Source organism: Loxodonta africana, chromosome 13 (genome assembly GCF_030014295.1).
Source record: "Loxodonta africana isolate mLoxAfr1 chromosome 13, mLoxAfr1.hap2, whole genome shotgun sequence".
NCBI classification, from domain to species: domain Eukaryota; kingdom Metazoa; phylum Chordata; class Mammalia; order Proboscidea; family Elephantidae; genus Loxodonta; species Loxodonta africana.
The window spans coordinates 4,603,365-5,131,917 of NC_087354.1; the positions used below are offsets into that span (position 1 = coordinate 4,603,365).

The following is a 528,553-nucleotide window of genomic DNA, read 5'->3' on the forward strand; positions in this document are numbered from 1 at the left end:
GACAGAAACATGAGGGAATCTTTCACAGATATTCACCATGAGAATCTGGTGAGCTTCCTAGAGGTAAAATCCATGGAAGTGTGGTAAACCCCCTAAGACTCCAGTTCCCAAGGAGTTTCTCATGGTCATGTTAGTCCACACTCAGCCCTCAACAATTTATTAAAACTATCATGTATGTTTCCCCACCAGTTTATGGCTCCAGCAGCTTCTCTTCCAGGTAATCAGATCTAGGCCGTGACTCTAGGTGAATTGTTCATTACCTCAGTTCTCTGATAGTTTCAAGAAATGTCACTGATTTTTGGTGTGACAGCTTTTTTTATTGTTCCAGTTATGTAAGTGATGACTTCCATGGTCTTTATATGTCAGCATTGAAACTGGAAGCCCCAATATAGCCTATTTCATGGAATTATGGCTTAAGAATGAGAGGTCGAGTCTTGACTGTTGCCTATGTCAGTGTGGGATTCTGGACAAATAACATTAAGCAGCTTTTACTTTAGCAGATCACAACCTGTGATGTGAGAATGCTAAGGCAGGTGGGTTTACTGTGCTTAACCAAAAAAAAAAAAAAAATCAAACCTAGTGCCGTTGTATCAATTCCAACTCATAGCGACCCTATAGGACAGAGTAGAACTGCCCCATAGAGTTTCCAAGGAGCACCTGGAGGATTCGAACTGCCGACCCTTTGGTTATTAATCAACAAATATACAATCACACTTTAAAAAAGTAAGTGATTATTTGCATTACAGAAAATAATAATAATTCATTAAATGATTAAAATCTAAGAGTACTTTCCATCCAGTGATCCTATATTGTATTAGGGAGGTAAGATTCAATTAGAGAAACTTAAAATTTCAATTGTTAATTCAAGATGAAACAGAAAGGAAAACAGATTTCTACTGATGCACTGTAAACAACAAGCAATTAGAAGTTTACAAGATGAACAAAGTGTTCGATTCAAAGAGATAAAACAGTCCAGAATCCTTAATACAATCAGAGTCCCTTTACACAACAATAATGGAAATTGTTCTAGTATGAGTTTAAGTTAAATCTCAATTTTCACATTTATTTCTCTATGAGTTTTTATTCCTCTATGAGTTTTTATTCATATTTTTCTGGTGTTGTGGGGATGAGGACTGTGAGGAAGTATTCAGTTAACCCAGTTTTGGTATAGCTCAGATTTTATTTACCAAAGAATAAGCACCCATCTAATTTAATTCTTGGCAAACTACTTGAAGTCCAGGGGGTGTATCTCATATTTTAATTTTAAATTAAGTTGTGGGAAGTTCAATTAACTGGACATGTTGCTTTAACCTAGCTGGAAGTCTAACCTGGAATCTATGACACATTGAGAACAAAGTGGAGATGGAATGATAGTTTTGTTAAAACTACTTGCTAAATGAGGCTTTCTTCAAATGTTTTCTTAATCATTTGCATCAAGCAAGGGTTCTTCCTTGTATTTATATTGCTGCAAATATTCTATTCAGAAAAGGAAGTCCAAGAGATTTTATTATAAAGTGGTTGCTGTTAGGAAAGAAAAACTAGGCTTGCTACCAGGAAAGAGAACTGATATGGATAGAACATGGGTAATATTTTTTTCTCCTAAAATGAGGTTTTAATTTCTCTTGTTGTTGTTGTTATGTGCCATTGAGTTGATTCCGACTCATAGTGACCCTATGTACAACAGAATGAAAGACTGCCTGGTCCTGGGCCATCTGCACAATCATTGCTATATTTGAGCCTATTGGTGTAGCCACTGTGTTAGTCCATCTAATTGAGGGTCTTCCCCTTTTTTGCTGACAATCTACTTTACCAAGCATGTTGCCCTTCTCCAGGGACTGGTCTCTCCTGATAACATGTCCAAAGTAAGTGAGACAAAGTCTTGCCATCTTCACTTCTAAGGATCATTCTGGCTATACTTCTTCCAGGACAGATTTGTTTGGTCTTCTGGAAGTACATGGTATATTCAAATATTCTTCACCAACATCATGAATTTCTCTAGTTGTTCTTCAAAATTAAAGAGAATGAAGAACTAAATAAAATCACCTTCTAATGCAACTAAATGAAACCACTCATAACTTAATGAAATTAAAATATTGAAAGATGAAAACTCAGGATTTGTTCTATGTGACCTTTCCTGATATTTATGTATCAGTCTTTTGAGATCTAGTAAGAACATGCAAATTAAAACTACATTTTTGTGAATGTCAAAACTGTCATTTGCATTTTTTATGTTACAATTCTGCAAGATTAAAAGAAAAAGAGATTTCACATCAATGAGACCACTGTTATAAAATTAGCTCAAGGACAATGCTGTGAGAAAGAAGGCTTGGTAGTCCAGCATATGTGGCTCCAATGGCAGTTACACTGTCCACCTGCCTGGCCTGCACACCTGGCCACCTGACACAGATACACATAAAACTCAGTAAATCAGAAACAAAAGGGTGTAAGGTAGAGTCAGTGGTTCTCTGACTTCAGCGTGCACAAGAGTCCCCTGAATGGCTTGTTAAACCCATCTCTGGAGATTTCTATATAGTAGGTCTGTATGGAATCCTGGAAATTGCATTTCTAATAAAAAAATAGGACAATTTTCCATGGTGTTTCTACATGGCTCGTGTCAGTCTTTGTGGCTATCTTTTCAAGGATATGTGTATTTAGTTAACAGTCTTGGAAGACAGAGATAGTGCCTCTCATACCTCCCCCACCCAAACCTTCATTCTGGGGCAGAGGGCATACTGATCAGGATAGTAAAGATAAAGTCTCCTGGGGCAAAAGTTGGCCCCCTGAAGAGGTTGGGGCTCCCTTAGTTTGGGATTCTTAGCCATGACCCAGGCTGACTGTGTGCATGGAACCTTTATGGGCCACTCCACATCACTCCTGGGGACTTGAGGGGACAAAGGGAGCATGATGTACACATGAAGTCTTCAAAATCACTGCTGCTTTGAGATGAAGGTGCTACCAACTGTGAACCAAATGGTGTTATTATTTCGGGTAGTATTTACCCTCTTAAATATAAAGGTACTGCTTTGTAAGGATAGTCTTGTAGATATTAATTAAATCTCAGGTAATAGACCATTTCAAAACAATCTTAGCAATATACAAAGAAATGTAATTGAGGAATCATCGTTGTCTCCTTTAGACTGGTTTAAGTCACGTTCTTCTGACCTTCTAACTACACAGGAACAAGTACGTGATTAATAAATTAATCCTTATTAACCAAGCAGCACCATCTAACTCCATTCAGACTAGCAGTCCTCTTAGATCGGCAACTTGCTATGTAACTGGGCAGAGCAGCTATAGGCTTTTCACTTGTCAAGCAGAGATAGTTATGCCTCTCCCTGATAGTTGTTTTGAGGATTTAAGAAAACAAAAATGCATATGAAAGTGCACAGCACAGCATCCAGCTTATAGAAAAATATAAAATTATACTTTGACCTTTTCGCAATTGAGTCAGAAATCACCTCTGAGTCAGAGCAGAAGCTGTTTGCTACCTTGGACTTGGAAGTAAACCAAATGCCTCTGGGAAGCAATCACCTGAAGCCTGCTCTGGGGTCAGTCAGTGGAGTGTAAAGCAGTGGTAGGGGAGGGGGAGCACAGGAAGCTCTTGGAAGGGACAGAGCTCTTTGGCTCTCCATCCCACTGGAGGGGAGATAGGGGAAGAGTTCAGACTCCACTGATCAGTGTGGCATCGGTGCCTTGTAAAGATATGTCTTCACTATTCCTAGGGCTGGGAAACAGGAGAGGAGCTTCCTATGCCATTCACTATTTTTCAGTGCCAATCTATCCCCTGGAGATGTTGAATGCTACTATTATGCATCATTAGCTAGGACACTATACTTAAGGCCTGCTGTTCTCTAAATGAGGGATACCTAACCCAGCTTCTCCCCTGGAACTACTCCCAGGACTGTGGGCACTTCCTGTTGGCTCCTCTGACATGCTAAGGAGAGAAGTAGACCAGATCTGCACTAAACAAGGTCAGCATTTGCGGTGGGGCATCCCCTTGCTGCTCTAGCTCTCTCATCACCACTGCTTACTATCAGTATCACCAGGGCTCTGTTGCAATAATTTACTAACTGGATTCCTTTGCTTCATCCTCATTGCTCTACTCAGCATTGGATGCAGAGGGATCTTTCAAAGGTGGCCTCCTTTCAAATAGTTCCCTGTCCCCTAGTAAATGAACTTGGTGCACCTTGCAGCCCTGTGGCTCAAATAAGCCTTGCTGGTTTGTGCCTCACAAAAACAACATAGTGCTGTTCCTAGCCAGTGATCAGTAAAGAGTTAATGGAAAACGGTACTTGACTGCATGAATGTTTCCAAGGATAGAAATTCTGGGGTATAGAAGTTCATCAGTCTAAAAATTTTGTAAAATTTTTGTGGACAAATTTCTAGAAACACATGACCTAACTAAACTAACACAAACTGACACAGAAATCTGAACAGAGCAATGACAAACAATTGAAAAGGTAATAAAAAAAAAAAAAAACTCCCAACAAAAAAAGCCCTGACCAAGATGGCTTCACTGGAGAATTCTATCAAACAGTGAAAGAAGAGATTGCACCAGCAGCATTCAAACTATCTGAGAACATAGAAAAGGAAGGGATATTGCCAGATTCATTGTAGGAAGCCAGTATAACCCTGATGCCAAAAAAAGGCAAGGGCACAACAAAAAAAGGAAAATTACGGACCAATATCTCTCATGAATATGGATGCAAAGATTCTCAACACAATTCTAGCCAATAGAATGCAGCATCATATAAAACAAATAATACACCACAACCAAGTGCATTCATGCCAGGTATCAATCAACATAACCCACCACATAAATAAAAGTATCACACGATCATCTCCGTCGACACAGAAAAGATACAAAGTCCAACACACATTCCTGATAAAAACTCCCAATAAAATTCCTCAACTTAATAAAGGGTATCTATGCAAAACCAACAGCCAACATCATTCTTAATGGAGAGGCTGAAAACAGGAATAAGACAAAGATGCCCTTTATCACCACTCCTATTTAGGATTGTGCTGGAAGTCCTAGCTAGAGTGATAAGGCAAAAATAATAAATAAATAAATAAATAAAATAAACGTCATCCAAGTTGGTAATGAAGAATTAAAACTAACCCTATCTGCAGCTGATATGATACTATACACTAGAGAACACAAAGGACTGCACAAGAAAACTACTGGAACTAATAGAAAGATTCAGACAAGTAGAAGGATACAAGATAAATACACAAATATCAGTTGGATTCCTATATATCAATAAAGAGCACTACAAAAAGGAAATCAGGAAAGCGATAACATTTATAACAGCAACCACCCCCCCCCCCAAATTAAATACTTAGGAGTAAATCTAAACAGGCACATAAAAGACCTATACAAAGAAAATTACAAAACACTGCTGCAAGAAACCAAAAGAGACCTACATAAATGGGAAAACGTACCATGCTCAAGGGTGGGTATTCTCAACATTGTGAAAATGTCAGTTCCACCTAAAGCAATCTACAAATACAATGCAATCCTGATCCAAATAACAATAGCATTCTTCAAAGTGATGAAATCTAATCATTAACCTTATAAGGAAAGGAAAGAGGCCCCAGATAAGTAAAGCACAATTGAAGAAGAAGAAGAAAGTAGGAGAACTTGCAGTACTTGATCTTAAAAAAAACCCAGTACTTGATCTTAGAACCTACTATACAGCTACGGTACTCAGAACAACATGGTACTGGTACAAGGGCAGACACATTGACAATGGGACAGAATTGAGAACCCAGACGTAAATTCTTCCACCTACAGCCACCTGATCTTTGACGAATGCCTGAAGTCCATCAAATGGGGAAAAGACATTCTTTTTAACAAATGGTGCCAGCAAAACTGGATGCCCATCTGCAAAAAAGAAAAGAAAAGAAACAAGACCTATACCTCACACCACACACAAAAACTAATTCAAAATGGATCAAAGACCTAAATATAAAACCAAAAACTATAAAGATCATAGAAGAAAAAATAGGGCCAATGCTAGAGGCCATAGTACATGGCATAAATACGATCCAAACCATAACTAAAAATACACAAACACCAGAAGATAAGCTAGATAACTGGAATCATCTGAAAACTGAACACTTGTGCTCACCAAAGGACTTCACCAAAAGAGTTAAAAAAGAGTCTACAGAGTGGAGAAAAAAAAATGGCTATGACAAATCAGACAACGTTCTAATATCTAAAATCTACAGGAAAATCCAAGACTTCTACAACAAAAAGACAAATAATCAAATTAAAAATGGGCAAAGGGTATATGAACAGACACTTAATCAAAGAAGACATTCAGGGAGCTAATAGACACATGAGGAAATGCTAGTGATGACTAGCCATTAGAGAAATGGAAATCAAAACTTCAAAAGAGATACCATCTCACCCCAACATTACTGGCAATAATAACATTAAAAAAAAACAGAGAATAACAAATGTTGGAGAAGCTTCAGTGAGATTGGAAATCTTATGCACTGCTGGTGGGAATGCAAAATGGTACAACCATTTTGGAAAACGATACGGTGTTTCCATAGAATGCTAGAAATAGAAATACCATATGATCCAGCAATCCCACACCTAGGAATATATCCTAGAGAAATAAGATCTGTCACAGGAATAGACATAACACACACCCATGTTCATCACAGCATTGTTCACAATAGCAAAAAGATGGAAACAACCTAGATGCCCAACAACAGATGAATGGATAAACAAACTATAGTACATACACACAGTGGAGTACTAAGCAATGATAATGAAACATAACATGGATGAATCTGGAGGGCATGATGCTTAGTGAAATAAGTCACTCACAAAAAGACAAATACTGTATGAGGCCATTATTATAAAAGCCCATGAAAATGTTTACAAACAGAAAGAAAAAATCTTTGATGGTTATGCGGTGGGGGGAGAGAAAAACACTAACTAGACGCTAGATAAGCAAGACAATACACATTACTGGGGAAGTCAGCATAACTCATGAAAACTTCATAGGCACACCCAAACTCCCTGAGGGACTGAATTACTGGGCTGAGGGCTAGGGACCATGGTCTTGGGGGGCATCTAGCTCAATTGGCATAATATAGTTTATAAAGAAAATGTTCCACATCCTACTTTGGTAAGTAGCATCTGGGGTCTTAAAAGCTTATGACTGGCTACCTAACATACTTCACTGATCCCACCCTGTCTGGAGCAAGGGAGAATGAAGCAAACCAAAAACAAAGGGAAAGATTAATTCAAAAGACTAATGGAGCAAAACTACCACAGCCTCCACCAGACTGAGCCCAGCATTACTAGATGGTGCCCAACTACCACCATTGGCTGCTCTGACATGGATCACACTAGAGGGTCCTGAACAGAGCAGGAGAAAAGTACAGAACAAAATCCAAACTCACAAAAAAAAGACCAGGCTTACTGGTGTGACAGAGGCTGGAGAAACCCCGAGAGAATGGCCCGTGGACACTCTTTTAACTCAATACTGAAGTTGCTCCTGAGGCTCACCCTTCAGCCAAAGATTAGGCAGGCCCATGAAACAAAATGAGACTAAAGGGGCCCACCAGCCCAGGGGCAAGAACGAGAAGGCAAGAGTGTTGACATGTGGGTTTGGCAATCAATGTCACAAACCAATATGTGTGTTAATTTAATGAGAAACTAATTTACCTTGTAAACTTCCTCTAAAGTAACATTTAATAAAGGGGAGGGGGCTTAGAATAAAGAAAATGCATAGAATGCGTTACCCATCTTTTTAGCTGGATGCCTGAAGGCAGGTTAAAGTCAGCTCTGCCTGGGGTAGCTAAAACTCTGAAGGAAATATCTTTCTGACCTGAAGGACAGGAGGACAGAGTTCAGAGCAAGCACAGCCAGTAGAAAGTAAGAAAAGCGTTCTGATGAGGAGGAAGCAAAGAGTGAAGAACTACAATTCCTGCATATAAACGCAGTTCCCAAGTCTCTGGCTAACTCCTAGAGTAAGCACGCACAGGTTAGATTTCAGAGCAGCCCAGATAAGGACAAAAGAACTGAAATGGGATCAGAGCTGTTCCTCAAAGGCAGAATTTACAGTTTGAGTACAACCAATTCAAATGCCTGATAAAACAAAAACATCAATACCATTCAGAAGAATATATTGGAATCCAGAGTCTCTACTATATCACAATATCTGGGATAAATCTAAAGTTACTCAATATACAAAGAACCAAAAAAATGTGATCCAACCTCAAGGAAACAGACAATACACAGAGACTAATTCTGAGATGACTCAGATGTTGGAATTAGTAAAAAAGGAATTTGAAGCAGTCATTCTATGTTCAATGAAGTTAAAGAAAATTTGCTCACAATGAATGAGAAAAGAAATAAATAGAAACTACAAAAAAAGTGTAAATTCTTGAACTGAAAAATACAATACCTAAAATTATTCAATGAATGAGCTTAGCAGAAGAATGGAGGTGATAAGGAAACAGTGAAATTGAAGATAGATCAAAATTATCAAATCTAAAAAAAAAAAAAAAAGAGAAAGATATACAGAGTCCTGGAGAACTTTGGGACAATATCATAAAGCCTAACTTTTGACCTGGCCAGTGACAGATGGGTGCAAAGCCAGGCCCTCCCCCGGGAGACTGCACATGGTGGGATCCAGTCTTCCTTGCCCCAGAGGAAGCCAGGCCCAGCTGAGACCACACCCAGGCTTCGGTTTCCTTCCCCTGAGAACACTCTGATCAATCAGTTGGACAAGAATCTTTGCTTCAGGCTCTGTTCAAAGGACACCTAACACAAGACAGGATCAAGATGACCTTAAAGGAAAACAATCTAGATACATTTTATGACATTTTGATTTGTGGCTATTCTTTGAATTCTTACTGCTGAAATTTTGGCAACTGTAAAATAAAGACTGATTTTTTGCAGAGCTGCACCATATTTCAAAAACCATATTCCTAACCATGATTCACTGACAGAGGCTAATATCCTTTGCTGTTAACACAGTACTTATCTAATGAATTTCTGTTTGAAGAAACACATCTATACTAGATAATTATGTGTATGATAAAACAGAATCCACACATCACATTATAATTAAAAGACAATAACATTTAAAAATTTAAAGCAAGGGAAAAAAAGCTGCCTCCAATTATTCATTGCCAGCAAAATCATATGACATTTCATTTATTATATTCTGATTAGAAAAATTCATCTCTGTGTCTGCAGATCCTATTGTTAACACTTGTCCTGAGGATGTGGCATGAAGTAGTCCAGTTATATCCAGGTACCAGCAGCAATGAGATGATCTGACGTCTCTGGTCAGAATGGAAGCAAAGCCAGGTACATGTCCAGTCCCAGGTTGGTGTGCACGTGTTCTTCTTCTTCCCATTCACAAGTACGTGTTTGCAGAAGTAAATGCGGGGTGGAGTGCTGAGCTCAGAAAAAGCCAATGGAAACTTTGATATGCAAATAATCACATCACCTGGTTCCCAGTCCCCAAGGACTCCAGCCACCTGCTATCTTCTCTCCTCCCAAGTGTGTGCTTTTTCTACCCTTCTGTTCAAACCTGCTTTAAGAAAATGACATGCTTTTAGAAAAAAAAAAAAAAAAAACTAAAATAGGAAGGTCAGCTGGGAAGAGTTTGTGGTTTCACACAGGCCTTGGACGGACAGAGGGAAAAATAACCTTCAAATTCTCTTACACTCTACATTGCTGTGACTCCCAGGACTGAATTGAGACAAGGCCTCTTTGCCTCACTAAACAGTTAACTTTCTACTTACACCCGTCTTCATTCATTTGCAATCATCATCAAAACAAAAAAAAATTGAATACACGAAACAAACACGTAAGACGTATAATATAGTGGTCAGTGAACTCCATGGAGAACATTTTTTATGGATCATATAACATTAATGACATATTTATGGATCATACAACACCTGAATAAAATTATTGGTTCAATACAAAGATTTTTTGTTTAAAAAGTAAAGTTTGTATAGCAAATGTCTATGTTTTTAATACAGATTTTCAGCATGCAATGAGATTTACAGAGATTTTAAAATAAACATAAATGAAAAAAATGTTGGTGTATATTGTCTCATGCAATAATGTGTAAGAGTTCAATACACAGGGCCTCTTTAGATCCTTTCCATGGTCACTCAGATGGCAACCCAAGTAGCTGCACACATGCTTCAATCCTGGAATAAGAATTGTGCTACAAACATTTAACTGGAGGTTAAGGGGTGACAACAGTGAGGGCCATCAGGCTTCTGTTAGCAGCAAATGATACAGAATTTAGTTATTTTAATTTATTAACATCAAAGTATGAGAGCAGGAGCCTCTGATATTCTGAGGATTCACAACATGCTCCGTTAAAGAGTAAAACCAACTTGGACGTTGAACTTCTGAGCTCATCCCCTGTTGAGAAGGTTTAAGTCACCACTCCTTCAGACTTAACATTAGGCACAAAGGACTGACTCTCCATGTCTGTCATGCTGCTGCCCATTAGTATGGTATTCTCCAATTTGTCGCCAGGCAAACTCCAACCCTTGCCTCAAGGCCCAGCTCAAATCTCTCCTCTGTCCTACCGACTCTGATTCTGTGAGGTGGACATCAGCGCCTCCTCCTGTTCCTACTGCATTTTAAGGGGTCACATTACTGATTATATCATAATTGTGCACGTGTCTGTCTCAACCAGTGGAGTCTTGGATTTTTGAGGACAGTATATGCACATTTTCACTTTTATACTCCCCAATTACAGCAGAGTACCTGCCCTACATAGGTGCTCACTGTCAGTTGGTTGAATGAATAATCAACCTGAAGCAGAAGAAAGACTTCTTGGCCCCATCCTTCTTGATGTCTTCTCTAAAGCAAGATGGTGTATTTTGACTTTTCATGTTTCTACTGGACTGGGGTAAACGAAAATCTCATTCATTCCAATGAAGTATTTAATGAAGAAGAGATGTCAAAATGTCAATACCTATTCAAAATGTCAATACATTTTTCAAATTCTTGAGATAATCTGAGATTCAAATAGTCAGATGTGATAATTGAGAGCTCATGGCAGAGAAGTTAGTAGTCCTTCATCTGAATACCCTTTTTAGTCCCACAACAGTAGTTAGCACCACGTAGAGAAAGGGAAGGATAGACAAGTCCCTCAATGTCTTCATGGCTTGAGAAACACACCCCACCAATGGGCAGGAGGGAAAGGAGATTCGGCTTTGATACTTTTAATTCAGTCTGTTCAGAAACAAAATTTCTGAAACTTCTTAGGAGACATACATGCATCTAGACTGGGACAAAAGCTATGAAATAAAAACATCCTACATGAGGTGGGGCCAACCCTCTAGGACAAATGTGAGCTACAAGCCCCTTCAATCTTGTATCTTTCCTAAAATGATGGCCTCAACTCAATCGTAAACCAAATATCAATTAAGGAAAAAATAAATATCTTGTAATCTACATGATTGGACTTTCCAATGCTTCCACTGTCACATGACTTATACTCTACTGATAACCTTTGTTATGGATTAAATTGTGTCTCCCCCCAAAATATGTGTTGAAGTTCTAAACCCTATACCTGGGAATCTGACTCTGTTAGGACATAGGGTTTTTTTTTTTTTTTTTTTTACCTTTATGAAGTCCTAAACCTAATACCTTCTGAATGGTATCTTATAAAGGGGAGAACAGACACACAGAGATACACACAGGAGGAAGACACCATGTAAAGATGGAGGCAAATGCATCCATAAGCCCAGGAATACGTGTTCTCTATTAGAAGCTGAAAAAGAGAAAGACAGACATTTCCCTAGAGCCAACACCCTAAATTCAGATTCCTAACCTCCAATACTGTGAGAAAATAAATTTCTGTTTTTTGAGGACACCCACTTTGCGGTATTTTGTTATGGCAGCCCTAGAGAACTCAAACAATCTTGATATATTTCCATAAAGGAATAAGGAGGAAGGATGGTGGGGTTATCTAGTGCCTATTATATTCCAAACCTGGCGCTAATTTCTTCTAATTGTGACACAAGGTCATCCAATGGGAAATGAACATAAGAGAGACTAATTTATCTAGCTAGAAAGTGACATTGAACCCATATGTCTTTGGGTTTGTTAGCAATTCTTAGGTATAATCCCAGTAACATCTATTAGAGCTAAATAAAAATTAGGGAACTTTGGTTCTTCATATAACCATGCATTATTTACCTTCTTTTCCTATACACTTGGAAATAAGATTTACCCATGAATGCATTCCTTCCATTTCCAAGTATTTTATTACTGTAAACCACCATTTGCAATGTTTATAATTATTTTAATTATGGTAGTTATCTTTAAATTTATGTGTAGGTACAAATTTGGAAACCCTGGTGGCGTAGTGGTTAAGTACTATGGCTGCTAACCAACAGGTTGGCAGTTCAAATCTGCCAGGTGCTCCTTGGAAACTCTATGGGCCAGTTCTACTCTGTCCTATAGGGTTGCTATGAGTCGGAATTGATTCGACAGCAGTGGGTTTTAGGTACAAATTTATTGTTTTACTTAGATTAGTATTAATTAAAAATGACACCACACTAAATACCAACACCTCCCTCGATTCTTAAATGGTTCCTTGTAGATAATTTATACTAGTTGACAGAAATGATGCCAACATCAAGTTCACGGTGTGAAATATGATTTCCAGTGCCCATAAACACATCTGGCTGCTGAATTTTCCCAGTACATCTTCATTTTTATTAACATTCAAAATCAGGCAAAAATAGGGGCTATAGATTAAATTACCATACTAACTGCACAGATACCTGGATGCCTGCTTTGTTTTGCCTGTCAGGATCTTGGCACATTAAATAGATTTTATTATCAAGTATCATCACTCGTGAAATACTTTGCCTATATACATTTCTGTTTTATTATAGCAGGGACAGGGTACAAAAAGGAATAGAGCATTCTTGAACTTTTAATTGATCTGAATCGAATGAGCTTTCTTTTACTTGAATGTTTTTTTATGTTCACACTCCAACACCTTAATCGTCTTGTCTTTTGTGGACAGTCTAAACTTGGTCTCTTTTCATATTACCCAGTGCTGTCTTGAAATTAGCAGCTTTCTTACTTCTCTGCTGTTTATAAAACCTTTATTTTTTACAATTCATTAATATGTACTTAAAGTCCCTGACATAGAATTTTGTAAATTTGCTATAATTTTTGTACTTTTAATTAAATATTCCTTCTCTCTATGTAAGAAAGTCACTCTATATTTAGCAGATCATTGCTTTTTTTTTTTTTAAATCAACACCCTGATCAAATATTTCTTTTTTTAACATGGCAGAAATTGTTGGTTGACTCCTTAGAACTGATAGTGATAGTATACTTGGAATAAAAATTATATTCCCAACTTCCCCTTTCATAGAGATGTGGCCATGTGACTAAATTGTGGGCAACTGTGGTATATACACATAGAATCACCATGAATCAGAAATCCACTCAACTGCAATGGATTTGTTTGGTGGTTTTACAATTCTGGGGTGCATCATTCAAAGGAGAGGAGCTTGGCATTTCCCCCCTTCCTTCCTGTTATTTAAAAGACATATTATGGGTAGCACCTGAGCAGCTACATGAACCTTGAGGTGACCTCAGGGGAAAAACAGAAGGAGCCTGAGTCCCTGAAACTGAGGACTGCCATGTTTTCACTGGTGAGGCCACCTCCAGCCCTTCAGAATGTGTGAAAAACTAAACTTGTATCTTACTCAAACCATCGTTCCAGTGAAACTCTCTCTATTCCAAATATTACAGATGGTAACATTTACTTCAATTATTTGTAATCTCTAGAGATATGCTTAGAGTAAAAGTTGATACCTTATGAGAAATCTCCACCAATAATCATATTTGTCTTTAATGGTTGGAGAATGAAAAGATGGTATTATCTACCAAAGGCTCAAGGCTCTAGAATTCATTTGTTTTTCTTTAGTTCAATATCTGTATTATTCAAAGAAATAATACCATCTGTGGGGATAATGTATATAAAACTTGTAAACCACCCAACATAGTAGAATCTACAAAAATAGTTTTCTTACAACAATCAAAAAAAAGCAGAAGTGGCAATATTAATTTCTGACAAAATAGAGTTTAAAGTTAAATCCATCAAAAAGGATAAGGAAGGACAGTAAATAATAATTAAAGGGACAATACACCAAGAAGATATAACCATACTAAATATTAATGCACCCAATGACAGGGCTGCAAGATACATAAAACAAACTCTATCAGCATTGAAAAGTAGATAGACAGCTCCACAATAATAGTAGGGAGAGTTCAACACACCACTTTCAGTGAAGGACAGGACATCCAGAAAGAAGCTCAATAAAGACATGGAAGATCTAAATGCCACAATAAACCAACATGATCTCAAAGACATATACAGAATACCCAACAGCAACCAAGTATACTTTCTTTTCTAGTGCACATGGAACATTCTCTAGAATAGAACACATATTAGGTCATAAAGCAAGCCTTAGCGGAATCCAAAACATTGAAATATTACAAACCATCTTTTCTGACCATAAGGTCAGAAAAGTGGAAATCAATAACAGGAAAAGCAGGGAAAAGAAATCAAACACTAAAAGACTGGATTATAGAAGACATTAAGGATGGAATAAAGAAATTCAGAGAATCCAAGGAGAATCAAAACACTTCCTATCAGAACTTTTGGGACACAGCAAAAGCAGCACTCAGAGGTCAATTTATATTAATAAATGCACACATACAAAAAGAAGGGCCAAAAATCAAAGAATTATCCCTACAACTTGAACAAATAGAAAGAGAGCAACAAAAGAAATCCTCAGGCACCAGAAAAAAACAAATAATAAAAATTAGATCAGTACTAAATGAAATACAAAACAGAAAAACAACTGAAAGAATTAACAAGACCAAAAGCTGATTCTTTGAAAAAATCAACCAAATTGATAAACCATTGGCCAAACCGACAAAGGAAAAACAGGAGAGGAAGCAAATAGCCCAAATAAGAAATGGGATGGGCGATATTATAACAGACCCAATTGAAATTAAAAGAATTATATCAGATTACTATGAAAAACTGTACTCTAACAAATTAGAAAACCTAGAAGAAATGAATGAATTCCTAGAAACACACTACCTATCTAAACTAACAGAAAGAGGTAAAACAACTAAATAGACCCATAACAAAAGAAGAGATTGAAAAGGTAATCAAAAAACACCCAACGACAACAACAAAAAAAAAACCCCGGCCTGGACGGCTTCACTGCAGAGTTCTATCAAACTTTCAGAGACGAGTTAACACCACTACTACTAAAGGTATTTCAGAGCATAGAAAAGGACAGAATACTCCCAAACTCATTCTATGAAGCCACCATATCCCTGATACCAAAACCAGGTAAAAACCCCCCCCAAAAAAAAAAAAAAATTACAGACCTATATCCCTCATGAACTTAGATGCAAAAATCCCCAACAAAATTCTAGCCAATAGAATTCAACAACATATCACAAAATAATTTACCATGACCAAGTGGGATTCATACCAGGTATGCAGGGATGGTTCAACATTAGAAAAACAATTAATGTAATCCATCACATAAATAAAACAAAAGACAAGAATCACACGATTTAATCAATTGATGCAGAAAAGGCATTTGACAAAGTTCAACACCCATTCATGACAAAAACTCTCAACAAAATAGGAATAGAAGGAAAATTCCTCAACATAATTAAGGGCATTCATACAAAGCCAATAGCCAACATCATCCTAAATGAAGAGAGCCCAAAAGCGTTCCTCTTGAGATCGGGAACCAGACAAGGATGCCCTTTACCACGGCTCTTATTCAACATTGTGCTGGAGGTTCTAGCCAGAACAATCAGGCTAGAAAAAGAAATAAAGGGCATCCAGATTAGCAAGGAAGAAGTAAAAGTATCTGTTTGCAGATGACTTGATCTTATACACAGAAAATGCTAAGGAATCCTCAAGAAAACTACTGAAACTAATAGGAGAGTTCAGCAGGTATCGGGATATAAGATTAAAAAAAAAAAGTCTGTTTTACCAAAAGTGATCTATAGATTTAATGCAATTCCAATCCAAATTCCAATGACATTCTTTAATGAGATGGAGAAATAAATCATTAACTTCATATGGAAGGGAAAGGGGCCTTGGATAAGTAAAGCATTACTGAAAAAGAAGACCAAAGTAGGAGGCCTACTCTACCTGATTTTAGAACCTATTATACCGTCATAGTTGTCAAAACAGCCTGGTACTGGTGCAACAACAGATACATAGACCAATGGAACAGAATTGAGAATCCAGACATAAATCCATCCACATATGAGCAGCTGATATTTGACAAAGGCCCAGTGCCAGTTAATTGGGGAAAAGATAGTCTTCTTAACAAATGGTGCTGGCATAACTGGATATCCATCTGCAAAAAAATGAAACAAGATGCATACCCCACACGATGCACAAAAACGAGCTCAAAATGGATCAAAGACCTAAATATAAAATCTAAAATGATAAAGATCATGGAAGAAAAAATAGGGGCAACATTAGGAGCCCTAATACATGGATAAACGGTATACAAAACATTACTAACAATGCAGAGGAAAAACTGGATAACTGGGACTTCCTAAAAATCAAACACCTATGCTCATCCAAAGACTTCACCAAAAGAGTAAAAAGATTACCTACAGACTGGGAAAAAGTTTTTAGCTATGACATTTCCGATCCACACCTGATCTCTAAAATCTACATGATACTGCAAAAACTCAACTATAAAAACACAACCCAATTAAAAAAAGAGCAAAAGGTATGAACAGACACTTCACTAAAGAAGATTCAGGTAGCTAACAGATACATGAGGAAATGCTCATGATCATTAGCCATTAGAGAAATACAAATCAAAAATACAATGAGATTTCATCTCACTCCGACAAGGCTGGCATTAATCCAAAAAACACGAAACAATAAATGTTGGAGAGGCTATGGAGAGACTGGAACATTTATACACTGCTGGTGGGAATGTAAAATGGTACAACCATTTTGGAAATTGATTTGGCGCTTCCTTAAAAAGGTAGAAATAGAACTACCATATGATCTAGCAATCCCACTCCTTGGGATATATCCTAGAGAAATAAGAGCCTTTACATGAACAGATATATGCACACCCATTGCAGCACTGTTTTCAATAGCAAAAAGATGGAAGCAACCAAGGTGCTCATCAATGGATGAATGGATAAATAAATTATCGTATATTCACACAATGGAATGCTAAAAACCAAAAACTGAGCCCACTGCTGTCGATTCCGACTCATAGCGACCCTATAGGACGGAGTAGAACTGCCCTGTAGAGTTTCTAAGGAGTGCCTGGTGGATTCAAACTGCTGACCCTTTGGTTAGCAGCCATAGCACTTAGCCACTACGCCACCAGGGTTTCCAATGGAATGCTACGGATCGATAAAGAACAGTGAGGAATCTGTGAAACATTTCACAACACGGAGGAATCTGGAAGGCATTATGCTGACTGAAATCAGTCAGTTGCAAAAGGACAAATACTGTATAAGACCCCTATTATAAGAACTCGAAAAATAGTTTAAAAAGAGAACAAAATATTCTTTGATGGTTACGAGAGGGGAGAGGGAGGGAGGGTGGAAGAGGCATATTCACTAATTAGATAGTAGATAAGAACTACTTTAGGTGGCGGGAAAGACAACACACAATACAGGCGAGCTCAGCACAACTGGACTCAACCAAAAGCAAAGAAGTTTCCTGAATAAACTTAATGCTTCGAAGGCCAGCGTAGCAGGGGCGGGGGTTTGGGGACCATGGTTTCAGGGGACATCTAAGTCAATTGGCATAATAAAATCTATTAAGAAAACATCCTGCATTCCACTTTGGAGAATGGCTCTGGGGTCTTAAACACTAGCAAATGGCCATCTAAGATGCATCAATTGGTCTCAACCCACCTGGATCAAAGGAGAATGAAGAACACCAAGGATACAAGGTAATTATAAGCCCAAGAGACAGAAAGGGCTGCGTAATCCAGAGACTACATCAGCCTGGGACCAGAAGAACTAGATGGTGACTGGCTATATAACCAACGACTGCCTGACAGGGAACACAACAGAGAGCCCCTGAGGGAGCAGGAGAGTACTGGGATGCAGATCCCAAATTCTCGTAGAAAGACCAGACTTAACTAGAAGGACCCCGGTGGTCATGGCCTTTGACCTTCTGTTGGTCCAGGACAAGATCCATTCCCAAAACCAACTCTTCAGACAGAGGTTGGACTGGACAGTGGGTTGCAGAGGGATGCTGGTGAGGAGTGAGCTGCTTGGATCAGGTGGACACTTGAGACTATGCTGGCATGTCCTGCCTGGAGTGGACATGAGAGGGTAGAGGGAGTTAGAAGCTGGTGAAATGGACGCAAAAAGAGAGAGTGGATAGAAAGCTGTCTCATTAGGGGGAGAGCAACTGGGAGTATGTAGCAAGGAGTATGTAAGTTTTTGTGTGAGAGACTGACTTGATTTGTAAACTTTCACTTAAAGCACAACAAAAATAATTAAAAAAAAAGTTTTCTTCTCCTTCCATTGAGAGGTTTATTTTTTTGAGACTGAGAAAGTTATCAATCTGGTGAGTCAAGTTAAGCAATTATTGAAGCTTATTTATGTCAATAAAATAATTTTCAATTCTGAAGCAGTAATGCTAGTTTTTACCGGATTTATTTAAAAAACAAAATTTGAATTTTTATTCTAATTATTATTGTTAAACTAACCTTTTAAAGGAAACATTGATTGCTCAAAAATGAACAATGCAGCAGTCAGTGAAGGACTTGGCTAAAGCTATAGCTAGAAACGGGTTTGCTGGAAAGAGAAATTTATTGCTAACCCAATGGTGTATCTAGGAAAATTTTACTGTGTTCAGCCTAAAAGTGTGAAGATAAGAGTAATTATTTGAGAATTAAAGCCTTTTGGGACAAAAGACCAGAACATGATCTTAACTAAAAAGCTATGTTACAAACCATCTGCTTCTAATAACAAGTTCACCTAAAGCAGGGGTCTGGAAGTTTTTTTTCTGTAAAGACCATAAAGTAAATAGTTTAGGTTTTATGAGTTGCAAGTGTTCATTTCTTCCCTTGTAGCATGAAAACAGCCCCAGATAAAATGTAAATGAGTGGGTATGGTTGTGTTCCAGTAAAACTTTGTGTATAAAAACTGGCATTGGCTGGATTTGGACCACTGGCCTTAGTTTGCCAATTCCTAATGTAGAGGAATGTCACAAAGGTAAATATAGAAATAAGCACTTTGGTTCCATCTCAGAGGATGTCTCTAATATTTCTAAAAATACACCCATAAGCATCTCAAATTAATATGAAAAAATTAATAATTCTTTTTTTACCCTTAAATTATGTTTTTAAAGGTTTCATTCAATTTAAGAGACTCAGCACAAGGATTTGTCTGCCCTCTGTCATAATATCACACTAAGAAAGGATTATGAAAAGGAATAAATACATCATAGTGATGTTAAGTGTAACTGGCTAAAAGATATCAAATAAATTTTTAAGAACAAAAATGAATGGTAGCCTAATGATGACTAACATGGTTGAAGAAAACACTCCCAGAATATAAAGCAGAGCACTGCAGCCAAGAAGAGAACTGTTTCTCTAGGCAAAAGCCCAGAGAAGCTTCTGTTCAATGGGGACATAACCGATGGCAGCAGAATGAAAACGAGGTATCCCCAAAATCGAGAGGTTAATGGAAATTTCTATTTGGAATCGTCAGTATGTTGGGTCCTCTCACTAGCTGTTGTTCCACCTTTTTCCCTCCTGCCTCCAAAGCTGATGCACTGTGTACTTTATCACCAGGATGAAGCAAACAAACAAATAAGGAACAACAACAACAAAATCTTCACAGCCACCTCTAATAAAGAAATTGAAAATCAATTACCTAGGAAAAATTTGCCTCCTACAGAGGGCACAAGTAGCCAGAAAAATGGGCTCTTCTTATTCTGACATTGAGACCCTCCAGCATTAAGGTCAGCTCCCTGCTTGATAACTCCAAAACAAAGCATTCCTGCTAAAATCCCAGACACATAGCCAGGGTTCATCTTAGCATTAATATTTACAGGAAAAACCTGGTTGTAAAAGAGATGCACAAGGAATGTGTGCTAACAGCAACAACAAAACCCAAGAAAGCTACCCCAAAAACTTATCAGTCTCCCAATCTAAAATATTAATGGGTCACAGAAAGTCATCAGTCTTATAAAGAAAGCCACCAGCATAAAAACAAAATAAAAAAGACTCTAATTTTTAAAAAACAGAAAAATGAGTATTAAAAATTAAGAATTTAGTGATCTTTACTATTTTTGGAGAGATTTAAAAATATATAGACTATATAAATCAAGAATAAGATGATATGACATGGGAATAATCAGAAAAAGACAGAAAATGATAAACTAACAATATCAATATTTATTTTAAATGCAAATAATATATATCCCAATTCAAAGGCAGACATGGTCAAGTTGGACTTAAAAAAAAAAAAAGGACTATATGTACCTACAGGACTCAATATGTGCCTACAAGAAATGCACTTAAAGTTAAAAAAAAGAATTGTTAGCGGCTGTTAAGTCAGCCCTTGACTCATGGTGACCCATAGCATGACAGAAAAACGTCACACCATCCCTATGATTGGACCAAAGACACATATAACCAAAGACACATATAGGTAAAGGTAAATGGATAGAAAGATATATACCACGCGAACACTAATCAAAAGAAAGATGGTGTGGGCATATTAATATGAGACCAAGTAAATTTCAGAGTAAAGAAGTTTACAAAAGATAAAGGTTATTTATAATATTAAACAGGTAATTTGTCAAGAGAACATAAAAATCCCAGAAGTTTATGTACCTAATAACAGATAGGCCAAAATACATGGAGCAAAAAGTGGGAAGGAAGAATAAAAACTATCTTTTTTCACAGATGACATGATCCTATGTACAGAAAACCCCAAAGAATCCACTAGAAAGCTACTAGAGCTAACAAATGAATTCAGCAAAGTGGCAGGATACAAGGTCAACATATAAAAATTATTTGGGTTTCTATTCATCAGCAATGAGGACTCTGAAAAGGAAATTAAGGAAATAATTCCATTTACAGTAGCATCTAAAAGAATAAAGTACCTAGGAATAAATTTAACCAAGGAAGTGAAAGACATGTACACTGAAAACTATAAATCATTACTGAAAGAAATGAAAGAGAACAAATAAATGCACATTCATGTTCATGAATTAGAAGACAATACTGTTAAGATGTCACTGTTATCCAATGCAATCTATAGATTCAACATAATCCCCATCAAAATCCCAACAACCTTCTTTGCACAAATGGAAAATCCATTCCTCAAATTTATATGGAGCTGCAAGTGGTTTCAAATAGTCAAAGCAATCTTGAGAAAGAAGATCAAAGTAGGAAGACTCACACTTCCTGATCTCAAAGCATACTATACAGCTACAGTAATCAAAACAGTATGGTACTGATATAACAACAGACATAGTGAACAATGTAATCAAACTGATATTCCAGAAATAAACCCATACATCTATAGTCAACTGATTTTTGACAGGGGTGCTAAGTCCATTCTATGGGGAAAGAATGATCACTTTAAGAAATCGTGCTGGGACAAGTGGATTTCTACAAGGACAAGAATGAACCTGGACCCAAACCTCGTACTATATATGAAAATTAACTCAAAAGTGATCAAGGGTCTAAATGTAAGAACTAAAACCATAAAATTATTAGAAGAAAACATAGGAGTAATGTTTGGGACCCTGTTTTTAAAAATGGATTCTTAGATATGACACCAAAGCAAGTTCAACAGAAGACAAAATATATAAATGGGACTTCCCCCAAATTATAAACTTTTTCACATCAAAGAATTTTATCAACAACATAGAGAAAACCTATAGATTGGGAAAAATTTGTGGGGAACTATATATCTAATAAAGTTTTAATATGCAGAATATATAAAGAACTCCTACAACTTAAAAATTCAAACGACCCAATTAAAAAATGGGCTAAGAACTTGAAGAGCCATTTCACCAAAAAAAGAAATACAACTGGCCAACAAGCACATGAAAAGATTAACAATGTCATTAGTTATTAGGGAAATACAAATTAAAACCACAATAAGATATCACTTCACCCTTACTAAGATGGCTATGATTAAAAAAAAAAGAAAGCAACAGATGTTGGCTTGTATGTGGAGAAATTGGAACCCTCATCCATTGTTGGTGGGGTTATAAAATGGTACATTCAATTTGGAGCTTAAGCAAAAATTTAAAAGTAGAATTAGCATACGGTTTTAGGTATATACCCAAATTAACTGAAAGCAGGAACACAAACAGGTATGTGTAGATGACTGTTCATTGCAGGACTATTCACAATAGCAAAAGGTGGAAAAAACCCAAATGTCCATGAACAGATGAATGGGTGAAATGTGGTACATACATATAGTAGAATATTTCCCTGCCAAAGAGAAATGAAGTCTTGATACATGCTACAACATGGATGAACCTTGAAAACATTACCCTGAGTAAAATAAGTCAGTCATGAAATGACAAATATTGTATGATCCAACTTATATGAATTATCTAAAATATAGAAACCAACTACCATCCATCTGTCAGTTTGTTATACTGTGGTGGCTTGTATGTTGCTATAATGCTGGAAACTGTGTGACTTACATTTTAAATACCAGCCGGGTCGCCCCTGGTGTACAGCTTTCAGTAGAGCTTCCAAACTAAAACAGATTAGAGAGAAAGGCCTCGCCATCCACTTCCGAAAATTAACCAATAAAAACCCTATGAATCACAACAGACTATTGTCCCATATAGTGCTGGAAGATGCGCCCCTTAGGTTGGAAGGCAAAAAGGAAAAAAAAAGGAAAGAAACAGATGACTGTGTGATCTCAATAACGGACAAGAGCATACCAACAATTGTAAAGATGGTGCAACCAAAAAACCAAAATTCATTGCTGTCAAGTCGATTCCAATTCATAGTGACCCTATAGGACAGAGTAGAACTGCCCAATAGAGCTTCCAAGGAGCGCCTGGTGGATTCGAACTGCCAACCTTTTGGTTAGCAGCTGTAGCACTGAGCCACTATGCCACCAGGGTTTCCAAAAATGGTGCACGCCATTAGTTGGAGCTGACTAGATGGTAATTAACAGCAACAACATAGACACCAAAGTTTATTCATTTTTACCAGGGTGAGAAGGAGTGGGAAGGAGGGAGTCATTGCTTAGGGGGCGCTGAGCTTGTCAAGGGTAACGGAAGAATTTGAAAACGAACAGTGGTGATAGTTGCACAGCGTGATGGGCACAATTAATGTCACTGAATTGTACAAGTAAAAAATATTGAAATGGAAAATGTTTCTACATATACAGTGTACGTGTTACGACTTACAGATAACTCCTACTTGCCCTTTAATGTTATATAAATTTGCCCTCACTTTGAAACAATTGACCCAACCCCTACTCACAACAAATTCTTCATCACAATTACCTTCACTTGCTCTAAGTACAGTTTTTAAATCATCGAAAAGCCTTCAAGCCTTTTCTTAAACTAAGGAACACGTAAGGCTAAATAAGAATTGTATGCAGCTGTTCCAATTGACCTACAAATTCGACTTAAAAGCACAGTCAGGAATGGGTACCATTCATAACCTGTTTGTATATATGTATGTATGTGTGTATATACATGCATATATATACACACATACATATATATGTATACATATATATTTATAGGCATATGTATACACACACACATATATATATATACACATATGGCTATTTAAGTGATCTATTGCTTCTTGAGCAAGCTTTGATTATTCCTGATTCTCAAGAAATTTTTCTATTTCATGTAAGTTGTTGATTTTATTTGTGTGAATTTTTTCATAATATTACTGCCTATCCTTTTAGTATCAATAGAATATGTAATGCTATCACTTCTTCCTTTGAGATATATGAAACAGATTGAGTTTGAAGTTAAAAGCCTTCCCAAAAAGAAAACTCAAGGCCGAGATGGCTTCACTGGTGAATTCTACCAAATATTTAAGGAGGAATTGTTACCAATTCTACCCAAATTCTTCCTATAAACTGAAATGCAGAAACTAATTCTCAACTCATTCTATGAGGCAGTCATTAGTCTGACACCAAAACTGGGCAAAGACATTAAAAGAAAAGAAACTATAAGCCAATACACTCATAAACATTGATGAAATTAAACAAAATTTTTGAAAATTAAGTGTAACAATATATAAAAACAATAACATCATGACCAAGTGGGTATACTCTAAGAATGCAAGGTGGGTTTAACATTCTCAAGTCAATCAATGTAATTCACCATATTTAAAAAAGTAAAAGTATAATCATCTCATTGGAAGCAGAATAAGCATTTGACAAAATCTAATATCTACTCTTGGGGAAAAAAAAAAAAACTCAGCAAACTAAGAATAGAAGGAAATTTTCTCTACCTGCTAAAGGACATCTACAAAAAATACCAAAATCTACCTCATCTTAATCGTGAAAGACTAAATGCTTTCTCTGTTAGATCAAAAATATTCCTGCCATTCCTTTTCAGCACGATACTGGAGGTTCTTTCTTGTGCAATAAGCAAGAAAGAGAAACATAGGGCATTCAGGCTGGAAAGGAAGGAGTACGACTCTCTTTACTCAGAGGTAACGGGATTGTCTGTGTAGAAAATCAGATGGAATCTATAAAAGCTACTTAAATAATTAGTGAGTTAAGCAATGTTTCAGGATACAAGATGAATATACAAAAATCAGTTGCATTTCTCTGTATTTTGTTGATGTTGCCATAGTTGTTGACGAGTTGTTTCCAACTCATAGTGACCCCATGTGAAACATAACAAAATGTTGCCCAGTCCTGTGCCATCTTCACAAGCATTGGCATTCGAGCCCACCGTTGAGACCATTACATAGTGCCGTACAACCTACGGAGCTCATTTTCTAGCACTGTGTCTGACAATATTCCGTTGTTATCCATAGGGTTTTCATTGGCTAATTTACAGAGTAGATCACCGGGCATTTCTTCCTAGCCTGTTTTAGTCTTGAAGTTTTGCTCAAACATGTCCACCATGAAAAAAAAAAAAAAAAACATGAGTGACCCTAAAATACCAGTAGCATAGTTTCCAGCACTGTAGCAACACATAAGTCACCACCACATGACAAACTGACATACCAGTGGTGAGCCTATATTCTTGTCATTGTAAGGTGCCATTGAATCGCTTCCTACTCATGCTGTTGTTGTTGTTAGGTGCTGTCAAGTCGGTTCCGATTCATAGTAACCCCATGCACAGCAGAACGAAACGCTGCCCGGTCCTGCGCCATCCTTACAATCGTTGCTATGCTTGAGCTCATTGTTGCAGCCACCGTGTCAATCTACCTCGTTGAGGGTCTTCCTCTTTTCCGCTGACCCTGTACTCTGCCAAGCATGATGTCCTTCTCCAGGGACTGATCCCTCCTGACAACATGTCCAAAGTATGTAAGACACAGTCTCGCCATCCTTGCCTCTAAGGAGCATTCTGGCCGCACTTCTTCCAAGACAGATTTGTTCGTTCTTTTGGCAGTCCGTGGTATATTTAATATTCTTTGCCAACACCACAATTCAAAGGCATCAATTCTTCTTCGGTCTTCCTTATTCATTGTCCAGCTTTCACATGCATATGATGTGATTGAAAATACCATGGCTTGGGTCAGGCGCACCTTAGTCTTCAGGGTGACATCTTTGCTCTTCAACACTTTGAAGAGGTCCTTTGCAGCAGATTTGCCCAGTGTAATGCGTCTTTTAATTTCTTGACTGCTGCTTCCATGGTTGTTGATTGTGGATCCAAGTAAAATGAAATCCTTGACAACTTCAATCTTTTCTCCGTTTATCATGAGGTTGCTCATTGGTCCAGTTGGGAGGATTTTTGTTTTCTTTATGTTGAGGTGTAATCCATTCTGAAGGCTGTGGTCTTTGATCTTCATTAGTAAGTGCTTCAAGTCCTCTTCACTTTCAGCAAGCAAGGTTGTGTCATCTGCATAATGCAGGTTGCTAATGATTCTTCCTCCAATCCTGATGTCCCGTTCTTCTTCATATAGTCCAGCTTCTCAGATTATTTGTTCAGCATACAGATTAAATAGGTATGGTGAAAGAGTACAACCCTGACGCACACCTTTCCTGACTTTAAGCCAATCAGTATCCCCTTGTCCTGTCTGAACAACTGCCTCTTGACCTATGTAAAGGCTCTTCATGAGCACAATTAAGTGTTCTGGAATTCCCATTCTTCGCAGTTTTATCCATAGTTTGTTATGATCCACACAGTTGAATGCCTTTGCATAGTCAATAAAGCAGAGGCAAACATCCTTCTGGTATTCTCTGCTTTCAGCCAGGATCCATCTGACATCAGCAATCATATCCCTGGTTCCACGTCCTCTTCTGAAACCGGCCTAAATTTCTGGCAGTTCCCTGTCGATATACTGTTGCAGCCGTTTTTGAATGATCTTCAGCAGAACTTTGCTTGCGTGTGATATTAATGCTATTGTTCTATAATTTCCACATTCGGTTGGATCGCCTTTCTTGGGAATAGGCATAAATATGGATCTCTTCCAATCAGTTGGCCAGGAAGCTGTCTTCCATATTTCTTGGCATAGACAAGTGAGCACCTCCAGCGCTGCATCCGTTTGTTGAAACATCTCAATTGATATTCCATCAATTCCTGGAGCCTTGTTTTTCGCCAATGCCTTCAGAGCTGCTTGGACTTCTTCCTTCAGTACCATCAGTTCCTGATCATATGCCACCTCTTGAAATGGTTGAATATCGACTAATTCTTTTTGGTATAATGACTGTATTCCTTCCATCTTCTTTTGATGCTTTCTGTGTCTTTTAATATTTTCCCCATGGAATCCTTCCCTATTGCAACTCGAGGCTTGAATTTTTTCTTCAGTTCTTTCAGCTTGAGAAACGCCAAGTGTGTTCTTCCCTTTTGGTTTTCCATCTCTGCTCTTTGCACATGTCATTATAATACTTTACTCTGTCTTTTTGAAAGGCCCTTTGAAATCTTCTGTTCAGTTCTTTTACCTCATCATTTCTTCCTTTTGCTTTAGCTGCTTGAAGCTCGAGAGCAAGTTTGAGAGTCTCCTCTGACATCCATCTTGGTCTTTTCTTTCTTTTCTGTCTTTTCAGTGACCTCTTGCTTTCTTCATGGATGATGTCTTGATGTCATTCCACAACTCGTCTGGTCTTCGGTCACTAGTGCGTCAATGCGTCAAATCTATTCTTGAGAGGGTCTCTAAATTCAGGTGGGATATACTCAAGGTCATATTTTGGCTCTTGTGGACTTGCTCTGATTTTCTTCATTTTCAGCTTGAACTTGCAAGTCACTACTCATAGTGACCCCATATATAACAGAATGAAACACTGCCCAGTTGTATGCCATCCTCACCATCACTGCTATGTTTAAGCACATTGTTGCAGTCACTGGGTCATTTTCATTTTGTTGGGGGCCTTCCTGTTTTTCGCTGAGCCTCTGCTTTACTAAGCATGATTTTCTTCTCCAGGGAATGGTCACTCATGATCATATCTCCAAAGTTCATAAGAAGCAATCTTGTCACCCTCACTTCTAAGGAGCATTCTGGCTGTACTTCTTCCAAGACAGACTTGTTCATTCTTCTGGCAGTCCATGATATATGCAATATTCTTCTTCTGTTGTTGTTGTTGTTAGGTGCCATCGAGTGGTTTCTGACTCATAGCAACCCTATGTACAACAGAATGAAACACTTCTCGGTCCTGCAGTATGCCCACAATCTTGGTTATGCTTGAGCCCATTGTTGCAGCCACTGTGAATCCATCTCATTGAGGGTCTTCCTCTTTTTTGTTCACCCTGTACTTTACCAAGCATAATGTTTAATATTAATATTCTTCTACAACACCATAATTCAAAGGTGAGAATTCTTCTTGGTCTTGCTTACTCAGTGTCCAGCATTCACAGGCATATGACCAAAACAAACCAGTTGCAGGCCAGTGAATTCTGACTCATAGCGACCCTACAGGACAAAGTAGAACTTCCCCATAGGGTTTCCAAGGAGCAGCTGATGGATTTGAACTATGAGCTTTTGGTTAGTAGCCATACCTCTTAACCACTGAGCCACAGGGCTCCATCACATGCATATGAGGCAATTGAAAATACCATGACTTGGGTCAGAACCACCTTAGTTCTCAAAGTGACATGTTTGATTTTTAACACTTTAAAGAGTTCTTTTGCTGCAAACTTGCTCAATGCAATACATCCTTTGATTTCTTTTTTATTTATTTAATGTTTTTATTTTTATCGTGCTTTAAGTGAAAGTTTACAAATCAAGTCAACCTCTCATAAAGAAATTTATATACACCTTGCCATGTATTCCTAGTTGCTCTCCCCCTAATTGAGACAGCATACTCCTTCTCTCTACCCTGTATTCCCTGTGTTCATTCAGCCAGCTTCTGTCCCCCTCTGCCTTCTCATCTCCCATCCAGACAGAAGCTGTTCACATAGTCTCATGCGTCTACTTGAGCCAAGAAGCTCGCTCTTCACCAGTATCATTTTCTATTTTATAGTCCAGTCCAATCCCTGTCTGAATAGTTGCCTTTGGGAATGGTACCAGTCTTGGGCTAACAAAAGGTTTGGGGACCATGACTTCTGGGGTCCTTCTAGTCTCAGTCACCTCGTTAAGTCTGGTCTTTTTACCAGAATTTGAGGTCTGCATCCCACTGCTCCCCTGCTCCATCAGGGATTCTCTGTTGTGTTCCCTGTCAGGGGAGTCATTGGTTGTAGCCAGGCACCATCTAGTTCTTCGGGGCTCAGACCGATGTAGTCTCTGATTTATGTGGCCCTTTCCTGTCTCTTGGGCTCATGATTACCTTGTGTCTTTGGTGTCCTTCATTCTCCCTTGCTCTCAGTGGGTTGAGATCAATTGATGCATCTGAGGTGGCCGCTTGTTAGTATTTAAGACCCCAGACGTCACTCACCAAAGTGGGATGCACAATGTTTTCTTAATAGATTTTTTTATGCCAATTGACCTCGATATCCCCTGAAACCATGGTCCCCAGGTCCCTGCCCCTGCCCCTGCTACTCTGGCCTTTGAAGCATTCAGCTTATTCCGGAAACTTCTTTGCTTTTGGTTTAGTCAAGTTGTGCTGACCTCTCCTGTATTGCGTGTTGTCTTTCCCTTCACCTAAAATAGTTTTGTCTACTATCTAATTAGTGAATACCCCTTTCCCTCTCTCCCTCCCTACCTTTGAAACCATCAAAGAATATTTTCTTCTCTGTTTAAACTATTTCTTGAGTTCTTATAAGAGTGGTCTCATACAATATTTGTCCTTTTGCCACTGACCGATTTCACTCAGTATAATGCCTTCCAGATTTTTCCATGTTATGAAATGTTTCTTGGATTCATCATTGTTCTTCATTGATGCATAGCATTCCATTGTGTGAATATACCATAATTTATTTATCCATTCATCTGCTGATGGGCACCTTGGTTGTTCCCGCCTTTTTGCTATTGTAAACAGCGCTGCAATGAATATGGGTGTGCATATATCAGTTCGTGTAAAGGCTCTTATTTCTCTAGGATATATTCCAAGGAGTGGGGTTGCTGGATCGTATGGTAGCTCTATTTCTAGCTTTTTAAGGAAGCATCAAATTGATTTTCAAAGTGGTTGTACCATTTTACATTCCCACCAGCAGTGTATAAGTGTTCCTGTCTCTCCGCAACCTCTCCAACATTTATGTGTTTGTGTTTTTTGGATTAATGCCAACCTTGTTGGAGTAAGATGGTATCTCATTGTATTTTTGATTTACATTTCTCTAATGGCTAATGATCGTGAGCATTTCGTCATGTATCTATTAGCTGCCTGAATGTCTTCTTTGGTGAAGTGCCTGTTCATATCCTTTGCCCATTTTTTAATTGGGTTGTCTTTTTGTCAGACGCTGATTGGAAATGTCATAGCTAAAAACTTTTTCCCAGTCTGTAGGTAATCTTTTTACTCTTTTGGTGAAGTCTTTGGATGAGCATAGGTGTTTGATTTTTAGGAGCTCCCAGTTATCTAGTTTCTCTTCTGCTGTTTGTGCATTGTAATATTTTGTATACTGTTTATGGCATGTATTGGGGCTCCTAGCATTGTCCCTATTTTTTCTTCCATGATCTTTATCATTTTAGATTTTATATTTAGGTCTTTGATCCATTTTGAGTTAGTTTTTGTGCATGGTGTGAGGCACAGGTCATGTTTAATTTTTTTTTTTGCAGATGGATATCCAGTTATACCAGCACCATTTGTTAAAAAGACTGTCTTTTCCCCATTTAACTGACTTGGGCCTTTGTCAAATATCAGCTGTTCATATGTGAATGGATTTATGTCTGGATTCTCAATTCTGTTCTATTATCTATGTATTTATTGTTGTACCACTACCAGGCTGTTTTGACTACTGTGGAAGTATAATATGTTCTAAAATCAGGTAATGTGAGGCCTCTCACTTTGTTCTTCTTTTTCACTAATGCTTTACTTATCCAGGGTTGCTTTCCCTTCCATATGAAGTTGGTGATTTGTTTCTATCCTTTGATTTCTTGACTGTTGATTCCATGGGCACTGATTGTGAATCCAAGTAAAATGAAATTCTTGACAACTTCAATATTTTCTCTGTTTATCATGATGTTGCTTATTGGTCCAGGTGTGAGGATTTTTGTTTTCTTTCAGGTGTAATCCATACTGCAGGCTGTAGTCTTTGATGTTCATCAGTAAGTGCTTCAAATCCTCTTCTCTTTCAGCAAGCAAGGTTGTGTCATCTGCATATCACAGGTTGTTAACTAGTCTTCCCCCATCCTGATACCCCAGTCTTCTTCATATAGTCCAGCTTCTCCAATTATTTGTTCAACATACAGCTTGAATAAGTATGGTGAATGAATACAACCCTGACACACACCATTCCTGACTTTAAACCATGAAGTATTCCTTGTTCTGTTTAAATGACTACCTTTTGGTCTATGTATAGGTTTCTCAGGAGCACGCAATTAAGTGCTCTGGAATTGACATTCTCTGCAATGTTATCCATAATTTGTTATGATCCACACAGTCGAATGTCTTTGCATAGTCAATAAAACACAGGTAAACATGTTTCTGGTATTCTCTGCTTTTAGCCAAGATCCATCTGACATCAGCAATGATATCTCTTATTCCATGTCTTCTTGAACTTTTGGCAGCTCCCTGTTGATGCGTTGCTGCAATTGCTTTTGAATGATCTTCAGCAAAATTTTACTTGTGTGTGATATTGTTATTTTTCAATAATTTCTGCATTCTGTTCGATCACCTTTCTTTGGAATGGGCACAGATATGGATCTCTTCCATTCGGTTGGCCAGGTAACTGTCTTCTAATTTTTTTGTGTAGATGAATGAGCACCTCCAGTGTTGCAGCCGTTTCTTGAAACATCTCAATTGGTATTCCGTGAATTCCTGGAGCCAGTACCTTCAGTTCAGCTTGGACTTCTTCCTTCAGTACCATGGATTCTTGATCACATGCTAGCTCCTGAAATGGTTGAAAGTCAGCAAATTCTTTTTGGTACAGTGACTCTGTGTATTTTTTCCATCTTCTTTTGATGCTTCCTCTGTCTTTGAAAATGTTACCCATAGAATCTTTCAATATTGTGATTGGAGGCTTGAATTTTTTCTTCAGTTCTTTCAGCTTCAGAAATGCCAAGTGTTCTCTTTTGGTTTTCTGACTCCAGGTCTTTGCACACTTCATTATAATTTTCTTTGTCTTCTCAAGCCGCCCTTTGAAATCTTCTGTTTAGCTCTTTTACTTCATTTCTTTGGTTTGCTTTAGCTACTCCACATTCAGAGTCTCTTCTGACATCCATTTAGAGTTTTCTATATACTAGCAGCAAGCAGTTAGATATTGAAATTTTAAAAAATACCATTTATAATATAATAAAAAATATGAAATACATAGCAATAATTCTGACAAAAAATGTGCATGTCTTTCCATGTAAAACCACAAAGTATGCTTGAAAGAAACTAAAGAAGGCCTAAAGCAGTGGTTCTTAAAGAGGGATGATTTTGCTCCGCTGGGGACATTTGGCAATGGTCTGATGACATTTTTGGTTGCCACAAGTAAGACGACAGTTGGTGCTACTGGCATCTAGTGAGTAGAGGCCAGTGACACTGATAAACATCTTACAATGCTCAAAAAAGTCCCCATAACAAAGAATTATCTGGTTTAAGATGTCAACATGCTAAAGTTGAGAAACCATGACATAATTGAGAAATAACTTTGTTCATGGTTCAGGACACTTAATACTTTTAAGATGTCACTTCTCCTCAAATTGATCTACAGAGAAAATGAAATGCCAATCAAATTCCTAGGAGGTTTTTTTTTTCTCCCTTCTATACTGATAAACTGATTTGAAAATTTGTATGGAATTGCAAAGGTCCTAGATAACTTTTTCAAATGACTTTGAAAAAGAAGAATAAATTCTGATCAGGGAACATCTAGGTCAATTGGCATAACATTGTTCATAAATAAAATGTATATCCCACTTTGATGAATAGCACCCAGGTCTTAAAAGCTTGCGAGCAGCCATCTAAGATACATCTATTGGTCCCATCCCATCTGGAGCAAAGGAGAGTGAAGAAAACCAAAGACTCAAGAAAATATTAGCCCAAAGTACTAAAGGGCCACATAAGCCAGAGATTTCACCAGTCGGAGACCAGAAGAACTAGATGGTGTCTAGCTACCACCAATTGCTGTGACAGGTATCACAACAGAATCCCAGGCAGAGAAGGAGAAAAAGGGGGAACAGAATTCAGATTCACAAAAAAAGACCAGACTTACTAGTCTGACAGGAACTGGGAGGAACCCCTGAAACTAGGGCCCCAGACACTCTGTTAATCCAGAACTGAAATCATTCCCAAAGCTCACTTTTTAGACAAAGATTATACTGGCTTATGATACAAAAAAATAACACGTGAAGAATGTGCTTCCTTTAGTTCAATCAAATATATGAGACCAAATGGGCAATCCTGTCCAAAAGCAGGATGAGAAGACAGGAAGGGACAAATGGGCACAGGGAACCCAGGGTGGAAAGGGGGAGCTCGCTGTCACATTTTGGGGATTGCAACCAATGTTGCAAAGCAATGTGTGTATAAATTTGTGAATGAGAATCTGACTTGAGCTATAAACTTTTACCTAAAGCACAAAAGGAAACCCTGGTGGTGTAGTGGTTAAGAGCTATGGCTGCTAACCAAAAGGCTGGCAGTTCAAATCCACCAGGCACTCCTTGGAAACTCTATGGGACAGGACGCTATGAGTTGGAATCAACTCGATGGCAGTGGATGGGTTGTGGGAAAGTACAAAAAAAAAAAAAAAAGGAAGGAAAAATGAATAGAGAGAGAGGGACAAAGAGAAAAACGACGTCCCAAAGATGCAACTTCTGAGGAATGGGTAGAATTGAAGATTTTGTACGATGTTAGCAATAACATTGAACATGGATTGCATCCCTCCTGCATTTGTTCTAGAGCTCTGCTCACAAACAGGTTTAGGGGCTGAGAATCTTTCCCAGGGACCCAACTGCTCTTTTCACTGCTGCCTTATTCAGCGACAGCCAGAATTCCCCAGCAGGATGTGAGCTGCTTGCCAGAGCTCTGTTTCTCATAAGTTGTTTGTGTCCAAACTGGAGTTCACCCATTTTGATTATCAACCTTGTTCCAAGGTCTTATGATTTAAATTCTGTTTGGGAAATAAGGACAGGATATAGGTCTCACTGATAGGAGACTTCTTACCTAGAACGGTGTAGAAAGTGAGTTCTTAGCTACTAATTAGATAACTCTACCTTGCTTTCAGTTTCCTGTGTCCTGGTTGATTCACTTGTTTGTTGATTTGGCAATCATTATGGAGCTTACTGTGTGCCAGGCAATGATAACCCCCAAGAGCTCACCGCTAACAGCTAATAAAGTAACCCCAAACCAGTTGCTGTGGAGTTCATTCTTACTCATGGCGATCACATGTGTGTCAGAGTAGAACTGTGCCCCATAGGGTTTTTAATGGCTGATTTTTTGGGGAGCACATCACCAGATTTTTCTTCCAAGGCATCTCTGGGTGGGCTTGAAACTCCAATTTTTCTGTTAGAATCTGTTATGGATTATGTCCCCCCAAGCCTATATATATGTTGTAAATCCTAACCTCTATGCCTGTGGTTTCAACTCGATGGCAATGGTTTAATGGGTATGCCTGTGGTTGGAGCCCTGGTGGCACAGTGAATAAGAGCTCAGCTGCTAACCAAAATGTTGGCAGTTCAAATCCACCAGCCGCTCCTGGGAAACCCTATTGGGCAGTTCTACTCTGTCCTATAGGGTTGCTATGAGTCGGAACTATAACATCTGTAGTGAACAACAATTTCACATTTTTCACCATATCAAAGACTCTGCTTCTAGGTATGCCTGGCCCCTGTCTCTCTTCCAACCTCACAGCACCTTCCTACAAAATCAAAGCCTCTTTTCATATTTACAGTCCCTGACATGCAGATGATCCAGTAAGCAAGGTAAGCATGGGCTTATTTGTGCTTACTTATTAATCTGCAGTGAACAATTTCACACTGTCTTAGACTGGGTTCTCTAGAGAAGCAAAACCAATAAAGCGTGTATATATATATATATATATATATATACACACACACACATAGATGAGAGAGAGATTTATATCATAGAAATGTTTCAAGTGGACACAGAGGCTGCAATGTCCCAAGTCCGTTGGTCAGGAAAGAGGCTTCTCCTGATTCACATAGCCAGAAGGGCTGGTGAACCCAAGATCAGCAGGCCGGAGAGCAGGGCTGTTGCTCACAGGCTGCGAAGATCATGAAATCCCAAGATTGGCAGGCCAGACCGCAGGTAAGCTGCTACCTCAAGTCCCAAGAACCAGAAATCAAATGAACAGGAGCCAGCTGCAGGATCCAGAACTTGCAAAAGCCCTGGCAAGGGCAGAAGGAAGAACTAGGTGGCAGACAGCAGAGAGATGAAGGCTGAGGGGGGCGGTGAGCCACCACAGGCCCTGCTCCGCATACCGACTCATAGCAGATTCCATCATGGGGATGATCACGTGTCAAATCTCAGCAGGGAAGTGATCACATTACATGACTACCAAAACACTGAGAATCACGGCCCAGCCAAGCTGACACACAGTCTTAACCATCACACACATGGTTTCACCACATCAAAGATGTGAAAGATGTGGTGAAACGCATGTAAAATCGTTCACTGCAGATGTTTTGGCAAGCAAGGTAAGCACTGTGCTTACCTTGCCTATTGGATAATCTGCCCCTGCCTACAGGGTCACTATGAGTCAGAATCAGCTAGATGACAATGGGTTACTTAGTATACTTAAGACTGAAGGATAATTACAGAGTCAAATGAAAAAGCTCTGAACCCTGATCATACAGGACCAGCAGTCAGGAGAGCTCTTTTCTCACATGCCATCAACTGATACCACATTCCGGGAAGAAAAACAACTGCAGTATTTCTGCTTCATTCTTCTTATAATGTTTATCCTAATATATTTAAATAAAATACTTAAACCTGTCAGTGGCAGTCAACGGTAAATTGCATGTGCCGCCCGGCTCCTTTAACCTACTATAGTAGGTAAGAAAATCCCCCAGGGTAATTATCTTGCCTTAGACAAGGAATTAGTGTAAAATATAGCCAAATCAGAGTACCAAAGTAAAAAGAAAGCTTGACCATATGAAATGAAGGAAAAAAAAAAGAAAACAGATCATATAATACTTAAGACTTTGTATTATTTTCCTTAGACTAGCTGAAGGTATTTATAAGACTGACAATAACCATTGTGGGAAGCGTTCCTTTAAAGGTATTTACAGGTGTGCCCACAACCTTTTTGGAGGTCTAGAGATACATAGGGGAGTTCCTGGGTGGTACAAATGGTAATGTGATCGGCTACTAACTGAAAGGTTGGAGGTTCATGTTCACCCAGAGGCGTCTAGGAAGAAAAGCCTGGTGATCTACCTCTGGAAAATCAGCCACTAAAAACCCTATAGAGCAAAGTTTCCCCTACATACAGGGGATTGCCTGCCATGAGCCAGAATTGACTTAACGGTAACTGGAAATGGAGGAAGTGGTATATTTTTCAATAAAAGTTGTATTTGGGTTGTGGTGTTTTAAGATCTGAATTCATTCATTCACTCATTCATGTATTTTGAGACCCTGCTTGTCACTTTCTCACTGGAAAATAAAGAAATTGCCTTATTTTCTTAAAGGACAACAAGAATCAATGTCACCTTTGCCAGAGGTCATTGGTAGGTTGTTTCCTTAGCCTTTAATTTAAAAACATTTCTTAAAGAGCTTATTCGAAGGCAGTGACAAGCTGGATCTCTGTGTTTCTAACTGTCCTTTAAAGTTCAGAGTAAATCACAATTAAAAAAAAAAAGTCACATGTAACTAAAGTTGACCCGCATTAAAATAACCACATCATTTCAACAACAGATAGCCAAGGAAGAAAAAAAAAAATCAGTCTTCACGTTTAAGTCAGTTAGTCCTTTTTTAATAAATTTGAATTCATCCATCAACAAGTTTCATATTGTATCTATCACTCAATTTTGCTGTTTTTTTTCATGTCAAATAATACCAAAAAATTACATCAATGTGCTTAAGCAAAACTGGGTTTTATCTTTACAATGAAATGAAATCAACATAGGGATTGATCATGACAGCAATCGTCTATTCCTACTAGAATAATCCTGTACTTACCTTGTATACACTCACTGACTTGTGAAATAAAAATACGAGCTGCGAATAACCAGACACATCAATGGGCTGGCCCTGTGGAGAGGCATGGTATTGTGAGCCACTCTCTGGGAGGTCACTGTTTACCCAGGTGTTGGGAATTGAGTATTTCCAGAAAACATGGCACCTTTCAACGCAGTAGAAGAGGTAATCAATCCAAGGCACGCTAGCTAGTGTTCTGGGAAAATTTAATTCACCTGGGCAGCTCTTTTCCCCAACATCCAGTTTTACTCAGACTGATGGCTCACACTAAGAGCCAGAATCGATTCCAAGAGCAACAAAATATTTTACCAATTGTTCAGTTTTGCTTACACAAAATGGCCAGAAATATGAGCTGGTTTTCAGGTGGAGAGCAAAAATAAGAACTATGAAACGGTTTATATTTTTAAGCCAGGAGATTCAAAGTGGGACACATTTTCTTTTTAAACCACACTACTGTGGGACAAACACCAACGAGTTTATCTACTAGATGCGGAAAAGGGACATCTACAGCTGCAATGTGCCTGTCCCCTTAAAACTAGTCCCAGGCTTTTTGGCATCATCTCTGAGGCTATCTCCTTGGTGAAAACATTGATTCATGGTTGAACTGGAGAGAAAGGCCTTTGATGTGAATGACTGAACACATGAAAAGTCCTGGATGCTGGCATTAAAACATGATATTGCAGAAGTGCCTGTAATTTTCAAACCTAAGGGATATCATCATGACATACTTCTTTTGGATTTTGGATTCAGGGAAGTGAATGCCTCATGGTACAGACAGTGGAACCCCTCTATAGTCCTGGGGTTTGTGAACAGGAATAACACTTATTTTAAAGATTACTAGAGTCTTATAAGTCTTTCTCTGTGTGATTTATGTAGCTGAGCTCTTGAATTACCTCGTCTATCTGAAGATGGGTAATAACATTCTGTGTCCTAACAAGATTCTTCTGTACATATGAACCCTTGTGAAGCATTTTGGAAAGACAGAACTACTTAGAAAATTAACTTTTTATTACTTCCAGATGTTGAGAACAAAATCCCATAATATCCCAAATTAAATCTTTCTCTCCTTATTAAGAGTTCTGGATGTGGGTAACAGCCACCCCATCTTAACGTCTGAGGTCGGTTTCAGGACTCGTCAGTACGGCTCACTCCTTGGCTCAAGTAACTACTGTGGAGTAATGAGAGGTCATTTTTTTAACAAAACAGGGAACCAAGCTCAATTCTCCTCTGGTAGCAGAGTCAGAAGTTCTGCTTCTCAATACTGTTCACAACTTTTAAAAATGGAGAAGCTAGAAAATAATTTTATTAGAAGAAGAGTAGTTTTCTTCTCAAACGGAGTAAAGCAAACACACACCCAAGGATCTTAAAAAGATTTTTTTTTTTTTTACAGAATATATGTATGTATTTGTGTGTGTGCATGTGCGTGTATGTGTGTGTGTAGTTACAAACACTATTTATAGAATAGCTATTATGTTAACTTCATTGCAGTGTCTACAAAGTTGTGTATCCCAGTCTTGGTGCCAAATGCATATAAAAAGCTCAAAAGCTATTATGACTATACCATGCAAATTTATATCCAGAAAACCTTGGAAAGTAGAACTGCAGTTCTTCTGAGTCCCATGGGGTCTCTGCCTTTGATATTTGGGTACCTCAACTATGCATCAAAACAGTTTTTGAGTCACTTGTCTCCCAGAAAGAATTAATGTCACAGTTCTGAATAGTATAAACTTCACACTTAGACTGTCCATTCACTGCTCTTGTCCATTTGCATTTTTGGGTCCCTCTTCTGCAAGTGGAGCTCACACCTTGAATCACTGGATACAGAAAAAGATACCTGAAGTATTGAAAGGGATAAGGTCTTCACAAATGTCTGTTTTTCTTTGACATGTTAACAATGATAAGGCCACTTACAAGGTTTCTCCCAATCAATCAGTTTAACTTTTAGGATCCCCCACTGTTACTCACAAAAAAAAATGTCAGAGAAAAGCCAAAGACAAGCAAATCACTGGCTAGTCTCCAGCAAAAAATGAAACCGGAGAGCAGCGCTTAGAAGACTTTGAAGAAAGACGGGAATGAAGGCAGGAAAAGGGTATTTTGTGGATTATGTTTAGCCTGATGATGGGTCTTGAATTGTTATAACTCCCACAAATAAATGGCTATTATGATCACCAAAGAAACACTGAATGGTAGTCAGCTCATGGTGATCGTCCACACCCACAGCATCCTCTGGGAGGGCTGTGTCTGCCACGTGGGGCAGACGGCACCCTCCCTGAAAGTGTCGCACTAGACTCTGTCATTGGCTTTGGACAGAACAGAGAGGGGGAGGCATATGTGGTATTTTGAGATAAAATATTAATTTAGCAGTTCTTTCCTGCGTATTTTACTTTTTTCCCTCCAAATGCTTACTTCACTGTGACACTTGTTTGCACAACTGTAGTCATTTCAGTTTATGGATGCCTGTGATAGAAATATTGTTTACAAAAAATATATCATCTCTTTTTTTTCTTTAGAAAGATCTCATCTAAATATTAAGTTAAGGTTGCGTCTATGAAACCAGTGCACCTTGTCTTGTTTCTACGAGCTTTAAAAAGTCCAAATACTGATGAGGCTGTGGATCAGAAGGAACCAGACATGACCGTGTCTATTGTCAGTGGCTCTCCTTTGCCTCAAGAGCACGGTCAGTGGGTCACGGGGTGATGCATGGTGTGTATTGGTCATGTTCCTGCAGCGTCCTAGTGAGTCTAGGCAGAGTTGGATGTGCTTATGGCATGTTTCAGATACAGAAATAAAGGCATGAGGATGTCTCTTGGTTTTGAAAATTGAATAGTAGAAGTGTCTTAGCTTCAATCTTAACTCTAGGTAACAGAAAATAATTCTGTTGCATAAAGAAAAATATGACATTGCATGCTGCCATGAGAGCAAGCATAAGAAATAATCTTGGTAAATATACATATATATGCATATTATGCAAATATATTTTATAGTAACATATGGTGATGTAAGAATGCTTGATAATGTATATGCAAGGGGGAAGTCATCCTAGATGGTTTTACCTTGGAGTAACAAATAACCTGAGATGCCTATGCTTTCCATTAGATATCAGGCCTAAACACCCATACGAGACGGAGAGCACGCTTCCTGTGACTGAAACATCAACTAAACATTGCGAAAATGTGCTACTATTTTCCCACATGACAGGTAAACTGAATCTACTCCAAGTAAGCAAACAAACAAATACACTGCGCATTAGCGTACTTACAATGAGATGCAGTTCACTCCCGATGGGTTCTCAAAGATGAATGTTTAGACATCAACATGGGATCTACCTATGCTTCAGATAACAGGTGAGCTCTTTGCCAGCAACTCACCTCATCCAATGAGCGGTCACAGGAAAAGTATGCCTGATGAAAAATACCCCTTCACCAAAAAAGCCAAAAAGTCTCCGCTTATTAAACTGAAAGAGAGGATATGAAGTGTGTGAATCATTTTAAACTAGCAATACCACTGTATGAGTTTTTGAAGAGTAACTAATGATTTCTTTCTGAATTTTAAACTAAAACATCTAATTTATCATAAGAAAAGACACATTTTGGGATGATATTGTGTTTTACACCCTCATTCTCAAGGCATAATATTTAGATGATACTTGTCCCTTCCAATTAAAAAAGAAAAAAAAAACTATGACTTTCTTTAATATGCATTCTGTGTTAAATTGTCCATAGCTGCAAAATGTATATATGTATGTGTATTTGTTTTACATACACATGGGCATTTACACCTGTGTGTATAAACATATACATATACATCCTCATATACACGTGTATTTTATATATATATATGCTGAGAAAGTTCACATATATATACAATTGCGTATGTATATATGTGTGTGTCTGCGTGTGTGAGTGTGTGTGTGTGTACAGGTATAAAAACTTGACAGGCAGAGTAATATTTCACTCAGTGTTAAATTAAGTCTCTGAAAAATCAAGTACAGTCACTCAGTTAACATAGTACAGCCAGTAAACTAAGTTGAAAAGAGAAAAAGTGAATGGAAACACGATCCTGGACCATCTGTCTATGGCATTCACATCGGTTAGATCAGGGATTTTTATTTTGAGCTGTGAAGACCTCCTCCGTAGATGGGTCTTCTTGTGCGGGATGCTTCTGTCCCCCATGTGTCGCCCATGGCCTTCGCGAGGCACGCTTTGTTTCCTGTACTGGATTCCTGAGTTGTCAAAGGATATTGCTGAATTTCTAGTATCACCAACACCACCTGTGACCTCGTTCATTTCATTGTGAACCTCCAACGATGTTAACAGAATATTTCCATGAGCATCCACCTAATTGGAAGAAAGTAAACATCATTAGGCAACTAGCATGCCAAATAAATCTGATTTTCACATGCAAACCCAGCACAGACGTATGTCTTACAATCATATCACATACATTATGAGAAATTGTACATCTGTCAAGCCCAGCATTCCGTTTTATTGGAAAATGGCATTTTGGAGGTTTAACTGCAGTTTAGAGGTTTTACTTCCTTGATTTAAAAGTTCTCACGTAGGAGATTAGATAAAACAAGGGGAAATTTTTCAAACTGAAATTGCACATTAAGGATACAAATCCTTACTGAAGAGAAAATTAAAGTGCAAATGTCTTTCAAGATGTTAACTTAGGTGTTATAACCATTTTGAACAATTATGCACTGGGTTGAAACTATTCTGTTCCACTCCCTGGAAGTCAACTTGTCCCTTTTCTGAGGACATGAAATGTCCAAATTATCCTGGAGAAACTAACAAATACTACTGTGACATTGGTGGGTTAGGTGCCACCTAAACTAGACACTCACCCAAGTAAGCCACTTCTTGGAAACCCTACAGGGCAGTTCTACTCTGTCCTATAGGGTAGCTGAGTCAGAACCAACTTGACAGCGTTGGGCTTATGGTGGCTCTTTTCACATTAGAACCCAGATTTAAAATTATAGCTTTCTTCTGTGCTAAATTCAGCTCCAGAACTTTCATGATGAGGCCAATGGGTACCTAATCCATGTGTTTGTCAACCTGCCACAGAGTTTTCAATAGAACAATCCAGAGGCTATGGGTCCCCAGTGAAGTCATCGCTGGATGGGTCTGGAGCTTCTCCCTCTGAGGAGCGCCAGTCATCATCAAGCCCTCTGCAGTCAGTTCTACAGTCCCCTGGGGAATCACTGTTCCTGCCTGCCTGGCATTCCTCCACCTAGCTCCCATCCCGTTTCCTGGAGAGCCATTTTCCTTTCCTTCTTCTGTCTGTGGAAATCTTTTTTTTCCAGTAGAACTAGGTTAAGCATTTATTAAGCATATTATTATTTTGTGGAGGGATAATTACTCAATATTTATATTTGTGTATTTCCATCTTCTGAATTTCATTGAAGACACAAAGCTAGATGTGCAGGAGGTGAGCTGGGGAGGGCCTCCTGGCTGAGAAGAGGCAGGAGCTTGAGGGTTCCCTGGGCATCAGGGACAGCTCCCCAGCACCAGGTGTGGCCCAAACACAAGAAGGGCTGCAAGCATCCATGACCACTCAGGCTTTGGCAAAAAGATTCCAAAAAAAAAAAAAAAGACTGAGATGTCTACATCATGGTCTGGAAGCATTATTAAACGTCACTCAATTATGTTTGGGGACAGAGATGTGTGGTAGGCGGAATAACGGTCCTCAAAGAAACCCAAGCCTTACCTCCCAGAATTTGTGAATACGTTACTTTACATGCAACATGGACTTTGCAGATGTGATTAAGGTTATAGGCCTTAAAATAGGGAGATTATCTCTCTGGAGTGGAAACCCTGGTGGCGTAGTGGTTAAGTGCTATGGCTGCTAACCAAGAGGCTGGCAGTTCAAATCTGCCAGGCACTCCTTGGAAACTCTATGGGACAGTTCTACTCTGTCCTATAGGGTCACTATGAGTCGGAATCGACTCGATGGCAGTGGTTTTATCCTGGAGTATCCAGGTAGACCCAATATAATCACATGAGATCTTAAAAGCAGAGAACTTTGTCTGGCTGGAAGCAGAAGAGAAAGAGAGATGCAAGAGAGGTGAGAGCATAGAGGTCTGTAGCATGAGAGGGATTCCAGTGCTTTTGCTAGAGGTGCCACAGGAAAAACATGAGAGGATTTGGGCAGACTCTAGGAGCAGAGGGAGGCCCCCAGCTGACAGCCAGCAAGGACACTGGGACCTCAGTCCTACAGCTGCAAGGGACTTATATGGCCAATTACTTGAATGAGCCAGGAAGCAGATTTATCCTCAGAGTCCCCAGAAAAGATCCCAGCCTGCTGACACCTTGGCTTCTGCCCTGTGGGACGGTAAGCAGAGGACCCAGTCAGCCATGATGTAGTGGACTTCTGACCTGCAGACTGTGAGAGAATAAATGGGTATGGTTTTAAGCCTCTAAGTTGGTGGATCGACTGGGTTTTTGTGAAGTTGGTGGTAATTTGTTATGGCAGCATTCAAAACTAATACATACAGGGGGTAACAAAGAAAATTTAAGAGGAGAAATGCCCTTTGAGCTATGCCTCAAAGGATGAATAGAAATCTTCCAGGCAGAAGGCAGGAAAAACATTACAATCAAAGGCATGAAGAGTCTGAAATGGTTTGAGAAAGGCCAACTCGTGGAGTGGGACCACAGTAACAGAGACAGTGGGTTCATAGTACAAGGTTCCCAACACATGGGGCTGCTGCTGTTATTACCACTGTCACTGACATATTCATGGCATTACATCATGATAGGGATGCCTGCCTAACGATGAAACTTGGGAAAGCAATGAGGGCCAAGCTATGAGGCTTCCCTGCATGTCAGGCTGCAGGATAAAGAATGAAAGTTGAATTTGCGAGGAGCAACCAAAGAGAGGGGCTCTAGTTGGAGTGCATGGCATGGTTTGTTTCCTTTTGGTTCATCTGACCACGAGTTTGGTCAATCTGCCCTCCTGCCACTATAACAAAGAAAGCAGGCCCTACATGCCCCACCAGCACACTGATGCCCCCATGCATTGCCCATGACTCACTTCTGCAACTCAGCAGGTGAGAGCAACAGAGACAGCTACCTCACCACCCTGCTCCCACCTTGGGACCACAGACACCTGGCCCCTTGGGCTCCCTACAGAGATGTGTGAATGGCCCAGGAGAAGCCTGCCCCCAACCAGGCTCTGATGCACTCTTCTAATGAAGCCACCCTATCTGTCACCTTGGGTAGTGGAGTCCCAGGCTCATTCTACTGGAAACTCACCAAGCTCCCAGATGATCCCCCCTCATGCTGACCCCACCAGCAACCACCTTTCCTGAGCAGCAGCAGGAAGGATCTATGTGGAAAGGCAGAGACTGTACCCTGCAGGGTGAGGTGTGCCACATGGAAATGGTTCCATGCAGGACAAAGTCTCCGTAGCACTGACCATAGCAAGTCTGGAGTGCTCAGGTCACAAATAGGTCAAGATGATCAATTTCTATTTGCTGTCTCTGTACCATATCCTGATGCCCTGCATGGAAACAAGTTCTTGGGAGGAGAAAGGGGGCCTTGACATAAGAGCGTTAGGGTTTTGTTGTTTTATATGCAGTGGAGGGGACAGTTCAAATGGGTCTTGCATTCGGGAGCACCAGGAATCTTAAATTTTGTAAGATTTTGGAACATCTCTCCCATATCAGCTCTTTTCATTTTCTTTCCTGGAATTATTAGCAGTAAAACGCTTAAAATGAGTAAATGCTGGTCCTCAGGATCAGTGAATATCAGTGGTTTGGGAGACTGAGTCTTTGATCATACTGAGAATGAGGGAGAAGAAAGCCAATAGGTAAACTAAGTGGTTGAGAAAGGAGTAGAGAGCTAAGGAAAGGCTAGAAGGAGAGTGGATGCCCAGGCAGCTCTGAGCAGTGAACAGCCTTCTGTAGAGTATCCCCAGGAGTTGTGGAATACGAGAGTCCAGAGTGGTCATGTGCTCTCCTGAAGAAGGGGGCACAACTGGAACCTGTCTTGGGTGTGGTGGGAGCTAGGTATAAGGCAGCAGAAGGACAGCAAGACAGGGCCCACTGAGCTGGTCTTCATACATGGACTACACTTGTCTGTCTCCTCCAGCACCTTCTATTGTGACCTTGGTGGTAAATGAGCAAATGTCTCCCTGCACACTGGAAGTCTTGACATGGAAAGGGGCTGACGAAGGGAATCAGCTAGTACAACCTCATTAATTCAGTTTATTCTAGTCCTGGAATGAATAAACATGATATACCACCAAACTGATTTTGAATCATAAGAGAAAACATGAAGCTTTCATTTAAAGAGACAATAAATTGAGGTAGTTTATTAAACAGATTTAATTAGATTTCATTTACAGGTCCAACTTTTAAATTTCCATAAATGGTAAGGCAATATGTATAAAACTCAAATTGAGGCAGAGAATAATCAAAGCTGGAAGATGCTTATTTTTTAAAATTAGTATGTAGAATTTATTCTATTCATTAGCAACTACATATTAACTAGAACCTCAGAAGACAACTTGTTTTCCTAAAGGTTGTAATGTTTTAGATGCAACAAAACTGTAAGATGCAGAGCACCCCCCTGGAGGTGGGCTTGCAGAGTGGCGGCACCCAGCTGACTCCTGGTTATCTATCTGTGCAAGATAATCACTGCCCACCTGCTCTGTAGCAGGCCTGTGTGAGGTGTAGGCCCCAGAGAGGAATAAGAGAAGGCCCTTGCCCTTAAGGAGTCTAGAAGATGAGAGCTACATATAATCAGCAAGTACATTTAAAATAATACTGAATATTGCCCTTGATGCACATTTTTAAATACACGCTGACAGTACCATCTCTTTCTAGTTATCAAAAATACTGTATTAAAAGCTCCTTTTATAAAAATCCAGAGGATTGTAATTAGCAACACTGTAGAAAGAAATACCAAATAAAGAAATGTTTTTTCTTCAAGGAAGGAAGTATTTTAGAATCCCTTTATTCAGGTGAACTTTGACAGTGCTATGACTCACAGTTTTACCTGGTTTTCAAAAGACACATTTATCAGCCTTCCTGTTTCCTCACTAGAAAAGTGAGGAAGCATAAGGGTTCAGTTAGACCAAATGATGACCAATACCACTCATTCCTGAACACAGGTGACATGAGCACTGCCCATGTTCATGTCTCGGTGGTGGCATCTGGGAAGATGCAAAGAATTTGGCTGCTTTATTGATAGTTTTGCATTTAAGTATTAAACATGAACCAGTGTGTAGAAAAATTTATACCAAAATTACGTTTTTTTTTAAAGAGTTCAGGGGTTGTTAAAATTGGTTTAATCTTAGGAACCAGATACTTTAAACTCATATTTCCAAAAGGGATGCTAATTTTTTCCTATCATCTAGAATTTAAGTCTTGACATAGATGGAAGTTGTTGTGGGTGAAATATAGAAATATCCTATACAGAACAAAAGGTGACATTCAGTTTTTAAATTATTTCATGAACACTGCTTATTTTGAAGGGTTCTGTCTCATATCTGCTATAGTTAGAACCACTGATTTCAATGTACTTTTTCTTCCTGCTGTATTACCTTGGCAGGTGTCGACACTCAAAGCCTGAAAACATCTGCTGGAGAATACGTCACAGAGGGATGTTCTTTTTTTCCTAGAATCTGTTACCAGATTGGCACATAGTTCATATCTCACTCTCTACTTACCTTCAAGCTTCTAAATAAATAGTATACTCTAGTTTTAGAAGAATAAGATGTTCTTTGTCCCATGAGGAATGAAATCTTTCCACTTTAGTAAGAAGAGCGACGTCAAGTCTGCAGCTCTGATTCCTCAGCAAGAATTTCTGCCATCTCATGAAATTCAAATACTTACTAATCACCTTGCAAAAGATCACAGGGGTTTGCTATGGATTGAATGATATGTTGAAGTCATAACCCTAACTGTGAATGTGACCTTGTTTGAGAAAATAGGGTCTTTCTTTGAAGATATCAGTTAAGTTAATGAGGTCATACAGGAGTAGGGTGGGTCCTAATTCTATATGACTGGTGTCTTAAAAAAGAGAAGATGGCCAAGTGAAGGTATATCTACAAGCAGCAAAGCAAATGCTAAGAGTTTTCAGGAAAAAAAAAAAAAAAACAGAAACTAGAAGAAAGACATGGAACAGCTCCTCTCTCAGAGACCCCAGAAGGAACTGACATGGCCAATACCCTGATTTGGACTTCTAGCCTCCAGAACTATGAGACAATAAATGTCAGTTGTTTTAAGTCACCTACTTTTTGGTATTTTGCTATGACAGCCTTAGGAAACTAAGACAGCTTGTGACAGTAATACTTGCATTCCAACCAGAGGCTAAACCTTGGGTATAGAAACGACTCAGGAACAAGTAGAGGTTAAGCACAAATAAACTATTTAAAAACAAACAAGCAAACCAAACCTATTGCCATTGAGTCAGTTCTGACCCATAGTGACTACAGTCAAGGCTTATACTGCACCACTGGTGTGAGGAGAAACTATGTAAATACGTGAAAAATTTGAGCATTTATTAAGTTAAAATATTATATAATTGCTCATGGTTTTATAGTAGAATTGATAAAATTAACAATCCCAAAAGCACGGTACCCTACTAGGTAGACTGCAGTGGCCCTGACTGCACAGTCCTCCCTTGGGTGCCTGTCAGGACCCAAAGGTGGTCTTTGAAAAGAAAACACCAGCAGGTCACTATTGGTTGGGGAAAGACATACCTCTGTGATCAGGTGCTTAGCTCCCATCCATAGCATGGGAAAGGGGGCTGGCTAAGGTTGTTGTTGTTAGTGCCGTCGAGTCGGTTCCGACTCATAGCAACCCTACGCACAACAGAATAAAACGCTGCCCAGTTCTGCACCATCCTTACAATCCTTGTTACGGTTGAGCTCATTGTTACAGCCACTGTGTCAATCCACCTCGTTGAGGGTCTTCCTCTTTTCCGCTGACCCTGTACTCTGCCAAGCATGATGTCCTTCTCCAGGGACTTATCCCTCCTGACAACATGTACACAGTATGTAAGATGCAGTCTCACCATCCTTGCTTCTAAGGAGCGTTCTGGTTGTACTTCTTCTAAGACAGATTTGTTTGTTCTTTTGGCAGTCCATGGTATATTCAATATTCTTTGCCAATGCCACAATTCAAAGGCGTCAACTCTTCTTCAGTCTTCCTTATTCATTGTCCAGCTTTCACATGCATATAATGCGAATGAAAATATCATGGCTTGGGTCAGGTGCACCTTAGTCTTCAGGGTGACATCTTTGCTCTTCAACACTTTGAAGAGGTCCTTTGCAGCAGATTTGCCCAATGCAATGCGTCTTTTGATTTCTTGACTGCTGCTTCCATGGCTGTTGATTGTGGATCCAAGTAAAATGAAATCCTTGACAACTTCAATCTTTTCCCCATTTATCATGATGTTGCTCATTGGTCCAGTTGTGAGGATTTTTGTTTTCTTTATGCTGAGGTGTAATCCATTCTGAAGGTTGTGGTCTTTGATCTTCATTAGTAAGTGCTTCAAGTCCTCTTCACTTTTCAGCAAGCAAGGTTGTGTCATCTGCATAATGCAGGTTGTTAATGAGTCTTCCTCCAATCTTGATGCCCCGTTCTTCTTCTTATACTCCAGCTTCTCGGATTATTTGTTCAGCATACAGATTAAATAGGTATGGTGAAAGACTACAACCCTGACGCACACCTTTCCTGACTTTAAACCAATCAGTATCCCCTTGTTCTGGCCGAACAACTGCCTCTTGATCTATGTAAAGGTTCCTCATGAGCACAGTTAAGTGTTCTGGAATTCCCACTCTTCGCAGTGTTATTCATAGTTCGTTATGATCCACACAGTCAAATGCCTTTGCATAATCAATAAAACACAGGTAAACATCCTTCTGGTATTCTCTGCTTTCGGCCAGGATTCATCTGACATGTGCAGTGATATCCCTGGTACCACATCCTCTTCTGAAACCAGCCTGAATTGCTGGCAGTTCCCTGTCGATACACTGCTGCAGCCATTTTTGAATGATCTTCAGCAGAACTTTGCTTGAGTGTGTGATATTAATGCTATTGTTCTATAATTTCCACTTTCGGTTGGATCGCCCTTCTTGGGAATAGGCATAAATATGGATCTCTTCCAACCAGTTGGCCTGGAAGCTGTCTTCCATATTTCTTGGCATAGATGAGTGAGCACCTCCAGTGCTGCATCTGTTTGCTGAAACATCTCAATTGATATTCCATCAATTCCTGGAGCCTTGTTTTTTGCCAGTGCCTTCAGAGCAGCTTGAACTTCTTCCTTCAGTACCATCGGTTCCTGATCATATGCCACCTCTTGAAATAGTTGAATATCGACTAATTCTTTTTGGTATAATGACTCTGTATATTCCTTCCATCTTCTTTTGATGCTTCCTGCATCATTTAATATTTTCCCCATGGAATCCTTCACTATTGCAACTCAAGGCTTGAATTTTTTCTTCAGTTCTTTCAGCTTGAGAAACACCAAACGTGTTCTTCCCTTTTGGTTTTCGATCTCCAGCTCTTTGCACATGTCATTATAATACTTTATTTTGTATTCTCGAGACGCCCTTTGAAATCTTCTATTCAGTTCTTTTACTTCATGAATTCCTCCTTTTGCTTTAGCTGCTCGACACTCAAGAGCAAGTTTCAGAGTCTCCTCTGACATCCACCTTGGTCTTTTCTTTCTCTCCTGTCCTTTCAGTGACGTCTTGCTTTCTTCATGGATGATGTCCTTGATGTCATTCCACAACTCGTCTGGTCTCCGGTCACTGGTGTTCAATGCATCAAATCTATTCTTGAGATGGTCTCTGAATTCAGGTGGGATATAGTCAAGGTCATATTTTGGCTCTCGTGGACTTGCTCTGATTTTCTTCAGTTTCAGCTTGAACTTGCATATGAGCAATTGATGGTCTGTTCCACAGTCGGTCCCTGGCCTTGTTCGGACTGATGATATTGAGCTTTTCCATCGTCTCTTTCCACAGATGTAGTCAATTTGATTTCTGTGTGTTCCATCTGGTGAGGTCCATGCGTACAGTTGCCATTTATGTTGGTGAAAGAAGGTATTTGCAATGAAGAAGTCGTTGGTCTTGCAAAATTCTATCATTCGATCTCCGGCATTGTTTGTATCACCAAGGCCATATTTTCCAACTACTGATCCTTCTTCTTTGTTTCCAGCTTTTGCATTCCAATTGCCAGTAATTATCAATGCATCTTGATTGCATGTTTGATCAATTTCAGACTGCAGCAGCTGATAAAAATCTTCTATTTCTTCATCTTTGGCCCTAGTGCTTGGTGCGTGAATTTGAATAATAATCGTATTAACTGGTCTTCCTTGTAGGCGTATGGGTATTATCCTATCACTGACAGCATTGTACTTCAGGATAGATCTTGAAACGTTCTTTTTGACGGTGAATGCAACACCATTCCTCTTCAAGCTGTCATTACCAGAATAGTAGAGTATATGATTGTCCAATTCAAAATGGCCAATACCAGTTCATTTCAGCTCACTAATGCCTAGGATATCGATGTTTATGTGTTCCATTTCATTTTTTACAATTTCCAATTTTCCTAGATTCATACTTCATACATTCCAGGTTCCGATTATTAATGGATGTTTGCAGCTGTTTCTCCTCGTTTGTAGTCATGCCACATCAGCAAATGAAGGTCCCGAAAGCTTTACTCCATCCAGGTCATTAAGGTCGATTCTACTTTGAGGAGGCAGCTCTTTCCCAGTCATCTTTTGAGTGCCTTCCAACCTGGGGGGCTCATCTTCCAGCACTATATCAGACAATGTTCCGCTGCTATTCATAAGGTTTTCACTGGCTAATGCTTTTCAGAAGTAGACTGCCAGGTCCTTCTTCCTAGTCTGTCTTAGTCTGGAAGCTCAGTCGAAACCTGTCCTCCATGGGTGACCCTGCTGGTATCTGAATACTGGTGGCATAGCTTCCGGCATCACAGCAACACACAAGCCCCCACAGTACCACAAACTGACAGACACTTGGGGGGCTAAGGTTAGTGTTTCAAAAGTAATTCCTTTGTAGCACAGAAGGCTATACTTACAACCAATCCCAAGACATACTGCTGAAAATTAATGAGTAATAATGAAGGGCTGTGTAACCTATGAAGCAACTGGCTTGCATCTAGTGCCATTCCTATTTTGCATACAATTTGTGATTCTTTTTCACTTTCCTTTAACTCATCCTTGATAGAAACTTATTGGTAGGCTCATTTCTACTTAAAATTATCACTAAATTCTTAGGTGTCATTGGGAAAAATTTGTAATGTTTATCTTCATGGGTATCAAATATGTGTTTAGAATTAGTACACATGCCTTTCTTTGCATGCTTATTTTAAACCTTATGAGTTGATGTACAATTACAGATTTTTAAAAATGTGAACACATAAATGCTTTAACAAAACTACCAGGAAAACAGAAAAAAATTCTCAGAAAAGCAAGCAATAAAAATGGTCTTATGAATAAACTTAAATTTTCAACTACATCGGATTTACAATATATTCATTCTACATTATGCTAATTTTTTCTGTGGATGTTAGAGGGTTTTATTTTTTTAATTACGCTTTGCACTCAAAAGGTATTTCTGTAGCAAAGCAATTTACCTGTTTTAAACCGTTTCATTAAGCACAAAGGCAACAAATTTATTTATAAGCTGTTTATATTTAAGAGGGCTGTTGAGTAGGATTAGGGAACCAGCATTGTGTGTCTGCACACATGTGTGGCTGCACGATGGAATTAATAACGAGGGGTTCCCGTTTCCTTGGCAACCATATGACAAAAAAATGTTATGTATTCATAGCAGGATGCAGGTCTATTTAGAATGGAAAAGTGTGGTGCTGAGTCCATTTTCCAGTAAGAGATTCAGGATAATTTGCTCATGGAAAAGTCTGATTTTATTCACAAACTCCGGGTTTCTCTGACCAATTCTATGTTTTGCTGAGAGAACGAAAGCCATTTGCATCATTAACCCCTGTCTCTACTATGTGGCACCCCTGGGCCTGTAGGCACCGGCACCGCTCCAAGCAGTTGCCTGTACTCCTGCGTGAGGCGCATGCATGGGGTGGCAGTAAGAGCACGATAAAGAGCAAGAATTAAAAAAAAAAAAAAAAAAACCAAAGAAGGTCAAAACAGACTCAATATGCTAACAGGTGGAAATATCTATGTGAGAATTTGATGTGATGAAAGAGGTGGAAGAAAAAATAAATATTACATAGAAATTATAACATCTTTTAACTAAAATATTGTTTATAATTACAACAAAATCTTGCTTTCATTAAAAATAAACTGATAGAACATCAAAATAATTGAGTTATTTTATAATGAAGGGATGGAACAGTGTGTTGAACTGGGCTGGGGGTGGATGAACTTAATCCTTTTTTGCCCTTGGAGAGACAGCCCAGAGGCTTCCTAAGGCAGTGAACTCTTCTCTGCATGGTCTTGGCTTTTTGCAAAATGAAACCAGAGAGGAGCCAGGGCCAGGACCAATCAGGGAGCTTCCTGACCAAACTCCACACTGAGGGATGGTGGCCTGTCCTAGGGAGTATGAGCAAGGAGTCATCAGCCCTTGTGGAAAGAATAGTAGTATGCTGTATAATCAAACTTGTAATTTTACATCCAAATACATACTCAAACATTTTGGAAAAAATGCTTTTGAGTGCCAGATTTGGGCTCCATTCCCTAGAGTTTTATTAATTCTGGTATCCATAGGTTATGTCCTTTTTATGGGAAACTGGGAAGATTTTGGCTTCTTCAGTTTCTCCACTAATTTTGGTTTTATGTAAAATTCAGTGACTTGCATGAGGAAACAGTTCAAATTATTGTCAACAAGACCATACAATTCCTACTCAAAAGGCCATGAATGCACATGTAGTGACTGACTAGCTGTGAGGTGCAGGGTGGTGTCCCTGAATGGTATGTGTGGTCAAGGTAATGAGCCACCTACCCGGTTGCCCTCACTCTTTGAACGGTCATTCTTTGCCTTGGCTGTCTTTTCTGCAAGCTTCTTCTGCCTCTGAGGGCCTCTTCCAAAAAAAATGTAGTTGACAAAGGCATACTCCAGAAGGGCCAGGAACACAAAGACGAAGCAGCCCATGAGGTACATGTCAATGGCTTTGACGTAGGGGATTTTGGGCAACGTCTCCCGAAGGTGCGTGTTGATGGTCGTCATTGTCAGCACAGTTGTGATCCCTGTAAAAGAAACAGAAGGTGAGAGGTGGTGGCTTCACTGCATTGCTCTTCAGTTTTCAATTTCCTTTTGAATTTTCTCACACATTTTCAGGTGATTGGAGAATTATGGATTATCAGGTGATAGAAACGCAATAGAGCATACAACTTGTGATTTGGGCAGCACATCCCACCTGTGAATAGGAATCAACATCTCTGCTCTGGCACCATGCCCGCATGGGTTGGTTTTGCCAATAGAGAGGATGGAGTGTTAAGAGAAGAAGAGGTGTCTAGGGCAGCAAAGGAGAACGTGCTCTTTAAGAAAATTGGGGGAAATGAAAATAAGTCCAGGATTTAACATAAAACATGAGTGTCTGGAGGAGTCCACCAGGCCCAGAGATGAGTTGGGGTGTGGTCTACATCTGGAAATGTGCGGTTATAGTAAGGGATCAGTGAGACCCTGATTGTAAGAAGACAACTCTTACTACCATGCTTATTTGAAGCCCGAGGAATGAAGCAATGTTTTCTGAAGTTACTATTAAGGATGTGATCCAGTCATGGGCTCAAAGAGTAAGGAATAGCTGAGTGATGCTCCTGAGGGTAGATTACCTAACAGAGCAGTTTCCCCCAGCACCTAAGAACCTTTTATATAAAAGCTGCTCAGCAGATATTTGCTGAAGTCAAAAGTATTGTATTCAAAATATAGAATCATACCACACTCTGGGGTAGGTGACCAGATCCTTTTTTTTTTTTTTAGTTTTTAGGCCATTATGTTGAATTCCTTATGTAAATTCCTTATGTAGTATCTTGTAAATTATCTCAGTGTTTCCCAAAGTCAATATTTCCCTTAGTCACTAAAGTGAGTAAATTCAGAATAAGTTTAGTCACTAAAACCATGTAAGAGAAGGGACCACATTTTGCAGCTCCCCCATAGCAAAGGACACAGTTCTTGCTACACGAAGATTCAGCATTGAAGAATTTGAGGCTACAGGGAACAGGGGACAGCAGTGCCATCACCAGAACTTGTTGAATTAAACTACTCTGGCAGGAATGAAAAAGCATAGAGCACTCACTTCTTGGTGGGACAATGCTCCAATTACTGTCTCTCTTGGCATGCTCTCTTGGAGATAATACTTCGAAATACTAAGATGTCTCAAGGTTCACAAGAACCAATAGGTGGAAACAACCTAAATGTCTATCAACAGATGAATGGATAAACAAAATATGGAATCTACATACAATGGGATATTACTCAGCTATAAAGAGAAATGAAGTCCTGATGCATGCTACGTCACGGATGAACCTTGAAAACATTATGCTGAGTGAAATCAGCCAGACACAAAAACACAAATATTATATGATCCCACTTGTATGAGAACAGGCAAATGCATAGAGACCAAAGTCTATTAGTTGATACCAGAGGTGACTGGAAGGGAGGGGAAAGGGGAACTCACTGTTTCAGGGGCACCGAGCTTCTGTTAAGGGTCATAGAAAAATTTGGAAATGGATGGTGGTAATGGTCACTAATAGTACATGTAAAAGTGGTTGAAATAGCAAATATTTTATTATATAGATTTCACCACAATGAAAACTAAAAAACAAACAAAAAGAGAAATCTCAAGAAAGCAAGGCAGCTCCAATGAGGGAGTTCTCTGTCACCTACAACTGATGCTCCAGGATGTGACTGTAATGTGGCTCCCCAGACCTAGTAGAGTGGGCTGGGTCAGGGCTTCCCTCCAAAAAGAGGCTTTCAAAGGAAGGAAGCCACAAAGAGGACCTTGAGGCTGCAGGCTGAGCTTACCGCAAGCCCCTGGTAGAACAAGGAGGAGTGCTCTCTCAGAGACACCCGGGCTCTCTCCAACTGATCCCTGAACTTATACTAAGGGAACACAGGAGAACTGAAGAATTGAGACTGTTTTTATGTATAGTAACTGCAATCCATGATCTCTTAGGGTAGTCAGAATATTTTAAGATTCTCCTTTAAACATAACATTCATATGCATCTGGGGAGCTTTTAAATTTGAAAATGGCAATGACATAATTACAGTTTACAAATAACTGTGAAAACACCATGCAAATGCTAAAAAAATTATGTGTTCTCACCATTATTCCAAAATGTTGTAATGTTGCTCCTGCTACTTTTTTTTTTTTTTTCTGTTTAAAATAGCTCTGGGCAGCCTAATTGTTTGCGTTGGCTGCTGCCCTGCCTCTCCAGTTGGCTCTTGCACTGACATGGATGTGGTAAGGTTTGGAAGTGAATGCTCTGGTCTTTCTCGTTCTGGTTCACATGAGCTCTTGGCTTAAAAGGCTGATGCACTTTTCCTAATTCTTCCGTCATTTCACCTCCTAATGGAGTGCAGACTGGGTGGTCCCAGCCTAAATAGTGAAACCACATGGCCCAGGCCAAGGCTCAGCTCTGTTGCTTCCTAGCCGGCAACCTGAATAATCCCCAGTGGGCTTGTTTCATTGTCTGGGCTGTTATGGAGTACACTGTAATACTGAAAGCACTTGGTGATGTGCCTAATAAGTCATGACTGGCATTATTAACAATAACAACTACAAGAAATAATCATATTATTACCACCACTGTAGAATAGCTCTTTAGAAATCTCTAGTGTTCCTCCTCAAAGCCTAGGCTCTGTACCTCTGCCTCATCGTCCCGTGTGCTCCCTGAAGGGCTCCACCATCTTGTGATACAAGAGACTGATAGGGTTGTGGTCTCTGCATTTCTTATGCATGCACCAGGCTGATACATTTTTCTTCTAGTTGTTAGCCTTAAATTATTTCTTATTTAGATTGTATTAATGAAATGTTGCATCAGAAAAACTGCATTTATAAGGATAATTATGAAATAAAACTATAATTTATTTGAATCATTTAGTTAAAACAGATTTTATGTCTCTGCTTTGCGACCAAAGTAATGGAGCCTAAATTATAGTAACATAAACTGTCACTTTCTAAAGGACTGATAATGCTATTCACTGGTCGTGGACTTCAAATTTTTGAGTAAGACCACTGAGTCACCAGTTCCAACCTTGCAATGGTGGTTGGTTCCAAAACCAGCAGCTCAGCATCACTGAGGTCTGATGTGTGGCCAGTACGAGCCTCGAACCCTCAGGAGCATGCACAGCGCACAGCACAGCTGCCTGCAGAGCCAGCACCTCCTTCTCCACTGAAGAAGAAGAGCAGGCTCAAGTTGCCCCAACCAAAGGTCCACAGAGCCCTGAGGCAGCAGAAGGGCACCCATATGGCTCTCTTCAGAGCATCCCTCTGTGCAGACACAGCCCGCCTGCGACCCCAGTGGGCACAAAGGCACGCCTTGTGCACAGCCACTCAGTGACGCAGTTTCATAATAATCAGCTGAGTAGATAAGAAAACTACAAATAATATTATAATGTACAGTATATATTATACACAGGCTGACAATCCATCTGTCAAATGACCAACGGCCAGAAAAGATTTCTAGCACTCTTGGGGATCATTCAGAATCTAACTACATATTTTAATACTTATTAAGTTGTGTAATTCCAATTATATGCTATAATATTTGACTGTTTTTTCTGAGTTGAAAAATAAGAATGCACAATTAATCAAGTCTTCTTTCTGGGCCACAGAATAATTTTGAATAGGAGATGTTACTCCTTGCTTTAAAATTACTGTCAAAAATACTTTATTATGCAAATATTCTGCAAGCATACTTTCCCTTTCATGGGCATGAAAACTCACATCTGAACCTTATAATTAAATTAACACATCAAGGGAATCGTGCATGAAATTGATGTTTCAAGATAAAACGTGACCGTATAGGCAAGATGGGTGTAATGATGTAAAAAAAAGGTGTTGAGCTCTAGCTTTATGAACTCTCTTAATACTGTAATGATACCGTTACTCTACATTTTAGAATAACATTTCAAAATGACACATACCGAGGGCAACTCTAGCAGCAGATGCATCATAATTGATCCAGAAGGACACCCAGGATAGAATCGTGATCAGTATAGAGGGCATGTAAGTCTGAAGGATGAAGTATCCAATGTTTCTCTTTAACCGAAAGCTCAGTGAAAGTCGAGGATAGGCACCTGCGGCAGAAAAACAAGGGTCATTAACTGCAGGAAGGACACACCCACCCAAACAGGGTGCTTTGACATCCATGGTCAACACTATGCACTTGAGGCACTGGGTTGTCTCTGTTTGCCTGCTGTTTGCCTAATGGTATCTATAAGGGCCTGGGAAGGGTGGGGTACTTCAGTCTGTGTATAAAGTGATGTTGAGGACACCCAGCTAGGGCTAAATGCTCCAGAACCATCCCTGGAAAACTCTGGAAAAGTTTAGATTAGAATAAAAAATGATGCCAAATATCTTGTATATCTTTTTATTAACAACTGTCCCCTTTTTCTCCATTGTCAGCAGGAGATTTGACTCATGGATTAGTGGACAAACTGGCTTTTATCAGTTGTCCTCTCAGTGCATCCGGAGCAACTGGTTACACACCCTTTATGTCAAAGGCATTGGAGGCCTTGACCCTAGACTGGGTGGTATTGCTCAGGGGTCACCTGGAAACTGGAGAAGCAGCTCTTGTCCCAGAGAAAGCCATGGTTTGTTCTGAGATGCTGTCTCTGACCACAGGAAAGGCAGTGAAGGGGGCTTGGAGACACACCTGGTTATTCTTGTATGCAAACCCTAGCACTAATCCTTTGATATGGACACCTCGCTCGCTCAGCACTCCTTGGAACCCATCACAACCACCACCACCACCACCACCATTAAAGACTGAGAAAATAGCCCCTGAAGTCTGCCACATTTAGTTTTATAGTTGCCTTATCTGTTTTGTTTTGTTTAGTTTTGCTTGGAGCAAGGCAAGAATGACTTCTATTTATTAACTCCTTAATCAGTTCCAATCCTCCAGGCTCCTTATCTTTTGTATTCTAATGAAGCTGCTTTGAAGTCAACCAGTGAAAACCCAATGACCTTCTCTAGTCATCAACTTCCTTGGCTCCTCCTCTACCTCTGCTTGGGATGGTTTTCTCTTCCATGAGATTCCCACATCCTCCCAATGCTTTTGAGTTGATTTGGAACCCACCATTCTCTCCTTAAAACAAGTTCTTTCCTCCACGACCTTGATCAAATGCCACATCTCCTATGAATCTCTTCTTCTTTTCTCCAAATGTAAGTGATCACCCTTTTGAAGTTTCCTTCTCATTTTAAGTATAATTGTTATATTTACTAAAGTGAGAGCTTCCTTAGTCAGTTGTCAGTCCCCAAGGCAGAGTTTGTAATACAATGGATTTTTTATACATTACAATGCCTAGATAAAAGTCTACAACACCATAGATTATCAATAAATACTTCTGTATGCAGGATGAATGAAAATAGGAGTATTTGTTTTATTTGTGTGACTCGTTAGTGAGCTTGATACCCAAAATGTTCAACATCTTTACTGGATCTTAGTTTGCAATCCCATGGCAACTTCATATCGTTATTGAAGTAAATTTAATGTCTTTATTGGGTCTTAGTTTACAATCCCGTGGCAAACACAAATAGTAAATGTATTTCATAGCACTTATCATTTGCTTCTCCTTGCTTCAGATATGCCTCGCTACCTCCACTGTACCTGGAGTAGTCCCTATACTAGGCAGGATAGTTTGCCTTATGCTGCAGTAACAAATGGCCTCCCAAAATCTCACTAGCTTACAACAACAGAAATTTCTATTTTCTCTCTTGTGCTACATATACACTTAGGTTCCTCCGTTGGGGCACTGCTGGAGATTATGACAAGAGATAAAGGAGTATGTGAACCACATGCTGACCCACGGAAATGTCACATGTATGTCCCCTTCCCTTTGATTGGCAAAAGAAAGTCTTATCATCAACCCTCATGCCACAGGAGGCAGGTGTTTAAGGAAGAGCAATCAGTATTTTGAATGATAATGCAACCTACTACACTCTCCAACTTTCCATTCTCCAAGTAAACTTGCTTAACATTTTCCCAAGTACATCTTCTTCAGGAAAACTGCTCCTGGGCACCCACGCAATGAAATACGACTGATACTATGCTGTGAAGATTGCTCCCTGCAGTGTAAAAGTCCAGTGACATGACACCTGGGAGATTATCAGCAACCCTGAGGAAGCAAATACCAATTGATTTAAAAAAATGCCTTAATCTCTGGAAATTTGCCAAGATTCTCATTAAACACAGGATTTAGAATTATGAAAATATACTATTTTTTATACATTTGCATAGTAAATACATTCTATTTGTTAAAAGTAAAATATCATTTCAAATCAACAAAATATTTAGGTATTCAGTATGCTTCCCATCCCATCCCAGTTTCCAAGGTGGGGATGGTGAGTGGAGCAGAAAATAAAGATGGATAAGAATGGAGTTTATGCCCTCAACTAGCTCTGAACCATGACAGAGAGAGACACATGCAGAACTGACGTTGGGAAAACTGAGGCAAGCTCTATACTTGAGATAGAAAAACAGTCCAGGGCACAAGATCGCAATTAGTGGAGAGAGTTTTCGGTGTGTGAGAAAGGGGACACTGATGATTGAATAGGACTCCTCAGGCAGTAGGGGAGGAAAGCTTTCACAGTAAATGGCCAAACAGGGCTGTATTAAGTCAAGCCTTCCCAGATGCCAAGAGATAAAGGCCTCAGAGTGTTAATAAACAAGAGTTCCCAGAGACACTGAGACCTGCTTTTCTAGGAAAAGGTTTTTGCCATTTTATGTGCAACTTACAGGGTTCATAAAAATCTTTTTGTTGCTCTGACAGGAAAAGTCTTTACATGAGCAGAATTGAAGCCACAATAAATGCTGTGTCTGTAGGAAAAACTTCCAGAACGATCATAGCCAATGGCCAATGCTTTAGAGTTGAGTAGTGAATCACTTGCACCAAGGTAGACACTTCAAAACAGCAACAGGAGCTCAAAAATTACAATGGAAATACAGACATGCCCTAAAACCTGTGTGCCCATGCAGATGGGGTCAGGCTCGCAAGTGGGTGCTGAGCCAACAGACAGGGCCATAGCCCCTAAAAGCAAGTGCATCATTCCAATTTAGGGCTTCCTTGACAACACTGTCTACAGAAGATGCTGGTCTCAACCATTTATCTCATATGCACCAAAAGTAAAGATCAAAAATAAGGTTCTAGGTCCCTTATGCAGCCAAAGTAAATGGTGGCATAGTGGTTAAGTGCTACAGCTGCTACCAAAAGGTTGACAGTTCGAATCTACCTGGCGCTCCCTGGAAACTCTATGGGGCAGTTATATTCTGTCCTATAGGGTTACTACGAGTCTGAATAGACTTGACAACAATGTGTCTTTTTGGTTTGGAGGCATTAATATTCTTGAAGAACTCATATAAAAGATGGACATAGAGTATCATGGCACCTTTGTGATGTGATAAGAGCTATTCACATATATTCAGGAAGCAACACGCAGATACTTTAGCAGCTGTCGCAAAGCTAGCACATGCACATGGCCTCCTTTCCCACCCCCACAATTGTGGGGGCTCCTGCACCAATGTCTAGGAAGACTGTGAGCTCTTACTGGGTGCTGCTCTTGGGACCTTTTAACATGTTGTCTGGTTCATTTATAATCTACCATTTTACTTCATAATACAACCTAAAATACAAAATAGTATTACTAATTTTCTCACTCTCCTTACTAGCCAACTTATTATCTGTTAAAAAAATCGATGAAAGAAAAGAGAGATATGAAATGTAAAAGAGAGAATGAGAAAACAGGACTTCAGTTCAAAAAACTAATTTCAAGAATTTTCTCAACTGGGCAATGACTCTCTTTCTGATCCTCCATAGTAAAACCAGAGTGTTGAACCACATGACATTGGACAGGAGTGTTTGAAGGATCCAGGTTCAGCAATACACACCTTAGGAGAAAATATTTGCAAAGTATACATCTTATAAGGGATTTGTATCAAGAATCTATGAAGTACTCTCATAACTCCAAAATGGTCAAAGGGTTTGAATAGACATCTCTACAAAGAGGATAGATAAGTGGCCAATAAGTCACCTAAAAAGACCCTCAGTATTATTAGTCATTGAGGAAATACAAATCAAAGCCACAATGAAATATCATTTCACACCATGAGGATGGATATAATAAAAAAGTCAGATAGTAACAAGTTTTGGACAGGATGTGGAGAAACTGAAACCCTCATATACTGCTAATTGGAATGTAAAACAATGCAACCATTTTTGAAAACAGGCTGGCAGTTCCTCAAAAGGTTAAATGTAAGGTTACCATGAAAACCTGATCACCACATGACCCAGCAATTCCACTCCTAGGTGTATACCAAAGAGTACTAAAAACATGTCTATGCAAAAACTTGTACATGAATGTTCATAGCGACATTATTTGTAACAGCAAAAAAGTGGAAACAACCTAAATGTTCAACCTAAATCAATAAACGAAATGTGATATATCCATATAATGGAATATTATTTGGCAACAAAAATAAATGAAGTACTTGCACAACATTGTGAATGCAATTAATGCTACTGAATTGTACACTTAAAAATGGTTTAAATGCCAAATTTTGTCTTATACACATTTTACCATAATAAAAATAAAAGAATATGAGAGAAAAAGACAGAGAGAGACAAAGACAGACAGACACAGAATAGAATGAGCTGCATACTGTGGTGGAAATTTCCTAAGAAGACAAAAAAAAAAGAAAAATGTGTTGCTGCAGACATTTGTGAGTCTGGATGTCTAGCATCTGAAAAAAAGAAAAAAGAAAGTACTGGTACATGCTACCACATGGAAGAACCTTGACAAAATATACTAAGTGGAAGAAACCAGTCACAAAAGACCATATAGTGTATGATTCCATTGATAAGAAATGTCCAAAATAAGCAAATCCATGGAAACAGAAAGTAGGTTGGTGGCTGCCTAGGGCTAGAAAAGAAGGCTTGAGGGACATGAGGAGTAACTATTAACGGATACAGGTTTTCTTTTGGGAGTGATAAAATGCTCTAAATTTGACTGTGGTGATGGTTTCAAAACACTGAAAATACTAAAAACCAATAAATTACACACTTTAAATGAGTGAATTGTATGATACATAAATTATATTTCAATAAAGATTTATTAATAAAAAAATACCTACTACATATACTTTACTGGAAATTAAATGGCTTATTTCATACCAAGTACAAAACATAATGCCTGGCCCAAAATACACTCAACAAATGCAAGCCCTTTCCTCCTTACCTTTTTTTTCTTCTCTTTGGTGTTTTCTGTGCTCAGGTTTATGGAATTTAAAAATTTTCACCATTGAACACATTTTAAAACTTTTGCTGCAGGTCTTAAAAAAAGTTCCATAAGATGAAGGTAGGAGAGAATTATTTTTGTCAAGAGGTATACTTAAGTTCTGAAGAAATCTGGCTTTGGGGGTGAGACTTGCTTCATAACTCAGAGGCCCTTAAGAAAGGGAAATTTCACAGCAACAAGTTGAAATAATTAACCTCCTGTGGCACTGTGAGTGAGCTTCCTTTGGTCCCACCGTTTCGTACTGAGGGATTTGGGGTAGTATCTAGGTAGGAACCTCAGGTGAATGGTCTCTAAAGATCCTTTTAACAAAAATCAATGGAAAAAGGGTGGGGAACTGTTTCTTGAATTTAAGATTAGATTAAATTACAATTGAAAAACAGATGGTAATCCCGTCTGTAAATATTTCACATAATTTCTTTTCTAGACCTCACGTGCTACAGAGTAGACCCGCACTTCATGGAGTTTTTGGGAGTAGATCACCAGAACTTTTTCAGCAGTGCCTCTAGATGGGTTTGAACTGCTAAACTTGCGGTTATTAGTCAAATACTTTACTGTTTCCACTACCCAGGGAGTCCTTCTAGACCCATAAAAAAAAAAAAAAAAGACCCATAGTAGATGTTATTTATAGGCCTAATGGACAGTAGGAAACCCTGGTGGCGCAGTGGTTAAGTGTTACGGCTGCTAACCAAAGGGACGGCAGCTCAAATCCACCAGGCGCTCCTTGGAAACTCTATGGGGCAGTTCTACTCTGCCCTATAGGATCGCTATGAGTCAGAATCGACTCGACAGCACTGGGTTAATGGCCAGTAGTTTGATCACAAGGCTTTGGTTTAGTAAAAACTAAAGCTTGAATTTTTTAACAGACTTTCGAGAAGCTTAAGTGCATGTACCAACTGTAGGAAGTGTAGATTAAAAAAAAAAAAAAACAGTAACTTTAATGAAGATGCAAGACAGTATTTTGAAAATTGATTTTTGAAGATAGAAAATTCATAAATCTTAACTGAAATGATTCATCATCATTCATTTTTGGATTTTTCTCTTTTTCTTTTATCCAATCCTGGCAGATGTTATTTTGAAATAAAGTCAGAATAGATCATAGTCCAAATGCACCCCAGAAAAAGAATAGAACGAAAAACATTGCATAATTAAAGAAGCACTTTAAACAATCTGTTCTTCACACATCAAACAAAAGTCTCACCCCTTCAACGCAAAGAAAACTAGAAAGTTAAGAGTAAATTTCAGATTTGGCAGAACCTGTATATTCCAAATTTTCTACTTAATAGGATACGCATTCAGGACCAGTACAAAAGCTTGAACCACAGTCTGGTGATCTTTGTGTCAAAAACAATATTTACAGGGCTCTTTGTAGCCCTGGTGGTGCAGTGGTTAAGAGCTCGGCTGCTTATCAAAAGGTTCGCAGTTCAAAGCCTTTCCAAGGAAACCCTATGGAGCAGTTCTACTCTGTCCTATAGGGTTGCTATGAGTTGGAATCAACTTGACAGCAACAGGTTTTAACTGTTAGTTGAATATATTTGTTGAAATGAATCAAGTCTAGCATTTCTTTTAAACTGATCCTTTTACTTCCTTGCTATTCAAGTGCTTTGCTCATATTTTCACAGGTTGTTATTATTATAATAAAAGACTTAGATCTCCTGACTTTGAGCTTTAGAGTACATTCCTCTATAGCATATTGTTCTGAATAAATGTTCGTGTATATAATGTTATCAGAAACACAGAATTAAGTGATTTATGTTTTCTGAAATATGATAGTATGAAATGTGTTCTAAATTTTCTTCTTTCCTATTAATAGCCCAAACTATATAATAATTAAATATTAAAACAGTTGTAATTTTTTTTTTAAAGCCACAGAAGGGTAAAAAAGAAATCATGTTCTTAAGGGATTGTATACTAGGTAACACTTTTACTGGAAGTTACTTAAAAAAAAAAAAAGACAAATTTAAATACAGCTTCTTGAATGCATCAGAGAGACAACAAGCCAGTAAAAATCTGGGTCAAGATCAGGGAGAAAGAAACAGAGACATGAGCCCTGTCTTTCAGGTCGGTTTTGATTCTAGAAGAGAAAAAATGAGAAGTTAACCAGAGCATTCAACAAACTTATGGGAGGGAATACAGGGGACAAAAACTGAAGACAGAGGCTATCAAGAAGGGGAGCCATATTAAACCCCTTACACTTAGAGTTCAGACCCTAAGTGCTCTTTCCAAGATGGGAAGTTAGGAGTAAATTTCATTTGGCAGAAACTGTACATCTCAAATTTCTTGGTAAGCAGGACACACATTTAGGTCCAATACAAAAGTCTGAGAATGCTGACCATGCACAAGGGCTAAGTCATAAATCAGGATTATGTAAATCCCAGAAGTGGATAAAGCTTATCATTGATTACTACTGATTCTAGCCACCTACCAGAGCAAACATAGGTCCTCTCCTATGTTTTAAGAAGACTTCAAATTATTTCTATAATTTTTCAATGGATAATAACAGGTTAGACACTGATGAGGAGAGAATTTTTGAACTGAAAGATAAGTCAGAAGAACATTTCTAGCATGAAACATGATTTGAAAAAATATAAAAAATACAGAAGAGTGTGAGAAACAGAAAGTCTAAAATGTGTACAATTGGACTTCTACAAGAGACAGAAAATGGAGTAAAATTAATAGATGAAGAGAAGATTACCGACAATGCTCCAAAACTTTTGAAAAACATTAAGCCAAAGATTCAAGATTCTCCATAACCCCAAGAAGAATAATTATAAAGAAAACCACATCTTGGTCATCATAATAACATCAATGAAAACCTAAATCAAAGAGAAAAAGATCTTAAAAGCATCTAGAGGGGTAAGAAAAAATATATTACTTTCAAAGTAGCACCAATTAGACCAACAAGTGTCTTCTCAATAGAAACAAAAGAAGCCAGAGACAATGAAAAAGTACCTTCAAATGTAGAAGAACAAAAGGTCTCCAAGCTAGGATTCCACAACCTGTAAATACATCCTACAAGAATTACCCTAGGGCCCCAAATATAATGTAAGGCAGGCCATTTTCAGATCTAAAAAAAAAAAAAAAAACTGACAGAAATTTGTTACTGGAGACCAACACTAAAGAAAATATTTTAAAAAAGGTTTTCCTTAGACAGAAGAAAAACATTCACAAATGGAGATGCAGAAACAACAATAACAACGTGTGGGGTTTAAATTATATGTAAAATTACAATACATAAAGACAATAGTATATATACCTCAGAAAAAGGAAATGTGAAGTTCAAGTATACTAAGGTGTTTGCACTGCAAATACCTCTTTTCAACAACCTATAACAACTATACACATAGACCTCACCAGATGGAATGCACAGGAATTAAATCAATTACGTCTGTGCAAAGAGATGATGGAAAAGTTCAATATCATCAGTCAGAATAAGGTCAGGGGCTGACTATGGAACAGACTATCAACTGGTTATATGCAAGTTGAAGATGAAGAAAATTAGAACAAGACCATGATAGCCAAAGTATGATCTTGAGTATATCCCACCTGAATTTAGAGACCATCTCAAGAACAGATTTGACACACTGAACACTAATATCCAAAGACCAGATGAGTTGTGGAATGACATCAAAGACATCATACATGAAGACAGTAAGAAGTCACTGAAAAGACAAGAAAGAAAAAAAAATACCAAAATGGATGTCAGAAGAGACTCTGAAACTTGCTCTTGAACATCAAGGGGCTAAAGCGAATGGAAGAAATTTTGAAATAAAAGACTTGAACAGAAGATTTCAAAGGGTGGCTAAAGAAGACAAAGTACTATAATGAAATGTGCAAAGACCTGGAGTTAGAAAATCCAAAGCAAAGATCATGCTCAGCATTTCTGAAGCTGAAAAAACACAAGTCTTGAGTTGCAACATTGAAGGATTCTATGGGGGGAAATACTAAACAATGCAGAAAACATCAAAAGAAGACAGAAGGAATACACAGAGTCACTGTACCGAAAAGGACTGGTTGACAATCATTTCAAGAGGGAGCATATGATCAAGAATCAATGGTACTGAAAGTAGAGGTTCAAGGTGCACTGAAGGTATTGGCTAAAAAAAAGGCTCTAGGAATTGACAAAATACCAATTGAGCTGTTCCAACAAATGAATGAAGCACTGGAAGCACTCACTCACCTATACCAAGAAATTTGGAAGACAGCTACCTAGTCAACCAGGTGGAAGAGATCCATATTTGTACAATTCCAAAAGAATGAGGAAATTATTTAACAACGTCATTAATTTTACATACAAGTCAAATTTTGCTGAAGATGAGTCAAAAACAGTTGCAGTAGTGAATTGACAGGGAATAGCCAGAAAGCCAAGCTGGATTCAAAAGAGGGCATGGAACCAGGGATATCATTGCTGATGTCAGATGGATTATGACTGAAAGCACAGAATATCAGAAAGATGTTTACCTGTGTTTTATTGATTATGCAAAGGCATTCGACTGTCTGGATCATAATATATTATGGATAACATTGTGAAGGATGCGAATTCCAGAATACTTAACTGTGCGCATGAGGAACCTGTACTTGGACCAAGAGGCAGTTGTTAGAACAGAACAAGAGGGTACTGCTTGGTTTTAAGTCAAGAAAGGTGTGCATCAGGACTATACCCTTTCACCATACTTATCTGTAAGTTGAGCAAATAACTTGAGAAGCTGCACTATATGAAGAACGCGGCATCAGGATTGGAGGAAGGCTCATTAACAACCTGTGATATGCAGATGACACAACCTGGTTAGCTGAAAACAAAGAGGACTTGAAGCACTTACTTATGAAGACCAAAGACCACAGCCTTCAATACAGATTCCACCTCAAGATAAAGAAAAAAAAAAAAAAAAACCCAACAACTGGATCAATAAGCAAGATCACAATAAATGGGGAAAAGATTGATGTTGTCAAGGATTTTCTTTTACTTGGATCCACAATTAACGCCTATGGAAGCAGCAGTCAAGAAATCAAATGGCAGAGGTGGGGCCAAGGTGGAGGAGTAGCCTGATGCTTCCTGTGGTTCCTCTTACAACAAAAACCAAAAAAAAAAAAAAAAAAGTGAATTAATTATATATGACAAGCTAGGAGCCATGAATATCAAAGGCAAAGTAGAGGAATTGGACTGAGAGGCAGGAGGAGGAAGAAATGGTTCGGAAGCAGCAAGGAGTTGCCAGACCAGACACAGTGGGAACCGGCACCCTGCAGGCCAATTCCATTGCTGCCATGAGTGTAGTGAGGCAAGCAGAGGCATTTGGGATGCACTTTCCACATTGGGAGAGGCCAAACGCACGAGAGTCTGTTCAACCCTCCAGAACAACCTGCAAACAATAAGTACCTTGTGTTTAACCTACTATGATCCAAAAGTACACCTTTAAGAAAAATCTCTCACCCACTTACCTGCTCCCTCCCTGTTCTGCACTGGGTCCCCACCAACTGCATTCCCTGGGTTGGTAGAAGGACTTTGCACATGTTCTGAGCCATTCTCCTGGCCTTGGAGAGGGAACAAATTAACAAACAGGGAAAAAATAATCTGCTGCCTCCCCTAAGCCGGGAACTCAGGACAGAAACAGAACCTTTGCCTACACACAGGCATAACGAGTCCACAGACTTTGAAGGCATTTCAGCTCTGCATAGACCTGTGTGGGCACATTTCCACAGCATAGGCCCCCATTAGCACAGTACAACAGGGTATATTCCTGAAGTCTAACTTCAACTATCTCAGCTCCATGGTGGGGAGGTAAGTTCATGCCATTTGACACTGCTCTGCCTATTAAGCAGGGTCCTTACCTATGCAAATCATGGACCTGAGGACTGGTGGCTCCACCCATGAAACCTAGCCATCCACGACAGGGGTCCAAAAATAAATGGTGCCTCCTAGTCCTTACAGCCAACAGCACTGGGTGCCCATAGTCTGGAAGGAAAACCCACCCACTTACATGCCCTAGGGAACAGGGAGATGCTTTCCTCACAGACATTCAGGGATGGTTGTCAGCTCCCTGCCTTGTTCAATGTGTGGCCCCCTAATGTACCAAGGTACCTCTGCCTACACCAAACATCCGTGCTAGTCTAGGACTGCAGGAGAGAGTCTGCACCACACACTTGGTGACTATCTGGACACCTGACCTGAATCCATACAAGAAAAGTGAACAGACTCCTGGGTTCACCTACCTGGTAACAGCTCTAACCACCTGATAACAGGACATTAGAGCTTCAAAAACGCCAATAATCAAACCAGATCACTCAAGCAGCCTACTTGGGGATATCAAAATAAAACAAAACAAGAAGCTAGGATACAGTAAGCAAACATAAAATAAATAAATACAATAACATTGATTGCTTGGAGACAGCTGTCAATATTAAATCACTTAAAGAAGGAGACCATGATGGCTTCAGCAAGCTCCCAAAACGAAGACTCGAGAAAACTTCCAGAAGAAGAGAACTTCCTAGAATTACTGGAAGTAGAATAAAAAAAGATTAATATAAAACTCTTCAAGAGATCAGGAAAGAGATCAGGCAAAATGAAGAACAAGCCAGGGAATGCACATACAAGCATTAGAGGAACTGAAGTAGATTAGACAAGAGCATAACGACAAATTTAATAGGCTGCAAAAATCCACAGAAAGGCAGTGAACAGAAATTCACAAGATTAACAATGAAATTTCAGAATTAGACAATTCGACAAAAGTCATAAGAGCAGAATTGAGGCCATGGATTAGTGATACTAAAGATAAAGCACTAGACACCAACATATTTCAGGAAAAATCAGATAAAACAATAAAAAAAATGAAGGAATCCTAAGAATCATGTAGGACTGTATCAAGAGGAATAACTTACAAGTGACTTGAGTACCAGAACAGGTAGAAAGGGGGATAACAGAAAATACAGAGAGAATTTTTGAAGATTTGTTGGCAGAAAATTTCCCTGATATCCTGAAAGGTATCTATCCAGGATGCTCATGACACCCAACACAAGGTAGATCCCAAAAGAAAGTCACCAAGACATACTATAATCAAATTTTCCAAAACTGAAGATAAAGAGAGAATTTTAAGAGCAGCTGGGGATACAGAAAAAGTCACCTACAAAGGAGAGTCACTAAGACTAAACTCAGACTACTCAGCAGAAGTCATGCAGGCAAGAAGGCAATGGAATGACATATATAAAGCCCGAAAAGAAAAAAAAAAAAATGTTCAGCCAAGAATTATATATCCAGGAAGACTGTCTCTCAAGTATGGCAAAATTAGGACATTTCCAGATAAATAGAAGTTTAGAGAATTTAAAAAAAAACCAAATTATAAGAAATACTAAAGGGAGTCCTCTGCTTAGAAAGTCAGTAACGTAACAACCCAAAACTAGAACAAAGCAAGAGCAACCAGATATCAACCCAGATAGGGAAATCACAAAAATAAATCAAAGCTAAAACACCCAAAACAGAGAAACAGAGACGTTGTTATGTAAAAGATGACAACATTAAAACAAAAAGAGGGACCAATAAATGTAGTCATAGATCTTTCATATGGAGAGGCAGTGAAGGCAATATAAAAAAATAAAAGATTGATTTAAACTTAGAAAAATAGGGGTAAATACTGAGGTAACCACAAAGGAAACAAACAATCCTACACATCAAAAGAAAAACAAAGACTAAGCAGAAACAAAATCAACAACAAAAATGATGAAAAAATACATAAAAATGACTCAGCACAGGAAATTAAGTGGAATAAAGAAACTGTCAACAATACACACAAAAAAGACATCAAAATGACAACACTAAACTCATACTTATCGATATTTATGCAGAACGCAAATGGATTAAATGTACCAATAAAGAGAGGGAGAGTGGCAGAATGGATTAAAAAAACTGCCTATATACTGCCTACAAGAGACACACATTAGACTTAAAGGCACAAACTAAAACTCAAAGGATGGAAAAAATATATCAAGCAAACAACAATCAAAAAAGAGCAGGAATGGTAATATTAATTTCTAACAAAATAGACTTAAAAGTAAAATCCACCACAAAGCATAAGGAAGGACACTATACAATGATTAAAGGGTCAATACACCAGGAGAACATAACCGTGATAAATATTTATACACCCAATGACAAGGCTCCAAAATACATAAAACAAACTCTAACAGCATTGAAAAGAGAGCTAGACAGCTCCAGAACAATAGTAGGAAACTTCAACACACCACTTTCAGTGAAGGACAGAACATCCAGAAAAAAACCTCAAAAAAGACACAGAAGATCTAAATGCCACAGCCAACCAACCTGCCCTCATAGGCATATACAGAACACTCCACCAAACAGCAGCCAAGTATACTTTCTTTTCCAATAAACATGGAACATTCTCCAGAATAGACCACACATTAGGCCATAAAGCAGGGCTTAACAGAATTCAAAACATCGAAATATTACAAAGCATCTTTTCTGACCATAAAGCCATAAAAGTAGAAAACAATATCAGAAAAAGAAAGGGAAAAAAATAAATCAAACATATGGAAACTGAACAACACCTTGCTCAGAAACTACTGGGTTATAGAAGAAATTAAGGACGTAATAAAGTAATTCAAAAAAAAAAAAAAATTTTTTTTTTTTTTAAAGTAATTCAGAGAATCAAATGAGAATGAAAACACACCTTACCAGGACCTTTGGGACACAGCTAAAGCAGTGCTCAGAGGTCAATTTATGGCAGTAAATGCACACATCCAAAAAGAAGAAAGGGCTAAAACCAAAAAATTAACCCAAGAACTTGAACAAATAGAGAACAGCAAAAGAAACCCTTAGGCACCAGAAGAAAGCAGAAAATGAAAATTAGAGCAGAATTAAATGAAATAGAGAAAAGAAAGCCAATTGAAAGAGTTAACAAGATCAAAAGCTTGTTCTTTGAAAAGATCAATGAAATCGATAAACCACTGGCCAAACTGACCAAAGAAAAACAGGAGAATAACCCAAACAAGAAATGAGATGGGTGATATCACAACAGACCCAACTGAAATTAAAAGAATCATGACAGAATACCATGAAAGCTTGTATTCTAACAAATTTGAAAACCTAGAGGAAATGGACAATTACTAGAAATGCACTACCTACCTAAACTAACACAAACAGAGGTAGAGCAATTAAATAAGCCTATAACAAAAGAAGAGATTGAAAACAAGTAATTAAAAAACTCCCGACAAAAAAAAGCCCTAACCCTGATGACTTTAGAGAATTCTACCAAACATTCAGAGAAGAGTTAACACCACTCGGACAGAATACTCCCAAACTCATTCTATGAAGCCAGCATATCCCTGACACCAAAACCAGGTAAAGACACCACAAGAAAAGAAAATGACAGACCAATATCCCTCATGAACTTAGATGTGCAAATCCTCAACAAAATTCTAGCCAATAGAATTAAACAACATATCAAAAAAATAATCCACCATGACCAAGCAGGATTCATACCAGGTATGCATGGATGATTCAACACTAGAAAAACAATCAGTGTAATCCACCACATAAAAAAAAGAACCACATGATTCTATTAATCGATGCAGAAAAGGCATTTGACAAAGTCCAACAACCATTCACAATAAAAAAAAAAATCTCAGCAAAATGGGAATAGAGGGAAAGTTCGTCAACATAATAAAGGGCATTTATACAAAGCCAACAGCCAACATCATCCTAAATGGAGAGAGTCTGAAAGCATTCCCCTTGAGAATGGACACCAGATAAGATGCCCTTTATCATCACTCTTATTCAACATCATGTTGGAGGTCCTAGCCAGAGCAATTAGACTAGAAAAAAAATAAAGCGCATCCAAATTGGTAGAGAAGAAGTAAGAGTATCTCTATTTGAAGCTGACATGATCTTATACACAGGAAACCCTAAAGAATCCACAAGAAAACTACTGGAACTAACAGAAGATTTCAGTAAAGTATCAGGATAGAAGATAAACATACAAAAATCAGTTGGACTCCTCTACGCCAACAAAGAGAACATTGAAGAAGAAATCATCAAATCAATACCATTTACGATAGCTCCCAAAAAGATAAAATACTTAGGAATAAACTAACCAGTTACTTAAAAGACCTATACAAAGAAAACTACAAGACACTACTGCAAGAAACCGAAAGACACCTATATAGTGGAAAACATACCTTGCTCATGTATAGGAAGACTTAACATTGTGAAAATGTCAATTCTACCCAAAGCAATACAATATAATCCTGATCCAAATTCCAATATCATTTTTGATGAGATGGAGAAACAAATCACCAACTTCATATGGAAAGGGAAGAGGCCCTGGATAAGGAAAGTATTACTGAAAAAGAAGAACAAAGTTGGAGGCCTCACACTATCTGATTTTAGAAACTGTTATACCGCTACAGTAGTCCAAACAGCCTGGTACTGGTACAACAACAGGTACATAGATCAATGGATCAGAATTAAGAGTCCAGGCATAAATTCATCCAGCTATGAGCCAATGATATTTGACAAGGGCCCAATGTACATTAAATGGGGAAAAGACGGTCTAACAAATGGTGCTGGCGTACCTGGATATCCATCTACAAAAAAGTGAAACAAGACCCACACCTCACACCATGCACAAAAACTAACTCAAAATGGATCAAAGATCTAAATATAAAATCTAAAATGAAAAAGATTATGGAAGAAAAAATAGGGACAACGCTAGTAGCCCTAATACATGGCATAAACAGAATACAAAACATTACTAATGATGCACAACCACCAGAAGAGAAACTAGATTACTGGGAGCTCCTAAAAATCAAACACTTATGCTTATCCAAAGACTTCACGGAAAGAGTAAAAAGACAACTTACAGACTGGGAAAAATTTTTTGGCTGTGAGAAATCCAATCAGTGTCTAATCTCTAAAATCCACAAGACACTGCAAAACCTCAACAACAGAGGGACAAATAACCCAATTAAAAAACGGGCAAAGGATATGAACAAGCACTTCACCAAAGAAGACTTTTGGGGCAGCTAAGAGATACATGAGGAAATGCTCATGATCATTAGCCATTAGAGAAATACAAATGAAAACTACAATGAGATACCATCTCACCCCAAGAAGGCTGGCGTTAATCCGAGAAACACAAAGTAATAAATGTTGGAGAGGTTGTGGAGGGACTGGAACACTTATACGCTGTTGGCATGAATGTAAAATGGTACAACCACTTTGGAAATTGATTTGGTGCTTCCTTAGAATGCTAGGAATAGAACTACCACATGATCAAGCAATCCCACTCCTTGGAATATATCCTAGAGAAATAAGAGCCTTTACATAAATAGATATATGCACACTCATGATCATTGCACAACCGTTTACAATAGCAAAAAGATGGGAACAACCACAGTGCTCATCAACGGATGAATGGATAAACAAATTATGGTGTATTCACATGATGGAATACCAAGTGATGGTAGAGAACAATGATGATGAATCCGTGAAACATCTCATAACATGGAGGAATCTGAAAGGCATTATGCTGATTGAAATTAGTCAGTTGCAAAAGGTCAAATATCGTATGAGAGGACTATTATGAGAACTCAAGAAAAGGTTTAAACAAAGAAGAAAACATTCTTTGATGGTTAGGAGGGTGGGGAGGGAGAGGTGCATTCACTAATTAGACAGTAAACCAAAAACCAAACCTGCTGCCGTGGAGTTGATTCCGATTCATAGCCACCCCATAGCGTTTCCAAGGAGTGCCTGGTGGATTTGAACTGCCGACCTCTTGGTTAGCAACTGTAGCACTTAACCACTATCCTACCAGGGTTTCCAATTAGATAGTACACAGGAATTATTTTAGGTGAAGGGAATGATAATACACAATACAGGGGAAGTAAGCACAACTGGACTAAACAAAAAGTTAAAAAGTTTCCTGAATATAACCAAACACTTGAAGGTACAGAATAGCAGGGGCAGTGGTCTGGGGACCATGGTTTCAGGGGACATCTAGGTCAATTGGCATAACAAAATTTATTAAGAAAATGTTCTGCAACCCACTTTGGTAAGTCGGGTCTGGGGTCTTAAAAGTTAGCAAGTGGCCATCTAAGGTACATCAATTGGTCTCAACCCACCCGGATCAAAGGAGAATGAAGAACACCAAAGACACAAGATAAATATGAGCCCAAGAGAAAGAAAGGGCCATATAAAACAGAGACTCCATCAGCCTGAGACCAGAAGAACTAGGTGGTGCCCAGCTACCACCAGTGACTGCCCTGACAGGGAACACAACAGGGAACCCCTGATGGAGCAGGAGAAAAGTGGGATGCAGACCTCAAATTCTAGTAAAAAGACCAGACTTAATGGTCTGACTGAGACTGGAGGTACCCCAGAGATCATGGCCCCCAGACTCTCTATTAGCCCAAAACGAAAACCATTCTCAAAGCCAACTCTTCAGACAAAGATTAGACTGGACTATAAGACATAAAATGATAATGGTGAGGAGTGTGCTTCTTAGCTCAAATGGACACGTGAGATTATGTGGGCAGCTCCTGTCTGGAGGTGAGATGAGAAGGCAGAGGGAGCCTGGAGCTAGTTGAATGGACAAGGGAAATATAGGGTAGAAAGAAGTGTGCTGTCACATTGTAGGTAGAGTAACTAGGGTCACATAACAATCTGTGGATGTTTTTGTATGAGAAACTGATTTGAATTGTAAACTTTCACTTAAAGAACAAAAAGAAAAAACATACCAACAACAATAAAAAAGAAAACAAATGGTGCATTGCACTGGGCAAATCTGCAATAATAGATCTCTTTAAAGCAGTAAAAAGCAAAGATGTCACTTTAAGGACTAAGGTGCATCTGAAACATGCCATGGTGTTTTCAATCACCTCATATGCATATGAAAGCTGGACAACGAATAAGAAAGACTGAAGATAAGAAAGATGCCTTTGAATTATGTTGTTGATGAAAAATATTGAATATACTATAGACTGCCAGAAGAACCAACAAATCTTAGAAGTACGGCCAGAATGCTCATTAGAGGTGAGGATGGCAAGACTTCACCTCACATACTTTGGAAATGTCATTAGGACGGACCAGTACCAGAGAAGGGCATTACTCCTGGCAAAGGAGAGGGTCAGGGAAAAAGAGGAAGTCCCTCAACAAGATGGATTGACTCAGTAGCTGCAACAATGGGCTCAAGCGTAACAATGACTGTGAGGATGGAGCAGGACTGGGCGGTCTTTTGTACTGTTGGTCATAGGGTATCTATGAGTAGGAACCGATTCAGTGGCACCTAACAATGACAACAACAACAAAGTGCCTGCATTGTTTAGGAAGAGTTAAAGGTGCCATCTGAGATAAATTATTACAAAGAAAAAGTACTTCAGGAAGGTTGTTCGATACAAAATCATAATATTTTTTAAAATCAGCCACAAATTGGAAATTACAGTTTAAAAATTTTACCATTTGTAATAGCACCAGAAAATATCAAACGCCTAGGGAAATTTAACAAAAATGAGCAAGATTTCTAAACAGAAAAATAGAAAATGTTACTGAGAGAAATTTCAAAAGACCTAAATAAATGGAGAGGTAAAATATACAGACATTGGAAGATGTATTAAGGTGTCACTTTTCACCTAATTAACTAATTCACTCCTAATAAAAAGCCCAAACATTTTTTAAATGGATATTAATGATCTGATTCTGAGCTTTATATGGAAACGTAAAGGGCCAAGAATAATCAAACCAAGAGTAAAGGAAAGAGAGAGAGAGGTTCTGCTCTACTTAAAGCTACAATAATTAGCACAGTGAGGTAAGGGTGCAAAGATGGATAAAGAGCCAATGGCACTTTCTTAGTCATCTAGTGCTGCTATAATAGAAATACCACAAGTGGATGGCTTTAACAAAGAGAAATTTATTCTCTCACAGTTTAGCAGGCTACAAGTCCAAATTCAGGGCAACAGTTCCATGGGAAGGCTTTCTCTGCCGGCTCTGGAGGATGGTCTGTGTCATCAATCTTCCCTTGGCCTAGGAGATTCTTTGCACAGGAACCTCAAATCCAAGGGACAGGCTCTGCTCCTGGCACTGCTTTCTTGGTGGTATGAGGTCTCTGTGTCTCTCTGCTTGCTTCCTTCTTTCATATCTCAAAAGAGATTGGCTTAAGACACTATCTAATCTAACTGCCACTAATCCATCTCATTACATCATAGTGATAGGATTTACAACACATAGGGAAATCACATCCGATGACAAAATGGTAGACAATCATACAATACTGGGAACCATGACCTAGCCAAGTTGACAGATGTTTTGGGGGGACATGATTCAATTCATGACAGGCACCAAACAGAAATTCTAAAAGCAGATCTATGTCCATACAAATCCTCCATTTGTGAAAGAGGTGATGTTGTAGGGAAATGGTGTCTGGGAAAATAATGGAACTGGATCATACCTTACACCATTCCCCAAAATCAGTTCCAGGTAGACTGGTATCTAAATGTAAAATGACAATTTTTGTAACACCTATAACCTAAAGTAAGCTTGCATCCAGAACGTATAAATAACTCCTACAGTCTAAGAAGAAAAAGACAGGCTATTCCCAAAAGAGACGTGTACAAGCAATCCACAGAGTATGTCCAAACAGCCAATTTGAAAAGGTGCTCAACCTCACTAATGACCAGAGAAATGGAAGTTAAAAACCACAATGAGGTATTACTGAACACCCATCAGATGACTTCCATGTCAATTTGGTTGAGGATGTGGGGCAAAGGAAACTCTCACGCATAACTCATGAGAGTGGCGTGAGCGTAAATTGGTATAACCACTTAAAAACTGTTTAGTATAATCAATTAAGTTTGAACATTCACAATTCCACTTCTTGATATATACTCAACATTTATGTTTACATACATTCACACACATACACAAAATGGACAAGAATGTTTGCGGTATCACTAGTCATAAATGTCCACCATCAGTAAATAAATTGTGATGTACTTTACACAGTAACAACAGAAGGAAAATTGATGAACCATAGTGACAAGATGGGTTTCACAAACCTAATGTTGAGATAGAGAAGGCAGTTACAAAATAACCCCAAATCTATTATGCCATTAAAGTTCAAAACCAGACAAAACTATAAGGATATAAAACAACGGTTTCCTTTGGGAAGGCAGGAGGCGAGGAAGTTAAAAGTGTTCATAGTGGGGACTTTTGGGGAGCTAGCAACATTGTACTTTTTGACCTGATGGTGGTTACACGATTGTTCACTTTTTGATCATTCATTTGGCTGTATATTTATAATTTTTGTATTTATGCACATACAGAAGAGTGATAGCAAAAAAAAATAACAATTACTGATAAAGGTTATAAAAATCTATAAATCTCTGTTTAAAAAAAAAACAAAGCATGAGAAAAATTCTAGCTCCTTCCACCAGCCTTGCTTAAATAATTAGAGCCTTTTAGAAGGTTGGAAAACCTGGTGGTGTAGTGGTTAAGTGCTACCGCTGCTAACCAAAACGTTGCCAGTTAAAATCCACCAGGTGCTCCTTGGAAACTCTATGGGGCAGTTCTACTCTGTCCTATACTGTCGCTATGAGTTGGAATCAACTTGAAGTCAAAGGGTTTTTTTGGTACTAAAAGGTTAACCAACTGAGGTTTGACATTTTACTTACAACTCCCATGTATTTCTGATGCATTTGGATCAGTTTGCTTTAAGTACATTTAACAATATTTTTCTCACATCCCAAATGTATATTTATTATTTTAACTAAAGAAAAATTAGATAAAAGAATGAGAGTCTTTCCTTTATTTAGACACTTGTTTCAATCTTTTATTTTAAACTCACTAATCAGCAAATGATGATAGAATACTTTGCTTTATTTAATTTTCTTTTTCCTAAGGGAAACATTCAGACTCCAATTTTAGATGATTACGCACGGTTCAGTAAAATTCTTTTACAATATTCCCAAAGCTTGTTTCAAAAAGACGAATATCTTTTCAGGTTCAATCAAAATGACTTCAAAGACCTGAACTAATCAAAGTTTGTACTTATTTTAAAATTACATTTTCAGTATTTTCAGAAATTCAACAAGTCCCTAATGGGTTTTAGAGAAGTATAACACATCAAGTAGAAATCTGAATGTCCTATCGTTATTATGTTGTTCTTCTTAGATGCCGTTGAGTCGGTTCCGACTCATAGGGATCCTATGCACAACAGAACGAAACACTGCCTGGTCCTGCACCATCCTCACAATTGTTGTTATGCTTGAGCTCATTCTTGCACCCACTGTGTCAGTACACCTCGTTGGGGGTCTTCCTCTTTTCCGCTGACCCTGTCCTCTGCCAAGCATGATGTCCTTCTCCAGGGACCGATCCCTCCTGACAACATGTCCAAAGTATGTAAGATGCAGTTTCACCATCCTTGCCTCTAAAGAGCATTCTGGCCGCACTTCTTTCAAGACAGATTTGTTCGTTCTTTTGGCAGTCCATGGTATAGTCAATATTCTTCACCAACACCACAATTCAAAGGCGTCAACTCGTCTTCGGTCTTCCTTATTCATTGTCCAGCTTTCACATGCATATGATGTGATTCAAAATACCATGGCCTGGGTCAGGTGCACCTTAGTCTTCAGGGTGACATCTTTGCTCTTCAACACTTCGAAGAGGTCCTTTGCAGCAGATTTGCCCAATGCAATGTGTCTTTTGATTTCTTGACTGCTGCTTCCATGGCTGTTGATTGTGGATCCAAGTAAAATGAAATCCTTGACAACTTCAATCTTTTCTCCGTTTATCATGATGTTGCTCATTGGTCCAGTTGGGAGGATTTTTGTTTTCTTTATGTTGAGGTGCAATCCACACTGAAGGCTGTGGTCTTTGATCTTCATTAGTAAGTGCTTCAGGTCCTCTTCACTTTCAGCAAGCAAGGTTGTGTCATCTGCATAACGCAGGTTGTTAATGAGTCTTTCTCCAATCCTGATGCCCCATTCTTCTTCATACAGTCCAGCTTCTCGGATTATTAGCTCAGCATACAGATTAAATAGGTATGGTGAAAGAACAGAGCCCTGACTCACACTTTTCCTGACTTTAAACCAATCAGTATCCCCTTGTTCTGTCTGAACAACTGCCTCATGATCTATGTAAAGGTTCCTCATGAGCACAATTCGGTGTTCTCGAATTCCCATTCTTTGCAGTGGTATCCACAGTTTGTTATGATCCACACAGTCGAATGCCTTTGCATAATCAACAAAACACAGGTAAACATCCTTCTGGTATTCTCTGCTTTCAGCCAGGGTCCATCTGACACCAGCAATGATATCCCTGGTTCCACATCCTCTTCTGAAACCGGCCTGAATTTCTGGCAGTTCCCTGTGAATATGCTGCTGCAGCTGTTTTTGAATGATCTTCAGCAAAATTTTGCTTGTGTATGATATTAATGATATTGTTGTATAATTCCCACATTCAGTTGGATCGTCTTTCTTGGGAATAGGCATAAATATGGATCTCTTCCAATCAGTGGGCCAGGAAGCTGTCTTCCATATTTCTTGGCGTAGACAAGTGAGCACCTCCAGCACTGCATCTGTTTGTTGAAACATCTCAATTGATATTCCATCAATCCCTGGAGCCTTGTTTTTCACCAATGCCTTCAGAGCAGCTTGGACTTCTTCCTTCAGTACCATTGGTTCCTGATCATATGCCATCTCTTGAAACGGTTGAATATCGACTAATTCTTTTTGATATAATGACTCTGTGTATTCCTTCCATCTTCTTTTGATGCTTCCTGCGTTGTTTAATATTTTCCCCATAGAATCCTTAACTGTTGCAACTCGAGGCTTGAATTTTTTCTGCAGTTCTTTCCACTTGAGAAACTCCAAGCGTGTTCCTCCCTTTTGGTTTTCCATCTCCAGCTCATTGCGCAAGTCATTATAAATACTTTATTTTTTCTTCTCGAGAGGCCCTTTGAAATCTTCTGTTCAGTTTTTTTACTTCATCAATTCTTCCTTTTGCTTTAGCTGCTCGACACTCAAGAGCAAGTTTCAGAGTCTCCTCTGACATCCATCTTGGTCTTTTCTTTCTTTCATGTCTTTTCAGTGACCTCTTGCTTTCTTCATGGGTGATCTCCTTGATGTCATTCCACAACTCGTCTGGTCTTCAGTCACTAGTGTTCAACGTGTCAAATCTATTCTTGAGATGGTCTCTAAATTCAGATGGGATATACTCAAGGTCATATTTTGGCTCTCATGTACTTGCTCTGATTTTCTTCAGTTTCAGCTAGAACTTGCATATGAGCAATTGATGGTCTGTTCCACAGTCGACCCCTGGCCTTTTTCTGACTGATGATATTGAGCTTTTCCATTGTCTCTTTCCACCCAACCAAACCCAGTGCTGTCGAGATGTAGTCAATTTGATTTGTGTGTTCCATCTTGCGAGGACCATGTGTATAGTCACGGTTTATGTTGGTGAAACAAGGTATTTGCAATGAAGAAGCCATTGGTCTTGCAAAATTCTATCATTCGATCTCCGGCATTGTTTCTATCACCAAGGCCATATATTCCAACTGCTGATCCTTCTTCTTTGTTTCCAACTTTCACATTCCAATTGCCAGTGATTATCAATGTATCTTGATTGCATGTTTGATCAAGTTCAGACTGCAGCAGCTGATAAAAATCTTCTATTTCTTCATCTTTGACCCTAGTGGTTGGTGCGTGAATTTGAATAATAGTCATATTAACTGGTCTTCCGTGTAGGCATATGGATATTATCCTATCACTGACAGCCTTGTACTTCAGGATAGATCTTGAAACGTTCTCTTCGGCGATGAATGCAACATCATTCCTCTTCGAGCTGTCATTCCCAGGATAGTAGACTATATGATTGTCCGATTCAAAATGGCCAATACCAGTCCATTTCAGCTCACTAATGCCTAGGATATCAATGTTTATGCATTCCATTTCATTTTTGACGATTTGCAATTTTCCTAGATTCATACTGCGTACATTCCAGGTTCCAATTATTAACGGGTGTTTACAGCTGTTTCTTCTCATTTTGAGTTGTGCCACATCAGCAAATGAAGGTCCCAAAAGCTTTACTCCATCCACGTCACTAAGGTCGATTCTACTTTGAGGAGGCAGCCCTTTCCCAGTCATCTTTTGGGTGCCTTTACTATGGTAAATGCATTCTTCATTTAAATGATTAAAGCAGGGCTGAAATGGCACTTAGTTTCCAATCCAGTAACAGCATCGTTTCTCTTTGCCCTCCTAGTCCCCTTGCAAATCTGGCCTCCCTTTCCTTTCTTGGAAAGCATTGTCTAGATATGTTTTCAGGTTTGACTTAATCCTATAGATGGTAGGTGCCAAAGAATAATCTGAGTACTTACTTTAGAAATTGTCTCATTAAAAATACATTTCTGGATAAAGATGGAGTATTGGTAATGGCCCCATGACTTTCCAAGAAGTCCAGTAGATTTAAGTAATGAATAGTGTACCATGGGCCTGATGAAAATAATTTTTCTTTTTTCTCTTCCCTGTTTGACTTTTCAGAAGGAACTGGATTTGGGGGTTGGGAGCTTGGTGGAAATCCTGAGTGAACGGTTGTAAACATATACTAATAGTATTAATTGAACACCTGACATACATGTGAGAATAATACAGGCATTGATAGAGGAATGATGCCGTCAGTGTGTAATACAAAGCTTTCCCAAGGTAAAAATAATTGGCAGAAATGCCAGAGGAAGACTGAGCAAAGGTGATGCCATTTGAACTTTTCATTGATGAATGTATAGGATTTAGAGAACAAAAAATGAGAAAGAAAATATATCAAATGGGAGAAAAAGTCTTTAGCCAGAAACGTAGGAGTAAATGATTTGGAGGCAAGAAAAAGAGTTAAATGGAACAGCTAAAGGTCTGGTGTTGGGGAAGCTTGTCAGCAAAACTGAACAATATAAGCTGGAGGTAGACTTGGACAAGAGGTAAGGAGCTTGGGTTCTGTGCTGCAGCAAAAGGAAGTCTTTAAGGTTTTGAGCCTGGATGGAGGCTGAAGGTGTGCAAAGGTTTGCCATAAATCAGGGGGTGACTCCAAGGCAGCTAACAATAATGACAGAGGCTAAAGGAAAGTGATGTTGTATGGCAGCAATGTACACAGTGGGTCAGAAGCAGAAGCCTTATTTTCTGCCATACATGACTTCTGGGTGTTAGGGTAAAAAATTCCAGGGGACTGTATTAGGAATTTGGAGGCCTCAAATACCAATGTCAGTTATTAAGAAAAAAAGCCAAACCCACTGCTGTCAAGTCGATTCCGACTCATAGCGACCCTATAGAACAGAGTAGAACTGCCCAATAGAGTTTCCAAGGAGCACCTGGCAGATTCGAACTACCGACCTCTTGGTTAGCAGCCATAGCACTTAACCACTATGCCACCAGGGTTTCCGATGTCAGTTATTAGGAAACAGCAAATAAGCATTTCCCATCAAGAGCATAAGACCCGCTAATATGAAAAGGTAACAAGGAGGTGACATAGATACTTATGGAGGGGACTGCAGAGTGTTTGTCATTTTCCTTACTGACCTGTTTGTAGGAGTCCTTATACATTAATATGGAAATGTGTTGAAAATGATCATTTAAATATAGTTTAAAAAGACTAATTTTGAAATCTTTATAAAGAAATTTCTCAAAATATATCAAGGGTTCCTATTCATCAGGAACCTAGGAAATGAATCTGTCTTTTCTATTTTGTTATGTAAATTTTGTCAAAACATTATCATTCCTTGAACTTCAGCTTTCCTATATTTTAATTCAGGCTAATGTATCTATCAACTACCAGTTTCCAAGAGACACCAGTGAACAAATCTTTAAAAAACAAAATACTATAAAATTATGATCTAGAATGCCATCATTATGGCTAGAAGTTAGAGAATGCAATCTTGCTTAATATTTTTCAGTTGAAAAAGATTAAAATACTTTTTTCCAAAACACATTTACTGAATCATAGTAGGAACCAAATAATTATCTTCTTATGCTAACTCAACCACTTCTTATTTTTATTTATTTTTAATTTTTATTGTGCTTTAAGTGAAAGTTTACAAATCAAGTTGGACTCTCCTACAAAAATTTATAAACACCTTGCTATATACTCCTAATTGCTCTCCCCCTAATGAAACAACACACTCCTTCCCTCCACTCTCTCTTTTCCTGTCCATTCGGCCAGCTTCTGACCCCCTCTGCCACCTCATCTCCCCTCCAGACAGGAGCTGCCCACATAGTCTCATGTGCCTACTTGATCCAAGAAGCTCACTCTTCATGAGTATCATTTTCTATCCTATAAAAAAAAAATAGTCCAGTCCAAACACTGTCTGAAGAGTTGGCTTTGGGAGTGGTTCCAGTCTTGGGTTAACAGAAGGTCTGGGGACCATGACCTCTGGGGTCCTTCAAGTCTGAGTCAGAACATTAAGTCTGGTCTTTTTATGAGAATTTGGGGTCTGCATCCCACTGCTCTCCTGCTCCCTCAGAGGTTCTCTGTTGTGTTCCCTGTCAGGGCAGCCTTTGGTTGTAGCCGGGCACGATCTGGTTCGTCTGGTCTCAGGCTAATGTAGTCTCTGCTTTAGGTGGCCCTTTCTGCCTCTTGGGCTCATAATTACCTTGTGTCTTTGGTGTTCTTCCTTCTCCTTTGCTCCAGGTGGGTTGAGACCAATTGATGCATCTTAGATGGCCGCTTGCTAGCATTTAAGACCCCAGACACCACTTCCAAAGTGGGATGCAGAATGTTTTCTTAATAGATTTTATTTTGCCAATTGACTTAGATGTCCCCTGAAACCATGGTCCCCAAAACCCTGCCCCTGATACAATGGCCTTTGGAGCGTTCAGTTTACTCAGGGAACTTTTTTGCTTTTGATTTAGTCCAGTTGTGCTGATCTCTCTTGTATTGTGTGTTGTCTTTCCCTTCACCTAATATAGTTCTTATCTATGATCTAATTAGTGAAAACCCTCTCCCTCCCTCCTCCCTCCTCTCCACACCATCAAAGAATATTTTCTTCTCTGTTTAAATGGTTTCTCGAGTTCTTATAATAGTGGCCCTATACAATATTTGTCCTTTTGCAACTGACTAATTTCTCCATGTTATAAAATGTTTCACGGAGTCATCATTGTTCTTTATCAATGTGTAATATTTCATTGTGTGAATATACTATAAGTTATTTATCCATTCATCTGTTGATGGGCACCTTGGATGCTTCTATCTTTTTGCTATTCTGAACAGTGCTGCAGTGAATGTAGGTGTGCATGTATCTGCTCGTGTAAAGGCTCTTATTTCTCTAGGATATATTCCAAGGAATGCAGTTGCTGGATCGTATGCCAGATCTATTTCTACTTTTCTAAGGAAGCGCCAAATCAACTTCCAAAGTAGTTGTACCATTTGACATTCCCACCAGCAGTGTATAAGTGTTCCAGTCTGTCCACAACCTTTCCAAAATTTAATATTTTGTGTTTTTTGGATTAATGCCAGCCTTGCTGGAGTGAGATGGCATCTCATTGTAGTTTTGATTTTCATTTCCCTAATGGCTAATGATCGTGAGCATTTCCTCATGTATCTGTTAGCTACCTGAATGTCTTTTTTACTGAAGTGCCTGTTCATATCCTTTGCCCATTTTTTAATTGTATTATTTGCATTTTTGTGGTTGAGTTTTTGTAGTATCACATAGATATTAGAGATCAGATGCTGATTGGAAATGTAACAGCTAAAAACTTTTCCCCAGTCTGTAGGTAATCCTTTTATTCTTTTGGTGAAGTCTTTGTATGAGCATAGGCGTTTGATTTTTAGGAGCACCCAGGTATCTGGTTTCTCTTCTGCAGTGTTAGTAATGTTTTGAATACTGTTTATGCCATGTACTAGGGTTCCTACCCTTGTCCCTATTTTTTTCTTCCATGATCTTTATCAATTTAGATTTTATAATTAGGTCTTTGATCCATTTTGAGTTAGTTTTTGTGCATGGTGTGAGGTATGCGTCTTGTTTCATTTTTTTTTTTTTTTTTTTGCAGATGGATATCCAGTTATGCCAGCACCATTTGTTAAAAAGGCTGTCTTTTCCCCATTTAACTGTTTTGGGGCCTTTGTCAAATGTCAGCTGCTCATATGTGGATGGACTTATGTCAGACTCTCAATTCTGTTCTATTGGTCTATGTATTTGTTGTTGTAGCAATATCAGGCTGTTTTAACTACTGTGGCAGTACAATAGGTTTAAAATCAGGAAGAGCGAGGCCTCCCACTTTGTTCTTCTTTTTCAGAAATGCTTTACTTTTCCGGGCCTCTTTCCCTTCCATATGAAGTTGGTGATTTGTTTCTCCATCGCATTAAAAAATGTCGGTGGAATTTGGACCGGAATTGCATTGTATCTATAGATTGCTTTTGATAGAATAGATATTTTTATAATATTAAGTCTTCCTATCCGCGAGCAAAGTATGTTTTTCCACTTATGTCCGTCTCTTTTGGCTTCTTGCAGTAGTGTCTTGTAGTTTTCTGTGTATAGGTCTTTTACATCTCTGGTAAAATTTATTCCTAAGTATTTTATCTTCGTGGGGGCTACTGTAAATGGCATTGATTTGGTGATTTCCTCTTTGATGTTCTTTTTGTTGGTGTAGGGGAATCCAACTGATTTTTTATGTTTCTCTTGTATCCTGATACTCTGCTGAACTCTTCTATTAGTTTCAGTAGTTTTCTTGAGGATTCTTCAGGGTTTTCTGTGTATAAGATCATGTCATCTGCAAACAGAGATACTTTTACTTCTTCCTTACAAATCTGGATGCCCTTTATTTCTTTATCTAGCCTAATTGCTCTGGCTAGGACTTCCAGCACAATGTTGAATAAGAGTAGTGCTAAAAGGGATGCTTGTCTGGTTCTGGATCTCAAGAGTAATGCTTTCAGACTCTCTCCGTTTAGGATGATGTTGGCTGTTGGCTTTGTATAAATGCCCTCTATTATGTTGAGGAATTTTCCCTCTATTCCTATTTTGCTGAGAGTTTTTTTATCATGAATGGGTGTGGAACATTGTCAAATACCTTTTCTGCATTGATTGATAAAATCACATGGTTCTTGTCTCTTGTTTTATTTATATGATGGATTACACCTGGTATGAATCCCATGCGGTCATGGTGAATTTTTTTTTTTTTTTGATACGTTGTTGAATTCTATTGGCTAGAATTTTGTTGAGGAATTTTGCATCTAAGTTCATGAGGGATATAGGTGTATAATTTTCTTTTCTTGTGGTGTCTTTAGTTGGTTTTGGTAGAGGGATACGCTGGCTTCATAGAATGAGTTTGGGAGTAGTCCATCATTTTCTATGTTCTGAAATACCTTTGGTAGTGGTGGTGTTAACTCTTCTCTGAAAGTTTGGTAGAACTCTGTAGTGAAGCCATCCTGACCAGGGCATTTTTTTGTTGGAAGTTTTTTGATTACCTTTTCAATCTCTTTTTTTGTTATGGGTTTATTTAGTTCTACCTCTGTGTTAGTTTAGGTAGATAGTGTGTTTCTAGGAATTCGTCCATTTCTTCTAGGTTTTCAAATTTATTAGAGTACAATTTTTCATAGCAATCTAACATGATTCTTTTAATTTCAGTTGGGTCTGTTGTAATATTGCCCATCTCATTTATTACTCAGGTTATTTGCTTCCTCTCCTGTTTTTCCTTTGTCAGTTTGGCCTGTGGTTTATCAATTTTGTTAATTTTTTTCTAAGAACCAGCTTTTGGTCTTGTCAATTCTTTCAATTGTTTTTCTGTGTTCTATTTCATTTAGCTCTGCTCTAGCTTTTATTATTTGCTTTCTTTTAGTGCCTGAAGGTTTCTTTTGTTGCTCTCTTTCTTTTTGTTCAAGTTGTAGGGAAAATTCTTTGATTTTGGCCCTTCTTTCTGTATGTTTTTTCTGTATGTATGCATTTATTGAAATAAACTGACCTCAGAGCACTGGTTTCGCTGTGTCCCAAAGGTTCTGATACAAAATGTTTTCATTCTCATTGGATTCAATGAATTTCTTTACTCCATCCTTCACGTCTTCTATAACCCAGTCTTTTTTGAGGGGGGTATTGCTCAGTTTCCAAGTGTTTGATTTCTTTTACCTGCTTATTCTGTTGTTGATTTCTACTTTTATGACCTTATGGTCAGAGAAGATGGTTTGTAATATATCAATGGTTAGGATTCTGCTAAGGCTTGCTTTATGACCTAATATGTAGCCTATTCTAGAGAATGTTCCATGTGCATTGGAAAAGAAAGTACACTTGGCTGCTGTTGGGTGGAGTCTTCTGTATATGTCTATAAGGTCAAATTGTTTGACTGTGGCATTTAGATCTTCCATATCTTTTTGACCTCCTTTCTGGATGTCCTGTCCTTCACCGAAAGTGGTGTCTTGAAGTCTCCTACTATAATTGTGGACCTGTCTATCTCACTTTTCAATGCTGTTAGAGTTTATGTATGTTGCAGCCTCGTCATTGGGTGCATAAGTATTTAATATGATTATATCCTCCTGGTATATTGTCCCTTTAATCATTACATAGTGTCCTTCCTCATACTTTGTGGCAGATTTAACTTTAAAGTCTATTTTGTCAGAAATTAACATTGCCACTCCTGCTCTTTTTGATTGTTGTTTGCTTGATATATTTTTTTTCCATCCTTTGAGTTTTAGTTTTTTTGTGTCTCTAAATCTAAGGTGTGTCTCTTGTAGGCAGCATATAGACGGATCATGTCTTTGTATACATTCTGCCACTGTCTGTCTCTTTATTAATGTATTTAGTACACTTACATTCAGCGTAATTATGGATAGGTATGAGTTTAATGCTGTCATTTTGACGTCTTTTTTTGTGTGTTGTTGACAGTTTCTTTTTCCCACTTCATTTTTTGTGCTGAGTAGTTCATCTTTTTATATTGTCTTTTTCTCTTATTTGTTGCTGTTGATTTTGTCTCTACTGAGTCACTATTTTTTCTTGTATTTTATTTTGATGAGCAGGATTGTTATTGTCCTTTGTGGTTACCTTAATATTTACCCATATGTTTCTACATTTAAACTTAACTTTTATTTCTTTATATCGCCTTGCCTTCCTCTCCATATGAAAGATCTATGACTATATTTCTTAGTCCCTCTTTATTATTATAATGTTGTCTTCTTTTATATAATGACATTTCTGTTTCCCTATTTTCAGTGTTTTTAATCTTGATTTATTTTTGTGGTCTCCCTGTCTGAATTAACATCTGATTGCTCTCTCCAGTGTTCTAGTCTTGGGTTAGTACCTGATATTATTGATTTTCTAACCAAAGAACTCCCTTTAGTATTTCTTGTAATTTTGGTTTGGTTTTTATGAATTCCCTAAACTTCTGTTTATCTGGAAATGTACTAATTTCACCTTCATAATAGAGATACAATTTTGCTGGATGTATGATTCCTGACTGGCAATGTTTTTCTGTCACTGTGTTATATAAGTCATCCCATTGCCTTCTTGCCTGCACGGTTTCTGCCAAGTAGTCTGAGCTTATTCTTATTGACTCTCCTTTGCAGGTGGCTTTTCGTTCATCCCTTGCTGCTCTTAAAATTCTCTTTTTATCTTTGCCTTTGCCAAGTTTGAGTATAATATGTCTCAGTGACTTTCTTTTAAAATCTACCTTATGTGGAGTTCGATGAGGATATTTGATAGATATCTTCTCATCTTTCACAATATCAAGGAAGTTTTCTGACAAAAAATGTTCAGCAATTCTCTCTGTATTTTCTGTTATCCCTCTCTGTTTTGGTACTCCAATCACTCATAAGTTATTTCTCTTGATAGAATCCCACATGATTCTTAAGGTTTCTTCATTTTTTTTTTAATTGTTTTATCCGATTTTTTTTTTTTTTCAAGTATATTGGTCCCAAGTGCGTTATCTTCAAGGTCACTAATTCTGCCTTCCACCTGCTTGATTCTGCTCCTCTGCCTTTCTATTGATTTGTCTAATTCTGTAATTTTATTGTTAATCTTCTGAATTTCTGATTGCTGTCTCTCCATGGATTCTTGCAGCATATTAAATTTTTCCTTATGTTCTTAAACCTTTTAAATTTCTTCAACAGTTTCATTTGTGTGTCCCTTGGCTTGTTCTGTGTATTGCCTTATATCCTTTCTGATCTCTTGGGAAGAGCTCTGTATATCAATCTTTTGCATTCTGCATCCAGTAATTCCAGGAAGGCTTCATCATCCAGAGAATCCTTTGGTTCCCTCTGCTGAGATCTTGGTGAAGTGATCATGGTCTGTTTCTTTATGTGGTTTGATATTGACTGTTGTCTCTGAGCCATCTATAAGTTATTATATTAATTTATTTCATGTTTGCTTACTGTATCCTAGTTTCTTGCTTTGTTTTGTTTTGATTTGCACAAATGGGTTGCTTGAGTGAGCTGGCTTGATTATTTTCTCCTTTGGCGCTCTGACATCCTGTCACCAGATGGCTACAGTTGTTATCAGGTATATGAGCTTATGAGTTAATTCACTTTTCCTGTGTGGATTCAGCTCAGGGGTCCAGGTAGCTGGTCATCAAGTTGTGACACAGTCTCTGTCATACCATCTTAGAAGGGCAGGGGTGTTTTGTGTAGGTAGCAGTATCTGATTGCAGCAGGGGGTCACCCTCTAAACAAGGCAGAGGGCTGAAAACCATCCCCCGAGTGTCACTGAGGAAAACGCATCACTTTCCCTAGAGTGTATAGTTGGTGGGTTCTGTAGACAGACCACAGGCACCCAATGCTTTTGGCCAAAGATCTGGAAGGTACTAGTTAGCCTTGGACCCCTGTCACAGGTGGCTGGGTGACCTGAATGGAGCCACCAGTCCTTAGGCCCCTGATATGGGTAGGTGAGGACCCTGTTTAATAGGCAAAATGGTGTCAAATATCAAACACCCACCTCTCCGCTGCATAGCTTAAACAGTTGCAGTCTGCCAGCAAGGACCTATTCTCCTGAAATAGGCCCACACAGGTCCATGCAGGGGGGGGGGCGGGGAAGGTGTTCAAAGTCCACGGACTGTTTATGCCTGGACAGGAGCCATTTCTGTCCTGAGCTACCCTGGTTAGTGGAGCTGGAAAATTATCTTTTTTCCCTGACGTGAATTTATTCCTTCTCCAAGGCCGGGAGCATGGCTCAGGACACTCAAATGGACCTATCTCAGGTCCAGGGAAATCAGCAGCCACTGAAGCTGGCTTGGGGGTGGGGGACACAGCAAAATATACACAAGTACTTAGCTTTTGCCAGAACGCCGTTATTCTTTGGGTCCGGAGGTGTGAGTAGGTTCTGTTACTGGCTGCTTCTCCCTGAGGAAACTGTGGTTGAATGCTACTACTAGACCACCACAGCTGCTCCTGGGAATGGTGCCTGAGGGATCCCAGCAATTCAGGTCTGGCAACTCCTCTCTGTTTCTGAACCACCTCTCTCTCCCCGTGCTGCTCAGTCCATTTTCTAACTTTGCCTTTGATGTTCAGGGCTGCTAGCTTGTCATAAATATAATCGTTTCACTTGATTTTTCCGGTCTTTTTTGCAAGGGGGATTGCCAGAAGCATCTGGTTATTCCACCATCTTGGCCCTACCCTCAATCACTTCTTTAATGTCATTAAAACACACTTACAGCTCCCACTTTGCTACTTGTGGGTTTTTCTTTAAAATATAATTTTTTAGTACGTTAAATATTTGTGTACATAATATCATTAGTTTATATATTATTTCTTTTGCAGAAAAGATTAATTTTACTAGGGCCAATTATATACTTAGTAATGATGGTCAGATTTACTTTCTCCATTCAATAACTGTTCAGTTTTTAAACAATTTATTGAGTAAATTAGGCAATGGGAATGTATTAGAGATAAAGAAATGAATTCCAAACAATCCCTACTATTAATAAACCTTCAAAAAAGCAACTGAGAGTTAGTTATACTATGCCCAATAGTCCAGAAGAAGAATATCACAGTTTGTATAATACACAAAGTTCTGGCCGGCCACTCTAGTGTGTATTCTTAGACTCCTAAAGGTATATGTCATTCCTGGCCCTACACATTTTAGTTTAATGATAGCTAATGCTTGATGAGAATAAAACCGACTACATCTGTGGAACAAACCATCAGTTAATCATATGCAAGTTTAAGCTGAAGCTGAAGAAACTTAAAACAAGTCCATGAGAGCCAAAACACCACCTTGAGTATATCCACCTAAATTTGGAGACCATCTCAAAAAATAGATTTGACTCATTAAGCACTAATGACAGAATGACAGACAAGTTGAAGGCTGACATCAAGGACATCATACATGAAGAAATCGAGAGGTCATTAAAAATACAGAAAAGAGGAGGCGGGGCCAAGATGGCTAACTAGGTAGAAGCTATCTTGGATCCCTCTTGCAACAAAGACTTGGAAAAACAAGTGAATCGATCACATACATGACAATCTACAAACTCTGACCATCAAACACAGATCTAAAGAGTTGACCTGAGTGACAGAGACTGAGAACGAACAACCATGGGGAAGCATCGACTGTTTTCGGAGCCTGGAGCCAGCGTCCCAGTCAGGAAACCTTGGTACTGGGCTTTGGACTGGGTGCAGGGGAGCTGAGCACAACATCCTGAGATGGCGCAAACAAGGGACGCAGCCCTAGTCCCCAGAAGTGACCTCGGGGGAAGCCTAGCCAGTGCACGCAGACAGCACAGCGACACAGCTGACAGGAGGAGAAGTCACTGGGAGGCAGTGACTGGTTTTGGAGCCTGGAGTGTGGCGTCCCAGCCAGGGAAACTTGGCTCTGGGCTTTGGGCTGGGAGCGGAGGAACTGACCACAGCTTCTGAGACAGCACAAGCATAGGACGCAGGCCTGACCCTCGGGGACAATCTCGACCCAGCCAATGCACACAGGCTACACATCCCTCGGAAATCTCAGATAAAACAGTCATCACCAAACAAGATAAGTAACTTTGTCTATATTCCAGGGTGCTACTCTCTTCTATTTATCTGAATCCTCCCCTCCCCTTCCCAGGCGGCTTCATTAACATTGGAATTTCCTGAGCCAGAGAGTGAAGTGCACTGCAATTTTTCTTTTCTTTTCTTTTTTTTTTTTGGTCTTTTCCTAACCCATTCTCCTGGCCTGAGAGAAGCAGCTACAAAAAACCCAGGGACCAAAAATCCTTCCCTAATTGGACTATAAATACAGAACCAGCTCCAGCCAAACATATGTGATCCACAGTCTTGGGCTTTCATCCCTACAGGGAACAAGGTGGCTATTATAATGCAAAGGCAATTCTGATAGGGATCTGACTGTAATTGTTTTAGGGGATTACTGAAAAGACAAGTTTCCCAGGTCTGATATCTCTGCGTATTAAACAGAGCCCTCACTGACCCAAAACAGGGAACTGAGGGCTGAAACTCCTCCCAAACCACCTAGCCTCCTGCCTTAGGGGTCTAAGGAGGGTGACATCTACCAATCTGTAGGGTACTTGCACTGCGGGCCTAAGGTACAGCTGCAGAGCCCACCCACCAAAGTGCTTTAGGAATAGAGACACACCTACCTCACTGGCACTTGGGTGAAGCCTGTCAGCATCCTGCCCCCTCTGGAGTGTGACACCCTGCTGCTACTAGAATCTGGTGCACACAACTATCACCACTACTTCTCTAGGTGGATAGGTGACAGTCTGCACCACACATTTGATGACCCAAAATCAGATTCTACTCAAGAATAGTGAATGGACTCTTAGGCTTATATATCTGGTACCAGCTCAAACCAGCTGGTAATACGACATAAGTGATTCAAGGGCTACAACGATCAAGACAGCGCAAGCTAGTACCCATCTATGTATATTGAAAGAAAACAAAACAAGATAAGACTCAGTGAGCAAATACTGAATAAATCACTACAATATCTTAGAGATGGCTCGGAGACAGCAGTCGATATCAAACCACATAAAGAAGCAGACGATGATAGCTTCTACAATTCCCCAAACTAAAGAATCAAAATCTTTCCCAAATGAAGATACAATCCTTGAATTGCCAGATGCAGAATATAAAAAACTAATTTACAGAATGCTTCAAGACATCAGGAATGACCTCAGAAATGAAATAAGGCAATCTACAGAAAAAGCCAAGGAACACACTGATAAAGCAGATGAATAAATCAAAAAGATTATTCAAGAACATAGTGGAAAAATTAATAAGTTGCAAGACTCCATAGAGAGACAGCATTCAGAAATCCAAAAGATTAACAGTAAAATTACAGAATTAGACAAACCAATAGGAAGTCAGAGGAGCAGAATCAAGCAATTGGAATGCAGAGTGGGGGAGGTGGAGGATAAAGCAATTGACACCAAAATAGTTGAAGAAAAATCAGACAAAAGAATTTAAAAAAATGAAGAAACCCTAAGAATCATGTGGGACTCTATCAAGAAGAATAACTTGTGTGTGATTGGAGTCCCAGAACAGGGAGGGATAACAGAAAATACAGAGAGAATAGTTGAAGATCTGTTGGCAGAAAACTTCCCTGACATCATGAAAGACGAAAGGATATCTATCCAAGATGCTCATCGAACCCCATTTAAGATTGATCCAAAAAGAAAATCACCAAGACATATTATCATCAAACTTGTGAAAACCAAAGATAAAGAGAAAATTTTAAAAGCAGCCAGGGATAAAAGAAAGGTCTCCTACAAAGGAGAATCAATAAGAATAAGTTCAGAGTACTCAGCAGAAACCATGCAGGCAAGAAGGCAATGGGATGACATATATAGAGCACTGAAGGAAAAAAACTGCCAGCCAAGGATCATATATCCAGCAAAACTCTCTCTCAAATATGAATTCGAAATTAAAACATTTACAGATAAACACAAGCCTAGAGAATTTAAAAAAACTAAACCAAAGCTACAAGAAATACTAAAGGAAATTGGTCAGAAAACCAATAATATCAGATACCAGCACAACACAAGCTCACAGAACAGAAAATCTTGATATCAATTCAAATAGGGAAATCACAAAAACTAATTAAGATTAATTTTAAAAAGAAAAAAATCCTCAAAACAGGGAATCACTGAAGTCAATATGTAAAAGATCATAATAATCAAAAAAAAAAAGAGGGACTAAATACAGGAGGCCTAGAACTGCCATATGGAGAGGAAAACAAGGTGATATAGGACAATACAAGTTAGGTTTTTACTTAGAAAATAGGGGTAAATATTAAAAAATATATATTAAGGTAACCACAAAGAGGTATAACAACTCCATAACTCAAAATAAAAACCAAGAAAAACATAACAACTCAGCAAACATAAAGTTAACTACTATGAAAAAGAGGAACACACAATTTACAAAGAAAAAAGTCTCAGCACAAAAAAGTAAATGGAAAAATGAAATTGTCAACAACACACATAAAAAGGCATCAAAATGACAGCACTAAACTCATACTCATCTATAATTACGCTGAATGTAAATGGACTAAATGCACCAATAAAGAGACAGAGAGTCTCAGACTGGATACAGAAACACAATCCGTCTATATGCTGCCTACAAGAGACACACCTTAGACTCAGAGACACAAAGAAACTAAAACTCAAGGGATGGAAAAAAATATATCAAGCAAACAACAATCAAAAAGAGCAGGAGTAGCAATATTCATTTCTGACAAAATAGACTTTAAAGTTAAATCCACCACAAAGGATAAAGAAGGACACTACATAATGATTAAAGGGACAACAGACCAGGAAGATACAACCATATTAAATATTTATGCACCCAATGACAGGGCTGCAAGATACATAAAACAAACTTTAACAGAACTGAAAAGTGAGATAGACACATCCACAATTATAGTAGGAGACTTCAACACACCACTTTTGGAGAAGGACAGGACATCCAGTAAGAAGCTCAATAGAGACATGGAAGACCTAATTGCTACAATCAACCAACTTGACCTCATAGACTTATACAGAACATTCCACCCAACAGCCGCAAAGTATACTTTTTTTCTAGTGCACATGGAACATTCTCTAGAATAGACCACATATTAGGTCATAAAACAAACCTTTGCAGAATCCAAAACATCGAAATGTTACAAAGCATCTTCTCAGACCACAAGGCCATAAAAGTAGAAATCAGTAACAGAAAAACTAGGGAAAAGAAATCAAATACTTGGAAACGGAACAATACCCTGCTCAAAAAAGACTGGGTTATAGAAGACATTAAGGAGGGAATAAGGAAATTCATAGAATGCAACGAGAATGAAAACACTTCCTATCAAAACCTCTGGGACACAGCAAAAGCAGTGCTCAAAGGTCAATTTATATCGATAAATGCACACGTACATAAAGAAGAAAGAGCCAAAATCAGAGAACTGTCCCTACAACTTGAACAAATAGAAAGTGAGCAACAAAAGAATCCATCAGGCACCAGAAGAAAACTAATAATAAAAATTAGAGCTGAACTAAATGAATTAGAGAAGAGAAAATTGAAAGAATTAACAAAGCCAAAAGCTGATTCTTTGAAAAAATTAACAAAATTGATAAACCATTGGCCAGACTGACTAAAGAAATACAGGAAACAAAACAAATAACCTGAATAAGAAACGAGATGGGCCACATCACAACAGACCCAACTGAAATTAAAAGAATCATATCAGATTATTACGAAAAATTGTACTCTAACAAATTTGCAAACCTAGAAGAAGTGGACGAATTCCTAGAAAAACACTACCTACCTAAACTAACACAATCAGAAGTAGAACAACCAAATAGACCCATAACAAAAAAAGAGATTGAAAAGGTAATCAAAAAACTCCCAACAAAAAAAAACCCTGGCCCGGACGGCTTTACTGCAGAGTTCTACCAAAACTACAAAGCTCTACTACAAGAAATTAAAAAGGACATACTTAAGTGGAAAAACATACCTTGCTCATGGATAGGAAGACTTAACATAGCAAAAATGTCTATTCTACCAAAAGCCATCTATACATACAATGCACTTCCGATCCAAATTCCAGTGACATTTTTTAATGTGATGGAGAAACAAATCACCAACTTCATATGGAAGGGATAGAAGCCTCGGATAAGCAAAGCATTGCTGAAGAAGAAGAAGAAAGTGGGAGGCCTCACTCTACCTGACTGTAGAACCTATTATACAGCCACAGTAGTCAAAACAGCCTGGTACTGGGACAACAACAGGCACATAGACCAATGGAACAGAACTGAGAACCCAGATTAAAATCCATCCACATATGAGCAGCTGATATTTGACAAAGGCCCAGTGTCAGTTAATTGGGGAAAAGATAGTCTTTTTAACAAATGGTGCTGGCATAACTGGATATCCAGTTGCAAAAAAATGAAATAAGACCCATACCTCACACCATGCACAAAAACTAAGTCCAAGTGGATCAAAGATCATGGAAGAAAAATAGGGACAACGTTAGAAGCCCTAATACAAGGTATAAACAGAATACAAAACATTACCAAAAATGATGAAGAGAAACCAGATAACTGGGAGCTCCTAAAAATCAAACACCTATGCTCATGTAAAGACTTCACCAAAACAGTAAAAAGACCACCTACAGACTGGGAAAGAATTTTCAGCTATGATATCTCCAACCAGCACCTGATCTCTAAAATCTATATGATTCTGTCAAAACTCAACCACAAAAAGACAAACAACCCAATCAAGAAGTGGGCAAAGGATATGAACACACACTTCACTAAAGAAGATAATCAGGCAGCTAACGGACACATGAGAAAATGCTCTCGATCATTAGCTATTAGAGAAATGCAAATTAAAACTACGATGAGATTCCATCTCACTCCAACAAGGCTGGCATTAAACCAAAAAACACAAAATAATAAATGTTGGAGAGGCTGCGGAGAGATTGGAACTCTTGTACACTACTGGTGGGAATGTAAAATGGTACAACCACTTTGGAAATCTATCTGGCGTTATCTTAAACAGTTAGAAATAGAACTACCATACAACCCAGAAATTCCACTCCTCGGAATATACCCTAGAGAAACAAGAGCCTTCACACAAACAGATATATGTACACCCATGTTTATTGCAGCTCTGTTTACAATAGCAAAAAGCTGGAAGCAACTAAGGTGTCCATCAACAGATGAATGGGTAAATAAATTGTGGTATATGCACACAATGGAATACTACGCATCGACAAAGAACAGTGACGAATCTGTGAAACATTTCATAACATGGAGGAACCTGGAAGGCATTATGCTGAGTGAAATCAGTCAGAGGCAAAAGGACAAATATTGTATAAGACCACTACTATAAGATCTTGAGAAATAGTATAAACTGAGAAGAACACATACTTTTGTGGTTATGAGGGGGGGAGGGAGGGAGAGGGTTTTTTACTGATTAATTAGTAGATAAGAACTGCCTTAGGTGAAGGGAAGGACAACACTCCATACATGGAAGGTCAGCTCAATTGGACTGGACCAAAAGCAAAGAAGTTTCCGGGATAAAATGAATGCTTCAAAGGTCAGCGGAGCAAGGGCGGGGGTCTGGGGAACATGGTTTAAGGGGACTTCTAAGTCAATTGGCAAAATAATTCTATTATGAAAACATTCTGCATCCCACTTTGAAATGTGGCGTCTGGGGTCTTAAATGCTAATAAGTGGCCATCTAAGATGCATCAATTGGTCTCAACCCACCTGGAGCAAAGGAAAATGAAGAACACCAAGGCCACACGACAACTAAGAGCCCAAGAGACAGAAAGGGCCACAGGAACCAGAGACCTACATCATCCTGAGACCAGAAGAACTAGTTGGTACCCGGCCACAATCGATGACTGCCCTGACAGGGAGCACAGCAGAGGACCCCTGAGGGAGCAGGAGACCAGTGGGATGCAGATCCCAAATTCTCATAAAATGACCACACTTAATGGTCTGACTGAGACTAGAAGAATCCCGGCGGTCATGGTCCCCAAACCTTCTGTTGGCACAGGACAGGAACCATGCCCGAATACAACTCATCAGACATGAATGGAACTGGACAGTGGATAGGAGAGAGATGCTGATGAAGAGTGAGCTAATTATATCAGGTGGACACTTGAGACTGTGTTGGCATCTCCTGTCTGGAGGGGGGATGGGAGGATAGAGAGAGTTGGAAGCTGGCAAAATTGTCATGAAAGGAGAGACTGGAAGGGTTGACTCATTAGGGGGAGAGCAAGTGGGAGTATGGAATAAGATGTATATAAACTTATATGTTACAGACTGACTTGATTTGTAAACGTTCACTTGAAGCTCAATAAAAGTTAATAAAAAAAAAAAGAAGGGGACAAAATCAAAACAGTAGCTACACAGCTCAAACAAATAGAAAGAGAACAGAAATAGAAAGTTACAGCCACCAGAAAAAAGGAAAAATAAAGATAAGAGCAGAAATAAATGAAACATAAACAAACAACAAAAACAAACCCACAGCTGTCAAGTTGATTCCAACTCATAGTGACTATATGGGGCAGGGTGGAACTACTCCACAGAGTTTCCAAGAAGCGCCTGGTAGATTTGAACTGCTTAACTTTTCGTTAACAGCCGTAGCTCTTAAACCCTAGGCCACCAGGGTTTCTACCAGAAGAAAGGAAATAATAAAGGTAAGAGCAGAAATAAATGAAATACAGAATAGAAAAACAATAGAAAGAATCAACAAAACTCAAAGTTGAAAGGATCAACAAAATCGACCAAACTGACAAAAGAAAAACAGGAGAGGACACAAACAACTCAAATAAGAAATGAAGTGGGGGACGTTACAACAGACCCAGCTGAAATAAAAAGGATCATAACAGAGTACTATGAAAAACTGTAAAACAAACTTGAAAACCAAGAAGAAATAGACAAAGTTTTAGAAACACATGATGCATTTCAACTAAAGCAAACTGAATTTGAAAATCTGAATAGACTCATAACAAGAGAAGAGATTGAAAATGCAATTAAAAAAAAAAAAAAACTTCCAACAAAAAAAAGTCATAGCCCAGATGGCTTCATTGGAGAATTCTACCAAAACAGTCAGAGAAGAGCTTACACCAGTGCTACTCAAAGTATTTCAGAACATAGAAAAGGAAGGGACTCTACCGAGTTCTATTTATGAAGCCAGCATAACCCTGATACCAAAACCAGGCAAAAATACCACACAAAAAAGAAAATTACAGACCAATATCTCTCACGATTATAGACGTAAAAACTTTCAACAAAATTCTAGCCAATAGAATTCAGCATAATATCAATAATAATAATAATACACCAAAATCAAGTCAGATTCATACCAGGTATGCAAGGATGGTTCAACATTTAAAAAATCAATCAATACAATTCACCACATAAATAAAATACAAGAAAAAATCACATGATCATCTCAATTGACGCAGAAAAGACATCCTACAAAGTCCAACATTCTTTCCTGATAAAAATTCTCAATAAAATAGGCATGAAAGGAAATTCCTCAACATAGTAAAGGGTGTAAATAAAAAAAAAATAAAGACCAACAGCCAACATCATTCTTAATGGAGAGAGGCTGAAAACATTCCCCTTGAGAACAGGAACAAGACAAGGATGCCCTTTATCACCACTCCTATTTAACACTGTGCTGGAAGTCCTAACTAGAGCAGTAAGGGAAGAAATAGAAATAAAGGGCATCCAAATTGTTAATGAAGAAGTAAAACTGTCCCTATTTGTGGATATGATACTGTACATAGAAAACCCAAAAGGCTCCATGAGAAAACAATTGCAATTAATAGAAAGATTCAGCAGAATAGCAGGATAAAAAATAAACGTATAAAAATCAGTTGTATTCCTATACATTAATAAAGAGAACTACGAAAAGGAAATCAAGAACACAGTACCATTTATAATAAAAATTCAAAAACCAAACCCACTGCCATCAAGTCAATTCCGACTCATGGGTACCCTAAAGGACATAGTAGAACTGCCTCAGACAGTTACCGAGGAGCACCTGGTGGATTCAAATTGCCTTTTGGTTAGCAGCCACAACTCTTAACCACTACAGCACCAGGGTTCCATTTATAATGTTATTTTTGTTGTTATCAGGTGCCCTCAAGTCACTTCCAACTCACGGAGACCCTATGTACTACAGAACGAAACTGCCTGGTCCTGTGCTATCCTCACTATCATTGTTATACTGGAGCCCATTGTTGCAGCCACTGTGTCAAACCATCTCATTGAGGGTCTTCCTCTTTCACTAACCCTGTACTTTACCAAGCATGATGTCCTTCTTCGAGAACTGTTCCCTCCTGACAACACATCGAAAGTATGTAAGATCCAGTCTCGCCATCCTTGCTTCTAAAGAGCATTCTGGTTGTACTTCTTCCAAGAAAGATCTGTTCGTTCTTTTGGCAGTCCATGGTATATTCAATATTCTTCACCAACGCAATTCAAAGACGTCAATTCTTCAGTCTTCCTTATTCATCGTCCAGCTTTCACATGCATGTGATGCCATTGAAAACACCATGGCTTGGGTCAGATGCATCTTAGTCCTCAAGACAACATCTTTGCTTTTCAACACTTCAAAGAGGTCTTTTTGAAGTAGATTTACCCAATGCAATGTGTCTTGATTTCTTGACTGCAGCTTTCATGGGTGTTGATTGTGGAACCAAGTAAAATGGAATCCTTGACAACTTCAATCATCTCTCAGTTTATAATGTTGTGGCTTTTTGGTCCAGTTGTGAGGATTTGTGTTGAAGTGTAATCCACGCTGAAGGCTGTAGCCTTCGACCTTCATCAGTAAGTGCATCAAGTCCTCTTCACTCTCAGCAAACAAGGTTGGGTCATCTGCAAAACTCAGGTTGTTAATGAGTCTTTCTCCAATACTGGTGGCTGCCTTCTTCATATATTCCAGCTTTTCAGATTATTTGTTCAGCATACAGATTGAATAGATATGGTGAAAGGATACAACCATGACGCGCATCTTTCCTGACTTTAAACCATGCAATATCCCCTTGTTCTGAAGAAACAACTGCCTCTTGATCTATGTACTCTTCCTCATGAGCACAATTAAGTGTACTGGAATTTCCATCCTTTGCAATGTTATCTATATTTTTTTATAATCCACAAAGTTGAATGTGTTTGCATATTCAATAAAACACAGGTAAATATCCTTCTGGTATTCTCTGCTTTCAGCCAGGATGCATCTGTTATAAACCATAATCCCTGGTTCCAGATTATTTTCGAACCCAGACTGAATTTCTGGCAGTTCCCTGTGGACATACTGCTGCAGCCACTTTTGAATGATTTTCAGGAAAATTTTACTTGCATGTGACATTAATGATACCGTTTGATAATTTCCACATTTGGCTGGATCACCTTTCTTGGGAATAGGCATAAACATGGATCTCTTCCAGTCAGTTGGCCAGGTAGGTGTTTTCCAAATTTCTTGACATAGACGAGTGAGCACTTCCAGTGCTGCATGAGTTTGCTGAGACATCTCAATTGATAATCCGTCAATTCCCGGAGCCTTATTTTTTGCCAGTGCCTTCAGTGCAGCTTGAACTTCCTCCTTCAGTACCACTGGTTTCTGATCATATGCTACCTCTTGAAATGGCTGAAAGCTGAGCAATTTTTTTTTTTTTTTTGGTATAATGACTTTGTATATTCCTTCCAACTTTTTTTGATGCTTCTGGCATTGCTGAATATTTTCCCTGCAGAATCCTTCACTATAGCTACTTCAGGCTTGAATTTTTTCTTCAGTTCTTTCAGCTTGAGAAATGCTGAGGATGTTCCTCTGTTTTGGTTTTCTATCTCCACCTCTTTGCACATGTCATTATAATACTTTACTTTCTCTTCTCGAGCTACCCTTTGGAATCTTCTGTTCAGCTCTTTTACTTCATCATTTCTTCCTTTGGCTTTAGCTACTCTGTGTTTAAGAGTAACTTACAGCGTCTCTTCTGACATCCATTTGGCCTTTTCTGTCTTTTTGATGACCTCTTAGTTTCTTCATGTGTGATGTCCTTGATGTCCTTCCATAGCTCGCCTGGTCTTCCATCATTAGTTTTCAATGCATCAAATCTATTCTTGAGATGGTCTCTAAATTCAGGTAGGATATAGTCAAGTTCGTACTTTGGCTCTCCTGGAGCTTTGCTAATTTTCTTTAGTTTCAACTTGAACTTCAATATGACCAATTGATGGTCTGTTCCACAGTCAGCCATGGCCTTGTTCTGACTGACGGTACTGAGATTTTTCCATCGTATCTTCCTACAGATGTAGTCAATTTGATTCCTGTGCATTCCATCTAGAAAGGTCCATGTGTATAGTCGGTGCTTATGTGGTGAAACAAGGTATTTGCAATGAAGAAGTTGTTGGTCTTGCAAAAATTCTACCATATGATCTCCAGCATCTTTTCTATCACCAAGGCCATATTCTCCACCTACTGATCCTTCCTCTTTGTTTCCAACTTTTGCATTCCAATTTCCAGTAATTATCAATGCATCCTGACTGCATGTTTGAGCAATTTCAGACTGGTAAAAATCTTCAATTTCTTTATCTTTGGCCTTAGTGGTTGGTGTGTAAATTTGAATAATAGTCATATTAACTAATCTTCATTGTGGGTAATGGATATGATGCTAACATTGACAGTGTTGTACTTCAGGATAGGTCTTGAAATTTTTTTTTTTTTTTGCTTTAAGTGAAAGTTTACAAATCAAGTCAGTCTCTCAAACAAAAAAATATAAACACATTACTACATAACCCTAGCTGCTCTCCCTTTAATGTGACAGCACACTCCTCCTCTCCACCCTGGATTCCCCATGTCCATTCAGCCAGCTCCCATTCTCCCTGCTTCTCATCTTGCCTTCAGACAGGAGCTGCCCACACAGTCTCATGTGTCTACTTGAGTCAAGTAGCTCACTTCTCGCCAGTGTCATTTTCTGTCTTATACTTTAATCCAATCCCTGTCTGAAGAGTTGGCTTTGGGAATGGTTCCAGTCTTGGGCTAACAGAGGGTCCAGGGCCATTACATCTGGGATGCCCCCAGTCTCAGTCAGACCATTAAGTCTGGTCTTTCTGCTAGAATTTGAAGTCTGCATCCCACTGTTCTACCACTCTATCAGGGATTCCCTGTTGTGTTCCCTGTAAGGAAAGTCATCAGTGGTAGCTGGGCACCATCTAGTTCTTCCAGTCTCAGACTGATGAAGTCTCTGGTTTATGTGGCCCTTTTTTTCTCTTGGGCTCATATTCACCTTGTGTCTTTGGCATTCTTCACTCTCCTTTACTCCAGGTGGGTTGAGACCAACTGATGCGTCTTAATCACCATTGTTACTGGCGATTAAGATCCCAAATGCCACTCACAAAGGTGGTATGCAGAATGTTTTCTTAATACATTTTCTTATACTAATTGAACTAGATGTCCCCTGAAACCATCGTCCCCAGACCCATGTCCCTGCTACTCTGGCCTTCAAAGTGTTTGGTTGTATTCAGGAAACTTCTTTGCTTTTGGTTCAGTCCAGTTGTGCTGACCTCCTGTATATTGTATGTTGTCTTCCCTTCACCTGAAATACTTCTTGTCTACTATCTAATTAGTGAATACCACTCTCCCTCCCTCCCCACCCTCATAACCATCAAAGAATGTTTCTTCTGTGTTTAAACTTTTTGTTGAGTTTGTATAATAGTGGTCTTATATAAAAATTGTCCTACTGCAACTGACTAATTTCACTCAGCATAATGCCTTCCAGATTTCTCCATGTTATGAGATGTTTCACAGATTCATTGTTGTTCTTAATCGATGCATAATAGTCTATTATGTGAATAAACTATAATATATCCATTCATCCATTGATGGTTGCATCTTCTTGCTACTGTAAACAACGCTGCAACAAACATGGGCGTGCATGTATCTGTTTATATGAGGCCTCTTATTTCTCTAGGATATATCCCAAGAAGTGGGATTGCTGGATCATATGATACTTCTATTTCCAGCTTTTTAAGGAAGCGCCAAATCGATTTCCAAAGTGCTTGTACCATTTTACATTCAAACCAGCAGTGTATAAGTGTTTCAGTCTCTCCACAACTTCTCCAATATTTATTATTTTGTGTTTTTTAGATTAATGCTAACCTTGTTGGGGCGAGGTGGTATCTCTTTGTAGTTTCGATCTGCATTTCCCTAAAGACTAATGATTGTGAGCATTTCCTCATCTATCTGTTAGCCCCTGAATGTCTTCTTTGGTGAAGTGCGTGTTCATATTCTTTGCCCATTTTTTAATTGGGTTATTTGTCTTTTTGTTGCTGAGGGTTTCAGTATCATGTAGATTTTAGAGATCAGACACTGATCAGAACTGTTTTAGCCAAAAACACTTTTTCCCAGTCTGTAGGTAGTTTTTTTTTTTTTTTTTTTTTTTACTGTTTTGGTGAAGTCTGGATGAGCATAAGTGCTTGAGTTTTAGGAGCTCCCAGTAATTTAGCTTCTCTTCTGGTGTTTGTACATTGTTAGTAATATTTTGTTTACTGTTTATGCCATGTATTAGGGCTCCTAGCATTGTCCCTATTTTTTCATCTATGATCTTTTTTGATTTAGATTTTATATTTAGGTCTTTGATCCATTTTGAGTTAGTTTTTGTGCCAGCACCATTTGTTAAAGAGACCGTCTTTTCCCCATTTAACAGACTTTGAGCCTTTGTCAAATATCACATGCTCATAAGTGGATGGATTTATGTTTGAATTCTCAATTCTGTTTCACTGGCCTATGTATCCATCGTTGTACCAGTACCAGGCTATTTTGACTACTGTTTTTTTTTAGCAGTATAAGTTCTAAAATCAGGTAGTGAGAGGCTTCCCTTTTTTTTTTCCTCCTTTTTCAGTAATGCTTTACTTATCCAGGGCCTCTTCCCCTTCCATACAAAGTTGGTGACTTGTTTCTCCAACTCAGTAAAAAATGTCATTGGAATTTGGATTGGGGTTGCATTTTATCCATAGACCGCTTTGGGTAGAATTGATATCTTCACAATGTTGAGTCTTCCTGTCCACGAATAAGGTATGTTTTTCCACCTATGTAGGTCTCTTTTGGTGTCTTGCAGTAGTGTCTTGAAGTTTTCTTTGTATAAGTCTTTTAAGTTTCTTGTTAGATTTAATCCTAAGTATTTTATCCTCTTGGGGGCTATTGTAAATGGTATTGATTTGGTGATTTCCTCTTCGATGTTATCTTTGTTGGTGTAGAGCAATTCAACTAATTTTTTATGTTTATCTTGTATGCTGATACACTGCTGAACTCTTCTATTAGTTTTGGTAGTTTTCTTGTGGATTCTTTAGGGTCTTCTGGGTGTAAGATCATGTCATCTGCAAATAGAGATACTTTACTTCTTCCTTACCAATTTGGATGCCCCTTATTTCTTTATCTAGCCTAATTGCTCTGGATAGGACCTCCAGCACAATGTTGGATAAGAGTGGTGATAAAGGGCATCCTTTTCTGGTTCCCATTCTCAGGGGGAATGCTTTCAGACTCTCTCCATTTAGGATGATGTTGGCTGTTGGCTTTGTATAAATGCCCTTTATTATGTTGAGGAATTTTCCTCCTATTCCTATTTTGCTGAGAGTTTTTATCTTGAATGGGTGTCGAACTTTGTCAAATGCCTTTTATGCATCAATTGATAAGATCATGTAGTTCTTGTCTTTTATTTATATGATGGATTACATTGACTGTTTTTCTAATGTTGAACCATCCCTGTATACGTGGTATGAATCCCACTTGGCCATGGTGAATTATTTTTTTTATCTGCTGTTGAATCCTACTGGTTAAAATTTTTTTGAGGAATTTTGCGTCTAAGTTTATGAGGGATATATGTCTGTAATTTTCTGTTTTTGTGATGTGTTTACCTGGTTTTGGAATCAGGGATATTGTAATGGATTGAACTGTGTCCCCCCAAAATAGGTGTCAACTTGGTTAGGCCAAGTGTGGTTGTCCTTCATTTTGTGATTTTCCTATGTATTATAAGTCATAATCTCTGTGTTTAAAGGGTGGGATGTAACACCCTTGCTCAGGCCACATCCCTGACCCATTGTAAAAGGATTTTCCCTGGGGTGTAGCCTGCACCAGCTTTTATCTCTCAAGAGATAGAAGGAAAGGGAAGCAAGCGGAGAGTTGGGGACCTCATACCACCAAGAAAGCAGCACGAGGTGCAGAGCGCATCCTTTGGACACAGGGTCCCTGAGCCTGAGAAGCTCCTCGACCAGGGGAAGCTTGAGGACCAAGACTTCCTCCAGAGCCAACAGAGATCGAAAGCCTTCCCCTGGAGCCAACGCCCTGAATTTGGCCTTGTAACCTGTTAGACTGTGAGAAAAGAAATTCTCTTTGTTGAAGCCATCCACTTGTATTTCTGTTATAGCAGCACTAGATAACTAAGACAGATATGCTGGCTTTATGGAATAAGTTTGGGAGTATTCCATCCTTTTCTACGCTCTGAAATACTCTCAGTAGTGGTTGTGTTAACTCTTCTCTGAAAGTTTGGTAGAATTCTCCATAGAAGCCATCAGGGTGAGGGTTTATTTTTGTTGTTGGGATATTTTTAATTACCTTTTCAATCTCTTCTTTTATTATGGGTTTATTTAGTTGTTCTACCTCTGTTTGTGTTAGTTCAGGTAGGTAGAGTGTTTCTAGAAATTTGTCCATTTTCTCTAGGTTTTCAAATTTGTTAAAGTACAATTTTTCATACTAATCTGATTTGACTTTTTCAGTTTCAGTTGGGCCTGTTGTGATATCGCCCATCTTATTTGTTATTCAGGTTTTTTGCTTCCTCTCCTGTTTTTCTTTGGTCAGTTTGGCCAATGGTTTATCAATTTTTGTTGATCTTTTCAAAGAATCAGCTTTTGGTGTTGTTAACTCTTTCAAATGTTTTTCTGTTCTATATTTCATTTAATTCTGGTCTAATTTTATTATTTGCTTTCTTCTGGTCACTGACAGTTTCTTTTGCTTCTCTCTATTTGTTCAAGCTGTAGGGATATTTCTTTGATTTTGGCCCTTGTTTTTGGATTTGTGCATTTATTGCTATAAATTGACCTCTGAGGACTGCTTTAGCTGTGTCCCAAAGGTTCTTGTACAAAGTCTGTTCCTTCTCATTGGATTCTATGAATTTCTTTATTCCGTCTTTAATTTCTTCTATAACCTAGGAGTTCTTGAACAAGGCGTTGTTCAGTTTCCAAGTGTTTGATTTCTTTTCCCTGGTTTTTCTATTATTGATTTCTACTTTTATGGCTTTATGGTCAGAGAAGTTGCTTTGTAATATTTTGATGTTTTAGATTCTGATAAGGCTTCCTTTATGAGCTAATATGTGGTCTATTCTGGAGAATTTTCCATGGAATTGTAAAAGAAAGTATAGTTGGCTGCTGTTGGGTGGAGTGTTCTGTATATGTCTACGAGGTCAAGTTGGTTGACTGTGGCATTTATATCTTCCGTGTCTTTACTGAGCTTCTTTCTGGATGTTTTGTCTTTCACCAAAAGCGGTGTGATGAAGTTTCCCACTGTTACTGTGGAGTTGTCTATCTCACTTTTCAATGCTGTTAGAGTTTTTATGTATCTTGAATCCCTGTCATTGGGTGTGTAAATATTTATTATGGTTATATCCTCCTGGTATATTAACCCTTTAATCATTATATAGGTCTTTCCTCATAGTTTGTGGTGGATTTAACTTTCAAGTCTATTTTGTCAGAAATTAATATTGTCACTCCTGCTTTTTTTGATTGCTGTTTGCTCAATATTTTTTTTTCTATCCTTTGAGTTTCAGTTTGTGTCTTTAAATCTAAGGTGTGTCTCTTGTAGGCAGCATATAGATGGATCATGTTTTTTTATCTACTCTGCCACTCTCTGTCTCTTTATCAGTGCATTTAGTCCATTTGCAGTCACCGTAATTATGGCTAGGTATGAGTTTAGCGCTGTCATTTTGCTGTCTTTTTTTTGTGTATTGTTGACAGTTTCTTTTTCCACTATTTTTTTGTGCTGAATAGGTTTTCTTTATACATTATCTTCTCTTTTTCATCGTTCTTGATTTTGTTTTTGCTGAGTCTTTATGTTTTTCTTGTATTTTATTTTGATGTGTAGGATTGTTAGTCTCCTTTGTGGTTACCTTAATATTTACACTATTTTTCTAAGTTTAAACTTAGAAAAGATCTATGATGACATTTTTATTCCCTCTTTATTGATTTCGTGTTGTCATCTTTTACATAATGACATTGCTGTTTCCCAGCTTTGAGCATTTGTAACTTGATTTATTTTTGTGATTTCCCTAACTGGGTTGATATCTGGTTGCTCTGTCTTGTGTTCTAGTCTTGGTTTGTTATCTGATGTTACTGATTTTCTAACTAGAGGACTGCCTTTAGTATTTCTTGTAGTTTTAGTTTGGTTTGTGCAATTCCCTAAAATTCTGCTTATCTGGAAATGTCCTTATTTCACCTTCACATTTGAGAGACAGTTTTGCCAGATATATGATTCTTGGCTGGCAATTTTTTTCCCTTCAAAGCTTTATATATGTTATCCCACTGGTTTCTTGCCAGCATGGTTTCTGCTGAGTAAAAAGTCCATGCTTATTTTCTCTCCTTTGTAGATGGCTTTTTGTTTAGGCCTCTCTTAAAATTCTCTATCTTTGGTTTTGGCAAGTTTGATTATAATATGTCTTAGGGACTGTCTTTCAGGATGTAACATATATGGGGTTCAATGAGCATCTTGGATAGATATCTTCTTGTCTTTCATGATATCAGTAAACTTTTTGGCCAACAAATCTTCGACAACTCTCTCTGTATCTTCTGTTATCCCTCTCTGTTCTAGGACTCCAGTCACTGGTAGGTTATCTCTCTTGACAGAGTCCCACATGATTCTTAGGGTTTCTTCATTTTTTAAAAAATTCTTTTATCTGAATATATTGGTGCCAAGTGTTTTATCTTCAATCTCACTAATTCTAACTTCCATTTCCTCAATTCTGCTCCTCTGACTTTCTATTGAGTTGTCTAATTCTGAAATTCTATTGTAAATCTTCTGAATTTCTGATTGCTGTCTCTCTGTGGATTCTTGCAGCCTATCAAATGTGTCGTTATGCTCTTGAATAACCTTAATTTCCTCTACTGCTTTATCTGTGTGTTCCATGCCTTGTTCTGCATTTTGCATAATCTCCATCCTGACCTCTTGAATAGTTGTGTATATTAATCTTTTGTATTCTACCTCTGCTAATTCCAGGAACATATCTTCATCTGAAAGATTTCTTGATTCTTTGTTTTACGTGCTTCTTGAAGTGGTCATGGTGTGCTTCTTTATGTGATTTGGTATTGACTGTTGTCTCCGAACCATCTATAAGTTATCGTATCAATTTATATTATGTTTGCTTACTGTGTCCTAGCTTCTTACTTTGTTTTGTTTTGATGTGCCCAAATAGGCTGCTCAAGTGAGCTAGTTTGATTACTTGTGCCTTTGAAGCTCTAACTCACTGTCACCTGATGGTTAGAGCTGTTACCAGGTATATGAGCCTAGGAGTACATTCACTTTTCTCGTATGGATTCAGCTCAGGTGTCCAGTTAGTCTGTCACCTAGTGTGTGGTGCAGACTCTCACCTACAGTCTTAGAGGAGCAGGGGTGATTGGTGTAGGCACAGGTATCCAGCTGCAGGAGGGGGTCATGTTCTGAGCAATGCAGGGGGCTGACGAACATCTCCCAAGTGTCTGTGATGAAAGCACATCCCTGTTCCTTAGAGCGCACAGGTGGGTGGGCTCTGCAGCAGGACCATGGGCACTCAGTGTTTTGGGCTGTAAGGACTGCAAGCCACCACTTATCCTTAGACCCCTGTTGCAGGTGACTAAGTGATGTGGGTGGAGCCACCATTCCTCGGTCCCCTGATGTGGGTAGGTAAGGACTGTACTAAATAGGCAGTGTGGTGTCGAACATCAAAAACCTGCCTCTCCACCACACAGATGGAACAGCTGAAGTCAGATCTCAGCACATACACCATTGTACTGTGGCAATGAGGGCCTTAGCTGCTGAAATGGGACCACACAGGTCTATGCAGGGTTGAAAGGCATTCAAAGCCCATGGACCACTTGTGCCTGTGCCCAGGCAAAGGATCCATTTCTGCCCTGAATTCCCAGCTTATGAGAGTTGGCAGATTATTTTTTTCCCCATTTGTTAATTTGTTCCTTCTCTAAGGCCAGGAGAATGACTCCCCATACACAGCAGGAGCTAACTAAGGCCCATGGAAAGTGACTGCTACCGAAGTCAGCTCTGGGGCTGGAGTAGAGGGAGAGTGTTCTTTCAAAAGGTGTACTTTTTTGGTCTGTGCAGTAGATCAGACTCAATTACTTATCTTTTGCTGAGAGAGCTATTCTTCACTGATTCTGGAAGCATGAGTAAACTCTGTACTGCATGCTCTCTCCTGCTGAGGAATCCATGTCCCAAACACTACCACTAGCCCCACCATGGTTGAATCCAGATGATTGGGCCTGTAGGGTACCAATTACTGCCCAGTCAGGTCTGGCAACTTCTTGCTGCTTCTGAACTGTCTCTCCCACCCCTTGTCTCTCAGTCTGATTTCTTAACTTTGCCTTTGATGTTCAGGGCCCCTAACTTGTCATATGTAATTGATTCACTTGTTTTTTCAGGTCATTGTTGTGAGAGGGACCACCAGAAGCCTCTGACTACTCTGCCTACTTGGCCCCGCCCTGAAAATGTTCTTTTTGATAGTGAATGCAATGCCATTCTTCTTCAAGTTGTCATTCCTGGCATAGTAGACCATATGACCGCCTGACTCATCCAAGTCCATTTTAGCTCACTAATGCCTAGGATATCCGTGTTTATGTGTTCCATTTCATTTTTGATAATTTCCAGTTTCCCTAGATTCATACTTCATGCGTTCCATGTTCTGATTATTAATGGATATTTGCATCTGTTTCTTCTCATTTTGAGTTGAGCCGGATCAGCAAATGAAGGTTCTGAAAGCTTGACTTTATCCAGGTCATGAAGGTCAACTCTAGTTTGAGGAGGCAGTTCTTCCCCAGTCATCTTTTGAGTGCCCAAACCTGGGCCTTCCAACCTGGGGGATTCATCTTCCAGCACTATATCACGGAATGTTCTGCCGCTATTCATAAGGTTTTCACTGGCTAATTCTTTTCAGAAGTAGACTGCCAGGTCCTTTTTCCTAGTCTGCCTTAGTCTGGAAACTCATGAGAAACCTGTTCTCCATGGGTGGCCCTGCTGGTGTCTGAATATTGGTGGCATAGCTTCCTTCAGCACAGGAACATACAAACCCCCACAGTAGGACAAACTGACCAACACATGGGGGTCCATTTATATTAAAAAACAAAAAACCAAAATATTAGCCCCGCAAAAATAAAATACTTAGGAATAAATCTAAGTAGGAATATAAAAGATCTACACAAAGAAAACTACAAAACAGTACTGTAAGAAATCAAAACGGACTGACATAAACGGAAAAACATAACATGGTCATGGATAGGTAGACTCAACATTGTAAAATGTCAATTCTACCCAAAGCATCTACAAATACAATGCAATCCCAATTGCAAAGACCAACAGAATTCTTTAAAGAGATAGAAAATCCAATCAATAACTTTATACAGAAAGGGAAGAGGCTCCGAGAAGTAAAGCACTATTGAAGAAAAAGAATAAAGAATAAAGTAGGAGAACTCACACCACCTGACCTCAGAAACTACTATACAGCTATGGTAGTCAAAATAGCCTGGTACTGGTACACCAACAGACACCTTGACCAAAGGAACAGAGCTGAGAACTCAGATGTAAATCCATCTACCTATGGCCACCTGATTTTGACAAAGGCCCAAAGTCCATTAAATGGGGGAGAAAACAGACTTTTAAACAAATTGTGATGGCAAAACTGGTTGTCCATCTGTGAAAAAATGTAACAGGACCCATACCTCACACCATGAAGAAAAAAAAATTTTTTTTCCAAAATGGATTTAAATGTAAAATAAAAAACTATAAAGATAATAGAAGAAAAAATAAGGTCCTTGCTAGAGACCCTAATGCATGGCATATAGAAGGTACAAACCATAAGTAACAATACACAACCACCAGAAGATAAGCTAGATAATTGGGCTTTTCTAAAAATTAAACACTTATGCTCATCAAAAGACTTCACCAAAAGAGTGAAAAGAGGACCTACAGACTGGGAAAAAATTTTTGGCTATGACAAATCCAACAAAGGCCTAATCTCTAAAATCTACAAGAAAGTCCAACACCTCTACAACAAAAAAACAAATAATCCAATTAAAAAATGGCAAAGGATATGAACAGACACTTCACCAAAGAAGGCATTCAGGTGGCTAACAGACACATGAGTAAATGTTCGCTATCACTAGCCTTTAGAGAAATGCAAATCAAAACCACAATGAGATAGCATTTCACTCCAATATTACTGGCACGAATCAAAAAAATAAATAAATAACAAATGTTGGGGAGGCTGCGAGCACACTGGAACTCTTATGCACTGCTGGTGGGAATACAAAATGGTGCAACCATTTTGAAAAACGATATGGCACTTCCTCAAAAAGCTAGAAATAGAAATACCATATGATCCAGCAATCCCACTCCTTGGAATATATCCTAGAGAAATAAGAGCAGTAACATGAACAGATATATGCACACCCATGTTCTTTGCAGCACTGTTCACAATAGGAAAAGATGGAAACAATGTAAGTGCCCATAACAGACGGATGAATAAACAAACTGTGATACATACACACAACAGAATAATATGCAATGATAAAGAACAATGATGAATCTGGGAAACATCTCACAACATAGATGAATCTGGAGGGCATTATGCTGAGTGAAATAAGTCACGAAAGGGCAAATATTGTATGAGACCACTATTATAAAAAAAATTGTATAGGTTTACATACAAAAAGAAAATCTTTGATGCTTATGAGGAAGGAAAGGGGTAGGCAGGGAAAAACACTGAATAGACAACTGATAAGTGGTAACTCTGGAGAAGGGTAAGAGAGTATACAATACTGGGGATGCCAGCACAAATTGAACAAGGCAAGGTCATGCAAGCTTCACAGACACATCCAAACTCCCTGAGGGACTGAATTACTGGGCTCAGGGCTGGGGACCATGGTCTCAGGGAACACCTAGCTTAATTGGAATATCTAGTTTATAAAGAAAATGTTCCACATCCTATTTTGGTGAGTAGCGTCTGGGGTCTTAAAAGCTTATGAGCAGCTGTGTAAGATACTCCACTGGTCTCATTCCATCTGGAGCAAGGGAGAATGAAGAAAACCAAAGACACAAGCGAAAGATTAGTCTTAAGAACTAATAGACCACAACTACCACAGCCTCTACCAGACTGAGTCCAGCACCTCTAGATGGTGCCCGGCTACCACCACCGACTGCTCTGACAGGGATCGCAACAGATGGTCTCAGACGGACATGGAGAAAAATATAGAACAAAATTCTAACTCAAGGAAAAAAAAAAAATAGAAGACCAGGCTTATTGGTCGACATAGACTGGAGAAACCCTCAGAGTATGGCCCCTGGAAACTGTTTTACATCAGTAGTGAAGTCATTACTGAGGTTCACCCTTCAGCCAAAGATTTGACAGGGCCATAAAAGAAAACAAGACTAATGTGCACACCAGCCCAGGGGCAAAGATGGGAAGGCAGAAGGGGACAGGAAAGCTGGTAATGGGGAACCCAAAGTTGAGAAAGGGAGAGTTTTGACATGTCATGGGGTTGGCAACCAATATCACAAAATAATATGTGTATTAATTTTTTAATGAGAAACTAATTTGCTCTGTAAATTAGAGCACAATTTAAAAAATTAAAAAATAAAAGATCAGAGAAAGACTCATTAACAACCTGAAATATATAAATGACACAATCTGGCTTGTTGAAAGTGAAGAGGATATGAAGCACTTACAAATGAAGATCAAAGACTACAGTCTTCAGTATGGAATGCACCTCAACATAAAGAAAACAAAAATCCTCACAACTAGACCAATAAACAACATCATGATAAACAGGGAAAAGACTGACGATGTCAAGGATTTCATTTTACTTGGATCCACAATCAATTCCCATGGAAGTACCAGTCAAGAAATCAAATGACCTATTGCAGCGGGCAAATATGCTTCAAAAAAAAAAAAAAAAGACCTCTTTAAAGGGTTGAAAAGCAAAGATGTCACTTCGAGGGCTAAGATACGGATGACCCAAGTCACGGTATTTTAAATTGTCTCATATATATGTGAAAGCTGGACAACGAATAAAGGACACTGAAGAATTGACAACTTTGAATTACGCTGTTGGCAAAGAATATTGGATATACCATGGGCTGCCAGAAGAAGGAACAAATCTGTTTTGGAAGATGTACAGCCAGAATGCTCCTTACAAGGTAGGATTTAGTTTTCTGTACTTTAGCTACAAAGTACTTTGGCTATAACAGCGGGCTCAAACAAAAGCAAGGATCGTGAGAATGATGCAGGACCAGGCAGTGTTTCGTTCTGTTGTACACAGGGTCACTGTAATCGACTCCACAACATCTAACAACAATGACAGCAACAATCAATGCTTACTGTGGGATGGACATTATTCCAGGCCTTTTGTTTATATTAAATTATGTAACCCTGTCAATAACCCTATGAACTAGATACTATTGATATCCCTGTTTTTCAGAGAGGATCAGTGAGTTCCTGAGGGTCACATGACTAGAAAGTGCCAGATTTAGGGCAAAACTCAGGCAGTGAGTTCTTAAACATTTTACATACTGCCTCTTGATCATATTTAAGTTCTCTTACTGAGGTTGAATTTCTGTAAACACCCACTACATAAGACACTGCATGAAAGTCATTTAGGAAATATCACTGAAAGCAGGATGGACCTCTGAGAAATCCCACAAGACTAGAAGTTCCCTAAGAGCAGGATCTGGTCTCCTCCATCCCTGCCTATTCCCAAGGCCCAGCCCCACAACTGGCTCATGGAATTTGTTTACTAAACATTCATAACTCCCATCTCTGTATGTGTTCCCTGCTCAATAGCCTGCAACCCCATGTTACCCTAGACATGGATTAGAACTGCTGTGTGCAGAAAACCACAGCAAGGGTCCAGAAGTATGGCAAGGCACGTGAGGCACAAAATTTCCCTTGCACATCTCTGAGAGTGAATGTTTCCTGAGAACTATATTATGGCTGCTGTGGGTCTACAACCTAATGGAGATGAAGAAGCTAGAGTGTACTTCAATCCAGTTTAGTGATTGAAAGCTCGTGAATTCAAACCACCTGCAGAAAAGAAAGTAGATGAGAAAATATTTAATTAAAAAAAAATGATGTGGCTGTGTCTTTTATCCATGTATAAGTGAGTTGGAGAGTTGGGAAGCTGTAGAAGTGACAGGTGCTATGCACCTGCACAGTAAGGCACACAGTCAGTACCAGAGCAAAGACACACTATTGTGCTTTAGTTTAAGTACTATCACCCTAATGTTTGGCGTTTATTTTCTCTGGACTTTTTGGGGATATATTCTACTACATACATACTTAAAACGAAAGAAAGAAAAAGACGGCACCTTAGGGAAGTGGCTTTGAGCCACAGGGCACAAAAAAATCAATCCTAACTGGGCACAGTTCCCACCAATACCTCATGAGGCATCTCTGCAATGACAGCACACCAAGAGATGTCCAGATGGAGACAGATATGAGCAGGATTACTCCGCTGTAAGAGTACATGCCCCTGGATTCTGAGCAGACCTTTTGCTGATGGCATGTGGACCATGGGATGGTTTGAACCACGGTTTTAAAGGTAGTAAATCATTTCATTCAGTTAATTACAGGCAATTTTCTTAGTTGTGGAAAATATTCGTGAAAAGTAGCCCAGCAATGCTAAGCCCATGTTCCTGCTGGCTCTAACCACCTAGATATATCCACCTCAGAGACTGCAGGGATGTCTGCAGCTCTCTTGCAATACAGGAAGAAGTGGCTCTGCACGAAAATGGATTGATTGGTGTCTTGGCAATTCAGGACACCCTGTACTTGTCACCAAGTCAATTCTTAGAAGCTGGAGAGGAGGGAGGTTGGAGGTGACCTTGACTTTCCCAATGACCTCACTTATCCAATGACTACTGCTGCATGCCTGGAAATATAGGCATTATGGAAGGGGGGAATAAGGACCAGAAGAGGGCTGGTCCCTCCTTCCAGGACATTGCAGTCTAAAGAAACATAACCTTGAGGACATGACCCCAGTGATCAGTGAGCAAAGGTAGAATACAGTCAGGACAGTGCTGTGGGGACCAGGCCTGGAGCGGCAGTGTGAGGGCAGAGCAGGGCAGGGCAGGGCAGGGCAGGGCAGGGCAGGGCAGGGCAGGGCAGGGCAGGGCAGGGCAGGAAGGATTCCCAGCATCTCAAGTAAGCTAAAAAAACAAGTTGGAGTTAGCCAGGTGAAGGAAGCTGGAGGCTGAGTCACAAATGGTCAAGTCAGAGGCAGTGGGCAGGCAGAGTAGGGTAATGGCCTCCTGAATGTCAAGACGGGACAGAGCCATTTCTATTCACTGGTCCTTATTTAGCTGTATTAACAGAAGGAAGACAAGGTGGGATCCCAGGGCAGCACAATAGCATTGTCAACCCAGAGGTTTGGGCTTTATAGCACGTTACAGTTTACAAAGCACTTTTATTTATTACCTCAATGACAGTATATAGCATTCAGTAAGGACACAAAACTGTGGAGAAAGTGTTGCACATTGTAAAATATGGATGCTATTTATTTAGTAAAACCTCAGCAATAACAGAAAGAACAGCAGAAAACACCTGATCAATCTTTGGAAAGTTGAACCAAAGATGACAATGAAATACAGACCAGGGCAGACTTCACCAGAGACTCTCTGGGAAAGATGATGGTGTCTACAGAAGTAACTCTGACTCCAGATAGCCAGGCTGCTGAGGGTAGGGCCCACAGTCCTGGACCACCAGGCTGAATGCTGCCCTAGAAGTGGGAGAGGTGGCTCATTTCTGGGAGAACAGTCCCAACTCCTCTAGTTGTCTTCTTCCTATTTCCCTCCTGCCTCCAAGGCCATCAATGGTCTCTTGCTTGGCCAGAGACAAGTGTTTCCTATGTTACCAAATATCAACAGGTTAAATTCACCTTCAGGCTTTTGACTTTTAAATAACCACCTGTAAAGAGCATCTCCTTCTCAGGTGATCCTTCCTATCCATGAAACGCACCAGTCCCTTGAGCTATGGAGAAAAGGGGCATGTGATGATGCAGTATTGCATGACCTGGGTGACCTTCTGCTCTCAGTCAGTTACAGTGTATCTCATAAGAGACTGTGCCCCCCAACGAGTGAGAGCAGAGACAGGACTCACCTGTGGCAAAGACAACATTTCTTGAGACGAGGCGGTGTTCCACGATGGAGAATTGCGGGAGCTCGATCCTTTCCACTCCGGTGACAGCCTTGTCCCCACCTCTCCAGTAAAACTCAATGTCATCCGTGGTGTAGCCATCTGCCAGAAGAGACAGCAGGAATGTGGGAGACAGTGAGCATCATCACTTTGTGTCAGTGCAAGGCTAAAGAAACTGGTACCAATGAAACAGAAGTAACAGCTTTCCTGTACATGAAGTAGATTTGCTTAGCATGCTTTTTTATCAGAAGACCTGTTGTTGAAGGACTAACTTTCAAATATCTGTGTTTACGTTTGCTGCTTGGTTGATACCAAACTGGCATTGAAAAGTCGAGGGGTTGGGAGGCCCAGGGTGCTCTGCCCAGAGTTCTGTTTGTAAAGTCTGATGTAGAGCTTGCCTGGACATCGTGCAGAAATGAGGTCATTATGAGCCAGAGTTGAGACAATTCAATGGTAACTGGTTTTTTAACAGCAGTGAAGATGATTGTATGAGAACAAGAGGATTCTATTATGAAGAATTCTGGAAAGGCAATTGCCCTAAAAGGTTATTGAAAATTTAATACTCTGAAGGTGAATTCAACCCATAAATGTTTGATATGAGAAGCTCTCAGAGGAAAAGTAGTGTTCTCTTTGGCTCTGCCTGATGGTTACATTGGCTGCTCTTCATCATGAAGCTTGCCGACCTTATAAAGGCCTTTTGTTGGGACAATCTTGGATCTCAGATGTTTGACAGGTGGTTCTATCAGCAAAGGGAGTGTCTGTTAGCCTGACTATATCTCCTAACTCAGCTCTTAGCACAGTGCTCAGTGTTCACACAGTAATCAACCAATCAGTGTTCCTTGAGAACAAGTACATAGGTCTGATGTTACTTGTACAGTACAAGAGCTACTTTATCTGTATGGTCAGTTAAGACACAGATATATATAAAAAAAAAATCCTTTCACTATAACAGACTCTATGATTTGACCATATAATACAACAAAAAGGCAGATGCCTGTTCTTTGACACAAGACAAACAAATAGGGTAGGGCTAGAGGATGACTGCTTCCCATGGTTCCTGCAAACTCCCCGGTTTAATCTTCTATCTTTTCTCCCCTGGATCACTGTGGTTGCCAGCTCCTATCTCTTCCCTTCTCTCTTGCTTCCTTATATTCCCTCCAGCCCACAGAATCCACTTAACTTTTTCTACTGTAGCCCTTCAACTATTGGAAAAGAGTCATCATCTTCCCCTTGAGTCTTCTGTCTTCCATTCTAAATACCCCCAGACAATTCAACTGTTCATCACTTGACATGATTTCATGTCCTTCACCTTCTCGGAAAGCACAACTCTCAGCAAAGATGACAATGATGGAAGTGTGGAAGTGAGGGGCACCCAAGGGCTGTTCCATTAGGATCAGAACACTAGCCTACTACTGGGGAAATTTTTCAATATGCTTATTCATGTGGATAGATTCCCACCTCCCCACAGTTGCATAAAGGGGCACTGCAAAGTCATAGTCATTTATCTGCTAAAAAAAATTCAGTGTAAATATCGACAAGCCCAAGTTCAATTGAAACTAATGATAAACTGGTCTATGGTAGACCAAGAAAAACAACGTCAACAACAAAGTATCATTGGATATGCTGGGAGATGGAGTTCAGAGAGCAGATGGGACATTTGTTGTCCCTCACATAGATGTACTCCATGCTGAATTATCAATCAAGCATCTGAATACTTCTCAAATTGAAGAAAAGCACTGAAATGCAGAAATAGATTGCTTTTAAAGCTGAGTTCCTGATGGGAAATGAGTTTTATTCTGAGTGCCCAGGGTCCCACCAGCATAGCCACTCATGCATGATGAAGCGTAAGAAAACTAAATAGCTGTCTTTGCTCTCTCCTCACTGAATGGACTGAGATGGGGAGTATTTGTTTTCTTATATTTCAACAAAGCAAACAGACTCTCTGAATAAGATTAGAATGGAGAACTCTTATATAGAGTCTAACTCTCTTTTTTATGACAATAAAATTGGCCAAGTGGAGAATTAAACCTCTAATCTTTCAGATAGTCAAAAACTATGTCAAGAAAATCGTGTGTGGCTTGGAAAGAATCCTAAATAATGGCAATAAAGTCTATAACACGAAGTGGACAAGAGGGAACCACAAATGTAGATACACACAACTTTCGATCTCCAGAGTGCAATTCTGCTCGTCCAGCGGGTACCTCCTTAGGTCCATCATGCATGCTGCTGTAGTCGTGATTCTGAAACACACAGAGCATGGGAAGGCATTAAAGATGGGGGAAAAGGGAGCAAGGTGTACTGCTTCTAGGTAAACAATGCATAAGGCCCCCTTCCCCAAAGTGCACCTTGACTAAAGGTATTTCACAATATATGCTGAGAAACTAGAAAGAATAAGAAACTGTCTTTTGAATACTATAGATCAGCTTTATCAAGAAAAACAACACAATAACTTAAAATCCTACAAAATTATTTATTGAGTTTTGTTTACTTCAGAAATCAAGGGCCAATAAAGGGGCTTCTATGGAAGTCCTTATGTTCAATTTTTTGTTCTGCTCCTTCTCTGGTGGCTCTCTAACCTTTATAGTACAGAGAAAACCAATATACGTGGGGACAACATTGGTTAGATTTAAATTTACTTCTTTGACTCCTTGCGATGTGCTGAACTACCTGCAGATCCACAGGCTGTACTCTGGAACTCTAAGATGAGCTTCTCCTTTAACTTGCTTTATGGCAGTTATCTTCTCAACTGGATTATTACCCTCCAGAGCTTTCACCATGTGATCATCTATCTTTTCAAAGAGAATATTTGGCTCCTATTTTTTTATGTTACTGACTATGAATCATAATTGGGTTGGCTAGCTTCCCTTGGGGATAGATGCAGTCATGGAAAGAATGTCTATCATGGCCCGAAGAGAGTTAAGCCCCCAACATCCAATGATGAAACAAACCACACATTGGGAGACAACACTTCTAGATATGTCAATTCCATTTCCTACTCTGTCTACTCAGGGAAATTAACCTACCCAAGACCACTGTTGAAAATGGAACACCCAGGCCACTATGTTTTATACTCTATTTCTCTAGAATACCACTCCTTCCCCACTACAGTCACAACTGACAGGACTGGATCCTAAACTCAAGGACAGCCAACCATTAGCTGGCCAGAGATCTAGAATGCCACCTGACTTAAAATGCAGAGTGGAGCCAGAGAGATTCCCTTTCATGGAAATGAATTAGACTGTAAAGATAGAAGCAGAGCTGAACCTACGAGGTCATAGAGGAGAGGCTGGTGATGCCATTTTCATATGGAGAGTAAAGTATGGAAAGCATAATAGTGGTAGAGAAAATAGAGAGTAGATGGTTAAGCAGACAGTTTCATACTGAAACAATAAGACACCAGAGAATAGTAGCTATAACCTGGGCCACAGCATATGGCCTTGAAGTACGTTTACTGCTCATCTCCAGGGAAGGACATTCTCATAGCTCTTGCAGGAGTTGGGCAACAGGCATTCCTGGCTGTGTCCACTCAAAGGCGGATTTTCAGAAAGAAGAAGATGCTTTCTCCTGAGATCCAAAGAGTCACCATGAATCCCCAATCACCCCGTAGGTTCTGACTTTCTTGAAGCCCAGGATTCCGTTTTCACTGGATAACTCTCCACGTGACTATTCAGAACAAACCTACTATGGCTTCAGTTAGCATGAACAAGCTCTGTTCCTATCCACAGTAGATCCTAATCCAAACACTGGTAAAGCACCAGGTACATGCTAGTCTCATGTCCTTTAACCCAAATGCTCGTCTCCTTTAACCAAACTGCAGGGGAAAAGGGAATCAAATACGTCCTTCTGTGCATCTGGTTAGGTAGCAGGTTTGGGGAAAGTTCTTTGACTTTTCAATGGCTGAGAAGTGCAGTGAGAAAAAATATCAACATATTCTACAAGTCTGGGTCAAAACTGAAGTTTTCTAGACAAATGTCACGCAGGTGTCATGCAGATACACACAAGAAGGGCCATGCCATACACACAAGAATGGGTCCCTTCCAAATGGCATGACAGTTCTAGTTAGCCTTCCAAGGACTGCATTACATTCTATAATCCAAAATCAATACAAAGCTCTTTGGTATATTTTTATGACTTTCTGGCCAAGTGAAGTGCCAGCCTCCCAGTTTAAACTTCTGGCATGCTCTATAGAGATTGAAAACTCAACATCCATAAAAGATACCTTTGAAGCAAAGTTAGAATAAAGTTATGTTAAAATTACAAATTTTTATGAAATTTTTTATGAAGAGCCCTATTGAAAATGTTCAAATTTTTAAATTCTTCCTACATATTTTGGTACCTATTCATCTGAACAGTTGATAATTGAGATTACTCTTTCTTATTGTTTTGTAATTCATTATCCAACACCATCCTAACACATACACACACACACACACAGACCACATGCCACACACAAAAATGTAACATACAACACCAACAGCACATACAGTATACACACATACCACACAGAAACACAAACACATACATACATGCCCAAATTGTTTGGGGACAACATGTGTATCTGGCTCACATTATGTAGACTGTTTCACATTACTTATTAGAAGGGAAACATGACACATGTAGAATTGATGCAAGAATCCTCTCTGTTTCACCAAAGCAGCTACTGTTTTTCTCCCCAGGACAGTGGTTGTCTGGGTCTTCTCATTCCAGTATAGCACTGGCTATAATATGGAGCCTCTTTCCTGTTTATCTATGGAATAAGGTAGACACATCTATTCACTGCTCTTCTTCATGGGGAAGAAATATTCAGAAAACACCCTCAGGATGGAGAGTGAGATACAGGAGCCTGCTCAGGCTACAGAAGATAGACACTGAGATGCTCCAGTGGAAGAAGTACAGAAAGGCCTGCTGTGTTACTGAGACAAAGTAAAAAAAAAAAGGGCAGGAAAAAGTCAGGAGGGGTAGAAAGAGGGATCAAGAAGGTATGTAGCATGAAGAACCCCTACCAAAGTTACAACATCCTCACACAAGTTGGCTGAACTCATGTGTAGGCTTGATGTGAGTGGATTTCTTATGTGAGACAACTGGATTTTGTGCCCCTAGAGCTTTGCAGAAATCAGAAAAGGGCTGAGGAATTTCATAGTCTGGAGACTTGAGAGCTCCAGCTCAGTTACTGGAGATGGATTGAGGGCACAGCAGCCCCAATGACACTTGGGCTCCATCTGCACACTCCCGAACATTCACACACATCTTTTGTGATTCCCTAACAAATAGTATTTGTCCTGAGAGGAGAACCTAACCAACATTCAGCTCCACTGCCACGGCCCTCTAATCTGAGTGTTCCTCTGCTGGACAGAGGTGAAAGAATGAGAAATATGGCCAGATGAAGCTCTCTGTAGTATTACTTTTTAGTAGCTCCATTTGTTGTTGTTTCTTTTTTGTTTTTTGGTTGAGAGATAGCAGTGCCTAGAGTATCTGTGGCTGCAATGTGTGCTGATAGAAAAGCAGAGAAAGACGGTGCCAAGTGATAGAGAAGGTGTCTGCATTCAACATGCCCTTTCTTTACAGACAGTCACACCTGGAGGATGCTGAAGGTAGAAAGTAAAACCAAACAAGAGCATCCATGGAGAGGTGGAGAGGTGAGGTTTGAGGATTGAACAACACTATAGAAATGGATGCTCAGAACAGTCAGCCATGTCCACTTTATGTAACTTGCTCAGTGCTCATCTCTGAGTTGAGCATTTTAATATGCATACTTTTAATCTCACAACAACCACACTAGAGCAGTATTACTATTATTCCTATTTAGCAGACAAGTAAACCAAGTCTTGGGAACAGTACGGAGCACAATGCACTGAGAGGCAAACACGGCATTCAGACCTGGCAGACTGAACCCTATACTCCACTACTTCTTTCACACCCCTTCTGCCTTGAATAGCACAAAACCATGTCTTAAAAGCCTAGTCAGAGGGTGAGGTTCTTGCCATGAAATAAGAGCAATAGGGTGGAAAATTTTTGTTAAAAATATATTTACAAGCACATATACATACATTCAAACATATATATATATAATATTCTCATCATATATATGACAAGTTGGATGTATGATACGTAAAGGAAGAAAATTAATGTTCTACATACTACCTCTGCAGTATATGTAGTGATATTTAATCCAAATGATTTCCCACCCATTGTAGAGTAAAGGTTAGAATTTATTAGTCTTCTACTTTTATAAGGAATACATTCCTAAAGAGATGTCAGTCAAGTGTGAAAATGCAAGGAATAAACTTGAAGGTTATAAGTGGAATACTGTCTTTGGAGAGTCCAAAATCATATTGTGAAATACCAGGTTAACATTCCTCTTTCAGATACTGTCTGTAGCTATCCTTGTGTGCTTGGTTCCTACACCACTGAGCAGACGGTAAGTGAGTCTGAGTCAAAGGTTACAATCCACAGCTTTCAGCTGTTGAATGACTTTGATTTAATTTCAATTATGTTAAGTTTATGAGACGTACTATGGAATCAGCACTCCCACGTCTTAATTCCCACTCATTTAAAAAGATTAGTAAGGGCAAAAGGAGTCCTGATGGTGCAATGGTTAAGTGCTTAGCTGCTAACCAAAAGGTTGGTGGTTTGAACCCACCAGCTACTCTGTGGGAGAAAAGACCTGATGATCTGCTCCCATAAAGATTATTGTTGTTGTCGTTAGGTGCCATCAAGTCACTTCCAACTCGTAGCAACCCTACGTACAACAGAACAAAACACTGCCTGGTCCTGTGCTACCTTCACAATCATTGTTATGCTTGAGTCCATTGTTGCAGCCACTGTGTCAACTCATCTTGTTGAGGGTGTTCCTCTTTTTCGCTGGCCTTCTGCTTTACCAAGCATGAGGTCTTTCTCCAGGGACTGATCCCTCCTGATATCATGGCCAGAGTATGTGTGATATAGTCTCACCATCCTTGATTCTAAGGAGTATTCTGGCTCTACTTCATCCAAGACAGATTTGTTTGTTCTTCTGGGAGTCCATGGTATATTCAATATTCTTCACCAACGTGATAATTCAAAGGTGTCAATTCTTCTTCGGTCTTCCTTATTCATAGCCCAGCTTTGGCATGTACACGAGGTGGCTGAAAACACTGCGGCTTGGGTCAGGCGTACCTTCGTCTTTAAAGTTACATCTTTGCTTTTCAACACTTTAAAGAGGTCTTTTGCAGCAGATTTGCCCAATACAATGGGTCATTTGATTTCATGACTGCTGCTTCCATGGATGTTGATTGTGGATCCAAACGAAATGAAATCCTTGACTTCAATCTCTTCTTCATTTATCATGATGTTGCTTATTAGTTCAGTTGTGAGGATTTCCTATGGGACTGTTCTACTCTGTCTTATAGTGGTGCTATGAGTTTGAATCAACTAAACAGCACACAATAACAAATAAGGGAAAATACGGCAAATATAGGAACTATACAAATTTAGGTTTCTCCACAGGTCACCTGGTGGGGCTGCTGTGGAAATACAGCTGTTGGCTGTCTAGGATCCCCACTTCCTGCTACAAACATTCACCTGAAATGTTTACTTGGCAATGAAGTTCAGAAAAGCCCCTTGTAGAGATAATGTTGGCAATGAATGGAGTCTGGGATTCACACTTAATGATGAGTAATTGGGGCATACAGACAATCTCTTTCCCCACTTGTATGAGTCTTTTGAACTCACAGTAAGTACAGGAGAGAAGAGATTTCAAAGGTTTGGGGTGAGGTTGATTCTGATGTCCCTGGCTGACCTTTGAGAGGTTGGCTCCTGCCTTGACCAGCTTTCTCAGAGAGGCCTTCTGGAAATAAAGTATCCTGGACCCAGCTTTCTCTCCTCACATTACATTATTTCAATGTTTTCATTACACTTAAACCATCTAGAACTGCGGTGTTATTGCTAGTCACTTTTGAGTGGGCTCGGATTCTTTAAGCCCTTATCTACAACAAACCATTGCCTTGTCCTGTACCATCTTCACAATTTTTGGTATTCCAGTCCATTGTTGTGGTTACTGTGTATTTTGAGTTCTTTCCCACCTAGCGGACTCATCTACTTGCACTATATCTAACAATACTCTGTTGTGATCCATAGGGTTTTCCTTGGCTGATTTTCAGAAGTAGATCACCAGGGCTTGCTTTCTAATTTGTCTCAGTCTGGAAGCTCTGAGAAAACCTGTCTCACCATGGATGACCCTGCTGGAACTTGAAATACCAGTGGCATAGCTTCCATCATCACAGCAACACGTAAGCCACTATAGTACAACAAACTGACAGACAGGTGGTGGTCTACAATTATAGTGCTCATGTATTTGTCGACTTGCAGCCCTTTGGGTGCCCCCTGGCTGAGCCATGAGAGCAGGGCTTTTCTCTCCTGTTTATAGCTATCTCCAGGGCCTAGAACAGAGCCACTCACAGCACGCACTGGTAAATATTCACTGAACCACAGGTTTGTGTGGAACTGGCTAAAATGTGGAAAGAAAAAGGAGGTAGCTGGGCCTTTGTTGGCTTACTCCTCCAACGATCGCTCCCAGTAGGAGCTCTGGCCGGCACGGTGGCTGACCCCTCAGAGTCTCTATGAGCTCCTGGGTCAGGATACTTGGAAGAGATGATACTTTGTTAATTGACAAGTGGTCTTTGTGCATCTTCCCCCTGCAGAAACCTTATCAGGCTAATGTCAATGCTTACAAGCTCAGAGAGGATCACAGAGAAATGCAGCCCTCTGTGGAGTCTCCTGGCTCTCTGATTCCAGTCTTGTTAAACCCACAGGTCCCAGAGCCAGTTGTACCTCCTGTGTGACTTCTGGCCTGCACTTGGGGTGCCCAAATGTTCAGGAACACTGGGCAATGGTTACGTGCATGAATGCAGCCCAGCACCACAGCCAGGGTATTGCTTTACAGGTGACCACTAAGCCACCAGCAACCACTCACCACTCTGTGATGACTCATGATCATCTTCATTCCTGATTCCCCAGGTGCCATGTGCATCAGATGACAGAGGCTTCCATCATTTCCCCAGAAATAGGAACTCAGAAGCAAGTGTTAGGGAGTTGATTTAAATAATTCAGAGGGAGTGTTTTCTAAAACTGGTGCTTATTATTCCATGTGGAGAAGACACAGGCACAGACCAACTTTTAAGTTATCCTGATTTTTTTTTTTTATATAAAGTATGTAAGAAAATGCATTCACAGAACTGTCCTAATGTCCTCACGTACAGACTCCTTGAGGAGGTTGGGGGAAAAACCATTGTGGAAGGCTGGTTGCATTAGTAGCCCCATTCCCCAGGATCTACTCTCTCTAGCTATTAGAAAGCCATGCTGAAATGAGTCTGCTGGTCCTCAGAGGAGACTAGAGGCACAGGGACCAGGACTGCAGTGTCCAGTCATCCTTGCTGAGACCACCCCAGGCAGCTAAAGTCGACCTACCCAAAGCCTTTGAGTAAGGGAGCTGGGTCAGCTGAGATGCTCACCAACCACCCAGACACATGTTCAGTGAATACTCACCGAGACTTCACAGCTGTTCGTTACACAGCATTGTCACAGCAATAGATGGCTAGTAATCAATACAAGGAACTGCATACATAAAGACACATAAATTATTTTATATACAAACATAAATCACAACGTGATACTTCTTAGGTGGGTCAGAAGATAGCAAAGCTCTGAGTAGACGGCATTGTTCTAGAATAGGAGCATCTATTTCTAAAGTGAAGCACAAACCCACTATCACTATAGGAATATCAGTCTTTGTGAAATAAGTAGTAACATAAGGCAAATGAGACAGGCCTGATGACCTCCCTACACTTTTTCAACAACACAGTGATAAAGTGACACAAAGGCCAAAACTGGTGATAGTGCAGAAAACCCAACTGAAGAGAAAAGTATCTGTCCTTTCAGGAACGGAACTGCCAGGGTGCACGGATGAGGAAGTTCTTAAGGAAAACCACAGGTCCAGCACTCTGAGAAGAGGGGTACAAACAGTTTGGAGGAATCAGAAAAGTACTTTGAGTCAATCCAACTCTGAGTTTGTAACCTATGGCACTTGGGGATTTCACAGTTTGGAACTGTGTTGTCCAGTAGCCAGGAGCCACATGTGGCTATTTGTACTTAAGTTTGAAATTAATTAAATTAAAATTTCAGTCCCTTGGATGCACTAGCCACATCTCGAGTCTTTAATAGCCACATGTGGCTGATGGCTACCACCTAAGAAAATGCAGATATAAAACATCTCCAACCCCATAGAAAGTTCCATTGAACGGGGTTAAAAAATGCCTTTGAGCCAGACATAACTAGAGACCTGTTCTGCCCACTAACGCACCAGTTCCTCTCTCTCTCTCTCTCTCTCTGATTGGCTTTAGAGAATACAGCTCCCAGAATGAAAGTGGCTGGGGCACCAGGGAAGGTGCATTCAAACGCGCTAGAAGCAGAGGCTCTCAGGAAACCATCACAAGAGGCAGGTGTCCACAGGGCATGAAAGCCATGAGTGCAGGGAAGAAATGTCCAAAAGGTCAGCAGTTTAATCTACTAGCTGCTGCTTGAAGACTCTATGGGGCAGTTCTACTGTGTCCTATAGGGTCGCTATGAGTCGGAGTCAATTCGACAGCAATGGGCTTGGAAGACCCTATTCAAAGTAGCACACATTTTGCAGACTTCATTGCCTAGCCGGTTTACCAGCAGTTGGAGAAAAAGACCTACCCTAATTGAACGTTAATCAGGCATCACACATTGAGCACATTAACCTGATCTTCAGCTTTTTTTTTTTTTTCAGCTTTATACCCTCGAGGCTAGAGCTTCCAATTCGAGAGAGTGAGTGAGATTGAAGGGCCAACATCACCATGCCCATAGGTCACTAGGAAAGCACTTTGAGGATAAACGTTATGAATGAAGCAAAGAAGAGCTCTATGAAAAGTTTGGAATCTTAGAAAACAGAAAGTTGAAACATTTGGATGATATACACCTGGTTGTCTGTCTCTTTAAAACAAGAACAGGGAGGCATAAGGAAAGAATAGGGTGAGATGAAGGCAGAGACACAAAGAAGCTGGGAAAGCAAGAGAAGAAGGCAAGGAAGCCCAGCCATATGTGCTGAATTGAAAATTTGTACTGAAGGCAGTGCCAGTAGAATTACACAGCTGAAAATCACTTAATGGCACAGATGGCTTCTTAAGCTTGATTAAGGACACAAGTCACTCGGGAATCTTGTTAATATGCAAATTCTGAGTCAGAAGGTGTGGGTTCTGTAACTCTGAATTCCCCAGAATGTCATCCTTGGTAAAGTGCCTGTTCATATCCTTTGTCCATTTTTTAAATGGGTTATCTGTCTTTTTGTTGTTGAGTTTTTGCAGTATCATGCAGATTTTACAGATCAGAGGCTGATCAGAAATGTCATACCTAAAAACCTTTTCCCAGTCTGCAGGTAATCTTTTTACTCTTCTGGTGAAGTCTTTGGATGAGCAAAGGTGCTTGACTTTTAGGAGCTCCCAGTTATCTAGTTTCTCTTCTGTTGTTAGTACATTGTACGTAATGTTTTGTATACTGTTTATGCCGTGTACTAGGGCTACTGGGGTTGTCCCTATTTTTCCATCCATGATCTTTACCATTTTCGATTTTATGTTTAGGTCCTTGATCCGTTTTGAGTTAGTTTTGCTGCATGGTGCGAGGTATGGGTCTTGTTTCATTTTTTTTGCAGACGGATATCCAATTAGGCCAGCACCGTTTGTTAAAGAGACTGTCTTTTGCCCATTTAACAGGCTCTGGGCCTTCTTTCAAATATCAGCAGCTCATATGTGGATGGATTTATGTCTGAATTCTGAACTCTGTTCCATTGGTCTATGTATCTGTTGTTGAACCAGTACCAGGCTCTTTTGACTATGGGTGGTATAACAGGTTCTAAAATCAGGCAGTGTGATGCCTCCCACTTTGTTCTTCTTTTTCCAGTAATGCTTTACCTATCTATCTGGGGACTCTTTCCCTTCCATATGAAGTTGTTGATTTGTTTCTCCATCTCATTCAAAAAATGACGTTGGAATTTGAATCAGAATTGCTTTGTATCTGAACATTGCTTTTGGTAGAATATACATTTTTACAATGTTGAGTCTTCCTATCCACGAGCAAGGTATGTTTTTCCACTTATCTAGCTCTCTTTTGATTTCTTGCAGTAGTGTCCTATAGTTTCTTTTGTATAGGTCTTTTGTGTCTCTGGTTAGATTTATTCCTAAGTATTTTATCTTCTCAGGGGCTATTGTAAATTATATTGATTTATGATTTCCTCTTCTATGCTTTCTTTGTTGGTGTAGAGGAATCCAACTGATTTCTGTATGTGTATCTTGCATCCTGATACTCTGCTAAACTCTTCTATTAGTTTCAGTACTTTTCTTGAGGATTCTTTAAGTTTTTCTGTGTGAAAGATCATATCATCAGCAAATAGAGATACCTCTACTTCTTCTTTGCCAATTTGAACGCCTTTGTTTCTTTATCTGGCATAATAGGTCTGGCTAGGGCTTCCAGCACAATGTTGGATAAGAATGGTGGTAAAGGGCATCCTTCTCTGGTTCCCATTCTCAAGGGGAATGCTTTCATTCTCTCTCTGTTTAGGATGATGTTGTCTGTTGGCTTTGTATAAATGCCCTTTATAATGTGGAGGAATTTTCTTTCTATTCCTATTTTGTGGAGAGTTTTTATCATGAATGGGTGTTGGACATTGTCGAATGCCTTTTCTGTATAATTGATAAGATCATGTGGTTCTTGTCTTTGGTTTTATTTATGTGATGCATTACATTGACTGTTTTTCTAATATTGAACCATCCCTGCATACCTGGTATGAATCCCACTTGGTCATGGTGAATTACATTTTTGATATGTTGTTGAATTCTATTGGCTAGAGTTCTGTTGAGGATTTTTGCTTCTAAGTTCATGAGGGATATACATTTGTAATTTTCTTTTCTGTGGTCTCTTTACCTGGTTTTGGTATCAGGGTTATGCTGGCTTCATAGAATGAGTTTGGGACTATTCCTTCCTTTTCTATGCTCTGAAATACCTTTAGTAGTAGTGGCGTTAACTCTTCTCTAAAAGTTTGGTAGAATTCTCCTGTGAACCCATCAGCGGCAGGGCTTTTTTGTTGTTGTTGTTGTCATTGGGAGATTTTAAATTACTTTTTCAATGTATTCTTTTGTTATGGGTTTATTTAATTGTTCTACCTCTTTTTGTGTTAGTGGGTAGGTAGTGTGTTTCTAGAAATTTGTCCATTTCCTCTAGGTTTTCAAATTTGTTAGAGTACAGTCTTTCATAGTATTCTGTTATGATTCTTTTAGTTTCAGTTGGGACTTTTGTGATGTTGCCCATCTCATTTCTTATTGGAGTTATTTGCTTTGTCTCCTGTTTTTCTTTTGACAGTCTGGCCAGTGGTTTATCGATTTTGTTCACCTTTTCAAAGAACCAGCTTTTGATCTTGTTAACGCTATCAATTGTTTTTTCTGTTCTCTATTTCATTTAATTCTGCTCTAATTTTTATTATTTGTTTTCTTCTGGTGACTGAGGATTTCTTTGTTTCCTCTTCCTATTTGTTCAGGTTGTAAGGTAATTCTTTGATTTCGGCCTTTTCTTGTTTTTGGATGTGTGCATTTATTGCTATGAGCTGACCCCTGAGCACTGCTTTAGCCGTATCCCAAAGGTTCTGATAGGAAGTGTTTTCATTCTCATTGGATTGTATGAATTTCTTTATTCCATCTTTAATTTCTTCTATAATCTAATTGTTTTTGAGCAAAATGTTGTTCAGTTTCCATGTGTTTGATTTCTTTTTTTTTTTTTTCTGTTATTCACTTCTAGTTTTATAACCATAAATGGTCAGAAAAGATGCTTTGTAATATTTCAATGTTTTGGATTCTGCTAAGGCTTGCTTTATGGCCTAATATGTGGTCTATTCTAGAGAATGTTCCATGTGCATTGGGAAAGAAAGTATACTTAGATGCTTTTGGGTGGAGTATTCTGTATATGTCTATGAGGTCAAGTTGGTTGATTGTGGCACTTAGCTCTTCCATGTCTTTATTAAGCTTCTTTCTGGATGTTCTGTCTTTCACTGAAAGTGGTGTATTGAAGTCTCCTACTATAATTGTGGAGCTGTCTATCTCACTTTTCAATGTTGTCTGAGTTTGTCTTATATATCTTGAATTCCTGTGTTGGGTGCATAAATATTTAATATGTTAATATCCTGGTATATTGTCCCTTTAATCATTATACACTGTCTTTCCTTATCCTTTGTGGTAGATTTAACTTTGAAGTGTTTTTTATCAGAAATTAATATTGCCTCTCCTGCTTTTTTTTTTTGATTGTTGTTTGCTTGATTTTTTTTTCATCCTTTGAGTTTTAGTTTGTTTGTATCTTTAAGTCTAAGATGTGTCTCTTGTAGGCAGCATATAGACGGATCATGTTTTTTTACCCATTCTGCCACTCTCTGTCTCTTTATTGGTGCATTTAGTCCCTTTACATACAGCATGATTATAGATAGGTATGAGCTTAGTGCTGTTATTTTGATCTTTTTTTGTGCGCTGTTGAGTTTATTTTTTCCACTTAACTTTTTGTCCTGAGTAGTTTTTCTTTGTAAATTGTGTGTTCCTCTTTTTCATTGTTGTTGATTTTGTTGAGTCTTTATGTTTTTCTTGTATTTTATTCTCATGTGTAGGATTGTTAGCCTCCTTTGTGGTTACCTTAATATTTACACCTGTTTTTCTAAGTTTAAACCTAACTTTTATCTCCCTATATCACCTTGATTTCCTCTCCATATGAAAGATCAAGGACTACTTTATTTAGTCTTTATTGATTTAATGTTGTCATCTTTTACATAACGACATCACTGATTCCTTGTTTTGAGCATTTTTTTTTTATCTTGATTTATTTTTGTGATTTCTCTACCTGGGTTGATATCTGGTTGCTCTGTCCTGTGTTCTAGTGTTGGGTTTTTAGATGATGTTATTGATTTTCTAACGAGAGGACTCCCTTTAGTATTTCTTGCAGTTTTGGTTTGGTTTTTGCAAATTCCCTAAACTTCTGTTTATCTGGAAATGTCCTAATTTCACCTTCACATTTGAGAGACAGTTTTGTTGGATATATGATTCTTGGCTGGCAATTTTCTTCCTCCAATGCATTATATATGTCATCCCATTGCCTTCTTGCCTACATGGTTTCTGCCTAGTCAGGTCTTATTGACTCTCCTTTGTAGGTGACTTTTCATTTATCCCTGGCTGCCCTTAAAATTTTCTCTTTATCTCTGGTTTTGGCAAGTTTGATTATAATATGTCTTAGTGATTTTCTTTTCAGATCTACCTCATATAGGGTTCAATGAGCATCTTGGTTAGATATCTTCTCATCTTTCATGATGTCAGGGAATTTTTCTGCCAACAAATCTTCAATAATTCTGTCTGTATCTTCTGTTATCCCTCCTTGTTTCAGTACTCCAATCACTTGCAGGTTATTTCTCATAATAGAGTCCCACATGATTCTTAGTGTTTTTTCATTTTTTTAAATTCTTTAATCTGATTTTTCTCCGAATATATTGTTGCCAGTGTTTTATCTTCAGTCTCGCAAATTCTGTCTTCCATTTCCTGAATTCTGCTCCACTGACTTCCTACTGAGTTTTCTAATTCTGAAATTTTATTGTTAATGTTCTGATTTCTGGCTCTCTATGGATTCTTGCAGCCTATTAAATTTTTCCTTATGTTCTTGAATAATCGTGTTAATTTCCGGGACTGCTTTATCTGTGTTCTCCTTGGCTTGTTCTGCATTTTGCCTGATGTGCTTCTTGATGTCTTGAAGAGTTCTGTATATTAACCTTTTGTATTCTACATCTGGTAATTCCAAGAATACATCTTCATCTGGAAGAGTCTTTGATTCTTTGTTTTGGGAGTTTGTTGGAGCAATCATGGACTGCCTCTTTATGTGATTTGATATCGACTCTTGTCTCTAAGACATGTATAAGTTATTGTATTAATTTATTTCATGTTTTCTCACTGTGTCCTAGCTTCTTGCTTTGTTTTGTTTTGATACACCCAAATGGGCTACTAGAGTGAGCTAACTTATTGGAGCCTTTGAGCACTAATGTCCTGTCACCAAATGGCTAGAGCTGTTATCAGGCACATGAGGCTAGAAGTCCATTCACTATTCTTGTATAGATTCAGCTCAGGTGTCCAGGTGGTCGGTCACCTAGTGTGTGGTGCAACCTCTCACATACGATCTTAGAAGAACAGGGGTAATTGGTGCATGCACAGGTTTCTGGTTGCAGCAGGTGGTCACACTCTGAGGAAGGCAGGGGGCTGACAAACATCCCCCGAGTGTCTGTGAGGAAAGAGTGTCCCTGTTCCTTACAGCACACATGTGGGTGGGCTCTGCAGCCGGACCATGGGCACCCAATGCTTTTGGCTATAAGGGCTGGGAGGCACCACTTATCCTTGGACCCCTGTCACAGGTGGCTAGGTGGCATGGGTGGAGCCACCAGTCCTCAGGCCCCTGATATGGGTAGGTGAGGGCCCTGTTTAATAGGCAGAATGGTATCAAACATCAAAAACCTACATCTCCACCACAGAGCTGAAACAGTTACAGTCAGACCTCAAACAGATTTGCCCTTGCAATATAACAGCCAGATCTTATCTACTGTAATTGGGCCACCTGGACCCAAGCAGGGTTGAAAGTCAAAGTCTGTGGACCACTTGTGCCTGGACAGGAGCCACTTCTGCACTGGATTTCCAGATTAGGGGAGTCAGTAGAGTATTTTCCCCCATTTGTTAATTTGTTCCTTCTCCAAGGCCAGGAGAATGGCTCAGAGAGCGCAGCAGGACCAATCTCAGGCCCAGGGAAATCAACTGTCACTGAAAACAGCTGGAGCAGAGGAAAGAGGGATCAGATAGATGGAAGAGAGTTGTTTCAAAGGGAGGAGCTATTAGCGCCACGTGGTAAATTAGACAAAATCACTTATCTTGTGCTGAGAGCACTGTTTTATCTTAGTTTCCAGAGGCATGTGTAGATTCTGTGCACTGGTTTGGCCCCGCCACAGTCGAGCTAGGGGATCGGGGTCGTGCAACCTCTCTTGCCTTCTTTCACTGAAGCAGCTGCATCCTGAATGCCACCGCCAGCTCCGCCATGGTCGTGCCAGGGTACCAGGGGTGAGCTACCTCACTTGCCTTCTTTTGCTGAAGCAGCCACATCCCTAAACACTACCACCAGATCCACCATGGTTGTTCCAGGGCATCAGGGCCGAGGTGCTCTCACCGACTTGGCAACTGCTTGCTGCCTCTGCACCGTCTCTCCCTCCCCCTGCCACTCAGTCTGATTTCTTAACTTTGTCTTTAATGTTCAGGGTTCCTAGCTTCTCATATATATAATCAATTCACTTGTTTTTTCTGGTCTCTGTTATAACAGGGACCACCAGAAGCATCTGAGTACTCCGCCATCTTGGCTCCTCCTCCATAAATTCTTTAAAAAATAAAGGAATATCAACCATTTCAGGAATTGTTGTTGTGTGCCTTCTAGTCAGTTCTGACTCATAGTAACCCTATGTACAACAGAACAAAGCACTGCCCTGTCCTGCATCATCCTCACAATTGTTGGTATGTTTAAGCCCATTGTTGCAATCGCTGTGTCAATTCATCTAGCAGAGGATCTTCCTTTTTTTTTTGCTGACGCTCTACTTTACCAAGCATGTTATCTGTTATGGATGGAATTGTGTCCTCCCAAAATAGGGTCAACTTGGCTAGGCCATGAGTCTCAATATTTTGTGATTGTCCTCCATTTTGTGATCTGATTATCCTCCATTTTGTGATGTGTTGTAAATCCTAGGCACTATACTTGTGGTTGGAGCCCTGGTGGTGCAGTGGTTAAGAGCTCGGCCTCCAAACAAAAGGTCGGCAGCTCAAATCCACCAGCTGTTCCTTGAAAACCCTGTGGGGCAGCTTTACCCTGTCCTATAGGGTTGCTGTGACTTGGAATCAGCTCAATGGCAGTGAGCTGTTTGGGGGGGGAAGGTGGGGGATATACTTGTGGTTATGGTCCCATTTGGGGCTGAGCTGTCTATTATGTTAATGAAGGAGGATTAGATTATATTAATGAGGATTAGGTTATGTTTGTTATGTTAATCAGGTAGGATTTGGGTGGTGTATGACTTGATTCACCACCCTAACCCACAAAGGATAAAAGCAGACAGCAGCAAGCAGAGAGAAAGGGACTTCCTACCACTAAGAAAGAAGGGCCAGGAAGAGAGCATATCCTTTGGACCTGGAGTCTCTGCACTGAGAAATTCATACCCACAGGAAGATTGATAACAAGGAACTTCCCCCATAGCCAACAGAGAAAGAAAGCTTTATCCTCTGGAGCTGGCAACCTGAATTCAGACTTCTACCCACCTAAACTGTGAGAAAATAAGTTTCTGTTTGTTAAAGCCATTCACTTGTGATATTTCTGTTATGGCAGCACTACATAACTAAAACAATGTCCCTCTCTAGGAACTGGTACCTCTTGATAACATGTCAAAGAACTTTCTTCTAAGGAGCATTCTGGCAGGACATCTTCCAAGATAGATTTGTTTGTTCCTCTGGCAGTCTGTAATATATTCAATATACTTCTCCAGCACCATAGTTCAAAGGCATCAATTCTTCTTCAGTCTTCCTTATTCATTGTCTGGGTTGCGCATGCATGCGGCAATTGAAAATACCATGGCTTGGGTCAGGTGCACCTTCGTCCTCAAAGTGACATCTTTGCTTTTCAACACTTTAAAGAGGTCTTTTGCAATGTGCCTAATGTAATAAATCATCTGATTTCTTGACTGTTTCTTCCATGGACATTCATTATGGATCCAAGTAAAATGAAATCCATGACAATTTCAATCTTTTCTCTGTTTATCATGAGGTTGCTTATTGGTCCAATTGTGAGGATTTTTGTTTTCTTTATGTTAAGGTGTAAACCACACTAAAGGCTGTAGTCTTTGATCTTCATCAGTAAGTGCTTCAAGTTCTCTTTGCTTTCAGCAAGCAAGGCTGTGACATCAGCATATCTCATGTTGTTAACTAGTCTTCCTCTAATCATGATGCCGCGTTCTCCATATAGTTCAGCTTCATGGATTATTTGTTCAGCATACAGATTGAATGAGTATGGTGAAAGGATACAATCCTGATGCACACCTTTCCTAACTTTAAATCATGATCTATGTATAGATTCCTCATGAGCACAATTAAGTGTTCTGGAATTTCCATTCTTCACAATGTTATTCATAATTTGTTACGATCCACAGAGCCCAATGCCTTTGTGTAATCAATAAAACACAGCTAAACATTTTTCTAGTATTCTCTGCTTTCAGCCCAGATCCATCTGCAATCACCAATATCCCTTGTCTGATGTCCTTTTTTGAATCTGGCTTGAATTTCTGGCATTCCCTGTCAATGTACTCCTGCAATTGTTTTTGAATGATCTTCAGCAAAATTTTACTTGCCCGTGATATTAATGGTGTTGTTCAATATTTCCACATTCTGTTGGATCATTTTTCTTTGGAATGGGCACAAATGTGGATCTCTTCTAGTCAGCTGGCAAGGTAGTTATCTTCCAAATTTCTTGCCATAGATGAGTGAGTGCTTCCAGTGTTGCATCCCTTTGTTGAAACATCTCAATTGTTATTTCATCGATACCTGAAGCCTTGTTTTTCACCAATGCCTTCAGTGCAGCATGGACTTCTTCCTTCAATACCATCAGCTCTTTATCATATGCTACACCTCCTGAAAGGGCTGAACATTGGCCAATTATTTTTGGTACAGTGACTCTGCATTCCATCTTCTTTTGATGCTTCCTGTGTCACTCAGTATTTTGCCCATAGAATCCTTTAATATTTCAACTAGAGGCTTGAATTTTTTCTTCTGTTTTCAGCTTTAGAAATGCTGAGTATGTTCTTTCTTTTTGGTTTTCTAATTCCAGGTCTTTGTACATTTCACTAGTGTATTTTACTGTGTCTTCTCCAGCTGCCCTTTGAAATCTTTTGTTCAGCTGTTTTACATGATTGTTTCTTCCATTCTCTTTAGCTATTCTGTATTTAAGGGCAAGTTTCAGAGTTTCTTCTAAGATCCATTTTGTTCTTTTATTTCTTTCCTGTCTTTTAAATGATATTTTGCTTTCTTAATGTATAATGCCCCTGATGTCATCCCACAACTCATCTGGTCTTTGATCATTAGTGTTCAATGCATCAAATCTATTCTTGAGCTGGTCTCTAAACTCAGGTAGGATGTACTCAAGGTAATACTTTGGCTCTTGAGGACTTGTTTTAATTTTCTTCAGCTTCAACTTGAGCTTGCATGTGAGCAATTGATGGTCTGTTTCACAGTCAGCCCCTGGCCTTGTTCTGACTAATGATATTGAGCTTTCCCATCATCTCTTTCCACTGATGTAATCGATTTGATTCCTGTGTATTCCTTTTGGCAAGGTCCACATGTATATTCACCATTTATGTTGTTGAAAAAGGTATTTCCAATGAATAGGTCTTTGGCCTTGCAAAAATCTGTCGTTTGATCTCCAGCATCATTTCCATCAGCAGGGCCATACTTTCCAACTACTGAGCCTTCTATTTTGTTTCCAACTTTCACATTTTAATCACCAGTAATTATCAACGACTCTTGGATGTTTAATCAATTTCAGACTGCAGATGTTGGTAAAAATCTTCAATTTCTTCATCTTGGCATCAGTAGTTGGTGCATAATAACTGGTCTTCCTTTTAATCATACTGATATTATCCTATCACTGACAGCATCGTACTTCAGGATAGATCTTGAAATGTTCCTTTTGACGACGAATGCTCTGCCATTCCTCTTCAATTTGTTATTCCTGGCATAGTAGAATATATGATTGTCTAATTCAAAATGGCCAATACTAGTCCATTTTCAGGATATTTATCTTCAAGCAGTCCATTCCATTTTTGACAACTTCAATTTTCCTTGATTCATATGTGGTACATCCTACATTCTGATTATTAATGAATGTTTGCAGCTGTTTCTTCTCATTTTGAGTAGTGCCACATCACCAAATGAAGGTCACAAAAGCTTTAGTCCATCCATATCATTAAGATTGACTCAACTTTGAGGGGGCAGCTCTTCCCCATTCATATTTTGAGTGGCTTCAAACCTGGGGGTGCTCATCTTCTGGCACTATACCAGATAAAGTTCCAATGCTATTCTTAAGGTTTTCACTGGCCAATTTTTTTTTTTTTTTTAGAAGTAGATCTCCAGGTCCTTCTTCCTAGTCTGTCTTAGCCTGGATGCTCTGCTGAAACCTGTCCACCATGTGTGACCCTGCTAGTGTTTGAAATGCTGGTGGCATAGGTTCCAGCATTATAGCAACATTCAAGCCACCACAGTACGATACACTGACAGATGAGTGGTGGCTTTTAGGAAGAGTTTCCATAAAAAAATAATCTATTACAGAACACAGAAATAGAATTCAAATTGAATCATTTTGTGATGATACACACACACATATAATCTTTTTTTTTTTTTTTTTAACAGAATCTACCACTGCTTTGGCAAAGCTCCTTGTATTGTATACATCAGATACAAATTTATGACAAGGTCCCAGCCTCTTCCCTATGGGAAAATTTACCTAGGGCAGTTCAGTGAATCAGTCTGCGGTTCTTTGAAACTTCAGCTAAGACATGGATGTTAAGAGAAGTCAGTCTCTCTGACCCTTCCCAGGGAGGTTGGCACCTTCTCATTGAAACACTAGGAGGTCTGATGCCTGCCTCACATCTGAGAAAAGGAATGCAGCTTCCATGTGCAGAAGAGAGGAGGCTGACTGGGAGCCAGCCCAATGATGCAGGTATATTTCCTGTGAATCAGACATGAGCTGCATGGGAAAATAGACAGGTGGAGTCATCTCAGGTCTGCTCCAGTAGGTCTGCCTGAGAGGAGGAGGATGGAAGATAACAATTAAAGATGGATTCCTAGGACTAAGGAGAGTCTCAAGGGACACAATGGAATAAAAAAGCACCCTACTCCCTTGCTCCACACTCCACCAAGATACACTGAAATGGTGCCAGTTCAAGTAAGATTTTTTTTTTTTTTACCAGTTTTCCTTCCTCCTCACCCCTTAAAATAACAGAAAAAACTACAAAATTGGGTAAGTCATATACAGACTATCAAGCTGGGCAGCAGGAGAAGTAGAAGTCAGAGGCTGAGAAGCTAACTACCCTTCCCATGCCCACTGCAGGATTCCAGCCTGAAACAGGGTTGGGCTGTGGGAAGGGAAAATATTTAACTCTAGATCTGAATTTAGTATTAAACACTGAACTGAGAATGGCTGCCTAACATAAAGATGGAAAAGAACTATTCCTAAAACACTGGCAGAAAACCTGTGGGATTTGCCCAAATTTTCATCTGTGGCAGAGAAATTTCATATATCACTGAACACAAAGTCACATAATGACTAGATTATAATTCATGTTTATTACAAATAAACTGGTTGCTAAAGATTTTTAAAATTATAATTATAAAATACAAACAGTTGCCATTGAGTGCACTCTGACTCATGGTGACCCCAAATGTGTCAGAATAGAATTGTGTTCCACAGCGTTTTCAATGGCTGATATTTTGGAAGTAGATCTCCAGAGCTTTCTTCCAAGTTGCCTCTGGGTGGACTCAAACCATCAATTTTTTGGATAGCAGTTGAGCAAGTTCACTGTTTGCACCACCCAGTGGCCCCCCAGTTAGTGCTGAATTGATTCCAACTGTTGGTGACTCCATGTGTGTCAGAGTAAAACTATGCTCTATAGGGATTTCAGTGGCTGAGTTTTCAGAAGATTGCCAGGTCTTTCTTTGGAGGCACCTATGGGTGCACTCAGATCTCCAACCTTTCCGTTAGCAGCTGAGCACAGCAGCCATTTGCATCACTAAGGAACTCCAAATTAATCATAAAAAAAAAAAACCCAGTGCCGTCGAGTTGATTCCAACTTATAGCAACCCGATAGGACAGAGTAGAACTGCCGCATAGAGTTTCCAAGGAGCACCTTGTGGATTCGAACTGCCAACCCTTTGATTAGCAGCTGTAGCACTTAACCACTATGCCACCAGGGTTTCCAAAAAATTAATCATAGGCAAGGCAAATTCAACAATTTTTTAAGTCTTAGTCACCACAATAAAATAGAATTTATCCCAGGAATTCAAGGATAGCTCAAGGTAGGAAATCAGTATATCAAGTTACAGTTCAATATATAAAGTAATCATATAAATAGGTGAGAATTTATAAAATCATATTACTTCTAATATGTAAAAAGAAAATAATCTAGGGTCAGTCATCTCATTCATAATAATTTGTTAAATATTGGTTTATAAGTTCCATGCGTTGGTGATATTATCTGTATCTTAATCCATGACACAGTTCCCAGAAACTAATTGACAGCCAAAATACATGTACATATATTCGTTTACGGAAGTGAAAGAATAATAATTTCCTTAAACTACTAAAAGTGTAAATTATTTTTCATAATAGGGCACAAGAAGCACCCCTATTATAATGAAGACTGAGGTGATACTTTACACTGTTATCTGTATTGTTTATCAATGTTCTGGAAGTTGAAGCCAATGCAATAAAGCAGGAGGCAGAAATAATAGTAAAAACTATTGAAAGTGAAGATAAAGAATCCTTTCTATAAGCAATATGATAATATGACGGAATTCCTCAAGAGGATCAAGTAAACTGCTAGAATAATGAGAGATTAGCCTGGATGAATAGGATATTGCATAAATACATAGATAAACATAACTATAAATGCATAAATCAATATCTTTCCCATGCACCAGGAAGTCAGTTAAATGATCCCATTCCTAATAGTAACACATTTTTAAAAATAGAAATAGCAGAGGAGAAGCCAACATGGCATCCTAGACAGACCAAACATGCCGTTCCTCTGCAGCAAAGACCTGAAAAAATAAGTAAAACAGATACAAATGTTAATCCTGGAACCCCACACATCAAAGGAAGGGATGAAGAGCTAGATCAAACACCTGATGGAAGAAGAAACTGATGGAAAACAGATCGAGGACAGATATGAAGTGGAGGTCCCCTATCAATTAACATGGCACAGCATTACCATCCTGAAGCATAGCCAGCAAGTACAGGAAGGCAACATCACAAAGCTCCCAACAGAAGACAGCACCCAGTAACCAGAGAAAACCACTTTCCCACCCCCTCACCTTTCTGATGAGTAGAAGCAAGAACCTCTCCATCCTAGAAGCCCCTATGGCTGAAGTCCACAATATGAACTCCCCAATCCTCCCTGGGCCCGCCACCAACCCTCCCACCATAGAGATTTATTTTTTCCTTTCTTCTTTTTCTTTCTCACTCTTACCTAGCCCCTTATACCACATCCCCACCTTACTGCTGACCCCACAGGTAGGAAGCCACCAGGCTGCTGCCACAAGTCCACCATGCCCCTACCACTGGCTCCTGCAGCACCACCATATTTTTTTCTTTTTTTTTCACTTTCTCATTTTTCTTTCTCTCTCCCACCTAGCCCCATATGTCACCTCCCCTCCCTTTCCACTGGCCTCTGGGTCTGCCCTGCCACTACTCACTGGTGCCCACCGTGCTGCCAGATTTTTATTTTATTTTATTCTTTCTTCCATTTCTTTCTCTCTCCTACCTGGCCCTGTATGTCACCTCCTACTTCTTCCCACTGGCCCCCATAACACCGTCATTGCTGGAGAACCACTGGTGCACTGGTCTGTCACAGCCCATCTGCCAAACCCGATCATACTGCCATTTTTTCCTTTCTCTTTCCTACCTACCCCAGTACATCAGATCCCTCCCTTCTCAATGGCCCCTGGGTCTGCCCTAGCTGCACTTGCCAGTCCCCACTGCACAGCCATTTTTTTATTTCTTTTTTTTTCCACTTTCTTCCTTTTACTCCTCCCTCCCACCTACCCCCCATGCCACTTCCTCCCCTTCCCACTGGTCCTGGCTGCTCTGCCATGGCTAGAGAGCCAATGACACACTGCTGCCCAAGGTCTGCTAAGCCACCACCTATCAGATCCCGCCACACCACCATTTTCTTTCTTTCTTTTCATTTTCCCTCCCACCTAGCCCTGTAAGCCACTACCTGCCCTTCCCACAAACTCCTGAGTCTGCCATGTACCTACTTGCAAACGTCCACAGTATCATCACTTTTTTTTCTCATTCTTACTTGTTTCTATCTCTCTCCTGCCTAGCCTCATATATCATCTGCCCCTCTTTTCCATGGGCCAACACTGCACCCCTGCAGTTAGAAAGCCACTGGCCTGCTGCCTCCTAGGGTCTGTCCTGAACCCACCTGCCCATGGACACCACTTTGAGGAAAAATCAGAGAATACAATGAATAAAAATGAAGATGATCTAAGAATTATGTGGGACACAATCAAGAGCAAAAATTTGCACAAGATTGGAATTCCAGAACTGGGAGAAAATAAAAACCAGAGAAAAGATGGTTGAAGATTTGGTGGCAGAAAACTTTAATAATATCATAAAAGATGAAAAGCTGAACATCCAAGAAGCTCAACAAACCCCATATAGGACAGACACCAAAAGAAAGTCACCAAGACATATCATAATGACACTCACCAAAACCAAAGACAAAGAAAGAATCCTTTGTTTCTCATGAAAAATGAAAACTCACAAAGGGAAAACTAAACTCTGATTAGTATGCAAAAACTATGCAGGCAAGAAGGCAATGGGATGACATATATAAAACCATGAAAGGAAAAAACTGCCAAACTAGAATAATATATCCTGCAAAAGTTTCTCAAATGCAATGGTGAAATTAGGACATTTTTAGATAAACAAAAATTAAGGGTATTTGTAAAAACAAAACCAAACTTACAAGATGTATTAAAGGGAGTCCTTCTGATAGAGAACAAACAGCATCAGGCAACAACCTGAGTCCAGGACACAGGACAGCATCAGCAGATACCAGAATAGGTAATGAACTCTCAAGGATAAAACAAAACTAAAAAAAATTTATAATAGGGAACCAGAGAGGTTCAATCTGTAAATGAAAATGCCAAAACAATAAAAGAGGGAATAAATGGTGTAGGGATAGAACTCTCAAATGGGGAGGAAGTCAAAGTGATATCAAGTAATAAAAGACTGCTTCAAACATAGGAAGATAAGGGTAAATTTCACGGTAACCACAAAGAAAGTTATTAACCTACTCATCAAAATAAAAATGAAGAAAAACATGAAGACTCAGTAAACACAAAATCTATAATAAAAAAAAACTATAATAACAATAGAAAAAAAAGAAAAACCATCCAAAAAAAGGAACTCAACACAGGAGAGCAAGACAAAGAAAACACCAGCACCACAAAAAACAAAACAAAAAAATCAAAACAATATGTCAGTAATAAACTAGTATAACTGTTGATAAGAACACTTAATGTGAATGCACCTGTAAAGAGACAGAGAGTAGCAGAATGGATTAAAACAAAAACAATGCATCGATATGCTGTCTACAAGAGACAGAACTTAGGCACAAAGAAATAAATACATTAAAAATAAAAGGATAGAAAAATATGTATTAAGCAAACAATAACCAAAAAAGAGGAGTGGCAATAATAATCTCAGATAAAATAGACTGTAAGGCAAAATTAACCATAAAAGACAAGAAACGACATTATATATTGATTAAAGGCACAACCTACCAAGAAGACATAACCTTAATAAAAATCTATGTACCCAATGACAGGACCCTAAAATACCCAAAACCAAACCAAAGTCATTCCCATCAAGTCAATTCCAACTCACAGCCACCCTAAGGACAGAGTAGAGCTGCCCCATAGGGTTCCTAAGGAGCCCCTGGTGGATTTGAACTGCCAACCTTTTGGTTAGCCATTGTAGCTCTTAACCACAATGCCACCAGGGTTTCTAGACTCCAAAATACATAAAGCAAACTCAAACCGCACTCAGAAGAGAAATTGAGAGTTCCACAATAATAGTAGGAGGTTTCAACACACCAGTCTTGGTAAAGAACAGAAAATCTAGAAAGAAATTCAGCAAAGATACAGAAGATCTAAAGGCCAGAATCAAACAACTTGACCTCCTCACTCACATGTATAGAAAACTCCACTCAATAACAGCAAAATGTACATTCTTTTCCAAGGCACACGAAACATTCTCCACAATAGGACACAATTTGAGCCACAAAGCAACCCTCAATAAAATTCAAAACACTGAATTAAAACAAAACGTTCTCTCTTATCACATTGCCATAGAAGTAGAAATCAGTAAGAGGAAGAGGAAGGGAAAAAAAATCAAATACATGGAAACTGAATAACACCTTGCTTAAAATCAACTGTGTAATAGAAGAAATCAAAGAGGATCAAAAACTTCGTGGAATCAAATGAGAATGAAAACACATCATATCAAAACCTTTGGGACACAGTAAGGGCTGTACTCAGAAGTCAATTTATAGCAATAAATGGACATCAAAAAAGAACAGACCAAATTAAAAATGTTAGCCCTACACTCAAACAAATAGGAAGAGAACAGCAAAAGAAGCCTGCAGGAATCAGAAGAAAGGAAATAATAAAGACTAGTACAGAAATAAATGAAATAAAGAACAGAAAAACAATCATCGAGACCAAAAGTTAGTTCTTTGAAAACATCAACCAAATCAACAAACCATTGACTAAACTAACAAAATAAAAACAGGAGACGAAGCAAAAAAAAAAAAAAAAACAGGAGAGGAAGCAAATAACCCAAACAAGAAATGAGATGGGGGACATTACAAAAGACTCAACTGAAATAAAAAGGATCATAACAAAATGCTATAAAAAATTGTACTTCAAAAAATTTCGGAACCTAGAGGAAATGGATTAATTTCTAGAAACACACTACCTATCTAAACTAATGACAGCTGAGATAGAAATTCTGAGAAGACCAGGGCAAGAGAAGAGATTGAAGAGATTCATTATCTTTCCTTATCAAAAGGAAAAAAGAAAAAACAAAACAAAACAACAACAAAAAAGCCCTGGCCTGGACGGCTTCAGTATAAAATTCTATTAAACATTGGAAAAAGAGTTCACACCAGTACAACTTATACAATTTCAGAGTATAGAAAAGGAAAGGATACTCTCAAATACATTCAGGTGTATGGATAATATCCATACACCTACAAGGAGAACCAGTTAATATGACTACTATTCAAATTTACGCACCAACCACTAAGGCCAAAGATGAAGAAATTGAAGATTTTTATCAGCTTCTGCAGTCTGAAATTGACCGAACATGCAATCAGGATGCATTGATAATTACTGGAGATTAGAATGCAAAAGTTGGAAACAAAGAAGGATCGGTAGTTGGGAAATATGGCCTTGGTGATAGAAACAATGCCAGAGAGTGAATGGTAGAATTTTGCAAGACCAACGACTTCTTCATTGCAAATACCTTCTTTCACCAACATAAACCGTGACTATACACTTGGACCTTGTCAGGTGGAATGCACCAGAATCAAATCAACTACATCTGTAGAAAGAGATTATGAAAAAACTCATTATCATCAGTCAGGACAAGGCCAGGGGCCGACTGTGAAACAGACTATCAATTGCTCATATGCAAGTTCAAGATGAAACTGAAGAAAATCAGCGCAAGTCCATGAGAGCCAAAATACGACTGTCATGGATTGAATTATGTCCCTGCAAAAATGTGTGTATCACCTTGGTTAGGCCATGATTCCCAGTATTGTGTGGTTGTCCTCCAGTTTGTGACTGTAATATTATATTAAGAGGATTAGGGTCGGGTTGTAACACCACCCTTACTCAAGTCACCAACCTGATCCAAAATAAAGGGAGATTCCCTGGGGTGTGGCCTACACCACCTTTTATCTCTTGAGATAAAAGGAAAGGGAAGCAAGCAGAGAGTTGGGGGACATTATACCACCAAGAAAGCAGCACCAGGAGCAGAGCATGTGCTTTGGACCTGAGGTTCCTATGCTGAGATGCTTCCAGACCAAGGGAAGACTGAAGACAAGGACCTTCCTTCAGAGCCGACAGAAAGAGAAAGACTTCTCCTGGAGCTGGCACCTGAATTCAGACTTCTAGCCTACTAGACTGTGAGAGAATAAACTTCTCTTTGTTAAAGCCATCTACCTGTGGTATTTCTGTTACAGCAGCACTAGATGACTAAGACAACAACCTTGAGTATATCTCACCTGAATTTAGAAACCATCTCAAGAATAGATTTGACATGTTGAATACTAATGACCAAAGACCAGAGGAGTTGTGGAATGACATCAAGGGTATCACACATGAAGAAACCAAAAGGTCATTGAAAAGACAGGAAAGAAAGAAAAGACCAAGGTGGATGTCAGAGGAGGCTCTAAAACTTGCTCTCGACGTCGAGTAGCTAAAGCAAAAGGAAGAATGATGAAGTAAAAGAACTGAAAAGAAGATTTCAAAGGGTGGCTCAAAAAGACAAAGTAAACTATTATAATGACATGTGCAAAGAGCTGGAGACAGAAAACCAAAAGGGAAGAACACGCTCAGCATTTCTCAAGCTGAAAGAACTGAAAAAAAAAATTCAAGACTCGAGTTGGAATAGTGAAGGATTCTATGGGGAAAATATTAAATGAAGAAGAAAGCATCAAAAGAGAATGGAAGGAATACACAGTCATTATACCAAAAAGAATTAGTTGACACTCAACCATTTCAAGAGGTAGCATATGATCAGGAACCAATTATACTGAAGGAAGAAGTCCAACCTGTGCTGAAGGCACTGACGAAAAACAAGGCTCCAGGAATTGACGGAATAACAACTGACATATATCAACAAATGGATGCAGCACTGAAAGTGCTCACTTGTCTATACCAAGAAATATGAAAGACAGCTACCTGGCCAACTGACTGGAAGAGATCCATATTTATGCCTATTCCCAAGAAAGGGGATCCAACTGAATTCAGAAATTATCAAACAACATAATTACCATCACGCAAAAGCAAAATTTTGCTGAAGATCATTTAAAAGCAGCTGGAGAAGTATATCAACAGGTAACTTCCAGAAATTCAGGCCAGATTCAGAAGAGGACGTGGAACCAGGGATATCATTGCTGATGTCAGAAGGATCCTGGCTGAAAGCAGAGAATACCAGAAGGGTGTTTACCTGTGTTTTACTGACCAAGCAAAGGCACTCGACTGTGTGGATCATAACAAATTATGGATAACATTACAAAGAATGGGAATTCCAGAGCACTTAATTGTACTCATGAGGAACCTGTACATAGATCAAGAGGTAGGTGCTCAGACACAGCAAGGGGATACTGAGTGGTTTAAAGTCAGGAAAGGTGTGCGTCAAGGTTGTATCCTTTCACCATACCTATTCAATCTGTGTGCTGAGCAAATAATATGAGAATCTAGACTATATGAAGAGGAACAATGAGGCATCAGGATTGGAGGAAGACATTAACAACCTGCATTACGCAGATGACACAACCTTGCTTGCTGAGGGTGACCTATGGTCAGCTGATATTTGACTAAGTGCCAAAGTCCATTAAATGGGGAAAAGAAGGTCTTTCTACCAAATGGTGCTGACAAAACTGGATGTCCATCTGTAAAAAAATGAAACAAGACCCATATCTCACACCATACACAAAAACTAACTCAAAATAGATCAAAGGCCTAAATATAAAACTTAAAATGATAAAGATCATGGAAGAAAAAATAGGGACAATGCTAGGGCCCCTAATACATGGCATAAATACAATACAAACTATAATTAACAATGCAGAAACATCAAAAGATAAACCAGGTAACCGGGAGCTCCTAAAAATTGAACACTTATGCTCATAAAAGACTTCACCAAGAGTAAAAAGAGAAGGAGGGACAGGAAGGGACAGGAAAACTGGAAGAATGGACATGGGGAACCTGGAGTGGAAAGGGAAAGGGAGAGAGTGCTGACACATTATAGCAATTGAAACCAATGTTACGAAACAATTTGGGTGTAAATTTTTTAATGAAAAACTAATTTGTGCTGTAACCTTTCACCTAAATCACAATGAAATTAAAAAAAAAACAACAAAAAAAACTATATCAGTTCAGACCAAACAGTCAACAACTACTTTATAGCAAAGATAAGAATGTAATGGGGCAGGGAAACTACATGAATGGAAACTGAACAACTAGAATGGAAATAATGAGAATGTTCATGCATTGTGAAGAATGTAACCAATATCACTGAACAACCTGTGTAGAAATTATTGAATGAGAACCTAAATTGCCATGTAAACGTTCACCAAAAACACAATAAAATATTATTTCCAAAAAAACTAAAAAAAAAAAAGAAAAGAAAGAAATGGCCTTATCAAGTGGCTGTCTATGAGAAAATGACAAAACTTTACTAAAAGTCATAAACAAAAATAAGAATGAATGCAGCCACAATATGTCAGGTAAGAAAGACTGAATATGGTATGACATCTTTTCTTCCTGAAGTAAGTTTTAATTAGTATCCAATCGTAGTTTCAAGCTGATATTTTTAGGTATCTGAGAAAATAAATAATTCTAATGTTCATGTAAAAGAATAAACCCATTAAATTTTGGGACAAATAGCTAATCGTTTGAGGACAAAAAATTGGATATCTCACATCCTACACTGAAATAAACCATGATGGAATAAAAAATCTCAACGTAAATATGAAAGTACTAATACTACAGAAAAAATAATTGGAATTCAAATTTAATCCTCCTACAATACTTTTTTTTTTCTTCATCAGGCAGTACTCTAGATGTTGGAAACAGAACAACGAACGAGACAGAAACAGCCCTTTTCTCAAAGAGCTGCTATTCTCCCAGTGGATACCCCAACATCACAGATGGAAGTAAAATGTTAATAAATGAGAAATGCAGTAAACTGACAAGGTCAGATCTGGATAAGTGCTGTGATAACAATAAAACAAGGTAACGTAGTAGAAAGTGGATAGATGATCAGAGAAGAGCTGTCCTCAATTACACAGTTACATTATGATGCCCAAACCAGGAATATCTAGAAACAGAGTACTGTACATCCAGGAAGGAGCAAGTGCAAAGGTTCTAAGATGGGGACATTCTTATACTGCTTCAGCAGAAGGAAGGTGTGCATCCTGGAAGCATGATGAGGGAGAAGGACAATGGTAGAGAGAGAGGGGTGAGAACTGCAATTACCAAATCTTCGACTAGAAGGAGGTTGCTGTGGGGAAGCTGTCTCCTAAAACAAGGTCAAGGCATAGAATGAGCAACGGTTGGTCTCTTTGGAAATGGGAATATGAAGACATTTGTCTGTTTTCAGACAAGGTAATGTCATCTACTGAGAGTAAGGAGGGAAGTGTGAAGGGAAGGTGTGAAAGGGTCCTAAATAAGAAGAATGGACAGGTTTGGGAATGGTAGAGAAATTTATGGATGTCAATTTACAGCCAGACCAGTGATTCTCCTCAGCCTTGTTCAGTCCCTTGGTGTGGTGTAGAGCACATATGGAGTAAATGAATCAGTTTTTACAGTAGATGAAGTAATGAGAAAACCCAAAGCAGGTGTCACCATCATAAAGCTAAGATGTACTTTATTGTTGGTGGGAGTAAAAACTGACATAATCCCTTTCGGAAAACAATTTATCAATGTATTATTTACTTCAAACCCAAACTCAATGCCGTCAAGTCAATTCCAACTCATAGGGACCCTACAGAACAAAGTAGAACTGCCCCACAGGGCTTCCGAGGCTGTAATCTTTATGGAAGCAGATTGCCACATCTTTCCCTCATGGAGTGGCTGGTGGGTTCAAACCTCAATACATACAAGTAAATGTGAGGTAGTAAAAAATCAAGCACACCTGTATTCAAATTATGGGGGCCTTTACATCTCTGTGAGCTTTTATGGCTTTTCTGGGGGCAAAAGGTATTTGATCAGAACCACCGTAAAAAATGCAGTTTTGGAATAAGATGGTAGTAAAACCATTAGATGATTTAATTAAAATTTTCTCAAATGTGTTTCTAGCTTCATTTCAATACTACAATCAACCTTTTAAGTATGGGAATTACAACTCTAACAATTTTAAACAAACTACAATACATTGTCCAAAAAGTTGCAATGAACTTCTCAGGCAAACTTTGACTACATTGTTTTGGTGAAGATGACTCAACCTCAGGCTCCAAGGAGTTTTTGGAGGAAAAAAAAAAAGTATTTTGTGAACCTCTTACCAATTGCTGGCATCAACCAGAGAAAAGGCCTGAAGATACAGTATGCATGGTATAAACCTCAAGTGACCAGTAGATTGATGAAGAAAGACTGGGGAGTGGTTATGCCTCCACCTTCTCACAGACAGGGAGCAACTTCAGAACTGAGTTGCCAACAGTTGGAAGGCTGTGATGGGACCCTCCTCAAAGAGACCAAGGCCCATGAGCCTCGTAGTCAGCCAAGCTCTTCCAAAGGATTTTTTCAAAGAACTTGAATTTTATTTTAGGATGGTATGCATGCCCTATACAGAACACTCCCTTTCATCATGTGGTGACTTGGACCTGTGAAGGAAGCTGTTTATTGTCTCACCCAGTTGTACTCAAGCTGGTAAAGAAGCAGTTAGTGTTAGCACAAGTTTCAAGCTCAAGGGGCTATGAGAGGGTAGAAAAAATGCTTCATGACTTCGAACAACCTTTTGTCACCAGGAGAAAAAGATCACTCTCAAGTATCTGTGTGAGTAGTCCTCAACTCCTTCTGCAGAGTAATCAGTGTTATGAATTAATGGCTTCCCAGAATAGGGCTGAGGTGATGTATGAACCCACATGATGGACTGCTTATCAATGGCCAGTGATATTCATTTCTCCAAGAGAAATGAAAAGTTTTCACTGATCCTGTGACTGCAAGTGCTGGATGTGAAACAAAAAAAGCAGCCCAGAGGAGCTGGGCATTGACTGGCCCATAGTGCAGGCTACTGCTGAATGGATGGTGGTGGCCAATTCCATCAATTCCCAACTGCTGGACTTCTGACAGGAAAGGGTTGACATTCACTTGAAATGTCAATTCTGTATCCAGCAGTGAGAAAAATTCAACCTTCAGGTCTCACGGATACAGCCAGTCCAACATCAGGAAGGTAATTCTACTGGGGAGGACGTCTATCAGCAGCTCCTTACAGGTAGGGTAGCAGCAGCAACTCCAACTCTCCACAAACTTTCTGCCATGTGGAGTCTAACCCACTTAAAAAGCACAGCTGCGCCAGACCTCTCCTCCTGGCTCTTGAAGAGGCACCGTCCACACCAAGGTGCTTATTTACCAAAAGGATACTTATTATTACTGAAAGTTTCCCATGGATTATTATTAGATTATTATTTAACTTTTATACAGAAGTATATCAGCAGAGTATTAACTAAAGATACCTTTTATGTAGCTATACTTTTATATATATGTATACTTTTTTTTTTCCCTCTTGGTCTTTCTTACTCTTATCTGCTATATGGTGCTAAATCCAACATGTCTAAATGGACATTTGGAAATTTATTACAGTGGTTTCATACATATTTGTCATGGACTGAATTACGTCACCCAAAAAATGTATGTATCAATTGGCTGGGTGATGATGGTTCCCCGTATTCTGTGGTTATCCTCCATTTTGTGATTGTAATTTTATGTTAAGAGGATTAGGGTGGGATTGTAACACCACCCTTACTTAGGTTATCTCCCTGATCCAATGTAAAGGGAGTTTCCCTGGGATGTGGTCTGCACCACCTTTTATCTCTCAAGAGATAAAAGGAGAGGGAAGAAAGCAGAGAGTTGGGGGACCTCATACCAGCAAGAAAGCAATGATGGGAGAACAGCACGTCCTTTGGACCTGGGGTCCCTGCACCAAGAAGCTCCTAGTCTGGGGGAAGACTGATGAGAAGGCCAACAGAGAGAGAAAGCCTTCCCCTGAGCTGACACCCTGATTTTGGACTTTTAGCTTACTTTGCTGTGAGAAAATAAATTTCTCTTTGTTAAAGCCATCCACTTGTGGTATTTTGTTATAGCAGCACTAGATAACTAAGACAATATTATATAATTCTATGCAATAGAGTTGGAGTTCTTTGCTTTTAACAGAGACATACTAATGTATTCTGCCTCTCATAAGAAAATAAAGAATACAAAAATGTGAAAATGGAGTGAACCCAAATGGTAATTTTGTGTAAACAGTCAAAAAGTCCTAGCTTTATTTTTATTGGTATGTGCTTCTTTATTTTTATTGGTATGTGCTTCTTTTTTATCTTCCCCTGTTACACACACACACACATACACACACACACACACACGCACACACACACACAGAGGAAGCTGCTTCTTTTTTCTTCTCTCTCCCCAGGCAGATAAATTAAGGACATGGCTCTTCACTCCATGCTCACAGACTTCTACATAATCTTTTATACAATTGAAGTACTTGTCAGAACCTTCAGAAGTTTGCCAACCACATCTTTCATTTTCAGTCCAAGATATAGCAAAATGCTGAAATTGTCCTAGAGAAACTTCAGACTATATTCTTTTAAAAGTAACACCACACTTCGGTTGACATATGCCACTTTTTTCTCTTATACTTAAAAAAAGTCTGGTCTTGCTGAAATTCCAGCTGTCATTCTATACTGTCAATATTTTCTGTTTAAGGTGATGTTAAATCATTTACTCATCATGAGGTACTGAAAATTAGTGATTTGGATTTAAGTATACAATGCTGTTATGAATTTACATATAGCTATTGGCATTGGCATTTTTATTGGCATTTTATTTGAAAGGCCATGGACTCAAAATATGTTGAGAAAAATATTTCCCCCAAGATACTCCTATATGCCCCACTCAAAACTGTGGCCAATTGCTAGAAGGCCAGGAGATCAAGAAAGAGACACACACATATACACACTCCAAACCCTAAATACAATTATAAAACAAACAAAAAATGATTGCAAAATCAATGCAAAAGAGGAGAAGGCCTTTAAGAAAGAGTGCCATTTAGCAAGGGTGATATTCAAAATAACCACAGCAGGGGTGGGGTGTCCAGGTGAGGGACCTGGTCACCAGGAAAGCCCAGGAGTTCCTCTGGGCTCAGGACAGCAGCCTCATTTCCTACCCAAGTAACAGGAGGCTAGGGTGAGAGATGTTCTCATCAGGAAGCCTCCCATTCCTTTGGGCTTTCCCATAAATATCAGTGACACCATCCTCTACAAGGCTCAATGGAGACCACACTCTGTCCACACAACAGATTTTTTTTCAACTGTTCAAATAGCTTTGGAGAGCATTACTGAAAGCCTCTGCAGTGTCAGGGCAGTATTAATTATAGGCTATGTTATAAAAAAAAAAATATATATATATATATTTTATAACATTATAATATTTTTTTTTCTCTTTTTTTTATGTCATAGGAACTCCGTCCTGAGGGAGTCTGTGTTCTCAGATATGGAGACCAAATTAGATAAAACCAGCCCAAGGAAGCTGGTGTTCAATGGCTCAAATGACTATTTATAGTGGCAGTGATGCTCCAAATAGAATATTTCTGAGATTTTTTTTTCCTGCAAAGCTCACAGTGTCTCATGGATGTTTCCTAATTAGTCTGCAGACCAGCTCACTTACTTCAATCATTTCTGTGAGAAATTCACAGCCAGCGAGGCCACGGAGTGGCACTGTGGGTGGCAGGCCTACCTGAGCCCGTAGAGCACTGTCCCGTCGGGGTGTAGGCGGATCATGCGGTTCTTCACCGTCACCCCATGCACAAATGACTTTTTGTCATTTAAAAAGTATGTGTCAGGCACCCAGAGCTGGTCAGCCACTCGATTGTCCAATGTGAGGTTGAGAGGGATCCCCGAATAGGCAAGCCTCTTGTCTCTCCAATATTGTTGGAAATACATGGTTAAGGTGTAGTCCTGGGAAAAAAAGAAAGAAAAACATCAGGTTGTACTCACCTATAGGTATGTTCCCCTCATGGGTTCCCAAATCCAAGTTGGAGTCTGAGCTCTCCAGTGAATTCCTAGGAGAGGCAGGGGCCCTTTGTAGGCAGGGTAGGAAGCAGAAGTGGCTTTCTTGTGAATACAGATAATGGGCTTCATAGGTGTATCTCGGGTGTACATAAATTCAGTGTTTTATTTGGGTAGGAACCAGACTAGATAAATTGGCATTTAAGAGGTAACCATATTTTTATATAGAGTAAAGGCCAAAACACATGTCACTGTAAAATCAGGTTGCTGGCCAGGAACAGGAGTGGTCACATTGGCCCTCATCTATTACCAGGTAGACATGTTCATCAACCACCCAAGAGAGATGAGCTCTACTCACAATCTCTCTCTTTGCAACTTTAGCCACTTTCTTCTCATTCTGCCCTCTGTGGGGTTATAAATATGCATCCAGTGGAGAGCAGTAGCTGCAGGTCTTCTAATGCCCCATCCTTCATATTTTCTTTTCTTCCAGCATGCCACAGCCATGTCCACACTGGCTAGGCCATCGTGTCACCAAGAGATGGTGACATTATTAGTCTGATATTGGGGAATGGTCTCCCTCTATGCCTCCCATCCAGACTGCCTAAAAAAAGGCCTTGGGCCCAGTGCATTCTCTGGTAAGGAGGCTAGGAACTGGGTTCCCTTTTCTCTCCCAGTTCCTTCTCCCTGTCGCAGAAGGCTTCCCCCTGTTCTGGGTACACAGTAACTTTCTTTGTCTCTTGCACATGCATGGGTGCCATATGGCACCTGGACAACCCCACTTTTATATCTGTTCCTGGTGGGGAGGAAATGAGTTCTCCTGTACTATGACACAAGGGGGGTAGAGGCTCAAGAGAGAAAATGTGCCAGATTCTAAGAGCTGGCCTTGGCGTGGGACAGTGAACTGAAGGGGAAATAGATTTTGTCAAGCTGAACATGAGCACTCCCATGTGGTCCACTAGGTCACTACAGTTTGAATTCTTATATAAACCCCTGGCATGGAGTGACTATTGTTCACCACCACTATAAAACCTCTGCCCTCCCACTACAGTGTCCAGAGATCTGCTTTGGTTCTGCAACCCCCAGGACATGGCCTTGTGTGTAAGTCTCCCTAATAAAGCTCCTTGACTGACACACTGGAGTTGCCCTCCTCTTTCTTTGGTCTTTCTGCACCCTCCGTTTTTTGGAGACAAATTTCAAGTCACTGGCCCATGCCTGATCAATCAGCGACCCAGACAGGAGAACCAGGAAATGCCAAGTGGGAGTGAGAAATCTGCAAAGGAAAAACTGGGTCAGCCAGTGACCTCTATGTGGGGAGATCTGGCCTGTATGCTTTTCTGTGGGGGAAGTCTCAGTTGGCCAGCAAGTTCCATGTGGGGAGGTCTGACCCATATGCCTTTTGGTGGGGAAAATTCCTGACTGACCAGTGACCTTCCAGTAGGGAGGTCTGGCCCATATCTTTCTGTAGGGAAAGTCTTGGGCATGCCAGAGTACAGGGACACCCAGAAAATGCCAAGTGACAGAGCCCAGTTGTGGGCAGACATGTGTCTTCATAAGTGTGGAAAAGGAGATAAGACAGCAGTAGTGGCCATGGAATGGCTGCTTCTCCTTGCTGATTGGCTGGCCACCGAAGCCCAGCCAGCTGCTCAAGTGCACAAAACAGCTTTACAGGAAGAGTTGCAACTGAAAAGGGATGTGTGGCAGTTATGTGTAGCCATGACTGACAAGTACTGAGCAGCTGCATCAAGAAACAAAATGAACAACTAGAAATGCTGGCCTATAGGTTTATAAAGATTGGAGATTCAAGGGCTAGGGAAACAGTCTTCTAGCCATTGCTCAAAACCCTCCAACAATGGGATCAGAGATAGGTGGGGGTTAAACAGGTCTCTGCCACTGAGAATACCCTCTAACACCCAGCACAAAGCAAGAGTTAAAACAGCAGGGGGAAAAAAAAAAGAAGTAAAAAGCCCTTCAGGATATCTTGTGTTGAGCAGCCTTGAAGAGACCTTAGAGACTCTCTCTGGAATTCTCTGATAACTTCCCCTGCCAAGACAGTCGAGCAGCAACATAGTTGTTGATGTGGTAAACAGTAAGGAGAAAACTCAGACAGGAGGGCTCACCTCCATGTTACCAGGTAACTGGGCTGAACTCCTGCTTAAGCTTGGTGTGGTGGAGGTGCGACTCCACAAATGGCTGAGGGCTCTGCCAACTTTGCCCAGATCTTCTGGGTTTCAGCAATAATTAAGACTGAGGATTAAGCCTAGGTAGGTTCCTCTGTCATCAGGGAGGACCAATGGCTTTATGTTATAATTAAAGTTCAATAAGAAAAACTTTTGGATCTGAGGTCACCATCACTGAGACCCTTACCCAAGCCTGACTATGGATGAGTCCCTTCAGGGACCCTACAAACCCCTATTCTATGTATTCATAATGTTGATGTATTAGTGTACACCTTTGTAAACTTCTGCCTCCCTGTCCTAATGGGAATTGCTGAGGTTAGGGCCATTTTTAGTGGGGCAAATGGAAACCGTAAAGTGGGCTATAACAAATAGCCTGGCCTTTCCATCTGGACACTGACAACCCTCAGACTGACATATAAAGCAAGCTCCTATGGGGATGAGACATCCGAACATCAATAAAAAAAATCAGTTCTGCTCCTGATAAGCTTTTGTTACTTGTGTGGATGGTCACTAGAAAAGTCCCTATGCTGAAAGGGGAAACAACCAATGAGCAGACCATTGTTGTCAACCAACTACAGAGGCTGGAGCATCCTCTGTGCCACAGTAGAGATGTGCAACTCACCACCTCCTGGATTTAAGAGAGAACAACCCATGGAGATACGCACACCATCCTAGACTAGGTCTACATTCATGGACTGCCACTATCATCAGAAAACGCCATACAGCACAGAAAAGCTGACCTGCCTATGAGACCCTGGCCAAGGCTAAAACCTGCTCAGGGACAGATTTCCAAGTCAACAGGCCAGGACAGTCTGGCAGGTAAATCATATCAGGGGCCTCTTATCACATACAGAAGCTTCTACTAGATCTTGAACGATCTCTTCACACTCTATAACACCCCCAAACAATAGGGGTGATTAAGCACTTCATTGGACAGACTTCAATGGCTGATGGGAGGGGACAAGACAACCCCAGCCTGATCTACACATCTTGGGCAAGCAGTCTGGGGCCTTAATGCAGCAGCTCCCTGCAAGCGCAGTTCTCATTTGCACCATGTTTGATCAAACTGCTTATTCTATAAAATGTGTTTCTTTTGTAGACAACTGTTCCTGACAAAAGATCTGGCCTCCCACAGAAGTGACTGCCTTAAGACTGGGACAGACATCCTGGGTAGTTATACTCAGGTAACCCTCACCTCAAGTCCCACGGAAGATAGGGGAGGGGAAAGGGGAATTGTTAATGTCTCTTTTTCTTCCCAGATTATCTCACAAAGGTGGACCGGCCTCTCATCCACAGACCCCAGTGATAAAGCTTTTTGCTAGAGCTACCAATCAGACCAACTGTTGGCTATGTCAACATTTGAATCGAGATGACAAGTCATCTCCCCACATTGTTCCAGCTGTTTGTCAACAAGGAGGACACCTTGTGAACTAACTAAATGTGTAATCTGGTGTACCGAGATCATGTGGTAAATGAATACGGTTGACTCCACTACTCAGGAAAAACATCTTTTGAAGTATGAAAGCTACCTGTGCAGAGTGCTCCAACTTTAAAAAGAAATCCCTCTTTGTGTGTTAAAGAAGTAAACGGCACGAGACTGGATGATTTGACTCTGAGAACGGTACTTTTGAGACTGAGTTTCACGTTACTCTAGACACTGAGAACTTACAGAATATGACCAGGAAGTTCAATGTACATTGACTGACTACACCAAGTCTGAATTAGCCTGTTCTGGCAATGGTAATACCTTGTTCAATTGTGCTGAGAAAGGAAGTTTTTGTATTACATGTACTGAAATGTGTACATATAATGGTGCCATGTTGGGAGAAATATGCTGTTTTTACATAAATGAATTAGGATTTGTTATACATACATAAAAACATAAGAGTGGATAAATGGAACCCTCTGATCTATTCAGTTGCTTAGATTAAGCCACAACTGGAATGGCTGGTTGAGATCTCTCCTGTAAGGAGGCCTGATCAATCTGCTGGGACAGTCCTACTAGTAACCCTTACTAAATGTTGCCTCAAATGATACACAACATAACATTCACCAGAGTTACTCACTAAGTCACGAACATGCAGTTCAATATCCAAAATGGGTGACGGGCAAACCAGGACTTGGTATTGCTTTGCTTCTTTTTCTGACACCCTGATGGGAGTAGGGGGTGGACTGTTGGGGTAACGGTCTGCCTCTATGCCCCCCATCCAGGCTGCCTAAGGAAAGGCTTTAGGCCCAGAGCATTCTCTGATTAGGAGGGTGCCCAGAGCGTTCTCTGATTAGGAGGGTGGGAATTGGGTCACCTTCTCTTTCCCAGTTCCTTCTCCTTATTGAAGAAGGCTTCCCCTTGTTCTGGGTACACAGCAACTTTCTCTGTCTCTTACACATGTGTGGGCACCATACAGCACCTGGCCAATCCCGCTTCTATATCTGTTCATGGAGGGAATGGGGTGTCTCAAGCTATAGCACAAAAGGGGGAGTGGCACAAGACAGAAAACATGACAGATTGTGACAGCCAGCCCCTTGGGGGGTGGAATGAAGGGGAAATAGGCTTTGTGAGGCTGAACATGGGTGCTCCCATGTGGTTTGCTAGTTCACTACAGTTTGCATTATGTAAGCTCCTGTCATACAGCCACTATTGTCCACCACCACTATGAAACCTCTGCCCTCCCACTGCCAGGTGTGGAGATCTGCTTTGGTCCTGCAGTTGCCCATGACCCAACCTAGTTTGTAAGTCTCCCTAATAAAGCTCCTTTGCTGCCACACTGGAGTTGCCCATCTCTTTCTTTGATCTCTCTGCACCTTTCATTTCTGGAGACAAATTTCAAGTCACTGATCCATGTGTGGACATCTATTTAAAAGTGGAGCCTAAGCAAAAGCTGGGTGGGGAGTGGGACATGACGCTGCCTTGGATCTCTCCAAGGGGCTCTTCCTCTCTCTACCCACCCAACAAAACAAGCAAATCTCTAGGAAGATGGTCCTACTGATTTTTTTTTTTTTCTCGAAGTACTTTGTACAACGAGAATAAAGTGGAGAAAAGGCAAAGTGAAGGCTAGGCATGAAAAACAGACATTCTTTTGTTTTTTTTGTCAATCACTACTAGAGTCTGTAAGGATGAAGTCTGAAAATCTGGTAATCTTCAGAGGACATTCTGTACTCCACATGGAAGGATATAAGCTGAAGAAACAAATCCTCCTGCCATGGGAGGAAAAACTAGCTGGTGCCACACACAGAGAACTTGCAGGTTCTCAGGCTTTCAGGTGAAGACCTCAAACACCCTCATTTTTAGATAGTGGAGACAGACACAGAGGCAGATGGCAAATGCCAAATCCATCTTAGAACCCATCCTGGACACAGGTCTTCTGATGTCTCATCCAGAATTCTTGTCACTGCTCATTGGGCAGTTCTTAGCTTCTGCTAATCAAAAAATGGGTTTCTATTACTGCTATGAATAGTCTGGAATACAGAGACTATGAAATGACAAAGAGCAGATGTGGACTCAACCTTCAGGTGCTTCCAAGCATAAAGAGATGACAAAATCAACACATACAAAACAACGGTCACAGGTAACAAGGTGTTAAAGCTCTGAAAAAAAAAAAAATTTTTTTTCTCTGAGGCCCATTCAAATCGGAGGGGAAGGGGACAAGAAAATTCACATGGTCTGGGGGTCTGCAGAGGCTCAGTTTGACAGAGAGGGAGCACCTAAGCATGAGGAGAAACAGAAACATTTTTCCAAGCCCTTCCATGGACAAAGCTCTGTGCCTAGTATTACCTACCGATGTGATTCCCCTCCCCCCACACATACACATAAACCACAATGAATTAAAGTTTCTCACAGAGATGGTGACATTTCAAATAAGACCTCCATTAGCTAGATATCAGGTAGGGAGCATAAAAAAACTCATGGGGACACTGATTTTAAAGCATTAATGGGAATCACTGAGGAGTACAGTTTTGCTGAAACATAGACCAGGCCAGTTCTCACACTAGTGGGCAAGGCAGGATTCCACAGCTGTGACCAGTTTAGTAGCCAATGAAAGCAGCTGAAGGATTCTGTGTAGTGACTGTGTGTGAGGAAGATCAATTTTGTATTAGTGGGTTCAAAGGACAAGAGAGAAGATGGACAAAAACTTTAAGGGAAGTGGCCAGTACCTTTGGGTGAATCATAAGGTAGGACAGGTAGACTGGGCCCAGATTGGAGAGATCCTGGAAAGTTAACAGAGACAGTCAGGCTTGATGTAAAGCATCACCATGGAAATGGGTCTTCAAAGGATAGAAACACATTCACCTTCCCTTATCATTAACTTTGGCTAATGTTTTTAAAAAAAAAAGATTGCCATCGAGTCAATTTGGACTCATGGTAACCTTGTGTTAGAGTAGGACTGTGCTTCGTTGGGTTTTAGTGGCTGATTTTCAGAAGTAGATCACCAGGCCTTTCTTCCAAGGTACCTCTGGGTGGATTCAAATCTCCAACCTTTCAGTTTAAGCATTTATACCACCCAGGCAAGGTTTTGGTGGCATAACGAGGGGATGGGAATAAATTATCAGTAGCAACTGAAGGATTTTGTATTTGAATAAAACCCAAAGCAAACCCGTTGCCACTGAGTCAATTCTGACTCATAGCAACCCTGTAGGACACAGCAGAACTGCCCCATAGGGTTCTCAAGGAGCGGATGGTGGATTCAGACTGCAGCCTTTTGGTTAGCAGCTGAGCTCTTAACCACTGCACCGCCAGGGCTCCTGTACTTGAATATAAGCCACCAACTTAGACTCGTACTCAGAAAGAAGAGTTCCATTTGTTTCTTCCTTTGGTTTCTGAACAGGCATCTTCATGACTGCATCCTGAAGTCTAGCACTCTTCCTCCTAGAGCTCCCTTCCGACTGGCTCACAAACAGAGTGCCTAAGAAAAGGTGGCTATGTCAGTTTGCCCTGGGACCCAGCTATGATTCACAGCCTGATAGCTGGGGTCATACTCTGTGCTGTGCTCCCCTCCAGGCTGCCAGCGGCACCTCTCAGTTTGAGTCTTGGGTGTTTACTGAGGTGACCTGGGTAGATTGGAACTGGGAGGGGAGAGAGCATAGGTAACGGAAGAAGGAAAAACTAGTGTTTAAATAATGACTGTCTCTGCTCTGCCTTCCAGGACAGTGGCATGATTATACCAGTGAGGTGTGCCTCACTTCCGTGCATTGTAGAGATGGGTAGATGAAGGAATGGACAGAGTAGAAAGGTCCAAACCTCGGTCCGTTCTCTTGTGCAGTTGGGATGCAGCAAATGGAGCACCCCTACTTTTATTGCTCAGGAAGGCCCTCCTGTTAACATTGTGTGTAACAACAATGACAGGGACAGTGGTGGTTCAGTGGTAGAATTCTTGCCTTGCATGTGTGAGGCCCAGATTCTCATGCGCAGCCACCACCTGTATGTCAGGGGATGCCTGGCATTGGGCAGGTTAGATGAATTAGACTAACACACATAGGACAGACAGGCTGTCCCCTCGCCCTGATTCTTGGCTGAGACACAATGGGCACTATCAGCACACCTAGAATGTGTTGGCAGAAGGCAGAAGTTCATCAGCCTGGAAATCGGAGCGCCCAGGGACCACAGCTGCCAGGGTGTCCGTAAGACCCAGAATCCGTTCTCCGCTGCAGCTGGAGTCCTGCACCCTCCTCACTCCACCCCAGATTCTTCAGTCCTGGTTTGGAGACCAGGCTCACAAGGCCCCTTCTGGTTATAATTCAATATACCTAGATCTTAGAAGACTATACTTTGGAGTAAGGTTGAGGTTTGCCATAGTGCAAGCTATTATAACATATCTCTTCTGTAAGTTAACAGCTTGACACATTTGTGGATGTGCCCATTTTGTTGAGTGTGTTTGTTAGCAGGAGCCTCACCGTCCCTGGCTTCCTGAGAACGTTCAGCTCTGGTTATGGTGCAGACCCAGGCTTGAAATGTGGATTGTCTCAGTGAAGCCCACTGATTTCCTTGCCCCAGACCCTTGGTTACCAGCACCTCCACCACCTCTGCTGTGGAACCACTCAGCAGTCCAACCCCCGTCCTGGCCAAGGAAGCAGTGGGGGCTTATGTGGAGCAATTATCTTTGGAGTCTTGCGTGGCCTGACTGGGGTTCCATGGGTGGAAGCTTGGCATTTTCCCATCTCAGGTCACACACCAGTCACCAGAGGGAGCATGGATGTGCCACAGACATCTGCCAAGACCCTCAGGGCCTTGGCTCTATCATGTTCATCTACATCTGAGACTCTTTTCCATGTAAGGGAACCCATAGTCATCACCGAGATGCCTAGGCTACACCAAGAAGTCCTAGTGTACACTGTAACCCAAAGGATTGGGATTCAATGGAATCGACTCAAAAGCATCTTTTTTTTCTTTTTTTTTTTTTTAATACACACATAGTTGTTGTTAGGTGTATTGAGTCACCTCCAATTCATAGCAACCTTATGTATAACAGAACAAAACATTGCCCAGTCCTGTGTCATCAACAATGTTTGAGCTCATTGTTGCAGCCACTGTTTCAATCCATCTCTTTAAGGGTCTTCCTCTTTTTTGACGAGAGAGAGATACTAGGAAGTGTGTGTTTCTCTTGATATGAGAACCAGTCATGCAATCACACTTTCTCTCTAGAGAGGGAGAGAGAATCAATCAGCAAAAAATGCTAAAGTTCACCAAGATACATGTTCTTATGTGCTTCAGGTTGCCTGTATAATGTGGCAGCAAATGCTAGTGGACAGAGTTTCAACAATTTATAAATAATGTGTTTAGAATTTGTGAAATGTTTTTCTGTTCAAACAAGATGACAAAGGGGTTGCTAGGTTTTACTCCAGATCACCAAACTCTACTTCATGGAAAGGTCAGAAGCAATAGTTCTGGGTAAGACCCTGGCCCAGCCCGACCAGTGGCTTGAAGCCAGTTTGGAGCCCAGTGTGCCTCAGTAGCAGTGTGGGTAGAGGAGGAAGAGGTGAGAATGCTGGTGGCAGTCTGCCTCGGGAAGGCTAGGAAAGGCCCACTGGTATTCACTGCCCCAGGAAAGGTCTTGACTGCAGGGCTGGGGGAGCAGGCCTTCTTAGTATGAGCCATTTACAAGTCAAACATTCCTGCATAGGTGGTCAACTGTCTCAAAATCTCCTGACAATATACAAACACCAGTAGCAACAACAACAAAAAAAAACAAAATGAAACTTCAGCTTATCTTTAGGTGTATAATTCAACTTCAAATAAACTGCAATAAAATATGAACAACAAAGTTTCTTTCTGCTTGTGGAAACCTCTTGGCATTTATTGCAGTGAAATGACAAGACTACATATTTAAACATGGAGATACTGTTCATTTATTCTGCAGTTACATAATTGACTAGATTCCTCAGCAGCACAGGAAATGAAGAAAAAATTTACTAACCCTGAGAAAGTAATGGAATCGCCAAACCAAATTTAAATATTTAGCTGCAGCTGTGAAAGCCACAGGACACCTACATTTGCATCTGGTTCAGCAAGCTTATGATACAAAACCTTGCAGGTAAGTTGTTCTCAGGCCAGGGAAGATGGAAAATTATTCTGAGAAGCTTATATAAGCCCTAGGTGGTAGCAATTTCCTTGTAGGCATTTCTGAAATGAAAGTTAGGCTAGGGTAATCTTGGCATTCCTATTAACAAAATTTATTTAGAAAGTTCTAATCCATTCCACTTGATGACCTAAACATGAATGGCCAACATTACCTCCATTCCTCATCCTACCACAGACTTTCATGACATACAAGATTTCAACGTTGATTCCACTAACAATAATGCATGCCCCAACTCTTTCTGCTTCCCCTCTTCCTTTTAGTTTCAAGCATTCATTGAGCATCTACCACAGGCCAAGAACCATGCTGGGTGCTAGGACCCAGAGACAAGGAAGACTTAACCTGATCCTTTATGGAGTTCACGAATTCGTAGGGGAGACACAGAATTTAGTCAGAAGAGTTATAATGATTAAGAGGAGGAGCTTCAGAGTGAAACGGGTCCAAGTCTCAGGGCTGCCATCTAGTGGCTGGGCAAAGGTGGGTCCTTGTCCTAAGCTCAGTTACCTTATGTGTGAAGCAGATGCTGAACCTGCCTACCACACATTCTAAAGTGCTTAGCATGCTGGAGGGTGCAGCATGAGGATTCAGTATGTGTTGGCCTTCCTCTTCCAATACTGCAAAGAAGTATATAATGGAGGGACATTTCACTTAGTCTGGAGCTGGCAGGGAGGAGGCTGGGGTGGGAATGGAGAGGGAGGTCACAGAAGTTTCCTCTTTCTATGGACTTTATGCCTGCCAAAAGACTCACAGTCTCAATTTTTCATCTGCCTCAATGTATTCAAAACAAGAACCAGTCACCTCTGTATGCTTTTCTTCACATGCGTGAAAAGATGTCACAGGTATTTTTCTAGAGCCAAATAAGTTTGCAAGCAAAACAACTACACTGACCTACATTCAAAGGACAAATAATGGTAGTATCAGAGGAAAACGAAACTTCAACTGTCAAAGAGAACCAGGCAAGTACAAGAGATGCCCTTGGCTAAGCAAGCTCTCCCAGCTTGTACCAGTTTACCAGCTTTGCTGGGTGTAGTGTAGCAGGGGAGCATCAGGCACCTGCATCTGCATCCTTGTTCTGCGACCCATCAGCCGTGCGGCTTACTCGGGAACGTTATCTAGTCACTCCGAGCCTCAGCAACCGCGTGTGTAAAAATAGGAATGAAGATGCTCACTTTACCAAAATGCTCGTTTTATCAAAGTTAATTGAGCTAACAGTGCTCAACGCAGTGCTTGGCTCATGATAGGCATTTGGAAAATTCTGCTTTGTCTTCCATCATTCTGCAGCATGGCCAGTCACCATGGAAGCAAGTTTGTTAACCACATGGTAAGAACTGTCCTTTTCCAGTTGGACCTCCAGCCCTATTGATCCACGCCAAGCTGCCAAGGAAAGTGTGCTGCATTTTTCCAGGATGCAGGTCAAGAAGACTTGGCCTAACCCTCTAGTGCAGAATCCTCAACACCATCAGAATCAGGTTTCACCCTCTGCTTCTCAAACCCCAACTCCCATCTTCTACGCAATAGTCAAATGCAACTGACACAAGATTGTGCCTGAAATATGTCAGGTCACTCAGTTTCTCATAAACCCTTTTTTTTTTTGCTTTGAAATAACAAAATAAAAATTACGCACAAATTTGTAAAACAGCTACAGCACTATTAAAAACTAACAAAAAGCTAGCCATTCAGCTAGCGCATGAACCTGACCTGAGCCATCACGACCCTAACACTGTCCTTTCCCAGCACTTCCGGGCTCACCTCCCACCCACCCTCTCGTACGTGCTTTTTGAAAACCCTACCTGTTATCACAAGTAAGACTGTGTATCAACTTGACTGGGTCATGATTCTCAGAGTTTTGGCAGTTGTATAATGTTGTGATTGCTTTCCTGTTGAGATTTGATATGTGACCACCCCCATGATGGGCCCATTGTGAGTAGCCAACCAGTTGAAAGGCAGTTTTCCTGGGTGTGTGGCCTGCATCCAATATAATCAGACATCCTGGCTTTTCCTGCTCTGAATACTGCAGCTGCCTCCTGTTCCTCTGACCTCCAGTTCTTGGGAATTGAGGTATCAGCCTATCTACAGTCTTACCTGCCAATCTTGGGATTCATCGATTTTCACAGCCTGTGAGCAAGCGCCCTGCTCTTTGACCTGCCTATCTTGGGCTCATCAGCCCCTGCGGCTATGTGAATCAGGAGAAGCCTCTATCCTGATTCACGGACTTGGGACATTCTAACCCCTAGAACTATGTGAGCCATTTCTTTGATATAAACCTTTCTCTTTATATATTTACATGCTTTACTGTTTTTGCTTCTTTAGAGAACCCAGCCTAAGACACTACCTTATAGTCACTTGACCGCCCCATATATCAGAACATCTTCACTAAATGTCCCTTCTGCAACTGAAGATTGGTGGCTCTACTGTACACTTTTTTTAGGGGAGGTCATTTATTCTTCCTGCATGTGAAAGCTGGACAACAAAAAAGGAAGACAGAAGAAGAATTGATGCATTCTAACTGTGGTGTAGTGAAGAACGTTGAATATACTGTGGACGAGAAGAACCTAACAAGTTCTGAGTAAAAATCAACGTATATGTGTGTGTATGTGTATCTATTCAGACACAAAGCTTTATTTTCCAGAAACTATGTTCAATGAATAAGCTTACATAGGGGATGGTATGACTCCTAAATTTGTCATCCCTCCAAAGATGCCCAGAGTAGTAGTTATGGGAAAGCAGCCATATTGCTTGAACAAGGAGTCCTCAATTCCTGTTTTTGAGAATGTTACCCTGAACATTCATGGGAGATATGTCCACATTCTGAATGTGTGCCAGTTTCCATGCCTCTGTGCTCTTCCTTTGCTTGAGCACAGTGACTGCAGATGACCAGGAAGCTAAGAATTCTATACTCTTAAATAGTGAAGGTCGTCTCTTAGGTTACATGGTTTATAGAGTTGCACTATTAGATTTACTGAACTGAGTATCATTTCAAATTATTTCTCTCTGAATCCCTTCAAGAGAGCAGACAAGGCAAAAATTGAAGAAAAAAATCATTTATCTATTATAAAATAAAACATGAGTATTTATGTTTTAACCCAAAAACTCCTCTTACACATTTACACTATGAAAGTTCATGTGTCCTTCAATTTTATATATGTGCCTCTGTTACATAACAATGGATTTCCTCATGTCAAAGAAAAATCATAAGAATTAGTGAGGCCACACATTTTATAGTACTTTCAATTTCCAAGAATATGTGCTATTATTAGACTGCAAGCCCGTTCACTTTTGAGATCGTGTCTATTTCTGGATTTACTTTGAAGTTGTTAGGTTATTGCTACTAGACAAATCTCAATATTAACAATATTATACATCTCGTAATCGAAAAATATTAGTTTAATAGTAATTTTTCTGAATTATTTTTAAGTTCATCAGAAATATTTGGATGAATAATTTTGCTTGGAACAGCATCAAGCAGTCCTATCCTCTGGAATATCACAATAATCAAAGGCCAAGATAGCCAGAAAGAAAGAGCAATGCAGGTTTTCATATATCCAATCAGGCACAGTTCCCGAGAATGGAGAAACACAAGTGTTTACATTTAGATCAGAGAGTAATGGCACTTTATTCCTGCTTATAGAACAAGGGACCCCAAGTTTTCACTTTGCACTGGGCTCACAAATTATGTAGCTGACCCTGGATGTAAGTAATAACTGCCTTTGGCTCCAGCCGAGGAGATTCATGTCTTTTCCAGCATCCTTATAACTGTGGCAGCCTAACTTGTCAGCTTTCAAGTAGGGTTTTTTCTCCTCTTAAAATAACCATCCTCTGTGTGATGATTCAGATTATACATCAACTTGGCTGGGCCATAATTCTCAGTGTTTTGGCAGTCATATAATGTCGTGACCACTTCCCTCTTGAGATTCGATACTTGATCACCCCCATGAAAGAATCTGCTGTGAGTAGCCAACCAGTTGAAGGGGCGTTTCCTTGCGTGTGTGTCCTACACTGAGTGTGGGTGGACATTCAGGCAGGGCTTGGAGGCTTTTACTAATTCTGGATCCTGTAGCTGGCATTCTTCTGACCTCCAGTTACTGAGACTTGAGCTCGTGGCTTACCTGGGGTCTTGCTATAAATCTTGGGATTCATCAATCTTCATAGCCTGTGAGCAAAAGCCCTGCTCTCTGGCCTATCAATCTTGGGTTTGGCAGCCCATGCAGCTATGTAAATAAGGAGAAGCCTATTTCCTGAACCACGGACTTGGGATGTTACGGCCTCTACAACCTTGTGAGCCATTTCCTTGATATAGATCTCCCTCTCTCTTTCTCTCTCTATATACTTATATGCTTTACTGGTTTTGCTTCTCTAGAGAACCCAGCTTAAGACATTTGGTACCAAAAGTGGTTCTAGACAAGCAAAATTATAAGGATGAATTTTCTAAACTGGTTCTCAAGACTGCTTAATCTTAACGTTGATGACTCCGATTCCAGTAGTAAAGATGGCACTGCTAATCCAACGGCATGAGGTAGCAATTCAAATATGAAAAATATCACCTCCAATAGATCAGGTATTGGTGAAAGATGACGCTCTGGGTGATTGCATGTACGACACCCTTCTACAGTTCTGTTAAAATGAGAAGTATAAGGAAGGTGGTTGGTTGGTTCTACTTTCACTAGACAAACCGGTGAAACAAAGAGATGAGCTCAGGGCTTCAGAGTCAAACCTCAAGCACCGTATAAGTGACCTCAAAGTTTCCACTTTACCTTGAAAGAAAGCCTTATTTCTTGTAGTAACAGAGCTGACATTACCGAAAACCAAAGCCAGAGTCTTATTGTAAGGGCAGCTGAATTACAACGCCAACTCAATTGCCAAACTCAAGAAACGTCTAAAGTTAAAGTGAGGGCATTGATTGGGAAGAAATGGGATCCTGAAATCCGGGAAGGGAACATATGGGCAGATAATCAGGAAGCTGAAAACACTGAGCCCCTAAATTCCATCCAATCACGCCTGCCAACAGAACCATTACCCTTTCTACTCCCATCTAATGAAATTAACCCAGCTGCACCTAAAGTGCCTTTGTCTGAGTCATTGCCTGGGACATCGCCAGAGGCAGATGATTTACAAGACAATGCTGAATGTTCTCAAAACAGTTCCCCACTGATTCTGGCTTCTAGACCTCTAACTAGACTTAAGTCCCAGCAAACCCCAAAAGGTGAAGTACAAAGTGTAACCCAGGAAGAGGTACGCTACACTCAGAAAGAACTGCTTGACTTTTCTAATATCTACAAACAGAAACCTGGGGATCATGTGTGGAAATGGCTACTAAAGGTGTGGGATAATGTTGCAAGGAACATAAAGATGGATCAGTCTGAGTGTATTGATATGGGCTTACTAAGCACTAATTCTTCATTCAACGTTTGAGCTCAAGAAGTTAGGAAAGGATCTAATGGTTGGGGTGCTGAAGCATGGCCTACACCAAATAAAGATGAAGTACCAGACATGCCTTAGTATAGTGTAGAAAGTATTCAAAGGCTTAGAGAAATTGGCATGCTAGAGTGGATTTATCAGGTTAGACCCACAGGCCCACAAATGGAGTGCCCAGGTGACACACCTTTTACCACAACTGTGAGGAACAAATTTGTGAAGGGAGCCCTGGCATCCTTGCAGACTGCTGTGATTGCTATTTTATGTAAGTCAGATTTGACAGTGGGAACTGCCCTAACTGAACAAAGACAACTACCTACAATGGGGCTAATTGTAGTCCACGGTGGTAGGGGCCAAGTGGCTGCACTCAATCAACAAGGATAAGGTGGGTGTGGTTATCATAATAGGCAGCAGAGTCAAAGCCTTAATCAGAATAGTCTGACTCAGATGGACTTTTGGCATTACTTGCTTATAGTCATGGTGTCCCTAGGAGTGAAACAGATAGGAAATCTACTTGATTTGTACTTCTTTGATCTGTACAAGCAGATGAATTCTAGATCAAGTGAACTGCAGTCTAACTCAAGTCGCCAGAATAGAGTCACAGCCCCTCAATCAATTCCCAGACTTGAGTGTGTTTACAGTCAGTCCCACAACCCATTGAATGAAAGGGAGGGTCCCCTTGAGGAATGTCTCCAATACACTGCCAAAAACTTACACTGTTAATCGCTCTCCTAGTCTTCCCTGAAGGGATCTACAGCCTTTTAAAAGAGTGACTGTTCATTGAGGAAAAGTAGATAATCAGACTTTTCTAATTACTGGATACTGGCTCTGAACTGACACTGATTCCAGGAGACCAAAAATGTCACTGTGACCCATAAGTCAGAGTGGGGGCACATATGGAGGTGGGTTTTTAATGGAGTCTTAGCTCTTGTCAGTTTCACAGTAGGTCCACTGGGTCCCCAAACCCATCATGTACTGATTTTCCCAGTTCCAGAATGCCTAAATGGAATAGATATACTCAGCAACTGGTAGAACCCCCACACTGGATCCTTGACAAATATGAGTAAGGGCTATTATGGTATGAAAAGCCAAGTGGAACCCATTAGAATTGCTCCTACCTAGGAAAATAGTAAACCAAATGCAACAGTGCATTCCTGGAGGGACTGCAGATTACCGCGACCATCAAGGACTTGGAGGATGCAGGGGTGGTGAATCCCATCAAATCCCCATTCAACTTGCCTATTTAGCCTGTGCAAAAATCAGATGGATCTTGGAGAATGACAGTGGATTATCAAAAACCTAACCAGGTGGTAACTCTAATTGCAGCTGCTGTTCCAGATGTAGTCTCATTGCTTGAGCAAATTAACAATCTCCTGGTACCTGGTATGCAGTTATTGATCTGGCTAATGCCGTTTTCTCCATTCTTGTTTTGAAGGACCATCAGAAGCAGTTTGCCTTTAGCTGGCAAGGCCAGGAATACATCTTCAGTTGCCTACTTCAGGGCTACACCAACTCTCTAGCCCTATATCATAACTTAGTCCACAGGGACAATGATCACCTTTCCCTTCCACAAGACATCACACTGGTCCATCACACTGATGACATTATGCTGCTTGGACCTAGTAAGGAAGAACTGTCAATGACTCTGGACTTATTGGTAAAATATTTCTGTGCTAGAGGGTGGGAAACCGATCCCACAAAAATTCAGGCACCTTTCACCGCTGAGAAATTTCTATGGGTCCAGTGGTGTGAGGCATGTCAAGACATTCCTTCTAAAGTGAAGGAAAAGTTAATGCATATGGTCCTCCCACAACTAAAAAGGAGGCACAACACCTGGTGGTCCTCTTTGGATTTTGGAAGCAGTATATTTCGTATTTGGGTGGGCTATTCCAACATATATATCAAATGACTCAAAAAGCTGCTAGTTTTGAGTGGGACCCAGAACAGGAGAAGGCTCTGCAACAGGTTCACACTGCTGTGCAAGCCACTCTGCCACTTGGGCCATATGATCCGGCTGATCCAATGGTGCCTGAAGTGTCCGTGGCAGATAGAGATGCCATTTGGGGTCTTTGGCAAGCCCTTACTGATAAATAACAGCACAGGCCCTTAGAATTTTAGGATGAATCCCTGTCATTCTCTACAGATAACTACTCTTGCTTTGAGAAACAGCTTTTGGCTTGATACTGGGCCTTAGTAGAAACTGAAAGCTTAACATGAGACACCAAGTCACCATGCGACCTGAGCTGTCCATGGTGAACACGGTGTTGTCTGACCCACAGAGTCATAAAGTTGGACATGCTCAACAGCACTCCATCATTAAATGGAAGTGGTACTTGTGAGATTAGGCCTGAGGAGCACCCGAAGGCAAAGATAAGTTGCAGGAGGGAGTGACAAAAAAAACCATGGTCTCCACTACTGTCACATTACCTCCATCTCCCAGTCTGAACCTATGGCCTCATGGAGAGTTCCTAAATGATCAGCTGACTGAAGAAGAGATCAAAGTTTGCAGATGGTCTGCGTGATGTGCAGGCACCACTCAAAAGTGGACAGCGGAAGCACTACAGCCCCTTTCTGGGGCCTCCCTTAAAGACAGTGGTGAAGGAAAATCCTCCAAATGGACAGAACTTCAAGCAGTGCACCTGGTTATTACTTCACTCCGAAGAAGAAATGGCCAGATGTGCTACTGTATACTGATTCTTGGGCTGTGGCCAATGGTTTGGCTGGATGGTCAGGGACTTGGGAGGAACATGATTGGGAAACTGGAGACAAGAATTTATGGGGAAAAAGTATGTGGATATACCTCTCTGAATGGGTCGAAGAAGTGAAGATATTTGTGTCTCATGTGAATGTGAACAAAACGGTGACCTCAACAGAGGAGGATTTTAACAGTCAAGTGGATATTATGACATGTTCTGTGGAAACCAGTCATCCTCCTTCCCCAGCCACTCCCATCATTGCTCAATGGGCTCATGATCAAAGTGGCCATGGTGGTAGAGATGGGCTCAGCAACATGGACTTCCACAAACCAAGGCTGACTTGGCTACAGCCACTGTTGAGTGCTCAATCTGCCTGCATCAGAGATCAACACTGGGTCCCTCATATGGCACCACCCCTCCAGGTGATCAGCCAGAAACCTGATGGCAAGTTGATTACATTAGACTACTTCCATCATTGAAAGGGAAGCAATTTGTACTTACTAGAATAGATACTTTGGATATGGATTTGCCTTCCCTGCATGCAATGCTTCTGCCAAAACTACTATCCATAGACTGACAGAATACCTTATTCACCATCATGCTATCCCACACAGCATTGCCTCAGATCAAGGGACTCACTTCACAGCAACTGAAGTGTGGCAGTTAGCCCATGCTCATGGAATTCACTGGTCTTACCATGTTTCCATCATCCTGGAGCAGCTGGCTTGATAAAACAATGGAATGGCCTCCTAAAGACACAATTACAGTGCCAACTAGGTGGCAACACCTTGCAGGGTTGGGGCAACGTTCTCCAGGAGGCTGTATATGCTCCAAACCACCATTGAATATATGGTGCTGTATCTCCCATAGCCACGATTCATGGGTCCAGGAATCAAGGGGTAAAAATGGGAGTGGCACCACTCACTATTACCCCTAGTGACTCACTGGCAAGATTTTTGCTTCCTGTTCCCTCATACTTATGCTCTGCAGGTCTAGAGGTCTTAGTTCCAAAGGGAGGAATGCCCCCACCTGGAAACACATCACTGGTTCCATTGAACTGGAAGCTAAGAATGCCACATGGCCCCTTTGGGCTCCTTATGTCTCTGGATCAGGCAAAGAAGGCAAAGGCTGGTGTGACTGATCCTGATAACCAAGAGAAAATTGGATTGATATTACATAATGGAGGTAAAGAAGAGTATATCTGGAAAGCAGGAGATCCCTGAGGGTGTCTCTTAGTACCATCATTCCCTGTGATTAAAGTCAACGGAAAACTACAGCAACTCAAGTCTGACAGATAAGACTACAAATGGCCAAGAACCTTCAGGATTGAAGGTTTGGGTCACCCTACCATGCAAAGAACCACACCAGCTGAGGTACTCGCTGAGGGCAATGGGAATACGGAATGGGTGGTGGAAAAAGGTAGCTCTAAATACCATAGTGAAAGATTCTATGGGGAAAATATTAAACGACCCAGGAAGCATCAAAAAAAGATGGAAGGAATACACAGAGTCATTATACTAAAAGGAATTAGTTGATGTTCAAACATTTCAAGAGATGGCATATGATCAGGCACCAATGGTACTGAAGGAAGAAGTCCAAGCTGCTCTGAAGGCATTGGCGAAAAACAAGACTCCAGGAATTGATGGAATATCAATTGAGATGTTTCAACAAACAGAGGCAGCACTGGAAATGCTCACTCGTCTATGCCAAGAAATATGGAAGACAGCTTCTTGGCCAACTGATTGGAAGAGATCCATATTTATGCCTATTCCCAAGAAAGGTGATCCAAACAAATGTGGAAATTATAGAACAATATCATTAATATGACATGTAAGCAAAATTTTGCTGAAGATCATTCAAAAATGGCTGCAGCAGTATATTGATGGGGAACTGCCAGAAATTCAGACTGGTTTCAGAAGAGTACATGGAACCAGGGATATCATTGCTGATGTCAGATGGATCCTGGCTGAAAGCAGAGAATACCAGAAGGATGTTTACCTGTGTTTTACTGACTATGCAAAGGCATTCAACTGTGTGGATCATAACAAACTATGGATAACACTGTGAAGAATTGGAATTCCAGAGCACTTAATTGTGCTCATGAGGAACCTTTACATAGATCAAGAGGCAGGTATTCGGACAGAACAAGCGGATACTGATTGGTTTAAAGTCAGGAAAGGTGTGCGTCAGGGTTGTATTTTTTCACCATACCTATTCAATCTGTATGCTGAGCAAATAATACGAGAAGCTGGACTATATGAAGAAGAACGGGGCATCAGGATTGGAGGAAGACTCATTAACAACCTGCATTATGCAGATGACACAACCTTGCTTGCTGAAAGTGAAGAGGACTTGAAGCACTTACTAATGAAGATCAAAGACCACAGCCTTCAGTGTGGATTGCACCTCAATATAAAGAAAACAAAAATCCTCACAACTGGACCAATGAGCAACATCATGATAAATGGAGAAAAGATTGAAGTTGTCAAGGATTTCATTTTACTTGGATCCACAATCAACAGCCATGGAAGCAGCAGTCAAGAAATCAAAAGACACATTGTGTTGGGTAAATCTGTTGCAAAGGACCTCTTTAAAGTGTTGAAAAGCAAAGATGTCACCTTAAAGACTAAGGTGCGCCTGACCCAAGCCATGGTATTTTCAATCGCATCATATGCATGTGAAAGCTGGACAAAGAATAAGGAAGACTGAAGAAGAATTGACACTTTTGAATTGTGGTGTTGGAGAAGAATATTGAATATACCATGGACTGCCAAAAGAACGAACAAATCTTAGTAGAAGTACAACCAGAACGTTCCTTAGAAGCAAGGATGGTGAGACTGTGTCTTACATACTTTGGACATGTTGTCAGGAGGGATCAGTCCCTGGAAAAGGACAACATGCTTGGCAGAGTACAGGGTCAGCAGAAAAGAGGAAGACCCTCAACAAGTTGGATTGACACAGTGGCTGCAGCAATGAGCTCAAGCATAACAATGGTGAGGATGGCTCAGGATCGGGCAGTGTTTCATTCTGTTGTGCATTGGGTCACCATGAGTCGGAACTGACTCAACGGCACCTAACAACAACAACAAATACCATTATGGCTACATGACCCATTGCAGAAATGAAGATTGGAATTTTTATGAGTATGTCTGCTTGTATGTGTGCATCAAATATTTTTGTTTTTTTCACTTATAAAATAAAAGTTATAAACAGGACTATTGCATTTTATGTTGTATGTTTGTTCGTTGTTTCATGTTAGGCCCAAGTATGACTTTACAATTGTCTTTAGTCAGAGACTATGTATGGTTTAAGGAGATGTGTACAGGTGCCAAGTTAACAAGGGGTGGACTCTGTCCTTCTCAGCACTTCCAGGCTTGCCTCCCACTCACCCTCTCCTATGTGCTTTTTGAAAACCCTATTTGTGATGGTTAAGATTGTGTGTCAACTTGGCTAGGTCATGATTTTCAGTGTTTGGGCAGTTGTATACTGTTGTGATTGCTTCCCTGTTGAGATCTGATATGTGAACATCTCCATGATGGAATCTGCTATGAGTTGCCAGTCAGCTGAAGGGGAGTTTTCTTGGGCATGTGGCCTGCATCGAGTGTGGGTAGGTGTTCAGGCAGGGCTTGGGGGCTTTTGCTCATTCTGGATAGTGCATCTGGCTCCTGTTCATCTAACCTCCAGTTCTTGGAACTTGAGCTAGCAGCTTACCTGTGGTCTTGCCTGCCTATCTTGGGATTAGTCAATCTTCACAGCCTATGAGCAACAGCCCTGCTCGCTGGCCTGTTGATCTTGTGTTCGACAGCCCCTGCTGCTATGGGAATCAGGAGAAGCCTCTTTCCTGTCCCACAGACTTAGGACCTTACAGCCTCTACAGCAGGAGCCATTTCCTTGATATAAATTTCTCTCTATGTATGTATTTATATGCTTTACTGGAGATCACAGCCTAGGACACCCTGTCTTCTTTGCTGCCATCCCCAATTCTTGCCAACTTCTTAATGTTAGATGGCTCTAGGCCTCATAGAGTGAGTCAGTGTATGTCTGCCAGAGCTTTTACTCTACGGGAAACAGGGAGCCACTGTACGTCCTTGAACAGTGGAGCAAATGACCTGACTTTAATTATTAAAAATCATGCTGGCTGGTATGTTGAGAATAGATCCTGTGGGGAGAGGGGTGTAAGGAACTAGTTTGGAGGCTACTGCAGTATCTAGGTAGACAGAAGATGGTGGTTTGAGTAGGTTGGTAGCAAGAGCAGTGAGTAGAAATGGTGGAACACAAGTCTATTTTTAATGTGAAATCAATACAAATCCAGATGGACTGATGCAGACTATGAGAGAAGAGATGAGTGAAAAGTGACCCCAGAGATTTCAACTTGAGTAACTGCAAGGATGGAATGCCATCAAATGAATTGGGAAGACTGCAGGTGGATTATATGGGTAAGGTAATTAGTTTAATTTGGATGTGTTGAATTGACTCTGGAGTTTGATTTAAAAAATCGGGGCTGGAGAAATGCTAGATAGCCTAAGGCTTGATCACTGGTCCTTTTCTCCTTCTTCCTCTTTTCCAAGGTGACCCCACTCATTCCTAAGACTTTTATCAAAATCCACAGCCAATGACCCACTGTTTTTACCTGAGGCCCAGATATCTCTTTAAGCAATGATTCCTTTACCCATTGCTCCCTTGACATCTCTATTTTGTAGTTCCTTTGTCCCCTCTATTCTTCCTCTTTCCTCATTCCCCAAAGTCAGAACATCAGAAATTCAGTCTTGTAGATTACTTGTAGAGTTGTGGAGATTCAGAAAGCCCAACCAAATGCTCCCTGTTTCCACAGCAGCACCTTCATGGTGACAGCATCATCTCCTGCCTGGACTGCTGCCATGACCTGCTAATGCTTCTCCCTATTTATGCTAAAGACTCAGCCCCTATCTATTCTATATAAACTGATCAATGCAATGTTTTAACATGCAAATTAGACAACACTTTCCAGCTCTAAAAACAAATACTTTCCACGGAATTGAAAATAAAAGCCAATCTCCTGGAATGACCCCAAAGCTCTGAGTAATCTGCCTTGTCCCCACCTACCCCAACACCATCAGTGGTTCTCAACCCCAAATGAGTATTAGAACTAGCTGAGGGTCCATTAAAATAACCAATTCCAGGGCCCACCCCAGCTGCCTTGAATCAGAATTAAAGGAAGCAAGGCCCAATACTGCTATTTTTTAAAAGTTCTATTTCTGATTCTTATTTTTTGCCTACAGTCTTTCCACCACTAATACATATTTTAGTCATTATTGTAGGTTAAATTATTGAAGTACTTTCATTTAAAATTGATTTAATATTATAGGAGTTTTTTTTTTTTTTTGCTTAATGGGTACTGTGTTCTGTTTGGGTTAATGAGAAAGTTTTGGAAATAGTGGTAATGGCTACACAACATGGTGAATGTAATTAATGTCACTTAATTGTACACTCAGAAATGGTTAAAGTGGCAAGTTTGCGTTATATGTATTTTAACACAAAATTTTTTTCAAAATTGATTTAAATCAATTTAAAATTTCAACCTCATTAAATTCTGAGAACTCTATTTCCTTAAGTCAATCGTCAATATTTTAGAAAGTATGAAAGTGTGTACTAAAACACAGGCCTGTGAACAGCTCCGACCCCGCCCTGCAGCAGACTGCAGAGAGTCTGTTCTGGGTCAGGTGCAAGAATACAGTTTTACCACTTGCTTCTGTTATTCTAGTGAAGACCGGTACTGTCTTGCTGTACAGCTCTTCAAGCCAGTCTCAACAGAAGCCATCAACTCCATGTCAAAGGCTTCCATGACAGTAGGAAGACCCAGTCACGGCTCCAGCACACAAATTCTCAGACAGCGCCCATCACAGGGATGTCCGCAGCAGAGGCTAGTGCTCCTCAACCTAGGTCCTGGTGCTAGAAGTAATTGTGGCCATCAGCTCAACCCCACGCTGACTAGCCATTTCAGTAAATTAAGAATACAGATAAATATTTCAGAATACTTATGCAGTGCACATTAATTTTGCTTGTTCATTTATATCATTAAATAGAGGATGTTTTTGTCGATTACGCATGTACACATACATGCCCAGATAGTCGTAGAATACCCAGCACTCTCACGGTGTTCAGACATTCTTATAGACTCTTTTTCTTTACACTGTTGAGTGACAGCTGTGCTTATTTTAACTGCTTTAATATCTACTCCTGGGGTGTGTAAACATATATTCCTGATTACTCCCTATCAGTGCTGACACACGCATACCCTGCAGAAACATGGAAGATTTAGTTTTCATGAAGGAAAAGTGCACTGTCTACGGGGCCAACAGAAGTCTTGAAAGGATTATTTGATTGTTAAAATGCCCATATTTTATCTTGGAAGTTGGTAAATAAACAAAAACTATTAAACGATTGAAAAGGAAGAACGTTGCTTTAATAAAGTGAGTGTTCTCCATCAGCTGGGAGCTGTGGTCCTGTTTCACTTAAACATATATCTGATGCTATTCAAATTCAAATGAGCTCAAGGAAATGACGACACAAAGATGGCCAGCCAAGCCAACTCCAGGCCATTGAAATCTAACTTTTGTGTAGCATCCAGATGGTGGTTGAAAGTTGCAAAAGGTCTCTATTCACCAAAGCACTGGTTAGACCATCAATGATCATGTTAATTGTACATTTTCCTGACTTTGTGAGTAATGTTGAATGTTGAATATTAATATACAGGTTTTCCATATATGAATTGCCTCATATTGGGTAGAAACTAGCCTATTTTTAGTGGGAGAACAAGAATTTAAATCGTCCTTTATGCTTCCAATCGCTTTGCTGGCTTTCTCAGGAACTGAAGAGTGAGGATTCTGGCACTGTGCAGCTGATTACACAGCTTATAAAACATTTTTCCTTTCCAGGAGTTTGGGATTGTGCATGCCAGATTCAGCTGTAACATAACAAAAAATATCAATTAACTAGATACTGTGTTAATCAGAATTAGAATTTATAATTTATAACCAGCAATATAATTAACAGCTGGTAATTTAATCAGTCATGATTCACTTGTTTTACATTCACCTTTAAAATTGTGAAACTGCTGTCACTTAAAATATAGAGGGTGTGATGTCTCAAAAGCTGCTATCCTTTTGGTTGTCTCCTGTTAGGCTCACTCCACGTTTAACACCATGTCCTAAAGAGGCCCTTTGAGCAAGGTTAAACAGAACATACTGTGAGTGGAATTCATCTGGAAGGATTCTTACTTCCATGATCAAATTTCTCTTTCTGAATACCCCATGTATGCCTTCCCATATGGGACTTGAGCCAGAGAAGTAATGTCTGAAGCTTGGTCACTGAGCACTGCTATTATTTCCCAGCCCTGAAGCAAACAGTGGGCAATTCTGAAGAATGAGCTCTCACAGAGCTGCCCCAGCTACTTGCCCTCTCTGCATCCCATCCATCTCAGGAAGGCCTTCCCTCTGGGTTCAGCAGAATGGCCTGGGAGTGAGAGGGGAGAGAGAAAATAAATACATCCATGGCTGTGGTTCAAAGACCAAGCCAAGGTACCAGGACACTTAATTACGACAGTCAGCATGTACTTCGGAATGCACACTCTCAATTAGAATTAAGGTTTCAGCATTACATTTTGCCCCCCACCCCTCGATTGTCCATGGCCAAAGCCCCCGGACCTGACAGAGATATCACATTGTCTCTGGTCAGTTTCATCAGCACTGCTGTGAGCCACGCTTAACTTGCGAAGGGGGAGGCAAAAATTCTCAGTAGTGCCAGTCCACTAGTGCCGACAATATGGTTTACAAGCAACTGCAGGGTGTCCTGCAGCAAGGAGGTAGCATCCAGTGTGAAGAGCAGGGGAGACACACACACACATACGTTCTAAAGCAGTAGACAGCTGTAATTTTTAGATATGTGAGTTTTTTTGCAAGAAAGATTATCAGTTAGTATGTGGACAAGCATTTATTAAATAATTTCATTTACTCACAGACTGTCATTCAATCACTGTGTTCATTCATTTATCATTGTTTATGATAAATTTACCTCACCAAGATTATAAAAGAAAATATGTTATGGAGTTAGTCTATTTGGAATTTTAAAGTTTTACATAGACACTCTCTTCAAGTCCCATTTTTTTTTCCATCAAAATATTTCTAAAGAGCCAACTCATCAGACATGGATTGGACTGGACAATGGGTAGGAGAGGGATGCTGGTGAGGAGTGAGCTACTTGGATCAAGTGGACACTTGAGACTATGTTGGCACCTCCTGCCTGAAGGGGAGATGGGAGGGTAGAGGGGCTTAGAAGCTGGCAAAATGGACACAAAAAGAGGGAGCGGGGTGTCTCATTGTGGGGGAGTAATTGGGAGTATGTAGCAAGGTGTATATAATTTTTTATGTGAGAGACTGACTTGATTTGTAAACTTTCACTTAAAGCACAATAAAAATTATATAAAAAAATATTTCTAAAGTCCATCTTTTGTTTCTCTGGCCCCTGCCTGGCCACGTGCATTCTGTCCTCTGGCCTCTAGGCCCTTCACCTTTCCCACCTTCCTAGAAGACAGGGAATGGTTGCAGTTATGCTGCACGACCCTGCCTCATTCTGGGGTGGGCATCAGAAGCAGGTGGAAGAACCCTCTCCTTTGATGTCCTCTGTTCTTGCTGAGTCCTGGCCACAACGCTGCCTGCCCACACTTCCCTGGCCCCTGACTCTGGGTCTGCCTGTGCTGACAGATGGATCCTGCCAGGGGAACCTTGCCTGCACCTGCAAATCACCTGACACTGAGGATGCCCATGCCAGAGCCTGAAACATACTCTCCTCGAGAAACTAAGAGCTCTCCTTGCCCATCATGTGACCTATAGTCTCTGACTGGCCATGCTAGCATTGCAATCAATTTCCCTACCGCACCAGTAGAACCAGTCTGTGTGAGTCCCTCGTGTTCTGCTTCCTCTCTCTATGAGTAGCCCTTGCTTATGTCTTCACTTTCATCCAAGCCTCTCCCACCCAGCTGCATATCTCCACAGAAAGCCCTCAGTTGACACCCCAATATTGAGCCTTCTTGGACTCTCTCCTCCAGTGTAGATTCAGCCAGGGCCCCACCTAGATTAAGGGGATTATCCTTGATGGCCAGCAAGATTCTGCCATACCTTAATGTGTCACAATTCTCTAAAACATCACAGGCCATGACTATCAGTTTCCCAAGTAATTGTTCTCTGCTTGCTTCCTGCACCTCCCAGTGCATCCACACTGTGTCACAGTATAAAGTCAGTACATAATGCTTTGATGACAGTCAAGTTGAAATACAGAAACAGAGTTGTGGGATGCTGAAAAAGAGAGCAAACAATGCAAAAAGGCACAAGGCACAACCAGAGACGCAACAGTCAGTGTGAGCACATCCATTGGTGTGAGCACATCCTTGTATCCTCAGGAACAGTCACTTAATACAGCAAACTCTAAAAACAGCATCCCTGGGCATCAGCCAAGGTGCAGCCTTGAACTGTGGACAGGAGCAGTTTTCTTACTGTGGTGTCAGTGCACAGAGATCAATGCCATCATCATCAGCATCACCTCTGAACATAGAACACAAAATAGAATCAATATCACAACCTGATGCCCATTCCCCCATGTAGTAGTGGCCTGCCACCTGACTCACAGCTCTTGTATGTGTGTTTGTACATGTGTGTCCGTGAACCTGCATGTGTGAGGGTACGTACATGTGATTCTGTGCATGTGTGTGTGTACACATGTGCATCTGTGTGCATGTGCCTACACATGTGTGTGGATATATGCATGTATGTGCATGGGTGAGTGCGTTTGTGTGTGTGTGTGCCTGTGCACATACATGATAGAGGCTCATCCCACTGGTTCTTACATAGAAGTATCCTATGAGTGACGTCAGACTGGCCTCCCAGGTGCAAACTTTTTTATCTCTTTCTTATTTTTGCATTTATTTATCCAACAAACATTACTGAGTACCTACTACATGCTAAATGACAGATTGCATTGGATAAATCTGCTGTAAAAGACCACTTCAAAGTTTTAAAAAGTTCTAAGGTAAATCTAACCCAAGTCACAGTCTTTTTAATCACCTCATGTGTATGAGACAGTTGGATAATGAAAAAGGAAGACAGAAAAAGAATTAATGCATTTGAGCTGTGGTGCTGGCAAAGAATACTGAATATACTTTCGACTGCCAGAAGAATGAATAAATCAGCCTTAAAAAAAAAAATACAACCAGAATCCTCCTTAGAAGTGAGGATGATGAGACTCTGACTCACTTACTTTGGACCCATTATCAGGAAAAACAAGCTGGTAGGAAAGGACATCATAGTTAGTAAAGAAGAGGGCCAAAAAAAAAAAAAAAAATTGGGAAACCCTCGATGAGATGGATTGACACAATAGTCACAACAAGGGACTCAAACATACCAACAATCACAAAGATGACACAAAACCAGGCAACATTTCATTCTGTTATACTTGAGGTCGCCATGAATTGGAACCGACTCAATAGCAACTAACAAAAACAACATGACATGCCACTGCCAATATATAGGAGAGGGACTGGGGATTCAAAGAGGTATAAGACAGTGTCGGTGTCTTGCTCAGAGCAAAAGAGCACAAAAATAAGTAAATTATGATCCATTCTTTTTTTTCCATTCATTCAACAAGTATTCACTCAGCATTTCCCACGTTGCAGGCAATGGGCACCATCTGCTTTAGTGGAGCTTGGACCTAATGGGAGAGGCAGACACTGAGGAACGACCCATACAAACAGGCAACATGCACCTGTGAGAAGAGCCTTCAAAAACAGGCTTGCGATAGCCTCCGATGGCTTTCTGATGCAGTGATGATAGAAGACTCTCTGGGCAAAAGGTAATGGGGGAATTCCGGGCAAAGAGCCCATGTGGGCCAGTGGCTGGAGGGCAGGATACTCAGGTCAGAAGAGGAAGGCAGTGGCAGTCACTTCAGGACTAGAAGCTCCCACAGGGATTTTTGTTTTTGTTTGAAAAGCATTAGGAAGATACTGACATTTTGAATCTGCACTTTAAAAGTTCAGTCTTGCTTCTACGTAAAGATTGGAGGTTACAGCTTTAGCCCACGTAAGAACTGGAGGTGGGGGGAGGGTGGCAATGGGAAGACATGAATGCGTTTGAGAGAAATTTAGGATGCAAAACTATAAAGTCTTCATGATAGTTGACATATGGGGTAAAGAAGGAGGCATTAAGGACAACGTAGTCAATAATGAGAACAATTCTGTCACAAGGTTCACATCAGCATCTGAAGTAGTCTCAAAGAAAAGTTTAATATATGAATTTGCGGTAAAATTAGAAAATGAGCTAAATGGAGAAAATAAAATAAAACCCTCTGATACCTATAATTGAAAATCACTTCTGCACCTATTCTGGTGTATAGCCTTTCACTAGCTCATTTAACCAGTTAGTGAACATTTGGGTTATTTCCACATTTGGGGTGTTATGAATAATGCTGGTATAAATATCCCTGTACAAGGCTTTGTGTAGACATAAATTTTCATTTCTCTTGGGTAGATATCTAGGAGTGGAATTGCAGGATCATATGGTAAATTACATAAGAAACTACCAAATTGTATTTTTAAAGTGGCTACCTCATTTTACATTCACTCCAGAAACGAATGAGGGTTTCAATTTTTCCATGTCCTAGCTAAAACTTGTTATTTTCTTTTTTTTTTTTTCCATTTGTGTGGCCACCTCAGTGGGTGTGAGATGATATCACCTTGTATTTTTAATTTGCATTTCCCTAATGAATAAGGTCAACAACGCATCTGTCAGTTTGTCATATTGTGCTGGCTTGCATGTTGCTGTGATACTGGAAGATTTGCCACCTGTATTTCAAATACCAGCTGAGTTGCAATATTGAAGGATTCTACAGGCAATATCTTGAATGATGCAGAAAGCATCAAAAGAAGATGGAAGAAACACGCAGAGTCACTGTACCAAAAAGAATTCATCGCCATTTAACCATTTCAGGAGGTAGCGTATGATCAATAACCCATGGTACTGAAAGAAGTCTAGGCAGCACTGGAGGCATTGGAGAAAAACAAGGCTCAGGAATTGACAGAATACCAACTGAGGTGTTTCAACAGATGGATGTAGCACTGGAGGTGCTCACTTGTCTATGCCAAAAAAAAATTGGAAGACAGCTACCTGGCCAACCAGCTGGAAGAAATCTATATTTGTGCCCATTCCAAAGAAAAGTGATCCAGCAGAATGCAGAAATTATCCAACAATATCATTAATATCACACACAAGTAAAATTTTGCTGAGGATCATTCAAAAGCGGTTGCAGCAGTATATCAACAGAGAACTTCCAGAAATTCAAGCCAGATTCAGAAGAGGACAAGGAATGAGAATAATATCATTGCTGATGTCAGACCTTGGCTGAAAGCGGAGAACACCCAGAAGATTTTTACCTGTGTTTCATTGGCTATGCAAAGGCATTTGACTGTGTGGCTCATAACAGATGATGCTTGCAAAGAATGGGAATTCCATAACACTTAATTGTGCTCATGTGGAACCTGCACATTAGATCAACAGGCAGTCATTTGAACAGAGCAAGGGGATACTTTAAAGGGATACTACATGGTTTAAAATCAAGAAAGGTGTGTGTCAGGGTTGTACCCTTCCACCATCTTATTCCATCTGTATGCTGAACAAATAATCTGAAAAACTGGACTATATGAAGAAGAATGTAGCACCTAGATTGGTGGAAGACTCATTAATAACCTTCAATATGCAGATGGCACAACCTTGCTTGCTGAAGGTGTAGAGGACTTGAAGGACTTAGGGATGAAGATCAAAGACTACAGCCTTCAGTATGGATTATGCCTCAATATAAAGAAAATGGAAGCCCTGGTGGTGTAGTGGTTAAGTGCTATGGCTGCTAACCAAAGGGTCGGCAGTTTGAATCTGCCACGTGCTCTTTGGAAACTCTATGGGGCAGTTCTACTCTGTCATGTAAGGTCACTATGAGTCAGAATTGACTCGATGGCACTGGGTTTTTTTTTTTTTTTTTTTGGTATAAAGAAAATAAAAATATTCATAACTAGACCAATAGGCAACATCATGACAAATGGAGAAAAGTTCGAGGTTCTCAAGGATTTCATTTTACTTGGATCCACAATCAACATCCACAGAAGCAGCAGTCAGGAGATCAAATGATGTATTGCATTGGGTAAGTCTGCTGCAAAACCAAACCAACAAAAGAAAAACTGTTGCTCTCGAGTCATTTCAAACTCATAGTGACCCTACAGAACAGAGTAGAGCTGCCCTATAAGGTTTCCAAGGAGCAGCTGGTAGATTCGAACTGTGGAGCTCTAGGTTAGCAGTCGAATACTTAATCACTTTGCCACCAAGGATGTAGAAATTCCAGTGCCCAGGTCTCTCAGAGTTGCTAGCTGGGAAATCAGGCAGCAGGCAGTGGTATACTAAAAATGGAGACTTGGATGCTGCCCTGGTGAGGAAGTGGGGGAAGAAGAGGAAGAGAAAAATGAGTGCTGTTTACACACAGAGATTTAGAGATGTCCTAGGGGCAGGGCAGTACAGAGCAGCCCACATAGCTGTGGAAGCAGGGGACTAAGCATTGAAGATTAAAACAGGTAGAGATTTTGACCTGCGGATGAAGTCACCAAGGACAGGGTACAGGGTGAGAACTGTAAGAATTCTTAGAGCTCTAAGAAGGTGGCAGTTAATGCACAAGCAATTAGAAAACACTGAGCGGGGGAATGAGAAGCAGCAGGGGGATGGGGTGTGAGAATTGCAGGCAGTGGACTGGTTACATGGCAGCTAAGGCAGGAGGAGGCTCGCCCCAAAGGTCCTTGTTTGGGGAATGGGGGTCACTCAGCCTTAGTGGGTACCAACCCAGCAGAACTACCCTCACAGAAGCCTGCGATTCGTGGGTAGGTTAAGAAGCCAGAAAGGGTTGGGAATGTGGGACTTGGTTACTCTCTAGTGGGGAGAAGACAGCAGGCAGTGGCTAGGATTCAGAGGACTGAAAGGGTAGGGGGCTGGAGTTCCAGAATGTGGATGATTGAGGAGTGCCTGGAGAGAGGGGTGGTAGGAGCCAAGTCCCAGATAACATGCACTGAAGACATACAGAGGGAGATGTGGAGGGATACTGAGATCACAGAGAAAGAGACAAAGGTGGGAGAGGTACAGGGAGTCCAATCAGACTGAGAGTCACCTTCACCCCTGTATTTTCCCTGTGGATCAGGAAGAGTGAAGGGCATGTAAGCAGGTAGCTTAAGGAGCTATGCTAGGTTCTTGAACAGCTGCCATAGGGAAAGTCAGCTGATGAGGAGCCCATAGAAGCCTGGACACCGGCTGCGTAAACAGGAAAACGCCAGCAGTATGGTGTGTGTGTCTGAAATGTGTGTGCTTATGTATATCAAACTGCACTAAAATGTGGAAAAGTAAGAGTTGTAGGATTTAGTTTTAGTTTTAAATAATTTTTTGTACTTTTCAAATTTTCTACAGAGAGGACATTTTACTGGCAAGGTAAGAGTCCCATTCTAAGGTTTCCAAGGAGTGCCTGGTAGATTTGAACTGCCAATGTTTTGGTTAGCAGCCATATCTCTTAACCACTATGCCACCAAGGCTTCCATTCTAGGGTTAGAGATAAAAACAAACTAATGCATTGTCATCTAAAAAAAAAAAAAAAGTGGATTCCAATTCATAGCAACCCTATACAGGATTTTCAAGGCTATAAATCTTTATGGAAGCAGATTGTCACATCTTTCTCCCACCAAGCCAGCTGCCCTGTTGGAACTGCCAACCTTCTGGTTAGCAGGTGAGTGCTTAACCACTGCACAGCCAGGGTTAGAGGTAATTGGCTTCTAAAGCAAACCAAACGCTGAGCAGCTCTGTGGACTCAGCAGAGGCTGAAGAGGACATTTGTAGTAGACATTTGTAGTCAGAACGTCTGTGCAAGTTCAGCTGCCCTTGTGGACATGCAACCACAGTGAAACCCGAGGGAAGGTGACTATGAGATGTGCTGCTGCACTGCACAGACGCCACCCCAGCAGCTCTCCAAGCATGCATGGTCATCATCCCATTCCTCAGGCAAGAAAACTGAGACTGGGGCCATGGTCTTGCTTAGCACTTGAGAGCAGTTAAAAGGCAGAGCCAAGCAGGCTACCAAACCCAGGCTCCTAAGAACCACCCCACCCCCCACCACCCCCCACTCCAGGCCAAGGAGGGAGAGGCCAGGCTCTTGAGAGGAAGGGAGAGAGAGGTGGAAACAGCCACTGGAGGTGCAGAGACACCAGAATCCCAGATTCAAGACTGCAGAGCAGGGCCCTGTGTTTCTGACATATTTGATTTGTTCTCATGGTTGAAAATGAAGTATAAAACGTCTACCCAAATTTCAAGCCTAAATAATCTATTCGTGCTTAGATAGATAGACTGTCACGGATCAAATTGTATCCCCCCAAAAAATGTGTACCAATTTGGCTAGGCTGTGATTCCCAGTATTGTGGGACTGTCGACTATTTTGTTCTCTGATGTGATTTTCCTAAGTATTGTAAATCCTACCCCTATGATGTTAATGAGGTGGGATTAGTGGTAGATATGTTAATGAAGAGGGACTCAATCTATAAGATTAGATTGTCTTAAAAAATCTCTCTTGAATTATAAAAGAGAGAAGCAAGCAGAGAGACAGGGGGACCTCATACAACCAAGAAAGCAGTGCCAGGAGCAGGGTATGTCCTTTGGATCTAGGGTTCCTGAGCTGCGAAGCTCCTAGACCAGAGGAAGATTGATGACAAGGATCTTCCTCCAGAGCTGACAGAGAGAGAAAGCCTTCCTCTGGAGCTGGTGCCCTGAATTTGGACTTCTAGCCTACTAGACTGCGAGAAAATAAACTTCTGTTTCCACTTGTGGTATTTCTGTTATAGCAGTGCTAGAATACTAAGACACAGATAGATAGGCAGACAAATGGAGACAGATGGATAGATAGATGTATAGATGCATAGATGCCATGGAGTGTACTCTGACTCATGGTGACCTATGTAAAACAGAATGAAATGCTGCCCAACCCTACATCATCCTCATGAACACTGGCATGTTCCAGTCCATCATTGTGGCTACTGTGCCAATCCTTCTATCTCACCAAGGGTCTCTCTCACCCTCTCTGGACCTCTACTCCACCAAACATGACGTCTTCTTCCATTGATGGACCCCTCCTGATGATATGCTAAAGTGAGTTGAACAATGTTCTGTTGTGAACAAAATCTTTGGTTTTCAGAAGCAGATTATCAGGCCTTTCTTCCTAGTCTTAGTTTAGAAGCCCCTTAGTTTTCTTACAATACTGTCTTTATTACATGTGTTACTAAAATCACTCCCCTATTGTTTAGCAAGTCCAAATCATTTTTCCTTTATTTTCAGATACACTCAGGTTAAAGTTGGGCCATCAGTTCTTCATTTATTTCCATACACAACTCTTAAGTTTTTCCTGACCATTCACTGCTGAGCCCAGCTCTGTTCCCTGGAGCCTTACATGTCCTTGTGGAGATTTTCTGCTAGGCTGTTACTCCTGCCTATCTCCCCTCCACACTCACTCCTCTGCATGAAAAGGGGTAACAGATATCTGTGGGCACCCTCGGCATTGCCAGCCACTTTCCTTGAAGCTAGCTCTGAAGCCTGTTGCTGACATTGGGAGCTCAGGGAAAGGGTCAGGGAACCAGTAGGTATGACTGCATATCAAAAACACTCTCCTCTCCTGACTTCACCAGTAATAAACCTGTTATTTTGATTTCTAGGCAGTTGACTTTCTCTCTCCCTCAACTGGTTCCAAGACGGAAAAACGGGTGGTGTTTTACAGACTTCCTAATGCAGCAGTAATATCTGAACCACTGATTTAGCTTTGCTCATACATTTTATTACATCGTTCCCCAGAGTGTGTGTGTTTCTTCTACTTTCACTGTTACTTTCTCTTTCACCACTTCCTCTCTTCATTAGACTGTCTGATCCCTCATTGTCCAAAGGGATATTTAAGAAACCATTTTTTTTTTTTTTTGGAGGGAGGGTGTATGTGAATGAGTTAAATACATTATTTTAAAGAACTCTGGGTAAATGTCTTAGAAATGATAATCCTGCTTTTGCTTGACATGGCACCAAGAGCATAGGCTCTAGAGTTAGAGTATGTGCCATCATTTCTTCACCTATAAATCAAGGAAGTAGAAACACCTGTTTCTATTACTTTGAAGCCGCCAGCTACGAGTGACAGAAAAACCTGTCTCTACTGGCTTAAACAATAAGGACGGTTATCTCCTTTGGTAAATTGCATTACTGTTCCCAATTTTCCACCCTTCCCTGTACACACATCCTTTGCCAATGTCCACTAGGGATGTTCACTTTCCAAGTGATGCTGGGGTTGGCCATGGGTCTTGCTTTGGCCAATGGAATATTAGGGGGTGCGATGTAAGCAAAGGCTGAAAATATGCTTGCATGGTGGGGCTACCCCTCGCACTTCTGTCTCCACATGCCCCAGCGAGCCCAAGTAGAGCAGGTCTGGGCCCAGTTGGAGCTTAGAGCCAAGCCTACCTGAGTCCAGGCTAAACCAGCCCACCCCAAGCCAACCTGCAGACATCTGAAGTTGAAAAAATTATTGTGGTCTTAAGTCACTACATTTTAGGTGCATGGTTGTGCAGATAATTGATGCATCTCCCATAAGAAATCCTGAAGTGAGACAGGTTCAAAATCGTGTCATTTAGTGGCTCAGTGATGTCATCGAAGACCTGGGATGGTCTTGTCTTCTTCTTTTCCAGAGGTTGTCTTAGTCCTCAGGCTAGCATCTCTCTTGGTTGCAATATGGCCAAGGAGAGTAAAGTGTCACATCACATGTGACCTATTACAGCTTCATTCATGGTGCTTTCCTTATGACTCATGTTAATTAAGAAAAATGAAGACTTTCCAAGATATTCCTAGCCCATCAAACTGCTCACATATGTGGCCAGAAATGGATTGCATGGCCACTATCTAACCACATCACTGGCAAGGGGAGGAAGGTATCATGTGCCATGACTATTCAGAATTTATACCTAAGGTAGGGTTCCTATCTGGGGGGGAGAAATGAACAAAACTGAGATTCTATGAGCAAATTAGAAGGGATAGAGATGATGTTGGTAGGAGCCAATGCTGACTGCTTAAATCTTTCTTTGGATGTTATGAAGACAATACATACAAAGTTCTCAGAACAGCAGCTTGCACAAAGTCAGCTCATGCTATGTGCTATTTTTACTCCATTTGTTAATTCTAATAATGAAATTTGAGATAGGAAGTGAGACCAGAGAGACAATAATGGGAGCTTAATAGGGTGAGTGAACCTGTGTTATCCTTAAGGTGCATGGCCTTGGCAACCAGATGCTCAATGGGTCCTAGATTTCGTGGTTTCAACGGTGGTATGACTACAAGATAGTAGGGACATATAGATCAAAAAGCAGGCTACAGGTTGCTTTGGGAAATTCCTTAATTTCTCAGCCAAAGTAATTAAAGAGGTTAACTGATGTTTAATTCTACCTTTCACTGATGGTTTTCAAGGATTTAAACACAGAGTTAGTATCATTAGCTGTTAGTTGAGTTGTCATTGCTAATGAAAAAGTAAGGCTGGAGAAGGAGGGGAGAGAGATCTTATATGAGCAGCTGTTCTCCGAACAATATTAATTCAACACTTGTATAAAACTTTTCTCCTAGATTCACCATTCCACTGATCTGCAGTGCAGGCAAGTCCCCTTTACACTGAGCAAGTCAGCAAAAAACTCCAGGATGCATGGTGCATCAGAATTCAAATGTTGAGAAGGCACAATGAGTTTGACCTAACTGAATTAATTACAGCCCTGCCTACCTAGTTCTGAGGAATGTTTCCTGCTAGTTCTGAAATCATGAGGAAAGAACCCTAGCAGGACAATGCAGAGTGATCTCTATGCTTGGAGAAGGCTCCCCAGTCAACCACGGAAATGCTTGGAGAAAAGGAGAGGCTGGGAATTAGAAAGAGGTTACAGCACGGGTGGTGAAGGAAGCCAAGAATGCAATGGAAAGGCAAGAAAAAAAGCACTAAGTAAAAGAGGAAAAGCAGCTCTGGGCAGAGAGAACTTCTGGTCTCAGAGTCATCAGGAAAATGCTGAGGCTGCAACTGAAAACAAGGGGTGCCTGCCCCAGCACACCATTCATGCACATGTACTGGGAAGCCTGCGGAACTCAACAGACCCATGCTGACTTGGATGGACACAGGGACACATCAGCTGTCCCGGAGCCCTGTGTGGGGAGAATGAAATGTAGGTACAGTGGTGCAGATGGTTTGTGTTGTTTCCTCAGTTGCCTGAGCTGAGACTAGGGACAGCCATGTCCAGCATCAGACTTGGGTCCCTCCCCCCTTTGCTTTGTCATCTCAAACACTCTACTTACTAAGGTAGGAGGGGAATCTCCCACCCTTCAAAGTTAAGGATGAAGATGAAGGCTTTTGTTTCTCAGTCTTATATTTTAGGATGAGTAACCTTCAAAACTTTTTTTTTTTTTTTTAACCTTTGAGCCTCCCTCACCTCCTTTTTCCTCTCTTTAGGTCTGGCTTCCTCCACACTTCCTTCACAGAACCCTCGGGCTTCCAAGCTTGACCTAAAGGATGCACTCTCTTCCTTAGTTCCTCATCTACTAGGATGTGATTTTACCTCCCACCAGGTACTTCATGGTATTTACTCCCTCTTCAGCTCCTCTGGCCACTCACTCATGTTTTCTCAGCCTCCTCTCAGGGCTCCTCTCCTCTGAGTGCATTAGAGAGGATGCTGCCTGACGCACGACAGCCCTTCTCTTCCCACTCCATTGCTGTTCTTTGATAACTCAGTTATGAGTCCCAGGCTGCCTGTGTAAACAGATGACTGTTTTAAGTCCAGACCAACTTCTTCCTGTAGTCTCTTAATTCCAAGAGGCTCCAAACTCATTTCCCTTAAATCAGTTCCTACTCATGGTGACCGCACAGATTCCAGAAAATATGTACCTAGATGTTCTAGGTACACTTAAAACACAACATAGCCAAAAATGAAGCCGCTGGCCATCCTAAGCCTAATTGCCCTCCTGAGACAATTAATTAGTGGCATCTTTTACATTCATATTAACTGGAAACGGTTCTTAATTCCCCTCTCACTCAGCCTTTCTCCTTCAATCACAATTTCAAACAGCTACTAATTCTCATGAGTTTCCTCTCCCTCATTTTCTACAATCTATTCCTTCCCACCTGTACTTCCTCAGAGTAGGTCCATGGCATTTTTACCTGAACTATGCCTATAACCCAAAACCCTCTGCCATCGAGTCAGTTCTAACTCATAGTGACCATACCAATTATCTGTCCTAACCAGACACACCCCTCCACGCAACTGTTGGAATGACCTCTATTCAACAACATGTGACAGGTTTCCCTGCTATTTAGAATCCTTTCACAGCTCCTTATCAGCTAAGCTGCTTGGAATTGTCGTAAAGCCCCTGGACTTACTGATCTGCCTAGGTCTGCGGCCCCACCTTTTTCTCTCCCTGCCTAATGCCTCTTCTTCCAGCACTGCCACACTTGTTTCCCCCTTATACTCGGTTTTTTGACCCACTCATACCTAAGCCCTCTTCTCTGCTTTAACTGTACATACGCTCTTCTTCGAGAGCTCAAAATTTCCATGGTTTTAAAGATCATTTCATGGTACTTTTTTTTTTTATATACATATATATACTAGATAGATGCTAGATAGACAGCCAGCTATTTATATATATTCCTAATCTAGACTTTTTGTATAAACTTCATATTTATCTTCCAAAATCCTAACTCACATAGCTACTTAAATATTCCACAGGCATCACAAAATTTAAGAAATCCTGAAATTAACTCATTCTTTCCCATGCCCTCAGCTTGTTTATTCTCCCACCTTTACATTCCAAGATGTACAAGCCAGAAACCTGGAAGTCTCTCTTGATAATCTCCTCTGCCTCCTTCCCACATCCAATTTCTTACTAAATCCCATAAATGTAACCTTTAAAATATATCTGACATCCAACCCATTGCCTCAGTCTTCTTTGCACCCAGAAGAGCAAGGCCAAGTAACTACTCTCTAGCTGGGCAGGTGCATACAAGAACTGCCTAACTTCTCTCTGCATCACTCTTGTCTCCACTCAATTCACTTGCCACAGGATGGCCTTGGTGAACTTTAAAAACACATCCCATTGCTGCTTGAAACCCTTCACTGCCTTTTTCTTATGCTTTTTCTCATACGAGTTCTATCCTCTCTGAAATCACCCTAAATTTCCAGTCCAGGTTGTTGTTGTTGCTGTTGTTGTTAGTTGTCATTATTAAATGTGTCAAGTCAGCTCAGATTCATGGCAGCTCCTGCACAACAGAACAAAATGTTGCCCAGTCCAGTGCCATCTTCATGGTAGTTGGTGCACTCAAGTCCATTGTGTGGCCACTGTCTATTTTGAGTGCCTTCCAACCTCGGGGGCTCATCTTCCAGCACTATATCAGATAATGTTCTGTGATGATTCATAGGGTTTTTATTGGCTAATTTTTGGAAGTAGATCACTAGGCCTTTCTTCCTATGTTATATCAGTCTGAAAGCTCTAGTGAAACCTGTCCATTGTGGTTGACCCTTCTGGTAGTTGAAATACCAGTGGCAAAGCTTCCAGCATCACAGCAACACACAAGCCACCTGATTAAAACAAACTGACAGACAGTGGAGGACCTCCAGTGGACCTCCAGCACCCTATGCATCTCTAAGCCCTTGCCCAGTGTAATTCCACATGTGACTCTGTCCGGTGGGCCTTATTCTTGGCTCAGCTGTCCACTCTGCTCGGACATCCTATGTATGTGATCCTTAACCCAGGTACCTCCCATTGTCCTGAACCAGCCCAGCATCACCACCCTGGGATACTTTTCCCGAAACCCGGCATTGACTCAGGAGACCTTGCCTCTACCTCCTAAGTTTAAAAACCTGGAAGTGCCCTGTGCCTGTCCTGATTTTACGTTTGGCACATCCCTTTGAACTCATCTGCTTGAGAAATCATTGAACTGTGAGCTCCTCTAGGAAACAACTGTGTATATTCACCTTTTTGCCCTTTGCACCTAGAACAGTGGTCAATCAACATGTGTTGTGCCATTCAAATGGTATTTGTGGGTCCTCAGTGTCATTTCCCACAGTGGTGGCAATGCCCTTATCTAGTCCAGGAAAGCCACTGGTCACAGGTTAAACCAGGCAAGATTGTGTCTCAATCCATATCCTCAGCTACCTCTGGAGAAGCTCAGATAACACCTTCAAGTTACTGATGTCATCTTGTGGTTCAAGGACAGTCACAGCACCACACTTGGTCACCTCCGCTAAGTAATGTCTTGCCCTGACTGACAAAGAGATAAAGGGCTGATAAGCCCTGACAGCAGATACATCACACGCTCCAGAGTGAAGGCACAGAGAAGGACTTCACAGCACTAACCCCAGCCAGGATCAAGCTGGCACGCTTCTCCCCAGTAAAGCATTCTGGTACAGCCTCCTGGTGTGAGGCTGAGAAAGGACTGTTTCTATCAAGTCAGCAACCCCAGAGAGTGACAGAACTGAATTAATTACGAGTAGGGAGTGCCAGCAACTTCAAGGATGGGGTTGCAGGAAATTGCAAAGATTATAAGCAGGCAGAAGAAGACTGAAATGGAGATGGAAATGGTATAAAGTCCTTGTCCCACAAAGCCCACTGTTCCACTTCTGTCCAGAAAGCAACACAGCAACTAATTTTGATGCCACTTATTGAGCACAAGCCATATGTACATCCTCTTTAATCCTTACAACACTGCAGGACAGCTTTATTATTATCTCCATTTGACAGATGAGGAAAAGAGTCTCAGAGAGTTACCTAGCTTGCCCAGGTTGCCCGGTAGGAACCGTAGGAGTAGGATTTAATGCCAGCTCCATATCTCACATTCTATCTGCTACAGCACACTGCCCGTGACTGAAGGAACTCTGGTCAAAATCATTTCTCGAAATGATAGATTGATACAGTCTCAGGTAATTTCAGAGTTCAAGGTGAAAATGTAGCTGGGGATCCATCCCTAATCATAATTACACAAGTGAAATATGCCACTAATAACTGAAAACAGAGGTGGAAAGTGGTCTTAAGACATGCTCACAAAAAGAGGAAGAATGGGGATGAAAAAATAAGAATAACTACTCACATTGAGTGAATTTTGTTATGATGAAAAGAGAATATATCCAGGTAGTAGATTTTCAGAGGAAAGTGAGGTAGTACACCTAGACCGGGGGGCACATGTAGGGGTGATGATGGGCCATGACAAAATCCAGAGAAGGGTACCAAAAAAAAAAATAATAAATAGACAAAACCCAAAAAAGTCCCAGTTCACCCAAAGAAGCGGTTGCCATACTCTAAACATTTCTCCTTTAGGTCACAGAATTTCCTTTTAAAACTACCTGTCTCACTGACTGGCCTCCTAACCTTTCTTGAGGTTTAGCGTTCATATTGAGGTCTGTGACATTATAACTCTTTAAACAGTTTTATTGAAGTATAATTGACACACAATTAAACTGAACAATTTGATAAGTCTTGGCATATAGATAACCAGTGAAATGATCACCAGAATCAAGGTAATAAGCAAATCCATCACCTCCAAGTGTTTCCTCCCTCTTCTTTGTAATTCCTCCTCCCACTCTTTCTCTACTCTCCCTCCATCACCAGGTAACCACTGACAAGTTTCTGTCACTATAGAATAATGTATACATTCTAGAATTTTTAAAATAATGAAACCATAAGTATTTCACTCTATTTTGTTTGTCTTCTTCCACTCAGTATTATTTTGAGAGTAATCTATTTGATTGTATCGATTTTTTTTTTATCGATAGTCCATTCTCTCTTATTACTGAGTAGTATTCCACTGTATAAACATACCATAATAAATTTTATCTATTCCTTGTATTAATAAACATTTCTCTTATTTACAGTTTGGGCTATCACAAATGAAGCTGCTATGAACATTTGTGTACAACGGTATGGACACGTATTTCCTTTTCTCTAGGTTAAATCCCTCAAGTGATCTGGCTCAACTTTTTAAGAAACATTCAAACAATCTGATATAGTGCTGGAAGATGAGCCCCTCAGATTGGGAGGCACTCAAAAAATGGCTGGCAAAGAATTGCCTCCTCAAAGTAGAGTTGACCTTAATGACGTGGATAGATTCAAACTTTTGGGACCTTTATTTGCTGATGTGGCAAGACTCAAAAAGAGAAGAAACAGTTGCAAATATCCATTAATAACTGGAAAGTAGAATCTAAGAAATATGAATCTAGGAAAATTGGAAATTCATCAAAAACAAAATGGAACTCATAAACATCAATATCCTAGCCATTAGTGAGCTTAAAGGGACTGGTATTAGCCAGTTTGAACCAGACAATCATATGGACTACTCTGCCAGGAATGACAACATGAAGAGTAATGCTGCTGCATTCATCATCAAAAAGAACATTTCAAGATCTATCCTGAAGTACAATGCTGTCAGTGATAGGATAATATCCACATAGCTACAAGGAAGTCCAGTTAATCCGACTATTATTCAAATTTACACACCAACCGCTAATACCAAAGATGAAGAAATTGAAGATTTTTACCAACTTCTGTAGTCTGAAACTGATCAAACACGCAATCAGGATGCATTGGTAATCACTGGTGATTAGAATGCATAAGTTGGAAACAAAGAAGAAGGATCGGTAGTTGAAAAATATGGCCTTGGTGATAGAAAAAACACTGGAGATGGCACAATAGAAATTTGCAAGACCAACAATTTCTTCATTGCACATACCTTTTTTCAACAACGTAAACAGTAACTGTACATATGTACCTCGCCAGATGGAATACACATGAATCAAATTGACTACTTCTATGGAAACATATGATGGAAAAGCAAAATATATTATCAGTCAGAACAAAGTCAGGGGCCGACTGTGGGACAGACCATCAATTGCTCATGTGCAAGTTCAAGCTGAAGTTAAAGAAAACTAGAATATGTCCATGAGAGCCAAAATACAACCTTGAGTATATCTCACCTAAATTTAAAGACCATCTTAAGAACAGATTTGACACACCGAACACTAATGACCAAAGACCAAATGAGTTGTGGAATAACACCAAGGACATTATACATGAAGAAAGCCAACCAAAACCAAAAAACCAAACCAAGTGCCTTCGAGTCCATTCCGACTCATAGCGACCCTGTAGGACAGAGTAGAACTGCCCCATAGAGTTTCCAAGGAGCGCCTGGCGGATTTGAACTGCCGACCCTTTGGTTAGCAGCTGTAGCACTTAACCACTATGCCACCAGGGTTTCTGAAGAAAGCAAAAGGTCATTAAAAACACAGGAAAGAAAAAAAGACCAAAATGAATGTCAGAAGAGACACTGAAACGTGCTGTGAAACTTGCTCTTGAACGTCAAGTAGCTAAAGAAAACAGAAGAAATGACAAAGTAAAAAGGCTGAACAGAAGATTTCAATGGGTGGCTCCAGAAGACTAAGTATTATAATGACATGTGCAAAGACCTAGAGTTAGAAAACCAAAAGGAAAGAACACGCTCGGCACTTCCCAAGCTGAAAGAACTGAAGAAAAAATTTAAGCCCCGAGTTGAAATAGTGAAGGATTCTATGCGCAAAATACTGAACAAATCAAGAAGCGTCAAAAGAAAATGAAAGGAATACATGGAATCACTGTGCCAAAAAGAACTGGTCGATGTTCAAGCATTGCAGGAGGTAGCATATGATCAAGAACCAGAGGTACTGAAAGAAGAAGTCCAGGCAGCACTGGAGGCATTGGGGAAAAACAAGTCTCCAGGAACTGACAGAATACCAGTTGAGATGTTGAAACAAATGGATACAGTGCTGAAAGTACTCATTCGTCTATGGCAAGAAATTTGGAAGACAGCTACCTGCACAACCAACTGGAAGAGAACCATAGTTATGCCTATTCCAAGGAAAGGTGATCCAAATGAATGTGAAAATTACAGAACGATGTCATTAATGTCACATCATTAATTTTGCTGAAGATCATTTAAAAGTGGTTGCAGCCCACAAAAAGACAAACAACCCAATCAAGAAGTGGGCAAAGACATGAACACACACTTCACTAAAGATGATATTCAGGCAGCTAACAGATACATGAGAAAATGCTCTCGATCATTAGCCATTAGACAAATGCAAATCAAAACTGCGATGAGATTCCATCTCACTCCAACAAGGCTGGCATTAATCCAAAAAACACAAAATAGTAAATGTTGGAGAGGCTGTGCAGAGATTGGAACTCGTATGCACTGCTGGTGGGAATGTAAAATGGTACAACCACTTTGGAAATCTATCTGGTGTTATCTTAAACAGTTAGAAATAGAACTACCATACAACCCAGAAATCCCACCCCTCGGAATATACCCTAGAGAAATAAGAGCCTTCACACAAATGGATATATGCACACCCATGCTTATTGCAGCTCTGTTTACAATAGCAAAAAGCTGGAAGCAACCAAGGTGTCCATCAACGGATGAATGGATAAATAAATTGTGGTATATTCACACAATGGAATACTACGCATCGATAAAGAACAGTGACGAATCTGTGAAACATTTCATAACATGAAGGAACCTGGAAGGCATTATGCTGAGTAAAATTAGTCAGAGACAAAAGGACAAATATTGTATAAGACCACTATTATAAGATCTTGAGAAATAGTATAAACTGAGAAGAACACATACTTTTGTGGTTACGAGGGCGGGAGGGAGGGAGGGTGGGAGAGGGTTTTTTACTGATTAGTTAAAGATAAGAACTGCTTTAGGTGAAGGGAAGGACAATACTCAATACATGGAAGGTCAGCTCAACTGGACTGGACCAAAAGCAAAGAAGTTTCCGGGATAAACTGAATGCTTCAAAGGTCAGCGGAGCAAGGGCGGGGGTTTGGGGGCCAGGGTTTAAGGGGACTTCTAAGTCAATTGGCATAATAAACTCTATTATGAAAACATTCTGCATCCCACTTTGAAATGTGGCATCTGGGGTCTTAAATGCTAACAAGCGGCCATCTAAGATGCATCAATTGGTCTCAACTCACCTGGATCAAAGGAGAATGAAGAACACCAAGGTCACACGATAACTAAGAGCCCAAGAGACAGAAAGAGCCACATGAACCAGAGACCTACATCATCCTGAGACCAGAAGAACTGGTTGGTGCCCGGCCACAACCGATGACTGCCCTGACAGGGAGCACAATAGAGAACCCCTGAGGGAGCAGGAGATCAGTGGGATGCAGACCCCAAATTCTCACAAAAAGACCATACTTAATGGTCTTACTGAGACTAGAGGAATCCCGGTGGTCATGGTACCCAAACCTTCTGTTGGCCCAGGACAGGAACCATTCCCGAAGACAACTCATCAGACATGAAAGGGACTGGACAGTGGGTAGGAGAGAGATGCTGATGAAGAGTGAGCTATTTGTATCAGGGGGACACTTGAGACTGTGTTGGCATCTCCTGTCTGGAGGGGGGATGGGAGGATAGTGAAAGTTGGAAGCTAGCAAAATTGTCACGAGAGACTGGAAGGGCTGACTCATCAGGGGGAGAGCAAGTAGGAGTACGGAGTAAGGTGTATATAAACTTATATGTGACAGTTTGACTTGATTTGTAAACGTTCACTTGAAGCTCAATAAAAGTTAATTAAAAAAAAAAAAAGTGGTTGCAGCAATACATTTAATAGGTAACTTCCAGGAATTCAAGCCAGATTCAGAAGAGGACATATAATCAGGGATATCATTGCTAACGTTAGGTAGATCCTGGCTGAAAGGAGAGAATACCAAAAAGATGTTTACTTGTGTTTTATTAACTATGGAAAGGCATTCAATCGTGTGAATCATAAAAAATTATGGATAACATTGCAAAGAATGGGAATTTGAGAACACTTAATTGTGCTTATTAGGAACCTACATACAGATCAAGAGGCAGTCATTCGAACAGAACAAAGGGATACTGTGTGGTTTAAAGTCAGGAAAGGTGTGTGTCAGGGTTGAATCTTTTCACCATTTTATTCAATCTGAATGCTGTGCAAATAATCCGAGAAGCTGGACTATATGAAGAAGAATGGGGCACCAGGATTGGAGGAAGACTCACTATTTTATGCAAATGACACAACTTTGCTTTGTTGAAAGTGAAGAGGACTTGAAGCACTGATTCATGAAGATCAAAGACAACAGCCTTCAGTATGGATTACGCCTCAACATAAAGAACACAAAAATCCTCACAACTGGACAAATAAGCAACATCATGATAAATGGAGAAAAGACTGAAGTTGTCAAAGATTTCCTTTTACTTGGATCCACAATCAATGCCCGTGGAAGCAGCAGTCCAGAACTCAAAATATGCATTCCACTGGGCAATTCTACTGCGAAAGATCTCTTTAAAACACTGAAAATCAAAGATGTCACCTTGAAGACTAAGGTATGCCTGACTCAAGCCATGGTGTTTTCAATTGTCTCACATGCATGCAAAAGCTGAGCGATGAATAAGGAAGACTGAAAAAGAATTGATGCCTTGAATAGTGGTGTTGGCAAAGAGTACTGACTATACAATGGACTGCCAAAAGAACAAAAGAACGAACAAATCTGTTTTGGAAGAAGTACAACCAGAATGCTCCTTATAAGCAAGGATGTTGAGGCTACGCCTCACATACTGGGCAAGTTATCAGGAGGGATCAGTCCCTAGAGAAGGACATCATGCTTCCTAAAGTAGAGGATCAGCAAAAAAGAGGAAGACCCTCAATGAGACGGATTGACACAGCAGCTGCAAAAAGGGGCTCAAGCATAACAACAATTGTAAGGACGGTGCAGGACCAGGGAGTGCTTCGTTCTGTTGTACAGAGGATCACTGTGAGTTGGATCTAACTTGATGGCACCTAACAACAACAACGGCATTGACCATCCATTCATATTCTTTGGTGAAGGGCCTGTTCGTATCTCTTGCCATTTTTAAACTGGGTTGTTTGTTTGGTTATTTTGAGTTTAAGAATTCTTTATATATTCTGGATGTAAGTATTTTATCAGATGTAAGCTTTGCCAATACTGTCTTCCAGTTTCTGGCTTGTCTTTTCATTCTCTTAACAGGGCCTTTAGAAGAGCAGAAAATTTTAATTTTTATTAAGTTTGATTTGTCTATTATTTTCTTTCTGTGTCATATCTAAGAAATCATTTACTTTTAAGCTGATTTTGTCTTTATATTGAAATTCATTTCTTATACTCAGCATGTAGTTGAGTCTTGCTTTTTTAACAATCTGACATTTTTTGTCTCTTAATTGGAATACTTAGACCAGTTACAGTTAATCTGATTACTGATAAAACTCTGGTGGTGTAGAGGCTAAGAGTTAGGCTTCTAACCAAAAGGTTAGCAGTTCAAATCCACCAGGGGCTCCTTGGAAACCATATGAGGCAGTTCTATTCTGTCCTAAAGGGTCTCCATGAGTCAGGATCAACTCGATGAAAATGGGGTAAAGACAGCACAAAAAAAGAAAATTGCAGACCAATATCCCTCATGGACATTGATGCAAAAATCCTCAACAATATTCTAGCTAATAGAATTCAACAACATATCAAAAAAATAATTCAGAGGCTTCTGGCCATCATAGCACCATAGACAGAAGCACTACGCCATCCCTCCACAGCAAAGACCCGAAAAACTAAGTAAAACAGAGACAAATATTCCTGGAACCTGAAGTGTCAAACGAAGGGATAAACAACTCAGCCAAGCACCAAATGGAATAAGAAACTGACAGAGGACAGAGAGTAAGGAGAAATACTTGCAGAGGGCCCCATCAGCTAATGCAGCACAGATCCACCATCTTGGACTCCTACTGGGGATCAACTAACAGGGCGCACGGGATAGCAGCTTCCCGGAACTCCCAGCAAGAGACAGAGCAGAGCACCCCATAACCAGAGCTACACGCTTTCCCACCCCTCATCCTCTCCACACTGTTCAACCTCCGAGCTTCCTGACTGGCTGCAGTGGCTTGGCTGGCTGGGAAGTGCAGTGTCCATGCCACTTTGATTTACCCCACCCACTTCAGAGATCGGTGGACAGGAAGTAAGGGAAAGCAGATTCACAAAGTTCCCAGCAAGAGACAGAGCACCTGGTAATAAGTGATATACATTTCACCCCCCCTCCTCCCCACCTCTTTGGCCTCCTCTGCTTCCTGCCAGCCCCAAGCTCTTGGCCAGGAGGCATCTGCTTTGGCCTCAGGCTGTTTGGATTCACCCTGCCCACACTGGCCGGGCCCCTAAGCTGTTGGATGGTACTTTCCATCTCCTTTGGTTTCTTCTGGGCTTCCCACCACCTCCCCCTCCTTTTTCTGGAACATCTGGCCCTGTGTGCCATCTTTGCTTCTTCTCGAGAGGCTGTGAAGCCACGCACAACTGGGGAATCACTCCTCTGGCCTCCGACACCACGCTGTTGGGATCCCTGGGGATTTTTTTCTATTTTGCTTTGTTCAGTTCTGTTTCATTTTGTTTGGTTCTTTTCTTTTTCGCAGCTTGGAAGCCCCTTCTGGCTGGGCTGCACTGCACGGGTTAGAAGCCACACTCCCAATTTGCGAAGCCGCATAGGTGGAATCCTTGAGGGCATTTTTTTGTCTTTCTTTTTTTTTCTTTTCTTATATCTCTCTTTTTCCCTTTCTATCTGTCTTCATTTCTCAGTTCTTATCTCTCTACATTTACCATCTTTTCCTGTCTCCAGAATACCTAGTGCTGTCTCACATCTATCCCCCCGCCAGCCAGGCTATACTGCACAGCCTGGGAGCCACTTCCACGATCTTCATAGCCCCACAGGTGGGACTCGGGGACTCCTGGAGTCATTTGTTTTCTTTTCCAAATTTTTATCTAGGTATTTTTTTTTTCTTTCTTTTTCCCTTTTTTTTTATTTTTTATTTTTGCCTCTCTCCATTTCTGGGTTTCTCATCTCTCCACTCCAATGGCAAGCTCCCTTGGCACTCTTTTTTATTTTTTTCTTTACTTGCTTCTTTGTTTTGACTCCTGTTTCTCTCTTCTCTCTCCTCTTTCACATAGCCCTATTAGCTCCACACATCACAACCGGGTTCCTCTTTCCTGTCTACCTGCTCCGTGCACTGAACAGCACATTCCTGAGCAGCACAGGGATGGCCTACTGGAACCTGCCCAGCACTGATTTCTGGCCTGCACTGATGGCCCTAGTATGTGCCACAAACCACCTGTCCCAGCCTCACCCCTTCAACTGTACCTGCCCTGCTGCACCATAGGTGAATGACTGGCCCTGCCCATTGGACAAGGAGGTGAAATGTATGGTAACTACAGATGAGTAAAAACAAAGAACGGACAGTCAGCCTGCTCAGATATAAACAACAACAAAAAAGCAGGACAAAAAAATTTACAATCAAGAAACGAAGAAAATAACTACTGAATGTTCCAAAGACAGCAGCAATATCAAACCATATTTAAAAAAAAAAAAAAGATGGTTCCAGTCTAACATAAAATACCAGATGACTTTCCAGTAGAAGAAAAGGCACTCAAATCTCTAATATTCAGAGCAATCCAAGAGTTGAAGCAAAAAGCAGACAAAAATGAGGGAAAAATAGACAATTTTTGGAAAAGGCAGACAAATTCATGGAAAATACTGATAAAAATGGAACAATTCAGGAAAGTAATACAGGAACAAAATGCCAAAATAAACTCACAACTAGAAATCACACAAAAACAACACTTGGAAATCCAAAAGATAAACAACAAGATTTCAGAAATGGACAGTGTCATAGAAGGGCTGAGGAGCAGGTTTGAAATGATGGAAGACAGAATTAGTGAAACTGAAGACAAACACATGGATACATTTCTGTTTGAGGAAAGATCAGAAAAAAAGAAAAATGAAACTTTGAGAATTATGTGGGATACAATCAAAAGCAAAAATTTTCCAGTAATCGGAGTTTCAGAAAGCAAGAGAAAATGTTAAACACAGAGAGGATCATTGAAGAATTGCTGACAGAAAACTTCCCTAATATCATGAATGATGAAAAGCTGACCATCCAAGAAGCACAATGAACCCAATATAGGATAGACTACAAAAGAAACACACCAAGATATAATCACACTTGCTAAAACCAAAGACAAAGAAAAGATTCTGCATGTAGCTCGAGAAAAACAAAAAGTCACATACAGAGGAGAAAAAATAACACTAAGCTCTGATTATTTGGCAGAAACCATGTAGGCAAGAAAGCAACGGGATGACATATATAAAACCTTGAGAGAAAAAAAACTGCCAACCAAGAATAATATATCCTGTAAAACGTTCATTCAAGTGTGATGGTAAAATTAGACATTTCCAGATAAACAGAAATTAAAGGAATATATAAAACAAACAAGCAAACAAACTTACCAAAATTATTAAAGGGAGTCCTTCGGTTTGAGAACAAACAACATCAGACAGCAGTCTGAATCTAGGATGCACGATTGTACCAGCCAGATATCAACCTAGGAAAGGAACTCTCAAGGACTATCCAAAACCAAAACAATTGCAACAGGGAACCAGAGAGGTTAATTTGTAAATGACAACATCAGAACAATAAAAGAGGGAATAAACGGCATGGGTGTAGAACTTCCTAATGGAGAGGAAGGCAAGGCAGTAGCAAGTAATAACAGACTGATGCAAACCTAGGAAGATGGGGTAAATTTAAAGATAACCACAAAGAAAGTTAACAAACCTACTCATCAAAATAAAGAAGAAAAACATAAAGTCTCAATAAAAACAAAATCTACAAAAAAAAGAAAGAAATCAACAAATAAAATGAACTCAGCACAGGAGAGTAAGGAATAAAGAAAATGTTAGCACCACAAAAAAAAAGCACTACAAAATGACAGCAATAAACTCACACCTATCTATAATTACACTGAATGTAAAAGGTCTAAATGCACTCATAAAGAGATACAGAGTGACAGAATGGATTAAAAAAAAAAAAACAGGATCCATCAATATGTTGTCTATAAGAGACACACCTTAGAACCAAAGACATAAATTTATTAAAAATCAAAGGATGGAAAAAAATATATCAAGCAAATAACTACCGAAAAAGAGGAGAAGTGGCAATACTAATCTCACATAAGATAGACTTTAAAACAAAATCAACCATAAAAGACAAAGAAGGGCACTATATAATGATTAAAGGGACGATCCATCATGAAGACTTAAAACATAATAAATATCTATACACACAATGACAGCGCTCCAAAGTACATAAACTCTCACAGCACTGAAAACAGAAATTGACAGTTCCACTATAATAGTAGGAGGCTTCAACACACCTCTCTCAGTAAAGGACAGAACAATCGAAACTCAACAAATATACAGAAAAGCTAAAAATCAGCCAACTTGACCTCATAAAAAATATATAAAACACTCTACTCAACAGCAGCAAAGTACACATCCTTTTCCAACGCACATGAAACGTTCTCCAAAGTAGACCACATCTTAGGCCACAGAGCAACCCTCAGTAAATCCAAAGCATTGAGATAATACAAAGTATCTTCCCTAGCGAATGTTTTTAAGTTTGATAAGATCTAATGCGTCAATTTTTCCTTTTATGAATTGTACGTTGGTGTCAATTGTATGTCAGTGTTAAGAACTCTGCTCCAGCACTGTTTGTTGAAGACTCTCCTGCCTTTATTGAGTTGCTTTTGTACCTTTGTCAAGAAAGTTGAGCGTGTGTGTGGGTTTATTTCTGGGTTCTCTATTCTGTTCCATTGGTCTTTGTTTCTTTCCCTCCACCAATACCACACTGGCTTGATTACCGCAGTTTCATGGTAAGCCTTAACCCTGCGTAAAGTAATTCCTCCCATTACATTCTTCTTTTTCTTCATCTCTCCTAGGGCGTGTGCCTTTTCATAGAATTTCAGAATAAGCTTGTCTATATACAAAATGCCTTGCTGGGATTTAAGGGAAAGTATTAAATCTAGAGAGTTTGGGGAGATTTTATATCTTTACTATATTGAATGTTTAATTGATGAACACAGTCTACCTCTCTATCTAGGTTTCTTTTATCAACATTTTTGTAACTTTCAGCATTCAGATCCTGTATTGTTTTGATAATTCTTAAGTATTTCACTTTTTTGGAGTGATTGTAAATAGTATTGTGCTTTTAATTTCAGTTTTGTAAAGTAATGTTTATTGTTAATATATAGAAATGAGATTGATTTTTGTGTACTGATCTTGTATCCTGAAACTTGATGAACTTACTTATTAGTTGTAGGGAATTTTTGTAGCACCCTTAGGATTTCTGTGTAGACAATCATGTTGTTTTCAAAAAGGGACAGTTTTATGCAGAACTGCTGTGCAGGCAGACCCCCACACTAGGCTTCCCAGTCCTCTGCTGGCAGACTTTTGTATGGAATATGCAGGGCCCCACGCTTTGGACAGGTTCCCTATACTTCGGACAGGGCCCCCCCTTGCCAGTGCCCCATGTTTTGGACAGGTCCCCTGCACTATGAACAGGCCTCCTGTGCTTTAGACAGAGCCCTGTGTGCTTTGGACTGGTCCCCTACGCTTTGGATAGGCCCAAGTGGATAGGCCCCTTGGACTTTTGAGTGTTACAGCTTGAAGCATAGCTGGGTCTTCTAATGCCACCATCTAGATGGGACAACTCGGCCCCAAACAATGGTCTGTGCTGCCAGCCAGTTTGGCCTTGTGACACCTGCCTGCTCAGCTGCTAGACCTCTCTGGGCCTCCCACCACCAGCTCTGCTGGGCTTTGTTCCACCGACGCCACTCACCGCTGCCGGCTGCGGGCCTTGCAGCTCCTGCCACCTGTGGGGTCCTCACAGCCACAAGGTGTGGGCCTCATAGCTTCTGCTGCTTGGACCCCTAGGCTCTCTGTGCTGGTTTGGCCCCGATGTTGCTGCTGCCACTGCTGCTGCTCTGACCGCCACCACTTTAGTGTTATCGGTTGAGTGTTACAGCGCTTTCACATGGGTCTAGAGGGATCTCAGTGTGGTGACCCCATGTCCAAGGGAGGAACTATCCTCCAGGTGCTTGCTGATGAGGACGTCCCCAAAACCTCGGCAGAATGGGCAGTTTATATGGGAAAACTCCTTGCCAATTTCAAGGCAGGGCTTTCCTAGCAGGAATGCAGTATGACCAATCCTCCTAAGTGAATTGCACCAACCAATTATCTTAGATAGGTTGCAATTTTGACTAATCACTGAGCAGATTCCAACCTGACCAATCCTCTCACGCAGACTGCAAATCCAGGGTCAGAAAGGCCACATAAGGGAACCCAATGTACCCCACAGAGAGATTTTATGATGCATGGGTGTTGGAGTTTTTCAAATGCTTTTTCTGGGTCAAATGATATGGTCTTATTATTTTACTTCTGATATGGTGGATTATACTGAGTGATTTTCAAATGTTGAACTAGCCTTGCACACCACTTAATCATGGTGTACAATTTTTTATACCTTGCTGGATTTGATTTGCTAATTCTTTGCTGATGAATATTGCATCCAATTTCATGACAGATATTGGTCTGTAATTTCTTTTTCTTTTTTTACTGTGTCTGGTTTGGTAAAATAATACTAGTCTCATAAAAGGAACTGGGATATGTTCCCTTCTTTCCTATATTCTAGAAGAGATTGTGTAGAATTGGAGTTAAATGATGGTCTCTAGGCAGCCCATCTTCTTCCTTCCACCTTTCAGAGTCTCATTAGACTCATTTGTTGTATTATGTCAAGGGGGTTTTAGTTGTAAGAGGGAGATCTGAAAGGAAAAAGGCTACTCCATCTTGACTGGAACCAGAGACCTATAATAACTCTTAATGCACTTGTTTGGTAATTCTAACATCTGTGTTAATCCTGGATCATTTTTGACTGATTTTTCACCTTATCATAGCTCATATTTTCAGCCTTTTGCATATGTCTGGTGATTATTTATTGGACTCCAGTCATTATGATTTCACCTTGCTGGGTGCTGAATATTTTTGTTTTCTGATATTCTTTTTTTCTTATTATTGTAGTTAAGATGAAGGTTTACAGAGCAAATTAGTTTCTCATTAAACAATTAACATATATACTGTTTTGTGACTATGGTTGCCAACCCCATGACATGTCAACACTCTCCCCTTCTTGATCTTGGGTTCCCCATTACGAGTTTTCCTGTCTCCTCATCCTTGCCCCTGGGCTGGTACTCCCATTTGGTCTCATTTTGTTTTATGGGCCTATCTAATCTTTGGTCGAAGGGTGAACCACAGGAGTGACTTCAGTACTGAGTTAAAAGAGTGTCCAGGGGCCATACTCTCAGGGTTTCTCAAGTCTCTGTCAGATGAGTAAGTCTGGTCTTTTTTGTGAGTTAGAATTGTGTTCTACATTCTTCTCCAGCTCTGTCCAGAACCCTCTATTGTGATCCCTGTCAAAGCAGTCTGTGGTAGTAGACGGGCGCCATCTAGTTGTGCTGGACTCAGTCTGGTGGAGGCTGTGCTACTTGTGATCCATAAATTCTTTGGATTAATCTTTCCCTTGGGTCTTTGGTTTTCTTCATTCTCCCTTGCTCCAGACGGGGTGAGATCAGTGGAGTATCTTAGATGGCTGCTCACAAGCTTTTAAGACCCAAGACACTATTCACCAAAGTAGAATGCAGAACATTTTCTTTATAAACTATGCTATGCCAACTGAGCTACATGTTTCCCAAGGCCATGGTCCCCAGCCCTAGACCTAGTAACTCAGTCCCTCGGAGAGTTTGGATGCGTCTACGGAGCTTTCATGACCTTGCCTTGGTCAGGTTGTGCTGGCTTCCCCAGTACTATGTACTGCCTTACGCTTTACCAAAGACCACTTAGCTATTGTCTATTTAGTGTTTCCCTCTCCACCCCTCCCCTCCCCTCCCCTCCCCTGTAACCTTCAAAGATTGTTTCTCTTTGTGTGTAAATCTTTTCAAGAGTTTTTATACTAGTGGTCTCATACGATATTTGTCCTTTTGTGATTGGCTCATTTCACTCAGCATAATGCCCCCCAGATTCATCCATGTTGAGATGTTTCACAGATTCTTCGTTGTTCTTTAACATTGTGTAGTATTCCATTGTGTGTATATACCATAATTTATCCTTTCATCTGTTGATGGGCACTTAGGTTGTTTCCACCTTTTTGCTATTGTGAATAATAAACGATGCAACGAACATGAGTGTGCATATGTCTATTCATGTGATGGCTCTTACTTCTCTAGGATATATTCCTAGGAGTGAGACTGCTGGATCATATGGTATTTCTATTTCTAACTTTAACGAAGTGCCATATCTGTTTCCAAAATGGTTGCAGCATTTTGCATTACCACCAGCAGTGCATAACAGTTCTAATCTCCCTGATGCTTCGTCACCATTTTTTCTTTTTTTGATTCGTGCTAGTAATGTCGGGGTAAAATGGTATTTCATTGTGGTTGTGATTTGCATTTCTTCAAAGGATAATGATTACAAGCATTTCCTCCTTTGTCTGTTAGCTGCCTGAATGTCATCTCTGGTGAAGTGTCTTTTCATATCCTTTGCCCATTTATTATTTGGATTATTTGTCTTTATATTGTAGAGGTGTTGGATTTTCCTGTAGATCTTAGAGATTAGACCTTTGTCAGATTTGTCATAGTCAAATTTTTTTTTTCCAGGCTAAAATATGGTCTATTCTAGAGATTTTTCCATGTGCATTTGAAAAGAAAGTATACTTTGCTGCTCTTGGGTGGAGAGTTCTCAATATGTCTATGAGGTCAAGTTGGTTGATTGTAGCCATTAGATCTTCCGTATCTTTGTTGAGTTTCTTTCTAGATGGTCTGTCCTTTACCAAGAGTGGTGTACTGAAGTCTCCTATTATTGTGGAACTGTCAATTTTTATTTTCAGTGCTATTAGAGTTTGTTTTATGCATTTTGGGGCCCTGTCATTGGGTGTATAGATGTTTGTTATGGTTATGTCTTCATGATGGATTTTCCCTTTAATCATTATCTTTGTCTTTTATGGTAGATTTTGTTTTAAAGTCTATTTTGTTAGAGATTAGTATTGTTACTCCTGCTCTGTTTCTCTGTTTTGGCTGTTGTTTCCTTGCTATATTTTTTTCTATCCTTTGATTTTTTAATAAATTTATATCTTTGTTTCTAAGTTGTGTCTCTTGTAGACAGCATATGGATAGGTCCTGTTTTTTTTTTTTTTTTTTTTCCAATCCATTCTGTCACTGTCTCTTTATGAGTGCATTTAAGCCATTTACGTTCCGTGTGATTATTGGTGGATGTGAGCTTATTGCTGTCATTTTTTAGAGCTCTTTTTTTGTGGTGTTGACATTTTCTTTATTCCTCTTACTCTCCTGTGCTGAATTCTTTTTGTGGATTTTGTTTGTTTCTTTTGTTTTTGTAGAGTTTGTGTTTACTGAGACTTTATGTTTTTCTTCTTTATTTTGATGACTAGGTTTGTCATCTTTCTTTGTGGTTACCTTGAAATTTACTCCTATCTTTCTAAGTTTGAACCAGTCTTTTATTACTTGATATCGCTTTGAATTCCTCTCCATTTGAAAGCTCTATGCCTACACCGTTTATTCCCTCCTTTATTGTTCTGACGTTGTTGTCGTTTACAGTTTGACCTCTCTGGTTCCCTGTTGTAAATCTTTAAGTTTTTTTTTTTTTGATCCTTGAAAATTCATTACCTAGGTTGGCATCTAGCTAGTGGAGTCTCGTGTCCTAGATTCAGGGTGTTGTCTGAGGTTGTTGGTTCTCTAACTGAAGGGCTCCCTTTAATATTCCTTGTAATTTTGGTTTGGTTTTTACATATTCCCTTTCTATTTGGTTTATGTCTGGGCAGGCAGGCTGGATGTTCTTTCTTGTTTGCTCATTTATGGGCATACTTCTTACCACCTTATACTCCCTGTCCTCCAGTCTCGGTGACTCAGGGGTAAGAGATGGCAAGTCTGTGCCATGTTAGCTGGTAGGGGACCTCCACTCCATAGCTCTCCATGTTCTCTGTTCTCTGTCAATTTTGTATTCCACTTGGTGCTTGGTTGAGTTCTTTATCCCTTCATTTAACACTTAGGGTTTCAGGATTGACATTTGGATCTATTTTACTTTTTTTTTTTTGAGTCTTTGCTATAGAGGGACAGTGTGGTGCTTCTGTCTGTAGCTCCATGTTGGCTCTGCCTCCTCGTCTTATAAATATTCTTAAGCTTTGTTCTGGGGTGCAGTTTAGTTGCTTGTAGAATTTGATCCTTCTGGGTTTTATTTTTAAGATTTCTTAGGCAGGACCAGAGCAGGGCTCACTCTATGGCTAATTATCTCTCATTAATAAGGTAAAACCTTCTGTGTACTCTATCCAATACCCCAGAAGCCATGAGGTTTCCCAGGCCAGCTGGTAGGAACAGGCTGTTCCCAGCCCATTAGAGTTGGGAGGTTCCATTGAGTGGTTCTTTCCCCATCCTCGAATAGTTTCCTCACACACATGCACTGAGAAGTTCTCAGGTGAATACTGGAGCAGGGCCCTCTAAAGATCTCTGGGTTCTTTCTCTGTGTAGCTATCTCCTCTCTGGTATTTGGTCCTTCAAACTCTAGCCACACTGGTCTCCCTCGACAATCAGTTTCATTTTCTCAACTATGTGAGCCTCCTGGACTCTATCCAGATTCATTTCCCTGAAAATCCTGGAAAATCTCCCAAGGCAGTGCACTGGGGCAATCAGAAGTCTCACCTCTTTTGTTTTCTGTCTCACTGGGATCACTCTTTTTGGTGCCTGATATCCAATGTCTTAAAAACTGTCACTTCACTTTTTTGGTTTTTGTTTTATTATTATTATTAAGGCGGAGGGCATTTCAGGTGGAATGGTAAATCCAGTCTTTGTTTCTCCATCTTGTCCATAAGCAGAATCATTATAATTTTTGTTTTCTGCCTGTTTTTAAGAGTCTGTGTTTTTCCAAACACGTCAATATTTTTCATCTGGTTTGATCCTCATCATAAGCCTGCAAGGTTGATTAGCCAAGTGCTTTACAAATGAACACTGGAGATAGTTGAGAGGGTGCAGCCTTCAGGTCCCTGTCCAGCCCATGGTCATTTCTATCATCAATGCTGTCACTGTGATGGTTTGATCAGTGTTTAAAATATAAGTAACTGGGTACACAGTTTTATACATACGTCTGAGTTTCTCACCAAATCATTCATTCATTCATTTATCCTCCTAGGCATACGTGATCTTTTCTTGCATTATTTTCATCTCACAAGTTTGTATTACAAGTGATTCAACAAAAGCATTTTTGCAGTAAAGTCCTACACTTCTAGGTACGGAAATGACCTTGTTAAGAGAGAACTGGAGAACTACACATAACAAGAAGAGAAGAGCAAGGAGAGGGCAGCCTCGTCTACCCCACACCCACACCCACACCCACACCTGTACACCAATAGACAATTGGATAATCATGTTTCCATAATTACCTGTTTTACTTCAGTCAAAACATACCATTTAATTTTCTGTTCAGTATTAATGATGTGAAGTCACCTGGCTGCTTATTCAAGACTTTTATAACCTGAAAATTTATCATAGGCATAATATTCAAATTATCCCTTGAATTTTGAATTATATGCTATTCATTTTAGGTCTTCAGTCTTTAAGAATTATTACTCAATTTATTTGATATAGAGTAAACACAAGCATTCTCAGTTTTAATTTTTGAAACCATTGTTTTTAAACATAAAAATTCTAAAGTAAAAATTAATATAAAAATATATTTACATTGCAATTTTGTTTCTCACATAATTTCCTAAAGAAGTGAATAAAAACATTCCATGTAACTACATATCTGGATATATTTACAATCACTCTCAATATACAAGGATTAGGGGTATCTTTTTTTTTTTTTTTTAGTTTTTTAGTTTTCCAACATATAGGATCGCTATGACTTGGAATCAACTTGATGGCAATGGAGTTGTTGTTGTGGTGGTGGTGGTTTTTAATAGGAAGTCTCAGAAGTCTTCTGTCCCAAGGAAAAGTTGAAGCTGACACGCTTCCAAGCTTCTCACTTGGAACTTCCATACGGTTGGGCAGTGGTTAAAGCACTCAGCTGTTAATCGAAAGGTCAGCAGTTCAAGCCCACCAGCTGCTCTGCAAGAGAAAGATGTGGCAGTTTGCTTCCATAAAGATTTACAGCCTTGGAAACCCTATGGGATGGTTTTATGCTGTCCTTAAGGGTCACTATAAGTCAGAATTGACTTGACGGCAGTGGGTTTGCCTTTGTCTTTTCTTTGTTTTTTGGATATATTGGAGAAAGAGAGGGGTAGTAAAAGGCAGAAATTCTCTGTGCTTTTAGCACCTCCTTAATGGTGGTCACAAGAGGGGAAAGGATGTCCCTCTTAATCTGATTACATCTAGCTCCAGCCAGGAACAAACAGCCTAACCCTTCTAGAATTTCCATGGTCAGTCTTTATATAACCCACACAATAGGTATTGAACAATAATGACTGACCCTTGAGCAACTGAATAGCAAGTGACCAAATGAAGGCTGAGAAGGCCAAGCAGGAGGTGTCTTGGAGGATGCAGAGAGTGTGTGCACATAAAGTAGTCAGAGCAGGACCTGTTGGCAGAGCTCCCCACATAAAAGGCCTAGCCAGAAACACAATCAGAAAGCGCATGTCTTGGGATTTTGTCTTCCTCGTGAATGTGTAGAAGTGTGTTCTTGAAATGGACGAGGCCAGAAGCTGCATCAACATGTGCCCACAGGCCGATGGCCCCTGGCTCTTAGAGGCTTGTGCTGAGTCTGGGTCTCAGTACTACAGTGGCTCCAGATCCCCTGGAATGCCCAGAAAGGCTGGCAGCTGCATCCTGCTGAGGTGGGGCATTCTTTGCTGAGCCCATCTTCTCTGGGGATGGTCCTGGGTTCCAAGTGTCTGTGCTGTCACCTGACTGTCAAGAGGCTCTGTCATAGGTGATTCCTCCTCTTCTCTCACAGTGATATTGAGCCTTCCTCTGGTTACCTCATCCCCTCGACCACAGTAGCCCTGTATGTGCAATACTTCATTTCAGAGCTGTGGCCAACAGCCTTCATCACAGGCTGTGTATCCCAGAAGATATAGAATCTGTGTCTGGAAGCCAGCGTTGCCACAGCCCCTACTCTGAGTCTTCCACCCTCCCCCACACCCCCTCCCCACACACACCTTTCTCTGGTTCTGATGTAGAAAGCTGTATTAACCCAACCTTCTACTGTGGATGGAATTAGCAACGACCTGTTGTTTAAAATTATTTTAAGAGATAGACAAGGTCCATACTCCTCAAGGATGCTACACCTTGCTTACCCAGTTTCTGAGCAGTGATGACACAGTTGGTGACTACTCTATGGATGCTGTGACATCCACGTCACCAGGCCCTGGGACATCAGTGACCAGAGCCGGAGGTTCACCGTTGGCGGTGAAATGGGAGGGCCCTGGTGGAACAATGCTGTGGCTTGGGCTTCATATCTTTGGCCCTGTATATCCTCAGGAGGATGGTAGGGTAGCCGCCCCTGAGCTGAGATGGCTCCCTCTGAAAAAGTGCTCCCTCCCATGTGGGCCTGGCCCTCCTATTTCTATCTGGATAGGCAGAAACAGGCAAGGCCACTGAAGGCACAGCCAGCCCAGGTGTGACTTCATTACAGAGCTTTGGCCAAATATAGAACTTGTCATTTGTGTAAGAATGCTTTTTTCATGAGAACACTTTCTATTGAGCTTGCCCTGCTCTTCGGGACACAGGAATCACAGGCCCACACTCGAGTGACAGGATTAGATATGTCCCTGCTGCCCAAAGCCCCAGAAGGGAAACATTTTGGGGGAAAGAGAGGAAATTATGAAACAACAAATACATTTTCCTGAGTCTATACAATGAAAATAAATGTCACTTTTTACACACACAGGAATAGCTTCTCCTCCCTCTGTATGTAAAAAAGAATAAGAAGATTTAGTCATGCTGCACATAATATTTTAAGGCACTTTTATATAATCTTGTTCATATACTCATTGCAAAATAAGACATTTTTGTGAACATTTTAAAGTTTTCCATAAGGGTAAGGTGTACTACAATGTCTCAGAAAACTCAAGATCATTGTTTTTAGTCTAAAATAGTCTAACATTCTATTCAGATGTTATTAGAAGAAACTCAGAGGAGATTAATGGGTCTACTATTGTATTGTATTAAAAATACTGAATTTAACACCAAGTGTTCAGCCACTTAAAAAACAGGACTGAGTAAAAGAAATCATCTACAATATAGACAATCTATCCAAACTTCTCACAATAGAAAGAATCATGAAAGAGGGTCCCATCCGTCTCACCAAGCATTTATTATTCCAAAGCATGGTACCTTTGTAAATAAAAAAGGTTCCAAATAGAATCCTTATTGTTCTGTTTAGCAGTGAAACAATATTCAGGAGCTCTGAGGAATCCCTTGTAGTTGTTGTTAGCTGCCCTGGAGGTGGCCCTCAACTCATCAGGACTCAGTACACAATGGACTTAACACTGCCTGGTCCTGTGTCATCCCCATGATCAGTTACAGATGGGACCATTGTGATCCGTAAGGTTTTCATTGGTGGATTTTCAGGCATAGGTTGCCAGGGAATTAAACCTGTGTCTCCTGCATGGAAGGTAAGAATTCTACCATTGATCCGCCACTGCCCACACCCTGAGGAATCCCTTAGGCTGTGTGAATTTCATAGCTACTTATTTAAGGAGAAACCTTTCAAATATGTGTTTCTGCCACTCTCTTCAATGCAAAAACACTGCCTCATATAAATTCATTTTATATACTGCTTTTTTACCATCATAAATATCATCATCAATAACATATACATATTGACACATAGACTCCAACATTTCCTAGGTTTCTACCATAGTCGATTACTTTAGTCATCTAATTCAGCATTGCAGGGATTCTGGAACGTATATTTAAGAACTAAAACATTTGATTCTGGAAGCTACTTACTATGTTCTTTGGAACAACAGACACACACCCACGAATAGCATTATATTTCAAGACATCCATTCAACAGGAGTTGCCATTTACTGATCACTCATCAGTGAGCTCATGTGTTCCTAAGGGGTCAGCCTTAAATACCTACTACTTTAGATGGGTTGTAGTCATTGCCTAACAAGGGGAACAGTTCATTACAACATGAGTTTGAAAGGTCAGAAAAAGACAAACACAATGCAGATATGGGTAGTGCAGAATGCCCAAAGAGGAGGCAGAAATCAGGCTGGATTTTGAAGTAAACACCAATTTAGTGGTTCCACCATCAAGTCACCCTGGTGTAGAGGACACCTGTAATCATACCACAAGGCAGAATGGGACAAGCACGAGGGGGCAGAGGCTGAAGGTCGAAGCTGAGCAGAGGCGCATCTGATGGAGGTATCAGGGAGCCTTCACAGAGAAGGCATCTATGTGGGTTGGGTATTCTGATAGATGACAGGTAAAGGCTAAGTAGAAAAGTGACCAAAGAATAAGGAAATACTGTGAACTCCACATGCTCTGCACTTCACCATTAGTGTGAACATGCGAAAGAGGAGAAGGAACCTATGGAAAGGTAGGCAATGGAGATAGAACACAACCCTCTGCTCCTGTCCCTCTCTCCCCCACAGCAGACGTGAGTTCTCTGAGTGGCTTTCAGGATGTCTTTCTGGAAACATGCATAAATCCTTCCTATCCAAAATAAAGCCTACCACTCTCCCTGGTCAGGTATCCAGTTTGCCTCCTCCAACCATGACAGGTGGCCATAAGGGATAGCCATTGTGTGGCTGGAGGACTTACTTGGCAAGGAACTGCAAGGGGTCACACAGAGGAGCCAGAGCACTCCCTGCCACATCCCTTCATGTTCTAACATCACTTGCTGATGCTCATTCAGAGGTATGTGACTTCTTGTGGGGTAGAAAATGTTACTGTTTTGAATTCTACATTCCATAAAATATAAAGATTATATTTGTATTTGGATCAAAACTGCAAGAGTCAGCTGCAGAGAGAAGATGAAACTGCTTTTTCCCCACCAGACATATGCCTCTGTGGGTATGTGTGAAATCATGTGTGTAGATACGCTGCGTGCAACATGAAATATGCATAAAATACATCATAGAAAGTTTGTTTTATATACACATATATGACAAAGGAATGATGGAAAGGAAAGAAAATTAATACTTTTATTTAAAATTTTAGACAATAATAAAATGCTCAATTTTATGAACATTATTTTCCAAAAATGACTTTTTATGACTTCAGGCAATTTAAAAAAAAAAAAAAGTTCTATTGTCATTTATGTTAACATAAACCTTGGGATCAGAAAGTACGTTTAAAAACTAACAAAAGTCTTGCATTTAAAAATCATGGTGTCCAAGAGGGACCTGACCCTTTTGCCAGGCATGTCAGGAAACACAAATGCCAGGCCCACAACTTTTCATGATGCCCACAACAGCATCAGATTGAATGGTTAAGCATGTGGGGAACTTCATCCTGGGCCCATGGGCAGGTGATGAGGTTGTGAGCTCAGCTCCATGGTTAGTGTGAATATCACAATGAGAGTTTTATACCCATGAGAATGCTGCTTCCTCTTGGAAAGAACCTAGCTCAAATTACATCAAGGCTTATAACTGCTCCATTGTCAAAGTTAGATAAATTGAGATCTATATTTCCATATCTGGGGATAGAAAGCAAACATTACATATATAATTCCTCTATCTAGTCTCAAAAAGAGGATGATAGTCTCTTATTTTACATTATAAAATCTTTACTTTTAGCAAAATCTGATGAATTGAGTTCAACAGAGTCTGCTGCCTATCAACATGTATCCTCCTAAAATTGACTCCAAATGTTCTTTTGTGAATGAGAAATTGACATAGTCCTCAGGGCCAAAGGCTGTCACTAGAGAGTCGCCTACCTATGAAAACCCAGGGTGTCATTTTTCCACATTAAAAATGCAATTTCCATGCCCTGTCCTAAAACTATTGAACCAGAACCTATAGAATAGGCTCTCTAAAACTGGTTTTTGGCGAAATCTATGGAGGTCCCAGTGCTCATCTGGCCTAATAGCCACCACCTTAGGACTAGCTGAGTTTGTCAACTCTCCCTAGGTTTCAAAGGCAGTCAGGGCCCCTCTATTGCCTCTATAACTAAGCCTATCAAATTGATTCTAATGATCTAATCCATGTCCTCCCCAATCAGATCAAGACATCTTTGAAGATAATGAAGACGACCGTCCACCAAAGGCTGCTTTGAAGCCTAACTTCCAGCCCAGGGATGGGTTTGTTTCCTGGGGAATGAATATAGGAAAAAATGCTGCCAAAGTGTTACCATGGAGACACATTTGCACAACTCTTTAGGAGAGCAAGATCCTGGTGAAGTGGTGTTTCAACACACTTGAAAGCTCAGGAGGAAAGCTGCTAACAAGAATGGGATATAAGGACAACACCAACTGGGGTTGGTCCTATATTAGTGGTGGAAGCATAGAAAAGTGCTCTAAATCTTGACAGGAATGGTGACAAGGATGGGCAGATGTCCTGTTGGATGGTGAAGACTTTAAAGAAATAGGGGACACATAACCAAATGAATGTCTGAGCTCCCTGCCTAACCTCTGCTGGAACCTTTGAGTCAGGGGAAAGTGAATAAAAAGGCAGTAAGGGAGGATAGAGAGAGAGGGAAGCCGGCAAAATTGTCAAGAAAGGAGAGACTGAAAGGGCTGACTCAAGACAGGGAGAGTAAGTGGGAGTAGGGAGTGATATGTATGTAAACTTATATGTGACAGACTGATTTGATTTGTAAACGTTCACTTGAAGCTTAATAAAAGTTATTATAAAAAAAAAAAAAAAAAAGGCAGTAAGGGAAGTAGCTAGTTACATCCAGAAGAGCCAAGTAGAAATGAGTAAAGGGGAATGCATAAAAGTAATTGTTTAAGAAAAATGATGACATAATGTAGAGAAGACTGACCATACCTCACTCAACTATAAGCCTTTGAGATGCCCCTGGCCCAACTGCTACTGTAGGGCCTACACAGACACACTTTACAGGCTGTATACCAAAAAACCAAACCCAGTGCTGTAGAGTCGATTCCGACTCTACAGAGTAGAACGACCCCATAGAGTTTCCAAGGAGCGCCTGGCAGATTTGAGCTGCTGACCCTTTGGTTAGCAGCCGTAGCACTTAACCACCATGCCACCAGGGTTTCCACATGCTGTATAAATACCTGAAAAATCAACAAAGCAATCATGTCAGCTGTTTTAAAGAAAACAAAAGTAGATTAAAAGGACAGAGAGTTTTCTTGGTGTGTAAGAAGGCTATTTTTGATAGTGTTGGCAGAGGAAGACCCCTGAAAAGGCAATAATTGAGCACAGACCAGAATGACATGACAAGCAGCTCCTCACAGTGCAGAGAGGAGTGTTCCAGCAAGTAGAGAAGCCCAGGGCAAAGGTGGAATAAGAGTAAACTCAGGTATATTAAATGAATCAAGAAGAAAAGAGTTGGTGTGACTGATAAGAGAGCAAGATGGTGGCAAAAGCAATGGACCTAGAGCCAAATCCTGTAAAGCTGTAAGGTCCAAGGAAAGGATTTTTTATTTTACCTTCAGCATGATGGGAATCCCAAGGAAACAGAGTAAGGGGCCAGTAGAAGCCTGGGAATGGAGGCTTCCTGAAAAAAGAGGCTGAGTGGATATGGATTTGAGACTTGAGGGACAGGGACGGTCACACTCAAGGTGGAACTTCTATGTTAAGAAGGAAAGCAGTTGGGAAGAAGATGGAGGAAAACTAGGGGGCAAAGAAAGCCTCCAAAGACATGAAATCCAATAATAACTTTTAACTATGTACTGCTATAAACCATCAATATCTTTATGCCCGTGCATGTTATCCATGGGTTTTCTTCTACCACACTGGACACTGGGAGAACAGATTTACCACAGAACATCTGAGGAAAGTCCTTGGTATTCAGGAGCAGCCTCTTCCCTGGAGGAAACCAAGGCCTAGGCAAGGTGATATTGGCAGAGGTCAAAATTCTGTGTCCTTGCTGGAGCATTGTCCACCACAGGGTGTGTCCTCTGACACAGCCTAAAGTTCCACATGGGGAGCCCTGAGACCTGCCAACCCTGAGACCTGAGCCTATAACACATCCTTGACCTCTCAGGATCCCTGTAGAATCAGAAGAGGAATAGTTTGACTTCTTCCTCCATGGCATCTGTGAGCCCTTATACTAACCCATCTTGTTCTAACAAACTCCCAACTCTCAAACACATGAGATTCTTGCTCAAGCATCATTTTCATCACATCATTTTCCTTATCAGAGCCTGGGATATTGTAAAGAAGTCAGTGTTGAGAGGAGCACTTTTGAAATTTATCAATCAGGAACATATGGAGGCATTGTCATAATAACATTGTGTAATGTATCCTTAGAATATGTTTGCTTCTTCTAAAATCAGTTATGCACAGAATTTCCCTGGTGGTACTCAAAGTAATGGCGTTGAAACGTCTTTAAAGACACTGAAATGTCTTTAACTCTTTAAGGATACTAAATAGATCCACCGAAACCAAACCAAACCCATTGCTGTCAAGTCAATTCCAACTCATAGCAACCAGGAACCATTATTTTCCCTTTCTCCCCAAGGGATAATAATTTGATTAACTTCAACGATGAGAGTGGATGTTACAACTTCTCAAAGTTGTATTCAACCCAGCAACTGTTTAATAGTTAATATTTTATATTTATCAAAGAGGAAGATTTTCAGAACAAAAAGATCCTTTATAGGAAAATTACTGAGTCAGTCAAAATCCTTTGAGAATCAGCATTCTCAAAGAACTATATTCAGTGTGCCCAGTTAGAACATGCAGGTACAAAGCAAATAATGATTGTCCCATTTGAAAACTAACAATCTCTAGGCAAGTATAATATTATAACTTAACTGAATTTTTCTGAAACATGATGACTTAGCTTTCCCCAATACTGCCTCCTACAGCACCAAATCCTAAAAGGGTTTTGCAAAGGCTAAAAGAGGAAAAAAAAAAAAAAAGAAGAAGAAAAGAAAAAACACAAGAACCATTTTTGTTTGTTCTGCATAGTAAACATCAGGGCATATTCTAAAACACTGCTTCATGCCACAAAAATCAGGATATTTGAAATAATTTGATTACTTCCCAGTAACAGCATTCACAGCATTAGAACTGAAGTGGTCTTAATACTTCATTCAACTCTCTCTTGTGAAGGTTGGGAACATGGAGGCCTGAGGAGCTCATGCCTGGCTACCCCTTCTGTGTGGACCTGGTCTGGCCCTGGTCCTGGGCCCTTCCCCAGAGCCAGCCTGCCATCAGTGTGTACTGAAGTTCTGGAAGAAACCCTGCCTGGGGTGGTCCTAAATAGCACAGAGGCACTGCTAAGAAAGCCTGGTGAAATCTGCTTGTAAACACATACTCAGCAAAGGAGCTTCAAAAGGAGGCCTTCAGACAAGCCACATACATATGTGATAAACCAGCCCTGGGTGTGAAAACTGTCACTCTCTACATTCTTTCCTCTGGAGCCATTTTTCTTTTTTTTCTGTTCCCCTTTTTATCCAGGAGGCATTGGTTAGCCAGCATCTTGCAGTCTAGTGCTCTCCAGCCAATTCCCACAGCTGCCCTTCCCCTAGACTTGGGTCTGGCCCAACGTAAGCACATCTCCAGGGAGTGATTTGGCCACTGGCCTGTTTCCATGACCATGCCTGGTCACCTGCAGCTGGAGCCCTTACTCCCATCAGGCGTACAGCATTCACAGGCTGCTGGCCCAGCAGCAAACGGCTTGCTATTTGAGGCACTTCCTGCCTCTCTTCTCCAGTAGGATTTTTCCCTCCCAACTCCCAGCCCTTGAGAATCTCCCTGATCCTTACTAAAAACTCTTTGGCATTGTCTTGCCAGTACCAGTATCAGTTGCCCTCAAATCATCTCTGACTCACTATGACCCCATGTGTGTTCAGAGTAGAACTATCCTTTATATGGTTTTCAACGGTGATATTTTCAGAAGAGATCTCCAGGTTTTTCTTCCCAGGTGCCTCTGGGTGGACTGGAACCACCAATCTTTCAGTTAAAGGCCAGTCCTTTAACTACCCATTGTCTTGGGAGTGTTTTTTCTGTGTCCCCTATACATGATAAATTGCATTTTAAACGGTGACAATAGGAGGGCAAACCTTACAACAAAGGAGTGAGTTTCAAATCAGTGCCATTTCAAATAATTAACAGCACCAAGGAAGGGATGGGGTAAATTTCTTAGCACTACTACCATTCACTCTACTTATCAAAGTCAGTCCTAGTGGGAGGTGGTGTCAACTTGTAGGACATTTGGTGAGAAAGCTGTGTTCACGCAAAGATAAAATAAAGATACAAGTTTGGAAAGAGAAGCCTTTCCATAGGTAACAACAAACTCTCTTTGTCCCACTGCCTCCCCACTCCCAACCCATAGGGCTTACATGAACACATTTTTCTACAATTAGTGCACCAAAGTAAAAAACATATATTGCAATTGAGACTCTGTCCTTCACCTAATTTTGTTAGCATCTTTACAATGCTATTTTAAGACTGGCTCTTAGGGAAGGAGAGGCAAAGGATCTCTCTGTCTTCAGAAGCAAATGAAAATAGTTATTTTAATATCAGTGTTAGTATCAGCCTTCTTCATTCAGATACTTGCGGATCGAAATAAGAGGGTGTAATGACTTGTTAGAACATTTAAATATATACAGAACTACAAAAATCTTCTTTAAAACTCTCCTTTATTGTTGGTTTCCAGCTGAAGAAATGCCAGTAATTAAAGCCAATTCATATGTGCTGAGGGGGATAATGGTCAGTCGATGATTAACGAAAACAGTTCTTATATTTTTATTGCTACTGAGTCTGTGGCTGCTGAATACAACCAAAGGAGAAACACCCAAATTTTAACAGTGTGGTGCAATAGAAATGGATTTGCCCATGACCCCTGTCAAAGAAAGAAGTTGATAGCAGATATTTTGCTTTTATTTAGAGGGTTTTCTTACTCATGAAACCAAATGTTAACGAGATCCTTGACCAAAAATAATCTGCCACTGGCTTTTCTTCCACCCAAAGTTGCAAATCATTTCTTTCCTATTTGAAGCCAGGCTTACTAAATTTGAATTTCAGAAGATATGGCTGGGTAAAGGGACAGAAAAGATCTTGGGAACTGACATGAGATATAAAATCAAAAGAGGCATCTTACCTAAAGTAAAATGACTGAGCTAATGCTAACTCTCAGTGTAATCTTTAACACAAATTCAAACTCTTGTTGCTTAGGAACCAACCCTATCATTAAGGAAATGATTTTGTGTGGTCAGGTTAAGAATGTGGATACTACGCACCCTGGAGTCCGTAACCAAACCTCATAGAAACTCTTTGTTTCAGATATCCGCAGGAAATCTTAAGCTCTGGGCAAGGCAAGCTTTAACAACCTGTTTCAGACAGTAGACAGTATCCCTCATGCCATTGTTCTGTGATAGGTCATGACACCCCCTCTGAGACCACATACCTTTTGGTCAATCAATGCATTCCAACTGCATTAATATAACCAATAATGTTAAAAATCACACTTGGCTTCCTCCTGCATTTGTTTGACCTCAGTCGCTGTAAGCCACTCGGAATGCTTTAGACTCCATTCTTTGTCTAAACCCTGTAAAAATGTGTGATTATTGTACCTTGGACTTCATGATTTCATTTTTGTGGGCCTTGTAGCTCCTGGCTTAAACTGTCTTTAAGCCTCTAATAAACCTCTGTTACATTTTTAAGTAGAACATCAGTTTTCTCTACTACATTTCTGGTGTCAGTGTACATAAGATCCCAAGGCAACTTGCCTGTCACAGCCCGGAGGGGTGGGGCATGCAGTATTGATGCCCACATAAGCCTTTTGTGTAATCCATCCACTTTCACAGCTCTGGGAGTTGGTTCTAGATAAGACTTCTCAGAACAAGGACCTCCTCCACTCTCTTTGCAGTCCTCCAAGCTTTATTAATGGCCTCTTGTCTCTTTACTTCAGGTTCACTATCAAGTCTGTTCTGACTAGTTTGTTTTGAATTGCAGCTTAGTCCAGGTAAGACTGTTTGACAGGGTGGTCAAGTATTTTTGCTTTGAATTATGGCTTGTTTTCTCTAAAGGCCCATTAAGGTCTTTCAGGTGCAATTTCCTCCTCTTGTGAAAGACTGCAGAGCAAAATTTAACTGTTTTTCACAAGCGTAGTTGCTATCTTGGTGGATATGGGGACCACCTGCAGGTACCCCTGAGGTTTCTGGCAATCACTAATGATAGCCTTGAGGACCAAGGAATCCTGTGCAAATTTTATTGACATGTCAAAGTCAACCTTTCTGTGTGGTAAAATTAGAAGAGAAAAAAAGGGGGGGGGGTTCTGATTTAAATACCTTCAAAGAAACAACAAAAAAGCAAAATTGCTTCACTACAGGTTACTGTATTCAAACTTACAACAACAACAAAAAAGGCAAGGGGCTACTGGGTCAAGGCCCTGCTCCTATTTGCCCATTTAAAATCTGTCCTAGTATGAATGCTGAGGATACTCTCCAATTACAGAAACTATTATTTTAAAATAAGAGACTAGGTCTCTAGCCAGCAAAATGAATTAGGTTCAAAAGAATACCTCATATGTTTTTCTCGTGTGATATTGTCTAAGCCTGGTTTTATGCTGGCCTCACAGAACAGTAAATTCATGTAATTCTTTCTTTTCTTTCTTTTGGTCTTATTTTGTGTTTAAGTTTTTCTCGTGTTTTCTCTCAGAAAGCTGGCTGCCTTTTTTAAACCTTAAAAAAAACTGCTTAATGTGTCCAGACTTATAATAGCTACTATAAGAAACTTTGATATAAATTAGTATATTTGGAAAAATGCACTAAAAAAGCAGAAAAGTTATTCTAAATTATTTCATTAAAGAATTCCATAAACCATGCAGAAGAGAGGGTTATGAAAATATAATTCCTACTTCCAGATGATATTATTAAATTAGATGTCACTCTTCAGGAAGGCACCATAATTGGTTTAATAATAAATAAATGCTTATACGAAAACATTATGAATAGCAGCAGAAAACTGATATAATGCCAGAAGACAGGGCCCTCAGATTGGAAGACACTCAAAATATGATTGGGGAAGCGTTACCTCTTCAAAGGAGAGTTGACCTTAATGATGTGGATGGAGTCAAGATTTCAGGACCTTCATTTGCTGATGTGGCATGACTTGAAATGAGAAGAGACAGCTTCAAACATCCCTTAATAACCAAACGGGGAATATATGAACTATGAATTTAGAAAATATGGAAATCATCAAAAATGAAATGGAACAGATAAACATCGATATCCTAAGCATTAGGGAGTTTAAATGCACTATTGGCCATTTTAAATTGGACAATCATATGGTCTACTACACCAGGAATGACAAATTGAAGAGGAATGGCATTGTATTCATCATCAAAAAGAATATTTCAAGATCCATCCTGAAGTACAATGCTGTCAGTGATAGGATAATATCCATATACCTACAAGGAAAGTCTGTTAATACAACTATTATTCAAATTAACTCACTAACCACTAAGGCCAAAGAAACTGAAGATTTTTACCAACAGCAGCAGTCTTAAATTGATCAAACATTCAATCAAGATGTATTGATAATTACTGGTGATTGGAATGCAAAAGATGGAAACAAAGAAGAAGGACCAGTAGTTGGAAAACATGGCCTTAGTGATAGAAAAGACACAGGAGATCACATAATAGAATTTTGCAAGACCAACAATTTCTTCACTGAAAATACTTTCTTTCAACAACATAAATGGCAACTATACAGGTGAACCTCACAGGATAGAATACACAGGAATTAAATCAACTACATCTGTGGAGAGACGATAGAGAAGCTCAATATCATCAATCACAAGACCAGGGGTCTCTGTGGAACAATCAATTGCTCTTATGCAAGTTCCAGATGAAGCTGAAAAAAATTAGACAAAGTTCACAAGGGTCAAAGTATGACCTTGAGTATATCCTACTTGAATTTAGAGACTATCTCAAGAATAGATTTGAAGCATTGAACATTAATGACCGAAGACCAGAGAAGCTGTGAAATGACATCAAGTACATCATACATGAAGAATGCAAGAGGTCACTAAAAAGGCAGTAAAGAAAGAAAAGAACAAAATATATGTCAGAAGAGACTCTGATACTTGCTCTTGAATGTAGAGTAGCTAAAGGGAAAGAAAGAAATGATGAAGAGATGAATAGAAGATTTCAGAGTGTGGCTCAAAAGACCAAGTAAAGTATTATGAAGAAATGTGCAAAGACCTGGAGTTAGAAAACAAAAAGGGAAGAATACTTCTGACATTTCTCAAGCTGAAAGAACAGAAAATAAATAAATGAATAAAGCTGTGAGTTGCAATATTGAAGGATTCTATGGGGAAAATATTAATGCAGGAAGCATCAAAAGAAGATGGAATGAATATACATAATCACTGTATCAAGCATTTAAGGAGGTAGCATATGATCAAGAACCACTGGTACTGAAGAACAGGTCCAAGCTGCACTGAAAGCACTGCCTAGAAAGAAGCCTCCAGGAATTGACGGAATACCGACTGAGATGTTTCAACAAATGGATGCATTCCTGGAACTGCTCACTCATCCATGGCAAGAAATTTGGAAGATAGCTACGTGGACAACCAACTGGAAGAGGTTCATATTTATGCCTATTCCAAAGAAAGGTGATCCAACCCAACCCGGAAATTATTGAACAATATCATTAATATCACACAAAAGTGAAATTTTGCTGAAGATCATTCAAAGAGGTTACACCAGTATATCAACTTGCCAAAATTCAATCCAGATTCAGAAGAAGACATGGAAGGAGGGATATCATTGCTGATGTCAGATGGATCTTGGCTGAAAGCAGAGAATACCAAAAACTGTTTACTTGTGTTTTTTATTGACTATGCAGAGGCATTCAACTGTGTGGATCATAATAAATTACGGAAAACATTGCAAAGAATTGGAATTCCAGAAGACTTAATTGTGCTCATGAGGAACTTAGACCAAGAGTTAGTCATTTGAAGAGAACAAGGGGATAGAGCATGGTTTAAAGTAAGAAAAGGTGTGTGTCAGGGTTGTATCCTTTCACTATGTTATCCAATCTGTGTGCTGAGAAAAGAACCTGAGAAGCCGGACTACATGAAGAAGAATGGGGCATCAGGATTGGACAAAGACTCATTAACAACCTGCAATATGCAGATGACACAACCTTGCCTGCTGAAAAGTGAAGAGGGCTTGAAGCATTTACTGATGAAGATCGAACACTACAGCCTACAGTATGGATTACACCTCAACAAAGAAAACAAAAATCCTCACAACTGGATCAATAAGCAACATCATGATAAATGGAAAAAAAGGCTGAAGCTGTCAAGAGTTTCATTTTATGTGGATCCACAATCAACATCCATGGAAGCAGCAATCTGCTGTAAGGTAAGAGGTTTCTTTAAAGTGTTAAAAAGCAAAGATGTCACTTTGAGGACTAAGGTTCTCCTGGCCCAAGCCATGGTGTTTTCAATCACCTCATACCAAAAAAAAAAAAAAAAAAACCCACTGCCGTCGAGTTGATTCTGACTCATAGCAAGCCTACACGGCAGAGTAGAACTGCCCCACAGAGTTTCCAAGGAGCACCTGGTGGATTCAAACTGCTGACCTTTTGGTTAGCAGCCGTAGCACTTAACCACTATGCCACCAGGGTTTCCAAATCACCTCATATACATGGGAAAGCTGGACAATGAATAAGGAAGATTGAAGAAGAATTGATGCTTTTGAATTATGGTGCTGGTGAAGAATTATTGCATATACCACAGACTGCCAGAAGAGGTACAGTCAGAATGCTCTTTAGAAGCAAGGATGGCAAGACTTGGTGTCACATACTTTGGACATGCTATCAGGAGGGACCAGTCCCTGGAGAAGGGCATCGTGCTTGGTAATATAGAGGGTCAGTGAAAAAGAGGAAGATCCTCAAGGAGATGGATTGACACAGTGCCTGCAACAAAGGGCTCAAACACAGCAACAATTATGGGGATGGCATAGGACCGTGCAGTGTTTAGTTCTGTTATACACAGGGTTACTATGAGTTGGAATGGACTTGATGGCACCTAACAATAACGACAACAATAACATTATGTTGGTTACAGAATATCCTCTAGATTAGAAGATGTTATGACACGTTAAAATATACTCAAAGTGTTTAAAATGATTCCATCCATGGATTCCAAGAAATGAATGCTGAAATGGCTATGAGAAAAGTAGTTCTTTAAAACCATATGGCCCTCTCTTACATTGCTTATACTGACTCTAATATCGTTAAACATTATCAATCTTTAATCCAGTACTCTGAAGAATGTTTTCACATGTTAAAAGAGCCTTTGAGGACCAAAAACCAAAATCCCCAAATCAGCCTGATATTGTTTCAAGGGTAACTTGTATATTAAAAAAGACATCAGCTCAAGGATTCCCTGGAGCCTTGTTGAAAAAGATCGTATGTAGTTCTCTTTACTAATCCCTATGCTGCTAAATTACAGGGAGTTAAGACTTAGATATAGCATTCCTAATTCAAGAAGACTGCGACTGCTGTTTGGACTATGCAACCCAACGAAAGACTTAAAATGAAATTCAAATTTTACAGGGATCAGAAGTAGATGACACCTGGTGTAGACTGCTCTCCACAAGACTCTAGACCAGGCCTGTATCCAACCCACACCTAACACTAGTTCTTAAAATTGCTAGTTATTCTGATCTAATGGCCTGCTTAAAATTATAATCACTGCTATAATCCTATAATAGTAACTGAAGGGGTTTATTGTATAATAGCCATCATTTGCTTACTTTTTGCATTGGTATATTATTGTTAGGCAGCCTTCCTCCACTATGAAGCTTTTCTTAAGTAGTCTCTTGCTGTATACCATGGCCCTTACTGAGCCCTGGCAAGAAAACACCTTTGTTAAGTTAGCTGAGACAGTGGCTAGCAAACCAATTTAACTAAGTGCTGGATCTGTCATCCTTCTCCATAAACTGTACATGAAAACTGATCCACTGCCCATTTTTGAACTATAATCTCATACCTACTGCCACTGTTAACACCAAGTGCCACTGCCAAGTGAGACATCCACGTCAGGCTATGGCATTCCTCTACTTCCTCAATCTATCCCATGCATTCTCCTGCTCTGGTGTTACTTATGGTAATAGATATCCTATTCCTTACATCACTAATAACCCGTATTATACCACCTTCATAGAATTTATAATTACAAAGATCCAGCAGTCTTTTCCTATTCAAATATAGAACTGGCTAAGATTAGGACGATTGCCTATTTGTAACAGAAAATTACAGAAAATCAGATTGAACAAATAAATCAAACCATGACTATCCCAAATAAACACACTAGAACTGGCATAATATATGCTCCATATGGGTACATATTTACATAGAGGATCAAGATACCCAACCATTACCAATCCAAATGCAAGTGATGAGTCCCATACCTGGGCTTTTCCTGTTTAAATGGTTGGAATATAACAGGCCAATGTACATTAGGTCTTTTAGAAATACCTCTGGAGATCCATTCCTATAACGAAAGCATGGAGCCCTGGTGGCTCAGTGGTTAAGAGCTCAGCTGCTAGCCCAAAGGTCAGCAGTTTGAATTCGCAAGCCATTCGTTGGAAACTCTATGTGGCTGTTCTACCCTGTCCCATACAGTCGCTATGAATCGGAATTGACTCAATGACAAAGAGTATAATGAAAGCATACATTGGACCAATGATTTGAACATCCTCACTCTTCACAAAGGAAAATATGTCACATGATCTAATGAGAACCCCATAATGGACAGTCGGAGACAGATGGGCATGTCTTCAAAGACTCCTACCCATTGTTGGTATTCCTGAGCTTGAAAAATCTATTTTCAACTTATCTGCTACTATGCTTCGAATAACTAATCAGCTTGTCGATAGCACAGAAGCTCAACAGAAGTCTCTAAATTCTTTAGTTAAAGTTGTACTGGACCACAGAATTACCCTAGATTTCTTCTTAGCCCAGCAAAAATGGGTTTGCACCATTGCTAATACCTCCTGGTGTTCTTGGATTAACACCACTGGAAAGGATGAACAGGATATTGCTAAGATTCACTGAAAAGCTGTATGGTTACATTCTATACCCCCTATGGCTTTACTAAGCTTTTTTGATAACTTCAGTTAGCTACCTAATGATACAGGCTCTTGGTTATAATCTCTCTATTACAAACTGGGTTAATTATATTAATAATAATATTTTCATCAGAATAATAAGGTATATTATAAGATGAGCACCTACGTAGGAACTGATAACCTCACTTCATCTCATGCTCAGAGAATTATGCCTATCAACAAATGCATTCAGGAACCCATAGACTCATAATGTAGATTAGTCATCTGAAAGTAGGTCAGGCTGTTCTCCAATGTGGCCGTGCCCTATCCATTCCCCATGCCAAAATCACTAAAAATGCCTGCTCAGCCATATCATGGTGGACTTACCTCTGACTATGGGGAAAAATGGGCTTAACCTGAGAAACAAGAAGGCATAAACTGCAAAAGTTGAGCTGCCACCTGGGAGCAGCATATTGACAAACCCATGCATAAGTAAGTATGTTGATACGTGTGATCAAAGAATGTTCTCTGAAATCCTTGATCAAAAAGAGGAAATGATATGGGATATAAAATCAACAGTGGCATCTGAAATAAAATGGCTGAAGTAATGCTAAGGCTAAGTGTAACCTTTCACACAGATTCAAACTCTGTTGCTTCAGAACCAATCCTATCATTAAGGAAATGATTTTCTTTGTGGTCAGGCTAAGAATGTAGATACTACACCTTATTGAAACTGTTTCAGATCTCCCAAGGAAATCTTATGCTCTGGGCAAAGTAATGTTTAACAACCTGTTCTCGACAGTATCTGTCATTTTTTTGTGACATGAGACCCCCTTCTGTGACTACATACCTTGTAATTATGCCTTTTAGCCAATCTATTCCAACTGTATTATTATAACCAATAATGTTAAAAATCACACTTTGCTTTGTCTCACCTTTGATTGACCTTAATTGCTGTAAAACAATCAGGATATTTTAGGCCACGTCTAAACCCTATAAAAACGTTTGTGTGATTATCGTACCTCAGGCTTTGTAGTTTCATTTTCATGAACTGTGTAGTTCCTGGTTCAAATTTAAACTTTTAATAAACATATTTATTTTTAAATAGAGTACAAGTGTACTCTGCTACAGACCTGATATCCCTTAATATCAGTAAAAGGGGGAGGACAAGGTTCAATTAATCGTGTTAAGATTAGTCAATGATTGATCTTCTATATTTCTCCCTCCTTTTCTCTTTATAAGCCCCATTGTACCTAGCTTCTTAGAGCCATTTTCTTTTTCTGGAATCAAAATTATCTCCCTATATGCATACAGAATAGTTGCTCAGAATAAAAATTATGTTCACATTTTGTTGAGTTTTGATTATTTTTAACACTTAAAATATAAATTTATATTTAATGTAAATATATTAAAAAAATAAGCCTTTTCTGGAAAGTCAACAGAAAGTTGAACATGAACCTAGATGAAAACTCTTAATCACCTCCAATCTACAGGTTGAAAAACTAAGGCCTGAGAATGACTTTGTCCCTTGGGTCTCTCCTCTGGTCAAGGATGGACAACACACAATGTGGCCTTGCCCTCCTCAGTGGCCTTCAGGGCACTTCCTGAGGCCCATCCCTTTGAGATTCAAGGAGAACTTTGCAACTTCCTAGACAGTTGAGTTGGGTCCTAAATGAAAGGTAACTCTATATCTTTGTAAAGTGACAATGAAAATAAAATATGGTGAAACCTGTGAGAGCCGGGAACTAGACTGGACTGCCTGGTTTTTCCAGATCTCTCAAGTTTTCTACCTCTGACAGGGTACAGTCTTACACTTTTCTATTGCTCCTTTTAGTGGAAAATATTTGAGTTTTTCTTCTCTGACAGGTTTCCACCTTACACAGGTTCCAGCTTTCACAAGTTTTACTGTATCTATTTGTACCTACTTATTCTAGGCTCCTGAGACAGAAAATTGGAAATGTGTGGCCTGGGACAGGAAACAGAGGGGCAGCATGCCTAAGGCTCTGCTTCCTTTGCTGGCTACAATTGCTTAGGCTCTTGTGCCTCCCTTTCACAGTCAGTAAGGATAATAAAAGTACCCACCTTAATGGGTGGTTTTGAGGGCTAAACAAAATTATGCACTAAAACCTCGTGGTACATTGCAAACCTTTCAGAAAATAGTAGTCATTAGCTTTTTTTTTTTTTTTTTTTTTTTGAGGATGTATGAAGGAGCTGAGAAAAGTAAATTGAAGTATTCGGAGATTTAGATAAGTTCCTCTTTATAAAGTTCTTGGAAAATGTGGAGAACAGCTTGGAGAAGTACTCAATCAAATCATGACTATAATGTTTATTAGAGCTAATAAGTTGCTTGAGTGTTAAAACACTAAATCCCAAACACAAAGAACACCAGGTAGTCCCACTGAGAGGTACAGGAGAGGTAATAGCTCGCTATTTCATGCAATCTACACATGGTGCATTGTGAACATATAGGGTTTAATGACTTAAAATTTTACAAATTTAAGGCATATCAAGGAACTCTAAAAATGTGGTTAATTTTAATTTTGTTAATTATTTTTAAAATAAATTCATTAATTTTTCTGATTATAGAATTCCTGTTTATTATAGAAAGTTTAAAAAAATGAAGAAAACAAAACTCCAGCTATTTTGAGATAACTACTATTAATACTTTGATAAACTGCCTTACATTTTTATGTTGTACCCACTGCCATCAAATCGATTCCAACTTATAGTGACCTTTAGGGCTCCCAGGGGTGTAAATTTCTAAGGAAGCAGACTGACACATCTTTCTCCCTCAGAGCTGCTGGTGGTTTTGAACCTCCGACTTTCAGTTAGCAGTCAATCGCTTTAACCAGGGCACCACCAGGGCTCCTATTTCATGTTATACAAGTGGATTAATTTAATGCAATTGGGACCATACTTACATAGAATTTTACATTATATTTTGAAATTACATTTTGAACATCTTTCCACGTTTAAAATTCTTTAAAGATCATTCTACCAAATGCATAATCTATTGTATGGATGTATCATAATTTATTTAACTCATTACTTCTGTATTTTTTTAACTATTATGGTAAAATATATATAACATACAATTTGCCATTTATACCATTTTTAAGTGTGCAATTCAGTGACAATAATTACACTCACAATGTTCTGCAGTCATCATCACTGTCTACTTCCAAAATTTTTTCATCACTCCAAACAGAAAGTCAGTACCCCTTAAGCAGTAACTCCCCATCTCCTCTCCCCACCTCACAGTCCTCTGGGAGACACTAACCTACATTGGTCTCCATGCAGTGCCTATTCTACATATTTCATGTAAGTGGAACCATGCGATATTTATCTTTTTGTGTCTGACTTATTTCATTTAGCATAATGTTTTCACAGTTCATCCATATTGTAGCCTATACCAGAACATCATTTCTCTTTATGCTGAATAATATTCTGTTGTAGGTATACATTATATTTTGTTCATCCATTCATCCTTGGATGGACACTCAGGTTGTTTCCATCCATTGGCTATTGTGAATTGTGCTGCAGTGAACACTGGTGTACAAGTATCTGTTTGAATCTCTGCTTTTAATTCTTTTGGGATATACTTGGGAGTGGAACTTCTGGGTCATGTGGTAATCCTAGGAAACCCCGGTGGAGTAGTGGTTAAGAGCTGGCTCCTAACCAACAGGTTGGCAGTTCAAATCCACCAGGCACTCCTTGGAAACCCTGTGGGGCAGTTCTCTGTGCTAAAGGTCGCTATGAGTCGTTATGGGTTGCAATCGACTCAATGCAATGGCTTTTTTTTTATGGTAAGCTTATGTCTAACTTTTTGAGGAAACACCAAATTGTTTTCCACAGCAGCTGTACCATTTCACAGTTGGATCAGCAATGCACAAAGATTCCAGTTTCTCCACATCCTTACCAACACTTGTTATTTTCTGTCTTTTTTGATAATAGTCATCCTAGTGGGGGTGAAGTTGTAACTCCTTGTTTTGATGCGCATTTCACTAGTGTTTGATTCCTAGCTAATGCACCTCATGCCCAGTCACCACCCATCTGTCAGTAGTGGGTTGGGTGCTGCTGTGATGCTAAACAGGTTTCAGTGAACCTTCTAAACTAAGATGGACTAGGAAGAAAGCCCTGGTGATCTACCTCTGAAAATCAACAGTGAAAACCTATGGATCACAACGGCCCTATCTGCAACCAATCACGGGGATGGCACACGACTGGGACAACGGCCCTATCTGCAACCAATCACGGGGATGGCACACGACTGGGACAACGGCCCTATCTGCAACCAATCACGGGGATGGCACACGACTGGGACAACGGCCCTATCTGCAACCAATCACGGGGATGGCACACGACTGGGACAACGGCCCTATCTGCAACCAATCATGGGGATGGCACACGACTGGGACAACGGCCCTATCTGCAACCAATCATGGGGATGGCACACGACTGGGCACCATTTTGCTCCATTATGCATGGGGTCACCATGAGTCAGGGGCCAAGTAGACAACAGCCAACAACAATGACTAATGATGTTGAGTATCTTTTCTTGGGCTATTGTTTATTTGTATATATCTTCTTTGAAGAAAAGTCTATTCAATTCCTTTGCCCATTTTTTAATTGAGTTGTTTGTCTTCGTTATTGTGCTGTAGGAGTACTGGATATTAAACACTTAACAGATACTTGGTTTCCAAATATTTTTTCCCATTCGGTAAGTTGTCTTTTCACTTTCTTGATAATGTCCTTTAATATACAAAATTCTTTTATTTTGATGAAGTCCAACTTACCTATTTTGTCTTTTGATGTCTTATCTAAGAATTCATTGCCAAAAATGAGATCTTGAAGATTTAGCCCTATGTTTTCTTCTAAGAGTTTTATTTCTTACATTGAGGTTGTTGATCCATTTTGAATTATTTTTTAATTGATCCATTTGGAACTTTTTTTATATGGTGTGAGGTATGGGTCTAACTTCATTCTTTTGCATGTGGAAATCCAATTGTCACAGGACCATTTGTTGAAGAGACTATTATTCCGCCACTGAATAAACTTGGTATGCTCATGGAAATGAATTGACCATAGATGTATGGGTTCAATTCTGGACTCTCTATTCTATTCCATTTTTCTATATGTCTTCTTTATACCAGTACCATACTGTTTCAATTACCACAGTTTTGTAGTAAGTTTTGACATCTGGATGTGTGAGTCCTCACTCATTCATTTTCAAAACTGTTTTGGCTATTTGGGGCCTCTTGAAATTCCATATGAATTTGAAGATTGGCTTAGTATTTCTGCAAAGAAGGCTGTTGCAATTTTGATAAGGATTGTGTTAAATCTGTAGATTGATGGGATAGTAGTGACATCTACTAATTTTCTTGTGGATTCTCTGATAATTCCTATATATAGGATCATGTCAGGGAGCCCTGGTGGCACAGTGGTTAAAGCACTCAGCTGCTAAACAAGCTCCGTGGTTTGAATTCATCAGCGCTTGTTATTTTCTGTCTTTCCAATAATAGTCATCCTAATGGGGATGAAGTTGTATCTCATTGTTTTGATTTGCATTTCACTAATAAGAAAGATGTGGCAGTCAGCTTCCATAAAGAGTACAGCCTTGGAAATCCTCTAGGGCAGTTCTACTCTGTCCTACAGGGTCGCTGTGATTGGAATTGACCTAACGGCAATGGGTTTTTGTTTTAGGATCATGCTATCTGTGAATAGAGATAATTTACCATCTTCATTTCCAATATGGATGTATTTTATTGATTTTTCTTGCCTAATTGCTCTGGCTAAAACTTCCGGAACAATGTCAAGAAGCAGTGGTGAGAGCAGGCATCCTCATCTTCCAGTCTTTCACTATTGAGTGTGATTATTAGATTTTTTTTTTTCATAAATTCTCTGTATCATGATTAGGAATTGCTCTTCTATTGGTAGTGCTGCATGTTTTTATCATGAAAGTGTTATAACCATTTTTTACATAAATAACATTGTTATGAATATCTTCAAAGCTACAAAGATAGGTTTCCACAATATTGATTATTTTGTGGGGTGATGTTGGAAGTGAATGCCTGAGTCCAGGGCTACATATTTTGTAGCTACAATCACATAGGAAACTCTCCAAGTGTTTCTGTCCCTGTACCTGTTGGGACCAGGGGACAAAGCTTGGCCTCCCCACTCCTCCCCTTTTTGTTGTTGGTATCTAATGGTGAGTGGACCCTCTTTCTTCACTAATTTTCAAAAGGTTGCAGAGACCACAACTACTCCAGCCTGCACCAGACTGAGCCCAGTATAATTAGATGGTGCCCAGCTACAACCACTGACTGCTTTGACAGGGATCAAAATAGAGAGCCCTGGACAGAGCTGGAGAAAAGTGTAGAACAAAATTCTAACTCACAAAAAAAGATCAGACTTACTAGCATGACCAAGGCTGGAGAAACCCTGAGGATATGGCCCCCAGACACCTTTTAGCTCAGTAATGAAGTCACTCCTGAGGTTCACACTTCACCCCAAAATTAGACAGGGCCAGAAAACAAATAAGACTAAAGGGACACACCAGCCCAGGCACAAGGACTAGAAGGCAGGAGGGAACAGGACAGCTGGTAATAGGGAACCCAAGGTTGAGAAGAAAGAGTGTTGACATGTTGTGGGGTTGTTAACCAATGTCATAAAACAACATGTGTGCTAACTGTTTAATGAGAAGCTAGTTTGTTCTGTAAACCTTCACCTGAAGTACAATTAAAAAAAAAAAAGGTTGCAGAGAAAACTGATGACAACTGGTTCATAACTCTGCAACTTGATCCCTGATTGCCAAACGCAACCAAAAAAGTAAACGATGCGCTACTTTTTAGTTTGTTTAAAATGATTTTGATAAGGAGATGTTAACACTTGCATCACTTCCCCTTGTTTTGTGACAGACACCCACCTGGCCCAAAGTGAGGATGGATGTTAGGTAGGTAGCAAGCTAGTTAAAGAGAATATCCAAATATGAGTTAAACTCCAGAAAAGGATAGTAGTGCTCTAAGGACCAAAAAAGGGAAAAGAGACGAGCTCATTATTCATTCCTGCAATTGCGTCAGGTACTCTATACAGGGGATCTTGTTACAATTTCACAGCAAACACAGAAGGAACGGGGATATCATCCAGCTTATAGGTTTCTGCATCTCAAAAGGTCTAAGTGACTCGAGTTAGATGCTGATGCATACTCAAGCCAGCATATATCCATCTGACATCACAGCCCGTATTCCTGGATTACATGACGCTGTATGCACTGCATATTCAGGCTTTGATCCAGGAATAACACAACTGTGTCCTACGGTTGAGGTTGCCTGGGCCCATATTGATTGGAATTTGAATGGAAATTGGCTGTTTTCTTTTCAAACATTCCCAGGACTGCTCTGTTGCCAGTTGAAATGGAACACACAAAACTAGAATTCATCAACTGAGAAACCATTTGGACAACATGTCATAGGTGAGAATCCCACTAATAACTGTGCTAAATCAATCAAGTCTTTCCTACGTGAAACTCCTTTTCAATCCCTGGAATTTATTTTCAGTTCTCCATTTAGGGACATGAATACAGAGGCTGTGTTCACTGTCCTTTGCTCTTGATACCCTGGCAGGGAAGATTATCATGCTTTCAAAAGGGTGGGATTCTTTAGGAGGTGGGACTGAGGAGAACTGCCAAAAAAATGTGGGTTCACTAATATGTATTACAAATGATGTGCTACTTTTTAGTTGTTTTGAGGTTCATTTTATGTTTGAAAAAATGAAGCTGATGACTTAATAGAAATGATTTAAGTGTCATGATGATGGCAAAATGAAGAGCACTTAAACTTTTTTTTTTTTTCAAATTTTACTCTAGTGTCACCTTTCTAAAACATGTTCACTGGAAGTGTGAATAGCGAGAAAGTGGAAAAGGCGTGTGGAAACAGGCAAGGTACTAAATTCTATCACGATAAGGGGAACATCAGCAAAGAAGCTTCTTGAGTAACACAGAGCAGTCCGTGAAGGAGAGCACCATTAATCATGGCCATCAGCCTGCATTTGGGTGACCAACAGGAACAGATACACACTGAAAGACACAGGAAGCATATTTTACAAGTATCTTCTTGCCAGCAAGCTCAGGAAAAGATAGTGGAATCTTTATAACGTACATATCAGGGAGCAGCAGCTAACAGGAGATTTGGCCCTCAGTAGAGAAAATGGACATGTGAAATAATGAGTGGCTCTAGGACCTTCCAAGCATCTCCTTGATTATGGGAAATATGATTATCTCCACAGCTACTGAGTATGTGTAAAAATCAGCTTTGTTACATTGTAGTTAACACCACCTGATCTCAGATGGTGAGAGAACTCTGAAATCCCCAATTTTTTTGTCTCTCTCCTCTGAAATTCTATACAGAGGATAAATATGTCAAAGTTACAAGTTGCCTAATTTAGTATGAAAATCAATCGGCAATTGCCCAAAATGCTTTGACAGTAAGGATTATTAACAGCAGTCAAATTTGGCAGTGAAAGATTTGGGGGAAAACCACTTGGGTCTTAAATCTGGATTTATCTTTTCTAGACATTTCTAGACCCAAGACCAGATGAGTTGTGAAATGACATCAAAGACATCATACATGAAAAAAGTAAGAGGTCATTAAAAAGACAGGAAAGAAAGAAAAGACCAAAATGGTATTAGGCGAGACTCTGAAACTTGCCCTTGAACATCAAGTAGCTAAAGCAAGAGGAAGAAATGAACAGAAGATTTCAAAGGGTAGCTTGAGAGGACAAAGTAAAGTATCATAATGATATGTGCAAAGACCTGGAGATAGAAAACCAAAAATGAAGAACATGATCGGCACTTCTCAAGCTGAAAGAACTGAAGAAAACATTCAAGCCTCGAGTTGCAATGCTGAAGGATCCTACCGGGAAAATATTAAACGATGCAGAAAGCATCAAAAGAACATGGAAGGAATACACATAGTCACTATACTGAAAAAAATTGGTTGACATTCAACCTTTTCAGGAGGTAACATATGATCAAGGACTGATGGTTCTGAAGGAAGAAGCCCAAGCTGCACTGAAGGCAGTGGCAAAAATCAAGGTCCAGGGATTGACAGAATACCAATTGAGACATTTCAACAAATGGATGCAGCACTGGAAACACTCACTTGTCTATGTCAAGAAATTTGGAAGACAGCTACTGGCCAACTGACTGGAGGAGATTCACATTTATGCCTATTCCAAAGAAAGGTGATTCAACCAAATGCAGAAATTATCAAACAATATCATTAATATCACATGCAAGTAAAATCTTACTGAAGATCATTCAAAAGTGGCTGCAGCAGTATATTGACCGGGAACAAAAACCCAGTGCCGTTGAGTCGACCAGGAACTGCCAGAAATTCATGCTGGATTCAGAAGAGGACACAGAAACAGGGCTATCACTGGTGATGTGAGATGGATCCTGGCTGAAAGCAGACCATTATCAGAAAGATGTTTACCTGTGTTTTATTGACTATGCAAAGGCATTCCACTATGTGGATCATAACAAATTATGGATAACATTGAGAAGAATGGGAATTCCAGAATATGTAATTGTGCTCATGAGGAACCTGTACATAGATAAAGAAGCAGTCTTTCCAACAGAACAGGGCAACACTGCGTGGTTTAAAGTCAGGAAAGATGTGTGTCAGGGTTGTATACTCTCACTCTACCTATTCAGTCTGTACACTGAGCAAATAATCAGAGAAGCTAGGCTATATGAAAAAAGAAGCATCAGAATTGGGGGAAGGCTCATTAACAACCTGTGTTATGCAGACAACATAACCCCGTTTGCTGAAAGTAAAGAGGTCTTGAAGCACTTACTGATGAAAAACAAAGACCACAGTCTTCAGTATGGACTACACCTCAACATAAAGAAAACAAAAATCCTCACAACTGAATCAATAATCAACATCATGATAAACGGAGAAAAGATTGAAGTTGTCAAGGATTTCATTTTACTTGGATCCACAATCAACACCCATGGAAGCAGCAGTCAAGAAATCAAAAGACGGGGTGGGGGTTTGGGGACCATGGTTTCAGGGGACATCTAAGTCAATTGGCATAATAAGATCTATTAAGAAAACATTCTGCATCCCACTTTGGAGAGGGGCTTCTGGGGTCTTAAACGCAACCAAGCAGCCATCTAAGATGCATCAAAGGGGTCAACCCACTTGGAGCAAAGGAGGAAGAACACCAAAGACACAAGGTAATTATGAGCCCAAGAGACAGAAAGGACCACATAAACCAGAGACTGCATCAGCCCAAGACCAGAAGAGCTAGATGGTGTCTGCTAAAACTAATGACTGCCCTGACAGGGAGCACAACGGAGAGTCCCTGAGGGAGCAGGAGAGCAATGGGATAAAAAAATTACAGACCCCAAATTCTCATAAAGAGATCAGACTTAATGGTCTGACTGAGACTAGAAGGACCTCGGAAGTTATGGTACCCAGACCTTCTGTTAGCCCAAGACAGGAACCATTCCCAAAGCCAACTCTTCAGACAGGGATTGGACTGGACTATGGGATAGAAAATGATACTGTCAAAGAATCAGCTTCTTGGATCAAGTAGACACATGAGACTATGTTGGCATCTCCCATCTGGAGGGGAGATGAGAGAGCAGAGGGGGTCAGAAGTTGGCCGGATGGCCACGAAAATAGAGTTGAGGGAAGAAGTGTGCTGTCTCATTAGTGCGAGAGCAATTAGGAGTATATAGCAAGGTGTGCACAAATCTTCGTATGAGAGACTGACTTCATTTGTAAACTTTCACTCAAAGCACAATAGAACTTTAAAAAAAACAGACACATTGCATTGGGCAAATCTACTGCAAAAGACCTTTTTAAAGTGTTGAAAAGCAAAGATGTTACTTTTACGACTTAGGTGCTCCTGACCCAAGCCGCAGTGTTTTCAATCACCTCATATGCATGCAAAAGCTGGACAATGAATAAGACAGACCAAAGAAGTACTGATGCCTTTGAATTACGGTGCTGGTGAAGAATGTTAAATATACCACAGACCACTAAAAGAACGAACAAATCTGTCTTAGAAGAAGTACAACCAGAATGTTCCTTAGAAGCAAGGATGGTGAGACTACATCTTATATATTTTGGACATGTTATCAGGAGGGACCAGTCCCTGGTGAAGGACATCATGCTTGCTAAAGTAGGCGGTTAGTAAAAAAGAGGAAGACCCTCAACGAGATGGTTTGACAAAGTGGCTGCAACTAGGGGTTCAAACATAGCAACAACTGTGAGGATGGTGCCGGACCAGGTAGTGCTCCATTCTCTGTTGCACAGGGGGTTGCTATGAGAGCTCTAAAAGCCAGCTAATCAGAGCTAGGCTGTTAACTTTCTGTTTGGGTAGACAAATGGGAAATTTCATCCAAGGGGGTGCCTAGTCACAGAACTTTCCATCAATACATGAGCCCAACCACATACTCTTAAGTCACCAGGTTATGCTATACCTTTCACAGCCTGAAGCGCACACACAGATGCTACACCTGCATCAGGAAATAAGCAGGCCTATTTTTAGCTTCAGATGCTGCAAATAAAAAGAAACTAAGGTAAAAACCTCCAACACAATTAGGCCTTATTACTGTGTTTAGCACTATTGCCATAGCAGCTCTCCTCAGATGAGCAGGTAAAGACTTGACCTCAGAAATCGGAAACCAGCGCCAGTGGCCCTGTTCCACCCCTGCCTACCCTCCCCCCAGCAGTTTTGCCGGTGCAATCACAAGAGAATTAGTTCTAATTTACATTACACATGAGTATCTTAGAGGCGCCATGTCATATACAACTCTAGCCAAAATGGCATCAAGAAAATGGCATACGTGATAACTGTAAAAAGCATTACTACAAATACCAGTGCAACTCCAACAAACCCATGGGCATCAGTAAGCTGTTCTTGTTCTTGTTTTGTTTGTTGTCATTCTAAAGTTACTTTGAAATAGTTATAGATTCACAGGAAGTTGCAAAAGAAACATACTAAAAGTCCAGTGTACCCTTCAGCTATGGTAACATTTTGCATAACTATAATTCAATATCAAAACCAGGAAGTTGTCATTGATACAAGTCATAGACCTTATTCAGATTTCACAACTTTTACTTGCAAGTGTGTGCAGGTACCTGTGTGTGTGTGTGTGTGTGTGTTAGTTCTATGCAATTTTATCACACAAGTAGATTTTCATAACCACTACCACAATCAAGATACAGAATTGTTCCATCACCATAAAGTTCCTTCATGCTAACCCTTTAAGGATATGCCACCCACCCTCCCGCTCTTCATTCCTAACACCTGGCAAACACTAATCTGTTCTTCAACTATAATTTTGTTATTTTAAGAATGTTTTATGATTTTCTGTCTAGTGGTTCAGTCAATTGCTGAGAGTAGGGTGTTGAAGACCTCAGCTATAATTGTGGGTGCATTTATTTCTCCCTTCAGCTCTTAGTTTGACCTTCATATATTTTAAATCTCTGTTTTTTGTGCATGCCCATTTGGGATTGCTATGTCTTCTTGGTAGACTGATCTTTAAAGTGTTATGTAATGTCCCTCTTTTCTTTGCTTTTTAATCTACTTTATCTGATACAAATATAGTTACCCTTGCTTTTCTTTTGGAAACCCTGGTGGCGTAGTAGTTAAGTGCTACAGCTGCTAACCAAAAGGTTGGCAGTTCGAATCCACCAGGCTGTCCTTGGAAACTCTGTGGGGCAGTTCTACTCTGTCCTATAGGGTCACTAGGAGTCAGAATCGACTCGAAGGCACTGGGTTTTTTCTTTTCTTTTCTTTTCTTTGATTTTCTTTATTAATATTGCATAATATATGTTTTACCATTCTTTTTCTTTCAACCTAATTAATCAGTTATGTCTGAAGTGAGTTTATTTACCATAGAAAACACACACTTGGGCTTTTTATTTTATTATTATTCCATTGTGACAATTACTGTAATTGGTATATTTAGACCATTTACACTTCAAGTAAATATTGATTGGTTAGGACTAAAACCTACCAATTTACTGTTTTCTGTTTGTTCATTCCATTTTACACTACCATTGCCCTTTCCTTGCCTTCTTGTGGGCTACTTGAACATTTTTTAGAATTCTATTTTGATTTCTCTATAGTGTTCTTGAATTTATATCTTTGTATAGTCTTATCATTACTATTATTACTCTAGGCACTGCCATATACGTAAGTATATTGGTATTGACATTTTGTAACTTGGAGCAAAGTGTAAAAACCTTACTTCTATGTAGGTCCCTTTACCCTACTATCTTTTTAAATATAAATGTCTGAAGTATCTCTTCTACATGCACGGAGCACCATATCAGAGATAGTGTTATAATTTTTGCTCCATACTTGTTCAACTTTGCAATAGTTAAACATAATCTTAAAAACTCATGAACAGAAAGATACTCTACCATATTTACCACTATTTTACTCATTCCACTGTTGTTTGTTTGTGAAGTGTCAGTCTTCCTCAATTAGCATTTTCTTTCTATTTAGAGAACTTCTTTTAGCCATTCTTTATCACAGGTCTGCTGGGGACAAGTTCTCTTAATTTTTCTCCATCTTAGACTATCTTTATTTCCCCCTTATTCCTGAGGGATATTTTTGCTGGGAATAGACTGTACAGATGACAATTCTTTTCCTTCCCAAACCCAGTGCTGTCGAGTTGATTCCGACTCATAGCAACCCTATAGGACAGAGTAGAACTGCCCTATCGAGTTTCCAAGGAGCGCCTGGTGGATTTGAACTGCAGACCCTTTGGTTAGCAGCTGTAGCACTTAACCACTATGCCACCAGGGTTTCTCGTCTTCTGTGGTTTCATATGAGAATGCACTGTCATTCAAATTCTTGTTCCCCTAGAAGGAAAGCATTATTTGTATCTGGCTGCTTTTACGTTTTTTTTTTTTTTTTCTTTTCAGAAGTGTGATTATGATTTTTTTACTGTGTATTTCTTTAGGTTTATCTTGTTTGGGGTTTGCTCAGCTTCTTGAATCTGTAAACTTATGTATTTTGCTAAATTTGGGATGCTTTTCAGTTATTATTTCTTTAAACATTTCTTTCAGCCCCATGCTATTTCCCCTCATCTGAGATGCTGGTGAATGAATGTTCGCTCATTTGGTATTGCCCCACCGGTCCCTGAGTTTCTTTATTTTTATTTTTCAGCCCATTTTCTCTCTATTAACAGATTGGGTAATATCTAGTTATCATCTTTGAATTCACTGATTCTTTTCTCTGCCATCTCCAATTTACTATTGAGCTCTATTTTTTTTTTTTGTCTGTAATTTTCCCTTGATTATCTTTTTATATCTTCTATTTCAATGGAAAATCACTTCATTTCATGGTGCAAGTGGTTTGCAATCACCTGGAACATACAGGTTGGTAGTTTGAACCTGCCTGGCAGTTCAATAGAAGAAAGCCCTGGTGAACTTCTTCCATAAAGATTATAGGCAAAAAAAAAAAACAAACCCGTTGAGAAATTCTACTCCGTCACACACGGGGGTCATCATGAATCAGGACGGGGGCAGACACGAAGGCAGCTAGCTAACAAGAAGGACATTTCATTGCTGAGATACTCTTTTTTTTTTTTTTTCCATTTATTTCAAAACTTGTTATTGTTCTGTGAAGTATTCTTATGATTGAGACTATAAATCATTGTCAGGTAATTCCAGCGTCTGTTTCTTCTTGGTATTGGCATCTGCTGATGGTCTTTTCTGGTTCAAGTAGTGATTTTCCTGGCTCTTGGTATGACAAGTGATTTTCAAGGGTATCCTAGACATTTTAGGCATATGTGGTGAGACTCTGGATTCCACTTCATCTTCTTTTTTACCAGGTAGCTGCCTTGTTTAGGTGTAGCACACGTCTGGGTGGGGTGGATGTTCGGGTCCCCAGGGGGCCCCACTTACCCCACCACTGTAAAAGTGAAACTGACTCACTCTACCTCACTGTATGGGGTATAAATTCAGCTCCCCTTTCAACCTTGAATGGGCGGGACCAGGGTGCCAATTCGCATCCCCTCACATGCCTCGTTCGGTTTCATTGCTGCTGGGTCAGGGGAAAGGTCAGCCCTCACTACACCTTGCTGACCCTAACCAGCTTGGGAAATTAGAGGACACTGCTTCTACTGGGCCGCGAATCAGCACTCCTGCCCATCATCCAGACAGGGGAACTGAAGAACCACCTGCATCCACTGAGCACGGAGGAAAGGTCAAATATCTGCTGAGCCGCATCAATATCACCAGCAGGGGGCACTGGGAGCACCATAGCAGCTTCTGCCAGGCGAGGAATGATCAGTTCATTGAGCACTGCTACTTGCTCCTGCTCCTGCTGTAGATGGGGTAGGTGGAATATCAGCTCCCTAGTTAGTCCCACTGCAGGTGGGGAAGGAGGGAGGCAGTTTCAATGTTGGTGTTTGCCTAGGATAGGGTGTGTATTGTCAAGATGATTTTCTGTTCTTTTAGGAAAACCTTTTCCTGGTCCTTTGGCTGGGGGAGCAGATTTTCATTAGAGCTCTTTTTTTTTTCTTTCCCCTGTTGGTGATTACAAGTTGCAGACTTCTCTAGCACTCTGCCCAGGATATATAGAAGGCAATAAAAACAAACAGGGAACTCACCGACATGTGGTTCCTGAAGTTCTGAGATCTCTAGGACTTCTGCCTTCTTTTTTCTACCTTGCAGAGCCTTGCTTGTTGTGTATTTCCAGGGTGTTTTAGTTGTTGTGTATTTCCAGGGTGTTTTAGTTTTAAGAGGAGGGCCTGGGAGTGACAGGGCTGTTCCACATTGGCCAGGACTGGAGGTCTCATCTTCATTTATAAAATTATTCAAGCTAGGTAGTGTGCCACTCAGTGTGGGAAGAATTAAATCCTCTCATTTCATAAACGTAAAACATAAACATAATGCAAAATTCTGAAAGTAGTATAGGCCAGTCAGTGTGCTAATGAAGAGCTATACGCAAATGACAAAATTCAAGAACTAGTATTAAAGTCATCTTTTAATTATTACAGTAGCAGCAGCAGCAGCAATAGTAGTGGTAGTAGAAAATGAACGCATTATTTGTGATATTCACCCTATGTTACATTTAAAGCAGCCTTCTGTTTCCCATACACAACCAGTTGTGTCAGATCAGAGACCCTAAATGCTCATGCCAAGATCCCCATTAGGGACTTCTAATCTTTCCCTATCACAGCTCCTTAACCTTAAACATGGCGATGGTAAACCTCACCTATCACATTAGATTTTTCTTTTTTTTTCCTTTTTAAAAGGGCCAGTGAGATACTTGGTATAAAGGTGTATACAAGAAAGGATATAGACATTTTCAATGGTCAATAACGGCAAAAGACGTGTTTGAGTTAAAACAGCATAACATCACATGTACGGTAAATGACCAAGACAAATAGGTTTACAAATATGAAACTTTTCTCTATGCCAGATAATTCAAATTTGAAACTCTCTGACCTTAAACTGCTGTTTCATCAGGCACACATACATGCATGCACACATGCACATGATATTGCTTTTCAGCCTGAAGCCACTGCATAGAAGAGTGCAGGCTTACATAAGGACAGTAGCACTGAAAAATGGCTTCTGGAAAACTCCTTGACAATCTATCCAGTGTGATGCTATTTTAGGATTCAGAGAAAATGAATTGTTCAGATGAAAGCATTACTCTTCCATTCTAACCAGTACCATACTACTTATGGTCAAACAATTTTTAAGGTACCAACTGAGTAGTTTATTCTTATTACTTGGCAGATAGCAAGCAAGAACTGAATATTTTTATTGCAACTCTTACTGAAAACTAATTTGTTAAACGTAATGCATCTTCTGCTCACCAGCAGCATACTGGGCTTTTGTCTGTTCAAGCTGAAGCCACTCAGGGTTGCAAGGCAGGGGAAGGCTAAGGGACACAGCTACATTACAGGCGTGTCATGGGCCATTTGGTGTTCTACACGGAACGTTTCAAAAGCAACAGGCTGATATGGAAGTCCATGAAATGTTCTGCAGGCTACAGTGAGCCTTATAGCTGTTAGTTGTACCACTCCAAAAAAAAAAAAAAAAAAAACCCAAACCTGTTGCCATCAGGTTAACTCTGACTCATAGTGACCCTATAGGACGGAGTAGAACTGCCCCATAGAGTTCCCAAGGGGTGCCTGATGAATTCGAACTGTGGACCTTTTGGTTAGCAGCCATGGCTCTTAACCACTACGCCACCATGGCTTCCGTAGTTGTACCATTAATACTTGTCAAATGTAGTATCATGAAGCAGTAAAATAGGAAGGCAATAAATTGTCAGGGATTCCTAAACCAACTATAGGACTTGAGGTACTTCCAGGATTCAGCGCACCTCAGGGACCTGCAGCACTTCTGGGGCTAGAGACACATCTGGGTCTCAAGACACCTCCAGAAATGTAGACACCTATGGGACTGGAGACACCTCTGAGACTCTAGATACCTCCAGGACTTGAGACATCTCCAGGACTCAAGATACCTCCAGGACTTGAGGTACCTCCGGGACTTGATGTACCTCCAGGACTCAAAACACCTCTGGGACTCAAGACACCAATGAGACTTGAGGTGCCTCTGAGACTTGAGACACCAATAGGACTTGAGTCTGTTCCAGAGTTAACAGCAGCTACAGAACTCAAGGAGCCCTGGTGATGCAGTGGTTTAAGAGCTATGACTCCTAACTAAAAGGTCAGCAGTTCAAATCCATGAGCACCAGCTCCTTGGAAACCCCATGGGGCAGTTCTACCGTGTCGCTCAAGATGCCTCCAGAACTTGAGACACCTACAGGACTCAAGGCCCAGAGCATCCTCCCCTCAAAGGTGCAGAGGCAACATTCCCATGCCCTAGGAAATATTCAGAAAGCAGAACTGGCCTCAGACACAAGGTGTGTCAGGAATAAGAAACTGAGGGCCCTGGCTCACTATTTTCTCTGCAACCTCCTCTAGACTGGAGCATTAAACTCTGCCCTTTCCCAGCCAGGCCAAGCAATAATCCATTTCCTGTAACAAATGATCAAAGCAGGGATAAGAATTCCTGCTTGTGTCCCCTCCCAAGTGAACATCATTGTAGATGTTAGATGCTTTTGATTTAAAGAGAATGCGATGATTATTTATGGAAGACACAGTGCTATGTATTTCATGAGCATGAATTTACTTTATTCCCCGAAAGCATCATATATTACTATTCCCGTTTTATAACTCAGGAAAACAGTGGCTCCTTGTCCCAGATTCCCAGCTAAGTTACAGCACAGGCAAGCCAAGGTCTGGAACGTCAGAGCCCAAGAAGGGAACCACTACAAAGCACTGTGGCTTCCATGGGTAATCCTATTTCTAGTACAACCTGGGCCTTCTCCTTCTACTGCTTCTTCTTGTCATAACTGCCCTAACTAACACTATGACCACATGGAGCACCAGGTATGACATGAAGAATTTGTTCATGATAGCAAATTCCTGAGGCATAGCACAGTTACCCTTATAATGTGTAGGCACCAAATGTGGGGACAGTCAGTGTTCTGTAGGGATGATAAAGATCTTGAAATTCATTTTAAAGTCTAGCTATTTTAAATAGCATTATTCTTCTTTAAAACATATGCTTTCATAACATTTATTTTAAATTTTTAAATTCATTAATATATTCTCTTAAGGATTAAAAAAGTTACTTCCATTAGTCCTTTAGTTGAAATAGTCTTATTTTAATTCTTTGTGCTATGGTCTAGGGCAGTGATTCTCAAAGTGTGGTCTCTCGACCAGCATCATCTGGTAGCTCACTACAAATTCATATTCTCTGGCCTCCCCAGTCATGCTGGATCAGAAACTCTGGGTGGGGCCCATGCCTGCATTTTAATAATCCCTCTGGGGGTTCCGATGCTTGCTCAAGTTTGAGATTCCTTGATCTAAAGAATTCAAGTTGAGGTAGGAAATCCATGTGCAGGCTTGGAAAAAGCACATCCCGGCTTTACCCTGTGACTACCCAGCTGGGAGCCAGAACAGAACAGAAGCTTATGCATGAGACATCGCCTTGGGATGGATCTCTGGGAGAAGAAGGCCAGGCATTTGCATTTGATGCACAGGAAGGTTCATAAACAGAAATGAAATAATCAAAATGAGGTTTAAAAGGTGATTCTAGAAAAAGGAAACAAGACACTTGCATTAGAAACTTTGTTTAGCAGTGGTTTTAAGATCACAGCTCTGGAATCACACACGCAAGGCCTTCGAGAAGGTAAGAAAAAATGCCTGAGAGCAGAATACTTTTGTGTCAGAATAGGAAGACTAGGGAACACACTGAAATCTTTATGAGATAGTGGGTTCTCTAGAAATAATCTTGGAAAAAAGGTATGGGTGATGAGAACATTATGAATAAACCACCTTTTTGGGAAAAATCAGGTTATGGTGTGACTCTAAATAATTAGTGTCAAGGCCTGAAGTCTGTCTTGGTCTCCTACGGCTGCCATAACAAAATATCACAAAGTGGGTGGATTTAATGAACAAAAATATATTGTCTCACAGTTCTGCAGGTTATGAGTCAATTTCAGAATGTGGGCTGTGTTGAGTCCTTCTGAGGGCTCTAAGGGAAGAACTGTTGCATGTCTCTCTCCTGGCTCCAATGGCTCCCAACCCCCTTGGCATTCCATGGCTTGTAGATGCATCTTCACGTGGCACCTTCCCTCTGTGAATCTCTCTATCTGTTCTCCTCTTTTATAAGACAGCACTCAAATGGGATTAGGGCCCACTCTACTAGGGTATGATGTCATATTAACCTAACTGGTTCCAAATACGGTCATATTCAAAGGTACAGGGGTTAGGACTTCAACATCTCTTTTTGGAGAAACAATTCAACCCATAACAGAGTCTCAGCTTTGCCACATCCTCAATATCTGGCCTTTCTTTCATATGTCTCAATTTTCTTGCCAGTAAAATGTGGGAAGTGATAGGACTTACCCCATAGGATATTTGTGAGCAAGGGAGTAAGGAATATGTCTACTAACAGTAAATGTAACTTATTTAGCTTAGTAAATTAGAATTGAGATATTTTAAGGTAAACAGTGTTAGCTATTTCAATATCTAACATGCTGTGAAAAATATGAAAGTAAGCCTCAATGCTATGATTTGTAGAAATTAAAAAATTCTGTGATTATAATGTGTATACAATTTTATTGTATAATCATTTTTTATCCCAAAGGCAGGATTTTCATTCAGACATCAAAGAATAAATAATGATGGTTAAGCCTTTACTTTGTGCTACACTTATTTTACCTTCCAATTCTCTGAAATAAGGGTTATGCCCTTTCAATAATGGAATTTCATTTCATGGGGCATTTAACTGTTTGGGTTCTAAAAAGTTCATATTGGCAAGCAGTCTTCTCCCAAGCAATCCTAAGAGCCCAAGAGTGTGCAAAGGAAAGCAATCCTTGAAGGGAAGCTGAAGGACGGATAAAAACACAGAAAACAGGCAAAAGGCCACAGATGAGAAAAAGAGCAAGGACAGCAGAGAAACATTGAGGAACATGTCCCAGAGGCCTCAGAACACCCAAGGGCTGGCTTCTGAGTTACACTAGGGTCATCACATCAGCATCTATTAGGTCTTATTTTGCAAGCCCTCAACACTCACACAATACATTTTCCCTATAGACTTGATGTCATTTGTTGGGAAAAAAAAGGTCTATTGTATGGCCTTCTGACCCTCTCCTGGACCACCTAATCAGAGTCCTTGGGTCCAGAAAATTCCCTGATAATGGAGGCTAGGAACTGAGTCTCCCTCTGTCCCAGTTACTTCTTCCTTATCTGGGAAACTCCTTCCCTGCTCTAGGTACACACTCTGCCTACTGCTTATGCAAGTGTGTCATACAGCACCTGGACAGCTCCACTTCTATATCTGTTTCCAGCGGGGAGGGAATAGGGTCCTTCTCTTCAGCAGCAGAAGAGGGGTATGTTCAGAACATAGTCCCTATGTCAGCTGCTGGAGAGTGACCTGCTGGCCGTGGAGGACTGATGTCCACTATTGAAGCTTCCTTGCTCTGTCTCTTCTCTACGTGAATAAAGCATTGTTCCATCTAATGCCTGTGTGTATGTCAATCTATTTTTGGTGACCCTGGACCATGGCTCAACATCATTTCTATGTGTTTTATCTGTTCAACTTACAAAACTAGCTCTTGCTAAGAGCAAATAGTCCTTAAACACAATCTTATTCCTTTCACTGTTCCTCTCAAGATAGTTTTATTGGTCAATGCTGCTGAATGGCTAATGTTTCCTCAACAAAATAATACTTCATTAAGATTAAATAATACGTAAATTAAGTTCACTAATCAAAGATGTTGAATTATATGACTGTCTTATCATTTAAAAAAAGTAAGCAATAAAATCCCTTTACATAAAAAACTGTAGACAACAGGTAGACAAATATGAAACTTGACCTTTCCCAAAGTTGTACAAGCCTATACTTTAGCAAATGGGAACAAAGTTTAGATTAATGCATGGGTGACTGATTCGTAAATGAGCATAGACTCTTCAGAGTTCCCTTGGGTGAAAGGCAAAACTAATGACTTTAACCATGTTGAACAGGATAAGGATGGGTGTAGACACATCAACCACTGTGAGCATAGGCCCTCCATGGTGATGGCAGCTCTGCCAGCCCTGGTGTCAAATGGTGAAGATCTCCACCATGTCAGGATGGCAGCTCATGTGAGGCCATTAGAAGCCTTTGTCCTCTCCTATCTCTCTCTGCTCTCACCCCTTTGTATCGTTCTCTCCTTGCTTTATTTTCTCTCTCTCTCTTTTTTTTTTCCTTTCTGGATTCTGGAGATAATCTTTTCTTCAACCATCCACCTCTCTACACTAGTTTTAAGCATCTGCTCGGTGATCTCACACAGTCTTGCTTTTCCTCATTACAGGAATTTCCAGTTTTTCATTTTCATGTTGTCTTTATAACTTAGTGAATCTCCTCAAAAACTTAGACAGCTAGGATTCAAATCCTGCTTACAATTCACTGGGCATATGATCTACCCAGTTGTTCACTGGACTCATCATTGTACCTCCCTTATTAATTTTCTGTGAGGGTTATATCACATAACCATAAAAAGCACGTAGTTCGGTGTCTGTCATATGGCAAGTGTTCAATAAATATTGACTATTAGCATATCAGAGCCCTGGTGGTACAGTGGTTAAGAGCTATGGCTCCTAACCAAAAGGTCAGCAGTTCAGATCCACCAGCCTCTTCTCAGAAACCCTCTGTCCTGTAGAGTGGAAGAGACTCAGTGGCAATAGGCTTGGCTTTGGTATTAGCATATTACTTCCCTAATTATTTAGCATCACACCACAACCTGTTTTTTTCCCAGAAACGCAGTGTCTTATTCATTCATTGCTGCTATACAAGAAATACAAGTGAATGGCTTTAACAAAGAGAAATTTAGTTCTTCACAGTAAAATAGGCTGAAAGTCCAAACTCAGGGCATCAGCTCCAGGGGAAGGCTCTCTCTCTCTGTCGGCTCTGGGGGAAGGTCCCTATCCTCAATCTTCCCCTGGTCGAGGAGCTTCACAGGCTCAGGGACCCCTGGTCCAAAGGACACGCTCTGCTCCTGGTGCTGCTTTCTTGGTGGTATGAGGTCCCCAACTCTCTGCTTGCTTCCCTTTTCTTTTATCTCTTGAGAGAGAAAAGGTGGTGCAGGCCACACCCCAGGGAAACTCCCTTTACCTTGGATCAGGGAGGGGAATTGAGTAAGGGTGGTGTTAAAATCCCACCCTAATCCTCTTAACATAAAATTACAATCACAAAATGGGGGACAACCACACATGGCCTAACCAAGTTAATACACAGATTTTTGGGGGTACATAATTCAATCCATGACACACATGACATCCATAATGTTCTCATCACCCATAGCTTTTCTCCAAGAGCATTTCTAGAAAGCCCACTCTTTCTATTTCATGATGATTTCAGTGTGCTCACTCAGTCTTCCTATTCTGACACAAAGGTGTTCCTCTCTTAGGTATTTTTTTTACCCTTCTTGAAATCGTAATCCACGACTTCCTTTTTGTTTGTATACCTTCTTTGCCATCTTTCCTGCAATCATGCATACCTTTGTTCCTCTAAAAATCATGACTTGTCCACAGTTCTTTTTTGGCCTTGATCCTCTCTTTCCATTTCATAAGTACCTTTCCTACAACTGCCCTGCTCAGATGTAGATGCCATTCTCCTGAGAGGTCCCCACGATGTCACACCCTCTATCACAAAGTATCTGAATCCAAAGTGTCATTTTCCAAGAGCCTCTTGGAGCTTCTGCTTCATCCCTTCATCCAGGACAGGATGAAACTGAGGCATACAGCAAGGACAGACCTGCCCATGGCCACACAATGGGTGAGTGGCTAATCCAAGATTGGAAGATTTCTTGGTCTTTTATTCAAAGAAGATGAAACAAATTTATATTTAGCTTCACAATCCAACATGTTTTTAAGAATTTTTATGTTATATTTGGAAGCAAGGTCAAATAAAATTTGCTCTCCTAAAATATATTACTATAGCCCAATGGTCCCTTCTTCAGTGAGAGGCTCCAGGTGAGATGAGCATAAGTTTAATGCGTTTCTAGATGCTACCCAAATCATGTTGTTGTTAGGTGCCATCAAGTTGATTTTGAATCATAGTGACCCCATGTGGCAGAGTAGAAATGGCCCCTAGGGTTTTCTAGTCTGTCATCTTTACAGGAGCAGATTGCCAGGTTTTTCCCCTGCAGAGCAGCTGGTTGGGTTCCAACCATCAACCTTCCAGTTAGCAGTAAAGTAGTTAACCATTGCACCACCAGAGCGCCTTACCTGAATCATAGTATACTTAATTTGACTTCTGCAAATTTAGCACATAACTTATTTTAAAAGCTCCTGACCTAATATAGCCTTAATCTTAAATGCCTAACTTTCTGTAAATATTTTATTTTGGGCTTAAAGATTAAGTTTGTACAGATTTTCCACATGCAGATTTGAGATAATATTACCAACCTACCTAAACTTGTAGCACAAAGCATATAGAAAGTAAAGTAAGTAAATTATACAAAAACTAATGGTACTGAGGCAGGGCAAGATGGCGGAGTAAGTGGTCACTCCCATTTATCCCTAGTAACTAACTCATTGAGCAACAAATAAAAACAAGCACAGACTTTCGACAGCAGTTGGAGTGTTGAAGAGTTGAGGTGAGTCCAGAAACAGGGGAGAGGAGGGGCAGTGTCAGCACAGAAGATGGAAGATCCTAGCCGCTGGCACCTGGAGGACTCAGTTCATCATGGCCATTTTGGGACAGGGATGGGCAACACTTTGAACAAAGAACATAAGGTGGGAGCTAAACTGAGGAAGCTCTAGCCTGACTTATAAGCTGCAGATTACCTGTGGGAGTTTACGGGTCACCCATGAAGGGAGTCAGAGGCACTACTAGTGAGTGCTGTTGAATCTCACCAAGACCTGAGGCAGAGGGCTCTAGAACTAGACATATGGGAGTTCTGCACAGCCCATCCTTCCACCAGGATAAGAAAAATACTTCAGACAGGCAACAGAGAGAGATACATATGACTCCTTGCCCACAGCAGGACAACATGAGAGACCCTGTACCTGAAGGAAAGACATAAAGTGCTCCCAACTTTTGCCTCTGGAAAGCCAAGCCCTGCCACTTACATCAGCATCAGCAGCCAGCAAAAAACCGCACACATGTGCATTTAGTTGCAGGGGCTAGGCAATCCCAAACTCCATGTAAGGAGGTAAAGGAAACCAACCCCAGGGGTACACTCAGGGCCACTGCCAAAACCTGAGAAGTAAGAGGGAGCTAACAGACCAACAAAGTCAACCACTTCAGGGAGAACCAGAGAGAATAAGTACCCAGAAACATAAAAACCAAGATAAAACCTCACACAGAGTACCTGACTCAGCACTGAAAAAAAACTAAGGGCTAGAGCATCCTATAGTGGCTTTTAGGAGAAGACAGCAGAGTGAAATCTAACAAGTATAATTCCCAAGAAAAGCAGAAAACTTATAATTTAAAATATGAACAAAAAAGATATCTACATGCTCCAAGTTCAACAAAAAATAGTAAGACACACAAAATCACAAGAAAAGAAAGACGAATCAAAAGGAAAACACGAGGAAGAGTAATTTCCCTAAGGAGACCAGAATAACAGAAAAGAGAGAAAACTTTCAGACAATGGTGCTAAATATGTTTGAAGAAAGCAGAAATTACAGAGAAAACAAACTAATGGAGATCAGGAAACAAACTGAGGAACAAAGTGAAAAACTCAAGAAGGAAACTGAAAACATAAAAAAAAAGAGAGAGAGAGAATTGCTGGCACTAAAGAATAAAACAACTAAGTTAGAAAATACAAGACAAACACTCAACAATAGGCTGGAACAGACAGAAGATGTCATCAAACAACTGACAACAACAAAAAAAAAACCCAGACCAGATTTCTACATTGGGGAATTTTACCAAACATTCAGAGAAGTGTTGACACCAATTCTACTTGAACTCTTCAAAAACATAGAAGAGGAATGAACACTCCCTAACTCTTTCTACTAAGCCAGCATAACCCTGATACCTAAGCTGGGCAAAGGTATCACAGGAAAAGAGTTTTACTGACCAATATCTGTAATTAATGGCATACATGCAAAACAAACATCCAACATTATACTCAATGGAGAAAGACTAAGAGCATTACTTTTGAGGACAGAAATGAGACAAGGATGCTCATTATCACCACTCTTATTCAATATTGTACTGGAAGTCCTATCCAGAACCATATGGCAAGGAAGAGAAATAAAAGGTATCCAAATCAGAGAGGAATAAGTAAAACTATCCCTATTTCGCAGAATACATGATCCTATACGTAGAAGACCCTAAAGATTTCACAACAAAACTGCTGGAACCAATGGAATTCAGAAAAATTGCAGCGTGCAAATTAACACACAAAAATCAGTGGAGTTCCTATACAGTAAAAAGGAGCATTCTAAAAAAGAAATCAAGAAAACAATACCATTTACTATAGGCCACAAAATGATTTAAATAAATAAATAAATAGAAAAAAAACAGGAACTAACCTAAAAAAAAAAAAAAAATTTTTTTTTAAACCTAAACAAGGACATAAAAGACTTATACAATGAAAATTATAAAACACTACAAGAGACCCATATAAATGGAAGGGCATTCTATGCTCATGGATTAGAAGACTTAATATGGTGAAAATGTCAACTATAACTAAAGTGATCTACAGATACAATTCAATCCTGATACAAATCTCAAAAACATTCTTTACTGAAATGGAAAAAGTAATGACCAACATCATATGGAAAGAAAAGAAACATTGACTAGCCAAAGCAACACTGAAGAAAAACAAAGCAGGAGGACTCATACTTTCCAATATCAAAACACACTATACAGACGCTGTAATCAAAACAGCCTGGTATTGTTTCAACACCTGACACACAGACCAGTGGCTCAGAATTGAGAACTCAGAAATAAATCCAGCCATCTACGGTCAACTGGTTTTCAACAAGGAGTCAAAGTTCATTCGATGGAGCAGAAATAGTCTCTTTAATAAATGGTGCTGGCAAAACTATATATTCACTTGCAGAAAAATCATACAGGACCCACACATCACATCACACACTAAAAATAACTCAAAATGTTATCAAAAACTTAAATGCTAATCCTAAAACTATAAAGTTCCTGTAAGAAAGTATATGTAGAAACTATGGGACCTAATCTTTTGTAAAAAAATAGGATAACATATGAACAAATGCACAAATAGAAGACAAAATAGAAAAGTGGGATCATACAAAAAATTAAAAAGTATGCTCATTAAAAGACTATTAAAAGAGTAAAAAGACAACCTACAGACAGAGGAAAAAAAACTTTGGGAATGATATATCCAATGCCAGCGTAATCATTAAAATTTATATAAAACTTCAACAACTCAGCAACAAAAAGTCAAACAACCCAATTGTAAAATGGGCAAAGGACATGAACAGAACCTTCAAAGGGAACATCCAAGCAGCCAACAAACACATGAAAAGATGCTCATGATTATTAGCCATTAAACGAAAAACCAAACTCACTGCCGTCAAGTCGATTCTGACTCATAGCAACCCTACAGGACAGAGTAGAACTGCCCCATAGGGTTTCCAAGGAGCAGCTGGTAAATTCAAACTGCCAACCTTTTGGTTAGCAGCCAAGCTCTTAACCAAAATAAAAAACTATAATGAAATACCAACGCACCCCAGCTAAAATGGCATTGATAATAAAAAGATAACAACAAATGTTGGTGAGGATATGGGGAGATTGGAACACCCTCATCCATTGTTGGTGGGACTATAAATTGTTACAACCACTATGGAAAACAGTACGGTGTTTCCTCAAAAAACTAGAAATACAATTAACCTATGATCCAGCAATCCCACTCCTAAGTATTTACACCAGAGACCTAAAAGTAGTGACACAAACAAACATATGCATAGCTATGTTCATTGAAGCTTTATTCACGATAGCAAAAAATGGAAACAATGAGATGCCCATCAAAAGCAGAATGGAAAAGCAAAATGTGGTACATACAAATAATGGAATACTATGCAACTGTAAAACCAATGATGAGTCTACAAAACATATAATAACATGAATGGACCTAGAGGGCATAATGTTTAGTGAAATAAGTCAAACACATAAGGACAAATATTGTATAATCCTGCTTTTATAAGAAGACAGGAAGAGATACACATAAAGAAACCAGTGTTCATTGGTGGTTACTAGGGAGAGGGAAAGGGGGGAAGAGCACATTAGGCTGTCGATACTTTTTATTTTTGGTGATGAGAAAAGTGGCACTGAATGTGGATGTAGTGAACACAGCATGACCAAAGTAAATGATGTCATGAGAAGCACTCAAGATAAAAGGATGCCTGTACTAAAGAATGAAACATTGGTGGTGCAGTGGTTACTAGCTACAGCTGTAACCAAAAGGTCAGCAGTTCAAATCTACCAGCTACTCCTTGGAAATCCTATAAGGAAGTTCTACTCTGTACTAGAGGGTCACTATCAGTTATAATCAACTCGATGGCAATGGGTTTGGCTTGGTACTAAAGAATATGACATATCCAACATGCAACAACTCCAACAAAGACCAAAAAATGAATGTAGAACCACATATAGATGGGTACAGGCACACAGGTATATGGAGATGTACAGGTGTATATATACATGAGAATAGATAACCAAAACCAAATCCATTGCCATCAAGTTGATTCCTACTCACAGAGACCCTAAAGAACAGAGTAGAACTGCCCCATAGAGTTTCCAAGGAGCACCTCGTGGATTGGAACTGCCGACCTTTTGGTTAGCAGCCATAGCACTTAACCACTACACCATGTGGGTTTCCAAAACCAGGCAAAAAAACCACAATAAAAGAGAATTACAGACCCATATCTCTCATGAATACAGATACAAAAATTCTCAACAAAATTCTAGCCAATAGAATTCAGCATCACGTTAAAAAAATAATACACCACGACCACGTAGGACTCATGCTAGGTATGCAAAGACGGTTCAACATTAGAAAATCAATCAACATAATCCACTATACAAATAAAAGGAAAGAATCAAATGATCATTCAAATCAAAACAGAAAAGCATTCAAAAAAGTCCAAGACCCATTCCTGATAAAAACTCTCAATAGGTATAGAAGGAAAATTCCTCAGTATAATGAAGGGCTTCTAAACAAAAGCAACAGCCAACATCATACTTAATGGAGAGAGGCTGAAAGCATTCCCCTTGAGAACAGGAACAAGACAAGGATGCCCTTTCTTACCACTCCTATTTAACATTGTGCTGGAAGTCCTAACTAGAGCAATAAGGCAAGAAAAAGGAATAAAGGCATCCAAATTGGTAATGAAGAAGCAACTTGTTCCTATTTGTGGATGACATGATACTGTACATAGAAAACCCAAAAGACTCCATGAGAAAACAACTGGAAATAATAGAACGATTCAGCAGAATAGCAGAATAGAAGATAAACCCACTGCCGTCGAGTTGATAAACATACAAAAATCAGTTGGATTCCTATACAGCAATAAAGGGAACAATGAAAAGGAAATCAGAAAAAAAAACCACTAAAAATGGTCCCTAAAAAAATAAAATAATTAGGAATAAATCTAACCAAGGATATAAAAGACCTATACAAAGAAAACTACCAAACGCTACTGCAAGTAAACAAAAGAGATCTACATAAATAGAAAGACATACCATGCTCATGGATAGGTAGACTCAACATTGTGAAAATGTCAATTCTACCCAAAGGAACCTATATATACAATGCAATCCCAATCCAAATACCAACAGCATTCTTTAAGGAGATGGAAAAACCAATCATTAACTTCATATGGAAAGGGTAGAGGCTCTGAAGAAGTAAAGCACTATTGAAGAAGAAGAATAAAGCAGGAGGTCTTGCACTACCTGACCTCAGAACCTACTATACAGCTATGCTAGTCAAAACAGCCTGGTACTGGTAAAGGACTGATACATTGACCAACGGAACATAATTGAGAACCCAGATGTAAATCTATCCACCTAAGGTCACCTGATCTTCAATAAGGGCCCAAAGTCCATCAAATAGGGAAAATACAGTCTTTTTAAGAAATGGTGCTGGCAAAACTGTACGTCATCCTCAAAAAAAAATGAAACAGGACCCATACCTCACACCATAAACAAAAACTAATTCAAAACGGATCAAAGATCTAAATATAAAACCAAGAAATATGAAGATCATAGAAGAAAAAATAGGATCAATGCTAGAGGCCCTAATACTCAGCATTACTAAGATACAAACCATAACTAACAACACACAAATTCCAGAGAATAAGCTAGATAACTGGGATCTTCTAAAATTAAACACTTACGCTCATCAAAAGACTTCACCAAAAGAGTAAAAAGAGAACCTACAGACTGGGAAAAAAAAAATTGGCTATGACAAATTCAACAAAGGCCTAATTTCTAAAATCTACAGGAAAATCCAACACCTCTACAACAAAAAAACAAATAACACATTTAAAAAATGGGCAAAGGAAATGAACAGGCACTTCACCAAAGAAGAAACTCAGGGGGCTAACAGACACATGAAGAAATGCTCACAATCACTAGCCATTAGAGAAACGCAAGTCAAAACCAGGATGAGATACCATCTCACTCAGGCATTACTGACACAAATAAAAAAAAATATAAAATACAAATGTTAGGGAAGCTGCAGGGAAACTGGAACTCTTATGCAGTGTTGGTGGGAATGCAAAATGATACAATCATTTTGGAAAATGATATGCGGCTTCCTTTGAAAGCTAAAAACAGAAATACCATAAGATCCAGCAGTCCCACTCCTAGGAATATATCCTAGAGAAATAAGAGCCATCACACAAATACACATACACACATCCACCGTCTTGGTTATCTCGTGCTGCTATAACAGAAATACCACAAGTGGATGGCTTTAACAAAGAGAAATTTATTCTTTCATTGTCTATTAGGTTACGAGTCCAATTTCAGGGCATCAGCTCTGAATGAAGGCTTTCTCTGTCAGCTCTGAATGAAGGTCCATGTCATTAATCCTTCCCTGGACTAGGAGCTTCTCAGCACAGGAACCCGGGTCCAAAGAATGCACTGTGCTCCCAGCACTGCTTTCTTGGTGGTATGAGGTCCTCATGTCTCTCTGCTCAGGTGTCTCTTTTATATCTCAAAAGAGATGGACTTAAGATACTATATAATCTTGCAGATCTCATCAATATAATTGCTACTAAGCCATCTCATTACATCATAGTGACAGAATTCACAACACACAGGAAAATCACATCAGATGACAAAATGTTAGAGAATCACATAATACTGGGAATCATGACCTAGGCAAGTTAACAGATATTTTTCAGACATACAGTTCAATCCATGACATTCCACCCTTTGGCCTCCCAAAATTCTTGTCCTTGCCACGTGTGAAACATATTCACCCCATCATATCATAGCAAAAGTCTTAAATCAGCTACAAGTCCTAAATCCAAAAATTCCTCTTCTTCTGTGAAGTCCAAAACACAGGTTATCTGCCTCCAAACTACAATGGTACAACAGCCACAAGATAGATATTTCCACTACAAACGGGAGAAATTGGAGGGAAAGAAGGCATAATAGGTACCAAGCAAATCAGCAGAACACATTAGCCCTCAAGGCTTTGAAAATAATCCTCTGTTCTCTGAGAGAATTTACACAATGGCCCTGCCCTCCAGACTTTAGGTATTGGCCACACTCTTCAGATTCTGAGTGGAAGTCCCTTGACTCTGGGTTCAGCCCCGCCTTCCAGGCCCATTGGGATAGCAACTCTGCTCCCTTGGCTGTAGGTGCACAATTCTAGTTGCTCTGAGTGGCGACTCCACCCTTAGAAACACCAGAGTCCATGGCTAAATCCTTTGAAACTCCAGAGGTCCTGGTCATACCTTTTCAGACTGAGGCATTCTGGCTTCCTGCATTCCTTGTCTCTTTAGCTTCTGCTTCCTGGTTTCTTGGTTTCTCAGCCCTCAGGTCTCACACCTGCATCTGCCCTGCTGGGACAAGTGTTCCAAAGCTCTATAGCTCCATGAATAATTGCCTGGAGGCACCCCTACTCCTCAAGTAAACCTTGGCTGGAAGTCACTGAGCTCCTTTTCTCTATGGGTTGGCAAGCCTAGCTCCACTGATAAGTTAAGTGCCTGGAAGCACCCCACTCTGCCAGGAAGCCTCCTGTGCCGAGGCACTCAGCTCTCTCGCTCCCTGGGTCAGCTACAGCGCTGTGCCATGCTGGTCTCCTGGTTCAGCAGCTGCTGGTCCTCTGCTGCTGCCAGTCCTCTGCTGCTGCCTGTCCTCTGGTGCTGCTTCTCACCAACTGCGTCGTCTACAGTGTTAACAGTTCTCCTCACTTCCTTCTGAATCCTCTATCCATTCACATTTTCAAAACCAATCCACATTTTGGGTATCTTTTAGAACAGCACCCCATTCTCAGTACCAAATGTCTTAGGCTGGGTTCTCTAAAGAAGCAAAGCCAGTAAAGTGTATCAACATATAAAGAGAAAGATTGGTATCAAGGAAATGGCTCACATGATTGTAGAGGTTGGAATGTCCCAAGTCCGTGGATTAGGATAGAGGCTTCTCCCCATTCACGTAGCCACAGGGGCTGGTGAACCCAAGATCAGCAGGTCAGAAAGTAGTGCTCTTGCTCACAAGCTGTGAAGATTCACGGAATCCCAAGATCAGCAGATAAGCTGAGAGCTCAAGTCCCAAGAACCAGAGGTCAGATGAACAGGAGGCTGCCACAGGATGCAAAACAAGCAAAAACCCAGAACGTCTGTCTATATTCGGATGCAGGCCACACCCCCAAGAAAACTCCTTTTCAACTGACTGGCTACTCACAGCAGATCCCACCATGGGAGTGATCACATATAAACACTGAGAATCATGGCCCAGCCAAGTTGACACACAGTCTTAATCATCACACCCCTGTTCATTGTGGCATTGTTCACAACAACAAAAAGATGGGGAGAACCTAGATGCCCATCAACAGAAAAATGGATAAACAAACCGTGGTACACACACACACAATGGAATACTACACAACTATAAAGAACAAGGCTGAATCTGCAAAGCATCTCACAACATGGATGAATTTGGAGAGCATTACGCTGAATGAAATAAGTCCATCATGAAAGGAAAATATTATATGAGACCACTACTATAACAACTCATGAAAAGGTTGACGCACACAAATAGAAACAATCTTTGACGATTAGGTAGGAGGGGAAGGGTGGGGATGGAAAAATACTAAATAGACAATAGGTAAGTGATAACTTTGGTGAAGGGTAAGGCAGTACACAACACTAGGGAGGTCAGCACAACTTGTCCAAGGCAAGGTCTTGGAAGCTCCATAAAACCAACCCATTGCCATCCAGTCGATTCCAACTCATAGTGACCCTGTAAGACAGAGTAGAACTGCCCCATAGGGTTTCCAAGGAGCACCTGATGGGTTTGAACTGCTGACCTTTTGGTTAGAAGCCATAGCTCTTAACCACTACGCCACCAGGGTTACCACAGACACATCCATAGACACATCCAAACTCTCTGAGGGAACCAGTTATAGAGCTGAGGGCTAGGGACCATGGTCTCTGGGGACATCTAGCTCGATTGGCATAACACAATTTATAAAGAAAATGTTCTACATTCTACCTTGGTGAGTAGTGTCTGAGGTCTTAAAAGCTTGTGAGTGCCCATCTAATATAATCCAGCGGTCTCACCCTGTCTGGAGCACGGGAGAATGAGGAAAACCAAAGATACAAGGGAAAGACTAGTCCAAAGGACTAATGGACCACACATACCACAGCCTCCACCAGACTGAGCCCAGCACAAGTAGATGGTGCTCAGCTATCACCACTGATTGCTCTGACAGGGATCACAATACACGGTCCTGGACAGAGCTGGAAAAAAATGTAGACCAAAATTCTAACTCACAAAAAAAAACAGACTTACTGGCCTGATAGATACTGGAGAAGCCCTGAAAGTATGGCCCCCAGACACCATTTTAGCTCAGTAATGAAGTCACTCCTGAGGTTCATTCTTCAGTCAGAGATTAGACAGGCCCATACAACAAAATGAGATTAAAGGGGCACATCAGCCCAGGGGCAAGGACTAAAAGGCAGGAAAGGATAGGAAAGCTTGTAACAGGGAACCCAAGGTTGAGAAGTCAAGAGTGTTGACATGTCCTGGCACTGGTAACCAATATCACAAAACAATATGTGTACTAATTGTTCAATAAGAAGACAGTTCTGTAAACCTTCATCTAAAATACAATAATAAAAAAAAAGACAATTAAGTGTCTTTATTATTTTATTACCAAAAATGTCCCCAGAAAGGAATACCAAAAACTGATCATTTTCCTTTTATGTTCTTGATATCTTTTCTAAGATATCCATAATAAATTGCAAGAAATTTCCATCACTGAATGGTTTGACACAAACAAAATTTCTTATGCTATACAACTCATTGCCATCAAGTGGATTCTGATACAAATTAACCCTACAGGACAGAGTGGAACTGCTCCACAGGGTTTCCAAGGAGTGGCTGGTGGATTTTAACTGTCGACATTTTGGTTAGCAGTTTGAGCTCTTAACCACTGTGTCACCAAGCCTCCTATGCTATACAAGTATCTTATAAATTCACAGCAAAATCTAAATTCATTAAAAAAAAATTGTCTAAGGAAAAGTGCTGTATCAAGAAGCTCCCAATACTGTCTACTTGTTGTACCTGGGAGAGGAGGAAGACAGATTAACACTGGATCATGAGCTCCTCCCTTCAAATTCTGCCATGCTATCAATGCTGCTGAAAAGGTACCTTTTCTTAACTGGTTTTAGGGTGCTTTACGTAGTCATCAAGAGATCCACAGTATTTGTAACAGAGTTGTCTGCTTTATAAATGCTAGGGGTGCGTCATGGAGGAGTAGTAGTGAAGAATTACAAATTTCTTATTTAATTAATTGGAGTTGATTTTACTGCTAGAATGTCAGAATTATTTTACATTTCACCAATTTTATGATTGAAATGCTTTCAATTTACATTTTACTCTCAAAAAATTTAAATAAGCTTTTGGAAGTAGATGCTCAGTTCTTTGCTTTTCCACCTTAATACTACAGAGACAAAGTGGTTAAAGTTCTGAGAATACTGAGCAGATCATATGTCAGAAATTCTGTTTTCTTAGGTACTTTCCAGAAGAGTTTGATCTTATTTCTTAAGGAAGAATCTTTCATTTTCATGTCTGTAAGGAAGACTGAAGAGTTGATGCCTTTGAATTGTGGTGTTGACAAAAAATATTGAATATACCATGGACTGCCAAAAGAACGAACAAATCTGTCTTGGAAGAAGTACAACCAGAATGTTCCTTAGCAGCATGGATGGCAAGAATGCATCTTACATACTTTGGACATGTTGTCAGGAGGGATCAGTCCCTGGAGAAGGACATCATGCTTGGCAGAGTAAAGGGTCAGCAGAAAAGAGGAAGACCCTCAACGAGATAGATTGACACAGTGGTTGCAACAATGGGCTCAAGCATAACAACGATTTTTAAGTATGGCGCAGGACTGGGCAGTGTTTCCTTCTGTTGTCCATAGGGTCACTATGAGTCAGAACTGACTTGATGGCACCTAACAACAACCACAACAACAATGAAGAAGGATAACACCAAGAAAAATTTGGTTTGATGAAGTTGTATCCTGCCTGTAACGAATGGTTTTCTTCTTTTCTGTGGTTTTCTTTTCCTGCTCTGTCTCTTTTTCTTTGGATGCTTAGGACTTTTCAGGCTGTTCAATGCCACTTAATTTTTCTTGGAATATCTCTCCTTCATACACACACAAATTAAAGTGGTCACAATGGGAAACCCCCTGGGTTTTATGTATCATGATGAAAAGGGAGACATGATGTTTATAAGAACAGAAAAAAAAATTCCGGAGTGGGAGGAGGAATGATACAAAGGGATTAGAAAAAGAAAGAAAACACGAATAAGAAAAGGAGAGGAAAAAAATGTAGTTCTTAGGATTCAACAGCTGGTTATTTCATGCAGTCTTATGTGATACTTCAACTCTGTATTCCAGAAAAAAATGGCAAATGCATGTAATATTTACATGAATAAAGCCAATACACAAAATGTTAGAATTTGCATTTTAAACAAGAAGCAGGGAATATCATAATTGAGCTGCAAACTGATCTCGTGTGGCATTTTCCTGGGCAGTTTTCAGTGATGCGAATTTTGAAAAACATAAGCTGTAACATCTACTCTTGGTCCAGTATTGGGGCATTACTTTGCATTCAAGTTCCCTTCTGAAACTCAACATCCATAATATAGCCAGAAAAAGAAAAAAACGTTCAACTTGTAACTGTTTCTTTTCTTTTTTTTTTGAGAATGGTTGAAGGCAAATTGGTGACATGTTTTCTTTTCATACACCATCATTTTAAACTAAAGAAGGGTGAGTTGCTGTGTTCAGGCCTCAGTGTATTTGTCCTCTCCGCATTCTCTCTTAAGGAAGTTGAGTTCTTGAGGCTTCAGCATTTATCACTATTACTCCAGGACGATGGCACCTGTCTTACCTGTTCACCTAAACCTTTGTTTTATACGCTAAGGCACTTGGAGCAGTAGAACACAACCTACCTAGAACTTTAATCGGAACTAAATGGGGTTCATAGCCACTGCTGGTCTACACACTACTGGAGACTGGAATTCTATCCTCAAAGCAAGCAGCATCAAGGGCCTCACTCAGGAAGGGTATACCTCAGAATGGTGAGTATCTCAATAAGAAGCCTCACTCAGAGCAAACCAGGTATCTATATGCATCAGGCCAAGACTGCTCAAATGACAGGAGGAGTCAGCCCACACAGTCCCTATACAAAATATATACTCAGATGTAAGTTGTAGAAACGCACCATAGTGTTAAAAATTCTGTCCAAAGCTGCTTCTCGGGATGGGACATAGTTAAAATGTGATAAGTTAATTAATAAACTACTACAGGAACACTAATGACTGAAGACCAGGCGAGTTGTGGAATGACATCAAGGACATCATACAGGAAGAAAGCAAGAGGTCATTGAAAAGACAGGAAAGAAAGAAAAGACCTAGATAGATGCCATAGAAGACTCTGAAACTTGCTCACGTACGTCAAGCAGCTAAATCAAAAGGAAGAAATGATGAAGTAAAAGAACTGAACAGAAGATTTCAAAGGGCAGCTTGAGAAGACACTAAAGTATTATAATGACATGTACAAAGAGCTAGAGATAGAAAACAAAAAGCAAAGAACATACTCAGCGTTTCTCAAGCTGAAAAAACTGAAGAAAAAATTCAAACCTCAAGCTGCAACAGTGAAGGATTGTATGGAGAAAATATGAAATGACACAAGAAGTATCAAAAGAAGATGGAAGGAATACACAGAGTCATTATACCAAAAAGAATTAGTCAATGTTCAACCATTTCAAGAGGTAGCATACGATCAGCAACCGATGGTACTGAAGAAGTCGAAGCTGCCATGAAGGCATTGGCGAAAAGCAAGGCTCCAGGAATTGACAGAATATCATTTGAGATGTTTGAACAAATGGATGCAGCGCTGCAAGTGTTTACTTGTCTATGCCAAGAAATATGGAAGACAGCTTCCTGGCCAACTGACTGGAAGAGATCCATATTTATGCCTATTGCCAAGCAAAGTGATCCAACCAAATGCGGAAATTATAGAACAATATCATGAATATCACACACAAGCAAAATTGTGCTGAAGATCATTCAAAAGTGGCTGCAGCAGTTATCGACAGGCAACCCAGGCAACGTTTTATTCTCTTGTACCTAAGGTCATCATGAGTCAGAGTTGACTCAATAGCAGCTAATGATGTATGTATAGTTGGAGTTCCTGAGTGGTCAAAACAGTTAACACACTCAGCTGCTAAGTGAAAGGTTTAAGGTTGAAATCTACCCAGAGGCACCTCAGGAGAAAGGCCTGGTGATCTACTTCTGAAAATATCAGTCATTAAAAACTCTATAGAGCACAGTTTTACTCTGACCCACATGGGGTCGCCATGAGTTAGACTGAAGTCAGCAGCAACTGATTTCATAGGGATAGCTTCACATTTAAGCAGATTTCTTTTTCTATTTATGTTTTTTTCTTACAATTTTTTAACTTAAGACATATAAATGATACTAGGAACATAAATTACATTGTTGTTGTTAGGTGCCGTTGAGTCAGTTCTGACTCATAGCGACCCTATGTACAAGAGAACAAAACATTGCCCAGTCCTGCACCATCTTTGCAATTATTGTTATGCTTGAGCTCATTGCTGCAGCCACTGTGTCAATCCACCTCATTGAGGGTCTTCCTCTTTTCCGCTGACCCTGTATTTTGCCAAGCATGATGTCCTTCTCCAGGGACTGATCCCTCCTGACAACATGTCTAAAGTATGTAAGACGCAGCCTTGCCATCCTTGCTTCTAAGGAGAATTCTGGTTGCACTTCCTCCAAGACAGATTTGTTTATTCTTTTGGCAGTCCATGGTATAGGCAATATTCTTCACCAACACCACAATTCAAAGGTGCCAATTTTTTTTTTAATTGAAAGTTTACAAATCAAGTCACTCTCTCATACAAAAACTTACATACACCTTACTACCTACTCCCAATTGCTCTCCCCCTAGTGAGACAGCCCGCTCCCTCCCTCCACTCTCTTTTCCTGTCCATTTCGCCAGCTTCTAACCCCTTCTACCCTCTCATCTCCCCTCCAGGAAGGAGACGCCAACATAGTTTCAAGTGTCCACCTGATCCAATAAGCTCCCTCCTCACCAGCATCCCTCTCCAACCCATTGTCCAGTCCAATCCCTGTCTGAAGAGTTGGCTTTAGGAATGGTTCCTGTCCTGGGCCAACAGAAGGTCTGGGGGCCATGACCACTGGGGTCCTTCTAGTCTCAGTCAGACCGTTAAGTCTGGTCTTTTTACGAGAATTTGGGTTCTGCATCCCACTGCTCTCCTGCTCCCTCAGGGGTTCTCTGTTATGTTCCCTGTCAGGGCAGTCATCGGTTGTAACCGGGCACCATCTAGCTCTTCTGATCTCAGGCTGATGTAGTCTATGGTTTATGTGGCCCTTTCTGTCTCTTGGGCTTGTAATTACCTTGTGTCCTTGGTGTTCTTCATTATTCTTTGACCCCGGTGGGTTGAGACCAATTGATGCATCTTAGATGGCTGCTTGCTAGTGTTTAAGACCCCAGACACCACTCTCCAAAGTGGGATGCAGAATGTTTTCTTAGTAGATTTTATTTTGCCCATTGACTTAGATGTCCCCTGAAACCATGGTCCCCAAACCCCCACCCCTGCTATGCTGGCCTTTGAAGCATTCCGTTTATTCAGGAAACTTCTTTGCTTTTGGTTTAGTCCAGTTATGCTGACCTCGCCTGTATTGTGTGTTGTCTTCCCATCACCTAAAGTAGTTCTTATCTACTATCTAATTACTGAATACCCCTCTCCCACTCTGCCTCCCTCCCCTCTCTTGTAACCATCAAAGAATATTTTCTTCTCTACTTAAACCATTTCTCAAGTTCTTATAATAGTGGTCTGATACAATATTTGTCCTTTTGCAAATAACTAATTTCACTCAGCATATTGCAAAGGCGTCAATTGTTCTTCGGTCTCCGTTATTCATTGTCTATCTTTCGCACGCACATGATGCAATTGAAAATACCATGGCTTGGGTCAGGTGCACCTTAGTCTTCAAGGCAACATCTTTGCTTTTCAACACTTTAAAAAGGTCCTTTGCAGATTTACCCAATGCAATGCGTCATTTGATTTCTTGACTGCTGCTTCCATGGCTGTTGATTGTGGGTCCAAATAAAATGAAATCCTTGACAACTTCAATCTTTTCTCCATTTGTCATGATGTTGCTTATTGGTCCTGTTGCCAGGATTTTTGTTTACCCCCACATGTCTGTCAGTTTGTTGTACTGTGGGGGCTTGTGTGTTGCTGTGATGCTGGAAGCTATGCCACCAGTACTCAGGTACCAGCAGAGTCACCCATGGAGGACAAGTTTCAGCTGAACTTCCAGACTAAGACAGACTAGGAAAAATGACCCGGCAGTCTACTTCTGAAAAGCATTAGCCGGTGAAAACCTTATGAATAAATTACATTACCTGGTGGCAAAAGCCAAATCATGTTCCAGTTGGGATACATTAATGTATTAATTCACTTAATTGTTCATTCATCCTTCTGTTATTATTTCCTGAGGTGCCATTTTAGACACTGGGGCAAGCAGATGCAATCTAAGACTCTGCTCTTGTGGGGATTAAATTCTAGATAAAGATAATAAACAGATAAATGCATATACAACACAATGAAGGAGAATGGTAAGTGCTATGGAGTAGAATACAGCCTGGACAGAGCATGATATGATGAATGGTGAGGCAAGGCTCCCTGGAATGAACACATAGACTGTCATGGACCAGATGAAGGTACTCAACTCAGGCCTGAAAGAGTGAAATCAGAACCAGGAATAAGCTATAAAATTAAGGGCAAGGGTTTTAACAAAACACCACCAGAGTCTGGAAGGGCAAGCCTTACAGGACCAGTATTTACAGTTCTGCAAAAAGAGAAAACGTAGCTTCTGTTACCTGAAAGCAAGGAAGTCACATATTCCATGGAATGAAATCACCACAAAGAGTTAATCCTGTGTAATCGAAGCCTACACCTTCCTTCTCACTGGGAAAAGTAGAATCAAACTTACTGAACAAGCGGGGCCTTCCTGTGAAATAATTGCTTGTGCTTTCAAAAGTCTCAGGAGCCTAGGTTCTCTTAATGAGACACTGACTATTAAATTATACTCGAGAGCCCGGGATACAGTTTAGGTGGTGGAGTTGATTTCTCAGGGTGCAGTTATTTCTTTTTTCCAATTTTCTGAAAAAAAAAAAATGTTAGAGATCTTAGCAGTTTATAAAACCAAAGCATTGGTCTTGATTCTGTGCCCTGCTCCACGAAATAGTGGAGCAGTGGTTCCAAGGAAGGAGCAGCAGGTGTTCTCATTTCACTTCCATCCTCAAGTCCTTACCAAGGTGTCCCAACTCAATCAGGAAGGCCCTCAAAGATCAGCAGGCTCTGAACAACCCTCCCCAAAACTGGGGTGTATGTGTGCTTGCGCTGGCTTGTGCATGCTTGCACTGGCTTACCTAAGTATATCAAGAGGGATGGAGGTAAGCAGAGATAGGATAGAAAATATCTTTTTAGAAAATAATTGAGGCGATTAATTATACCACTTAAACTTATCTCTGCTTTCATAAACATACCGTACATCTTTCAATGCTTTCTGCAAATCTTCCTTTTAATTCTACCTTTACCGTTCTACTCTGACACACATGGGGGTCACCATGAGTCAGAGTTGACTTCATGGCACCTTTTTTTTTTAACTTCTCTGTGTGACTAGTACTGGATTGAATGATATGAAATCCAATTTCTAAAGCTACTTGCACATTTCACTGTACTCCTTCTGTCCTTGGTGATGGAGGGTATAGAGCATGCCCATCGCCAGCCGATCTGATGAGATTAGAGGGGACAATACTGAGTCGGGGGCTCACCTCAGAGTTCACCTCCTTAGAATCATGGCAGAGGTTACACCTGCAGCCAAATGGAACCCGGTGAAAATAAGTTGCTATTTTCTGATACTGCTTGGATACACAAAGATGTTCAAAGGTACTTAAAAAGAAGCACACCCTGAACACACACAAGCTCACACACACGCGCAGGTATACGCACAAGTGCGTTTCCTTTGTAAGTGCTAGGTTCCTCACCAGGAAAGGGTCTTGTGCTTAAACTATTAAATTAAGAATAAAAGAACTTAGACGAGGTGTGTTATTCTATCTTGGTACTTTAGTTTTCAATTTCTTGGGCACACTCCCCCAAATTCTCCATGCTTGAACATCTTTCACAGACTTGAATAAATACATCTTAAGATAAATCTTATTAACACATTCACATTTCACTTTCATGTCCTACTAGCATGACTAATACTAACCAAATTATAATAATTTCAAGATAATATGCATGGTTTATGATTTCTACTTTGCATCAGATATTATATTTAAATATTTTTATTTTAGTAGATGCACTTTTTGCTCACGTAGATACACTTTCTACTTTATATAGTGGCTTTGATTACAGATACTGTCTTAGTTAACCTAGTGCTGCCGCAGCAGAAACACCACAAGTGGGTGGTTTTAACACATTTACTTTCTCACAGTTTAGGAGGCAACAAGTTTGAATTCAGGGTACTGGCTGTAGGGGAAGGCTTTCTCTCTCTGTTGGCTCTGAGGGAAAGTCCTTGTTCCTTGGTATCTTGGTGGTCTTCATGTGGCATGGCATCTATCTTCCTCCATTTCTGCTTGCTTAGTCTGCTCCTTTTTTATCTCAAAAGAGATTGACTCAAAACACATCCTACACTAATAGTGTCTTATTAAAGTAACAAAGAAAACCCATTCCCAAAGGGGATTATAACCACAGGTATAAAAAACAAAAACCAAACCCATTGCCACTGAGTCAATTCCGACTCATAGCAACCCTATAGGAGTTGGATTTAAATATATTTTGGGAGGGACAAAATTCAATCCAAAACAGATACATTTTAGTAAAACCTGTTAATTAAATAATCGGGTTCTACCTGCCTGTTTGGTCTTGCTTCCTTGTGTACACTTGGCATTATAAGTCTAGGGCATGAGGTGAAAGGGTGAAGGGTGTATCCCTAACTGGGCAAGCCACTCTCAGAAGAGCCTTCATTACTGTTACCCCAGATGCCTCTTCTGCCCTCTGGATTACTTTGTTCTTCATCCTCGCCTAAAGCTTTTATATAAAAGTCCTTCATTCAAAATGCAGGTTTAAAAGCAGTCGCAATTTCAGGAATGGAAAGAGGACTTTCTGCCCCCAACACCTTCCCTACCTAACTGGAAGGTTCCCCCAGCTCCCCAGTTAGAAAGCCAGTCCCTTAGCTTATTTCAAACATAGACTACATAAATGCAAATATCCACAGAAGGGATAATCCCGATATTGTTCATTTTTTCCAATCTATATGTCGTCTCGTCTCATTAGTGAAGGTGAGTCTATAAGAGCCTTATCTAAAAGCAAATTTTTGGGTAAGTGGAAATATCCAAAGATGTGAAGCCATTAGTCAGTGGGAGAATAACTGGGGCTGTGGCCTCCTGCTGGCCATACCCCAGCCCCAGGAGAAGAGCATTCCCCTGTCACCTCAGAGACTGTCGCTTATGCAGTTAACCAAATGTAAGGCTCAAACTTGACTCAATACACCCACATTTCTTGGTACCTGGAAGAAAAAACATCTAAGAAGGAAGAAAAGGAAGAATGGTTTTCCTTCTTTATTTCAAGGAAAAGAAAAACAAATTACAATAAACTGAACCAAAATTGGAAACTCTGGTGGTGTAGTGGTTAAGTGCTATGGCTGCTAACCAAGAGGTCTGCAGTTCAAATCCACCAGGCGCTCCTTGGAGACTCTATAGGGCAGTTCTAACTCTGTCCTATAGGGTTGCTGTGAGCCGGAATCGACCTGACAGCAGTGGCTTTTGGTTTAGAACCAAAATTGCAAGGCACATTAATATGGAGTACCATGTTTTGCTGAGCTATCTCTTTGATCTAAATTCTTGCTAATTTTCTTTGAAGTTGACTCATGCAACCTCTTTAATAATTAATAACATGTGTTCCTTTTTTGTCAGATTTGAGGGCTATAATGAGGTTCCCATTAGCATTTGTAAATCAGGGAAATAAGATAGTCCTCCGAATTTCACCCTGATATCAGCACATAGGAGGGCAACTTGGGCAAGGGAAAAAGTACTATTTGTAAATAGACAGGTCAAGAATTTCTCTTCCAATTAATCACTAGGGGGTAGCTCTATGCAAAACTGGACTGTGTGAGCATGTGGGCAATTTGATTAGTGTTATTAGCGTATCTAGAGAAAATACACAGAAGTATAGACAAAAGAAAGGAATGCTCACCAGGGTCAGATATTAACCAGTAAGCAAGGTACACACAGGTTTAACTGCATTAATCTGTACTGCACAATTTCACATGAGTTTCACCACATTTCTTTAAATTGTGATTTAGGTGAAAGTTTACAGAGCAAATTAGTTTCCCATTAAACAGTTAATACACAAATTGTTTTGTGACGTGGTTACCAACTGCCCCCCCATGTGTCAACATCCCCCCCTCTCCATCTTAGGTTCCTTGTCTCCATTCATCCAGTTTTCCTGTCCCTTCCTGCCTATTCATCTTTGCCTTTGGGCTGGTGTGCCCATTAGTCTCATATACACGATTGAACTATGACACCTGTGCCTCATGTGTGTCATTGTTGGTTCTATAGACCTGTCTAATCTTTGGCTAAAGGGTGAGCCTCAGGAATGACTTCAGTACTGAGTTAAAAGGGTGTCCAGGGGCCATACTTTTGGGATTTCTCCAGTATCTGGCAGACCAGCAAGTCTGGTCTTTTAACTTATTTTATTTGTGAATTTGAATTTTGTTCTACATTTTTCTCCTATTCTGTCCAGAACCTTCTATCGTGGTCCCTGCCAGAGCAAGTGGTAGTGGTAACTGGGCTCCATCTAATTGTTTTAGGCTCAGTCTGGTGGAGGTTGTGGTAATTGTGGTCCATTAGTCCTCTGAACTAATCTTTCCCTTGTGTCTTTGGTCTTCCTCATTCTCCTTTGCTCCAGCCAAGATGGGACCTGTAGATGTATCTTAAATGGCTGCTTGTAGGCTTTTAAGACCCCAGTCACTATTCACCATAGTCAGATGCAGAACATTTTCTTTATGGACTATTTATGTGAATTAAGCTAGACGTCTCCCCAAGACCATGGTCCCCTGTCCTCAGCCCAGTAGCTCTGTCTCTCAAGGTGTTTGAATGTGTCTGTGAAGCTTCTATGACTTTGCCCTTGTGAAATTGTGCACTAGAGATGTGAAATTGTTCACTACAGATTAGTAACCCATTCCATCGAGTCAATTCTGACTCATAGCAACCATATAGGACAGGGTAGAACTACCCCAGAGAGTTTCCAAGGAGCGCCTCGTGGATTCGAACTGCCAACCTTTTGGTTAGAAGCTATAGCTCTTAACCACTACACCACCAGGGTTTCCCATAAGTAAATACAATTAAGCCTGTTTGTACGTTGCCCACAAGGAAAGGCAGGGCAAATACAGGACTATGGGGGACTGTAGAGTGGACCCTAGAGCGCATGGCCCCTCAGACAATCTTTGGGTCCTTTTCATAAGAGCCTCTCGATTGCTTTTTTGTTTGTTTGTTTGTTTTATTTGCTTTGCTTTATTTATCGTGATAAAACACGTATAACAAAACATTTGCTATTTCAACCATTCAGTGATGTTAATTAGGTTCGCAGCATTGTGCAACCATCACCACTGTCTGTTTCCAATTTTTTCATCATCCGAAACAAAAACTCAGTGTCCCTTAAGCAATATTTCTCCCTTTTCCCCTCCCACCCACCCCTGGAAACCACTAATAAACTTTGGTCTCTATGCATTTGCCTATTCTAGATATTTCATATAAGTGGGATACACAATATTTGTTTTCTTGTGTCTGACTTATTTCATTCAAGGGTCATCCATGTCATAACATGTATTATGATTTCATTTCTCTTTACAGTTTAATAATATTCCATTGTATGTATATACCACATTTTGTTTATCCATTCATCTGTTGATGAACACTTGGGTTGGTTCTAGCTTTTGCTACTGTGATTAGTGTTGCAATGAACACAGCGTACAAGTGTATCTGTTGTTGTTCTTTCTTTAGAGTATATACCTAGGAGTCTCTCATTTCCTTTTGGCTGTTATTTTATCCACTAAAGCAACGTTCTCATGATGATTCGGCTTCTCAGGGAGAAAGAGCTGATTGTGTGGACTTCTATGCTTCTGCTGACAGTGATTTCCTATTTGAAACTAATAAGTTCACATTCTGGTACTTCCTCAGACTCCTGGGGAGGTTGTTTTTCTGGTATGAGGTTCTCAGGGTGTTGGTAATTGAGCCTGCCTGCAGAGCAGAAAGCAGACTTTAGCAATGTCTGGCCCAGGCCAGGGCCTTCCCTGCTTCCATAGACCCATATTTTAAGTGGGAGACAGGCTGGTTTTAAGGTAAATTTTGATAACTCATAATATTCCAGAGAGAAAACAAACTTGTGTGCTAAGGCTCTCAGACCACCCACATAGAAGAGTCCTGAGGGAGAACAAAGGTGTGGGTTCAGAGTGCTACAGGCATAGAAGCGCTACGGGACAGTTGGGCACTGATGCTGCTTTCTGTCTGTCCCAGACGAAACCATGCTTTGCTTTAGTTTTCACCGATCTAGCAAGACCCTACTGCTCAGGTTAGGGCCTCTCCCAGGCAGCCTTACAGGTCTTTAGGGGACAAGAGGGTTAGCATCCTTTTATATCCGTAGTGATGAAAACAACACTTTGATCTAAACTTCCAGGACACGGGGATGTGTACCATTTATCTTGTTCAAGTTTTAAATGACAAAAAGACAAATATAAATCTTTTACATGAGAAAGTTGGCTGGCCTTCCTGGTAGTTGTGTTTAAGCTCCTCACTCACTGATCAGTGTGATCAATGCATTCATTGAAATCTTGTTTTTCTGACCTCATTATGATAAGTGCTGGCTGAGATCACATTTCTAAAATATCCTCCCCAAAATGTCAGAATAAAACAGTGAGAATCTCACTCGTCTGCTCTTGAGAATTCACACATACGTATCAGTGTCACACTGGTCTGGTTGAGAATATCACCATATGATGTGGTGTCTACTGTATATTAACCCTATTTGTCCCACTCCTCCCTACAACCCCATTTTGAAATTCAGATTTGACCTGTTTATTCTGTTTGCCTTTTTGGCATACTTCCTCAAATTTGTTTTAGCAAGTCATAGTTGAATTGATGATGATCACAGAATCTTAAGTAGAACTGCATCTAGGACCACACACAGCCAGAAACAAACCCTTCCACAAGCCCTGGCCCAATCCTACTGGGGTCAGAAATGAAGAAAACAGTGACCAACAGATCAGGTCAATTAGCCTTTCCCTGCCTCAGACTAAACTCTGCCTCACAGGAGCTGAGCCCCACTGGACCTGGTTCTTCACTCTGAGGCCCCTCAGCAGACTTGCAATTCATTGGTTCCCAAAACGTCCTTCAAACATACTTTAAGACTTAGCTCTAATCTCTGGCCAAAATCAAAAAGAACCAAACCCGCTGCCACTGAGTTGATTCCAGCTCATGGCTACCCCCATGTGTTACGCAGTAGAACTGCTCCATAGGGTTTTCTTGGCTGTTATTTTTACAGAAGCAGATTGCCAGGTCTTTCTCCTGGGTTCAAACTGTCAACCTTTAGATTAGTAGTTAAGCACTGTCATGGATTGAACTGTGTCCCCCCAAAATATGTGTCAACTTGGTTGGGCCATGATTCCCACTATTGGCAGTTGTCCTCTATTTTGTGATTATAATTGTATGTTAAAGAGGATTAGGGTGGGATTGTAACACCCTTACTAAGGTCACATCCCTGATCCAATGTGAAAGGAGTTTCCCTGGGTTATGACCTGCACCACCGTTTATCTTACAACAGATAAAAGGAAAGGGAAGCAAGCAGAGAGGGGGACCTCACACCACCAAGAAAGCAGTGCCAGGAGCACAGCACATCCCTTGGGCCCAGGGTCCCTGCACAGAGAAGCTCCTAGTCTGGGGAAGACTGATGAGAAGGCCAACAGGGAAAGCCTTCCCCTGGAGCTGACGACCTGAATTTGGACTTTCAGCCTACTTTACTGTGAAGAAATAAATTTCTCCTTGTTAAAGCCATCCACTTGTGGTATTTCTGTTACAGCAGCACTAGATGACTAAGACAAGCACAAACCACTTGCACCACCCGTGGACCTTGATCCCTGGGTAGGCCTTATTGATTTATAGATTAGCTTTCTTAACCTCTTTGCTGCCTTCCTCTCACACCATGGTAGTCAGACACTGTCATTCTTACTGCCTTTCTAGCTCTACAATTGTACTAAACCCACCCCTGTGAAGGATACTGTACAACCAGGGCTGCCTTGCTCATACACTGTATCTATGCTGCAATTGCCTTACACTCTTCACAGCCCCCTAGATCATGTAAAGGTCTCTGGTGGTGCAAATGGTTTGCACTCAGCTAATAACCACAAGGTTGATGGTTCAAATTCACCCAATGGTGCTACAGAAGAAAGGCCTGGTGATCTACTTTCCTAAATATTAGAGCCACTGAAAACCCTATAAACTGCAGTCCTACTCTGACACACATGGGGTCATCATGAATCAGAACTGACTTCATGGCAACGAGTATGTCATGTGAAGGGGCAGTGGTGGTTCAGTAGCAGGATTCTCGCCCTCCTTGTGGGAGACCCAGGTTCGATTCCTGGCCAGTGCACCTCATGCACAGCCACCACCCATCCATCATTGGAGGCTTGTGTGTTGTTATCACGTGGAGCTTCCAGGCTAAGATGAATTAGGAAGAAAGTCTGGCCCTCTAATTCTGAAAATCAGCCAATGAAAACCCTGTGGATGAAAACAGTCTGACCCACAACCCGTCATGGAGATAGTGCAGCACCGAGCAGCATTTTGTTCTGTTGTGCATGGGGTCACCATGAATCGTGGGCCAACTTAAGGACAGCTTACAACAACATATATGTCATGTGATCAACCCCTCTTGATGTAACATGCCTCTCTGCTAACTGGAAAGTTAGAGGTTTGAATCGATAAATTTCTGAAAAATCAGCTACTAACAACACTATGGAGAACAGTTCTACCCTGATACACTTGGGGTTTCCATGAGTCACAATCAACCACCTGGCAATTGGTTTTTCTGAATTACAAGGGAAAATATCATTTTTAAAAAGTCAACCCATACTATATCATAAAATTGAAAAAGAATCCTCAAATTAGAGTAAGTCTTAGGAATATAATTTTGAATTGATAATAGAAATGCTAAGCATATATGAGGACAAAACATCTAAGAAAGTCCTTCTATCATATCCCTTATAGTGTATAGATTTCTATGCATGTTTATGTTCACAAGTTTCATAATATATGTAGTTTTCCACATTAAAAACCCAGAAACCGTAAGTTTATGTTGGTTCTGATTAGTGTCACAAATTCCCAGGTCCTGCAACTTGGAAACATATTCCCGGTAAATGGAATGTTTTTCATAAAATAATCATAGAATTTGGAGAAATAACATCAAAGTTAATTGTGCCTTGCCTCTGGTTTCCATGAGCATGCTCTAAGTCATTGCTTTTTTCTTTAGGCTTGCTAAATCTCTGATTCAAATTTTTTACCTTTAGGTTTGTCCTTATCTACTGTATAAGGCTAACAACTCATCTTTAGATTTTTATATTTCTCTATTATATTATAAAAGCAGTAATGACTCACTTATAGGGTATTACAACCTGCTTTAGCTTTCACATTCACAATGTTCTCAATGAGTTTTGTATGAAAGCCCTGGAATTGATGTTCATCCCATCCCCTCACCCCTACTTCCACTACTAGGGCAATTTTAGTGTTATTTTAATGAAAAATTCCCAGGTGGGTTTGTAAAAGCTTCCAAATTATTTGCTAGTAGAAAGCCTATAAAGTCCATAATGAAATGTGGGCAAGGCATATGAAAAAATAAGGCCTGAAGCAGGACCAATTTGTGCTAAGTTTCTCACCAGTCCACTCTTGATGATTAGATAGATGATAGAGAGAGAGATGGGGGGGCAGGGGGAGGGGCAGAGGGAGGGGAGGGGTAGGGGAGGGGCAGGGGAGGGACAGGGGAAGAGGAAGGGTAGGGGAAGGGGGAGATGGAGAGATAGACGGAGAGACAGACGGAGAGACAGGCGGAGAGACAGGCGGAGAGACAGGCGGAGAGACAGGCGGAGAGACAGGTGGATGGGTAGATACTGTATCTTTATGCAAATAACATGCACTATTTGTGTTTGTTTGGCAACTGAGCTGTCCTCCCCGCAGAGGTATTTACACATGTAGCTGTAAAAAAATTAGCATAGCACAGTTGTGAAAATATCTCCAGGGTGAGGCCATAGTTGGCAAACAAACATAGAAGTTGTGTGTTATTTGTGTAAAAATATGGTAGATAGGGTGGGTGAGTGGGTGGGGAGGTGGGTCAGAGTGGAGGTGGACAGGTGGACAGACAGATAGATAGCTGCCCTTGACTCAATTCTGACTCTTGGCCACATTCCATAAAACAGAACAAAACTCTGCCCAGTCCTGTAATCATCCACAACATTGTCAGCATGTCCAAGTCCATCATTGTGGCTATTATGCCAATACATCCCACTGAGGGTCTCCCTTGCTCTCCTTGGCCCCCTCCTTCACCAAACATGATGTCTTCTTCCAGTGACTGATCCCTCCTGATGATGTGTTCAAAACATACGAGTCAGACAGCATTCTGTTTGATTCATAGGGTTTTCATTGGCTAATTTTTAGAAGTAGGTCACCAGACCATTTTTCCTTGTCTGCCTTAATCTGGAAGCTCTGCTAAAAATCTGTCCACTAAAGGTAACCCTGCTGGTATTTGAAATACCAATGGCATGGCTTCCAACATCATGGCAACACACAAGCCACCACAATATGACAAATTGACAGACGGGTTGTTGTTGTTGTCATTGTCAGGTGCCATTGAGTCAGTTCTGACTCATAACGACCCTAGGAACAGAATGAAACACTGCCCAGTCCTGTGCCACCCATGTGATCATTGTTATGCTTGAGCCCATTGTTGCAACCACTGTGTCAATTAATCTCATTGAGGGTTTTCCTCTTTTTTGCTGACCCTCTAGTTTATCAAGCATGATGTCCTTCTCCAGGGACTGGTCCCTCCTGATAACATGTCCAGGGTATGTCCAAAGTTGAGGTGAAGTCTCACCATCTTCGCTTCTAAGGAACGTTCTGGTTGCACATCTTCCAAGACAGATTTGTTCATCTCTTTTGGCAGTCCATGGTATGTTCAACATTCTTTGCCAACGCCATAACTCAAAGGCATCAATTCTTCTTCAGTCTTCCTTATTCATCATCCAGTTTTCACATGCATATGAGGTGGTTGAAAACACTATGGCTTGGGTCAGGCGCACCTTAGTCCTCAAAGTGACATCTTTGTTTTTGAACACTTTAAAGTGATCTTTTGCAGCAGCTTTGCCCAATGCAATGCATCCTTTGATTTCTTGGCTGCTGCTTCCGTAGGTGCTGATTGTGGATCCACGTAAAATGAAATCCTTGACAACTTCAATCTTTTCTGCATTTATCATCATATTTCTTACTTGTCCAGTTGTGAGGATTTTTGTTTTCTTTATGTTGAGGTGTAATCCATACCGAAGGATGTAGTCTTTGATCTTCATCAGTAAGTGCTTCAAGTCCTCTTCACTTTCAGCAGGCAGTGTTAACTCACCATGTGTCCATACAAGCCAATGCTGCTTTCAATATTATTGCAGTTACAGGTTCTAAGTCATAATTTGCCCCTAACTAGCAAAGAAACTTGTGGTGGGTCACAATCCTGTACATTAAGGAGCTGGACACAGGATGGATTTGCACTAAATCAGGGGTTCATTCCACAATGCCTGGAGGAGCTCCACAATCATTGTCAGACACTGAGGTTACTAGAGGATATCCCCAGCTCTGTGTGAAGGGTGGCCACCCTTAGCTCAGGACTATCTCTGCCCTGAGGACACGAGTCTCACTGGGCCAGCCTAGAGTAGGCAGGCTTGCAGTCCTGGTCAGGGGCTCTTCTCAGGATGCCAGCTCATGTACCTCTGCTGCCAGAACACCTCAGTCATCACCAAGAGTCCTGCCTTCCCCAGCCCCAGTGGGCTCACTCAGCTCCAGGGACAAACTCAAGGAAAGGTTCAGTTATTAGGCTCAGGACTCCTGCCTCCAGTGTAGTGGAAGCAGCTCAGTACAGCATTGTCTGGTCAGTCATCAAGGCCATTGGCTGCCAATTTTTAATGTTTGCATGAGATGTTATGAGTTGAATTGAGTCCCAAGCCATGGTATTTTCAATCACCTCATATGCATATGAAACCTGGACAATGAATAAAGAAGACTGAAGAATTGATGCCTTTGAATTATGGTGTTGGCAAGAATATCGAATATGCCGTGGGCTGCCAGAATGAACAAATCTGTTGTGAAAGAAGTATAGCAAAATTGCTCCTTAGAAGCGAGGATGTTGAGACTTCATCTCACCTACTTGAGCATGTTATCAGGAGGGACCAGTCCCTGGAGAAGGACATCGTGCTTGGTAAAGTAGAGGGTCTGTGAAAAAGAGAAAGACTCTCAACAAGATGGACTGACACAGTGGTTGCAACAATGGGCTCAAACACAGAAACAATTGTGAGAATGGCACAGGACCAGGCAGTGTTTCATTCAATTATACATAATGTTGCTATGAGTAGGAACCAGCTCAACAGCACCTAACAACAACAAAAAGATATGTTGTAGTCCTAACATTTGGTTCCTGTGAGTATGGCCTTATTTGAAGAGATTGTCTTTGCAGATCACTTTGTAATCAAATGATGATGAGGTCATTAGAGTGTTAGCCTTGAGGCCAATGAGGATAAGACACAGACAGGGATACAGGGAAGACAGCTGTGTGATGACAGAGGCAGAGGCTGGTGTGATGCTCCTACAAGCCATGGAACTCTTGGGGCTATGAGAAGCTGAAAGAGGCGAGGAAGAATCCTCTCCTAGAGCCTTCAGAGAGAGCATGGCCTGGCCAACACCTCAATTTTGGACTTCTGGACTCCAGAACCGTGGGAAAATAAATTTCTGTTGTTGTAAGCCACCCATTTTGTGATACTTCGTTACAGCAGCCCTAGGCAGAGGCCTAACTATGGGGAAGGGGGGACCAGGTAGGGAACCTGCCATGGGTGTCCGGTGTGTGCCCTGGGCACTGCTTGTTAACACTAATTGCCCTCAGTGCTATTTTCATAGTTAAGCCCCAGGCCCTAGGAAACAATACAGACAGTTTCTAAGGCCTTTTCTGTCAAAAATGTTATCTATTTCTAATATAAAGTAATAAAAACATGACCAACTGTGGGCCAGAACTCCTTCTAGATATCTGAGGGACAACTTTAATTCAAGATTAAGTTCCCACTTTGAATCTTAGAACTCTCCACATGATCAGATTTCCTGGCTGTCATGGGTTGAACTGTGTCCCCCCAAAATATCTGTCAACTTGGCTAGATCACAATTCTCAGTATTGTTTGATTGTCCACCAGTTTTTCATCTGACGAGATTTCCCTACAAGTTGTAAATCCTATCACTATGATGTTCATGAGATGGATTAGCGGCAGTTACATTGATGAGATCTACAAGATTAGACTGTGTCTTAACCCAATCTCTTTCGAGATATAAAAGAGAGAAGAGTGCAGAGAGAAGGGGGACTTTATACCACCACGAAAGAGCAGGAAGGTGCGTCCTTTGGACTGGGGTCTCTGTGGTGAGAAGCTCCTCAGCAGAGGGAAAATTAATGACAAGGACCTTCCTCCAGAGCCCAAAGAGAGAGAAAGCCTTTCCCAGGAGCTAGTGCCCTGAATTTGGATTTCTATTCTACTGGACTTTGAGAGAATAAAATTCTGTTTGTTAAAGCCACCTACTTGTGGTATTTCTGTTACAGCACCACTAGATGACTAAGACACTGGGGTAGGGTGAGGGCTACCAAGTTGGTCTGTTCCATGGTTTACCTCCAGGACCCAGCAGGGTTCCTGATAAATGGAAGATGCTTTAAAGTGTTTGTTGAATTAGTAAATGAATGAGATTAACAACTTTCCACTGATCTCTGGATGCAAATATGATTATCATGGAGAGAAGACCTAAGCAAACCCAATCTGTATGAGAAGATGCTGTGCCTCCTGTATCCCAGAGCCTGAACAAAGGAGGAAACTTGAAGTAAGAATCTTAAGTGTTCTCCACCAAATGATCCTGATTTAAAATATACACCCATACATATATATTAAAACAAACAAACAAACCCAGTGCCGTCGAGTTGATTCGGACTTATAGTGGCCCCACAGGAAAGAGTAGAACTGCCCCATAGAGTTTCCAAGGAGCGCCTGGCGGGTTTGAACTGCCGACCTTTCGGTTAGCAGCCAAGTTCTTAACTACTGCACCACCAGGGATCCAAAAATACATATATACACATATACACACACACACACACACCCTACTATAAAATTACATACTCATGAATACTAAAGTAGCTTACTGAATAGAAAAAAAATAGTAGAAATACTGCTTCATGTGTCTGAATAGAGAAGTATACAAAGGAAGAACTCTCTAAGAGTCATTGGGATTATGGCTGACATTTTTACAACAGACCTAGCAGGAGGAGAGCACAGTTGCAACTCCAAGTTTTCAGATACTACTGAGCTTGTGGGTAGTAAAATGCCCAGTTAGCAGTAACAACTACAGCAGAATTTTTGCGAGTGAGATTTAGGAAAAAGTAGCAGTATGTGACAGTTCAGGGAATGCATGCTTACGTTAATATAGTTACTTAGAAAAATGAATGGCTCCGAGCTTTCATTTTGCAACCCAGAAAATGGAGCTGGAAGCAATCTCAGGATGCCCTCTGAGTACTTTGTCCTAATGTTTTCTGTAGTCACACTCATACTGGCAGGCTCGACTCACCCATCATGATGGACACTGGAACACACACAGGCAATGTACTCCCACACTGCCTCCCATATTGGAATGCCGGGGAAGGTCAGGGTAAAGTGGAGGAAGATGCAGATACAGCTGGAGGCCATCAAGTTGAAGAGACTACAAATGGTTGGGATTGTAATAGGAATTTTCAAGCGTGGGATGACAAAAAAGTTAAGACTTTGGCATCTGTCTTAGTTATCTAGGGCTGTCATAACAAGAAATGTCACAAGTGGGTGGCTTTAAAGAACAGAAATTTGTTGTCTCATAATTCTACAGGCTTAAAGTCCAAACCAGGGTTTCTTCCATGCCAATTCCTTCTGTGTACCCATCTCCTAGTTTCTGGTGGCTGCCGCAATCTTTGGGGTTCCTTGCAGCTTATTCCATACATGGCGTCTATCTTCCCCCAGCATGTCTTTGTATCTACTCTGGTCTTTTTTTAAGACACCACTCAGAAATTATCAGGTTTAGGACTCACTCTGACCTCATTAATATAACCAAAAAAAAAAAAAAAAAAAACACTTTCCATATAGGGTCATATTTACAGATATAGATAGGGGTTAAGACTGTCACATATCTTTTTGGAGGACACAATTCAGTCTAAAATAGTATCCTAAATCTTCCTTGTGGAGTTGTCTTTGATTCCTCCTCTTTCTTAGCTTACCTAACTCTTAAAAGCTAGCTTTCTTACCTTCCTATGCTCTGCTCAAATGGGTTCCTTCCCAGTTTAACCCTTTCTCCCTGTCTTTGGACTTTTTATCCACGTGTCACATGTAACTTTCTTGAATGATAACATATTCCCTTCAGTAAACTACAAACACCTCTGCAGGGTACATAAGGCCTTCTATAATCTGTCCCAAAATGGACTACCATTCCAGGTTCATTATTCTTCCACAGGACAGCTAATAGGAATAATTTGTGTGGCCCAGTGAAAAATAAAATGGGAGGCCTCTTGTTCACAGGGATTAAGAATTCCAAGATGAAATTAAACCCAGCTCAGGGCCTTCCTCAGCACAGGCCTTGGGTAACTGCACTGCTCACAAGCCCACAAAGTTACCCTTTCCTTCCGTCTCCCCAAATTCACTGCTACAACTTCAACACAAAGTTTGTTAGTATTCCTAACTTGCCATCTTCCCTACACTTCCATCTTGGTTCTGCAGGGGTTTCTCAATCTACAGGCCCTTCAGTCCCACAGAGCTCAGTGGGTGGCCTTCTCTGGGAAGTCTTGATCATCCTTCTCCTGTACCCCAGGTGTAAATCAGTGCCTCATTCTCCAGTGTAAATCAGTGTCTTATTCTCCACTCAAACAGAATGCTGTGGGCTTGTGTTTGTCCCAGCACTTACCATGCTGCCCTCCATCTTTTCACATGCTCGTCTCTCCACCAAATCGTAAACTCAGTGGGTTTAGGGACCATGTGTTTTTTATTTGGGTAATCTTAGGCTCTAATGAAGCACTAGCTACAGCTGGCATTCAATAATAAGTACTCCTATTATAAATGTTGTCAGGTGCTGTCAAGTCGGTTCCTACTCATAATGACCCTTTGTACAACAGAATGAAATGCTGCCTGGTCCTGCACCATCCTCACAACCGTTGCTATGTTTGACCTCATTGTTTGCAGCCACTTTTGTCAGTCCATCTTGTTGAGGGTCTTCCTCTTTTTTGCTGACCCTCTATTAAGCATGATTGCCATCTCCTGGGACTGGTCCCTCCTGATAACATGTTCAAAGTACATGAGATGAAGTCTTACAATCATACCATCTAAGAAGCATTCTGGCTGGACTTCTTCCAAGTCAGATTTGTTGCTTCCTCTGGAAAAATTCTTTGCCGTCAATTTCAACTCATAGCGACCCTACAGGACAGAGTAGAACTGCCCCGTAGGATTTCCAATTAGCGGCTGATAGATGTGAACTGCCAACCTTTTGGTTAGCAGCCAAGCTCTTAACCACTGAGCCACCAGGGCTCCATCTTCTGGCAGTTCATTGTATATTCAATATTCTTCACCAACACCATAATTCAAAGGCATCAATTCTTCTTCAGTCTTCCTTATTCACTGTCCAGCTTTCACATGCACATGAGGCAATTGAAAATGCCATGGCTTGAGTCAGGTGCACCTCAGTCCTTAAAGTGACATCTTTGGTTTGTAACACTTTAAAGAGGTCTTTTGCAGCAGACTTGCACAATGCAATACATCTTTTGATTTCCTGACTGCTACTTCCATGGGCATCGATTGTGGATCCAAGTAAGATGAACTCCTTGACAACTTTAATATTTTCTCCATTTATCATGATGTTGCTTATTGCTCCAGTTGTAAGGATTTTTGTTTTCTTTATGTTAAGGTGAAAGCCATACTGAAGGCTGTAGTCTTTCATCTTCATCAGTAAGTGCTTCAATTCTTGGTGAAATGATGCAACCCTGACACACACCTTTTCTTACCTTAAGCCATGCAGTATCCCCTGGCTCTGTCTGAATGACTACTTCTCAATCTCTGTACAGGTTTTCCATGAGCACAATTAAGAGTGCTGGAATTCCCATTCTTCGCAACGTTATCCATAATTTGTTGTGAGCTATATAGCCGAATGCCTTTGCACAGTCAATAAAACACAGGTAAACATCTTTCTGGTATTCTCTGCTTCCAGCTAAGATCCATCTGACATTAGCAATGATATCCCTCGTTCCACGTCCTCTTCTGAATTCGGCTTGAATTTCTGGCAGTTCCCTGTTGGTGTACTGCTGCAACCAGTTTTTTTTTTTTATTATCTTCAGCAACATTTTACTTGCATGTGTTATTAATGATATTGTTCGATAATTTCTGCATTCTGTTGGCTCATCTTCCTTTAGAATGGACACAAATATGGATGTATTCCAGTCGATTGGCCAGGTAGCTGTCTTACAAATTTCTTAGCTACTATAAATAGCAAACATGTAATATAATAGTAAGTAGTAATACTCACTAGCAGATAATTGAGCACTTTGCCTCCTGTGGCCCTGTTTGTTCAAAGTATTTTACACATAATGATGCATTTACCTCATCACAACCCTACTGTAGATGGCTATGGCACAGCCTCATCTGTAGCCTGTGTATCTTCACATACCGGTATAACCCAGCTCACTCCCAATTGCCAGTATCTACCCATTTTTTCCCGGGGATGAACACTAGAAGCTCAGGTAATTAACATGCCCTAGTGTCCGTCAACTAATGACTGTCTAAACTAGAATGTAAATATCCCAGCCCCCTCACCTACTGCGTGAAATATTCTGTGTTTTACAACTTTCCCACTGTTTCCTACGGGATTAAGCTGTAGTCACTCACACTGGCTTAATAACAATGCTTTCTGGCTGCCTTCCCCACCCCACTTCCCCACCAGTGTTGAAGGCCCTTCTCAAACACAACCACTTGCACCCAATCTGCATCTCAGGATATGCTTCTGGGGGAACAAAATTAAGGCAGATAATATTAGAGTTAGTTAAACTAATTAGTCTTCTCATGAGATAGAGCTAGTGATAAAGGAGTGAACGCATAAATAATTACTGAAAAGAATGTTGGAATACACAAAGTTATGACCAAAGTTTATAAAAGCATAACTTGCAAGAGAAAATGAATTTGGGTTTGTTTTCCATATATCTGAAAATCCTTGACTATATTAGTTTAAAAGATACCATAATTCAGAGAAAAATCAGAGTCAACATTAGGTAGTAGCAGTTCAGTGGTAGAATTCTCGCCTTCCAGGAGGAAGACCTGGGTCAATTCCCAGCCAATACACCTCATGCGCAGCCATCACCCACCTGCCAGTGGAGGCTTGTGTGTTGCTGTGATGCTGAACAGGTCTGAGCGAGCTCTGGGTAAGAGAGACTAGGAAGAAAGGTCTGGCAATATACATCTAACAATAAGCCAGTAAAATCCCTATGGATCACAATGGTCTGATCTACAATTGATCATGGGGGCTGCACAGGACTGAACAGCATTTTGTTCTATTGTGCATGGGATCACCAAGAGTTCGGGGCTAACCCAAAGGCAACTAGAAACAACATAAGGTAATCAACAGGTGAAATTATCTCAGGAGGAAACTTATGCAAAAAAATAATTAGGTTCAAGACTGGTTTCCATAAATTCACGGAATAAGTTATTAGGCCTGTATCTTCAGCAGAAATATTTATTACAACAACAAAAAAATGAAATCCATTACTAAACCTCTAAAAATCCTGCATTTTCTCATAGACTAAGGGCAAGAATAGGAGTTGAGCACTCCAAACTATTTAGTCATACTCTGGCTTTCACAATTAATTTAATAATAATTAATAATTGCTCATAGAAATACACCACAGATCAAGGGATTTCCGTAAAGATATCACGTTAGCAATGTCGTTTATGTTATACTGACAAAGCCCCACGAAAATTGCTGAAACAGCAGGATGTTGGAATCATTATGACACTAAAGTGCTTACGTGCCCGGACCATGGGGTAGCTGTGCTGTGATGCCACTGAGGAGTCACTGTGAATCACCAGCTTGCAAAAAGTCCACTTTGGAAAGGAATATGCTTAATACAGGCTTTGCCTACAGTATTATACTTCTCTACTAAATGGAAACTCTTTTATCAATAGTAGATGTGTATGGGAAAGTGCTGAGGTGGTACAACTACCTCAGCAAAACAGGTATGAACGTGATGATCCAGCAGTTCCCGCAGCTCACGGTCTTCCCCAGGTCTTCCCCACAAGCGCAGAGGGACCCTGCAGACCGCGCTTCCTCCAGCAGTGTGGAAAGACGGATGGTGGGGAGTCCTGCCACCTCACTGCACTCTGTTTCCTCCTTCCTCCTATCACAGGACCCTCCACCTGTTCTCAGGGGTCTACAGCAAACACACCCAGCCTTCTCTTTCATTTATTTTGAGGATATTTCATATTAAATCTATCAATGTTACCTTTTGAACAAACAAAATTACTTACGTTTATGTGGGACTTCGGAGTCCCTGTGTGGTTCAAACAGTTAGCATGCATGGCTGCTAACCCAAAGGTTGGAGGTTTGAGTCTACCTGGAGGCAGCCCTGTCAATCTACTTCCAAAAAGTTAGCCCCTGAAGACCCTATGGAGCACTTCTACTCTGACACACATGGGGTCGCCATGAGTTGGAATCAAGTGGACCAGGACTGGTTTCTTTTTTTGTCTTTTTTTTGTAGGATTTAAAATTCCATGAAGACTTTAAAATTTCAGTGTTTTATTAAATGAGCTCATTTATACTAATAAATAATTTCTTATAGAGATCTATTTACAAAAAGAAAGAAAAATGCTGACTGAAACAGTTGAAGTGCAATGCTCCTTACCATAGTGACCTGACATATCTAATTTTTCTTTCTCCTTTCTTTGTCTTCCCCTTTCTTCCTTTCTGCCTGCCTCCTTCCCTCCCCTGCTCTCTCTTCCTTTCTATCCCTTTCTTTCTCTTTTCCTCCCTCCCTTCTTTCTTTCCCAATTGCTTCCCAGAATGATGAAAAATTATATAACATGAAATATTTACAACTAAACCAATTTTTGTGTTCCATCTAATTGACGCAAGTCTGACCGACAGGATGGGAGCAAAATGTGACAGGCTTTGGTTTTTTTCAGACAGATTTGCTTCTGCTCCCTTGAAGGATGTCTGAATCTGCTTAATTATACCTACTGACTGAGAATTTTAAAATAAATTTAAGTATTTCCATGATGAATGTTCTTTTCCCACTGTTAGAGAAAATATGTATTTTTTTAAAAAGCCCTACCTCAAACCAAATAATTGCCTGGGATAAACACATATTATTTTAATTTTCAGTAGGTTACAAGTTACTGCAACTGAACAAAAGCTTTCATCTTTATAGGACATTCTTTCTGTGTCCAGCTGGCAATCCATTGCTGGGGAAGACGCCCCTTACATGATGACATATCATCCTTAGCCAAAGAATAAAAGAAATTAAAACTGAAAATGCAAATTTTCTTTATTACTTTATAACCACGAGACAACTAATTTGAGTGAAATAAAAAAACAAAAGCAGTAACTATAAAAATTAAATCGGGAACATGGCATATGGTACTTTAAAGGCAAAGACGAACGTATCCAATACATGTTTTCGCCTGCGAATTGTGGTCATTAGACAGACTGCTGGGCTGGGAACATCAACCATGTAATTCACTAGACAGTGGAACGACTCCCAGACACTGCCATCACCTTAATATCTGGCTAACCTGTTTATATGTAAGCACAAAGCTCTAATAAAAACTCAACTTTCACTTTAATATCAGATTTTTTAAGTCCTGTTTTCTCACTCAAGTTCTAAAACAGTAATTGCACCCCTAGAATCAATCATCTTTTCTCTAAAGAGCTCAAAGAGATTTAAACTCTGATTTGTTCTCACAACACCCCTGCAGAAAGGGGACAAGTAGCTCCCTAGGCCTCTAGCGGGTGAGTTACTGATTCCGGTGAGTTACTAATTGGCATGGTCTGTGTCAGAACCAAGTCCTCCCAACTCCCAGGTGGGGGCAGACTCCTCCCCTCAGCCTCTGTGATCTCCTCCAAAGGCTGGACGCAACTCTGCAAAGGTTTCCACACACACACACCCAAAGTTAAAGTGAAAATCTCCTCGCTCTGCATAGTTAACCCTATACTGGGAGCTCTGCAATATGCGTAAAGTAGATTAGTGGGGTCACATCATACCAGATGCATGCCTTTATCTTTGCCAATCTGGAAAATAAGAGAATAAGATGAAATTCTGATTTTACTTCTTGAGTATCAATAGGCTAAATACAGACCATCACTGGACTCTGGCACCAGCACACTGGTGTCAGCATAACCACTGGGACACAATGTCAATCAGGTGGAAAACTTTCATGGGAGATGAGCAAAGGGATGTCTGGTATGAGGAATTATACAAAACTTCTCATCCTCAGAATTATCATCACCTCAGTTAGCAGATGCAAACTCTGGCATCACCCATCCTGGCTGTCCACACCCCTCACTGTCCTACCTCCTTTTCTCCAAGGCACCTTGACTTCCTTCTGCCCTTCTTATCCCTACTCCCTCCCTCACCTCTTTCTTCAGACACTGATCATTAGCATTTGTTAGATAGCAGAAATCTCTGCAGCAGGTACAAGACACTGAAACCCAGCCTTACCCTTCCTGCTTTGTCTCAGTCTTTCCTGTTTCCTCACACATATTATATGAGTTTTATGACAACACAGGGCAAAGGAATAAACTAATTATATTTGTTTCTCATAGGAAGGAAGGAAGCATGAAGAAGGTAAAGAGGGGAGAAGAAAGAAGCCAGAATAACAGAGTGGATGAAGTTAGGTGAATTCCTGTAGCTGAATCCCAGACTGGGTGTGGGGGAGGTGATCCAAAAAGCCCCCACAGGGGGTCTGGGTCAAGTCCATGCACTACTCTCATGCTGCCTGCAGGCAGCTACAAAGGCTAGTTGAAGTCTGCCTAGAATGGCTACCTTGAGGTCAAAAGTGAAAAAAAGAAAAAAGATCCATGGTGGAGGACAAACCACAATACAGGGGAAGTCAGTACAACTGGACTAAACCAAAAGCTAAGAAGTTTCCTGAATACAACCAAACACTTCTATTGACAGAGTGTGCAGGGGCGGGGGTATGGGGACCATGGTTTCAGGGGACATCTAGGTCAATTGGCATAACAAAGTTTATTAAGAAAACGTTCTGCATCCCACTTTGGTGAGTGGCATCTGGGGTATTAAAAGCTAGCAAGCAGTTGTCTAAGATGCATCAATTGGTCCCAACCCACCAGGAGCAAATGAAGAATGAAGCACACCAAAGACACAAGGAAAATATTAGCCCAAGAGACAGAAAAGGCCACATAAACCAGAGACTCCAACAGCCTGAGACCAGAAGAACTAGATGGTACTCAATTACCACCAATGACCACCCTGACAAGGAACACAACAGAGAGTCCCTGATGGAGCAGGAGAAAAGTGGGTTGCAGAACTCAAATTCACATAAAAAGACCAGACTTAATGGTCTGATTGAGACTAGAGGAACCCTGGAAGACATGGCCCTCCAACTCTGTTAACCCAGAACTAAAACCATTCCCAAAGACAACTCTTCAGACAAAGATTAGACTGGACTATAAGGCATAAAATGGTACTCGTGAAGAGCATGCTTCTTAGTTAAGCAGATACATGAAACTAAACAGGCAGCTCCTGTCCAGACATGAGATGGGAAGGCAGAAAGGGACAACAGCTGGTTGAATGGACATGGGAAATCTGGGGTGGAAAGGAGGAGTGTGCTGTCACATTACAGAGAGAGCAACTAGGGTCACATAACAATGTGTATATAAATTTTTGTATGAGAAACTAACTTGAGCTGTAAACTTTCATTTAAAGCACAATAAAAAAAAGAAAAAGATCCAGGGCTAAAAGAACTTGCAAGCAGGTTCTTTCAGGAAAAGGATATGGAAGAAGAATCTACTCAGAGTTTGTTTGATGACCTAATCTCTAAGAAAAAGGACAAAAGGAATAAGAGTTACTCATTTGCTCTTTCTATGTGTTTCTTCCCATCTACTTGATTTATTTCCAGGTACCAATTTTTAGAGTAGGTCAATTCAAAATCTCAACAAGTGGCTGTGACTTTCAGAAGCAGATTGCCAGGTCTTTCTACCTAGGTACCTCTGAGTGAATTCAAACAGACAACCTTTGGGTTAGTAGTTGAGTGCTTAACAGTTTACTCCACCCACTGACTGTCATGGAAGGCTGATGAGCCCCTGAAATAATCTTTACACCTTAAACTAAAAAAAATATCCCCTGAAGTCACAACCAAACAATCTAGTGCTGGTATTGTAGAAATACCACAAGTGGATAGCTTTAACAGACAGAATTTAGTTCCTCACAGTCTAGTAGGCTAGAAGTCCAAATTCAGGGCATCAGATCCAAGGGAAAGCTTCCTCTCTCTGTCAGCCTTCTCATCAATCTTCTCCCAGACTAAAAGTTTCTCTGCACAGGAACCCTGGGTCCAAAGGATGCGCTCTGCTCCCAGCACTGCTTTCTTTGTAGTATGAGCTACCCACTCTCTGCTTCCTTACCTTTCCTTTTATCTCTTGTAAGATAAAAGGTAGAGCAGGCCACACCCCAGGAAAACTCCATTTACTTTGGATCAGGGATGTGACCTTAGAAAGACTGTTACAATCCCACCCTAGAAATCTCATTTTAATTAATCGATTACTAACACTTCAAATTTAGATGGAATCACAGCCATTTGAAATATGTACTGGAAGAATATGGTTCTTTTTTTTTTTTTAATTGGTTAAAATGTTTCCGTATGCAACAAGGAATGTAAATGCTAACTTTAAGAAAAACTATGAGGCCACACAGGAGGAGGAGGGAGAATACATACAACCAAGGAAGCCAAAAGGACCTCCATAGCATAGAGGATTCTCCTGCCTCAAACTCACACTCAATAAGGAGATAATAACTCCAGGACCCACCTCCAGGCACTCACAGACAATTTGCCTTTTTGTGGTGTTTGTGAAAATGCCTAAGAGTCTTTGCTTTCATGGAAACTTTAGATAAGATAATAAGTAATTCTAATGAAAAACCACAGAACAAAAACAAGCAAACAAAAAACCACAATGTAAAAAACAATCACAAATGTATGAACAGCTGGAGACAAATTAGATAACAAGGACCTCGTAAAAATTAAATATTTATGCTCATCAAAAAATTTTATCCAAAGAGTAAAAAGACAACCTATGAAAAAAAAACCTATAGACTGGGAAAAAAAATCTTAGGGAACGACATATCCAAAATATATATAAAACTTCTACAATTCAATAACAAAAAGACAACCCAATTAAAAACAGGCAACGGACATGAGCAGACACACTTCATCAAAGAGGACATTTAAGCAACCAAAAAACACATAAAAAGGTGCTCTAAGCCATGAGCCATTAAAGGATGCAAATCAAAACTACAGTCAGATACCATCTTACACATGTTAAAATGACAATGATAAAGAAAAAAGGCAGAAAACAACAAATGTTGGTGAGAATTTGGAGAAATTGGAACTCTCATCCACTGATGGTGAAAAAAAAAAAAAAACCCCTTTGCCATTGAGCCGATATCAACTCATGGCAATCCTAAAGGACAGAATAGAACTGCCCCATAAGGTTTCCAAGGACCACTTGGTGGATTCAAACTGCCAACCTTTTGATTAGCATCCATAGCTCTTAAGCACTACGCGACCAGGGTTTCCATGGGAATGTAAAGTGGTACAACTGCTGCAGAAAACTGTATGGGGATTCCTCAAAAAAGTAGAAATAGAACTACCTTATGATCCAGCAATTCTACTCCTTTGTATATACCCTAGAGATCCAAAAGAAGAGACACGAACAGACATATGTACACTGAACATACGTACAATGTTTATTGTAGCACTATTCACAATGGCCAAAAGATAGAAACAACCTAAGTGTCCATCAACAGATGAATAGATAAACAAAAGGTAGTGCATACCATACAATGGAGTACAACACAGTCATAAAAAATGATGAGTTCCCCACAGCAGAGAAAATTTAGCGGTACAAAGAAGCTGTCAATATCATAACAATAACAAAAAATACATTAAAATGACAGCACTAAACTCAAATTTATCAATAATTACACTGAATGTAAATGGCCTAAATGCATCACTAAAGAGACCAAGAGTGGCAGAACAAATAAAACAACACAATCTGTCTAATAAGCTGCTTACAAGAGACACAACTTAGAAATAAAGACATAAACAACTAAAACTCAAAGGATGGAAAAAATATATGAAGCAAACAAACAAAAAAAACAGCAGGAGTGGCAATATTAATCTCCAATAAAAGACTTTAAAGCAAAATCCATCATAAAGGATAAGGAAGGATGCTATATAATAATTAAGGGGTTATATACCCAGAGGACATAACCATACTAAATGCACACACACCCAGTGATAGGACTCCAAAATACATTAAAAAAAAAAAAAAAAAAACTATAACGGCATTGAAAAGAGAAATAGACAGCTGCACGGTAATAGTAGGAGACTTTAACACACCACTTTCAGTGAAGGACAGAACACCCAGAAAGAAACTCAGTAAAGATATGGAAGATCTAAATGGACAATCAACAAACTTGACCTCATAGACGTATACAGAACATTCCACTCAACAGCAGCAAAGTATACATTCTTTCCAAATGCACATGGAACAGTCTCCAGAATAGACCACATTGTAGGCCACAAAGCAAGCCTTAATAAAATCCAAAACATCCACATAATACAAAGCATTTTTTCTGATCATAATGCCTTAAAAGTAGGAATCAATACCAGAAACAGCAAGGAAAAAATCAAATATATGAAACTGAACAACACCTTGATTAAAAACTACTGGGTTATAGAAGAAATCAAAGATGGAATAAAAATAATACATAGAATCAAATAAAAATGAAAACACATCTTACCAAAACCTTTGGTACACAGCAAAAGCAGTGCTCAGAGGTCAATTTACAGCAATAAAAACACACATTAAAAAAGAAGAAAGGGCCTAAATCAAAACATTATGCCTACAATTCAAACAAATAGAAAGAGAGCAGCAAAAGAAGCTTTCAAGCATCAAAAGAAAGAAAATAATAAAGGTTAGAACAAAATAAATGAAATAGAGAATAGAAAAACAATTAAAAGAATCAATAAGATGAAAAGCTGGCTCTTGAAAAGATCAACAAACCATTGGCCAAACTGACAAAAGAAAAACAGAAGAAGAAGCAAACAATTCAAATAAGAAATGAGATGGGTGATATAACAACAGAACCAACTAAAAAGAAGGATCATAACAGAACACTAGGAAAAACTGTACTCCAACAAATTTGAAAACCTAGATGATACAGAAAATTTTCCGGAAAAACACTACCTACCTAAATTAACACAAAGAGAGGTAGAAAAACTAAATAAACCTGTAACAAAAAAAGAGATTGAAGAGGTAATAAAAAAATCCCCCACCCTCAAAAAATCCCTGGCCCAGACAGCTGCACTGGAGAATTCTAGCAAACTTTCAGAGAAGAGTTAACACCAATACTACTAAAGGTATTTCAGCGCATAGACAAGGAAGAAATAATCCTGAACTCATTCAATGAAGCCAGCATAACCCTGATATCAAAGCCTGTCAAAGACACCATAAAAAAAGAAAACAACAGACCAATATCCCTCATGAACATAGACACAAAAATCCTCAACAAAATTCTCTCTGATAGAATTCAAAAAATTCAACAGCATACAAAATAATAATAATAATAATACATTATGACCAAGTGGGAGTCAGGTATGCAGGGATGGTTCAACATTAGAAAATCAATCAATGTAATCCACCTCATAAATAAAACAAAAGCACCACATGATCTTATCAATCGATACAGAAAAGGCATTTGACAAAGTTCAACACCCATTCCTGTTAAAAACTCTCAGCAAAATAGGAATAGAAGGGAAATTCCTCCACAAAATAAAATGCATTTATACAAAGCCAGCACCCTACATCATTCTAAACAGAGACTGAAAGCATTCCTGTTGAGAACAGGAACCAGACAAGGATGTCCTTTATCACCACTCTTATTCGACATTGTGCTGGAGGTCCTATACAGAACAATAAGGCAAGAAAAAACAAATAAATAAAAGGGATCTAAATTGTTAAGGAAGAAGTAAAACTATCCCTATTCCCAGATGACGTGATCTTACACACAGAAAACCCCAAGGAATCCATGAAAAAGAGCTCCTGGGACTGATAGAAGATTTCAGCAAAGTAACAGGATACAAGATTAACATACAAAAATCAGTAGAAGATTAACATACAAAAACCATTAGGATTCCTCTACGCCAACAAAGAGAACTTCAAAAAGGAAATCACGAAGTCAATACCATTTACAACAGCCCCCCAAAAAGAAAAAGTACTCAGGAATAAATCTAACCAGGGATGTAAAAGACCCCCACAAAAAAAAACTACAAAACACTAATGCAAGAAACCAAAAGAGACCTACATAAGTGGAAAAATATACTATGCTAATAGATAGTGTCATGGATTGAACTGTGTCCCCCCAAAATATCTGCCAACTTAGCTAGGTCATGATTCCCTTGTATGACTATGATTGTCTACCATTTTCTCTTCTGACGTGATTTCACTATATGCTGTAAATCGTATCACTATGATATAATAAGATGGATGAGCGGCAGTTATATTGACGACGTCTACAAGATTGGGTAGTGTTTGAAGCCAATCTCTTGTGAGATATAAAAGAGAGAAGTGAGAAGTGAGACATGGAAACCTCGTACTACCAAGGAAATAGCGCTGGGAGCAGAACGTGTCCTTTGGGCCTGCGATTTCTGTGCTGAGATGCTCCCAGACCAAGGGAAGACTGATGCATCACAAGGACCCTCCTTCACAGCTGACAGAGAAAGCCTTCCCCTGGAGCCAGCACCCTGAATTTGAACTTCTAGCCTACTGGACTGTAAGAGAATAAACTTCTCTTTGTTGAAGCCTTACACTTGTGGTATTTCTGTTATAGCAGCACTAGATGACTAAGACAGACAGGAAGACTCAACACTGTGAAAATGTCAATTCTACCCAAAGTGATCTACAGATACAATGAAATCCTGAACCAAATTCCAACAGCATTTCTTAACAAGATGGAGAAACGAATCACCAAGTCTATATGAAAAGGTAATAGGCCCCAGATAAGTAAAGTATTACTGAAGAAGAACAAGTGGGAGGCCTCACACATCCTAATTTTAGATACAACTAACTATACAGCTACTGTAGTAAAACAACCTGGTACTGGTATAACAAGAGACACTTAGACCAATGGAACAGAGTTTGAGAACACAGGCATAAATCCATGCATCTATGAGCTGCTGATATTTGAGAAGTGCCCAAAGTTCGTTAAATGGGGAAAAGACAGTCTCTTAAACAATGGGTGCTGTAACAAAATGAAATAGGACACGTACCCCACACCATACACAAAAACTATTTCAAAATGGATCGAAGACCTAAATATAAAATTGAAAATGACAAAGATCATGGAAGGAACAAAAACAACAATGCTAGGGGCACTAATACGTGGTATAAATAGGACACAAACCATAACTAACAATGCACAAACACCAGAAGATAAACTAGATAATGGGGAGCTCCTAAAAAATCTAACACTTATGCTCACTGAAAGACTTCACCAAAAGAGTAAAAAGAGAACCTACGGACTGGGAAAGGAATTTTTGGCTACAACATATTCAGTAAGGGTCTAATCTCTACAAGATACTGCAACACCTCAACAAAAAGTCAAATAATCCAATTAAAAAATGGGAAAAGGATATGAACCGAGACTTCACCAAAGAAGACATTCAGGTAGCTAACAGACACCTGTGAAAATTTTCGTGATCATTAGCCATAGAGAACAGCAAAACAAAACTACACTGAGATAACATCTCACCCCCAACAACACTGGCACTAATCCAAAAAACACAAAATAGCAAATGCTGGAGAGCTTGTGGGGACATTGGAACGCTTATACACTGTTGGTGGAATGTAAAATGAAACAACCACTTTGGAAAATGATATGGTGTTTCCTTAAAAAGCTAGAAATAAAAATATCATATAATCCAGCAATCCCACTCCTAGGAATACTTATTGGAGAAATAAGAATTGTCACATGAATAGACATTTCATAGCCATGTTCACTGAAGCAATATTCACAATAGCAAAAAGTTGAAAAAACCTAAATGCCCACCAACAGATGAACGGATAAACAAAATATGATACATACACAAAATGGAATACTATGTAATGAGAAAGAACAATGATGAATCTGAGACACATCTCACAACATGGATGAATATGGAGGGCATTATGCAGAGTGAAATAAGTCAGTCACAAAAAGACAAATATTGTGCAAGACCACTATTATAAAAGCTCAAGAAAAGATTTACACGCAGAAAAAAGCATTCTTTGATGGTTACCGGAGAGGAGAGGGAGGAGGAGGGAGAATCACTAACTAGATAGTAAACAAGTGTCAACTTCAGTGAAGAGAAAGACAACACACAATATAGGGGACATCAGCACAACTGGGCCAAAGCAAAAGCATAGACGTTTCCTAGACACGTTCGAACACTTTTAGATACCAAGTAGCTGAGGCTGGGGCCTGTGGACCATAGTCTTGGGAGACATCTAGGTCAACTGGCATAACATAGTTCATAAAGAAAATGTTCTACATCCCACTTTGGTGAGCAGAGTCAGGGATCTTAAGAGCTTGTGAGTGGCCGTCAAAGATACCTCTTTTGGTGCCATTTCAACCCAAGCAATGGAGAGTGAAGAAAAACAAAAACACAAGGAAAATATTATCCCAAACAACTTAAGGACCACATGAACCAGGCACTCAACCAGCCTGAGATAAGAAGTACTAGATGGTGCCCGGCTACCACCAACAACCGCCCTGACAGGGAACACAACTGAGAATCCCTGACATAGCAGGAGAAAAATGTAGACCGGAATTTGAATTCACATAAAAAGACCAGACTTAATGATGTGACAGAGACTAGACAAACCTTGAAAACTATGGCCCCTGGACACTGTGCTAACCAGAACTAAAACCATTCCTGAAGCGCATTTTTCAGACAAAGATTAGACAGGCCCATAAAAAAAAATTACACATGTGAGGAACGTGCTTCTTGGTACAATCAAATATATGAAACCAATTGGGCAGCGCCTGTAGAAAAGCAGGATGAGAAGGCAGGAAGGGACAGCAACTGGATGGCCGGACACAGAGAACCCAGGGTGGAAACGGCAAGCATGCTGTCACATTGTGAGGATTGCAACCAATGTCACAAAACAATCTGTGTATCAAATTTTGATTCAGAAATTAACTTAAGCTGTAAACTTTCACCTAAAGCAAAAAAAAAAAAAGATTCCTGAAACATCTTGGAATATAGATGAACCTAAAGGACATTATGCTAAGCAAAGTAAGTTAATCACAAAAGAACAAGTATTATATCACCTCACTTTTACTAAATAACATCAACAGCTATATATAAAGAGATGAAAGTTCATTGGCAGTTACCAGGGGTGGGGAGGGGGATTCACTCTATAGACGGTAGTCACTTTTTACTTATGGTGATGGAAATGGTAGCACCAAATATGGGAGAAGTGTGCACAGCTTAAAGACCTAGTGGTACATTGATTAAAAGCTCAGTTGCTAACCAAAAGGTCAGCAGTTTGAATCCACCAGCCGCTCCTTGGAAGCCCTCTGAGGTAGTTCTATGCTGTCCTATAAGGACTCCATGAATTAGAATTGACTCGATGGCAATGGGTTCTGGTGATGCACAGCTTAACCAAAATAACTGACGCTACTAAGTTGTACACACACACAGTTAATACATACGTACACAAAAATGTTTTGTTATACATAATTTTGCAATAACAACCACCAAAATACATGTGTCTGTTTATATGAATACATGTTATATGCACATAAATATATGTATATATACATATATACTAACATACAAATACAAAGCTATATCTACATCTATATCTATAATACTTAGGGTCATAGTCTTGTGGCACAACTCAGTCAACTGGTATAATAATATTCATAAAGGTTATGTTCTACCTTCTAGTCCAGTGAGTAGCGTCTGAGGTCTTAAAAGGTTGTTAAGTGGCCATCTAAGATACAACTATTGGTCTCTACCTATCTGGAAGAAAAGAGAAAGAAGGAAACCAAAGACTCAGAGAAAGAACCAGTCTCTAGGACTAAGCGTCTGCACAAACCATGGCCTCCTCTACCCTGAGACCGAAGAACTACATGGAGACCAGCTACCATTACAAAAAATTCTTATCAGAATCCACAACAGATATAAACCCAAAACCAACCAAACCTGTCGTCATCAAGTTGATTCCAACTCACAGCAACATTACAGGACAGAGTACAACTGTCCCATAGAGTTTCCAAGGAGTAGCTGGTGGATTCGAAATTCTGACCTTTTGGTTAGCAGACGAGTTCTTAACCACTGTGCCGCCAGTGCTCCAACACAATAGATATATCCTGATAGAAAGAGAGAAAAATGTAGAACAGAATTCCAAATTCTCAAAAAATCCAGACTTAATGGGCCCACTAAGACAGGAGGAATCCCCTGAGATGCTCTTTAAGCCTCGAGCCAAAATTATCCCCTTAGGTTGCCTTTTAGCTAAATAGCAGGTTACCTCACAGCGTAATGAATACCATGCTTGAGTACTGAACTAAAAAAAAAAATCTGAAACATCTGAAATGGTCAACAAAGGTTGCAGGGCTGTGAGACTAGGCCAGTGGGAATGGAACAACTAGAACAGAAATAAGGAGAATGTTGACACACTGTGAAGAATGTAACCAATATCATTAACAATATGTGTAGAAATTGTTGACTGGGAACCTGTTTTGTGGCACACACTTCCTCTGAAAATGCAATACGATATTATTCAAAGATAATAATACTAATTTAAAAACCACGATGATGTTTTGGAGTTTATATTATTTCTCTATGAGGTAGAAATTTTATTATATTTAGGTCTCTGCACAAGGAACTTCAAGGACTCTAAGTTAGGTTAAGTTAGTAGGACTCTAAGTTGTGGACTGAAGAAGAATTGATGCCTTTGAATTGCCGTATTGGAAAATAATACTGAATATACCATGGGCTGCCAAAAGAATGAACAAATCTGTCTTGGAAGAAGTACAACCAGAGTGCTCCTTAGAAGCAAGGATGGTGAGACTACATCTCACATACTTTGGATGTGTTGTCAGGAGGAATCAGTTCCTGGAGAAGGACATCATGCTTGGTAAACTGGAGGGTCGGTGAAAAAGAGGAAGACCCTCAATGAGATGGACTGACACAGTGGCTACAACAATGGGCTTAAGCATAACTATGATGGCTCAGGACCATGCACTGTTTTGTTCTGTTGTACATAGGGTCACTATGAGTCCAACTCAATAGCACCTAACAACAACAAGAACTTATGAACATTCCCCTAACTCCCCCAACTCCTTCCAAAGGAACATAATACTTGTTGATAAAGTATATGGTACACACTCTGACACTCTGCAATGTCTATTAATGTTGCATTTTTGTCCTTTTTTTAAATAATAATTAATGTAGAGTACATTCTATCTGTGTAGTATCCACTCAGTTTAGCACTTAGTATACATTTTTATTTAATCCCCTTCAAGGTAAGTATTATTATCATTATTAAAATCATTTAAGCAGTGAATAAACTGAGGCTCGAGGTTGTTGAGCTAGAAAGGGTCAAGACTCCACCTGTGAAACCTGCAATCCTACCTGCCACCTATTCATGGGCATGTGTCCTCTGAGAAATGGAAATGCACCATACCCATGCTCAGTCAAGATGGATTTGCAATGCAGCATGGCTGTGCACACGCTCACCTTGGAACAGATTAACACAGCAGTGGTCTTCACAGGTCTAGGCAATGGCACTCTCATCTTCCAGTGACAATAGATGTAACCATCTTGTGTAATATTAAGTGCAAGCACTTTAGAGGTATCAGGAGCACACGGTGTGCTAAAGAGGACCGAGCCCACTGGGGGTGGGAACTTGAATATCCAAACGCCCCCAGGCCACCATGTACTCTGAGCATCCTCCTGTGGAGTGCTCTGCAGAGACATGTTTAATAAATACATCTGGCCTGCAACATGGTATCCAGAGACAGCCAACATGCAACAGGTCTGAGTGAATGTCAACCTAAGTGATAACATCCAAACTTGAAGATTAAAAAAAAAAGATGACGCAAGAAAATATGTGTTTAAAATAGTTTTAGGTTGTGGAGGCAAGAAGGTGGACTAGTCAGACGCATCAAGTCATCCCTCTAAAACAAAGACCTGAAAAACCAAGTAGAACAAATACAGACATCAATCCTGGAACCCTCAACTTTAAATGAAGGAATAATGTGTTAGATCAGAAGTCACTGAGAAGAAGAAACTGATTGAATACAGCATATGAGTAGAGATACAGAGCGACGGTTTTCTGCCAACAAGAACAAAACAGCACAGCCTTCTTGAGATAAAGCCAAAAATACTGAACAAAGAGCAGAGAAGGGCACCTTTATGGAACTCTTTATAGAAGATAGGAATGGCACCACCACATCCTGAGGGAAGTAGGGTCCTGTTTGCTCAAGGAAGTGCCCAAACACCCTTACAAGGTAACCAGGGGACCACATTCCTACAACTCCAACCTTTGTGATAAGTAGAGGCAAGAACTACCCCATCCTGGTAGCTCTGACTGCAGGGAACCACAATACAAGCCCCATCTACTTATCCCATGTAGACCCATTCACCCGTCTTCAATCCCCTCTGGCTTCTCTCTTCCTGTGAGTTACACCCTGCTGCACTGCAGCCAAGTGACCTGGATCTACACATTTCCCTCCCTGCTGTCCAGTCAGCATCCATAACAGCAAGGTAGCCTAGCTTGATACCCTCTCCCTCCCCACTGGCTCCTCCCTACTGCCCCAAAACTGAGCATCCAATACCTTGCTCATCCCTCCCCATGCCACAGTTGAGAAACCTGGCCTGGCAACCCTCTCGCCCAGCGGCTGAGCATCCAGGTGAGTACACCTCCCCTGCTCCTGGTTCTGCCCCAATGTGCCAGAGCCAATCAACCCGGGCCCACACACCTCTCCCCCACAGACCAGAACCAGCCCCACATCCTTCCCTTTTCACCAGCCCTATACAGCCACCCTGCAGCTGAGCATCCCACCCTGTGCCCTCCCTACCTGCCCCCCCCCCACTGCATCACAGCTGAGTGACATCTCCTGCCTTGCCCATCTGGACAAGGCGGTGAGAGATATTCTGTCCACGGATGAGCAAGCAACAAAGCACACCCAACCTGCCCACCCAGACAAATCAAAACAAAACAAAAAAGTAAGATGAAATATACAATTAATAAAGAAAGAAAATAATACTTGAATGACTCACAGACAACACACAATACCAAAAAATATAAAAATGCAGTACAAGATGGCTCCAACGAATGAAAAAAATAAAGAATTAGATGGCCTTATGATACAGGAAAAGACAGGGGAACTGCCTGATATGAAATTCAAAAGACTAATATTTAGGTTTTTCCAAGAGATTAGGAAAGAGATCAAGGAAAACACAGACAAAAATCAAACAACAAATAGACAAAATCAGGGATAACACAGACAAAACAAATGAAAACAGCCAAAATCAAGGAAAATAAAGACAAAGGAATGGAAGAATTCAGGAAAATGATACAATAAAATATCAAAATAAAGAATTAGAAATCCTACAAAGACAGCAATTAGAAATCCAAAAGATAAACAACAAAATTTCAACAGAAGGTTTTAAGAGAAAATTTGAAACAATGGAAGACAGGTAGCCGAGATGGAAGACAAATCCATGGCAGTGACTTTAAGAAATATCAGAGAAAAGAATGAAGAAAAATTAAGAAGGAGGTGGAGCCAAGATGGCAGAATAGACAGACGCTTCCAGCCAGCCCTCTTACTGCAAAGACATGAAAAAACAAGTGAAATGATTACCTTTATGACAAGCTAGGAGCCCTGAATATCAAAGGCAAAGTTAGAAAACGGACTGAGCAGCAAGAGGAGGGAAAGATGGTTCAGAAATGGAGAGGAACTGCAGGACCTGAGTTGCCAAGATCCCTCAGACAGCCTAACCAGGAGTGGCTGCAGTGGGCTGGTGGTAGCATTCGGCTGCAGTTGTGTCACGGAGAAGCAGCCAACCGCACAGCCTGTTCACACCTCTGGAACCACAGAAAAAAGGCGATCTTGGCAAAAGCTAAATACTTGGTATATTTTACCACACCGCCCCCCCCCGCCCCACCCTCAAGCTGGCTTCAGCGGCTGAATCCCTGGGCCTGAGACAGACCCTGGTGAGCACCTAGAGCCATCCTCCTGGTCTTGGGGAAGGAAAAAAATTGCAACTGGGGGGAAAAGATAATTTGCTAGCTCCATTAACCAGGGGAGCTCAGGACAGAAGTGGCTCCTGTCCAGGCATAAACCATCCATGGACCTTGAGCACCTGTCCCTTCTGCATGGACCTGTGTGGGCTTATTCCAGGAGAATAGGCCCTTGTTGGAGAACTCCAACCATTTCAGCTATGTGGTGGAGAGGTGGGTGTTTGACATTTGACATTGCTTTGCCTATTAAACAAGCTCCTCACCTACCCACATCAGAGACCTAAGGACTGGTAACTCCACTCAGGTCACCCAGCCACCTGCGACAGGAGTCCAAAGATAACTGGTACCTCCCAGTGTGTACAACCTAAAACTTTGGGTGCCCATGGTACCTCTGCAGAACCCACCCACCAGCTCGCTCTAGGGAACAGAGATGCATTTTCCTCAGAGACACTTGGGGGTCGCTTCTCAGCCCCCTGCCTTATTCAGAGCGTGACCCCCTGCTGCAATCACATACCGGTATATATGCCAATCACCCCTGCTCCTCTAAGACTGTAGAACAGAGCCTGTAACATACACTTCATCAGCTACCTGGAAATCCGAGCTGAATTCATACAAGAAAACTGAATGGACTCCTAGGCTGATATACCTGATAACAGCTCTAGCCATCTGGGGACAGGACGTGAGAGCACCAAAGGAGAAAATTATCAAACTAGCTCACTCAAGCAAGCCCTTTGGGCATATCAAAACAAAACAAAGCAAGAAGCTATGACACAGTAAGCAAACATAAACTAATATGATAATTTATAGATGACTCAGAGAAAACAGTCAATACAAAGTAACATAAAGAAACAGGCCATAATTGCCGCAACAAGCTCTCTAAACAAAGAATCAAGGAATCTAGATGAAAGTGCCTTCCTGGAATTACCAGAGGCAGAATACAAAAAATTAATATACAGAACCCTTCAAGACATCAGGAAGGAAATGAGGCAATATGCAGAACAAGCCAAGAAACACAGAGATAAAGCAATTGAAGAAATTTAAAAAGATTATTTAGGAACATAATGAAAAATTTAATAACCTGGAAAAAATCCATAGACAGCAATCAGAAATTCAGAAGATTAACAATAAAATTACAGAAGTAGACAACTCCATAGAAAGTCAGAGGAGCAGAATCGAGCAAGTAGAATCCAGAATTTCTGAAATTGAAGATAAATCACTTGGCACTAATATATTTGAAGAAAAATCAGATAAAAGAATTCAAAAAAATTAAGAAACCTTAAGAATCATGTGAGACTCTAGCAACAGGAATAACCTACAAGTGATTGGAGTACCAGGACAGGGAGGGATAACAGAAAATACAGAGATAATTCTTGAAGATTTGTTGGCAGAAAACTTCCCTGATATTGTGAAAGATGAGAAGATATCTATCCAAGATGCTCATCGAACTCCACATAAGGTAGACGTTAAAAGAAAGTCACCAAGACATATTATAATCAAACTTGCCAAAAGCAAAGATAGAGAATTATAAGAGCAGCAAGGGATAAATGAAAAGTCACCAACACAGGAGAGCCAATAAGAATAAGCACCGTCTATTCGGCAGAAACCATGCAGGCAAGAAGGCAATGGGATGACATATTTAAAAAATTGAAGGAAAAGAATTGCCTGCCAAGAATCCTATATCCAGCAAAACTGTCTCTTAAATATGAAGTTGAAATTAAGACATTTCCAGATAAACACAAGTTTACAGAATTCATAAAAACCAAACCAAAACTAAAAGAAATACTAAAGGGAGTTTTTTGGTTAGAAAATCAATAATATCAGGTGTCAACCCAACACTAGAACACTGGGGAGATCAACCAGAAGTCAACCCAGACAGGGAAACCCAAAAAAAAACAAAGAAAGATTATTAAAAAAAAAAAATCCCCAAACAGAACAGAGATGTTATTATAAAAGAAGACATTAAAATAATAAAGAGGGACTAAGAAATGTAATCATACACCTTCCATATGCAGAGGAAGATTGGGTGATACAAAGAAATAAAAGTTTTAAATTTAGAAAATTTAGGGGTAAATAATAAGGTAACCACAAAGGAGAAAAACTGTCCTATTCATCAAAATAAAATACAAGGGAAAAATATAGACTCAGGAGAAACAAAATCAACAACAACAAATATGAGGAAAGAACAATATGTAAAGAAAATCTACTCAGCACATAAAATCACGTGGGAAAAAGAAACTGTCAACACACAAAAAAAGACATCAAAATGATAGCACTAAATTCATACCTATTCATAATTACACTGAATGTAAATGGACTAAATGCACTAATAAAGAGACGGAGAGTGGCAGAGTGGATTAAAACACAAGATCCATCTATATGCTGCCTACAAGAGACACACCTTAGACTTAGAGACATAAACTAAAACTCAAAGAATGGAAAAAATATATCAAGCAAACAACAAGCCAAAAATAGCAGGAGTGGCAATATTAATTTCTCACAAAATAGACATTAAAGTTAAATCCATCAGAAAGGATAAGGAAGGACACTATATAATCATTAAAGAGACAATGCACCAAGAAGATATAACCATATGAAATATTTATGCACCCAATGACAGGGCTGCAAGATACATAAAACAAACTCAGCATTGAAAAGTGAGATAGACAGCTCCACAATAATAGCAGGTGACTTCAACACACCACTTTTGGTGAAGGACAGGACATCCAGAAAGAAGCTGAATAAAGACACGGAAGATCTAAATGCCACAATCAACCAACTTGACCTCGTAGACATACACAGAACCCTCCACCCAACAGCAACCAAGTATATGTTCTTTTCTAGTGCACATGGTACATTCTCTAGAATAAACCACATATTAGGTCATAAAGCAAGCCTTAGCAGAATCCAAAACATTGAAATATTACAAACCATCTTCTCTGACCGAAGGCCATAAAAGTGGAAATCAATAACAGGAAAAGCAGGGAAAAGAAATCAAACACTTGGAAACTGACAATACCCTGCTCAAAAAAGACTGGATTATAGGAGACATTAAGGATGGAATAAAGAAATTCAGAGAATCCAATGAGAATGAAAACACTTCTTATCAGAACCTTTGGGACACAGCAAAAGCAGTGCTCAGAGGCCAATTTATATCAATAAATGCACACATACAAAAATAAGAAAGGGCCAAAATCAAAGAATTATCCCTACAACTTGAACAAATAGAAAGAGAGCAACAAAAGAAACCCACAGGCACCAGAAGAAAACAAATAATAAAAATTAGAGCAGAACTAAATGAAATAGAAAACAGAAAAACAATTGAAAGAATTAACAAGACCAAAAGCTGGTTTTTTAAAAAAAATCAACAAAATTGATAAACCACTGGCCAAACTGACAAAAGAAAAATGGAAAAGGAAGCAAATAACCCGAATAAGAAATCAGAGGGACGATATTACAACAGTCCCAACTGAAATTAAAAGAATCATATCAGATTACTATGAAAAACTGTACTCAAACAAATTTGAAAACCTAGAAGAAATAAATTCCTAGAAACACACTACCTACCTAAACTAACACAAACAGAGGTAGAACAACTAAATAGACACATAACAAAAGAAGAGATTGAAAAGGTAATCAATAAACTCTCAACAAAAAGAAACCCTGGCCCTGATGGCTTCACTGCAGAGTTCTACCAAACTTTCAGAGAAGAGTTAACACCACTACTACTAAAGGTATTTCAGAGCACAGAAAAGGACAGAATACTACCAAACTCATTCTATGAAGCCACCATATCCCTGATACCAAAACCAGGTAAAGACACCACAAGAAAAGGAAATTATACACCCATATCCCTCATGAGGAAACCCTGGTGGCGTACTGGTTAAGTGCTATGGCTATTAACCGAAGGGTCCGCAGTTTGAATTCACCAGGCACTCCTTGGAAACTCTATGGGGCAGTTCTACCCTGTCCTATAGGGTCGCTATGAGTCCGAATCAACTCGACGGCACTGGGTTTGTTTTTTTTTTTTAGTTTTATCCCTCATGAGTGTAGATACAAAAATCCTCAACAAAATTCTAGCCAATAGAATTCAACAACATATCAAAAAAGAAAAAAAAAATTCACCATGACCAAGTGGGATTCATACCAGGTATGCAGGGATGGTTCAACATTAGAAAAACAATTAATGTAATCCACCACATAAATAAAACACAAGACAAAAATCACATTATTTTATCAACTGATGCAGAATAGGCATTTGAGAGCGTTCAACACTCATTCATGATAAAAACTCTCAGCGTTCAACACTCATTCATGATAAAAACTCTCAGCAAAATAGGAATAGAAAGAAAATTCCTCAACATAATAAAGGGCATTTATACAAAGCCGACAGACAACATCACCCTAAATGGAGAGATCCTGAAAGCATTCCCACTAAGATCAGGAACCAGACAAGGATGCCCTTTATCAACACTCTTATTCAATTTTGTGCTGGAAATCCTAGCCAGGGCAATTACTCTAGATAAATAAATAAAGGGCATCCAGATTGGCGAGGACGAAGTAAAAGTATCTCTATTTGCAGATGACATGGTCTTATACACAGAAAACCCTAAGGAATCCTCAAGAAAACTACTGAAACTAATAGAAGAGTTCAGCAGAGTATCGGGATACAGATAAACATAGAAAAATCAGTTGGATTCCTCTACACCAACAAAAAGAACATCGAAGAGGAAATCACTAAATCAATGCCGTTTACAGTAGCCACCAAGAAGATAAAATACTTAGGAATAAATCTTACCAGAGATGTAAAAGACTTATACAAAGAAAACTACAGTACCCTTCTGCAAGAAACCAAAAGAGATTTACATAAGTGGAAGAACATACCTCGCTCATGGACAGGAAGACATTGTGAAAATGTCTATCTACCAAAAGCGATCTGTAGATTTAATGCAATTCTGATCCAAATTCCAATGACAGTGTTTAGTGAGATGGAGAAACAAATCACCAACTTCATATGGAAGGGAAAGAAGCCCCAGATAAGTAAAGCATGACTGAAAAAGAAGAACAAAGTGGGAGGCCTTATGCTATCTGATTTTAGAACCTATTATACCGCCACAGTAGTCAAAACAGCCTGGTACTGGGACAACAACAGATACATGGACCAATGGAACACAATTGAGAATCCAGACATAAATCCATCCACATATGAGCAGTTGATGTTTGACAAAGGCCCCAAAACAGTTAAATGGGGAAAAGACAGTCTTTTTAACAAACAGTGCTGGCATAACTGGATATCCATCTGCAAAAAAATGAAACAAGACCCATACCTCACTCCATGCACAAAAACTAACTCAAAATGGATCCAACACCTAAATATAAAATCTAAAACGATAAAGATCATGGAAGAAAAAATAGGAATAATGTTAGGAGCCCTAATACTTGGCATAAACAGTATACAAAACATTATAAAGAATGTAGAAAAAAACTAGATAACTGGGAGCTCCTAAAAATCTAACACCTATGCTCATCTAAAGACTCCACCAAAACAGTAAAAATACTACCTACAAACTGGGAAAAAGTGTTTAGCTATGACATTTCTGATCAGTGCCTGATCTCTAAAATCTACATGATACTGCAAAAACTCAACTGCAAAAAGACACTTAAACCTATTAAAAAATGGGCAAAAAATATGAATAGACACTTCACTAAAGAAGACATTTGGGTAGCTAACAGACATATGAGAAAATGTTCACAATCATTAGCCATTAGAGAAATGCAGATCAAAACTACAATGAGATTTCATCTCACTCCAACAAGGCTGGCATTAACCCAAAAAACACAAAATAATAAATGTTGGAGAGGCTGTGGAGAGATTGGAACACTTATACACTGCTGGTGGGAATGTCAAATGATACAACCACTTTAGAACTTGATTTGGCGCTTCCTCAAAAAGCTAGAAATAGAACTACCATACGATTCAGCAATCCGACTCCTTGGAATATATCCTAGAGAAATAAGAGCCTTTACAGAAACAGATATATGCACAGCCATGTTTACTGCAGCACTGTTTACAATAGCAAAAAGATGGAAGCAACCAAGGTCCCCATCAACAGATGAATGGATAAATAAATTATAGTATATTCACACAATGGAATACTACGCATCGATAAAGAGCAGCGAGGAAGCTGTGAAACATTTCATAATGTGGAGGAACCTGAAAGGCATTATGCTGAGTGAAATTAGTCAGCTGCAAAAGGACAAATATTGTATAAGACCACTATTATAAGAACTTGAGAAATAGTTTAAACTGAGAAGAAAACATTCTCTTGTGGTTACGAGAGGGAGGAGGGAGGGAGGGTGGGAGAGGTGTGTTCACTAACTAGATAGTAGATAGGAACTACATTAGGTGAAGGGAAAGACAGCACACAATACAGGGGAGGTCAGCATAATTGGGCTAAACCAAAAACAAAGAAGTTTCCTGAATAAACGGAATGCTTCGACAGCCATCGTAGCAGGTGCAGGGATCTGGGGACCATGGTTTCAGGGGACATCTAAGTCAATTGGCATAATAAAATCTATTAAGAAAACATTCTGCATCCCACTTTGAAGAGTGGCGTCTGAGGTCTTAAACACTAGCAAGCACCCATCTAAGATGCATCAATTTGTCTCAACCCACCTGGATCGGGGGAGAATGAGGAATGCCAAGGACACAAGGTGATTACTAGCCCAAAAGACAGAAAGAGCCACATGAACCAGAGACTACATCAGCCTGAGACCAGAACTAGATGGTGCCTGGCTGCAACCGATGGCTGCCCTGACAGGGAACACAACAGAGAACCCCTGAGGGAGCAGGAGAGCAGTGGGATGCAAACCCCAAATTCTCATAAGACCAGACTTAATGGTCTGACTGAGACTAGAAGGACCCCGGTGGTCATGGCCCCCAGACCTTCTGTTGGCCCAGGACAGGAACCATTCCCAAAGCCAACTCTTCAGACAGGGATTGGACTGGACAATGGGTTGGAGAGGGATGCTGGTGAGGAGTGAGCTTCCTGGATCAGGTGGACACTTGAGACTATGTTGGCATCTCCTGCCTGGAGGGGAGATGAGAGGGTGGGGGGGGTTAGAAGCTGGCGAAAAGGACACGAAAAGATGGAGTGGAGGGAGAGAGCGGGCTCTCTCATTACGGGGAGTGTAATTGGGAGTGTGTAGCAGCAGGGTGTATATGGGTTTTCGTGTGAGAGCCTGACTTGATTCGTAAACTTTCACTTAAAGCACAATAAAAATTATTAAAAAAAAAAAAAAAAACTGTAACGGCATTGAAAAGTGAGATAGACAGCTCCAAAATTGTAGTAGGAGACTTCAACACACCACTTTCAGTGAAGGACAGGACATCAGAAGGAAGCTCAATAAAGACACGGAAGATCTAAATGTCACAATCAACGAACTTGAACTTTTAGACATACACTGAACAGTCTACCCAACAGCAGCCAAGTATACTTTTTTTTCTAGTGCCCATGGAACATTCTCTAAAATAGACCACATATTAGGGCACAAAGCAAGACTTAGCAAAATCCAAAAGATCAAAATATTATGAAGCATCTTCTCTGACCATAAGGCCATAAATGTAGAAATCTACCTGATTTTAGAAACTATTACACAGCCACAATAGTCAAAACAGCCTGGTACTTGTGCTACAACAGATACATAGGTTAATGGAACAGAATTGAGAATCCAGACATAAACTCATCCACATAAAAGGACCTGATATTTGACCAAGGCCCAAAATCAGTTAAATGGGGAAAAGACAGTCTCTTTAACAAATGGTGCTTGTATAACTGGATATCCACCTGCCAAAAAAATGAAACAAGACCATACCTCACACCATGCACAAAAACTAACTCAAAATGGATCAAAGACCTAAATATAAAATCTAAAACGATAAAGATCATGGAAGAAAAAATAGGGGCAACACTAGGAACCCTAATACATGGCATAAACAGTATACAAAATGTTACTAACAATGCAGAAGAGAAACTAGGTAACTGCGAGCTCCTAAAAATCAAACACCTATGCTCATACAAAGACTTCACCCAAAGAGTAAAAAGATTACCTACAGGCTGGGGAAAAGTTTTTAACTATGATCTTTCTGATGAGCACCTGATCTCCAAAATCTACATGATACTGCAAAAACTCAACTACAAAAAGAAAACCCAGTTAAAAAATGGGCAAAAGATATGAACAGGCACTTCACTAAAGAGGAAATTCAGGGAGCTAAAAGATACATGAGGAAATGCTCACAATCATTAGCCATTAGAGAAATGCAAATCAAAACTACAATGAGATTCCATCTCACTCCAACAAAGCTGACATTAATCCAAAAAACGGAATATAATAAATGTTGGAGAGATTGTGGAGTGACTGGAACACTTTTATACACTGCTGGTGGGAATGTAAAATGGTACAACCACTTTTGAAATCGATTTGGCGCTTCTTTAAAAACCTAGAAATAGAACTACTGTAAGATCCAGCAATCCCACTCCTTGGAATACATCCTAGAGAAATAAGAGCCTTTACATGAACAGATATATGCACACCCATGTTTATTGCAGTACTGTTTGCAATAGCAAAAAGATGGAAGCAACCAAGATGTCCATCAATGGATGAATGGATAATTAATTATGGTATATTCACACAACAGAATACTACACATCGATAAAGAACAGTGATGTATCTGTGAAACATTTCATAACATGGAGGAATCTGGAATGCATTATGCTGAATGAAATTAGTTGCAAAAGGACAAATATTGTATAAGTCCACTATTATAATGGCTCGAGAAGTAGTTTAAACAGATAAGAAAATATTCTTTGAGGGTTACGAGAGAGGGGAGTGAGGTAGAGAGCGAGAGGGATTAAATAAGAACTATTTTTGGTGACGGGAAAGACAACACACAATACAGGAGAGGTCAGCACAAATGTACTAAACCAAAAGCAAAGAAGTCTCCTTAATAAACTGAATGCTTCGAAGGCCAGCGTAGCAGGGGCAGGGGTTTGGGGACCATGGTTTCAGGAGATATCTAACTCAACTGGCATAACAAAATCTATTAAGAAAACATTCTGCATTCCATTTTCAAGAGTGGCATCTGAGGTCTTAAACACTAGGAATCGGCCACCTAAGATGCATCAATGGGTCTCAACCCACCTGGACCAAAGGACAATGAAGAGCACCAAAGACACAAGGTAATTATGAGTCAAAGAGACAGAAAGGGCCACATAAACCAGAGACTCCGTCAGCTTGAGACCAGAAGAACTAGATGTTGCCCAGCTACAACCGATGACTGCCCTGACAGGGAACACAACAGAGAACCCCTGAAGGAGCAGGAGAGTTGTGGGATGCAGACCCCAAATTCTCATAAAAAGACTGGACTTAATGGTCTGACTGAGACTAGAAGGACCCCAGTGGTTATGGCCTCCAGACCTTCTATTGGCCCAGGACAGGAACCATTCCCAAAGCCAACTCTTCAGACAGGGATTGGACTGGACAATGGGTTGGAGAGGGATTCTGGTGAGGAGGGAGCTTCTTGGATCAAGTAGACACATGAGACTATGTTTGCATCTCCTATCTGGAGGCGAGATGGGAGGGCGGAGGGGGTCAGAAGCTGGCCGAATGGACGTGAAAAGAAACAGTGGAGGGAAGGAGTGTGCTGTCTCAGAGGAAGAGCAATTCTGAGTATATACCAAGGTGTGTATAAATTTTTATATGAGAGACTGACTTGATTTATAAACTTTCCCTTAAAGCACATTAAAAATTAAAAAAGAGAAATGAAGAATATCTAGGAATTATATGGCATACACTCAAGAACAAAAATTCATGCATGATCGGAGTTCCAGAACAGAAGAAGACAAAGGAAAACACAAAAAGGATTACTGAAGATTTGCTGGCAGAAAATGTCCCTAAAATCATGAAATACGAAAAGCTGACCATCCAAGAAGCTCAATGAACCCCATATAGGATAGACCACAAAATAAAGTCAACAAGACATATCATAATTATACTTGTCAAAAGCAAAGACATAGAATCTTGAAAGAAGCTCGAGAAAAAAGAAAAGTCACTTACAAAGCGGAAACAATAAGACTAAGCTCTAATTACTTGACAGAAATAATGCAGGCAGAAAGGTCACAGGATATAAAAAATTGAAAGAAAAAAAATGCTCACCAAGAATAACATATCCTGCAAAACTCTCTCTCAAATATGATGGTGAAATCAGGACATTTCCATATAAACAGAAATTAAGGGAATTTGTAAAAACCAAAACAAACATACAAGAAATATTAAATGGAGTCCTTCAGTTAGAGAACCAACAACATCAAAAAAACAACCTGAGGCTAGGACAAAGGACAGCAGCAGCCAGATTCCAACCTAGGTTAAGAACTCTCAATAATAAAACAAAACTAAAAGATTTAAAATAGGGAATCAGAGATGTCAATCAGTAAATGATGACAACGTCAAAACAATAAAAAGAGGAATGAACAGTGTAGCTTTGCTGTTGTTGTTGTTAGGTTCGCTCAAGTGGCTTCCGACTCATACTGAACCTATGCACAACAGAAAGAAACACTGCCCGGTCCTGAGCCATCCTTACAATCATTGCTACAGTTGAGCTCATTGTTGCAGCCACTGTGTCAATCCACCTCATTGAGGGACTTCCTCTTTTCCACTGACCCAGTACTCTGCCAAGCATGATGTCCTTCTCCAGGGACTTATCCCTCCTGACAACATGTACACAGTATGTAAGATGCAGTCTCACCATCCTTGCTTCTAAGGAACATTCTGGTTGTAGTTCTAAGACAGGTTTGTTCGTTCTTTTGGAGTCCATGGTATATTCAATATTCTTCACCAACACCACAATTCGAAGAAGTCAGCTCTTCTTCGGTCTTCCTTATTCATTGTCCAGCTTTCACATGCATATGATGCGATTGAAAATACCACAGCTTGGGTCAGGCACACCTTTGTGTTCAAGGTGACATCTTTGCTCTTCAATATTTTAAAGAGGTCCTTTGCAGCAGATTTACGCAATGCAATGCCTCTTTTGATTTCTTGACTGCTGCTTCCATGGCTGTTGATTGTGGGTCCAAGTAAAATGAAATCCTTGACAATTTCAATCTTTTCTCCATTTATCATTGGTCCAGTTGTGAGGATTTTTGTTTTCTTTATGTTGAGGCGTAATCCATACTGAAGGCTGTGGTCTTTGATGTTCATTAGCAAGTGCTTCAAGTCCTCTTCACTTTCAGCAAGCAAGGTTGTGTCATCTGCATAACGCAGGTTGTTAATGAGTCTTCCTCCAATCCTGATGCCCCGTTCTTCTTCATATAGCCCAGCTTCTCGGATTATTTGCTCAGCATACAGATTAAATAGGTATGGTGAAAGAATACAACCCTGATGCACACCTTTCCTGACTTTAAAACAATCAGTATCCTCTTGTTCTGTCTGAACAACTGCCTCTTGATCTATGTAAAGGTTCCTCATAAGCACAATTCAGTGTTCTTGAATTCCCATTCTTTGCAATGTTATCCATAATTTGTTACAATCCACACAGTCCAATGCCTTTGCATAGTCAATAAAACACAGGTAAACATCCTACTGATATTCTCTGCTTTCAGCCAGGATCCTTCTGACATCAGCAATGATATCCCTGGTTCCACGACCTCTTCTGAAACCAGCCTGAATTTCTGGCCGTTCCCTATCGATTCACTGCTTCAGCTGTTTTTGAATGATCTTTAGCAAAATTTTGCTTGTGTGTGATATTAATGGTATTGTTCTATAATTTCCACATTCGGTTGGATCACCTTTCTTGGGAATAGGCATAAATATGGATCTCTTCCAGTCAGTTGGCCAGGAAGTTCTTTTCCATAATTCTTGGCATAGACGAGTGAGCACCTCCAGTGCTACATCCATTTGTTGAAACATCTCAATTGATATTCTGTCAATTCCAGGAGCCTTGATTTTCCACCAATGCCCCCAGAGCAGCTTGGACTTCTTCCTTCAGTACCATCGGTTCCTGAACATAAGCCACCTCTTGAAATGGTTAAACATCAACTAATTCTTTTTGGTATAATGACTCTGTGTATTCCTTCCATCTTCTTTTGATGCTTCCTGCATTGTTTAGTATTTTCCCAAAGAATCCTTCACTATTACAACTCGAGGCCTGGATTTTTTATTCAGTTCTTTCAGCTTGAGAAAGGCTGAGAGTGTTCTTCCCTTTTGGTTTCCCATCTCCAGCTCTTTGCACATGTCATTATAGTACTTTCCTTTCTCTTCTTGAGCCACCCTTTGAAATCTTCTGTTCAGTTCTTTTACTTCATCAATTCTTCCTTTTGCTTTAGCTGCTCGATGCTCAAGAGCAAGTTTCAGAGTCTCCTCTGACATCCATCTTGGCCTTTTCATTCTTTCCTGTCTTTTCAATGACCTCTTGCTTTCTTCACGGATGATGTCGTTGATGTCATTCCACAACTCATCTGGTCTTCGGTCACCAGTGTTCAATGCATCAAATCTATTCTTGAGATGGTCTCTAAATTCAGGTGGGATATACTCAAGGTCATATTTTGGCTCTCATGGACTTGCTCTGGTTTTCTTCAGTTTCAGCTTGAACTTGCTTATGAGCAGTTGATGGTCTGTTCCACAGTCGGCCCCTGGCCTTGTTCGGATTGATGATATTGAGCTTTTCCATTGTCTCTTTCCACAGATGTAGTCAATTTGATTTCTATGTCTTCCATCTGGTGAGGTCCATGTGTACAGTCACTGTTTATGCTGGTGAAAGAAAGTATTTGCAATGAAGAAGTTGTTGGTCTTGCAAAATTCTATCACTCGATCTGTTTCCAACTTTCACATTCCAATCGCCAGTAATTATCAATGCACCTTGATCACACAAACAACAACAAAAAAGAGCAGGAGTGACAATACTAACCTGAGACAAAATAGACTTTAAGGAAAAAAATCACCATAAAAGAGAAGGAAGGAGATTATATAATGATTAAAGGGACAATCCACCAAGAAGACATAGCCATCATAAATATCTATGCACCCAATGACAGGGCTCCAAAATACATAAAACAACCTCTAACAGCATTGAAAAGAGAAACAGTTACACAATAATAGTAGGAGATTTCAACACACCACTCTCAGTAAAAGACAGAACATCTAGAAAAAAATGCAACAAAGATACAGAAAATCTAAAGTCCACATCAATCAACTTGACCTCATAGATGTATATAGAACACTCCACCTAACAGCAGCATGGTATACATTCTTTGCAATGCACATGGAACATTTTCCAAGAATAGATCACATTTTAGGCCACAAAGCAGCCCTCGATAAAATTCAAAACATCAATATAATGCAACACATCTTTTCTGATTACAATGCCAAAAAGTAGAAATTAATAACAGAAGAGCAAGGAAAACAAACAAACAAACAAATCTTGGAAACGGAATAAGATCTCGCTTAAAAACCGCAGAGGAATAGAAAAAAATCAAAGATAGAATAAAAAGAATTCCTAGAATCAAAAGCAGTGCACAAAGGTCAATTTATAGCAATAAACGCACACAGCAAAAAAGAGCAGGCCAATTTCAAAACGTTAGCCCTGAAAGTAGAACAAATAGAAACAGAACAGCAAAAGGAGCCCACCAAAGAAAAAAAAAAAACCAAACCTGTTGCCACCAAGTCAATTCCAACTCATAGCAACCCTATAGGACAGAGTAGAACTGCCCCATACAGTTTCCAAGGAGCATCTGGTAGAATAGAACTGCCAACCTTTATGGTCAGCAGCCAAAGTTCTTAACCACTATACCACCAGGGTTTCCAACAGTAACCAGAAAAAGGAAATAATTAAGATCGGAGAAGAACTAAATGGTATAGAAAACAGAAAAAAATAGAATCAACAAGACAAAAATTTGGTTCTTTGAAAAGATCAATTAATTCAACAAACTACTGGCCAAATTGACAAAACAAAAACAGAAGAGGGAGCAAATACCCAAATGAGAAATGATATGAGGACGTTACAGCAGACCCAACTGAAATAAAAATGACCATTAATAGAGCACTATGAAAAACTTTACTCCAACAAATTTGAGAATGTAGAGGGAAAGGACAAATATCTAGAACATATTACCTACCTAAACTAACATAAACTGAGGTAGAAAATCTGAAAAGACTCATATAAAGGGAAGAAATGGAAAAGGTAATTAAAAAAAAGCTCCCAACAACAGCAACGAAAATCCCTGGCCCAGATGGCTTCACTGGAGAATTCCACCAAACATTCAGAGAAGAACTCACACCAGTACTACTCAAACTATTTCAGAACATGAAAGAGGAAGGGATACTCCTGAATTCATTCTATAAAGCCAGCGTAACCCTGATATCAAAGCCAATTAAAAAGCCAAAAAACCAAACCTAATTGTTGTCAAGTCGATTCCGACTCATAGCAACCCTACACGACAAAGGAGAGATGCCCACAGAGTTTCTAAGGAGTGGCTGGTGGACTTGAACTGCCCATCTTTTGATTAGCAGCCAAATCCAGGCAAAGACATCACAAAAAAAGAAAATTGCAGACCAATATCTCTCATGAATATCAGTGCAAAAATTCTCAACAGAATTCTAGACAATAGAATTCACCATCATACCACAAAAATATACCACGAACAAATGTGATTCATACCGTCAGGATGGTTCCAGATTAGAAAATCGATGAACATAATCTACCACATCAAAAGAAAAGAATTACATAATCGTCTCAGTCAACACACAAAAGGCATTTGATAAAGTCTAACATCCATTTCTGACAAAACTCTCAATAAAATAGGAATAGAAGTGAAATTCTCCTAGAGAAATAAGAGACATCACATGAATAGACATATGCACACCCATGTTCACTGCAGCATTATTCACAATAGCAAAAAGATGGAAACAACCTAAGTGCCCATCAACAGATGAATGGATAACAAATTGTGGCACAGATACACAATGCAATACCATACAATGATAAAGAAGGATGAAGAATTGGGAAACATTTCACAACATGGATGAGTCTGGAAAGCATTAGGCTGCATGAAATAAGTCAATCACAAAAGAACAAATACTGTATGAGAGCACTATTATAAAAGCTCAAGAAAAGCTTACACACGGAAATAAACAAACTTTGGTGGTTACGAGGAAGGGGAGGGGTGATGGGGGAAATCACTAACTAGATAGTAGACAAGTATTAACTTTGGTGAAGGGAAAGACAATACACATTATAGGGGAAGTCAGCACAATGTGACCAAGGTAAAGTCATAGAAACTTCATAGACACATCCAAACACCTTGAGGGACCAAGTTACTGGGCTAAAGGCTGGGGACCATGGTCTTGAGGCACATCTAATTCAATTGGCATAACGTAGCTCATAAAGGAAATGTTCTACATCTGACTTTGGTGACTAGCATCTGGGGTCTTAGAAATTTGCGAGCAGCCATCTAAGATACATCTACTGGTCCCATCCCGTCCAGAGCAAAGGAGGATGAAGAAAACCAAAGACACAAGGGAAATGTTAGTCCAAAGGACTAATGGACCATGAATACTACAGCCTCCACCAGTCTGAGCCCAGAACAAGATGATGCCAGGCTACCATCACTGACCCCTCTGACAAAGATCTCAATAGAAGTTCCTGGACAGGGTAGGATAAAAATGTAGTACAAAATTCAAAATCACGAAAAAGAACAGACTTACTGGTCTAACAGAGGCTGGTAGTACCCCGAGACTGTGACTCCCAGCACTCTTTTAACTCAGAATTAAAGTCACTCTCCAAGTTCACCCTTCAGTCAAAGACTACACAGGTCTATAAAAGAAACAGAGCCCAGGTAGCACAATGGTTAAGAGCTATGGCTGCTAACCAGAAGGCTGGCAGTTTGAATCCAAATGGGCAACACCTACTCAAAAGAAAAGATGAGAAGGCAGGAAGCGACAGGAAAATGGACGAATGGAAAAGGAGAACCTGGGTGAAGAAGGGGAGAGGTTTGGCACATCTCAAGGATTGCAACCAATGTAATGAAACAATTTGTGTATAAATTGTTAAATGAGAAACTAATTTGCTCTGAAAACTTTCACCTAAAGGACAATTAAAAAAAAAAAAAAACCTTATGGATCACAACAGTTCAATCTGCAACTGATCATGGAAATGGCACACAATTGGCAATGTTTTGTTCTATTACAGATGAGGTCACAAAAAAAAAAAAACACAGTTACAGCCAAACCCACACATGTTTAAGACTTGTAACACATAAGGCTCTTCTTAAGGTAGGTCTTCAGACCTTAGTAGCCTCTTTAGAGAGGCAGCATGAAGGGCATCATGCCACAAATTTAATTTGTTTCAAGAAAAATGGTAGGAAGGAATATGCTATCCTAGTTAAATAATGGTCTATTCTGAAAATGTTGGCTTGTCTTTTGTTATTACTAAAATAATGTGATTTTCATTTGAATTCCTTGGAAACAAGCATCATTCCCATATGTTTTATTTAAAGAAAAAAATCACATTACCAGATTTCTGCTTGAGAATGAAAATCATTGCAAAGAAAAGATATCTCTACAGCACAGTCTGCTCCGTGACCAACTAGCTTCTCCATCCCTCAGCACCCAGGGCACGCCCCCTTCCTTTCAGAGTGCTCTACCTCTGCATGGGACTCTCTTGGCCATTCCCATGGGCATCTAGCCCAGCTCTCTGACACACGAGAGTGGGAGAGTGAGAGACCAAATGCTCCTCAAAGTCCTACAGGGAATTAGGACTTGGATAAAGCCTTAGACAAGACAGGAAAAAGGGGCGCGTATGTCACCTACATGAACTTTTCATCCAGAAGCTCTCCACTTTCTCCACTGTCCCCAGAGAGAACATCCCTATGTTTGGAACAAGGTGCTGGAATGTGTTCCCCACCCGCACTCACAAAATTTTTCAAGTCACTGACCTGGCAAATCCTAAAACCCCACTTAAAGAAAACCAATCTTGAATAAAAGCTCCTTGAGGATCACACACAGCACTCTGCTCCCACCTAGAGCTGTACGATCACTGACCCTCCCACTGCCTTGTTCAAAGTAGGTGCCCATCAAATGTTTTCATTTCTCCATTGTATTACAGATCTAGAAAAGGACTCAGAAGTCATCTGACATCCCAATTCACCCACCCCCCTCATCACCTTAGAGCTGATAAGGAGACTGAGCAAGTCTCTGTGAACCATGCCCAGCGGAGGGGATAAAACACCCCCATGCAATCTGCAGAAAAGGCAGATGCAAAGAAAGCTGCCAGGTTAGCCTCTCTCACTGCCAAAGAAATGTCAACTAATTATACCCTGGGAGGAAAAGGGGACAGATGGAGTGATGTGACTAATGTCATTAGCCTATCTGCCTCTGGGAATTAGAAACAGGGAGAAAGCACAGGATGTTTACCACAGACTTCACTAAGGTAAGGCTTGGAAATATTTCCAGTGTTTTCTTGCTAAAGAAATATCTATTCTTATTATACGTTCTTCCAGTTATTTTATGAAGTGGCTGTGAATGCCAGAGTGTAATCTATTAGAATGCAATTGATCACGGTGTGACAACACGCAAGGAATCACAATTATATCACATTTGCAGGGTACTGTTGTCTTAACATAAGCAATATGGTGGAAAGGGATTCACAATGATAAAGAAGAGAGTTTTAAAATATCCAAAAGGGAAAAAATATATATATATATATAAAACAGGAAAAAAAAATGATGAAGAAAACACATACCCAAGAGAAAAATGAAATTGGAGAATAAAGATGGAAAGGAGGAGAAGACACAGAGGAGGGTCTGATATGAGATGAGTGATATTCATGACACTAATCCGCCTTCTTTCAGATTCATTACTGCCTTTCCCTGTATATTGCCAGAGGCTCCAGCTAGCTTGCACTGAGCAGATGCATGCTTGCACTCTCTACACTCAGCTGTCAGAAACTCCATTTATTAAAATGTTAGTTCTGAGGGCTCTTAAAAAAAAAACTGATATAGTAAATCTGATCCAACAACCACAACAAAAACATAAGATTTATTTTTGAGTGAGCTATGTTGAACTTCTATGATGGTGACATAATTGTCAAATTGAGATTAAATATCTAAAATTTTAGTAGACTTAAGAAAAAAGGGGGATGCCATTCTTCCTATAGTGTTATCAGTTACAGTGTTTACATTAAACCACTGTGATCGTTAAGGTTGTATGTGTCAACTTGGGTAGGCCATGATTCTCAGTGGTTTGGCAATTATTATGTAGTTTGGCCGTTGTATAATGATGTGATCACTTCCATAATGAGATTTAATATAATGTGATCACTTCTCTGATGGGATCTGCTGTGAGTAGTCAATCAGTTGAAAGGGAGTTTCTTGGGACATGTAGCCTGCATAGGGGGACTTTCTGGCAGGGCCAGAGGGCTTTTGCTTGCTCCGAATCCTGAAGCTGGATCCTGTTCATCTGACCTCCAGTTCCTGGCACTTGAGCTAGCAGCTTGCTGATCTTGAGATCTGTCAAGTCTTTGCAGCCTGTTAGCCAGAGCCCTGCTGTCTGACTTGCCAATCATGGGTTTGCCAGCTCCTGCAGCTACGTGAATCAGGAGAAGCCTCCAGCCTGACACACCAAATTGGGGTGTTCTAGCCTCTACAATCGCATGAGCCATTTCCTTGATGTAAATCTCTCTGTATATATACATACTTACATGCTTTACTGGTTTTGCTTCTCTAGAGAACCCAGTCTAAGACACAATTATATAAAAATAATGGAAAAAGGAAATGTAGACACAAAAGCCAATTGAGAAGCAGGAATATAAAATGTTCAGAGAAATATTTGTCAGGGTTTGATAAGAAACTCCCAGGGCTGGGAATAGTGCCTGTTCTCACCAGCCAAACTAGAAAATCTCAAGATTCATAGGCATGGAGGCAAAGGGGAGTACACAAAAGGTCTTGTCTCAATAAACCCAGACAGAGCTCTGCTCTGGTCCTGCCCAACAAATATTAAAACCAACACCCAAAAGAATAAAATGGTTACAAGTACCTTAGCTGTGTTCCAGAACAAAGTACAAGAATATTTATAGGAAACAGTAAAATTCATAATGTTTGGCATCCAAACGTAGATTGCCCAGAATGTAAAGAAACAATAAAATTCAACCTATAATGAGATATATCAGTTAATTGAAATGGACCCAGAAATTAGAGAAATGTTAGAATAAGCAGACAAGTAAAAGTTATTATAACTGCACTATATATACTAAACAAGTTAGAGAAGACATGGAAGATATATAAAAGACCCAGATTGAACTTCTAGAGATAAAATCTACAATATCTGAAATGAAAAACATACTAGATAGCAATAACTACAGACCAGACATTGTAGGAGAATAGATTAGTAAATGTGAAGACATACCAATAGAAATTACTTGAAATGCAGAGGTAAAAGAAAAATAAAGATCAGAGTAGATATCAATGAAATAAAAAGCAAAAAGCAATACAAAACAAATCAATTAAACAAAAAGCTGGTTCTTTAATCAATAACTTTTCTAAAACTCATGGGGAAAAAAAAAGAGAGAGAGAAAATTTCTAGTATCAGAAATGAGAGAGGTGATATCACCGAGGAGTCTCCATAGGTTAAAAAGAAGATAATGGAATATTAGGAACAACTTTACACAAATACACTCTACAACTTAGATGAAATGGCCAGATTCTTCAAAGACATTGTTTTAGTTTTCTAGAGTTGCCATAACAGAAATACCATAAGTCGGTGGCTTTAAAGAACAGAAATTTATTTTCTCACAGTTCAGAAAGCTAGAAGTCCAAATTCAGAGTGTAGCTCCAAAGGGAGGTCGTTTCTTGTCTATTTCAGCTTCTAGTAGCCAGCTGAAATTCCTGGGCTTGTAGATCTGCTTCCGTTGTCTTCAGATAGCAACTGTCTTCTCCTTTTTGTGCTTGCTTGTCTCTGGGTTTATGTGGCTCCTTATAAGTCACAACTGATTAAGCTTAGGCCATACTCTACACTGACATGGCCACCTTAACATAACAAAGAAGATACTCTTCCCAAACAGGATTACATCCACAGATATAGGGGTTAGGATTCCAACACATATGGTGGGGGGGGGGGGAAGGGGGAGGGTAGCACAGTTGAATCCATAATAGACACAACCAAAGCTCACCAAAAAGCAATAGATAACCTGAATAATCCTGTATCTATTCAAAAAAACTGAATTTGCTGAACCTGTGGTTAAAAATCTTCCCACAAAGAAAACTCCAGGTCTTTGTGGCTTCAATGATGAATTCTACCAAGTAAATGAGGAATAATTAACATCATTTCCACACAAACTCTGCCAGAAAGTTGACCAGAAGGGAACACTTCCCAGTTCATTCTATTAGGCCAAAATTACCCTGATACACAAACCAGACAAAGAAATCACGAGAAAACTACAGACCGATATCCCTCACAAATATAGATAAGAAAATTTTCAATGAAATTTTAGCAAATCAAATCAACTACCTACGAAAGGGTAAGGCTTCTTGACCAAGTCGGGTTTATTCCATCAATTTAAGATTGTTTTAACATTTAAAAAAAAAAAATCAGCCTAATTTAACATATTAACAAAACACATATCCCAATAAACACAGAAAAAAATTAACAAAATTCAATATGTATTCTTCATTAAAAAGTAAAAAAAAAAAAGTAGGAATAGAAGAGAATGCTCTCAACTTAATAAAGTGCATTTACAAAATACTGACAGCTAATATCATACTTAATGGTAGAAGACTGACCACTTTTCCCCATAAAATCAGAACAAGACAAGTATGTTACTCTCACCACATCTATTTTCATGGAACAGGAGATTCTAGCCAGTGTAATAAAGCAAGAAACAAATTACCAAGAGACAATACTAATAATATTAAATACTAATAATCTAGATTATTAGATTAGATTAGAAAAAAAGAGGTAACACTATCTTTGTTTCCAGACGACAATGTGGAAAATCTGATGAGAGCTACAAAAAAGCTGTTGTTGTTTTTGTTGTTGCTGTTGTTGTTGTTGTTAGATGCCATTGAGTCAGTTCTGACTCATAGTGACCCTATGCACAACAGAACGAAACAGTGCCCAGTCCTGTGTCATCCTCGTAATCGTTGCTATACTCGAGCCCATTGTTGAAGCCACAGTATCTATCCATCTCGTTGAGGGTCTTTCTCTTTTTCGCTGACCCTCTAGTTTACCAAGCATGATGTTCTTCTCCAGGGACTGATCCCTCCTAATAACATGTCCAAAGTATGTGACACTTAGTCTCACCACCCTGCTTCTAAGGAGCATTGTGGCTGTATTTATTCCAAGACAGATTTGTTTGTTCTTTTGATAAGCCATGGTATATTTAACATTCATCACGAAAACCATAATTCAAAGGCATCAATTCTTCTTCATTTTCCAGCTTTCACATATACTGAGGTGACTGAAAACACCATGGTTTGGGTCAGGCACACCTTAGACTTCAAGGTGATATCTTTGCTTTTCAGCACTTCGAAGAGGTCTTTTACAGCAGATCTGCCCAATACAATGTGTCATTTGATTTCCAGACTACCTCTTCCATGGGTGTTGACTGTGGCACCAAGTAAAATGAAATCCTTGACAACTTCAATCTTTTCTGTTATCATGATGTTGCTTATTGGTCCAGTTGTGAGAATTTTTGTTTTCTTTAGTTGAGGTATAATCCATACTGAAGTTTGTAGTCTTTGATCTTCATAAGTACTTCAAGTCCTCTTCACTTTCAGCAAGCAATATTATGTCATCTGCATATCGCAGGTTATTAAGTCTTCCTCCAATCCTGATGCCATGTTCTTCTTCATATAGCTCAGCTTCTTGGATTATTTGCTAAGCATACAGATTGAATAAGTATGGTGAAAGGATTCACCCCTGATGCACACCTTGCCTGACTTTTAACCGCACAGTATTCCCTTGTTCTGTTCAAAGGACTGCCTCTTGATCTATGTACAGGTTCCTCATGAGCACAATTAAATGTTCTAGGATTCTCATCCTACACAATGTTATCCACAATTTGTTATGATCCACACAGTTGAATGCCTTTGCATAATCAATAAACACAGGTAAACATCTTTCTGATATTCTTTGCTTTCAGCAAAGATCTATATCACATCAGCAATGATATCCCTGGTTCCACGTCCTCTTTGGAATCCAGCTTGAACTTCTGGCAATTCCCTGTTGATATACTGCTGCAGTGAGTTTTGAATGATCTTCAGCAAAATTTTACTTGCATGTGATATTAATGATATTCTTCAATAATTTCCACATCAGGCTGGATCACCTTTCTTTGGAACAGGCATAAATATGCATCTCTTCCAGCTGGTTGGCCAGGTAGCTGTCTTCCAAATTTCTTGGCATAGTTGAGTGAGCACTTCCAGAGCTGCATTCATTTGTTGAAACATCTCAATTGATAGTCCATCAATTCCTGGAGCCTTGTTCTTCACCAGTGTCTTTGGTGCAGCTTGGACCTCTTCCTTCAGTACCATCAGTTCCTGATCATATGCTACCTCCTGAAATGGTTGAACGTCTACCAATTCTTTTGGTTAGAGTGATTCTGTATATTCCTTCCATCTTGTTTTGATGTTTCTGAGTCATTTAATATTCTTCCAGTAAAATCCTTCATTACTACAACTCGAGGCTTGAATTTTTTCTTCAGTTCTTTCAGCTTGAGAAATGCCAAGCTACTAGAATCAATAAATGAGTTTAACAAGATTGTAGAATATGAGATCAATTTATTAAAAACAATTATGTTTCAATATACTAGCAACAAACAACTGGAAACAGAATTAAAAAACCTCCACTTACTTTAGCACCCAAAAATAAGAAATAATTAGAGATAAGTATGATAAAAGATATGAAAGACCTGTGCAGTAGGAACCACCAGAAACTGCTTTGAGAAATTAAAGAAAACCTAAAGAAATGGAGAGATATATCATGTTCCTGGTTTGGAAAGCTCAATATTGCTAAGGTTCAATTCTGCCCAAAGTGATCTATAGATTCAATGTAATTCCAATTAAAATTCCAGCTGGCTTTTAAAAAGAAATTGAGAAACACATTCTAAAATTAATACAAATTACAAAAAACCTAGAATAACCAAAACAACTTTTAAAAAAAGAATCACATGACAAACACTACCTGCTTTCAAGAACTATTATAAAGTTACAGCAATGATGAAAGTGAGATAGTGGTGTAAACAAATGGACCAATGTAACAGAAAAACCAAAACCAAACCAAACCTGTTACCATCAAGTCAATTCCGACTCATAGCAACCATACAGGACAGAGTAGAACTGCCCTATAGGGCTTCCAAGGGCTGCTGGTAGATTCGAACTGCTGACCTTTTGGTTAACAGGTGAGTTCTTACCCATTATGCCACCAAGGCTTCATGTAACAGAAAAGTGTCCAGATAGACTGGAACATTTAAGAACAACTGACTAAGGACAAAGGTAAAAAAGTAATTTAGTGGAAAAGGAACTTTTTAACAAACAGTGCTGGAAAAATTGTGTATCTACAGGAAAAAAAAAAAAAGAGCTTAAACCCATATCTGGTACTATATGTACAAGAAATAAGTAAAACTGGATCATAGATTCAAATATAAAATCTAAACATATAAAATTTCTGGAAGTAAGAGTAGAAGAAACTTTGAGACACTGGGCCAAGCAAAGATTTCTTTGATTCAACACTAAAAGCACAATCCATAGAGGAAAAAAATTGATAAATTGGACTTCAACAAAATTAAAAACTTTTGTTCTTTGAAATATATTGTTATACTGCTAAGGGGATGAGAAGATAAGATACAGACTGGAAGAAATATTTACAAATCAGATATTTGATAAGGAATTTACATGCAGAATATATAAGGAACTCTCGAAACTCAGCAATATGAAAACAACTCAATATAATAAAGGGTAAAATATTTGAACAGACATATAGCAATAAAAGATAAACACACAGCACATAATATCATGAAATATGCTCAATATCATTTTTCATTAAAGACATGCAAATTACAACCACAACGAGATATCACAGCACATCTGTTCAAGTGTGACTGACCATACCAAGTGTGACCATGGATAAAAAGAAGTAACTGAAATGCTCTCACACTGCTCGTGGAAATGTAAAATGGTGCTACCACTATGGAAAATATTTTAGTCATTTCAGAAAAACATAACCCAGCCAAGGTATTTATTTACCAACAAGAAATGAAGCACTGTCCACACAAATACTGGTACATGAATATTCATAGCAGACTTTTTATTTAATAATCAAACATAAAAATGGTCCAAATGCCCAATAAGGGATAATTGGATAGACAAACTCTGGTGTACCCATTTACCCATACAAGGAATACTATCCAGCAATAAAATGGAATGAACAATTCATATGTACTACAATATGGATAAATCTCAAAATATTTATGTTGAGTTTATACACAGGGTTTTGTGTATATAACAGTCTAGGAAGAGTCACTGGGTTTTGCAAAGAGTTATGGTGCTCAGCTGAAAACCAAAAGCTTGGAGGTTTGAGTTCACCTAGAGGCAAACCCTACTCTGAGACACACGGGATCACCATGTAACTGGGACACTGACACAGGATGTTCTAGGAAATGCAAATTAGGCTTGCCTGAGAATGGAAGTGGAACCACGGGTGAGAGGGAGTAACAGGAGCAGGAGGAAACTGTTGGATGGTAGATGTTCATTTTCTTGATTTTGGTAATGGTTTCATGTCAAAACTCATCACATATATTTTAAATATACGCAGTTTACTATGTGCCAATTACACCTCAAAAATTGTTAGAAAAAACAAAACAACAACAAAAGTACTTGGTTTTCTCATAACAAAAACAGATGTTAAAACAATATGCCACAATATTAGTGTATTTTACTGAAAAGATGTTTCAGATGTCACTCAAACTCAACCCATCTTCCCACCTCACAGGGTCTCAGCACAGAAACTGAGCCAGGCACCACCCATGAATCAACATCAAATGCGTAGGCAAAAGCACCTTGGACACAAATACATACTAAGCCTTCATACACACACACACACACACACACACACACACACACAAAATCACAACTTCTACAAAGGCCCAGAAAACCTTCCCTGGAAATTCATACTTAGTTGCTATTTTCAACAAGCCAGATAATATTCATCCAGGATGTTGGAATCTCTTTGTCTCTTTTCTTTTTCTTTTTTTTCTATTGCTTTTTATTTTATGGCATGGAACATTTTAACATGTTCGTTCCTTCACCACGCATTCAGTTAGTACCTACTGTGCACAGAGAAGTGTATAGCTGCTTTTCTAGTGACATCTGTGTAAAATCTGTTGAAACAGGTAACCCAAATGAAAACAACAAGAACATAAAAGCAAATGCATGGACAGAATAAACATAAACATCAAGGACAAAGAGGAACAAATGAGGTGGAGTCGTCGACAAGAGGAGGAGGAGTTCACTCATTCATTCAACAAAGACTCTAAGCAGGTATTTACCAAATCACAGAGAGTTTGCAGGAGAACAAGGGATTCTCAGCTCACCCCCTCCTTTGACCTCAGTAAGTCTGTGAGGGGCTGAGGCAGAGTTGTAGTTTTGGATGGAAATGAGGACTCATATTTGAGAAAGGGTGTTTGGACTAAAACTGTGTGCTGGGCTATGCACTAGATGCTGAGAACACCAAGAAGGATGAGAATGTGGCTTCAATAAAAACACTCACAGAGGCAAAGGGAAAAAAGCATGGAACTCCACAGTGACACTAATGTGATATTTTAACAAAATTATGACCAGACGCTGTGGAATCCTGAAAGAGGAAGTAGCTAAGGAAGCCAGAAAGGCTTCATGGAGAAGGAGCATTTGCAATGATAATTGTGGTTGAGGTTCCTAGTTAGAGAGGTAGGAAAGATAAGCGTCAAGCAAATGCTTGGCAGGAAGTTTAAGATTTGTACTGAAGAAATAACACATTGCCAGTGCAGAGGATGGATGGCAGGAGTAGGAGCAGCAAAATCATTTGGGAAATGGGTATAAAAGTTAAGGTAAGAAATGGTAAGATATTGAATTAAAACACTAGCAGTTATGATGGAAAAGAGGGTAGAGATTATGAGTCTAGGAGACTTAATCAGTGAATGACCAATGAGGGTACAGGCTGAGGGAGAACAAGGGGTCAAGGATGAGCCTGCGCTTCAGAAAGCCTTAGGTGATGAAGAAGGTAACCATGCGATCTCAGGAGGAAGAGGAATAATGAGGTTATGGAGCAGAGTATCCATTCTGTACCTACTCCACACGTGGCGATTCACAGGGTCTGAGAGTGAACTAAGGGCCAAGAGTTAGCGGAACAAGGAGTCAATGATCCAAGGGTTCTACTTTGGATATTTTATATTTGCAATGTTGCTTAGGATCACAGTCAGTGGCTCATGGAGCAGTGATGGCTTGCACTATGCAATTTTGTGATTTTTAGGGTGCAGATGACAGAGAAAGGCCAGAGAGCACCCAGAAGAAGAGGTGCAAAGACAGAATAGTTCACCAGGCTGAGCCCAGAGCACCGACCTTCCGAAGGTTAGGGAAGCGGGATGCAAGGCAGCTTATTGGAGGCTGAGGGCCACATGATGGCAAGGTCAGGGGCTTGGTGTGGTGGGACAGGTGAATATCCTGACAGGTATACCTGGCCTGGAAGGAAACTTTCACCCACTGCTGCAACTTGGACATGGAAATACATAGAAAAGTCAATTAAGGAGTCTGTGTAGAATATTCAGCTGTGTGAACCTGGGCAGGTTACTTAATCGCCATGTCTTTATTTGTAAAGTTAGCTTCAGAACAGTCCCTTCCTCCAGGGTTGTTGTGAGGATTAAATGAGATGACGTGTGCACGCTGCTTCATACACTGCCCAAACTATAACAATTCCTCGATACCTATTATTATCACTATTAGTTGTTAATTATGAAGCATGCATCTGACCCAGATTCACAGGCATTCAATAAATATTAGTCAAATATAAATTTAAACTCCATATAGAGCACTCAGTTCTTACAGGACAAAAGATCAGAGAAAAGAAACCAGCACCTCTCAAGGGGAGATAAAACACATCCCAAAAAGGAAGCATGAGAAAAATCACAAAGTCACATAGCAGTACAAAAATAGCATGCTGGTTAAATATATATGCGCTAAGGGTGTGTACAGGAACCCTGGTGGCACAGCGGTTAAGTATTCAGCTGCTAAGCGAAATGTCAGTGGTTCAAACCCACTAGCCGCTCCACTCTATGGGAGAAAGATGTGGCAGTCTGCTTCCTTAAAGATCACAGCCTTGGAAACCCTAAGGGTGTGTCGGACTAGAGAATAGTAAAAGAAGCTGAAGACTAACCAGGAAGGTTAGCTGAAGATCAGGTCCGAGGGAGCCTAAGGTATGGGACAGGTGTGACCTGGGGAGACAGCAGCACTATCCAGAATGAACAAGCTTTTACAATGGATGTAGGCAAGGCAACACAGGAAGCACAGGCTGGTTATTAGAACTGAGCAGAGGGAGAGAGCCACAGACTGGATGATTAGAGAGGACTTTCCCTGTAGCTGCATGGAGGATGTGCTACAACCCAGAAAACAGAGACAAGAAAACCCACAGGATGTATACGCTTTCACGAAGATGACAAATTATGACAACACGTCCTTGCATACCAAGTCAGGAACTAAAAGGAAATGACTGAGCATTGGCAATCATGTGGAACAAATTATGAAATAATCATCATTTATAAAACCTAATTTGCCAACCAATCCTGAGCATGTGGACTACATGCGTGACATAGCAATAGAGATAGTAAAATGATAAGTCTTGTTAAAGTGTACAGTGGTGCTTGGGGCTGCATTGGTCCTGTGATTATAATTACTAAATGGCTGAAACCTTCATTTGCTGAATCCAATTCTGTTGCTTGGTGTGCAAAATGGGTCCCTTAGTCAGTGACGTAATGAAAATGCACCTGGCCTGGCCTATAAAAATCAAAAAAAAAAACAAGTTGCCATCAAGTCAATTCCATTCCAACCCCTGGTGATCCCATGTGTGTCAGAGTAGAACTGTGCTGCATAGGGTTTTCAATGACTGTTTTTTCTGAAAGAGATCACTAGGCCTTTCTTCTGAGGGACCTCTGGGTGGGTTCACACCTCCAATCTTCATTTAGCAGCCAAATTGTTTGCACCACCCAGGGACCTCCCTGGCCTGTGGGCAATCTTTATTACAACCCCTCTATAATATATAGAATGTGATCTTGATGTTTCATAGGTAGCTTTAAATTTTTTGGACTTGCTGCATCTTCTGGACATAAAAAGTATAATTTTTAGGGAACAAGCCATGGTAAGGACACAAACCACTGTGAAAGCAGAGAGTGATTTCAAAACAGAGTGAAACACCAAGCCGTGCACAGAGTGCCCACACCTCCTAAAGGAAATGCACCTAACTCCAGCTACCCAAGTGCTGATCGATACCCAAACCATGAGAAGGAAACAGAAAAGCCTCATCTTCAAATGTAAGCTCAGAGGCTGATTTTTCTCTTAAGGGCACAGAGGGTACAAACTGCAAAACAGCTTTCAGCAACTGAGTGTCACACGCTGATTCTCTTCTCCCAGTGCAAGCGCAGAGGTGTGTGTGAATGTGTACTGGTGGAAGAGGTGGAAAACGGCCCTTATGAAGAAAGGAACCACATCCAACACAGCAGATAAGATGATGACCATGATGCAGGAGAAGGTGGGGCATTTCTACTCTATGTCGGGGGAAACGCCCCATTCTGGCTCCTAGAATCCCTGGCCCAGCCTCCCCAGGTGGCACAGCCCGTTCAAATCATTCAGAGCTCATCAGTCTAATTCACCATCCAGGAACTAACTCATCCTTAGAACTGCCATGAAGGCTTTATGCTCAGTCCCTGAATTGGCCAAGCCTAGAATCCCTCCTTCTGGTGTTCCAGGTTTGAAACCTGAAAGTCAGCCACACTGACTTCCAACAGCCTGCCTCTCTCATGGGTCCTCCTGTCTGTTCTCACTGCCACCCACTTAACAGAATTCCATCAATCCTCTTCTGCTTCCTTATGGACTATCCAACTGTATTGACTACCAACTGCTTCTCTGTCTCTCCAGCCCACCCAGCCCCCACCACCATGCTGACCTTCTGAAATTCCAGCTCTGATGACACCCCTTCCCAGCTTCACAGCCCCCAGTGACTTAACCATGGCAACCTCAGCTATGGCTAACTCCATTGCATCCTAGCACTCTACTTACTCACCAATCCCCACACCATTAACCTGCTGTGCACTACAAAGGGACATGCTGCCCAAATTCCTCTCCTCTAAGTCGCACTCACCCACCCAAACCCCACAATTTTTAAAACACTCTTTCAAGTCTGCTAATTCAATGGAATCACTCTCTTGCTCCTTCTCTTGCTCCTTCTCTCTCTTTCTGGCATGTTTCTCTTTGGCTACTTATTTTATGATTTCTTGCCCTGTATTTTTCTTCTGCGACCAAACCCAAATGTGCAAAAAGCTGTTTGCCTCTTAGTCCAAAGGTAGAGATGTTCAGTTTCTCTAAATTAACCTTCTGTTAATCGTTTTGAATTCAGCAGAGTTCAACGGTACTGGGTTTTTTTTCTCACTTATACATATTCTAAGCCTTGCTAAAATCACTTTAAGTTTACCTCTGTTCTGTCTCATCTTTTCTCTTTTTCCCACTTTGGAAAAGAAAAACAACCAGCCTGTAATTGCCTTATAATAACATATTTATAGCAGCATCCTGTTTAGTGTTCTTTTCTGGAGTTTCTCATTCCCACACACATCTGAAAACAGATAAGAAATTCCATTAAAGACCTAGCCAAAGGCAAGGATGGGTAAAAGAGAACTTTGTGACATTTATATAGAATATTTCTATTAATACTTTTAAGAACCCATAGTAACATTGCAAAACAATTTCCCTAAAAACTAAGGATTAATGTGATACTCAGTGTGAATTTTTTTTTTTTTTCATCTTAGTATTCCTGCCTATAGATATACCCCAGCTTGTAAGGATAATCCACTTTTCTTCCTGGGCAGCAGTCTATGGATGTTTGTACACAGCTCTAATATTCAGAATACCACCCACCATCTCTCATCCTCCACAATGTGATCAGAACGGTTTTGATAAAATGCCAACTTAATCCTGTTACTCCTAACCTGCACACCTCGGTGCCTCCACAGCACTGTAGTAATAAAATCTCCAATCTCTGGCACAGCTGGCAAGCCTGACTTGGTCAGACCTGAGTTTTCTGCCTCATCTTTCCACACCTCTCCTCTCCCCTTTTTTTCCTCTCCCCTAGGGTGATGCCTCCCCCCACAGCTGGTTTCCTGACAAGCTGTTTTCCTGCCCAGGACACCCTCTCCACTCCTTTTCACCAGACCCACTCCATTCTTGGATCCCACCTCCAAGGTGTGGTGAATGGACCTTCCAACATACTCCTAATATGTACCACCCAGAGCTCATGACTTACATCAATCTTTACTGCAATTACTCTTGCTATATCCACAAGTGGACTATAGGCTCCGTGATAGCTGTGTTGTATGTCTGACATTTCACACAGAGCAAGGCACATGGCAGGCTTCAGCAAATGTTTGTAGACTGGATGAATGATGACCAGAGACTGAGGGAGCCATCCTTTTCAGGGTAGTCTGTTTCAGGAAACTGTAATAACATAGACATGAGACGGAGCCCCCACAATGCGGCATTTAAAATCCTGTGTTCTTTGCTTGGCTTCCTCCCCCAGAGTGTTGTATTAAAAATCCTGTTTCCCTTGTTGGGCTTCCTCCCCTCCAGCTTTGCATTTAAATCCTGCTTTTGCTTGGAAGTTATATGTAACCCCCATTGCATCTGCATAGTATGATCAAGAATGTGGCTGACATAACTCACATGAACTCTCTACTTGTAAACCCCTTAAAAGCAACTTTCCTTCTCACCCTGGAGGAGCAGTCTTGGTAGCAGCAGTTCCGACTGACTCCTTTTCCTTGTGCAATGAAATAAAGGTGCCTTTCCTGTTCTCCCAACTTGGTTTCTCATTTATTGGCCAGTACAAGTCATGAGGAGGAAGAACCGAGGGTTTCTACCCAGTAAAAATAAGTAACATACATGTATTTCTACCTTTCCAGCAACTCAGGTTGGCACCCCCTTCCAAACCTCACACTCCAAATCAGAGATAAAATTATTACTTGAAAATTCATAGCATAAATGACTGAAACAGTTGTCAATATTTATAAAAATTATTAATATTCAAATGTTATCCATACTTTAATATGCTCTTTCTTGCAATAGTGGTAAAAGTTAAGCTTAAAATGTTCCATCTTGAATGACTGACAACATTAGATAACAAGTATGTATTATTCTTCAAGCACAGTGTTATACAATGCTCAAGGTGTGAACACACTGATTCCTGTATTGTGCTTTATTACACCAGACTAACTCTGCTTCCATCTCAAAGCACATCAGATGGCAAGTCTGGACACAGACACTCTCAGCATGGTTAGCCCTGTTTACTAACTCTATAAACTGGTTCAAGAAGACACGGACAGAATGGGAAGGGAAAAGGTTAAAGCCAAAAACTAATCTGATAATAGATATAATAACCAAAGCTTGTGATTCCCAGACCTGATCAATCACCAGCATCTGTGCTGTCAGTCACCTGTGTCAGTTTGTTTCAGGCAGTCTGTCTATCAGATCACCACTTCAGTCACACAGACTGGCAGAATTTAGGGCTGGGATTTTGACATGATGGAGACACAACAACGCTGTGACTTAGAAGGACAGGGCTATCACAAGCAGAAATTTATTTCAGAGTGTCAAGGGAATGGAGTGATAATTCAAAAACTGTACAAACCCTTTACTCCCCACCAAAGGCAGCAGATTCTACAAAACCACAAATACCTTTTCCTAGAATACTGAGAGACTGCTGATGTATGAATGTACGAATGTTTAAATTCTTTCTCTTTTAAACTTCTTTACTAAGGACATAGTCCCTGTGAATTTTCCAATTACTTCAAAAGGAAGAAAGGTTCCTGAAAATGGAATCGAAATAGAAGAAGCCAGAGGGAAAGCTGGAGAATAAAGCTAACACTTTAGTATAGCAACACGGAAACTATAAACTCAGGGAGTCTGTTCATGTTGATGGCACAATGCTTAAGAGCTCAGCTGCTAACCAAAAGGTTGAATCCACCAGCTGCTCCTTGGAAACTCTATGGGGCGGTTCTACTCTGTCCTACAGAGTCACTATGAGTTGGAATCGACTGGACAAAATGGATTTTGTTTGTTTTTTAGTCATGCTGATATTCCAAAAATTACATTTACTTCATCAGAAAGTGTTAAAAGAATTTTGACTTCATCATTTCATAAGTCAAATAAAGCACTTCAAAGCAGAATGCAAACCAGATCCTGCCAGAAAAAAAAAAAGGCAACCATTTCAAGTACAAGCAAACATTTCACTTGCCTGTGCTTTCACTCTCCTTCTGTGTGCCATCAGCCCTAAGGGCACCTGGAATGAGTAGAGTGCTGCTGGGATTAGTAGATGGGGCCAGAGAGCTAAATGTCCTGAAATGTGAGAGAGCCAGCACCACCCCAAAACCCACTGCCGCCGAGTCGATTTTGACTCATAGCGACCCTACAGGATAGAGTAGAACTGCCCTATAGAGTTTCCAAGGAGCGCCTGGCAGATTCAAACTGCTGACCTCTTGATTAGCAGCCATAGCACTTAACCACTACACCACCAGGGTTTCCGCCAGCACCACAACCTACCCCAAATCCCCACCACCTCCCTGCTGGGCCAGCACCACAACCTACCCCAAATCCCCACCACCTCCCTGCTGGGGCTCCTTCAATCTCAGAGACACCAAGAGCCAGTCCTGGTAGATTCTGGCTACAGCATCTAGGTGCTCGTAGAACTTCATAGAAACGTGAAGACTTGTGGCCCACTGTAGTGGTTCCATTAATGCTCCCTGACATATGTACAAGGTTATTTTTCTAGCTGTAGGTCCACTCCAAACTCACTTTTCCATACACTCAATATTGCTGGGAAAAGAACTTTGCTTCTTTAAATTGAAATGTAATTGCATCGGAATTTTGCAGTTTAAATTGGAATTGAAATACCTGGTATACGCTAGGCCTTACGTAATGAATTTTACATATCTAATTTCATTAATTTTTGTGCCTTTGCTTTGATGGTTAACTCCATGTAAGACAGTGGTCCTCAGCACTAACTGATTACAATAACCTGGCACACTTTTAAACATCACGAACTCCCAGCCCAGAGAGAATTCAGTTTGGCTGGGGCAGGACCTGAGAACTGAAGAAACTTTCTGATAAGAATAAGAAACTGTCATGAATTCTCTGGGTCGTTACTTGGATCACTTGATTTTAAGACACACAATTTGAGCATACAACATGAAAGGTTTGACGAGCACTGAGGCCTGGTGGTTGATTATCCTTCTGGGCCCAGGTAGAATCCTGGTGCAACAAGTACTCAGGTAGAAAATAAATGACATGATGGACTGTGAAAATCAAAACTAGCCTTCCACCTTCACTTGTTATATGTGACTTAGGCTGAGGAAAAAAAATTTTAAGCAATTTATTCACTGAACTTTACATTGACTTTTAGTCCTCAATGTGATGAAATTTCAAGGTTGGCAAGGTCTTCACACATCATCTTGGCAACACCTGGCATTTTATAGGTGGTGAAACTAAGGCAAACATCATTTATGTAGGTATACTATGGCTAGTGAAAGCTGGACAGTGAATAAGGAAGACCAAGGAAGAATTGATACCATTGAATCATGGTGTTGGTGAAGAATACTGAATATACCATGGATTGCCAGAATAATGAACAAATCTGTCCTGGAAGAGGTACAGCCGGAAGACTCCTTAGAAGGGAAGATGACGTGACTTTGTCTCACGTACTTTGGACATGTTATCAGAAGGGACAAGTCCCTGGAGAAGGACATCATGCTCGGTAAAGTTGAGGGTCAGAGAAAAAGAGGAAGACCCTCAACAAGATGGTTAGACATAGTGACTAAACAACGGGCTCAAACATAGCAACTATTGTTAGGATGGTACGAGACCGGGCAGTGTTTCTTTCTGTTGTACGTGGGGTCGCTATGAGTCAGAACTGACTCAATGACACCTAACAACAACAACATGGCTAGCTTAAAGGAGCAGTGGTGGTGCAAAGGTTAAGTGCTTGGCTGCTAATGGAAAGATTGGAGGTTCAAACCCACCAGCTGCTCCGCAGGACAAAAATGTGGCAGTCCGCATCTGTAAAGATTACACCTTGGAAACCCTATGGGGCAGTTCTACTCTGTCCTATAGGGTCGCTATGAGTTGAAACCCACTTGATGGCAATCAGTTATGAATGGCTAGCTCTACCACCTCTCTGACACCACCTCTTTGTTATATTGTGGTATGACACTGTTATGCTGGAAGCTATGTCACCAGTCTTTCAAATACCAACAGGGTCATCTATGGTGGGCAGGCTTCAGCAAAATTTTCAAAGTAAGACAGACTAGGAAGAAAAGCCTGGCAATCTACTTCCAAAAATTAGCCAATAAAAATCTTATAGATCACAACAGAACATTGCTTGCTTTAGACACATCAACAAGAAGGATCAATGGCTAGAGGAAGACATCATGTTCTGTGAAGTAGAGGGAGACTCTCAGAGTGGATGGACTGGCACGATAGCTGCAACAATGGACTTGAACATGTCAGTGTTCACGAGGATGAAGCAGGTCTGGGCAACCTTTCATTATGTTGTACATAAGGGTGCCATGAGTCAGTGTCAACTGCAGCTAACAAGATGGCTAGCTAAGGGGAAAGCCACAGGAGTCAATGTTTTCTGATTACTCTTTTAACCCTCTTTCCCTGCATTCAAAAATAATTTACCATGTCCAGAGAGTTTGCCTTTGATAATGCACAATATATTCTTCACATCTCAATAACGTTACTTCTGGCTTTGAGTGTCAAAATTAGCCTTGTCTATCTCTGCTCGGGAAACCCTGGTGGCGTAGTGGTTAAGTGCTACAGCTGCTAACCAAAAGGACGGCAGTTCAAATCCACCAGGCGCTCCTTGGAAACTCCGTGGGGCAGTTCTACTCCGTCCTACAGGGTTGCTATGAGTCGGAATCGACTCCATGGCAACAGGTTTGGTTTGGTTATCTCTGCTCGGCTGCTAACCAAAAGGTGGGCAGTTGGAATCGACCATCTGCTCTTTGGAAATCCTGTGGGGCACTTCTACTCTGTCCTATAGGGTCACTATGAGTCGGAATCAACTTCACATCAACAGGTTTGGTTTTTGATTTTTTATCGCAGCTTAGCTGTAATTGTTAATGCCTTTCTGCGCCCACCGCTTTGCCTCAGGGACCTATTAACTTCACACTATTTTAGATTCTATCATTCACTTCCCTGGAGTGACTTTGTTTTAATGGTAAGCAAAAGCTCTCAACCTTAGGACATTTAGGATAGCTTCCAAAATGTCACCAAAAAGGGCCTTTGCACTTTAGTTAAGAAGATTCCAAGTTCTCTGCTCATCATAATTACATTAATAAGTGTGGATCTTAAAGTTTATATAAATCAAGAAATTTCCTAATAAAATTCTACTCAATTGGCAGCAGAAATCTGTCAAACTAATTTTATCATTATTGCCCTTACAAGGTCACAACATAAAATTACGCGTGCTTTGAACAAACTTACACACTTCATTTTACTTTTTGAAGGAAGTCTCTGGGTGGCACAAATGGTTAAGCGCTCAACCAATAAGTGAAAGGTTGGTGGTTCAAGTAGGCCCAGAGGCGCCTCAGAAGAAAGGCCTGGAGATCTACTTTGAAGAACTCAGCCACTGAAAATCCCGAGAAGCGCAGTTCTGACACACATGGAGTTGCCAGGAGTTGGAATCACGGCAACTGGTTTTATGACAAAGCAATCTGTGTCTTCTGAATACTTCCTTCTAGTTTGCTGTAGATATTCTTTCTGCAAATTCTATGACTACACCCATGGTAGTTATTATCACCAAAAGAAATCCCACACTTTGGCATTCATCAGCTGCAACTTCGCAGGGAACGAAATACTCAGGTTTAGTTTCAGCAAATAATTTTCTCCACACATGAAGAGATGGAATGTAACTGTGTGGACAGAAGCAAAGCTGAAGGCCTCGTAGGGAGAGTGGGGAGTGGATGTGAAGCTCCAGAGAGACGCACATCTGGTCCCCACCTAGCCATCTTCATTATTCTGATGAAATCTGCTTGACTACTTAGTTCATGGAACAAAACATTCCAAACCGTTCTTTAGGGACCTTTAGAATTTAACTTAGAAAATGATATGTCACCAGGAATGTGAGAAGCATGCTGCTCGACAGGAAGGCTTGTTGGGAAGGCAGGTACCCAGCACAGTAAGCCCACTGACTACAGGCTCTCTCCTCTGCCTGCCTGTTTAGCAAACCAGTGCCCACAACAACTCTAAATGCACCATTGATTTATCACAAAGGGAAAAGAGACTGGTCAAATGGCTGAAATAAAACAACCTAACAGTATTCCCTGAATGTCTTTTCAGGACTAAGAAAGAATGTCAGCAGAATGGCACCTTGTTAGCACAAAAACAAATCCACACTCCTTCACAGGCCATCTCGCACAAAAACAAATCCACACTCCTTCACAGGCATCTCGCACTCTGGAAACCACCGTTTTTTCGTGACTCATCTCCTGCCGTGGTTCACATGATCATCACTCTTCTCTCCCAGCTGTTGTCCAAGAACCCAAAGCCCTCTTTTTCCAGGAAGCATTCTGCCAATTTCCTGAAGTGTCACTTGCTCTGTAACACTTTCTCTTCTCCTCCTTGCATGGCGAATCCACCAGTTATAATGGCCCCTCTCCTCCTGCACTGAGCGCCAGCACACAACCATTAGGAGACACACTTACTGCGTGGTGCTGAAATTGGCTGTGATGTGCCCTCTGCGGTGGGTAGCGTGACCTCCTTGAGGGCAGACACCGCGTCTTATCTGTCCCTATACCTTAGAGCACCTACCTCTGTGTCTAGTCTAAGCATTCAACTAGTATTTGTAGAATGCACAGTACTTAGAAAAGGTGCCTTATTTCCTTAAGCACACACAGGTAACTCCGGATTCTCTTAGGCATGTGAGAAGCTTCAACTGATTGTATGTTTTCCTGGGAAAATTGTAAGCAGCTGTAACTTCAGCTGTCTTTCCCGGCAGCACATAAGCTGTCCAGGTAAGTTTATGTCTCCAAAACAGAAAAGAGACAGACCTTTACCTCATAGCAACTGGTAATGAGGCTAATGTGACTAAAGCAAATGATGTTTAATTTCTGGCTTTTTAGCTCTTCATTTTCATATAATTCCAGATTTCAAAAACATTGCAACACTACTACAAAGATTCCCATATGCCATTTACCCTAACACAAACGCTAATGTCTTACATAATCACAATGATACCATAATATTAACTAATTTACAGATGTTATTCCATGTTCATCTCTAGTTTCACTAATGTCCTTTTTGGGGACCAGTTTATCCAATCCAGGATCACATAATGAGTGGTCATGGCACCTGTGATGGTTAAGATTCTGTGTCAACTTAGCCGGGCCATGATTCTCAGTGTTTTGGCAGTTGTATAATGTTGTAATCACTTTCCTGTTGAAACTTCATACGTGGTCACCCCCATGATGGAATCTGATGAGTGGTACCAGTGGGAGTGGGGCCTATGGTGGCTCACTGCCCCCTCAGCCTTCGTCTCTCCACCCTCTGCCGCCTACTTCCTTCCTGTTCACCTTGCCAAGGTTTTTGGCTTGTTCTGGATCCTGCAGCTGCCTCTTGTAGTCTGACCTCAGTTCTTGGGACGTGAGCTAGCAGTTTACGTGCTGATCTTGGGATTCATCCATCTTTACAGCCTGTGAGCAAGAGCTCTGCTCTCCGACCTACCGCTCTTGGGTTCACCAGCCCCTGCAGCTGCGTGAATCAGAAGAGGTCTCCATTCTGATCTACCAACTGGGGACATTTCAGTCTTTACAATCGCATGCGCTGCTTCTTTGATCTCTCTCTCTCTCTACGTGTGTATATATATACACACACCTGGCTAACCAAGAGGCTAACCAAGAGGTCGGCAGTTCGAATCCACCAGGCACTCCTTGGAAACTCTGTGGTGCAGTTCTACTCTGTGCTATAGGGTCGCTGTAAGTCGGAATTGACTCGACTGCAGTGGGTTTTTGGTATATATACATATATATATATATATATATATACACACATACACACACGCTTTACTGGTTTTGCTTCTCTAAAGAACCCAGCTTGTTTATGGATTGAATTGTGTCCCCCAAAAATAAGTGTCAACTGGGTTATGCCGTGATTCCAGATACCGTGTGGTTGTCCTTCATTTTGTGATTGTAATTTTATGTTAAAGAGGATTAGGGTGGGATTATAACACCACCCTTAACCAGGTCACACCCCTGATCCAAAGTAAAGGCAGTTTCCCTGGGGTGTGGCGTGCACCACCTTTTATCTCTCAAGAGATAAAAAGGAAAGGGAAGTGAGCAGAGTGGGGGGACCTCATACCACCAATAAAGCAGTGCTGGGAGCAGAGCGTGTCCTTTGGACCCGGGGTCCCTGCGCCGAGAAGCTCCTAGTTAGGGGAAGATTGATGAAAAAGCTGACAGAGAGAGAAACCCTTCCCCTGGAGCTGACACCCTGAATTTGGACTTTTATCCTATATAAGGACACTGTGAGGAAACAAACTTTTTCTTGTTAAAGCCATCCGCTTGTGATATTTAGCACTAGATGACTAAGACACAGCCTAAGACAGCGCCCTAGTCTTCTTGAGTCTGGGTCACCTCCTTAGTCTTTGTTTTTCATGATCTTGACACTCTCGACAAGTAATGGCAGGTGTCCTGTGGAATGTCCTGTAATCTGGGTTTGATGTTTCCAGACGCTCTAATACAGGTTAAGCATTTTTGGCAAGAACAGTAGAGGAGTGCTGCTATGCTCTTCTCAGTGCATCATATCAGGAGGCACATGTAGTCTTCCTGTACCATTGCAGGCAAGTTTAACTTTCGTCACTTGGTTAAATTCGTGTCTGCCAGATTTCTGCATTGTAAAGTTGCTATTTTTTTCCTTTGGTAATTAATAACTATCTTGCGGGGAGGTACTTTAAGACTATGCCAATGTTGTCTCTCATTGCCTGAAACAATTAATATTATGCTAAGTGATGATTTTCTATTTCCGTCATGCCCCAACGGGAAGGAAGAGCTGTCCCTTCTCCCTTATAATATTCATTCATTATTCATTATTTATTCAAGTATTTATACCAGTATGGACTAGTAGGCACTTTATGCTATGGGTTACTTTTTCTCTATAGGTTATAGTCATTGCTACCATTCTTTTAATAATAATAATGTAATACTACCATAACAATAATAATGTAATACTACCATTCTTTACCCCACGTGTCTGTCAGTTTGTCATACTGTGAGGGCTTGTGTGTTGCTCTGATGCTGGAAGCTATGCCACTGGTATTCAGATACCAGCAGGGTCACCCAAGGAGGACAGGTTTCAGCTGAGCTTCCAAACTAAGACAGACTAGGAAGAAGGACCTGGCAGTCTACTTCTGAAAAGCATTAGCCAGTGAAAACTTTATGAATAGCACTGAAAAATTGTCTGATATAGTGCTGGAAGATGAGCCCACCATGTTGGTAGGCACTCAAAAGATGACTGGGGAAGAGCTGCCTCTTCAAAGTAGAGTTGACCTTAATGACATGGATGGAGTAAAGCTTTCGGGACCTTCATTTGCTGATGCAGCGTGACTCAAAATGAGAAGAAACAGCTGCAAACATTCATTAATAATTAGAACCTGGAATGTATGAAGTATGAATCAAGGAAAATTGGAAATTGTCAAAAAAATAAAATGGAACGCATAAACATTGATATCGTAGGCATTAGTGAGCTGAAATGGACTGGTATTGGCCATTTTGAATACGACAATCACACAGTCTACTATGCTGGGAATGACAACTCGAAGAGGAATGGTGTTGCATTCATTGTCAAAAAGAACGTTTAAAGATCTACACTGAAGTACAACGCTGTCAGTGATAGGATAATATCCATACGCCTACAAGGAAGAGCAGTTAATAAGACTATTATCCAAATATATGCACCAACCTTTAGGGCCAAAGATGAAGAAATAGAAGATTTTTATCAGCTGCTGCAGTCTGAAATTGATCAAACATGCAATCAAGATGCATTGATAATTACTGGTGATTGGAATGCAAAAGTTGGAAACAAAGAAAGATCAGTAGTTGGAAAATATGGCCTTGGCGGTAGGAACACTGCCAGAGATCGAATGATAGAATTTGGAAGACCAACGACTTCTTCATTGAAAATACCTTCTTTCACCAACGTAAACGGCAACTATACACATGGACCCCGCCAGATGGAACACACAGAAATCAAATTGACTACATCTGTGGAAAGAGACGATGGAAAAGCTCAATATCATCATTCAGAACAAGGCCAGGGGCTAACTGTGGAAAAGACCATCGATTGATCATATGCAAGTTCAAGCTGAAACTGAAAGAAAATCAGAGCAAGTCCACGAGAGCCAAAATATGACCTTGAGTATATCCCACCTGAATTTAGAGACCATCTGAAAAATAGATTTGACTCATTGAACACCAGTGACCGAAGACCAGATGAGTTGTGGAATGACATCAAGGACATCATCCATGAAGAAAGCAAGAGGTCACTGAAAAGACAAGAAAGAAAGAAAAGACCAAGATGGATGTCAGAAGAGACTCTGAAACTTGCTCTTAAGCATCGAGCAGCTAAAGCAAAAGGAAGAATTGATGAAGTAAAAGAACTGAACAGAAGATTTCAAAGGGCCTTTCAAAAAGACAAAATATTATAATGACATGTGCAAAGAGCTGGAGATGGAAAACCAAAAGGGAAGAACACACTCGGTGTTTCTCAAGCTGAAAGAACTGAAGAAAAAATTCAAGCCTCGAGTTGCTGTAGTGAAGGATTCCATGGGGAAAATATTAAACGATGCACGAAGCATCAAAAGAAGATGGAAGGAATATACAGAGTCATTTTACCAAAAAGAATTAGTCGATATTCAACCATTTCAAGAGCTGGCATATGATCAGGAACCGATGGTATTGAAGGAAGAAGTCCAAGCTGCTCTGAAGGCATTGGCGAAAAACAAGGCTCCAGGAATTGATGGAATACCTATTGAGATGTTTCAACAAACAGATGCAGTGCTGGAGGTGCTCAGTCGTCTATGCCAAGAAATATGGAAGACAGCTTCCTGACCAACTGACTGGAAGAGATCCATATTTATGCCTATTCCCAAGAAAGGTGATCCAACCGAATGTGGAAATTATAGAACAATATCATTAATATCACATGCAAGCAAAATTTTGCTGAAGATCATTCAAAAAAGGCTCCAGCAGTATATCGACAGGGAACTGCCAGAAATTCAGGCTGGTTTCAGAAGAGGACATGGAACCAGGGATATCATTGCTTATGTCAGATGGATTCTGGCTGAAAGCAGAGAATACCAGAAGAATGTTTACCTGTGTTTTACTGACTATGCAAAGGCATTCGACTGTATGGATCATAACAAACTATGGATAACACTAGAAGAATGGGAATTCCAGAACACTTAATTGTGCTCATGAGGAACATTTACATAGATCAAGAGGCAGTTGTTCGGACAGAACAAGGGGATACTGATTGGTTTAAAGTCAGGAAAGGTGTGCGTCAGGGTTGTATCCTTTCACCATACCTATTTAATCTGTATGCTGAACAAATAATAAGATAAGCTGGACTATATGAAGAAGAACAGGGCATCAGGATTGGAGGAAGACTCATTAACAACCTGCATTATGCAGATGACACAACCTTGCTTGGCGAAAGTGAAGAGGACTTGAAGCACTTACTAATGAAGATCAAAGACCACAGCCTTCAGTAAGGATTACACTTCAACATAAAGAAAACAAAAATCCTCACAACTGGACCAATGAGCAACATCATGATAAAAGGAGTAAAGATTGAAGTTGTCAAGGATTTCATTTTACTTGGATGCACAATCAACAGCCATGGAAGCAGCAGTCAAGAAATCAAAAGATGCACTGCATTGGGCAAAGGACCTCTTCAAAGCATTGAAGAGCAAATATGTCACCCTGAAGACTAAGGTGTGCCTGACCCAGGCCATGGCATTTTCAATCACATCATATGCATGTGAAAGCTGGACAATGAATAAAGAAAACTGAAGAAGAGTCGATGCCTTTGAATTGTGATGTTGGCGAAGAATATTGAATATACCACGGACTGCCAAAAGAACAAACAAATCTGTCTCTGGAAGAAGTGCGGCCAGAATGCTCCTTAGAGGCAAGAATGGCGAGACTGCATCTTACATACTTTGGACATGTTGTCAGGAGGGATGAGTCCCTGGAGAAGGACGTCATGCTTGGCAGAGTACAGGGTCAGCAGAAAAAAGGATGACCCTCAACAAGGTGGATTGACAAGTGGCTGCAACAATGAGCTCATGCATAACAACGATTGTAAGTATGGCACAGGACCGGGCAGTGTTTCGTTCTGTTGTGCATAGGGTCGCTGTGAGTCGGAACCGACTCGACGGCACCTAACCATTCTTTTGTTGCTCAAATTGTCCCACACTTGGCTTTGGGAGCCCCTCTAACTTGTTTCCTGTGCTCTTTCAATAACTTTCCATTATTCCTTTTTTGAACCAAATAAATAATATTAACCAATTCCTCCCTTCCCTGTGGTTCCCATTATTTTAAAGCACTTTCTTACCTTCTGGTATCGACAGATATTCTAGGCTTATCTTATACTTTCCCTGCTCCAATCCTGAAATCAGCTTTTAATCTAAGGAGCCCTGATGCATTTTATGGGAGAGTATTTAGAAACCAAACTCTGGAAGCCAAGTGTGCACACTGCTGCTGGGGTGTTACTGCTGTTAGGCCCTCTCAGTGGACACAGCTGAGAAATTCATGTTTACACACACATAGTCACATCCCCTCACATCTACATCCATTTCTGTATCTGTCTCTTTATCTGTATTAAAAACTCAAGAGTTTGTATCAATTCCTGATTCCAATGTAATACCCCCAATACCACAGGGCCCAGTCTAGCCTTTCCCTTTCATGTTTATATTAACCCAGTGCCATCAAATCGTATAGGTTAGCTAATAACTGTATCAAAGAGCACAAAAAACATATAATGACTCAAACATCATCAAAGTTTAATTCTTCCTTATGTATCAGCACTGGGCAGGGAAAATACAGGCAACATGGTGCCCTCCGCTCAGCCATTTGATTTCCCAAGGCCATGGAGGCTTCATGATGTTCATCAGGGGCCTTCCTAGGTTAACTTGGGGCTTGTCTCCACTTCAGCCAAACAAAATGGAGCAAGACCAAGGGGAAGCATGCACACAAGGCTTCTAGGGGCCTAGGCTGAAGAGCACACATAACTCCCACTGGAACTGAAGTACAAGGTCACATCTAACTATAAGGGAAGCTGGGGATATAGTGTAACCACAGGTTCAAGGGAGAGGAAAACAGAGATTATGTGAGCAGATAGCTGTCTGGGCTACACTGCACACACTGGCACTGCAAAATATTCATAGTGGAGTATTATAGATCGAACTGTCTCCCCCAAAAATATATGTCAAACCCCCAACCCTGTGAATATGACCTTGTTTGGAAGTTTGCAGCTGTTATCAGCTATGTAAGAGGCCCTGGTGCACAATGGTTAAGCACTTGGCGCTAAACAAAAGTAGGCAGTTTGAACCCACCAGCCACTCCTCAGTAGAAAAGACTTGGCAATCTGAATCCATAAAGATTACCTCGGAAACCCTGTGGGGCAGTTCTACATAGTCCAGTTGGGTCACTACGAGTCACAATGGAAACAATGGCACACAAGAAAAACAACCATCGTCTAAGTTAACAAGGTCCCAACTGAGTAGGGTGGGTCTGAATTCCGTCTGAGTGCTGTCTTATAATAGGGAAAAAAAAAAAAAAAAAACGGAGTGAAATAGGGGAAAGACCGTTGCCAGGTGACAACAGAGGCAGATACATTTACACTCAGCAAAGGAACACTCAGCCGCAGGTCATGTGCAGATACTGCCCCACTCCCTGGCCCAGAGACCATTCAGCAGTGAGGAACACAGCTTAATTCTCCTGGAATCCAGATTTCTGGCATCCACAGAGTTGGGGTGACCCCCCCAGGCCACTGCCCTGAGATCTTCTTTTGCACCTTGAGCCTTGAGAGAAGTAGTTTCTAAAAGTCACCTTAAGTCAAATAACACCCTAATAAATAGCTTAGTGAATACCATTTTGCCTTAGGCATTGGATGCTCCTTGGAGACCCTCTGGGGCAGTTCTATTCTCAAAGAACTGCTATGAGTAAGAATCCACTGGACAGCAATGGGTTTGAGGTTTTCTTTGTTTGTTTGTTTGTTTTTTAAGGTGAAATGTTACCCCAATTTCCAAATCATATATAAATCATATTATTAAATAAATTTCTATTATTGACATAATATGATTTTTGTTTTAACAGCAGGAACGCCTCCCATTGGCCTTTGGGATCATGTGTAGGCAGCAAATCTTGGAGTCTTCAGTCTTATGGTCCCACCCAGAACCTCTGCCCAAAGACCCTCTCCTCCACGTTCCCCCCTCTTGGAGCACACAGACCTGAGAGGCCAGGGGGCACTGTGGGGTGCTCACTTATCCACCTACTATCAACCTCCACCTTTGCACCCTCTTTGTACACCTAGTTGAATGAAGGCACCAAGCTAATGGCTGGGGTTCTTGGAGGCCTGCAGCCTTCTGCCCAGAGCTCTGTTTATAAGATATCACTCAGAAGTAATTAGGTTTAGGATCCACCCTACACTGTTTGATTTATTACACTATACATTATGGAAAGTGATTATGGTGCATTTCATTACATTATAGGGGCAACTGCACTGCATTGCATCCCAGAGATCAGAAAGATAGTGCAGGCTGGAGCAACATTTCGTTATGCTGTACACAAGGTCACCATGAGTCAGAGCCCACTGGACAGCAACTAACAACAACAATTACATTACACTCCACCACATTCCATTCCATTCCATGATGGAAGGTGATCTGCTCTACCCAAGGTCCCTGGGTAGCTTAAAGCGTTTGCTCTTGGCTACTAAACCAAAGGTTGGTGGTTCAAATCCATCGAGCCATGTCACTGAATAAAGGCCTGGCAATCTGTTCCTGTGATGTTATGGCCAAGAAAGCCCTATGGAGCAGTTCTACTCTGTAACACGGGGAATTGTCATGAGTTGGAATCAACTTGCTGGCAACTTTTTTTTTTTTTTTAAACACTCCATGACAGTAACCAGATTAGTGTTTGGCCTAACTACTGGGAACCACTGCCTAGCCAAATTGACACATGAAATTAACCATTACAGTGGTGTTGCATGTATAAAAATAGACATAAGGCTGATTCCCAAAATGTGAAGATTACTCATATCCCTGCTTTCCAACTTGCCATTATTTCTGACATCAGCCACCCATGTGGCACTTCCACACTCTGACCCTAACCAACTGGATTTAGATTAGACCTTACAAATTAAAAGGACACTGTCCTTCAGATTGGAAACACTGGTGGCATAGTGTTTAAGTGCTACGGCTGCTAACCAAAGGGTCGGCAGTTCAAATCCACCAGGCACTCCTTGGAAACTCTATGGGGCAGTTCTACTCTGTCCAGTAGGGTCGCTATGAGTCGGAATCAACTCAACGGCACTGGGTTTGGTTTTGGTTTTGGTATCCTTCAGATTGGCTGCCCATATAGCCTTTCTGTGCCCCTTAGCCGCCCAAAGCTGACTCTTCGCAAGTTGGAAGGACTCAGTCCTTTCAATTGCCAAATAGGCAAACGCGGGCCCCTGGTGGATCACTGCCCCCTGTGGGTGCAACAATTTGTTAGACTTGCAGAACTCATGGAAAGGGCTATACTCACTATAACAATTTTAACATAACCACAAAAAGATACACATAAAGAAATGCACAGACGAGGCTGGAGGAGGCTTTTAATGTGGAACTTCTTGCGCATACATCGTCCATCTGGAAGATCAAAGGAACTTCTGAGTACAGGGACTTTTAAAGGCTTCATAATCATGATTGGGGTCTTACTGCATAGTCATGACCGAATGAAACAATGAATATGCATGATTGATTGTATCATCCCCCACTTCCTTTCTAAGGTTGGCTGCCAGGTGTGGTCTTTGGGGCTTCCACTCATTTACACATGTTTAAGTGTTGCCTGGCTGTTATAGAAAACAAAGGCACCTTGATTGCTCAAAAAATCCAAGGGCTATCTTTCAAGAACCGAAAACAAAGGCCAATCAAGTTCTTTGTATCATGGGGTTATTAACCACCCTCCCAAATCTCACTTCTCTCCACAACCCCTTGGAACAAAAATGGATCTTTGCAAGCCTGTCCTCTTTGAGGCAGAAAGTTCACGCTTTCTGTTCCCTGAGCGTCCATCCTATAGATATTTACATGGCTCACTCCCTTACTCCCCCCAGGTAGAAGCTCAAATTTCACACAGGCAGTGGTCTTCCCTGACCTTGGCCCACATGCAGCCCAATTTGCCCATCGTTGCCAGTTCCCACAGCACTTTGTGGCCATCTGGCTGGCTGGACGTTCATGGGCACGTTTGCTCACTGTCCAACTCACCCCACAGAACTAGCTCCACCCCTGTGGGGATGTTATTTTACTACCTATTGTAGCCGCCAAAGGAGCACTGGTAGCACAGAGCTGCTAACCAAAAGGTCACTAGTGTGAAACCACCAGTGCTCCGCAAGAGAAAGATGTGGCGGTCTGCTCCTGTAAAGATATACAGCCTTAGAAACACTTCGAGCAGTTCTACTTTCTCCTATAGGGTAGATAGGAGTTGGAATCAACTTGAGGACAATGGGTTTTGGTTTGCAGCCTCTGTACCTGGACAAGGTGTGGCACACAGGCAGCGCTCACTAAACACTACCAAATGGATACTGCACACATAAATGGCCTGGCCACATCAGAAAGATGGGTCATTGTCCCTACACTTAGGAAGGAAAGCCAAGACGCATCAAAGGAGTTCAGAAAAGGCCTGGCTTTCAAATCTACCGAATTCCAGAGGATTCTAGCAAAAAGGTGCTTTGACAGTCCAAAATGAGAAAATATATCGTTCCGCTGTGGTGGTGGCCCACTTCCTGAAACTCTGAACCCACTGATTGAGTGATAAGGAAGATCTGGCACAGAGGTTTGACTGAGCAGAAAAACACAGCTTCCCAGTACCCGCGCCGTCTGTCACCCCCGTCCTATAGGTAAATACCGCCCACCAGCATTTTACAGAGCAAGGAGCTGGGCTACAGAGGCCTGAGCACCCGGCTGAGGTAACAGGAGTGCAGACAGCAGGGGTGCACCAAGTCCATCCTTATCCTACTTTAGAGTTCTGGTCTTAACAGCACGGCAGCGACCGACACTCTCCCTGGACGTATGAAGGCCGTTTTAATTTTCTGAAATATGTTCTGGGTTCTGTACATGTGTTAATGAATGATTTAATGAAAAGTAGGAATTTTAGGGTAATATTGAGGGTAAGAACAGAATATCAAAGTCAGGCGTCTGAGCTGAAATCCTCCATTCTACCTCTGCTGGCTATAATATGTGGCACAAATTATTCAATCCAAATGCACCTTGGTTCCCTCAGCTATAAAATGAGGTCAGTAATAAAATACCTTCCTCACAGAACTGCTACAAGCATCAAATGAATTAATACGTGCACAGTAGTTACAATAGAAGCTGGCAAACAACACTTACCAAGCACTTTTAAATAAAATTTGAGTTTAACACTTAGCCCTATAGGCATGATCTTTTTAACTACTGTGGCGAAGTCCCTTTATTTTCAGCAAGACCAGTATAAACGATGCAATCTCTCTCTCGCTTAATCTTATTAATAGATCAATGATGCTATTTTCATCTAAAGGTTATGGTTATAATTGTTCTGATTTCACAGTTTTATCTGTTTTAAAAATTAAATCTTTTGTGAGACATACATGACTTATTAAATAAAATAACGAGAAAGAAAATCACCAAACAAAACTAAATGTTAAGAAAACAAACAGCAGACACACACAAACAAGCACTGTTAACTAAAGCTAGCATTTCAACTGAAGTTTTCAAAAGGCTTCATCCCACTAGCAAAAGAATTATTTTTTATTGCACAGATTTCTTGGCAGAAAAATAACCCTGTTGAATTCTGGAGTTGAATAAAACTGTATTGAGGTTTTGCTGGTTCCCCAGACTTTAGAGTTGACAGAGGGGAGTTCAAACATCATTGGTTCCTTCTGGGACATGAATGGGAGCAGGGTAGACACGGCCCACTGTGTCTGCAAACAGAGTATCGGGCCAACCGAGCCTATTTTTTCACCCTCCGTGACACTCAACTGAAGCAGGAGAGTTGCACGCATAAGAGAATGTCATTTTTCTCCCCACATTTGTATTCTTCACACTCTGCATTTTCATTGCTGTGTGGAATATCACACAGAATAATACCAATTGCAAAGACTTTATATCAAAATTCAGTAAAACAAACATAGGACAGAGAAGCAGGAGAATAGCCAACAAGAAAAAATAGACCTTTTTTTAAGTACTTTTTTTTAATTACAAAATAATCTTTGCCTCCTCAACAAATACAATGTAACTAAAAAGCATAATTCATGATATTTGTCTACCAATTATGTTTACTTCCTAGGGAACAAGATCAACATGGAAGTTTAGTTGATCAGAAGGAAAGATCAACTTCAGATAGACAAATGTGCTGATCAATTGACAGATAGATATCACATCTATGAGTTATGCTTCTTTTTACAACCCAATTTCTAGAATAATAATTCCCTAAAACAAAGAATTCCATCCTGTTTGAAGAGTCTTAAGAAATAGAAGCTTCTTACATCAGCCAGTATCTTTGGTGGAAATACATGGTTATTTCCCCATTAGTGTAAAGCAGATAAGAAATAACATGATAAATTCAATAACGTAAAAAGCTATAAAGCGTAACTTATACTTTGTTTTAACCTAAGTTATAATGGAATATCTTTTACAAACAGCTTATAAGGAAATAAAATACGACAGAAACTGCTGTCTTGAGGGCTTCCCCTCCTGAAATTGTTAGCTAAGTGTTCCTATCAAGCATCTTCCAACCAGAGTTTGATGAGAACATAATGCCAGAATCACTCAGAGACCACCCCTCTACATGAAGTCCTAGGCATCAACGAAGAAGGCTAAGTCCTCCTTTAAGGGCAGACAGCTGAGCGTTTAAGGTGTGAGCACCACGGGCTGGGCATCAGGAGCACCGGGCAGCCTTGTGACTTAGGGCAAAATTGTTACCTTGTATGTGCTTCCACTTCAACACCAACATGGGGATTCTTAGGAGGATTTACAGGTAGCCAGTGCTCAATGAGTACCGATTGAATAAATGAAAAAATTAAATGACAACAGGCCTTGACTGGAAGAGAAGAGAATGGGCCTTAGGACTCTGGCTGGGTGGAAGGGAATACATATAGACACATACCACAATCACCAGCACCTGCCAGGCTAGTTGTGGAAGGAGCACACTCTCCAAAGTGCCCACCTCTCCCCTTTGTATTTAGCCTCCAAGATCTTCTCTCTTTGTCCGTTTGTGTTGTCACCAGGCATCTGCTCTAATGTGTGTCTCACTCCCAGACAAGAGAAGTCCTTGAGGCTTTACTCCGATCAACGCTTTCTTCTAGATTTTGTGTGGAACATTTGATTATAGAAGTAACCCATGTCTGTGTGATTCTGTGAATGTCTCAAGGCCCGGAAGAGCCAAAGCAGCTCTGGCTTGATAGTCCAGGGAAAAAAGGATTCACTATGTGAATATAATTGAACACGGAAGATGTGAGTATAGCAAAATTAGTCATTTACATGTATGAAACATAGTTATATTTTAATTCCTTAGGCTACAATGTAAATGTTTTCATCAAGACAGAAAATGAAAAAAAAAAAAGAAAGATCAACTTTAAAAGCCAAAGAGAAGAGATTCTTCAGATGGGTTCTCATGCATCTGGTGATGTACACACACTTAATGGGAGGCTGTTGAACAGCGAGGAAAGAAAAAAAAAAAAAGAACAGATGGAAGAAAATTTGAAAAATATCAGAGAGTTATACAGAATAAAATTGAAAATTTCCCTGTGTTATGGGTTGAATTGTGTCCCCCAAAAATACATGTTGGAAATCCTAACCTCCTGGTGCTGGTGAACATGAACTTGTTTGGAAATAGGGTCTCTGTAGATGTAATTAGTTAACATGGGGTCATACTGGAGTAGAGTGGGCCCTATCACAACACAACAGTGTCCTTATAATAGAGGAAAAGAAGCAGACAGACAGACACAGAGGGAAGACAGCCGTGTGATGAGGGAGACAGACTGCAGTGACGCTGCCACAGCCAACGAGCGCCTGGGGCAACCAGCAGCTGAAACGGGCAAAGAAGAATGCCCTCCTAAAGACTTTGGAGAGAGTACGGCCTGCTGATGTTGGGTTTGCAGCCTCCAGAACTGAGAGAATGAATTCCTGTTGTTCCAAGCCACCCACTTTGTGGCACTTTGTTAATGGCAGCCCTAGGAAGCCAATATGCCCTGTAATTCATCCATGTGAAAAGGCCAATATTTTTATTTAGTTTGAGCTTCTTTTTAAATGCATTTATAGATCCAAAAATTGAGATTATCCTGTTCATATATTCCTGTATCTCACTTTTTTCCTTAGCTTTATGTGAACATTTTCCCATCAGGAAATGGTTTTGAAAACACTACTTTTTACATAATTTTTCATCATTTCAATTTGTTCCATCATTTATTTACCCATTACTCATTAAGCTTTTATTTTGCTACCTAGAGTATGGCCTGAATCTTGGTCTCATCTTCCTGAAAGTTTCAGTACAACAGATTGCTAGAAGAGAAATTCCTAGACAAAGTATATCAACATTTTCAGGGTCTTAGACATATTGATGAATTATATGGGTTTATCCTTCCCCAGCTGTGCCTCACAGAGCCTTTGTCCCTGTGCCCTTGTAATAGGGCAGAACTTTTCACAAGGACTTCAGTAAACATTACAGCATCAGGATGGGGGAGCAGCACCAAGCAGGCAGTGAGTGCTGGCACGCACAGTCTGTGTATAGACCACGAACACTAAATCCACCTGTCGTAGCATATGTACTGCTGCTCCTGGACTCCCTCCACTTGCCGTGCCTCTTATCACTATAACCCATCTCCACCCTAGAATTCCCTCCAAGACTACTTTGTGGGTTCAATCAAGAGAGAGGCTGAGTCTCACCCTTCAGGAAACCGATGACCCTCTCTCTCTCAGTCTGTGTGCCCTGACCCCATGAGGTTAGATGTATTTACCCAGGAGAGGTTAGCCATATATCTTAATAAAGTACAAAACCTTCATAAACAAGAATTACAGAATACAGGAAGAGGTGGGTGTTCACATTTGAAAATGAAGCAAAGCGAAGGGGAAGAAGGACCTAAGATTTCCTGAGCATGTATAATATCCTAGCTATATATCTGAATTTAATTTTAACGACAACTCTGAAAGATAATTATCAAAGACAGAAATCGAATTAGGGCTTAGAGAAGTTCAGGGTTGGTCCAAGATCACCAGCACAAACTATGGCATGCTGGCAGTCTAGACCCTCAGCCAGCCCCGCCGGCAGGAGAGGTGGACTCCACTTCCAGCCTTGCCTCAACTGTATGGGGCCAAGTGTGCTGACTCACTGCCACGTGCAATAATGAATAAGAACAAGTTTACAGATAGGCAGGCACGCTCCTGCTCTCAAACAACAGTGGCACTGGGAAAAATAGGTTCTGCTCTCTGTGTACAACAGTGTTGTGTGTGTTTGCGTCAGAAATGGCAACAGAAAAAATGGTTAACCTTTTTAAAAAGAAAGACAGCTTTATCCTTATAAACGGGAAGTTATTTGTGCACAAATACTATACACAGATAACTTTGTTGATCAGATATTGTTGCCAGGGAATCAAAATCTATTACAGCAACAGGAGGTGATCAATAAATAGTTCTTGAGTGAATTAATGCAATAATTCACTTTTATGTATCGACTAATCATACTCCTGTCCAGTAACCTGCAGTCAGGGTGAAAGGAGAGACCAAAGCAGCAGCGAAAGAACGAAGTGTTTCTTCTCTCACTGAGCAGTATTTTTGAATAATAAACACTTGGTATATAATTTAGCCCATAAATTTAGAAAAATGAAATATGAAAATTAATTAGGTAAAAATTGAAATTTATAAAATAAAAAGGGAGCAATGGGGTTAAATTAAAATAGATCCTTTATCTGCAGACAATAAAAGGGGTGCATGATAACACGTCCTCAAACCAACATTTCCACACAGATCTTACCCCTCCTACACAGGCCGCTCATCTGTCTCTCTGTTCCGAGATTCCCTAGTTTTTAATTTCCAAATACTTGGAATTTTTCTGGGTAGCTTATTATTAATTTTAATTTAATTCCCTTATGGTCAGAGAACATACCAAACCAAACGAAACCCTTTGCCTTCAAGTTAATTTTGACTCATGGCAACCCCATATGCTCAGAGTAGAACTGAGCTACATAGCGATTTTTTTTTTGGGGGGGGGGGAGCTGGTTACCAGGCCTTTCTTTTGTAGCACAACTGGGTGGGTTCAGATTTCCAACTTTTAGATTAGCTGTTGTTGTTGTGTGTGCAGGTGGATTTTGCCTCAAAGTGACCCTATATGACAGGGTAGAACTGTCCCATAGGGTTTCCTGGGCTGTAATCTTTACAGGAGTACATTGCCAGATCTTTTCTTCCATGGAACCACTGGTGGGTTCAAACCCCCAACCTTTTGGTTAGTAGCCAAGTATTTGGCCATTGTGTCACCAGGTGTATTTTTTAGGTTAGTAGTGAAGCACACAAACCGTCTGCATTACCCAGGGACTCCCCAGTGTTTAGTCAACTTACCCAGGACATGATTTCCCCACAGTCAGTTCTGATATCTCCACCCCCTGTCATACCACATCTGGAGCTACAGGGCCACCACCCTGCCCCCTGCCCTGCCGGAGGCCAGGTCCCACTCTGACAGTGAGGCGTGGGCACAGGGATGAGCAAACACTCAGATAAACTGAGAACAGTACAGTAGAGTACACTGGGTACTGCCACCCACTAGGGTAAAAATGGCCTGCTCACCTTGGCTGCATGGGGAAAAAGTTACCACGATGGAGAATAAGTACTGGCTCCTCAGGGACCAATAGATGTTGCCAAGGAGATATTGGAGGTGGTGCAGTGGAGAGTCTGAGGACTGGGCACACATTCTTAGCAGTAACAAAGCATGAGGTTGCAGGAGTAGCACACCTGTACTGACAACCGAGATGCCATGAAGGCAGGTGGTCTCCCAACACCCCTGGGGGCAGCCCCTGTGTGTCCTCTCCCAGGACGTCCTCTCTGTCCATAGAGCCATGCCTTCTCCCACAACTGGGGTTCAACTCTTCCTCTGTGAACCTTCACAGGACATGTTCTAATCTGTATTTCTAAAACAGATTCGCTCTGTGTTAGATATGAGACAAGTATGGCTTTACTACAGTTATGCGTGGAGTGACCAGAGGTCCCAGTTTGTCCAGGACAGTCTTGGCACACACCAGTGTGGCCAACATAAGCACTAACCATGCCTGTTTTCACTCTCAAAGTCTCCTGGATTTAATGCTACACTACAAGGAATCTTCCCAGGTTCCCAACACACTTGGAAGTACTTGGAAGGCAGAGACTGTGAGAGGCACACAGCCACGTTGCAAGAATACAGACTCAGAGCCTGAGTGCCAGCTGACTAGGAGTCTGGAACAACAGACCACTCACTAAGGTGCTTCCATTTCTTTCTAAAACAATAACGATAGCTAAGTGTGTGTGCCTGTGTGTGCACGTGGTATGTATACACAATGAACAGTTTATTTCAGTGATTTCCACATATTCTCAACAGAGAAGGAAAGGGAGAATAAATGTGGCAATGCTGTGTGACGGATGACTTCCGCCTTTCTCGATATTGTTTTGTAACTACCACCCAAGTGAGTGGGAAATAGGTAATTGTGGCCCACCGAGGGGATTGGTCAGTCACCTCCCTAAGCTTAAAAGAGAGCCAATTCCAGAGCAAAGGGAGGCTTTCACCACCACCAAGGACAAAAAGCCTTCATTCTGTGGACTTGGGGATTCCTGTGCTGAGAAGCTCCTAGAAGCAGAAGACAGACAGAGAGAAAGAGCTGTAACACTGAAGAAGGCGAGAAGCAGTGGCAGAGAAACAGTGGCAGGAGCGATCACCAAAAGACAGTGCAGTGGGTTTCCCAGCCCACAGAGTGAGAAAGCTGAGTGCCTTTGGGCCAAGGTTTGCTGGTGGATAGGATGCCTCTGGGCATTTACTGACAGAGCCAGAAGAGCTTTGTAACTCTTGCCCATGCAGGGTAGAGGCCAAGGGGCCAGAGAGAGGCATGCCTGTGGTACCCCTGGGAAAAGGTTATCCTGATGGAAGAACTGTATCCTGAGCGTTCCTGAACCTAAATTGTACTGTTACTTCCCTAATAAACCCCATAATTATGAGTGTTGTCTGTGAGCTCTGTGTGGACACTGCAATGAATTATTGAACCCAGCAGAGAAGTAGAGAGTGCCGTGAGAGAGACAGTTGGTGTCAGAATTGGTAAAGATGGCTGAAAGAGGAGGCATGTCTAACCTCGGCCTCCTAGGAATCAACCTTGGGCTGTCAATCGTGGTCCTTGTCCCACCTTGTGAAGTTAAAGGAGGTCAGGTGTTGCCCCCACACCATTTCTACAGTCAGCCTTTCCACAAATACACTTACCAAAAACTGAGAGACAGGAGACCCACGACAGTCTGCTGTCCTGAATTTATATCTCCATTTGGTTAAGTTTTTCTCTAGTTATAAAATATAATTTAACTTAGCTATAAAACTAAAAAAAAAAAAAATTATGAAATGAAACTACCCTGCAATTCCATCTCCCTGGCCCCTCCAAAAAAAATTAAATAAAACACATGATATAATTGTTTGGTGATGATCCTGACTGGCCATCTCTAATCCATAAACATTATTTTTCAACTTAGATACCTGTTACGCATGCTGCTTTGCAAATATTTACAGATAACATCATGTGTATCTATATACCTCATTCTTTTTAATGGTTTCACAGTACCCACTTGCCTGAAAGTATACAAGCTACTTAATCAGTTTCCCCTACTAATGGGCATTCCATTACATACCAGTGTCTCACTGTTCTAAACAATGATACAATTAACATCTCTGTAACAATTGTGTAAATGTCTCCAGAGCTAAATTCTCACAATGGCATTTCTGGGTTAAAAATCGACAGTTTTTAAAAAGTAGCATATCCTACTACTAAACTGTCCCCAGAAAAAAATGCACCCACATGCACTCTTGTAAGTCATGTTTTGGCAACATGTTTCCTGATACCCTTAATAATGATGGATGAGTAGTAAATTACCATTATTGTTTCATTTGTGTTTCTCTAAGGCATTCCATTCATAAGGTTTTCACTGGCTAATTCTTTTCAGAAGTAGACTGCCGGACCCTTCTTCCTAGTCTGTCTTAGACTGAAAGCTCAGCTGAAACCTGTCCACCACGGGTGACCCTGTTGGTATATGAATACCGGTGGCACAGCTTCGAGCATCACTGCAAAGCAAAGCCCCCCACAGTGCGAAAAACTGACAAATGCAGGAAGCATCAAAATAAGATAGAAGGAATACTCAGAGTCATTATACCAAAAAGAATTGGTCAACATTCAACCATTTCAGGAGGTAGAATACGATCAGGAACTGATGGTACTAGAGGAAGAAGTACAAGCTGCACTGAAGGCACTGGCGAAAACAAGGCTCCAGGAATTGTCAGATGTCAACTGAGATGTTTCAACAAACCGACACAGCACTGGAAGCATTCACTCATCTGTGTTAAGAAATTCAGAAGACAGCTACCTGGCCAACTGACTTGAATAGATCCATATTTATGCCTATTCCCAAGAAAGGTGATCCAACTGAATGCCAAAAATTATTGAATGATATCATTAATATCACATGCAAGTAAAATTTTGCTGAAGATCATTCAAAAGCAGCTGCAGCAGTATATTGACAGGGAACTGCCAGAAATTCAGGCCGGATTCAGAAGAGGATGTGGAACCAGAGATATCATTGCTGATGTCAGATGGATCCTGGCTGAAAACAGAGAATACCACAAAGATGTTTATGTGTGTTTTATTGACTGTGTAAAGGCATTTAACTGTGTGGATCATAACAAATTATGGATAACATTGCGAAGAATGGGAATTCCAGAACACATAACTGTGCTCATGAGGAACCTTTACATAGATCAAGAGGCAGTCGTTCGAACAGAACAAGGAGATAATGCTTGGTTTAAAATTAGGAAAGGTGTGTGTCAAGGTTGTGTCCTTTCATCATACCTATTCAATCTGTATGCTGAGCAAATAATTTGAGAAGCTGGACTGTATGAAGAAGAATGGGGCATCAGGATTGGAGGAAGACTCATTAACAGCCTGCGTTATGCAGATGACACAACCTTGCTTGCTGAAAGTGAAGAGGACTTGAAGCACTTACTAATGAAGATCAAAGACCACAGCCTTCAGTATGGATTACACCTCAAAATAAAGAAAACAGAAATCCTCCCAACTTGACCAATGAGCAACCTCATGATAAAGGGAGAAAGGATTGAAGTCATCAAGGATTTCATTTTACTTCGCTCTACAATCAACACCGATGGAAGCAGCAGTCAAGAAATCAAAAGACACATTGCATTGGGCAAATCTGCTGCAAAAGACCTCTTTAAAGTGTTGAAAAGCAAAGATGTCACCTTGAAGACTAAGATGCTCCCGACCCAAGCCATGGTATTTTCAATGGCATCATATGCATGTGAAAGCTGGACAACGAATAAGGAAGACTGAAGAAGAATTGATGCCTTTGAATTGTGGTGTTGGCAAAGAATAATTGATATACCAGGGACTGCCAAAAGAACAAAGAAATCTGTCTTGGAAAAGGTAAAACCAGAATGCTCCTTAGAAGCAGGGATGGTGAGACTGTGTCTTGCATACTTTGGACATGTTATCAGGAGGGATCAGTCCCTGGAGAAGGACATCATGTTTGGTAAGGTGCAGGGTCAGCAAAGAAAAGGAAGACCCTCAATGAGATGGATTGACACAGTGGCTACAACAATGGGCTCAAGCCTAACAACAATTGTGAACATGGTGCAGGACCAGGCAGTGTCTCATTCTGCAGTACACAGGGTCACTATAAGTGGGAATAGACTGGATGGCACCTAACAACAACAAAGGCATTCTAATATTGGCTGCCTCTCAATTGCCCCATCCACATCCATGTCTCTCCTGTAGCTTGCCAGTTGTATCCTGTATCCAGGATCACTCTGTCATCTTCTGAAATTAGGAATCCTTTTACTACAGTGGGTATTCCCTCTTTACCAGGTATCTTGTCCAAACTTCCTTAATTTTTAGTTACAACTATGTTATAATATCCTCTGCTGTATGAATGTTTAAAAATCTGTCAATCTATTTATTATTGTGTCTGGTCTTGGTGTATTGCTAAGAAACAGCCCTTTCTACCCTATGGTTATAACATATATTAAGATATAGTCCACAGTCTCCTATATTTTCTCCCAAGTCCTTTTTAAAATGTATAAAGTCTTTGCTCCATTAGGAAGACACTTTATACATGGCATGATGTAGAATACTGAGTGCCTAATGTTTTCACTCAAAATTTTAAGTAAATAATCTCTTCTTCCCTGATTTGAAACATTTTTAGTGACTGTCTAAACTCCCAGATATGAAAATGTCTGCTACCGGACTTTTTCTTCTCTTCCATTGATTTACTGGATAATTTCTGCTGTGATTTACCTACTCTTGTGGCTGTGGCTTGTTTTATAATACTTTTTTATAAACTGGTAAGGAATGTTCCCATAACTAACCTTTTCTCCCAAACTGTTGCTGTTATTCTTGCCCATTTAGTCACCATGTGAATTTTATCTATTTAACAGGGTCACTATGAGTCGGAATCGACTCGACGGCACTGGGTTTGGTTTTTGGTTTTGGTATCATGCTCTTGCAAACAGTTAGGATTTCATTTGGAATTTTATTTTAGTTGCATATTAATTTGGGGATGATTAACATCTCTACAACATAAAGCTTCCCATCACACCTTTACATTACTGTTGAACTTTATTTTTTTCATGAAAACGGCCCACATGGAGTGGATAGTATTATTTCTTACCTACACTCTCCCACAGCCCCTACTCAATGCTTTTTTTCTTTACCCCAAAAGGCACTTAGTCCTAAAAAAGAAAAATTCCAGGTTGTGGTTGAACCCTCGTTCAAAGCCATGTGGCTTTGGGCAACTTGTTTAATCTTTTGAGTTTCAGTTTCTAAGTCAGATTGTTGTTAGTATTTAATTGTATAATCTTTTTTTTTTTTTCCTGCTGGACTAGGAGGTACTCAATTATTTGTATCTATTACTATAAATGCTTCTCAATTCAGAATGATGCCATTACAATACTAGATATTCTCACAAAGATGGCATTAGATAGATAAATATTCTATACCAGAGCAAAGAAAATATAAAATTGTGGGGAAAATGAACCACATATATTAGTGTCTCTGTCTTTTTTTTTATTACAGATCAAAATACTACATGACGGTCATAGTAGAAAAGGACCATTTTCTGGCATCACAGCGACTCCCCTTTCCACTTGTCAATTCACTCTTAACGGGCAACTGACTCAAAGGTGTGATTACATGGATCACCAGAGATTAATAAACACGCAGGGAAACAGCAGCAGCTGTCGGTATTTATTGAGCACACATCTTTAAGAAGGTAAAAGCACATCACAGGTTTCTTTTTTGTGCATTAATTTATTTAATCTTCATAACAACCTTATGAAGTAGGTACAATTATTCCCTATTTACAGATACAGGTTCAGTAATTTACTCAAGATCACACAGCTCTTAACTCTAGCTCTAGAGCCCATACCTTAATCACTTCATCAATGGTTCTCTAAATTTACTGCATGTTAGAATTCCACATTTCAGGTTTTCCTGACAAAAATTCCCTTCCCAGCTCTCCCCACTAAGTAGAAAGAAGAATATGTTTACAGCTGGGGAACCTGATGGGGACAAAATGAAGCCAGTCACCAAAAACAAGTACTATGAAAGTAGCTCCCTTTCCTGTACACTCCTCTAGACTACGTCTCCCACGGGAAAACAAAGATAAAACTAAACAACAAGGGAGCTCAATACAACCTGAGGAGAAAGAATTTTACACAGGGTGAGATTTTCTGACAATGCATATAAAAACAGTACAATCTATGTGCTCTTATCTATGCAATTTACCATGGATTAAGGCCCAGCAACTGAGTATTTGGTTTTGATACTAAAATCAAGCATGAGAGTTCTCAGATATGCAACACAGGCATTTAGCTACTTTCCTAATTCTATTTCTTCTTCTTCTCTTTTTTTGGAAATTTTATTTTTTGTTTAAACTACACTTTATCACTGAAATAAAAATATTTGTCAACTACAGTGAAAATAATTATTTTTAATATAATTAATCAACAAAAACAGAAAATTTCAATAAAACATGAATAACCATTATAAAATTCATAAAGTTGAAACTTATATTTTCAATTTTTAAATTATATTCTCAAAAACATTTTCATTTGTTTATGTATACATCTATACATAGAGATAGAGAGACAGCGTGCACACAGCAAGCAAGCCCTTCTGATAAAATGGTTAAGTGATTGGCTGCTAACCAAAAGGTCGGTGGTTCAAACCCACCAGCAGCTTCACTTGATAAAATACCTGGTGATCTACTCCCATAAATATTATAGCCTAGGAAACCCTGTGGAGGCAGCTCCACTCTACCACACGCGGTCACTGTGAGTCAGAATTGACTTGACGGCACACAATATACATATTTCTATATGTATACGCATGTGTGTGTATCATATAATATCCAACCAAACCAAACCCATTGTGATCCAGTCGATTCTGACTCACCCCCACCCTATAGGAATGTGGGCCCAGTCCTCAGATTCCCCACCTGCACCACCCCCAATGTCTGCTTGGAAATGTCTATTGGTCCTTGAGAAACCAGCACTCATTCTCCATCGTGGTAACTCATTCCCTGATGCAGCCACGATGAGCAGGCCATTTTTACTCTAGTGGGTGGCAGTGCCCAGTATACTCCACTGCACTGTTCTCAGCTTATCTGAGTGTTTGTTCATACCTGTGTCCACACCTGACTGTCAGTGTGGGACCAGGCCCCTGGCCAGGGCTGGAGGCAGAGTGGTGGCCCTGTAGCTCCAGATGTGGTATAACAAGGGGTAGAGATATCAGAACTGACTGTGGGGAGATCATGTCCTGGGCAAGTTGACTAAACACTGGGGAGTCCCTGGGTAATCCAAACAGTTTGCGTGCTCAACTACTAATCTAAAAAATAGCCCTGGTGACGCAATGACTAAGCACTGGGCTACTAACCAAAAGGTTGGGGGTTTGAACCCACCAGCAGTTCCATGGAAGAAAAGACCTGGCAATCTGCTCCCTTTAAGATTACAGCCTAAGAAACCCTATATGACAGTTCTACCCTGTCATATAGGGTCACTTTGAAGCAAAATCCACCTGATGGCACACAACAACTAACCTAGGGTTGGTGGGCTGAATCCACCCAGCTGTGCCACAGAAGAAACAATACAGTATCCAAAAAAAAAAATCCATTGCCATTGAGTCGATTTCAATTCATATCAACCCTATAGGACCAGGCAGAACTGTTCCATAGGGTCTCTAAGGAGCGGCTGGTAGATTCAAACTGCCAACCTTTTAGCACAGCAACCCTATGCACAACAGAAGGAAACACTGCCCGGTCCCGTGCCGTCTAATGATCGCTGTCATGCCTGAGCCTCTTGTTGCAGCTACAGTGTAAACCTGTCCCGTTAAGGGTCTTCCTCTTTTTCATTGACCCTCTATTTTACCGAGCATGATGTCCTTCTTCAGGGACTGATCCCTCCCGACAACATGTCTCAAGTATCTAAGGTGAAGTCTTGGCAACCTTGCTTGTAAGGAGCATTCTGGCTGAACTTCCTCCAAGACAGATTTCTTCGTTCTTCTGACAGTCTACGGTGTATTCAATATTCTTCACCAACAACATAAGTCAAAGGCATCAATTTTTCAATCTTTTTTACTCTTTGCCCAGCTTTCCCATACATATGAGGCAACTGAAAAGACACTGGCTGGGGTCAGGCACACCTTAGTCCTTAAAGTGACATCTTAGCTTTTTAATGCTTTAAAGAGGTGTTTTGTAGTAGATTTTCCCAATGCAATGCATCTTTTGATTTGACTGCTGCTTCCATGGCTGTTGATTGTGAATCCAAGTAAAATGAAATCCTTGACAACTCTGATTTTTTTCTCCGTTTATCATGATGTTACTTATTGATTCTGTTGTGCGGATACTGGTTTTCTTTATGTTGGGGTGTCATCCATACTGAAGGCTGTGGTCTTTGATCTTCATCAGTAAGTGCTTCAAGCCCTCTTCACTTTCAGCAGCAAGGTTGTGTCATCTGCATAACGCAGGCTGTTAATGAGTCTTCCTCCAATCCTGATGCCCAGTTCTTCATACAGTCCAGCTTCTTGGATTATTTGCTCAGCATACAGATTGAATAAGCACGGTGAAAGGATGCAATCCTGATGCACATCTTTCCTGACTTTAAACCATGAAGTATCTCCTTGTTCTATTCAAACAACTGCCTCTTGATCTATGCATAGGTTCCTCATGAGCACAATCAAGTGTTCTGGAATTACGGTTCTTTGAAACATTCTCCATAATTTGTTATGATCCACACAGTCAAATGCCTTTTCATAGTAAACAAAACACAGGTAAATATCTTTCTGGTATTCTCTGCTTTCAGCCAGGATCCACATCTCACATCAACAATGATATCCCTCATTACTCTTCTGAATCCAGTTTGAATTTCTGGCAATTCCCTATCAATGTACTACTACAACTGCTTTTAAATAACCTTCAGCAAAATTTCACTTTCATGTGATGTTAATGATATTGTTCAATAATTTCTGCATTCTATTGGACCACCTTTCTTGGGAACAGGCAGAAATATGGATCTCTTCCAGTTGGTTGGCCAGGTAGCTGTCTTCCAAATTTCTTGGCATAGATGACTGAGCACTTTGACCACTGCATCCATTTGTTGAAACATCTCAATTGGTATTCTGTCAATTCCTGGAGCCTTGTTTTTGCCAGTGCCTTCAGTACAGCTTGGACTTCTTCCTTCAATAGCATCGTTTCCTGATCATATGCACTTCGTGACATGGTTGTTCATTGACCAATTATTTTTGGTACAGTGACTCTGTGTATTCCTTCCATCTTCTTTTGATGCTTCCTGTGTCCTTAATTATTTTGCACATAGAATTCTTCACTATTGCAATTCAAGGCTTGAATTTTTTCTTCAGCTCTTTCAGCTTGAGAAATACTGAGTGTTTTCTTCCCTTTTGGTTTTCTAACTCCAGGTCTTTGCATATGTCATTATAACACTTTAGTTTGTCATCTAGAGCTGCCCTTTCAAATCTTGTGTTCAGCTCTACTTCATTATTTCTTCTGTTCTCTTTAGCTACTTGACATTCAAGGGCAAGTTTCCGAGGCCCCATGTGTCTGTCAGTTTGTTGTACTGTAGGGGCTTGCATGTTACTGTGATGCTGGAAGCTATGTCATCGGTATTCAAATACCAGCAGGGTCACCCATGGTGAACAGGTTAAAGCTGAGCTTCAAGACTAAGACAAACTAGGAAGAAGGACATTGTGGTCTACTTCTGAAAAAATCAGCCAGTGAAAACCTTATGAATAGCAGCAGAACACTGTTTGATATAGTGCTGGAAGACAAGCCCCTAAGGTTGGAAGGCACTCAAAATACCACTGGGGAAGAGCTGCCTTCTAAAGTAGAGTCAAAGTTAATGACATGGATGGAGTCCAGCTTTCAAAACCTTCATCTGATAGTGTGGCATGACTCAAAATGAGAAGAAACAGCTGCAAATATTCATTAATAATCACAGCGTGGAATGTACAAAGTACAAATCTAGGAAAATTGGAGACTGTCAAAAATAAAATGGAAGACATAAACATAGATGCCCTAGGCATTAGTGAGCTAAAAAAGACTGGTATTAGCCATTTTGTATCAGACAATCATATGGTCTACTATGCCAGGAATGACAAACTGAAGATGAACAGTGTTGAATTCATAGTCAAAAAGAACATTTCAATATCTATCTTGATGTACAATAATGCCTGTGATAGAATAATATCCATACACTTACAAGGAAGATGAGTTAATACAAATATTATTCAAATTTACGTACCAATCACTAAGACCAAAGATGAAGAAATCTAAGATTTTAACCAACCTCTGAAGTTTGAAATTGGTCAAATATGCAATCAGGATGCATTGATAATTACCGGTGATTGGAATGTGAAAGTTGGAAACAAAGATGAAGGATCAGTAGTTGAAAAATATGACCTCGGTAATAGAAACAACACTGGAGATTGCATGATAGAATTCTGAGGACCAATGACTTCTTCTTTGCAAATACGTTTTGTCAACAACATAAACAGAGACTATACATGTGGATCTCTCCAGGTGGGATTTACAGGAATAAAATCAACTACATCTGTGGAAAGAGACAATAGAAAAGCTCGATATCACCAGTCAGAACAAGGCCAGGGGCCAACGTCAGAACAGACCATCAGTTGCTCATATGCAAGTTCAAGTTGAAGCTGAACAAAATTAGAACAAGTCCACGAGCCCACTAGGCACTCCACAGGAGAAAGATGTGGTAGTCGGCTTCTCTAAAAGATGCTGCCTTGGAAACCCTATGCACCAGTTGTACTCTGTCCTACAGAATCACTATGAGTGGGAATTGACTCAATGGCAATGGGTTTGGTATAGCACAATGTCACAACCAGGAAATTGACATTGATATAATCCACAGAGCTTATTCAGAATTCACCAGTTTTACATGCACTTATTTGTGCATGTGTATGGGAGGGAGGAAGTTATAGTTGTATGCAGTTGTATCACCAGTGTAGATATGTGTAACCACAACCAAGATACCAAATAAGGCTCTCTCATGCTACCTTTTATAACCACACCCATCCCTCCTACATCTCTAACCAATGACAACCACTAATTTGTCCTCTGTCTCTATAATTTCATTATTTCAAAATTGTTTTACAATGCTGTTATGGATTGAATTATGTCCCCCAAAAATGTCTCTCAACTTGGCTAGGCCATGATTTCCAGTACTGTGTGACTGTCCACCATTTCATCATCTGATGTGATCTTCCTACGTGTTGTAAATTCTACCTCTGTAATGTTAATGAGGCAGTTACGATAATGAGGCAGGACTCAATGTATAAGATTAGTTTGTATCTTGAGTCAATCTCTTTTGAGATATAAAAAAAGAGAAGCGAGCAGAGAATCAGAGGGGACCTCATACCACCAAGAAAGTAGTGCCAGGAGCGGAGCGAGTTCTTTGGACCCAGGGTCCCTGCACTGAGAAGCTCCTAGACCAAGGAAAGATTGATGACAAGAACTTTGCTCCAGAGCTAACAGAGAGAGAAAGACTTCCACTGGAGCTGGCACTCTGAATTTGGACTTCTAGCCTCCTAGACTGTGAAAGAGTAAACTTCTGTCTGATAAAGCCATCCACTTGCAGTATTTCTGTTATAGCAGCCCTAGATAACTAAGACCTTAAGCAATATTATCTCATTGAGTTATAATATGTAATTCCCTAATGACATGATTTTGAATATTTTCTAATGTTCTTTATTCATATCTTTTGCCCATTTTCTAACTGAATTGTTTATTTTGTTTTTGTTGAATTTTGAGAGTCCTTTGTCAGATATTTGATTTGAAAATATTTTCTCTGAGCATGTAAGCTTATCTTTTAATCCTCTGTAGTCTTTTGTGGAGCAAAAGGTCCAACTTATCAATTTTTCCTTTTATGAATCATGTTTTTGGTGTCAAATCTAAGAACTCTTCCCCTAGTCCCAAATTCCAAAGATTTTCTCCTATTTTTTTCCTAAAGTTTTGCATTTTAAGTCTGTGATTCATTTTCTGTTAAATTTGTATAAATTTGAGGTTTAGGTAAAAGTCCATTTGCTCCAGTACCACTGTTGAAAAGGCTATCTCCTCCACTGAACTGCTTTTGAAACCTTATTAAACATCAGCAAGGCATATTTGTATGGATCTATTTCTGAATATACTCTTCTGTTCCATTGATCTAAATATCCTTCCTTCCACAAATACCACTGTCTTGATTACTGTAGTTATATAATAAATCTTAACATTGTGTAGTGATTCTTCCCACTGTTTTCTTCTTTTCCCGTTTTATTTTTATTCTAAGTCCTGTGCATTTCCATACAGATGTTAGAATAAGCTTGTTTACATCTACGAGAAATCTTGCTGGGATTTTGATAGAAACTGCATTAAACTTATAGATCAATTTGAAGAGAACTGATGTCTTACTACATTGAGTCTTTCAGTTCATGAAAACTCCACTTAATAAGTCTTCTTTAATTTCTTTGATTAGCATTTTATAATTTTCAGTATACAGATCCTACACATTTTACAAAGTTTATACCTAAATATTTCATTTTTGTGGAGTGACTGTGAATGATTTTGTGTTTTTAATTTCAATGTCCACATGTTTGTTGTTAGTATATATTTCTGTGACTGATTTTTTGTGTTGATCTTATATTTTGCAACTTTGCTAAACTCATTTATTAGTTCTAGGATTTTAATGTCAATTCAAAGCGATTTTTTTACATAGACAATCTTGTCAACTGGAAATAAGGACAATTTTATCTCTTCCTTTCCAATCTGAATGCCTTTTATTGACTTTTCTTGCTTTATTAAAGTGGTTACAATAAGAGTTGTGAGAGCAGATATTCCTACCTTGTTACCAATCTTAGGGAGAAAGTATTTGGCTGTTCACCATTAAGTATGATGTTTGCTGTAGGTTTTTTGTACATTCTCATTATTAAGTTGAAGATATTTTCTCTGTTCCTAGTCTGCTCAGAATGTTTATCATGAATGGGTGTTGTATTTTTCAATTTCTTTTTCAATATCAACTGATATATACTATGATTTTTTTTCTTCATTAGCCTATTAACATGGTGGATCACATTGATTAATTTTTTATTATTGGACTAGCCTTAACCCAGAAAAACCCAGTGCCGTTGAGTCGATTCTGACTCATAGTGACCCTAGAGGACAGAGTAGAACTGCCCCATAGCCTTAGACACCTGGAATAAATCACACTTGGTCATGCTGTAATTCCTTTTACATATTGCTGGATTTGATTTGCAAGTTTTTTGTTCAAGTATTTTGTTTCAAGGTTCTTAAGAGATTTTGTTGCTTTTGTTTTTGTTGTTAAAAAAATTGTTTTTAATTATTATTATTTTGTTGTTGTTGTTAGGTACTGTCAAGTCAGTTCCGACTCATAGTGACCCTATTTACAACAGAAGGAAATACTACCCTGTCCTGCACCATTCTCACAATCGTTGTTATTTATGCTTGAAACCATTATTGCAGCCACTGTGCAATCCATCTGGCTGAGGGTCTTCCTCTACTGGCTGACCTTCTACTTTACCAACCATGATGTCCTTCTCAGGGACTGGTCCCTTCTGACAACATGTCCAAGTATGTGAGACATAGTCTTGCCATCCTTGCTTCTAAGTAGCATTCTGGTTGTACTTCTTCCAAGACAAATTTGTTCATTCTTTTGGCAGTCCATGGTATATTCAGTATTCTTCCCCAACACCACCATTCAAAGGCATCAATTCTTCTTTGGTCTTCCTTATTCATTGTCCAGCTTTCGCATGCATATGAGATGAGTGTAAACACCATGGCTTGGGTCAGGCACACCTTAGTCCTTAAAGTGACATCTTTGCTTTCCAACACTTTAAAGAGGCCTTTTGCAGCAGATTTGCCCAACACAGTGCATCTTTTGATTTCTTGACTGCTGCTTCCATGGGTGCTGATTGTGGACCCAAGTAAAATGAAATCCTTGACAACTTCAATCTTTTCTCCATTTATCACAATGTTGCTTATTGGTCTAGTTGTGAGGATTTTTGTTTTCTTTATTTTGAGGTGTAATCCATACTGAAGGCTGTGGTCTTTGATCTTCATCAGTAAGTGCTTCAATTCCTCTTCACTTTCTGGGAGCAAAGTTGTGTCATCTGCATAATGCAGGTTGTTAATGAGTTTTCCTCCAATCCTGATGCCCTGTAGTTTCCTTTTCTGTATTATATGGTTTTGGCATTGAAGTAATACTAGTTTCCAAAATGAACTGAGAACTGTTCCCTACTCTTCTATTTTCTAGAAAACATTGTCTATAACTGGTGTTAACTCTTCTTTAAATGTATTATATAATGGTCTCATGCAATGATCTGGGCCTGGAGATTTTCTTTTTTGTCAGCTGATCTTAATAAAGGGAAAAGGCAGGGTTCAATACAGCATGTTAAGATTAGCCAATGGTTGATCTTCTAAATTTTTCCCTCCTCTTCTCTTTATAAGCTCCATTGTACATACCTACTTTAAGCCATTTGCCTTTTCTGGAATCAAAATGTTCTCCCTATATGCATATATTATAACTGCTCAGAATAAGCATCATATTCAAATTTCAGTGAGTTTTGATTATTTTTAACAGTTTGATTTCAGAATTGGAACCAAGGGAGAATCACTGAGTACCCTCATTTTGTGATAAGAGATCAAACAAAATGAAACAAAAACAAAAATTGGTAACTAACATGGGCCCCTTGTGTCCAATTGTTCCCTTACCATGGCTGGGGAACTTGGTAAAAAACAAACAAACAAACAAAAAACACCCTGGGTTTGAGTCCCACTCCTTTCCTGTTGAACTGAGTTTATATCTGAGTGGTTATAGATGCCCTTTTCCTTGGTAGGAGCCCTGGTGGCCCAGTGGTTAAGAACTTGGCTGCTAACAAGAAGGTCAGCAGTTCGAATCCACCAGTGCTGGAATCTACTCAACAGCAATGAATTTGGTTTGGTTTAGTCTTCCTTGGTAAGTTACTCTTTTGTACTGTTGGTTAGGGGAACTGAGTTCCCATGTGCTCTATCCTTTTCTTTCCACTTTGGGGAATTTCTCTTTGATGCTCAGGTTTTGTAGGAAGGTTTCCCATTTGCATTATCTGAATACTTTCCTTGGACTGATTTCAAGATATCAAACTGAGTTCAATAAAAAGGGTTGGATTTTATCCAAGGGAGGCCTCAGAAAACACCTGTGCTGGTTTGGATGCAAGGGAAATATTTGTGCCGGTTTGGAGACAAGGGTTATTTGTACCGGTTTTAGGGCAAGTGTTACTTGCTTCATTTTGGGGGGGGGGAGGATCTCAGACTGGATTCAAAGTAGATCGCCAGCAATTTTTAGACTAGTTGACCTGACTGAAACAGCTTGGAATTGTGCAGCTACTTCTGTGTGTGTGTGCTGTCTTATTTTGTGTTGTGCTGTTTTAAGAGTGTTATTCTGTTGTTGATCATCATAAAATGGAAAAATCATAAGGTAGAACACAGGCATAGACCCTATAAGCCTGTATTTGAGTTGGCTCCAGAGACCTTGTGAATATGTGATTCTCACATAAGATGGCATCCATTTGGATAGAATTTGCAGTGGGTCACCTAGCAAGGTTGATGAGATTTTGTCTTGAGAACTTCAGTTTTCATCTAGAGAGAGCATTATATCTCGGTTTTATTTATCTATCTATTTATTCATTCATTCTTTCAGTACACTGTCATGAGGTTGCTCTAAGCCTCAACTCCAAGAAAAACTGCTTCTTGTGCCTATCTTTTTGAGAAACTGTCATACAAAATGGATCAAAGACCTAAATATCAAACCTAAAACCATAAAATTCCTGGAAGAAAGTACAGGGAGAAAACTATGGAACCTAATCTTCTGTAAATATAGGATAACAAGCATTACAACAAGTGCACCAATAGAAGACAAAATAGATAAATGGGATCTCATGAAAATTATTAACTTCTGCTCATCAAAAGGCATTATCGAAATAGGAAAAAGAGAACCTACAGCCTAGGGAAAAAAATCTTTGGAAAAAATATATAAGGATCTAATCTCCAAAATTTATAGAAAACTTCAACAACTCAACAACAAAAAGACAACCCAATTATAAAATGAGCAAAGGACATGAATGAACCTTCACCAAAGAAGACATGCAAGCAGCCAACAAACACATGAAAAGATGCTCATAATCATTAGCTGTTAGAGAGCTGCAAACCAAAACTACAATGAGACACCATCTCACTCCTACTAACCAGCACTGATTAAAAAAACAGAAAACAAATGCTGGTGATGATCCAGGGAGACTGGAACCCTTATTCATTGCTGGTGGGATCTTACAATGGTACAACCACTAAGAAAAACAGTTTGATGCCTCCTGAAAAACCTAGACACAGAGCTATCCAGCAATCCCACTTGACCCTAGAGGCCCAAAACTACGGACACTTGACCAGATATATGCACTCCTATGTTCATTGAAGCTTCATTCACAATAGCAAAACAATGAAAACAACTGAAGTGCACATCAACAGATGAACAGATAAGCAAATTGTGGTACATACACACAATGGCATTCTATGCAATAATAATGAACAATGATGAGTCCATGAAACATATTATAATATAGATGGACCTGGAGGGTATAATGCTAAGTGAAATAAGTAAACCATGTAAGGACAAATATTGTATGATCCCTCTTTTATAAGAAGACAAGAGATGATAGAGACCAATATTCATTGATTGTTACCAGGGAAAAGAGGGGAGAAGGGTAAGTATGTTTTAGAACTTAGAGACTTGTTACTTTTACTGATAGGAATGTGGCTCCAAGTATAGAAAAAATTCATTCGGGGATATACAATTTTGCAACAACACCAATAGCAATTAAAAAAAATACGTGTTTGACAGAGTTCACCACAACTACATGGTGCCAGCTACCACCACCAACTGCTCTGACAGGGATCACAATAGAGTGTCCTGGATAGAGCTGGAGAAAAAATTTTTACTCACCAAAAAAAAAAAAAAAAAACCACCAGACTTACTGGTCTGACAGAGACTGGAGAAGCCCCCAGCGTATGGACCTCAGACACGCTTATAGATCAGTAAAGAAGTCACTCCTGAGGTTCACCCTTTAGCCAAAGTCTACGCAGGCCCATAAAACAAAACAAGACAAAATAGGCACACCAGCCCAGGGGCAAAGATGAGAAAGCAGGAAGGGACAGGAAAGTGGGTAATGGGGAACCCAAGGTCAAGAAGGGGAGAGTGCTGACATGCCATGGGGTTGGCAACCAATGTCACAAAATAATAAGTGCATTAATTGTTTAAGGAGAAACTAGTTTGCTCTGTAAACCCTGATCTAAAGTAAAATAAAAAACTTTTAAAAACAAATAGATACATGGACTTTATAAAGAAATAAGACCATGATGTACTAATGGCATTAGCAAAAAATACATGTTTGGTTATATAGAAATATAAGTATGCATAAATACATAGAATAATATAATAAATAGATAAGCATATATGAATAAATAAATAAATAGAAGGCATATATGAATAAATGCTGTTGTTAGGTGCTCTCGAAAACAAAACACTGCCCTGTCCTGTGCCATCCTTACAATTGTTGTTCTGCTTGAGCTCATTCTTCCAACCACTGTGTCAATCCGCCTAGTTCAGAGTCCTTCTCTTTTCCTCTGACCCTGTACTTTGCCAAGCATGATGTCCTTCTCCAGGGACTGATCCCCCCTGACAACACGTCCAAAGTATGTAAGACGCAGTCTCGCCATCCTTGCTTCTAAGGGCCATTCTGCTTGTACTTCTTCCAAGACAGATTTGTTCATTCTTTTGGCAGTCCATGGTATGTATATTCAATATTCTTCGCCAACATCACAATTGAAAGGCATCAGTTCTTCTTTGGTCTTCCTTATTCATTGTCCAGCTCTCACTTGCATATGATGTAATTGAAAATACCATGGCTTGGGTCAGAAACACATTAGTCTTCAAGGTGACTTCTTTGTTTTTCAACACTTTAAAAAGGTCCTTTGCAGCAGATTTACCCAATGCAATGCGTCTTTTGATCTCTTGACTGCTGCTTGCATGGCTGTTGATTACGGATCCAAGTAAAATGAAATACTTGACAACTTCAACCTTTTCTCCATTTATCATGATGTTGCTCATTGGTCCAGTTGTGAGGATTTCTGTTTTCTTTATGTTGAGGTACAATCCATACTGAAGGCTGTGGTCTTTGATCTTCATTAGGAAGTACTTCAAGTCCTCTTCACTTTCAGCAAGCAAGGTTGTGTCATCTGCATAACACAGGTTGTTAATGAGTCTTCCTCCAATTCTGATGCCCCGTTCTTCTTCATATAGTCCAGATTCTGATTATTTGCTCAGCATACAGACTGAATAGGTAGGGTGAAAGGATACAACCCTGACACACACCTTTCCTGATTTTAAACCAAGCATTATCTCCTTGTACTGTTTGAACAACTGCCTCTTGATCTATGTAAAGTTTCCTCATGAGCACAATTATCTGTTCTGGAATTCCCATTCTTCGCAATGTTATCCATAATTTGTTATGATCCGCACAGTCGAATGCCTTTGCATAGTCAATAAAAACACAGGTAAACATCCTTCCGATATTCTTTGCTTTCAGGCAGGATCCATCTGACATCAGCAATGATATCCCTGGTTCCACATCCTCTTCTAACACCAGCCTGAATTCCTGGCAGTTCAGTCGATATACTGCTGCAGCCATTTTTGAATGATCTTCAGCAAAATTTTGCTTACATGTAATATTAATGATATTGTTCTATAATTTCTGCATTCAAGTGGATCACCTTTCTTGGGAATAGGGATAAATATGGATCTATTCCAGTCAGTTGGCCAGGGAGCTGTCTTCCGTATTTCTTGGCATAGATGAGTGAGTACCTCCAGTGTTGCATCCGTTTGTTGAAACATATCAATTGATATTCCGTCAATTCCAGGAGCCTTGTTTTTCACCAATGCCCTCAGAGCAGCTTGGACTTCTTCCTTTAATACCATCGGTTCCTGATCATATGCTACCTCTTGAAATGCTTGAACATTAACTAATTCTTTTTGGTATAATGACTCTGTGTATTCCTTCCATCTTCTTTTGATACTTCCTGCATCGTTTAATATTTTCCCCATAGAACCCTTCACTATTGCAACTCGAGGCTTGAATTTTTTCTTCAGTTCTTTCAGCCTGAGAAATGCCGAGCGTGTTCTTCCCTTTTGGTTTTCTATCTGCAGCTCTTTGCACAAGTCATTATAATACTTTACTTTCTCTTCTCGAGCCACCCTTTGAAATCTTCAGTTCTTTTACTCCGTTATTTCTTCCTTTTGCTTTAGCTGCTCAAAGTTCATGAGCAAGTTTCAGAGTCTCCTCTGACATCCATCTTGGTCCTTTCTTTCTTTTCTGTCTTTTCAATGACCTCTGGTTTTCTTCTTGTGTAATGTCCTTGATGTCATTCCACAACTCGTCTGGCTTTCCATCACTAGTGTTCAATACATCAAACCTATTCTTCAGATGGTCTCTAAATTCCAGCAGGATATACTCAAGGTCATAATTTGGCTCTCGTGGACTTGCTCTGATTTTTCTTCAGTTTCAGCTTGAACTTCCATATGAGCAATTGATGGTCTGTTCCACAGTCGGCCCCTGGCCTTGCTCTGACTGATGATATCGAGCTTTTCCATTGTCTCTTTCCACAGATGTAATCAATTTGATTGCTGTGTGTTCCATCTGGCGAAGTCCATGTGTACAGTCACTGTTTATGTTGGTGAAAGAAGGTATTTGCAATGAAGAAGTCATTGGTCTTGCAAAATTCTATCATTCTATCTCTGGCATTGTTTCTATCACCAAGGCCTATTTTTCAACTATCCATCCTTCTTCTTTGTTTCCAACTTTTGCATTACAATCACCAGTAATTATCAATGCATCCTGATTGCATGTTCGATCAATTTCAGACTGCAGCAGCTGATAAAAATTTTCTATTTCTTCACCTTTGGCCTTAGTGGTTGGTGCATAAATTTGAATAATAGTTGTATGAACTGGCCTTCCTTGTAGGCCTATGGATATTATCCCATCACTGATCGTGCTGTACTTCAGGATAGATCTTGAAATGTTCTTTTTGACAATGAATGCAACACCATTCTTCTTCAAGCTGTCATTCCCAGCATAGTAGACTATATGATTGTCTGTTTCAAAATGGCCAATACCAGTCCATTTCAGCTCACTAATGCCTAGGATATCGATGTTTATGCATTCCATTTCATTTTTGACAGTTTCTAATTTTCCTAGATTCATACTTCGTACATTCTAGGTTCTGATTATTAATGGATGTTTGCAGCTGTTTCTTCTCATTTTGAATCGGGCCACATCAGCAAATGAAGGTCCCAAAAGCTTGACTCCATCCATGTCATTAAGTCGACTCTACTTTGAGGAGGCAGCTCTTTGCCAGTTGTCTTTTGAGTGCTTTCCAACCTGGGGGGCTCATTTTCCAGAACTATATCAATGTTCCGCTGCTATTCATAAGGTTTTCACTGGGTCGTGTTTTCAGAAGTAGACTGCCGGGCCCTTCTTCTAGTCTGTCTTAGTCTGGAAGCTCACCTGTTCTCCATGGGTGACCCTGCTGGTATCTGAATACCAGTGGCATAGCTTCCAGCATCACTGTAGGCATATGTATATACATGTTTATGTATGCTGCACATATTTTCAAGAATAAAGTAAAGCATATACAGGGCACAGTTATGGATACTGCCCAAACACCTCACAGAACTGTCTACTGTGTTTGAGGGCTTAATACCACAGTCTCATGGGGCAACTTAGTCAACTGGCATAGCCCGTAAAGACAATGTTCTAAATTCTAGTTTGGTGAGTAGTGTTTGGGGTCTTAAAAGCTTGCAAGGGCCATCTAAGATCTAACTATTCGTCTCTACTCATCTGGCACTAGAGAGAAAGAAGGAAACCAAAGACTCAAAGAAGAAACTACTATATAGAACCAAGAGTCTACACAATCGACATCACCTACCTTGAGACCAGAACTAGACAGTGCCCGGCTACCACTACCAACTGTCCAGTCCGAGGACCCAATAAATGGCCCTGGACAGAATGGGAGAAAAATGTAGAACAAAACTCAAATTCCTAAAAAAAAATAAGGACAGACTTACCAGACCCACAGAGACTAGATGAACTCCTGAGACTATCTCCCTGAGATACTCTTCAAATTTGGAACTCAAACCACTCCCAGAGCTCACCTTTTAGCAAAGAACAGGTTGGCCCATAAAATGAATAATATCAACCAGCAGTACTGATGAGTACTGTGCTACTCAAAATCATCATCTAGATGAAACTAAATGGTTAACATTTACCCTAGACCAAAGATGAGAAGGCTAGAGGGGACAGGGAAGCTGGATTAAAGGAAACAGAAAAACCAAAATGAAAATAATGAGAATGCTGATATATTGTCATTGAACATTATATACATAAATTGTTGAATGAGAACCTAATTTTCAGTGTAAACTTTCACCAAAAAAAACAATAAAATATTTTTTAAAAAGTTATATGTCAGTGTCTCCTATATTTGGCCTAATATTAGACAATAAAGCATAACATTATCAGTGACAATTTTAGTTATTTTTTTTATTGCTAACTTGGTTGCAACTCTATTCCTAAGTTTAAATCTAGTGGTTTCAAAGTCAAGGTGTTTCAACTGAAGGTTTAGTCCACTTAACTCTAAGAGTTTTATTAATATTCAGATGTTTAGAAACTTGATAATCCTGATATATATTCTTAATTATTTGCCTTATATTCATATTTTGTTATGTCTCAGAATTATTAAACATTACATCTAAAGTTTTTTCCCACTATGGATTATAGTCATCCATTTTTTTAAAACTTAGGAAATAAGGTTAATCACTATGTTTAGAAATTCTGTCTAAAATTTTATATTGGGCTGACTTTTGTTTTCCATTATGTTTTAACAAATTCTCATCAGGTCTTTCACTTGTATAACTTATTATAAGTAATAAATTAACCATGGTTATTTTTAAGTCTTGTCACCTGCAGGTAGTTCTTACTTTGATGATGTCCTGAGGTGCTTGCCATAAATCAGAAGCCAGAGTTTTTTCCACCAAAAGCAACCCATAAAAAGGACTACACCAGGTATTTGGACACAGATTTGTAAATGGCATCGCTTATACCACTGGACTGAATCAAGATTTCCAGAATTCTTATGGAGAAATTGATGGGTTCACAACTGCTGATCCAGTGTACATGGAACAGAAATTTCAAGACTAAGATGACTAAAAGATTATTAGGGGTTCTTGTCAGGGAATATTTTGATATTTTAATGTTCTGCTTTCCAGGTATATAAACCATTTTCTCTTTTGTCCTAAGCTGTTAAAAAAAAAAAAAAACCCTCCAAATTTGTTGCCATTGAGTCGATAATAACTCATAGTGACCCTCCAGGACTGAGTAAAAAAAAAAAAAAACAGTGCTGTAGTATAACTTATAATAGTTTAACAGACTCTGTTTATGCAAACAAAAATGGAACATTGATCATTTCTCTCTCTTTTTTTTTTTTTGAATCTCTCCAGAATTGAAAAATTATCAATGAGTATTCTTATTTTTTATGGCAATATAGTTATTTGCATAAATTCGATAATAATCTGTCTCCCCTGTTTATAGGGAGCACAATTGGAAATCTCGGTTATATAGCCAATCTTTGACTGGAAAGTCATATTTGAGAATGATGCTCAGATAAGCAGGTATGACCAGAACTTCCATCAAGGCAATTTATATGATTAATTACCTTTCTTGCCACACCTATGTAAATACTAATGGACAGCCACATTTTAGATCAAGAAAAACTTTGCCTGGAGACTATCTTTTGATTCAAACGAGGGTGGCCATAGACAGAAATTTTATCTTTCAATAGGAAATTATGGCAAGCCCTAGTGGGCTACCAAATTCTTTTTTTTTTTTCCAAAAAAAAAAACCCACTAACAACTAGTGAGTTTGTTCTCTACTTGCTGTTCTTGTTACCTGGTATATGTTGTTCTCCACATAATCAAATTTGGAAAATATTAGAGAGACTAAGGCTGAAAGCCATCAAACAATTGAACAAACTGCTATCAAATCAGGGTCCACTGAGAAGAAGAGCATTAATTGGCTGTTTTATAATGACCATAATATCCTTAGTTACCGAAATTGGTTTAAACTATTTTAAAAAATACATATTTAAGGTTATAAATGATATTAAACAAAGTGGCTGGTACCACAATAAAGCAGTATCTATGAGACCAGAAGAAACATAGATTGGTCCCCGCCATTGCTGAGTGATCAAAGATTCTAATCAAATCACAATCAGAAGGTGGAAAATGCTAAAGAGGAAAATTAATAACAGATACTTTACATTGATTTTAAGGTTTTTCTTACCCACAAAACCAAATATTAACCATAAAAAGCCTGACCCAAGTACAAAAGCCTACCAGAAACTGCTCTATAACAACAAAAAATTGTCTTATCTGGCCAGAAAAGGACATCAAACCACTACCTCCTAATTTAAATCTCAAGAAGTCACATGGCTGCAGGTGGGTGAAGGGCCAAATTATTAGCAGCCCGGCCAAAAGTAACCAGATACCGGTTGATCTTAGTAAAGGGAGAAGGCCGAGTTCAATCAATCACGTTATTATTAGTCAACAATTGATCATCTATTCTCTCACTCATCTTTTGTTTGTAAACCTCACTGTACCAATCTTCTTCGAGCCATTTGCTTTTTCTGAAATCAGAATGGTCTCCCTATATGCATATGGTGCCCTAGTAGCAGTGGGTAAGAGCTCAGCTGCAAAAGGTCCACAGTTTCAATCCAGCAGTTTGAATCCACAACCACTCCCTGGAAACCCTGTGGGGCCGTTCTACTCTATCCTATAGGGTAGCTGTGAGTCGGAATCCACTTGACAGCAATGAGTTTGGTTTAGTTTATACATATATAGAACAGCTGCTCAGAATAAACCTTATTTTCAAATTATAGAGAGCTCTGATTTTCTTTTTTGTTATGCTTTAAGTGAAAGCTTACAAATCAAGTCAGTCTCTCATACAAAAATTTATATGCACCTTGCTATACACTCCTAATTGCTCTCCCCCTAATGAGACAGCACACTCCTTCCCTCCATTCTCTCTTTTTGTGTCCATTTGGCCAGCTTCTGACGCCCTCTGCCCTCTCCCCTCCAGACAGCAAATGCCAACACAGTCTCATGTGTCTACTTGATCCAAGAAGCTTATTCTTCACCTTATCATTTTCTATCCAATCCCTGTCTGAAGAGATGGCTTTGGGAATGGTTCCCGTCTTGGGCTAACAGAAGGTCTGGGACCATAACCACCAGGGTCCTTCTAGTCTCAGTCACACCATTAAGTCTGCTCTTTTTATGAGAATTTGGGGTCTCCATCCCACAACTCTCCTGCTCCCTCAGGGGTTCTCTATTGTGTTCCCTGTCAGGGCAGTCATCGGTTGTAGCCAGGCACCACCTAGTTCTTTTGGTTTCAGGCTGATGTAGTCTCTGGTTTATGTGGCCCTTTCCGTCTTTTTGGCTCATAATTACCTTGCGTCTTTGGTGTTCTTCATTCTCCTTTGCTCCAGATGGGTTGAGACCAATTGATGCATCTTTGGTGGCCTGCTTCCTAGCATTTAAGACCCCAGACACCACTCTCCAAAGTGGGATGTAGAAGATTTTCTTAATAGATTTCATTATGCCAATTGACTTAGATGTCCCCTGAAACCATGGTCCTCAAACCCCTGCCCCTGCTACTCTGGCCTTTGAAGCCTTCAGTTTATTCAGGAAACTTCATTGCTTTTGGTTTAGTCCAGTTGTGCTGACCTCTCCTGTACTGTGTATTTTCTTTCCCTTCAACCTACAATAGTTCTTATCTACTATTGAATTAGTGAAAACCCCTCTCCCTCCCTCTTTCCCTCCTTCCCTCCCTCTCGTAACCATCAAAGAATATTTTCTTCTCTGTTTAAACTATTTCTCGAGTTCTTATAACAGTGGTCTTATACAATATTTGTCCTTTTGCAACTAATTTCACTCAGCAAAATGCCTTCCAGATTCCCCCATGTTATGAAATGTTTCACAGATTCATCACTGTTCTTTATCGATGGGTAGTATTCTAATGTGTGACTATACCATAATTTATTTATCCATTCATGGGCATGTTGCTTGCTTCCATCTTTTTGCTATTGTAAACAGTATTGCAATGAACTTGGGTGCGCATATAATCTGTTCCTGTAAAGGTTTTTATTTCTCTAGGATATACTCCAAGGAGTGGGATTGCTGGATCTTACAGTAGTTCTATTTCTATTTCTAGGTTTTTAAGGAAGCTCCAAATCGATTTCAAAAGTGGTTGTACCATTTTACATTCCACCAGCAGTGCATAAAAGCGTTTCAGTCACTCCACAATCTCTTCAGATTTATTATTTTCCGTATTTTGGATTAATGCCAGCCTTGTTGGAATGAGATGGAATCTCAGTGTAGTTTTGATTTCCATTTCTTTAATGGCTAATGATTGTGAGCATTTTCTCATGTATCTGTTAGCTACCTGAATGTCTTCTTTAGTGAAATGCCTGTTCAAATCTTTAGCCCATTTTTTAATTGGGTTATTTGTCTTTTGGTAGTTGTGTTTTTGCAGTATCATGTAGATTTTAGAGATCAGGTGCTGATCTGAAATGTCATAGCTAAAAACTTATTTCCAATCTGTAGGTAATCTTTTAACTCTTTTGGTGACTTTTTAGATGAGCATAGTTGTTTGATTTTTAGGAGCTTCCAATTATCTAGTTTCTCTTCTGCATTGTTAGTAATGTTTTTTATACTGTTTATGCCATGTATTAGGGCTCCTAACGTGTCCCCATTTTTCCTTCCATGATCTTTATCATTTTAGATTTTATACTCAGGTCTTTGATCCATTTTGAGTTAGTTTTTGTGCATGGAGTGAGGTATGGGTCTTGTTTCATTTTTTTGCAGATGGATATCCAGTTATGCCAGCACCATTTGTTAAAAAGACTGTCTTTTCCCCATTTAACTGTTTTGGGGCCTTTGTCAAATATCAACTGCTCATATGTGGATGGATTTATGTCTGGATTCTCAATTGTGTTCCATTGGTCTATGTATCTGTTGTTGTACCAGTACCAGGCTGTTTTGACTACTGTGGTGGTATAATAGGTTCTAAAATCAGGCAGAGTGAGGCCTCCCATTTTGTTCTTCTTTTTCAGTAATGCTTTGCTTATTCAGGGCTTCTTTCCTTTCCATATGTTTCTCCATCTCATTAAAAAATTCCATTGGAATTTGGATCAGAATTGCATCATATCTATAGATCGCTTTGGGTAGGATAGACATTTTTACAATGTTAAGTCTTCCTATCTACGAGCAAGGTATGTTTTTCCAGTTATATAGGTGTCTTTTGGTTTCTTGCAGTACTGTCTTATAATTTTCTTTGTATAAGTCTTTTACATCTCTGGTAAGATTTATTCCTAAGTATTTTATCTTCTTGGGGCTACTGTAAATGGCATTGATTTGGCGATTTCCTCTTCGATGTTCTTTTTGTTGGTGTAGAGGAATCCAGCTGATTTTTGTATGTCTATCTTGAGATTCAGATACTCTGCTGAACTCCTCTGTTAGATTCAGTAGTTTTCTTGAGGATTCTTTAGGGTTTTCTGTGTATAAGATCATGTCATCTGCAAATAGAGATACCTTTACTTCTTCCTGGCCAATCTGGATGCTCTTTACTTCTTTATCTAGCCTAATTGCTCTTGCTAGGGAATCCAGCACAATGCTAAGAGTGGTGATAAAAGGCATCCTTATCTGGTTCCCGATCTCAAGGGGAATTTTTTCTGACTCTTTCCATTTAGGATGATGTTGGCTGTTGACTTTGTGTAAATGCCCTTTATTATGTTGAGGAATTTCCCTTCTCTTCCTATTTTGCTGAATGTTTTTATCACGAATGGGTGTTGAACTTTGTTAAATGCCTTTCCTCCATCAATTAATAAGATCATGAGGTTCTTGTCTTTTATATATATATATATATGATGGATTACCTTAATTGTTTTTCTAATGCTGAACCATACCTGCACATCTGGTATGAATCCCACTTGGTCAGGGCAATTTTTTTTAAGATAGGTTGTTGAATTCTATTGGCTAGAATTTTGTTGAGGATTTTTGCATCTAAGTTCATGAGAAATATAGGTCTGTAATTTTCTTTTTTTGTGGTGTCTTTACCTGGTTTTGGTATCAGGGATATGCTGGCTTCATAGAATGAGTTTGGGAGTATTTCATTCTTTTCTATGCTCTGAAATACTTTAGTAGTAGTGGTGTTAACTCTTCTCTGAAAGTTTGGTAGAACTCTACAGTGAAGCTGTCCAGGCCAGGGCTTTTTTTTGTTGGGAGTTTTTTTATTGCTTTTTCAATCTCTTGTTATGGGTCTATTTAGTTGTTCTAGTTTTTTACCCCTGTGTTAGTTTAGGTAGGTAGTCTGTTTCTAGGAATTCATCCATTTCTTCTTCGTTTTCAAATTTGTTAGAGCACAGTTTTTCGTAGTAATCTGATATAATTATTTCACTTTCAGTTGGGTCTGTTGTAATATCACCCATTTCATTTGTTATCTGCTCATCTTATTTGTTATTTGCTTCCTCTCCTGTTTTATTTTTTTCATTTTGGCCAAGGTTTATCCATTTTGTTAATTTTTTCAAAGAACCAGCTTTTGGTCTTGTTAACTCTTTCAGTTGTTTTTCTGTTTTCTATTTCATTTAGTTTAGCTCTAATTTTTATTATTTGCTTTCTTCTGATGCCTGAGAATTTCTTTTGTTGCTCTCTTTCTATTTATTCAAGTTGTAGGGGTAATTCTTTGATATTGGCCCTTTCTTATTTTTGTATGTGTGCATTTATTGATCTAAATTGACCTCTGAGCACTGCTTTTGCTGTGTCCCAAAGGTTCTGATGGGAAGTGTTTTCATTCTCATTGGATTCTATGAATTTCTTTATTCCATCCTTAATGGCTTCTATAATCCAGTCTTTTTTGAGCAGGGTATTGTTCAGTTTCCAAGTGTTTGATTTCTTTTCCCAGCTTTTTCTGTTATTGATTCCACTTTTATAGCCTTACGGTCAGAGAAGATGCTTTGTAATATTTCAATGTTTTGGATACTTCTAAGGCTTGCTTTATGACCTAATATGTGGTCTATTCTAGAGAATATTCCATGTGTACTAGAAAAGAAAGTATACTTGACTGCTGTTGGTTACAGTGTTCTGTATATGTGTATAAGGTCAAGTTGTTTGATTGTCTCATTGAGATCTTCCATGTCTTTATTGAGCTTCTTGCTGGATGTCCTGTCCTTCTCCAAAGGTGGTGTGTCGAAGTCTCCTACTATAACTGTGGAGCTGTCTATCTCACTTTTCAATGCTGTTAGTTTGTTTTTTGTATCTTGCAGCCTGGTCATTGGTTGCATAAATATTTAATATGGTTATATCCTCCTTGTATATTGTCCCTTTAATCATTATATAGTGTCCTTCCTTATCCTTTGTGGTGGACTTAACTTTAAAGCCTATTTTTTCAGAAATTAATATTGCCACTCCTGCTCTTTTTTGATTGTTGTCTGCTTCATATATTTTTTTTCCATCCTTTGAGTTTTAGTTTCTTTGTGTCTCTAAGTCTAAGGTGTTTCTCTTGTTGGCAGCATATATACGGATCATGTCTTTTAATCCATTCTGCAACTCTCTGTATCTTTATTAGTGCATTTAGTCCATTTACATTCAGCATAATTACGGATAGATATGAATTTAGTGCTGTCATTTTGATGTCTTTTTGTGTGTTGTTGACAGTTTCTTCTTCCCACTTAATTTTTTGTGCTGAGCAGTTTATCTTCATATAATGTCTTTTCATCTTATTCATTGTTGTCGATTTTGTTTCTGCTGAGTCTCTATTTTTTTTTTCTTGTATTTTATTTTGATGTGTAGGATAGTTTGTCTCCTTTGTGATTACCTTAATATTTACCCTTATTTTTCTAAGTTTAAACCTAGCTTTTATTTCTTTATATTGCCCTGTCTTCCTCTCCATATGAAAGATCTATCACTACATTTCTTAGTCCCTCTTTATTGTTTGAATGTTGTCTTCTTTTACATAATAACATTGCTGTTTCCCTGTTTGGGGCGTTTCTTTATCTTGATTTATTTTTGTGATTTCCCTGTCTGGGTAGACATCTGATTGCTCTGTTCAGTGTTCCAATCTTGGGTTGATACCTGATATTATTGATTTTCTAACCAAAAAACTCCCTTTAGTATTTCTTGTAGTTTTGGTTTGGTTTTCATGAATTCCCTAAACTTCTGTTTATCTGGAAATGTCCTATTTCACCTTCATATTTGAGAGACACTTTTGCTGGATATATGATTCTTGGCTGGCAATTTTTTTCCTTCAGTGCTTTATATAAGTTCATCCCATTGTCTCCTTGCCTGTGTGGTTTCTGCCGAGTAGTCCGAGCTTATTCTGATTGACTCTTCTTTGTAGGTGACTTTTTATTTATCCCTAGCTGCTGTTAAAATTCTCTCTGTATCTTTGTTTTTGGCAAGTTTGATTATGTCTTGGTGACTTCTTTTGATATCTGCCTGATGTGGAGTTCGATGAGCATCTTGGATAGATATCTTCTCATCTTTCACAATATCAGGGAAGTTTTCTGCCAACAAATCTTTAACAGTTCTCCCTGTATTTTCTATTATCCCACCCTGTTCTGGTACTTCAGTCCTTCATAGGTTATTTCTCTTGATAGAGTCCACATGGTTCTTAAGATTTCTTCATTTTTTTTAATTCTTTTATCTGATTTTTCTTCCAATATATTGGTGCCAAGTGCTTTATCTTCAAGTTCACCAATTCTGCCTTCCACTTGCTCAATTCTGCTCCTCTGACTTTCTACTAAGTTGTGTAATTCTGTAATTTTATCGTTAATCTTCTGAATTTCTGATAGCTAGCTGTCTGTCTATGGATTCTTCCAGCTTATTAAATTTTTCATTATGTTCGTGAACAACCTTTTTAATTTCTTCAACTGCTTTATCTGTATGTTCCTTGGCTTGTTCTGTGTATTGCCTGATCTTCTTTCTGATGTCTTGAAGGGTTCTGTATATTAATCGCTTGTATTCTGCATCTGGTAATTCTGGGAAGGCACTTTCATCTAGAAGATATCTGGATTCCCTGTTCTGAGAGCTTGCTGAAGCAATCACAGTCTGTTTCTTTATGTGATTTGATATTGACTGTTGTCTCCAAGCCATCTATAAGTTATTTTACTAGTTTATTTTGTGTTTGCTTATTGTATCTTAGCTTCTTGCTTTGTTTTGTTTTGATACTCCCAAATGGGTTGCTTGAGTGAGCCAGCTTGATTATCTTTACCTTTGAAGCTGATGTCCTGTCACTGGATGGCTAAAGCAGGTATATCAGTGTTGGAGTCCATTCACTTTTCTTGTATGAATTCAGCTCAGGTGTCCAGGTAGCTGATCATTAAGTGTTTTGTACAGGCTCTGTCCTACAGTCTTAGAGGGGCAGGAGTTGTTGGTATAAGTACTGGTATCTGGTTGCAGCAGAGGGTCATGCTCTGAACGAGGCAGGGGACTAAGAATCATCCCCCAAGTGTCTCTGAGGAAAGTGTATCTCTCTTCCCTAGAGCATACAGGTGGGTGGGTTCTGCAGACAGACCATGGGCACCCAAAGTTTTTGGCTCTAAGGACTGGGAGTTATTGGTTATCCTTGGACCCCTCTCACAGGTGGCTGGTTGACCTGAGTGGAGCCACCAGTCCTTAGGACCCAGATGTGGGTAAGTGAGGGCCCTGTTTAATAGGCAAAGCTGTGTCAAACATCAAACCCCCACCTCTCCACCACACAGCTGAAACAGCTGTAGTCTGCCAACAAGGGCCTATTCTCGTGGAATAGGCCCACATCGGTCCATGCAGGGGGGAAAGGCACTCAAAGTCCATGAGCCATTCATGCCTGGACAGGTGCTGCTTCTGTCCTGAGCTCCCCAGGTGAGTGGAGCTGGCAAATTGTCTTTTCCTGCAATTGCAAATTTATTCCTTCTCCAAGACCAGGAGGATGGCTCTAGGCATTCAACAGTGCCTATCCCAGGCCCAGGGAAATCAACAGCCACTGAAGCTGGCCTGGGGGGGTAGGCGTGGTAAAATATACGCGAGTACTTAGCTATTGCTGAGAGCGCCATTCTTCTCTGGTTCCAGAGGTGTGAGGAGGCTGTGAGTCTGGCTGCTTCTCCCTGAAGAAACTGCAGCCAAATGCTAGTACCAGTCCTCCACAGCTGCTCCCAGGAATGGTGCCCGAGGGCTCACCGTGATTCAGGTGCGGTAACTCCTCTCTGCTTCTGAACCACCTCTTCCTCTCCCTGCTACTCAGTCCATTTTCTAACTTTGCCTTTGATGTTCACAGCTCCTAGCTTGTCATAAATATAATCATTTCACTTGTTTTTTTAGGGTCTTTGTTGTAAGAAGTCTCACTGGAAGTGTCTGTCTATTCCACCACCTTGGTCCCGCCTCAAGTTCTGATTATTTCTAACAGCTGTATTTTCATTTCATTCAGTTCTGTGTATCAATTTAGATACTTTCTCTTTAACCCATGGGTTATTTAGAAATGTGTTGTTAAATTTCCAAGTGTTTGGGGATTTTCCTCTTGCCTTTCTGTCACAGATTTCTAGTTTTATTCCTTTATGGTCAGAAAACTACACCGCATCATTTCAATTCTCTTCAATTTGTTGATGTTTGTTGTACGACATCACATATGGTCAATCTTGAGAAACGCGCCATAAGCACTTGAAAAGAATGTATATTCTGCTGTTATTGTTGGGTCAAGTGTTGTATAAACATACATCAGATCCTGTTGGTTGATGTGCTGCTCAGTTCTTCTATAGCTTGGTAGCAGCTCTGCCTGTTTCTGCTGGGTGGTAGGTGGAAGATTAGCTCCCAGCTTGGCCCTGCTGAAACCACAGAAGGAGAATAAAATTTTTTTTAGTGTTTGACTGGAGTACAGTAGATATCAAAAAGTATTCTGTACTGAAAGCTCACCTTTTTTCAGGTCCTTTGGCTCAGGAAGTAGGTTTTTGTTGTCTGTGCTTGTTGGCAGTTCCAGGTCGCAGGATTTTCTAGGACACCGTTGGACATATGGGAGGCAAAAAGAAAACCCAGGAACTCACTATCCCATTATTCCTCAAGTCCTTAGATCCTTAGGCAGCATGCTGCCTTCTTTCCATCTTTCAGAATCTTCCCATGTTTATTTATTGTGTTATGTCCAAGGATTTTTAGCAGTAAGAGGAAGGGTCTGGGAGAAGCAGGCCTGGAATTAGAAATCTGTTTAGAAGTTTTTATAAAAAAAAAAAATTTCTATTAGTACTTCCATTCTGTCTCCTCTACACCTCTGTCTCCATGCCTCTTGATTGCATTCCTGCTAAGCACCTCCACCAGAAAGACAACGGGGAAATGCAAGGAAATAGATTTCAAACCAGTCCGTTTTGCTTATTAACAACTCTGGAAGAGGTTCAGTGAAGGGAGCAGTTGAAGCTACTTACTAAAATGAGGTTTCCAATAATCTGTGGGTGTTAATTATCCCTTCAAGCCAAGGCCTCAATTAGCATTAGTAGAATATTAAGCTTTAGACCTCATTCACTCCCTAGATACTGCCTTTCAAATGCTCAGAGAACAATAAAGTATTTCTAACCAGAACTGTAAAATTGCATAACAAAGTTGAAATGTCAACTTTTTTGTTATAAAAATATAAGCAATGCTGTTAAAAATCACCTCTCTTCACACCAGACAAAGCTGTCATGTTACCTGTCTCTGAGGAAGGCCAATGACATGGAGGTAAGGGAATCAAGATAAACCAAAATATGTGACTTACATACTCAATTTTTATAGTTGATTGTAGGAGACCCCACTGGTGTAGTGGTTAAGAGCTACGGCTGCTAACCAAGAGGTCGGCAGTTTGAATCCAACAGGAGCTCCTTGGAAACCCTATGGGGCAGTTCTACTCTGTCCTATAGGGTCACTATGAGTCAGAATTGACTTGACAGCAATGGGTTTGGGTTTTTTTGGTTTTACTGTTGATTATGAAGAGAAAAGGTAACATGGGGGCTGCATTATAGTTAAGTGGCTCTATTAAACTGAAGAATTGGAGTTTCATGAAATGCTTAACTGATAAATGGTAGAAAATTGCCAGGGATATGACAATCTATGAAAGCCTGTGATACAGGTTGAAAAAGTGAAGGGGTCAAAAGTAATGCTGTTTAGATTGAGTGAGTGAGAAAAGAACATCTTTTTGCTAATAACTTATTGGAAGTCAGAAATACCATGAATTATAAAAGTTTTCCAACATATTTATTTTCAGGTATCATTATGGTACAGTAAAATCTGTGAAAGCCTGAACCTGTGTAATGCAGACACCTGTCAGAGAAGGAAAACTCAAATATTTTCCACTAAAATGAGCTATAGAAAAGTGGCAAAACTGCACCCTGTCAGAGGTGGAAAACGTCCTAGACCCAGAAAAATAAGACAGTCCCACCGAGTTCCAGTTCTCACAGATTTTAAGTTCTTCACGTAACAACACAGTTGACCTTTTACCACCCTAAAAATTATTTATTTCATTATATAATGCAGTTAGTGTCTAGAAATAGTGAAATATCTAGGTTACAAAAGATTCAAAAACTACTAGCATTGATCTTTACACACATAATGCATTTTTTCAAGTTCTCCAATGTCTGATCTTTTTCATTTTAATAAACTTAAAAAAAAAGTTGATGATAAAGCTATTTAAAATTTACTGAATTCCTTTCTTTAACAAACAGATTTTATAATTCACGTTAATCAAATATTTAAAATATAATAATGCCTTTTAAATGTCAACTGGCAACACTGGCGACAATTTTCATTTTGGAAACTCAAACCAGAAATATATAGGAATGTGTCCAGAACAATTGTAGATGGAAAGCTGCATTGTTCCAAAGCCTGGTTTCCAACTCCTGGAATGAGGCCCAACAGTAATAACAGGGCAGTGATCAGATTTTCCTCTAGTAAAAACAGAGCTCTCTAGACATTGAAGGTCATGAGATGAAGGATTTTAACCTAGCCTTCTCCTCACCCTCCTGGTTCGGAATTTGATGTTTAGCACCTAATTTTTATCCTATCTCAATATTCTCAAAGCACCTCAGCAAACTCAACGACAGAGCTACCTCATTGCCACTTTGCGTGGAAGGTTTGTGTTGCTGTTGACTCAGCATCCCTGTAATGAATTCTGGTCAGACCACCGATCTTTCTACCACTCCTCTAGGTTACATGTTGTCAAATTCATGCCTTTTCTAGTTAATTTCACATTTTTATTTTTAGTTATAAAAACTATGCTTTTGTAAGAAATTCGGTAGACTAGGACATCTTATCACCATTCCTAAGTTTCAGATACACTACGTAACATGACTTCAAATGGATGGTTGGCAAGGAGAAAGGGTACATATTAAATACAGGCACTTAGATGAGACTTGTCGTTTTCACGAAATAATTTTTCTAAACAAGATGTTGTGCTTTGAAATAGTTTTTAAAATCAGAAACTTGATGTTATTCACCTAGCCAACCAAGAACCTCTTATTCATCTAGCTGACCAAGAACTTCTTATCTAATACCCACTCTCTCCTTCCACCTCTTCTTTCTTATTTTATTTTATTTTTTTAAGCCATGTCATTACCCAGGGTAAGGTGTTGGTTGGGGTAGAGAGGGATCAATAGGCCTGCTTCCTGCTAACTCTCAGGACTTCACAATTACTTCTACACCATTCTTACAAAAGAAGACTTTGAATGTGGGGCTGGGAAAAGCTTAAATATAGAGTACAGAGAGTGAGACAAACCAGAGAGGAGGAGAAACCCCTTTCACTGAGAAATACAATGGGCTGGGGGCAGGGCAGAAGTAAGCCCATGGTCCTCATTTCCTGGGGCAAACAACTTTGACTTCAGTGATCACCAGGGAAAGATGGGAAGTTGGAAGGGAGGCTTAAGGAGAGAAAATGCTCTGGACGGTGAAGGCAGTGAAGGCAAAATAGCAGTGGGAGCGTTTCTGTAGCCAGAAAGCATTTCCTCCTAGTAGTCTGCTAGCTTGTGCCGCTTTCACCAACATCTTTTTAAGTCTGGGTAGAAGCTGAGAGTAACCATGATTTTAAGTGGCTAGAGAACCTTGAAGTGGATTTTTTTGCTGTCTAGGATGGGAGGAAGAACTAGGTACTTAACCCTTTCATGGACCATGGGATATATATGCTGATGTTACATTTTCTGCCTCTGGAGGTTTATTGGCAGGCTTTTGAGCCACTTTGGTGTGTTCTGGCATCGTGGCAGATACAGATGCATCTCCCTAAAAAAACAAGGACGTTGGTCTGTGCCACATTTGAGTGTTGAGAGCCATTCATACAAAGGGATGCTTCCAGGAGGAATGATTATGTAAGCCTTGTGTCTTTCAGCTTCTGTACAGGGAGATAAGGCTTGAAAGTATGTTTACGATTTCCTTTGTGTTACTGAGAAGGTACGGGTACTGGCATTTGGAAATATTCAAGCAAATGCGTTATTTTTTGGGTGAAAACTGTTTGTGATGCACTTCCTGGGCCATGGAAACAATATGTCCCATGTGTGGTGTGCTTCATGGAACATGGTGCTGATATGGCCCACTCCAAATCAAACTGATAACAATTAAGTGCAGCAAGTGCAACGTTCACTTAGTATTTCATGTGTTTTTGGAAAGCTGATTAAGATATTTTATGGCTCCTGTGTAACCAGGAAGTATGATGCGCCATGGGACCTCTGGTGTAATGAATTACTTAATATGGCCTTTCTAGCCATAGTCTTGTAACTTCCACCCAAGTGATTGGGTGGGGCTGTGTGATAGGGCGATTGTGGCCCACCAAAGGGATTGGTCAATTGAAATTGGTCATTTCAATCCTGCTGGGTTTGAAATGAGCCAACCTAGAGGTGGAAAAGAGAGGATCCCACCACCACCAAGGAACGGAGACTGGCAGGAAAGACCCACAGAAGACAGTGCAATGGGCTTCCCAGTCCATTGGGCACAGACTGAGGGCCATGGAGATGTGTGCCTGTGAGCATAGCTGGAAAGAATCTGTCCTGATAGAAGAACTGTATCCTTGAGTGTTCCTGAGCCTGAACTGTAACCTGTTACCTCCTTAATAAACCCCATAGTCATGAGTATGGTCTGTGAGTTCCGTGAGGCCATTGCAATGAATTATTGAACCCAGCAGAGAAGTAGAGATTGCTGTGGGGGACAGGTGGTGTCAGAAATGGTAAAGAAGGCAGAGAGCCGAGGCTTGTCTGGACTTCACCTCATGCGAATCAGCCTTGCACTGTTGATCTTGGTTCTCCTTCTCCCTTGTGGGGTTGGAGGTGGTTAGACACCACCCCCACACTGTTTTTACAGACTGATATGCCCCTCGTGTGTGATGTGCTTCATGAAACATGAGACAGATATGGCCCGCTGGCAACTGGATCCCATTTCTTCAGACAATAAAAAACTATCAACAATGATTCAGCATCCATCCTATTAGTGAAAAAACATGACATCACCAAAAAAATTAATTTATCCATGAAAGTGTTGGGAAGGAGGAGGCAAACAGTTGCCATAGAGTCAATATGGACTCCTGGTAACATCATGTGTGACAGAGTAGAACTATGCTCCGTAGGGTTTTCAATGGTTGATTTTTTGAAAGTAGGCTGCCAGGCCTTTCTTCTGAGGCACCTCTGGGTAGATTTAAATGTCCAAACTCTTGGTTAGGAGCTGAGCGTGTTAACATTTGCACCACCCAGGATCTCCCAAACCAGCTGCCGTCAAGTCTATTCCAACTCATGGTAGACCCATGTGTCAGAGTAGAACTGTGCTTGAGGGGGTTTTAAGAACATGGTAATCAATACAGAGCAGCGGAACTAAAATGTCTGGTAATGAAAAATAATGAGACAATCAAGTGATAATATTTTGAGAATTAAAAAGGAAAAGCTCACTGTATTGCCTCCTTCCTGTTAGTCCCAGTGCTGACCTACAAAATGTGAGGTGTCTTTATAAGCCCTATACCTACAGCCTATTTCTGACAAACCTATTAGAATTAAGTGTAAATTGGCTATAGCATTTTATTCCAAAGCATCAAAAATAGTCTCCTGCCATAAATATTCTCAAATCAGTCCCTTACACCCCTCCTATTGTCATCTCAGCAGGTCTCACTGTCACTGTAATGGAATTCTATCAGCTTTTGTCTTGTATTTCAGGGTTCTGTTGTAGTTGCTCCCAAAATTTTCACTGTAATGTGGATAGTCAGGCAAACAATCTCCATGGAAGTGTGATCTAGACACACTTATACTTATCTGATAATAGAAACAAAATAGTTCAGTGATATGTGAGACTGGTGTGATCTGTGAGTCCTTCCTATGGTTAGGTGACAGTTTCTATTAATACAGTCACTTGAGAGGGTTTTGATGTTTCTATTTGCATATTATTGCATAATCAAGCACAGCCCTGGGCAAAGGTTGACATAACAGGAAATTGGATGCCAATTAATAGATACTTGCTCTCCTGTCAGCCTTCGTTTAAATTTCATTCTGTTTCCTCTGAAAGACGTTAGAGAAGAAAATTTTCCCTAATTATTTCAGAAACTGAGAAATATGATGAAAGGAGAAAAAATAGTGACACAAATTAACTCTTAAGGTGTCCTAACTTTGAATTCAATACCCCAGAAAAACAAATGAGGAGAGAAGCTGGCAGGTCAGGCTGTCATGGCTTATCTTATATCAGTACCAGTTGCCATGGACTCCACTCTCACTCATGACAACTTGTGTGTGTCTCAACAGAACTGTGCTCCACAGGACTCTCAATGGCTGATGTTTCAGAATTAGAGTTGCCAGGCCTTTCTTCCAAGGTGTTTCTGAGCACATTTGAACTTGAACTTCCAGTCTGCAACTGAGTGCTTAACCATTTGCACCACCCAGGGACTTTGCTTATCTTATAAGGGGCAATAAAGACATTTCTGCCTTTTCAGCTGAATGGGGTTTTTCACCTTTTCCCCTTAATCTCAGTAAACCAGCCTGCTTTGGGGCCTGTGACCCTCATCCACCACTGATGCTCAGAGTTGGCTCTACCCTGGGCCTGAAAACTTGGTTACACTTATAACAAAGTGTGTCCCCTTTTAACATCCAACCTTTGCTAGAAGCAGCCATGCCCCTCTTCTCTCTGAAAAACAAAACAAAACTCTACAGAAAGTATGTGTCTACAACCACTGTAGACAACTTGTTTCAAAGTAGTAAATTAGGAAGTTATTTACTTAAGCTCTTTAGAATATGCTTAAGTGTCTTCTAGCCAAATACTGTACTCCATTATTAGCAGGATTTTAACTATAGTGGATAAATGTGTGCAAAAGGCTTTGGAAAATTCTTTTTGGTTGGTCACTGACTACTTCTCAGTTTGAGTCACACTATGCATTTTAATCTATTTAATCCTAAATAGCAGCCTTTTAATTATTTCAGAGTCTGCACATCCATATGTTTCCTCTTATAGAATAAAATTAAACAATTTACACATCGCATTTTGCATATCTCTAACATGGACAAACTAAAGCCTTAATCCCTATGCTCACAATGATTTAATCACTTGGATTTTATGTACATGAAAATCTTATACGAGACTAGAATCAAGAAAAAAAAAGACCACAGTAAATTCTTTGTTTGTACATATGACGCAATACAAAAACTCCACCTTTGAGTACTAAGCTTGCAACTATCCTCATTAAATGACAAATTATCACCCCAAATTGGCTCAAAGCAATAAGAAAGATGTTCTTAGTCAAGCCTATGCCGTCTTCCTTTTGGGCTAGATTATTAACTCTCAAGCAATGTTAAAATTATGTTACTGAAATACCAAAGAAGATTCAAAAGTAGTATATAAAATTAAATTTATATAAAATATATATATATAAAATTCTTTTAAAATTCTGCATAGAAACATTTTGGTCCCAACAGCATTAACTAAGATGTATTTCTAGATTGGGTTGTTTTTCTTAGGTGATAATGGAAAGGTTATGCTTTGGATACAAAAGAGCCATTTTAACAGTCCACTGGAGGTTTCACTCATAAATTAATAATTCTAAATTCAGATCAAAAAGCTAACACTAATATGTTAGAAACCTGAAAATTAATGAGCATGGATACGGATTTTAAAGCCCAACTGTTTATGTACAAAATGTCTAAGGCTCATTGCACACAGCAAAGGTAGCCTGAAAAATGGTTTCACACGGGCCATGCTTTTGAGTACCAGGTTGCTACGTGCCAGGTAAGAGCGGCTCAGTGCCACTGACCACCACTATTGAGAACCAATTAAATCACATGCAACAGAAAGTGACAAAAAGGAGCGGTCAGTGAAAGGCAATAAGAAAGTACTCTTATTTTTCTAAACTGCCACAGACTCTAAGGAACAGAATTTAGAGCTGGAAGACAATTTAGAGAACATGCGCTTCAGTACCCTCACTAAACAGAAAATCAAATCGAGGGCCACTGCTGCTGAATGATGCTATAGGTCGCTATGAGTCAGAATCGGCTCAATGGCAAAGGGTTTGGTTTTGGTTTGGTGCTGAATGAAATGCCCAAGTTCACACAGACCCTTCCCTAGGATCTAAGTCTCCTGACAACCAACTTTCTCCACTGCAGAGGGCAATCTCACAAGTTAAACCCTCTATGGCCTGGAATATTGAAGAAATTGCTTAGATAATTTTGAAATTCCAGTTTATGATAATAAAATAAACACTCAAGCTTGGAGAGTAGGTTTCTTTGAAACAACATAGTGCAATGCTAATAGGACATGACATGGGAGAAAAGGAGTCCTGTATGTCCTGACCAGTACTATACCCAAAACAAGAACCTTCCTTCCTTCCTCTTAAAGATTGCTTCTAAATGACAAACAAACCAACCAAACAAACAAATGAAAAGCCATTACAATCAAATAACATTTTTTAATCTCTTTACCTTTCTGGGTCTACTGGGATTTACTTGCCCATTGAGCCAAGCAACATTCTCAACCGGGTTACTTCAGCAGTGCCTGAGCACCAGCGTCCTTGTGTGACAGCATGGTGTCTTACCCAGCAGGCCAGAAAAGGTATCTGCCCTCTGTGCCATTGTCACTGACAATTCATGAACATTTCTACAGACTCTTCAGAGAACTATGGAAAATTAGTCCTAAAGGAAATTTTAGAAATGACTTACTCCACATACCACAGTATGACAAACTGACAGACACGTGGTGGTGACTTACTCCAGTGGACTTTATTTTAGTACTAGAACTTTTTATTCAAACAAAATCTTATTTTACATATAAATATAAATAAATTATATTTCATATTCTATAATATAATCTCTTAATATAATAATATAAACAAAAAAACCCACTGCCATCGAGTCAATTCTGACTTACAGCAACCCTATAGGACTGAGTAGAACTACCCCATAGGGTTTCCAAGAAGCACCTGGTGGATTTGAACTGCCAACCTTTAGGTTAACAGCCTGAGCTCTTAACCACTGTGCCACCAGGGCTCCCAAACCCGTTGCCGTTGAGTCAACTCTGACACATAGCAACCCTACAGGACAGAGTAGAACTGTCCCATAGAGTTTCCAAGAAGCGCCTGGCAGACTCAAACTGTCAACGTTTCGGTTAGCAGCCACAGCATTTAACCACTACACCACCAGGGTTTCCACCAGGACTACAGTTATAACATATATTACCTATTAGAGTATCTGGAGTCCCTGAATGGTGCCAGCTGTTAAGCACTCAGCTGCTAACCTAAAGGTTGGCTGTTTGAGTTCACCCAGAGATGCCTTGGAAGGAAGGCCTGGTGATCTACTTCCAAAATTCATCCCCTGAAGATCCTGTGGAGCACAGTTCTACTGTGACATACATGGTTGCCATGAGCCAGAGTCAACTCCATGTTGTTTATTTATTATAATACCTATATATGAAATACTATATATTCAAAGATGCCTCCCTAGTGGGATGAAGTGTCAGGATACTGCTGACCTGACCCACATACACAGCCCCACTGGGTAGCCTCCAGACTTCTAAGACCATGGCCTAAAAACCACCGATCATGCCCAACAATCTCAAAAACTTATATTTTGTTCTCAAAATTAATGTACTTTTGTTGGCCCAGATGCCTCTTAGCCCCTCTTGTTTTCAAAACACATACCTTGGCCTCTGTTATTTTTCATTCTTACAATACTTACAAGAAAACAAGCAGCTTAAAACACACAAACCTCCCCTCAATATGAGAGACAATTATTGTGGAACAAAATCTTTGCGTTGTTTATCAATCAGTTATGGCAGATGCTTAACCTTCACTTCCCAAACTATCCCCATCCCCTTATGTACAGGTAGGAGCTTTGTCAGAACTTTGCCCTCCACGCTATACTAGCCTCAGCTCTCAGCACGGACACAGATGGGAAGACAGAAAGTCACCCAGATAACACGGCTTAGCCCCACGTTTTCTAAACTGGGTTTTGCAGAAAACTTGATGAACAAGTATTAATAGGGGCTCCCCCACTCCTGTACAAAGAAAGAATTCCCAGTCAAATAATTTTGAAAAATGCTGAATCTGTCACCCCTCTTAGGAAGTTTTTAAAAAATTAGCATTGTTGAAGAACTTTACAATTCATTCAGCAAAGAAACCTGTTTAACACACTTTCCAATATGTTTTGAGCAGAAACACTGATTACAGGGCACACACACATTAACATTTCACACGTCAGTGTTCTGTTGCTTTAGCTCATACGAGGAGAAACAACAGTAATTTTCATGAGGCCTTCTGGTGCCCAGGGCCAATGCAGAGGAAATATGTAGCAATGAAAACTCACAATCAAATACTTCCTTATAGCAATGGGTTACATGTGGATTGCGTTACAACACAAAAAGGAATACAGCACAATCGATTCTGGTTCTTATATACTAAGACGGTTATTCCCCACCTTCTTCTAGTCTGTGTACTGCCTTAGAAAGGCAAAACATTTTGCGGACTCTACACCTGATTGTGCTTGTGACTTCAGAATAGACAAATGGTGAGAAATCATGGTGGCAAGAACTTAGCTGTGTGGACCCTTGCAGTCACTCCAACACCTCACAAGAGTCCTTGGTCCATAGTTTAGGAAACACTGGTCTAGGTCACAGGAATGGCGCTGTTTTCCACAATCTGGATTTTTGCCTGTGAAAAGTTCACAGGAGTCCTCACGCATAAAGCTATGGTTAATTTTATGTGTTAAATGAGCATCCAAATCAGGCAACCTTCACAATGAAACAGATCAAAGGTACAAATTCAAAGGACAGCTTTTCAGCAATGGCCACTTACCTCATAAATTCATTCAGCAAATATTTACTGAGCATCTCCTATATGCTGCCAGTGTGCTCCCTGATAACTGTAGTCTCGTTTAACCGAATCTATGATCTTTTCTCTCATATGGCTATTCAGAGTCAGAATTACTGGAACAAAATAATTTATAAGAAATTACATTGTTTCTTTTAAAGCAATTTTTTATTTGCATAGATTCATGCAAATATACACAAAGGGTAGACTGGTGGATGGCTCAAACTCGCTCCTACTACCCATTAAATTAGCGAATATAAAATCCTACTCTGGGGGCACTGGTGGTTCAGTGACTGAATTCTTGCCTTCTCTGTGTGAGACTCAAGTTCGATTCCCAGTCAACACACCTCATGTACAGCCACCACCCATCTGGCAGCAAAGGCTTGTGTGTTGTTATGATGCTGAACAGGTTCCAGCAGAATTTCCAGGCTAAAACAAACTAGGAAGAAAGGGCTGGAAATCAGTCAATGAAAACCTTACGGATCACCAAAACAACTAACAGTAACAAAAAAGTCTAATTTAAAAAACTAAATGTTAAAAGAGCAATGACGTAATATCGGACTAAGTAACAAATATTTTATATGTGCATGTCAAATGTAAACAGCAATATCAAATGCAGGGCTTTAAGCCAGCAGATTTTGTTATCCTTTAAGGTAATACAAAATAAACCAAACGTATTTCATTTCATGATGCGTAGCATGTGATTTGGCAAGTATTTTACATAAGAGAAATTCTTTCACTGTAGAACTGAAGTAGACGTTAGTTAACGTTTTGAAAGGGCTTCTGTTTCTGAATGTGGCCTCCTGACGACCAAGGAGTAAGGGAAAATCCACACCCTGGCCAACGAGATCAGGGGCTAACTCTCAGTCTTGGGTTGATGGTACTGAACAAATCACCAGAGACAAGACCTATCTTAGTCATATGCTTCCAAATGTTGAGGCCAGGGACTCTTCATAATGGTGGCATGAATGGCACAGACAGAAATTTCTCTAGCAAGCCAAAAAACAAAAGATAATCACAGCAACCTACTGCCCTACTGGGCCACCAACAGTAGTGAAAGCAGAGCCCGTGAATCCCCGTGCAAGGAGAATCAAAACTTCCCTACAATACAGAATCCACCACTGTCTGTGGGTCTCTCCTACTGTGATGGCCTGTGTGTTGCTGTGATGATGGAAGTTAGGCCACTAGTATTTCAAATACCAGCAGGGTCACCAATGGTAGACAGATTTCAGTGGAGCTTCCAGACTAAGTGTAGGAAGAAAGGCCTGGTTATTTACTTCTGGAAATTAGCCAATGAAAACCTATGGATTGCAACAAAACATTGTCTGACTCACTTGCTTTGGATACATCATCAGGAGGTATCAGCTGCTTGAGGAGGACACGATGTTTGCTGAAGTAGAGGGTCGGTCAGCGAGGGACACTCTCAGTGAGATGGACTGTTCAAAGAGCTGCCATGATGGACTTGAATATGCTGGCAATAGTGAGGATGATGCAGACACAGGCAACATTCATTCCGTTGTACGTATGGTCAACATGAGTCCCAGTTGACTTGGCAGCAGCTATCTATGTAGCTATCTATCTATCTATTTGGTAAATCTGGTACAAAGATACTGGGAAATACTACTACTAAGTCTACGTGTTGGTAAATCACTACTTGTCTGTCAGCTTGTCAAACTGTAGTGTTTTGCATGTTGCTGTGATGCTGGAAGCTATGCCACCAATATTTTAAATACTGGAAGGATCACCCGTGGTATGTTTCAGTGGAGATTCCAGACTAAGAATAGCAAGAAAAAAAAAAAAATTTTTTTTTTCAAGAAGGACCTGGCAATCTACTAGCAGAAAAAAAAACAATAAAAAAATTAACCAGTGAAAACCTTATGAATAGCAGCAGAACATTTTCTGATATAGTGCTGGAAGATGGGACCCTCAGATCGGAAGGCGCTCAAAATACAAATGAGGAAGAGCTGCCTCCTCAGAGTACAGTAGACCTTAGTGACGTGGATGGAGTAAAGCTTTCAGGACTTCCTTTTACTGATGTGGCACAACTCAAATTGAGTAAAAACAGCTTCGAATATCCAGATACATGTTTAACTGTGTTTTACTGACTATGCAAAGGCATTCAACTGTATGGATCATTAACAAAGGATGGGAATTTCAGGACACTCAATTGTGCTTATGAGGAACCTATATATAGAGCAAGAGGCAGTCGCTTGAACAGAACAAGGGGATGCTGCGTGGCTTAATATCAGAAAATGTATGCATCAGAGTTGTATCCTTTCACCATACCTACTTAATCTGCGTGCTGAGCAAATAGTCCAAGAAGCTAGAATATATGAAGAATAATACAGCAACAGGATTGGAGGAAGACTCATTAACAACCTGTGATATGCAGATAGCACAATCTTGGTTGCTGAAAGTGAAGAGGACTTGAAGCACTTACTGACCACAGTTTTCAGTATGGATTATACCTCAACATAAGAAACAAAAATCCTCACAACTGGCACAGTAAGCAACAACATGATAAACAGAGAAGATACAGACATTGTCAAGGATTTCAGTTTACTTGAATCCACAATCTATGCCCATGGAAGCAGCAGTCAAGAAATGAAATGTCATATTTCATTAAGCAAATCTACTGCAAAAGACCTCTTTAAAGTGTTGAAAAGCAATGGTGTCATTTTGAGGACTAAGGTGTGCTTGACACAAGCTATGGTGTTTTCAATTACCTCATATACATGTGAAAACTAGACAATGAATAAGAAAGACCCAAGAAAAACTGGTGCATTTGAATTATGGTATTGGTGAAGAATATTAAATACACCATTGACTGCCAGAAGAATGAAGAAATTTGTCTTGGAAGAAGTACAGCCAGAATGCTCATTAGAAGGGAGGATGGTGAGACTTGGTCTCACATTCCTTGGACATGTTATCAGGAGAGACCCATCTCTGGAGAAGGACATCATGCTTGGTAAAGTAAAAGGTCATTGAAAAGAGGAAGACTCTTAACACAGTGGCTGCAACAATGGGCTCAAACACAGCAATGATCGCAAGGATGGCACAGGGCCAGGCAGTGTTTTGTTCTGTTGTACACAGGGTCACTATGAGTCAACACTGACTTGAAGACACCTAACCACATCTATGTCTCTCTCGATCTCTCTCTCAATCTGTCATCTATCATCTACCTATAATATAGAACAGTTCCACTCACATATGCTTTACAATGAAAAACAAAACTTTGAGGGTAAGAAGGCACCACTGATTGGTATATAGAATATCTTCACCAGTCCTTACCTACATCAGTAAAGCAGTTACACTTTTGAAGGAGTGCTTCAATTTTACACTATTCTCTCTGCTGTGAAATTGGTGTAATGGCTCTCAGGTGAAGGGGTAGCAGCTACAGAATATTTTATAGCTGATGGTATTATATTGTGTACAATTATACAAGTTCTGACAAAATTCAGTCCCTAAAGTAAAAATTCTATGCACCACATATAGCCTGTAGGATCCCTCTCAGTCATGAGCCCAAACTCTGCATTGTAAAAACATTTCGTTGTTTTCATACATATCTATTCATTCCACACACATACTCCCTCTTGCACTTACGTATTTACTTATTCATTTGTTCTTGATTCATCTATTTCTTTTCAACAAATATGTGAAGGGTACCTATCAAGTGTTAGGCACGGGGCCCTGCCTCGGGGACTGTGTTGTCAAATGGGTGGGGGATAGGGGAGAAATGCTAAGCATATTGGCCCATCCAAACTATATTTAACACTGTCATAAGTGCAAGGTATCATGGAAAAGTGGAATGGGAAGACCTAATTTAGACAGCGAAGAAGGTCATTGAAGAAGGCAAAATCCACAGCAGATTTTTTGTTGCTCTGTAGCATGACAGGGTGGAAAGACCAAAAGAACAGAGCCGAGTCCTAGCCTTGCCCTGCAGTAAAGGTGAAACAGTCAGTCCTATTCCTGAGCCTCAGTCTTCTCATATGAAAAATGGAGACAATGGTATTACCTGTATTACCTACTTAGTCAGGTTGATCATCGGGTTTGATGATCAAAAACGACAAAATATATGAAGTGTTTCATAAACCATAAAATGCTGTAAGACTGTTAGCTATCACCTCCTAGGTTACACTTCAACATGCTCACAAAATAATTCAATAGATTTCAACTGTCCAGTAGGCTTCATTTATATCAAAATACATTGATGAGTATGCATCATAAGATACACAACCAATAAGAGAAAGGCGGGTTTTGTTCTCTATGGCAGAAAATAACAGTCATCACAGTTATCATATTGTTTCAAACCAAGTATTGGATCAATATGGCTTGACTTGTGAAAATCATGAAGTCTGCAGTCCCAGGCTTGAGCCTTTCTTTACAGAGACTTTACTCTTGCTATTGAAACCTTCACATTCCTTTCGTCCTGCCATGCATTTAATTAGAAGTACACCACGTGCTTTACTGTCTTCAGGGCCATTTTCCATTTAAACAAGCACCAACTCCACATGGCACCTTCATTTGGCAAGAAGAAACAGCTATACATATATATTTTTAATCTCATTTTATTTACCATCATCTAAGGAAATATAAGCACCGTATTTTGCCTTTGGAAAAACCAGAATTGAAAACTAAGAATAGCCATAATTTGTCAAATGAGACTAAATTATCTGCCAGAAATATCTGTTTCTTAACTACATGTAAATAAGATTTGTGCCACCATCTCAAAGCAGATACTTACTGAGCATCTTCTATGCAAGGTACCGTGGGATCCCTGAGCCCAGCATAGGCTCAAGCAAAGAGTTAGTCCACCACAGCACAACGCTTGTAAGATTCATCTTTTAAGAGATGTAGCAACATAAGCTTTACAACTTCCCTGAGGGGAAAGACAAAAAGCATTCTCTTTTTTGCTCTCCATACCATCCGTTCTAATATTAAACACAAACTTCGGTCCATAAAAAGCATATTATGTAAGGCATATTATTCTCATCTATCTCTGAAGTTCATTATATGCTTTCTTAGCAATACCCCAGCATTGATGTACGATCGTAACATACACATGGAACATACTGCCAGTGAAAAGTAATGTCTTCAAGAAACAGCCTCACCTCTAAAATGCAGCAACCTAGAACCATATGCCAAAACATTCCATGGACCTTACCCCACCGAGTGCCTTCCCTATAAGCAGTTCTCCAATCCCGACTGGGTCAGGGAAAACAATTCCTTTCCGCTGAGTCATCCCCAGCTTTACCTTGTAATAAGGGCATTAGTACATTTTCTGCCTTTAAACTGCTAATGACAACTCATATGCAAACTCTGAATATGGCCCATGTCTCTTTGGCAGAAATCAATAAATCATAGCTTTCTACCTTGTGTTCCTGAAGGTGTGATTGTATGGAAATTTCAGTAGAGCTAAACCCTCTGTGATGACACTCTGACATCAGTTCTTTTGGCATGCCACAGGCCATCTGAGAAGCCTTTGATGTAGTTAGTGAGTGTTAGGTAACTTGCCTAAGGCTAGACATCTCATAACCTGGAAATGGAACCCCAGCTCCCCAGTCCCAGCAGATAAACTGCCTGGACTTGCAGGATTCAGCTGCTCCTGCCTCAGAACCCAGTTCAGCGCTGGGCACGCTCTGAGTGCCCATTCAGAATTCATTAACGGCAAACGATCCCTAGATTCTGAAATAGGGAAGGAGGGTGTTGATTAACATGACTTTGTCAAAAATCCCTGAAGGTTACATCCTCCAAACCTCTGATCCTAACTGACCCTAGCCAGCATTACCTTCTCCTCTTTCCCACTCTCCATTTTCCCTCTCTTCCCAAAAGTGGAAAGAAAGACATTAAGTAATAATGCAAGTGTGTATACCTGTGCACACACATGAGCACGCATGCATACACACTGTATATATAAAAATTAAACTTACAGTATGTTCAGAACCAATCATTATCTAGGCAATAAGAAATCTGTAACATGTACAAATTTATCAGTATATGGCTGCCCTCTCCCTCCCCAAATGCTCTATCTTCTTGATGATTGTAACATCTAAGTCTTTCAGTGTTCAGTGTTTCATACTTGTCTTCAAGAAAATTTGAGATATCATTCAAAAAAGAAAGTCTTATTTTTTGGCAAAAAAAAAAATCATTATTTCACCCATTCAATGGATTTCGTGAGGTAATGAAAAATATGGAGTAACACTGAGTAAGGCCAGGGCTTGGTTTCTGACAGAAGCCCACACAAAGCCTCTAACAACAATTAAAAACAAAAAACAAAAAACCCAACCTGGTGCCGTTGAGTTGATTCCAACTTACAGTGACCTTATAGGACAAAGTAGAACTGCCCCATAGGGTTTCCAAGGAGCCGCTGGTGGATTCGAGCTGTGCACTTTTTGGTTAGCAGCCATAGTTCTTAACCACTATGCCACCAGGGTTTCCAACAATAGTTCTCACTAATAACATATGTGCACTTGTTGTCCAAAAGTGTATTACTTTTTTTGAAGCTGTGGGGTCAGAATAGAGTTGACCCCACACAATAACAATGTATATTTAATCAATCTCTGCTCAGCAGTACGCAGTGGTTAAGAGCTCAGGCTGCTATCCAAAATGCTGACAATTCAAATCTACCAGCCACTCCTTGGAAACCCTATGGAGCAGTTCTACTTTGTCCTATAGGGCCACGGTGAGTCAGAATCGACTCAACAGCAAGATTCTGATTTTGTTTTTTAACACTGCTTACCCCTGGTTCGCTATAGGGTTGCTATGAGTCGGAATCGACTCAATGGCAAACGGTTTGGTTTTTTGGTTTGGTGCCCCTGGTTGAAATATCTCAGTTTCTGTAAAATAAGCACATGTCTACCCTGCCCACATGCTTCACGACTCTCTAAAGCTTCATGTTCCAAGTCACCATCCTGTCATATTTGAAAGCCAGTGTATTAGCTGATCTCAGAGTCCTCCATCCCACCCTCTGAAATGTTTCTGTGTCAAACGTGTCCTCTCTTTGGGGACAGCAATCAGTAAGGTTGTACCCATTTGTGGTGCAATGGATTGCTTTTGTGTGATCTTTCTCATTATGGTCTTGTAACTCCTTACCATGTGGCTGTGTGGGATTGTGCAAATAGGGTAACTGTGGCCCATCAAGGGGACTGGTCAGTTTTGCCATCCTGCTGGGCTTGAAATTAGCCATCCCAGAGGTGGGAACGAGGTGGTCCCACCACCAGAAGGAAAGCGAGCCAAAAGCATAATGTGTCCTTTGGACCTGGGGATTCCTGTGCTGAGAAAATTCTGGAACCAGAAGACAGAGGGAAGGAGAGAGAGCTATAACACTGAAGACGGCTAGAAGTGGTAGCAGAGGAAAAGCGACAGGAGGGACCGGCAGGTGACGGCATGGTGGGCTTCCCAGCCCACAGAACAAGAAAGCTGAGTGCCTTCAGGCAGGAGACTTGCTGGCAGAGTGGGGTGCCCCAGGCACTTGGTGGAGCTAGTTTGCCAAACTAAACACGTGCCTCAGCAGGGCAGAAGTCAAGGTCCAGACAGAGGCTCGCCTGCAAGCACAGCTGAAAACAGGCTGTCCTGATGGAAGAACTGTATCCTTGAGTGTTCCTGAGCCTAAATTGTAACCTGTTACTTCCCTAATAAACCCCATAATCATCAGTATTGTCTGTGAGTTCTGTGTGGCCATTACAATAAATTATTGAATCCAGCAGAGAAGTAGAGATTGCCATGGGAGGGATGGTTGGTGTCAGAACTGGTAAAGATGGGGGAAAGAAGAGGCATGTCTGACCTCAGCCTCATAGGAATCAGACTTGGGATGTTGGTCTTGATGTACCTTCCCCCTTGTGAAGTTAGGGAAGCCCTGGTGGCGTAGTGGTTAAGTGCTACAGCTGCTACCCAAACGGCTGGCAGTTCGAATCCACCAGGTGCTCCTTGGAAACTCTATGGGACAGTTCTACTCTGTCCTGTAGGGTCACTGTGAGTCAGAATTAACTTGATAGCAATGGGTTTTTTTTTTTTTTTTTTTTTGGTTTTGTGAAGTCAGAGGAGGTCAGACATTGCCTCCATGCCATCTTCACACCATTTAACAGCAATACAGCTCCAAAGTTACTTACTGAAATGTGCTAAAACTATGTTCTCATTGACCATATCAGATTAATTGCTAGAAAAGTATGTCACGTTTTGTAGAGGGTCAGGGAAAACAAGAAAAATCCTCAATGAGATGGACTGATACAATATTCTGAACAGCAGGATCAAATAAATCAAAGATCATGGTGATAGTGCAGGACCCGGACAGTGTTTCACTCTGTTTTATATAAGGTCATCATGAGTCTGAGAAGCCTCCATGGCAGCTAACAACCACCACCACCACACTTATTTTACACTCAGACATAAAGAACAGTGAGTTTTATGAGGTGAAAGGTAACAGAATGAGCGTAATGGACTAATGCATTTCATAATAACGACGGATGCACGTATGTTACCTAAAAGGAACTCCAACTAAAGAAAAATTCATTTATGATTTATATGCATGATATCAGAAAAAAACCTATAGTTACATTTTCATTAGCAATAAGGTATTTTAATGGACTAATTAAGTACAAATAACAAAGCACAAGTTAAATCAGAGATATTATTCTTAATTTTTAATATTAGAGTTAGAATTTAATGTCCCCAGTACTTTATAGTTAATAAAGAAGTAAGTGCATGTAGTTTCTGTTTTGAGTTAAAAGTCATGCAACGGCTCATTCTAATAATCCAAATTTAAAAATTACAATTCATAATACTACTTTAAAATATTATTTTTAAATAAAAGATATCTAACTGTTTTAATTTACAGTGTTTCTTTATCCTTCCTATTTTTTCAATAATTGTCCATTTATTCATCTCTCCATCTATTTAACACATATTTATTACACATCAGGAGGTATGCTGAGTACAAGAATTATAACACATGCATATAATAATTTTCAGTAGACAGAGCTCCTCGGCATATACAATCTCACTTACCTACCCTGTTAACTATTGTTGTCGATTCGATTCCCACTCATAGCAACCCTATAGGACAGAGTAGAACTGCCCCATAGAGTTTCCAAGGAGCGCCTGGTGGATTTGAACTGCCAACCTTTTGGTTAGCAGCCATAGCACTTAATCACTAAGCCACAAGGGTTTCCAATCTCACTCAAGGAAAGATATAGACTAAATTTAATATTCACTTCATAATGCATAATTCTAAAGGATTATCTGAAATTTTAAAACAAGACTTCAGAGGAACAAAAGAATTTATGTAAAACAAAGTGGTTCTTGCTTTATTCTAGTTGATACGGAAACCCTGGTGGTATAGTGGTTAAGAGCTACAGCTGCTAGCCAAAAGGTCAGCAGTTCAAATCCAAGAGGTGTTCCTTGGAAACTCTATCCGGCAGTTCTACTCTGTCCTATAGGGTCGCTATGAGTCAGAATCAACCCAACGGCAATGGGTTTGGCTTGTTTTTTTTTTTTTTTTTTTTGGTAGTTGATACATGAGCTGACTTTTTTGGAAAAGTAAAGTATATGAAAAGAAAATTTAGAAAAATGGAAATGTAAACTCTTCTTATTATCCCTAAAATAAACTATGCAAAAACGATGCTAGATATTAAACTACTTAATCCATTCTTAGACTGTTTAAAGTCTAAGAACCAAAACAAGTGATGGCATATACATGTATATGCATAATTTATCTATTCACTTGTTTATTTCAGGTCACAGGCATTCTTTGGAGAAATCTTCTACATGCGCTAGCAACAAATAAAGACTGTGCTTCACAACTATTCAGAGAGGAAAGCAACAACTACTGTGCAATGTCTATTGTTCTCCAGAATCACCCCCAAAAAGTCCTGAGTAAGCACATCCATATCTTCCCTGCCTTGAGATAGAACATCCTTATTTCAAACTTTGGTGATTTTTTATCTATTTCACTATGTTTTCAAAAATATATCTACAGTAATCTGAAGAAAAAATTTCAGTGAATGACCTTCCATGATTATTTATTTCTAATTTTCTAATAAATTTCACCCTTTCAGCTTAGCATTCTAACTCCCGTGTCTAAATTTACATTTCAACCAAAATATTCATCCTAAATGACATCTCATATCATGCCAATTATCTGTTTAAAAGTTTAAGGGCTCCTTATGTCCTAAAAATTAGAGACCAACATCCTCCACATGGCCAAGAGGGCCTAGGTAAGGAGAGTTTTCCTTATTTCCCAGTTTCATCTCTTGACTCTCCAATACACAACCTCTGAGCCTGCACACCCATCCATCTAAATCTTTGTCATTTTCCTCCCTAGCCCAAACATCCTCCTCCACTTGTGCCAGTCACAATGCTATTCATACCCTACCCACATGAAATATAATTTCTTTCATGAAGCTTTCCATGTCAGAAGTAATCCCTCTGTCCTGTGCACCCCTTCTATTTGTTCCAGTGATGGGATGTACCACATCCTATCTTTTGTTACATCCATTTGACATAGCTCCTCTAAGTTACAATGCCCTGAAAGCAAGACCCTTTTTGATTTAACTTCATAACTATGCAACAGTTTTGTGTGACTAGTAAGGTGATTAAGGAAGTTCATAACCAGAATTCATTGTTTTTAAGCATCATGACTGAGTGGTGGCTCTAAACTTATACTCACATACTCTCTGTTCTTTCTCTATCAAACATGACCCCCAGAAGTCATACTTAATTATTGCTATATTTGAAGTTTCAATATCATAGCTATTATCATGGGCAAACATGTTGGCAATTAGAGTTTTCTAGAGTATGATGTAGACCAATCCACTTATGAGAGGAAGATATTTCAAATGGGTGTCACTTGCATTTGCCCCACAGTCTTTAGTCTCCAATCCAATTCTCAATTTTTGTTTACAACAAATTTATGCTTCAAGAACAAGAAAAATTACCATCATGAAAATGTAAAAAAAAAATATATATATATATATATATATCATCACTATGCTATGTACAGTTACTGGCTATGGGATATGCATTTTAATTAATTAAAAAATTTTCAGTACAATTGACTATATTTTTCTATTGCTGGGCCCAGAAAGTATTGGGGTACCTCAATTTATAGTACAAAAATTAGGCAAATATTGAAGCAATTTTTTAATGGACTAAGTAGTAACAGGATGCCAAAACAGCACTGTAATTTTAAAAAATAACTCGGAATGTGCAATGGTCTGCAACAACACATTCTTTCCATTCCCCTGATTATGTTAATACTGTATATGGTTCTCAAAGGGTGACATCAATATTTTTACTCTTCCATTTAACATCCAATATAATAATTTTGACATAATAATCCAGTGAGTATTCAATTAAATTTCTGTACTAAATTGCCTTCTCTAGAGAATGTGAAGGTCCCAATGGAGAAAATCACAGATTACAGGGAATGAATCTTCAATATATTAACTTGTTTCCTGAAGACCATAAAACATACCTTTTGGACAGAATTACTTTGATAAAGTTACACAAAAGTGAAATATATAATGCTAATTTTTAATGTAAGGTAAAGTCACATTTCCACTGTTTCTCTCCAGTACTTTTACTATTATATTTGAGTGGTATACAAACAATCTAAGTTATATACTTTAGAAGTAAGTAAATCTTTTTAAAAACCACATATTGTAATTTTCAAATCTTAAGTGTGAAAAACTTATGAAAATAAGTTTGGTGAGATGAAAGATTTCTTTTTACAAAACCCACAGCAGTAAGTATTATTAAACATATCTTGCTAGACAGTATTTAAACAATTAGCTTTATTTTATTTGTATATGCCCATATATCTATAAATTATTGCAATGTTTCTCAAAATATTGTCCACAAAAACCAGCAGAGACTCCAAAACTCCACTCTAGACCAGAGCGTCAGAATGTCTTGGAGTGAGAAACCCAGCAGTACGCATTTAAAACGTGTGTCCATGTGATTCTGATGAACACTCCAGTTGTGAAACACTGACCTGTTGGGGCTATCTAAAACCAGGCCCCGTGATTTATATGCATCTTCTCGATGTTACATGTTCAAAAGAAACGTTGTCAAATTATTTCTTCCAGAAAAATATTATTTGCGCATACTCATTCTTAACAATTTCTAACATGACACTAAACAGAGAAACCTGTTTCCAAATCCCGTGGCATTTCAGCTCAGCTAACAAATGAAAACCAAACCAAAACCAAGCCCGTTGCCAACATGAATACCAATTCATAGCCACCCTATAGAACAGAATAGAACTGTCCCTTAGGGCTTCCAAGGAGCGGCTGGTGGATTCGAACTACCAACCTTTTTGGTTAGCAGCCAAACACTAAACCGCTGCGCCACCAGGGCCCCAACAAATAAAAGGAGTCGTTTTTTCTCCTTATTCCCGGTTGTCCTAAAGTGTTCCGTGGTAAAATCCGTGATACCCGCTCCGCACCTCCAAACACTGACCTGCACTTTACACAGGTTTGAATACTGATTCTGCCTGCATGAACCCACTGCGCACTTGCCTGACTCTCCTCCTGGCAGCTGCCTCCTCTTAGATCTCCGCCTGCCGCACAGGCCCTCGTGTTCCCGGAGCCGGCGCGGCCCGTCAGCACCACGGACAGCGACTGGCGGAGCGGGCTTCCGGGTTTCGCTGCCTATCAGCTTGCCCTGAAAAAGGCCGCTGAGACTAAGGACACTGGCCTGAGACACACCTTGAACAGACCCACCACCGCTCCTCGTTTTCCTCTCCAGCTGCCAGAATCTCTTCCAAACGACAACAAAGGAAACCTTAAGTACCTCTTACCTCTGCGAGCCACCCCCACATCTCGTCTCTCCCCAGTTCCCAGCGCCTGTTGCTACGGAAGCATTCGGGAAGAACGGGACCAGGTGACAGACCGCTGGAGAAGCTGGGAGCTCGAGGGCGGCGGTGAAAGCGGAACGCCAGGCCAGCCCAGGACCCCTTCCACAGGAAGGGTGCGCCCTCTGCAAGGCTTCCACGCCATTGACGCCCCCCGCGCAGACCAGGCGAACATGGGGAGCTGAGCGAGCAGCAGGCCGACCGCCTGGAGCCCCCTTCCTCTGCTGCCCGTGAAGCTTGGCCCAGGCGAAGGAGGCCTCTGACCAAGCACTGGGGACTCCTGTGGTTCCAGGCAGTGGGACAGGGGCGCGGGGACCACCCTGGGAAGGGCGGGCACTCACCATGTTGACTTCAGAAACCATGTCGATGCTGGCGATGTCGATGTTCATTCCCACGCAGACCGGAGGACCTGCGGGGAAGCGCGCGACACGGTGATCAGCAAGGCTGGTGCACTAGGGGCTAGTGCCCTGAGGGTGACGGGCAGGCCAGGGAGGGGGCACAGACTAAGTGCCCCCACCCCCCTTTCCAGCCTGCCGCTACTCCGAGGATGCGGCCCCCTCCCCCGACCCAGGCAGCCAGCCGGGTGGGTTGTGCTTCCTGCAGCGTCCACGCGCACCCCACTTACCTCCGAAGTCGGGTCTTAGGCGAATGTCGTAGCCTTTCAACAGCTTGTCCACCGTCTCCTTCACAAAGGACATGTTCCCGGGATCGTTCACGCTGGGGGAGGGGCGGGGGGCACAGAGAGAATCAGGCGGCGGCTCCCCGGCCGGCGGCGGCTCCCCGGCCAGCGCCCAGCGCGCACGCCCGCACCCAGCCCGCTGCCCGACCTGCTTCGCGTTGAGACCCGCTACCCTACCTCTGTGCACAGCACACCACCGCCACCAGCACCGGGGCCGAGAAGATGCCGAAAAGCCTTCCTCCCGCAAAGCCCCACATCCCTCCGCCGCGCCCCGGCACGGGGGAGGGGGCGCCACGCCGCCGTCGCGACCCGCAGCCGCGGCTGCTGTTGCTGCTGCTGCTGCCGCCGCCGCCGCGCTGGCCTCAGGCGGAGGAGGACGGAGGGGGAGGGGAGGATGAGGAGGGGCAGGACGGGGAGAGGAGGAGCAGTGGGGAGGGACGGAGGGGGAGGAGGCCGCGGGGCGGAGGCGGGGCCGGAGGCGGAGCTGGCCGCATTGCTCGCCCTGCCCTCCCCCGCGCTCTCAGTGGCCGGCCGCCTCAGCCGCAGGCCTCTCTCCGGCTCCAGCAGCTACCTTACCCGGACTGCGGGAGCAGGAACCGGAGCGGAGGCTGCGCGGCGCGGGACGGTGTCGGAGGTCAGGCCAGCCTCCAGCTCCGCGGAGCTCGCCGCGGCCAGCCTAGGGAGGGCACAGCGGCGACGCGGACGGTGGCGGCGAGGGGAATACTACCGCCACCAACCACGAACCCCTGACGACGACCCCCGCCCAGCTGTAGCGCAGCCCGAGAGCCAGTGGGCCCTGCCCCTGCCCTTAGACAGCGCGCAGCCGCCACCCGGGGGGGATGTTTCGGGGCCCAGGAGAAGCACCTGTCTCACCTGTGGGGCTCTAAGCCTTGGATCCCGAGAGTCCAGGAGAGCCAGATGTGCAGCAGGAGGGCCGGGAGCCCGGAGGACATGGCGCTGCTCCTCCGGTCTGGAGGATGGCTCCCCTACCTCAGCGACTATTCAAGCGGCGACGCTGGATCCCGCCCCTGCACTCCTCCCCTACCTCCCCCCTCCCGGGCTCTGCTGCCTAACACGTCTTCCAGCCCCTTGCCTCGCGGACCGATTAATTAGTTATGCAACAGAAGATCATTTTTAAAAATTAGTTCCTTAAACCATCCCTCTCACCGCCACCATCCACCCCGAGCTTTTGATGTGCTCACTGCCTCCCCCCCCCGCCCCGCTCACGCGAATTCTGTGATAGCGAATCCCTAAGAAGAGGTCTGAAGAGGTCTGAATATCCGCGTTTTGTCGTCCCTAGGGCTAAGTCTAAGTCACTAGGGTCGCTATGAGTCTGAATTGACTTGACGGCACTGGGTAGGGCTAAGTCTGGCAAAAAAAAAAAAAAAGGTACAGGAAAATCAAGTGTCTTTCCTGGTCCAGCTCTGACCTGTCTATAGTTCTGAATGTGAGGCATGTGTTGGAAGAATGATATTCGTTTTCCATGTGACAAACCTGATCCTTGGGTTCTCATCAGAAGGCCACTGGCTCGTTGGCCAAGAAACAGACAAAGTTCTTCAGCGTCCACCCTGCCCTGTGTATCAGCACTCTGCGCCTAACATGTCTGTTTACACACGTCGTAAGCTGTATCTTTTTCCTTTAGTGAATGGTTCTCAGTAAAGTTTCTCTGTGCCTCAGGCTTCTAATATTGAGGAAGTGGTTACACAGTCCTACTTGTGATCAACCAGCAAAGCCTACAAATCACGTTCTTTTTTATGTTCTATAAACCTCTTTGGGCCACTCCAGGACTCCTTGTTAGGTGCCATCCAGTGGATTCTGACTCATAGCGACCCCTATGTACAACAAAACACTGCCAGGTCCTGCATCAGTCTCACAAGGTCTACTCTACTTGGAAGAGCTCTTCCCAGTTGTATCCTGAGTGTCTTTCAATCTGAGGGGCTCATCTCTCCCCACTATATCAGACAATGTTCCACAGCTATTCATAAGTTTTTCACTGGCCAGTTTTTTCAGAAGTAGACCTCTAGGTCTTTTCTCCTAGTTTGTCTTTTGTCTGGAAGCTCCACTGAAACCTGCCCACCATGGGTGACCCTGACGGTATTTGAAACACTGGTGGCATAGCTTCCAGCATCACAGCAACATGCTAGCCACCACAGTAGGACAAACTGACAGATAGTGGTGGACTCCAGGACTTAATGAATGGTTAATAATAAATACCTGCAACCTTCTCTGTTGACTCATTTTTCTATAAAGCTTAAGCCTTTCTTTCTACTGTCAACACTTTATGTAGACGAATATCTAAATCTAGACTGTTATTCTCAAATTTGGCATTTCTTGTGCATTAATTTTAAATATTGTTGCCCTTTCAAAAATCAGCAATTTTATTTTTGGAATGGAAATGTGACCACAGAACCTGAAAGGTTGACATTAAGATAGGTTCAGAGGTAAATATAGCTCCCTAACTATTTTCTGGAAAAGTCTGTCCACAACTACTGTGTATTCTGCGTCCCATTAATTTGTAATGAAGTTATCTGGAAAATGAGATCTGTATTACTATACCACCCTATATTCATTATTTAGATCATTTCTCCTATTTATATATACCATTTTTAAGGAAATGCTTTGCTGGGGATCATGGCTATAGAAAGTAGACAGTAAGAGAAGTTATTTGAATAAAGCTAACAACATAGCAAGATTTACCCCCACCCTGTTATTTTACCTGTTATAACACGTGCAAAGGCACAGTACAAACACTGTTATTATCCAAATGTGCACTACCTCGGATACTGGCTTCGACCTGTTTCTGGAGTTATTGGCCTTATTTACTGCCCAAGCTGCTGCTTCAGCAGCTATTCTGCAAGAGCTCTGATCAACTTTACAGTGGAACAAGTCCACACCTCTCACCTTGTGTCCACACTGCTTATCTCTCACTTCCCATCCTTGGGATTCTTAAATGACAGTAGGATCTGACATACCCCAGGGCCCTCTCAGAACCCCGAGTGTACAATGCAAAATGGCAGGGAAGACAGCAATCTACAGGGTGAAACTTTGACTAATGGAACATGGGAATAGTGGGAAAATGGTTGTCACTTTATCACCCCATGAGAAATGTCCTGAGGTGCAGTAGCTTCCTTGGCTTCTCAAAGGACAATCCCACAGGATGGAACCATCAGCTACATTTTATATCAACACTGGCAGCTTGGTAACACAGCCTTTTGTTTTCTCTTCTTTCATGCCTCAATCCTTCTTTCCCTCACTCTTGCTTGCATTCATGCTGCATGTTCTAATAAAGTAGATAAATTCAAAAGCAGTTGCAGCAGTACATCAACAGAGAACTGCCAGAAATTCAAGCCAGATTCAGAAGAGGATATGGAAGGAGGGATATCATTGTTGATGTCAGATAGATTTGGGCAGAAAGCAAAGAATACCATAAAGCTGTTTACCTGTGTTTTATTGACTATGCAAAAGCATTCGACGGTGTGGATAACAAATTATAGACAACATTTCGAAGGATGGAAGTTCCAGAACACTTGATCGTGCTCATGAGGAACCTGTACATAGATCAAGGAGTAGTTGTTCATACAGAGCAAGGGAATACTGTGCGGTTTAAAGTCAGGAAAGGTGTGTGTCAGGGTTGTATCCTTTTGCCATACTTTTTCAATCTGTATGCTGAGCAAATAATCCAGAAGCTGGACTATCTGAAGGACATGGAATCTCAATTGAAGGAAGGCTCATTCACAGCTTGTGATATACAGACGACACAACTTTGCTTGCTGAAAGTTAAGAGGACTCAAAGCACTTACTGAAGAAGACCAAACCTTCAGAATTGGATTACACCTCAACATGAAGAAAACAAAATTCCTCACAACTGGGCCAATAAGCAAGATCATAATATACAGAGAAAATACTGAAGTTGTCAAAGATTTCAGTTTATTTGGATCCACAATCAATGCCCATGGAAGCAGCAGTCAAGAAATCAAACATTTGCTTTGGGCAAATCTGCTTCAAAAGACCTTTTTAAAGTGTTCAAAAGCGAAGATGTCGCTGTGAGGACTAAGGTGCACCTGATCCAAGTCATTATATTTTCAATTGCCTCATATGCATGTGGAAGCTTAACAATGAATAAAGAAGACTGAAGAAGAATTGGTACATTTGAATTATGATGGTGGCAAAGAATATTGAGTATACCATGGACAACCAGAAGAACAAACAAGTCTATCTGGAAGAAGTACAGCCAGAGCGCTCCTTGGAGCAAGGATGGTGAGATTTTATCTCCCATACTTTGGACATACTATCAGGAGGGACCAGTCCCTAGAGGAGGACATCATGCTTGGTAGAGTAGAGGCTCAGCGAAAGAGAGGAAGACTATCCATGAGATGGATTGATGCAGTGGCTTCAATGATAGGCTGAAGCATAGCAATGATTGTGAGGATAGTGCAGGACCAGGTAGGGTTTTTTTCTGTTGTACATAGAGTCATTATGAGTCAGAACCTACTCAAGGGTACGTAACAATAAAGTAGTAGCACATATATTTTGTCTCAGGATTAATTTTGTCACAGGATATAGTCTGTGGAACCCAAGCTAAAGCTAAGCCATCAGCCAACTGGTAAATTATTAAAAGTGTCATCTATAATGCAATCCTCTTATCCTATGTAGAAAATACAGGAGGAAGACTGTGGTAAGTGCATTGCTACGAGGTTCTCACCCGTTGGCTTACTCCTGCTCATCACAGTCCCTGTTCAGCTAGCACAATAGAACACCAAGGCTGGCCTTCCGTGCAGGCTGCCATCCTGAAGGGTCAGATGAGCACTGAACCCTAAGCAAGCTCATCCTTCCTCCCTTTTGTCAGGATTCCTAAAACCAAGAATAATTCTATAATATTACTAGACGGTGATAAAATATTAGCCAAATTAGCAGGAAATCATTAATTACGTTCTTACATTCATTTATTTTCAACTGAAAGAAGAAAAAGCCCAAGAGTCCCAAGATGGGTCAATTTTTAGGGCAGAAGAAAAAAGAGGCAAATGCATTTTCTTCCCCCGCTGCATAATAAAAGGCTGGAAGAATACTTTGGGGCACTTATAGGAGGAGGAAGTTAATGAGAAATGTGGGAGCATCATATAATCACTTTACCTACCCCATAGTTTTGCATTTTGGCTGTCCTGAATGCCTTTTACCAAACTGTGTTTTGTTTAGTTATAATTGCCTTTTACTGAAGAAAACCAACTTGTCATTTTACACAGTATCAACATTTTTGAAGCTCCTTTCAAAAAATAACTCAAAGACCTGTACCTCACTCCATGCACAAATACTAACTCAGAATGGATCCAACACCTAAATATAAAATCTAAAATGATAAAGATCATGGAAGAAAAAATAGGGGCAATGTTAGGAGCCCTAATATATGGCATAAACAGTGTACAAAACATTATAAAGAATGTAGAAGAAAAACTAGATAACTGGGAGCTCCTAAAAATCAAACACTTATGCTCATCCAAAGACTTCACCAAAAGAGTAAAAAGACTACCTACAGACTGGGAAAAAGTTTTTAGCTATGACATTTCTGATCTGCACCTGATCTCTAAAATCTACATGATACTGCAAAAGCTCAACTGCAAAAAGACAAATAACCCAATTAAAAAATGGGCAAAAGATATGAATAGACACTTCACTAAAGAAGACATTCAGGTAGCTAACAGATATATGAGGAAATGTTCGCAATCATTAGCCATCAGAGACATGAAGATCAAAACTACAATGAGATTTCATCTCACTCCAACAAGGCTGGCATTAATTTAAAAAATAACACAAAAGAATAAATGTTGAAGAGGCTGTGGAGAGATTGGAACACTTCTACACTGCTGGTGGGAATGTCAAATGGTACAACCACTTTGGAACTTTATTTGGCGCTTCCTCAAAAAGCTAGAAATAGAACTACCATACAATCCAGCAATCCCAGTCCTTGGAATATACCCTAGAGAAATAAGAGCCTTTACACCAACAGATATATGCACACCCATGTTCATTGCAGCACTGTTTACAATAGCAAAAAGATGAAAGCAACCAAGGTGCCCATTATCAGATGAATGGATAAATAAATTATGGTATATTCACACAATGGAATACTACCTATCGATAAAGAACAGTGAGGAATCTGTGAAACATTTCATAACATGGAGGAACCTGGAAGACATGCTGAGTGAAATTAGTCAGTTGCAAAAGGACTAATATTGTATAAGACCACTATTATAAGAACTTGAGAAATAGTTTAAACTGAGAAGAACACAGTCTTTTGTGGTTAGGAGAGGAGGGAGGGAGGGAGGGTGGGAGAGGGACAGTCACTAATTAGATAGTAGATAAGAACTACTTTAGGTGAAGGGAAAGACAACACACAATACAGGGGAGGTCAGCACAACTGGACTAAACCATAAGCAAAGAAGTTTCCTGAATAAACTGAATGCTTCGACAGCCAGCATAACAGGGGCAGGTGTCTGGGGACCATGGTTTCAGGGGGCATCTAAGTCAATTGGCATAATAAAATCTATTAACAAAACATTCTGCATCCCACTTTGAAGAGTGGCGTCTGGGGCCTTAAACGCTGGCAAGCAGCCATCTAAGATGCATCAATTGGTTTCAACCCACCTGGATCAAAGGAGAATGAAGAATACCAAGGATGGAAGGTGATTACGAGCCCAAGAGACAGAAAGGGCCACAGGAACCAGTGACTACATCATCCTGAGACCAGAAGAACTAGATGGTGCCTGACTACAACTGATGACTGCCCTGACAGGGAACACAACAGAGAACCCCTGAGGGAGCTGGAGAGCAGTGGGATGGAAACCCCAAATTCTCATAAGACCAGACTTAATGGCCTGACTGAGACTGGAAGGACCCTGGTGGCCATGGCCCCCAGACCTTCTGTTGCCCCAGGACAGGAACCATTCCCAAAGCCAACTCTTCAGACATGGATTAGACTGGACAATGTGTTGGAGAAGGATGCTGGTGAGGAGTGAGCTTCTTGGATCAGGTGGACACTTGAGACTATGTTGGCATCTTCTGCCTGGAGGGGAGATGAGAGGGTGGAGGGGGTTAGAAGCTGACGAAAAGGACATGAAAAGAGAGAGTGGAGGGAGAGAGCAGCTAGGGGGAGAGTAATTGGGAGTGTGTAGCAAGGTGTATATGGGTTTTTGTGTGAGAGACTGAGTTGATGTGTAAACTTTCACTTAAAGCGCAATAAATATTAAAAAAAAATAACTCAGACAAGTTTTAGGTAGAACCAAATAAAATGAAATGTTACGTGTAGAGTTGGATGAGTTTTGACAAATGTGTAAATCATTGTGCATTTTCACAACCCCCAAATTTCCCTGGTGACCCTTTGACCACCATGCCACTCTCAGTCCAGGTAAGCACTCAACTACATTCTGTCATTATAGATTGTTTCTGAGTCTTCTGGAATTCCATAAGAAGGGAGTTGTGCAGTATACGTTATTTTATGTCTTTTGTTGTTATTGTTGTTCAACATTATGTTTCTAAGAGCTATCGATGTTACTGCAGTACGAGTAGTTTATTTCTGTTTATAGCTGATTAGTATTCTGTCTTATGACCATTTCACAAGTTATTTATCCATTCACCTGTTGATGGACTTCTCTAGTTTTTAGCTATTACAAATAAAGAGCCATGTACAGGTCTTCATAAACACATATGGTTTCATTTCTCTTCGGTAGATAATTTACCTCTTGGTAAAATAGAAGGTGAGTGAAAAAGAGGAACCCCCTTGACAAGATGGATTTACATAGTGGCTACAATAATGGGCTCAGACATAACAATGATTGTGAGGATGGTACAGGACCAGGGTCGCTATGAGTCAGAAACAACTTGATGGCACCTAACAACAAAAACAGATACCTAGCAGTGGGATAGATGAATCCTATGGTAAGTACGTGTTTTGTTCTTTTTTATCAAGATTGTTTCGACTATTTGGGGTCTCTTGAAACTCCATATGAATTTTAAAATTCATTTTTCTGTTTCTACAAAAATCACCATTGGGATTTTGATAGGGATTGCATTGAATCTACAGATTGTTTTGGGTATAACTGTCATCTTAACAATGTTATGTCTTCTGATTGAACATGGGCTGTCCTTCTGTTTCCTAAGGTCTTATTTAATTTCTTTTAGCAATGTTCTGTAGTTTTCAGTGTATAAGTTTTTGTCTCCATGGTTAAACCCATTCCTAAGTATGTTTTCTAATGTTATTGAAAATGGAATTGGTTTCTTAATTTCTTCAGATTATTCATTATTGGTGTGGAGGAATACAACTAATTTTTTGTGTTGGTTTTGTATCCTGATTTCTTCAGTTCTAACGGGTCGCCATAGGGTCACTATGAGTCAGAATTGACTCGATGGCAGTGGGTTTGGTTTTAGTTTGGTAACAGTTTGTGTGTGTGTGTGTGGTTTCTTTAGGATATTGTATATATAGAATCCCCTACAGCTCTGTCAGTTTGTCATACTGTGGGGACTTGTGTGTTGCTGTGATGCTGAAAGCTATGCCACTGGTATTCAAATACCAGCAGGGTCACCCATGATAGATAGGTTTCAGCTGAGCCTCTAGGTTAAGACAGACCAGGAAAAAGGACCCAGCAATCTACTTCTGAAAAGAATTAGCTGGTGAAAACCTTACGAATAGCACTGGAACATTGTCTGATATAGTGTCAGAAGATGAGCCCATAGGGTTGGAAGGCACTCAAAATACAACTGGGAAAGAGCTGCCTCCTTAGAGTCAATCTTAATGACATGGATGGAGTCGAACTTTCAGAACCTTCATTTGCTGATGTAGCACGACTCAAAATGAGAAGAAACAGCTGCAAACATCCATTAATAATCAGAACATGGAATGTATGAAGTATGAATCTAGGAAAAATGGGAAATCTTCAAAAAGGAGATGGAATTCATAAACATCAATATCCTAGTCATTAATGAGCTGAAATGGACTGGTAACAGCCATTTTGAATTGTACAATCATATGCTCCACTATGCCAGGAATGACAACTTGAAGAGGAATGACATTGCATTCATCATCGAAAAGGACGTTTCAAGACCTATTCTGAAGTACAATACTGTCAATGAGAGGATAATATCCATACGCCTACAAGGAAGACCAGTTAATACAACTTTTGTTCAAATTTACCCACCAACCACTAAAGCCAAAAAGGAAGAAATTAAAGATTTTTTACCAACTTCTGCAACCTGAAATTGACCAAACAAGTAATCAGGATGCACTGATAATTCTTAGTGATTGGAATGCAACAGTTGGAAACAAAGAAGAAGGACTGGTAGTTGAAAAATATGGCCTTGGTGATAGAAGTGATGCCAGAGATCACATGATTGAATTTTGCAAGACCAAAGATTTCTTCTCTGCAAGCACCTTTTTTCACCAACGTAAACTGTGACTATACACATGGCCCTTGCCAGATGGAATACACAGGAATAAAATCGACTACATCTATGGAAACGGACGATGGTAAAGCTCAATATCATCAGTCAGAACAAGGCCAGGGACTGACTACTGAACAGACCACCAATTGCTCATATGCAAGTTCAAGTTGAAACTGAAGGAAATTAGAACAGGGCTGTGATAGCCAAAGTAGGACCTTGAGTATATCCCCCTGAATTTAGAGACCATCTCAAAAATAGATTTGACATATTGAACATAATGACTGAACACCAGACATGTTATGGAATGATGTCAAGGACATCATACATGAAGAAAGCAAGAGGTCATTAAAAAGACAGGAAAGAAAGATCAAAATGGATATCAGAAGAGAATCTGAGACTTGCTGTTGTATGTCAAGTAGCTAAAGCAAAAGGAAGCAATGATGAAGTAAAAGAGCTGAAGATTTCAAAGGGTGGCTTGAGAAGACAAAGTAAAGTATTAGGATGACATGTGCAAAGACCTCGAGATAGAAAACCAGAAGAGAAGAACATGCTTGTTGTTTCTCAAGCCAAAAGAATTGAAGGAAAAAGTCAAGCCTCAAGCTGCAATATTGAAGGGTTCTATGGGGAAAATATTGAACGACATAGGAAGCGTCAAAATAAGATGGAAGGAATACACAGAGTCACTATACCAAATAGAATTGGTCAACGTTCAACCTTTTCAGGAGGTAGCATATGATCAGGAACTGATGGTACTGAAGGAAAGAAGCCCAAGCTGCTCTGAAGACATTGGCAAAAAAACAAGCCTCCAGGAATTGATGAAACACTAATTGAGGCATTTCAACAAACAAATGCAGAGCTGGAGGTGCTCGCTCTTCTATGCCAAGAAATCTGGAAGACAGCCACCTGGTGAACCAACTGGAAAAGATGCATATTTATGCCCATTCTGAAGAAAGGTGATTCTAACCGAATGCAGAAATTATTGATCAATATCATTAATATTACACAAGTAAAATTTTGCTGAAGATCATTCAAAAGCAGGTACAGCCACATATCAGCAGGCAACTGCCAGATATTCAATCCAGATTCAGAAGAGGACGCAAAACCAGGGATATCACCGCTGATGTCAGATGGATCCTCGCTGAAAGCAGAGACTACCAGAAAGATGTTTACTTATGTTTTATTGACTGTACAAAAGCATTCAACTCTGTGGATCATAAAAAAAATTATGTATAACATTGTGAAGAATGGGAATTCCAAAACCCTTCATTGTGCTCATGAGGAACCTATACATAGATCAACAGGCAGTCATTCTAACAGAACGAGAGGATACTGCATGGTTTAAAGTCAGGAAAGTTTTGTGTCAGGGTTGTGTCTTTCACCATACTTATTCAAGGTGTATGCTGAGCAAATAATCTGAGAAACTGGACTATACAAAGAAGAACTTGGCATCGGAATTGGACGAGGACTCTTTAACAGCCTTGCTTGCTGATACTGAAGAGTACTTGAGGCACTTACTGATGAAGAACCAAGACCACAGACTTTAGTTTGGGTTATATCTCAACATAAAGAAAACAAAAATACTTACAACTGGACCAATAAGCAACATCAGGATAAATGAAGAAAAGATTGAAGTTGTCAAGAATTTCATTTTACTTGGATCCACAATCAACACCCATGGGAGCAGAAGTTGAGAAATCAAAGGATTCATTGCATTGGGCAAATCAGCTGCAAAAGACCTCTTGAAAGTGTTGAAAACCGAAGCTGTCAGTTTGAGGACTAAGGTGTGCCTGATACAAATCATGATGTTTTCAATTACCTCATATATATATATGAAAGCTGGACTTTGAATAAAGAAGACTAAAGGAGAATTTACACCTTTGAATTGTGGTGTTGGTAAAGAATTTTGAATAAATTATGGACTGCTAGAAGAATGAACAAGCCTGTCTTGGAGAAGTACAACCAGAACGCTCCTTGGAAACAAGAGTGGCAAGACTTTATCTCACATATTTTGGACATGTTATCAGGAGGGTTAAGTCCCTGAAGAAGAACATCATGTTTCCTAAAGTAGGGAGTCAGCAAGAACAAGGAAGACCCTCAATGAGATGGATTGACGCAGTGGCTGCAACCCTGGGCTCAAGCACAACAATTGTGGAGATGACACAGAACTGCGAAGTGTTTTGTTCTATTGCACATAAGGTACCTATGAGTCGGAATCAATTCCATGGCACCTAACAACAACAACAACGATATATAGGATCACGGAGATCATTTTACTTCTTCCTTTTCAGTATGATAGTTTTATTTCTTTTTATTACCTAATATTCTGGCTAGAACTTTCGGTACTATGTTGAATATAAGTGAAAGTGGACATCTTTGTCTTGTTCCTGATCTTATGAAGAAAGCTCTCAGTCTTTCTCCAGTATTGTGTTAGCTGTGGATTTTCCATGAATACTTGTTATCACATTGAGGATGTTCACTTCTATGCCTAGTTTGCTGAAAGTTGTTTCATGAAAAAATGTTGGGCTTTATTAAACGCATTTTCTGCATCAACCGCATGTAGTTTATTTTCCCTTCATCCTATTAATATGGTACATCGATTGCTTTTTGTACTTTGAAATACCCTTCCATTCCAGGGATAAATCTCAATTGATAATGATATATAATTTTTTAGCATGTTGTTGAAATTGTTTAGCTAACATTTTTGAGGATTTTTGCATCAAATTCATAAGGGATATTGGTCTGTAGTTTTCTTTACCTCCAGTGTTTTTGAATTTAATATTAAGACAATGCTGGCCTCTTAGAATGAGTTAGGAAAGTTCTCTCCTCTTCAATTTTCTGGAAGAATTTGAGAGGCATTGGTGTTAATTCTCAATCAAGTATTTGGCAGGATTTACCAGTGAAGTCATCTGGTCCTGGATGTTTCTTTGTTGGTAGTTTTTTTTTTTTTTTTTTTTTAAATGATCCGATCTCTTCACTTGTTATAGGTCTGTTCAGATTTTCTATTTATTTTTTAGTCAGTTTTGGTAATTTGCATGTTTCTAGAAATTTGTTCTTTTCATCTTGATTATCTTATTTGTTGGTGTGCAATTTTTGTAGAATTCTCTTATAATACTTTTTATTTCTGTAAGGTCAATACTAATACCACTCCTTCTATTTCCAATTTTTGTTTTTACATTCTCTGTTTCTTTTCTTTGTCAGTCTAGTAAGTTTTGTATAGTAAATTTTGTTGATTCTTTTCAATGTATAGCTTGTAACTTTATTGATTCTATTATTTTTCTATGCTATATTTCATTGATGTCTGCTCTAATATTTATTATTTCCTTCATTCTCCTGGTTTGGGGGTTAGTTTGTTCTTCTTTTTCTAGTTCCTTATGGAGTAAATTTAGATTATTGAGTAGGGATTTTCTTTTATAATGTAAGCATTTACTGTGATAAATATTCTTCTGAGTATTGCTTTTTCCATATCCCATTAGGTTTGGTATGCTGTGTTTTTGTTTTCCTTCATCTCAAAATATTTTTTGATATTTTGCCCCATTTAACATTCCTACCAGTGACACACAAGTGTTTTAATTTCTCCACATGCTTACCAACACGTGCTACTTTCATATGTATAGAAAAATGAACAAACCTCTCTTAGAATAAGTACAGCCAAAATGCCCCTTAGAAGCAACGATAGCAAGACTTCATCTCACATACTTTGGACATGTTATCAAGAAGGATCAGCCCCTGGAGAAGGATTTCATGCTTGGCAAAATAGGTCAGCAAAAACGAGGAAGGTTCTCAACAAGATGGATTGTCCTATCGAGTCGTTATGTGTCATAATCGACTCAATAGCAATAGATTTGGTTTATATCTATACATATATATATCATCTTAGTGGGTGTAAAGTGGTAGCTCATTGTGGTTTTTATTTTCATCTCACTAATGCCTAATGATGTTGTGATGGTAAGGTTGTGTGTTGACTCAGCTGGTCCATGATTCTCAGTGATTTGGCAGTTGTGACATAGTTTGGCAGCTATGTAACGATGTAATTACCTCTGTAAATGAGATCTGATATAATGTAATCACATTCATGATAAGATCTGCTATATGCAGCCAATCAGCTGAAAGAGAGTTTCCTCGAGGGTGTGGCCTGCATCTAATGTATGTGAACTTTCTGGCAAAGCTCTCGGGCTTTTGCTTGCTCTGGATCCTGCATCTGGCTCTTGTTCATCTGATCTTCAGTTCTTGGGACTTGAGCTAGCAACCTACCTGCCAATCTTGGGATTCGTCAGCCTCCGCGTCTGTGAGACAGTGGCCTGCCAGCTTACCTGCTGATCTTGGGTTCACCACCGCTACAGCTTCATGAGTCAGGAGAAGCTTCCAGCCTGACCTACGGATCTGGATCTGGGACTTTCCAGCCTCTATAACCACGTGAGCAATTTCCTTGATATAACTATCTCTCTCTCTCTCTCTATATATATATATATACACACACACTTCACTGGTTTTGCTTCTCTAGAGAACCAAGCCTAAGACACATGTTGTGCATCTTTTCATGTATTTATTGATCATTCATATATTATTTTTGGACACACGTTTATTCAAGTCCTTTGATATACTGGTAATTATTTCATATTTTTATGATATAGTAAATTTTAATTGGTATCTTTAAAATTCCATTTTCCATTTGGTTTTTTTTGCCAAAAACAAAACCTACTGCCGTAGAGTCAATTCCAACTCATAGTAGCCCTATAGGACAAAGTAGAACTGCTTCACAGGGTTTCCGAGGCTATAAATATTTACAGAAGCAGACTGCCACATCTTTCTCCCACAGAGTGGCTGGTGGGTTCGAAATGCTGACCTTTTGAATAACAGCTGAGCACTTTAACTATTGCTCAACTAGAAGTCCTTATTTGTTGCTAATATATAGAAACATAATTGATTTTTATATGTTGACGATGCATCCTACAAACTTGCTGAATGCACTTATTTTTGTTGCTTTGTCAAGTGCCATCAAGTGGGCTCTGACTCACAGTGACCTTTTACGTATAACAGAATAAAAGATTGCCTCTTCCTATGCCATCTTCCTGATCATTAGTATGTTTCAGTTTGTTGTTTTGGCCATTGTATCAATCCATCTCATTGAAGGTTTCCCTCATTTTCACTGACCCTCTACTTTACTAACCATGAAGTCCTTTTCTAGAGCTTGGTCTTTCCTGATGACATGTCCAAAATAAGTGCAGTGAAATGTCTCCATGCTCAATTCTAAGAAGGATTCATTCTGGTTGTATTGCTTCTAAGACTAATTTATTCCTTATTGTGGAATTCCACAGTATATTCAATATTCTTTGCCAGCACCACAGTTTGCATTCATCAATTCTCCTTCCCTCTTCCATTTTCATTGCGCAGCTATGTACTTGTAAGCTTAGTGTTATTATTATTTTAATTTTTTGGTTTATTCCTTACAATAATTTCAAAGAGACAATAATGTCATCTGCAAATAGAGGCACTTTTACTTCTTTCTTTATAATCTGGATGCTTTTTATCTCTTTTTCTTGCCCTAATGAACTGCCCAGAACCTTTAATAAAATAAAAAGCAGAACTGGTGAGAGTGGACACCCTTGCCTTGTTCTGACAAGAGGAGGAAATGTTCATTTTTCTTTTAACATTAATTGTGATGCTAACACCTTCCTATTATTTTTCTTCTTTCTTTTCCCCTTTCCACTTGAAAAGTTCAGTCTAAAAGTGAAATAGTGCAAGATATGTGTCTGCCATGGGGTGGGTAGACTTCAGTGCTCAGAACTAGGAGTCAGAACCCAGGCTGTGTGAAGATGACATGAGATATCAAAGCCTGAGTGGGCTGAGAAAAGCATTTTTGTAGGTAGGAGGGTAATTCTGGAATTCACAGCTAAAGCAAAGTCAGATGGGTGTCACCGGGGACAAATAGCATGGTGTGGGTGTCAGAGCCCATATCAGATGAGGAAGGTACAGGAGTTGTAGTCAAGTGTTTGAAATCAGAGCCAAAACAAGATGAAGATGGTGTTCCTAAGGAGCATTGGTTTGGTATGTGCAGTCAGTACCTCAGAGTGTGAGAAGAGTGTTCACACATGGAGACTGCCTTGTGTGAGACCTTAAACCCAAGCAGGGTGAGGAGGGCATCTATACATTAGGATGGCCCAAACGGGGAACTGGAACTTGAGCAGATAGAGGAGAATGTCCACAAGGAATGGGGGTAGTGGCAGTAAGGGAATATTAGTTACATAGTAGGGGATTGATAAAATATGTAAATATATTAAAGGTAATGGAAGTCAGATTTCTCTCTGTTGAAGATGGAAGTTACAGATAAAGAAAATGGAGAAATAATCCAGGTTGTGTAAGGTTGGAATTGGATTAATTAGTGTGAACTAATGCTTTTCAAAATATATAAATAAATATTATATAAATTATTGCCATCAATTCCAACTCATAGCGGCCCTGTAAGACAGAGTAGAACTAATAGGGTTTCCAAGCTGTAATCTTTATGAAAGCAGATTGCCACATCTTCCTCCCTCAGTGTGGCTGGTGGGTTCAAACCTCTGACCTTTAGGTTAACAGCCAAGTGTTTAACCACTGTGCCACCAGGGCTCCTGTTATATAAATATGAAAAAATATATATGTATATATGTATGAGTACATACATACCAATAGAGACAAAAATTATTTAGTGCTGCCCACTAAGAGAGCAGTGACAGCCCAATAGCCATAATTAGTCCTAGCATCCAGATCTTGACTTTTACATATAATTTTGCACTGAGAGGAACCAGGGCTCCTAGGAAAAACGGCTGAGTCTAGAGATGGGCAGAGAAAGTAGAAGAAAAAACTGGAACATCTTGTGCCAGAGAGCAAAGATGTATTCAGAGAATCATGGGGACATGTCAAAAGACAAAAGAGTCTGCTTAAATGTGTTTGTGCTGTCCAATTTGCAAAAAATTTCAGCTAAAAAATAATAATAATAAATGGATTACAACCCATAGGGGAAAAAAATTAATTGATTGTAAGTTTGATAATGAATAGGATTATTTACATAGCTTTGAAGTACCACCCTCACTAAATATTTATTAATTTTAAAGGAGAAAATAGTACATTACAGTGGAGTTGGCTGATATTACCTTAATCACATGGTCAATATAAACAAATTACAGAATGGGGGTAATCAAAATAATGTGTCCCATAATAGAATACAGGGAGAAAAATATTGTGCCAGTTCTATTACATTCCTAACAAAGATGCATAACCTGAATCCAGTAATGAGGAAACATCTGATGAACCCAAATTGAATGATTTTCTACAAAATAATAGACCTGTAATATTCAAAAATGCTAAGGTCATCAAAGTCCAGGAAAACATGAGAAACTATTTCAGTCTGAAGGAAACTGTTATGGATTGAATTATGTCCCCCAATAATATGTGTTGTAAATCCTCATCCCTATGCCTGTGGCTATAAGTCCATTTGGGAATGGGTTTTCCTTGTTACGTTAATAAGGGAGTATTAGTATAATTTGTGTCTTGAGTCTTTCTCTTTTGATATATACCCAAGAAGCAGATTAAGCAAGCAGAGATAAGTTAAAATAGGTGCCAAGCAACAGGAAGATCACCTAGGAACCAAGAAAGAAGGACCTTTCCCCAGAGCCTACAAAGAAAGAAAGACTTCCTTTAGAAATAGTGCCCTGAATTCAGATTTCTAGCTGCCTAACCTGTGAGAAAATAAATTTCTGCTCATTAAAGCCATCCACTTGTGGTATTTCTGTTATAGCAGCACTAGATAACTAAGACAGAAACTAAAAACACAAAAAATCATAATACTACGTACGACTGGAAACACTGGTGGTGTAGCAGTTAAGAGTTTGGCTGCTAACCAAAAGGTCAGCGGTTCGAATCCACTAGGCGCTCCTTGGAAGCCCTATAGGACAGTTCTACTCTGTCTTATAGGGTTGCTATGAGTCGGAATTGATTCAACAGCAATGGGTTTGTTTTTTGTTTTTTAATTTATGATTGTGAACTGGATCATTTTACTATGGAAGATATTAATGAGGCAATTGATGTATGTTGAAAAGAGTCCAAACATTACAGATAGTAATTTAACAATGTCTATCTCTGATTTTGATGGCTGTGTTCCAATAGTATAGTAAAGTATCCTCATATATACGAAACACACACTAAGGTATTTAAGGATGATGAACATCAACATGACAATTTATGCACAAATGGATCAGGAAAATTTCATTGTGGTGAACTTCAAACTTTTCTGTAAGTTTGTAATAGTTAAAAAAAAACTAAAGAAAATTTTTTCCATAAAAAATAAAAAACAGTGCTATCGATTTTTCCATAGGTGCTGTTTATTAGCTTAACGAAATTCCCTTCTAATACTACTTTGTGGAAATTTTTATTAAAATGATGTAGAATTTTGTCTAGTGCTTTTTACAGGATCTATGGAAATAATATGATTTTTTTCCTTTATTCTTTTAATTTGGTAAATGACATTGCCTTTCAAACGTTAAGCAAACCTTGATCCCTAAGATTAACCTCAGTTGGTCATGTCGTATTATACATTTTATATATTACTCTATTTCACTTCCTAATATTACTGTATTTTACTTCCTAATATTTTGTTACAGATTTCCATGTCGATGTTCATGAGTGCTTTGGTATATAGTTGTCTTTCATTGTCTGATTTTGGTGTCAGTTCAATGCTGGCCTGATAAAATTAGTCCATACATACCCCATTTTTAAATTATTTAAATGAAATTAATTTTTTTAATTTTTGAGTTTTTGTAGGATTTGATTATTTCTTGCATAAATATTTTATAGATTTCACCTATGAAGCTATTTGAGTTTGAAGTTTTCTTTAATTCTTAAAGATAAATGCAATTTCTTTAATAGTATAAGATTATTTAGATCTCTATTTCTTCCTGTGACAGTTTTGCTGATTTATGTATTTGAAGAACTTTGTCCACCACAGCTGAAAAGTTTTTTGTCATAAATTGCTTATAATTCCTTTTGAAGTCTCTAATATATGTAGTTAAGCTACCTGTTTCTTTCCTGATACGGCAGTTGTGTCATCTCTGTTTTTCTTGATTAGTCTAACTAAAGGTTTATCATTGGTATCAAACTTTTCAAATAATCTGCTTTTGGTTTGATTTTTCTTTATTGTTTGTCCATCTTTTATTTTATTGATTTCTGTTCTTATTTTATTATTTCCATTCTACTTATTTTAGATTTACTTTGTTCTTCATTTTCTCTCTTCTTAATGCAGAAGCTTGAATCATTGATTTAGGTCATTCTTTTCTAATATGGGCTTTTAAAGCTACAATTTCTTCAGCTTTTGCACTCCCCCAAAAGTTATAGTATTCTGTGTTTTCATTTTTTATTTATTTCAATGTATGTCCTTAATTTTCTTTTGATTTCTTCTTTAACCACAGGCTACTTAGAAGTCTGCTTTTGAAATTTCTAAATATTCGAGAATTTTCCAGATACCCTTTTTTTTATTAATTTTTTAATTAATTCTGTTGTGATCAGCAAACATACTGCCTGTGGTTTCAATCATTTTGAATTTATTGAGATATAATTTTTAGCCCACCTGCACATGGTCCACTTAGGTGAATGTTCCATGTGTACTTGTACAGAACATGTTATTTTGCTCTTTCAGTGGAGTGTTATACAAATGTCAATTAGATAAAGTTGGTTGATAGTGATATTCAGTGATGTATATTTTTACTAATTTTCTCTCTACTTGTTCTGTCAATTACTGAGAGATTAGTGTTAAAGTCTCTAAACATCATTATGTCTTTGTCTATTTCCTTTTCCAGCTCTGTCAGATTATGCATGTACATTTTAATAATCTTTGCTAGACATTTATCATTTTTATTATAATGATATATTGTTCTTATTTTTGTTAGTTACTGTTGAGTTGCTTCCAACTCACGACAACCCCATGTGAGTCAGAGTAGAACTGTGCTCCATAGGATTTTCAAGGCTGTGACCATTCAGAAGCAGATTGCCGGGTGTGTCTTCATATTGCCTCTAGGTGGGTTAACAGTTTGCACCATCCAAGGACTCAATACATGCATTTTAAAACTATTTTTAAGTACATAAGTGTTTAAGATTGCTATGTCTTTTGAAGAATTATCCATTTTATCATTTGAAATATTCTTTATTTCTGGTATTATTATTTGCCATGAAGTCTGCCATCTTATATTAAAATAACCACTCCAGAAATTCCTGAAGATGTCAGCATGAGTAATTCCATGATCCTGTCTTCCCACATGATCAACAAGGAAAACAACCTAAAACCAGTAGACTCAATTCTGTAAGAACTCTGAAACCCATTTGGAGGTTTGTAGCAACTAAGAAAATGCTGCATTAAGTAAAAGGCAACTTTTAAATGATAGGAAAATGTTTAATTTCTGAGCCAATCCCTAGTTCTGGAATGAACAGAGCAGACTTTTGCTAGCAGATTACGGTGTGTGTCTGTTCTGATCTGTCTGGGGCAGCCTGAAGGACTGAAGCAGGGTGCTCCCCTCAGTTTTACCTACTTTGAATATCACGTGGGTTGGAGGAAAACAACAAGCATTTCCTGAAGCCTGTGGTCCCCTTTAGTGGCCTGAGCCTAAATAATTGCATTGGAGCACACAGTGAATGTATAAGGCTAAAGGAAAAGCCAGAATGAAAGTCATTCAAAAATCAGCACTTTCAAAAAGCAGCATATGTACAGGATAATTTACAATGTCACTTGCATGCTCAGGTTAATATATATGCCTTATGAAAATACCTAAGACCCTATGATTTTATCTCAAGTTGATCCTTATTGTAATTCAAGTAATCTTAAGTCTTGAAAGAGGCAAACAGCACAAAGCCAAGTTGTAAAGATTGGGAGAAGTGTTTTTTTTTGTTATATTGTTTGTCTCCTCTCCTGGAATGTAGGGAAATCTCTTTCAAAACAATAGCCAGGCATGGATTGGGGAATACAGTCCCTAGTTTACACACACATCTAGAAGGGTAGCCATTGCAAAAATGATTAGGGTAGGTCACTGACCAGAAAGACCACTACAGCCGTCAGCAATTATAAAAAATTTCCAAACCCTGGGGAAGGGGAAAAATCTGAGTTTCAAAAACCCCAGTTTCAGCAACAGCAAAAAGAAAATCACAAGGCATGCAAAGAAATAGGAAAGAATGATCTATTAAAAGAACAAAAAAAAAAACTATGGAAGTGCAGATAATGGACAGATTAGAAGACTTTGAAACAACAGTATTAAATATGCTCAAAGAATTAAAGAAAAATTTAGATGATAACTAAATCAAATCAGGAAAACAGACAAATGAACAGTACAAGAATATCAATAAAAAGACACTATAAAAAAGAAGCGAACAGAATTACAGGTGCTGAAATGTACAGTAAATGAAATGAAAAATTTTCTGGAGGGACTCAACAGCAGATGTGAACTGACAGAAGAAGGAATTGACAAACTGGAGGATAAGACAACTGATATTATCCATTTTTGCTAAGGAACAAAAAGAATAAAGAATAGTAAGCAGAGCCTAAGGAAATTGTGAAACATCACTGTCTTAGGTTGGGTTCTCTAGAGAAGCAAAACCAGTAAATCGTGTAAATATAAATACATATAAAAAAAATAAAAAAAAGAGAGATTTATATCAAGGAAATGGCTCACGTGGTTGTAGACGCTGTAACTTCCCAAGTCTGTGAGTCAGGAAAGAGGCTTCTCCTGATTCACATAGCCGCAGGGGCTGGCAAACCTAAGATTGGCAGACCAGAGAGCAGAGCTGTTGGTCAGGGTGTGAATATTGACGAATTCCAAGATCAGCAGGCAAGACTGCAGGTAAGCTGCTAGCTCAAGTCCTAACAGCCAGAGGTCAGATGAACAGAAGCCAGCCGCAGGATCCAGAATGAGCAAAACTATGCAGCCCTGCCTGAATGGCCACCCACATTCGATGCAGGCCACACGTTGAAGGAAACTCCCCTTCAACTCTTCTTTACCTTCATTATGTAACATCAATCTGATTTCTTCTTGGTAATCAGGATCAATCACACCAGCCAGTGTGGTAACTCCCTTCTTTGCCTGTTGATCCAGTGGTATAAGGAGCCTAAAGTGGCCAGGTGGTATTTTTAGCTTCCATTTCAATGGAATCAGTGATGTGTCTCCAGGTGGGAGCATTCCTCCCTTTGGAACTAAGACCTCTAGACCTGCAGAGCATAAGGATAGGAGGACAGGAAGCAAAGATCTTGTAAGTGGGTCACTAGGGACAGTAGTGGATTGTGTCACTCCCATTTTCACCACTTGATTCCTGGACCCATGGATCCTGGTTATGGGAGATACAGCAGCATATATTGGACCCTGGTTTAGAGCATATACAGCCTCTTGGAGAACATTGCTCCAATCCTGCAAGGTATTGCCACTTAGCTGGCACCATAATTATGTCTTTAGGAGGTCATTGCACTGTTCTATCAAGCCAGCTGCTTCAGGATGATGGAAAACATGCTAAGACCAGTGAATTCCATGAGCATGGGTCCACTGCCATATTTCACTTGCAGTGAAATGTGTACCTTGATTCAAGGCAATCTGTGTGGGATACCATGATGGTGGGTAAGGCATTCTGTAGGACCATGGATGGTAGTTTTGGCAGGAGCATTGTGTGCAAGGAAGGAAAATCCATATCCTATGTGTCTATTCCAGTAAGAACAAAACAGTGCCCTTTCCATGATGGAAGCAGTCCAATGTAACTAACTTGCTACCAGGTTGCTGACTGATCACCTCGAGGGTAGGTGCTATATTAGGGACTCAGTGTTGATTTTTGCTGCTGGCAGATTGGGCAACAACAATGGCTGTAGCCAAGTCAGCCTTGGTGAGTGGAAGTCCATGTTTTTGGGCCCATGCATAACGTCCATCCCTGCCACCATGACCATTTTGTTAATAAGCCCATTAAGCAATGACGGGAGTAGCCAGGGAAAGAGGATGAGTGGTTTCCATAGAACGCATCATCCCATCCACTTGCTTGTTAAAATCCTCCACTGTTGAGGTCACCTTTTGGTGAGTATTCACTTGACACACAAATATCTTCACTTCTTTGTCCCATTCAGAGAGGTCTGTCTATCCATGTACCTCTTCCCCATAAATCCTTGTCTCCAATTTTCCAATCACGTTCCCTCCAAGTCCCTGACCACCCAACGAAACCACTGGCCACAGCCCATGAAGCAGTATATAGTTGCACATCCGGCCATTTCTCCTTCCAAGAAAAGTGAACAATCAGGTGCAATGCTCAACATTCTGCCCATTGGGAGGATTTCCCTTCACCACTGTCCTTCAGGGAGGTCCCAGAAAAGGACTGTAGTGCTGCCGCTGTCCATTTTCAAATGGCGCCTGCATATCTCACAGAACCATCTGTAAACCAGGCATGCATTTTTTCTTCTGCAGGCAATGGGTCAAAAGGAACTCCCCATGAGGCTATAGGTGCAGACTGGTAGATGGAAGGTAATGTGACAGGAGTGGAGACCATGGGTACTTGGTTCACTTTCTCATCAACTTGCTTGACCATCAGGTCCTGCTCGGGCCCGATCTCATATATACTACTTCCATTTAATGATGGAGTGCTGCTGAGCATGTCCAACTTTATGACTCTGAGGGCCAGACAACACCCAGTTCATCATGGGCAGCTCAGGCTGCTTGGTAAGTTGGTGTCCCATGGTTAAGCATTCAGTCTCTACTTAGGCCCAATAACAAGCCAAAAGCTTTTCCCAGAAGGAGAGTAGGTATCTGCAGAGAATGGCAGGGATTTCTTCCAAAATCCTAAGGGTCTTCACTGTGATTCACCAATAAGGGTCTACCAAAGACTCCAAACAGCATCCCTATCTGCCACTGATAACTCAAGCACCATTGGATCAACTGGATCATATGGCCCAAGTGGCAGAGTGGCTTGCATAGCACCCTGAACCTGTTGCAGAGCCTTCTCTTGTTCTGAGCCCCACTCAAAACCAGCAGCTTTTGATAAATAAGCCAGAGTAGTACACCCAAATGAGGAATATGGTGCCTCTAAAATCCAGAGGCCCACTAGGTGTTGTGCTTCCTTTTTAGTTGTGGGAGGAGCCAGATTCAAAAACTTATCCTTCACTTTAGGAGGAATATCTAGACATGGTCCACACCACTGGACCCCTAGAAATTTCAACAAGGTGGAAGGTGCCTAAATTTTTGTGGTATTAACTTCCCACCCCCTAGCTAGCAAATGTTTTACCACTAAGTCTAGAATCATTGACACTTCTTCCTTAGTAGGTCCAATCAACATAATGTCATTAATGTAATAGACCAGTGTGATGTCTCATAGAGGGGAAAGGCAATCAAGTTCCCTGCGGACTGAATTATGACATAGGGCTGGAGAGCTGATATAGTTCTGAGGTAGGCAACTGAAGGTATATTGCTGGCATGGTCTGCTAAAGGAAAACTGCTTCTGATGGTCCTTTGAAACAGATATGGAGAAAAAGGCATTAGCCAGATAACTAATTAACTGTATACCATGTACCAGGAGACTTATTAATTTGCTCAAGCAATGAAACTACATCTGAAACAGCAGCTGCAATTGGAGTCACCACCTGGTTAAGTTTTCAATGATCCACTGTCATCTTCCAAGATCCATCTGTTTTCTGCACAGGCGAAATAGGCGAGTTGAATGGGGATGTGGTGGGAATCACTATTGCTACATCCTTCAAGTCCTTGATGTTGGCAGTAATCTCTGCAATCCCTCCAGGAACGCAGCATTACTTTTGATTTACTATTTTCCTAGTTCTAATGGCCTCTGCTTAGCTTTTCCTACCATAATAGCCCTTACTCCATTTGTTAGTGTCCAAATTGTTTTTTTAATGTGGAGGTTCTGCCAGGTTATACATTCTGGAACTTGGGAAATCACTACAGAATGGGTTCGGGGTCCCACTGGGCCTACTTTGAGACTGACAAGATTTAAGAGTCCATTAATAACCTGACCTCCATATGCCCGCAATCAGACTGGGGGTCACAGTGATGTTTTGGGTCTCCTGGAATTAGTGTCAGTTCAGATTCAGTATCCAGTAATCTCCAAAAAGTCTGATTATTTCCTTTTCTCCAATGAACAGTCACTCTCATAAAAGCCCATAGATCCCTTAGGGGAAGGCTGGGAGAAAGATTAACAGTATGAGCTTTTAGCAGTGTATTGGACTCCTTCCCCAAGGGGACCTAGCATCCCCTTCGATCAAGGGGTTGTGGACCTGTAAAGTCATTCAAGCCTGGGAATTGATTGAGGGGCTGTGACTCCCTATTCTGGTGATTAGAGTTAGACTGCCGTTCACTTGACCTAGAATTCATCTGCTTGTACAGATTAAGTAGATATTTAGTAGTTTTCTTATCTATTTCACTCCTAGGGACACCATGACTAGGTAAATAATGCCAAAAGTTCATCCGAGTCAGACTATTCTGATCACTGCTTTGACCCCGCTGTCCATAACTGTAACCACGCCCACCTTGTCTTTGTCAATTGAGTGCTGTCACTTGGCCCCTACCACCACAGGCTCCAATCAGCCCCATTGTATTTAGGTGTCTTAATTCAGTTAGGGCAGTTCCCACTGTCATACCTGACTTACATAAAATAGCAATCACAGCAGTTTTCAAGGCTTCAGAAATTTGTTCCTCACCATTGTGGTAAAAGATGTGTCCTCTGGGCACTCCATGTGTGGATCTAACCTCATAAATCCACTCTAGCATGCCAGTTTCCCTAAGCCTTTGGAAACCTTCTTCTACAGTATACAAAGGCAGTCTGGTACTTCAACTTGATTTAGCATAGGCCACTATGTAATCCGTTCTTCAGCAACCCAACCAAGTAAATTATTAGATCTTTTCCTAACTTCTCAGCCTAAAACATTGAATGAAGAATCTGTGCTTAGTAATCCCATATGAATAAATTCAGACCAATTCATCTTTATGTTCCTTTCATCATTACCCTAGACCCTTAATAGCCATTCCCACACATTTTCCCGTTTCTGTTTCTGCATATTGGAAAAGTTCTTTTAGAGTGTAGGGTACTTCCTCCTGGGTTACACTTTATACTTCACCTTTTGTGGCTTGCTGGAACTTAAGTCTAGGTATAGGTCTAGAATCCAAAATCAGTGGGGAATTGTTTTCAGAACATTCAGTGTTGTCTTGTAAAGCATCCATCTCAGGTGACGCCCCAGGCAATGACTCAGACAAAGGTGCTTTAGAAGCAGCTGGGTTAATCTCATTAGAAGGGAGTGGAGGGGCTAATTGTTTTGTTTGCAGGAGTGATTCAATGGAATTTAGGGTGTCAGTGTCTCCAGCTTCCCAATTATCTGCCCATATGTTCCCATCTCAGGTTTCAGGATTCCATTTTTCCCAACCAATGCCCCCATTTTAACTTCAGACACCTCTTGAATTTGGCAGTTGAGTTGGTATTGTAATTTAGCCACTCTTACAATAAGCCTCTGGGTTTGGCTTTAGGCAATATCAGCTCCGTTACTACAAGATATAAGGCTTTTTTTCAAGGCACAAGTGGAAATTTTGAGGTTGTTTATGGAGCATTTGAGCTTTGACTCTGAAGCCCTGAGCTCATCCCTTTCTTTCACCAGTTTGCCTATCAAAAGTAGGACCAATCAAATAGCTTTCTTATACTTCTTACTATGACAAAATTATAGAAAGGTATCATCCATGCAATCACCCAGAGCCTTGTCTTTTACCAATACCTGATCTACTGTGGTGATATTTTGTGTATTTGAATTGCCGCCTCACACCATGGATTGATAGTGCCCTGTTTATTACTGGAAGCGGAGTCATCAGCATCTATAGGATTAAGCAGGCTTGAGAACCAATTTAGAAAATTCATCCTTACAATTTTGTTTCTCTAGAACCCCTCTGAGTATCAAATGTCTTAGGATGGGTTCTCTAGAGAAGCAAAACCAGTAAAGCATGTAAATACATATAGAGAGAGAAAGATTTATATCAAGGAAATGGGTCATGTGGTTGTAGAGGCTGTAACTTCCCATATCAATGGGTCAGGGAAGAGGCTTCCCCTGATGAATTCCAAGATCGCAGGCAAGACTGCAGGTAAGCTGCTAGCTGAATTCACAAGAACTGCACATCAGAAGAACAGCAACCAGCTGCAGGATTCATAACGAGCAAAGCCCCAGAGCCCTGCCTAACATTTGCCTATACTCCATGGAGGCCACACACCCAAGGAAACTACCCTTAAACTGATTGGCTACTCACAGCAGATCCCATCATGAAGGTAATCACACATCACATCTCAACAGGGAAGTGTCACAACATTATACAACTTCCAAAACACTGAGACTCATAGCCCAGCCAAGTTGATACACAATCTTAATCATCACAACCACCAGTTGACACCCACACATGCATGAGAATTCCAGAATGAGAAGAGAGAGATAAAGGGACAAAATGAGTATTTGAAGAAATAAAAAGCAGTAAGCTTTCCAAATTTGATAATGGGCATGAAGCTCAAAGAGCTCCAAGTAGTACACACTCAAAGAGATCCACACTTAAATACAATGTCATCAAACTCTCAAAAACCAAAGATAAAAAGAGAATCCTTAAATCAGTAAGAGCAAAGTGAATTGTCATATAGAAGAGATCCTCAATAAGATTATTTATCAATTAATTCTCAGAAACCTTACACCAGAAGGCAGTGATATGACATGTTTAAAGTGATAAAAGAAACAATTCCAACCAAGAATTTTATGCCTGTCAAAATTGTCCTTCAAGAATGAGGACAAAATTAAGACATTCCCACATAATCAAATGTGGAGGGAGCTTGTTATGACTAGACCTATCCTACAATAAATGCCAAAGGGACTCATTTAGACTGTAATGAAAGGCTATTAGACCCCTCAATTTAAACCAGGTTGTTACATATTTGTTGTTAGGTGCTGTTGAATTGGTTCCAACTCATAGCTACCCTATGCACGACAGAACAAAACACTGCCTGGTCCTGTGCCATTCTCACAATCCTTGTTATGCTTGAGCCCATTGTTGCAGCCACTGTGTCAATCCATCTCCTTGAGGGTCTTCCTCTTCTTTGCTCACCCTCTACTTTACCATGCACGATGTCCTTCTCCAGGGACTGATCCCTCCTGACACCATGTCCAAAGTACGTGAAATGTAGTCTCACCATCCTTGCTTCTAAGGGGCATTCTGATTATACTTCTTCCAAGACAGATTTCTTCATTTGTTGACAGTCCAAGAGCATTCAATACTCTTCGCCAACACCACAATTCAAAGGCATCAGTTCTTCTTTGGTCTTCCTTATTCATTGTCCAGTTTTTCACATGCATATGAAGTGATTGAAAACACCATGCCTTTGGTCAGGCACACCTTAGTCCTCAAGGTAACATTTTCACTTTTCAACACTTTAAAGAGGTCTTTTGCAGCAGATTTTCCCAATGCAATGTTTCTTTTGATTTCTTGACTGCTGCCTCCATGGGTGTTGATTGTGGATCCAAGTAAAATGAAATCCTTGACAACTTCATTCTTTTCTGTTTATCATGATGTTGCTTGTTGGTCCAGTTGTGAAGATTTTTGTTTCCTTTATGTTGAGGTATAATCCATATTGAGGTCTGTGGTTTTTGATCTTCATCAGCAAGTGCTTCAAGTCCTCTTCACTTTCACTAAGCAAGGTTGTGTCATCTGCAAAACGCAGGTTATTAATTAGTCTTCTTCTAACCCTGATGCCCCGTACTTCTTCATATAGTCCAGTTTCTCAGATTATTTGCTGAGCATACAGATTGAATTTGTAGGGTGAAAGGATACAACCCTAACACACATCTTCCCTGATTTTAACCATGCAGTATTCACTTGTTCTGTTCAAATGACTGCCTCTGGATCCAGGTACAGATTCCTCATGAGCACAATTAAGTGTTCCAGAATTCTCATTCTTTGCAATGTTACCTATAATTTGTTATGATCCACGCAATCATAGCATAGTCACTAAAACACAGGTAAACATCTTTCTGGTATTCTCTGCTTTCAGCCAGAAGCCATCAGCAATGATGTCAGCAATGATATCCTTGGTTCCATGTCCTCCTCCAAATATGGCTAGAATTCCTGGCAGTTACTTGTCGATATACTGCTGCAGCCACTTTACAATGATCTTCAGCAAAATTTTACTTGCGTGTGATATTAATGATATTGGTCGATAATTTCCACATTGTATTGGACCACCTTTCTTTGGAATAGGCATAAATATGAATCTCTTCCAGTCAGTTGGCCAGTTAGCTGTCTTCCAAATTTCTTACCGTACACGAATGAGCACTTCCAGCTCTGCATCCGTTTGTTGAATCATCTCAATTGATATTCCGTCTGTTTCAGGACCCTTGTTTTTGGCAAACACCTTCAGTGCAACTTGGACTTCTTCCTTCAGTACCATCTGTTCCTGATCATATGTTACCTCCTTAAATGGTTGAACATCGACCACTTCTTTTGGTATAGTGACTCTGTGTATTCCTTCCATTTTCTTTTGCTGCTTCCTGGATCATTTAATATTTTCCCCATAGAATACTTCAGTATTGCAACTCAAGGCTTGAATGTTTTCTTCAGTTCTTTCAGCTTGAGAAACGCTCAGCATGTTTTGATTTTCTATCTCCAGCTCTCTGCAGATGTCATCATAATAGTTTGTCTTCTGGAGCTGCCCTTTGAAATATTCTGCTCAGCTCCTTTACTTCATCATTGCTTCCTTTTGCTTTAGCTACTCAACATTCATGAGAAAGTTTCAGAGTGTTTTCTGACATCCATTTAGGTCTTTTCTTTCTCTCCTGTCTTTTTTAATGACTTCTTGCTTTCTTCATGTATGATATTCTTGATGTCATTCCACAGCTCGTCTGGTCTTCCGTCATTAGTGTTCAACACGTCAAGTCTATTCTTGAGATGGTCTCTAAATTCAGGTGGGATATACTCAAGCTGGTATTTTGACTCTTGTGTATTTGTTCGAATTTTCTTTAGTTCCAACTTGAATTTGCATATGAGTAATTGTTGGTCCGCTCCGAAGTCAGCCCTTGGCCTTGTTCTAACTGATGATATTGAGCTTTTCCAAAGCCTCTTTTCACAGATGTAGTTGATTGTATTCCTGTGCATTCCATCTGGTGAGGTCCAGGTGTATGGTTGAAGTTTATGTTGGTAAAAAAAGGTATTTGAGATAAAGGAATCGTTGGTCTTGCAAAATTCTATCACTCAATCCCCAGCATAGTTTCTATCACCAAGGCTGTATTTTCCAACTACCGATTCTTCTTCTTTGTTTTCAACTTTTGCATTCCAATCACCAGTAATTATCAATGCATCCTGATTGCATGTTTGATCAATTTCAGACAGCAGAAGTTGGTAAAAATCTTCAATTTCTTCGTCTTTGGCCTTAGTGGTTGGTGGGTAAATTTGAATAATAGTTGTATTAACTGGTATTCCTTGTAGGCATATGGATATTATCCTATCACTAACAGTGTTGTACTTCAGGGTAGATCTTGAAATATTCTTTTTGATGATCAATGCAACGCCATTCCTCTTCAAGTTGTCATTCCCAGCATAGTAGACCATATGATTGTCTGATTCAAAGTGACCAATACCTGTCCATTTCAGCTCACTAATGCCTAGGATATTGATATGTATGTATTCCATTTCATTTTTTGATGATTTCCCATTTTCCTAGATTCATAGTTCATACATTCCCAATTCTGATTATTAATGGATTTTTGCATCTGTTTCTTCTTATTTTGAATTGAGCCACTTCAGCAAATGAAGTCCTGAAAAGTTGACTCTATCCACATCATTAAGGTTGACTCTACTTTGCGGAGGCAGCTCTTCCCCAGTTGTAATCTGAGTGCCTTCCAACCTGAGTGGTTCATCTTCCAGCACTATATCGGACAGTGTTCCACTGCTATTCACAAGGTTTTTACTGGCTAATTCTTTTCAGAAGTAGACCGCCGAGTCCTTCTTCCTAGCCTGTCTTAGTCTGGAAGCTCAGCTGAATTGAAACCTTTCTGCTATGGGTGACCCTGCTGGTATTTGAATACTGGTGGCATAGCCTCTAACATCACAGCAACACACAAGCCCCACAGTATGACAAACTGACAGACGAGTGGGTGGTTACATATTTAGAATGTTAAATGTAATCCCCCGTTAAGCACAAAGAAAATATACTAAAATTATACACAGAAGGAAAAGAGAAGGGGATAAAAAATGTTTCACTATGAAAAATCAACTAAACACATAGAAAGTCCATATTTGAGGGGATGAGGGAGGAAAAAGCTATCAGACACACAAGAAACAACAAAATGGCAGAAGTCATTCTATGCTCTAATTATTTTAAATGCAAATAGATTGAATTCTACCAAACATTTAAAGAGTTGACATCAATCCTTTTTAAATTCTTCCAAGCAATAGAAGGAGAGAGAACACTTACTAACTCATTCTAAGAGGCCAGCATTATCCTGATACCAAAGCCAGTCAAAGATTATACAAGAAAAGACATCTACAGACCAATAACCCATTTGAATATAGAGTCAAAAACCCTCAATAAGATACTAGCAGGCTGAATCCAACAGCATACAAAAAGGATTGTACACCACAGCTGACTGGGATTTATTCCAGAGATGCAAGGGTAGTTTAATATAAGGTTATCAATCAACGAAATAAAACACATATGTAATACGACATTCCTTCAGTTTTCCTGTCCCTTCCTGCTTTCTTGTCTTTGCTTTTGGGCAGCTGTTGCCTATCTGGTCTTGTATAATTGATTGAACTAAGAAGCATGTTCCTCAACTGTGTTAGTGTTTGTTTTATAGGCCTGTCTAATCTTTGGCTGAAAGGTGAACTTCAGGAGTGGCTTCAGTTCTGAGTTAGCAGGGATTCTGCCATAGTCTTGGAGATTCTTCCAGTCTCTGTCAGACCAGTAAGTCTGGTCTGTTTTTGTGAATTTGAATGCTGTTCTGCATTTTTCTCCTGCCCTGTCTGGGATCCTCTACTGTGATCTCTGCCACGGGGTGGTAGTGATAGCCAAGCATTATCTTCTTCTTTTGGGCTCAGACTGAAGAAGGGTGTAGTTCATGTGGTCCATTAGTTCTCCGAACTAATATTTTCCTTGTGTCTTATGTTGTTTTCCTTCTCCTTTGCTCCACATGGGATGGGATTAATAGATGTATCTTAGATCACCACTGGCAGACTTTTAAGACCTCATATGCTACTCACCATTGTAGGATGTAGAACATTTTCTTTATAAACTATGTTATGCCAGTTGACCTAGATGTACACTATGGTCCCCAGCCCTCAGTCCCAGTAACTTGGTCCCTCAAAGTGTCTGAATATGTCTAGGAAGCTTCTATGACTTTGCCTTGGTCAGGTTGTGCTGACATCCCCTATATTGTGTGTTGTCTTTCCCTCCACCAATGTTAACACTTGTTTACCATCTAGTAGGGGAATATCCTATCCCCATCCCTTCCCTCCCTCCTAGCCATCAAAGATTGTTATTTATTTTCTCCTGTGCTCAAATCTTTTCTGAAGTTTTTATAACAGTGCTGTCATACAATATTTGTCCTTTTGTGATTGACTTATTTGTCAGCATAATGCTCTCGGATTCATCCATGTTGTGAGATGTTTCACGAATTCATCATTCTTATTTATTTCATTGCTTAGTATTCCATTCTGTGGTTGTACCATAATTTGTTTATCCATTCATCTGTTGTTGACGGATTGTTTCCATCTTTTTTCTATTTTTTTCATATTTTTCCCCAAAATATGTTGATATAGTCTACCAAGTATGTTTAGACCAATGATAAAAATCATAAATTGAAAGACTAATTTCAAATCTTGTTGTAGGAATAGTAGTTACTAAAATGCCAATGGGGAGAGGGCAACTTGGTGACAAAAATCATAGAGGTAACCTGTTGCAGCCGATTTTTAATTGGCTGAAAAAATAGAAGACAAGAATTGTCCTAATACCAATGAAAATGCAAAACATTTTTGGTTCAATAAGTAATTCAGTTTATTCTTGTCCTCCTTCACCTGAAACCTTTTATCTAAGGTTGCCAGAGGTATTCTACTTACACCAGAAATGACAAATGGAAAGACCTTAAATGAATGATGATATAATACACATTTCTGAAATATTACTATAGATTATAGCATATGCAATAAGTAATAGCCTTTAAAAGTCTATTAATCATTCATCTTTGTCAAAAGCACAATTCCTTTTTTTTTTTTTTTTTAAGATTGCCATCATTGTCTTTTCTTCTTCTTCCACTATATCATTTTTCATACTTGACTCTCCAATCTGACTGGACATATTGAAAAGAGATTGCCAAATATTCACTAGTATAAATTGGGTGCAATGACACATAGAGATACAATTAATTCTTTTAAATTCTAAAGCAATAAAAATAAGATTTTGACATAGTTTCAAAACTTCAACACCAAATTAGGGCTGCATCTAAATCAGTAGTAAAAATTAAAACCACAGGTAAAAATATAGGAAAGAAGCTGTAAGAATTCAACACAAGTGAGATTTTGAGTAGTCCATTTATTTATTTTTTAATTTTTATTGTGATTTAAGTAACAGTTTACAAGTCAACTCAGGTTCTCATGCAAAAATTTATATACACCTTGCTAGTTGCTCTCCCCCTAATGAGGCAGCAAACTCCTTCTCTCCACCCTGTATTTCCATGTCGATTTAGCCAGCTTCTGTTCCCCTCTTCCTTTTCTCCTCCCCTCCAGACAGGAGCTGCCCACATGGTCTCATGTGTCTACTTGATCCAAGAACATCGCCCCTCATCAGTGTAATTCTCTATCTTATAGTTCAGTCCAATCCCTGTCTGAAGGGTTGGCTTTGGGAATGGTTCCAGTCTGGGGCTAACAGAAGGTCTGGAGACTAAGACCTCTGAGGTCCCTCCAGTCTCAGTCAGACCATTAAGTCTGATCTTTTTATGAGAATTTGAGGTCTGCATCCCAGTGCTGTCCTGCTCCCTCAGGATTACTCTGTTGTGTTCCCTGTCAGGGCAGTCATCGGTTGTAGCCAGGCACCATCTAGCTCTTCTGGTTTTAGGCTGATGTAGTCTCTGGTTTATGTGACCCTTTCTGTCTCTTGGGCTCATAATTACCTTGTGTCTTTGGTGTTCTTCATTCTCCTTTGCTCCAGGTGCGTTGCGACCAATTGACGCATCTTAGTTGGCCACTTGCTAGCGTTTAAGACTCCAGACGCCACTCTCCAAAGTAGGAAGCAGAATGTTTTCTTAATAAATTTTATTATGTCAATTGACCTAGATGTCCCCTGAAACCATGGTCCCCAAGCCCCTGCCCCTGCTGTGCTAGCCTTCGAAGCATTCAGTTTATTCAGGAAACTTCTTTGCTTTTGATTTAGTCCAGTTGTGCTGACCTCTTCTGTATTGTGTATTGTCTTGCCCTTCACCTAAAAGAGATCTTGTCTACTATCTAATTAGTGAATACCCTTCTCCCTCCCTCCGCCCCTCCCCACTCTCATAAACATCAAAGAATATTTTCTTCTCTGTTTAAACTATTTTTTGAGTTCTTATAATAGTGGTCTCATACAATATTTGTCCTTTTGCAACTGATTAATTTCACTCAGCATAATGCCTTTCAGATTCCTCCATGTTATGAAATGTTTCACAGATTCATCGTTGTTCTTTATTGATGCGCAATATTTATAAAAAAAAAAATTTTTAATATTCCATTCAGTGAATATACAAAAGTTTATCCATTCATCCATTGATGGGCACCTCGGTTGTTTCCATCTTTTTGCTATTATAAACAGAGCTGCAATGAACATGAATGTGCATATATCTGTTCGTGTAAAGGCTCTTATTTCTCTAGGATATATTCGAAGGAGTGGGATTGCTAGATCGTACAGTAGTTCTATTTCTAGCTTTGTAAGGAAGCGCCAAATCCATTTCCAAAGTAGTTGTACCATTTTACATTCCCACCAGCAGTGTATAAAAGTGTTCCAGTCCCACCACAACCTCTCCAACATTTATTATTTTGTGTTTATCAAATTAATGCCAGCCTTGTTTGAATGAGATGGAATCTCATTTTAGTTTTGATTTGCATTTCTCTAATATTTGCGTTCCTCTAATGGCCAATGATCATGAGCACTTCCTCACATATCTGTTAGCTACCTGAATGTCTTTTTTAATAAAGTGCCTGTTCATATCTTTGCACATTTTTTAATGGATTATTTGTCTTTTTGTGGTTGAGTTCTTGCAGTATCAGGTAGATTTTAGAAATCAGATGCTGGTTGGAAATGCCGCAGCTAATGATTTTTCCCCAGTCTGTAGGTAATCTTTTTACACTTTTGGTGAAGTCGTTGGATGAGCATAAGTGTTTGATTTTTGGAGCTCCCAGTTATCTAGTTTCTCTTCTGGTGTTTGTGCATTGTTAGCAATGTTTTATATACTGTTTATGCCATGTATTACAGCTCCTAGCATTGTCCCTATTTTTTCTTCCACGATCTTTATTGTTTTAGATTTTATATTTAGGTCTTTGATCTATTTTGAGTTAGTTTTTCTGCATTGTGTGAGATATGGGTCTTGTTTCATTTTTTTGCAGATGGATATTGAGTTATGCCAACACCATTTGTTAAAGAGACTGTCTTTTCTCCATTTAACTGACTTTGGGCCTTTGTCAAATATCAGCTGCTCATATGTGGATGGATTTATTTCTGGATTCTCAGTTCTGTTACATTGGTCTACGTATCTGTGGTTGTGCCAGTACCAGGCTGTTTTGATTACTGTGGTGGTATAATAGGTTCTAAAATCATGCAGTGTGCGGTTTCTTGCAGTAGTGTCTTGTAGTTTTCTGTGTATAGGTCTTTTATGTCTCCGGTAAGGTTCATTCCTAAGTATTTTATCTTCTTTGGGGCTACTGTAAGTGGTATGAATTTGGTGATTTCCTCTTTGATGTCCTTTTTGTTGGTGTAGAGGAATCCAACCATTTTTTGTATGTTTATCTTGTGCTAATCTCTTCTATTAGTTTCAGTAGTTTTCTTGAGGATTCTTCAGGGTTTTCTGTGTATAAGATCATGTCATTTGCAAATAGAGATATTTTCACTTCTTTCTTGCCAATCTGGATGCCCTTTATTTCTTTATCTAGCCTAATTGCTCTGGCTAGAACCAATGTTGAATAAGATTGGTGATTAAGAGCATTGTTGTATGGTTCCCTATCTCAAGGGAAATGCTTTCAGACTCTCTCCTTTTAGGATGATATTGGCTGTTGGCTTTGTATAAATGCCCTTTATTATGTTGAGGAATTTTCCTCCTATTTTTTTTATTTTGCTGAGAGTTTTTATCATGAGTGGGTGTTGAACTTTGTCAGAACCTTTTCTGCATCAGTTAATAAGATCATGTGGTTCTTGTCTTTTGTTTTATTTATACAATTACATTATTTGTTTCTCTAATGTTGAACCATTCCTCCATACCTGGTATGAATCCCACTTGGTTATGGTGAATTATTTTTTTGCTATGTTGTTGAATTCTATTGGCTAGAATTTTGTTGAGGATTTTTGCATCTAAGTTCATGAGGGATACAGGTCTGTAATTTTCTTTTTTTGTGGTGTCTTTACCTGGTTTTGGTATCAAGTTTATGGTGGCTTCATAGAATGAGTTTGGGAGTATTCCATCCTTTTCTATGCTCTGAAATACTTTTAGTAGTAGTGGTGTTAACTCTTCTCCGAAAGTTTGATGGAACTCTCCAGTGAAGCCTTCCAGGCCAGGGCTTTTTTTTGTTGGGAGTTTTTTGATTACCTTTTCAATCTCTTCTTTTGTTATGGGTCTATTTAGTTGTTCTACCTGTTTGTGTTAGTTTAGGTAGGTAGTGTGTTTCTAGGGATTCATCCATTTCTTCTGGGTTTTCAAATTTGTTAGAGTAGAATTTTTCATAGTAGTCTTATATGATTCTTTTAATTTCAGTTTGGTCTGTTGTGATATCACCCATCTCATTTCTTATTTGGGTTAATTGCCTCCTAACTTGTTTTTCTTTTGTCAGCTTGGCCAATGGTTTATTAATTTTGTTAATTTTTTCAAAGAACCACATTTTGGTCGTTTACTCTTTCAATTGTTTTTCTATTTTCTATATCATTTACTATATGATTATCCGATCCAAAATGACCAATACCAGTCCATTTCAGCACACTAATGCCTAGGATATCAATGTTTATGCGTTCCATTTCATTTTTGATGATTTCCAATTTTCCTAGATTCATTCTTCATACATTCCAGGTTCTGATTATTAATGGATTTTTGCAGCTGTTTCTGCTCATTTTGAGTCATGCCACATTAGCAAATGAAGGTTCCAAAAGCTTTACTCCACCCACGTCATTAAGGTCGACTCTACTTTGAGGAGGAAGCTCTTCCCCAGTCATCTTTTGAGTGCCTTCCAACCTGGGGGGCTCATCTTAAAGCACTATATCAGGCAATGTTCCTCTGCTATTCATAAGGCTTTCACTGGCTAATGCTTTTCAGAAGTAAACTGCCGGGTCCTTCTCCCTAGTCTGTCTTAGTCTGGAAGCTCAGCTGAAACCTGTCCTCCCTGGGTGACCCTGCTGGTATCTGAATACTGGTGGCATAGCTTCCAGCATCACAGCAACACACAAGCCCCCACAGTATGACAAACTGATGGACATAGATCAAGAGGCAGTTGTTCGGACAGAACAAGGGAATACTGATTATTTTAAAGTCAGGAAAGGTGTGTGTCAGGGTTGTATTCTTTCACCATACCTATTGAATCTGTATGCTGAACAAATAATACGAGAAGCTGGACTATATGAAGAAGAACGGGGCATCAGGATTGGAGGAAGGCTCATTAGCAACCTGCGTTATGCAGGTGACAAAACATTGCTTGCTGAAAGTGAAGAGGACTTGAAGCACTTACTAATGAAGATGAAAGACCACAGCCTTCAGTATGGACTGCACCTCAACATAAAGAAAACAAAAATCCTCACAACTGGACCAATGAGCAACATCATGATAAACAGAGAAAAGATTGAAGTTGTCAAGGATTTCATTTTACTTGGATCCACAATCAACAGCCATGGAAGCAGCAGCTAAGAGATCAAAAGATGCATTACATTGGGCAAACCTGCTGAAAAGGACCTCTTCAAAGTGTTGAAGAGCAAAGATGTCACCCTGAAGACTAAGGTGCACCTGACCCAAGCCATGGTATTTTCAATCACATCATATGCATGTGAAAGCTGGACAATGAATAAGGAAGAACGAAGAAGAGTTGACACCTTTGAATTGTGGTGTTGGTGAATAATATTGAATATACCATGGACTGCCACAAACAAATCTGTCTTGGAAGAAGTGCGACCAGAATGTTCCTTAGAGGCAAGGATGGTGAGACTGAGTCTTACATACTTTGGACATGTTGTCAGGAGGGATCAGTCCCTGGAGAAGGACATCACGCTTGGCAGAGTACAGGGTCAGCGGAAAAGAGGAAGACCCTCAACGAGGTGGATTGACACAGTGGCTGCGACAATGAGCTCAAGCATAACAACCATTGTAAGGATGGCGCAGAACCGGGCAGTGTTTCGTTCCGTTGTGCATGGGGTTGCTATGAGTCGGAAACGACTCGACAGCACCTAACAAGACCATTTCATTTAATTCTACTCTAATTTTTATTGTTTGCTTTCTTCTGGTAACTGAGAGTTTCTTTCGTTGCTCTCTTTGTATTTGTTAAAGTGTAGGGATAATTCTTTGACCTTGGCCCTTTCTGTATGTGTGCATTTATTAATATAACTGACCTCTGAGCACTCTTTTCACTGTGTCCCAAAGGTTCTGATAGGAAGTGTTTTCATTCTCATTGGTTTCTATGAATTTCTTTATTCCATCCTTAATGTCTTCTATAATCCAGTCATTTTTGAGCAGGGTATTGTTCAGTTTCCAAGTGTTTGATTTCTTTTCCCTGTTTTTTCTGTTATTGATTTCTACGTTTACAGCCTTATGGTCAGAAAAAATGCTTTGTAATATTTCAATGTTTTGGAATCTGTTAAGTCTTGCTTTGTAACCTGATATATGGTCTATTCTAGAGAATGTTCCATGTGTGCTGGAAAAGAAATTATGCTGTGCTGCTGTTGGGTGCAGTGTTCTGTATATATCTATGAGGTCAAGTTGGTTGATTGTGGCATTCAGATCTTCTGTGTCTTTATTGAGCCTCTTTCTGGATGTTCTGTCCTTTACCTAAAGTGTTGTGTTTAAGTCTCCTACTATTATTGTGGAGCAATCTATTTCACTTTTCAAATTATGGGTAGGTATAAGTTTATTGCTGTCATTTTGATATCTTTTGTTTTGGCGTGTTGTTAACAGTTTCTTTTTCCTTCTTATTTTTTGTGCAGAGTAGTTTATCTTTATATATTGTCTTTACCTCTTATTCATTGCCGTTGATTTTGTTTTTGTTGAATCTTTGTTTTTTTCATGTATTTTATTTTGATGAGTAGGATTGTTAGTTTCCTTTGTGCTTACCTTAATATTTACCCCTATTTTTCTAAGTTTAAATCTAACTTTTATTTCTTTATACTGTCTTGTCTTCCTTTCCATATGAAAGATCTATGACTACATTTCTTAGTTCCTCTATTGTTTTAATGTTGTCATCTTTTACATAATGACATCGCTGTTTCCCTGTTTTGAGCATTTTTTATCTTGATTTATTTTTGTGATTTCCCTCTCTGGGTTGACATCTGGTTGCTCTGTCCTCTGTTCTAGTCTTGTGTTAATATGTGATGTTATTGATTTTCTAACCAGAGAACTCCTTTTAGTATTTCTTGCAGTTTTGGTTTGGTTTTTCCGAATTCCCTAAACTTCTGTTTATCTGGGACTGTCCTAATTTCACCTTCATACTTGAGAGACAGTTTTGCTGGCTATATGATTCTTGGCTGGCAATTTTTTTTCTTTCAATGCTTTATATAAGTCATCCCATTGCGTTCTTGCCTGCATGGTTTCTGCCGTGTAGTCTGAGCTTATTCTTACTGACTTTCCTTTGTTGTTGACTTTCTGTTTATCCCTAGTCACTCTTAAAATTCTCTCTTTATCTTTGGTTTTGGCAAGTTTGGTTATAATGTGTCTTGGTGACTTTCTTTTCAGATCTGCCTTATGTGGAGTTTGATGAGCATCTTGGATAGATATCTTACCATCTTTCACAATATCAGGGAAGTTTTCTGCCAACAAATCGTCAACAATTCTCTCTGTATTTTCTGTTCTAGTACTCCAATCCCTCCTAAGTTATTTCTCTTGATAGAGTCCCACGTGATTCTTAAGGTTTCTTCATTTTTTAAAATTCTTTTATCTGATATGGCTTCATATATATTAGTGCCAAGTAATTTATCTTCAAGTTCAGAAATTCTGGCTTCTACTTGCTCAATTCTGCTCCTCTGGCTTTCTATTGAGCTGTCTAATTCTGTAATTTTATTGTTTGGCTTCTGAATTTCTGAAGGCCGTCTCTCTATGGATTCTTGCTGCTTCTTGAATTTTTCATTATGTTCTTAAATAACCTTTTTAATTTCTTCAACTGCTTTATTTGTGTGTTCCTTGGCTTGTTCTGTGTTTTGCCTGATCTCCTTCCCGATCTTGCTCCTGACGTCTTGAAGAGTTCTGTATATTGATCTTTTGTATTCTTCATCCGGTAATTCCAGGGAGACACCTGCATCTGGAAGATTTCTTGATTCTTTATTTTGAGGGCTTGTTGAAGCAATCATAGTCTACTTTTTTATGTGATTTGGTATTGACTGTTTTTTCCGAGACATCTATAAGTTATTGTATTACTTTATTTTATGTTTGTTTACTGTATCCTAGATTCTTGCTTTGTTTTGTTTTGACATGCCCAAATAGGCTGCTCGAGTGAGCTAACTTGATTATTTTTACCTCTGAAGCTCTAACGTCCTGTCACCAGATGGGTAGAGCTGTTATCAGGTGTGTCAGCCTAGGAGTCCATTCACTTTTCTTGTATGGTTTCAGCTCAGGTGTCCAGGTAGTTGGTCATCAAGTGTAATACAGGCTCTGTCCTACAGTCTTAGAGGGGCAGGGGTGATTGGTGTAGGTACAGGTATCTGGTTGCAGCAGGTTGTCATGCTCTGAACAAGGCAGGGGGGGTGACAACCATCTCCCCACGTCCCTGTTCCCTAGAGCACACAAGTGGGTAGATTCTGTAGCTGGATCATGGGCACTCAATGCTTTTGGTTGTAAGGACTGGCAGATACCACTTATCTTTGGTTCCCTGTAATGGGTGGCTAGATGATATGGTTGGAGCCACCAGTCCTTAGCCTCCTGATGTGGGTAGGTAAGGACCCTGTTTAATAGGCAAAGTGATGTCAAACATCAAACACCCACCTCTCCACCACACAGCTGAAACAGTTGCAGTCTGCCAACAAGGGCCTATTCTCCTGAAATGGGCTCACACAGGTCCATGCAGGGGTGAAAGTTATTCAAAGTCCCCAGACCATTTGTGCCTGGACAGGAGCCACTTCTGTCGTTAGCTCCCCAGTTTCATGGAGCTTGCAGATTATATTTTCCCCTAATTGTACATTTATTCCTTCTCCAAGCCTGGGAGAGTGGCTCAGAGCACACACCCAGGCCTATCTCAGGCCCAGGGAAATCAACAGCCACTGAAGCCAGCTAGGGGCCTGGGGGCGCAGTAAAATAAACAAAGTGCTTAGCTTTTGCCGAGAGTGCCGTTCTTCTCTGACTCTGGAAGTGTGAGCAGGCTGTGTGACTCACTGTCTCTCTCTGAGGAAACTGCATCCGTAACTCCCCCTCCAGCCCTGCCACTGTCAATCCAGGGAATGGTGCAGGAGGTTCCCAGCAATTCAGGTCAGGCCCCTCCTCACTGCTCTGAACCTTCTCTCCTTCCCACTTCTGCTCAGTCCGTTTTCTAACTTTGCCTTTGACGTTCAGGGCTCCTAGCTGGTCATATATATAATCATTTCACTTGTTTTGGGGGGTCTTTGTTATAAGAGGGATCACTGGAAGCATCTGACTATTCCACGATCTTGGCCTTGCCCTCTTGAGTAGTCCCTTTAGTTTGAAAGTCTGTGGCTTGTATTATTGCTTTGTCTAAAATGTCTTTTGGCTATGTTTGAGCCCATTGCTGCAGCCACTGTGTCAATCCATCTCACTGAGGGTCTTCCTCTTTTTCATTGAATCTCTATAATATTTTTATTGTGTTGTATTCTTTAAAGTTTTATAAATGGAAACAATTGGAAGACTCTGAACTGTGGAGTGAAATGGTCTGGCTTACATTGTGATAGACTCACCCTGATGTTTGTAAATAATGGATTTTGTGGGGCCAGAAGCAAACAGAAGGGATGTAAGCATAATCCAAACAAGCAACTGAGTGAAAGGAGGTGTCATTCACTGAGATGGTAAGTCCTGAAAGAGGTAGAGTTGAGGGTGTAATGCGGCTTGAGAAGAGATACAGGCCAAGGACTGAGAATGAGCTCCAATGTTGAGGGTGGTTAGCTGAAAAGGATACAACTGAGACTCACTCTGAGGTATGGTGAAATAGGAGGAAAACCAGGAGAGGGGAGACCAATTGGAAAAAATTAAAAAGTCCTTTAAGAAGAAAGGCAACTGGTTTGGCACTTGCTTTGGCAGGTTGGAAGACATTACAGAGCTAGAGCAGAATAGTTATGGTGTCCTGTGGCCTTGGCTAATTCAGTTGTCGTTAGGAGGCATGGATAGATTTGACTAGGTAAGAAGGCCTGTATTAGGGATGTTATAGGTTTTCTTTCTTGCTTCACTAAAAATAAGAATTTTATATTGTCAAAATACATACTTTTTTAGCCTTTCAAAATTTAGTTTATTTTGCTGTTGAGAATATACATAGCAAAACATGGTTTCATATTCTATCATGTTTGAGACACACCTCCCCACACACATATATATGTATATATATATATATATGTTTTTTTCCCTTCTGGGATATTGGAATATACAATGAAATGCCATGCTGAAAGCACTCTATCCCTGGACAGCCTCTCCACTCCACTCATGAGGCCTGGGTGTCTTTGATCAGATGATAATAAGGAGCATCAGCAATCCAAGAGACTCCAAGGGACCGGGGAAATTAATTATTTTACGATTTCAGCAAATACTCTCCAAAATAATTTTTGTTTTTGGCTACCATGTAAATCCCAAAGTGAGTTTACATGATCCAGAATTTACTCAGCTAAATTCAAAATGTATACACAAATTGTTTTTAATTATTCACGATTACAAGGTACAACCAGAACTTTTTTTATTACTTTGAAAACATCTTGGAACTGGAATTTATGGGACAAATGGAATGCTTGTTTCCCAAAATCCTTTTGGTTTTTTGATTCTTTTATGGTCTTTTATTTCTTCTTTAATTTGATAGAAAATAAGTTTTCTGTCATAATTTTCATTATTGATAGTTTCAATTTACATTTGTATGATTTCTAATAAGATTAAATTTTTTAAACATTTAGTAAACATTTTTATTTTTTCTATGTAGATTTCCTGTTCAAGACATTTGTTAATTTGTCCATGGTGGAGGAATTTGGATTTAGGAATTTTATGTGCTAATTTTTCTAAGAATGTCTACCTTCGTCTTTTGAGTTTTCTTTTCATCCTTTTAAGGCGGTGTAGTGGTTTTACAGTTGCTAACCAAAATGTTGGCAGTTTAAATGCACCAGCGGCTCCTTGGAAACCCTATGGGGCAGTTCTAGTCTGCCTTACAGGGTTGCTATGAGTCTGAATGGACTTGACAGCAATGGGTTTGTGGTGTTACTAGGTTTACATAAGTTTTAAAAATATTTTTAGTCAAATGTTTTAATATTCTGTTTTGTGGATCATGTGTAGGACATTGTGGTTGCAATAACAAACTCTACAGCAAATCATGTATATACATTTTCTTCTACTTCTTGTAAAATTATGTCTTGTTTTGTATTTAAATTAATCCACATGAAATTTCTTCCTTTGGTAGAGGTGTGGTTTATTCTGGTGAATTGAATGATTGGTTTCTTCCTAATTACTTGAATACTTTTCCTAAAGACCTTTGTTAAATTTTTTTATTAAATACTGCTGTTGTCAAATAAACATTCTTGATATATTCTAGCTTTTACTTTTTGAACTTCTCTGTGGTTCTATCGATCTTTTAAATTATTTTACACTAGTTCTATACTATTTTAAATTATTTTAACTTTTTAATACCTTTTAATAGCTGGCAATGTAAGCCCAATATTGTTACTTTTAATGTTTCAGTGTTTTCTTAGATAGCTTTACCTACTTATTTTTCTCATTGAACTTTCAATTATTTTATCAAGTTCTCCAAGTAAATGCTTTATGATTTCGGTTGCAATTGTAGTACACCTGTAAATTATTTTGGAAGAAATTGAGTATTTAATTAATAACTGGGTACTATGGCCTTTTTTTTTTTTTTTTTATGGCCTAGCCAAGTTGACACATACCAAGTTGGCACATAAAACTAACCGTCACACATGGTACATATTCTCATCTTTTTACTTTCAACTTAACTGTATCATTTTACTTGAGGTAAGCTTCTTGTAAACGGCATATAGTTGGGTCATCCCTCTACTAATCCCTCTTTAATTGTTATATTTAGAACATTTGTCTTTAAAGTAATTATTTATATCTTAGGATTTAAGTCTGTTATTTGTTTCCTTTTATTGCTGTTTTTTTTTATTTCTCTGTTTTTTTCTCTTCCTATCTTCTTGTGGATTACTTGAACTTTTTTCATATTTTCACTTTGATTCATCTATAGCATTTTTGGTGTATCTTTTTGTATAGCTTTTATGGTGCTTGTTCTGAGTATTACATTATTTATATACAACTTAACAAAAAAACTTATAGTGGCATTTTACCAATTCAAGTGACATATAATCCTTACTTCCCTTTATGTCCCTCTAACCTTCCTAATCTATAATATAATTATCTTAAATATTTCCTCTACGTAAATTGAGAACAGTATTGTAATTCCTGTTTCAACCATCAAATATAATTCAGAAAACTCAGGAGAAGAAAAGTTTTTACCCATTGTTTTGTTCTTCCCATTTATTTGTGTTCCCTTCTGAGGTTACGAGTTTCCTTCTTTTACCATTTCCTTTATGTTTAGGGAACTTCCTTTAGCCATTCTTTTAGAGTAGGTCTGCTAGTGACAAATTCTTTTAATTTTTCTTCATCTGAGAATGTCTTAATTTTCTCTTCATTCCTTAAGGATATTTTTACTAGAAATAGAAATAGAATTCATAGTTGCCTGTTATTTCTGCATTTGAAAAGTATTGTGCCACTTCTTTTGAGTTTATAGATTCTAATGAGATATTCAGGGTTATTAGAGTCATTCTTTTCCCTACACATAATGTGTTGATTTACTCTGGCTGCTTTCAATTTCTTTGTCTTTAGTTTTCAGAAGTTTAATTTTCATGGAAATATGTGTTAAATACACAACAAATTGCTACCAGATACAGCATTTATTCCCATGCTTAGACAACCAGTCTCCTCACCAAGCCATAATAATTGGAAAGGACATCTCTTTGCACAATGGAAAATGCTGTATGATCAGAGACCACCACCCAGCCAGCTTTGTACTTGATAGGTTCATTTGGAAAATGCACGATTTCTCTACAAACTTTGATTTTTGGAACTAATCTCCTGGGATGAAACCATATCTTGGTGTTATAAAATGAATAAAAACCTTCTCTTTCTCTCTGCATCCGTAAGTCATAAGTTCAGATGCAAAAGGTGAAAGTACATTAATATGCTTCGAGATATTTTCCTTGCTATTGGAAATATTCAGAATGAGTCATTAAAAAACCTTATCCCAGTAGTTAGGTAGACCGAGTCTCAATCCCAACTGTGAGCCTTTCTAGATGAGTGATCCTGGAAAACATCTCAGAGTCTCAGAATTTTTAACCTTAAAATAGGGAGGATGATGGCACCTGACTCAGAAGAGTAAGTGAGACAGTAAATGTACATGAGAAATCATGAGACTGTGAATGTACATGAGAAAGCACAGCTCCTGGCACATAGGAAAGACCCAAATGTCTGATCATGGCTAAATTATTATTTTACATTCAGTGAACTTACTTCAGAGTCAGTTTCTACATTTTCAGCGTTTTACTAAGATTATTTAGATTTAACTTCATCTTTTACTAGGTTCAAAGCTCATTGCCGGAACATTAATGCCATAATGTTGTCATTCTTAAACTCTTAATTTTGATTAACTCTTTAGTTGATTGATGAAGGATGTATGAGTAGGAAGTTTTGCACTCTTGATATCTGAGGATATACTTCTCTTGCCTTCACATATGAATTAATTCAGCATAGTCAGTGTTTAATTCCTGGAATTTGGCCATCTTGCCTTGAGGCCTTTGGCTATTATTACCTGGGATCACACTCACCATGTGGACACAGACCCTAAGTCAGAATTCTAACTTATAAATCACACTTCACTGGTTCAACTCTTTGCCAAATTTTGTCCATTATGCTCTCTGAATATCTCTTAATTTGTCTATTCTCTCCATTCCAGTTACCACGGCCCTCATTTAGCCTTTCATGATATATTCTTATAGTACTGCAATAGACACACCTGGTCTCTCCCACGTCCATCCTACATCTACGTCCCAAACTGCAACCACAGTGATCTATCAGACCTCTGTAAAACCCTCCAAGCTTTCCACATTGCTTTCAACTGTGAGTTCACATGCCTTGTTTTGGCTGGCACAGACTTATAATTGGATCCCTTTTTATCTTTGCAGTTTCATTTTCCAATTCCCCTACATATCTTTTGTTCCTGTCATATGGGCCATGTTTCCTGGAATTACCCGTTCTCTTTAGGCCACTGGGCCTTGGATTTTTTTTTTTTAATAATTTTTATTGTGTTTTAAGTGAAAGTTTACAAATCAAGTCAGTCTCTCACACCAAAATCCATATACACCTTGCTACACACTCCCAATTACTCTCCCTCTAATGAGACAGCCTGCTCTCTCCCTCCACTCTCTCTTTTCGTGTCCTTTTTACCAGCTTCTAAGCCCCTACACCCTCTCATCTCCCCTCCAGGCAGGAGATGCCAACATAGTCTCAAGTGTCCACCTGATCCAAGAAGCTCACTCCTCACCAGCATCCTTCTCCAACACATTGTCCAGTCCAATCCATGTCTGAAGAGTTGGCTTTGGGAATGGTTCCTGTCCTGGGGCGACAGAAGGTCTGGGGGCCATGGCCACCAAGGTCCTTCCAGTCTCAGTCAGGCTATTAAGTCTGGTCTTATGAGAATTTGGGGTCTGCATCCCACTGCTCTCCTGCTCCCTCAGGGGTTCTCTGTTGTGTTCCCTGTCAGGGCAGCCATCGGTTGTAGCCAGGCACCATCTAGTTCTGGTCTCAGGCTGATGTAGTCTCTGGTTCATGTGGCTCTTTCTCTCTTTTGGGCTAGTAATCACCTTGTGTCCTTGGCATTCCTCATTCTCCCCCGATCCAGGTGGGTTGAGACCAATTGATGCATCTTAGATGGCTGTTTGCTAGTGTTTAAGACCCCAGATGCCACTCTTCAAAGTGGGATGCAGAATGTATTCTTAATAGATTTTATTATAGCAATTCACTTAGATATCCCCTGAAACCTTGGTCCCCAGACCCCTGCCGCTGCTACGCTGGCCTTCGAAGCATTCAGTTTATTCAGGAAACTTCTTTGCTTTTGGTTTAGTCCAGTTGTGCTGGCCTCCCCTGTATTGTGTGCTGTTTTCCCTTCACCTGAAGTAGGTCTTATCTACTTACTCTGTCCTAGAGGGTCGCTATGAGTTGAAATCAACTCAATGGCACTGGGTACTGGGTATCTAATTAGTCAGTTCCCCTCTCCCACCCTTCCTCCCTCCCCCCTCTCGTAACCACAAAAGAATGTTTTCTACTCAGTTTAAACTATTTCTCAAGTTCCTATAATAGTGGTCTTATACAATATTTGTCCTTTTGCAACTGGCTAATTTCACTCAGCATAATGCCTTCCAGGTTCCTTCATGTTATGAAATGTTTCACAGATTCCTCACTGTTCTTTATTGATGTGCAGTATTCCATTGTGTGAATATACCATAATTTACTTATCCATTTATCCATTGATGGGCACCTTGGTTGCTTCCATCTTTTTGCTGTTGTAAACAGTGCGGCAATAAACATGGGTGTGCATGTATCTGTTCGTGTAAATGCTCTTATTTCTCTAGGATATATTCCAAGGAGTGGGATTGCTGGATCGTATGGTAGTTCTATTTCTAACTTTCTAAGGAAGTGCCAAATGGATTTCCAAAGTGGTTGTACCATTTGACATTCCCACCAGCAGTGTAGAAGTGTTCCAATCTCTCCACAGCCTCTCCAACATTTATTATTTTGTGTTTTTTGGATTAATGCCAGCCTTGTTGGAGTGAGATGAAATCTCATTGCAGTTTTGATCTGCATTTCTCTAATGGCTAATGATTGTGAACATTTCGTCATATATCTCTTAGCTCCCTGAATGTCTTCTTTAATGAAGTGTCTATTCATATCTTTTGCCTATTTTTTAATTGGGTTATTTGTCTTTTTGCAGTTGAGCTTTTGCAGTATCATGTAGATTTTAGAGAACAGGCACTGATCAGAAACGTCATAGCTGAAAACATTTTCCCAGTCTGTAGGTAGTCTTTTTACTCTTTTGGTGAAGTCTTTGGATGAGCATAAGTGTTTGATTTTTAGGAGCTTCCAGTTATCTAGTTTTTCTTCTACGCTGTTTATAATGTTTTCTATTTTGTTTTATGCCATGTATTAGGGCTCCTAACATTGTCCCTATTTTTTCTTCCATGATCTTTATCGTTTTAGATTTTATATTTAGGTGTTGAGTCCATTTTGAGTTAGTTTTTGTGCATGGAGTGAGGTATGGGCCTTCTTTCATTTTTTTGAAGATGGATATCCAGTTATGCCAGCACCATTTGTTAAAAAGACTGTCTTTTCCCCCATTTAACTGTTTTGGGGCCTTTGTCAAATATCAACTGCTTATTTTTTTTTTTTATATGTGGATGGATTTATGTCTGGATTCTCAATTGTGTTCCATTGGTCCATGTATCTGTTGTTGTACCAGTACCAGGCTGTTTTGACTACTGTGGCAGTATAATAGGTTCTAAAATCAGGTAAACTAAGGCCTCCCACTTTGTTCTTCTTTTTCAGTAATGCCTTATTTATCCGGGGCCTCTTTCCCTTCCATATGAAATTGGTGGTTTGTTTCTCCATCTCATTAAAGAATGTCCTCGGAATTTGGATCGGGATTGCATTAAATGTATAGATTGCTTTTGGTAGAATAGACATTTTTATAATATTAAGTTTTCCTATCCATGAGCAAGGTATGTGCTTCCACATATGTAAGTCTCTTTTGGTTTCTTGCAGGAATGTACTGCAGTTTTCTTTGTATAAGTCTTTTACATCTGTGTTCAGATTTATTCCTAAGTATTTTATCTTCTTGGGAGCTACTATAAATGGCATTGATTTGGTGATTTCCTCTTCAATGTTCTTTTTGTTGGTGTAGAGGAGTCCAACTGATTTTTGTGTATTTATCTTGTATCCCGATACTCTGCTCAACTCTTCTATTAGTTTCAGCAGTTTTCTGGAGGATTTCCTTAGGGTTTTCTGTGTATAAGATCATGTCATCTGCAAATAGAAATACTTTGACTTCTTCCTTGCCAATCTGGATGCCCTTTATTTCTTTGTCTAGCCTAATTGCTCTGGCTAGGACTTCCAGCACAATGTTGAATAAGAGTGGTGATAAAGGGCTTCCTTGTCTGGTTCCAGATCTCAATGGGAATGTTTTCAGGCTCTCTCCATTTAGAGTGATGTTGGCTGTTGGCTTTGTATGAATGCCCTTTATTATGTCGAGAAATTTTCCTTCTAAACCTATTTTACTGAGAGTTTTTATCATGAATGAGTGTTGAACTTTGTCAAATGCCTTTTCTGCATCAATTGATAAAATCTTGTGATTCTTGTCTTTTATTTATGTGGTGGCTTACATTAACTGTTTTTCTAATGTTGAACCATCCCTGCATACCTGGTATGAATCCCACTTGGTCATGGTGAATTTTCTTTTTTTTTTTTTTGATATGTTGTTGAATTCTATTGGCTAGAATTTTGTTGAGGATTTTTGCATCTACATTCATGAGGGATATAGGTCTATAATTTTCTTTTCTTGCAGTGTCTTTACCTGGTTTGGGTATCAGGGATATGGTGGCTTCATAGAATGAGTTTGGGAGTATTCCACCCTTTCCTATGAGTATTCCACCCTTTCCTATGCTCTGAAATACTTTTAGTAGTAGTGGTGTTAACTCTTCTCTGAAGTTTCGTACAACTCTGCAGTGAAGCCATTCGGACCAGGGCTTTTTTTTGTTGGGAGTTTTTTGATTACCTTTTCAATCTCTTCTTTTGTTATGGGTCTGTTTAGTTGTTCTACTTGTTTGTGTTACTTTGGGTAGTTAGTGTGTTTCTAGGAATTCATCCATTTCTTCTAGGTTTTCAAATTTGTTTGCGTATAGTTTTTCATAGTAAGCTGATATGATCCTTTTAATTTCAGTCGGGTCTGTTGTAATATCGCCCATCTCATTTCTTATTCGGGTTATTTGCTTCCTCTCCTGTTTTTCTTTTGTCAGTTTGGCCAATGGTTTATCAATTTTGTTGAGTTTTTCAAAAAATCAGCTTTTGGTCTTGTTAATTCTTTCAATTGTTTTTCTGTTTTCTATTTCATTTTGTTCAGCTCTAATTTTTATTATTTATTTTCTTCTGGCGCCTGAGGGTTTCTTTTGTTGCTCTCTTTCTATTTGTTCAAGTTGTAGGGGTAGTTCTTTGATTTTGGCCCTTTCTTCCTTTTGAATGTGTGCATTTATTGATATAAATTGGCCTCTGAGCACCGCTTTTGCTGTGTCCCAAAGGTTCTCATAGGAAGTGTTTTCATTCTCATTGGATTCTGTGCATTTCCTTATTCCATCCTTAATGTCTTCTATAATCCAGTCTTTTTTGAGCAGGGTATTGTTCAGTTTCCAAGTGTTTGATTTCTTTTCCCGTTATTGATTTCCACTTTTATGGCCTTATGGTCAGAGAAGATGCTTTGTAATATTTCAATGTTTTGGATTCTGCTAAGGCTTGCTTTATGACCTAATGTGTGGTCTAGTCTAGAGAATGTTGCATGTGCACTAGAAAAGAAAGTATAGTTTGTTGCTGTTGGGTGGAGTGTTCTGTATATGTCTACGAGGTCAAGTTGGTTGATTGCGGTATTTAGATCTTCCGTGTCTTTATTGAGCATCTTTCTGGATGTCCTGTCCTTCACCGAAAGTGGTGTGTTGAAGTCTCCTGCTATTTTTGTGGAGCTGTCTATCTCACTTTTCAATGCTGATAGAGTTTGTTTTATGTATCTTGCAGCCTTGTCATTGGGTGCATAAATATTTACTATGGTTTTATCTTCTTGGTGTATTGTTCCTTCAATCATTATATAGTGTCCTTCCTTATCCTTTCTGATGGATTTAACTTTAAAGTCTATTTTGTCGGAAATTAATATTGCCACTCCTGCTCTTTTTTGATTGTTGTTTGCTTGATATATTTTTTCCATGCTTTGAGTTTTAGTTTGTTTGTGTCTCCAAGTCTAAGGTGTGTCTCTTATAAGCAACATATAGACGGATCTTGTTTTTTAATCCATTCTGCTACTCTCTGTCTCTTTATTGGTGCATTTAGTCCATTTACATTCAGGGTAAGTATGGATAGGTATGAATTTAGTGCCATCATTTTGATGTCTTTTTGTGTGTGTTGACAGCTGCTTTTTCCCACTTGACTTTATGTGCTGAGTAGATTTTCTTTACATATTGTCCTTTCCTCATATTTGTTGTTGTTGATTTTGTTTCTGCTGAGTCTCTATTTTTCCGTTGTATTTTATTTTGACGAGTAGGATAGTTTGTCTCCTTTGTGGCTACCTTATTATTTACCTGTATTTTTCTAAATTTATAACTTTTATTTCTTTGTATCTCCGTATCTTCCTCTCCATATGGAAGGTGTATGACTACATTTCTTAGTCCCTCTTTATTATTTTAATGTCGTCTTCTTTTATATAATAACATCACTGTTATCCTGTGTTGGGCTTTTTTTTTTTTTTTTGGATTTCCCTGTCTGGGTTGACCTCTGGTTACTCTGCCCAGTGTTCTAGTCTTGGGTCGATACCTGGTATTATTGATTTTCTAACCAAAGAACTCCCTTTAGTATTTCTTGTAGTTTTGGTTTGGTTTTTACGAATTCCCTCAACTTGCGTTTATCTGGAAATGTCTTAATTTCACCTTCATATTTAAGAGACAGTTTTGATGGATATATGATTCTTGGCACGCAATTTTTTTCCTTCAATTTTTTAAATATGTCATCTCATTGCCTTCTTGCCTGCATGGTTTCCGCCTGCATGGTTTCCACCAAGTAGTCTGAGCTTATTGTTATTGGCTCTTCTTCGTAGGTGACTTTTTTTTTTACCCCTCACTGCTCTTATAATTGCCTCTTTATCTTTGGTTTTGGCAAGCTTGATTATAATATGTCTTAGTGACTTTCTTTTAAGATCTACCTTATGTGGAGTTTGATGAGCATCTTGGATAGATATCTTCTCATCTTTCACAATATCAGGGAAGTTTTCTGCCTACAAATCCTCAAAAATTTTCTCTGTATTTTCTGTTATCCCTCCCTGTTCTGCTACTCCAATAACTCATAGGTTATTTCTCTTGATAGAGTCCCTCATGATTCTTAAGGTTTCTTCATTTTTTTTAATTCTTTTATCTGATTTTTCTTTAAATATATTAGTGCCAAGAGATTTATCTTCGAGTTCAGAAACTCTAGCTTCTACTTGCTCAATTCTGCTCGTTTTTCTATTGAGTTATCTAATTCTGTACTTTTATTGTTAATCTTCTGATTGCTGTCTGTCTATGGATTTTTCCAGCTTATTAAACTTTTTATTATGTTCTTGGATAATCTTTCTGATTTCTTCAGTTGCTTTATCTGTGTGTTCCTTGGCTTGTTCTGTGTATTGCCTCACTTTCTTCCTGATGTCTTGAAGGGTTCTGCATATTAAACTTTTGTATTCTGCATCTGGTAATTCTGGGAACACACTTTTATCTAAAAGATCCCTGGATTCTTTGTTTCGAGAGCCTGTTGAGGTGATCATGGCCTGTTTCTTTATGTGACTTGACATTGACTGCTGTCTCCGAGCCATCTATAAGTTATTATATTAGTTTATGCTTGCTTACTGTGTCGTAGCTGTTTGCTTTGTTTTGTTTTGGTATACCCCTACGGGTTGCTTGAGTGAGCTAACTTGATTTTTTTCACCTTTGGAGCTCTGGTGTCCTGACCCCAGCTGGCTAGAGCTGTTATCTGGTATACCAGTCTAGGAGTCCATTCAGTTTTCTTGTATGAATTCAGCTCAGGTTTCCAGGTAGCTGATATCAAGTGTGTGGTACAGGCTCTGTCCTACAGTCTTAGAGGGGCAGGGGTGATTGGTGTATATACCCGTATCTGATTGCAGCAGGGGGTCATGCTCTGAACAAGGCAGGGGACTGAGAACCGACCCCCAAGTGTCTCTGAGGAAAACGCATCTCTGTTCGCTAGAGTGTGCTGGTGGGTGGGTTCTGCAGAGGGACCAGGGGCACCCAACGTTTTTGTTGTAAGGACTGGGAGGTACCAGTTATCCCTGGACCACTGTCACAGGTGGCTGGGTGACCCAAGTGCAGCCACCAGTCCTTAGATCCCTATTGTGGGTAGGCGAGGACCTTGTTTAATAGGCAAAGCAATGTCAAATGTCAAACACCCACCTCTCCACAGCACAGCTGAAATGGTTGGAGTTTGCCAACAAGGGCCTATTCTCCCAAAATAGGCCCACACAGGTCCATGCAGGAGGGAAAGGTGCTCAAGTTCCACAGACGATTTATGCCTGGACAGGAGCCACTTCTGTCCTGAGCTCCCCAGTTAATGGAGCCAGCAAATTACCTTTTCCCCCCCAGTTGCAAATTTTTTCCTTCCCCAAGGCCGGGAGGACGGCTCCAGGTGCTCACCAGGGTCTATGTCAGGCCCAGGGATTCAGTCTCTGAAGCTGGGTTGCAGGTGGGGGTGGGGGGTAAAATATACACAAGTACTTAGCTTTTGTCGAGAGCACCCTTCTCCTCAGGTTCTGGAGGTGTGAGTGGGCTGTGTGGGTGCTGCTTCTCCCTGAGGAAACTGCAGCCAAATGCTAGGACCAGCCCACCGCAGCCGCTGCCGCTCAGGGAATGGTGCCTGAGGGCTCCCCGTGATTCAGGTCCAGTAAGTCCTCTCTGCTTCTGAACAGTCTCTTCCTTCCCCTGCCCCTCAGTTCATTGTCTAAGCTTGCCTTTGATGCTCAGGGCTCCCAGCTTGTCACAAATATACTCGTTTCACTTGTTTTTTTGGATTTTTGTTGTAAAGAGGGCTCGACAGAAGCATCTGTCTATCCGCCATCTTGTCTCCACCTCCATTTGTTGATTTTTAAAAATGATTTGTGCTAAATGCTAACAAGCGGCCATCTAAGATGCAGCAATTGGTCTCAACCCACCTGGAGCAAAGGAAAATGAAGAACACCAAGGCCACACGACAACTAAGAGCCCAAGAGACAGAAAGGGCCACATGAACCAGAGACCTACATCATTCTGAGACCAGAAAAACTAGTTGGTGCCCGGCCACAATCGATGACTGCCCTGACAGGGAGCACAGCAGAGGACCCCTGAGGGAGCAGGAGATCAGTGGGATACAGACCCCAAATTCTCATAAAAAGACCAAACTTAATGGTCTGACTGAGACTGGAGGAATCCCGGCGGCCATGCTCCCCAGACCTTCAGTTGACACAGGACAGGAACCATCCCCGAAGACAACTCATCAGAAATGAAAGGGACTGGTTAGCGGGTGGGAGAGAGACACTGATGAAGAGTGAGCTAATGATATCAGGTGGACACTCGAGATTGTGTTGGCAACTCTTGTCTAGAAGGGGGATGGGAGGATAGAGAGAGAGGGAAGCCGGCAAAATTGTCAAGAAAGGAGAGACTGAAAGGGCTGACTCAAGAGGGGGAGAGCAAGTGGGAGTAGGGAGTGAGATGTATGTAAACTTATGTGACAGACTGATTGGATTTGTAAACGTTCACTTGAAGCTTAATAAAAGTTATTAAAAAAAAAATGATTTGTGCTGTTTTCTGCCTAGTTTTAGAAATTCTTCCACAGCTATTATCAAGGTATTCTTATGTTTGTTTTATTTAAGTATTATTGGTTTTTATTTCTCGATTTTTAGGTCTTTAAGAATCTGGTACTAATTTTGCATAAGGTGGGAGATAAACATCCGGTTTCATCATTTTCTATATTTATAGTTAATTGTCCTAGAATCATGCATTAAGAATCCAAATGTTCCTCTCTGATTTATAGTGCCACCTTTCTCATACCCCACATTCTTTTATACTTGTTGCTTTCATTTGAAGCTTTCTAGTATTTTCTATTGGTACATTTGCCTTTCCTGCATTTATTTATAATCATTCCTATTTTTGTTTATCATAACTTTACTGTAAAGCTATTGATTGTAAAAGTTTTGATATTTGGTAGGTTGGGTCCCAACTTACTACATCTCTTCTTCAATTATCTTATTTTTTCTTGGTTTTGTACTTCTTCATATAAATATTAGTATCACCAGACCAAATTTAACAAAGAACTCTGTTGAGTATCTGGAATTGTATTGAATTTATAGATCATTTTGTGGAGAAAAAGTCACCTTTATGATAGTATCATCTATGAATAACATATCTCTCAATTTATTCAGGTTTTCCTTTATGTCTCTCAAAAATTTTAATCTTTTCCCCCAAGAAGCAAGGATGGTGAGACTTGGTCTCACATACTTCGGACTTGTTGTCATTAGGTCCATTGAGTCAATTCCAATTCATACTGAACTTATAGGTAACAGACTGAAATGCTGTCCAGTCCTGCATTATGCTCACAATCATTGCTATGTTTGAGCCCATTGTTGCAGCCACTGTGCAAACCTGTCTCGATGAGGGTCTTCCTTTTTTTCACTGACCCTCTACTTTACCAAGCATTATGTCCTTCTCCAGGGACTGATCCCTCCTAACAACATGCCCAAAGCATATGAGACCAAGTCTCACCATCCTTGCTCCTAAGGCACTTTCTGGCTATACTCCTTCCAAGACAGATTTGTTCTTTCTTCTAGAAGTCCATGGTATATTCAATATTCTTCACCAACACCATAATTCAAAGGCATCAATTCTTTGGTCTTCCTTATCCCACTTTTGCATGCAGATGCAGTGATTGAAAAAACTATGCCTTGGGTCAAGTACACCTTAATCTTCAAAGTGACATCTTTGCTTTTTAACACTTCAAAGAGGTCTTTTACAGCAGTTTTGCCCAATGCAATGCATCTTTTGATTTCTTGACTGCTGCTTCCACTGGTGTTGATTGTGGATCCAAGTAAAATGAGATCCTGGACAACATCAATCTTTTCTCTGTTTATCATTATGTAACTTATTGGTCCAGTTGTAAGGATTTTTTTTTTTTAATGTTAAAGTGTAATCCACACTGAAGACTGTAGTCTTTGATATTCATTAGTGTTTCAAGTCCTCTTCACTTTCAGCAAGCAAGATTGTATTATCTGCATAACACAGGTTGTTGATAAGTCTTTTTCCCATCCTGATGCCCTGTTCTTTTTGCCCATCTTCTCAGATTATTCACTCAGCATACAGATTGAATAAATATGGTGAAAGGATACAACCCTGACACACACCATTCCTGACTTTAAACGATGAAGTATCCCCTTGTTCTGTTCGAACTACTGTCTCCTGATCTATGTACAGGTTCTTTGTGAGCACAATTAAATGTTCTGGAATTACCAACCTTCAAAACGTTATCCATAATTTGTTGTGATCCACACAGTTGAATGCCTTTGCGTAGTCAATAAAACACAGGTAAACACGTTTCAGGCAGTCAGTCTCCCCTTTCAGTCAAGATCCATCTGGCATCAACAACGATATCCCTGGTTCCAAGTCCTCTTCTGAATCCAGTTTTAATTTCTGGCAGTTCTCTATTGCAGCTTTTGAATGATTTTCAGCAAAATTTTACTTACATGTGATAGTAATGATATTGTTTGATAATTTCTGAATTCCCTTGGATCACCTTTCTTTGGAATAAACATGAATATGGATCTCTTCTAGTTGGTTGGCCAGGTAGCTGTCTTCCAAATTTCTTGGCATAGATGGGTTACTTCTTCCAGCGCTGCACCCATTTGTTGAAACATCTCAGTTGGTAGTCTATTAATTCCTGGGGACTTGTTTTTCACCAATGCCTTCAGAGCAGCTTGGACCTCTCCCTTCGGTACCATCAGTTCCTGGTCATATGCTACCCCCTGAAATGGTTGAACATCGGTCAATTCTTTTTGGTACTGTGACTCTGTGTATTTCTCCCATCTTCATTTTATCCTTCCTGCATCGTTCAGTGTTTTGTCCGTAGAATCCTTTACTACTGCAATTCGAGGCTTAAAATTTTTCTTCAGTTCTTTCATCTTGAGAAATGCCAAGTGTGTTTGGCAAATGCTGAGAGCAGGTATTATTAGTGACCTAAAGTGGATGCATCTTATATTTCATTATTTTTCGCTGTGATGTTAGTATATGATTCATTATTATGTTTCAGAAGCTACCTCTTGTTAACAGATTGGTATTTTTTTTTATTAGGTAGTGTCTTAGTTATCCAGTGTTGCTATAACAGAAATTCCACCAGTGGATGGCTTCAACAAACAAAAGTTTATTCTCTCACCGGCTAGTAGGCTAGAAGTCCAAATTCAGGACGCCAGCTCCAGGGAAAGGCTTTCTCTCTCTGCTAGCTCTGGGGAAGGTCCTTCCCATCAATCTTCCTAGGTCAAGGAGATTTACAGTTGGGTGCCTTGGGTCCAAAGGATGCACTCCCCTCCTGGTTCTGCATTCTTGGTGGTAGGAGAGTCCCATGTGTCTCTGCTAGCTTCTCTCTTTTTTAATCTCAAAAGACATTGATTTAAGACACAACCTAATCTTGTATATTAAGTCCTGCCTCATTCATAACTACCACTAATCCCACCACATTAACATCGTAAAGGTAGGATTTACAACACATAAGAAAATCACACCAGACGACAAAACGGTAGATAATCAATCACACAATACTGGGAATCATGGACTGGCCAAGTTGACACACATTTGGGGGGGGGGGTAGAACAAAATTCAATCCGTAACACATAGTAAAATTTTTTACTAAATTATTTTGTCATACTTTGTCTTTAAGCTGAACTTTGAGGCATACCTTACATACAATAAGATGTTGCACACTGTGTATTTTATATTTTTGAGTGTTAGCTTTTTAGTACTCCTATAAAGATTGGTGGGCTTTGTTCTGGCTGGTGTCATTGGAAAAATTTGATCCTTTTAAGTTTTTAAGAGAATGAGCACTGATAATGCAATGCTTGGCTGCTAGCACAAAGGTTCTAACCACCAGTGGCTCCATTGGAGAAAAGACCTGGTGATCTGTTTCCATAAAGCTTACAGCCTAGGAAACCCTATGGGGCAATTTAGCTCTATCCTTTAAGGTTGTTATGAGTCAGAATCAACTTGATGGCACACAACAACGAGAAGCTGGGGTTTTTTTTGTTTTTTTTTTATGGTGTATCTAGAACAGGTTTTACTGTAGATCTAGGTTAGCCTCATTATTAAGACATGATCTTACTGGTGTTTAGTAAATCCCATCGTGTATTCAATGAGTTTTCTTCACTCTGGCTTTCTGAAAGCCAAATGATTCTTAGCTCCCTGTGATCTCAGAGTATTGTTTGGTTTGTAGTTCCCAGTAATCAGTTTTTTTCCTAAAGTTTCTCTTTGCCTGGTTATATAGGATTTTATCATATGCACGTGCAGATTGATATTCAACCAGAGATCCAAAGATGTCTGTCATGGATTGAATTGTGTCCCTCCAAAATATGTGTCAAATTGGTTATGCCACGATTCCCAGTATGGTGTGGTTGTCCTACATTTTGTGATTGTAATTTTAAGTTAAAGAGGATTAGGGTGGAATTGTAACACCCTTACCCAGGCCACATCCATGATCCAATGTAAAGTGAGTTTCCCTGGGGTGTGGCCTTCATCACCTTTTATCTCTCAAGACATAAAAAGGAAAGGGAACCAAGCAGACAGTTGGGGACCTCAGACCACCAAGAAAGCAGCACCAGGAGAAGAAATCATCCTTTGGACCTGGGATTCCTTTGCAGAGAAGCTCCTAGTCCAGGGGAAGATTGACGAGAAGGGTCTTCCTCCAGGGCCAACACAAAGAGAAAGCCTTCTCCTGGAGCTGACGCACTGAATTTGGACTTAAGCCTACTAGACTGTGAGAAAATAAATTTCTCTTTGTTAAAGCCATCCATTTGTGATATTTCTGTTATAGCATCACTAGATGACTAAGACAACATTCCTATCCAGATTTTGAAGCTGCTGTGTAGCTGTCTCCTTTTTGAGACTCTGGCTTCAATTAATGGTAACCTCAGCCTCTCAGGAGGACTCTGATTCCTGCTGCTCAACTCAACAAGTCTATTGGACTCTCTTTGGGATTTCCCTTTGCTGCACCAAGGTCTGGAAACTGCTTTCAGGCAGAAAAGTGGGTGATCAAGGACTCACCTCATTTATTTGTCTTCTCTCAGGGATCACAGCGTTCAGCCCATTAAAGTACCACATGATATAAAGATAAACTGCTGCTCAGCAAGGCCCTGGCTGTGGCTGTGTTAGAAGCCTTCCTCATTGTTGCCCAAATGTTCTTGAGATGACCCTGGCCAGGTGATGTCTGTGGGAGTATGATGACTATAGGGCCACAAAAACACCTTTCATATTTGTTGCTAGTTTTCTCATCCTCTTAAATATGTGAACTAAACAGAGCTCTTATTTTCAAGCTTTTGGGCACAAAATTTACAGGTGGACAGGAAGTGGGAAAAAGTCAGTTACAAAAATTAGGATAATCACAAATCTTCTTGCTTAATCTTGGTAACACATGGATACAAAATTTTAAAGTAAAGGAAACAGATAAAGTTTAAGACTAGTCTACCTCCTGGGCCTTATCTTAATTTGATGTTGGATACACAGTGAATGGAGCTGAGACTACCTGCCATAGCCCAAGTGCTCTCCTTTGGGGCATTTGTAAGTGTTCTCATTCTAGCCTTTTGGTGATATCAAACTGTCAGGAGTATGGCAGAAATAAATAAGTGTCAGTAATAAGGATAAATACATCAGAAGCTAGCTAATGTTCTTGGTCTCATTTACTAGACAAAGGACCAAATGGTAGAGTGCTTTGTATCTTCATGGGTGCTTCACATCTACAAGGAGCCTCAATAACCTCCACTCTTGCAGGGAACACTGCATTGGATTCTTCCTGGGATCAAAGGAGCACAAATATTGGCAGCATCTTTGCATTATCGATCATGTTTGTACTATTGCTCCCAAACATGGATGATGCGCAGAGCATCGAACAGGAGAAGCATAAATGCAAAGTTCCCTTGCTGACCTGTGCCAGTATTTCTAACTACCATTTGTATGTTTATTTTTCTCCTATTTACCATTAACTGCAGGAGCTAGTATTAGATTTTGACTCATTCAATCCAAACAACATAATATAAAGTCATTTAATACTTCATTTCTGTTATAAGTAAATTTAGACTAATTGTACCACAGTAGATAAAAAATTTACCCTTATGTCATTTGATGTTGCACAACAGATACAAATACATCTGCAGAGCAAAACATATATTGCATTGGAATGTGGTTCTTGGAAAGCAAAGAGCCAATTTCAGTACAACCTCAGAACCTATTTGGATTTGCTCACTGGAAACTACACTAATTCTTTAAATATTCCACTTCAGTTCAAAAACTGCCTATTAATTGTTCTGCTTACAAGGCTTAGGTAAGCTCCTCTGAAACTGGATTCAGTCCCGGATGAAGCTAGTTCTGTGATTACATCCTAGGGAACTTGGTGCACATTCCAGTCTCTCTGTCTGTTCTCTCTTTCCACCTAGGTTGACTTTGGGCTGCCCATGCAGCGACGCTTATCTGGGTACAGTGCCTTGAGCTTTCTCCTTAATGTTATTAATGGATTCTACGGGAAGTCAGCAACATGATCTTCTGGAGAAAGGGAAATTGAGCTTTTCTTACATTTAAAAAATCTAATCTGTTTTAATTTATTTTATAAAGAACATAATGTATATAGGTTCTGTACTGAGTAATATTTACTGTTATAGTAGTACAATAAAAAATGCTTGGTGATGACCAGGTGGGATTCATACCAGGTATGCAGGGATGGCTCAACATTAGAAAAACAATCAATGCAATCCATCATATAAATAAAACAAAAGAGGAGAACTACATGATCTTATCAGTTGATACCAAAAACGCATTTGACAAACTCCAAAACCCATTCATGATAAAAACTCTCAGCAAAACAGGAATAGAAGGAAAATTCCTCAACATAATAAAGGGCATTTATACCAAGCCAACAGCCAACATCATCCTAAGTGGAGAGGGTCTGAAAGCATTCCCCTTGAGAATGGGAACGAGACAAGGATACCCTTTATCACCACTCTTATTCAACATTGTGCTGGAGGTCCTAACCAGAGCAATTAGGCTAAAGAAACAAAGGACATCCAAATTGGTAAGGAAGAAGTATCTCTGTTTGAAGATGACATGATCTTACACAGAAAACCCTAAAGAATCCTCAAGAAAGCTACTGAAACTAATAGAAGAGTTCAGCACAGTATCAGCATACAAGATAAACACACAAAAATCAGTTGGATTCCTCTACACCAAGAGAGAGAACGTCAAAGGGGAAATCACCAAATCAGTACCATTTACAATACCACCAAGAAGATAACATGCTTAGGAATAAATCTAACCAGAAACATAAAAGACCTGTACAAAGAAAACTACAAGACACTACTGCAAGAAACCAAAAGAGACCTACATAAGTGGAAAAACATACCTTGCTCATGGATAGGAACACTTAACAGTGTGAAAATGTCTATTCTACCCAAAGCAATCTATAGATACAATGCAATTCCAATCCAAATTCCAATGACACTTTTTAATGAGATGGAGAAAAAAATCACCAACTTCATATGGAAGTGGAACAGGCCCTGGATAAGTAAAGCATTACTGAAGAAGAAGAACAAAGTGGGAGGCCTCACGCTACCTGATTTTAGAACATATTATACCACCACGGTAGTCAAAACAGCCTGGTACTGGTACAACAGGTACATAGACCAATGGAACAAAATTGAGAATCCAGAAATAAATCCATCCACATATGAGCAGCTGATATTTGACAAAGGCCCAAAGTCAGTTAAATAGGGAAAAGACAATTTCTTTAATAAATGGTGCTGGCATAACTGGATATCCATCTACAAAAAAATGAAACAAGACCCATACCTCACACTATGCACAAAAGCTAACTCAAAATGGATCAAAGACCTAAATCTAAAATGATAAAGATCATGGAAGAAAAAATAGAGACAATACTAGGAGCCCTAATACATGGCATAAACAGTACATAAAACATTACTAACAATGCACAAATATCAGAAGAAAACTAGATAACTGGGAGCTCCTAAAAATCAAACACATATGCTCATCCAAATACTTTACCAAAAGAGTAAAAAGGTTACCTACAGGCTCAGAAAATATTTTGAGGTATGACAAATCCAATCAGCACCTGATCTCTAAAATCTACCTGATACCGCAAAAACTCAACAACAGAAGGATAACCCAATTAAAAGATGGGCAAAGGATATGAACAGGTACTTCACCAAAGAAGACATTCAGGCAGCTAACAGATACATGAGGAAACACTTACAATCATTATCCATTAAAGAAATACAAATCAAAACTACAATGAGATTCTATCTCACTCCAACGAGTCTGGCATTAATCCAAAAAACACAAAGTAATAAATGTTGGTGAGGTTGTGGAGAGATTGGAACACTTATACACTGCTGGTGGGAATGTACGATGTTACAACCACTTTGGAAGTTACTTTGGCAGTCCCTTAAAAAGCTAGAAATAGAAGTACCATACGATCCAACAATCCCACTCCTTGGAATATATCCTAGAGAAATAAGAGCCTTTACACGAACAGATATATGCACACCCATGTTCATTGCAGCACTTTACAATAGCAAAAAGATGGAAGCAACAGAGGTGCCCATCTTTATATATGATGTCCTTGATGTCATTCTACGACTTGCCTGGTCTTTGGTTATTATAGTTCAATGCATCAAATCTATTCTTGAGAAGGTCCCTAAATTCAGGTGGGATATGCTTAAGGTCAGACTTTTGCTCTCGTGGGCTTGTTCTAATTTTCTTCAGCTTCAACTTGAATTTGGATATGAGCAATTGATGATCTGTTCCTAGTTGGCCCTTGGCCTTGTTCTAACTGATGATATTGTGCTTTCCATCATCTTTTTTCACAGATGTAGTCTATTTGATTCCTGTGTATTCCATCCAGTGAGATGCTTGTGTATAGTTGCCATTTATGTTGTTGAAAAAAGGTATTTGCAATTAAGAAGCCGTTGGTCTTGCAAAATTCTGTCATGCAATCTCTGACATCATTTCCATCACCAAGGCCATATTTTCCAACTACTCATCCTTTTTCTTTGTTTCCAACTTTTGTATTTCAATCACCAGTAATTATCAATCCATCCTGACTGCATGTTCAATCAATTTCAGACTGCAGAAGTTTCTAAAAATTTTCAATTTCTTCATCTTTGGCCTTACTGGTTGGTATGTAAATTTGAATAATAGTCATATTAACTGTTCTTCCTTGTAGGTGTATGGATATTGTTCTATCACTGACAGTGTTGCACTTCAGGATAGATCTTGAAATGTTCTTTTTGATGATGAATGCAATGCTATTCCTCTTCTATTTGTCATTCCTGACATTGACCACAAAAAAACAAAACACCCATTGCCATGGGGTCGATTCCAACTCATAGCAACCCTATAGGACAGAGTAGAACTGCCCCATATGGTTTCCAAGGAGCACTTAGTGGATTCAAATTGCCAACCTTTTGGTTAGCAGCCGTAGCTCTTAACCGCTATGCCACCAGGGTTTCCTAGTAGACCATATGATTGTCCAATTCAAAATGGCCAATACCAGTCCATTTCAGCTTACTAATGCCTAGAATATCGATGTTTATGCATTCCATTTCATTTTTTTTGGCACCCAGTTTCCCTAGATTCATACCATGACACAATTATTAATGGATGTTTGCAGCTGTTTCTTCTCATTTTGAGTCATGCCACATCAGCAAATGAAGGTCCCTAAAGCTTGACTTCATCTAAGTCTTTACGGTTGGCTTTTCTTTTTAGTGCCTAGCAACCTGAGGGGCTCATCTTCCAGCACTACATCAGACAATATTCTGCTGCTATTCATAAGGTTTTCACTGGCTAATTTTTTTCAGAAGTAGACCATCAGGTCCTTCGTAGCCTGAAAGCTCAGGTGAAACCTGTCCACCATGGGTGACCCTGCTGGTATTTGAATACTGGTGGCATAGCTTCCAGTATCATCACAGTGACACGCAAGCCCCCACGGTACGACAAACTGACAGACTGGCGGGGCGGGGGGGGTAGGGGTTGATATCTGGAGAGGATTTTAACTGAAATCACATTGTTCCTGAATCTTGAAAGATAATCAGCAGGCTAAGAATTTACCAAATGATTATTTTACTTTAAATAGGTGGCTTGCAAGATTTTGTGTTCATAGCTTATTTCCTTCCAAGTGAATATCAGTTTGATTCTACAGAGACAAAATCATTTGATAGGCATTTATTTTCAGGTAATGTTCAGCAATGCGAAAGCATGTGATGAAGGTAAGTGATTTTTTTTTTTTTCTTTCAACTATGCTTCTGAGTAGCTGTGTGATCTTGGACAAGCCTAACCCTTTTGGGCTACTTTTCCAAATCTGCAAAATGAGGATTTAAAAGGTTCCTTCCAGTGCCAAAAAAAACCCTGAATTTTTAACTTCAATATATTTAGTGTTACAAACCAAGGCCATACTCAAATTTGGTGAAAATTGTATTTAAAATTAAAGAAAATAATTTGAGATGATACTATTGTATTATTATTATTTAGTCCATATATATACCTTACAATAATTTCGCCAGATGATTCAGATACAAAATATTTAGAGTAAGATAAATTATAGGTTTGTATTATAATGTTCATTAATAAGTGTAGCATAAATGAAAAGTAAAAGCCTTTAACTGATAAATTTCAGGTATCATGGACTCACCTGGTTTCATAAATGGCATAAAGTTTTTTGTGTTCCTTGACTGCATTCCTAAAAAAAAAAAAAGAGAGAGAGAAACATGGATAAAATTTAAGCTTCAAAATTAAATTGCTAAGATTTAAAATTCCTATAATAAGAACTAATAAATTAAATATATATAACAAAAATTCTTATAATAAGAATATAATAAGAATTTTTGGGTATAATAAGAATTCTCTCCAATTTTGTCTATTTGGTGGGATACCTTCATTAGCTTTTTGAGAAATTTAAAAAAATGATATTTAATGTGCACACATTTTAAAAAGTAACGCACATAATTCTTCGAAACACTAAAAATAGAACTACCATATGACCCAACAATTCCACTCCTAGGTAAACACACAGAGACTTAAAAGAAGAGACTCAAACAGGGACTCGTACAATGATGTTCACTGCAGCACTGTTTCCGATAGCCAGAATGTAGAAACAACCCAAACTCCTGTCAGCAGAGGAATGGATAAATAAAACGTGGTACCTACATACAACAGAATACTACTTGGTCAGTAGGAGAAATGATGTCTTGATAAATGCTACAATATGAATGTAGCTTGAAGACACTGTGCTGAGTGAAACAAGTCAATCACAAGAAGACAAATATTATATGGCCTCACTTATATAAAAAGACAAAAAAAGGCAAATGTATAGAGACCAAATTTATTAGTAGTTACCAGGGGCAGGAAGGAGGTGGAAAGGAAGGGTTAATGGTGATGAAAAAATTGTATTGATTCAGAGTAGGGTTGCACAGCTGACTATTGTAATTGTTGTCAATTGGTTGTATACTTGTAAAAAACTTGAAACTTTGTATTATCTCAATGTTTTGGATTTTGTTGAGGGTTGCTCTGTGGCCTAAAATGTGGTCTATTCTGGAGAACGCTCCATGTGTGTTGGAAAACAATATATACTTCGCACCTGTTGGGTGGAGTGTTCTAATATCTACGAGGTCAAGTTGCCTGATTGTGCTCTTTAGCTCTTCTGTATCTTTGTTCAGTTTCTTTCTAGATGTTCTGTCCTTTACTGACAGTGGCGTGTTGAAGTCTCCTACTACTATTGCGGAACTGTCAATTTCTGTTTTCGGTGCTGTTAGAGTTTATTTTATGTATTTTGGAGCCTTGTCATTGGGTGTGTAGATGTTTATTATGGTTAAGCCTTTGTGATGGATCATCTCTTTAATCATTATATAGTGTCCTTCTTTGTCTTTTATGGTGGATTTTATGTTAAAGTCTATCTTATCTGAGATTAGTATTGCCACTCCTGCTCTTTTTTGATATTTATTTCGTTGATATACTTTATTCCATCCTTTGATTTTTGATAAATTTACATCTTTGTTTCTAAGGTGTGTCTCTTGTAGACAGCATATTGATGGATCCTGTTTTTTTATCCATTCTGTCACTCTGTGTCTATTTATGGGTGCATTTAGGCCATTTACATTCAGTGTAATTATTCATAGGTGTGAGTTTATTTCTGTCATTTTGTAGTGTGGTTTTTTTTTTTTTTTTGTGGTGCTAATGTTTTCTTTGTTCCTCTTCCTCTCCTGTGCTGAGTACTTTTTATTTCTTCATTTCATTTTTGTAGATTCTGTTTTTATTGAGACATTATGTTTTTCTTCTTTGTTTTCATGAGTAGGTTTGTTAATTTTCTTTGTGGTTACCTTGAAATTCAGCCTTATCTTCCTAGGTTTGAACCAGTTTTTTATTATTACTTGGTATCACCTTGCCTTCCCTTCCGTTAGAAAGTTCTATACCTATACTGTTTATTCCCTCTTTTATTGTTCTGATGTTCTTGTCATTTGCAGATTAACCTCTCTGGTTCCCTGTTGCAATTGTTTTGGTTTTGGACAGTCCTTAACAGTTCATATCCTACATTGGTAGCTGGCTGGTACAATTTGCATCCTAGATTTAGGCTGCGGTCTGATGTTGTTTCTTCTCAGACCAAAGGACTCCCTTTAATAATTCTTGTAGGTTTGGTTTCGTTTTTACATATTCCCTTAATTTCTCCTTATCTGGAAATGCCCTAATTTCACCATCACATTTGAATGAGAGTTTTGCAGGATATATCATTCACACTTGGCAATTTTTTTCTTTCAGGGTTTTATATATGTCATCCCTTTGCCTTCTTGCCTGCATTGTTTCTGCTGAATAGCCAGAGCTTATTCTTATTGTCTCTCCTCTGTATGTGACTTCTTGTTTTGCTTGAGCTGCTTGCAGGATTTTTTCTTTGTCTTTGGTTTTAGTGAGTGTGATTATGATATGCCTTGGTGTTTTTCTTTTGGGGTCTACCCTATATGGAGTTCATTGAGCTTCTTGGATGGTCAGCTTTTCATTACTCATGATATTAGGAAGTTTTCTGTCAGCAATTCTTCAATGATCCTTTCTGTGTTTTCGATTTTCTCTCCCTGTTCTGGAACTCTGGTCACTTGCAAACTTTTGCTTTTGATTGTATCCCATATAATTCTCAGGGTTTCTTCATTTTTCTTCATTCTTTTTTTCTGATTTTTCCTCAAGCAAAATTGTATCCAAGTGTTTGTCTTCAATTTCTCTGATTCTGCCTTCCATTATTTCAAGCCTGCTCCTCAGCCCTTCTGTGACACTATTTCTGAAACTTTGTTGTTTACCTTTTGGATTTCTAATTGTTGTTTTTGAATGATTTCTAGTTGTGAATATATTTTGGTGTTTTGTTTCTGTATTATTTTCCTGAATTGTTCCATTTTTTTGTCTGTATTTTCCATGAATTTGTCTGCCTTTTCCATAAAATGGCCTATTTTTTCTTCATTTTTGTCTGCTTTTTACTTCAATTCTTGGATTGTGCTGAATATTAGAGATTTGAATTCCCTGTCAGGTAGTTCTAGTCCATTTTCTTCTACTGGAAAGTCATCTGGTGTTTTATTTTGGACACCTACTGGAACCATCCTGTCCTGTATTTTTATGTTTTGATATTGTCTGCTCTCTTCAGGACGTTCAGTAGTTACTTTCTTCATTTCTTCACTGTAGATTTGTTTGTTTCATCCTGCTTTTTTGTTTTACTTGGTTATGTCTGAGCAGGCAGGCTGTGCAGTCTTTGTTGTTTGTCCAAGGGCAGTAACAACCATTTAGCTATGATGCAGCAGGACAGATCCAGCTGAAGGTGAGGGGCTGTGGTGGATTGTTTGTGGCACGTACTAGGGCCAACAGGGTGGGCCAGGAATTGGTGCTAAACAGGTTGCGGTAGGCTATGTTTGTGCTGCTCCGGGGTGTGATGCTCAGTGCATGGTTCAGGTAGGCAGGAAAGAGGGAGGAGATTGTTATATGTGGAGCTAATAGTGGTATGGGAAAGAAGAGAGAGAGAGGAGAGAGAAACAGAAGCCAAAAACAAACAGCAAAGAAATAAAGAATAAAAGAGTGCTAAGAGAGCTTACCATTGGAGTGGAGAGATGAGAAACTGAGCAACGGAGAAAAGGAAAAAAAAAAGAAAGAAAGAAAAAATAACTAGATAAAAATTTGGAAAATAAAATAAGTAAAGCTCCCAGGAGTCCCAGAGTCCCGCCAATAGGGCTGCTAAGATTGGGGAAGTGGCTCCCAGGCTGTGCAGTACAGCCTGGTTAGAGGTGGTATAGATGTGACCCAGCACCAGGTATTTAGGAGACAGGAAAAGAAAAGTGCAGAGAGATGAGAACTGAGAAATGGAGAGAAACAGAAAGGGAAAAAGAGAGAGAAAAGAAAAAAAAGAGCGGGAAAAAAAAAGAAAGAAATGCCTCCAGGGATCCCACCCATGCAGCTGCGCAGGTTGGGGGAGTGGATCCTAAGCCATGCAGTGAACTTAGGGTAGAAGGGGCTCCCAAGCTGTGAAAAGAAAACAAAACAGAACAAAACAAAACAAGGAAAAAAAACACCCAGGATTCCCACTAACATGGTGTCCGGGGCTGGAAGAATGGTTCCTCAGTTCGGCGTGGCTTCACAGCCTTTCAAGAAGAAGCAAAGATGTCACATGGAGCCAGGTGTTCCAGGGAATGGAGTGGGAGGTGGTCGTAGGCACAAAAGAAACCGAAAGAGATGGAAAGAAACACCACCAGCTCAGGGGCCCAGCCAGTGTGGCACAGAGAATCCAAGCAGCCTGAGGTCAAAGCAGTTGCCTTCCGGCCAAAAGACTGTGGCTGGGGGGAAGCAGAAAAGGGAGGTGAAGAAAGGGGGCGTTAGGAAAGCGTATATATATATCGTTCTTTAACAGGTGCTCTGTCTCCTGCTGGGAACTCCATGAAGCTGCTTTCCCCTACTCTCTGTCGTCCGTCTCTGACGTGGTTGGGGCGAATGCAAGCGGCACAGACGGTGCACTTCCCGGTAGGCCAAGCCACCGCAGCCAGTCAGGATGCTCGGAGATAGAGCAGCTGGGAGAGAATGGGGGGATGGGAAAGTGTGCATCGCTGGTCACTGAGTGCTCTGTCTCCTGCTGGGAGCTCCACTAAACTGCTTTCCTGTGCTTCCTGTCTGCCGTCCCTGAGAGGAGTCCAAGATGGCGGGTCCACGCTGTGTTAGCTGATGGGGTCTTCAGCACGTATCTCTCCTCCCTTTCTGTCCTCTGTCAATTTCTTATTCCATTTAGTGCTTGGCCGAGTTCTTTCGCTCTTCATTTGACACTTCAAGTTCCAGGAATGATGTTTGTCTCTGTTTTACTTAGTTTTTCCGGTCTTCGCTGTGGAGGGACTGCATGGTACTTCTGTCTGTGGTGTCATGTTGGCTGGAAGACTCTTGAGTAAGCAATACTTTCATTTATTGTCTAGTGTATATTCTGAATACTAGAGATTTATTAGATATATGGTCTGTAAATATTTTCTCCCATTCTGCGGGTTTTCTTTTCACTTTCTTTTTCATAGTATTTTATAGTGTTTTCAGTGAATATTTACATAGCAGTTTAGGTACCCATTAAAAATTTCTACACGAATTGTTCAGTGACATTGGTGACATTCTGTACAATGCACATTCTCATTATTTCATTTTTGTTGTTACATTTCCGTTAATCTAGTTTCCCTGCCCTTTTACATTTTCATCTTTGTTTTAAAGTAATTGTTGACCATTTGTTTTCATACAGGTCAGTTTTTCAAAGGAACACAGTATTTACAGATGATATTCATTATTTTGTGAGTCAATCTGTTATTTATCTACAAGGTGACTTTAGGGATTAGATTTGGTTCAAGGTTCGAAGAGTATCTCAGAGTAATAATCTTGGGGAGTTCTACAGTTTCAACCAGTCCAGTAAGTCTGTTTTTTCATTTTTGTGTTTTTAGGAATTTGAACTTCGGTTCCACATTTTTCTCTCATTTATCAGGGTTTATCTATTATGGCCCTGATTAGAGCTATTGGTAGTGGTAGCTGGGCACCATCTAATTCTTCTGGCTTCAGAGTTGATTAGGCTGTGGTCCCTGTAGACTATTTGTACTGTAGACTAGTTTCTCTCTTGAATTTTTGGTTTCCTTCTTTCTCTTTTGCTACAGGTGGGTAGAGACCAATAGTTGTATCTTAGATGTCTGTTTGCAAGCTTTTAAGATCCCAGATTCTACTCACCAAACTAGGATATGGAATATAACTTTATGACCTATATTATGCCAGTTGACTGAGATGTTCCATGAGACTATGATCCTAATCCTTCAAACCCAGAAAACCAATCCTGTGAGGAGTTTGGTTATGTCTCAGAAGTATCTAGCTGTGCTCCCTATGTGCTTCATTATATATATGAATATATGTGCATATAGTTACATAGATGTTTATACATATACATATGCGTAACCTATATATACACACATGTACATACCTATACACCTATACACATACATGCCTACATACATGCATATATACACCCACATATATTTTTTGTTTGTTTTTTTGTTGTTTCAAATTATATATGCCATAGCGATTGTCTAGATGCACAAAATTTTTAATTTTAATAAAGTCCAATATTTTTATTTTTCTTATATTGCTCATGCTTTAGTATCATATCTCAGAATCTATTACCAAATCCAAGTTAATGAAGATTTATTGGTATATTTTCTTCTAATAGTTTTATGGATTTAGGTCTTAAATTTAAGTCTCTGATCAACTTTTAAGTTAATTTTTTTATATGGTATGAGGTAGGTTTCCAACTATATTCCTTTGGATATGAATACCCAGTTGTCACATAAACATTTATTTAAGAGACTTTTATTTCCCCTTTGGATGGGGTTGGGACTCCTGGAAAAAAAAACCTATTGGCCACAGATGTATGGGTTTTTCCTGGACTCTCAATTATATTCCACAGTTCTATGTGTTGATCCTTATACCACTATATGTCTGTTTTGGTTATTGTAACTTTATATTGCACTTTGAAATTGGGAAGTGTGAGTCCTCTAAACTTATTTTTTATTTTCAAGATTTTTTTGTCTACTTGGGACCCCTTACAATTCCAAATGAATTTGAGGATTGACTTTTCCATTTCCGCACACACACACAAAAAGTAGTTGGAATTTTGAAAGGGATTGCATTAAGTTTACATAACATTTTAGGCAGTATTGCCATCTTAACAACATTGTCTTCCATCCCATGAGTACGTTATATTTTTCTATTTATTTAGAATTTTAATATCTTTCAACAAAGTATTGTACTTTTCAGTGTACAACTCTTTCACCTCCCTGATTAAATTTATTCCTGGGTAGTTTTTTCTCTTAGATGCTATAGTAAATGGGATTTTTTTTTTTAATTTTTACAAAAAAATTTTATTGTGCTTTAAGGAAAGTTTACAAATCAAGTCAGCCCTCATACAAAATTTTATATACACATCGCTACATATGCCTGGTCGCTCTCCCCCTAATGAGACAGCACACTCCTTCTCTCCATCCTATATTCCCATGTCCATGGAATCGTTTTCTTTTTCTTTTTTAGGTTTATCATTGCTGGTGTATAGGAACACAGCTGATTTTTATGTGTGACCTTGTTTCCTGAGTCTTTGCTAAATTTTATTATTAGCTCTAGTAATTTTTCCCCCCTCTGGTGAATTATTTGGAATTTTCTCTGTATGAAACTGTGGATAGAAGTAGTTTTACTTATTTTCCAATTAGGATTAATTTTATTTCTCATTCTTGACTAATTGCTGAGGCTGGTACTCCCAGTAATATGGTGAATAAACCTGGTGAGAAATTTCCATCCTTGCCTTGTCTTTCACGACTGAGTATGATGTTAGCTGTGGGTTTTTCATAAATGTCTTTTATTATGTTGAGGAATTTTTCTCATATTCCTAGTATTTGTTTTGTTTTGCTTTGGTTTGTTTTACATTTAACGATGTTGAATATTGTCAAATATTTTTTCTGAATCAACTGAGATGATCATGTGTGTGTGTTTGTCCCCCCCCCCCCACTTTATTATTGTAATGTATTATATTGATTGATTTTCTTATGTTGAATGGTCTTTGTATTCCTGGGATAAGTTCCATTTGTTCCTGGCTTATAATCCTTTAAATATTCTGTTGAATTTGATTTGCTAGTATTTTGTTGAGAATTTATCATCTATAGTTATAAAGAGTATTGGCATGTAGTTTTCTTTTCTTGTGGTAGTTTTGTCTAGCTTTGGTTTCAGGCAGTTTCATGCAATGAGTTAGGAAGGCTTTTCCCTTCTTACTTTTTTGGAAAAATTTGAGAAGGATTGGTGTTAACTATTTTTTTAAATGTTTGATAGAATTCACCAGGGATGCAATGTCTCCATAGATTTTTCTTTGTTGGGAGGTTTTTGATTCCTGATTCAGTCTCTTTTCTTGTTATAGATATTCAGATTTCCTATTTTTCTTGAGTCGGGTTTGATAATTTGTGTGTCTAGGAATTGTCCATTTCATGTAGCTTATCTAATTTGTACACAGTTGTTCATAGTAGTATTTTATAATCCTTTTTATTTCTGTAAGATCAGTAGTAATGTCCCCACTTTCATTTCTGATATCAGTTATTTGCATCTTCTTTTTTTCTAATTCAGTCTACTTAAAGGTTTGTCAGTTGATCTTTTGAAAGAATTAACTTTTAGTGTATTTAAATGTCTCAGTTGTTTTCCTGTTCTTGTTTATCTACACTTGAACTTTATTGTTTTCCTCCTGCTAGCCTTGGGTTTAGTTTGCTCTTCTTTTCGTAGTCCTTAAACTGTGGACTTACATTATGGATTTGAAAACTTTCTTCATTTTGAATATACACATTTAAAGTTATAAATTTCCCTCTGAGTACTGTTTTTGCTCTGTTCCAAAAGTTTTGGTGCATTATGTTTTCATTTTTATTATCTCAAATCGTATTCTATTTTGCCTTGATTTCTTCTTTGACCTGTGTCTTCAGGGTATGTCATTTAATATCCACATATTTATGAATTTACCAGACTTTTTTTTCTTATTTATTTCTATTTTCATTCCATTGTGATCAGAGAAGATGCTGGTTCATTATTTCAGTCTTCTTTCACTCTCTATTTTGTTTGTTTGTTGTTGTTTTTGAGAATATACACAGCAGAACATATACCAATCAACACTTTCTACACATACAATTAAGTGACATTGATTACATTGTTCAAGTCGTGCAACCATTTTCACCCTCCTTTTCTGAGTTGTTCCTCCCTCATTAAAATAAACTTGATGCCTCCTAAGGTTCCTATTTAATCTTTCCAATTGCAGTTGTCAATTTGATTCCATATAGAGAGTTCTTAAAACAGCATAATGCTCAAGGAAGACATTTTTTACTAGTTGAGATAAACTTTTGTTTATGTGTCAATTGTTGTATGTTACTGTGGCTTGCATGTTACTGTGATGCTGGAAACTATGCCATTGAAACTTCAAAGCTGAGCTTCCAGACTAAGGCAGACTAGGAAGGAGGATCTGACAGTCTACTTCTGAAAAAATTGGCCAGTGAATTAGCTTATGAATATCAGCACAACATTGTCTGATATAGTATCAGAAGATGAGACCCTCAGGTTGGAAGGCAATCAAAATATGACTGAGGAAGATCTGCCTCTTCAAAGTAGAGTTGGCCTTAATGACTTGGATGGAGTCAAGCTTTTGGGACCATCATTTGCTGATGTGACGTGACTCAAAATGAGAAGAAACAACCGAAAACATCCATTAATAATAAGAACATAGAATGTATGAAGTATGAATCTAGGAAAATTGGAAATCATCAAAAATGAAATGCATAAACATCCATATCCTAGGCATTAGTGACCTGAAATGGATTGGTATTGACCGTTTTGAATCAGACAAACATATGATCCACTATGCCAGGAATGGCAAATTAAAGATGAATGGCAGCTGCATTCATCATCAAAAAAGAACATTTAAAGATCTGTCCTGAAGTACAACACTGTCAGTGATAGAGTAATACCCATATGCCTACAAGGAAGACCAGCTAAAACAATTATTATTCAAATTTACATACCAACCATTAAGGCCAAAGATGAAGAAATTGAAGACTTTTACCAACTTCTGCAGTCTGAAGTTGATTAAACATGCAATCAAGATACATTGAAAATTACTGGTCATTGGAATGCAAAAGATTGAAACAAAGAACAAGGATTCATAGTTGAAAAATATGGCCTTGGTGATAGAAGCGACACCTGAGAGCCCATGATAGAATTTTGCAAGACCAATGACTTCTTCATTGCAAATACAACAACAGCATAAACAGTGACTATACACATGGACTTTGCCAGATGGAATACACAGGGATCAAATTGATTACAGTTTTGGAAAGAGAAAATGGAGGAGCTCAATATCTTCAGTCAGAACAAGGCCAGGGGCCAACTGCAGAACAGACCATCAATTGTTTATATGCAAGTAAAAGTTGAAGTTGAAGAAAATTAGAACAAGTCCAAGAGAGCAAAGTATGACCTTGAGCATATCCCACCCAAATTTGGAGACCATCTCTAGAGTAGATTTGATGCACTGAACACTAATGACCAAAAACTAGACGAGTTGTGGAATGACATCAAAGACATCATATGAAGAAAGCAAGAAGTCATTAAAAATACAAGAAAGAAAGAAAAGACCAAAATGTATGTCAAAAGAAACTCTGAAACTTGCTCTTGAACTCAGACTAGCTAAAGCGAAAAGAAGAAATGATGAAGTAAAAGAGCTGAACAGAAGATATCAAATGGTGGCTCCCAAAGACAAAGTAAAGATTTATAATGACATGTGCAAGTTAGAAAATCAAAAGGGAACAACATGTTTGGCTTTTCTCAAGCTGAAAGAATTGAAGAAAAAAAAGCCTCAAGTTGCAATAATGAAGGATTCTATGGGGAAAAAATGGAAACCCTGGTGGCGTAGTGGTTAAGTGCTACGGCTACTAACCAAAGGGTTGGCAGTTCGAATCCACCAGGCGCTTCTTGGAAACTCTACAGGGCAGTTCTACTCTGTCCTATAGGGTTGCTATAAGTTGGAATCCACTCGACGGCACTGGGTTTTTTTTTGTTTGTTTATGGGGAAAATATTAAATGACGCAGAAAGCATCAAAAGAAGATGGAAGGAATACACAGACTGTACCAAAAAGAACTGGTCAACATTCAGCCATATCAGGAGATAACATATGATCAAGATCTGATGGTACTGAAGGAAAAGGTCCAAGCTACACTGAAGAAATTGGTGAGAAACAAGGATCCAGGAATGACAGAATACCAAATGAGATGCTTGAACAAATAAATGCAGCCCTGGGGGTGCTCACTCATCTATGCCAAGAAATTTGGAAGATAGCTATATGGCCAGTGAACTGGAAGAGATCTATATTTGTGCCCATTCCAAAGAAAGGTGATCCAACAGAATGTGGAAATTATTTAACAATATCATTAATATCACACACAAGTAAAATTTTGCTAAAGATCATTCAAAAGTGGCTGCAGCAGTATATTAACAGGGAACTGACAGAAATTCAAGCCTGACTCAGAAGAGGAAGTGGAACAAGGGTTATAGCTGCTGATGTCAGATGGATCTTGGCTGAAAGAAAAGAATACCAGAAAAACTTTTGCCTTTTTTATTGACTATGCAAGGGCATTTAACTGTATGGGTCATAACATATTATGGGTAACATTTCGAAGAATGGGAATTCCAGAACACTTAACTGTACTCATGAGGAACCTGTACTTAGACCAAGAGGCAGTTGATCACACAGAACAAGGGATACTGTGTGGTTTACAGTTAAGAAAGTTGTGTGTCAAAGTTACACTCTTTCACCATACCTATTGATTGTGTATGCTGAGCAAATAATTTGAGAAGCTGGACTGTATCAAGGAAAGTGTGGCATCAGGATGGAGGAAGACTCATTAACGACCTGTGATATCCAGTTGACACAACCTTGCTTGCTGAAAGTGAAGAGGACTTGAAGTGCTTACTGATGTAGATCAAAGACCACAGCCTCCAGTATGGATTACACCTCAACATAAAGAAAACAAAAATCCTCACAACTGGACCAATAAGCAGCATCATGATAAATGGAGAAAAGATTGAAGTTGTCAAACATTTCGTTTTACTCAGATCCACAATCAACATACATGGAAGCAACAGTCAAGAAATCAAACAACACATTGCATTGGGCAAATTTGCTGCAAAAGACGTCTTTAAAGTGTTGAAAAGCAAAGATGTCATTTTAAGGACTGAGGTGCTCCTGATCCAAGCCATGGTGTTTTCAATTGCTTCATGTGCATGTGAAAGCTGGACAATGAATAAGGAAGACTGAAGAAGAATTGACACCTTTGAATTATGGTGTTGCTGAAGAATATTGAATACACCATATACTGTCAAAAGAACAAACAAATCTGTCTTGGAAGATGTACCCTTAGAATGTTTCTTAGAAGCAAAGATGGTGAGACTTCATCTCATGTACTTTGGGCATGTTATCAGAAAGAACAATTCTCTGGAGAAGAACAACATCCTCCATAAAGTAGAGGGTCAGCAAAAAAGAGGAAGACCCTCAAGGAGATGGATTGACACGGTGGCTGTAACAATGGGCTCAAACTTAACGATGATTGTGAAGATAGCACCGGACTGGGCAGTGTTCGTGCTGTTTTACATAGGGCCGATATGAGCTGTAACTGACTCTCTGGCACTTAACAACAACACTTATGGTATAGCATTTCCTGTGCAACCATCACTGTTCTAAGTGTCTCCATATTTTAATCATAGACCCTTTTCTATGCTTTAAACATCAGGCACAAGCATTATCTCCAATGTAGAGAAGACAGACTGGATGTATTAAGTCCCACAGCTGACCCAGCTGATCTGGCTTCCAAGCCTGCTCCTAACCACCATTCATACCATACACAAGGCCTGTGGCACCCTTGCTTGGCACTATTTAAATACTGGCAGTAGGATTATGATGACATTAGTCTGGTTTTTCTGCTGGGGGTACAGAAAAAATAATGTATTGCACTGTTTCTACAGTAGTGTTTGGACATCTTGGCCTGTGAAATCCTTGGAAAACAGATTTTGGTACTGAGTTTGGGGATCACTGCATGCTGTCTTTCTCTTTTAGATATTCATTATGCTCATTAGCATTTATTAAAAGCTTTGGGAAGCATTGAAATAATTTGATGTCTTTTAAACCAGCATTTGGTAAACTTAGTTGAACCAATACCAATTTATTGCCTATTGATATCATTGTTGTGGTCCTAAATAATACCTTTACTAATACGTAGGCAAAGGGGGAGGGAGACACAGTGACCTGATTGCATTATAATACCTTCCACTTACATCAAGTTTACAGATTTCAAACCAACTTGGTATGCATGTTTTCATCTTTTTAGATCATATTTACCTTTAAATCTTTCCTGGAAGAAGCTTAGGCAGAGAGGTTAGGTAACTTTGCAAGTTCACTCAAATGCAGAACTCTCAGAGCCCACATCTTGTCAATTAATGCTGATTTTTTTCCAGTTAATCATAGACATTGCTTAATTGTTCAAATGATGACTGGCAGTGTGAAGAAACATTTGAGATCATTAAAGTTAAATTTTTCTTGTATTCTAGAAATATTTTAGAAGTAATGATCCTTCTGATGAGGAAACCTCTTGTCAGGGCTGTGATTTCCTCAAGAAGAACAGAGATACAAATGCAACACTAAAAGAACAGAGTATCTCAGAGATAAACAAGTTCGGTGTTCTCATTTCATAAATGTAGAAACTGAGGCCCAGGGAATTTAAATGATCTATCAAACAGATGAATCTGAAGAATGATGGTGGATAATTGTAGACTTAACCAGTTGGTCACTCCACTTGCAGTTGCTGTTCCAGGTGTGGTTTCATTACTTGAGCAAATTAGTACATCTCCTGGTACTTGGTATGCAGCCATTGAGCTGGCCAATGCCTTTTGCTCCATACCTGTTTTGAAGGACCAGCAGAAACAGTTTACCTTCAGTTGGCAAGGCCAGCAATAAACTTTCACTCTGCTACATCAGGGATATATCAACTCTCCAGCCTATATCATAATTAAGTCCACACGGTCCTTGATTGCCTTTCCATTTCACAAGACCTAACACAGGTTCATTTTTAACACTGGTTCATTACATTGATATCATTATGCTGAATGGACTTAGTAAGGAAGAAGTATCAAAGATTCTAGACTTTTTGGTAAGACTTTTGCATGCTAGAGGGTAGAAATTTAACCAGACAAAAATTCAGGCGCTTTCCCCTTCAGTGAAATTTCTAGGGGTCCAGTGATGTAGGGTATGTCAAGATATTCTTTCTAAAGTGAACGATAAGTTATTGGATCTGGCTCCTCCCATAACTAAAAAGGAGGCACAATGCCTGATGGGCCTCCCTGGATTTTGGAGGGAACATATCCCTCATTTGGATGTGCTACTCCAGTCTATTTATCAAGTGACTTGAAAAGCTGCTAGTTTCCAGTGGGGCCCAGAACAAGAGAAGGCTCTGCAACAGGTCCAGGCTGCTGTGCAGGCTTCTTTGCCACTTGGGCAATATGACCTAGCTGACCCAATAGCAGCAGATAAAGATGCTATATGAAGTATTTTGCAGGCCCCCTATTGGTGAATCACAGCACAGACCCTTAGAATTTTGGAGAAAATCCCTGTTTTCCTTAGCTTTTGGCTATGACTGGGCTAGAGACTGAACATTTAACCATGGGCCACCAAGTCACCATGCAGCCTGAGCTGCCCATTGTGAGCTGAGTGTTGCCTGACTCACAAAGCCATAGATTCAGACCTTCACAGCAGCACTCCATCATGAAATGTAAGTGGTGTGTACAAGATTGTGCTTGAGCAGAACCTGAAGATTCAAGTAAGTTGCATGAGGATGTGGCCCAAATGCCCATAATCCTCATTCTTGTCGTATTACCTTCCATCTCCCAGTCTACACCTATGGCCTCATAGAGCGTTCCTTACAATCAGTTGACTAAGGAAGAGAAAACTCATTATTTGTTTAGAGATGGTTCTCCTAGATATCCAGGCACCACGGCCCCATTCTGGAACCTCCCTGAAGGACAATGGTGAAAGGAAATCCTTCCAATGGGCAGAACTTTGAGCAGTGCACCTGATTGCTCATTTTTGTTGGAAGAAGAAATGGCCAGATGTGGAAATGATACTGATTCATGGACTGCCCAATGTGTTAGCTGGATGGTCTTGACTTGAAAAAACACGATTGGGATATTGGTGACAAGGAGTTATGGGGAAGAGATATGTGGATATACCTTTCTGAATAGGCCAAAGAAGTGAAGGTATTTGTGTCTCATGTGAGTGCTCACCAAAAGATAAACAAGGGCAGAGGAGAAGTTTAACAATCAAGTGCATAGGATGACACATTCTGTGGAAACCAGTCATCGTTTTTCCCCAGCCACTGCTGTGGGCTTGTGAACGAAGTGGTTTCGTGACTTTAGGGATGGAGGTTATGCATGTGCTCAGCAACATGGCCTTCCACTCACCAAGGCTGACTTGGCTACAGCTACTCCTGAGTGTTCAGTCTGCCAGCAGCAGAGGTCAACATTGAGTCCTCAATATGGCACCACTCCTTGGGGTGATCAGCCGGCAACCTGCTGGCAGGTCGATTACATTGGACCATTTCCGTCATGAAAAGGGCAGCATTTTATTCCTACTGAGACAGAGACTTACTCTAGATACGGATTCACCTTCTCTGCACATAATGCTTCTGCCAAAACTACCGTCCGTGGACTTATATAATGCCTGATCCACTATCACAGTATCCCACACTGTACTGCCTCAGATCAAGGAACTCACTTCTTAGCAAATGAAGTGTGGCAATGGGTCTGTGTTCACGGAATTAATTGGTCTTACCATGTTCCTCATCATCCCAAAGCAGCTGTATTGATAGAATGATGAATTGGTTTTTTATAGACACAAATACGGCACCATATAGGTGGTAATATCTGGCAGGACTGGGTTAATATTCTCCAGAAGACTGTGTATGCTCTAAAGCAGCATCCAATATATTGTGCTATTTCCCCCATAGATAGGATTCATGGGTCCAGGAATCAAGGAGTGGAAAATGGAGTGGCATCAGTCACTATTACCCCTACTTGCAAAATTTTCGCTTTTTTTCCCTGCAACCCCATGCTCTGTGGATCTACATGTCTTAGTTCCAAAGGGAGGAATGCTCCCACCAGGAGACAAAACACTGGTGCCACCCGGACACTTTGGTCTCCTCATGCCTTTGAATCAACAGGCAAAGAAGGGAATTACCATATTGGCTGGTGATTACCAAGGATGTATTAGATTGATATTACATAATGGAGGTAAAGAAGATTATGTATGCAATACAGGATAACTCTCCAATAATAATAAAAAAAAAAAACAACAACATGTTGCAAAGTAGATTCCAACTCGTAGCCACCCTATAGGACAGGGTACAACTGCCCCACACGGTTTCCAAAGAGCACCTGGTGCATTCCAACTACTGACCTTTTGGTTAACAGCCATAGCTCTTAACCACTATGCCACCAGGGTTTCCAGATACCCCTTAGGTAGTCTCTTAGTACTACTATGCCCTGTGATTAAAGCCAATGGAAAACTAAACCCAGTGCCATCGAGAAAACTACAGCAACCCAATTATGACATGACTACTAATGGGCCGTACACTTCAGGAATGAAGGTTTTGTTCATCCCAGCAGGCAAAGAACCACAACCAGCTAAGGTGCTTACTGAGGGCAAAGGGAATACAGCATGGGGTAGTGCAAGAAGGGAGTTCTAAGTATCAGCTACGACCATTTGCAGAAACAAGGACTGTTAATTGTTATGAGTATTTCTTTCTTGTTTTGTTACACATGTGTATATATATGTATATATAGAAAATGTCTTCGCTTTCTTCCCTCCTTTATCCCATTAGCCAAACCTAACCAAACCCACTGCCATCGAGTATATTCCGACTCATAGCGACCCTATAGGACAGAGTAGATCTGTTCCATAGAGTTTCCAAGGAGCGCCTGGTGGATTTGAACTGCCAGCCTTTTGGTTAGCAGCCATAACACTTAACCACCTCTCCACCAGGGTTTCCCTTTATCCCATTACTCATTATAAAATACAAGATATAAATTGGGCTAGCCTGTTTGTGGTTGTATACACATTAGTTGCATCATGTTAGGCACAAGTACGACTCTTATTTAGAGTTTACTATGGTTTAACCCGACGTGTATAGGTGCAAAGTTGATATGGGGTGGACTGTGATAGTTAATGTTATATGTGTCAACTTGGCTAGGCTATGATTTTCAGTGCTTTGGTCAGACAGTTTGTAATTACCTCCCATTTTATGATTTAATGTGAGCAGCCAATCAGTTGGAAGAGTAATTTTCTAGGGGTGTGGCCTGCATCCATGATATAAACAGATGCTATGACAAATCTCTCTGTCTGGATCCTGAATTTATCCCCTGTCATCTGATCTCCAGTTCTTGGGACATGAGAAGTGTTCAGCCTACTGCCTGACCTGCAAATTTTGAATTCATCAGCTCCCACAACCCCATGAGCCAGTACACTTCCACCTGACCTTCAGATTCTGAGTTTGTCAACTCCTGCAACCATGTGAGTCAGGAGATTCCAGCCTGCTGCCTGATCCATAGATTTGGGTCTTGCCAGCCTCCACAACGGCATGAGACATTTCTTTGAAATAAGTCTCTCTCTGTGTATTTAAACTTTTGCTTCTCTAGAGAACCCAGCCTAAGACAGGATTCAATTAGTAAACCTCTTATTTCTATCTCAATTTGCTCCCTACATGATTCCATAGTTTCAAATATTCACAGTTTGTCCCTCCATGCCCCCTTCTCACCTTTCTCCACCCTTCTCTGTGCCCTGGAAGGACAACCTAGATGGACCACACAAAGTGGGCCCCCTTGCCTCTGGCTCAGCCAGTGGGAACCACATTAGGCTCAACCAGTGGGAACCACAAGCGGATCAGAGCAGAAATGTTGGGAGTATTTATTTCCCACCTCCCATTCTGCTAGGACGTGATATGGCAGGATGTAGTCCCTTTACCTAAGGCAACAGCTTCTTTTAGGTGATCCTGCTCCCATGGCTACAGGTCTTGCTGGATTCTTTCAACCACTTCCCAGTGTCCTTATAGTCTGAGTGCATCACCATGCTTGCTGGTGCCCTTCATGAAACGCTCTTCAATTGCCCCTTGGGTTGTGTCATCTTTTTCCTACCAGGGCATTTACATACATAGAAAACATTCATTGGGTAAAGACCTGCAAATGTCATTTCCATCTCAGACATTTCTCAAGAACTCAAGGCTCAACTTATTTTTCCAACTGGATATTTAATAGGCATTTCAAACTTAAAATGCTTCAAACTGAGCTCTTGGCATTTCTTACTCCCTCTCAAATTTAATCTTCCTACAGTCTAACTAGGGAGCCCTGGTGTCACAGTGGCTAAAATGCTTGAATGCTAACTGAAAGGTCAGCAGTTTGAAACCACCAAAGGCTCTGTGGGGGAAAGATGTAGCAGTCTGCTTCCGTAGAGATTTACAGCCTTGGAAGCCCTATGGAGTTGCTGTGAAACAGAATTAATTAGTACAGTCACAGATGTGCGACTATCACCACAGTCAATGTTAGAATGTTTTCATCACCTCAGAAAGGAATCTTGTAGTCTTTACCTCTCATCCTCTTATTCTCCTCTCCCACCCCCAATCCGAATGAACCACTAGTCTACCTTCTGTCTCTCTATATTTCCCTCTTCTGGATTTTCATGTGAATGGAATCATATAATACTTGACATTTGTGGCTGGCTTTTCATTTAGCAAAATATTTTCAAGGTTCATCCATGTAGCATATAACAATGCTTTCTTTTTATAGCTAAATAATATTCCATTGTATGAAGATACCACATTTTGCTTATTCATTTGTCAGCTGATGGAAATTTGGGTTGTTTCCCTCTTTTGGCTATTATGAATAACACTGCTATAATATTCATGTACAAATTTTTCTACACATTTCTGCTCAACACCTTCCAATTTCTTCACTTGTCACTCAGAGTAAATAAGCAAAGGTGTTACTATGACATATAAGGTTCCACACGGACTGGCACTGAGACATCTCTGCACTTATTGCCTCAGTGCTCTTTCATTCCCTCCACTCCAGCCCAGCGTTCTCCTCACTGACACTTAGATACACATGGTACACTACTGACTAAGGCTTTTGTGCTGGCAGTACTGGCTAGATTTTTGCGTAACACACTCTTTCACTTTCTTTTAGTCTAGACTTAACTATGATTTTCCCTGGACACCTTATCTAAAATTTCAAACTGCTCCACCCCAATACTTTCTATTCACTTTCTTTGTTTTTATTTTTCTCCTTAGCCCTTATCACTAGTTAAAACACTACATATACAACTAATTAATCTTTTTTTTAGAGGTAAACCTAAAAAATCCACTGCCGTCTAGTCAATTCCGACTCACAGCAACCCCGTAGGGTTTCCAAAGGCTGTGAATCTCTACGGAAGCAGACTGCCACATCTTTCTCCTGTGGAGCCTCTGGTGGTTTAGAACTGCTGAACTTTCGGTTAGCGGTTGGCGGCTTTAACCATGCACCACCAGGGTGCTTTTTGAGGCAGGTGTGATTTTTTATTTTACAAATGAAGAAGCTGGGATTTGGAAGTTACAATGATTTGATCAACATCTCAGAGTTAGTATGCAAAAATATCAGAATGATTGCCTTTCCAGGAACACCCACTTATATGCTATAAAGACCAAATGGAAAACTGAACAGAATTTATATAAATCTAGAAATATGGGAAATGGGAGGATGTTTTCAGAGGGAATTACAATAAATGGTACTTGATAATGGTAATTCATATATTTTTTGGAGAAGGAAAGGGTTATTTGTTTTTATCATATTCCTGAATCTCTCCGTCTTTGCACTGAAGTGTATCCCTATTACATAGGCCCGATGATGACATCTTTGCAGGCAGGTGTGATGGAATGAAAAGCAAACAAAAGGTTGGTTTGGGTTGACCTAATAATTACTAAGCATTTAGGCCGTGTGGGCACCACAGTGCCATCTTAACATACATCATCTCATTTCTTCCTCACCTCCATCCTATGAAACAGCTGTTATCACCCCCATTTAGAGTTGAAGGCTCAAAGACCTTAAATAATTTGTCCATGGTCACCCAACTAGTAAGGTGCAATGTCAGGAATTGGACTCAGATCTGTCCAGCCCCAAAGCCTATGCTCCTAACTACTAATACCTTTGTGAAAACATGTAAAACATAAAAGCAGAAAAGTGCACACAATAAAAATATTTAGTTCAATTTATCATGAATCAAATGTATTAACCACCACCCAGGTCAAGAATTAGTAGCAATTTGTGTCGTTCCCCCTTGTTCAATATAACTATGAGTTTAGAAACATGTATTAATCTTTTCTGAGAAATAACTTTATATATTTTCTTCATTCTTTCTTTCTATTTTACTGATTTCTTCCCTTATACTTATTATTGTACAGCGAATATTGCTTATTTATTTATTGCTGCTGCTTAAGTAGTAAAAAAAAAAAATCTTGGTACTTGTAAGAATGCCCCAAGAATCTTGGGAATCTTTGGACACTGAATTCAGACTTTTCTTCTTATAAAATACAACCATTGAATTTCCCCCTAACCACTGCTTTAGTTTCACTCTGCAAATTTTGATGTATTTTCATTATCATTCAGTTTAAAATACTTTCAAATTTTTGTTGTAATTTCTTTATCACTTGAAGATTATATATAAATACTTGGAGAATTTTCAGGTAGCTTTTAGTTATTAATTTTAATTTAATTTTATGTGATCAGAGAACATACTCTATGATTTCAGTTCTTTTAAGTTATTGAAACCTGTTTCATGGTCCAGCATATTCATTAATTTGGTGAAAGTACTACATACACTTGAAAAAAATGTGTATTATTTAATTATTGAGTATAGTATATCCATATGGATAGGTTTGTATCTCTATTGATACTTTGTTAAGCTAGAAAATCAGTTTCTGAATGAGCTCTGGTGGCATAGTGGTTGTCTTACTTATCTAGTGCTGCTGTTACAGAAATTCTGCAAGTGGAGGGTTTTAACAAAGAGAAATTTATTCTCTCACACTCCAGGAGGCTAGAAGTCTGAATCCAGGGTCCAGCTCCGGGGGAATATTTTCTCTTTCTGCCTGCTCTAGGGGAAGGTCCTTGTCATCAATCTTTCCTGGTCCAGGAGCTTCTCAGCACAATGACCACAGATTCAAAGGATGTGTTATTGTCCTGGCTCTTGTTTCTTGCTGGTATGAGGTCCCTCTGTCTCTCTGCTTCTTTCTCTCTTTTATATCTTAGAAGAGATTGCCTTAAGGCACAACCTAATCTTGTAGATTGAATCCTCCTTCATTAATATAACTACCTCTAATCCTGCCTCATTAACATCATAGAGGTAGAATTTACAACACATAGGAGAATCACATCAGATGACAAAACGTTGAACAATCACAAAATACTGGGAATCGTGACCTAGCCAATTTGACAGATGTTTTGTGGCGGGGGGGACACACTTCAATCCATGACAGTGGTTAAGAGCTCGGCTGCTAACTGAAAGGTCGGTGATTTGAACCCACTACCTACTCCACAGGAGAAATATGTGGCAGTCTTCTGTAAAGATTACAGCCTTAGAAACCCTATGGGGGAGTTCTACTCTGTGCTATAGGGTCTCTATGAGTCAAAATCTACCATATTTTTACTCAAATAATGCATGCCTTCTACATTTGTTTGCCTACCACACCCTCCGTTGCCTCCCACAAGGTATTTTCACAAGCACCACTGTGCCAATTTTTTTAACATGCTGCTGATTTGTGTGTGTATATGTTCTGTGATTCAATTTTATTTTTTTCTCAGTGCCTAATTATCCCAGCATAATTAATTAAGCATACTTTCCTTCCAAATTTAATTTTCTGTCATAAATTAAGAGATAATATTAAGACAGACTAGTTTATGGGATGTTAATTCTATTACATAGGTCTGTTTTTTAGCCCTTGGACCAGTAACACCTGTCTTAATTTCAGTAGCTTTATAGTAATGTTCACCGTTTGATAGAACAAAGCCTGGTGATGCAGTGGTTAAGACTTTGCCTACTAGCAAAAGGTTGACAGTTAAACTTCACTAGCTGATCCTTGGAAACCCTATGAGTCAGTTTTACTCTGTACTACAGGGTCACTGTGAGTTGGAATCGACTCAATGGCAATGGGTAATCTGATAGAGCGAGTCTTTCTACTTCAAAATTTAGAATCAATGTGTCAAACCACACATGCACACCCAATCCTGTTGTGAATTTGATTGGGATTACATTAAATCCTAGAGTAGTCCGGAGAGAATTTGCTTCTTTTACAATGTCCAATCTTCCAATCCATGAACATGGTATATTCCTTCACTTAAGTCTTGCTAAATTTATCTTAACCATATTTTTTATTTTTCACGTAAAGACTTTGTATATCTTTTGTTTTGATGATTAATATTTGACATTTTGATTATATTGTAAGAAGAATCTTTTAAATGTTACATTCTAAGTTGTTTGTATACTTGTGTATGGAAATGCAAATTGATTTTGTACGTTAATATTGCATTTAGAAATCTGATAAACACACTTATTAATTCTAATAATTTATCTCTAATTCTTTTGAATTTTCTATGAACATAATATAATTTATTTATAATAGCAGTTTTATTTCTTATTTTCTAAATTTTTGTCTTATGCTTTTGTCTTACTGCTCATTGTTAAGTAGAAGTGGGAATAATGAGAATCTTTGTCTGAACTTGATCTTAAAGTAAACCTTTCCATCATTTTACCTTAATATGATATTTTCTGTGTTTTCATTTTTAAAGATGTGCCTCTAGATAAAGGAAATTCCCATCTTTTTTTTTATTATTATTGAGGTAATTGTATACTTTTCTTATTTTCTCTATTAGGCAGTGAATTACATTGATTAATTTTCAAATGTTATGTCTACTTGGAATTCTTAAAATAAATCTAACCTACCCATGATATATTGTCTTGATTTTTTTGAAAGTGTTATAATAATTGATACATTCACTGTTTTCCAGGATCATCTCCCTGTACTTCTATTCCTACCCCTAGATGTTGCCATTTTTCACCATCTAGTTATTTCTTCAGTGTTTTCTGTCAGATTTTCAATCATCTCTGGTCTAGGCAGCTTTACTATTTCTCTTCAATGAAAGTGTTTGTCAGAGTTATCTAGTTTCTCATTACTGGAAATGGATGTCTCTCATTTTCACTGCATTTAGGGTTTTAATTCTTTGACTCCAAGTTTATTCAAATATATTAATGCACCATAGAGGATTCTTGGGTTAGGCCTTTTCCAGTTGAAATATCATCAGACTGAAAACTTTTACATTTACCAGTGTTCTGAAAAACCCAAAACCCATTGCCACTGAGTTGGTTGCCACTCATACTGACTCTATAGGACAGGGTAGAACTGCCCCATAGAGTTTTCAAGGAGCACCTGGTGGACTCAAACTGCTGACCTTTTGGTTAGCAGCCGAACTCTTAACCACTATGTCACCAGGTTTCCAAAGTTCTGAAAAGCAATGTTTAATTAATTTACAGTAATATGTATTCTAAAGAATATTTATATAAAATGGACTTCCATTATAAAAATGTTTTAATGTTATTCAAAATTCTACCACCGCATTAAAATAGATGGTATTTTCACTGTCCTTCTTTCCCTGATTTTTAATTAAGATAATTTCTTTTCAACTTGTAAAGTGTCAAGTATTAAAAAATGTGTACTAAGACAAATATTTAGTTTCCTGGAGTAACATGGCCTTTGTGTGCCACTTTCATTATTAACATCGTATTATGCTTAGTGTTTCAGTGTTAGAATTCTCACCTTCCATGCAGGAGACCTGGGCTTGATTCCCAGCCAATGTCCATCATATGCAAAAACAACCTCTCTGTCATTGGAGGCTTGCATGTTGCTATGATTGAACAGGTTTCAGCAGAGCCTTCAGACTAAGGCTGACTAAGAAGAAATGTCTGGTGACCTACTTCTGAAAATCAGCCAAGGAAAACCCTAATGGTCACAACAATCCTATGTGCAAATGATTAAGGGATTGGTGCAAGATTGGGAAACTTTTCATTCCATTGTACATGGGATTACCATGAATGGGGGCTTACTCAAAGACAGCTAACAACAGCAACCCTCAGGCAAAGGTACTCTTCTTCCTTGTTTCTGCCCTGAAAACTTGGTCACAGGAGCCATAGGCTATGGATTTCTCTATTTCTTTGTGGTGATCGTTTCTACATCCTTGTTAATCAAAACAACTTAAAATACTGTCATGAAGTCTACTCTGGCCATTCTATCATGCCTCCATCCTTTTCTTTTTTAGCTCCTTTAGAGTTACTCTTTGTTAATAGTGTAATATTAGTACCACATAGCATGCAATTTTACCCTCTGGTTGTCAGATTCAGCTTTTTATTTGATAATATTATTATGCACAATAGTTTCTCATTAGGGGTGCCATTCTCATTGGAAGCAATGACAAAGTTATGAAAGTTTGAGAAGGAAAACAGTGACAGATTCAGTCAGAATAGATGTTGGTCACAAAATCCAGTCTCTCCATCCCACACGCACACAAGAGCAGAGACAGCCCCAGACACTGATCATTCCAAACAAGCTTTCCTGCCAAAACTTTTAGAAAGTCTATTTCTAACCAATTTTTCTTCTTATATTTTCATATTTATCTGAATTTTTAAAATATAGTTGCAAAATCCACTGGGGAATTCAGAAGCAAAGCTAACTTTCAGTACCAACCTCTGTGATGTAACGGCATATGTTAAAGATGACTCTGAGTAGACATTTTTGAATGTGCACAAATAGCCTTCAGAAACTCAAGTGTGGTGGTAGAATATTTTTTAAACATTCCCATGGATTTATAACTACCATCATACATCAGAAATATACAGGATTATGATCTATCACAAAATGAAAAAAATACCATATTACCAACACGCAGATAAGATATAGAACATTATAGCCTGGGAAAATATCTTCCAATCTCTACCCCTCCTATGCTGATTTACTATGCTAACATCTAAATCTGTGTATTTGTTTTGCCCATTTTTGAACTTTATATAAACCTCATCACACAGAATATGTCCTTTGATGTCTGGCATTTGTTTATGAGGATTTCCAGATTGTTACGTGGAGCTGTCACTGGTTGATTTTCATTTCTGTATGTTGTTTGATTGTAGAATATACCGTAATTTATTTATCCATTCTTTTATAAGTGTATATTTGAGATGTTTCCAGTTTTTGCTTGTTATGAATAATGCTCTTAAAAATATTCAAATTCTTTTCCCTGAAGAGGACTTGAAGCATCTACTGATGAAGATCAAACACTACAGCCTTCAGCATGGATTACACCTCAACATGAAGAAAACAAACATCCTCTCAACTGCACCAGTAAGCAATATCATGATTAACAGAGAAAAGACTGAAGTTGTCAAGGATTTCATTTTACTTGGATCCACAATCAACGTCCATGGAAGCAGCAGTCGAGAAATCAAACAACGCATTGTGTTGGACAAAACTGCTGCAAAAGGCCTCTTTAAAATGTTAAAAGGCAAAAATGTCACTTTAAGGACTAAGGTGGGCCTGACTCAAGCCATGATATTTTCAATCGTATTATATGCATGTGAAAGCTAGACAATGAATAAAGAAGACCCAAGAGGAATTGATGCGTTTGAATTGTGGTGTTGGTGAAGAATATTAAATATACCATGGACTGCCAAAAGGATGAGCAAATCTGTCTTGGAAGAAGTACAACCAAGATGCTCCTTAGATGCAAGGATGGCGAGATTACCTCTCACATACTTTGGACATGTTATCAGAGGGATCAGACCCGGGGGAAGGACATGTTTGGTACAGTAGAGGGTCAGTGAAAAAGAGGAAGACTCTCAAGGAAATGGATTGACACAGTGGCTGCAACAATGGGCTCAAGCATAACAGCAACTGTGAGGATGGCACAGGTCCAGGCAGTGTTTCATTCTGTTGTACTTAAGGTTGCTATAGTTGCAACTCACTCGATAACACCTAACAACAGTAACAAAAACACATAGATGCAAAGGAAACTTTAAAAAGTACTGCAGAGATGTCCTGTGTAGCCTTCACTCAGCTTCTCTGTATGTTATTATCTAGTATAACTACACCCATTGCTGTTGAGTTGATTCTAACTTATGTCAACACTGTGTGTTTCAGAGTAGAACTGGGCTCCGTAGGATTTTCGATGGCTGTAATCTTATGGAAGTAGATTGCCAGGCCTTTCTTTTGAGGTGTCTCTGGGTGAACTCCAAATGGCAACTTTAGCTAGTATCCAAGTGGAAGCCATTTGCACTACTCAGTACATATCAAGGTCAGAAGGTTGACATTGGTACAACCCACAGACCTTATTCATATTTCATCAGTTTTTATATCATTCATTTATGTGTATATAGCTCTATGCAGTTATATCACATGTACAGATTTATGTAACCATGCAAAAATCAGGATACAGAGCTGTTCTGCCACTTCAAAGAAACTCCCTTATGTGGTACCTCTTAGTAGCACTTCTGTCTTCTGGTAATAACCAATCCATTCTTCATCTCTGTAGTTTTGTCCTTTTGAGAATGCCATATAAATGCATCATGAAGTAAAAGAACTGAACAGAAGATTTCAAAGGGCCTCTCAAGAAGACAAAATAAAGTATTACAATGACATGTGTAGAGATCTGGAGATGGAAAACCAAAAGGGAAGAACATGCTTGGCATTTCTCAAGCTGAAAGAACTGAAGAAAAAATTCAAGCCTCGAGTTGCAATAGTGAAGGATTCCATGGGGAAAACATTAAATGATGCAGGAGGCATCAAAAGAAGATGGAAGGAATACACAGAGTCATTATACCAAAAAGAATTAGTCGATACTCAACCATTTCAAGAGGTGGCATGTGATCAGGAACCGATGGTACTGAAGGAAGAAGTCCAAGCTTCTCTGAAAGCTTTGGTGAAAAATAAGGCTCCAGGAATTGATGGAATATCAATCGAGATGTTTCAACAAACAGATGCAGTGCTGGAGGTGCTCACTCATCTATGCCAAGAAATATGGAAGACAGCTTCCTGGCCAACTTATTGGAAGAGATCCATATTTATGCCTATTCCCAAGAAAGTTGATCCAACCAAATGTGGAAATTATAGAACAATATCATTAATATCACACGCAAGCAAAATTCTGCTGAAGATCATTCAAACAAGGCTGCAGCAGTATATCGACAGGGAACTGCCAGAAATTCAGGCTGTTTTCAGAAGAGGACATGGAACCAGGGATATCATTGCTGATGTCAGATAGATCCTGGCTGAAAGCAGAGAATACCAGAAGGATGTTTACCTGTGTTTTATTGATTATGCAAAGGCATTCGACTGTGTGGATCATAACAAACTATGGATAACACTGCGATGAATGGTAATTCCGGAATGCTTAATTGTGCTCTCGAGGAAACTTTACACAGATCAAGAGGCAATTTTTCAGACAGAACAAGGGGATACTGATTGGTTTAAAGTCAGGAAAGGTGTGTGTCAGGGTTGTATTCTTTCACCATACCTACTGAATCTGTATGCTGAACAAATAATCTGAGAAGCTGGACTATATGAAGAAGAACGAGGCATCAAGATTGGAGGAAGACTCATTAACAACCTGTGTTATGCAGATGACACAACCTTGCTTGCTGAAAGTGAAGAGGACTTGAAGCACTTACTAATGAAGATCAAAGACCACAGCCTTCAGTGTGGATTACACCTCAGCATAAAGAAAACAAAAATCCTCACAACTGGAGCAATGAGCAACATCATGATAAACGGAGAAAAGATTGAAGTTGTCAAGGATTTCATTTTACTTGGATCCACAATCAACAGCCATGGAAGCAGCAGCTAAGAGATCAAAAGACACGTTGCATTGGGCAAATCTGCTGCAAAGGACCTCTTCAGAGTGTTGAAGAGCAAAGATGTCACCTTGAAGACTAAGGTACGCCTGACCCAAGCCATGGTATTTTCAATCACATCATATGCATGTGAAAGCTCGGCAATGAATAAGGAAGACTGAAGAAGAGTTGACGCCTTTGAATTGTGGTGTTGGCGAAGAATGTTGAATATACCATGGACTACCAAAATAACAAACAAATCTGTCTTGGAGGAAGTACGACCAGTATGTTCCTTAGAGGCAAGGATGGCGAGACTGCGTCTTATATACTTTGGACATGTTGGTCAGGAGGGTTCAGTCCCTGGGGAAGGACATCATGCTTGGCAGAGTACAGGGTCAGCAGAAAAGAGGAAGACCCTCAATGAGGTGAATTGACACAGTGGCTGCAACAATGAGCTCAAGCATAACAACCATTGTAAGGATGGCGCAGAACCGGGCAGTGTTTCGTTCCGTTGTGCATAGGGTTGCCGTGAGTTGGAACTGACTCGACGGCACCTAACAACAACAGCAACAATATAAATGGAACAACACACATAAGTTCTCATTTATCTGGGATAAATGTCTAGGGGTACAATTGCTGGATTGTATGCAATTTTGTAAGAAATTAGCAAACTCTTTTCCAGAGTAGCAGTACCATTTTACATTCCTACTACCAGTGTTTGCAAGATTCAGTTTCTCTGCATCCTTGCCAGCATTTAGTACTGTTATTATTATTATTTAAGCTATTCTGATGTCCTGATGGGTGTGTAATGATATCTTATTGTGGTTTAATTTATATTAACCTAGTGGTCAGTGATATTGAACATACCTTAATGTCATTGTTTACCATCCTATATTCTCTTGATGAAATGTCTGTTCATGTCTTTTTGCCTATTTTTTGATGGTATTGGTTGCTTTTTGCGTTTGGATTTTGAGAGTTCTTCATATATTTTAGACATAAGTCCTTTGTCAGAAGCCTGGTTTACAAAATTTTCTACCACTATGCAGCTTGTCGTTTTCATCCTCTTATTAGGATCTTTCACACAGCAAAAGTTTTTAATTTTGGGGAAATCTAATTTACCTTTTTTTTTTTTTTCATTTGTGGATCATTCTTTTAGTGTAATGTTGAAGAACTTTTCATCAAACCCTAGTTCTTAAAGGTTTTATCCTGTGTGTTTGTCTAAAATTTCCATAGTCTGTTTTCCATTTTGAGTACTTTTTATACTCAAAGTAGTTTAGGTTGAGGTTCATATTTTTGTTGCCTTTGGACATCCAATTTTTCCAGCTCCATGTGCTGAAAAGCCTGCCTTTCCTCCATTAAGTTGCTTATGTTTGTTTGTGAAAAACCGTTTAGTCATACTTGTGTGGATCTATTTCTGGTTTCTCTATTCTGCTTGTCTACCTAGGAGTCTGTCCATGTCTGTATCTGTGTCTGTCTGTATTTATGTCTGTGTGTAGTTGATACAGAATTGTCTTAATTACTACAGACATAGAGTAAGTTTTCATATCAAGTGGTGTATTTCTTCTGAATTTATTTTTTTCAAGATTATTTTAGCTATTGTAGGGTTTTTGACTTTCCATATAGATTTTAGAATAATTCACTGCCATCGAATTGATTTCTGCTCCTAGCAACCCCATAGGGTTTCCAAGGCTGTAAATCACTACAGAAGTAGGCTGCCACATCTTTCTCCAATGGAGCGGCTGTTGGTTTTAAGCTCTTCTTAAAAATTTCTTTTATAAGCATTTTGTAATTTTAGCATACCAGCCATATAAAAGTTCATGAGAGTTATACTCAAAAATTTCATTTTTCTTCAGTAGTTATAATTGGTACTTTGTTTTTAGTATTGGTTCCTACATGTTCATTTCTAAAATACAGAAATTCTTTGCTGAACTCACTTAATTGTTTCAGGGATTTTTTATTGTAGATTCATTGGGATTTCTTAAGGTTTTCTATGTTGACAATTATGCCATCTGTGCATTTGTTGTTGATGTTAGATGCCGTGAAGTCAGTTCTGACTCATAATGACCCTATGTATGACAGAGTGAAACATGGCCTGATTCAGCATCATCATCACAATTGTTGCTATGTTCAGTCCCATTGTTGCAGCCACTGTGTCAATCCATCTCCTTGAGGGTCTTCTGCTTTTTTGCTGGCCCCCTACTTTACCAAGCATAATGTTCTTTTCCGGGGACTGGTCCATTCCAATAACATATCCAAAGTATGTAAGATGAAGGCTTGCCATTCTCCCTTCCAAGGAGGACTCTAGTTGTATTTTCTCTAAGACAGACTTGTTTGTTCTTTTAGCAATCCATGATATATTCAATATTCTTTGCCAACACCATAATTCAAAAGCATCAATTCTTCTTCAGTCTTTCTTATTCATTGTCCAGCTTTTCCACACATATGAGATGATTGAAAACACCATGGCTTGGGTCAGGCACACCATAGTCCTCTAAGTGACATCTTTGCTTTTGGACACTTTAAAGAGGTGTTTTGTAGTAGACTTGCCCAATGCAATCATCTTTTGATTTCTTAACTGCTGCTTCCATGTGCATTGATTGTGGATCCAAGTAAAATGAAACCCTTGACAATGTCAGTCTTTTCTCCTTTTATTATGATTTTGCTTAATGGTCCAGGAGATCTTTCAGACAAAGGCAGACGAGGAAAAAGGACTGGAAGTCTACTTCTGAAAAGTCTTCTTGATGGGAATGGTCTTCTATGATGGGGATGACAAATTGAAGAGGAATGGTGTCACATTCATCATCAAAAAGAAAGTTTCAAGATCTATTCTGAAGTACAATGCTGTCAGTGATAGGATAATATCCATATGCCATATATATTATTTATTATATGACAGCATCTGCTGAAACCTGTCCACGTGCAAGCCACCCAGACACGATGGAGACAGACAGGATAGGGACATCTGTGCACAGGAACAGTTTTATTTCTTTCCAATCTGTGTCCTTTGTATTTTGTTTTCCTATTAATTGATTGTGACTTCCAATACCATGTTGAATAGTGCAGTGAAACCACACCTTCTTGTCTTGTTCCTGATCTTAGGGGCATAACATTAAGTCTTTCATCATTGTGTGTGTTGTCAGCTGTAGGTTTTCTGTAGTTGTTCATTATTAAGTCAAGAAGTTCCCACTCTATTTCTAGTTTGCAAGAATTTTTATGATAAATAAGTATTTAAGTGACCAATGGATTTTAATATAAGAGACCATGAAAATTTCATTGATATCATTTCATATTTCACATCACAATTAATCTTTAAGAAAATACTGGGGGGGGGCAAGATGGCTGACTAGGTAGAAGCTACCTCAGATCCCTATTGCAACAAAAACTCGGAAAAACAACTGAATCGATCACATACATGACAATCTACGAACCCTGACCAACAAACACAGATTTAAAGAGTTGACCTGAGTGACAGAGACCCAGAACGAACAACTACGGGGAAGCAGCGACTGTTTTCGGAGCCTAGAGCCAGAGTCCCAGTCAGGTAACCTTGGCGCCGGGCTTTGGACTGGGCGAAGGGGACCTGAGCACGACATCTGTGACGGTGCAAACACGGGGCACAGCCCTACCCCCCTGAACTGACCCCGGGAGGGGGCCCAGCCCGTCCGCACGGGTGGTGCGGCGATGCAGCTGGCAGGAGGAGAAGTCCCTGGGAGGCAGCGACTGGTTTTGGAGCTGGGAGTGCAGCGTCCCAGGCAGGGAACCTTGGCGCCGGGCTTTGGACTGGGCGCAGGGGAGCTGAGCACCACATCCTGTGACGGTGCAAACACAGGGCGCAGCCCCAGCCCCCTGAACTGACGGGGGGGGCCCAGCTGGTCTGCGCGGGCAGCGTGGTGATGCAGCTGGCAGGAGGAGAAGTCAACAGGAGGTAGCGACTGTTTTTGGAGCCAGGAGTGCAGCGTCCCAGCCGGGGAACCTTGACGCTGGGCTTTGGACTGGCAGTGGAGGAACTGACCACGGCCTCTGAGACAGTGCAAGCACGGGACATGGGCCTGACCTTCGGGAGCAATCTCTACCCAGCCAGTGCACACAGGCGATGCGCCCCTCGGGAATCTCAGATAAAACAGTCATCCCAAGCAAGATAAGTGACTTTGTCTGTATTCTGGTGTGCTACTCTCTCCTGTTTTTCTGAACCCTCCCCTCCCCTTCCCAGGTGGCTTCATTAACATTGGAATTTCCTGAGCCAGAGGAAGAACTGCTCTGTGATTTTTCTTTTCCTTTTTTTTTTTTTTTGGTCTTTTCCTAACCCATTCTTCTGGCCTGAGAGAAGCAACCACAAAAAAGCCAGGGACCAAAAATCCTTCCCTACTTGGACTAAAAACACAGAACCAGCTCCAGCCAAGCATATGTGATCCACAGTCTTGGGCTTTCATCCCTACAGGGAACAAGGTGGCTATTATAATGCAAAGGAATTTATGATAGGGATCTGACTGCATTTGTTTTAGTGTATTTACTGGAAAGACAAGTTTCCCAGGTCTGATATCTCTGCGTACTCAACAGAGCCCTCACTGACCCACAACAGGGAACTGAGGGCTGAAGCTCCCTCCAGACCACCTAGCCTCCTGCCTTAGGGGTCTAAGAAGGGTGACACCTACCAATCTGTAGAGGTACTTACATTGGGGGCCTAAGGTACAGCTGCAGAGCCCACCCACCAAGGTACTTTAGGAATAGAGACACACCTACCTCACTGACACTTGGGGGAAGCCTGTCAGCATCCTGCCCCCCCTGGAGTGTGAACCCCAGCTGCTACTAGAATCTGGTGCACACAACTATCACCACTATTTCTCAAGGTGGATAGGTGATAGGGTGCATCACACACTTGATGACCCAAAATCAGATTCTACTCAAGAATAGTGAATGGACTCAGGCATATATATCTGGTAACAGCCCAAACCAGCTGGTAATAGATCATAAGTAAGTCAAGGGCTACAACAATCAAGACAGCACAATCTAGTAGCCCATCCACGTATATTGAAAGAAAACAAAACAAGATAAGACTCAGTGAGCAAATATAGAATAAATCACTACAATATCTTAGTGATGCCTTGGAGACAGTAGTTGATATCAAACCACATAAAGAAGCAGACCATGACTGCTTCTACAACCCCCCAAACAAAAGAATCAAAATCTTTCCCAAATGAAGATACAATCCTGGAATTATCAGGTACAGAATATAAAAAACTAATTTACAGAATGCTTCATTCAACACATCAGGGATGACCTCAGAAATGAAATAAGGCAATCTACAGAAAAAGCCAAGGAACACACTGATAAAACAGTTGAAGAACTCAAAAAGATTATTCAAGAACATAGTGGAAAAATTAATAAGTTGCAAGAATCCATAGAGAGACAGCATTCAGAAATCCAAAACATTAACAATAAAATTACAGAATTAGACAACGCAATAGGAAGTCAGAGGAGCAGACTCAAGCAATTAGAATGCAGACTGGGAAATCTGGAGGACCAGGGAATTAACACCAACATAGCTGAAAAAAATCAGATAAAAGAATTTAAAAAAATGAAGAAACCCTAAGAATCATGTGGGACTCTATCAATAAGGATAACTTGCGTGTGATTGGAGTCCCAGAACAGGGAGGGAGGACAGAAAACACAGAGAAAACAGTTGAAGATCTGCTGACAGAAAACTTCCCTGACATCATGAAAGACGAAAGGATATCTATCCAAGATGCTCATCGAACCCCATTTAAGATTGATCCAAAAAGAAAAACACCAAGACATATTATCATCAAACTTGCCAAAACCAAAGATAAAGAGAAAACTTTAAAAGCAGCCAGGGTTAAAAGAAAGGTCTCTTACAAGGGAGAATCAATAAGAACAAGTTCAGACTTCTCAGCAGAAACCATGCAGTCAAGAAGGCAATGGGATGACATATACAGAGCACTGAAGGAGAAAAACTGCCAGCCAAGGATCATATATCCAACAAAATTCTCTCTCAAATATGAAGGCGAAATTAAGATATTTACAGATAAACACTAGCTTAGAGAATTTGCAAAAACCAAACCAAAGCTACAAGAAATACTAAAGGAAATTCTTTGGTCAGAAAACCAGTAATATCAGATACCAGCACAACATAAGGTCACAGAACAGAACATCCTGATATCAACTCAAATAGGGAAATCACAAAAACAAATTAAGATTAATTAAAAAAAAAATGCTCAAATCAGGGAATCATTGAAGTCAATACGTAAAAGATCACAATAATCAAAAAGAGGGACTAAATACAGGTGGCATAGAACTGCCATATGGAGAGAGAGACAAGACGATATAGGACAATACAAGTTAGGTTTTTACTTAGAAAAATAGGGGTAAATATTAAGGTAACCACAAAGAGGTATAACAACTCCATAACTCAAAAAAACCAAGAAAAACGTAACGACTTAGCAAACATAAAGTCAAACACTATGAAAATGAGGAACACACAATTTACAAAGAAAAACGTCTCAGCACAAAAAAGTAAGTGGAAAAATGAAACTGTCAACAACACACATAAAAAGGCATCAAAATGACAACAAACACATACTTATCTATAATTACGCTCAATGTAAATGGACTAAATGCACCAATAAAGAGACAGAGAGTCTCAGACTGGATAAAGAAACAAGATCCGTCTACATGCTGCCTACAAGAGACACACCTTAGACTTAGAGACACAAACAAACTAAAACTGAAAGGATGGAAAAAACTATATCAAGCAAACAATAAGCAAAAAAGAAGAGGAGTAGCAATATTAATTTCTGACAAAATAGACTTTAAAGTTAAATCCACCACAAAGGATAAAGAAGGACACTACATAATGATAAAATGGACAATTCACCAGGAAGATATAACCATATTAAATGTTTATGCACCCAATGACAGAGCTGCAAGATACATAAATCAAATTTTAACAGAACTGAAAAGTGAGATAGACACCTCCACAATTATAGTAGGAGACTTCAACACACCACTTTTGGAGGACAGGACATCCAGTAAGAAGCTCAATAGAGACATGGAAGACCTAACTACAACAATCAACCAACTTGACATCACTGACTTATACAGAACACTCCATCCAACAGCTGCAAAGTATACTTTTTTCTCTAGCGCACATGGAACATTCTCTAGAATAGACCACATATTAGGTCATAAAACAAACCTTTGCAGAATCCAAAACTTCGAAATATTACAAAGCATCTTCTCAGACCACAAGGCCATAAAAGTGGAAATCAATAACAGAAAAATTAGGGAAAAGAAATCAAATACTTGGAAACTGAACAATACCCTCCTGAAAAAAGACTGGGTTATAGAAGACATTAAGGAAGGAATAAGGAAATTCATAGAATGCAACGAGAATGAAAATACTTCGTATCAAACCTCTGGGACACAGCAAAAGCAGTGCTCAAAGGCCAATTTATATCGATAAATGCACACATACAAAAAGAAGAAAGAGCCAAAACCAGAGAACTGTCCCTACAACTTGAACAAATAGAAAGTGAGCAACAAAAGAATCCATCAGGCACCAGAAGAAAACAAATAATAAAAATCAGAGCTGAACTAAATGAATTAAAAAAAAAAAATTTAGAGAACAGAAAAACAATTGAAAGAATTAACAAAGCCAAAAGCTGGTTCTTCAAAAAAATTAACAAAATTGATAAACCATTGGCCAGACTGACTAAAGAAATACAGAAAAGGAAACAAATAACCCGAATAAGAAACGAGATGGGCCACATCACAACAGACCCAACTGAAATTAAAAGAATCATGTCACATTATTACGAAAAATTGTACTCTAACAAATTTGCAAACCTAGAAGAAATGGATGAATTCCTGGAAAAACACTACCTACCTAAACTAACACAATCAGAAGTAGAACAACTAAATAGACCCATAACAAAAAAAGAGATTGAAACGGTAATCAAAAAACTCCCAACAAAAAAAAGCCCTGGCCCGGATGGCTTTACTGCAGAGTTCTACCAAACTTTCAGAGAAGAGTTAACACCACTACTACTGAAAGTATTTCAAAGCATAAAAAATGACGGAACACTACCTAACTCATTCTATGAAGCCACCATTTCCCTGATACCAAAACCAGGTAAAGACATCACAAAAAAAGAAAATTACAGACCTATATCCCTCATGAACATAGATGCAAAAATCCTCAACAAAATCTAGCCAATAGAATTCAACAACATATCAAAAAAATAATCCACCATGACCAAGTGGGATTTATACCAGGTATGCAAGGCTGGTTTAATATTAGAAAAACCACTAATGTAATCCACCATATAAATAAAACAAAAGACAAAAACCACATGATCTTATCAATTCATGCAGAAAATGCATTTGAAAAAGTCCAACACCCATTTATGATAAAACTCTCACCAAAATAGGAATTGAAAGAAAATTCCTCAGCATAATAAAGAGCATCTGTACAAAGCCAACAGCCAACATCACTCTAAATGGAGAGAGCCTGAAAGCATTTCCCTTGAGAACAGGAACCAGACGAGGATGCCCTTTATCACCACTCTTATTCAACATTGTGCTAGAGGTCCTAGCCAGAGCAATTAGGCTAGACAAAGAAATAAAGGGCATCCGGATTGGCAAGGAGGAAGTAAAATTATCTCTATTTGCAGATGACATGATCTTATACACAGAAAACCCTAAGGAATCCTCCAGAAAACTACTGAAACTAATAGAAGAGTTTGGCAGAGTCTCAGGTTATAAGATAAACATACAAAAATCACTTGGATTCCTCTACATCAACAAAAAGAACATCGAAGAGGAAATCACCAAATCAATGCCATTCACAGTAGCCCCCATGAAGATAAAATACTTAGGAATAAATCTTACCAAAGATGTAAAAGACCTATACAAGGAAAACTACAAAGTACTACTACAAGAAACTAAAAAAGACCTACTTAAGTGGAAAAACATACCTTGCTCATAGATAGGAAGACTTAACATAGTAAAAATGTCTAGTCTACCAAAAGCCATCTATACATACAATGCACTTCCGATCCAAATTCCAATGTCATTTTTAATGTGATGGAGAAACAAATCACCAACTTCATATGGAAGGGAAAGAAGCCTCGGATAAGTAAAGCATTACTGAAAAAGAAGAAGAAAGTGGGAGGCCTCACTCTACCTGACTTTAGAACCTATTATACAGCCACAGTAGTCAAAACAGCCTGGTACTGGGACAACAACAGGCACATAGACCAATGGAACAGAATTGAGAACCCAGATATAAATCCATCCACATATGAGCAGCTGATATTTGACAAAGGACCAGTGTCAGTTAATTGGGGAAAAGATAGTCTTTTTAACAAATGGTGCTGGCATAACTGGATATCCATTTGCAAAAAAATGAAACAGGACCCATGCCTCACACCATGCACAAAAACTAACTCCAAGTGGATCAAAGACCTAAACATAAAGGCTAAAACGATAAAGATCATGGAAGAAAATATAGGGACAACATTAGGAGCCCTAATACAAGGCATAAACAGAATACAAAACATTACCAAAAATGACGAAGAGAAACCAGATAACTGGGAGCTCCTAAAAATCAAACACCTATGCTCATCTAAAGACTTCACCAAAAGATAAAAAGACCACCTACAGACTGGGAAAGAATTTTCAGCTATGACATCTCCGACCAACGCCTGATCTCTAAAATCTAAATGATTCTGTCAAAACTCAACCACAAAAAGACAAACAACCCAATCAAGAAGTGGGCAAAGGAGATGAACATGCACTTCACTAAAGATGATATTCAGGCAGCTAACAGATACATAAGAAAATGCTCTCGATCATTAGCCATTAGAGAAAAGCAAATTAAAACTACGATGAGATTCCATCTCACTCCAACAAGGCTGGCATTAAACCAAAAAACACAAAATAATAAATGTTGGAGAGGCTGTGGAGAGATTGGAACTCTTATACACTGCTGGTGGGAATGTAAAATGGTACAACCACTTTGGAAATCTATCTGGCGTTATCTTAAACAGTTAGAAATAGAACTACCATACAACCCAGAAATCCCACTCCTCGGAATATACCCTAGAGAAATAAGAACCTTCACACAAACAGATATATGCACACACATGTTTATTGCAGCTCTGTTTCTAATAACAAAAAGCTGGAAGCAACCAAGGTGTCCATCAATGGATGAATGGATAAATAAATTGTGGTATATTCACACAATGGAATACTACGCATCGATAAAGAACAGTGACGAATCTGTGAAACATTTCATAACATGGAGGAACCTGGAAGGCATTATGCTGAGCGAAATTAGTCAGAGGCAAAAGGACAAATATTGTATAAGACAACTATTATAAGATCTTGAGAAATAGTATAAACTGAGAAGAACACATACTTTTGTGGTTACGAGGGCAGGAGGGAGGGTGGGAGAGGGCTTTTTACTGATTAGTTAGTAGATAAGAACTGCTTTAGGTGAAGGGAAGGACAATACTCAATACATGGAAGGTCAGCTCAACTGGACTGGACCAAAAACAAAGAAGTTTCCGGGATAAACTGAATGCTTCGAAGGTCAGCAGAGCAAGGGCGGGGGTTTGGGGACCATGGTTTAAGGGGACTTCTAAGTCAATTGGCAAAATAATTCTATTTTGAAAACATTCTGCATCCCACTTTGAAATGTGGCGTCTGGGGTCTTAAATGCTAACAAGTGGCCATCTAAGATGCATCAGTTGGTCTCAACCCACCTGGATCAAAGGAGAAAGACCACCAAGGTCACATGACAACTATGAGCCCAAGAGACAGAAAGGGCCCCATGAACCAGTGACTTACATCATCCTGAGACCAGAAGAACTAGTTGGTGCCCAGCCACAACCGATGACTGCCCTGACAGGGAGCACAACAGAGAACCCCTGAGGGAGCAGGAGATCAGTGGGATGCAGACCCCAAGTTCTCACAAAAAGACCGTACTTAATGGTCTGACTGAGACTAGAGGAATCCTGGCAGTCATGGTCCCCAAACCTTCTGTTGGCCCAGGACGGGAACCATTCCCGAAGACAACTCATCAGACATGGAAGGGACTGGACAGTGGGCAGGAGAGAGATGCTGATGAAGAGTGAGCTATTTGTATCAGGTGGACACTTGAGACTGTGTTGGCATCTCCTGTCTGGAGGGGGGATGGGAGGACAGAGAGAGTTGGAAGCTGGCAAAATTGTCACGAAAGGAGAGACTGGAAGGGCTGACTCATTAGAGGGAGAGCAAGTGGGAGTATGGAGTAAGGTGTATATAAACTTATATGTGACAGTCTGACTTGATTTGTAAACGTTCACTTGAGGCTCAATAAAAGTTAAAAAAAAAAAGAAAGAAAATACTAGTTATTGAGTTTTTATGTAGTATTCAAGAAGAATATTGACAATTATCTGAAAAGCCTAGTAAAATGTTGTTGGTGTTGTTGTGTGTCGTTGAGTTGATTTCAACATCTAATGACCTTAAATACAGTGTGGAGCCCTGGTTGTGCAGTAATTAAGAGTTATGGCTGCTGTTACGCAGTTTGAATTCACTAGCTGCTCCTTCGAAACCCTATGGGGCAGTTCTACTCTGTCCTATAAGGTCGCTGTGAGTCAGAATTGACTCTAAGGCAATTTTTTTCTTCTTTTTTAATAGGACAGAGTAGACCCGTCCCACAGTGTTTCCTAGTTATGGGAGTAGAATACCAGGTGTTCCCCCCCGGCCCCAAGAAGCTGGTGGGCTTGGACTGCTGACCTTTTGGCTAGCAGCCAAGCGGTTGACCATTGTGCCACCAGGGCTACTTCCTGTTAAAATACTCCCTTCTTTTTCAATTAAATATTTGTGTGAAACTGGATTTTCTGCAGATACTTCAACCAAAAGAACATATTGCAAAGACTGCAGTGAGAACTCAGTTATCTTCTACTAAAGAAATCTGCCTTCCATGAAAGAGATTTAAAAAAAAATGTAAAACAATAATACTTTTGTCACTAAAATTTTGGAATATGTAGTCATCTTTTAGTGTTCTCAATGTTAAGATGTAATGGGTTTATTACAATCATCTACAAGTAAATATATTATTATTTTGAAAAAATGTTCAGTTTTAATTTTGAATATGTTTAATATTGATAGCTACAATACACAACAAAAGCACATTGGGGTCCTCAGTAATATTTAAGAGTGTAACAGGATTCTAAGAACAAAAACTTTGAGAACTGCTGCTGTATGAAAGCCCTTGTACACGTGCCTAAGAGATGTATACAATGATGTTCATAGTATTATTTCTAACGACAAAATACTGGAAGCAATTTAAATGACTGTCAGTAGAAAAAAAAGGAAATTTTTTTTTCATTAATGGTGATTATTTAATTTAATTTATGAAATGCAATGTAATGTACAGCGGGGAAAACAAATAACTCATAAAATAGCATGAGCAAAATTTAAAGAGTATATTGATCTAAAAAAATCACAGAAGTGTTTCTACAGAAATTTTATCACATCTACTCTGCTCTCTAAATAAACAATATATTGCTTAAACATTATATTGGAAAGCCCACGAAGAAAATCAGTACAGTATCATTTTTAAGAAATACATTTAAAAAGTGTTGAAGTTTGAGTGGGGGCATTGAGAATAGATGTTTTGGAGAAGGAATATACAGGGAAGTTTAATGATTGTTAATAATCTATATCTGAGGTTGGTTGAATGATGATTCATTAATTTTATTTTAATGTTTGCTTCATAATTTATATTGACATTATTTGCTTTGTAGGTCTCAATATTGTAAAAATTGAATGTAAAATACAGAATAGACACCACAGAAACAAATATGTTGTTGTTTGTTGTTGTTAGGTGCCGTTGAGTGAGTTCTGACTCATAGCGACCCTATGTACCACAGAATGAAACACTGCCCGGTCTGTCGCCATGCTCACAATCGTTGTTGTACTTAAGGCCATTGTTGCAGCCACTGAGTCAGTCTATCTTGTTGAGGGTCTTCCTCTTTTCCATGGACCCTATACTTTACCAAGCATGATATCATTCTCTAGGGACTGATCTCTTCTGAAACATGTCCAAAGTATGTAAGATGTAGTCTCACCATCATGCTTCTAAGGAGCATTCTGGCTTTACTTCTTCCAAGACAGATTTATTTGTTCTTTTGGCAGTCAAGGTATATTCAATATTCTTCACCAACACCACAATTCAAAAGCGTCAACTCTTCTTCGGTCTTCCTTATTCATTGGCCATCTTTTGCATGCATATGATGCGATTGAAAATACCAAGGCTTGGGGTCAGGTGCACCTTAGTCTTCAAGGTGACTTTAAAGAGGTCTTTTGCAGCGGATTTGCCCAATGCAATGCATCTTTTCGTTTCTTGACTGCTGCTTCCATGGGTGGTGATTGTGGATCCAAGTAAAATGAAATCCTTGACAACTTCAATCTTTTCTGCATTTATGATGATGTTGCTTACTGGTCCAGTTGTGAGGATTTTTGTTTTCTTTATGTTGAGGTGTAATCCATACTGAATGCTGTGGTATTTGATACTCATCAGTAAGTAATTCAAGTCCTCTTTGCTTTCAGCAAGCAAGGTTGTGTCATCTGCATAACACAGGTTATTAATGAGTCTTCCTTCAATCCTGATGCCTCATTCTTCTTCACATAGTCCAGCTTCTCAGATTCTTTGCTCAGCATACAGGCTAGAATAGGTATGGTGAAAAGATGCAACCCCGACACACACCTTTCCTGACTTTAAACCACCCAGTATCTCCATGCTCTGCCCAAACAGTTGCCTCTTGATCTATGTACAGGTTTCCCCTGAGCACAATTAAGTGTTCTGGAATTGCCATTCTTTGCAATGTTATCCATAATTTATTATGATCCCTACAGTCAAATGCCTTTGCATAGTCAATAAAACACAGGTAAACATCCTTCCAGTATTCTCTGCTTTCAGCCAGGATCCATCTGACATCAGCAATGATATCCCTGGTTCCACATCCTCTTCTGAATCTGGCCTGAATTTCTGGCAGCTCCCTGTTGATATACTGCTGCAGCTGGTTTTGAATGATCTGCAAACTTTTGCTTGCATGTAGTATTAATGATATTGTTCAATAATTTCCACATTCGGTTGGATCACCTTTCTTGGGAATAGGCATAAATATGGATCTTTTCCTGTCAGTTGGCCAGGTAGCTGTTTTCCAAGTTTCTTTGCATAGATGAATGAGCATTTCCAGCCCTGCATCTGTTTGTTGAAACACCTCAATTGATATTCTGTCAATTCCTGGAGGCTTGTTTTTTGTCAATGCCTTCAGTGCAGCTTGGACTTCTTCCTTCAGTACCATTGGTTCCTGATCACATGCTACCTCCTGAAATGGTTGAACGTCGACCAATTCTTTTTGGTATAATTACTCTGTGTATTCCTTCCATCTCCTTTTGATGCTTCCTGCATCATTTAGTATTTCCCCCATAGAATCCTTCAGTATTGCAACTCAAGGCTTGAATTTTTTCTTCAGTTCTTTCAGCTTGAGAAATGCCAAGCGTGTTCTTCCCTTTGGTTTTCTATCTCTAGACCTTTTTACGTGTAATTATAATACTTTACATTGTCTTCTCGAGCTGCCCTTGAAATCTTCTGTTCAGTTCTTTTACTTCATCATTTTTTCCTTTTGCTCTAGCTGCTTGATGTTCAAGTACAAGTTTCAGAGTTTCTTCTGACATCCATTTTGGCCTTTTCTTTCTTTCCTGTCTTTTAATATTCCTCTTGCTTTCTTCATGTGTGATATCCTTGATGTCATTGCAGAACTCATCTTGTCTTCAGTCATTAGTGTTCAGTGTGTCAAATCTATTCTTGAGATGGTCTCGAAATTCAGGTGGGATATACTCAAGGTCGTACTTTGGTTCTCCTGGACTTGTTCTAATTTTCTTCAGTTTCAACTTGTATATGAGCAATTGATGGTGTGTTCCACAGTTGGCCCCAGGCCTTGTTTTGACTGATGATATTGAGGTTTTCCATTGTCTCTTTCCACAGGTGTAGTAGATTTGATTCCAGTGTATTTCATCTGGGGAGGTCCATGTGTATAGTTGCCGTTGCCATTTACGTTGGTGAAAAGTTATTTGCAATGAAGATGTTGTTGATCTTGCAAAATTCTATCATGCAATCTCAGGCATTCTTTCTATCACCAAGCCCGTATTTTCCAACTACTGACCCTTCTTTGTTTCCAACTTTAGCATTTCAGTCACCAGTAATTATCAATGCATCCTGATTACATATTCATCAATTTTGGCCTGCAGAAGCTGATGAAAATCTTCAATTTCTTCACCTTTGGCCTTAGTGGTTGGTGCATAAATTTGAGTAATAGTTGTATTAACTCGTCTTCCTAGTAGGCATATGGATATTATCCTATCACTGACAGCATTGTACTTCAGGATAGATCTTGTAATGTTCTTTTTGATGATGAAGGCAATGCCATTCCTCTTCAAGTTGTCATTTCTGGCACAGTAGACCATATGACTGAATATTTTGAATTGGGCAGAAACAAATATAGGTGTGAGGAAATCATGTTAAAAATTTAAAAATTATACTAAGATATATAGCTTACTAGATAAGTATGACAGAAACCAAAGGAGATAAAATATAATAATAAGTGGTGTTACTTTCTAAAAAAAAAAAAAAAAAAGAACAATTATATCTGAAAACATTTTCAGTGAAGTAACAGAAGAAAAACTTTTTTTTTTTAAAATCAGGTATAACCTGAATCCTTATTAGCAGTTCTAATAGGTGCAGTGGTTAAGAGCTACAGTGAGCTACAGCTGCTAACCAAAGGTCAGCAATTCAAATCTACCAGCTGCTCCTTGGAAGCCTGAAGGGGCAGTTCTAGTCTTCCTGTAGGGTCACTATGAGTCAGAATCAACTGAACAGCACTGGTTTTTGTTCTGAACCTATTGAGTTCAATAAAATAGTTCACTGAAAATAATAATTCATGGCTGTCAAAACTAAGATAAATCTTAAGGAATTTTCTAAATATCAAAAGTAAATAATATAATGGATGACTACCCCGGCAGGAAAAAGGAAGTTGTAGGTTTCAACTTCTCTATTGTAAAACGTCCATGCGAGAAGCTATTACAAATATGTTCTCAGATTGAAATAAAAATATAAGCATGAGGAAGAGAGAAATGAAAGATGTAAAGAAGAACCAAGTGGAGGTTTCAGAGATGAAAAACACAATGCCTGATATGACAAATACACTGGATAGGATTCATAGCACTGGAAAAAGAAGATTAGCAAACTTGAAGATGTAGAAATAGAAAATATCCAAAAACAAAGCATAGCGGGAAAAAATTGACCAAAAAATCCGTGATCTTGGGGGATGAGAGCTAAGAATAGATACAAAAATTTCCAAATTTGATAAAAGCTATAAGTTTTGACCACTAAGGTTAAAGATCCCAAGACAGATTAGATACAAAGAAATGCTGAGAAACAATGATAAAGAGAAAACCTTGAAATCAGCCACAGGGAAAAAAGACCCCTTCTATTCAGAGAAATAAAGACAAGAGTGACAGCAGATTTTTTTGTTATAAATAATGTAAGCTAGGAGACAGTGGAACAAGACATTTGAAGTAAGTATAAAAATATCTGTCAACCCAGAATTGTATACCAAGCAAAAATAACTTTCAAAAGTGAAGATGAAATAATTTTTTTTTCTGACAAACAAAAGCTTATAGAATTCATCACAGCAGACCTGTGATACAAGAAATGTTCAAGGGAGTTATTTGAACAGAATGAAAATAATATAAAATGAAATTTTTTCCTTATTTAATATCTTTTAAAAAAAGGTAATTGACAATGTAAAATACAATTGACTGGTTAACCTATGTAGAAGTAACATGTGTCACAACAATAATAAACAGCACCAAAAAACAAAGAAACAAAAAAATGCCCAAACCCATTGCCATCAAGTCAATTCCAACTCATGGTGACCCCATGTGTTACAGGGTAGATCTGAGCTCCATAGGGTTTTATTGGCTGTAATCTTTACAGAAGCAGATTGCCAGGCCTTTCTTCCATGGTGCCACAGGGTGGTTTTGAACCACCAACTTTCAGTTTAGTTGTTGGTGTTAGGTGCTGTTGAGTTGGTTCTGACTCATAGCGACCCTACAGGACAGAGTAGAACTGCCCCATAGGGTATCCAAGGAGCTGCTGGTGGATTTGAACTGCCAAGCTTTTGGTTAGCAGCCAAGCTCTTAACCAAGATGCATACAAATAAGCCATTCAGGGACCTTGTAAACAGAACAGGATGAAAAATGGAAATATACTGTTACTGTATGTCAGAAGTATATTTACTGTTGTAAGATTCATACACTACACTATACATGAAATAGTGCAATGTTATTCAAAGGTAGGCTGTAAAAAGTTATGTACATGTATTGCAAACCCGAGAGCAATCGCTAAAAATGAAGAAAGAATGAAACAAAAACCACAATGATATGTAAATAATAAGCCTATAATGGATATAAAGTGGATTCAAAAAAGAAATTTTAAAAGCTTTTTTAAGACTTCAATTGTCTCTATTTTCCAGGTAACATAAATGAAGGGAGTAGGTTAAGGGTAAGAAAGAACAGAGTTTGCTGCTTTAAGTAGCTCATAACACATTATAAGTGGAATGGAGTGGGGTAGGGCACACATTATAAGTGGAATGGAGTGGGGCGGGGCACAAAAGCACCTGGGGTACACTCAGTGTTGCTATATCTGCTTCTATTTTTAAATAAAGCCAGCAATCCAGATTCTTTCATTTATTGGTTCATTCATTTATGTATTATGAAGTCTTCTGTTTTCTAAATGTAGTCTCTAATTTGAAATAGTGATGGGTAATTAAAACTTACCTGTAGTCCATATGTAGCCTTTAGACAATTAATTCGAGAGCTCTGATTTAAACAATGTGAAATGTAAAAGAAATAAATTATGGGTTAAAAATAAAGAAAACACTTATTACTTAGAATGCCCTCCACCTTTGTTCCTAGTCTTTCCTTTGCCTTTTTTAGTATTTTCCTGTTCAAGTTCCTTTTCGGAGTCCAGATCAACTGCCATCTTTTCCTAGAAAATTTCACTCTTCTTTCAGTCAGACTTGACCTCTTCTTTCCCTGAACAGTCAAGACCCTCTTGTCTGTGTTTGGTCAAAACACTTATTAGTCTGCTTTGAATACATGTGAGTCAATGTTCATCGTTCCATTAATGAGTTAACTCCAGCCTTTATTAAGCTCCTACACGTGCTGCTGTATGTTAGGCCTGTGATGTTCATGTATGATTTTAGCCTGGATTGCCTTCTCCCAACCTTTTCTCTATACAGTTGCCAGAGTGGTTGTTTTCTAGCATTGTGACCTTTCTCTGAACAAAACTATGCAATGGCTCCTTCTTGCTTCCAGGATAAAGTTGACTCCTTGGTTCCACATTGCATGTTTTCTCATACTGGTCTCCACCTACCTGTCTCACCTTACTACACTCTAACTTAACCTTGTACTTTATTCTCTACAAACACAGAGTCACACGCAGTTTCTTGAACATGCCTTATGCTGTACTTGTGGGCTGAGTTTAGAACACCCTCTGTTCATCTTCTCACCTTACAGGGCTGGACTTCCACCAGATGACACTGCTTTACGTGATTTAGTTACATTTAACTAGACCTGCCCACACAAACAGACAGCCTCCCTTCTCACCCTTTGCTCTAGACTGGGGTGCAGAGTGGGCACTTGGTAGGCGTGAACTCCAACCGTAGCCATCTTCCCAATTTCAGTTATTTTAGGCTTCACACTGGAAACTCAATTCTTATCAATATGGGTCAAACACTGAGGTTATGTGGAACTGGGGTGCCCTCTACTGCATTCTTTGTTTTATTTCATTCAGTAAAAGGGAAAATGCTAGTGATGTAAATGAGAATTCAGCTGGTAGACCAGGGAAACATTGAACCTTGTATTAAAATAGACCTATGGAAATGGTAATGAATATTCTTCTAAAACTGTGAGGCTCTGTAAGGTTCTGACATCTTTTATTATTTCACTCTCCCCTCAGGTCCATCTGGCATGAAGCTGTTACATAAACATCAGCAGGAGAGACTGGGTTACCATTCCATCACGCAGAGGAGGTAAATATGTATAGTGACACACTCAAATACAATTTTAAAGAATGGGTCTTACTTAAAAGATAATTTTCATATATTCAATCACATATGTTGAAATTAAGCTGATAGAAAATTTACAAAAACCATAAATAAACCATGGATAATTTAAATGTAACACATCAAAATAACATAAATTCAGATACAGTTGACATTTTATTCTTCAATAATGTAAGTTTTATTGCTAAGAATTAATGTGCATAACTCTAATAATACAAAAGTACTCTGTTGTCCATCTACTTTTTTTTTTTTTTGCAAGAAATACTGAATAACTTTGTGTGACAATCACTAATGCTATAAATTCACTGGCTATTTGAATTCTTTGATTTGCATTATGGTGTTTATTCCTGAGAGAAGTGTAGCAGTCACTGGTATTTCCAAACCTAGAATTCCAACATCTAAAAGTTAAAAAAATAAATTATAAAATCTGATTAGTTTACAATGGGAAAATCCTTGTAAATGATCTTTTCTATTTTATATTTTGTGCATAACTACTAGAATCAGAGTTATTGCATACTGTGACTAAACGTATTTTTAGAATAACACTTTCTGTAGACTTGCAACATATATGTATATATATATATCATTATATTCTGTTACTGGAATACACTTACGGTCTCCCAGTAGAGTGTTATGGAATTTCTGGAAGGTGCAAAAGCACCAGCAGGTTGTTGGACGTGGAATACAGGGTATTTGACATATCCGAAGAAGTGAGGCACCTAATTCACTTGCTTGAAGATTAAAGAATTCTCTGGAGTAGAGTTAGAAATTTGTTTTTTTTCACAATTATTGTCTTAAAAGTGACCATAAATAATGCAGTTTCACTAAATGTGTGCAATAATAGTATAAACCCCATGTCTTCAGTGGTTTGACCGTAAATCCTGAACATTTTTCCCTGTGTGTTCTCACTGTCCAGAGGCACCCATCTCCCAATGAAACAAGATACTAAGATTTTAAAATTAAGGAAGGTGCTTGCTTTTGCAGCCATCTTGTTTGTGCTGTTTGAAGGGAGCCCCGTTTCTGTCCGGCAGTCACTTTAATGGGGGGGGTGGCACTGGATGGTTGTCATCAGTACCATGTTCATCCCACAGGAAACGCACCACTGAGATTAGTGTCAGGTATGAGTACAATCAAACCAAAATAATAAAATTTCACTGTGTGAATGGGCAACTGGAGGCAGTGCACCTTGGCCAGGTCCAGGGAACTCCTGCCCCCAACAGTAGACCAGCTCGGGTATGCAGAGCCCCTCTCTCCTTGCCATTGATAAGGTGGTCTCCAAGAAATGAATCTCAGAAACCCCCAAATGACACTACAATTAGATAAGGGTGTTTATTCTGATCAAAGGAGCCCTGGTGGCACAGTGGTTAAGTGTTTGGCTGCTAACCTAAAGGTTGGCTGTTCAAATCCACCTTGGAAACCCTAGCTGGCAGCTCTACTCGGTCCTGTAGGGTCACTACGAGTTGGAGTTGACTTGGGGGCAGTGGGTTTGGTTCTGGCAGTGGATTATTCTAATCTAATCCAGTTTCACTCATCCCCCCCACCCCACCTCCAGTAATTAATAAAAAGATAAAAAGGTTGTTCACAAACTAGCTCATTTCTGAAGAGAATAAGTCCCACCACGAAAAACTGAGGAAGGGGCGAGGTCAGAGGGAGGCACTTGGGCTGGCCCTGAAGAGGAGACAGCTCCCAGAACAACGGCCCCCATGATCCCAGGCTCCTGCCTACTGAAACTCCCTTTCCATCTGTGTGTTTTACATCCGTGTTTATTACAAAAGACACCAAAAACGTGACTAAAGGCCCTCAAGAAACTTCAGCAGAAATATGGCCTGTCCCAATTCAGGCCTAACTACGGGGCCCTGAGCCCGCCC

The 528,553-nt window shown here is 39.8% G+C and overlaps 1 protein-coding gene across 2 annotated transcripts; it reads right to left on the reverse strand.

Moving 5' to 3' along the window:
• Nucleotides 1–36,625: 36,625 nt before the first annotated feature.
• GABRB3 (gamma-aminobutyric acid type A receptor subunit beta3) lies at nucleotides 36,626–416,488 on the reverse strand. Of its 2 annotated transcripts, none has more exons than XM_023539691.2 (9): nucleotides 416,156–416,488; nucleotides 415,229–415,320; nucleotides 414,945–415,012; nucleotides 154,316–154,536; nucleotides 119,811–119,893; nucleotides 117,618–117,755; nucleotides 56,976–57,128; nucleotides 52,829–53,073; nucleotides 36,626–41,214 (listed from the first exon to the last, which is right to left on the reverse strand). In XM_023539691.2, the coding sequence occupies exons 1-9, from the start codon at nucleotides 416,233–416,235 to the stop codon at nucleotides 40,873–40,875; spliced, it is 1,422 nt and encodes a 473-aa protein (XP_023395459.2). In that variant the 5' UTR covers nucleotides 416,236–416,488; the 3' UTR covers nucleotides 36,626–40,872. The 2 variants fall into 2 exon arrangements, with proteins under 2 accessions (XP_023395459.2, XP_064152260.1); XM_064296190.1 differs by lacking the exon at nucleotides 416,156–416,488 and adding an exon at nucleotides 415,460–415,553.
• Between the last annotated feature and the right edge of the window lie 112,065 nt (nucleotides 416,489–528,553).

Excerpts from the sequence above, each read along its gene's own strand:
- GABRB3 (XM_023539691.2), bottom strand. The coding sequence starts at position 416,235 with ATGTCCTCCGGGCTCCCGGCCCTCCTGCTGCACATCTGGCTCTCCTGG. Across the intron at positions 119,894-154,315 it reads ACAGTGCTCTACGGGCTCAG|AATCACGACTACAGCAGCAT; the intron begins GTAGGCCTGCCA and ends TGTGTGTTTCAG. Across the intron at positions 57,129-117,617 it reads AAATGTTGTCTTTGCCACAG|GTGCCTATCCTCGACTTTCA; the intron begins GTGAGTCCTGTC and ends TTTCTGCCGCAG.